Source organism: Schistocerca nitens, chromosome 1 (genome assembly GCF_023898315.1).
Source record: "Schistocerca nitens isolate TAMUIC-IGC-003100 chromosome 1, iqSchNite1.1, whole genome shotgun sequence".
In the NCBI taxonomy this organism is placed as follows: domain Eukaryota; kingdom Metazoa; phylum Arthropoda; class Insecta; order Orthoptera; family Acrididae; genus Schistocerca; species Schistocerca nitens.
Window position 1 is genome coordinate 238,567,087 of NC_064614.1, and position 562,761 is coordinate 239,129,847.

At 42.6% G+C, this 562,761-nt stretch overlaps 3 protein-coding genes across 3 annotated transcripts in view; all 3 read right to left on the reverse strand.

Annotated features, from left to right (window-relative positions):
• Positions 1-216,462: 216,462 nt before the first annotated feature.
• On the reverse strand, positions 216,463-486,929 carry LOC126235196 (phospholipase B1, membrane-associated-like). Its single transcript, XM_049943928.1, has 8 exons — positions 486,479-486,929; positions 418,953-419,226; positions 381,006-381,261; positions 371,762-371,988; positions 357,582-357,741; positions 354,262-354,413; positions 334,629-334,797; positions 216,463-216,950 (listed from the first exon to the last, which is right to left on the reverse strand). Exons 2-8 carry the CDS (start codon positions 419,148-419,150, stop codon positions 216,787-216,789), a joined length of 1,326 nt encoding a protein of 441 aa, XP_049799885.1. The 5' UTR covers positions 419,151-419,226; positions 486,479-486,929; the 3' UTR covers positions 216,463-216,786.
• On the reverse strand, positions 426,496-426,861 carry LOC126239044 (acidic leucine-rich nuclear phosphoprotein 32 family member B-like). Its single transcript, XM_049947834.1, has one exon. It carries the CDS (start codon positions 426,859-426,861, stop codon positions 426,496-426,498), a length of 366 nt encoding a protein of 121 aa, XP_049803791.1.
• A 71,383-nt stretch (positions 486,930-558,312) lies between the features above and the next one.
• Positions 558,313-562,761, reverse strand: part of LOC126235203 (uncharacterized) — a 90,200-nt gene continuing 85,751 nt past the window's right edge. Inside the window, exon 5 of the mRNA XM_049943937.1 lies at positions 558,313-558,762. Within this exon, the coding sequence (XP_049799894.1) occupies positions 558,619-558,762 (144 nt within the window). The 3' untranslated portion in view covers positions 558,313-558,618. The remainder of the gene's footprint in view (positions 558,763-562,761) is intronic.

Consider the following 562,761-nt stretch of genomic DNA (forward strand, 5'->3'; position numbering starts at 1 on the left):
GGCTGAACGCTGAACTTGAACACGGGTCATGGGACATCCGCACCACACAAATGCAACGAGCAATATCGAACAAAATGAGATAAAGAAAAAAAAATTTAGAGCACTTGCCCGCAAAGGGAAAGGTCCCGAGTTCGAGTCTCGCTGTAGCACACAGTTTTAATCTGCCACGAAGTTTCAATGACCAACATGTTCTCGCAATCACATTAAGTACTAAGATAAGGTCCTAATGACATCAGCCTATCAATTTTAGGGTTCCGCACTTAAAATAGAGAGGAAAAAAGTTATAGGATCACTACGCTGTCCGACTGCCAACAATCACTTTTCTCACGAACAGGTAGACTATCAAGTTGAAATCTGTAGGGTACATCCCGATGACCTAGAATCGTGAAACCTAGCAAGAAACAATGTTTCACAGTACAAGTAAAAGAAGAGTCCGAAAATTGTTAAACAATGGCATTATGGGCCTTAACATCTGAGGTCATCAGTCCCCTAGACTCAGAACTACTTAAACCTAACTAATCTAAGGACATCACACGGAGGCAGGAATCGGAACTGCGACCGTAGCAGCAGAACGGCTCGGCCACAGCGGAATAAAGTATTTGTTTTGTCGTGTTATCCTACTGTCTATCCGTCTGTCAAGATCTCTGTTACTCTGGAATAGATGGGCGTGTCAAGTTGTAATGTATGCCTCATACTGGAGACTACTGTTCCTTGGGACTGTAAAAAAAATCGAAGCTTCTATGACAATATAATCAAAATACGCGGTCATTTATGTCACATATTTTGATCTCTTGCCAGTATCGACATTGATACAGGCAAAAATTGACGAAATTCTCGACTCCCGGGATGGATGAACTATCTGCTTACATAATTAAGTTTGTCCGGAATCCTAGGTGCGCCAGTCCTAATTGCACTTATCCACTTTTTTTGTCTATAAAAGGAGAAACGTTAAATGATGTAACTGTCCCGTATGTCTGACAAAAAATCATGTAGTAAAAATACATTTTAAAACTTTATATTGGCCTCAGTTCTTCGCACACCAGAACAAAGTAAGATCTCAACATTTGAGTCACGTTGCCTAAAGCAAAATATGGAGAAGGAAGAACTTTCTAAGGGAATAACGCTATATGACCCTAGGGGAGAAGATGTGCAGGAATATTTCCCAAAAAATGGAACAGCGTACACTTGAAGCCTGATACTGGACGAAAGATAAAGAAGAAGAAGAATCATCATCATTATACGGTCATATGATGACTGAAAATAAATTTTCTGATCAGTCTGCTAATTTTCGGATCAGACGAGGTTCTAGAAGTGATACAATAGGATAGTCACCGTTTTCTGCACTACTTTTGAAGCAGGTCACCTTTTTTCTTTTGAACATGAGATCTAATGCCCTCACGTAGGCGTAGAATCGGAGATTATTTTTATCTGCTTGCTAGTGACTCCTGTTGGCCAGCATGTCATAGTTGAGCAAAGATACTAAGTATGAGGATCTTCGGCCCGTGCGCTTCGATAGATCGAGTTCGATATGCAGTTTAAATATAGGTCACTCACTTGCGTCCACGTCTGTCGGCTTGGGTGGCCGAGCGGTTCTAGGCGCTCCAGTCTAGAACCGCGCTGGCGCTACGGTCGCAGGTTCGAATCCTGCCTCGGGCATGGATGTGTGTGATGCCCTTAAGTTAGTTAGGTTTAAGTAGTTCTACGTTCTAGGGGACTGATGACCTCAGAAGTTAAATCCCATAGTGCTCAGAGCCATTTGAACCATTTTTTAAGGGGTCGTGAGGTAAAATGAAGTTCGGTGATAATATGTGTACTAGGTAGAGCTGTCTGTACCATCCCACAAAAACGATTTTGTATTCAGAAGATCCAACTCCTTTGTGAGCGTGTTAGGATCAATTCCCTTCCCATTCTTATGTTAGGTAACAAATCTGTTTCCGTCAATGTCTAACAGGTATCTTCCTTGGAGTTGATACCATTTTATTTACTGTTCTATTGCAGATCCTTTCCACGTCATCAAATAAAAGGAGGTGGTAAACATGTTTCTCCAATTAATTCGAGCTTCGTGGCGGGAAGTATCAGGCGATTGCATTGTTTGATTTCTCTCAACTAAGCAGAGTTAGAGAACTTTGTATTCGTCGTTCACTATGTTAATAAATTATAAAGAAAGTTTTTATATTGTATTACTAGAAAATTTTACTTTTGTGAGTTTAAATTTAACCTTCGATTACTTTAAATATCATTTCAACTTTCCTCACTATATTATTTGCCGTAAATATTGCAATCTGCAAAGTGAGCAATGCTAGAAAAATGTATTAAGCAGCGTGTAATAATCGAAGTACTTTTTGGTTTAAGGTCACCGTATGGTGCGGGTTAACAGCATCATTTATCATAGGGCCATATTTTTTAGAAGAGACAGGTGCTTCCAGTCCTGTTACCTGTATCGTCACTGGTAATCGCTATGAATGTCTTTTGCGCAACTATGTCATTCCAGCTCTCCAACAGCGTGCATGTGTGGATAGAATCGTTTTTATACAAGATGGCGCACCTCCGCCCATTGAAAATCTAGTTAAGCAGCTCCTGAAGTGCTATTTCGGAAGTGCTAGAATTATCATCAGCCATTTCCCTACAGCCTGGCCGTCCCGATCACTTGATATTAATTCGTGTGATTCTGGCTGTGGGGCTATCTGAAAGAAGTGTTCAGTGTTCCGACTGCAAACTTAGCTGCACTGAAAGCAAGCATTGCGCAACACATTATGAACGTGAACCCGGAAACACTTCGGTCAGTTGTGGAACATGGTGTTTCTCGATTTCAAATTGTTGCAGAAAACTGTGGACAGCATATTGAACATGTTTTGCACCAGTCACACGCAAATTAATAATCCGATTTGATTTCGATTGATGCTTTTTATGCGGTTTTTGGACTCAGGACGATTAAAAACCGATTTTTCCCATTCAATGTGATGTGACCTTGCCATGGTGGATGGGCTTACGTAACTAACAGTATCACACCTGTACACTCATGCACACTGAGTAGTTCAGTTTGTTTAACGTCAAACGTACGCCTTAGACATTGTTGTATGATTCAGTTGTCATTTGCAATTTTTCTTCTGCCATACGTTTTTCCCCTTCTCCAATAACATTCCGTTGCAATTTGACATTATGACCAGTGGTCTTATTTCTACAGCGGTCTGAAAGTTTAATTTTAATTATAATCACCCTGTACATTTTTTAAATTTATTCATTTTTGACGCAGTTACTTTTTTATGACACAATCATAACCGGTTTCGGCTTTCGAAGGGCATCTTAAGATGTTACAACTGTGAACAAAAAGTTTTAAATTAAAAAAATGGCTCTGAGCACTACGAGACTTAACTTCTGAGGTCTTCAGTCCCCTAGAACTTAGAATTACTTAAACCTAACTAACCTAAGGACATCACAACATACATGCCCGAGGCAAGGGCAAGATTCGAACGTGCGACCGTAGCGGTCGCGCGGTTCCAGACTGTAGCACCTAGAAGCGCTCGGCCACTCCGGTCGGCTCTCAAATTAAGACCTGAAACAAACATTATTTTCATTATGGCAGCTAATGGGGTTAATATTAACGTGTATATGGTTCATACCTGTGGGCCACATTTTTCATATTTAATGGTTTTACGACTCAAGATTTTATTGTAGAGGACGCGAATCTCGCGCAAGGAGTAGGCAAGTAAAAGTACTCTTGGTTGTATTCGCATAATTCCGTGAGTTTTGATCAAATGGCTCTGAGCACTATGGGACTCAACTGCTGTGGTTATCAGTCCCCTAGAACTTAGAACTACTTAAACCTAACTAACCTAAGGACATCACACACATCCATGCCCGAGGCTGGATTCGAACCTGCGACCGTAGCAGTCCCACGGTTCCGGACTGCGCGCCTAGAACCGCGAGACCACCGCGGCCGGCGTGAGTTTTGATTTTATGTTTAGTTGATAACACATGAACACTTGTTCATCAAATACATGTTAATAGCACTTAAGCAACCTCAGTGGTAGGCCGAACGAAAAATAACTGCACTTGTTTCAGGTCTTAATTTAAGCTTTTTTTTTATCTGCGTTGTGATATCTGAAGATGGTCTTTGAAGGCCGAAATCGGTTGTGATTGTACCACAAAAAAGTTATTGTGCCAAAAATATGTAGTATTTGTGTCGGTGACGTGAGAAATTTGTCATTTATTGCTTTCTGTTGATGGCGATAGCTAATTACTTTTCATACCCTGTTAAACGTTAGACGGTTCATGCCCCTGCTTTATTTAGTGTTCAGCAAAGGCAGAATGCTTCTTTTCATACTTCCGGCGTCTAATGTGTCCTTTTTATATACTGTAGTTTTCAACTAGTGAAGCAAAATATTTCGTGAGAACACTTCCGGAGGAGCTTCCTCAGAGCGCCGTCGGCCGGATGGTGTGTCACTGACTTCCGCACGCACGAGACTGCGTGAGTCGCGTCCAGCCTGTGGGAGGAGTGTCACAGAGCATCCCCGATGCGTCACGCCACCAGCCAGGAAGGCGTGGGCAGCGGCCAGCTCCTCCCGGCTCCAGCCGCGCCAATTCGTCACGTTTCCAGCCAGCTCACCGTTGCAGCCCCCCCGACACGCTGGTTCACGCGGAGGCGCAATACAAAAGCCCAATTGCGCAGCAGCAGAGGCCCGTGGTGTGTCATCGAACTTAAATGCCTATTGCTCAAGGCCTTCTTACCATGCAATACGACTGGAGAGATCTGTGGAGGAACATTTAAACACTAACGTTTGCTCATTTGCCTCAAAGTAACTGGGTGTTCATACCTACTAAGGATTGCGCAAGTAATAAACTGCGAATGTAAACTGGAAAGCCTAACAACAGTTCCAGACAACATAGTACTGTTCTTCAGCACGTAACAAGTATTTGTTTACATAAATCTTAATGCCAGTTACGTGGCCGCGGTGGTCTTGTGATTAGAGCACTAGGCTCCGGCCCTAGAGGTCTAGGTTTCAACCTCGGACACGGCAGGGACAGGGAATCGACTCTCCGGTTCCTTCGGATGGTCCCATCTCCACTGAGCCTTCTGTCAAATGAGTACCAGACATCTTTCCCAGGGGCAAAAGGCGCCGGGGCAATGTGTGCGCACACACCTACTGCCGCGACGGAGAAAGGCTACACTCTACCCTTGCCGGGCCAATACTATGGTCAAGCTTTTGTGTCACAGACTTCACTTACATGAATATACATCGTTTCCGACTCATCGTAGATATGCAGAGTGTTTCACGATTGAAACTTCCTGGCAGATTAAAACTGTGTGCCGGACCGAGACTCGAACTCGGGACCTTTTGCCTTATGCGGGCAAGTGCTCTACCAACGGAGCTACCCAAGCACCACTCACGCCCCGTCCTCACAGCTTTGCTTCTGCCAGTACCTCATCTCCTACCTTCCAAACTTAACAGAAGCTCTCCTGCGAACCTTGCAGAACTAGCAGAAGAGAGTGAGTAGTGCTTGGGTAGCTTGGTTGGTAGAGCACTTGCCCGCTGCAGAGTGAAAATCTCATTCTGGAAACATCCCCCAGGCTGTGGCTAAGCCATGTCTCCGCTATATCCTTTCTTTCAGGAGTGCTAGTTCTGCAAGGTTCGCAGGAGAGCTTCCGTTAAGTTTCGAAGGTAGGAGACGAGGTACTGGCAGAAGTAAAGCTGTGAGGACGGGGCGTGAGTCGTGCTTGGGTAGCTCCGTTGGTACAGTACTTGCCCGCAAAAGGCACAAGGTCCCGAATTTGAGTCTCGGTCCGGCACACAGTTTTAATCTGGCAGGAAGTTTCATATCAGCGCACACTCCGCTGCAGAGTGAAAATCCCATTCTGGAAACATCCCCCAGGCTGTGGCTAAGCCATGTCTGCGCAATATCCTTTCTTTCAGGAGTGCTAGTTCTGCAAGGAGAGCTTCTGTAAAGTTTGAAAGGTAGGAGACGAGGTGCTGGCAGAAGTAAAGCTGTGAGTACCGGACGTGAGTCGTGCTTCGGTAGCTCAGTTGGTAGAGCACTTGCCCGCGAAAGGCAAAGGTCCCGAGTTCGAGTCTCGGTCGGGCACACAGTTTTAATCTGGCAGGAAGTTTCATATCAGCGCACACTCCGCTGCAGAGTGAAAATCTCATTCTGGAAACTTCCCCCACGCTGTGGTTAAGCCATGTCCCCGCAATATCCTTTCTTTCAGGAGTGCTAGTTCTGCAAGGTTCGCAGGAGAGCTTCTGTAAAGTTTGGAAGGTAGGAGACGTGGTACTGGCAGAAGTAAAGCTGTGAGGACGGGGCGTGAGTCGTGCTTGGGTAGCTCAGTTGGTAGAGCACTTGCCCGCGAAAGGCAAAAGGTCCCGAGTTCGAGTCTCGGTCGGGCACACAGTTTCAATCTGCCAGGAAGTTTCATATCAGCGCACACTCCGCTGCAGAGTGAAAATCTCAATCTGTTTCATGATTCCTGTTGCACGCTTCTAATCGGTGCGGAGAGGACTAACTAGACACACTTTTGACAAGGAAATCACGCCTATAAATGTACCGCTTGGATACAAAATGACTGAAGACTGGGTCACCAGCAAATCTCGCACTTCACCGTACGCATGCGAACTAAGAAGAAATCACGCCTATAAATGTACCGCTTGGATATAAAATGACTTTGAAGGCTGGGTCACTACCAAATCTCGCACTTCGTCGTACACATGCAAACTGAGAAGAGGACACCGTCGTCGGTCCCTCTTGCAGAGACATCACTTACCACTTTCGTTCGACTAAAACAACGACTGCGAGAAGTTGGTACTATCGCAACCACGGAGATCACGGCAAGTGCCATAACCTGGTTTCCCAGAAACATCCTTTAGTGTAAAAGCTGTCAAAATAAGCTAATACGTGTCTTGGCTTATCCGTAGATACTGTACCGTTTCTTAAAAGAAGACCAAGTTTTCGAGGTATTTTCCAGGATATTTATGTATCACTTACCGTGCGAGGTATCCACGTGCAATGGTGACGCAGTGGTTAACGTCGTGGCATTTAAATTTTGCGCCCCATATTCGGAACACGATTATTACATTACTAGCCGTTAAAATCGCTGCACCACGAAGATGACGTACTACAGACGCGAAATTTAACCGACAGGAAGAAGATGCTGTGATATGAAAATGATTAGCTTTTCAGAGCATTCACACAAGGTTGGCGCCGGTGGCGACACCTACAACGTGCTGGCATGAGGAAAGTTTCCAACCGATTTCTCATATACAAACAGCAGTTGACCAGCACTGCCTGGTGAAACGTTGTTGTGATACCTCGTGTAAGGAGGAGAAATGCGATCGATCACGTTTCCGACTTTGATAAAGGTCGGATTGTAGCCTATCGCGATTGTCGTTTATCGTATCGCGACATTGCTGCTCGCATTGGTCGAGATCCAATGACTGTTAGCAGAATATAGAATCGGTGAGTTCAGAAGGGTAATACGGAACGCCGTACTGGTCCCAACAGCCTCGTATCACTAGCAGTCGGGATGACAGGCATCTTATCCGCATGGCTGTAACGGATCGTGCAGCCACGTCTCGTTCCCTGAGTCAACAGAAGGGGACGTTTGCAAGACAACAACCATCTACACGAACAGTTCGACGACGTTTGCAGCAGCATGGACTATCAGCTCGGAGCCCATGGCTGCGGTTACCCTCGACGCTGCATCACAGACAGGAGCGCCAGCGATGGTGTACTCAACGACGAACCTGGGTGCACGAATGGCAAAACGACATTTTTTCGCATGAATCTAGGTTGTGTTTACAGCATCATGATGGTCGCATAAGTGTTTGGCGACATACTGGCGTGTCATCCGGCGTGATGGTATGGGTGCCATTGGTTACACGTCTCCGTCACCTCTTGTTAATGTTGACGACACTTTCAACACAGGACGTTACGACCCGTGGCTGTACCCTTCATTCGATCCCTGCGAATCCCTACATTTCAGCAGGATAATACACGACCGCATGTTGCAGGTCCTGCACGGGCCTTTCTGGATACAAAAAATGTTCGACTGCTGCCCTGGCCAGCAGATTCTCCACATCTCTCACCAACTGAAAACGTCTGGTCAGTGGTGGCCGAGCAACTGGCTCGTCGCAATACGCCAGTCACTACTCTTGATGAACTGTGGTATCGTGTTGAAGCTGCATGGGCAGCTGTACCTGTACACGCCATCCAAGCTCTGTTTAACTCAATGCCCAGGCGTATCAAGGCCGTTATTACGGCCTGAGATGGTTGTTCTGGGTACTGATTTCTCAGGATCTCTGCAGCCAAATTGCGTGAAAATGTAATCACATGTCAGTTGTAGTATAATATGTTTGTCCAATGAATACTCGTTTATCATCTACATTTCTTCTTGGTGTAGCAATTTTAATGGCCAGTAGTGTACATTTTTTTTTGTTTTTCATTTATATACCCATGGCATTACTGCACGAATGTATATATTGTATATTGATATAACTTTGTCCATACTCGAGTAGTAACGGTACGTCAGATGAATAAATTTAAAAAATGAAAAAAAAAATTATTTAAAATTTTTTTGATGAAATTCCTGAAATGTAACTTCATAATCAGTTGCAAGCACCAGTTTTCGGAAAAAAGATCCGTTAGGCATGGATGCCACGAAATTATTGCAAACCTGGGATATCTCACCAATGTTTACTATACTTTTTTTCCGAATGAGATCCACAGCAAGAAATGTCACTACGGCCAACCAGCCTTCGCGCGATGCTCGTGGTGTTCGGAATATCTGTGTTTCAGCTTGGTATCATCCAAGAGAATGAAGAAAATCTTCCTGAGTAATTATACATGAGTAAAATATATCAATTAATATAAGAATTGATATGAGAATGAAATATCAACATATGAGAATTAAAAAAAATTGGTAACCCGTTAGGCCGTCCGGGGTGGCCAAACGGTTCTAGGCGCTACAATCTCGAATCGCGCGACCGCTACGGTCGCAGGTTCGAATCCTGCCTCGGGCATGGATGTGTATGATGTCCTTAGGTTTGTTAGGTTTAAGTAGTTCTAAGTTCTAGGGGTCTGATCACCTTAGAAGTTAAGTCCCATAGTGCTCAGAGGCATTTTGTAACCCGTCAACATACTATACACGCATATTATAAAGAAAATGTGTGATACGTATTGCTAATCTGAGTTGTAATTTATTAACATAACAACCTTGCATCCGCTAATTTGATAAGAAACATTCGTATAGTAACCTGCTACGGACATGGTCAGATAAATGAAAGAATGAAAATATAATAATCAAAAACAATAAGCGACTCCGCCACTGCCACTCCCAATCCGAGGAATCCTAGCTCCCAAGTTCCCAATGACAGAGAGGACTGAAGAATTTACGGGGGAAAACCATGAAAAATAATCATTCCGGATTAACAATACTTTTTTTGTCTTGGAATTTATTTCCTATCATTTACAACGTACAATTTCAGTTGTAGAATGTAAAGTCCAGGGGATGACTCGACAGAGGAATCCACCTTTGATTTCGGCAATATATCGGTACCTACGGTTCTTGTGAGTTGTGGTTGGAATTCAGTTCCGGCGAGGCAGTGCACGAGCATTAACTTACCTGAAGATGGCGGCCAGCAGATTCGCCGAAATATTGTCTCTGGACGACGATATGATCCGGCTGCAAACCCTTGAAGAATATCAATATAAATGGAAGTTTTTGCATAAATAAATGAGCCAGTACTCTTGCACAAATGCACTCACGATAAATGACAACACATTGTCGTTAAAAGTTGTTTAAACAATTGCTTACGCCTGCTCATCGGAAGTGTCTTTTGTCACTCTTTGACAAAGGTGTTATCATCTAACACATGCGAATGACCAGTTCTTAAATTACCATAATTTTGCATTATCGATTGTAATTAATATTTAAATAAATTTACTGGCAAAATAGTAAACTGTTCATTAAGTAAATACACAAGTATGACAAAATGTGAGGTATTCACGCTGTATTAATTTATATAATTGTAGAGGATATAGTGTTCTGTCAAGTACCTGCATAATGAAAAGATATGAAAACGTAATAAAACAAGAAATAAAAGAGATACACTTACGTAGCTTTCAGAGATGACCGTTCTAGGATAACAAATGGTTCAAATGGCTCTGAGCACTATGGGACTCAACTGCTGAGGTCATTAGTCCCCTAGAACTTAGAACTAGTTAAACCTAACTAACCTAAGGACATCACAAACATCCATGCCCGAGGCAGGATTCGAACCTGCGACCGTAGCGGTCTTGCGGTTCCAGACGGCAGCGCCTTTAACCGCACGGCCACTTCGGCCGGCTCTAGGATAACACTATCGTCTGAGATGTCGTATGTCGAAATTGCACGAGACCTTCGAAAGTTGTTCATTCAGAAATTCATTGTAAAAATGTTTGTTCGCTTTAAAATATTAACTCTTCTAGTTTTCAAGATATTGAAATATTGTTGTGTCATTGAAAGCGCCTCATTTTTCTGACATCGCTAATGTATCCAGATTTTTTTATTGATTTTGTGATGCCTTCAGTTGCCATTCTCTTTATATCACGTGCGATTTGTAACAGAGCATTAAGTGGAAGGTCTGAGGGTGAGGAGGTGGACGTAATACACAGTTCTAAGCATAATTTTATTGTAACTAACTATCCAGTAAAATCCTAAAACCAAACTTTTGGAAACAACACGAAATAATTGATTTAAAACAATATGTAAGAAAATGTTAAAGTGAAACGTTTAATTTAATTTAAAGTAGTACCTTGGCCAATCAAAACCTTACTACCCGAAGTGAATATAACACATGCGCTCATTCTATCAAAATTACTGCAGTTCCTCATTCGTCTATCTTTACTCAATGCAGTTACAAAGGAAAACACAACTATCGGAATTTGTCTCTCGTAGGGAGACGAAAATAACCATCTGAATACAGTACATATGAGTAGCATGACAAGTTTTCGGACTCCCCCTCCCGCAGAGTTCACTTAATTAAATGTACGCCATGGCTGAGCCACATAGAACACACCCAGTATTCAGATCCCTTGGACGACCGTTCCAGTCACAACAGCTCACGGTAACTCAAAAAGGTTAATGATCGGTACAATCTACGGTGTCACCGATACCGACCAAAGGCATCTTCTGTCCGGAACACGTCGTGTAGCGGTTTGACGCAGTCCGCAGCTCCGCTCTTCCGTCTCGCTTCCTGCGTGTAACCGTTCTCTCCGTAGCTGGCTCCGGCCGTCCCTCATGACAGTCGGCAGAGGGCGACACCTGAGTGGCGCTGGTTGCCTCTCATTGTAGTACCGTCGCGGGAAGTTTGGTAGCGGCATTCAGAGGCGTCGGTCATGCGGCGGACAGACCATCGGCAAACGATTGTACAATTTCCGTCTTAGGTCATGTTTAAGTATTTTATGGACGATTGTTTAGTAATAAATTATGCCAGGTAGGTCCTTGCTCCTTTGACTGTATGTTATACTCCTTAAAATAGTCTAAAATGTCTATAATTTAAATGATACACAGAGCCCTCTCCCCCACCCCTTCCATCCTGTTTTTCCCCTGACTACCCTCTCTGTGCCTCCCTTCTCTCCCCCTAGTCCTTTTGCATTTCCCTCCTATGCCTTTCGCCATTTCCTCTCGCGTCTATCCTGCCCCCCTCCCCCCTCCCATTATAAGTCCTCTCTCTCCGTCGGTTCTCCCCCCCCTTTCGTTTTTTCTCTCCTCCCCCTTTTTTCCCCTCATCTGTCCATGTCCCTCCCCCCCCCCACCTCACCCCATCTGCCCTTGACTGTGGTGTGTCATCTTCGTGCCGACTTTTTAGTGCAGTGTTTCCAGTGATTGTTAAGTGAGCGTCTTTCCCGAAGTGTTGCGCACGGACATCATACTGTCGCTGGGTGTGATTTTTATATCTCTCGCGAACAGAAACCAGACTGTCGCTGTGTTTTTTGTCTGTCTACTATTTTACCTGTCTGCTTCCTGTGTATTTTATTAGCATCGCCCACCCTTATTTTTATGTTTTAACTTTTCACAATTTTCCGCCGTTTTACGATTTAAGTCTCCGTTTTATCGCCTGCTTTTATTGTTGCTTATCTTCTTATGTTTTAAAAATTCTCTAGGCTGAAGAGCAGTGTACTAAGCTGCTGCCAGCCCGCCCCCTTCTGAGGTAATCGAAATTCAATAATAGAAAAAAATGACGCACATAACAGGCAGTCATAAGATCAAGGACGTATGTGTTATAATTTACTTCTAAACAATCATCCATAAAATACTTGAAAATGGCCTATGGCCGATATTGTACAGTCGCACATGCAAGAAAGAGAATGGCAGCTGAAGACATCACGAAATAATTCAAAAAATGCATCGCAGCTGCAGAACCTATCACACTGAAAGTTATAGTATCCTGACTTGCTTTAATACTTGAGAGTGAATTATAGATTCTTGAAGAGTTGAAAGGAGCCATCCCTCAGCTTATCTGACACTCCGTCATTTCTTGGAGCGTCTCCTGTACAAAGGCCGTGTGAGCAACAGCAGTCAAAATTCCCCGAACTTTGTTATCCGCACTTCTGGCCACAATGCTCGTCTCTGCACGTGACTAGCCGGGCTAGCCGCTCTCCGCCAGCGTCCAACAGATTCACTTTACCTCGCACCAATTCTGGGTGGGCGAATCGCACGCCTACATGTGCAACAACGTTACAAATGGGATTCGAATGCTCTTTAAAGGACGGATAGAGCGATGTAACGTTTACCAATGTGACCACTGGAACTTTCGTAAAATTATTCGATAAATGAGTTAGTTATTAAGTTATCAGATTTCGTGGAACAATGAGAGCCAAAGATACCTGCTCATGGAACGAGTCGGTACGAATTCCGTGAAGTTTCGGGCGTGCAGTCAGAAGACGTCGACATCTTACCACCATATTATGGCTGAAAACCATTCAGCCACCTTCAGCTAAAGGTGGATGAGCCGGCCGCTGTGGCCGAGAGGTTCTAGGCGCTTCAGTCCGGAATAGCACTGCTGCTAGGTCACAAGTTCGAATCCTGCTTCGGGAATGGATGTGTGTGATGTCCTTAGGTTAGTTAGGTTTAATTAGTTCTAAGTCTAGGGGACTGATGACCTCAGATGTTAAGGCCAATAATGCTTAGAGCCATTTGAACCATTTTAAAGGTGGCTGAATGTTTGTCATCCGAAATATTGTGGCAACATGTAGACATCATGTGGTAGCAAGCCCAAAACCTCATGCAATAATCATTACGCCAGGGAACTTCAAGAAACACAGCCTGTACATAGTTTGTAGAATGTTGATTAGAAACTTTACAAAGTAATTAACAAAACACGAAAAAAGTTGTTAGATGACGTTCAAATAACTAACACATCACAGAAAAAAGTTCTCAGGAACTGCGAGGAACTCCTGTACAGAACAGATGGAGTGGCCCACAAGGAAATCTTTCAACTTTGATTTGAATACTTGGGGTTTGTCAGTCATTTTTTTCGGTTCTGTTGCAAGTCTATCGGAAATGAAACTGCTGAATGGAGCACAGATTTCTGTACAATGCTTAAAGAAGTGTCGTCCAAGTGCACATCGTTTTACGGTCGACTGTTCATTATGAATGTTGCAGTTTCTTCCGGGTGAGTCAATTTCTCACCAAATCCCATGGCGGAGTAATAATTCTGAAACGCCTGAACGACGACCTACATGAAGGTCATGAAATAGCAGTGCATAATTTATTAGCTTCATCGTTCTTTTTCTGACAGGATATTCTTCATTATTGCTCACCAAAATCTAACACATAAGATACAATAGAGTGAAAGTAAATACCACGAAATAGGATTTTTATGCGAGGCTTCGTAGTATCAAGCCTTTCGACTATGTACTTGTATCCACAACAGTTGTTCACTTAAACATAGGTACTTAACACAAATTTGAATTAGTTTTACTAAGCCTGTTCAGATACGCTAGAAGTTTGCATGCAGTTTCAAAACAATCGTAGATAGCCTAATATCTATGTCGTACAAAGGAAGGCCAGGGGGAAAAACATTTTATCTCAGTAGCGCGGGCTTATATTCTTGCTGCGTACGACGAAGGAGACTGGCATGCGAATACCACGTGGTACTGTTTACACAACAACAGCCGTTTCCAGGCGTCTTGCTTTTGAGTTTTGCCGTGGATGCAATTTGGAAAACTTTCCAAGCCCCACTAACAAATACTGAATAACTTTACTTGCTTGTTCTAGAGGTTTCGAAAGTCATTAAAATGCGTGTCGCTCCATTAAAGAAAGCTTAACTTGCCACATTATCTCCCTTTGTACAAGAGTTAAGAGGATTAGACATTCAACAAAATTACTTTCCCTTCTGCTTACTACCACTTACCGAAAACCTTGTTTCCATATCTGAACCTTTACGCGACTTCCCCTGTGTTATACATTTCCATATACCGGGTACCTCTCCTAAGATGCTTTAGATGCATTTGCTCTGGTGTTTGTGCAGGAATTTGCAGTTTCGTTTGCGCATCGTGTAGCTCGTGTCATCCCAAAAAATTCAATGGTTAGCATGTCATATACATATAAATGATACAGTTCATATTCTGTTGAGGTGAAGGTCTTTACAGATGTAACAATTGCTCTACTTGCTGGAGGCGGAGGTCGGGAGTGGTGGGGAGACGAAATAAATTATCATCTTGTTTACAGAACCATCCCATCACTCACCTGTGTGATACGGGAGAACCACCGAAAAATTAAATTGGTGGATGGTTCAAATGGCTCTGAGCACTATGGGACTCAACTGCTGTGGTCATCAGTCCCCTAGAACTTAGAACTACTTAAACCTAACTAACCTATGGACATCACACACAGCCATGCCCGAGGCAGGATTCGAACCTGCGACCGTAGCACTCGCACGAAATTGGTGGATGGATGCGGATTTTAACCCCAGTGCATTAGAATGTGAATCACGTGTTTTAGTCTAAGCGCCATAGTACTACATTTCCTCAGTTCTTGTAGAGGAGAGTTGATGTTCTATTCAGTGAGATTCTTTAGACTGTTGTTTGTCTGTCGGTAGTCTGTGATTGATTCAAATCGACTGGGACTATGTTTTCACTGCACTTTCTGCACGGCTATTAGCTTTAGACAAGATTTTAAACTGATTCCAAATTTATCACACAATTTACCACTGAAAATAATTATGCCCATGAAGCAACTCTGTTTTATCTGCGTGATACGCTTCCACAAAATTCTGGTCGTAACAACGTGTCAGACAAATTTTACATATATTCTCGCTTCTTTTCTTCTCCGTGGAAGGCATTTTCTGCACGATGGTCTTTTGAAAATATTTCTATAGACATTATGATCATGAATCGCTGCGTTCACCTGTATAGTTCTCAAGAAAATCCTGCGCTGTTTCAGCGTTAATTTTGAAACTTATGTTCTGGTACAGATACATTTTCTTCAGTAACAGGATAAGCTTCATTGACAAAACATTTAAGTATCGATATATACTTAATGAAACATCCACCAGGACAGATTCATAGTTAGCAATGTTTCAGACTGTCAACGAGAAATAACCGATACAAATATTAGTATTTTATTTCCGAATGTCTGGAACTCATGATTCTTTTTCGACGGTTCTTTTGAAAATTTGCTTACTCGCCGGCTTCTCAATCGCTGAAGTAATGTGCAGGCCATCGGCTATGTTTTAGATGTAGTTTTAGGATACAGGAGTTTGTGTGGCTCCTTCTCGTTGCACACTTCACTGATAGTATTACTTCTCTCCTTGTGGTTGATGGACTGTTACACCGTTTGTATTATTTGATCGTCGGTTGCTGAAAGTTATTAAGCTCAGTGGATTAAGATGACACTATTGGTTTGTTATATCCTTCGACGAAAGATACTAATAAAAAATAGCAACAAAATCATGCCACGGCATTCTAGAAAAACTTTAGCTTTCATGATTCCTTCAGTCTTGGATGACATTTCCTATTTGCGCATTACTGTCAGTATTCTTCCGAAATGCAACCATAAAATTGACTACGTTGTCTCACAACCATTCGAATACTTCCTTCAACCGAGTGCTCCCGACCGACTACATCTGTCGACTTGACTTTCACACCTGCCGCGCGTCAGCTGAAAACAAAGCAACCACACAACTCCTTGTTGAGTCAAGAGATGTTTCACCTCGCTTTGTCTCACGTCACGGAGGTTGTGTTTATTCTCAATTTTATCGAGACTTGAGAAAGTTCACTGAGCTAAAATTAATCCATCAACTCGTCCTCAAAGAAAGATGGGTTTTAGCCTAATCTTGAACAAGGAAGCACTTCAGTCAAAAATTCCCTCCTATAAGTCCTCCTAATACTAGGGATAAATACCTCATAAATCAACTTCATACTAGTATTAGCGAGTTATCCCATATTTTGTAATTCATCTTCCACATATCTGCAGTTCACAGCGACTGGGTGGTATCGTGGCAGTACTGTGCAGAGTTCACTGGCTTTTCCAAATACAAGGAGAGCTAACACGTATTTCATAGATTGCGGATCTATGACCTCGTTTCCTATTTTTGTTTTGATTTGCTTTAGTTTTTGGTTAACTTTGATTCGCACGTCGTCTCTCTAATCCTCAGTAGACTTAAAGTTTCCACTCCCCATGTCTGCTTGTTTATTTTTTTATTTTATTTTATTTTTTGAATCTTCAGTCTTCTGTCTGGTTTGATGCGGCCAGCCACAACTTCCCACCCGTGCCAAAATTTACGTCTCAGAGTAGCACTTGCAACCTACGTCTTCATTTATTTGCTGGACGTATTCCAATCTCTGTCTTTCTCGATATTTTCGCATTTCTTCGATTTTCTCTCAGTTAATATTCAGTACTGATTAGACTGCTCACTCCATTCAACAGATCCAGTACCTCTTCTTCACTTTCACTGAGAACAGCGATGACATCAGCGAATCTTATCACGGATATCCTTTCACCTTCAATTTGCGTCCAGGTCTTGAGCCTTTCTTTTATTTACATCATTGCTTCTTCGATGTACTGACTAAGCAGCAGGGGTGAAATGAAACATTCCTGTCTTACATACTTTTTAATCCGAGCACTTCGTTCCTGACCTTCCACTCTTATTGTTCCTTCTTGGTTCTTGTACGTATTGCATACTACCCGGATTTCACTATAACTTACCACCTTTTTTCTCAGAGTTTCAAACAACTTCCAGAGCTTTATACTGCCAAACGGTTTTTGGGTTCAACATATCCTATGAAAGTGTTTTCATTTTTCTTCAGTTTTAGGTCCATTATCAACCACAAAATCGGAACTATCTGGTATCGTCATCTTTTCTAAAAGCAAACTGATCGTCCTCCAGCAGGTTCACTACATTCTTTTTCATTACTCCGTATATTATTCTTGTCGGCAACTTGAATGCATGTGCTGTTAAGCTGACTGTGCGACAATTCTCGTACTTTTCGGGTCTTACTGTCTTCGGAATTGTGTCCATGATGTTTTCCGAAAGTCTGTTGATATGTAGCCAGAGCGTCATATATTCTACAGATCAACGTGAATTGTCATTTTGTTGATACTTCCCCGATGATTTTAGAAATTCCGATGGAATTTAATCCATCCCTTCTGCCTTAGTTGACCTTAAATCTTGCAAAGCTTTCTTAAATTTTGACTCTAATAATGAATCCTCTACCTCTTCCCTGTCGACATCCACGTCTTCTTCTATGACGTCATCAGTCAAGTCCTCTTACTCGCTCTCTCCTCTGCATTAAACAGTGGTATTCCCACTAAAATCTCAATGTTACCATCCTTGCTTTTAAATTCACCGAATGTTGTTCTGATATTTCTATATGCTGAGTCAGTCCCTCTCATAACCATTTATTTTTCGATTTCCTCACTTTTTCAAATGGTTCAAATGGCTCTGAGCACTATGGGACTTAACATCTGAGGTCCCTTAAAAAGAACTACGTAAACATAACTAACCTAAAGACATCACACACATCCATGCCCGAGGCAGGATTCGAACCGGCGACCGTAGTGGTCGCGCGGTTCCACACTGAAGCGCCTAGAATTGCGCGGCCACACCGGCCGGCTCCTCAGTTTTCCCAGGCTGCCATTTCGCCATAGCTCCCCTGCACTTCATACTTGTTTTATTATAAGTGACTCACGTTTTTCTGTTCCTGAATTTCCCTGAACATTTTTGTACTTCCATCTTTCGTTGATCAGTTAGAGTATTTCTTCTGTTACCCATGGTTTCCTCGCAGTTACCTTCCTCGTATCCACGTTCTTCTTTCCAAATTCTGTGACTACCCGTTTTTAGAGACGTCCACTCCTCTTCCACTGAAGTGCCTACTAGGCTATTGATTATCGCAGCATCTATAGCCGCAGAGAACTTCAAGCGTATCTCTTCACCCCTTAGTATTTCAGCATCCCACTTCTTTGCGCATTGATTCTTCCTGACTAGTCTCTCAAATTTCAGCCTACTCCTTATCGTTACGAAATTGTAAGCTGATTCTATATTTGGTAATGTGTACACCTTTACAATCCAAACTCTGATTTAGGAATCTCTGCCTGACAATGACGTAATCTAACTGGAATCTTCCCGTATCTCCCGGCATTTTCGAAGATGGAATTCACTATTACGGACTGAAATAAATTTCAAAATTCAATTAGTCTCTCTCCTCTCTCATTCCTATTACGAAAACCATTTTCTTCTGTAATCCTTTCTTCTACTCCTATCCCTACAACCACATTCCAGTGCCCCATGACTATTAGATTTTCATCTTTCTTTACGTTCTGAATTACTCTTCCACTATCCTCATGTACTTTCTCTGTCTCTTTACCTTTTGCTTAAGACGCCGGTACGTGTACGTTACAATGGTTGTCGGTGTTTATCGGCGGTCGACTCTGAGAAGAAGAACCCTGTCACTGAAATGTTCACAGTAACTCACTCTCTGCTCTACCTTCCTATTCATAAAAAAGTCCTACACCGTCATGCCATTTTCTGCTGCTGCTGTTATTCAAATGGTTCAAATGGCTCTAAGCACTATGGGACTTAACATCTGAGGTCATGAGTCCCCTGGGCTTAGAACTACCAAAACCTAAACAACCTAAGGACATCATACACATCCATGCCCGAGGCAGGATTCGAACCTGCGACCGTAGCAGCAGCGCGGTTTCGGACTGAAGCGCCTAGAACCACTCGGCCACAGCGGCCGGATGCTGTTATTACACTATACTCATCTTACTGGAAATCCTTTTCTTCTTTTCCATTTCACTTCCCTGAGCCCCAGTATATCTAGACTGAGACTTACCATTCCCTCTGTCCGCTCCTCCGCTCTCTTTGGTGAGGTTCTTGGCAGAATGGGGGCGACTTCTTATTCCGGATAATTTTAATTCAAATATATGTAGCGGCGGGGTTCGAACCCGAGACGTTGGAAGTTTTGATTAATAGTCAAAGACGTTACCCCTAGACCACGGATGCTATCTGCAGAATATTTGTCACTTTTTGTCCTCAAATTTTCGCACTTTACTCTGCTAGTTCTAAAAACTCTAGGTTTACTGACCCATCTACCACTCTTATTGTTTTTGTTTTCTAGAATAACGCTCTTACTTACACTGTTTCCAGATAACAAATTTCTCATGCAACATAATTTTTTTAATTTATCCACTAGTCTTGTATATTTCTTTACTAGTTACTGTAACTCCTCTTCCAATATTTTTCATTTGCCTCTCTCTTTTTATAAAGTAACTTCTTGTAATACGGGTCCACAGGTTTAATAAATTTTTTAACTGGTGTTATGTTCGAATTAGCTATGTTCTTACGTTGACTAACTTCAAGCTGCATGTGAATAACAAGTGTACTCATGTCATTGGCCGCAACTATTTACTACGTTACAGTACAATCAAGAGCGTTACAACCCTACAAGAATTTGTGATTGTATTACATCAAACCTTACTAGGAACGCCAGTCAAGCGAAAAGTATTATAATATTGGCTATAATAAATTTGGTAATATTTATCACTTTACTGCTATCACTGCGTTTACTTGGCTTCTTGGTATCCTGTTAAAAAGTTTATGTAATAGTCACAAAAATGTTGCAATTAAAGTGCAAGCACAGTGAAGTCTAATATAGCTAAATAAGCTTCCTTGACCATCGTGAGTTTGGATAGATCGTTTCGGGTATTTGGCTGCTTCCTTACGAAGCACTAAAAGAGCTAAAATGGTCAAGTTCAAATCGAATTTCCACCGATCCTCAACAGAGTCCTGATGAGAACAGCTACAAAGTCGGTCTAAATGTCTTCTTTTTAATAGTTTAAAGTTTCGTAATGAAGTGGCCTAATACCAAAAATTATTTTATTCAAATAGTGAATTCCAGTTAATCAAAGTGCCAAAGCGAATAAATTTCGTTAACTTTATTGCTGTGTCGTCGTATGTTCCTATAAATCATTCTACTGCGTATACATTTAACGTAGACAAGACGACCTGTTCATTTATTACGAGACACAGAAGATTAGAATAATGGTTCATGAGGTAAAGAATTCGTATATTCCACAACACTGCGCTAAATAATGAATATTGTCTTTGAAAAAGGATAATTTACAAGAGTAGACTACTTTTCCTGATGAGTTATAACTGTGCAATGAACCTATACTAGTGTTTCTAAAGGCCACGGCCGGGCTCCATTATCCCAGTTCGGTTTTATCTGGTTCTCATGTGTTACACAACACTGCTGCTGGACGTCAGATCATTATTGAACGGCGCCCGACTGGTTGCAGTGAAATATGAAGTCTTGCCAGTAGTAATTCAGACGGGAATAAGGAGTCAAACCCTTACTATGTGCACACTTCACAGTGGTACTACATATATGCAATGAACTGAAATTCGTTTCACGTAGATATGTGGTGAATTATAATTTTCATAAATGCACTCTACACCGAGGAGAGGCACGAGTCAGTAATCATTTTTCGTGCTGTCTGTAGATCCAGGAACAGAAAAATGTAACGCATGTACTGTGTATTTATTTCCGCTGACAGACTTGATCTAGAAAATCAAAGACAGTGTCAATTAAAATTTCCAAGTCTATTGCTCGTGTCTTCATCTTAGTCTGAATTAGTATACGTACAAATAAAACATTCAAATCTTCACTGACAGAAGATTTTATCTGTCTTTTGTGAGTGTCGTTTAGATATTGTATCTGATTAAAAGCAACTTTGTCACATGAAGAAGCAAAGTGCTTGTTTATTGGATAATTCTGTTCCATGTAGTCCTACTGCATTAATATGTATGAGATAATTTTAGCGACAGGGTTCACACGTATTTCTTGTGGATAAATCTTTTCTAACCATCTATGAGTTCGTAATATCTAGTACAGAGCTGATCATTACAGATTCTTCCCATAATTGACTGTGTCAAAGTAGTAATTTGACCTTTAAAAAAGGAGAAACATTTCTTCGCATTTGCTAGAAAGAAGAAGAAGAAATTAGTATACTAGGCCAGTGCTAAAGTTTACAGACGATGGAATTCTTTCTTCTGAAAGAACTGAATGTTCTCACAATACGGAAATAAGAATCAGTATAGATTTATGCAACAGATCTTTCTCTTTCATTTTGAAAGATTTATCATTAAACTGCAATTATTCCATCCGTCCTATAAATCTCGCGTAATCCAATCTAGTATTTCACTAACACTTCATTCAGTTAACCACGCTGAACATCATATTTCATACGTGCCGCCGGCCGAAGTGGCCGAGCGGTTCTAGGCGCTTCAGTCTGGAACCGCGCGAACGCTACGGTCACAGGTTCGAATCCTGCCTAGAGCATGGATGTGTGTGATGTCCTTAGGTTGGTTAGGTTTAAGTAGTTCTAAGTTCTAGGGGACTGATGACCATAGATGTTAAGTCCCATAGTGCTCAGAGCCATTTGAACCATTTGAACCTCATATGTTAAGTCCCATAGTTCTCAGAGCCATTTGAACCATTTCGTATGTGCCAAACATACCTCATGACACAAAAAATCGAAGCACCAGAAAGGGAGAAGGAAACGATATGAAACTTTACGGTTGAGGGAGTGTGTGAGGTAATTTCAGAGATTGCAAAATCGAGTCAAATTTAGAAAGAACTTTTCAGTAAGTGGCCAACGGCTTTGGGGCTGTGGTAACACCGGTTCCCGTCAGATCACTGAAGTCAAGCGCTGTCAGCACTTGGATGGGTCACCACCCGGGTCTGCCGAGTGTTGATGGCAACCAGGGTGCACTCAGCCCTTGAGAGGCCAGTTGGGGAGCTACTTGATTGAGAAGTAGTGACACCAGTCACGAGAACTGACAATGTCCGGGAGAGCAGTGTGCTGACCACACATAGCACCCAATGACGCCTAAGGGCTGAGAATGACACGGCGGCCGGTCGGTGACGTTGGGCCCCCACGGCCTGTTCGAATGGTGTTTGTTCGTTTGGCAGTAGGAGTCCACTTATCTGTAGAACACTGCACCCCTTCTGGACTAGCTGCGTGTATTGATTGGATTCGGAAGTTTGTCACAAAGCCGTTGTATCCTCCCTTGGAGGAAGCTGGCCCACAGCTGTTATAACGGGTCCTTGATATCCTCGACACAGACACTGGGGCCGAGCTGACGTCAGAGCTGATCCGACACATGTTCCATCACAAACGGATCTGGGGATCTTGATGGTCACGGGAGTACCAGACAATACATAGTGTAGACGAGCATTGGCCTGTCGAAAAAGTGTCAGACATGAGAGGTACCACGTAAGAAGGTAGGATTTCCGTGTCGTACCGTTATGCCGTCAGTGTTCACTCAGTCACCACCAGTCGTGACGTGACTTCATAACCGACGGCTCCCAACACGCCAGCAATAACACTCTCCATAACTTTGGAAGAACGAGACCTCTCCCCATGTCGCCCGTGGTAGTGTGGAAGGGGGACTCATCACTGAACACAATGTTTCCATGCTTCCCGGTCACCATACGACTCTAAACTCTGCTGTTTGTGTTGTCGGTCGCATGGGTAGTGATCCTTAGTCAGCCTGCTTCTAGCGTCCGACTAGTAGTGCGGAGTGATAAATAATGTTGCACGGAGTCCATTACGTGTTCTCGGACTACATGCGCAGACCATGTCCTTGGGTCACAGTACTGCAATCCTCCCCTGTGGCGGTCAGGCGTCGTCGACTGGAGCCTAGACGATGAGTATGCCTTCCCTGCAGTCTTAACATCTGGTCACTGTCAGTTCCGAATACCCTCAAAATATGGATACTGCCCCAATCGATAAACTGGCCAAATGGTGTCTATTAGGTGCTGATAACGCTGTCTCATACGATTACGCGGCATCTTCGTGTTTTCACAGTGATCACTCAACATCTGACGCTCTTCACGTCCCTAAAAGATATGTTGTTATTATTTTTTTTGTCGCACTTGCGACCTGCGTCCTCAATTATTTGCTGGATGTATTTCGTTCTCTCTCTCCCTCTAGAGTTTTTGCCTCTACAGCTCCCTCTAGTAACACCTGGTAAGAACACTTACGACATAAAACATTAATGAATTTATTCTAGCTGTTCTACCTATCCCAATGAATCGCGACCCTAATCATTTACGTACCCGCCGATGGTATGTACGTGTACAAAGTTAAACTGACAGCCTCTTCATAGAACAGTCCGCTCCTGGTAGCTGGGTGGTCAGTGCGACGGAATGTCATACCTAACGGCCCGGGTTCGATTCCCGGCTGGGTCGGAGATTTTTTCCGCTCAGGGACTGGATATCGTGTTTTCCTCATCATAATTTCATCCCCATCGACACGCAACTCGCCGAAGTGGCGTCAACTCGAAAGACTTGCACCAGGCGCAAGGTCTACCCGACGGGAGGCCCTGGCCACAAAGCATTTTTAATAGAATAACGATCTCCAAGTAAAGAAGACTGGAATAAGAAGATATTTCATACCACAACGACATCGAGTTAATAGGGGACAGAGCATTAGATCGATTTAATAATAAATGAAGACGGGCTTAAATTTTAAATCTGTCTGTATCTGTTTATGGAACATGAAACAGCGTAGATGGACGGAGATTTGAACCAGGATTTTCCAGAAACGTAACCATTTATCAGTTCACTCGATATCGACTTTAGACAACAGTCCTCAACTAGTGTGGCACTCAAAGTAGAAAGGCAGCCTTGTCACAGTTTTCCTCACGGGAGATTGCGCGATTATTTCAGTCTAGCTGTACACGTACTGTTTACAAACAGAGCAAAGTAGATCAATGTGACTTATCCAAGAATGACCTCCGACACGGGAAAATTTGCGAACACTTGTAATATCAGTAACTTGATTTTTCGGTATCCTTGTCCTCTTTTAGAGGTAGGAATATTTTCGTCTACAGCGTTGGAGCTTCAAGTTAGTAGGCTGACATCGTGAAACAAAACAAAGCAACTGGATTTTCGTACTCTTCAATGTTTGTTCAAATCGTCTGTTATTCCAGCAGATGTTTATTCTAGAAGAAGTGAAATAACTGCACTACTCGTTATTCGATGTGGTTGATCGACGAAGTTCACAGTCATGTCAATATTACGAAACACTACTGATATGCCTCGTGACTCAGCAATATATTGACTACACTGGTTACGCGCATTTTAATATTAATGTAAATCTCGTTCAAGTACCTCACAAACATTCAATTCTTCTTAAATTACTTATTATCTTTGTTGGACTCAATATCTGTACGTTGTATGTGTTACTCATTTTGATGATTCACTAAATAGATGTGAGTGAACACTATGGAAATTAAGGGTTAGTATGCTCTCAGAGCTAAAGTATACAGAACTGTAGCTATGAAAATAAATATTTTCATTTTCCAGAAATATTATAGGCAGAAAAATTTTGTCTACAGACTCTCTTGCCAAGGATGCCTGGCCGTGATTGCCAGTAAAACCCCATCCAAAGAGTACGAATTTCGACTTACTAGTTCGTTATTGAGTCTCAACATATACTTTCTTTTTATCTTAACATGAAAGCTCAAAGTACTCTTTTCCATTTTAACTCTGTATTTATTAGATACAATCCCCGCTTTCAAAGAGTGCTGTGATAGGTAGAGTGCTTAAAAAAAATATCACCGATGAGCTTCAAGGACAGATCCCTTATACGGAACCAAAAGATATATACCTTAAGAGATATGGGCACTTGTTCGTCTTCGATACTATGAAATCCATCTCTTCTACTTAAGCTCTTTGCTTTCCATATTTTTGAGAGGAGATGGTATGGACCAAAACAAGCAAAAAGTAACTAGTCAGCTTGGGCTGTAAAATCCATGTCTTAAGAGCTACGAGCACTTGTTCACTGGAGAGACGTGTTTCGCACTAGCGAAGATGAACATGTGCTGATAGCTCATAAAATATGCATTTTAGACCTCATATTTACTCGTCATTTTTTTCTTGGTTTGGTCTATACTACATTCTCCCAAAATATAGAAAACAAAGTCATTGAAGTAGAAGAGATCTGTTTATAGTATCGAAGATGAACAAGTGGTCATAGCTCTCAAGGAATGCATTTTAGAGCCCATGTTTACTAGACGCTTTTTCTTGTTTTGGTGTGACATTCAATTGGTTCAAATTGCTCTAAGCACTATGGGACTGAACATCTGAGGTCATCAGTCCCCTAGACTTAGAACTCCTTAAACCTAACGAACCTAAGGACATCATACACATCCATACCCGAGGCAGGATTCGAACCTGCGGCCGTAGCAGCAGCGCGGTTCCAGACTGAAGCGCCTAGAACAGCTCGGCCACTAGGTGTAAGGAACTGCTCCTGAAGTTTGTAGATGTTTTTTGGGATACCCTATAGATGCAGCCTGAGGAACTTCCATGTTGACTGGAACTTGATTAATAACAGTTTTAATCGTCATAGATGGCACATTTCACTCTTAGCTTAAAGGAAACAGTCAAATTAGACAGCTCTGTCAATTATGAAGATGCATCATTTACCATCTAATGACAAAGCAGTTCCAGCGTGTTCATTACTGGGCCCCTACTACTTTAGTTACATAAAAATGATGTCACATGTTATACTCTGAAGTGGAAATATTTGTCAAAGATCAGTACCAAAAAGAAGATAAATGAATATCTAACTGAAATTAATAATTGCTAATCGGTAAGCGGCAAATCACTGAATTTATAAGAAACACGACTAGCATATCCCCGTGCAAACCAGATTACAACATCTAAAATAATACTGAAACATTGTGGAAAATTAATATGCAAAAAAAAAAAAAAAAAAAAAACTAAAAAAAAAAAACATCGGGAGTATTAAGGATTGTAACAAGATCTTTATTATTTTGTGAAGTTAGTTGATAACTGATCGCAGTATGAAATGAATAGTAACGCTCATATCCGTAGCACTACGAATGAAATTTATCTCCACTGTACAAGTGGACTATAACGTTATGTAGTCATAATATATTTATCAACCCCAACATATGATAAGAGGCAATAAAGGAAAATTTTAAACACTCTTGTAGTTGTTCGTTAAGCATCACAGAATAATTTTTGAAAATGTTTATTTTCGTCCCACTGCTCCCCATCCCCCCTCTCCCACCATCCCTCTCTCTCTCTCTCTCTCTCTCTCTCTCTCTCTCTCTCTCTCTCTGCGTGTTTGTGTGTATGTGTGTGTTTCTGAACAGGTAGCGCTAATGGACTCAGTTCAATCAATCAGTTTAAGCACAACTCAGTCAACTGCAGTAAGAAGGTACACTTCGATTCCCCCAAGAAATGTTTTTAAACGTTCCACACAGCGAGATGCCGTGGATACGACGTACAGAATATGAGTATAATTGTCATTGTATTTCTGTGCAAGGAGATACTTCCATGCCAATTTTCTTTGAGTCATAATAAAACAAATTTTTGTTTTCTGTAACTGGTACGAGGTGTACTTGGAAGACACAATGGTCACCGCTAATATACTGTTATATGTAATGTGTAGCAGGAATGGGTAAGGCAATGTTTTAATATGTAAATACCTTTAACGTATCTTCGTTTCTGCGACCGCGGTAAAAAGTTCCACTAGAGATTCAGCGTACATAAGCATGTCAGCTAGGGTTCTCACTTGATGGAGTGGATGATTTTCTTGTTTACATCACACAGTCTGAATGTCATAAGAGGCGAAGCTCTTCTGCCCTGATGGAACAAACAATGGAAACGAAACCATCGGCGGCCGGTGTTAGGTAATCTTCCTCGGGAACAGCACCGCCATCAAGGCGGGCGACTTACCGGCTACCATTTAGTGGAAAGCGCTGTGCTGCGATTCCCTTGGTGCCGAATGGCCATGCAGTTATTTAAGGGGCTCCGGAACGCCCTATACTTGCAATGTTAAAATAACGCTTATAAATTACATCTTTCCTCACAAAGTATTTGAGGTAGGAAGTTGAACTTTTTACAGATTATTTATTGGAATATGGGCTACAACTTAACACAGGGATTTTAAAAAATTTTAGTTCAGTTACTAAAGATGATTTTTTTTTCAATTGTAATGAAAATTCATAACATTTTTTAGCAATTTTTTATTTATATATTCAAAAATATACAGTTTTTTGGGAAAAGGCTGTGTTAAATTATGCAGAAGGTACTGTGTAACATTTACTGAAAGTTTGAAACAAATATGTTTGGAAGATCCTTAGAAAACATGTAATTAGTATGAGAAAATAAAAGTTTTGGGAATCGAGCGACAAAGATTGGATTAACTTTTTAGTGCATTCCAGGTCCATAGGGTGGATTATCTTCATCCTCTGCAAACTCCTCCTCCAGCTTCCTCTTGTTCCTCCTCCTGTTTACTCTTGCTTGTATTTCTAGACTCTTTACAGCCCTGTCTGCAGCCCGAAGGCGTTCCTTGTCTAAAGCAAGCATCGATCGTACCATGTTAGAACCTATCTTCATTCCCATATTTCTAAATACCTTGCACCTTACAATGTTGCCATCATTGAAAGTCGCAACAGCATCATACACACGAAAGTGAAGTGTTTCTATTCCAACAAATACAGTCTTGGGGATTCTCGACCATATAACACTATTTACACTTTCATTGGGGTTTTGAGTTTTTCCGTGAATACACTTTTTCAACAGTTCAGGTGCTGCTAAGTCTCTGAAAATAGGTTTTATCACCTCCATTATTGCATGAGGCAAACTATGCTTATGAGTGTACACTTCACCAGTTAGCAATCCTTTGTTATATTTACACCAACTGTCTTCTTCTTTGGGACACAAGCTATGTTGGGGATTTTCATCGTCTTTATTGTTTACAGTAATAACACATACTTTTGGCTTTCCAACATTTCTCCTTTTCTTAAAAGCCTTCAGAGGATTTCTAATAACTTTACTTTTACTCATTATTATACTTCAACAAAACAGAGACTCAAGAAACAGAATTAATTACGAATATTTTCGAGATAACGACAGAGTAAATAAACATGAAACAATCGACAATCACACCAGCGATATATATTGAACCATCACAGGTTAGCCACAACACATACTTTATCTCACATCACTAAAATGTACCTGATGAACACGGACGTTAATAATAACACCATTTGACAGCAGTTTAGCAGCGCCACAGTGGGTCACGCCCATGTAGAACACATTTCAAAAAAAATTTAAAAATAGTTGTAGTCTTCGGAATTGAATAAATTATATATCTATTAAAAGGTAATAGTCTGCAGATTCAGAAAACGCAAAAAAGTAAAAATTGAACTTTTCATGATTCTCTGATAAAAATTTTGTAGAAATATAACGATGTACCGGCAAACTTTGTAATAACATACGTACAATAGAGCGCAAATTTAAAACAATATAAGTGCAGTACTTCGGGAATGGAATTCAGAGAACAGCTTCGCAATATCTTTTGAAACGCACAGTAACGTAAAGGAATCTGAAAAAAATAAACATGCTGGCCTAATCAGTTATTATTATAACCTTGTGAAAATATGAGACAAGTGCTACTTTTCTTTCGAGAAATGTACATATACTACCAATAGTGCTATCCTAGCGTGCCTCAGCTTCGCCAAATAGTAAAAAGAATCACCTCTGATAACCTGTTTTCAGTAACCGTAACATAAATATTCAAACTGAAAGGAATTAGACACACTCGACAGAGACATGCCGTGTTTCAACGGTATATCCTTTCAGATTACTAAGCGCTGACAGAAAAATGGTTCAAATGGCTCTGAGCACTATGGGACTTAACATCTGAGGTTATCAGTCCCCTAGAACTTAGAACCACTTAAACCTAACTAACCTAAGGACATCACACACATCCATGCCCGAGGCAGGATTCGAACCTACGACCGTAGCAGTCGCGCAGTTCCAGACTGTAGCGCCTAGAACCGCTCGGCCACCGCGGCCGGCTTATGCGCTGACACCCATGTTGCATTGCTGTGAGAAGTTTCCGCAACAGAGCCTAAGGTGCTATGAATGAACGTCATACGATGTTCAGGGTGGTAGCGTAAATCGGAAACGAAGAGCGTCATCAAGTTACCTTAGCCCAACTTACGCCTCTCGGAAGGTCTCTGACCTTAATGTGCTCATTCACGGGACGCAATATCGTGAGTAAAGTGTCTTGTCCCTTCAAAAATTTGAAATATTAATTTAACGCAGTTTGACCGAGGGGCACTTAATATGAATGGATTAGAAAATTTGTCACTGATGGTACAAACTGTTTTAATTATGCCATTTAATTCTATCAGAGCTTCGCATTGGTGTGGAATGTCGTTACAGTATGTTATTTTGTTTTTGTAACTCATTTACGATAATAGTTGTTTTCCTCATTAAAATCTTTACTTTTGCAATGTTAAGTATTCTTCTTCCACAAGCTGATCCTAATGCATTATAGAAAGAAAAAGGTTGCGGCATATTGTGGTTACGGATTTATTATGCTCTCAAAAAATGACGTCATAGGTTAATCAAAGAAAAATTCTGATCATTATGCGACTTTTCATACTTGCAATGTCCTGTAACTATACTAATGACTAATAACATTAAATTTCTTCCAGGAAGCAAACAACTTGAAATTTACATTCAAGTAACGTGATCCTCTAATAAGACAGAAAACCCTCTTTATTTATGGTGTGTTTAATAAATTATGTGTTATGCATAGTTCCTTTACATCTGACCTAATACTGCAGTTTTTGTAAACGAGAAACGTAGCACATCACATTATTCACTGTGAAGTACATAATAGAGGACGCTCCCATGATTGCTCAGCTGCTGAACTAAAAGACTTCTCACACATGTCGGCGTGTGAAGCTCTTTATCACTTGTGTGCTGTGGTTAGAGGATCGTAATAAGTACATGAAAGCCACTTCATTATATATAGTGTCTTATAAGAGAAGTAGTACATGTTTCAGGAAAAGGCACACAGGAAAGTTTCGAGCTATGTGTTTCATAAACATTTATCTAAATACTAACTGTCTAGTGTTAAAGCATAAAAGAAAATTTACCAATAAATTTATTCGCTGAGAAAAAAAAAGAATAATTTATAAAGATGATTTTTTTCCTTTTTTTGACACACTTCTGAAGGTGTCTTGATGTACAGCCCGTAAACTACGACACTACTACATCTTTTTCTTTTTTGTTTTCTCTGTGGATCTAATTTTGAATCAACGGTAACAGGCAGAATTGCTGTGTAGTAACACCCAGAGAAATTAGCTGTAAATGGCCTCCATGGGTTGGACAACGAAGAAATGCGAAGTTTAGCTAAAGTATGTACTACCTGACCTATGAAATGTGGAAGACGCCCATCTTTCTGAAATAATATACCATATCTCGTAGCCAAAGTAACCTGTGATAAAAGTTGTGTCAGCTCAAGATGTAGTAACTACTGTACTTCAGACATGCAAGGCAACAGGCCCAGTATACAAACGTTCTATCACAGAGCACCTTATTTATAAAGACCAACGGTTTTGTAAATGTTTCTTCACAGTGAAACTTCCTGGGAGATTAAAACTGTGTGCTGGGCCGAGACTTGAACTCGGGAGATTTGCCTTTCGCGGGCAAGTGCTCTACCAACTGAGCTACGAAGTACGTCTCACGCCTCCTCCTGATAGCTTTACTTCTGCCAGTACCCCGTCTCCTACCTTCCAAACTTTACAGAAGCTCCTTCTTCACAGTGTTGTATTTTTGATGCACCACTGGTGTCAAATACATATCTATCTATGTTGCCAAAGGTTAAGTAAATGTCTCAGTGAACGTATGAAAGACACTAATTGTAAATCATAAATTTCCTACCAATATAAAATGCAGACATTGATCTTATCGCTAACTTATCGTTGTCTGGTGAAACGTTGTTGCGATGCCTCGTGTAAGGAGGAGAAATGCGTACCATCACGTTTCCGACTTTGATAAAGGTCGGATTGTAGCCTATCACGATTGCAGTTTATCGTATCGACATTGCTGCTCGCGTTGGTCGAAATCCAATGACTGTTAGCAGAATATGGAATGGATGGGTTCAGGAGGGTAATACGGAACGCCGTGCTGGATCCCAACGGCCTCCAATCACTAGCAGTCGAAATGACAGGCATCTTATCCGGATGGCTGTAACGGATCGTGCAGCCACGTCTCGATCCCTGAGTCAACAGAGGGGGACGTTTGCAAGACAACAACCATCTGCACGAACAGTTCGACGACGTTTGCAGCAGCATGGGTTATCAGCTCGGAGACCATGGCTGCGGTTACCCTTGACGCTGCATCACAGACAATAGCGCCTGCGATGGTGTACTCAACGACGAACCTCGGTGCACGAATGGCAAAACGTCATTTTTTCGGATGAATCCAGGTTCTGTTTACAGCATCATGATGGTCGCATCCGCGTTTGGCGACATCGCGGTGAACGCACATTGCAAGCGTGTATTCGTCATCGCCATACTGGCGTATCAGCCGGCGTGATGGTATGGGGTGCCATTGGTTACCCGTCTCGGTCACCTCTTGTTCGCATCGACGGCACTTTGAACAGTGGACGTTACATTTCAGATATGTTACGACCCGTGGCTCTACCCTTCATTCCATACCAGCGAAACCCTACATTTCAGCAGGATAATGCACGACCGCATGTTGCAGGTCCTGTGCGGGTCTTTCTGGGTACAGAACATGTTCGAGTGCTGCCCTGGACAGCACATTCTCCAGATCTCTCACAAATTGAAAACGTCTGGTCAATGGTGGCCAAGCAACTGGCTCGTCACAATACGCCAGTCACTACTCTTGATGAACTGTGGTATCGTGTTGAAGCTGCGTGGGCAGCTGTAGCTGTCGCGCCATCCAAGCTCTGTTTGACTCAATGCCCAGGCCTATCAAGGCCGTTATTACGGCCAGAGGTGGTTGTTACGGGTTCTGATTTCTCAGGATCTATGCACCCAAATTGCGTGAAAATGTAATCACATGTCAGTTCCAGTATAATATATTTGTCCAATGAATACCTGCATTTCTTCTTGGTGTAGCAATTTTAATGGCCAGTAGTGTAGTTATGTCCGAAGTGGAAAGTCCTGCTTACGTGCACGTTTGCAAACCCTGCTACGAAGTGGGGATCGCCCGTTGGCAGTGGTGGAGAGAGGCAGCTCGTCGCAGAAAATGTAGAACAACGGACGGAAACGAGGCGCTCGCAAGGCGATAGCAACCGCCGTGTGACCCGCCGCGAGCGCGTCCTGCAGCACACGTGTGCCGCAGAGCTCGCCGGCGCCACAGCCGCTGCGTCAGGCGGCGGCGGCGGCGGCGGCGGCGGCAGCGGCGGGCTGGCCCGCAAGGTCTCTGACGTCAATGCCGGCGCTATAAAAGCGCCGCGCCCGGCGGATCGGCCACCAGTCGCTCGCAGACGACGCCCGAGCTAACAGCAGCGCACCACCGCTCCGACCTACCGCGCCACTCTGCTGTTTACCAACGCCGCAACGTGTGCTTCTGTTGTGTTGTTGTTTTGTTCCGACCGCCGGAGAAACACTCGCCGCCATGTTCCCGAACCCGCTCGAGAGGAAGCACTCGACTTTCCGCCAGGTGCTGGACAAATTCCTGTGCCCGGACGGCGCCAGCGCGAAGAAGAGCAGCAAATGCACCAGCCTGTCTTCGTCGAATGCGTCCATCTCGTGGAAAGGCTCCTCGTCCGACCGGCGAAAGCTGGCGCCGGGCGGCAAGTAGGCGTCTCCAGGGGGCGCGAGCGGACCGCGGAGGAGCACCTCCAACGCCGCTCGCAGAGGTCCCGGTCACCAGGGGCCAGCACAGTACAAATACACTGCTTCGCGACGCCGGGGCGCCACTATCATCGACTGGTAAGTTTCACCACTTTAGCTCTACTGTCGTGCTCCAGTCTAAATTTTCTTTCTGAGATACACATCTCTTTCACATAGAATCGGTTCTAGAGTAATATTTAAAAGTTTAAGGATGTAAACGTGGAACACACACAATTTCGAACTATATTATGACACAGTCATAAATGCGAGAGAAGTAGCTCAAATCATTAACGGTGCTCTGTTCTCGTGTTGTCTCTCCCTTCACATATACACAGAAACACATACTATTGATATAACTTTAGAATTTTCGCATTTCTGTTTATCTGACGATGTAGTTCGAAACTTGCTGGCCGCGCGGGATTAGCCGAGCGGTCTGGGGCAGAGGTCCCGGCAGAGGTCCCGGCAGAGGTTCGAGTCCTCCCTCGGGGATGGGTGTGTGTGTTTGTCCTTAGGATAATTTAGGTTAAGTAGTGTGTAAGCTTAGGGACTGATGACCTTCGCAGTTAAGTCCCGTAAGATTTCACACACATTTGAACTTTTTTTTTGAAACTTGCTGCAAACAAGTAATATCATGACGCTTGATATGAAATTTCCGCTAAAATTGTAAGCTATTCAAAATTTTATTAGTATGTACCTAGATAGAAGTTATCAAACAATAAACTGATTTTTGCGGTAGAAGATAGGTCTACAAGGCTACTAATGTTATAGTGTAGATGAGGTTAGCTGTTCTACTGGTCCGCTCAGGATTTGGGGGAAAACATACTCTAATTTCAAACTTCTGTCTCATTCTCTACTTTACTCGCTACAATTTCTACATATCAGGAGCACCTATCAATTTAGTAACATGTACGACTGTATTACTTCTATTAGCAAATTGGTTAAAATGGCTCTGAGCACTATGGGACATGACTTCTAAGGTCATCAGTCCCCTAGAACTTAGAACTAATTAAACCTAACTAACCTAAGGACATCACACACATCCATGCCCGAGGCAGGATTCGAACCTGCGACCATAGCGGTCGCGCGTTTCCAGACTGTAGCGCCTAGAACCGCTCGGCCACCTCGGTCGGCCTTTTATTATTCTCAATTAAAGTGCGTGTATATTACCGCTTCATGGTGTAAAATATGCGTTGCTTGTGTCCGCTATTGGAGATGGCAATGTATTCTTTGTGACTGATGAGGCCAGCCTCCAAAGCGGCTGAAACGTCGGAAAGTGTCACAACGTATTGCGTTACGCACTAGTGAGTCTTTCATTGAATACGACTTAGAATTTACGTACATATCATTTCATGAAGCGGTCAATGCGCATAAAAGTTTCTTCAACTATTTGAAATTCCTGAGTAGGAAAAAAAGTTAGTTTGTACTATAAGGCTGAGCTGTTTATGAATACAAAGCACAGAACAGAGTCACCTTGAAATTCGTGAAAAGCCAACCTAGGATTACCGGTTCCTCAACGTTGCGCGTCAAGGCTAACCTGTGCTTCTCTTGTTTTGTAGATTCGGAAGGCGATCCTGAAAGATACAGACGACGATGGCGTCTGGAGGAACCGAGACAACGTCTGCTGTAGTCAAAGGTGGGCTTCCTGCAATTTTCTTAGAATTAATCACACTGCTCTGTTATACCTAAATATCTAAAAAAAAAAAATCAGCCAAGAAGTATTTACGTTCAGAATGCAGAGTGCAACGTATTTAAAATTTGTTGCTTCTACTATACCCTGAAACTTAACGCGTAGAATAAAGAAGTTACATGTAGATGAAAAGTAACTCTGAAGTTTCTTTAGAACTATACAGCGTAAATAAACTCAATAGGGTTATCATAGACATCAGTTGTATCTTTACATTTCATTCAACGCTTGTCAGTTTGATATTGCTTGTAGCGCTGTAAATTCAATTCCGTAGAGTAATAAATACACTGAAACTTCTCCTCAGCCGCGGCTTAGCTTCAGTAAAAAAAATGAGTTCCTTTTAAGTAAAGCTAATTGTACTTCACGACTCGTATCTAATAAATGCTGTTTGTTTTCTTTCAGATAGCAGACTTGTCACAACTACCACCCGGTTCTTTCCTCATCGCCAAAGACTACAGTGAACCAAAGACTCACTCCTGGTTCCTTCGAGAAGACTGCACTAGTCGCGCATTCATCCCAGTCAGCATAAAGATCTAAAGAAAAGAAAACGACGCGCTAGATCATTGTACAAGACTTCCTATCAGATAGGAACCCACCGTGTTTACGGCTGTTTTTTATTGTTATTTTGTGTTGTACCATTAATTTATTGTGTGCTTACGTCACCCGCTGGTCGGGTGGCATTACATGAGAAGCCGACACAGCCGGACTGTGTCAGCTTTGACATCTCTCACAGCTATCATCATAATACTCTCAAACAAGAGACTGACAGTGCGTTCACTTTTCACTTTGTAGCTCTGCAGCGAGCTGAACTGGCAAACGCATTTCACATTTGTTATGTCCTCAAAACAGTGATTGTGTTAATAAAATTTTTATTTATTCATTTATTTCTTGCATTGTGCCTACTTACTCGATCCCATTAACACTCCTGGTATTCTCCTTTATTATCCTGTAAATAATGCTGGTTTGTGTTTCCTGAGAATTTTATAATACGTTCAGTATTACCTTCAGAGCCATATTTGAAGAATAATATTGTCTCACGTTTTGGAGCTATTAGGCAACGTTAATAAAGAAAGTGAACAAAGGAATGTTCTGGATGTTATATAATTTCAAAAAATAAATAAATATGTGCCAATGATAGACATTTTTTGAGGACATGTCCAGCCTCTGTACTTAAGGCACAAACCAAACAATAACAAAACTGAGATTCACAACAAATACTCTGAGACTTTCAAAAGAATGTGTTACGTAAATGGAGTCAATTAACAACATGCGAAAAATGAATGAAACAGAGATTAAAGAGTATACACCTTTGTTATTGTTATGCACACAAATCAGCAACGATCTAAGACGGTATACGGCTCAAGGAGAGAATTTAGGAACGTTTCTCCTATCGATATTTTTATCACAGTTTTGACAGGTAATTAAAACTGTAATCGAAGCCTACAAGTGTCCAATATCTTGTAATAATGTTTTACAACTTTGTAAGTCTTTAGACATGATCCTACATACAGAAACGAACTATGACAACTGTCATTGAACTTCGTGCTCGATCATCCTCAAGAGGCCTCTTCAGAATATATTTCTTACACTCACAAGCTGTAATGTATACTTCCAGATGATGTTATTAATGCGCAACAGAAAACTTATTTACATATTTTGCTACTTTCGCAACTGTGATATAACACGCAAACAATGTTTTCCTTGGAATTAAAAAGAAATACAAATTGGAAAAATTTGTAACAAACCAAAAGCTACTATAAAAAGTAATCACAGACTTTTAAATACCCGAACTGCAATTAATCTTCAATTGCCCTACGTATAAGAAATTTACATTGTTATTACAAAAGTACTATTGATCCATTGAGACAAATATATAATAAGTTCACATACTTTTCACTCAATATACGCATGAAGAACGTAATTGTCGAAGTGAACAGCAGTAGTACTGATGATAGTATATTTAGTATTTTCCTTCAGGGTCGGGGTGGGTGGGGGTGGGGGGGGGGCAAGGGGATGGCGGGAGGGTGGGGGTAAATACGATTTCCTGGAAGTAATGTCCTTCCCAGGTAGGAAGTGAGTGATGCAGCTTTAAAGCAAAATTTAGGAACATTTGTAGAGTTTATATTTTAACAGTAAGAATAATAAATGAAATTTGTGACACTTTTTCTTCGGCTCAGCAAATCTTGATAATAAGTATCTGTACAGGACTACAATTCTGCAGTGAATAGTTTATAAGAACACGTTATTTTCGATATTTTCGCAACTTACCACAGTTCTTACCTACATCTCCGTATATTTGTTCGGTTAACTAACCGACAAAAGTTAATATTTCTTAATATGCATGAATTTACGAATAACAAATATGCTAAAATTCCTCGGAGTATAGTCTTACGGCGAAAGCGCTGATAGTATAACAGATCGCCGCTAGGCAGCGCCTAAGTGCAGCCGGTTGCAGAGAGCCCAAGCTGGTTGACTGGGAAGTGGTTTCCATACTAACGAAATAGCGCTGATTTGATGCTGTACTTCATGAATTTGATTTAGATGAACATTATTCAGAAAAAGACTAACGTCTTAATACACCTCTTTTCTTATCAAAGCGACAAAACTTAATTCTGAGCGAGCGACTATGTAAAGCACAACGTTGTTCACACACAACGCCAAAACACGTTTTATAACACGCAGTGACAAGAGTACGTATGTGACTTTTTTTAAAACTACAACTGCTGTACAATAATTTCATTAAATGGATAGACAAATTACTTAGTTTCATGGCTACAGTTTCAGAATTCTCAGTTTACTGATCACACAGCGTGTGCCGTATAACAGCATAGTGAAGTACACCTAAAATTTGTCAGATCTTTAACCCGTGAGTTTCCTTAATCGATTTCTTTGCGTTCCAAGCAGCTCCCTTCCGCTCTGTCTCTCTCTCTTTTCAATACACTGCTTCCATGTGATGACCTAATATACTATTAGTGTCCCACTTTTCTTTCAGAACTCTACAAAACACGATGACGAACGATCGAAATGCCTCAGCTCGATACAAAAAAATTTTTATTTCCATTCACGAAACAAAATTTTCTCTGCTTACGGCTCCTGAAGAAAGTATACAAATCTATTTCCATTTATTTGCGATGTAATACGGTACTACGCATATGCGGTAAAAATCAAAACAGAAAATTTCTGAGAACATTCTGAGAGTTGAGTGTTATGCGTCCCGTCCTACCTAACAGAAGATTTTTCTGTCACTGATCCCACTAAATGTAAACATTTTTTATACTACTCGTAATTTTTAAAATTCATCATTAGAATTAAAATAATTTGTTGTTTGTAAGCAGCATAATAACTTCCGTTTTTGAAACGAAATGAGGATTCATTGTATAAAACATAGACTCAAACCAAATTGCTGCTTGTTTGTAAGGTGGACTGACATAGAATCAGGAGCTTATTAAACGAAGGAGCTCAACAGATGATACAACTGACTAGAATAAAATATATCTTTAATTTTCTATGATATCGACAGAACTGAATTATGAACATTCTGCATCTACATACATATTCCACAAGCTGCTATACGGAGTATAGCGGAGGGTACCTTGTACCACAACCAGTCATTTCCTCTCCTATTCCTCTCGCAAATGAAACGAGAGAAAAACGGCTGTCTTTAAGCGTTCGTACGAATTCCAACTTCTCTTGCCATCGCTGTCCTTCCGCGAAATGTACCATGGAATCTGTAAAATTTTCAGCCACAAATGCCGGTAACAGATGCAGCAGTAATCCACTGAATTGCTTCGATGACTTCCCTTAATCCCACCAGGTGAGGTTCCCAGACAGTCGATTATCACACAAGAATGGGCCTCATCACTGTTCTATATGCGGTCTCTTTCAGATATGACCAAGAATTGCCTAAAATTCTCCTTATAAACCGAAGTCAACCATTCGCTGCCACCGTTCTTACGCGCCCGTTCCATTTCATTTCGCTTCGAACGTTATGCCTAGATATTTAATCGGGATGATTGTGTTAAGCAGCGCACGACTAGTAATGCATTCGAACACTACAGGATTGTTTATTCTACTCATCCGCTTTAACTTACATTTTTCTGCATTTAGATCAAACTCTCATTCATCACAACAGATAGAAATTCTATCTAAGTAATCCTGTTTCCTGTTCAGTCGCTCAAAGACGGAAAGTTGTCGTACACTACAGTGTCGTTAGCAAACTGTTGCCAAATGTTGTTCAACCTATCTGTCAGAGCAAGAGCAGTCCTATTTCCCTGGGGCACTTCTTACAATGCTCTTGTCTCAGATGAACACTTGCTGTCGAGGTGAGTTATTGGGCTCTAAAATTTAACGGAACCTGTTCCGTATGTGTGGATTTTCCTTAAGAGTCTGCAGTGGGGGCATTGTGACGAACGCTGTCCGGAAGTCTAGGAATATGGAATCTGCCTGCTGCTCTTTATCCGTGGTTCACAGAATATTATGTCATAAAAGGGCAAGTTGAATTTCGTATGAGTGAACTTTCTGTATCCTCACTGAATTGTGAGCAGAAGTTTTCTGTCTCAGGGAAGTTTAATAAATTCGAAATTACAATATACTCAACTAATCTGCAGCAAATCAGTGTTAAGGATATTGGTATGTAATTTTGAGAGATCATTCTTTCACTCTTCTTACACAAACGATTCACCTGCGTTTTTATTTTTTTTTATTTTTTAGTCGCTTGGAACTTTTCGCTGTGCTAGACATTCACGATAAATGCAGACTAAGTAAGTGGACAGTGCAGTGGAGTACTCTCTATAAAACTGAATTAATATTCAGTCCAGACCTGCCGACTTACTTGCTTCCAACTCTTCCAGTTGCTTCTCAACGCCAGGGAAGCGTATTTCTGTGTCCTCCATTCGGCAGTCTGTGCGACGGCCGGATGATGTACGATTCTCCTGCGTTAATGATCTTTTTACGGCAAAATTTAAAATTTTTCTTTCGTTTTACTGTGTCGTATTGCCATATCATGTTGGTCGAGAGTGGCTGGATATCACTCTTCTACCCACGTACAAGGGAACGTTTACTGGTGTAAATAGCCGATGTTGACGAAACTTGGTGGGGGTGTAGAGGGCGCAAGATAATGCAATATGTAGTTTTTTTGTTAGTACCCAGTTTCACTTTTAAGGGATAAAATACAACCCGAAAGCTATTGCATGCACAATTGTATGACAACAGAACTGGTTTGGTAACAGTTGAAGAGAGACTGAATGTTCGTCAGTGTGTGAAAAAATTGTTAAATCCAGTTGTAATGTCCTATATTAACAGGGTACAAAAAGACATACTGGAGCGAGACGGTGTTAGACCTCACTCTGCAGATCACATCAGAAGTACGTCATAGCGGATGCCTGCCTTGCTATGGAAAGACTTGAGCATTCATAGCAGTTAGAAATCTTCATGAGCTGATGTTTCAGGCACGTCAAGAAATTCCTCAAGAAAAAATTCTGAATGTTCCGAATGGAAAGAAAATTTAATCATTTAATATCCGTTAAAACCAGTTATGTGATGAACATCTCCACATACATATCCATGAATGTCAGTGTACATAAAACCTAACGCAGCGAATGAAAGTAATAATTTTCGGTTATATTTAGGCCAAATGTTAAGTCTAATGTGCATAAATGTTAGCTCATGGAAAAGAAGAAGATATATCTTTCATCCGAAAGGATCCTTTGTAGTATAAGTTCAAACTCATTGTTCGGCAAGACTAATGAGCTACTGGAGGCAACCGTTCTGTTGAAGACTTGGGCTCCCCTCACCCGGGCGAATGGAAGTCTCAAGCCAGTCACGTGAATGGAACGTCGTCATACATTCGCGGTTGACGTGAATGTTCAGTTCGTGATCGTCAAGACGCTTTGATTATCAGTGCATTTCATCGAAGCTAGATCGTGGGTACTGATTCATCTCGTGCAGGCATTGTGCTCCCACCTGCTGTAGAGTGCTGTTGTACTGCGAGTGTTATGATTCGGGGGGGGGGGGGGGGGGAACTGCCACCATCTGAGTCAACAGCCGTGGGCCACAACATGTTTATGACAGTGGTTGCCGACCACTACAGCGGATTGTGACAGCTAACAGACGTACAGTGAGGCAGAAACTACGAACCCGTCCTTGCCATCTGCGCACACCGCACTTCACAGATCATGGGTATCAGGACTGATGGACGATTATAAATGCCATAAGCATTATTACACGAAAATGGCGGGGTAAGAATGCGTCGAAAACGACAAAAAGCTATGTATCACGTTTGCCAACAGGACATACGGATGGTGTAGATACCCTCGTGTGAGGCACATTTATAACGTATGAAGTGCGGTCTCCTCAAACGTCATTGTCTCTCAATAGCGGAAGATAATGTAAATCGGTCTCTTCGACTGTGATACCGAAGGACGACCTGTACCTTCATAAAGGCAGTGTAGAACACCACGACTACCAAAATGGTTCAAATGACTCTAAGCACTATTGGACTTAACATCTGAGGTCATCAGTCCCTTAGACTTAGAACTACTTAAACATAACTAACCTAAGGACATCACACACATCCATGCCTGAGGAAGGATTCGAACCTGCGACAGTAGCAGCCGCTTGGTTCCAGACTGAAGCGCCTATAGCCCCTCGGTCACAGCGACCGGCGACTAGCAAAATAAGTCGGCTTAATTTGAAGAATACGGACAAGAAGGTGACGTACACTGCGTGATCCAAAGTATCCGGACACCCTTCTGTAATGTGGAAGTGACCACCAGATGTGACGGGAGGCGGACCCGCCAGTATAAAAGGATTTAGGCCATACTGTTTGTTAGTAGAGGATAAGTAACAGCAGAATGGGTCAGTCAGGAGTGTCACTGACATCGAAAGCGTCATTGGATGTTACCCCGGTAACAAATCCATGAGGGACGTTGGTACCTTTCTAAAGCTGCCCTAGTCGACTGTTGGTAACGTGATTGTCAACCAAAAACTCGAAGGAACAACCGCAGCTAAATCAAGGTCAGGAAGATCTCAGGTACTGACGGACAGTCGAAGAGTTCTAAGACGATGACTGCATCAGCATGACTATGCAGCCTGTCATAAATCTGAGCGTCTGTGTGGCAATGGTTTGTGGACAATAACATTCGTGAAATGGACGGGCCTGACCAACGTCCCGACCTGTATCCAATGGACCACCTGTGGGATGAGTTACAACGTTGACTTCGCTCCAGACACCAGCTTTCGACATCACTATCGTATCTGGCTTCGGATCTTGAGGAAGACTGGGCTGCTGAACCTCCACAGCCATTCAGATACATTACTGAGAAAGTCCTCAGTTGAATTTAAGTCATTACAAAGAACAAGACTCGACACACCTCATATTGATGTCGAGAAACTGGTGTCCGGATGTTTATTATCACATAGTGCACCTTCAAAATCTCAGTGTCTGCTAAGACGTACGATATGATCATTTAAATTCGTTTGTTGACCCGCCAAGCGACCTGTACCTTCAGCAGTCGGATCAGTTGAAGGATACCGAAATGAGGGTGCTTGCATATCGCAGATTATAGTCTGATCACAATCTTCTTGAAAAAAAGGAGGTTGTGACACTGGATTCACAACCTGAGCGCCGCAGTACAGATTCCCGTCAGGTCGCATAGGATTAGATTTTCTGCGGTTCCGCTTAATCATTTATTGTGAATATCGAAATGATTCCCTTAGAAATGATACACCTAATTTTCTGCCCCATTACAGTCCACAAATAACTCGCCGTCGATAGCATGCCCACCATATACATAATATTACTTATTTCCACTGAGCTCATGTACTGAGTCCCTTGAACGCTTCTCCAACCTGTGCCTTTGATTTTTGGGTAGTGATCGTGGAACAGAATAGCTCAACGCCTCTTTCGATGTCGCGCTGACTTTTCACTACCTTGTATCTTCACCGCCATCGGAGTACGGAGGGAGTGCTGATTACTGCTGTGTCTGAGTCTCTAATTCACTTCCTCTCGTGAGTGTGTGCACATGCTACATTGCTTACGGTTATTTCTGGCTAAGTCAAAAGCAGAATTAATTTCGATTAAAGAACAGTGACAATGACTGCGATCGCAGATTAGTAATCTCACACTGCCAGATTTTATCGATATGGCCCGCAACTCCGTAAACATTTGGAAACAACACTGATAAAGCCGTATAAGACACGTTGTGCAATACTGTCAGGATGTATTAATTTTTGTATTTTTATTCATTAACTACTTTTGCGTGAAGTCATGAAATGGTCACCTTTGCCAACGTCATATTATGCACGAGGTTAGTGTATATAATATTAGTATACGAAGATGTAATACATATCATACACTCCTGGAAATTGAAATAAGAACACCGTGAATCCATTGTCCCAGGAAGGGGAAACTTTATTGACACATTCCTGGGGTCAGATACATCACATGATCGCACTGACAGAACCACAGGCACATAGACACAGGCAACAGAGCATGCACAATGTCGGCACTAGTACAGTGTATGTCCACCTTTCGCAGCAATGCAGGCTGCTATTCTCCCATGGAGACGATCGTAGAGATGCTGGATGTAGTCCTGTGGAACGGCTTGCCATGCCATTTCCACCTGGCGCCTCAGTTGGACCAGCGTTCGTGCTGGACGTGCAGACCGCGTGAGACGACGCTTCATCCAGTCCCAAACATGCTCAATGGGGGACAGATCCGGAGATCTTGCTGGCCAGGGTAGTTGACTTACACCTTCTAGAGCACGTTGGGTGGCACGGGATACATGCGGACGTGCATTGTCCTGTTGGAACAGCAAGTTCCCTTGCCGGTCTAGGAATGGTAGAACGATGGGTTCGATGACGGTTTGGATGTACCGTGCACTATTCAGTGTCCCCTCGACGATCACCAGTGGTGTACGGCCAGTGTAGGAGATCGCTCCCCACACCATGCTGCCGGGTGTTGGCCCTGTGTGCCTCGGTCGTATGCAGTCCTGATTGTGGCGCTCACCTGCACGGCGCCAAACACGCATACGACCATCATTGGCACCAAGGCAGAAGCGACTCTCATCGCTGAAGACGACACGTCTCCATTCGTCCCTCCATTCACGCCTGTCGCGACACCACTGGAGGCGGGCTGCACGATGTTGGGGCGTGAGCGGAAGACGGCCTAACGGTGTGCGGGACCGTAGCCCAGCTTCATGGAGACGGTTGCGAATGGTCCTCGCCGATACCCCAGGAGCAACAGTGTCCCTAATTTGCTGGGAAGTGGCGGTGCGGTCCCCTACGGTACTGCGTAGGATCCTACGGTCTTGGCGTGCATCCGTGCGTCGCTGCGGTCCGGTCCCAGGTCGACGGGCACGTGCACCTTCCGCCGACCACTGGCGACAACATCGATGTACTGTGCAGACCTCACGCCCCACGTGTTGAGCAATTCGGCGGTACGTCCACCCGGCCTCCTGCATGCCCACTATACGCCCTCGCTCAAAGTCCGTCAGCTACACATACGGTTCACGTCCACGCTGTCGCGGCATGCTACCAGTGTTAAAGACTGCGATGGAGCTCCGTATGCCACGGCAAACTGGCTGACACTGACGGCGGCGGTGCACAAATGCTGCGCAGCTAGCGCCATTCGACGGCCAACACCGCGGTTCCTGGTTGTCCGCTGTGCCGTGCGTGTGATCATTGCTTGTACAGCCCTCTCGCAGTGTCCGGAGCAAGTATGGTGGGTCTGACACACCGGTGTCAATGTGTTCTTTTTTCCATTTCCAGGAGTGTATTTATCTACAAAGATTATTACATAATGTAATGTAAATAAATATACGTGTCTTGACAAAGTGCGGATTACACAGTAAGGTAATAGTTTATACGCTTATTTGTTAATTTTATTGCGTTATCACCTTCTAACATACACATTTCGTTGTCCAACATAGTTTATTTCGTACTATACTCCCACTTTTATTACTTCCTTCACTACTTGAAAAACTCTGCATTTTATAATAGCTTTCAGTTTTCGGTGACAAATGCAATTTGGTTTCGTAGTCTAGAGGATGGACCCTATGGGGCTCATAATTCATTCTGTTCTACATGCAAAGCACATGGAATAACTCGCACACTTATCGTTATGTTAAGTTGTTTCAACTGAGAAATGTCTTACCCATTCCTAAGCTTTATATTTGAAACAATGAACAAAGTGAATATAATAGGAACACTACGAGCTTCACTACGGTTATTTGAAACACTTACAAAATATATGTTTGATGTCGTCAGTAATACATTTTTCACTAAAAGAAACACCGTATTAAAATAACGCCCCTCTATCTGCTGCGAGCTTCAAGAATTTGCTGGCGCCTACAAAATGAAAATAAAATTCTTGAGCTCTGCTCGTCAGTCCTAGATTTGCCTGGAACTTTATGGCTCGTTTCGTACTGTTGCAACTTAATACTTATTAACAGTTCATCACACTTGAACCAGAAGCTGTTGTTACTCTCTATCTTGCTAAAAGTACCACTTCATTAAATGTTTATTGCTCTTTCAAATGTACGAAGTGCAGAATTATAACAATTAAGTAAACTTTCCGGAAAATATCGAGAAAACGCAATAAAGTGCTACAATTACACCAGCAGGTGAAGAAAAAATGGGAACTAAGACAAAGATGGAAAGCGAAAACAAAATAGGTCTGTGTAATTTACATCTTGGCCAAAGAAGGAAAACTTACTTTCTTTAGGAACTCTGATTTGAGCTGTGGGAAATTATCTTTTGCTTTACGGAGATTCGAGATAACCTGCAAGCACTGGTGTCCATATCTCTTTGTTAGATAAGTTGCAGTATCATCCGATATAGGCGACATGTGATAAAGAATACTGTCTATGCCTGTTCTTCTTCTGAAACTTTCCCAGAAACATTTGGACTTCCCAGCTACATTCTTAACGCTGGAATGTCCTTTCGCCAAGTCACTGTTATCAGCTCTTACAGTCTGTCCTGCAATCTTTTCGTACTTCCTGCTGGGCAGCTACGTAGCCTTTCGCCTTAATTACAGTTCATACTTTGCCAAGTATTGTATCTACTTTCAGAGATTGCTATGACCCGTTTATGACAGACTTTTTACATCAAGCTATTATTCACCACTTATTTCTTATCACCATCCTCATCATCGTACATAGTTTACGTAGTTTATTATCACCTGACAGCATCAGTTCAAAGTGAGCTCGAGTTCTACACCCAGAGGTATCTCTGATTTCACTTACACTTTCGCTAAAATTAGCACAAAAGAGCAAGTCTCACTCAGCAATATTCTTAGAAATTCCAGCCTCTGTGCAGATGTCACAAGTTTATTTCGGTTCAAAGTCTAACCCACATAAATGACAATATTGAACAAGGCCGACTTTCAGCATCCGTACTTAAGTTTCAGTGAATAATAAAAACAGCCAACTGGTTGCACAAGTTTTACTACATTTACCTAGCTTCGATACCAACTAAGGGTATCTTCATTAGAAATATAAATAAGCAGTAAAATTCGCAGTCTTGCTAACTTATTGCTTTATTTCAACACATAGCGCGTTTCGGATTCACAGCCACAATCAGGTTCTAAAAAAAGCAATGACGTCGAACGTATAGTTGTAAAACTCAGCATTACAAATCATGTGCGTATTTCCTTTTTTGAAGATCTGATGATGGCTGTGAAGCAGAAACTGAATATCTGTTCAGATAAATCAAAAAGGACCAAGACAGTATATTCTATAGTTTGCTTCTTCGTGTTTCCAAGTAGGCAAGATTCCTCTTACGAAAATTTTACCGATTTTTAGTGTTTTTATATCTGCTGTTATGGATGGGATCTGTTAGGCGTCACATGCTCAAAAATTGCCGCAAGATTTTCCGATTTACTGGATTTCATTGAAATGCAACAGAACTGCTACCTTAGAAGACTCTAAACAGTGGCGTTTCGTGAAATAACGTTGACTTTGTCTAATTTATCGTGCCCTCGATACATTTTGTGTAGCAGCCGGACCGAGTAAGGAAATGACACCGAAAGCGACTGCTAGTATGAAAGCAGGTTCCTGTTCCCACCATTTCGGTGGAACATTTCCAATCTCTGCTGGTAGGTCTCGTATTTCACAGAATATCATTGAAATGTGACAGTAGTTTTGCTACAACATTGTGTACAGGTGGACGTTTCGTGAAGTGGTCCTGATATGGAAATTATTAGCGTCTTTGAAACATTCTTTCTTTTTATACAAAAGTGTGGACTCAGCAAATGACACCGGAAGCGGTTACTTTTGTGAAAGTTGAACTGCAGATTTCTGAGACGACGTCTGTTGCAATTCACCTCATTCTTGGTTAAGCTCACCATTTTCAGCTAATCATCGTCTTGATGTTGATTTTTCAGAAATTTAACTTCATGGTAAAGTTACTGAGGCCTTCGCTCGAAAATGTTTCCCGTTCCTATATGTTTATGGGACGTAGTGTTTCATCCGTGTCAAACGTAGAAGCTACACTCTATTTGAGATGTTGGCGGCTCAGGACCTCGTCGATATATCAAGATTCAGGTTTTCCCTAAAATTTCTTAACGTGAGTACCAGTATCGTTCTGCGACATTATGAGCGCGAGTGTGGCAAGTATGGGATGTGTAAGCCCTACATTTGATTGGACGATTATGACTGGCAAGTTGTCTTTATGTAAAATATCCAACACTAAAATTGCTTATAAAAACAATAACAAATGATTCATAATATGTGCGTATGACACACCGTCAGGGGTGTAGCTCCTCATGACAGCAGAGGGATGAGCAAGTACCCATTATTGTCAAATAAATATGCAAATAGTCATAAATAATTCAGTTAATAAGTTGAAATGGAGAGCCTAAACCATTAATTCTCCACATATACGCAATTGATTATCGTCAGCATGAGATTCCAACACTAGTTTTATTTAATGAAATAAAATTTGTTAATTTTATATACAGAAATGATAGGGCTCTCAGTGTAGATATTGTGATTACTGGTACCTTAACATGTACCCACTTCACTGTGTTAGTTGATTTTTCTATGTGTTTAACAGTCTCCCGCAAAGACGTAACATAATCTACTACCTGCCATTTTCTGCACGGTCGTAACTTCACCACTATGTAGACTACGCCACACATTCACATTTCAGCACCTGACATGCTTTCCATATGTACCTGAAGGTACTAACCAATCTAGAAAAATACTACTCCTAATGGCTATAATTATTAGTTTGAAAATGAAGTAAAAACCAAGGTAATGTTGTTCAGTATACTGTCCTCTGTCACCAATAAAGGTATCTGATTTTATACCCTCAAGCTGCAACTCCGGATATGGCAGACAAAAGGATGAATAAAAAGGAAGTTTTAATGGCAAATATAGAGTACTGTAAAACAAAATCGTAAAATTAATTCAATAGTATTTAATGTGAATATTTAAAGTTTAATAAGTATTGTAATACAGCTGATTTCATGAATGGTAGTCAGATGAAGGAACTGAAACTGACCAAAGCAACGATCATGTGACCAAAATTTGAAATAGCTGGAACCACTTATTAGAGTTAATAGGCTTCCAATGACACATCAGTGGATTATGGCTTTTAGAAAACAACTCCTTTATGAGAACGCGAAAAATATCAATCTTTCCTGGTTTCCTTTGTAGTTATACGTTAGTATGATACACTTAAAAGTTAAATTTAACACTACAGTATTCATTGTCTGTCGTGAAGTTAAATTGGCAAATGGTAAGATACTAATTCCTTTCCGACCATCCACTGTGCTGGAATGTCTCCTTTGAAAGGAAACCGCTGATTTACCACTTGTATAACAAATCTCGCTATGCTGTGTCCCCCATAACCATTTCGTCGATATTCCGTTAAATACTAACCTTCCAGCTTTCGTGTACTTTGTTGCATTTCAAGCCCTTATCCTTGCAGCAATGATCTCGATTTCCTTGACTAATGCATTTGCTTCCATATTTCATGACGAAACTGCCAGTTATTCGCTAGCGACTGCCGTGGTAATACTACAGCCTTTTTTTTCCTAGAGTCCCCTTAAAAAAGTTTTCCTTGCTCATGTTAGATGTCAGATACATTTCGAAATAATAAGTTCGACTGTTATTTCTAATAGAAGTTTCCACCAGAAAGCTCTACAAGCGTGACTCAGATTGTGAGATAAGCTTTCGGGATTTGGGATTAGTGGCATTCTGTTCAGAAGTAAGAGTTCTTATTGAGGTGTTTTTACGATGAGGCGGAATTTGCTGAGCGGAAAGATATGACTTTTGTTGTTTCAGGCAAGAACTTTCCTCGTGCAGCTACTAAATAAATACCAGGTCAGAATAAATACCAGATCGAAATACTTTACTGTTTTGTCTTCCGATAGGACAACGCCCTAACCTGACTGTACAATACTTGTGCAACCCCTTACATGGAAAATGGTGTCATAACGCTCTGAAACCGGTCTACGAAGAATCCATGTTTTGTAGCTGTCGACAAAATGAGTAAAATACTTCAATTTGACAGCTTTATAGTACTTATTATACTTCAAATTATTTGTCTGATTTGGAAATTTGGCTGTAAATAGTAGTAAGAAACCGGACAACGGAACCAGTAACTGTAGTAGTAACACGATGAAATGTTTCCCTGACGCAGTAAGTGTTCTTAGTACGCCTTCCTTTACTGACACTTGATGACGCCTGGAATCAATGGTTTCATTCTGACGTAAGACTTTTAATCGGTGAAGGTCAGTGCCTGATACGAGACGTAGTCCAAATACATATCTGTTTCCTTTTTGACGTAAATAGCTAAATGACAAGTTGTTAAAAAGACTGCTACGCCAGAACTCTACGATGACATACGGTGACATATTACCCACATTCACTCACAAGTAGGAAGATCACCTAACTGTCAACTGAGGGGTTTTGTCTTTCAAGTGTCTCTTTAAAATACAGTAAAAATCCGACATCTACATAAGCATCTGAAAATAAACAGCAGTAGTCCAGTCCAGCTGAAACCAAGTTATTATTTTTGGTTCCAAGTTCCTTTCCAAGAGCAATGCCAAAATAACTTTCTTGGTTAAAGTCTATTTCACTGAAAACAGGAAAAAAGGTGATTTTTTTTAGTTTCCTAAAATAAAATAATATTCAGATCGGCAGTAAAACGAAACTTTCTGTTAGTCCCTATCACTACGCCCATGAATAAAGCTAAATCTCGCTATTAAGAGCTAGTGTGGTGTTATCTGACGGCTCATTCATGAGATATACTGCGGCGTCTCTTATCACGTGACCTCTAGTCATTCAGTTTCGTCCGCCACATTTATAAATCTGCTGTGTTTCTAACAGTCGAGCGTCACAGAAGCACCAAAATAAACACCACCCGCTACGCCGCTAACTCGACGCTGTACTGTTACGTCGGGAGATTCACTCCGTTAATACTACGGACTAGAATGTCTATGAAGCAGGGTCTGCTTTTTCACGATGTACAAACACTAGGGTTTGATCGATGAGAGGATACGGAACAAAAAAGGTCTAATGAACTTATGTCCGGAAATGCAGGCTTTCTATGCTAGAGACCATTTATTCAACGATACTTTGTTACAGAGACTGCAGTCTAATTCGCGCTGTACCATTCAGCCACAGTTACAGTATGCATGATTTCCTCCTAGAGGGTGACACTGTTCCTCATAGGTCATGCCCTAACGCCCTCTCCTGGAATAGTAATTAGTAAAGTCTTGTCCGATTCGCTTCTATTGCTGACTCACCTTGCAGTGGATGTGAGATAGCTTTGTTTCATATTCGAATCGAGAGCTTGCCGACATGGTGTTTACTTACGGAAAGGCAAATGGAGCCGGCCGCGGTGGTCTCGCGGTTCTAGGCGCGCAGTCCGGAACCGTGCGACTGCTACGGTCGCAGGTTCGAATCCTGCCTCGGGCATGGCTGTGTGTGATGTCCTTAGGTTAGTTAGGTTTAAGTAGTTCTAAGTTCAAGGGGACTGATGACCACAGCAGTTGAGTCCCATAGTGCTCAGAGCCATTTGAACCATTTGAAAGGCAAATGGGTACGAGCGGCGGGCGGCAAGGAGACATGTTCCTGCCGACAACTACCACAGCATTCAATGTTTGCAACAGTGTTTCGCCGTTTCTCTGAGAGAGGGTCGTTTCAGGAAGCAGGAAACCATGAAAGATGTACCCGAAATTTTCGGGCACGAGACCTGGAGGAAAATGTGAACTAATACAGTGGAAGGCCACCACCATATCAGTAACAGGCAGCTGGCCCGCCAGTACAGGGTAAGCCAGACGACCATGTGGAACATTTTCCATTGCAACTTATCTCCTACAGCGTGTATAGGGGTTACTAGTGACAAACTTTTCACATTGGCAGCAGTTTTGTCACTGGTTTCTTCACCAGGAAACCGGTGTTCCGGGATTTGTGTCATCCATCCTATTCACAGATGAGGCCACCTTTACGCGCAGTGGTATCTTCAACTTCCATAACAGTCATCTGTGGGATAGTATGCAGACTCCCTGTGGTATGGTGACAGCGAATCATCTGCATCGGTGTAGCCGAAATATGTGGGTCAGGGTAATTGGCGACCGTATTTTTGGATCAGTCTTCCTTCCCCATCGCCTAACACCCCGGAACTATAGGCGTTTCTTGCGGATGACTTTGCCCCTCCTGCTGGAAGAAGTGCCACTGATGATTCGAAGGCTGTTACATAATTGTGCTCTAGCCCACTTCACCATTAACGTTCGGATGCATCTCAATCGTGTCTTACCTAGTCGGTGCATCGGACAAGGGAGTCCAGTTGCATGTCCTGATCGTCCACCGGATGTCAACCAGTGAAATTTCTGGTTTTAGGGCCATCGCAAAAGTGTCTTGTATGCATTCTAGATATGGAGACACTGGAGCAGCGTATTCATATTGCTTTTGTCACTGTGGATGCAACATGGCAGATGCGAACGTGCGAGACAAAACATGCTACGGCGTGTAGACGCATGCATTGAGGCACATGGAAATCACTTTCACTGTAACTATGGCTGCATGGCCGGCCGGGGTGGTCGAGCGGTTCTTGGCGCTACAGTCTGGAACCGCGCGACCGCTACGGTCGCAGGTTCGAATCCTGCCTCGGGCATGGATGTGTGTGATGTACTTAGGTTAGTTAGGTTTAAGTAGTTCTAAGTTATAGGGGACTGATGACCTCAGAAGTTAAGTCTCCTAGTGCTCAGAGCCATTTGAACCATTTCTGTGCGGCGCGTATTAGACCACAGTCTCGATAACTATGTGTGCTTGAATTAATGCTCAACCGCGCTGCTTCTACGGTCGCAGATTCGAATCCTGCCTCGGGCATGAATGTGTGTGATACCCTTAGTTTAGTTAGGTCTAAGTAGTTATAAGTCTAGGGGACTGATGACCTCAGCAGTTGAGTCCCATAGTGCTCAGAGCCATTTGAACCATTTCTCTAGCATGGAAATCATCCATTTCAGGACATAAATTCATCAGACCTTTTTCGTTCCGCATCCTCTCATTGATCAGTCCCTGGGGTTTGTACTCTGTGGAAAAAATCACCCTATATATATGTCCCTATAAATTAAGGCTTAAATGTCCCACTGCTTACTAGCGTAGACTGATTTGGGATATCGCATTTCTTAAAATAATATAAGCTTTGAAATTATGGATTTCATTCTTCTGCCATCCACGTGTACATCTCAAGAGTCATAAGGGAGCTCACATTTCCCTGCGATCAGGAAAAGAACAGTGAGTGTGTGTCGTGTTCTGGAACATGTAAGTAGAGTTGTAGATCCTAATCGCTATCCTTCACATAGCTCGAACCTATCATCTGATATTCTCAGGTGAACACGATCGACTGCTAAGTAAAAGAGATATTGCGCAACCTTGCTGCCATTATTAGTAGATTCCACTGCAATATCTGCACCTTGTATCAAACACTTAATATGTATTGTGAAACGGTGCAGAATAGAAAGGTCACAGACTGAAAATTAGGCCGTACTGAAATAACTTGTACGACATAAATTAGACACAACTTTAAAAAAGTTCATAATATTTTGAGGGTGGATCGAAGACAGGGAACCGATTGACTACTTTTAGAAAATAGTTTATTTATTGGCGTTCCGCCACTGCACCTTTTGACATCACCACAACTTAAATTCCATAGTTTATTCTTTTGACACCTTTCTTGTTTCGTTTTATTGCTGGTAACATGGTTTCCACTTTTGTTTTCAAAAGATCGAAATTTCTCGTCTGTTACACTCTTGAAATAATGGAAGTTTATCTACCACAATTTTTTACAACACAGTTACTTGTTGCTGTTTAGAACCGCGTCGTTTGGGTAGATTTTGGGAATAACTGTACGTAGAAATGTCTTATTTCAGTGGCTTAGGGAACAGCCCTTTCACGATTCTACATCAATTAAAGAGCTGACTTTAGTTTTTAACGTGCGGAACTAGAGTAAATAAAATGATTATACAATATGTCCATAACCAAGGCATCACAAATGAATAGTTTGTATTTGCATGTACTTCGCAACTAACAGAAAGAGAACATATGGTTGACTGATCGCTTTATTATGCAAGAAGCCCCTATGACGGTACACCCCTAAAGAGGGTCCCGTATATTGCCAATGTTGTTTCGACTACGCTGCAGAAGCTTAACTCGGAAGCCTATAAACTTCCTCTATAGAGTCCCGATGCTTCCCCATGCGGTTTCCATATTTTTGGAGCCCTAAAGAAAGTAATTAGTGGTCCTCGACTTGCTTTGGACGAAGAGGTGAATGCCTTCGTACAGTTATAGTTCTATAGGCAACTGCAAACATTTTTACATGAAAGCATTGACCATCTTTTCTTACAGTAGTATAAATGTATTAGCAGTTATGGGTAATATTTTTGAAATAATAAACAGTTTTCTTATTTTTTTCTTCCGTCGGCCTCGTTTTCATTTGACCGTCCTTTATATGTTAGTTCTTGCATCGACCAGATCGTTCGGGTATGTTAATGTTTACGATGAGAGTCAGATGCATTCTGTTTTGTCACATATAGGTGAAAAACACTCATTACAATATATTACCCAGTCCATGCAGCGCGTGCGTAACGTAACGTTGTAGACTGTCACTTCTAAGGGTTTTACGGCAATAGAAAGTGCACCGGAGATTCCAATTTGCTGTTTGTGTAACATACAGCACTGTGACATTTATTTCGACTAACTCAAAACTGGTGCATTTTACACTACTGCCAGGTGTTTCAGCAGAAGATGCTGCGAACAGAGTGAGCAAAACTAATAGCGGTACCGGGCGTTGCTCAACTGTACATTAAATTCTTGCTTTGTGATCGATTAGGAACATGTGTTCTCTCTTAAATATCTTGAAAGATCTGACACCACTTTCAGTCGTGACACACATGAAGTAAATTTAAACTGATTATGTTACTTCGTTTTAGAAGATTTTCAGATATTTTGGTAAACCCACGCCGTATCATCGATTTGATTCAGTCAAATCTTTTGCTACAGTCAACTAAAAAGAACGCGGAACATGTAAGATGTATCGTTCTTTAGGTACATACTTATCGCGTTATTTCAATTTTGTTTGCATAGAAGAGAGAAAATTTTACATACTACAATAGGTCAGCAAATTAAGTATGTTTCAGATAGGTAAGAAAGGGTAGGTATGAACAAACGCCAACAATCCGCTAATTTGACAATAGAATAGAGGTTAAACAGAAATTGTAACTACTGAAATTTGTATTACATAGCACGTTCATAGACGTTAACTGACAGGAGTAGAATGAATGGAAATAAGCCACAGTATAACGCCAATGAATAGACGTTGACGAAAGAAGACATAATAGCACAATTAGATGCGTGCAAGTTTGGCCTGCTGCTTATGTGTCATAACTTCCGCCCCTACAAATGTTTCATCAGAATCCATAACCGACGTGGCGTCTGTGATAAAGTACAAATATACCGACAGTCCTTACGTTTTCAGCCTGCAGCTGTGTTCTGTAGTGTGTGTGTTGACTCACCTGCGGAGGACATTTGTTTCAACACGTTTCCCAATCTGCTGCTCAGAAACATCAAGTGTACTCACCTTTCTACGACTTCTGTGAGTATAGAATATGCTGACATTGACGCAACACTACAGTCTTATTCCAATATAGAGCAGCTGTTAATCAGGTCGGAAGTGGCATGTAACCTGGAATCTTTGTAAGAGAGAAACTACGTCACTGATGGGGACGGCTAATCGTTTGGCACTTCACTCAGGGAATTCATTTAGATCAAGTCAGCACTATTAAGTGTGTTCCCTGCTGTCTTTTATCAAAACCGTCTCTGTTTAGATGATTAGATACATTGCTTTTCTGTGAGCTAAATGCACTATCAAATTTTTTCGTTGCCTGAAATTAGCAAAGCTTTCCTAACGTAGTGTAAAGGAACACCAAACGAATTCCTACACCATTTCTGAAATATGTATTTTATTAGTCCCAAATACAACAGTTTTATTTCAAAACAAAGAATTCGTGCATTTATTGTACGTCTCGCTGTTTAATAAAAGTGATCTATTGACAGGCTACAGCTGATCCATTATGGAACAGCCAATTTAGTAATCAAGGAAAGTCTGAGAGGTGAAAATTATAGAGAGAGATCAAGGCTTGAATATAGTAAGCAGCTGCGATCAGGTGTAGGTTTAGCAGTTATGAAACAGAGAGAGGGAGAGAAAGCGAGAGAGAAAGAGAGAGAGAGAGAGAGAGAGAGAGAGAGAGAGAACTGGGTAGATTAGCGTGGAGAGCTGGATCAAAACAATCTGTGAACTGAAAACTTCAACGACACTGTTGGGTTTTTAATTTTACTCTCGATAACTTTTAACTCTTTCTCCAGTTTCTGTTGCGATAAAGATGATGTCATAGCTATTTTTATAACACGGGGGACGTCTAACATTTTCATGCATTTCATAATATTCGATAAATATAACTACGAAGCTTGAAGAACTAATCTGTTTCACACTGTTTGTGTGCATGAGCCAAAAGTATTACAGTGATATAACCGATCCATTAGTATAGTTCAATAAATTCTCCGAGCGTCTAAGAAGTGACCGATTCTACATACCGTGGCCTTGTGTGTCACACGTATCATTGTCGGTGTTCCACCATTTTTAAACTTGAAACGCCTACCGTTAAATGAGACGAGGACGAAAGAGTTTAACGATGTTTCGAGGTCGAGGTTATAAAGACTGAGAACATAGTCAGTTTCGACAAGACTAAGGAAGCAAATGACCACTACTTCAATGAGGATAAACTGTACATGGATGGCCAGACTGTGTGTGACCTACACTGTTCACCTCGGGCCCATTTTCTAAATCAGTGTTACCTCGTCCTGTTCGTTCTATTAGAACAATTACTCTCTGGGTGTGAGTTTTGCAGTTACTGACAGTCAATATGACAACATCCGAAGACTTTCTTGGATGTTGTGCAGTATTTGATGATTTATCTTTTCGTAAAGATAAACGAGTTTTCACAGCTGACGAAAACGGGTTGACTTATTTTTGTATGTCCATCATTTTAGCAGGAGGACTCTCAGACGACGGCCGTTTACTATCGTGACAAATAAAAACACCTAAAGCCGTCGTTATGATTTGATTTTATTTTGTCGCTACCAGTTTCAGCGCTTCAGTGCGTCATCTTTAGGCTGTTTTTAATGCGGTACACTTTGGTATGATCCCCATGCATAACACATCAGTTGTCAGCATTGATGGTTGGAGTGCTGACACATCATGTATGTATCCAGTGTCTTCTTCACTGATGTATATAATATCCCTCATTCAATTCTGAGTAAAATAATTGTTATATAAAGGTGATTTCTTTCGGGTCTTACAGTTCCATATCGCAGTTTGATGATGAAGTGTCTATTTTTTCGATATGGGTCGTAGTTACTGTGACAATTTCCGTGTACTCTGCAGCATAAAATTTGAAGGGTTCGCTGACTACCTTACGTTTGCTTCATTTTAGGTGATACGTTTCTGTGTCCTAAATGTAGCTAACATATCGTGATTCTTTTTGAAGTTGGAAGAAACGCCACATGTCACTACAGTACTCAGAAAATAGACGTTGAAGTGTTTCATTTGAGCGCTCTGCCTGAGTGTGCTACCTCCACGTGGCTTGCAGCTGGCAGTGGGATCACGCCCACCCTTCATCACCGATTTCGCCCATATTTGCGGTATATGCATGGCTTGGTGAGAACTGAAAGTGAGAAAAGTGGGAACACCAGGTGGCCAGGCCTTTGAAGGAAAACAGCATTTTTGGCGCGGCTCGGGAGGCATGAGATATTTATGGTAGCATAGCTTGCAAATAGTGGGTAGTGCCATGGAAAGAATGCGGAGTAGTAACTGGAGGTTATCGGGTTGGAGTCCGTTAGTAAAAACTATTTTATCTTCCACATTTTCAATTTTTACGTTACTTACACTGGAAAACAAACAGAAATAATGTTTAATATATTGTGTTTATCGGTACATTCAAAAAAGACATGAAAAGTAAAGCAAAAAAAGAAAAATTGAGGTCGCATGTAGTTTCACAGGAAGCGACTTAAGCTGTACACAAGAACTTCCCATATAAAATTAGAAGCTCTCCTTATTTTACAGTTGATGGATAACACTTTTCGGGATGATATTGTCATAAAAACAGGGTAAGCAGTAATTTTTCTGGTATTTTGTACACGTTATAAACATTGCATTTATACAGTTACGTAGTTGTTTTAAAGTTCTATAGAAAAACAGACATGGATTAAACACTATGTGATTGAAAGTATACTGACGCCTGGCTGAAAATGACTTACAAGTTCGTGACACCCTCCTTCGGAAATGATGGAATTCAATATGGTGATGGCCCACCCTTAGTCTTGATGACAGCTTTCACTCTCGCAGGCATACGTTCAATTAGGTGCTGGAAGGTTTCTCCGGGAATGGCAGCCCATTCTTCACGGAGTGCTGGACTGAGGAGAGGTATCGATGTTGGTCGGTGAGGCCTGGCACGAAGTCGGCGTTCCAAAACATCCCAAAAGTGTTCTATAGGATTCAGGTCAGGACTCTGTGCAGGCCAGTCCATTTCAGGGATGTTATTGTCGTGTAACCACTCCGCCACATGCCGTGCATTATGAGCATGTGCTCGATCGTGTTCAAAGATGCAATCGCCATCCCCGAATTGCTCTTCAACAGTGGGAAGCAAGGTGCTTAAAACATCAATGTAGGCCTGTGCTGTGATAATGCCACGCAAAACAACAGGGGATGCAAGCCCCCTCCATGAAAAACACGACCACACCATAACACCACGGCCTCCGAGATTTACTGTTGGCATTACGCACGCTGGCAGATGAAGTTTACCGGGTATTCGCCATCCCCACACCCTGCCATCGGATCGCTACATTGTGTACCGTGATCCGTCGCTCCACACAACGTTATTCCACCGCTCAATCGTCCCATGTTTACGCTCCTTACACCCAGCGAGGTGTCGTCTGGCATTTACTGGCTTGATGTGTGGCTTGTGAGCAGATATCGACCATGAAATCCAAGTTTTCTCGCCCCCCGCCATACTGTCATAGTACTTGCAATGGATCCTGATGCAGAGTGGAATTATTGTGTGACGGTCTGGATAGATTCTGCCTATTACACATTACGACCCTTTTCAACTGTCGTCGGTCTCTGTCAGTTAACAGACAAGGTCGGCCTGTACGCTTTTGTTCTGTATGTGTATGTGTCACTTCATGTTTCTACTTCACTATCACATCGTAAACAGTGGACCTAGGCATGCTTAGGAGTGTGGAAATCTCGCGTACAGACGTATGGCACAAGTGACACCCAATCACCCGACCACGTTCGAAGCCCGTAAGTTCTGCGGAGCGCCCCATTCTGCTCTCTCACGATGTCCAATGACTACTGAGGTCGCTGATATGGAGTACCTGGCAGTAGGTGGCAGCACAATGCACCTAATATGGAAAACGTATGTTGTTGGAGGCGTCCGGATAGTTTTGATCACATAGTGTATTCACTGAAGGTTCTCTCTCATCGCACAGTATAGCAGCAAACCACAATTGTCCTACCATGTCGCCAAACACTGGCGGTGATGTATAGTAGACAGTATTATGATGTAGTCTACTCTAGATGTAATTTCCTTTTTTTTTTTTCTATTTTCGTTGAGATAAAAGTGCCGGCTGGGAAGGCCGAGCGATTCTAGGCGCTACAGTCTGGAACCGCGCGACCGCTACGGTCGCAGGTTCGAGTCCTGCCTCGGGCATGGATGTGTGTGATGTCCTTAGGTTAGTTACGTTTAAGTAGTTCGAAGTTCTAGGTGACTGATGACCTCAGTAGCTAAGTCCCATAGTGCCCAGAGCCCTTTGAACCATTTTTTGAGATAAAAGTAATTTTCGTTGTTTCTCATCAAATTCTTTACCTGGCAACAAAAACAGACACCGCAGGTTTGCGCTAGCATAGTGCATTTGGGAGAATCATTTTAACACTGAACGATGACAATCCTCCTCCCTCTTGAGACATTTCGTCATATAGTTCTGGATTTATGTGGCTTGCCCACGAGTCATTAACGGAAGAATTTTTTTCTCCTCTACTTAGGGCTTCAACACGTCAGTCAATTTTTTTTTGGCTGTTATAAGTTTCCCAGATTTTGATGGAGTGATGACGCCATTCCAATATTTTGCCTTCGCGTTTACTTACCATGCCTTTTATGAAAATATTGGTAAATACAATATACTGAGCATTAGTTCGGTTTATTTTCGATGCAAATAACGTAAAAATGGAAAATAAAGGATGATCAAATACTTTCCGTGTTGCTCCTAGGCCCTGCGACCCTCGGGTTATCGTTCCGCACTCTTTCCTCATCGCTTGTCCACGGTAAACAGTTCGCGGAAACAGATGCATCTTTCTCAAACTATTAATCGCAATTTATTGTACTGATAAGGGAGTTTATAAGGTTTAGCACAGTCGTCTCTATATTTTTTTATTTTTTTCAGGAGGAGAATGAAATTTCTTGTGAACACACTTGTGACATTTAGCTATACATTGAGCCTACTCAATGTAGCCCCCATGAGCTGTCACGCATCTGGGCCAACGTTCTTTCCAGGATGGAAATGCACTTTGCTAAATTCTGGGGATTGACTTTTATACCATCACTTGACACAGGAAATAAGGTCTTTCTCACTGCCAATGTTTTACCGCGCAAATGGACCTCCAGACGACCAAAGAGGTAAAAATCAGACGGAGCCAAGTCCGGACTGTAGTGAGGATGAGGAATAATTTTCCAACCCATTTTCCTGATCTTCTCCTGCGTTATAAGGGCTGTATGGAGTTTGGAATTGTCATAGTGTAGTCTGATGAGCTGACCCTGAAGCTGTGGTCTGTAGGTATTGATGGCACGTCGCATCTTGTCCAATGACAAACAGTAACGGTACCGGTTAATTGTGGAGCCAGGTTCCAAACAGTCAATGAAAATGACACCACACTGATCCCAGAAGAAGGAGGCCATCACTTTTCGGCCTGCTGTTCATGAAAGTCTTGGTTTCTTCTTCCGTGTGGAACCCCGATGACGCCACTCCATGGATTGGGCTTCGCTCTCAGGTTCGGACAAAAACAACCATGTTTCATCCTGGGTAACGACGCCGTTAAAACACTGTTTCCACTCTTCAATAATGGTCTTCATGAGACTCTCGCACACATTCTTCCTCATCATTTTCGTTTCTCTTGTCAGTAATCTAGGCACAACACGTGCACAGATTTTTCTGTATCCTAGTGACTGTACCAGTGATACCACACTACCCAATGACAAACGAGTCATTTCAGCAAGCTGTCGTGTCGTCACACATCTATCATTTTGGATGATTTGATCAATGGCCTCCTTATTCACATCACTCACTGCCGTCAATTGTGCACAGATTTTTCTGTATCCTAGTGACTGTACCAGTGATACCACACTACCCAATGACAAACGAGTCATTTCAGCAAGCTGTCGTGTCGTCACACATCTATCATTTTGGATGATTTGATCAATGGCCTCCTTATTCACATCACTCACTACCGTCAATTGTCTACCGCACCGTGGATTGTCCAGCAGAGAGAAATCACCTCCTTTGAAGCTCTGCAACCACCGCTGGATACTTCTGCGATCCACTGTGTCCTCCCCATAAACAGCGAGCAGCTTCCTGTGAATCGATGTGGCAGAGTCATCGTCGGTCTTGAAGAGGAACTCCATCACCGACATCTACTTCACGGTCCATTATGGCTCACCTGGAAATGAAAGAAAATACTTTTGTATACCAGCTTACAGCTAAATGTTTCAAGTATGTTCACAAAAAATTTCATTGTTCTCCTGCAAAAAATAAAAAAAATTAGAGAAAAGTGTGCAAAACTTTTTAAACGCCCTTTGTACTAATTACTGGAGGAAAATGATGAAGAAGAAAACATTCCACACTAACAGTTGCATAATGAAAAGGCTCAACACACATCATATTCAGGACGAAGTAGGGCATAAATTTCTTTAGACGTCAACCGCCATTTATTAAACGAATATCATTCATATAACACATTGTGTCAGAGGGAGCTTATAGCTCTGGGCATAATTCAAAATATTTGTGTAAATTAAATTTTAATCAAGCTTATTGATTTCTTTTAAAGTAATACCTGCGCGTTGCTTTCAGGTTGAAAATAGGAATGAAAATTTCAGGACTGATGCAAACATTGAAACTCCTGCAGATTGTTCAATTTCTGTTGGAAGTGAAGTTGATTTATCAGTCCACAGTCCCAGAAAAGAATAAGGAGTAAAATAAAATTGCTGCAATAAAAAAAGCGGTATTTACACAACAAAGCAGCTTCATTGACATCTGACGCTAAAATCAGTAGCAGTTCACAGCTTATACATGTGAACAGTAATTAAGTTAAAAGCTCATGTGATACGTTTTTAACTAAAGATGAATCACGCCTTGTTTCATTAGCGTTTCCTTTCCTAAACGTATTCATTTACTCTGTTTCGTAAGAATGTCCATTTCGAGCCGTAATAATAAGCGGCTATCTCTTCGAGTTTACAGGGTTTCAATAAGGCATAGAGCTCAAGGCTTGGCTTTATACAGATCAAAGGAGCTGCCCTCTGCTTTCCTTTCTGTATATTCTATGGCATAGCTGCGGAATTTGTTTTTTGCAATTTTAATGTTGAGTGTCTCGTTTCCACTTCCTTCACTTTTTCCGTGTGCAAGCTAGACAGCGCTGATGATAAACAGACTTTTATCCCACATATATTTTAACTAGCGTTTGTCTTCCGCGTCTTCACACTTTTATAGCCGTACTTAGTGTTTGTAAATATTGTACATCACTCGGGCGGCTCTGTAAATCATCCGAGTTCTCTGGAAATCCTACTGCACTTTTCACTGCTGAAAGCCCTCTGTATTTTCACGATTAGCAAGAAAATAGAAAACATGTATATATACTCACTTCCAAAGTCAACATAAGTCTACTACCTTTAAAGTTCTTCTGTATCTCTGTATTTTAATCTGGTCAACAATTTACAAACCTCAGATGTTCAATAAATCCCATGATATTACATTTTATGTGAACATGATTATTTGGTTAGCGTGACAATAATGATCTATGGAATTCATATAGTATGAATAATGATTCGAACAATCTGAGCAGCAGCTTTATAACCTCCAATGAAAGATTTAGTGTGTGTGTGTGTGTGTGTGTGTGTGTGTGTGTGTGTGTGTGTGTGTGTACGCGTACGCTAAATGAACTTTCCTGACACATAAAATAGCTCCCCGCCCGTTACTAGAACCCGAAGATATAAGAGTCGATGTGTAGGACGTATGGGCACCCTTGTTATGGTTAGAGGTTAACCGCGCTTTTGAGAGGGTAAGGCAGAAGGGACACATAATAATCATTCGGAATTTCTAAAGTCATTGGAAGAGTGGGGAGGGGGAATGGAGGGACATGACAAGCAAACAACTACTCAAGTTGGTCTGCAAGTTCATGAGTGTCGAGACATATGGCGTTAGACATTCTGAGAAGAGTCTTCCACACAATGCTTCATATGCGAAAAGCAGATAAGTGTGGTAACCATCACACAATCAGCTAAACAACTGAAGCATCCAAGTAGCTGACAAGGATAATGCACACAAGAATGGAGAAGGAAACTGAGGATCTGTTACACAACAATCACTTTGCCCTTAAAAAAGATTGTGTCACGAGATAGGTATTTCTGACGTTACCTTGATAATCGAAGCAAGATCTGAGAATAATCAAGATAAGAATGGAGTATTTGTCACTCTAGGAAAAGCATTCGACAATGGTGCAAGATGTTAGAAATTTTCAGGAAAATTGTTGTGAGCTAGGGAAAGGCGGATGAAATGCAATATGTACAAGAATCAAGAAGGAACAATAAGAATGGAAGACCAGGAACTATGTGAACGGATTGCAAGGGATTGTGATGTTCCGGCGCTGTTTTTCAAACTGTACATAAAAGAAAAGACGGAAATAACGGAACGGTTTACGAATAGGACTAAAATTCAGGGCGAAAGGGCTATCAGTGGTACGAGTCTCTGGCGACATTGTAACGGTCGGTAAAAGTGAGAAAGAATTTCAGGATATGTTGAACAGAATGTAGAGTCTAGCGAGCGTACACTATGAATTACACGACTAAACCGCACAAAGACGAAAGTAATGAGGAGTAACAGATATGATATTAGAGATATACTGAACATCAAAGTTAAGGACCAAGAAATAGACGAAATGAAGAAATTTTGCTCTGTTTGAAGCAAAATAACGCAAGACGGGCGCAACGAGGAGATAATGAACAGACCAGCACGGGCAAAGAGGGCGTTCCTGACCAGAAATAAGTCTACTAGTATCAAGCACCGGTCTTAATTGGAAGAAGTTTTTGAAAATGTTCGTTTGGAGTACAGAATTGTGTGAAAGTGACCATGGTCTTTGGGATGGAAGGAAAAGAAGAAATTCGAAGCTTTTGGGGCGCCGGGCTACAGAAGAATGTCGGAAATTATCAGCTATTTAGGGACAAGAAAAATAACGCTACGAAAATAAATATTCAAAAAATAAAAATTAAAACATTAATCTTAAAATTCGAGTCATAGCAACCTTGACAGTAACTACTTAAATAAACAAACATGCTATATTTAGAAATTACTTGGAGTAACAAGAAATGAGGGTATTCGGAGATTCGACGAGGTAAGGAAAATGTGAGAAATATTGGAAAAAAGGACTAGATAATAGGACATGTCTTAAGACATCAAGGAATAGAAAAATAAATACTTTTTCGGTGGGTGTAGAGTTGCAGCAGTTATGCATACCGATAGGGATAGTGATATCTGCTGGATCCATGTAGGTGTATTATAAATATTAAGAGCTTGGAGAAAGAAATTTGTTCCTGTAATTGTAATTGATGCCCAGGTGGCATAATGATCGTAGTAATTACACGAAAAACATAGCGTTGTTCATCTGTTTCATGTTCTGTTTCGGCATAAATCTTCCTCTGTCCGTTTGTGATAAACATGTTTGACTACCAAATGGGTGACCCGTAGTCATCACAATATTGCCAACATTTTCTTTTTTCTTTCCTGTGCGAGAAAAATTTAACGGGGTCCACGTGGCATACTGTGTGTGTGGATGATAAGGAGCATCTTCGCCTACAGACCTCATATTTGGAGATGCAACCGGTGCACTATGCTGACCACAAGCTTTACCAGTAAAGCTGTCAAAGGATGTAAGACGAAGACACTGAAGCAGCGTCTGTCGCGGTTCGCCCGTGTCGCGATATCGAAGTTAGGCCCCACCTGGTGAACCTGAACTCCAACGAGAAAATTTCCAAGGTATAATGGAGATATTTTTTGAGTATTTTGGTGCAAAAGACCCTTACTCTCCGGTGGTTTCTTACAGAGTAATTATGTAATTACGATTTTTTTCCGTTCGTTACTTCAGTTACCTTTTCTTCTGTCTCAACATTGTCACAGCAGTCTGTTGTGTAATCACCGGAACACAGTGTAATGCAAAAGACCTCATTACAAAAGCACTGTCATATGACTGCCATCGTTACGGGAACAGATCAGCATAGAGGCGTTGTGACTCTCTTCCAATGTACTCAATAATCCAATAAACGAGTTGACTATCGATCAACTCTTCATCAGTAAACCAGTCCGTACTGCTGTGTGATGTTGACGTACAACTAAAGCTGCCGGAAGAAAACCGAACAGTAATGGATGCGTTACTGTTGTCAACATCAAGTAGCCTCAAGGAACGGAACAAGACTGTTTCCAAAGAAAGACGCACAGAGCATAACGTCATCTGCAATTTTGTTCTTTTGTACAACGTACATAAAAAGATAAAAGAAGGTCATAAATCGCCAGCCCTTTCAGTCCGTATAATCTCCTTCATTACACAAGCCGTTTTGACCTATTCCTCTTTCACTCACTGAGAACCACTGAACTCCTAAATTTGAAGACCGATTTTAACTGTGCAGACTACAACTTATTCTTCTATCTCTTGCTGTCTGTGTCTGGATGGTTTAAATTACTCGCATTTTATGTCACCATTGAATTGTATGTTTTCTTTATCAACTGTCAAACCGTATTTTTTCAGAACCATTACTTCTTTATTCTTGACTTCATGTAATTAAATATACGAACTCCGAACACACTTAGGTTTGCCATAACCGTTGTCTGAATCTGTTTCATTTACAGAGCTTTCCAATTTCTTCGCTATTTGTAGGTCATTGAGAAGTCCTGCTGTTATGTACCTGCCACAAATCAATATTTTGTTGTACGGTCTAGAACGGACCTGTCCTTAGCAAACGTTGAAGTTTTAATTTCAAAGGGCTCTGCGGTTCTCTTATAAGTTAATTCTTCTTCAGGATTTACCTGCATCAGTTTTCACGATCTTGCTTCTGAAATTTTAATAAGTAAAAGACGATTTAGGTTTGTTCCACACATTCCATTTTCAGAAATTTGTACTCTGTGACTTTCTTACGTTTAAATCTTCCTGTCATATGTGCGACTTTGTATGAATCAGGTGATTTTGAGTGAGGGATTACTCCCCATGTTTCAGTACAGTGTTTAAGTAGACTGCTTGGCAGAAATCGTGTACAGCACTAGCCTTCAGTCTTAGACTAATGAGCACAAATAGCTCCCTGATCACCGTTTGAAAATAAAAGTCTGATAAATATACTTTGTAATTCTTCTGGAAAACTTCAACTACCTCATTTATCCTGCTTGTTTCGCAATGCCATCTCGCTCCGTAGTAAATACTGAAGATTTAGTTTCATCTGAGCTATGAAAGTTGAATGACATATTATTCCTTAGGCTGGGATTTGTCAGATCCATTCAGTTGTTTTATGTTCGAGTGCCCCATGACAATCCTCATATCAACAGCCATGACTCTTCTTTTACTAGCAGAACAATCTCTGCTCGATCTTCGATACTGTCTCTCATTTAACTCAAGTTCCCTAGCCTTCAGCTTTTCTCCGTATCTAAGTTGCTACTCCTTGTTTAGGAACTACTTTCCTCAGTCTTTGTATGAGTTTTCTTTTCTTTTTCGATCTGGTTGCCGTTTGTGTTTATTGATATGCTTTTGTTAATTGATTTGGCCTATTAAAGAGCACATGAAATAATTTACGTCTTCTTCTTTTTGTCCTTTCTTTCTTTCTTTCTAGTAGACTTTCTTTCTTTCCCTATGTTTTTCTCGCCTTTTTTCTGCCCACACCGCATCTGTCTTCTTCTTTGTTTCCTTCTCGAAGCCCCTGAAACTTTTTACTTTTTCTCTGAAATTTTCTCCTTCTCCTATTTATCCCTTTATTATTTGTATTTCTCTCAGGCCTGCTTTAACTTCTTTGATCAATGTCACTGATGTTTTTGAGTTTCTGTGAAAAACATCGAAAATTATTTTTTTGTCCTCTTTTTCATCTAGCCGCTTTAGGTGTCCTTAGAATACAACTCTTCTCTTTCTCATTACGTATGACATTAGTTCTATTTTTTCATAAACCTTTCATTATTTCTTAATTACCTTTTACCATTCTTATTTGGTTGAAAGACTTTCATGATTATTTTTCTTTTCTTCTTTTGTTATTGCATTTATGGAAATAAATTTCTTGTTATACAGGATTTTCGTTAGTTGAAAAGCCACCTTAATTTTCCTTGTCCTTGCTAATTCAGCTTCTTTGTCCAAAGCATTTTGTTCTATTATTTCACCTAGATATTTAAATTTTGTTGTCTTTGTAGTGTCCATAATCATTTTCCATGTATTTCGATGCCTCCTTCGCATCTCTCATATAATTTGTTATTTTTTATTTTGTTTCGAGAGGCTATACGTTGGCCTGGTTTTGAAGCTGTCTCTTGTAGAAGATTTATCTGCATGTTGCACCTTCTATAGTTTCAGCGAAAATGATAAGATCGTCTGCAAAAGCCAAAACAATCGAAATTCTGATTATCTCCATTTCTTCCCATTTAGATTTCTTTAAAAAAATTCTTTTGTCTTGTGCTCTTTTCCACCCCAAATACCTTTTATAATCCTCTACCATCGCTTTGGGATAATTTTCCATCTTCATTTTTGAAGCACAATTTAGGCAGCTGGTAAGTTTGGAGGCCTTGGTTACAAGTTTTATACAAGTTTCTGATATTGCTCCTTTGGATGTCTTCCTCAGTTACTGATAGCTGTTTTCTTTAAAACTTCCTTTGACTGGCCTTATTATTGTTGAGGTTTCGCACCTTCGTTGATTAAAGTTGATAAAGTCTACCCTTCTTTAGGTGAATTATATTTCTGCCAGGCTTGTTGTCCAACTAGTAATAATTTTTCACACTGTTCATTCCACCATCCGTACTTTTTGTGTCTTTTGACTGGCACTATTTCAAGAACGGTACTGATTAAGTTTGTTTTAATCTTCTCGCAGCTTTCTGAGTCCGTATTTAGCTGTTTCTGAAATTCTTGTTTCTTAGTTTCAGTGTTGCAGTATCAGTTTCACGAATCCAATGACCTTGTCTTTGAATTTTTGTTTGTGGAATAAATTTCGTTTTTACAGTGATTAGATAGTGACCTGTTTCAATATTAGGATCCTTTATAACTTTTACGTTCATGATTTCTTTTTGATTGTTAAAAGATGTAGCTGGATGTTCGATTTGAAATTCTCCTACGTTTGCATTAGGTGTATTCCACGTTCTCCGTTTCCATGGCTGCTTCTTAAAATCTGTGAACCTTATTTTGAGGCTGAAGCCTCTGTATAATGCTGTTGGTCTTAGCTAATTCTTATTTGTTCTTTTGTGTGCTGGATACTCTCCAACTATTGCTGAACTTCCTTTCTTCTCCAGTCTTCGCTTTGAAGACCCCTAACAAAATTTTTAACATTCTTTAAGGGGACCCTCAATAGTTCATATTCCTGTGAGTCACAGAAGTTTTCAACTATTTCTGGATTCCTTTTATTGTGGGTCTCGGATTTAAGACTGTTCTGCTTGCAGTACAACTAACAATATCACCCCTGCGTTTGCTTAGGATAGGGTCCATACAGGAAGTAAATGAGTAATTTGTTTTTACGACATGTTTGTGCTTCTTGCTCTTCTTTATGTATCATTTAAAAGCTAGGATTCTGAGATATCTGCCAGGATCATATGCTGGCAAATGAACGAGCTAGAAGGTTCTGAAACAACAGATCTGTCCTTAGTATTGTACGGAAGTTATACTAAAACTTTGAAAGAATTTGAGACAAAGAATGAAGTAGCAATCTGGTATTACAGACCTGTTTGAGAAAAGCTGCAGATAAATAACGAAAATTTTTTAGATAGAATAGGAGAGGAAATGTACCTGTGGAAGTCTGGACTCCAGACATCAGACACTGCAGAAATGTTTTCCTACCCATAAATCCAAGCTGGACTATCTCCTTTAGCCAATTTTTGTACTTTATTTCACTACTGGAAGATAATCGAAGTATATACTCCAGTCAGTTTACCATGTAGTCAATCTCAAAAATTATTTATTAGTATTTCTCAGTTCAAGTACATAGAGCTACGTTATCAGTAAATTCTCCATACAAGGCCGTTCTTTCAAGTCCTTTCATTTAGTTTCACATGTAGCCGACGAGAGCTGTAGTAGATCTTTCTGGGCATATCTGACCCGGTTTCCGTGGAGCGGAGGTTAAGACCCACTTATCTCCAGACATTGACGCCGATCTGGGACGAGCCAACCCCGTGGCTGGCGGCACGTGATGCAGTCACGTTGTGCCACCGAGCCTCAGCCAGATCACAAACATTTCTCTCTAGCGGCACGTGTTTCCCTTCACATATACAAAGGATAATTTTCTTATCCAGTTTAGATAGCATTTGTTGTTGTCGTTGTTGTTGTTGTGGTCTTCAGCTCTCCACGCTACTTTATCCCGTGTAACTACTGCAATCTAGTTCATTTCAGTCTGCTTACTGTATACACTACTGGTTCTCTCTCTCTACAATTTTTACCCCCACATCTCATTAGTAAATTTACTACTCGATCCATGATGGCCCACGATGTGTCCTATCAACCGGTGTCTACTTTTGCTCAGGTTGTAAAACAGATTTTTTTTTAAATTCCCATTCGATTCACTACCTCCCTGATTATTAACTCGATATAGCCATTTAACCCTATAGCTCTCTTCTTTAGCACCATATTTCAAAAACCCTATTCTCGTCTGAACTGCTTATCGCCCACGTCTCACTTCCGCACAAGGTTGCACTCTAACAATTGCCTTTATAAAATACTTGAAGAACTAAACATATTAGATGTAAACAACTCCTTTTCAGAATAGCTTTCTTTGCTACTTCCAGTTTCCATTTTACATTCTCTCTCCTTCGGCCATCAGCAGTTATTTCGATGTCTAAATATTTACATTCCATTATATTGATTTACTTTTGTTGATGTCCATTTTATAATCTGTCTCAAAACACTGTCCATTCCACTCAACTGCTCTTCTAAGTCCTTTGCTATCTTTAACAGGATAATAATGTAATCGAGAAAGTTAAGACTTTATTTCTTCCACTGAACTTTAATTCCTGTTCTTTATGTTCCTTCTTTCCTGTACCGCTATTTAAATGAACAGATTCAATGACATTTGAGTTAGGTAACGACACGTGTAGCTCTATTCACAACCACTGTTTCCCTTGCATATTCTTCGGCTCGTAACTGAGGTCTGGATCCCACACAAGTGGTAAATAACTTTCGCGGTCTGTAGTTAACAACTGTTTTATTCAAACTGTTAAGGAGTGTACTCTAGTCAAGAAAGTCTAAAGATTTCTTTAAATTTACAGATAGTACAACGTAGGTTTGCCTCTCTTTAACCTATCTTTTTTAACTTCTGCAGCGTACTCGGGCCCACATGTTGCCATGTTGCAGAAGTTTCGCTGGGAAACTCTGACACATCCTCAGTACAGTCCAGATTTCATGCCATGCGATTTCAATATTTTTGGAACTTCGTGGGCGTCGATTTGCTTCGGACGAATGGCTACAATCATGCTTCTGCAGGCAACAGCAAACATTTTTCTCTATACCCTTTTACCACCTTGTCACAGTGGCACTTTTTTAACAATAAACAGTTTACTTACTTTTTTCCCATCTGCCTCGTTTATTTGACTGCCCCTTACACGTTTCCCCAGAAACGAAACCGATCTTCCTCCGAGTTTGGCTTATACCAGTTTTTCCATTCTTCTGTAAATAATTCGCGACAGTATTTTGCACTCAATTCTTAACTGTAGGGAAGAGCCCTAAGAATAATAATAAAAAAAAGTAATTGGGATCATTATCAACTGTTCAAAATACGGCAACGGAAAAATATCGGAACACCAAAAAATAACTAATGTAGAGTAATGAAATTTCGGGAATACATTTGTGTAGGTGGTATACGTAAATGATGGACATTGAAAGGTCACAGGTTAATAAAGCCCGAGATAAGCCACTGCAAATGTAAAATGCTGGTTCATTAATTATCGGTGTAACAGGCTGAATTTTGAGCGCCAGCATCCAACCATGCATGCATTCTGTAGTACAGGCGCCGGATGTCAGTTTATGGCATGGAGTTCCATAACCGTCACACTTAGTCAATAAAGGGCGGTTACTGAAGGTTGTGGATGACGTTGTAGTTGTCGTCCGACGATGTCCCATATGTGCTCGACTGGAGACAGATCTGGTGAGCAGTCTGGAACCGCAAGACCGCTACGGTCGCAGGTTCGAATCCTGCCTCGGGCATGGATGTTTGTGATGTCCTTAGGTTAGTTAGGTTTAACTAGTTCTAAGTTCTAGGGGACTAATGACCTCAGCAGTTGAGTCCCATAGTGCTCAGAGCCATTTTTTGAGATCTGGTGATCGAGCAGGCCCGAGCAAAATGTCAACACTGTGTAGAGCGTGTTGAGTTGCAACAGCGTTATATGTAAGAGTGTTAACCTGTGTGAAAACACCCTATGAAATGCTGGTCATGAATGCAACCACAACAGTTCGAACCACCAATCTGACGTACTAGTTTGGAGCCAGAGTGCGTGGGATAACAGCGAGCGTGCTCCTGCTTCCATACGAAATCGGTCCTCAGACCTTAGCTCTAGTATAAGTCCAGTGTGTCTGCCAAGCAGTTTGTTTGCAGATCCTCAACTGGCCTCCTTCTAACTGACACGTGACCATCACTGCTACCGAGGCAGAACCAGCTTCCATCAAACATAACAGATCTCTACGCTGCCCTCGAATGAGCTCTCACTTGACACTACTGAAGCCACAAATGGCAGTTGTTTCGGGTCAGTGAAATGCACGCTACATGGCGTCTGGCTCGGAGTTGTCCTTGAGGTAATCGGTCTGTAACAGTTCTTTGTGCCACTGTGGTGCCACCTGTTGCTGCAGATGCAGTACTAGGCGCCAGAGCCATACGCCCGACGTGATGGTCTTGCTCTCGGTAGCGCCACGTGGCCGTCCAAACCCTAGTCTTCTTGCGATCGTACATTCTCGTGACCACCTCTGCCAGCAGTGGTATACATTCTTGCCAAGTATTTCTGCGATACTGCAGATCGAACATCGAGATTCTCGTAGTCCTATTACACGACCTCTTTCAAACTCAGTGAGGTGTTGTCGCCTGAAAGGCACTCTTGACTAACATCAGCTCACCAGGTCCACTCTCAACTAACGCTCACGACCGTTACAGCGTGTATCTAAAGCAAACATAATTTCTGTCCTCATAGTGGCGCGAAATTTCAGTAGCCGTCATCTTTCAGACGTAGAAACACGATTACCAAGTATCCTTTTTTTCATGCAATTCCTACTCGATGTCGAGATTTTTCTTCTGTCAGAGAGTTTGGATTTTGACTGCACGAATATTTTCAATCAACGAATATAACTGTGCAATCAGTTACTTAAAGCGATTTAGATGGTTACTAAAACAAACATACTTAAGTAGTACATCTTACTCGACACATTCTATTTGTTGGATTATTTACATAACGCAGCATAAGAGTTTAGGTAACGGCCTTGCCGCAGTGGATACACCGGTTCCCGTGAGACCCCCGAAGTTAAGCGCTGTCGGGCGTGGTCGGTACTTGGATGGGTGACCATCAAGGCCGCTATGCGCTGTTGCCATTTTTCGGGGTGCACTCAGCCTCGTGATGCCAATTGAGGAGCTACTCGACCGAATAGTAGCGGCTTCGGTCAAGAATACCACCATAACGACCGGGAGAGCGGTGTGCTGACCCCACGCCCCTCCTATCCGCATACTCCACTGAGGATGACACGGCGGTAGGATGGCCCCGATAGGCCACTCGTGGCCTGAATACGAAGTTAAAAGCGTAAGAGTTTATAAAAAGGTAATAACAGTACAAAACCTGTCAAATTATTGTCAAACCGGTCTGGTAACTGTGTAAATGTATGTACATACGAAGTACGTTATTTTTGTTGTTTTTAAATTATAATACCAAGATTTGTTCAGTATCCTTGTAAAAGTGATCTATCTACTACTACAATTACTGAAACGCTTCACAACACACTTCCGCACTACGATGAATTTTTTTCTGGAAAATAGTACACCAAGCTCTGTAAAGGATAATACTGACATCTTATCTCCTGCCTGAGTCAGTTTTAATCGTGGTGGTCGTTCCTTCCTATGTAGGTCGGTGTCAACAAAATATTTTCGCATTCGGAGGAGAAAGTTGGTGATTGGAGATTCGTGAGAAGATTCCGTCGCAACGAAAAACGTTCTTTTAATGATTTCCAGCCCATCATTTCTGTGACACTCTCTCCCATATTTCGAGATAATACCAAACGAACTGCCTTTCTTTGAACTTTTTCGACGTACTCCGTCAGTCCTATATGGCAAGGATCCCACACCGCGCAGCAGTATTCTAAAAGAGGACGGACAACCGTAGTGCAGGCAGTCTCCTTAGTAGGTATGTTACATTTTCTAAGTGACCTGCCAATAAATCGCAGTCTTTGGTTAGCCTTCCCCACAACATTTTCTATGTGTTCGCACCAATTTAAGTTGTTGGTAATTGTAATACCTAGGTATTTAGTTGAATTTACGGCTTTTACATTAGACTGATTTATCGTCCAACCGAAATTTAACGAACTTCTTTTAGCACTCATGTGGATACCTCACACTTTACGATTTTAGGGCCAACAGCCACTTTCCACACCATTCAGATTTCTAAATCGTTTTGCAGTTTGTTTTGATCTTCTGATGACTTTATTAGTCGATAAACGACAGCGTCATCTGCAAACAACCGAAGACGACTGTTCAGATTATCTCCCAAATCGTTTATATAGATAAGGAATAGCAAAGGGCCTATAACACTACCTTGGGGAACGCCAGAAATTACTCGATGACTTTCCGTCAGTTATTACGAACTGTGACCTTTCTGACAGGAAATCACAAATCCAGTCAGATAACTGAGACGATATTATATGCCGGCCGATGTGACCGAGCGGTTCTAGGCGCTTTCCTCCGGAACCGCGCTTCTGCTGCGGTCGCAAATTCGAATCCTGCCTCGGGCATGGATGTGTGTGTTGTCCTTAGGTTAGTTAGGTTTAATTAGTTTTATATTGGACTAATGGCCTCAGATGTTAAGTCCTATACTACTTAGATTCATTTGAACCATTTTTTCGATATTTTATAAGCACGCAGTTTCACTACGAGCCGCTTGACAATTGATAAACTGCGCAGGAACTGGTATTGCGAAATAAATTTACAGTGTAGCACCAGCTTCTTGCAATATGAAATAATGTTTGTATATTGCATGTGGTTTGTGATGAGGGTGTATGATGTGTGCGATGAGATTTTCTCTACGTTAGTGTAGGAGGAGGGGGAGAAGGAGGAGATTAGTGTTTAAGATTCCATCTAAAACGAGGTCATCAGAGACGAAGCGCAATTTTAGACTGGGGAAGGACACAGAAGGAAATCGGCCGTGCCCTTTCGAAGGAACCATCCCGGTATCTGCCTTAAGCGATATAGAAAAATCACGGGAAACCTAAATCAGGATGGCCGGACGCTGGTTTGAACCGTCGTCCTCCCGAACACTATTCTCCACTATTCTAACCACTGCGCTACCTCGCTCGGTTTAATTTCGATGTCTCTACATCTCTGCCTAACTAGCGCAGCCTGCATCCGGTGAACATGGTTACTGTAGTCAAGAATTGGACTTCCTCTACAATTATTACTTCCCCACTCCCCCTCACCTCCCCCAATCGCCATGTATTTCCATATTCACCATTTATTGATGCCTCAGGATGTGTCTTAAAATATCTATAAATGTCGTCTCTATGAGAGTAAAAGTAATTTCATGTATAGTGTGAAGAAATACAAGCTTTTGAGACTGTTTTTACGTACCAGTATCTTACATCTAGCTGTATCCACGTTTTTGCTTCTTTTGACATGCAGTAAAGCTATGTGCTGGTAGCTAGCAAGGCAACTGTTACGAATAAATATTAGAAGTATTACATTCTGTACAAGAAATATCTGATATATTATATTTTTAATTATGGTTACGTTATCTGTGTCTGTAAATTAAATGCGTGGGTTTAGCCGAGCGGTCTAGGGAGCTGCAAAAAAATGGCTCTGACCACTATGGGACTTAACTTCTGGGGTCATAAGTCACCTAGACTTAGAACTACTTAAACCTAACTAACCTAAGGACATCATACACATCCATGCCCGAGGCAGGATTCGAACCTGCGACCGTAGCGAGGGCACTGCAGCCATGGACTGTGCGGCTGGCCCCGGCGGAGGTCCGAGTCCTCCCTCGGGCATGGGTGTGTGTGTTTGTCCTTAGGATAATTTAGGTTAAGTACTGTGTAAGCTTAGGTACTGATGACCTTAGCAGTTAAGTCCCATAAGATTTCCAACACATTTGAACACTTTTTTTTTTCTTTTTGGATATTAAATCTCGTGAGACTAATAAGTGCATCACTAGGAGTAAATTAGAGTCTGGGCCGGATTTCACAAGACGTTGGGGAGGTATTTCCAAGCGTGGAAGGCTGTGTCGAGTGTTCTGTTGACTTAACAGGTGGTTGAGCGGGTTCGAAGTAACGGTCTCTTTCTCACAGAAAAATATTCTCGGTAACATTTGCGCAGCCTTTCGTGCTATCTAAAACTGTGTAACTACAAATACAATTTACATGTTTACAGTTAGGAGTATTAGCGCCGAGGAACATGAACACAAAAATGGTAGTGAACGTGAATAACCAAAAAAAGTACAATCTGTACCCGATTTATGATCCAATCGATGCAGCTGTAGGAAATAAGGTAGTTTAAACGAGATTTTTCTCGTGTTACTAACTGAAACTTAAAGTTTATAGAAAGAAGCCATAAGTAGTGATGCCGTTGAAGAAGCGAGTAAGACAGAAACGGTAAAGACCTGCAGGAGGTACATGAAATGGACTTGCGATTACGGGATGCGTAACAGATGCAAGGTGAGTCTTCTATATCGACATGTTTCTTATACAGCTTAAATAATTTTTAGGTAATTACTACATCTCGCATCTACTACTAAATGATAAAAATACACTCATATAATATCCACCTTTGTTGGTTTGTTTTCTTCTCCTGCTCATATTGCGGCAATGACGAGCTAGTTTCAGTATATAGTTTTATTTCAGAATATCAAAACTGATTTACGACTCACAACACCAGAACGTAAATGCTTAGAGCTGTATACCACAGTCACCACACTCAGGAGATATCATTGTATGTACTACAAAATACTTTCTTTTCAATATGATGCATTCCGCCAAGTAGAATGTTTTAAAACAGGTTCATGAAATAGAGTTTACCGGAGAATCGACAGTATTGTCATCTAGCATAATAACACAGTTACATTTAGTACCACAGTAACATTTATCACCATGTTCTAGTGAGATAGTCTATGTAGAATCAGTGTATTTAAAGAAAGTATATCAAAAATAATTTGTTATACTGTGTAACCTACAATGTCTTATTTCCTCTCTGTTCTAGTGGGAATGTGGAAGATCTAATTGTTTTAAAAATGGAAACTTTACCATTGGTCAGTATACCATACTTCAATTCCCGCTGGCTGGTTATGATGAGGTTTATAGCTCACAGTAATGTCTGCCGCCGCTCGCAAGTTTAAAACATCGTCTTTTGCACAGGGGTCCTTGTTTTCCTTAGTTTACTTTAGTCGGATGTTTTGAGCCAACTGGCTGCGTTGCGACACCAGACGCTGTTCGTTACACTCTGAACCTTGACACTCCGCTTTGCAACAAAGAGGAGCAGATGCACTTTCTTTTTCTATGTCAATTGCAGCGCCACGATAAATTCTGCCGCCAAGGCGGAGAGAAGTTGTTTCTGTCAGCTTACGCCACAGCTCTTTTTATTCTCTCGATCCTCTTATCTGACAGGTCGTCCCATAAGATATAAATTGCAGAGATTCGCGATTCGCTATTTACACTGCATGAAATAATGGTTACCATATATAATTGATTTTTCGTTAGTATGACACTGTCCAATTTAAATGCGACCCATTGTTGAGTACTGCTCGAGTCTTTGGTATCCCCCCCCCCCCCCAGGTCAGGTAAAGGAAGGCATCTACATCCGCACGATTACTCTGCAGTTCACAGTTAAGTGACTGGCAGCAGATTAGTTTTATTTTTTTTTCTTTTCGTTTTTTTTTAAACGTCTAGTTCCACAGGAGCAAATTGAGGAACAAATCTCCAAGCTCATGGAACGTGTCAGTACATGAAATTACAACATAAAAGTAATAACAGATAAAATTAAATGTTTATGAACCCTAAAAAAGACAAGCCATAAGTTTATGTAAAAGCAATCAACAATATAACACAGGAGTCAGCTTAATTTTTCAAGGAACTCCTCGACAGAATAGAAACTCATGAGAAAACTCTTCAGTTTCGATTTGAAAGAGCGTATATTGCTGCTAATATTTTTGAATTCTTTGGAAGCTAATTGAAAATGGATGCAGCAGTATACTGCACACCTTAACATACAAGAGTCAAGGAAGTTCGATCCAAATGAAGATTGGATTTCTGTCTAGTATTAACTGAGTGAAAGCTGCTATTTTTGGGAATAAGCTGATATTGTTAAGAAAAAACGACAGTGAAGAATATATATATTGAGACGCCAACCCAGACTAATGAACAGGGGTCGCCAAGTGGTTCGCGAACTTTCACCACTTGTTGCCCGAGCTGCCAGTTTCTAAACCAAAAATATCCTTTTGGAATGGGAAGAGTTACCGCAAAATGCAATACCATTCGTCATACTTTTCGTATGGGCTGTCACTACGGATACCGCTCGAATTGTAAAAATGGCAGCATTAAATCTTTGAACAAGATCCTGAACGTGTGCTTTCCGCGACAGTTTACTATCTGTCTGAACATCTAGAAATTCCAGATGTTCAGTTTCACTAATAAAATGCCCATTCTGTGAAATTAAAACGTCGGGTTTTGTTGAACAGTGTGTTAGAAACAGTAAAAACTTAGTCTTACTCTGATTTAGCGTTAGTCTACATTATACAAGCCATGAACTTAGGTCATGAACTGCAATATTTGAAACCGAGCCAATGATGCACACAACATCCTTTACTACCAAGCTAGTGTCATCAGCAAACAAATATTTGAGTTACCCGTAATACTGGAGGGCATATCATTTATAAAAATACGGAACAGGAGTCGCCCCAACACTGATCCCCCCACTCATACCCAACATCACAGCCAATCTCAACATAGTGAATAATGACATTTTGCAGTCTGTTGCTAAAGTAAGAGGTGAACCAATTATGAGCTACTCCCCGTATTCCGTAATGGTCCAACTTCTGGAGCAATATTTTGTGATCAACACGGTCAAATGCCTTATTTAAATCACAGAAGATTCTGTCATCGGAAATCTTTTGTTAAGTCCATCCAGTACCTCACAGAGAAAAAGGAATAGCATTCTCAGTTGTTAAACTACTTTAAAATCGAACTATACATTTGACCAGCAAATTATGTGAAATAAAATAAGCAATTATCCTTACATACACAGCCTTTTCAATAACTTTAGCAAACACTAATGGCACAGAAATAGGTCTAAAATTATCTATATTATCCCTTTCTCTCTTTCTGCCCCGTTCAAGCTATTTCTCTACCGCTCCACTCTCGAGCCGCGCACGGGAAAAATGAACGCTTAAATCTTTCTGTGCGAGCTCTAATTTCTCTTACTGCGTCATGATGATCATTTCTCCCTGCGGTAGGTGGGCTCAAAAAGAATAATTTCGCGATCTGTGGTGAAAGTTGGTGATTTAAGTTTCACGAGAAAATCCTGCCGCAATAAAAAAAAAAAACTTTGTTTTAATGATTGCCACCTCGATTCATGTATCATGTACGTGGCACTTTCTCCCTTATTCCGCAATAATACAAAACTAGCAGAATTCTTTTAACTTTTCCGACGTCCTCCGTCAGTCCCATCTGACGCGGATCCCTCACGACACAGTAATACTCCAGAAGAGGGCGGACAAACGTCGTGTAAGCGGTCTCTTTTGTAAACCAGTCGCACTTTATAACTGTTTTGCCAATAAATCGCAGTCCTTGGTTTGCGTTCCTCACATCGAAGCAATTGAGAGACGTGCTGCTACACTTGTTACCGGTAGTCTCGATAAGCACGCAAGTATTATGGAGATGCTTCGTGTAATTAAATGGTAATCTCTGGAGGGAAGACGATGCTCTTTTCGGGAGGCAGTACTGCGAAAATTTGGAGAACCGCCATTTGAGGCCTACTACAGAGCGAATCTGCTGGCGCCAACATACATCTCATGTAAGGACCACGAGAGCAATTATGGCTCGTACGGAGGAATATAGACAGCCCTTTTTCCTTGCTCTATTTGTGATTGGAACAGGAAACGAAATGACTAGCAGTGGTACATGCTACTTTCCGTGCCATACCTGGCGTGCGGAGTATGTATGCAGATACAGATGTAGACGTAGATTCAAAAACTGAGCTGGGAGTGAATTTACGACAAAAGAATGATATCTTTGTCGTTACATATGCGATGTCACGTGCTATTATATCGGAAAGGCTAAGAAAAGGCTCCGGAAAAAAAAAGATATGAGATGAAATTTGTAGGCCCTTCGCGAACATACGTGGCCACTTAACTAATGTGCTGCTTCCTATCTGTCAAAGAAAACTGCGATCATTGGGCCATACTGTGTACTTATAGTATTCATAAAAAGGGAAAGAAAGTTTCTACTATACGATGAACACGTTGTGGTTGTTGCGACTGCATCATAACAACAGTTAATAGCACTCTAGTGGGAAAGAAAACATGCTGACACTGTTGACTCCAGGTCACTTATGAAGTTGTCTTCTTCTGAGGCAGGTAACATCCACCTCTTTGAAGAGACCTACTGGTCCCCTCCTTCTGAGTGTTGACGGTGGCGAAGGGAGGGGAGGAGGGAAGATGGTGGTGCGGCTAAAGGAGAGGTGGGGAGGGGGAAACCTTTCGGCGTCATTCTAGGACCAAAGTATGTTTGCTGAACCCTTCATCACTCCTAGAAATGTGAGTGTGTTTTCATTCGGTTTTCATGCCATTTTATGTTTAAGTCATTCAACCAATCGTCCGTCACCTTCCTCATTAACGTCATGATTCGTTCACAATCAGACGTATTGTAAACATTGTACAATCTGGTGTGTTGAGAAACAATGTCTCTTTGATGTAGTATTACAGAAAATTATCTATTAATAGCAAGTTTATAAAATTAACTGCAATCATAGATTATAAAGTCATTGAGAACTAATGCTATTTGTAACATGAAAGTGGTTCCGCTGAATTAACTAGTAACACATTTGAAAATTTTTCCGCAGCCAATGACAGAAATTTATCATGAAAAAGTAATACTACAGTTGCTGAAAATTACAGCCATGGATAAAATAACATTTCAAATTCTGATTGTTGTTTTCAACAGGTAAGATTCCGGTCGCGATGAAAGATAAATTAAGCGTTTGTACTCTTCCATTGCATCGAGACGGTCCAAAACAGTTGTTTCGAATTAAAGATGTGAGGATCTCAAACGTGTCTAATACTTATTGCAGTTTGATGCCAAACTTATCACTCGAAACATGTCGCTATATGCAACATAACTGTACAGTAGTTTTACGTAACAACTGTATTCATTAAATATAACAAACTATTGAGAACAGCAGTAATGCTCGAAGAGCAAAGCTGGCAGGAATACTGCACTGCACTAATGTCATACTTTTTGCTTTAAGGGGCTCTTCTTCTTCCCCCACCGCCCGGTCTCCCCCCCCCCCCCCACTCTTTCTCTCTCTTTCTCACTCACTCTCTCTCTGTCTGTCTCTCTCTCTGTGTTTTTCCCACTTCGCTATCTCGGTCAACTTTCACCCATTCTGGATGCGAGGTGACCTATTGAAAAAAGAGAACTGTCTTAACTTCAATCATGCGCTACATTAACAATTGTGAACCGAAAAACACGTTACTAGAGTCAAATGGAGTCTGATTTTCACTACTTTTATTATACAGAGACATCAAATGATTGATGCAATATGATGGAATAACGAACAATTTGGGCCTTAAGGCCATCTACTGTCGTTTCCAGCCGGCCGGTGTGGCCGTGCGGTTCTAGGCCCTCCAGTGACCGCTACGGTCGCAGGTTCGAATCCTGCCTCGCGCATGGATGTGTGTGATGGCCTTAGGTTAGTTAGGTTTAAATAGTTCTAAATTCTAGGGGCTGATGACCACAGATGTTAAGTCCCATAGTGTTCAGAGCCTTTTTTTTGTCGTTTCCAGTACCCAGCCGTCACTGAAAGCTTTTGCTCTTATAACAGGGATCAGTGTAATGATAACAGATGAAGCGTGTCTCCTTGTACTGGGTGCAATTCGACAACAAACACTTATTTTCACACTAGTTACCAGTCGTCATCTACGAGAAGTTGTCAGGGAAGCCTGCATCGAAATGCAGCAATAACCCACTTCTCTACAACTCCAACGCTTTTCATATCATTCGTTTTCAAAAAACCTCTAGAACGTCGTGGTGGGAATTTAGTCGATATGCAGAGAAGTAAGGAGGAAAAGTCGAGAGGTTGTGTTTTGATGTCGAGGGCGTTAGATACATACCACTAGCTGTTGTGGACATAAATAGCAGAGGACATCAGCTGAGGACTAACACGTATTAACAGTGCAACTCTACTAATATTTGACCACGTTTCCTGAAAGGGTTTACGGAAGTCAAGTGGCTCCACATATGTTGTATCGGGGGCTGATCTGGGAATTTTGTTGGTACAGGAAGTGTCTCAGCATCAAGCACTCAGTTCATGGTGACATGTGCCACGTGTGGACCAACATTGTGTCGTTGAAAAAACACCACAATACTGCCACATGAGAGGAAATACGTGAGGACGGAGGATGTCCGTAATGCACCACTGTGCCGTGAGTGTTCCCTCAACCATTACCAGCCCATGACCTGAAATCACACCCATTGGCTCCCCACACAATTACTCCAGGAATAACACTGCTGTGTCTCTCCAGTGCATTGGAAAAATAGGACCTCTGTGCAGGTCGCATTCATATCCGCCTACGATGGTGAAACGCCCGCTAAATCACGCAGGGCTAACAAGTAATTAGGATTGTGGAAACGTCCAAGGGAGTTGCGGTCGGATTCATTTCACAGTTGGAATTTATTATCATTTAGTTCACAAATACACTTTTGAAAGAATTAAATTTGCTTCGCGGCTGAAGGCCTCTAAACAGATGCTTTATAATAAGTTCAATTTTAAAAAGACGTTACACACAGTTAAATTTACGAATAAGATAAATCGTATACATATATGACATCAGCATGCGGAGCTGCTGAAGGTCGCCGGATTAAATCTTCAAAATTCCAAATATACTATGACGATTACTGAAGGCAGAAGGCTGCAATGTTTTATGACGCTAACAGGACTGATGGCCCACAAGGAGTACAAAAATGGTTCAAATGGCTCTGAGCACTATGGGACTTAACATCTATGGTCATCAGTCCCCTAGAACTTAGAACTACTTAAACCTAACTAACCTAAGGACATGACACAACATCCAGCCATCACGAGGCAGAGAAAATCCCTGACCCCGCCGGGAATCGAACCCGGGAACCCGGGCGTGGGAAGCGAGAACGCTACCGCACGACCACGAGATGCGGGCAAGGAGTACAGAAAGAGATAAACAAATGCAATAAGATGGCTGATGGCCGCAAAGTTAAATTCTTCAAATTAAGGAGAGATAATTTGCAACAATCGGTAAAACAAGTTTAAAAATTTCCTTTTGCAACACCAACGGCGGAAGGCCCATTATAACTTATAACATTTTTCAGAGGAAATTACAATAACCTTTCATGAGCAGAAGGCGATAATGATTGGACTTGAAGGAAACTCTGAGAACATGTTTCCAGGGCTGAAGGCCCACAACTAACCTTTCCAAATAAAAAATATAAAATACAGTTAAATTACAACAATATTAACACTGCCAAAAGGATAAGTAACAGAACGGCACTCAAGTGTCTCCAGTGGATCGGTCTGCCCTCGTTTACTTATGCGAGACAGGTGGTGAATCCAACTACATTTAATTCGTGGGAACCCAAGGAACGGACAGTCACAGACCGACCGACCGACCGACCAACCGCTTGCTTGCCACGACGGAGTGCACGAGAATTCTAGCCCCCCCCCCCCCTCCAAAAAAAAACCACATTACAAGTATCACTATCCCCAAGCAAACGCGTATGTGAACTGAGCTGCCAAAACTACACACCATGTTGGGCAGCAACAATAGGCGAGGAAAAAACACTGCCTAAAAACTACGTCAATGGCCAGGGCAGGTAACCAGAACACTAACGGCCACAAGGCTGAAAATTTCGCTGGTGCTCTCGAATTGTAGTCAACCAATATAGTTATTTGCACCGCATGGCGGCTAAATTTCAGCAGTAGAAACACTCGGTGTTGCTCTCAGGAAAACCTCCCCAACAGCTAACCACCGAAACGAACCACCACAACATGAATGGACGTGGCTTGGGTAGTTGAAACCACTACTCAACTTTGACGTCCTGGGTCGGTGAACCACGAAGCTCGTAGCGATCGGACAGCTCCACACACTGCGCAGAGACGGGCAGCGGACCCAGCCGACCATGCCGCACGGAAATATCTTCCCTGGTCCGGAGCAACCGACCGACTGGCTGCTGGTCCGTCCCCGACTGCTGCTCCGTCGCGACTCCACTGCTGGTGCGTCTCCCACTCACTTCCAGACATACGACGGCGGAAATGCTGGCTCGGACCCATCCATGCAGGAGGAACACGCCCACTGGCTAAACGACATCCATGCACCAGGAAAGGACCGTCCCAAATTCCACAAGATGGTAACTGAAGGGATCCAGAAGCGCTCGGAGAAGCAGTTACACGTCGCCCGGGGAGACGACCGACCTCTCAGAGCCAGTACGCCGACAACATTTAAAATAATCATCAGTGGAACTAACGCCCACTACACACACAACCCGACGAACACGTGCACGAAGTCCTGAACGATACTCAACAGTAATGAAGCACGCACAAAGACAAATAGGGAGTCGATGCACACACACACACACACACACACACACACACAGCCGACTCATGAACGATCGGCGAGCCAAAACGCGTCATCCGGTAGGACGACTGACCGACGATTCACCAAGACCGTGGCCCGGCTCAAGTGATGATTGGCGGCAATGGTCGGCGAGCCATGTCGACGCAGACCTCACTGCTCCAACCCGACTGCACTAGTGCCGCATTGCAACTCCCGACCGGCAGGTCCGCACTGCGCTTTAGACACCTTCCAACTGACTGGCAGTCCGAACTCCCTATCCGAACTTGCTTACGACAGACAACGACCAGGAAGTAACAGCAGTCGAGCGAGATACTACGAGAGGGGATATATCGATAGGCGCTGCTAACGCCGCTCACGGTCGGGCAAAGGAGCAACTCAGTGACAGTAGTAATTTAAATTAATGTAATAAGGTGGAAGTACGTTACAAACAGGGTGTAAAATACATGATGGCGGGAACATGAGCGCCGGCCGTGGTGGCCGATCGTTTCTAGGTGCTTCAGTATGGAGCCGCGCGACTGCTATGTTCGAGGGTTCGAATCCTCACTCGGTCATGGATGTGTGTGATGTCCTTAGGTTAGTTAGGTTTAAGTAGTTCTAAGTTCTAGGGGACTGATGACCTCAGATGTCAAGTCCCATAGTGCTCAGAGCCATTTGAACGAATTTTTTTTTTTTTGGGGTGGGGGAGGGGGGTGGGACATGAGCCACGCACGGCTCAGATGGTCCTCCAGGGTAGTACAGAACCGTGATTCATCGTTGAACACAAACTGACGTCATTCGTCAGCAGTTCGTACTTTCTGGTCACACCACCACTCCAAACAGTCGTTTTGTGTTGTGGTGTTAAAGGCAGTCCAAGCACGGAACGTTAATTTCGTAGTCCAGTTGCTGCTTGTCTCCAACCAGTAGTAGTGGATGACAAAGGATGTTACAGAAACTCGATTACTAGTTCCCGGACAGCAGAGGCAGATGTGAAGGGGATAAGATGAGAAAGATGTACAATACGACGGCCCTCCCTTGAGGAAGTCACGTGTGGTTGACTACGATATTGACGACGAGTGTGCCTTCCCCTCATGCTCTCATTCAGTTCAACATCAAGCCTCTGTCATATTCTAATGCCCCACAAATCTCGATTGCACGATTCTACCAGCCAGCTAAGTGGAGACCCACAATGAGGTCCCTCTTAAACTGTCCAGTGCTGATAACACTGTGTCACTGGGGTACAGACCGTCTCTGCGTCCTTCACCATGATCACTCAACAGCTGACATTATTCACACTCCTCATATACCTTACTAGGTTTGCTAACAACACTAAACGTGAACAATAGTAACGCACTGTGATGACTTTCCAACCTGTCCCAGAGTCTCGCAACTCAGATGATTTACATAGAGTGCTCGCAGAATAACATGGCCGGTAGATGTGCAGTCGGCAGAACAAGCGGCGGGGGGGGGGGGGGGGGGGTTGGGAGGGGGTGAAGCCGGCAGGCGCTGTAGGGGAAATGCTACAGGGGAGCCCGCATCTCGTGGTCGTGCGGTAGCGTTCTCGCTTCTCATGCCCGGGTTCGATTCCCGGCGGGGTCAGGGATTTTCTCTGCCTCGTGATGGCTGCGTGTTGTGTGATGTCCTTAGGGTAGTTAGGTTTAAGTAGTTCTAAGTTCTAGGGGACTGATGACCATAGCTGTTAAGTCCCATAGTGGTCAGAGTCATTTGAACCATTTTTTGCTACAGGTGAAGAGCCATTCTAAACTGAAGCCTACACTCATATTTTTCATAAACATTACGTGGAGCCTCTTCGCAACCACGCTTGCGTCGTGACCATTCACGCTCTGTCACCTCAGCATTGGTTAGCACTTAAAAGCAATTCCGCTGTAAATGCACGCAAAGCCGCGATTTGTTTTGATGTCGTTTGTTGAAAACTTGTACGTTTCTGAGAAGCGTCATAAGCGGTGTATATTGTAAGCGGTGTATATTGAGTAGAACCAAGTTTGTGTGTGCCATTGCCAGAGCATGGCAGAGTTTATCACTTTCAAATGTGGAGACGCAACTGCGAGAGAATTTTAAAACACTGATTTATTAAGTGAGGAACTGAGGAAAAGTAGGGTCGATGGGTGAAATGAAATGAAATGATCGTATGGGATTGTTGACCGGGAGGCCCCATTGGAGGGAGTTCGGCCGCAGTATTGCAACTCCTTTTTAGTTGACGACACTTTGGCGACTTGCGAGTCAATGATGATGAAAAACACAGAACACCCGGCCCCCTGCCGGGAATCGAACCCGGGCCTCCTGCGTGACAGGCGGTAATGCTACAGCTACGCTACGGGGGCGGACAGGTCGATGGGTTATGAAAAAGCACATCCTCTGTACAAAAATAAATGTGTAATGTCTTCACTTATGTTATTCCGCAACCTAAAGCATTTCTCGCTTCACCAGCTATCGAAGGCACTTTAAAATTGCATCCTCTCATCGAGAAAGTCTGTGGCTAGTGGAATAACATGGTAGTTAATGAAGTTTTGCATAATTACTATACGGCAAAATACTGTCCTTTTTGCGTATTATCATGTACAAAAATCTCATTTCGATATCTCAAACTGTTTATGAAATATGAGGAAGTTGTGGATATTTCATCTGCAAATGAGTCTTCCGCATCAGATCGCTTTTTCGAAATTGGTAAGATAGACCTTCACCCAAGTCTAAACAAAACTTCAGTATGTTAAATAAATTTCAAGCACAGCAACATATTATGTAACGTGCATGCGAAATCGTAGCGCAAAATCATAGTATCCCTATCTTTCATTGATAACTTTTTAAAATTTATCGCTGTGTCCTACTTAAATGCAAACATCACAATAACTATGACCACTTACGAAATAACGGGCACGTCGCCATGAAGCTGAGATCTAAAACTATAAATGAGGTAAAAATGATTTTTTTTTTTTTTGTAATGAATAGTTCATCTAATAGAAAGATTTCAGGGCGTGCACTTGGAGTCTGTCATCACAGCGCGTCGCTGCCCGGGCTAAAGCGAGCCATGTCGGCCTCCCCGTCTCAACAAACGGATGAACACTGGACGAAAATTGGTCGCCGCGCGTCGGCCACCGTATTCAGCACGGACTCCACCCGCCAATTCTATGTACGTATCACACATTGACATCCTTCTACGTCTTCTGGGCGCTCCACATTTTTTGTCCCGCAGTGCATAACCACGAGAGCCCACACCAGGACAAAACATACATACACAGAAACACAGAAACTAGCCCGTACGAGTGAGTGTACCACATTTTGTTCTCAGAAGCTCTGAGATGGGTATTATACAGGCTACGAGAAAAACATCTGGCTGTCAACTGGGGCAGTCTCAGCATGCTATGTCTCTCCCTCTGGAGGTATTTTCCACGACTGTTCACATTATGACTGTAGACGCTGCGACGCCATCCACCGTTAATAGCGTCGGGAGGGGATAGGATAGGAGCACTCCGTTCTGACATCACCCCACATAACAGAGGCAGTTACGTAAGACAGAACGCGCATTGGGTGAACAGCGTTATTCGACACTTTTAGATGATACGCTATTCGCTTCCACAGAAAAATGTCAACAAATAAGTACTGTGAAAGCAGTTTAATTGAAATAAACTTACTCTGAACAAGAGAAACAGCAGAACCATTTCACGGAGTGGAAAAATGTGTGTACGCCACTCGTACGAAGGAACTTTCCGGACGAAAACGCAGGTCATTAGCAGCGGTCTTGTCAAACGATAAAATGGAGCTCATTAGGCAGCCCAATGAAAGGAAACGTAGGTGAAACGACGATTAGTGATTCGTTCTATCGTGGAATACTAGCGTCCATTTATACTTCTGGCTCCATTATCGTGACTCCAGGGGAAAGGTCAGTATCTCAGGAGCTTTTCGGTGCCCCTACAGTAGACTGCACACTAAATGGCAATATTAGATGCAAGGAAACAGACATTAACCCTTTCACTGCGCATTTATTCTCAGCGGCTCCCGCCCTGTGTACGTTATTTTCACCCGGTGCTTATATATACGTTATTATTGAGATAAAAATGAGACGCAAAATCCAGTATTGTCGGTGTAAATCATTTCCTTTTTTTAAATCTTTGTTCAGAAAGTGTTATTTTGTTCAAAAAAGGTACTTTATTAGGAGAAAAAATACAAAACACATTACATTAGTAATACTTCAAAGTGTGATATCTCTCGAAACAAAAATTCAAACATAAAGGCACATTACATTTTACACAAATGTATCTAGTGTCACTTCGTTTATCATGTTTTGCACATACAATACACCTTCTCTGGGCGGCTGGTTCAAATGGTTCAAATGGCTCTGAGCACTATGGGACTCAACATCTTAGGTCATAAGTCCCCTAGAACTTAGAACTACTTAAACCTAACTAACCTAAGGACATCATTTTTTTTTTCACTTGAGCCATCAGAAAATTTACAGCAAGGAAACTGTAAACTTCGTCACGTTTTTCAAACGTCGCAGTCTTGATTTTTCACTAGCATCATTGCAAAGGTGTTCATAATATAAATTACATTGCTCAGCTATGTAGTTCACAATTTCTTGGCTAAAAAAAAACTTGGAAGCAGTCGTATACAGTACATAAATCATCTATATTGACGATTTTACAACCGGAACCACTGTTAATGAAATTATACACTTCAGGGTCCAAATCAGAGACTTTCCATCTAAAATAAACTGTTTTGTGTCTCTTAGGGGATTTTTCAGGCATACGCTCAGGCTCTTCTTCGAAATCGGAGAAAGAATCGACGATGACATCAAAATCTGGATTTGCATTTACTGGTTCAACGTTTGTTGGTTCACAAATATTTTTTATGATTGTGGTGACAGATTTATCTGCCAGCTCGTCGTCGTCATTATCTGTCCACTCATAATCAGCTGGATTGGGCACGATGATGTCCTCGTCGTCACTTTGGTTTAGAATACTCAGCAGCTCATCGTCTGTAAACGGACGGTAACGTCGCGTCATTTTATTCGGTAACGCGGAAACGGCCGCACACAAACTAGGTAATACAGCGATACGAATGAACTCAGGCGAAAGAGAATTCAGCATTAAATAGTCGTTCAGGTATTTCCTAGTATTCCAACAATTAAACTGCATACTTGCGCAACAATTACCTCCGACTCGCTGGCCCGATTGTCGGCGTTATAGGTAACTATACGACTGCAGCAGGGAACCGCTGTTAGGTATTTTTTATAGCAAATAGTAATATATACGTCTGGAGCACTGAAACGATTAGCGTATATTTACTTCTGGAGCAGTGAATGGGTTAAAGAGCCGGTAATCAACAACTATGGAGGGTGTCTTTATCATATCGCACGTATTCGTTTAGTTAAAGGGCTAATTCATCACTGTGTTCTGTTACAGCTTTTCATCGATGACGAACTTTTTTATGTACTTTCTCGTAGTCGGAGGACAAAGGCTGGAATTTCTGCCTTGATATTTGTATTTTCTTCGTTCAATAAGTCCTTAAATCACTTGAGGCAATGTTTGTTTTACAGCTATAAAAATTGGATGGATTTCTTTGTTAAACACAACTGTTGATGTCTTGACGGGTCGTGACTTTGGTGCACCGCACAAAGTAGCTAGTTGATGAGCCAGCTGCGAACCGCTGTGTGCGGTGAATAGGAGACACGCTACCCTTCAATTGTCAATTCTCCTTCTCCCCCTACCGCTCCTCCTCCGTCACCCTCTGTTTTACCCCAAAGAGCGACGCACCATTGTTTACTAAAACAGTCCATTCAATCACAGATTAATAGCAAGATACATTTTAATGACTGGAACATCTCTGGCTATGAAAACTTACGTTTTATGAATATCTTTATGTTCTATAAGTAAAATCATGGGCAATTTACAACGAGAACACGTGAGCTCTTTGTCCGTCCCCGTTAAACAAGGACTCCATACTTCCTTTTATACTTTGTCAGTGCCCTTATGATAGCGCATGTGGCAAGATTCTTTAATTCACTTCAAAATGTACCAAAGCAGATCTGGATTTGAGAGTGCAGAACGGAAGCACGGCCCTGACGAATGGTTTCTGGGTTTCACATGAGTTTTACATCTACTGATACCGTGAGAAAGTTTCGTGCTTCCACCGAGCCAGGCTGTACATGCATTTTGTCTATGTTGTTTGTTATTTGAAAATGGAGAGGACAGCCCTCCGGAACTTGCGAGCAGACCGGGATACAGTGGTGCTTAAATCGGATAAAGGCAATGCTACTGTTTTAATGCTACGGGAGGACTACATTAATTAGATCGATGTTTTATTAAGTGAGTCAACATATCGAAAAATAGATAAGGATCCTACTACCCGAGTGGTGCGGAAAACAGCAGAACTTCTGACTAACAGTTCCTTACCAGAGGTGGTAATTAAGAGACTGAAGCCAAGTAGTTGAGTTCGACCTAGGCTGTCTGGATTACCTAAGACCCACAAGGATAACGTGCCATTAAGTCAAATTGTGAGTAATATTGGAGCAGCCACCTACGACTTAGCAAAGTACTTGGCGTTTTTGTTCAAACCAGTGGTATGAAAATGTCCACATCACATAAAGAATTCTAGTGATTTCATCCGCAGACTGAAGTTATTCTCGCGCGGGTTTAGCCGAGCGATCTAAGGCGCTGCATAGACTGAACGGCTGGTCCCGGCAGAGGTTCGAGTCCTCCCTCGGGCATGTTGTCCTTAGGATAATTTAGGTTAGGTAGTGTGTAAGCTTAGGGACTGATGACCTTAGCAGTTAAGTCCCATAAGATTTCACACACATTTGAACATTTTGAACTTAAGTTATTGCAGCTGTAAAGTAATGACTTGTTGGTCAGTTTTGATGTGATTTCACTTTTTATAAATGTACCTCTTGTGGTCTCACTATATCTCATTGGCAATAGGTTTGGGGCTGACATTACAGCGCTGTTTGAGCACACCCTCTCCTCTACATATTTTTTTTATTTAATAACGAGTTTTATGAGCAATCAGACGGTTTCGCCATGGGGAGTCCTTTGTCTCCCTTGGTGGCCAATTTTTATATGTTTCTTTGTATTTAACACTGCTGTTATGTGCGTATTCTTAATGTCCTGTTCCCAACCCCCCCCCCCCTTTTTTTTTCTTCACAATCCACTAACAGTCAATTTCTAACGGATTCTGTATCCTTTAATGTTGCATGGGTTATTTCTGCATCACCGTTACTTTACACAATATTATCTATTATATGAATTTAGAACCATTTCGTGTCTAACACGAGATGCAATGTAGGTCTGTATATCTAAAACCTTATGCTGCCCTTTGTGTCTATGTTTCCTTCCTACATATTAGGCAAGACTACTTGTTAACTAATGCCCCATGTTTGGCTATTCTGCTATTCATATTACTATGAATAATCTCTAACTACTATTATATTCACTAGTATATTTACTATTTAATTTTCATGTGTCACATCGATAGAGGGCGCCGTCTTCACGGCAACCCTTAAAGTTTACACAGGTCGTCTTTGCTGTCGTTACAGAACTCTATGGCAGCTTTTTAGAATGTCGTATCGATATAGGACGCCGTTTCTACGGCAACCCTCAACGTCCATATAGATTATCTTTGCTAGTAGCTTTTCTCTATCGCTATAGCAACCTTTGACAGCTATTCCATATATCTTTGCAAACAGTACGTAGGTTACGGAACAGATAACAGAGGGCAGCCTACACTATTTTACGCTAATTATTTATTACAGTTTATATTTTTTGACGAATAACTATTTCATAGCAATTTCACGATGTATTTTACCTATAACTCTTCTTCAAATCTTAGTAATATAGGCCATTGTAATACTTTTATGCTAATAGTACACACTGTACTCCTGATTGGTTAACACTGATGTCATACACAGCACGGTGAGTGGGACTAGTCTATTTAAGACCACTCCCTGCCTACCCATTCAGCAGTCAGTTCAGCGTCGTGGACCGGCGCAGCCTGCTGCATGGAGGTCCACCTGCAGTTGTAGGTATATGTAGTTGATAATATTATTCCAGTGTATATACGTTCTGTAAGGATCCCTCTATCTGTTTTATTTCAGAGTCTGAAGATGATTCTTAAGGATTGAAACCGGTCACACTGATTCAAAGAAATTTGCGATCAAGACCGTTTTTTAATTATCATAGTTTATATTCTCTTCGGATAGGCGCCGCTATTGGTTATGAACTGTTGATTACAACTGAAGAAACTGCAAAAAGGTGGGAATTTAAGGAGATGAGACCTGGATACACTGACTAAACCAGAGGCTGTACAGATTTTCAGGGAGAGCATAAGGGAACAATTGACAGGAATGAGAGAAAGAAATACAATAGAAGAAGAGTGGGTAGCTTTGAGAGATGAAGTAGTGAACGCAGCAGAGGATCAAGTAGGTAAAAAAACGAGGGCTAGTAGAAATCCTTGGGAAACAGAAGAAATATGAATTAATAACTATTGAATTTAATTGATGAAAGGAGAAAATATCAAAAAAGCAGTAAATGAAGCAGGCAAAAAGGAATACAAACGTCTCAAAAATGAGATCGACAGGAAGTGCAAAATGGCTAAGCAGGGATGGCTGGAGGACAAATGTAAGGATGTAGAGGCTTATCTCACTAGGGGTAAGATAGATACTGCCTACAGGAAAATTAAAGAGACCTTTGGAGAAAAGAGAACCACTTGTATGAATATCAAGAGCTCAGATGGAAATCCAGTTCTAAGGAAAGAAGGGAAAGCAGAAAGATGGAAGGAGTATATAGAGGGTCTATACAAGGGTGATATACTTGAGGACAATATTGTGCAAATTGAAGAGGATGTAGATGAAGATGAAATGGGAGATACAATACGGCGTGAAGAGTTTGACAGAGCACTGAAAGATCTGAGTCGAAACAAGGCCCCGGGAGTAGACAACATTCCATTAGAACTACTGACGGCCTTGGGAGAGCCAGTCCTGACAAAACTCTACCATCTGGTGAGCAAGATGTATGAGACAGGCGGAATACCCTCAGAATTCAAGAAGAATATAATAATTCCAATCCCAAAGAAAGGCCAAATAGTGGCCGTGCGGTTCTAGGCGCTACAGTCTGGAACCGAGAGACCGCTAAGGCCGCAGGTTCGACTCCTGCCTCGGGCATGGATGTGTGTGGTGTCCTTAGGTTAGTTAGGTTTAATTAGTTCTAGGTGACTGATGACCTTAGAAGATAAGTTGCATAGTGCTCAGAGCCATTTGAACCATTTTGAACTCAAAGAAAGCAGGTGTTGACAGATGTGAACAATCAGTTTAATAATTCACGGATGCAAAATACTAACGCGAATTCTTTACAGACGAATGGAAAAACTGGTAGAAGCCGACCTCGGGGAAGATCAGTTTGGATTCCGTAGAAATATAGGAACACGTGAGGCAATACTGACCCTATGACTTATCTTAGAAGCTAGATTAAGGAAAGGCAAAACTACGTTTCTAGCATTTGTAGACTTAGAGAAAGCTTTTGACAATGTTGACTGGAATACACTCTTTCAAATTCTGAAGGTGGCAGGAGTAAAGGCCTGGGACCAAAAGGCTATTTACAATTTGTACAGAAACCAGATGGCAGTTATAAGAGACAGGGGACATGAAAGGGAAGAAGTGGATGGGAAGGGAGTGAGACAGGATTGTAGCCTCTCCCCGATGTTATTCAATCTGTATATTGAGCAAGCAGTGAAGGAAACAAAAGAAAAATTCGGAGTAGGTATTAAAATCCATGGAGAAGAAATAAAAACTTTGAGGTCCGCCGATGACATTGTAATTCTGTCAGAGACAGCAAAGGACTTGGAAGAGCAGTTGAACGGAATTGATAGTGTCTTGAAAGGACGATATAAGATGAACATCAACAAAAGCAAAACGAGGATAATGGAATGTAGTCGAATTAAGTCGGGTGATGCTGAGGGAATCTGATTAGGAAATGAGACAAAGTAGTAGAGAAGTTTTGCTATTTGGGGAGCAAAATAACTGATGATGGTCGAAGTAGAGAGGAATTAAAATGTAGACTGGCAATGGCAAGGAAATCGTTTCTGAAGAAGAGAAATTTGTTAACATCGACTATGGATTTAGGGTCAGGAAGTCTTTTAGGAAAGTATTTGTATAGAGTGAAGCCATGTATGGAAGTGAAACATGGACGATAACTAGTTTGGACAAGAAGAGAATAGAAGCTTTCGAAATGTGGTGCTACAGAAGAATGCTGAAGATTAGATGGGTAGATCATATAACTATTGATGAGGTGTTGAATAGGATTGGGGAGAAGAGATGTTTGTGGCACAACTTGACTAGAAGAAGGGATCGGTTGGTAGGACATGTTCTGAGGCATCAAGAGATCATGAATTTAGTATTGTAGGGCAGCGTGGAGGGTAAAAATCTTAGAGGGAGACCAAGAGATGAATACACTAAGCAGATTCAGAAGGATGTAGGTTGCAGTAAGTACTGGGAGATGAAGAAGCTTGTACAGGATAGAGTAGCACGGAGAGCTGCATCAAACCGGTCTCAGGACTGATGACAACAACAACAACAACAACAGGGGCCGCTCCTGTAGTAATGTGGTCCTAGTCAACGTATTATTGGCTGACTGTCGTCTCACAGCCTTCTCTGCTCTTGCGTTCTTCATCCTCGTGCCGGCGATTGTCGTTATGTCAGAACTCATGATTCATATGTGGGATGAAATAACATGTTGCTCGACTGCACGGAGTGTGCTCTCTCGCAAGTTCAGTATTAAGCCTCCCATGTCTCTACGTGAAGCGCAATGCCACTTTCGTACATTTCCGTAACGATCTCGCATGGACTAAGCAAACACATGACGAACCTCGCCGCTGTTCGTTCAATCATGTTTGTCACTTCTATTAATCCAGCCTGCTTAGTATCTGAGAGTGATCAGCAATAGGCCTACTCAAGAACGGTGCGAAAGAATATTTGTAAGCAACTACTTTCGTGAATTAATTACATTTCCATAAGGTCCTACCAATGATTCTCACAATCAGCCTGGCATCTGATTTTCCTACAGTTTGTTTGATGTGGTCATTTCACTTTAAATTTGTCCGGATTGTTACTATTAATTATTTTGCGTTAGCTACTGTTCCCAGCGATCTATCACCAGTAGTGTAATCCAACAGTACTCTATCTCCGCGCCTGCTTATGTACAGCACGTCACATTTATTTACGTTGTTTCAACTGTCAGTCCCTAACATGGGTCCTCTGCAGGTCTTTCTGCATAACGCATTTCTTTGATATTGTTCCTAGAACGAATTTTTTATAGTGGTCGACCATTAATTTTCGTCCACATGAGGATTACTTCTCTTCTCTGTAAAGGATACACTCATCGGCTTCTTTTTTACGTTGTAGTAGGTGAGTAGGTACCAGTTTGAAATTATTTCTGGTTTTTTTCCGTATTTTCTCGTCTTAGTATTTCTTTTTAGTGCCTTCTCCTCTTGTGACCTATTTCGAAGACAGCAATACGTTGCTCTGATGCGCGTACTGGGAAGGCACTCTAGACCGGCTCCTTGATACCCGCTTCGGACTGGGAAGGCTCACATGGCGAGCCATGCGGACAGAGAAAGTTACGTCATCTTTTCAGCGCAACAGTATCCGTAAACCCTTGATTAATTCCACTATCATTAAGGTAGGCCTCTAGGGGAAAAAAACCAACAGCGGGAACTGCATGTAGCTACAGGCCACGTGGTTATGGTTTACAGGCAGTTTTCTGGTTTGATGCAGCTTTTCACGGTAGTCGGTTCTGTGCAAATATTTACATCTCTGACTACACTATTAGCCATTAAAATTGCTGCACCACGAAGATGACGTGTTACAGATGCGAAATTTAACCGACAGGAAGAAGATGCTGTGATATGCAAATGATTAGCTTTTCAGAGCATTGCCTGGTGAAACATTGCTGTGATGCCTCGTGTAAGGAGGAGAAATGCGTACCATCACGTATCCGACTTTGATAAAGGTCGGATTGTAGCCTATCGCGATTGCGGTTTATCGTATCGCGACATTGTTGCTAGCGTTGGTCGAGATCCAATGAATGTTAGCAGAATATGAAGTCGGTGGGTTCGGGAGGGTAATAGGGAACGCCGTGCTGGATCCCAACGGCCTCGTATCACTAGCAGTCGAGATGACAGGCATCTTATCCGCATGGCTGTAACGGATCGTGCAGCCACGTCTCGATCCCTGAGTCAACAGATGGGGACGTTTGCAAGACAACAAGCATCTGCACGAACAGTTCGACGACGTTTGCAGCAGCACGGACTATCAGCTCGGAGACCATGGCTGCGGTTACCCTTGACGCTGCATCACAGACAGGAGCGCCTGCGATGATGTACTCAACGACTAACATTGGTGCACGAATGGCATTTTTTCGGATGATTCTAGATTCTGTTTACAGCATCATGAAGGTCGCATCCGTGTTTGGCGACATCGCGGTGAACGCACATTGAAAGCGTGTATTCGTCATCGCCATACTGGCGTATCACCCAGCGTGATGGTGTGGGGTGCCACTGGTTACACGTCTCGGTCACCTCTTGTTCGCATTGACGGCACTTTGAACAGTGGACGTTACATTTCAGACGTGTTACGACCCGTAGCTCTACCCTTCATTCGATCCCTGCGAAACCCTACATTTCAGCAGGATAATGCACGACTGCATGTTGCAGGTCCGGTACGGTCCTTTCTGGATACAGAAAATGTTCGACTCCTGATCTCTCACCAATTGAAAACGTCTGGTCAATGGTGGCCGAGCAACTGGCTCGTCACAATACGCCAGTCACTACTCTTGATGAACTGTGGTATCGTGTTGAAGCTGCATGGCCAGCTGTACCTGTACATACCAACCAAGTTCTGTTGGACTCAATGTCCATGCGTGAAAATGTAATCACATGTCAGTTCTAGTATAATATATTTGTCCAATGAATACCCGTTTATCACCTGCATTTCTTCTTGGTGTAGCAATTTTAATGGCCAGTAGTGTATATGCTGTAACCTTTACCTAATTGTTTTTCATTACTACTCACTTTCATGTTAGTGATTCTCGAGAGCTTATTTTAACGCAATTTATTTCTTTTGTTTAAATTCGGCCAAATATTAATGTTTACTATTACTAATGGCTCGTTATTTATTGCAAAAGAAGACTGATGTGCCCCTATACCTATCTCTGGATTAGGTAATTTGTTGATTTTCTGTGGCCAAACCTGTTTCTGGAGTAGCACTCATCTGAAGTAGCCTAACGGTTTCCTTTGTAATTTTAGGAAGCTTGAAAGCTGGGAATTCTATGAGAAGCAGAAGAAAGTTTCTTAAAGTCATGAGAGTGAAGTAACGTATTAATTCTTCAAAACTTACTGGAAGACTGAAACTGTGCTCTGGAGCGTAATTAAAAGCTAATAATGACTTAACCGCTGAGATAACCAGACACGGCATCACATATTCAGCGCTGCTACTATCTCTCTCCTACATTCAAAGTTTCTCAGAAACTCGACCGAATCTCCACCAGCAACAAACTAAACGTGTCAATCACTTTAACTAATCATTGCGAAGAATTCAGCACCAACAAACTGCGATTTGAATGAGAACAAGGAAAAAGTCACTGAATTTTCGAGGACTCCTTTTAAAGTCGTGAAGATTAAAGATCGAGAACATCTTTTTGTACTACCTGAGATATTCCGCGCGTTCTAAGACAGAAATACGGCAAAGAAATGGCCACTATAAATGTTACGTGAACTGATCAGACCGTTCAATAACGTTAAATCTGTTTTTGAAGAGGAATACTCCAGTAAGATAACTGCAGATCATTACGAGTGGAAAATGTCTTCCGAGCGAGGCGGTATAAATAGTATGTAGCCATATGGACACACAATATTGATGATATGCGGGGAGATTTCCGAGAGACGGTAATGAGACTCCCATCACAAGCAAAATTACTGGAAGTACTGGAATATGTATGCACACTCAGATGTGCTTGTTTTATTCAAGGCCTGAGGCAAAACAGAATTCAGACGATACGGAATATCGGTAATGAATTCCACTTACAAGAAACAGCGTAAATCGCTTCACAAGAGGAAAAGTTTCCTACTTTCCATGAAGGTAAGTGGAATTTTTCGTGTCAAAAACACACCGCAATCGTTTGACTCCTTATGAAAAAAATTTGCCCCTCAACGTTATGGAGGTTATAATGTTGAAAGGAGGGAAAAGATGAAATCATACGAATGTGTTATGGTAGTCCACAAACAGAAAGAGTGTTCTTTTGATATCAGGGAATATTTTAATAGCAGAAGAAGTGGGATTGTTAACAATAACTCTCTGTTCATGTTTTCAGCTTGCTGGTGAAATTTTGTCATTTGGCATAGAACATAAAATATACTGTACATTACGGCTCAATGTCAGCCAATATCATAGCTGCAACTTCATGTACCATTTAAAAGGTTCATACAGAATGGTAATATAATGTTGAAAAATAAGGTATTGCACGAAAATGAAGTGTATAAAAATGATGTTCTAACTGTTAAGGTACACAGTTGTAACTAAATTTTGGACTAAATTTCGTGACTAAATTTTGGATACGGAAATCTCCAGCAAGAAAACAAGTATTTACCAGTAGGCATCTGCTGATTACGATTTCGCCCACAGCACTGTCTTCCTAACGGAGTCTGAGCATTTGAGATCCTGACCTTGACAGCCAGTATGTGTGTCAGGGTCGCCACCTTATGTGATCTGTCGCGCCCGTCTAATACGCTGCACAAATACTAACAATCGGTTACCTTCACTGCGTGACGGCACGAGCTTCACTGGAAAATCCTTGTGAGTACGAGCATATTATGTTCCCATGTAGCGACACTTTCGTCTTGTCACGCTAGAAAAAATGACTCACACCCCCAACTTATAATTGTTGCTCTCGATTTCCGGGGTTAGATAATCGGTAATAAAACTCTAATGATGCACAATAGCAACCATAGAAATAGCCAAATATTGACACACTTCCGCACACACAGGAAACTAAATTTTACCAGTTAAGGATACTGAAGAAGCTCCTAGCCAGTCAAATTCTAGAGTGTGAAAAGACACCACACTCTATAGAGGTATAGATCAATTTGCAACGGTTTGAAATTGACTAGTATCCGTGAGATCAGGGGTGAAGTATAAGGTCACCCGAAAATCATACCGTAAATAAATTCGAAATTGTTGGTTACATCCCTCTAACGCATCGTTGTTTGTAACGTCATCGATGTATGTGTTTATGTGTAACCCATAAATATGTAATGTCTGAAGCGCCATACTGTGTTACAAAAATGAATCATAATCGTTATTATCTTCCAAAAATGAAGTTAGATTGGATCTCTGATAAAACTCTTTGTGGTGGGTGCGTTTGCCATACATTCCTGTGTAACTGCACAGATTTAATATTGGTTCGTATTTCATTCATTTTCAGGGCGCTCAGTGCTGGACTGTAGTGGTTTTGTGACTTCAAAAAGGTTACGATGGACGTTTCATGTAGGACACTTACGTATCGTCCACAAGTCTGAGAAATTATAGGCTATGAATGTGTTTTACACAATATGGTGTGGTGCATTCTTGTAATTTCCATGGTTTTTCTCGTTCATACAGTCTTCCTATAAATTGTTTAAGATTTAAATGTCCATAATGAAGCATGTAGTCGCACAGCTGCGTATCTTGAACAGCCATTTGACAGTAGACGACAGTCGACGAATTATAATGTTACGAACTGTTAATATATTTTTTTGTCAAGTGTCAAATTCAGAATCTGAACCTGAACGGAACAGTTATCAAATCAGATTATCGACGTCCTTAATGTTTTCATTCTCAAATTTTAGTTTCAAAATAGCCTAAGAAGTTTACTTTACTTCTCCTTCTTTGCAATATTGTCTTGTCTTCTTAGGATACTTAGTACGTGACCAACAAAGACTTTTCCGAGACCATTTTGTTCGATAAGGTTTGTTAGTACTGCTCCATTTTACAATTTATTCATTTAATTATGAACATCGTCTTTTAGCAGCAAGTATCAGATGCCTGTACTTTTCTTCCTTCCATTTCCTTCTCTACCGACGTATGAAATGCTCGAAGTAAATTCCATCAGAACCTTCAACTTCAGTCGCAACTCTGATACTACTAAACTTCTTTCGTTGGAACCATTTCTCTGTATATACTATTCTGCTCTTTATCTTACAGCCTAAACATCGATTAAGTATGTTTCACCACAATTAAACATTATAACACAGTAGTGAGACTTGACAGTCTGTATGGCACCGAAAACTGAAATTAGTGCTGAAAAGTGGCATAAACAAATCATGGAAATAGAAAGAAGATTGCTTAGAAGGACACTTGCCCAACGGACAACAGAACTGAATGCATCACGAAACGACCTAACAAAGAAATCTATGAATTTGTAGACAGTGCATTATACACATTACGCGAATGAACAAAGTCGTTCCTCGGACATTTGACAAAAATGAATGGTGACTGATTGACGAAGCAAAGCCTTAGTAAAATTATGAAGCGGAAAGAACAACTGGCATTGTTTTCATAGACACTAAAATGACCTCAAAGAGGCCAAAATCAAAATAATGGACACATGTAAGAGGAATTTATTTAGAAATAAACTTCAGAAAGTGATCTTCAGGGACGTACAAAAAAGAAAAATATAGCTCCTTCCTAACTACTCTGGAAGCAAAAATCACAAAGTATGAAACGAATAGATGAAGAGGAAGAATAATACATGTACCAAGAACTGAAGTATTGATTTAACGTGTTCCGTAAAAGGTCTAGACGAGTAAATAAATAGAGTCCCTAACTGCAACAATTACTTACACTTATCACAAGGAAACAGAACACTACGACTTAGAGAGCTCAACACAATAGGGATCAATGGCTATTTTATAAAATACTGTCGCCGGCCGCTGTGGCCGAGCGGTTCTAGGTGCTTCAGTTTGGAACCACGCGACCGCTACGGTCGCAGGTTCGAATCCTGCCTCAGGCATGGATGTGTGTGATGTCCTTAGATTAGTTAGGTTTAAGTGGTTCAACGTTCTAGGGGACTGATGACCTCAGATGTTAAGTCCCATAGATCTCAGAGCCATTTGAACAAAATACTGTCAGGTAGGCAACCTTAGCTGCAGCTAAAAACAAAAGGCTATCGGCGAAGCCTCCCGACTTCTACCGATTCACGACTAGGCTGCTGATCGGCTAACTTACATTTAACTGACAGTACTGGCTCTAGTCCTACAGCAGACACTCTTAGATGTACATTGTACAACCGTGCTGTTTGTTCCTATGACGGGCGCTGATAACCTCGTTGTTGTGCGTCCTAAAACACTAATCATCATAATAATCATCATTGTTCCTATGGCAGTGCGTGTGCGTGTGTCTGTGTGTGTGTGTTTACAGACCGAGTCATATTGTAAAAGGAAGCAATCTTTGTGGCCTTCATCTTGGTACAGCGTATAGTGGTGTACCAGTTGCAGTTGTTTAATAGAAGAATACATTGTCCGTTGTAGGCTGTATTGTATTTTATTGAAATCGTGCTATTAGCTAATTTCGGCCGTGAGTAATTATCAAGCACATCTGCTATGTCATGTGTTACATGACACAGCAAATATGTTTGGTAATGTATGTAATACATGACATACAAATGTACTTGATGATGGCTCACGGCCGAAATTAGCTAATAGCACGATTTTAATAAAGCACAGTACAGGCGACAGAGGACAACGTGTTCTTTTTCTAAGCAATTAGAGGCTGTGAATCTGTAGTGGCATTTGTACTTTAAAGTACCATACTGACTCCATCGTCCATGTACAGGAGTGCTACAAATCTGGCCGTTAACAATATGCTTTATTACGTGATTAGCCTGAAATACTACTGAAATGAGGTGTGAATTGTTTTTGTGACGTTGTGCTGAGCCCGCAGCGTGGGATGGCGGCTGAGACAGCTCAGGCAGTCCTTCGTGTGCCCGCAGTGGAAACGTTTACGGTCGCGCCTGATGAGCCGCTCTCCTTCCATAGTCCGCCATCATTGCCGGGAGTCACGCAGTTCCATGCCATCTCATATCTTCTTTCTCGAGGTAAGTTGCTGCAAGGTTTAGCAAACTGTAAGGGACAGCCACACAGGTCTTGACTAGTTGCCACAGACTGTCTATTGTGCTGTGCATGCTGTACGTAATACTCATACTCCGTTACGGCTAGTCCATATACTAACCTAGTAGTTCAGTCTTGTGAAGAGTGAAATATCCGAACGTAGAGTGGACAAAGGATAGGAGACGTGGAAGGACGAACCTAGGCTGAGCGGATCATTTTTCCTTAAGAAATTACAAATTTGTTTCAAAATATGCCAACAATCAGAGTGATAGTTAAAACCACAATCTTCTCTTGCACTTGAAATACAATAATGAACAGCAAGTTTCTCTTACATTAAACGTCCTTAAGACAAGAGAAATATAAATTTAAATAACAAGCTTTACTTACACAAGCCAATTTGAAACTGTCAATAACTGAAATACTTACTGTTTATCGCAATAAGTAGGCCGAAGCCACCCTTTTACCCACAGGCTCCACTGTTAAAACTCAGTAGGTAAGTTAAAGTAACCCAAAGTTTTAAACAGCCGTAAGGTCCTTAAATAAAACCACACAATATAACAGTGGAATTAAGAAAAGATTCCTAAATTACACAACAACCAAGAACAAAAAACAAAGACAAATTTACAACTTTAAGTACGGTAATGTTCCAGTGAGTTACAAAATGTGTGCAACCAATTTGGGCCAAGATGGCTATCAAAAGATGTGAATTACAGACACAATTTAAGCTTAAGTACAGTAAATGTTTGTAAACTCAAGTACAGAAAATAGATTCTTAGGTTCGTTACGTTAGATCACAAATCAGGGCAAGCTCGTAAAGGCAGTTCCTTAAAACCATATATCAAATAGAATACCCGGAAAAATAAACTTGTTTAGCAGCCGCAACTAGAATTAAAACTGCAGCGAGAGCTAACGGCCACCGAAGACGTCTTCCGGGTGCATGCATAGGCCGAAACACAATATAACAGTGGAATTAAGAAAAGATTCCTAAATTACACAACAACCAAGAACAAAAAACAAAGACAAATTTACAACTTTAAGTACGGTAATGTTCCAGTGAGTTACAAAATGTGTGCAACCAATTTGGGCCGCGCGGGATTAGCCGAGCGGTCTAGGCGCTGCAGTCATGGACTGTGCGGCTGCCCCCGGCGGAGGTTCAAGTCCTCCCTCGGGCATGGATGTCTGTGTTTGTCCTTAGGATAATTTAGATTAAGTAATGTGTAGGCATAGGGACTGACGACCTTAGCAAGTAAGTCCCATAAGATGTCACACACATTTGAACTTTTTTTTTTTAACAGGAGTACGTACATGCCTGCAAGTACCGCATCAGTTACAACGCCACGGCTCAGAAGCCAAGGCTTTCAACAAACAGCATACACATTGCGACAGTAAAGTCAAGACCTCTTGCGGTGTTCACGTCTTTCAACACTTAATAAAGCTCTTAAACTGACGTAACATTCGCTAAGCAAGTACTTAAATCTAAGTTAAACGCGTAAGTCTTAAAACTTTTAATTATAAGCAGAAATCTCAATTACTGTACTAAAACTGCTAATATACAAAGAAAAGATACTTGTGATAACCAATAGCAGACTTACCAACACACATCGAATGCTTTTTTGAAACTGCAAAATAACAAAAAAATGGTTCAAATGGCTCTGAGCACTATGGGACGCAACTGCTGTGGTCATAAGTCCCCTAGAACTTAGAACTACTTAAACCTAACTAACCTAAGGACAGCACACTACACCCGGCCATCACGAGGCAGAGAAAATCCCTGACCCCGCCGGGAATCGAACCCGGGAACCCGGACGTGGGAAGCGAGAACGCTACCGCACGACCACGAGATGCGGGCGCAAAATAACAGATACAAGCTGACACGCCTGGCAGGGACTTTACGCTTAACATTTGCAGATAAAATTGACGATGCATGCCCTCAAAATTTGAGCCCTTCTAAAACAAATTCAAAAGCACATTAGTTTAAAACATCAAAAGGTGATTCAACGTTGCTCAAAGTTTACAACAAATAAAGAATGACTTAAGGCTAAGGAACAGCAAATGGAAACAACAGTGCACATTAAGTACCGCCTGAAGAATCCGGGCAGAACAGTGCAAAGACAAATTTACCACTTCAGTCAGAGGACCATCCAAGTAAACATTCATGTAACTCGAGACTAACTCGGAAATTCTAACTAACCAGCAGCCTGTACAACAATTCTAATACACATACAAAAAGAAACCACTAGGCAAATAAGCAAGGTTATACTCGCGGCTTCAAACAGCTTACAGTAATTGCCAGAGTATTTCTTCTTTCGAACTCCACAGGCGAGGTTCTCTGCGGGAACGAACACAATACACACACAATAAGTTCTTCAGAAGTCCATATTCCGACCGCCAGCATTCAAACTACACACGGAGGGAACATTCCAGTAAGCAAATTGCTGGTGCACTCTCTCTCCAAAACCCAGAAGTCAGCCACAATGGGTGCTATATCGTACATACGGCTCCGAATACAGCAAGAGGCCTCAACGGCCACCATATTAACAGATTGGCCCCTTAGTGCGTACCTGCTGTCTCCTCGCCAACCGCGGCACGAGTCCCGCCTTTTCCTCACTCACACGGCGATAAACCGAGCGAATCAGTACGGCAATCGCGCCTCCTACCGGGACGCCAGTCAATCAGAGGGTCCGAAGATAGCACATCGCCGCTACGGCTCAGTGAGTAATGTAGTAACCAGACGTGGACGATATTACGCATTCGAATAGTTTAGTTATGCTATTTGGAAATCTTAACCGGTAAAGTGCATGGTGAACGCTACTTTATCCCAACCTACTTACATATCAGTCGTGCGAGTCAGAACACGTATGATCATTGTTGGGTAGAATTATTTAACAGTGTGTTCTCATTCTACTCTCTCTTATCCGTCATCTGTGTTTCTTTTGTAGATCGTCAGTATGACTCGTTGGAAGTTTGGTACAATGTATGCGAGACAAAAGTGACTTCTTTACATGAACATCTTCGTCTTCTTAGAGTTCAGCTATCAGGTTACTTTGTAACAGACGCCATTCCTCCCTTCTATCTACGTTACTCTTCGTTTCCGCTTACATACATTAGCGCATCCCGTATCAGAAGTAGTCTGCTGCATTTATGACATTCTTGGACGTCCTTGCGAGTCCTTTCCTCAACTGCACCTTCTACTATGGTTCCAACGTTTTCTTCTTATTATTATTATCATCAGTCTTCTCATTGGTTTGATGCTCCCCGGCACGAATTCCAGTCCTGTGCTAACCTCTTCACCTCAGAGTAGCACTTGCAACCTACTATCTCAATTATTTGGTTGCTGTTTTTCAGTCTCCGTCTTCCTCTACAGTTTTTACCCTTTACAGCTCCCTCTAGTGCCATGGAAGTTATTCCCTGATGTCTCAACAGATGTCCTATCGTTCTGTCTCTTCTTCTTGTCAGTGTTTCCCATTTATTCTTTTTCTCGCCGATTCTGTGAACAATTGTGTTGTATGTTAACCGTGGACGTAGAAACGACAGAGAGGCTCCGTCCCCGCCGCAGCTGCAGTGGTCCGCAACCCCACGACGTCTACTGCAGTCCACGTCACCCCTCCGCCGCCCCACACCGAACCCAGGGTTATTGTGCGGTTCGGCCCCCCGGTGGACCCCCCCAGGGAACGTCTCACACCAGACGAGTGTAACCCCTATGTTTGCGTGGTAGAGTAACGGTGGTGTACGCGTACGTGGAGAACTTGTTTGCGCAGCAATCGCCGACATAGCGTAACTGAGGCGGAATAAGGGGAACCAGCCGGCATTCGCCGAGGCAGATGGAAAACCGCCTAAAAACCATCCACAAACTGGTCGGTTTACCGGACCTCGACACAAATCCGCCGGGCGGATTCGTGCCGGGGACCAGACGCTCCTTCCCACCCGGAAAGCTGTGCGTTAGACCGCACGGCCAACCGGGCGGGCGGTTTCTGCGAAGAAACTCCTCATTCCTTACGTTATCAGTCCACCTATTTTTCAAAATTCTTCTCTAGCACCACTTCTCAAAAGCTACGATTCTCTTCTGTTCCGGTTTTTCCACAGTCCATGTCTCACTATCATAGAATTCTGTGCTCCAAACGTACATTCTCAGAAATATCTTGGCCAGGCCTGCTATTTTTGCCAGTGCTTGTTTACTATTTACGCCCAACTTACTGTCGTGTGTTACTTTGCTGCCTAGGTAGCTGAATTCCTCAACTTCGTCTCCTTCGAGATTCCCAGTTCTGATGTTAAGTTTCTCGCTGTTCTCGTTTCTGCTACTTATTGCTTTCGTCTTTCTTCGATATACTTCAAATCCATGTGCTGCACTGAAGAGTATGTTCTTTCCATTCAGTACATCATGCATTTCTTCTTCACTTCCATTAAAGATAGCAATGTCATCAGCGAAAGTTTTCGTTGACATCCTTTCACCTTGCATTAAAATTCCGCTCTTGAAACTTTCATTTATTCCTTTCATAGCGTCTTCACTACAGAGATCGAACAGTAGGAGCGAAAGATTACATCCAAGCACTTCGTTCTTCCACTGTTACTGTTCTCTCTTGGTTCTTGTGCACTCTGTATATCACCCGTTATTCCCTATAGCCTTCCCCAATTTTTCTCGGAATTTCGAAAGTCTTGCAACATTTTCACTTTCGAACGCTTTCCCTAGGACAAGAAATCCTATGAATGTGTATTGAATTTCGTTCATTCTTGCTTTCGTTATCAATCGCAATCGCAATTGCGTCTCTGGTGGCCTTACATTTCCTAAATCCAAACTGATCATCATCTAGCAGATCCTTAACTTTCATTACCATTCTTCTGTATATTATTCTTGTTAGCAAATCCGATACATGAGCTGCTAAGCTGATTCTACGATAATTCTCGCACTTTTTGGCTTTTGCAGTTTTTAGAATTGTGTGGGTAATGTTTTTCCGAAAGGCTGGAGGTATATCGCCAGTCTCATACATTCTACAAAGCAACGTGAACAATCGTTTTGTTGCCACATCTCCCAATGATGTTAAAGGACTTAAAATACATCCCAGAGTCTCCTCTTGTTTGGATCTGTCTCCAGGGGGATCCAGTTTCCAATAATCTTCTCAGCACTTCTTCGATGTTAACACTATCCCTCCAACCGACAATCATCTTTTCTGCCACCAAGGCTTCTAGCCGTCTTCTCTGTTGTTTCCTATTGTCCATTTTCTGCGCCCGTGGATGGTCACCCTCCAAAGAGACGCATTCATGATTCGTTTACTTATTTCCAGACGTATTTTGGCTGGTGAGTGTGGTCCTTCTCAAATTAAATACGATTTTGCCAGCAGTATTCTGCAAACGATTTGTTTCCGGCTTCTACCATGACTTGTGCTCCTGCTTCCCCAATAAGTAAATTCCTTCATCATTTCTAACTCCTCTCTTCCATATCTCATTCTTAGAGGTTCAACTGTTCAACAGTATTACGTACCATCACGTTAGTCTTTGTACCACATTTCCTAGAGAAAATTCTTTTTGTTGTGCAGTGGATCTTCTCTAGATCTTCTTTCGTCTCTCTAAAGGTGTAACGTAGTGTGTCTATCTTCTGTCCATTAATTTTAATCTCCACCTCAGCTGTTTCACTAACTTGGTCTACAGCTTCCGGGAGTAAGAACTAAATATAAGAACAGAAGACACCTACTTCTCTCACGACATTTCTAATTTTTCCTTCTTGTTACCTGGAAATTCCTAAGCAACGAAAAGCAAAATTACAAAAAGCGCCTGTTGTAGTTCATGCTTTTACTGCTACAAAATGGAAGTATGTTTACGACAGTTGCAGTGTGGAAAAGTATTCTTTCGCGTCTTTGCAAGTTTTCTGAGACTTTCATCAAATGAGCCGTAAAAATCTACTCAACTAATTACTTTTTGTGCTCGTTTGAATTTCATTTTAAACTGTTAAACTTCTTGTAGTGTAAACATTCCTACGAGATTTAGTACTTAATTCAGTACCGCTTTCTGAACCATACTGCAATGTTCCCTTCGAATCAGTCGACACTAGGCACTAGGCCACCAACTGAGTTACGTCTAAACGCTCACTCGTCCACTTGGCATTTCCTCGTTTGGTAGAGATACTAAATCACTCGCGTCTAGACTAAATTACTTGCCTGGTGGGGAGCGGGCCTTACTCGGGTTACCCTGAATGGGTGACGTAAACTACTCACACTTCCCACTCACAACTGACCTGATTGGCCTAATGTGTGGGGCAGCATGCATTGTGTTACAGTATCTGTTCCGCCGAGCGGTCTAGGGCGCTGCAGTCATGGACTGTGTGGCTGGTCCCGGCGGAGGTTCGAGTCCTCCTCCCTCGGACATGGGTGTGTGTGGTTGTCCTTAGGATAATTTAGGTTAAGTAGTGTGTAAGCTTAGGGACTGATGACCTCAGCAGTTAAGTCTCATAAGATTTCACACACATTTGAACATAGTATCTGTTCCGGAATACAAAAATCTCTAATTTAATAACTGCTGTGATAGATCAGCTTAAAAGCTACTTGGGGACGTAATTTACACACACACTTTGTGGTATTCTGTGGGTAGAATAATAGTGTACTGCTTCACTAGTCCATCTCCTCGTCCTCTTCGTTCTTCTTCTTTGTTGACACTATTCTGCAGATGCTTTCGTCATTGCATTAGCCCTAAATGTAGCCGGTGATTTCTTATATAGAGTATTCATGAGGTTTGTTTCACACTATGATGCTGTTACAAACATACAAAAAAATTCTTTTTCATATAAGAAAAATCCTATGGAATAAGGATTTGGATCGCCTGTCTGCATCTGAGATAACATACCAGGGTCGTCCACGAAGTAAATTCCGTTTGTATTTCTATCTGCGGCAGCGTACGACCGCAGTTCCGAGCATGCGCGGCGGTTACTCCGACTCAAGAAGAAGACATATCCGCCATTTTCAGATCGCTGCTGCCGACGTGTGCTTTGTAGTGCGTTATAATGTCAGCCGTAATTGAAAATGCCACCGCTTGGGAAATCAGATCTGTGATTCGTTTTCTAAATGCAAAGAAAGTTAAACCAAAGGAAATTCATTGGCAAATCTGCGAGGTTTACGGACAAAATGCTATGAGTGATTCAATGGTTAGAAGATGGGACAGACTGATCAATGAAGGACGTCATCAAGTGCACGTTGAAGTACGAAGTGGACGCCCGTCTGTGGTTACTGATGAACTGGTTCACAAAAAAAATGGTTCAAATGGCTCTGAGCACTATGGGACTCAACTGCTGAGGTCATTAGTCCCCTAGAACTTAGAACTAGTTAAACCTAACTAACCTAAGGACATCACAAACAACCATGCCCGAGGCAGGATTCGAACCTGCGACCGTAGCGGTCTTGCGGTTCCAGACTGCAGCGCCTTTAACCGCACGGCCACGTCGGCCGGCAACTGGTTCACACAATTGAAGCGAAGATTGAGCACAACCGTAAGTTTACACTTAGTGCCCTTGCTATGGAAGTTCCGCAAATCTCACGATCACTAATTCATGAAATTGTTACTGAAAAACTGAAATTTCGTAAACTTTGCTCAGGTTGGGTACCCAAAATTCTTACTGAACAACATAAAAAACAACTGATTGGCAGCGCACTTCAGTTTTTGACACGCTGCAGTGAAGAAGGCGATGGTTTTCTTTCTCGGATAGTCACGGGGGATGAAACTTGGGTATCGTACGAGACCCCTGAAAACGGAAATCAATGAAATGGAGGCACACTTCATCCCCAACGAAGGTTAAGCCTAAGCAAATCTTGACACCTCGAAAAGACATGTACACCGTTTTTTGGGACAGAAGAGGCATTTTACTGATTGGTTTCTTACCACGAGGCCAAACAATCAATGTACATGGTTACTGCGAGACCATTAAGAAATTGGGCCGCGAAATACAGAACAAGTACCGAGGATTACTGTCAAAAGATGTTGTTTTTTTTTCACGATAATGCCCGATCTCACACGGCGAAAGTGACCAAACAACTCTTACGGGAATTTCACTGGAACGCGTTTGGTCATCCTCCGTACAGCCCGGACCTCGCTCCTGGTGACTTTCATCTCTTCTTACACCTAAAATCTGTCCTCGGTGGTCAACACTTCAACGATGATGACGAGCTGGAAGAACATGTTACCACATGGTGCAATACACAGGTGGCACCCTCTATGAAGAAGGCATACAAAAACTTGTGCCACGCTATGACAAGTGCCTACAAAATTTCGGAAGCTATATAGAAAAGTAGTTCAACAGTTGCAGATTTTTGTACAATAAATATTTTTTTGTATCTGTGCACGTTTGTTTTATATAACCAAACAGAACTTACTTCGTGGACGGCCCTCGTATTTTCTTCGAGACTACTCCTCTGTCTTACACTTGAAGAGTAAATTAATGTGTCTGCAACGTGTTTATCCAATAATGAGATGCAGAAAGACATTAAAAAGGAGATCCAGTTTCAAGATAGTATTAATTTCTTTCCTCTAGTTTTACAAATGTTCGTTAATACATGTACTGGACATGTTACATTTTTGTTTAACCGGAAAACATTTTGTCTGCCCATTTAGACCTCATTCGGTGGTGTCTCGCATGTATCATTTCTTTTTTTTTTCTTTTTTATTTATGTTACGATATTCTTGAGTTCAAACTTCTACGTTGTCACTTCCGTTAGGTAAGTTGCACTACTTCCTTTTGGTCTGCAGTGACCCAGTACTTATCTATGTAGATTGTGGGCGGGTCCTTTCTATATTATTTCACGCAATATTTAGCCGCCCGGAGTGGGCGCGCGGTTTTAGGCGCCATGTCACGGACTGCGCGTCCCCTCTCGCCTGACATTCCAGTCCTCCCTAAGGCATGGGTGTGTGTGTTGTTCTTAGTATAAGTTAATTTATGTTATGATAATTAAAAAATAGTCTTAGTCGCAAATTTCTTTTAATCGGAGTGACCGGTTTCAATTCTTAAGGGTCATCTTCAGACTCCAGAACGACAGGAGTCTGAAGATGATCCTTAAGGATTGGAATCGGTCACTCCGATTAAAAGAACTTTGCGATGAAGACTGTTTTTTAATTATCATATTAATATGAGATCGCTGATAATGTTTTCAAAAATTTTAATTTACGTTTGTTTAAGTAGTGTGTAAGTCTAGGGACCGATGACCTCAGCAATTTGGTCCCTCAGGAATTCACACACGCACGCAAACACATCCAATTTTTAAGGTACCTCTAACATTACATTTTTTCTGAATTTGACTATTATGCTTCCAGACGAGTTTTTCGTTCATACCGGCGTTGAATGTCAGTTCAGATGAAGTGTCGAATGCTTTACCAAAAACACATAACATCTCAGGGCAGTTATCTCAACTACACAAACCATTGCAGCGCAAATTTGTCAATTGCCTCATCAAAGAACGTACTGTGTGAGGCACATCTGACAGCCAAACCATATTTCATGATACTAAACTGCTGGCAGATCTACAGAGCAATAGGAAGAAAAATTACAGACTCAGTTTCATTTCAATAAAGTGGTAATCTTATACAGAAGAAATAATAGCTTGGTACTTAGTGACGCATGGCAGAATGAATAAAACACGCGACAATTTCTCTTTTGTGGACTTAGGGAAAGGGAAGATGGAATTAGTTCTGAAACGAATTAGGTAGGAGAGTAATCCACAAGCTCTACAAAAGGAGAATACAGGTAATAATAATAATGGAAGATTACATAAAAAATTTCTGGCATACCTACAGTTTAATAGCAGTATCGCACAATTTGTATGTCGCAGAACAATGATTGAAAGAGCAAGGTGAACACACTTCAGATCGAAAAATAAGCGCAAAGAAAATGAAAGTATATTTCAGCGCTGGGAAGATCGAGCTCCTGGTGCACTTTTGATATGACACTGATATGCAAATTACTTTGAGAGGCACCCACATGCCTTGCTCTTACTGTGGCATCAAGCAGTCAGGACTGCAAGATGAGTGGTCTGCCAAGCGAGTGGATTCATTCTTATTTATCGAGTAACATGAACTCTATTACTCACAATTAAGTTACAAATTATTCTTCTGTATGAATATTACGCAACGGAAACGCACATCTGACTTTTAGTAATTTACACTACTCTGACTGTTCACTACGCACTGGCAATACCGCATTTTCTTTTTTTATTTAACGGCTTTTATCAACACGTGGCCATCGCACTGAATATGAATGGCGCACACATTATAAATTCTGGATATCATGACAACATACAATTCGAAGGAAAAGGCCACCAATCTTTTTCTTTTCACTATCTTATTTATTCCGATAAATTCTATAACCTAAACACACAAATTCTATAACCTACAACAATAACATGAGAAATTCCGCCCAGTGGGCATGGCTTTACCTTGGTGATTCTCTATCTTATGGTCTCGTAATTATTTAACGCTACAGTGCACTTTCTGGATAGGATGGTGGATCTTTTGCTATATCTCACACTTGGACTCTCACAACCATCATCACGAAACTTTCCTCAAGACCGAGCGGAACAAAAGGAACATGCATAACCCACTATCTCTGAAACTACCTTGCTACTCTCCCATGAAAACCACACATACTTAAATTTCATGAAATACATCACACCGGCAACATACAATACAAAACAAGGAATAGTCACAACGTTATAATCCCATCACCTTCAGCTTTTCCACTTCAATTAAAATTCATCCCAGTTTCACACAACACTGCCCCACTTCGTAACTTTTCTTTCCTACTACGAACTCTGGACGATATATGCACGTCTTCCTGTGCAATGCAAGCCAAGTGGCGTTGCTGGATAGACGGCTGACTCACCTTGCTTCTCTCTCAGAGTATTATAGTTTGAATCAAGCGTCACACGGAAGCATAACACGCAAAGTAATATTAAGAACATATTCATCACACACGCGAGTCCTCAACTGATACCATGGACGAGTACTTCTCTTTATCCTTTGTCTCATACACAGATTGAGACTCACACAGTACTCACCACGTGGAAGTACTCGTCTCTAATTTGAAGTCCTGCACATGCCATTTCTTAAATATTTCCAACTTATAGTACACACGCTAGTAATTCAGCTTAACTTAAGCACTCGGAAGTACACTCCTGGAAATGGAAAAAAGAACACATTGACACCGGTGTGTCAGACCCACCATACTTGCTCCGGACACTGCGAGAGGGCTGTACAAGCAATGATCACACGCACGGCACAGCGGACACACCAGGAACCGCGGTGTTGGCCGTCGAATGGCGCTAGCTGCGCAGCATTTGTGCACCGCCGCCGTCAGTGTCAGCCAGTTTGCCGTGGCATACGGAGCTCCATCGCAGTCTTTAACACTGGCAGCATGCCGCGACAGCTTGGACGTGAACCGTATGTGCAGTTGACGGACTTTGAGCGAGGGCGTATAGTGGGCATGCGGGAGGCCGGGTGGACGTACCGCCGAATTGCTCAACACGTGGGGCGTGAGGTCTCCACAGTACATCGATGTTGTCGCCAGTGGTCGGCGGAAGGTGCACGTGCCCGTCGACCTGGGACCGGACCGCAGCGACGCACGGATGCACGCCAAGACCGTAGGATCCTACGCAGTGCCGTAGGGGACCGCACCGCCACTTCCCAGCAAATTAGGGACACTGTTGCTCCTGGGGTATCGGCGAGGACCATTCGCAACCGTCTCCATGAAGCTGGGCTACGGTCCCGCACACCGTTAGGCCGTCTTCCGCTCACGCCCAACATCGTGCAGCCCGCCTCCAGTGGTGTCGCGACAGGCGTGAATGGAGGGACGAATGGAGACGTGTCGTCTTCAGCGATGAGAGTCGCTTCTGCCTTGGTGCCAATGATGGTCGTATGCGTGTTTGGCGCCGTGCAGGTGAGCGCCACAATCAGGACTGCATACGACCGAGGCACACAGGGCCAACACCCGGCATCATGGTGTGGGCAGCGATCTCCTACACTGGCCGTACTCCACTGGTGATCGTCGAGGGGACACTGAATAGTGCACGGTACATCCAAACCGTCATCGAACCCATCGTTCTACCATTCCTAGACCGGCAAGGGAACTTGCTGTTCCAACAGGACAATGCACGTCCGCATGTATCCCGTGCCACCCAACGTGCTCTAGAAGGTGTAAGTCAACTACCCTGGCCAGCAAGATCTCCGGATCTGTCCCCCATTGAGCATGTTTGGGACTGGATGAAGCGTCGTCTCACGCGGTCTGCACGTCCAGCACGAACGCTGGTCCAACTGAGGCGCCAGGTGGAAATGGCATGGCAAGCCGTTCCACAGGACTACATCCAGCATCTTTACGATCGTCTCCATGGGAAAATAGCAGCCTGCATTGCTGCGAAAGGTGGATATACACTGTACTAGTGCCGACATTGTGCATGCTCTGTTGCCTGTGTCTATGTGCCTGTGGTTCTGTCAGTGTGATCATGTGATGTATCTGACCCCAGGAATGTGTCAATAAAGTTTCCCCTTCCTGGGACAATGAATTCACGGTGTTCTTATTTCAATTTCCAGGAGTGTATTTCAACTTATTGCTACACGTGGTTTCATTGTGAACGTTAGTCACTTCCGAAGATTACTACGATCCCATTAATATTACCTGCCTGACATTTAATTCTCCCCACAGAAGTTCCTGAAATAGAGAAATTATTATTCTAAACTACTCTTAAGTATTTCACATGCATACCATGTCTCCACTCTTTCGTCCTTACGGAGCACGCCTAAGACAGGTCTTACCAACACTAGATCCAGCGGCAGAGTGCTGAAACATGGCCGTTCTTCAGGTCATCTCGCACCTCTGTCGAGGTGGAGGAAGACCATGCTACCGTATTGGTCAGCCACATTTCAGGCGCTCAAAGCTCCGGTAAGTTTCATCTCTTTCGCTCCACCAAAGGTGGCCAAAGGACCGTCTCAAAGATGATCATATATTCACATTCACTATCTGCAGTTAGCAGACGTCCATACATTCATTCATTTCACAGATCTCACCAAACTGGATGTAGGGATTTATTTTGTGGGAGTGCACATGTGATCAATTAAATAAATAAATTGTCATTCTTTCCCACACTGGTATCCGGCTTCGCTGTATTAATTGAAATTGAGTTATTTTTTCAAAAAATATGTTGTTCTGACAAGAATAATGAAGTATGTTGTACCTATTTCAATGTCGGGCGGTACTGTACCCTTTCAACTTGATTGGTTAATTATCCTCCACCCCCATCACAGATGATGTTAGGTGTTTTCCCCATCTGGAACGTGGGTCTCTACACCCTGCCCCCTCCCCACCACTTCCCCTCCCACTCACCCACTTACTATACTTCTATACTATTCTATACTATCAGCATCTCTTCAGTTGAACACAATGCCTGTCAAAGATGTAATACCTTTCACTCCAGCATTTTTCCTGCTATGCGGGGTTTGAGCACGTCTGACAGTAATTTCGAGCGTTATTGTGAAACTTTTCCCAGCAGGATAACACCAGTTGTAAGACATCATCAATTTTTGAGATTTTTTGCGATTTTAGTTGTTCCTTGTGTAGCCCTATGCATATAGTTGTGTAATTCGAACCAATCTTTACGATTCACTACATAATTAGGAGCAGTCTTTGCCCTAGGTTCCCAATAAAAGTAAATAAAGTACACTAACCTAACCTTCCTCTCCTGCATCTGGAGAGTTTCCATGTGTGCACTTGGGCATTCTGTCCAGAAGAACTCGGGCTCGAACCCGAGCAGGGGCCCTGCCATTTTGAAACTCCCGCTAGTTCCTAGGTTGGGTGTTGCGTGCAGCATCAGTAAAGCCTTGGTACAAAGTAATTCCCGTCTTTTTTAAATTCCAACCGTTTTTTGAATTGCCAGCCAATATTCATTCCCACCAATGGGTTGGATGGGGAAGTTGCAGGGGACGGAGACGGAACTGGATTCCAGAAAGCTTACAGAACAAGTTAGAAAAAACTGATACCTAAGCTTTTGGCTTAGCAGAAAAAAAGGAATACAAACGTCTCAAAAAAGAGATCGACAGGAAGTGCAAAATGGCTAGACAGGGACGGCTAGAGGACAAATGTAAGGATGTAGAGGCATATATCACTTGGGGTAAGATAGATACTGTCTACAGGAAAATTAAAGATACCTCTGGAGAAAAGAGAACCACTTGTATGAATATCAAGAGTTCAGGAGGAAAACCAGTTATAAGCAAAGAAGGGAGAGCAGAAAGGTGTAGGGAGAGCATAGAGGGTCTCTACAAGTGTGATGTACTGGAGGGCAATATTGTGGAATGGAAGAGGACGTAAATGAAGATGAAATAGGTGATATCATACTGCGTGACGAATTTGACAGAGCACTGAAAAGCCTGAGTTTAAACAAGGCCCTGGGAGTAGGCAACATTCCAGTAGAACTACTGAAGGACTTGGGAGAGCCAGCCAGCCCTGACAAAACTGTATCATCTGGTGAGGAAGATGTATGAGACAGGCAAAATACCCTCATATTTCAAGACGAATATAATAGTTCCAATCCCAAAGAGAGCAGGTGTTGACGGATGTGAAAATTACCGAACTATCAGTTTAATAAGTCGCAGCTGCAAAACACTAACACGAATTCTTTACAGATGGATGGAAAAATTGGTAGAAACCGTGAGGATCAGTGGATTTCGTAGAAATGTTGGAACACTTGAGGCAGTACTGACCGTACGACTTATCTTGCAAGATAGATTAAGGAAAGGCAAAACTACGTTTCTAGCATTTGTAGACCTAGAGAAAGCTTTAGACAATGTTGACCGGAATACTCTCCTTTAAATTCTGAAGGTGGAAGGGGTCAAATACAGGGAGCGAAAGGCTATTTACAATTTGTACAAGAACCAGATGGGAGTTATAAGAACTGAGGGGCATGAAAGGGAAGCAGTGGTTGGGAAGGGGGTGAGACAGGGTTGTAGCTTATCCCGATGGTATTCAATCTGTATATTGAGCAAGCAGTAAAGGAAACAACAGAAAAATTCGGAGTAGGAATTAAAATTCATGGAGAAGAAATTAAAACTTGAGGTTTGCCGATGACATTGCAATACTGTCAGAGACAGCATAGCACCTGGAAAAGCAGTTGAACGCAGTGGACAGTGTCTTGAAAGGAGAATATAAGATGAACATCAAGAAAAGCAAAACGACGATAATGGAATGTAGTCGAATTAAATCGGTTGATGCTGAGCGAATTAGGTTAGGAAATGAGACACTTAAAGTAGTAAAGGAGTTTTGCTATTTGGGGAGCAAAATAACTGATGATGGTCGAAGTAGACAGGATATAGGATGTAGACTGGCAATGACAAGGAAAGTGTTCCTGAAGAAGAGAAATTTATTGACATCGAGAATAGATTTAAGTGTCAGAAGGTTTTTCCTGAAAGTATTTGTGTGGAGTGTAGCCATGTATGGAAGTGAAACATGGACGATAAATAGGTTAGACAAGAAGAGAATAGAGGCTTTCGAAATGTGGTGCTACAGACGAATGATGGAGATTATATGGATAGATCACGTAAGTAATGAGGAGGTACTGAATAGAAATGGGGAGAAGAGGAATTTGTGGCACAACTTGACTAGAAGAAGGGATAGGCTGGTAGGACATGATCTGAGGCATCAAGGGATCACCAATTTAATATTTGAGGGCATCGTGGAGGGTAAAAATCATAGAGGGAGACGAAGAGATGAATACACTAAGCAGATTCAGAAGGATGTAGGTTGCAGTATGTAATTCGAGATGAAGCTCGCACACAATAGGGTAGCATGGAGAGCTGCATCAAACCAGTCTCAGGACTGAAGAGCACAACAACAAGCTTTTGGTATGCCATGTGCATGGGACTTGCGAATATAGAAGTCCTGGAAACAGTAGAACCAAAGAATACCTTCAACTACGCAAAAATTAATACTGTTGAAGCTTAACAGTACCAGTCACTCAAGTTAGACAGCAGTGTATATGCTCCTTAAAGGTGCTCTAACACGATCATAGAAACGGCGTATTCCCCGCAATATGACCCACTCACTGGAATTGCATTAATGCATGGAGGAACGCTGCCTACACTTCTTGACTGACAAAGTTTGCAGTGGAACGTTTATAGGCTAGAAGTGTTCACACGGCTCACGACAGTGCCGCGAACTGGACTAAAGCGGACTAATAGTAGTGCTTTTTGCAGCCCACGGTGATAAATATCAGCAACAAAAATAAAATCGGGTTTGTGGATCCATTGTTGTTTAAGTAAATGAACTTCTTCCGAAATTTAAGCTCGAGAGCCGATACTGGATATACAGTTTTTGTAGATATTAACCACAATTCAAAATACGATTTTGAGTATGTAGTGAAAGAAACTGGTCAGATAATTAGAAAAACACCAAAATGAGAGACAGTATAGCAGCTACGGCAAGACTGACGGTCACTCTTCTTTTTTTGGCTATCAGTAATCAATACACAACTTTTATGTACCAGTGTACGCATAAAAACGGCCCGTATTTAAAGAGGCCACCCAGTGAGTTGTGGTTGGGTTACTGATGAGGAACATGTGTCGAACGATAGCGGTGTACGAGCTATTTTCAGTGGGCGCAATGGCCTGTCTAGGTGAGCATCGTGCGACTGTCGTGGAGGAGTATGTTCGTAATAGTTGTTCTTTGATTACTACTCAGCGAACATTTTGCATTCGGTTCGAACATGGTAGATATGATTATGTCCCTGATAGAAAAGCTATTCGAGTTTGCGTGTAAGACTTTAGAGCAGTGGTCGTGAAACTGCGACCCCCAGGCGGCATGCGGTCCGAATCAAGTACTCGTGGAGCTCACGATTCTCAGCCGTATTTTATAATAACATGCGTCCAGCAGCTAACAGACGAATTCAAAAAAGTTAGCAGGCCTTAAAAGCTTCTTAAGGCATCATTTCCCTCAGTAACAAAGATGAATACTTGCAGAAAAAGTAATAATTTAAGATGTTCTTCATTTTAATTGACGATAGTGGATTGGGCAATCTGCCTGAAATGCAGAGGAGTAAGCAGCGTGGCTACTGAAAGTTTGGACGATGTGACAGAAAGAGTGTTTTCTTGTTTGTCTTCCAGTACTGATAACTCTTGGCGTATATGCCTCTTATCGATCAGCTGTTACGTCAAACGGAATGCGTAATTGCACATTGTGGAGAAGTCATCTTCAAATACGGTACATATTTGTAACAAGGAATATGAAACTAAATTAAGAATGTTGTAACACAACACAGTGACAAGAAGGAATTTCTTTCAAATCACTTAGTAAGTATTTGTGGTAACGTTTCAATTCTATATTGACTTTGAAAAGTACAGTACTGTTACTGTTATTAATCAGTTAATCTTTCATTCACATAGCCACATTACTTCGTCATCTAATTACTGTGTCAAAGCTTTGGGCCCCTGAGGTTGGCAGCAATCAGAGGAGAGCCGACATTAAATGTTCCGAGGGTGCCGCTTTTTATCGGTCGCTGGGCCTACTTGGGGAACGGCAGCCAACTTATCGCATCCTAACTAATGCTAGTGTACTGGACGTTCGTACCATACTAATTTAATTAGTCAGTTTTTTTAGACATAAGTCTTATGACTGCTTTGACACGATCCGCCACGAGTTCACCTCCTGTGCCAACCTTTGCATCTCAGAGCAACATTTGCAGGCTACGTCCTCAATTATTTACTACCGTATTCTAATCTTTGTCTTCCTGTACAGTTCTTACAGGCTACATACCCCTCTAGTGCAATGAAAATTACTCCGTTATTTCTCAACAGTTGTCCTGTCATCTTGTCCCTTCTTCTTGTCAGTATTTTCCACATATTCCTTTCCCTCTGCGGAGAACCTCAACATTCTTCTGTAGCATTTACGGTGCTATGATTCTCTTCTTTTCCGGTTTTCTCACAGTCCATGTTCAATATCACAAACACTATGCTCCTAGCTTAGATCAGAAATTTCTTCTTCTAATCAAGACCTATGTATGATACTAATAGTCCTCTCTTGGCAATAATGCCCTTTTCGTTAATGCTAATCTGCTTTTTATATTCTCCTTGCTCCATTTACCACGGGAAATTTTGCTGCCTGGCTAGCAGATTTCCTTCACTTCATCTACTTCGTGATCACCAGTTTTCGTTGTTCTAATTTATACTACTTCTCATTACCTTCGTCATATCCTGTACTCACAGATCGTTCAATTCATTCAATACGTACTGCAATTCTTCTTCACTTTCACTCCGGATGGAAATGTCATTAGCGAATCTTGATACCCTTTCACCTTGAATTTTAATTCCACTCTCGATCCTTTCTTTTATTTCCGTTACTCCTTCTTCGTTGTACAGATTGAACAGTAGGCTGTGTCACTGCCTTTCATGCTTTTTAATCTGAACAATTCGTTCTTGGTTTTCCAGTTTTATTGTTCCCTCTTGGTTCTTGAACAGATTGTGTATTGTCAGTATTTTCCAATAGCTTACCCCTATTTTTCTCGGAATTTTTTCGAACGCTTTTTTAAGGTCGACAGATCGGATGAATGTGTCTTGCTTTTTATGTAGCCTTGCTTCCATTATCAAACAAAACACCAGAAACGCCTTTCTGATGCCTTTTCTTTTCCTGAAATCAAAATGATCATCATCTAACATATCCTCAATTTCGTTTTCCTCTCTGGTGCATATTATACTCGTCAGAAACTTGGATGCATGAGCTGTTAAGCTGACTGTGTGATACTTGTCGCACCTCAGAATTGTGTACATGATGATTTTCCGAAGGTATGTTGGTATATCGCCAGTCTCGTAAATTCTACACACCAACGACAATAGTCGTTTTGTTGCCACTTTCCCCAAACTCCGATGGAATTTTATCAGTCCCTTCTGCCTTATTTGATCTTAAATCTTCCAAAGCTCTTTCAGATTGTAATTCTAATAATAGATCTCCTGCCTCTTCCCTATGGACTGCTGTCGCGATGTCACCTCTGTCATCCCCTTCATAGAGGCCATCAGTGTGTAACCTCCCCCTCACTTATCGACCTTAATGACAGTGAAAAATTAAACCGCGTGTACATAATGGAAATTTGGGAAAAGCAATCGTCACCGAGGTTAATTTGTCGGTAAAGAGGGAGGAAAGGGTTACATCTAAATGAAAGGAAAAATGCAAATGAAACTGGTGGAAATTAATTTTGAAATAGGGGTAAAGTTAATAAAGAAAGTAAATGTGCGGCCGTTACGTTAACAATCAACTAGCGGTAATTAGATATTTGAGATTTGGGGGAAATTACGGTCGCCAGTCCTAAGGACAATTACTATAGTAACTGAAAAAGAAAGATTATTACACATATAATTAGCACTAGAAGCGTGGCAACTGAAGGTTGACAAGTGTAGTGTGAAAACTGAAAGTTTGTTAGAAGTAATAAATTTCGCTACACTTAATTTAGCAAAAGAATTAATAAAACCGGAAAATCGAAAGTTAATCTAGTGACTGAAGTTAACAGTGAGCTTTCTTTCTGAAGCACATCGAAATTCAGTAAAATACGGTTAGTCTTGGACTACCTCAACAATCATTTCAAAAGCTACTTGAATCTACACAATTTAGAAATAAGAGATTTAACTTTGAACTTGAATTAAATGATTCTGAACAATTAACAATAGTAAAATTTAGTACGTACCTAGCTGAGCTGCAGTCACAGGTAAGCTAAAATATGGTAACAAAACTAGCACTCTTAATTTGTGCTTGTGTAGTCTAAGTATTGTAGCCAGCTATGAATACTTTAACTGAACTCTGAAATTAAAGCAGTGAAATGGAATTATGCTGGCGTTTGAATTTCAACGACACTCGGGTTCGTTTCGGAAAAGGAAGGGACCCTGCTTCGTAATGCAATTGGGACAATGAGCAACAAAGGTTCATGCTAAGTAGCTGTAATTTTGTGATGCAACAATTTTAAAAGTTTGAAAAGCTGAGGTCTGCCATACAGTTCTAAAATTTTACGTGATTCCAGTCTTCCTTGTTGGTTGATTGAAGGTTTGAAGCCGTCGATCGAGGATGTGGCGACAGTCACTCATTGTCGGCCGTCGCTGTTGCAGAAGCTGGATGTTGGTGCGCCTTCTTCTCGACACGGTGACCAGACGAAACGGGCTCTTGATGTGCGCCAGCTGATGCTTCCCGTCCGCGACACCATGTCAGAAACTATCATCGCAAGTCGAGCGCAATTACATGCTGCCAAACCCCGAAAGCGCCGAAACTCCCGGGAGCTTCACACCACACACCTGCTCCACTCGCTACTCCAGCCAGACTCTCTCTCGCTCTGCCCGCGCTCCACGCGGCAGAGTTAACACTACCAAAGATCCTAAAACCTTAGGTTCTCCACACGACCTATCGATGTATTCGTTCGATAGTATAGTTTTCCCTAGGCCAGACCCAGCGTATAAATACAAATAATCTTTACACAACAAATCAATTATACATCGACATAAATGCATAAATATATATATATATATATATATATATATACAAATAGTAAAACAATTACAACATATAAAGGCACAGAAATGTCATATATTCAGGTAACAAAATAAGGAAAAAATTTACAGTACAATAGATGGAAATTTCCGGCGTTACACGTGCCCCACATTGTGTGCGGATGTTCGTGTAACCTAAACAGGCTCAGAAAATGTCCCAAAAAAGAAACAGCGGAAATGCATATGCTCAAAACATCATCAAAATTTAGCATTCGTCTAATTAAGCATACATCAATTTTTAGACCATAAAAATTGAGTGGATACATACCTAATGTTATTCTACTCTGTCATCTTGCACAAAATAAAACAGGTTGACAACATATTAAAATTCATAGAAAGCATAGAAAATGGTTTAGCTATTCTAAAATCATTAAAATTCGTAACACTATAAGAAATGAAATACTATTTGCAAAATTAATTAGAGTGCATGGTCATAAAAACAGGTTGATCAAAATACGCAAATAAATAATTAAATAGACTACACATTTTGTATAACCTTTTCATAATTAATATTCTCGTCACGAGAATCTATTTAACGCTAAACAAGAAAATAATGACAGCAGATCGACAAAAACATAAATATTAACAGCAGAATTCTTTCACATCAGCTGTCCGGGAATAAAAAAACAACTCCACCTTCCGTACTCGCAAGTACAAAGAATGCCGACAGCGGCACAAGAGCCAACAGCGGCACAAGAGCCGACAGCGGCTCCGCCTTGCCAGTATTGTTGCGCCCGCCTGTGCGGCACGCTTGATCTCACTCGCCCTTGTAACGGCGTTTCCAGAACGTCCGTTTCACTGAATTCTTTCGGAAAAACTCACTCCCGAGTAATCTCAAGGAGTCCATTAACACTATCACAGTGGATAACTCAACACTGTCCATCATCACACGCATGTACTAGCCTGAAACTTAAAACAGCGTCTAAGTACATCGGCAACGACTAGTAAAACACATATTCATGAAATCTTACAGCTAGTTACAAAATCATATTTACATTGCTTAATCTACTGTGACTCAGCTGAAAACTTAAACTAGCAGCTTGGATTTTTTAATTGATAAATAATCACTCTCTGTTAAATCATTTAGTACAAGTTAATTACTTATTAATTACAACTTCTTTAATGTCCTCTTGGTCAGGCAAAAGCATGGCAATCTAGCAAATCGTTTAAATCTTACACTCTATATTCACATACTGTACAAATCACCCATTCTGTGGTATTAATCAATCCTAGGTTGGTACAATTTCAAGTCTACAATGTTCCGTATACCTAATAGTTTTCCAGAGCTTGGATACTCTAAGCAATAAGCATTTGTGTGAGGTATACCAATGACTTTATATGGTCCATTATAAACAAACTTAAATTTAGAGATTTCATGGTCTATCTCGCTCGATTTCTCATGAGCTTTTACAAGTACTAAGTCTCCGATTGCAAACTTAGCAAAACGCGCTTTAGCGTCATGACGACGTATGCCAGCATCGACTTTTAGCTTCATTACTTCTCGCAAACGATCTTTTTTCACACCAATACTAATGTCAATCCGTGGAGGGAATTTGATTATCTCTTCCAATTCACTTCCTACACTTTTGTCAATGCCGAAATTCCTCACGTTACGGCAGTTCAAACTCATTCCTACGTCAATGTCATCCGGCCAGTTAACAATGTGTATAGGCTGGTATTGCCTATGCACACCGTCTCCTGCCTCGTCAAAACTAACTACTATTGTTTTATCTTGTGACGTACATGTCAAAGTTTTGCTTTCGCAATTAATCACTGCACAGTACTTTAATAGCCAATCTAACCCAATAATTACTTCCGCAGTTAAGTCTGGCACGACGACAAACTCTTGTTCAAATCGTGCCCCACATATCTCGAAGTTGACAAAAATCTGTTTTGTGACCGGTTTACTGGCCTTCCCAGTAGCACCGATAATTTTCACTCCTGTTACTGGCATAACTACGATGCCGGGTCTGTCTTTCAGTAACTCAAATATTTTCCCAGATACAGCACTCAGTTCTGCACCGGTGTCAATCAACACGTTTAGTTGTAGGTCGTGCATATTAACAGACACTACTGTCTACACTTGTCCTCGACTGTTTCTTTATTTTCCCACGGTAAATCCTCGTCTATATCCAGGTCATTCCAGAAAAAACCATCCGGCTTTGATCCTAAATCCGGTTTATCTGGCGGCTTTTTCAGCCTCTGTTCACATACAGTTTTAATTTCAACACGTCTGTCCTGAGGCTTAGTCTGTAGCTTCGCCTCCAATACCGAAACCTTTTCCTGTAACTCGTCAACTAGTGAGTGTTGCTTTGCTATCAATTCAATAATTGTCACCTTCGTTGATTCCTCATTAGTCAGATTGATCTCATCTGCCAATCTACCTGGAGAAATGTGCCCAGTAGTATCTGCAATTACTTCCTCTAGATCTGCGCAACCCACACTGTTATCAAATGGTTCAAATGGCTCTGAGCACTATGGGACTCAACATCTTAGGTCATAAGTCCCCTAGAACTTAGAACTACTTAAACCTAACTAACCTAAGGACATCACACACACCCATGCCCGAGGCAGGATTCGAACCTGCGACCGTAGCAGTCCCGCGGTTCCGGACTGCAGCGCCAGAACCGCTAGACCACCGCGGTCGGCACACTGTTATCGTCTGACCGTATAATGTCAGCTCTAACCTCATACACGCTGTAATCTATGTGCTTTTCTACCAATCGTGTCCGGCTATCACTAAAATTTTCGTAATCTTTCTCCTTAATACTCTCTCAACGTTTAAACTGGAGGTTTGCGTCGGATGGGTCGGCTACTTCTACCACTACGACTTTCGGTAAGGTCTGCCGGTTAGGGCCAGAACTTTCCGTTACTACTTCAACATCCAACTCTTGTGGGACGAGACACGACGAATCTTGCTCGTGCTCCCCATTAACATCATTTATTTCTAGTAAAGTCTGCCGGTTAGGGCCAGAACTTTCTATCATTTCACAAACACTATCTTCCTGCGGGACGAGACGCGGAATATCCTGCACGCGCTCCCCATAAACACTTCTCCCATACAGGCCCCTATAATCTCCTAATTCGTCGTATAAGCGACCGAACTGCCTTAACCAGACCTCATCCCTCTCTGCATCCCCTCGCTCGATGAAGGACATTTTATCCGACATCTGATCTTCTCTCAACACTTGCGAATCATTCTTAAACTCAATCTCCAGTTCCGCTGTGGGTATTACAGCTGCCACTTTATAATCGATTTCCGGAACACTACTTAAATTGTTCTCACTGACAGTGAATGTATTTTCTACTGCCGTGTCTACAGCTGATCTACTACTTGTGGGCGCACTCCTTTCTCATAATACTGGCACACTCTCCCGCCGTTGATTATTCCATACGGAATTTTCATAACGACGACACCTCGGTTTTCTACACTTATTGGGCCGCCAAAATTTCTCCACGCCCGGTCGGCCCCTCACCGGCGCGGCTAATGGTTTCCCTGTCTCGTCCCAGCAGATACGCTCCCCGGATGCTGCTGAGGCGGCTGATCACACCCTCTGTCGTTATTACTATTCTGTGAAGCCCGTATCACGTTAGTATGATACTGGTTTCCGTCATTCCTGTTATTATATGCGTTGTACCGATTGTTATTACGGTCCGAACCATTATTGTTATTGCTGCCATGGTTGCGGTATGCATTATTCCCATGGTTATCGTTGTTGTGGTTGCTGTGGTACCCGTTGTTGTTACCACGGCCTCTACCACTGTCGCGATTATTGCGCCAATTGTCCTCGTCCTCCACTCTTTCCAGGAAATCATTTATTGTCCTGTAATTGCTTCCTACGTAGCGTTTTGTATCATCTGGAAGCTTTTTGTAGAGTTCCCAGACTATTTCGGATTCCGTGCGGCGATCACGCAAATATTCCAACTTGCGGATCCAGCCCTCACAAAACTATTCATCGAACCCCGCGAATTCGCATCGAAAGGCCTCGATACGACAAATTCGCGCCAGACACTTTGCTGTTTTTGCTCTGACCAGTATTCAGCCAGAAACAAATTTTTAAATTCGTCAAAAGTCAGGTTCGTAATGTTGAGGTTTAAGCCCCAACGCTTGGCATCACCAGCCAATACATCAATAATCGCATTAATTTTTCTCTCATCAGTCCATGATCTGGGTAAAACTCTTTCACAATTCTTAATGAAATCCGTCGCGTGTATACCGCCTTTTTTCGAGGGGTGGAACCGCTCCTCTTTCGTCAACAATTCCGAACTATGTGCATCGATTGGCACATAGCTCTGTTTTTCGTCAAGTTTCTTTTCTAATTCCGACACTCTTGTAATTACTTGGCAAGTGGTTGTCGCAAGCGTTTCTACTTCCCTTTTTTTCTCTTCGCAGGTATTAGCCTGCTTCGTCACTTTGGTATCTACTTCGGATACTAAAGCCTTTAAAGTTTCCACCTTCTTTTGATCCTCTTTTTTCACTAACTGAATTTGTTCCGTCACCTTATTCTCGATGATCGGAGCAACTGGTTCTCCTACACTTTTCTCGATTCTGCTAATTTCGGAATAAAAACGAGTATTTATGCTCGCAATTTCCGCCTGAACGCCTATCATTTCCTGTTTAAGATTACCGATTTCGGTATTAATTACAACAATATCTTCTTTGATTTTATCAACTTTTGTGTTAACAATTCCAACATTGTTGTTAACAACGTTAATAGCTTTGTTCTGATTGTCTAGCATCCGTTCAATTTTTTCAGACTGAGCTTCTTGCTTGGCAGCCTGAGCTTCTTGTTTGGCAGCCTGAGCTTCTTGCTTGGCAGCCTGAGCTTCTTGCTTGGCAGCCTGAGCTTCTTACTTGGCCGATTGACTCTTGATTTCGTTAATCAAAACATTCAATAAATCAGTTAAATTCCCGGAAACTACCGGTTTTACTTCCGTAGCGGCTTCCTCTTTAATTGTCCCCCCGTATTCGTCATCAAGGGATTCAGATTTGATTTTCACTTCCGATTCCGAAACATTTTCTAAAGTTTGGAATTCCATTTCTGCTCTTTGTTGCGTTTCGGCGGTCGCGTCTTTCATGCTAGCCGCCTGCCCCTGAACAATGGGTACCGCGGTGCGCGTTTGCCACTGATCGACCGATTGTTCCGTATCCAAGTCTACCAAATTTTGGCAATTGTTGCCTTCACTCATTTTAATAATTTTCAATGTAAATGCCAAACCTCAAATATAATTAGGATTACTCCCACTACTTATTCTCGCTGATGTAACGACCTGTTCGTAACCAGTACTTTGTTACGAGATTTGCACAATGCAAAATTCGTGTCCAGAACAACCTCAAATTTGAAGATTGTCCTGTCACCAGGTCGCCACGTGTAACCCCCCTCTCACTTATCGACCTTAATGACAGTGAAAAATTAAACCGCGTGTACCTAATGGAAATTTGGGAAAAGCAATCGTCACCGAGGTTAATTTGTCGGTAAAGAGGGAGGAAAGGGTTACATCTAAATGAAAGGAAAAATGCAAATGAAACTGGTGGAAATTAATTTTGAAATAGGGGTAAAGTTAATAAAGAAAGTAAATGTGCGGCCGTTACGTTAACAATCAACTAGCGGTAATTAGATATTTGAGATTTGGGGGAAATTACGGTCGCCAGTCCTAAGGACAATTACTATAGTAACTGAAAAAGAAAGATTATTACACATATAATTAGCACTAGAAGCGTGGCAACTGAAGGTTGACAAGTGTAGTGTGAAAACTGAAAGTTTGTTAGAAGTAATAAATTTCGCTACACTTAATTTAGCAAAAGAATTAATAAAACCGGAAAATCGAAAATTAATTTAGTGACTGAAGTTAACAGTGAGCTTTCTTTCTGAAGCACATCGAAATTCAGTAAAATACGGTTAGTCTTGGACTACCTCAACAATCATTTCAAAAGCTACTTGAATCTACGCAATTTAGAAATAAGAGATTTAACTTTGAACTTGAATTAAATGATTCTGAACAATTAACAATAGTAAAATTTAGTACGTACCTAGCTGAGCTGCAGTCACAGGTAAGCTAAAATATGGTAACAAAACTAGCACTCTTAATTTGTGCTTGTGTAGTCTAACTATTGTAGCCAGCTATGAATACTTTAACTGAACTCTGAAATTAAAGCAGTGAAATGGAATTATGCTGGCGTTTGAATTTCAACGACACTCGGGTTCATTTCGGAAAAGGAAGGGACCCTGCTTCGTAATGCAATTGGGACAATGAGCAACAAAGGTTCATGCTAAGTAGCTGTAATTTTGTGATGCAACAATTTTAAAAGTTTGAAAAGCTGAGGTCTGCCATACAGTTCTAAAATTTTACGTGATTCCAGTCTTCCTTGTTGGTTGATTGAAGGTTTGAAGCCGTCGATCGAGGATGTGGCGACAGTCACTCATTGTCGGCCGTCGCTGTTGCAGAAGCTGGATGTTGGTGCGCCTTCTTCTCGACACGGTCACCAGACGAAACGGGCTCTTGATGTGCGTCAGCTAATGCTTCCCGTCCGCGACACCATGTCAGAAACTATCATCGCAAGTCGAGCGCAATTACATGCTGCCAAACCCCGAAAGCGCGGCAACTCCCGGGAGCTTCACACCACACACCTGCTCCACACGCTACTCCAGCCAGACTCTCTCTCGCTCTGCCCGCGCTCCACGCGGCAGAGTTAACACTACCAAAGATCCTAAAACCTTAGGTTCTCCACACGACCTACCGATGTATTCGTTCGATAGTATAGTTTTCCCTAGGCCAGACCCAGCGTATAAATACAAATAATCTTTACACAACAAATCAATTATACATCGACATAAATGCATATATATATATATATATATATATATATATATATATATATATATATATATATATATATATATATATATATATACAAATAGTAAAACAATTACAACATATAAAGGCACAGAAATGTCATATATTCAGGTAACAAAATAAGGAAAAAATTTACAGTACAATAGATGGAAATAGGAGGATATGCATTTCCGGCGTTAGAAGTGTACTCTTTCCACCTATCCGCTCTCTCCGCTGCATTTAACAGTGGAATTCCCATTATGCTATTAATGTTACCGCCATTGCTTTTAACTTCACTGAATTTTGACGTGACTGTTCTACACGCTGAGTCAGTCCTTCCAACAATCATTTCTTTTTCGATTTTTTCACATTTTTCTTGCAATCCTGTCGCCTTAGCTTCCATGCACTTCCTTCTTATTTCATTCCTAATTGTCTTGTATTTCTGAATTTTCCGGAACATTTTTGTACTGTCTTATTTCGTCGATCAACTGAAGTATATCTTCTGTTACCAACGGTATCTTTGCTGTAAATTTCTTTTTACCCATTTTTTCTCTCTAACTTCCGTGATTGACCATTTTAGAGATGTGCATTCCTCTTGAGCTGAGCTGCCTACTGAACTCTTCATTATCGCAATATGTACAGCATTAGAGAGCTTCAAGTGTATCTCGTTTATACTTCCACGTCCCAATTCTTTGCGCATTGATTCTCTTAGCTAGTCGCGTAAACTTCAGCCTACTCTTCATCATTACTAAATTGTGATCTAAGGTTATATGTGGCCCTGGGTACACCGTACAATCGAATATCTGATTTCGGAGTCTCTGTCTGACATGACGTAATGTAACTGAACTCTTCACGTATCCACCGTCCTTTTCTAAGTATACCCCCTCCTCTTGTGATTCTGGAACAGAATATTCACTATTACTAGCTGAATTATCTGTGGAGCTCAATTAGTCTTTCTCCTCTCTCATTCCTATTACCCTGCCCATATTCTCCCCTGACCCTTTCTCCTTCTACTTCTAGCCTTTACGGTCTGAATTACTCGTTTTATATCCTCGTATTATTTCTCTGTTCGTTCATCTTCTTCTTGTGACATTGGCATCTATTCCTGAAGTATTGCTGTCGATGTTGATTTTCTGTCGATTCTGTCTGTCTGTCTGTTGACTGTAACCCGCTCTCTACCCCACGTTCGTATCAATAACTAATCCTACTCCCATTACACCATTTTTTACTGGTGTTTATGTTCCTCTACGCTCATCTGATGAGAAATCCTTGTCTTCTCTCCATTTCAAGTCGATGACGCCCACTACATCTAGATTGCGCTTTAGAATTTACGTTTTCAGATTCTCCATCTTCTATACTAACTGATATGAAGCCATCATACAACTGTTATTCAAATTATATACAACTGTTATTCAGGATCTTCAGCCTAGTTCAATCAAGTAATTATTGCCACTAGATGTTTCGGGACAGCATTATCCCATTTTAAAGTGCTAAAAATAAGGAAACCAGGTAAAACGATCCTCATATCGACAGACATATGAGAATTACGGACGTCCTGAGTTGAAACCTACGTTAAAAATTGTTATGCTATTAGAGCTCCTCACAACTTAAAAACCAAGCTGTACACGTGCATTGTCAACCCGAACCATAAAGCAGATAACACCACAAGCCAGTGCATCCACCGTTCCCGAGGTACAGTTGCAAGCTGAAATCTGCTGCCATCACCTACCAACGATGATGTTTACTTGGGCTTAATGCTCAGCACCAATGATACTACTGTCTGTCGTAAAATCTTCAAGAAATGTCTGTCTGCTCCTAGCCTATTCTAATATAAAACTACCACTACGCTACAATCTAAACGGAAATAACATGTGTAAATCTTATGTCACTAAGTACCACACGTTGTTGGCAGCTTCTTAAGGAGAATATCGGTGAAGTGTACTCAGAAATGCCTTTCACACACTTCCGTCCCCTCATTTAAAATGCCGAAGCACTCGTCTTTCAAGGCACAATAAATCTCCACCGGCTCTAAATTTTCTTTAAAAGAAACTGTACTTATGTTTACCAAAAGAGAAATGGACAGCTTTATAGTAACGAATCCTGAGGTTCCATATTTCAATGATAGGATAAAGAACCATAAGGACATGGATCAGGTACGGCCCATGACGAATGGGAGAATGGGACCTGGAGCAAGATTAATGAAACGATTAAGTGAGATATTTCAGAGATGATATACACATAATGGAACCTTTTCTGTTAAAAATAGTAGGGAGTAGCACAGTAGATACAAGATAGTAACTTACATGGCGCTGCAAGGTTGACCTCATTAGATGTAGCTAATTTATATCCATCTTTACCAGTGGTGGAAAAGATATACATTACAGAAAACAACATACGTGAGCATGGTAAAATATCTGATGTGGAAACTGTATAAGGTTATTAAAGTCTGTTTTGTCGTTCAGCTATTTTAATTTTAATGGTAAGTCTTATGTACAGGATAAACGTTTAGCAATGGGACGTGTATTATCAGGGTAGATGGCAGACATCTTCTTGAATAAGTACGAAAGAGCTTTCTTAAAGACGAATGTTAAGTAAAGTGAAAAAATACATATGTGCAGAAGGTATGCTGATAATAATTTCATAGTATATCAGGGGTCCGAGGAAGAAATAAATGAGTTGGTGAATAGCTACAGTAAGATGCATAAGGACATAGTTGTTAGACTGGAGCATGAGCAACATGGATTCTTAAATCATCTGGACCTGACAATCGAGAATAAGAACAACAAGCTCGAGATAGGAATTTTTAGGAAACTCACGCTCAGAGGGGCTGTTACTAAAAAGTCGTCAAGCCACTCCCGAAAAACAAAAATTAGTAGCCGGCCGGAGTGGCCGTGTGGTTCTAGGCGCTACAGTTTGGAGCCGAGCGACCGCTACGGTCGCAGGTTCGAATCCTGCCTCGGATATGGATGTGTGTGATGTCCTTAGGTTAGTTAGGTTTAATTAGTTCTAAGTTCTAGGCGAGTGATGACCTCAGAAGTTAAGTCGCATAGTGCTTAGAGCCATTTGAACCATTTTTTGAAAAATTAGTATTTTTTAAAAAATGCGGTGCACTGGGCTAATTCCACGCCTCTAAGTCCGGAAAACAAAATAAGGAAATGAGAATCCGTAGACAAATGGCGATAGAAAATGGTTTTGAGGCGGTTTTGATAGATCGGTTGGACGTAGCAGCTAGGCGCGGTAACCACTTTCCGGGCCATCTGAGATAAATTAGCGAGGTTATTTAACAAGTAAGTGGTTTGAATTGCTTTCAAGACGCATAACAAATTAGGACAGAGGCTGAGGTATAAGATCGACACAGACGGGAACTCTATGAGGGAACTAGGAATGTATGAAGTAAAATGTCAGGATTGTGAAGCCAGATAAGTGGGGAAGACGGGACGGAATTTTAAAATTAGTTTCAAAGAAAGAGCATAATAATAGTGAGAACGGCTGTCAGTTGTAGCAAAGCATCTCAAGAATGAGCAGCATATCATCGGAGGATACAAACGGAAAGCATTAAGATGTTGGACGCGGAAGAGGAAGAGTGGTTGCTATCAGGTTTAGTGGAGGCAGAGATTTATTGTGCCTTGAAAGAGAGGTGCGTCGTCATTTCAAATGAGAGAACAAAAGCGTCTGAAGGAAATTTCTGGTACACTTTAGCGATGTCCTATTTAAGAAGCAGCCACCAGCATATGTTACCTAGTGACATGGGATTTACGCATGTTATATCTGGTTAGTTTATAGCGTAGTGGTAGTTTTGTGTTCGAATGAGCTAGAACCAGACAGACATTTCTCAAAGATTTTATGCAAACATGAGTACAGTTACTGCTGAGCATTAGGTTTCAAGCAAACCTCGTCGTTGGTAGGTGATGGCAGCGGCTTTCATTTTGCAACCGTACCCCGGTAACGGTGGTAGCACCGGCTTGCGATGTCTTATTCTTTAAGGTTTGTGTTACAACGTGCTTGTGCAGCTTGTTTTTTAAATTGTGACGAGGCCTTATGGCATACAAATTTTTTAACGTAGGTTTTAACTCAGGACGTCTGTAATTCTTATATGACTGTCAGTAAGGGGATTGTTCTCTCTGGTTTCCTTGTTTTTAGCACTTGAAATTGGGATAATGTTGTCCCTAAACATGTATTGGCCAAAATTACACGAATGACAACAGGGTTGAATATCTTCTACATTGCTTCCATATCATGTTCAGACTTCTGATATTCCACGCCCGACTTGTAGAAAGTTATTTTGCCGTTGGTTATTCAGACTTTTTCTCATGGTGACCCCCCTTGGCAGTCCCTGCCGGATATCCGGAAAATTTTCCAAGTCGATAGATGATCATGACTCATTTGCAATTACAGGCCACACGCCCTATGGTTACACATACATGTATTTAGTACAGTGGTTTCAATTGCATTCTGCAGCTACTGCATACCGTTGCCTATTGGTAATTATTCCGCAAGTTTAGGGGCAGTTTTCCACCCCAAGGGCAAGAGACTCCCCTGAACCTTTGTCCGCTCCTTCGCCCTGTTTGTTAAGGCCATTGGTGGAATGAGAATGACTTATGCTGGAAGTCTTCGGTAGCCATCGCTTATGACTTTTATTCAAAATTTAAGTAGTGGCGGTGTTCGAACCCGGGGAAGAGGACGTTTTGATTACTAATCAAAGTTGCTACCGCTAGACAACGGGAACAGGTTACAGATTTTAAGATCGGCACATATGCAGGCTGATGTTCCGCCTCAAAATGTCAATATTGGCTCTTTGACGACAACTGCTTTGGAGTGTCAGGTTCTGCACTGCACTGAATAGAAAAAGCTATTGGCCGACCTTTGACTATAACAATGCCGGAAAATTTCGCGCGAAAGAAAGCGTCCGCCCACCGATCTCCAAAGCGTTCAGCACTTATACAGCTGCCCTCGGATTTTCTCACAGCGTCATCTTCACTTGCAGCCCTACAAAATGACGGTTACCCAATAATTAAATGAGAGATTTTGAAACTCGTAGAGCTGTATGTGAAGAAATTCTTCAGAACTTCCCCCCTGGCGCTGTTTTGATATCTTCTGATGAGGACCACTTCCACTTGTCGTACAGTACAAAAAACTGCTAGTGGACAGCATAAAACACGCAGGAAATTCACCAAGACCACTTCAAAACTACTGTGTGAGAGTCTGGTACGCCGTTGCTGATTTAGGTGTGTGGGAGCCGTATTTTTTGGAAGAAGATGTAATTGCAAAGCCTAAATTATATTGCTATTGTCGCCTAATACATACCTCTGTTTGTTGGTAACCATGAAGAGTTAGAAGTTTGGTTCCAACAATACGGAGTCACAGCTCACACCTCTCGGCGTTCTCTATAAATTTTGAGAGCCCTACCTAGACGCCTTTTCTCTTCGTGAGGAGACATCGCCTGACCCTCAAGGTCGCCGGATTTTTGTTTTTGTACACTTATGGCCCAAGTGTAGAAACATCGCCCCACAACTGTGCAAGCACTTTTGGAGGCAGTCACCCAGGCATTGGTTGCCATTCTACTGGTGATGATATGAAGAACTATGAACAACTTCCGGGAAACGCTTCGTCAGTGTGTCATCAATGGAGGACGCCATTTACAGGACATAATTTTTAAAACCGACTACTGTAAAATATCATAGTGTTTGTAGTTCACAAACAAAACTAGTTTCTCTATACTTTTCTTTAATTGTTGGTAGCTACCTTTTGAGCTACGGGTGGTCTTATTGCCGGACCCTTTACATCTACGACCAGATTTGAAGAACTTATACAGCAATGTGTACAAGGACTGAAATGATTTGACATAGTTTCGAAAACTTCAAAATTTTTTTTTGTTTCATCACACGTGTTTCCGTGAGCATAGGTAACAACTCATCTGTCGTTTTCCAGTTCGCGCTCCTTGTAGATACTGTACAATAGCTCCGGTCAAAGATGAAGGACATTTACGAAATTCGTAGTGCTCCCGTTTGCTCACTTCCTCATTCGTGAAGACAATAAACAAATCGAGCGTCGCTACATACGCAAGTCAAATTTCAAACTGAAGCGAAATCATGTTTTTTTTATTTATAAATTCTTCCGTTACTTCTTGGTAGAACACTTCCATATTTAAATTTGAATAAGAAGTACACTGTTTTTGTTCTACAGATTTTTGTTAATTTCGAACTAGTTTTCGGCCTATTAGGCCATCCTCATGAAAGAACTGCTCCCTGAAGATGGCCTAACAAGCTGATAACTAGTTCGAAAGAAACAAAATCATCTTCAGGAATCAGGCGCTCACTCAAGATAGCCTAATAAACCGATAATGAGCTGCAAATAAACAAAATGCAGTAGAACAAAAACAGCTGTACTTGTTAATCAACTTTAAATACGAAATCGTATTTTTTCACATCAAGCAACACATCACTTCGGAACTAACAGTGTGGGAAAGAGGAAGCAAGGGTGTGAGTGAGATGGAAGCATTCGCAGGCAAAGAAAGAGGGTGGTACGGGCCTGCCATACAAAAGATTCTCCATTTCACGCAGAAAACACGGGCAACATATCGCCCACACATCGCAACTACCAGCCGCAGCATGTTCCAGCAGCAACACTACCCGGCCATACGGAAATAGCGCCGTTTGATGCAGTTACTATGCAGTAATGTTCAGTGCAGCACCGCATCTTACAACGAAAGAATTACCTGCCAGATTACTAATCTACGGAGAAATAATATACGGTTATTAGAACATATTTTTTCTAGGTTGAAGGGGCTTTCCAATAAAAAAAATGTTCACTTCCTTCTAAAAAATGTAATACGCTACTCACCGCTCTTCGAGCTGCCCTATAAGTCTGCATATGTATCTTAACCAAGGTGTAGCTTTCCTCGGCGACGACTTTCCGCAAGAGGTATGGGAATAAAAAAGAAACAGGTAACGTGAAAGTATCTTCTCCTCAGCCCTGTAATTTGGAGACGTTAGCAGAACGATGGCTCCCACTTATCCCGTTTGCCTTTGATCATCAGGACGTGAGACTTATTCAAAACTACCCGGAGTACCCGGCTACGCTCAGGAAGTTGATATGAGATTGTGTGGTAGTTGGAATAAAATGATAAACCTTGAAGTACAAGAAGTAAAAAAAATTATTGAAAAAACATGGTTACTATCTGCAATATTAGTTATAAACAACATTTTTCATTTAGTTATCCGGGGTATACATGTACAAATTCTTCGAATTTACTACTCGAGAGCAAGCTACGTATAGTTGACCCTGAGAGAAACAGGAGTCTTTGGGGTTGATGTCGCAGTCCGCAGTATTTTAAAGTTTGTTGTTGCACTTTGTTGACTGTAAAACTGTAGGCTAATGTGACTGGAAATTGCAATCTTTTATACTTGAATGGCAGTTCAATAAAGATCAGGGGTATTCTGGGCATAAGTAGTGTGTGTTCTTTGTACTTTCCGGTGATAAGTTTGGCTTCGATTATGTTATTCGGTAGTTGTTTGATGATCATCCTTCTTCCGTTACCTAGTTTTGGTGAGTTAAGATTTATGAGTAGTGTGACGGGACCGAAATCCAGTATCATATCTGTGAAACTCTCCCCTATTTCTGGATTAAAAAAACGTGCTGCTGTTCTTTGAACTTTCTTGATGTACTCCGTTAATAATATCTCGTAAAGATGCTAGACCACGCAGCAATACTCCAAAAGAGGACGGACAAGAGTAGTGTAGGCAGTCTCTTTAGTAGATCTGTTACATTTTCTAAGTGTCCTACCAATAAAACGAAGTCTTTGGTTTGACTTCACCACAAAATTTTCTACGTGTTCTTTCCTGCGTAAGATGTTCGTAATTGTACTTTACGGTCTTTAGATGTGGCTGATTTATTGTGTAACCGAAGTTTAATGGATTCCTTGTAGGGTTCATGTGGGTGACCAGGCGCTTTTCATAATTTATGGTCACCTGCCAATTTTTGCACCACATAGTTATTTTTTCTAAATCTTTTTGCAATTTGTTTTGATCTTCTGATGATTTTATTAGACGATAAACAACAGCATCATCCGCAAACAACCTAAGAAGCCTGCCCAGATTGTTTCCTAAAGCGTTTATAAAGATAAGGAACAGCAAAGGGCCCGAAACACTAGCTTGTAGAAAGCCAGAAATCACTTCTGTTGTGCCTGATGACTTCCCGTCAGTTACCACAAACTGTGACCTCTCTCACAGGAAATAACAAATCCAGTCACATTATTGCTGAGACAATGTTCTATAAGTACATAGTTTCACTACAAGCCGCCTGTGTGGTACAGTGTCAAAAGCCTTCTGGAAACCTAGAAATACGTTATCAATTTGAAATTCCTTTTCGGTAGCACTCAACACCTTGTATGAGTAAAGGGCTCTAGTTGTGTTTCACAAGAACGACATTTTCTAAATCCATGTTGACTGTGTGTCAATAGACCGTTCTCTTCGAGGTAATTCATAATGTTTGATCACAATATATGTCCCAAAATCCTGCTGCATATTGACGTTAATGTATTTAGCGGATTGCTCTTACTACCTTTCTTGAATGTTGGTGTACCCGTGCAAGTTTCCAGTCTTTGGGTACTGATCTTAAGTCTAGCGAGCTGCTGCATATGATCGTTAATCAGGGAGCTACTGTAACAGCATACTCTGAAAGGAACCTAATTGGTATACAGTCTGCAGCGGAAGACTTGCTTTTATTAAGTTATTCAAGTCGCTTCACTATTCCGAGGATATCTACTTTTAAGTTACTCATGGTGGCAGCTGTTCTTGATTCTAATTCTGGAATATTTACTATGTCTTCTTTGGTGAAGGAAATTAGGAAGGCAGTGTTTACTAATAACTCTGCTTTAGCCACAGTGTCATCGCTCAGAGAAGGCATTCATAGTGTCTTGCCGCTAGCTCACTTTACATTTGACCAGATTCTCTCAGGATTTTCTGCCAGGTATCGAGACAAAGTTTCGTTGCGGAAACTATTATATCTATCGTTGAACTCCACGCTGTATTTCGAGCTTTTGTAAAAGATCGCCAACCTTGGAGATTTTGCGTTCGTTTGAATTTGGCACGCTTTTTTCGTTGTCTCTGCAACAGTGTTCTGACCCGTTTAGTGTACCAAGGGAGATCAGCTCCGTCGGTTATTAATTTATGTGGTGTAAATTTTTCAATTGCTGTCGATACTATTTCTTTGAACTCAAGCCATATCTGGTTTACACTTACACTGTTAATTTGAAAGGGGTGGAGATTATCTGTCAGGAAGGCGTCAAGTGAATTTTTATCTAATTGTTTGAATACGTATATTTTTCGTTTATTTCTGGAGGATTTGGGGGTTACAATATTCAGCGTCGCTGTGGCAACCCTCTGTTAATTAATCCCTGTATCCGTTTGGAAGCTCGCTATTAGCACAGGGTTATTTGTTGCTAAGAAGTCAAGTGTATTTTCGCAGCTGTTTACTACTCACGTGGACCCATAAACTAACTGAACGAAATAATTTTCAGAGAATGAGTTTAGCACAATTTCGGATGATATTATACACGTGCCTCCGGATTTAAACATGTATTTTCACCAAGATATCGAACGTAGATCAAAGTCACCACCAACTATAATTTTATAAGACGGATACATTGTTGAAATTAGACTCAAGTTTGCTTCGATTTTTAACCAACTGTATCATTTGAGTTGGGAGGTCAGTAAAAGGATCCAATTATTGTTTTACTGCGGTTGCCAAGTAGGCCCTATGACCTATGCCCATGCTAACTCACAGGAACTATCCGCTTCAATTTCGCTACAAGATAAACTACTTCTAACAGCGGCAAACACGGCACCAAAAACTGGGTTTCGCCTATCCTTAGGTGCTTCCTAAAAATTTCGGCTGAACTTATCTCCGGCTTCAGCGTATAACGATTTGAGCATCAGTGCTTTCAATTAGCACTTGGAGTTCTGGTACATTCCCAAAACAGCTACGACAATTTTCGACTCTTATACCGATGGTTCCTGGATCTATGTCCCTCCTGTGTTCCACCTGCAGCCTTTGAGACTGAAGCCCTACCCCGAGACGCTCTAACCTAAAAAAAAAACGCCCAGTCCACGCCACACAGCCCCTGCTACCCGTGTAGCTGCCTCCTGCGTGCAGTGGGCTCCTGACCTACTCACCAGTACCCGGAACCCAACCACCCTGTTGCGCAAGTTGAGGAATCTGCAGCCTACACGGTCGTAGAACCGTCTGAGCCTCTGATTCAGGCCCTCCACTCGGCCCCGTACGAGAGTTACGCAATCGGTCCTTGTCTACTATGCTGTATTTGGTGAGCTCTGCCTTTATCTGTTAAGCAAGACTAGCAGGCTTTACCATTCCAGTTAGCCCCTCGAAATCAGACAGAACCTCTTCCGATCCAAAGCTACACACATCATTGGTACCGACATGAGCCATGACCTGCAGTTGGCCGCACGCTGTGCTCTTCATGGCATCCCGGCATTCACAGGGAGTACACATTGGCTTCCTTTCCCTCCGTGTCAGCCATGTCCCTAAGGGGCCCCATAACACGCCTAACATTAGGGCTCCCAGCTACCAATAATCCCATACATGCAAGTCGATGAATGGGGGCTTGTCCGTATCTTAGTTGTTCCTTAATTTCAGGCCACGACGGATTGCATGTGAAGAGATCAGGTCGTCCATATTTTTTTTAGGTCACGGCATCTTGAATTTATTCGTGCATGTGTCTCCATATGTATGTTGAGGGTAAGATTACCACTGTTCCAATGTTGTCAATGTTTCTGTCATTTATAACTGCGTCTCGAAGATGGATGTATTCCTCCGTGCGTGACGTTTCTTCTTGTTCAGTCTTATGTAAAGCATCGTTCCGCTTCTATTTTTGTGTAGACATCTACCAGGAATACTTGAAATAAACAGCGAGTGTTGACTTTTTTGTTTGTCTCTACGCCTGTTTCAGGTTGGATTTGTTTCACATTAAAGTGACACCCGTCCTCTCTGTGCAAAAATATTAATGGATACAGGAAGGCATTAAATCAACGGTGTGTCTCTGCAATGCGTTGGAGCCCTTCTCTTCTTCTTTGTACAGTTATGTCACGATTTGTGTTTTCATTTTCCACAATTCAATAGCGACTTCGTCTAGCTGAGGTGCATTATATCGACGTTCGTGGTCCATGTGGTCTTTCGCCAACTAGGATAATAACTTTACAGTCATCAGTAATCATTCGGTCCAGTGCTGTTTTGAATATGTGAATCAGTCAATTGTATCCCGGAGTACTTCTAGTCTCAGTCCACTGATAATTGTACGTCGTTGATCAATTTCTGTTTCTTTATTTCCGATGAAATACATTTGCAGAAATTTATGGTCTTCGTTGGGTAGTGGTAGTAATGATTCCATGTGGTGGTAGATTTGTCGTTCGATGTAAAAACTATAATCTATTTCATACCTCTTAGCGTTGATGCAAGCGACACCAAAAGAAGTCATTTGGAAAAAGGCGTTGTACGCTGTTATGTTTTGATGAAAGTGTTTTGATTCTGGAATTTCCCTGGTCATGTAATGTAAACGTTCCTGCGGAGGTGTTTCCAGTAGTGGTGGTAATCAAAATTTTCCATTCATGCAACAGAATTTTGGTGTTCCTCTAGTTAATTTTTTCGATTTGCAAATTTGGCAGATGTTATCCATTTTTACGATTACGGGGTGTTTGTCCGTTATATTATTTCGTCGGGTCGTAGCGGAACGCTTTATTTGTTATTTTGTACTGTCACTTGTCCGTGCTTGTCGTAGGATGATATTTTCATGGCCGGCTTGAGTTTGCATTCTTTTACTGTAAGACAGTGCCGCAATTCTGGATTCTTCAGTCCGTTCATTTCGTTGTTCTTCGGTTGCTGATGGTACTAATTCTAGTTGATTGGGAACTTGAACGCGCCTCGCGCTCTTGGTTTGCTTCGTTTTCGCTGTTCTTTTTATTTTCGCCGGTTTGCTTCAGAACTGGCAAGATCTCCTTCTCTTTTACCTTTAGGCATTGTCTAAAATATAAATCAAATCAACTTTTTACTAACAAATACACTAAGTACACATTATACACTTTTCCCACTTTATTTTCGATTTCTATTCAGTCACTGTATCACTTTGACTACTCACACTTAACTGTTTGCTTTTATTCACTCACTGCACTACTTTTTTGGCTCTCCTTTCGTCACTGATAAGAAACTCGCTTTATATACCCATATAAATGGGTAGCCCCACTAGTGGCGATTTCCAGAACATACCAAAAAAGTTTCGAATGGTCCTCAATGCTCCAGAACATTACACAACATTCGATAGTGTTCTGGAAAGTTCCACAATGATCTGGGGTGTTCCCGAACATTCTTGACTCTCTTGAATATCCCAGACTATTCCAAAATATTACAGAATATCCTGGATCATTGTGGAACATTCCCGAACATTCTGGCAATTCGTGGAAACCTATCGAGTACGCTCAGTTGTTCTGGATTGTTCTCGAATACTCTAAAATGTTCTCTAAATTTCTAGAGGACAAAACTTCTCAGCCCTTAAATCTTCAAAAGCACGCCATTCAGGTAAAAACGGAGACCTTCTTCGTGAATGGGGGTTAGAGGACTACCACATCATATCAACCCTTTGATAGTACCGAGACTCGTTTCTGAATTTTAGCTGCACGCTCATTGTACACTTACTTTTATAAACTTATCTTGGTAAATACGTGAGACTTATTCAGATTTATAACAGTGACTGGAACAGGAACACGCTCTTCGGACTAATGTTCATTGACGCAAAAACTTACACAGCGGACAACATCAGGCGTATTGCAGATGAGTATATTACCAAAATTTTCTTGTAAACTACGTGTCACCACAGAGCAACAAAGTACTTGGCGAAGTTTCCGTGATACGTTCACTACACAAGTTGGAAATGAGAAATGATCACTCTGAAACTGGGATTCCTCATGGATGAAACTCACCTGTTAGACAGGATGGAAATTATACAGGGTGACCCAAAAGTCGGTCACCATTTGAAACTGCACGAAATAATGTAGACAGAGAGGTAAAAATTGACACACATGCCTGAAATGATATGGAGTTTTATTTAAACGAAAAACGAGTGCAAAAATCTGCCAACTGGTGGAGTTTGGACGGCAACACGTCAGTGACACTGCATGACAATCGTTTCTACAATGAGCTGTAGTAATGCAGAAACGTTACAGAATCGCATCAACCCTAGTCTGGCTAATAAACATCTGCTGGAAGCTACGACTTTAATGCGGTATGGCGTTCTACGCCATAACGCTACATGTGTGAATGGTCTCTTGCGCCCATTGTTTGATGGGGATCGCGTACTGAGCCACTACATCCGTCATGCTTGGCCTTCCAGGTCCCCGCACGTCAATTCGTGTGATTATTAATTGTACGGTTACTTGAAGTCGCAAGTCTACCAAGATCGTCCGACCTCATTAGAAATGCTAAATGACATTTGACCACAGTTTCTCACTGTACTTACAGGTACGCTGTACATTTACGTTCACAACATAGTCTCTCAACTACAGGTATCACTGATGAATGATAGCCCACATGCAGAGCATCTCTTATAAACCACATTGTCTCTGCCAAAAGTCAGTTGTTAAGCTGATTATTGTTTTTGTATCATATGGAGCTCCATCTGCTGATCATTTTGTGCACTTTTTTCATCTACGGCCGTGATTATTGTTTTTGTATCATATGGAGCTCTATCCACTGATCGTTTTGTGCACTTTTTTCATCTACGGCCGTCGCTCCACCTTATACACCGATTACAAGCCTCTGGTCTCGTTGTTCAGCGCTACGTCCACAATCCCCACGAGAACTGCTCGCCGCCTCCAGCACTGGGCCTTGTTCTTCGTGGAATACTCCTACGACATCCGTTTTTGGGCCACAGCTCCTCATGCCAACACATATCTTCTCTCTCGCCTCCCAGTGGGCGCCGACCCTGAGTTCGATGCTGACCCAGTTGCTTGTTTCCACCTGAATGAGCCACTGCCGAGGCCATAGTCGATTTGCCGCTGGATGCCAAGCTAGTCGCTCGTCGCATGGCAGACAACCCGACCCTCCAGGTATTGATGCACCACGCTCAGAATGGGTGGCCATCAAACAGTCATCAGCTGCAGCAGCCGGAGGTCAAGGCCTACTGGCACCGCGACCAGGACTGGTCTGTCAGAGATGGGATCCTCTCATAATGATCGTTAGTTGGTTGTGCTGCTGCCCTCCTTCCACCAGCGGGTCTTGGAGCTCCTGCACATTGCTCATTGGGAGACTGAGCTGACTAAACTGCTTGCCCGACAGCATGTCTGCTGGATGGGGATGGACACTGCCATCACTGACACGGTGGTCTCATGTCTCTCTTGTCAATGGCACTAGTCAGCGCCCCCTCACCACCAGTTCCCGTGGCCTCCTGCTCCTTCTCCTTTGTCCCATTTGCACTTGGATTTTGCAGGACCATTCCTCGGCTAGTCCTGGCTTATCCTTGTGGACGCAGGCAGTGGGTTTCCTTATGTCTCCTACATGTCCTCCATGACATCTGTTCATACCATCCAAGCTCTTTCACCATTATTTGCCATTGATGGGCCATGTAGAGACGTTGGTGACCGACACAGGACCTCAATTTACCTCCTTCTACACCTCTCAGGGCATCCAGTTGATTTATACCACTCCCCTTCATCCTGCATCTAACGGATTAGCCGAACGGTTTCTCCATACATTCAAAGTCCAGGTGTCGAAATTGCGTCCCCAACACCCCCTGGATGATGCCCTTACCATCTTTCTTTCTTCCTACCGGTCCACTGTTCAGGTGCATCATCCTCAGCTGAAAAACTTCAAGGCTGCTCTCATCGATCCCCCTTGTCTCTCTTGTTTCTACCTCCTCCCCACCCAGCTCCTCCGCATTTGGTAAGGCCACGTTTTTCTCTGTGAGATCTGGTCTCAGCAATGGTGTTCACCTGGTATCGTTCCCAGTGGATCCCCACCAGAGTCTCATCACTCATTGCCTGCGCTATGGTGGCAGTCACCCTCAATGACAGCACTGTGTGCTGGCAGCACACCAACTAGCTTCGCCCCCAGTGTGGTCCACAGCAAGATCCTGTGCTGTCTCCATGGCTGTTGGCCCTGGGGGATGATGGTGCTCCTCTCCCGCCTGACCGCCGCCTCCACCATCGCCGCCAGTCACGCCCCAGGCAAACCCTCTGGTGGAGGTCTACACGCCCATGGCGGGAGACCCTGCACCTGCGACTGGCCGTGGTCTCCTATCGCCAGTGGCCCCGGGTCCCGAGCCCTGACATCGAGATGAGCCTTTCACTCACACCTGGGGGGATTGGGGGGGGGGGGCGGCGTGGGAGGGAATTCTGCTGTGGCCGCCAACTTCAGACATCGTAGCGCCTACTGCGGGCTGCCACCCCAGCAGCCATGGTCAGACGCCTCTTCTAGCTGGCTGATCTCTGGCAGTTGGTCTTGGCAGAGTTGACGAACGGTCTTGACATTGTAGAATTGTTTATTGTGATCGCTGTCCGTGAAGAAAAAAATTGTTCAAATGGCTCTGAGCACTATGGGACTTAACTTCTAAGGTGATCAGTCCCCTGGAACTTAGAACTACTTAAACCTATCTAACCTAAGGACATCACACACATCCATGCCCGAGGCAGGATTCGAGTCTGCGACCGTAGCGGTCGCGCGGTTCCAGACTGTAGCGCCTAGAACCGCTCGGCCACCCAGGCCGGCCCCCGTGACGAGTCGGGTCTGTTGTGTATTTGTTATTTTATATTTGTGACGATCTGCAGTTGGGATCCAGTCTGTTCTTATTTTGGAGATTCTATTATTCTTTCGTTTTGGAGAGTCCAGTAAATTGTTTTCGGACTTGTGTTTTCCGCATTGATATTCTGCTAGTGCAGATACTTCAGTCGGTTTTCATTTGAGTGCCCCTCATAGTTCTGTATTAATACGTAGACGTTGCAGAGATCTCCAACGTCTGTCTTATGTGGTCTGTTCACTCTTGCCGAGTCGACCACAGTGCTGCTTTGCTCGTCACTGCAGGGGCAACTTTTCTACATAGGCATAGGATTTTACCTTTATTGTCACACTTACGATACGGATGGTTTGGAATTGGACATATGTGTCCGGAACTAATCACCTTCAACAAATAAAACAGATATCACCATCAACAAATAAAACAGATACTACATAACACAACTTATAACGGAGCTACAACCACTCGTTTCAATTATAAACCAAGTTGCGGACCTATTTTTCAACTGCAGTATGCTGAATGTTTGTAAAAGGCATTAAGCTGTCGATTTGAAATCATATAAATTGTCAGGGATGATATTAAAGTATGGGCGACCGCAACGAACTTACCCGCAATGGCAAACTGGATTCAAAAGTGTTACGTGCTTGAATGTAGTTGCAGGGATAATCTTGCTTACGCTAAAGTACAATAAACCGTCTGCTGTCAAATCAATGTGAACTTTATTTAACCTGTTCATTTGAATGATAGTATTTTGGTGGGAGTTTTGATTGAAGTTATGGGAATTGCACATACGCTATACGTGTCAGTAGGCACAAAGTCAAGTACTTCTTCGAACTGGCACGCGCGCTATGGAGTACGCTCGCCATGCTGTCGTAACCATCAAGTTCGACTGCCTATTAAAATTCAGACAGCCAAACTACGCGAATTACCTTAAATACCAGGTGTTTGTAATTAAACTGAAGGTGTTCCGTATCCTGCAGTGCGGACTTTATACATCGCAAGACGCTGAAACATTGTAGGTATGTTCATTAATATAGGTGCTCCCGGAGTGTGCTTTTTTTTTTATAAAAAAAACCTCCCTTTCCTGTCACTAGGTGTGACAATACGGCACTGTAAGCACTGAGTTAATTAGTGAAATGTTTCCTGTTTTGACATCAGTTTCCTGTTTGTCGCTTGGTGACGCATGTTGTTTTCTTCTATGATGTGATGTTGGTGTACGTAAAAGATTAAGAAGGTTGAAATTTCCCGTATGAAAAGCAATAGCTATTGAGAACAAAAACCGTACACCACTGGTAAATTGTTTTATTAGGACGGCAGCAATAACAGCGCTGCATTGCGAGAACATCACTGACAGAAACAGCTGCGAAAAGGCGCCATATCAATAAATGAGCTAAGGTATACGATCAAGACATTTGAAGAAACAGACGGGTTAGGTGAAGCAGCTGTGTTCACACCACTATTTTCATGCAAGATAGGGTGAAATCAGATGTCACTTGCTAGGTGAAAGATTTTCTTCGATAATCATCAGTAACGACGACATCATCTAGACAGTTTGGAGATGTTTGACCTTCTACATCCCTCCCCTCCCCCGACCTAAATACATGTTACATCTCGTTGTGGGAATATCTGAAAGATCGTGTCTCTCATGGATGTATCTCAGAGGTTACATTCTGCAGCCAGTGATCGAGGCGTGTCACGGGAATTGTCTCTCTGCTGCTCAAGAGTCCAAAACATGGCACATTCTGCGCTGGTATCCCTTCAAGATCCAGAATGTACATCAAATCAAGCCCCGATATGGGCTACAACAACACCCTTCGATTTTTGGCAGGCATGGAAATGGATGACATGTTAAACGACCTCGTTTGTTACGTACATTGGATGACCGTTAATTCTAATAAACGTTCATGGAGTAATTAGGTATTGTTGGCCGGGTTTAGTGTTAGTTTTAAAGAAAAATATTCATCTTGTTATTTGAGGATCTCCTTAAATGTGTTGCTTGAATTTCTTCTGTCTGGAAGCCAGGTTCTCTTATAGGTCTGGAAGCCTCATAGGTTCACTTGTTTGTTGAATAATGTAGACGACAAAAGTGAGTCGTATGTAATTTTCATATTGATAGTCCTAGATGCCTTGGTGCCATCCATTACAATGTTCACTCAACGAAATACGTTCCATTTGTACACAACCACAGAAAACTTTACATTTCTCCTTCCTTCCTTTCCGCCAGACAACTTACAACCCACTGGCGCCCAGTTAACATAGTTTCAGAGTACATCAGTAAAGATATAGTCATATTAAGATCGAAACGTGGAACATGAAATCAAAAATAATTTTCAAAAAATGAACTTAACTAACAGCACAAAAGAACAATTATGATAACATATATTCACATAAACCAAAAATGTATCTTTTTGTAGTACAGTAATTTTATGAAATTCGTTTTTTATAATAACAGGGTTAATTGTGTTAGCACGACGTATTATATAGTCGGAGTTTAAAACATTTCAAATAAGATCGAAAAAAGTATAAGATCGCAAATTTGAGAATATACACGGTCCAGACACATATGAGCAACGGATTTTCTTTGAATGGACAAGCCACGCTGTACTTCGCACGGTGCTTTGAATGCACTTAACTGTCGGATATGGATTTACACTGAGCCACATTTTGTGCAAGAACATCCACTGCGCTCAGATTATGTAACTGCATGATATGATTTCACAAGTTCCGTCATTCTCGGTCCGTCTTTCTTTGAGGAGATGGCTCCTCGGGGGCCTGATGGATGTACTGCGACATCTGTGTGGTAAAAAGACCTCCTTGTGCAACATGTGATTCTAGCTTTACAGGAACGCAACTGTGTTCACACCACTATTTTCATGCAAGATAGGGTGAAATCAGATGTCACTTGCTAGGTGAAAGATTTTCTTCGATAATTTTCAGTACGACGATATCATCTAGGCAGTTTGGAGATGTTTGACCTTCTACATCCCTCCCCTCCCCCGACCTAAATACATGTTACATCTCGTTGTGGGAATATCTGAAAGATCGTGTCTCTCATGGATGTATCCGGACATCTGTAGGATAGCATGCGACGATATATCACTCTGATTACACGGCAACTGTCGACCATGCCGTGTTCAAGATGCAAAATGTTTCAGAGTAGGAAAATCATATTGGACACATGTTGTAACTTGTGACCATATCCTAATAAATGTGTCAGAAGCACGTTATCACTTGTTTGATCATTCCTGCCCTTTTCCTGCAGCCACACCACATTCTCCTTGCTTACGGCGCCATATTTTCACCTCACTGCGGAAAATGAAACTATTATTTTTTTGTGGGCGCACCTCTTTATGAACGTACCTACGATGTTTCAGCTTCCTGTGATGTCTACAGCCAGCACTACAGCAATCGGAACACTGTCAGTTCAATTATAACGAGTCGTTCGTTACAAGGCAGAGCACCTCATATTGGTTGAGAACTGAAAGGATGTGAACGGCTTTAATCTCCAGATGCGAAACATCGTTACAAGAAAGAAGAGAGCAGAGGAAGCCAGACCACAGACGAAGACAATGTATCAAGCAGAGGTTACATCTCAGAGCACAGCAGCCAGCGGTCCCAGAAAATAACGAATATAAGTTGCTCCTACTGATATTGAAGCTAACTCACGTATTTTTACTTGCTGAATTTTAATAAGCTATCGGACTTGATGGTTACGACAGGGTGAAGTTACTCCCTAAACTCACGCAACAGTTCTAGAAAGAACTAATCCGTGTGGCTAGCGACACGTAACGTATTTACATTTCCCATAATTTTAATCGAAACTCCCATGAAAATACTATCATTGGTATGACCACGCTAAATGAAGTTCACACTGATCTGACAGCACTCGGTTTATTGTACTTCAGCGTAAGCCAGATTATCTCTACGCGCCTAATCACACTCGCCCTGCAACGGCATTCATGCACTTAAGACTTTTTGAACCGAGTTTGCCACTGCGGGTAAGTTGCTTACAGCCGTCCACAGCTTAAAATCAGCCCGTGACTAAATAATTTCAGTTCCACAGACTAACGCCCTTTCTTCAAGACCGCTTACCGCGTAGACACTGACGATCCTCTCATTAAGGAGGCTGAGGCAGGACTGGCTTACTTTCTCGCCAAAGCAAACGGCAGACGCCAAACAGCAGCCTTCCATACAAAGGTTCTTCCAGTCAGTGATGCTAACTCGCAGGATTAAAGTTGCGGTAGGGGTGGATTTGATCTGTGCGGGATAGGACAATATCTGCACACTTACAAGACGAGCATAGAGATGCTGGTGGATATTCTGAGAAACTGGTGTTACCTCCATTTGTTATCGGAACGAGAGGGCGTCCCAGGTAATGCTGGTCCCTAGTCATGTGGCACACCTGAACGTAAGAGGAGTGGTCTGGAGTTCGTGTGATGGCCAAGGGCACTGAATGTCTTGGAGGTTACTGTAGAAATGTTTCTTCGGCCAAATATGTTTTTTTTTTTGAATATTCTTAATATTATAGTCACTTCATCTGCAGCTGATCGATTGCTTCAAACAGAACGGTTTACAAAATTTTTAATTTGGTCTTTTTATAGTGAATCTTGTTTTGTATATTTTCAGTTCTTTTATCACTATATTAACCCTTATCAGTATGCGTATTCCGAGTCTTACCTGCATGTAAACAGAACAGGCAATGTATAAGCGCTTTAATGCACTGAAACTAGTCTAAAAATAGCCTCTAGCGTAATCTTAAATTTTATACGTAGTTATCTGACACAAAAGACATTTTGCAATCCTGACGTATGGCCTGGAAGATGCCATAAGACTGACACCACAAGCCGCCAGTACAAAGGAAGCTGTCTCAGCTGAGGTGGGCAGCTACTGGGAGCGGCAGTTTGTGGTTGGTTTCATAACTAAGGCTTGGGAGGTTACAGATATTCCTGAAGAAAATTTTCACGTTTTCTTTACCGGAACCTTGCTTCTTCCAGACTTTCTTCACATGCCAACCTCACATTTCAATAAGAGTGACGTGTTAATAATCATACCCATCGGTTTATTCCCGCTAAGTACAATTTTAAATCAGACTGCAACTACGGTGAACTAACTGTTCTTCCGAAATCAGATTTTGGCTTGTAAGTGGCACATAGGAGAAGAGTAGGCTGAAGTTATAGATTAGTCAGGAAGAATCAATACGAAAGAAATTGGATGCGAAAGTACTAAGGAGTGATACGCTTGAAGTTCTCTAAGGCTATAGATACAACAATAGGGAATAGCTCAGTAGGCAGTACGGTTATAGAGGAAAGAACATTTCCAATAAGGGTTATCACAGAAGTCAGAAAGAAAAACATAGGTACAAAGAAGGTAACTGCGAATAAACCTTGAGTAATACACTCCTGGAAATTGAAATAAGAACACCGTGAATTCATTGTCCCAGGAAGGGGAAACTTTATTGACACATTCCTGGGGTCAGATACATCACATGATCACACTGACAGAACCACAGGCACATAGACACAGGCAACAGAGCATGCACAATGTCGGCACTAGTACAGTGTATATCCACCTTTCGCAGCAATGCAGGCTGTTATTCTCCCATGGAGACGATCGTAGAGATGCTGGATGTAGTCCTGTGGAACGGCTTGCCATGCCATTTCCACCTGGCGCCTCAGTTGGACCAGCGTTCGTGCTGGACGTGCAGACCGCGTGAGACGACGCTTCATCCAGTCCCAAACATGCTCAATGGTGGACAGATCCGGAGATCTTGCTGGCCAGGGTAATTGACTTACACCTTCTAGAGCACGTTGGGTGGCACGGGATACATGCGGACGTGCATTGTCCTGTTGGAACAGCAAGTTCCCTTGCCGGTCTAGGAATGGTAGAACGATGGGTTCGATGACGGTTTGGATGTACCGTGCACTATTCAGTGTCCCCTCGACGATCACCAGTGGTGTACGACCAGTGTAGGAGATCGCTCCCCACACCATGATGCCGGGTGTTGGCCCTGTGTGCCTCGGTCGTATGCAGTCCTGATTGTGGCGCTCACCTGCACGGCGCCAAACACGCATACGACCATCATTGGCACCAAGGCAGAAGCGACTCTCATCGCTGAAGACGACACGTCTCCATTCGTCCCTCCATTCACGCCTGTCGCGACACCACTGGAGGCGGGCTGCACGATGTTGGGGCGTGAGCGGAAGACGGCCTAACGGTGTGCGGGACCGTAGCCCAGCTTCATGGAGACGGTTGCGAATGGTCCTCGCCGATACCCCAGGAGCAACAGTGTCCCTAATTTGCTGGGAAGTGGCGGTGCGGTCCCCTACGGCACTGCGTAGGATCCGTGCGTCGCGGCGGTCCGGTCCCAGGTCGACGGGCACGTGCACCTTCCGCCGACCACTGGCGACAACATCGATGTACTGTGGAGACCTCACGCCCCACGTGTTGAGCAATTCGGCGGTACGTCCACCCGGCCTCCCGCATGCCCACTATACGCCCTCGCTCAAAGTCCGTCAACTGCACATACGGTTCACGTCCACGCTGTCGCGGCATGCTACCAGTGTTAAAGACTGCGATGGAGCTCCGTACGCCACGGCAAACTGGCTGACACTGACGGCGGCGGTGCACAAATGCTGCGCAGCTAGCGCCATTCGACGGCCAACACCGCGGTTTCTGGTGTGTCCGCTGTGCCGTGCGTGTGATCATTGCTTGTACAGCCCTCTCGCAGTGTCCGGAGCAAGTATGGTGGGTCTGACACACCGGTGTCAATGTGTTCTTTTTTCCATTTCCAGGAGTGTAGAAGAAATACTTCTGCTGATCGATGAAAGATGAAAGTACAAAAATGTTCAGGGAAATTCAGGAATACAGAAATACAAGTCGCTGAGGAATGAAATAAATAGGAAGTACAGGGAAGCTAAGACGAAATGGCTGCATGAAAAATGTGAAGAAATCGAAGAAGAAATTATAGTCGGAAGGACCGACTGAGCATGTAGCAAGGTCAAAACAACCATCGATGATATTAAAATCAAGGGTGGTAACATTAAGAGTGCAATCGGAATTCCATTATTAAAGAGAAGAGCGCGGATAGATGAAAAAGGTATATTGAAGGACTCCATGAGGGGGAAGATTTGTCTGATGTGACAGAAGAAGAAACAGGATTTAGAAGAAATAGGGGATCCAGTATTGGAATCAGAATTTAAGAGAGCTTTGGAGGACATAAGATCAAATAAGGCACAAGGAATCGATAACATTCCATCAGAAATTCTAAAATCGTTAGGGAAAGTGGCAAAAAAACGAACATTCACGTTTGTGTGTAGACTGTATGAGTCTCGCAATATACCGTCTGACATTCGGTAAAATATCATTCACACAATTTCGAAGAGTGAAAGAGCTGACAAGTGCGAGAATTATCGCACAATAACCTTAACAGATCTTGCATCCAACATGCTAACAAGACTAATGTGTTACATGACGATCTGTTCTGCGTTAGGAAAGGTAAGGGCACCAGCAAGACTAAATAATAGTCAAGACACGTTCATAGGATTTGTAGACCTAGAAAAAGCGTTCGACGATGTAAAATGGTGCAAGATGTTCGAAATTCTGTGAAAAATAGGGGTAAGCTGTAGGGAGAGACGGGTAATATACAATATGTACAAGAACCAAGAGGGGTTAATAAGAGTGGACGACCAAGAACGAAATTCTCAGATTAAAAAGGTGTAAGACAGGGATGTAGTCTTTCACCCCTACTGTTCAATCTGTGCGTCAAAGGCGCAATAATGCACGTAAAAAAATGGTTCAAATGGCTCTGAGCACTATGGGACTCAACATCTGAGGTCATCAGTCCCCTAGAACTACTTAAACCTAACTAATCTAAGGACATCACACACATCCATGCCTGATGCAGGATTCGAACCTGCGACCGTCGCGGTCGCGCGGTTCCAGACTGAAGCGCCTACAACCGCATGGCCACACCGGCTGGCAATGGACGTAAAAGAAAGCTTCAGGAGTGGAATTTAAACACAGTAAAAGGTGAACGGGTATCAATGATAAGAGTCGTTGAAGACATTGCTGTCCTCAGTAAAAGTGAAGGATTACGGAATCTGCTGAATGGAATGACCAGTCTAATTTGTACGGAATGTGGACTGAGAGTAAATAGAAGAAAGTAATGAGAATTAGCAGAAATGAGAATAGCGAGAAACTTAACATCAGGATTGGTGATGGTGAACTAAATAACGGTAAGGTATTCTGCAACCTAAGCAGCAAAATAACCCTTGACGGACGGAGAAAAGAGGACGTAAGAAGCTGACTTGCACTGGCCGAAAGGGGATGTGCTGCTACAGACGAATGTTGAATATTAGGTGGAGTGATAAGGTGCGGATGAGGAAGTTCTGCGCAGAATTGGAGAGGAAAGAAATATATGGAAAACACTGACAAGAAGAAGGGGTAGCGTGATAGGACATCTTTTAAGAAATTAGGGAATAGCTTCCATGATACTAGAGGCAGCTGTGCGGCGAAAATCTGTCAAAATACCGATGACTTATATATATATATATATATATATATATATATATATATATATATATATATATATATATATATATATATATATATATCTTCAATCCGCGTTTATCATGCTTGACTTCTGCGCCCCTCCCCACTACCCCCCGCCCCCCTCCGACTCTAGGAGCCGGAATCACAAGGCCAGAATCGCGCTTGGTACTATACTGTGATGTTTAATGTCTTGGCCATCAAATATGCTTGAACTGAACACGTTGGGACCCCATCAGACACCAGCTCCACACCCATAAGCCACCGGCCTACAATTTACGGGAAATACGTAACGTGTGCGAAAACATTTGTTGCCACATACTATACCACTCCCCTTCCTGTCTGGGTGGTAGACTGATTAAATAATGCTAATGGTTTGATATTAATTTGGAATAAGCCAGCGAATATAAAGGTAAAGTATTACCGGGAAGAAGTCAGGTGCAGCCTTAATTAGTTCTTTATTGTACGATTTTACTTCGCGCAATAACGATTGTCAGAAATAAATAAATGTACAAAGTAATACGGAAACTAGCTAGTGAAATTTTGTTCCGAAATGGGGAATTAATTTTGGGTGTATTTGGAAATTACTGTAACTGAGCGGTCACCAACTCACTTAGTGTGAGCGAAATCAATTAAAATTCTTGCTCTAAAATGAAATTACTTTACTATTGTAGCATGTTGGCAGGCGTGGACATTAGCATAGGCACAGACTCGCGCTCATTATCAATAAACAATCGTCACCCAGAAAATTCTCAGTCATGAACAAAAGCAAACTTGCCTCTTCTTCATGAAATTAAGTTCTTCACGCTACCAGTTACGTAAAAACTGAAACTCGTTTTTCAGTGTGATGTTAATTGCTATTAAACTGTTTTGCAAAAGATACACTTTTCGGTACGAATAATTTCAGTACTTAAATTGGCAGTTCTACAATAATAACTGGTTTTTAGAATGATAACGGATTTCTTTACTTTGATTTAATTACTTCCAACACAAAATTGTCTGCACATGAAATATTTTTGACTCTCCTGAACAAAATTTTCACTCTGCAGCGGAATGTGCTCTGATATGAAACTACCTGGTCGATTAAAACTGTGCACCGGAGTGAGACTCGAACTTGGGACCTTTGCCTTTCATGGGCAAGTGGTCTACCATCTGAGTTACCCAAGCACGATTCACGACCCGTCTTCACAGCTCCAGTTCCGCCAGTACCTGCTCTCCTATATTCCAAACTTCACAGAAGTTCTCCTGCGAACCTTGCTGACCTAGCACTCCTGGAAGAAAGGATATTGCGGGGACATGGCTTTGCCACAACCTGGGGGAGGTTTCCGGAATGAAATTTTCACTCTGCAGTGGAGTGTGCGCTGATATGAAACTTCTTGGCAGATTAAAACAGTGTGCCGGACCGACACTCGAACTCGGGACCTTTGCCTTACGCGGGCAAGAGCTCAGTTCGATAAACTTCACTCTTCTTATCATTTACATTCAGTTCATTAATTACACACTCGGTTAGTTAGGGATACGGAGAGGGTCCTGTCGGAAGTTGTTACTGAGTATTACACACCTTAACACACGTCAGTTGCCGCGAGGTCTCGGGCGCCTTGTCACGGTTCGCATGGCTCCCCCCGTCGGAGGTTCGAGTCCTCCCTCGGGCATGGGTATGTGTTTTGTCCTTAGCGTAAGTCAGTTTAAATGGTTCAAATGGCTCTGAGCACTATGGGACTCAACTTTTGAGGTCATGAGTCCCCTAGAACTTAGAACTACTTAAGCCTAACCAACCTAAGGACACCACACACATCCATGCCCGAGGCAGGATTCGAACCTGCGACCGCAGCGGTCTCGCGGTTCCAGACTGTAGCGCCTAGAACCGCACGGCCACTCCGGCCGGCAAGTCAGTTTAAGTTAGATTAAGTAGTGTATAAGCTTAGGGACCGATGACCTCAGCAGTTTGGTGTCATAGGATCTTACCATAAATTTCAACACTTACAGGTTGCTAAAGTATTTGTTATCGAACGATTCGCAACTAACACTGGCAAGCCTCTTACAAATATAATAATAAATTGGTCGGGTCTTACTTCATAGTAGGCCGGTCGGTGCTGCTAGGTCCATTATATCACGGCAATGTATGGCACAGTATCTTCACCACAATCAACTTTGGGCCCCCAGCGCTCTTCTTAATCACTGGTTAACCATGATGCTTTGCGCTGTACCCAATTACTCCTCCCCCTTATGCCTGGCCATACTGTTCATAGAATCTTGCAGTGAAACAAGTCTTACGTCCTCACGAAGCAGAATTCCCCCTCTGCTTCCGACCCTCTCACTCGCTACTAACCGACTCTCGTTACTACTTGACAGACACTGCTCGACTGCGCCGCGCTCCTATAATCTCTTTGGTTTACATAACAATGTTCCCCGACTTTGCCGGTGCGTCTACTACCATTCTTTACAGACTCTTTCATTGATTATTTTCCGCACAGGAAATTATTCAAACATATACAGGGTGGTCCATTGATCGCGACCGGGCCAAATATCTCACGAAATAAGCGTCAAACGAAAAAACTACAAAGAACGAAACCTGTCTAGCTTGAAGGGGGAAACCAGATGGCGCTATGATTGGCCCGCTAGATGGCCCTGCCATAGGTCAAACGGATATATACTGCGTTTTTTTAACAAAGGAACCCCCATTTTTTTTACATATTCGTGTAGAACGTAAGAAATATGAATGTTTTAGTTGGACCACTTTTTAGCTTTGTGATAGATGGCGCTGTAATAGTGAAAAACGTATTGCTCACAATTTTAGACGAACAGTTGGTAACAGGTAGGTTTTTTAAATTAAAATACAGAACGTATGTACGTCTGAACATTATATTTCGGTTGTTCCAATGTGATACACGTACCTTTGTGAACTTATCATTTCTGAGAACGCACGCTGTTACAGCGTGATTACCTGTAAATACCACATTAATGCAGTAAATGCTCAAAACGATGTTCGTCAACCTCAATGCATTTGGCAATACGTGTAACGACATTCCTTTCAACAGCGAGTAGTTCGCCTTCCGTAATGTTCGCACATGCATTGACAATGCTCTGACGCACGTTGTCAGGTGTTGCCGGTGGATGACGATAGCAAATATCCTTCAACTTTTCCCATAGAAAGAAATCCAGGGACGTCAGATCCGGTGAACGTGCGGGCCATGGTATGATACTTCGACGACCAATCCACCTGTCATGAAATATGCTATTCAATACCGCTTCAACCGCACGCGAGCTATGTGCCGGACATCCATTATGTTGGAAGTATATCGCCATTCTGTCATGCAGTGAAACATCTTGTAGTAACATCGGTAAAACATTACGTAGGAAATTGACATACATTGCACCATTTAGATTGCCATCGATAAAATGGGGGCCAATTATCCTTCCTCCCATAATGCCACACCATCCATTAACTCGCCAAGGTCGCTGATGTTCCGCTTGTCGCCGCCATCGTGGATTTTCCGTTGCCCAATAGTGCATATTATGCCGGTTTACGTTAACGCTGTTGGTGAATGAGGCTTCATCGCTAAATAGAACGCGTGCAAAAAATCTATCATGGTCCCGTAATTTCTTTTGTACCCAGTGGCAGAGCTGTGCACGACGTTCAAAGTCGTCGCCATGCAATTCCTGGTGCATAGAAATATGGTATGGGTGCAGTCGATGTTGATGTAACATTCTCAACACCGACGTTTTCGAGATTCCCGATTCTCGCGCAATTTGTGTGCTACTAATGTGCGGATTAGCCCGGACAGCAGCTAAAACACCTACTTGGGCATCATCATTTCTTGCAGGTCGTTGTTGATGTTTTACATGTGGCTGAACACTTCGTGTTTACTTAAATAATGTAACTATCCGGCGAACGGACCGGACACTTGGGTGATGTCGTCCAGTATGCCGAGGAGCATACATAGCACACGCCCGTTGGGCATTTTGATCACAATAGCCATACATCAAAACGATATCGAACTTTTTCGCAATTGGTAAACGGTTCATTTTAACACGGGTAATGTATCACGAAGCAAATAGCGTCCGCATTGGCGGAATGTTACGTGATGCCACGTACTTATACGATTGTGACTATTACAGCGCCCTCTATCACAAAGCGAAAAAAGTGGTCCAACTAAGACATTCATAATTCTTTACGTACTACAAGAATATGTAATAAAAATGGGGGTTCCTATTTAAAAAGAAAAACGCAGTTGATGTCCGTTTGGCCTATGGCAGCGCCATCTAGCGGGCCAACCATAGCGCCATCTGGTTTCCCCTTCAAGTTACACGAGTTTCGTTCTTTGTAGTTTTTTCATTTGATGCTTATTCCGTGAGGTATTAGGCCCAGTGACTATCAGTGGACCTCCCTATATACATCACAATAATATACACAATATATTTTTACACTCCATTAAATGTACATGGTTGATAAAGCAGGAAAAAAAAATATGTGGGCACTGTGTTGTTGCGTTACAATACCTCCACTAACACACAAAGAACTTACAGAGTCCATGCCATGCAAAGTCGCTGTTGTATTGCGTTCCAAAGATGGATCAACTTGCTATTTTACAGATGGTCATAATGTTCCCATCCATCAGCGTAAATACAGCCACAAGAGATACGGATTTTCTGTCTGCTACGAAGGTTTATTAAATGCCAGAAAACAGAGGTACATGCGAAAAGCCTTTGTCCTGCTTAAAAGTGCATCACCCTGATAGTGTAAGCACACACATCAAAAAAAGTTTTACATCACAACCGGATTATGATTTCTGTATTGTTGTTGTTGTGGTCTTCAGTCCAGGGACTGGTTTGATGCAGCTCTCCATGCTACTCTAACCTGTGCAGACTTCTTCACCTACCAGTACGTACTGCAACCTACATCCTTCTGAATCTGCTGAAGTGTATTCATCCCTTGGTCTCCCTCTTCGATTTTTACCCTCCTCGATGCCCTCCAATACGAGATTGCTGATTCCTTGATGCCTCAGAAATTGTCTTAACAACCGATTCGTTCTTTAACTCTGGTTGTACCACTAATTTCTCTTCTCCCAAATTCTATTCAGTACCTCGTCATTGCTTACGTGATCTACCCATCTAATCTCACGTTCCGCTTCCATACATGACAGTATCCATACAAATACATTGAGAGATTACTTCCTGACACTTAAATCTATACTCGACGTTAACAAGCTTCTCTTCTTCAGAAACGCTTTTCTTGCCACTGCCTATCTACTTTTCATATGCTCCCTATTTCGACCATCATCAGTTTCTTCTCTTTCCAAATAGCAAAACTCATTTTAAGTGTCTCATTTCCTAACCTATTTTCCTCAGCATCACCTGATTTGATTCGACACGTTGCATTTTCCTCGTTTTGCTTTTGTTGATGTTCATCTTATCTCCTCCTTTTAAGATAATGTCCATTCCATTTAACTGCTCTTCATAGTCCTTTGCTGTCTCTGACAGAATTACAATGTCATTGGCATACCTCAAAGTTTTTATCTCTTCTTTCTCGACTTTAGTTCATACTCTAGATTTTTCTTTTGTCTCCTTTACTGCTTGCTCAATATACAGATTGAATAACATCGGGAATAGGCTACAAGCCTGTCTCACTCGCTTTTATACCACTGCTTCCCTTTCGTGCCGCCGGCCGCTGTGGCAGAGCGGTTCTAGGCCCTACAGTCTGGAACCGCGCGACCGCTACGGTCGCATGTTCGAACCCTGCCTCGGACATGGATGTGTGTGATGCTCTTATGTTAGTTAGGTTTAAGTAGTTGTATGCCTAGGGCACTGATGACCCCAGATGTTAAGTCCCATAGTGCTCAGAGACATTTGAAACTTTCGTGCCCCCTCGACTGTTACAACTGCAATTTGGTTTTTGTACAAATTGTAAATAGCCTTTCGCTCACTGTATTTTACCCCTGCCACCTTCAGAATCTGAAAGAGAGTATTCCAGTGAACATTCTCAAAAGCCTCCTCTAATGATACAAATGCTATAAACGTAGGTTTGTGTTTCCTTAACGTATCTTCTATGAGCAGTCGTAGGGCAGGTATTGCCTCGCGGGTTCCTACATATGTCCAGAATCCAAACTGATCCTCTCTGAGGTCGGTTGCTACCAGTTTTACCATTCTTTTGTAAAGGATTTATGTTAACAGATGTATTATAGATTATATAATTATACATGAGGATTTCCTTCACGGGTCAGAGATGGCAGTGGATGTTAGATTAGATAAGATCACATCCTTTTGGTGTCAATAATTGACGCCTATTCAGAATAGAGAAAACCGAAGAAACCAGTTAAGAATCAAAATGAAGAACAGATTCATATTTTAGAAGATGGTAGCATCAGAGGCCTCTACCAAAAACGGATTACAAAATACTAACCAACTTAGAAACTGTAGAAGACTCAGAAGAAGAATGGAAATACTTCAAAATAGTCTTATCGAACACAGTTAATAATGTTCTGGGGACAAAAGAGAAATATAGAAAACGTGGAGGAGTAAAGATCTGAAAGCCAGAGATGGAAACATCAATTAAAGAAGAAAAAGACGCTGTCAACACTCAACATGAATAGTACCACTAATGAAAAGTATAATAAATATAAAGAGAGGAGAAATAATGCGAAATACACGACTCGGGAAGCGCACGCAAGATCACGGGAACACTTTATTAGCAATACAGACCATGATTTACATGGCATACAAACTATTTCTTGTACAGTAACGGGAAATTGTGTATACACGTTAATAATATAGGAGAGAACGAATGGATAACTTGTAAAAAATGTCGTATGATTATACTTTAATTCAAACATTACCTGCACTGAACAATGCTAAAGACCTGGACGATATTAATATGAGAGAACTGATGCAAGCTCTAAAAGCTACAAATATGGAAAGCCACTGGTTTAGACGATATTAATATGGAACTGTGGAAATATGGACGGTTATTCCACAACGACCTTTCTGTGCTGGTATTATGAACGGCTGAAAGCAAGGGGAAACAGCCGTAATTTTTCCCGAGGGCATGCAGTTCTGCTGTATAGTTAAATGATGATGCCGTCCTCTTGTGTAAAATATTCCGGAGGTAAAATAGTCCCCCATTCAGATCTCTGTGCGGGGACTACTCAGGAGGACGTCGTTATCAGGAGAAACAGAACCGGCGTTCTATGGATCAGAGAGTGGAATGTCAGATCCCTTAATCGGGCAGGTAGGCTAGAAAATATAAAAAGGGAAATGGATAGGTTAAAGTTAGATACAGCGGGAATTAATTAGTGAAGGTCGGTGGCAGGAGGAACAAGACTTCTGGTCAGGTGAATACAGGGTTATAAATACAAAAAAAGTAGAAGTAATGTAGGAGTAAGTTTAATAATGAATAAAAAATAGGAACGCCGATAAGATACTAGGAACAGCATAGTGAACGCATCATTGTAGCCAATATAGAAACGAAGCCCACGCCTACCACAGTAGTACAAGTTTTTACGCCAACTAGATCGGTAGATGATGAAGAGATTGAAGAAATGTATGATGAGGTAAAAGAAATTATTTGGATAATTAAGGGACACTAAAATTTAATAGTCATGGCGACTGGAATGCGATTGTACGAAAAGGAAGAGAAGGAAAAGTAGTAAGTGAATATGGACTGGGCGTATGGAATGAAAGAGGAAGCCGCCTGGTAGAATTTTGCACAGAGGATAACTTAATCAAAGCTAACACTTGGTTTAAGAATCATGAAAGAAGGTTGTATACGTGGAAGAGGCCTGGAGACACTGGAAGGTATCAGATAGATTATATAATGGTAAGACAGAGATTTAGGAACCAGGTTTTAAATTGTAAGACATTTCCAGGGGCAGATGTGGACTCTGACCACAATCTATTGGTTATGAACTGTAGATTAAAACTGAAGAAACTGCAAAAAGGTGGGAATTTAAGGAGATGGGACCTGGATAAACTGTAAGAACCAGAGGTTGTACAGATTTTCAGAGAGAGCATTAGAGAATGGTCGACAACTGCAGGAGAAAGAAATACCGGAGAAGAAGAATTGGTAGCTTTGAGAGACGAAATAATGAAGACAGCAGAGGATCAAGTAGGTAAAAAGACGGGTAGTAGAAATCCTTGGGTGACAGAAGATATATTGAACTTACTTGACGAAAGGAGAAAATATAAAAAAGCAGTAAACGAAGCCGGCAAAAGGAATACAAACGTCTCAAAAATGAGACAGACAGGAAGTGCAAACTGGCTAAGCAGGGACGGCAAGAGGACAAATGTAAGGGTGTAGAATCATATATCAGTAGGGGTAAGATAGATACTGCCTAATGGAAAATTAAAGACATCTTTGGAGAAAAGAGAACCACCTCCATGAGTATCTAGAACGAAAGAAGTAAACCAGTCCTAAGCAAAGAACGGAAAGCAGAAATGTGGAAGGATTATATAGGGGGTCTATACAGGAGCGATGTACTTGAGGGCAATATTACGGAAATGGAAGAGGACATATATGAAGATGAAATGGGAGATAAGATACTGCGTGAAGAATTTGACAGAGCACTGAACGACCTAAGCTGAAACATGGCGCCGGGAGTAAACAACATTCCGTTAGAACTACTGAGAGCCTTAGGAGAGCCAGCCATATCAAAACTCTTCCATCTGGTGAGCAAGATGTATGAGACAGGCGAAATAACTTCAGACTTTAAGAAGAATATAATAATTCCAATCCCAAAGAGAGCAGGTGTTCATAGATGTGAAAATTACCGAACTATCTGTTCAATAAGTCGTGGTTGCCGAATACTAACATTAATTCTTTACAAACAACTGGAAAAACTGGTAGAAGCCGACCTCGGGGAAGATCAGTTTGGATTCCGTAGAAATGTTGCAACGCGCGAGGCAATACTGAGCGTACGACTCATCTTAGAAGACAGATTAAGGGAAGGAAAACCTATGTTTCTAGCATTTGTAGATTTAGAAAAAGCTTTTGACAATGCTGACTGGAATACTGTTTCAAATACTGAAGTTTGCAGGTGTAAAATTCAGGGAGCGAAAGGCTATTCACAATTCGTACAGAAACCAGATGTCAGTTACAGGAGTCGAGGGGCATGGAAAGGAGGCACTGATTGAGAACTTATTCAATCTATACATTGAACAAGCAGTAAAGGAAACAGAAGAAAAATTTGGATTAGGAATTAAAATCCATGGAGGCGAAATAAAAATTGTGAGGTTTGCTGACGACAGTGTAATTCTGTCAGAGACAGTAAAGCACCTGTAAGAGCAGTTTAACGGAATTGTCAGTGTCCCGAAGGGAGGATATAAGATGAACATCATCACAAGCAAAACGAGGGTAATGGAATGTATTCGAATTAAATCAGGTGATGCTGACGGAATTAGGAAATGAGACACTTAAGGTAGTAAAAGAGTTTTACTTTTTTTTTTGAGCATAATAACTTAAGATGGTCGAAGTAGAGATGATATGAAATATAAACTGGCTATGACAAGTAAAGAAATTTTTTAACATCGAGTACAGACTAAAGTGTCAGGATGTCTTTTCTGAAAGTATTTGTATGGTGTGTAGCCATGTATGGAAGTGAAACACGGATGATAAATAGTTTACAAAAGAAGAGAATAGAAGCTTTCGAAATGTGGTGCTACAGAAGAATGCTGAAGATTAAGGGGGGTAGATCATATAGCTAATGAGGAAGTACTGAATAGAATTGGTGAGAAGAGGAACGAACCTGTGGCACAAATTGACTACAAGAAGCGATCGGTTGGTAGGACACGTTCTGAAGCCTCAAAGGATCACCAATTTAGTATTGGAGGGAAGCGTGGAGGGTAAAAATCGTAGACGGAGACCAAGATATGCATACAGTAAGTAGATTCAGAAGAAGGTGGGTTGCATTAGTTATTCGGAGATGAAGAGGCTTGCACCGGATGGAGTAGCAGGGAAAGACGCATAAAACCAGTCTCTGGACTGAAAACCAAAAAAACAACAACATTCCTGCATATAGGACTTCACATAATTAATCAATGTTGAAGAAATAAGAAGATACCAAAAGACTGGCTGAGATCCAACGTAATAGCTGTTTGTATATCTAATTACCCTTAAAAAGGGCGATAAAAATAAATGTAGTAACTATCGGGGTATAAGCCAAATATATTCACCGTATAAATAATATGCCAAAATCCAGAAAGTAAGACTCAACAATAGTATTGAAAAACTAATATCTGAAGACCAGTCAGATTTTAGAGAAGGACGATCAGTTATTGACAATGACTTTACAGTACATACAGAGCAACAAGTTATAGAAAAGAGGCGAGAGCTCAACTGGGAAAGACATCTTCCTTTTGTAGATTATGAGAATATATATTCCCTAATGTAAAAAGAGAAATATTATGGAATACTGGAATATCGTGGCTGATGTTATCCATCTCACCTCATAACTGCTATTATGAATCTGTACATAAAGACCGAAATTATTATAGATGTAGGAAAAATAACAGCAAAGCCAATGAACACAAACGAAGGGGTACCTTGTATGTTGCAGCAGACAGCCTCAGATTACAACCTAACATTGTCAATAGATAAAACAAAAGTTATTTGATTTCAGAGCAGGCTACCAGTAAGATCTAAAATAGTCTTAAATAATAAAATCTTGGAGCAAGTAATACAGGCTCAATAAATGAGATTTATAGGATGAGTGGAAGGATATACAAGCGAAGATCGAAAAATAAATGATGACATAAAGATAAATTGAGGAATATATACAAGCGAAGATCGAAAAATAAATGATGACATAAAGATAAATTCAGGGTATATAAGCTAAACGAAAAAATTAAGGACAATAGAGGAAAATAGAAGGAGTATGTAAATCTTATGGGTGGACAAAGATTTCCAGTAAAGGCTCTCAATTGAAATGTGCTGGAAGAAGAAATATATAACACCATACAACAGATGGAGTACCGTTACAGGCAATTTGCCTAATATGTGAAGTGAAGAAGAAGAAAAAACTCATTGCGGACGATAGGAGGACGGCTGCTTGGGCTTCAAAGTCTCTAACACCTGCAGAGGGAGGCGAAAATGTGGAGCCGAATTTTGAAAAAAATATCTTTAATGTTCGGGTTTGTACACATTGAATTGACTATGGAGGTGAAGTCGTGAATTTCTAACACCTGCGCATTAAAGAGATGGACAGTTCTTGACGCACCAAAACCCAAAATTCTGACCGTGATGTGCGACTTATAATGTACTTGATCCACGAATTGCCGATTAATTTTTATGAGGTCATTTCTACGTATAATTTCGCACTGGGACCCCAAAAATTTGGACTAGAGATGAACTGACACTATAAAATAATTCCCAATTGGTGAAAGTGATGGCAGCCTCTGTACCTATCCGCAAGGACATTGGTACGTCATTGACTTTGACGTTTAATGAGCAACTTCCTGTAGAGTGTGGGAACACTGAGTGAATATAGTAGTATGCTACTTCAGGGTATAGTTCATCCATGTTGTCTGCCATGCGGGTGCAGTCCATTGGCATCCTCAAAGTTAATTGACATACTTGGTCCTGCTTTCGGTTTCCACTTTGCTCGCCGGTAAGCCATTACCGCCGATGGCTGATGAAACACTGACTAAGAAGCTGTTTTGGCGGTGGGGTGTTGTATCTTCACCTGAACTTGGTAAGTCCGATCGGGCAGTTTTCGTAATTGGTCGTCCAAGTTGCAAACACTAGTGACAGGTGCTTTAGGGTAGCCAAGGATGAAGATATTGTTCAAACGCCCTGATAATGGTTTCCAAAGATGGTTCCTTCAATTTTAAAATCAGTTCACATGATTGCTTGTACTCAGGATTACTGCATTGAAAACGCTAGTCTACAGATCTTGTAGGTGGGATCTCCATTTTCTGTATAACTGTCCTTAGAGTTTATGACAACCAATCAACTTGTGGCAGGCTGCCGAGTCATGCACTTGATAGAGTAATCAATTCAGCTTGTCGTGTGGAAGAACATTGGCTCCAGTTGCTGAAATAAGTACTAAATACCTGGGTCCACGAATGCAAAAAAGGGAGTGCTACACTGATCGTCACCTGAGATACCGTGTACCAGGAAATGTTGCTGCATGTACGCAACGTATTTTGACCTTGTTTGGACCTTCCTGTCGAACGGCTTTAACGCTTGTGGGGCCGAACAGGCACCTTTGACATGTGAGCCGATCTCGGAAAGACAGGAAGTGGAAGCGACTTGTGGTGGCCGCCAGACTCTCGGGCAGGAGTTCATGGCTACACTGCGTCTGCTGGGGTAATGTCAACGCCTGGGTAGAGCAATCCAGCGGTTCCGTCATGCTGTAACCAAAGTTATAACGAGCGTACCGTCTGGTGGAAATCAGATGCAAACACCTACCAATTGAATAGGAGGACAGGCATGAGACTGAAGTGACAATATACCCTCGCTGCCAACAGGTATGCCCGCTGGCCAAAAAACATTCAGGTAGCAATGATTGAACGAGTCTATTTATCAAAGATAAATAGCTCGTATGCTGTGTCATGAATTCAAACAAAACGTAAAATAAGTCACTTCTCGAAATAGAACAATAATACTTCTGGTGGCTGAAGGCCGGTTACATTGTGGAGGGGTTGGAGGGGGCTGCGAGGGGTTTAACTGAAGAAAAGAGCAAACACACTGACAATGCATAGGAAAGCACGGAGAGGTGTAGTGTGTGGCAGCCAACATTTGAAGGTAAAATACATCTTTAAAGGTTGAACAATAAACAAAAGATTGCACTCTCATTTCTGTTAGTATTACGTAACTGTGAATGTTTTGTAGAAGACCTGCTGTAATTCTTGTGTAACGATTATCATACAGTCAAAAAAGAAATGATTAAGGTCCGGAATTGACCTGTCTAACTTAAGTATTCTAAAACAAAAATATATCACTACACTTTCTAGGCAGGATAGATACACAGTATTCAATGAAAATACTTTTCGTACGTACGCTTGGAGCATTAACAAACCGCCTCTCTTGTACGTCCATTTTTTACCGAAAATATGCATGGGACGAAATTTTGTTACATTGATTTTCGTAGTTCTAGTATGCAAGGAATCGTGCTGTATCCTCCGATTGTGAGAACTTTGCTTCACCCTGTATATATTATGAAACTCAAAGAAATCTTCTCAAATCTTATATTTCCCTTTTACAAAGACGGATGAAATGGCAAATATATTTGGCAACGGCGTGCCATTTTAAAATATTATACACAACGACTATTCTTGGTAGATTATATGCATCACATTCAATTAATATATGTTGAATGTCTTCTTCAATAAGGCAGCTTGCCACCACACACTCCAGGGAAATCAAGGTATTATCACGACACACAAATTAAGTTGATTACAGATTAACTGGACTTTGGGGCTAGCAATGATATTAATTCATTTTGACTATAGTTGTATTTGTGGCTTTCTGTCGTGGGAGGGCGAAAGAGAATTTCCAGACAGGCAGTAATGATGCCACAGAATACAGTTGCTGCTCATAACTTTTGCCTGTCGAAATTGTAATTAATTCAAAATTTGGTGATTTTCGTCATTATGGCTCTCCGTTGCAAGGGACCATTCACTGTCCTTCATGCAGGAATTACACCACAGAGGCGCCACGAAAGCGGTTCTGGACGTTAGAAGAAGTCAGTGGCTGACAAGTTAACTTGAGTAAGCAACCTGCCCAACACTACCTTCCACTTGACATTCAACAATCATAATTGGTACGTTTCGCACACTATACTTAATCTGTCCCATAGGGAAAGAAGCGGAAGAGATGGCGAATGATACTTTCTAAAGAATTATTATATGGTTCTCAATAAATGAACTCTTCCCTAATAAAAATGGGAAAAAAGAAACACGATATTCAGTTCTGTACAAAAAATAGTAATACAAATAATGGGTATAGCACATGAGCAGAAGTCAGTTAATAGAGTACAACGCTCCACATTTTTGTACGTACACATTGATGAAAACCTGAACTGAAAGACACATATTACTGAGATGCTCAAAAAATTTAGTTGACCTTCTTTTGTTCTGTGTATAATTTCTAATCTTGGGAACAAACGAATCAGTCTCCTGACATATTTTGCATATTTCCACTTGACCTAGTTGTCGTACGGAATAGTTGTCTGGGATAACTCAACCCTTAGAAAGGAAGTATCGACAGCACAAAAGCCAGCAATAAGAATAATATTAGGTGTTCACCCACAGAAGTCGTGTAGGTCTCACTGTAAGGAGCTAGGCATTTTAACTGCGCTGTCACAATACATATATCCGCTAATGGAATACGTCATAAACATTGCACAAAAATTTGAGATGAACAGTGATGTCCATACATGAAACACTAGAGCGAAATATGACATTTATTACTGATTATTAAAGCTGTAAATGGCTCAGAAAGGAGTTCACTATGCAGCAACAAAAATTAATTTATAAATTTTTGATAATTTGTCCGATAAAATAAAATGTCTGAGAGGTAACAAGGCAAGTCTTAAATACTACTTAAAAAACCATTTCTCTCGGACAACGTCTTTTATTCCACTGACAAATTTCTACTTAAATATTGGTATCCAGTATACACTCATATTTACATGTTGCTTCACGAGTTAGACTAAAAAATAATGTATTCATTCATGTGTACACTAACTGTGTATACGTATGCTGTGAGTTGACTTGTTCCACATTATTTAGATAAAAGCATCGTTCAAATGACCTATTATGTACGCTCTCAGTACAGTTGGCCGTTTCCTTCGAAACCCAAGGTGTTAAACAACTCAGACAGCTAGAATTCTGCCTCACTGGGACCCGGTTTCCTGACGCCTTTCCTTGGCTGGTGCAGTCGATCTCCAGACCACATGGTCTTACAATTTAGGCGACATGTTGAGACATCTCGCGTCCGTCGGCCGTCGTAATTTAATATGTTATTTATTGGTAATGTTGATTGTTGTCGACTTACGTGGTGGGCCTTAATCAAAATGATATTTCATTCAATTTTGATTTACAATTAGATGCTTTTGTGAAGTTCTCTTTTTTAACAGTATTAATCTTCAGTGGAATTAGACTCTCTGAATCTTAGAACATGAACATATAAGTTAAACAATTGAATAAACATTTCATATTAATTTCTTCGGCTACTCAGTTCACTTTAAAGCAAAAAAATCTTTAGTTATTAATTACAACTGCGGCCCACACACGCGCGAGAGTATTTCTTCTTGCCTCCGTTAACCATTGCATTGTAGTCGGAGTCCTGGCTCTGGCTCTCGGCTGTGGTAGTGAAAATAATCTTAAAGCTACCTATTTTCTGCAACGTCGGGCGGCTGTGGAGAAAAATGAATATTATGTTAATAGCGGGCGAGTTTTTCGCTTCCGCTAATTTTTATAAGTTAATATCGCCACGTAATGGCGTCGTTGGTTGCATCGGCCGCTGCGATTGTTGCATTGTAAATTACTCGAATGCAGGTTAATTCAAGGAAGGCGGACATGAAATCGGGATCACCTCTTACAAATTAAAAGTGAACAATAATGTTAAATCAATATATTATCTGCATGATTAGTATAAATATGCTTACATTTGCCAGTACTCGCAAGATGTCCGTCTACGCGTAACCAAGACAAGTGAAGAAGTGAAAACGACTAAAAAATGAAGACGACTAAAAAATTAACAAAAGAGCGTATCTTGTCGTCTCTTTAGATCATTTTGTTATAATTCTTTACCCTCGAAACTTACACAGAGAAATTATTATAATACGGAGAAAAATGTATGTTCGCCTGAGCGGCTAGTGTCCGCTTATTATTCAAATTTTAAATGTCTCTTCTTTAAAAATACCGTTTTTTAAGTCTTTTCTTTTTATTTCACTGGGAACGCTATAGATAGTATGAGTGAGTGCTTCAGTCATAGGAAGGATCATTATTACATGGTTAGTTAGTCAGAAAATCAGCCAGTGATCTTGCTGTTTGCTTGTTTCGACAACTGGATCACGGAATTGCAATGGTAACTCATTATTATAGTCACTTGCAGACCACTGACGCTGTGCAAAGGTCTTCATCTACATCTACATACATGCATAAAACTCAGGAAACAACGGCACGGCACGTGTTGGAGGGTACCTTGTACCATTACTAGTCTTTGCCTTTCCTGATCCAATCGCAAATAGAGCAATGAGAAACCACTATCTATACACCTCCGTATGAGCCTCGGTTTCTGTTACCTTACCCTCGCGGTCCTACTGCCACATGCCATTGTTACATTCTATCTCACTAGCTTGTCATCATTTATGTGTTCTGTGTCTTCATTTTGCGTTCTTTGAATACTTATGTGGTTTGGTTTCCTCGATTGACAGGGCGTTGTCTACCGTTCCTGATATCCAGACACTTGTGCCATTTGTTTCAGTGCCTTTGAATCTGCGAGGTTTTTGTTAATATGTTTGTGGAGCTGTACAAAAACATACATTTCCATTGAGACTATCGTCGACATTTTTTAAGTACAGTTGAGCACCACATTGTGTCCTTCATCCATCCACTATAAGCGTGACGACAAAGTAGGCACGGTCAGTCCAGGAAGTAGGGTGCTGGGTGGTCGGTTCCAAGACACGCAGCGGGTAGCGGGTTCTCCTTTTCAGAGCAGGAGTCACTGTCTAAAAAGGATATTAGTTTTTGCAACACTCTTATTGATATCCATGTAACCTGCCCTTAATCTTTTAATGACGATACTTTTTCCTCTCGTGAAGGTCTAGATGAGAGAGAAATAATTGCACGCAGTCTGTTGAAGGGAGATTTTTGGCAGTTGGTCTGTACATTCGTAGGCCCGGCGATATTTTCCTATTCACCGCACGTCCAACGGCCGCGATCCAGCACCTCTTCCAATCATTGAGACCGTGACATATTAAGCAGTTGTACCAGTGTAAGGACGTAGCTTCTTCAGCCTATCCTTTCCGGTCGTTAAGTCGTAATGAACTGAGGACCGTTTTGGAGTCCGTGCAAGTCATTAGCAAATGATGGCATTAAATGATGTTCCCCGCGGCAGCTGATTCTTGCGGCAGCGGTTTACTCGAATTGAAGCAGTCAATATACGCTCTTGCCAAGGTGACACGTGAAAAACCAGTGATTTCACGACATGAGAGAGAGTGCTCGATGCGTCAAGCATCCACTATCTGGCCGCAACTAAATGCGTTGATATCGTGCGTCTCCCACTTCTTGTTCTCTTATATCACATCAGTGTTGGTCAGTGCAACGTTTAACGACATACCTGTAACGTGACAAGCTAGTTATTATGTTCACAGCAAACCACCTACTGGTGTGTGAAAAAGAGTAGTTCATGCACCATTGTCACTTCCCCCTTTCCTGGTTCAAATGGTTCAAATGGCTCTGAGCACTATGGGACTTAGCTTCTGAGGTCATCAGTCCTCTAGAACTTAAAACTTCTTAAACCTAACTAACCTAAGGACATCACACACATCCATGCCCGAGGCAGGATTTGAACCTGCGACCGTAGCGGTCACGCGGTTCCAGACTGTAGCGCCTAGAACCGCTCGGCCACCCAGACCAGCCCCCTTTCCTGTTCAGCTAGCGAAGGGTGTGCAGGAAGAACTATTGTTGGTAAACCTAAATGTGAAGTGGAAACTGCCACATTTTGCCTTCATGGTCTTTTCCCGAGGTATGTAAAAGCAAGCAACATTTTGGTCTTCTACAAATGTTTGCTCTTGGAACATTAATAGTAAATCACAGCATGACGCTTAACGCAACTCTTACAGTGTGAGCGGATTCCTGAGGATTATTCCAATGACTCTGAGTCATGCATCTGTTCTTCTACGACTAGTTTTATCTGGTCGTTTCGCTTTCAATCACTCCGTACACATACTCCCAGATGAAACTTCCTAGCAGATAAAAACTGTGTGCCGGACAGAGACTTGAACTCGAGACCTTTGCATTTCGCGGGCAAATGCTCTACCATCTGAGCCACCCAAGCACGACTCACGCCCCGTCCTCACAGCTTTACTTCGGCCAGTTTGGAAGGTAGGAGACGAGATACTGGCAGAAATGAAACTGCGAGGACGGGGCGTGAGTAGTGCTTGGGTGGCTCAGATGCTAGAGCACTTTCCCGCGAAAGGCAAAGGTCCCGACTTCGAGTCTCGGTCCGGCACACAGTTTTCATCTGCCAGGAAGTTTCATATCAGCGCACACTCCGCTGCAGAGTGAAAATCTCATTCCGGGAACATCCCCCAGGCTGTGGCTAAGCCATGTCTCCCCAATATCCTTTCTTTCAGGAGTGCTAGTGCTGCAAGGTTCGCAGGAGAGCTTCTGTAAAGTTTGGAAGGTAGGACACGAGATACTGGCAGAAGTGAAGCTGTGAGGACGGGACGTGAGTCGTGCTTGGGTAGCTCAAACGGTAGAGCACTTGCCCGCGAAAGGCAAAGGTCCCGAGTTCGAGTCTCGGTCCGACACACAGTTTTAATCTGCTAGGAAGTTTCATATCAACGCACATTCCGCTGCAGAGTAAAAATCTCATTCTCCCAGATATTTAACTGACGACCGTTCTGCAATAGCGCAGTCGTACAATAATTCCGTCGATTTATATGCAGAGCCTTACATATTTTTATGTTGAGGGTCGGCCACCAATCCCTACTCCATACATCGATCTGTTTTCAGGACTTCTTGCATTTCATTACAGTTTTCTAGTGTGGGGACCTTCTGTATATATAACATTAGTCACAAACAGCCTCATGTAGCTTCCGAATTCGGAAAATATCTTGTACCCCAAATGTCCTTTCGGCTTGCCAAAAAGATGGAAATCGCGTGATATAAGGTCTGGGCTTACCGATCATCATCAACCTAATCCGTGTGGTCTTTTCCAGGTTGTTGACACTATTCCAGAAAGGCAGGAAGGGACATTGCATTTGATCCATATACTGCAAGAATTACGCGGTGAATCTGTGCAATTTACACGTTTTGCCTGCATGAATCGTACTGCCCCGAGTACTTAAAGTACGTTGAATGTTTCCGCACCATTTCCGTCGCACACTGTGATGTACCTGTTACCAGTAACGTAGGACAACTGTGTCTGTAGGAAATGGCTCTGAGCACTATGGGACTCAACTGCTGTGGTCATTAGTCCCCTAGAACTTAGAACTACTTAAACCTAAGGACATCACACACATCCATGCCCGAGGCAGGATTCGAACCTGCGACCTTAGCAGCCGCACGGTTCCGGACTGCGCGCCTAGAACCGTGAGACCACCGCGGCCGGCTGTCTGTAGGAAATCCAGGTCTTAAACATTCTTCTGACAATGAAGCACTCTTGTTGTGCAATGATCTTAACGTTGGACGACATCAGTAACTTACTTTCTGAAGTCCCTAAGTATGTCTTATAAAGAGTGAAGTCCTAAAACACACCCTTGGACTACTGCCGAATATACTCTTTCGTCTGAAAATTTCTCTCCACTAAAAATTCCGTCACGAGTACTTGTTCTCCAGCACTCTTACTCGACTGCTCACGAGTGTCAGTAATGTTGATTAATTTTAATGTTGTATTGAGTGTGCAAACTGCAGAGAAGGTTATAAAACGATGACCTTTATTCGTTACATCTGTAAACATCAGACCTTTTTTGGACTTAGTCGTAGCAGTGAGTCGTCACTGGCTAATTACCTACGAAAATACCTGGGAAGCTTTAATAGTTGAAAAAAGGATTTGCAATTAATAACGTTTGATGATAGAACAACTTGCCTCTGTGGCTGAGGTTTTTAACGCTCGACTCGGTCACCCGATTCGAATACTGTGGCCGTGAGGCGGTACCAGGTTTCAGCCTCACCCTTTCTGTCACACATAACCACACAAACTTAACACTACACTGTACGTGCCGTCATAAGAGTCACCCAGACGGCATTTAAACACACCTGACACTTCAAACAGTTTAAGATCGGGCAACGGCAAACCGCCTCCACTAGTTCATTGCCCGAAGCGGCGACGCAGAATTCCTGCACCTGCTCCCCAACACTCATTCGCTGAGTATGAGAATCCATCTGCCTACATAATGAAAGAAGATTAGGCTCTAACGTCTCGTCTCCGATGATCAGTACACACAGAGAACAAGAGAAGAAAATCTGCGAAAGTCTACCATGCTCTTCCGAAGGAGCCATCCCGCCTTTCACCACGAACTGCTTTCGAAAATCACAAAAAACGTAATTCTGTACGGCCAGACAGAGATTTGAACTGGCGGAGTTCCGAACAAGAGCCTAGTCCCAGATAAGGTAACAGTACAAATTTTGTGGACTCAGAAATCGTTTCAGTAGGGGAACCTTGTCTTTTACGAATGGCTTGTTGCTGGTAAACTTTTACTGCCCCTGATGCTGCTGAATATGAATCACAGATTGGGACATAACTTTGGAGATAAACTCAGTGCGGTGTCACAACCACTGAACAACTAATTATGGAGTGACTTCATAACGTTCGTTTCTTGTGAAAATTCTGTTTTTATTCATTTCCCGCAAAATATCCTTGCGTTATAGCTACATAGATTTAACTGATCCAGATTTATTTCGGATACAGCGAATACCCTGATCACTCACAGTTGACGTTCCGGAAGTTTGTACCTGATAGAGCTTTTCGTGTACACGGACGATTATTCTGGCATCCCCATATAATACTAGTTGACAGTTTGTTGCTAATAATCATTGAAGACAAAGTCTGCTTAAGAGTAAGCGCTAATTTTTGTAGTAGCACTTTGTTATAATAAACAATGACTCTCGACATAATGAAGTACAACGTTGCCAACTAACTGGTTTCCGGTGAGGTACCGTCAGAAGTTCTTGTTTCTAAATGGTTAAAATGGCTCTGAGCACTATGGCACTTAACAGATGAGGTCATCAGTGCCCTAGAACTTAGAACTACTTAAACCTAACTAACCTAAGGACATTGCACACGTCTATGCCCGAGGCAGGATTCGAACCTGCGACCGTAGTGGTCTCGCGGTTCCAGACTGAAGCGCCTAGAACCGCACGGCCACCACGGCCGGCTCTTGTTTCTATTATGTGAGTTTGGCACTTACTTTATGTATATTGTATTGTTTAACAGAATCTTATTATGGTCACAACACGACATGGCATGGACTAGACTAACGTTTTAAATAATGCTGGAGGGAAATGACACCATGAATCCTGCAGGACTGTCCATAATAAGAGGATGGCGATGCCTTCTGAACAGCACGTTGCAAGGCATTCCAGATATGCTCCATAAAGTTCATCTTTGGGGAGTTTGATGGTCAGAAGAGTGTTCCTGGAGCCACTCTGTAGCAATTCTGGGCGTGTGGGGTGTCGCATTGTCCTAGTGTAATTGTCCAAGTCCGTCGGAGTGCACAATGGACATGAATGGATGCAGGTGATCAGACAGGATGCTTACGCACGGTTACCTCTCAGAGTCGTAGCTGGACGTATTAGGATTCCCATGTCACTCCAACTGCACGCGCTCCACACCATTACAGAGCCTCCACCTGTTTGAACAGTCCTCTGCTGACATGCAAGGTCCACCGATTCATGATGTTGTCACCCTCACGGTACAATTTAAAACGAGACTGGTCCGATCAGGCAACATGTTTCCAGTCATCAACAGTCTAATTTCAGTGTTGACGGGCCCAGGCGAGGCTAAAGCGGTGCAGTCATCAAGAGTACTCGAGTGGACCTTCGGTCCGAAAGCCCATATCGACGATGTTTCGTTGAATGCTTCCGCTAATTTTTGTAGTAGCACTTTGTTATAATACACAATGGATCTCGAAATAATGAATTACAACGTTTGCAACTAACTAGTTTCCGGCGAGGGCACAGCATTTAAATCTGCAGCAATTTGCGGAAGGATTGCACTTCTGCCACGTTGAACGATTCCCTTCTGTTGTCCTTAGTCCCGTTCTTGCAGGATCTTTTTCAGGCCGCAGAGATGTCGGAGATCTGATGTTTTACAAGATTCCTGATATTCACGGTACACTCGTGACATGATCGTACGGGAAGCTCCACACTTCATCGCTACCCTGGAGATGCTGTGTCCCATCGATCGTGCGCCGACTACAACACCACGTTCAAACTCACTTAAACTTCGATCACCTGCCATTGTAGAAGCAGTAACCGATCTAACACCTGAGCCAGACACTTGTTGTCTTATGTAGGTACTGCGGATCGCAGCATCATATTCTGCCTGTTTACGTATCTCTGTATTTGAATACGCATGCCTCTACCAGTTTCTTTGGCGCTTCAATGTAAATTACTTACATGAGCGATCAAAACTTGTAGAAGGCAAAAATTATATTTAAGGGAGTAGCACTCTTTGAAAATTTCAAACAATCGATTTTTTTTCTTTGGCTTAAAATCTTCTCTGGGATATCTACTGTTGTGTCTAGACAAGACAGCCTTGACACAATGAGAGGAAGCCGAAAGGCACGCGCTTAAACTCACGCAGGCTGGCGTGAGGTCTGAAACAGGATACGTAATGAATGCTATAAAGAAAAGTACGTAGCTTCTGGAATACTTAACTTTAATCCACATTTGTAGAACATCGCTCTTGATGATACATTAATAGAATCTCAATATCAATTGAATACGGCGCCTTGCTAGGTCGTAGCAAATGTAGCTGAAGGCTATGCTAACTATCGTCTCGGCAAATGAGAGCGTATTTGTCAGTAATCCATCTCAGGCAAAGTCGGCTGTACAACTGGGCCGAGTGCCAGGACGTCTCTCTAGACCTGCCGTGTGGTGGCGCTCGGTATGCTATCCCTGACAGTGGCGACACGCGGGTCCGACGTATACTAGCGGACCGCGGCCGATTTAAAGGCTACCACCTAGCAAGTGTGGTGTTTGGCGGTGACACCACATCTACCTTTCCGCAGTGTTCATCTCAAAGTCTCCAGGAACTCCGTTACGCAGTTACGAGGCAACCTGTGAAAAAGTGTCCCTGGAAATCATTCATAGCAGGAAGAAAATAGTCGACATCTAATTTCAACAACGGCGAGACAAGCATTATGGTAATTTCGAACGTGCCATATGACGGGCGACAGACGTTTTGGTATCTCACCGCTCAGTTCGAAGTGACATTCATAACTGAAGACAGTCAATGAGAGTCGAGGATGAAGACGTGTCTGTAGAGACAGGTTCAACAGGAGCACTTCGGGAATCCCCACCGACGACCGATGTTGTGGCTGCAAGTGGTTCTTCCATCTGGTGCAGCGCTACAGGGAGCGTGCGATGTGGTTACAGAAATAATTTCTTAGAGACAAAAGTGGGAGACATATAACTATATCATCACAGTTAGCATTAATTTTTATTTTATTTTAAAAAATAATCACGGAAATTTTTCATGCATTCAAAGAGGTCCACCCCTTTCACTCTTGATACCTTTATCAAGCGCATCATCAGTTCTGCCTTTCTGGTGGCTTTAACGTTACCAAAGACAAATCAATCATCTCAGTCATCTTTATCTGTGAGATGCTCTTTTGCAATGCTTATGTGACAGGGGTCTCGAGTAGTTAGTAGCCATGTCCTGCTCTTTGCCTTATTTAAGTGATACTCTCCTTTCGCTTTGAGACTAGATGTAAGGAACCATGACCTTCGTAGCGCGTGGTACTGAATTCCTCGTTGTGAGGTCCTTTAAAGCTGATATCGTCAGAAGTTGTTTCTTATGCGCAGCAGTGCCCTATAGAGACAGCGGCCGAGCTGTCTGTAACGTGCGGCCTGCGAGTTTGTCAGCCGGCGGCCGTCTGCTGCGCTGCTCTGTACTGCTCCGTGCCAGTCCACAGTGCCTGGCACGGCCTCTCCCAGCGTGCTCCTCATCTACATGTCTTGTCAAACGTCACGCGAGCCCCGGGCCAAAATACACGTCCGGCTCAATCTCACATTATTCATTTGTAGCCGCAAGGAATGCACGCCAGCCATAGCCAGGAGTACCCTAGCAACCAAAAATCTAATACGAATGTTTTTATTATATTTTTTGGCCTCGGGTCAGACAAACTGTCCCAGATCGATTGAGAAACTCTTTAAAAAAGAAAGAGCAAGACGTAGTAAAATACACTACTGGCCATAAAAATTGCTACACCACGAAGATGACGTGCTACAGACGTGAAATTCAACCGACAGGAAGAAGATGCTGTGATATGCAAGTGATTAGCTTTTCAGAGCATTCACACAAGGCTGGCGCCGGTGGCGACACCTACAATGTGCTCATACGAGGGAAGTTTCCAACTGATTCCTCGCACACAAACAGCAGTTGACCGGCGTTGGCTGGTGAAACGTTGTTGTGATGCCTCGTGTAAGAAGGAGAAATGCGTACCATCGCGTTTCCGACTTTGATAAAGGTCGGATTGTAGCCTATCGCGATTGCGGTTTATCGTATCGCGACACTGCTGCTCGCGTTGGTGGAGATCCGATGACTGTTAGCAGAATACGGAATCGGTGGGTTCAGGAGGGTAATAGGGAACGCCGTGCTCGATCACAACGGTCTCTTATCACTAGCAGTCGAGATGACAGGCATCTTATCCGCATGGCTGTAACGGATCGCGCTCAGTCCGGAATCGCGCGACTGCTACGGTCGCAGGTTCGAATCCTGACTCGGACATGGATGTGTGTGATGTCCTTAGGTTAGTTAGGTTTAAGTAGTTATAAGTTCTAGGGAACTGATGACCACAGATATTAAGTGCCATAGTGCTCAGAGCCATTTGAACCATTTTTTTGTAACGGATCGTGCAGCCACGTCTCGATCCCTGAGTAAACAAGTGGGGACGTTTGCAAGAAAACAACCATCTGCACGAACAGTTCGACGACGTTTGCAGCATCATGGACTATCAGCTCGGAGACCATGGCTGCGGTTACCCTTGACGCTGCATCACCGACAGGAGCGCCTGCGATGGTGTACTCGACGACGAACCTGGGTGCACGAATGGCAAACCGTCATTTTTTCGGATGAATCCAGGTTCTGTTTACAGCATCATGATGGTCGCATCCGTGTCTGGAGACATCGCGGTGAACGCACATTGGAAGCGTGTATTCGTCATCGCCATACTGGCGTATCACCCAGCGTGATGGTATGGGGTGCCACTGGTTACACGTCTCGGTCAGCTCTTGTTCGCATTGACGGCACTTTGAACAGTGGACGTTACATTTCAGACGTGTTACGACCCGTGGCTCTACCCTTCATTGGATCCCTGTGAAACCCTACATTTCAGCAGGATAATGCACGACCGCATCTTGCAGGTTCTGTACGGGCCTTTCTGGATAGAGCAAATGTTCGACTGCTGCCCTGGCCAGCACATTCTCCAGATCTTTCACCAATTGAAAGCGTCTGATCAATGGTGGCCGAGCAACTAGCTCGTCACAATACGCCAGTCACTACTCTTGATGAACCGTGGTATGGTGTTGAAACTGCATGGGCAGCTGTACCTGTACACGCCATCCAAGCTCTGTTTGACTCAATGCCCAGGCGTATCACGGACGTTATTACGGCCAGAGGTGGTTGGTCTGGGTACTGATTTCTCAGGATCTATGCACCAAAATTGGGTGAAAATGTAATCACATGTTAGTTGCAGTATAATATATTTGTCCAATGAATAACCGTTTATCATCTGCATTTCTTCTTGGTGTAGCAATTTTAATGGCCAGTAGTGTAGTAGGTCACTGTATTACAGACTTCTACTAACTTCGCACACTGGACTCGCATTCAGGAGGACGACGGTTCAATCCCATCTCCGGCCATCCTGATTTAGGTTATCCGTGATTTCCCTAAACCGCTTCAATGCCGGGATGGATCCTTTGAAAGGGCACGGCCGATTTCCTTCCCAATCCTTCCCTAACCCGAGCTTGCGCTCCGTCTCTAATGACCTCGTTGTCGACGGGACGTTAAACACTAAAACTCCTCCTCCTCCTCTACTAACTTCTAAACGCAGCTCACGCACTTCAGTATGTGATATGGTAGCTCGTCAAAGCAGAACTTAACAGACCAGGACAGGTGCCCACAACACGAGCATATCTGCACTCCCGGTGACTGAACAGTTAACTACGTGATAGTCTAAATTTGGTAAATTATAAATCGTAAATACAGTATTTAAATATTCACAATTTAAATTAATTTTGATATATACTCTTCTCAAAATCTTAGTAAAAAATTACGCAGCTACTAGCGCACGTAAGCTGAACGTGCAAGAGAAACAAACGTGATCTGCAAGGGTGGAACTAGTCACTGGCTGAGATACACTTGAAATTTAATAGGTTGTGTATGTGACTGATATTCAAGAAATCACGTTTGTTACTGGGACTACTTGCTAAGATGTTCGATGTCCCTTAGGCTAACGAACAGAGCTATAATAAATTATTTGTAAAGTTGTACGCACGTCGAGTATTCCAAAGGAACATATCCCGTCAGTCCAAAAAGTTTCGAGACTGGAGTAACAAAAAAATAGAGATAAAATGATAATTTTAACGCTTCTGTGTTCCATGTTGTCTCTCCCATTTGAGTACAACGCACAGAAACGTTCATACAGCCACGTGAAACTGTCAGAAGGGTGTTTCTTTGGGACGCTGTTCAACTCACGCGTCACATTCGTACCTTCTTTGGTCTTAGCGAAATATCGGAGGCCTAGTCTGCACTTTGTCAGTAGGTCCCTATTCACAACACCAAGTCTCCTCGCCCGTGATGCTTTTTTTCGAGAGCTGAACTGTCTGAACTGTCCGTGTTTCTCATTCCATTCAAGACGCTACAGGCGGCCACTGGTCCTTGTTCGTGATCCGAGTCAAGGTCCAACGGTAGAACAGTTAAACCATTTATGTTCTATTATTTATTTCCTCCTTCACTTTTCAATCATCCGCTGGCGACATATTATTGTAACGGGCACATCATACCAAACGATCATTCGCAGTTATATCCATTTCACGGTTCAGGTCCGTCACTACTTACACCAGATGGTTATAATTAAACTGCAGCTACTCACGCAGGACCGCGCGACTGCTACGGTCGCAGGTTCGAATCCTGCCTCGGGCATGGATGTGTGAGATGTCCTTAGGTTGGTTAGGTTTAAGTAGTTCTAAGTTCTAGGGGACTGATGACCACAGATGTTAAGTCCCATAGTGCTTAGAGCCATTTGAACCATTTTTTTTTTTTACTCACGCAGGATCAGCGTTGGTTTTAATTATCGTATGGCAGCGAAACTTGGCAGAGATTCTAATGCGTTAATGCGCAACCGATTGTCACTGGGAATCATTAGTTCCAATTTTGGCCATCAGGTGCAAATCTGACGGTGTACGTTGTTCGTATCATGGCGGTATGACGTCCACGCTGCCATTTGACAAGACATGATGGTTAATAGTACTTACTTGTTTTGTATTTTCTGGCCACGTCCTGATCCTAATCCATTAAACAGACATATTTCTTGATTTCACAGTGCCAGATTTGAACCTGGTGACCAAAATTGGAAATAATTTTTCCAGCTTAAATCGGTTCCGCGTTAACATATTAGTATATCTATCAAGTTTCGCTGCCTACTACAATTACAGCCCACACTGGACTTCTCTGGGTAGCTGCTCTTCACCTATAATCATCTGGTATTAGTCTTCCTCGTGCTCTGTTCATTGAATAGACAAAATGAATTCTACTTGCACCCTCGCTTAGTTTTCTATCATTTCTCAAGCGAAATGATGTAAACATGAACCTTACTACCACGCCGCTTTCGGCATTCAAGGAGGTGCGCCAGCTCTGGGTCGAATTCCCTCGACTGAATCGATGAGGGTCAGTCAGTCTGAGTAGAATTTTTAGGTGGTTTTCCAGATCTGAGTGGTACCCTGGTTCCGCCTCAACTACACGATTCACAGACCTTTCGCACTTCGACGTGGATAACACTAAACGCAACCAAAAGGGCTAGAATTTCCATCCTGAGGAAGGTGCAGGGCAAGGAGGTGGAGGGGTTAGTGGGGTGTGGAGGAGGGGTGTGGGAAGTGGGAGGGGAGCGCCGGCCGGGGTGGCCCAGCGGTTCTAGGCGATTCAGCCTGGGAACCGCGCGACCGCTAGTCGCCAGGAATATTAGCCGAAGATATCCGGCATAAGTTGTCGCCCTCGTCCTGACAACAGCCTTGTGAAAGAGGGCGGAAGAGCAGACAGAGTCTCTGGGCACTCTCGTGTGCTTTTGGGGAGAAAAGTGCCTCTAAAAGGCGGAAGAATCAGCAATGATCAGCGGCATGAGGATGCAGAAGACAATGAAAACCACTGCTTTAAAGACACATACGTGCATCCACAGGACATGTGGCCTGTAACTGAAAAAATGTCATGATGATATCTCCATTGTCAGGAGATTCCGGTCTAGTCCCCCATGCCGAGCTTTGGGTTGGGAATGCCTAGGGGGAAGTAATCATTAGAAAAAGGTACAACAACCAAAGAAAAGGCAACGTTCTATGAACTGGGGTGTGGAATGTTAGATGTTTGAGCGTGGTAGGCAAGCTACAGAATCTGGAAATGGAATTTCTAAGGCTCTAGTGGGGTCAGTGAAATGAAAGAAAACAAGGACTTCTTGTCAGACGAGCATACGGTAATATTAATAACAGCAGAAAATGGTATGACTGGAGTAGGATTAATTATGAATAGAAAGGTAGGGCAGAGTGTGAGTTACTATGAACAGTTCAGTGTTAGGGCCGTTCTCATAGGAATAGACAGCAAACCAACACTGACAACAATAGTTTAGATATATATTCCGATGTCACAAGTAAAGGATCAAGAGACAAAGAAAGTTTACAAGGATATTGAACGGGTAATTCAGTACGTAGAGGGAGATGAAAATCTAATAGTCATGGGGAATGGAATTGAATTTGCAAGGAAACGAGTAGAAGAAAGTGTTATGGGGGAATGTGGGTTTGGTGGTAGGGATAAGAGAGGAGAATGACTAAATGAGTTCTGGAATAAATTTCAGTTAGTATAGCGAATATCCTCTACAAGAATCATAACAGGAGGAGGTGTACTTGGAAAACGGTGGAAGATACTGGAAGATTGCAGAGAGATTACATCTTGGTCAGGTAGATATTCTGAAATCTGATACTGGACTGTAAGGCGTACCCAGGAGCAGATATATAGTCAGATCACAATTTAATAAAGGTAAATAGTAGACTGAAATTTAAAATACAAGCCAGGAAGGATTAGTGTGCAAAGAAGTGTTATACGGAAATACTAAAGAATGAAGAGATACACTTGAAGTTCTCTGAGGCTATAGATACTGCGATACGAACACAGAAATACAAGTCACTTCGAAATGAAATAATTAGGAAGTGCAGGGAAGCTGAAGCGAAATGGCTGCATGAAAAATATGAAGAAATCGAAAAAGAAATGATTGTCGGAAGGACTGACTCAGCATATAGGGAAGACAAAACAACCTTCAGTAAAATTAAAAGCAAGGGTGGTAACATTCAGAGTGCAATGGGAAATCCAGAGAAGGGAGCAGATAAGCCGGCCTGTGTGGCCGTGCGGTTCTAGGCGCTTCAGTCTGGAACCGAGTGACCGCTACGGTCGCAGGTTCGAATCCTGCCTCGGGCATGGATGTGTGTGATGTCCTTAGGTTAGTTAGGTTTAAGTAGTTCTAAGTTCTAGGGGACTGATGACCATAGATGTTAAGTCCCATAGTGCTCAGAGCCATTTTTTTTGAGAGTAGATAGGTGGAAAGAGTACATTGAAGGCCTCTATGAACGGGAATACTTGTTTGATAAAGTGATAGAAGAAGAAACAGGAGTCGCGACAGAACAGATAGAACAGAACAGATAGGGAATCAGAATTTAAAAGAGCTTTCAACAACTTGGGATAGAACACATTCACTAGCAACAAAACTACTATTTACGCTGGTGCGAATGTTTGTGACTGGCGATGTAGCATCTGACTTTCGGAAAAATATCATCCAAACTACACTCCTGGAAATTGAAATAAGAACACCGTGAATTCATTGTCCCAGGAAGGGGAAACTTTATTGACACATTCCTGGGGTCAGATACATCACATGATCACACTGACAGAACCACAGGCACATAGACACAGGCAACAGAGCATGCACAATGTCGGCACTAGTACAGTGTATATCCACCTTTCGCAGCAATGCAGGCTGCTATTCTCCCATGGAGACGATCGTAGAGATGCTGGATGTAGTCCTGTGGAACGGCTTGCCATGCCATTTCCACCTGGCGCCTCAGTTGGACCAGCGTTCGTGCTGGACGTGCAGACCGCGTGAGACGACGCTTCATCCATTCCCAAACATGCTCAATGGGGGACAGATCCGGAGATCTTGCTGGCCAGGGTAGTTGACTTACACCTTCTAGAGCACGTTGGGTGGCACGGGATACATGCGGACGTGCATTGTCCTGTTGGAACAGCAAGTTCCCTTGCCGGTCTAGGAATGGTAGAACGATTGGTTCGATGACGGTTTGGATCTACCGTGCACTATTCAGTGTCCCCTCGACGATCACCAGTGGTGTACGGCCGGTGTAGGAGATCGCTCCCCACACCATGATGCCGGGTGTTGGCCCTGTGTGCCTCGGTCGTATGCAGTCCTGATTGTGGCGCTCACCTGCACGGCGCCAAACACGCATACGACCATCATTGGCACCAAGGCAGAAGCGACTCTCATCGCTGAAGACGACACGTCTCCCTTCGTCCCTCCATTCACGCCTGTCGCGACACCGCTGGAGGCGGGCTGCACGATGTTGGGGCGTGAGCGGAAGACGGCCTAACGGTGTGCGGGACCGTAGCACAGCTTCATGGAGACGGTTGCGAATGGTCCTCGCCGATACCCCAGGAGCAACAGTGTCCCTAATTTGCTGGGAAGTGGCGGTGCGGTCCCCTACGGCACTGCGTAGGATCCTACGGTCTTGGCGTGCATCCGTGCGTCGCTGCGGTCCGGTCCCAGGTCGACGGGCACGTGCACCTTCCGCCGACTACTGGCGACAACATCGATGTACTGTGGAGACCTCACGCCCCACGTGTTGAGCAATTCGGCGGTACGTCCACCCGGCCTCCCGCATGCCCACTATACGCCCTCGCTCAAAGTCCGTCAACTGCACATACGGTTCACGTCCACGCTGTCGCGGCATGCTACCAGTGTTAAAGACTGCGATGGAGCTCCGTATGCCACGGCAAACTGGCTGACACTGACGGCGGCGGTGCACAAATGCTGCACAGCTAGCGCCATTCGACGGCCAACACCGCGGTTCCTGGTGTGTCCGCTGTGCCGTGCGTGTGATCATTGCTTGTACAGGCCTCTCGCAGTGTCCGGAGCAAGTATGGTGGGTCTGACACACCGGTGTCAATGTGTTCTTTTTTCCATTACCAGGAGTGTATTTAGAAGATAGTAAGAGCCGACAAGTGCGAAAATCATCGCACAATCAACTCAACAGCTCATGCATTCAAGTTTCTCACACGAATAGAATGCTGAAGAATGGAAGAGAAAGTTGAGAATCTGTTTGATGACATTCAGTTTGGCTTTACGAAAAGTAAAGGCACCAGGGAGGCAGGTCCGACGTTGCGGGTGACAATGGAAACGAGACTGAAGAAAAATCGAGACACGTTCGTAGGATTAGCGTTCGAGACTGTAAAATGGTGCATGATGTTCGGAATTCTGAGAAAAAAGAGGTAAGCTATATTGAAAGACGGCTAATATACAATGTGTACAAGAACAAGAGGGAACAATAAGAGTGGATGACTAAGAATGACGTGTTCGGATTAAGAAGGGTGTAAGATGGGAATTTTGTCTTTCGCTCCAACTGTTCAACCTGTACATCGAAGAAGTAGTTACGGATATAAGAGAAAGGTTCAAGAGTGGAATTAAAATACAGTGTTAAAGTTTATCAGTAATAATATTCTGTGATGACGTTGCTATCATGACTGAATGTGAGAAGACTTACAGGATGTGTTGAATGGAATGAACAGTCTGATGAGTACAGAATATGGACGTATAGGAAATCGAAGAAATATCAAAGTGATAACAAGTACTAGCAACGAGAGCAGCGAGGAAATTAACATCAGATTTGGGAGTCACGAAGTAGATGTGATGCTACAAAAGAATGTTGAGAATTAAGCGGACCAAAAAAGTATGGAATAAGGAGGTTCTCCTCAGAATCGACGAGGGGAGGAATATGTGGGAAACACTGACAAGAAGAAAGGACAGGGCTATAGGATATCTATTAAGATTTCAGAGAATAACTTCCATGGTGCTAGAGGGAGATGTAGAGGGTGAAAACTGTAAAGGAAGAAATTGGAATTACATCTAGCAAGCAACTGAGGACTTGGGTTGCCAGTGCTATTCTGAGATAAAAAGGTTCGCGAAGGAAAGGAATTTGTGGAGGGCGTCATCAGTCAGAAGACTGATCACTCAAAACAAAAATTAAGTCACTAAATACGAGTAGATCAAGTTGGTGTTTTTGGTTATGAAGATGGGTGGCGTCCAGTGGTTGACAATATATGAAAACCAATACATTCTACGATTGTAAATATTTGTTTTATTGAGTGGTCAATTTCGATCGTCATTTTAGCTATCGGATTGATGTCTGCTGGAAGTATATACAAGAGGCAAATACAATTTACAATCATGATTGGCATCCTCACGTTGTGAAAAAACGTGATCAATTTGCAATAAACACTTATAGCTCTTGAAGTAGAGCCGTCGTTGGCAGAATGGCAGTTTCATGATGCGTTCCCAGAGTACTGTTCCCTACCTAAGCAAGTTCACATTGTTGCATTTTCTGTTGAGTTCCGATGTTCTTCAACAATAACTTCAAGCAGAAATCTTAATGATAATCATGAGTGCAGACTGCTTAGTTTTGACGAAAAGTAGCTAGTTGTAGCCGCTTCGCAGTTGAAAGTGCCAATAGAAAGATTTTTCGATGGGTAAGAGGCGGTTTTCTTCCACTTGCGTGACTGTAGTTTGAAATATGATTCTTGTTATAGTCACTGTGTACTAGAGGAAGCTGTAGAGGATGAAAACTTTACAGGAAGACAGAAATTGGAACTACATGCAGCAAGTAATTGAGGACGTAGGTTGCAAGTGCCGCTCTGAGAATTTCGAGGCCCGACAACTCGTATACGTGAGAAAACGTTGGTGAATCTCACATGGATGACCCCATTTCCGTACAAACAGAAAACCTGATTTCGATTATGTAATTTATATACTACGAGAAAGACCGGCGCTTATTTTTTGCATCGCTTGATCTCTTCTCTTAAAAGAAACGACAGCTGCTACAAAAGTATGTTCTCCCATACAAAGCTAGAAGCTCAAAATCTTTGTACTGGGAGAAACAATAAAACGATGCTTGACAGAGCAGTACTCCACAGTTCATATCAAAAGATGAAGCGTGAGCTACAACGAGGGAATTCGACGGTTGCTAGCATAGAAATTGCGAACTACATTCCGTTGAAGTTCATGGAGACCCTAGTGCTGTGTAGTTCTCGGCACTGACAAAGACCAACATCGTCCAAGTGCCTTTAAAAGCTACACATGATGTAATTGAGACAGTAAATCCTTTCATTAACTCAAGGGTGCACGAATTTTGCTCTAATATCAAGTCACTGTTTTCGTATTTTTCCAAACTCGGAATAAGAAGCCGAAAGACGTTCGTTGACCAGTACATAAGAAATACTTTGAAAGTGCTGTGGGCATAAGTATCGTCTTGAAAATTTAGAGAGGGAGAGAGTAGTCTTAGGTACCAAGAAGTTACAATACTTTTATCGTGCTTTATTTTGTCAATGGACACCTGAAATTCAGATTTATCCACCATCAGGCGATAATAAATGTTACAAAAGTCCAGAACTAATTACTCTTAACCGTCTATGAGGGTAACCACCCCAGTAATTTACACTATTCATCGTCATATAAACAAAACTAAGACGCTCCGTCAAGCAGTTTATTAACGCCAAATACATATACGTCCCTAGAATTTCCTTGGCTGTTGTCAATCAGTGTTCATTCATCCGAGGACACGAGAAGAATCCTCAAGAAAATCCCAACTGTATTATCGAAACATGTAGTATTTAAGGATTTTCGAGAGTATTGTGAAACGACCTAACCCAAGATTGTACCATTCACCATTACAAGCGCTAGACATGATCACACTGAAAGGAGTGGAGATATTTTGCCAAACGGTCAGCCTTGGCTGTGGGTAATTGTGTGTCGTAATTGTGTGCGAACGTTGTAGACGAATACTTAAATATTGTAAATGCGTTGAAGCCCTATACTATTGTCGTGCATGAAAACGAAGTAAATGTACTTTCTTACGTAAAATATAATATTAAAGTGTGCCGAGTACATCCAAAAACACTGAAACTTTAACAATTGTGTATTGGAAACGGAAAAGTTTGAAAGTACCTGGAATAAAAAATTTTGGTATGCAATAAAATCTGTTTTGAACTGTAACAACAAACCGCAAAATTTTGAAAAAGTGTTGAAAGTGCGTAATACAGTGACATGTTAAAAAGTGCAGTTCTCTTACACATATAACTTGATACTGTCTGCGAAAAGCTGAAAGTGAAATCTGTCATTTATTAGGAATGTTGTAAATGCCTTCTGTGCGATTAAAAAAGCGAATGTCCAGCGTTTTTTACACAAAAATTATGAATGTTCATAGTAGTTTTTACAAGTTTATTATCATTTTTGACTGAGTTTGATTTTAATAAGTTTTGTCCATAAAATTTATCCACAATTACAAATTGATAAATGAACTTTGTTATATCTGCAATTTGAGTGACTGGTTGAAAAAAACCTTGTTTGGAAATGAAACATGCCAAAAACATTTGTTAAAAGGATAAAAGAAAATCTGACACCATTTTTCTTTTTTCCTTTTTCATCCTTTATTGACACTGTTTTTTTTATTGGGTATTGTACTTAATACACATAAAATAACTAGTAGGTTGTCTATAAGACAAACTTTATAATACATAAACTATAACTACACACAACAAAATTTTAAAAAAAATGTAGCTACTAATTACATTCTTAGATAAACAAAATGTTATGATTTTGTACATGCCTCCCCTTCCATCGGAGTTTTCCATCATTTTCCTTGGAAAAGACAATCTACCTGAAAACGAACAACATTTATAAATGCAAAAAAAAAGAAACAGATTGCCTGTTTAATATAAAACAAACTGAAACATAATAATCCGTAAAATCAACCGTGTTAGTCAGTATGCTGCACTTTACGATCTTGTCCAAAAAATGCTTAAATTCGAGAAGGTATGTTGCTTAATACATCTTTTCTGTCCTCTACTTTTGTCTTCCTCCTTAAGTACTAATCTTTAAAATGTTAAATTTCAATTATTAGTTGTTAGGATGGGTGTTCTAAATATGAACAATTACAAATTCCAAAAACTTGCATTTCTATGGGTTTATTTCTTTCTCTTCGTTGCCTTATCTTCCTTCCTCCTCCTGCTCCTTCGCTCCTTCCTGCTCCGATGTCCATCCACGTTTTCTCCTTCCTGCTCCAATGTCCAGCCTCAAATGCCTTGTAGAGCGCTTCGTCATCTACATTCAGGAAATTTTCTCTAGATCTTTTTCCATGATATCCTCCAGCTGAATTGAACTTTTGGTATGTCATTCACATTAGGAAGTTCATGAAGATTTACATGATTATTCAAAACATTTGCTTTTTTGTAACGTACCCTCCAAATCTCAATACTGGTACTATGTTCACAATGTAATGTCTCTTATGTGAAATTTTCCTAATTTCAAGGTCCTTAGTATTCAGATACTTTCTAGCAATCTCTTCAAAGTCAATATATTCCTCAGGTTTCATAGGAACAACATTAACGGATTTTCTACACAAGCTGTTGTTTCTACATTCCTTAGATTTATGGAAGAATTAATTTCAATGTTTTGCGCCGCTTTTAAACTAGACCAAACGCACGGTCGCAGTCCATGTAGCTGCCTCCACTAATTAAATATTTTACATAAGTATAACAGAAAACCTTTTCGTTGCCAAGTAAATTATTGCAGTTAGGAGAAACCGGTTTTCATTCCGTGCTTCGCAGTTGTCACACCATAACAAAAGTCTTTTTCGAGTTAACAGAAGCGCTGAAGTAACAACATTGAAAAAACAAGAATCTATTGCGTTTGAATCGCGCCCACCAATGCCTTGGTGCCACATACTCATACAGGCCCATCTACGATTATTCACATGTATTCCCAACAACGATAGTTGCCTGCAGTAAAACATAATCCTATATGTTAGCACCGGGACAAAATCACTTGTTGTAGGTTCGTACATAAACAATTTTTATCAATAGCTGCATGCTTACAGTGTCCTGCTTCATACATTCTTAAGCTTTTTTTGACTTTCTTTGGTGCTATTGCTATTGTATTTTTATTCTGTTTCTGATGTTTTCACTGACAGGTGCTTTTATCTGAAATTTAAACAACTCACATTTTTTACAGGTTGGTAGAGTATTAAATTTGAGGTTGGAAAGTGCATATAAGCTACTTTAGTACTTTTATTTTTTTAAGAACCTCCAGGAACATTATAAGTAAATGTGCAAAACGCATACTTTCCACCAGATGATTGTATTTGCCACGTCGCCTGCGACCTGTATGTACCACCTGCATGTGGTTCAACGAGTAAATACCTATTGGTTCTGTTCGTTTACTTTCTAAAATTCCGAACCCAGCAACTTTTTTTGTTCATGGATCAACTCCTTACGTGTGTACTTACACGAACATGTTGCTTGTGCATGTGCTGCGGATTTCCCAGGAAATTTTTTGCCTTTACTGTTTCCGAAGGGCTGTCCTTGTTCTAGAGCTTTTCTTTCCTCCTTAACTGGCCTCTTGTTTGCAAGGCGATCATCACTTTCCTTATTAGGCATTGTAGCACTGACAGCTGTCGCACCAAACCTGACAAAAGCTTCCAGTTCTCGTTACACAAGCGAAAACAAAGCACTACGTGAGTACTCACACTACAGTATCGGTCCGAAGCGACTACTTGCTAATGCAATGCGTGGACAGACACCTCCATCATGGCTAGTGGTAACGAGCTCTACAACACATTCCACCCAAAATCTAGATTTTCAGTTTTCTGAGACTTTTAGCCTTTCCCATTTTATTGGTCAATTACAAACTGACTATAAGGCCTATTTATCAAAATCTGCTTGTAAGCGAGGTAAAGAAGTTGTGAGAATTCACAGCATGGTCCGCTTCGAGTATCATCATCACGAGCACATGGTAAACAGAAACACAAGCAACCAATTCCCAACGTCAACAATATACTGTCACGAACTTGTCTATGTTCAGTAAGCAAGGGAATGGCACATGTAAGTAGGAATTCTAACAAATTTTTAAGTTTTGTCGCTTAACTTCTCAATAAAAATTGTAACTGAATTGACTATTTTTGTTCTCGAATAAATGATGCTTCATTTTAAGTACAGATTCAAAGATGCCGCAGGGCCCGCATCATTCTGTTCCTCCAGCGATGCTACACACAGCCCATCTATCGTCTTTTTTTATTTCCCAAACGTTTGTCACTGAATCCTTCACGATGTGCTTTTTTCCCAGGTGTAGATAGAAGATTTATATTCGTGGGACTCCACCACAAGTATCAAATTTCATTAATTTAATGGCAGTGCTATTAGCCATCTTACATGCTATCATGTCATTCACGAAAACGGAAAGCCCAACAGGATACTGCGTCTCTCTCCATTACCTTATCATCAAACGACTTTGCATCAAGCACTGTGGATTTCCGTTGGAATCTTTTCACTTAAACTTTCAAGTGTGACACACTATATCTCCATTGTTACACGTCTGAAGTACCCGATTACTTTGAAACGCAGACGAGCAGTTGTGTCAATGTCACAAGCGACGGGTTACAGTTGTCTTAACTTTCACTTCAACTGCATAATACATTCTCCCGCAAACTAATCTGTGGCTGTGTGACTGAATTAATCCTTCTGAACTCACCATCACAAAATACGAAAAATCCATTAACTAATCCTAGAAAAAATACAGTTTTAAGTGCCTTTGTTTCATAGCCTGCCTGCCCCAAGTGTTGAAAACCCCATGGAGTAATAGTTAATTCCAGTCAGTTATATGTCCCTGTTTGTCTTCCTTCATCAGCATATCTCCCTCCGGAATACTGCAAACAACATTTTTTTGCAACGTGCAAATAGAAGATTTTGATATACTTCTTGTGAAACACATGGTCTACACATTAGAACATGAACAGTGCGTTTTTAGTCATCTACTTTCGTGAAAAATACTGAAATAATGTAGTACAGCCCCATTTCTTTCCACAGTGTGTGTATTTGTGTGTATGTGTGTATGTGTATTTGTGTGTATGTCTATTTGTGTGTGTGTGTGTGTGTGTGTGTGTGTGTGTGTGTGTGTGTGGAGGGGGGGGGGAGTGTCATATGGACAAGTATCGCACATGCACACCTTTTGATCGGTGTCATGCAAGATAAAATTTTGTAGTTTATCGTACCGCCCAAGTTCGGTGAGCTACTAATCAGCTCAACGTTCCGCAATAGCAGTATCTTCACGCAGGGTGCTCTTACTTTTCATTTCATATTGAACAACAACGTGAAGTTTTTGTTGTGAGCTTATAAAGGTGAAGTAAAAATGTATAAGTGAAAACTCCTTCAACCGCCTATATTTTGAATATAACATGTAACGGTTTTGCTTTGCATGTTGATATTCCGGTTACTATGGATTTATTTATCGATTACAATTTTTTACTTGTAGATCACTGTTGCTGTTTGAGCTTACATATTGTCATTTTGTCATTTAGAGATAGGGAGTGGACCTTTGCATGCTAGAAAATGCAGTGCGAAGTGGAGAAATCGAAACATTTCCGACGTATTCTTCTGTCTGAGTTCGATAGAGGGGTGACAGCAGTGCAGGCAGCCAGAAACATCTGCTCTGTGTCCAGGGATATTGCCACTGGACAGAGCCAGGCAAGAAAAAATTTTTTGTCGTTTTAAGGAGGGTCGTTTTGACGTTAGTGACACTCCAGCTTCAGGAAGACCTTTGAGGTTTTATGAAGATCGTTTAAACGCTTTAATCCACAATGATCCACGTCAGTCTGCTCGAGAATTGGCAAATTTGATGAACTGTGATCATTCCATCATCGTGTGGCATTTGCAAGCAAAGAGGAAGGTTCAAAAATCGGTTCTAAGGGTATCGCAAGCTCTAAGCCAAAATCATAGAAATCAGTAGATGGCTATGTGACAGCTTTAGTTGCTGGTAATCAATGGCTCGTAAACATAACCTACCATTCCTATGCTGTATCGCCACTGGGCAGCTTCTCAACCATCTGACCGCAAATATTATCAAGAACACAGTTTGGATTTCTGAAGGGTTCTGATATCGAGAAGGTTATTTACACCTACAGTGAAAATGTGCTAAATTCATTAAATAACAAATTACAAGCAGAAGGTATTTTCTGTGATTTGTCAAAGGCATTTGATTGCGTGAACCACAACATCCTTTTAAGTAAATTAGAATTCTATGGTGTCACGGGCAGTGCTGCAAAATGGTTCAAGTCATACCTCACTAACAGGAAACAAAGAGTATCAGTGCAAGGGACTAGTGAATTAAGTCATCAGTCATCATCAGAATGGGAAGAAATTACATGTGGTGTCCCACAAGGATCCATCTTAGGGCCATTTCTTTTCCTCTCATCAGTTACACTGCCAGAAACAGAATTCGTTTTGTTTGCAGATGACACAAGTATTGCAATAAATAGTATGTCGAGTGTAGTTCTAGAAAGATCTGCTAATGATAATTTCATGGATATTAATAAATGGTTTAATACCAACTCACTGACATTACACTTCGAAAAGACTCACTATATGCAATTCAGAACCTGTAAGAGGTTTCCACCCAGCATATGCATAAAGTATGAAGAAGAGCAGATAGAAGAGGTTGACAGTCTTAAATTCCTGGGGTTACAAAAATGGTTCAAATGGCTCTGAGCACTATGGGACTTAACATCTACGGTCATCAGTCCCCTAGAACTTAGAACTACTTAAACGTAACTAACCTAAGGACATCACACAACACCCAGTCATCACGAGGCAGAGAAAATCCCTGACCCCGCCGGGAATCGAACCCGGGAACCTGGGCGTGGGAAGCGAGAACGCTACCGCACGACCACGAGCTGCGGACCCTGGGATTACAACTTGATAATAAATTCAGTTGGGAGGAGCACACCACAGAACTGCAGAAACGCCTTAACAAATCTGTATTTGCAATTCGAGTGTTAGCTGACATAGGCGACATAAAAATGAAAAAGCTATGCAAACTTTGCATACTTTCAGTCCATAATGTCATATGGTATAGTATTTTGGCGTTACTCTTCAAGTCAAACAAAAGTTTTCAACGTCTAAAAGCGTGTAATAGGTATTATTTGTGGAGTAAACTCGGGTAAACTCACGGACGCCCGGTAGAAACCTCTTCAAAGAACTGGGTATACTAACTACTGCCTCTAAGTATATTTACTCCTTAATGCAATTTGTCCTAAATAATATATCTGTTTTTCCAACAAACAGCTCAGGTCATACATACAATACCTGGAACAAGAATGATCTGCACAAGGACTTAAAAGCTCTTCCTTTAGTTCGAAACGGGGTCCACTTCTTAGGAACACACATCTTCAATAATTTACCAGCAAACATAAAAAGTTTAGTTACAAATAAAGATCAGTTTAAAAGGAGCCTGAAAGACTTACTGGTGGCCAACTCTTTCTACTCCGTTGACGAATTTTTTAATAGAAACAAATGATGTATTGTATATTTTCATACTATTAGTATTCTTATTTCAGCTTAAAAAATATTGACATGCTCTACATCCATGAGAACCTCCTCAGCACGGATCTATGGAACGAAGAACTAATCTAATGTAATATAATATAATCTGGGGACGACAAACTATGTCTTTATGCTGACATAAGGATAAGAAACGAATGCTTGAGTCCAAACAAGGCAACGACTTCCGTACAAAGACCTGCGCGCATCCACAGACGATACAGCTACGCATCTGATAGAACAGCAACGGCCCGGTGCACTGCAAATTACTTCCCCGAGTTGCAACCAACACGGATGATATTTGTTGTCAACGACTGACGTCTTGCAGAGGCAATCCAGCAACAACGGTCAGGAAGACCGCGTGAGGTCATGCTTCTCCACGATAACGCCGTAGTGTCGCTTGCCCATTCTCTTCGTTACTCCCGACTTTCGCCGAATCCTGTGAGAGCTCGAGCGTGGTGATCACTGAAGTCATCAATTGGTCGTCCTCACCTGGATTAAATATGTGGTGTCCGTTCATTCGAACACGTCCGAGGCGTCCTAGGATATTCCGTGCATTACAATCACCACTGTGTCGAGCTGGCGCAGTGGTCAGCGCATCTGCTTAGTTGGCGTGAGACCCGGATTGAATCCTACTCTGGCACAAATTTTCAACTTTCCCCATTGATTTAAATCAGTACCTACTGGCAGATAGTGTCATCAACTCCTTTGTGTCTTAACTGATTTATAATGGCTGTAGGATCGAAATTGTGTCTATTCTTTCGGACTTGTCACTAAGCCAGACTTGCCCGCCCGGTTGGCCGTGCGGTCTAACGCACGGCTTTCCGGGCGGGAAGGAGCGCCTGGTTCCCGGCACGAATCCGCCCGGCGGATTTGCGTCGAGGTCCGGTGAACCGGCCAGTCTGTGGATGGTTTCTAGGCGGTTTTCCATCTGCCTCGGCGAATGCGTGCTGGTTCCCTTTATTCCGCCTCAGTTACACTATGTCTGCGATTGTTGCGCAAACAAGTTCTCCACGTACGCGTACACCACCGTTACTCTACCGCGCAAACACAGCGGTTACACTCGTCTGGTGTGAGACGTTCCCTGGGGGGTCCACAGGGGGCCGAATCGCACAATAGCCCTGGGTTCGGTGTGGGGTGGCGGAGGTGTGACGTGGACTGCGGTAGTCGTCGTGGGGTTGTGGACCACTGCGGCTGCGGCGGGATTGGAGCCTCTCCGTCGTTTCTAGGTCCGCGGTTAACATACAGTACAATACAAAGCCAGACTTGCTGCACTGTATTGTATTTTCCCAGAGGTGTTTCGCCTTTTTTCACTTTAAGGCATCATCAGTGGGCTCTATAATGATGCAGTTATGATAATTTTTTGTTTTGATATGTGATACTCGTAGATTATAAAATTTATATATGTTTTAATATCACATTTCTTCAAGCCACTGCGTTGCATTACAGCAATTTTATTTTATTTTGATATAATTGCTAAAAACATGTACTGCATTTGAAGGTGACCATCGCTGTACCGCTAATTCACGAAACCATGTACGAGGGCTATTCCGAAAGTAAGGTCCGATCGGTCACGAAATGGAAACGACTATGAAAATCCGATAAAGCTTTGCACAGATGTGTTGGGTAGTGTCTCTAGTATAACCCCAGTTAGCATCACGTCGCTCTTCTCATTTCTGAGCTCGCAGTGAGTGCGTAAAGATGTCTAGAAAATAGTGTCTGCCGCCAAGTACGGGGGCCTGGTGAGAAATTTCCCCTGAAGCTATGCAGCTAACATTACATAACTGTCGTGCTGTTTAGTCTTCAAGACAATTCTCAGCCGCATTCTGCAGGGGCAATGAAGATGCTCCTGCATCGTTTTCAAATGGAAATGTGAGATTACCCACAATACAGCCCGTAATTGTCTCCCTCTGAGTTTCAGCTCAGGTCACATGAACCGCTGGTTATGAAGACAACATTTCGGCACAAGACAACGAGCCGTAGGCCAGCGTAGAGAATTGGCGGAGAGCACTGGCGGCTGCATTCTATAGCGAGGGTATGGGAAAGTTGGTACAACGCTACGATACACGTCTAAGTCGGGTCGGCGACTATGGAGATAAGTAGCTGCAAGGTGTATCTACCTGTTGCAAATAAAACATTTTTGATTTTTACCGTGGTTTCCATTTCGCGACCTATCGGACCTTACTTTCGGAATAGCCCTCGTAGCTTCCACGTCAAAATACACTGAAGAGCCAAAGAAACTGGTACACCTGCCTAATATCGTGTAAGGTCCTCCGAGAGCACGCCGAAGTGCCGCAACACGATGTGGCATGGACTCGAGTAATTTATGAAGTAGTGCTGGAGGGAACTGACACCATGAAGCCTGCAGAGCCATCCATAAATCCGTAAGACTACAAGGGAGTGGAGATCTCTTCTGAACAGCTCGTTGCAAGGCATCCCAGATACGCTCAATAATGTTCATGTCTGGGGAATTTGGTGGCCAGAGGAAGTGTTTAAACTCAGAAGAGAGTTCTTGGAGACACTCTGTAGCAATTCTGGACGCATGGTGTGTCGCATTGTCCTGCTGGAATTGCCCAAGTCCGTCGGCATGCACAATGGACATGAATGGATGCAGGTGATCAGACAGGATGCTTACGTACGTGCCACCTATCAGAGTCGTATCCAGACGTATCAGGGTCCCATATCCCTCAACTGCACACACCGCACACTATCACAGAGCCTCTACCAGCTTGAACAGTCCCCTGCTGACATCCAGGATCCCTGGATTCATGAGGTTGTCTCCATACCAGTACACGTTCATCCGCTCGGTACAATTTGAAACGAGACTCGTCTGACCAGGCCACATGTTTCCAGTCATCAACAGCCCAATGTCGGTGTTGACGGGCCCAGACGAGGCGTAAAGCTTTGTGTTGTGCAGTCATCAAGGGTACACGAGTGGGCCTTCGGCTCTGAAAGCCCATATCGATGAATGGTTGGCACGCTTGTACCTGTTGATGACCCAGAATTTAAATGTGACTGCTGTCACGTTGAACGGTTCTCTTAAGTCGTCGTTGGTCCCGTTCTTGCTACCTCGGAGATTCTGTGTCCTATCGCTCGTGCGCCGATTACAACACCACGTTCAAACTCACCTAAATTTTGGTAACCTGCCATTGTAGCAACAATAACCGATCTAATAACTGCGCCAATCGCTTGTTGTCTTATATATGTGTTTGTCGACTGCATCGCCGTATTATGCCTGTTTACATATCTGTTTACATATGTAGTTTCTTCGGCGTTTCAGTGTATGTGTCGTAGCAGCTGACCGGCTGACTGGCACAGGCCCGTGAATTGTCCATATAAATATACACTAATCCTACAGTAGCCGCGCTACTTATCTCTCTGGTATTGAGGTCCCGGTTGAATTCACAAAAGTCCATTAAAATTAAGCGCATCTGAACACTTTACTCTCTCTGTACGTATTTTTGTTTGTTACTATGCAGAAAATTACACTCTTAACAATCTCTTAACGTTTCGTTTCTGTGAGACATAAGGTTGTGTTTCGAGCAGAAATTATAAATATTACTAGTACCACATATTTAAATGCTGTACAATATACTGACTTTCGTTGAAGCCTATCGTTGATTCCGCAGTAAAAGAGTTCTATGCTGTGTAAAATTCTGTACATTTTAGAAACTAGTTACGGAACGCAGGGATAATGCACGACCGCATGTTGCAGGTCCTGTACGGGTCTTTCTGGATACAGCAAATGTTCGACTGCTGCCCTGGCCAGCACATTCTCCAGATCACTCAGCAATTGAAAACGTCTGGTCAATGGTGGCCGAGCAACTGGCTCGTCCCAATACGCCAGTCACTACTCTTGATGAACTGTGGTATCGTGTTGAAGCTGCATGGTCAGCTGTACCTGTACACGCCATCCAAGCTCTGTTTGACTCAATGCCCAGGCGTATCAAGGCCGTTATTACGGGTAAAGGTGTTTGTTCTGGGTACTGATTTCTCAGGATCTATGCACCCAAATTGCGTGAAAATGTAATCACATGTCAGTTCTTGTATGATATATTTGTCCAATGAATACCCGTTTATCATCTGTATTTCTTCTTGGTGTAGCAATTTCAATGGCCAGTAGTGTAATTATGCGACTCGGGGAGCTTGTTTCACCTTTATGTTCTAGATACTGTAGCTGAAAAAAAAATCAAGTGAGTTTTGTGGTCACTGTGCCCCAGCTTCCCCTGTCTCTGTTACGTGCTCTAAACAAGGTGTGTTCATTCGGCTGCTGTGCAGTTAGGTTCATGCTTATAATTTTTTAAAATTGTGTTGATATTTAATCTTAGAATTTTGTTTTCATCTACACTGTTTTAACCTTAGTTGACTACCTAATACATCATTTTTCGAGCAGTTCTACAGGTTACCTCATTGATGTAACTTAGATGTTTCGACAGAGGTACTTTTCTGGGAGATAGAATGATATGGCACTTAATCTTACCACGCTCTGAGGAAAAACAAAATTAACTTTTTGGGTGCCTTTGACACCCAGAAATTCCATTATCGTGGTATCACAGACATGCAAATAAGATAATGTAATACTGAACACTGCACAACACGTGTGCGGAGGGCATTTACAACGGTACTTCGGCCTCTGTAATTTCTACTGAGTTACTGACTGACTTTCCCTACAGCTGCCTGAAGACATATATGTAAAACGAGGAAGAAAACTACAGACTCACGTGCGAAATTAACAGCCGCGCGATGAAATAAATATCAAGCTGTACAACGCTGCCAGATTTAGCACTTGGAGAGCTGCCAGGAGTATTCTCAGGGTGACTTAAAACTGTTTCAGAGCTCCGGTTATATGTGACTAAGGAGACGCGGCGGTGGCTCAGACCTGAGAGAAAACAAATCTCTGAGAGTACTGCCTAGACAACAATATTTTAGCTCTCTGTGGAAGGTTGCAGCTGCTTGGGGATTCAGAGAGGCTAAATTCTGCTATCGTTTGGTTTGAAAAATAGAGGACAGATATACTTTTTTGTGAGAATGTCGAACTATGGCTGTAGGTAAGACAATATGTACTGCTTTTATATAGATCTTGTTGTTTACGGTTCATGTTGTGAATTAAGGCTTTAATACTTCGTGCGGTACGTTTCTTTAAAAACTTATGTTTACTTTGCCTCTTCTGGTACTTTCTCCAGTTCCTTCCTTTTAACATCGTTATTTTAATTCATTACATTGATTTTATTTCATTGGTCTTATGCGTCAGTGACACAAATTCGCAGGAAATGTTACAACGTATCCAAAACCATACAAAAAGCGGCAATAAAACACGGAACTGTGGCAGTGTAGATAGAAAATAACTAAAAGAAATAGCGTCAAATTTAATCATGGAGGACAAAATGGCGTCATCCGGAATAATTCGGGAAAAACATAGAAAACTCAAATAGGGATTGCTGTAACGGTGAAAAAATCGTGACCTCTTTACATGAACATACTATTTGGTTGTCACATGAATTTTTCTCCTCTGTCCTGAAATTCGTCGTTCTGATTCATCTCGTTGGAGCAGTTTCCTTACCTTGTTCGTCACATGATAGGAAATCAGGAGGAATCATTGTGCAAAGAAGTGGGATACAGAAATACCATGGAATAAAGAAATACGCTTAAAGTTACCTGAGGCTACAGATACTTCTATAATGAATAGCCCAGTAGACAGTCCAGATGGAGATGTATGGATATCTCTAAAAACGGCAATCACAGAAACTGGTAAGAGAAACATGTGTAAGATGGAGGTAATAGCGAAGAAACCATCGTTATAGATAAAATACTTCAGCTGATCGATGAAAGAAAGAAGTACAAAAATGCCCAGGGAAATTCAGAAATATAAATCACTAGGGAATTAAATAAATAGGAAGAGCGGTGAAACGAAATGGTTGCATGGAGAACGTGAATAAACCGAAAAAGAAATGGTTGTGGGAAGGACTGACTCAGCATATAGGAAAGTCAAAACGACCATGGTGAAATTAAGGGTTTTAACATTAAGAGTTCAATGAGAATTCGACTGTTAAATGCAGAAAAGAGAGCAGATACGTGGCAAAAGTACATTGAAGGCCTCTATGAGGCGCAAGACTTGTCTGATCACGTGATAGAAGAATAAACAGGAGTCGACATAGAAGAGATAGGGCATACAGTATTAGAATTTAAGTGAGCTCTGGAGCACTTAAGGTCGGAAAAGGTAGAAGGGATAGGCAACATTACACCAGAATTTCTAAAGTTGCTGCGGGAATTGGCAAGGCTATTGACATTGGTCTGTATAATGTATGAATCTGGCGATATATAGCACACTATCAGAAAAACATCATCCACACAATTCCGAAGATAACAAGAGCCGACGAGTTATATTTATTTATTTATTTATTTACACGTCAAGTTCCGTAGGACCAAATTGAGGAGATCATGGAACGTGTCAGTACACAAAATTACAACATAAAAGTAATAACAGATAAAAATAAAATACTTATGAACCCGAAAAAAGTCACTCTATAAGTTTAAGTAAACGCAATCAACAATACAACAAGAATCATCTGAATTTTACAAGGAACTCCTCGACAGAAAAGGAGTGACCCATGAGGAAAATCTTTATTTTCGATTTGAAAGCGCGTGGATTACTGCCACGATTTCTGATTTCAAGTGGTAGCTTATTGAAAATGGATGCAGAAGTATCTTGCACACCTTTCTGTACAAGAGTTAAGGAAGTCCTATCCAAATGCAGGCTTGATTTCTGCCGAGTATTAACTGAGTGAAAGAACAAATCGCAGGGACCTAATGAAGGGTAGAGCCACGGGTCGTAACACATATGAAATGTAACGTCCACTGTTCAAAGTGCCGTCAATGCGAACAAAAGCTGACCGAGACGTGTAACCAATGGCGCCCCTTACCATCAGCCGGTTGATAAGCCAGTATGACGATGACGAATACTCGCTTCCAATGTGCGTTCACCGCGATGTCGCCAAACACGGATGCGACCATCATGATGCTGTAAACAGAACCTGGATTCATCCGAAAAAATGACGTTTTGCCATTCGTGCACCCAGGTTCGTCGTCGAGTACACCATCGCAGGCGCTCCTGTCTGTGATGCAGCGTCAAGGGTAACCGTAGCCATGGTCTCCGAGCTGATAGTCCCTGCTGCTGCAAACGTCGTCGAAATGTTCGTGCAGATGGTTGTTGTCTTGCAAACGTCCCCATCTGTTGACTCAGGGATCGAGACGTAGCTGCACGATCCGTTACAGCCATGCGGATGAGATGCCTGTCATCTCGACTGCTAGTGATACGAGGCCGTTGGGATCCAGCACGGCGTTCCGTATTACCCTCCTGAACCCACCGATTCCATATTCTGCTAACGGTCATTGGATCTCGACCAACGCGAGCAGCAATGTTGCGATATGATAAACCGCAATCACGATAGGCTACAGTCCGACCTTTATCAAAGTTGGAAACGTGATGGTACGCATTTCCCCTCCTTACAGAGGTATCACAACAACGTTTCACCAGGCAACGCCGGTCAACTGCTGCTTATGTATGAGAAATCGGTTGGAAACTTTCCTCATGTCAGCACGTTGTAGGTGACACCACCGGCGCCAACCTTGTGTGAATGCTCTGAAAAGCTAGTCATTTGCATATCACAGCACATTCTTCCTGTCGGTTAAATTTCGCGTCTGTAGCACGTCTTCTTCGTGGTGTAGCAATTTTAATGGCCAGTAGTGTACATTAGTTGTTCCTATAATTTTTTCTCTTTGCCCTCACATTAACAGTTTTGGTATAAATACCGAGAAAGTAAAGCTCTTTCTCTTGTGCCCACGTGCCCCATACCTAGTCAAAGTGAACAGTTGCTTGGGACACCATGATTACACATTTGGGAAGGTATTAAAAACTTCTTTTCTCATAATTAACACCGTTATTTCATCATTAGACATATATTTTCACATTTTACTGAACATTATAATAACTCAAAGAGACTGGGAAGGCCATAAAGTTATTATAATGGTTAGTAGCTCCAACAAGCTGGGGCTCTGGTTGTTTAATTGAATTTCCTTATTATGAGAGTAGTGAGGGGCGATGTGTTTTAATTTTTAAGAACCATTGAACAGTCAAGATCGCTAATTTTTTTAAAAAAATCAAGTCAGCTAGTTTCAATAGTCATAGCTGTCATCATCAGGTAATAAAACATGGTCATTTTACGCTGAACTTCATGCACAACATGTCAAGTGGATAAAATTCAGCACATTATAAACGTTTTTCACCGCCAAAACGTTTCAAAACACACAGCACATTGTCCAAAAGGCCTGTTTAGTACGTGTCCACCATATGTAAACAGATGTGCTATTGTGTACCATACTTGTATGATGTAACAAGCATCTGTAAGCAATATGTATATGCACATCGCCTTTTGGAAAAGGTGCTGAGTGTTTTTAAATATTTTAGCGATGACAAATGTTTATAATGTGCTGAGATTTATCGACTTGATATCTTGTACTTGAGGTTCAGAGTAAAATGAACATGTTTTATTACCAAAAAAAAAATGCGTAAGACCTGAAGATGACAGCTAACACCGTTGAAACTGGTTGTCTTGAATAAAAAAAAAAAAAATTGTGCGATCTTGGCTTTTGAATGGTTTTCGATACTTTACATACAGTGTCACTAAAATGGATGTCACTTTTCTCTGGATTTTTCGGCATTGTCAAATGGTTCTCACTTTTATGTGATTTCTTCAGTACGACTCTTTTGCGGCTTTTTTCTCATTGTCGGTAGAACTGATCGTGGCAACCAAGTACCGAAACGGAATCTGTTTTTGCGGCGACTTCAGTTTCACCACTATATAATCATCTTTTTTGGGATATTCAGTGAGTAGTGTCAATATATCGTGCTTTTAATCGCTACTAAAAGAATCTATGCCATCGTCTGTGTCATCCTACTCAATTCGCATTTCTGCAACAGAGTCATCGATTTCTAAAACAAGTTGTGTTTTGGCGCTGGCTGTCTGCTTCACAGGAATGACATCTTTTGCGATTCCCTTGGCTTTCTTTTGCTTTTTTTCTATGAATTACTGTTTTTCTGGGGTGTCTGTCAAGATTTGTGTTTTGCTTCTTTCCTTCTGGCAGATGAACTTTTCTTTGCTAGTGCCTTTGGAAATGTACTAATTTCTTGAGGTGTGAGAGAGGTGTATGGTGCTCTACTGGGGATGTCTCTTAAAGGGCCGGGTGTAGCAGTTTCTTGCCATTTCCTGGACAGATCGAAGGTTGATATAACACTTACATCAGTATCTTTATCGTTAATTGCATCGCAGTTCCCTTTACCATTTTATTCAGTTATTTCACGCAGCGTTACAGAAGAAGACAGGGAATCTTGTTCTGCAAAATACTGGAGTTAAGATGGCAGATGCCGGTGCACTGGAATCCTGATGCGGTATTGGATACTGTGAATGCCATGGAATATGATCTTTCGACAAGTGCTGCAAGATTTTGAAGTGTGACAGTATTTCTGGGGTTCATGGTCATTAAGTTGTGACATGACTGTAATAAAACCTCTTCAAGGACTATAAACAGTTCAGTCTAGACGTTGTATTTCGTGGCTACAATGTGGTGAGCGTATCAAAATTGTCACGTGATTCTGCTTTACTATATCAGTACAATCTACATTGAGATAGCTTCCATGATTGTCAAAACGGTTCTTGTAACGAACAAAATTTTCCTCTGTCATCCACCAGGACTTCTGAGCTAACCCTAGTGTTTGTAGTGGTGCACTATATATAGCATGTGTTCTTGACAACGAGCTCTAGGGAATATTATTGCAGATATAATAGAATTCCCCAATGCGTTTAAATAAGAATTCAGGGTAACAAGTTGGTCACGTTCAGCAGATGTGCAACGTCCTACCTGCTTTTGTCGTTTTGGAGCAACGACTTTTGCTGGTGACTGCGCGGTTTTTATCCCAGTCTCATCCAGACTGTGTAGGGATTCAGGGCCATGTGATTGACGCTTGAAGTTCTCCACAAATTTCCCAATGAACAGTCCTACACTGTGAGGGTTGAACCTTGTTGTTCTTGATAATGATGTAGGCTGTGGCTTCCTCAAACTCAGTGAATGCTATCTTTTCGATACTTCCTGGCACCACTCTGAACCAGTACTTTTATTTGGCTCCCAATTTTCTGACATTCTGATATTATTGCGAGCTGCTGTGACATATTCCAACTAAGCAAGCTGCATCATGATGATACCAAACAGCATGTTAGCAGATGCTTCAGCACATTCACGTAAAATTTTTTCTTGCTACAATGTAAAAACTTGTGTAGAATTATACTTTGGATAAAATCAAACATCTTCAAGGGCTGGTGTAACCTTTGCTGTGTTCACATATCTGGAAAAATAAATTTGTGAGTTGGTATGGCCTTTATACACCTTTCATGCTGTGGTTTCAAATTTGGCCACAGGTAAATTACGTTACTGTACGGTGCAAGTGTCTGTCTAGAAATTCCGTGTTCTTTAGATGCTGCACGCACAACATAAACAGTTTTTGGGGCAGTTTGTACAGCTTCTTTCATTCTGCCTTCAGTTGTCATATAAACATTAGAGTAAGACGTCGTGGTCTCCTGACCTTCATTGCTTACATATTTCGCCCTCACAACCATATTCCGCCCATCAAGACGCTTCATTCGAACCCAAACTCGATAAGATAAAGTCAATGTTGTATAAATTCATGTAAACGATATGCAAATAACTAATAAATCGCAAGTGTGCACCGTGGTTGAAATACTCGAGGCTGGCGTACACACATCCATTCCAGACACGACGGTCACAGGAGCTTTTCGTTCGAGAGAGGCAACTGCACGCCAGGAGGCCAGTCCCAACCCATCTACGTTGGCCGGTGACCGCCCGTAGAGCAGACAGCGTTTGCCCGAGTGAAAGGACAACCCCGTGTTTGGCTTAAAAGCAAATTCCACTAAATTGTGTGGGAGCGGTCAGCCTACGCATCCTTTACACATAGCACGCAGTTTCAGAGATTTTCACATGGAGACAGGAAACGCCAAACGCCGATGCAACAGGTTTCCAGATTGGTCACCTTAAACGAAACGTCATTCTCCCATTTTAGAAGAGCAATGCTGATTGGCAGACGATATTTCTGACGCCTTGAGCTGAAGGAGTAATGGAAGAGACCGAAACATATACCCCTTCACGTCTGCCGTGGAGAGGGACCGTTCCGTTGTCGCTCTTGGAGCGAGAACAAGTAATGAGAGCATGCGCGCTTGTACGTGTACTCAAAGAGCGAGGAACAAGTCTCTCCTCAGTACTCCACTGGGAGAGCACCTCTGTGGAGAGCGAATCGAAGTGCGACTCTATATTGAGTCCTTGCGATTAAGCGTTGTTCACTGTGTTGGCCACCACACTTATTGTGCGGTGTGAACGGACAGAGTTATAGTTAAACGCCTGCGAGCGAATTTTTGAGTGGCATCATGGTGGACTGGTTATCTTCCAGTGTACTACGCCAATAGTTAGACTAGGGGCGAATAGGAGTCCTTGACCTCTCAAGGCGTAGGGAGAGTTTGATTGGCGAAGGTCAATCCAGATAGAACGAGATTTATCTTAATTGTCAGCAGCGAGCGGCACAGACAGCAGTCATTGACTACGGTATTGTGCACTACAGCTTTTGCGAGCCCCATATTTCTTCCACAACAGTACACTTGACTGCATTTCACACGCGACAGCATCGACCGTACTTAGCAACATTCTAATGGATAATTATTCAAGTTGAGTAGGTGCGGCTCTCAGCCATTCTGCCAAGTCAAAAACAATCTTAAACTTTGTATAGAAATTTCATTAGCGAATCCTATCCTTGAGAGGTAATTTCATATTCCGAAAAGAACCAGGAAATAACGTGTTCAGTTCATAACTAAAAGTGCCATTGTGATTTCTCAAAATTTTTCCAAAATAAATAATAATGTTCGTTAGTTTCATGTTTTTCTTACACTAACTAGCATTACTCCAGTACCCAAGTATCCCACTACTTACGTAAGAAATTTTGTGAATTTTTGTGTCATTTCCTTACAGCGGACGACTCCAGACGATATTTGTTGCTGAAAGTTTTTCAGGCATTTCTCTTTAGAACGTTAGGAGCGTCTGTCTGACTTCTGTAGTAGTGTGGGGGTGGAAATTGCATCTTGCAGGAGCCACAGGGTAAAGGGTACATCTCAGATTAATCTGTTGCGCAGAATGACAGAATAGCAAACCCACACGCTCACATTAGTTTTCCTTTTCCTATTTAGAACTATATTTCTTGAAACATAAGAGAGAAAAGCGGATAAGAACACAGATCAATAATTGTAATGATAGCAGTGATGTGCGCCCCTCCATACAATATACTATACTTCCTACATATAATATTACAAGTAAGTGAATAATGAATTTTTGTGTTTCAATATCATTTCTAAAACTACTGCATTCATGCTAACCGCTTTTGACTTTCCTGGACGATAAGTTATTTCAGTAGAAATGTTTTCATTTCATGGAACAAATGACGTTCAAACTCACATGCAATTTGTTGGCGGAACTGTGGCGAGAGGCCATCTTAAAAAATCAGCTGGTGTTAGAACATGTGAGCATCTTCCCTTGATGAAGTCACCTTACCCTACATATGCAAACTAGGTTACATGCTTTTCTGATTGTATTTTTGGTGTCGTCATTAATTACTATGAGTGACTGCTCCATGATAATTAATCAAAAATTAACCCCTTTTGTGACGACGGCTTTTCAAATTGGATGTCTATAACGTTAACAGTTCTTTTGTTTAATACTAGCTGTTATCTGCATTTGCGCTTGCATTTCAGTAGTTTTGTTATGATGAGTGACAGAGTAACTAAGCTCCCCCCCCTCCTCCCACCCTCCCCCCTTTCGACTGCCACAGCAATGCACAACGACATGCTGTGTGCAGAGTCGGTGCCGAGTGGTACGCATTACACAACGTATTTATTATGCAACAAATTTAATGATTTTTTTAACATGGTTTATGTTCCCTGATGTACAAAAATAAGTTTCATTCCGCACTTCACCGTCCTAGGAGTCCATTTCTTTTCTTTTTTACTTTCTAAAATAGCTCCATAACAAATTTAATCATAAGCGGTTCAGTGGTTTAGTCGTATAAACGCAACAGATTTACTTCCGCATTTAATAATTTTAGTATGGAATTGTGGATGAAACCCATTGAGTACATGCATTGCGTCCATAAATTTGAATCGTGTAATGGAAGAGGATGTAGATGTAGATGAAATGGGAGATACGATACTGCGTGAAGAGTTTGACAGAGCACTGAAAGACCTGAGTCGAAACAAGGCCCCCGGAGTAGACAACATTCCATTGGAACTACTGACGGCCTTGGGAGAGCCAGTCCTGACAAAACTCTACCATCTGGTGAGCAAGATGTATGAAACAGGCGAAATACCCTCAGACTTCAAGAAGAATATAATAATTCCAATCCCAAAGAAAACAGGTGTTGACAGATGTGAGAATTACCGAACAATCAGTTTAATAAGCCACAGCTGCAAAATACTAACACGAATTCTTTACAGACGAATGGAAAAACTAGTAGAAGCCGACCTCGGGGAAGATCAGTTTGGATTCCGTAGAAATACTGGAACACGTGAGGCAATACTGACCTTACGACTTATCTTAGAAGAAAGATTAAGGAAAGGCAAACCTACATTTCTAGCATTTGTAGACTTAGAGAAAGCTTTTGACAATGTTGACTGGAATACTCTCTTTCAAATTCTAAAGGTGGCAGGGGTAAAATACAGGGAGCGAAAGGCTATTTACAATTTGTACAGAAACCAGATGGCAGTTATAAGAGTCGAGGGACATAAAAGGGAAGCAGTGGTTGGCAAGGGAGTAAGACAGGGTTGCAGCCTCTCCCCGATGTTATTCAATCTGTATATTGAGCAAGCAGTAAAGGAAGCAAAAGAAAAAATCGGAGTAGGTATTAAAATTCATGGAGAAGAAGTAAAAACTTTGAGGTTCGCCGATGACATTGTAATTCTGTCAGAGACAGCAAAGGACTTGGAAGAGCAGTTGAACGGAATGGACAGTGTCTTGAAGGGAGGATATAAGATGAACATCAACAAAAGCAAAACGAGGATAATGGAATGTAGTCGAATTAAGTCGGGTGATGTTGAGGGTATTAGATTAGGAAATGAGACACTTAAAGTAGTAAAGGAGTTTTGCTGTTTGGGGAGCAAAATAACTGATGATGGTCGAAGTAGAGAGGATATAAAATGTAGACTGGCAATGGCAAGGAAAGCGTTTCTGAAGAAGAGAAATTTGTTAACATCGAGTATAGATGTAAGTGTCAGGAAGTCATTTCTGAAAGTATTTGTATGGAGTGTAGCCATGTATGGAAGTGAAACATGGACGATAAATAGTTTGGACAAGAAGAGAATAGAAGCTTTCGAAATGTGGGGCTACAGAAGAATGCTGAAGATTAGATGGGTAGATCACATAACTAATGAGGAGGTACTGAATAGGATTGGGGAGAAGAGAAGTTTGTGGCACAACTTGACCAGAAGAAGGGATCGGTTGGTGGGACATGTTCTGAGGCATCAAGGGATCACCAATTTAGTGTTGGAGGGCAGCGTGGAGGGTAAAAATCGTAGGGGGAGACCAAGAGATGCATACACTAAGCAGATTCAGAAGGATGTAGGTTGCAGTAGGTACTGGGAGATGGAGAAGCTTGCACAGGATAGAGTAGCATGGAGAGCTGCATCAAACCAGTCTCAGGACTGAAGACCACAACAACAACATGTAGAACGTATCACCCAACAAAAGCATTTTAACAAACAGGATAAAGTTCAAAAGTAAAAGAGTACAGCTTTTTCAAAGAATAACTATTTTCAGCAATTCGCGTGATATTCTTCGAATTAGTGAATGTATTTTTCTACAGAATTTCTAGAGTAGCTTAGATTCTTTTTCAGTTTTCAGGCTTTCGCCATACGAATTTTAATCGAAATCGGTTCTGCGGTTTAATCCTAAAAAGTAACAGACAGAGTTACTTCTGCATTTATAATGATAGTATGAATATGGGTTATCACTTTTTATGGATTTATAAGTTTTTGTTAAGAATTCTCGAGGGGTTTCTTTCACCTACTACTAAGCATTATTAAGCATTCTCTGGAATTGTTTGCTCTGACATTTGTCATTGAGTGTGATTTATCTGTTTGCATGTTTTATGAGTTTGTCAAATGTTTCAGTTGTCATGTACAGACAGTTTAATGCACTGATAAAATTGGTAAAATTGCATCTTCTTACCAGGTCGTGTGCACGTCAAGACAGTCAGTGGCAGAACCTAGGTGTTCGTTGTAAATTTGGTGCACTAATGCTCGTTTTGTAAGTTCTTGTGATACCTGTGGAACACGTTACTCTAATTGTTACGTACTAGTGTTAAACCTGACGGCAAGAAACGAGTGTAAATTTTGTCAGAGTCCAGGGGAGCCTCTGTCCCTACTTGCAGCATTACAGCGGAAACTATTCGCGATGACTGCACAATACAACTCGCTCTTGCAAACGTGCAGTCCTTACCGGCCCTCTTCACTGAGTCCAGATGCACATTTAAGTACCGCAGCTTTTGTGTCGTGCTACTGTCGGAAGAGGAGGATATTAGTGTTCAACGTCCCGTCGACATCGAGGTCATTAGAGACGGACTACTACTGTCGGAGACGTGGCTTAAGCGGAGTATCCCTTCCAATTCTGTAAGCCTCGATGACTACATGATTCATGACAGGTATAACAGAAGAAGCGGCGGCTTGGCTGCATGTATACAATTATACTTACTCCCCAATGTGGTGGTAACGTCCAAAGATGAGGACAAACAACCCGAATATATATTCACTGAAATTAAATATCTCAACCGAAGGTATCTTATCTGTGTAACATACAATCCCCCAATGACGGAGAGCCCTGTAGCCACTAATCAGCTCTCCCAGCTCTTGAATCTATGTATGAGCATGCAACTGTAACTGGAGAAGTGCCCATAAATTTTATAAGCAACAGCCCTGCATTTTCAACATGCAAGACTATACTTTTATGCTCGAATCTCACACTGTTTCCACTTGGTCCAACTTATCATACTGTAGACACATGTTCGCAGCCAAGTCTCCAAACAGAATAATTCGCACTGACTGAATTTCTGGATCTGTCTTATCTGGTCGTGAGGTAATACTCAAGAATTATTCGTTACAATGTCCAAAGAACAAACCTCAAGTGGCCACTTTTAGAGATTTTAAGCGCTTGATTAAATTTGAACGTACAGCTGACGCCTATGATGTCTCTTGGTAGGGAATGACAGAAAATAATTTTGACTAATTCATGGAGTACCTAATTTCACTGGAGAGTGGATAATTTGTACAATAAAAACGTTCCGATAAAAAATGTAGGAGTCAGGAGAAAACCAGTACCATGGCTTACCGATCAACCCGACCACCTTATGAGTGTCTAAGACGCAGCACACATGAAATACACTCCTGGAAATGGAAAAAAGAACACATTGACACCTGTGTGTCAGACCCACCATACTTGCTCCGGACACTGCGAGAGGGCTGTACAAGCAATGATCACACGCACGGCACAGCGGACACACCAGGAACCGCGGTGTTGGCCGTCGAATGGCGCTAGCTGCGCAGCATTTGTGCACCGCCGCCGTCAGTGTCAGCCAGTTTGCCGTGGCATACGGAGCTCCATCGCAGTCTTTAACACTGGTAGCATGCCGCGACAGCGTGGACGTGAACCGTATGTGCAGTTGACGGACTTTGAGCGAGGGCGTATAGTGGGCATGCGGGAGGCCGGGTGGACGTACCGCCGAATTGCTCAACACGTGGGGCGTGAGGTCTCCACAGTACATCGATGTTGTCGCCAGTGGTCGGCGGAAGGTGCACGTGCCCGTCGACCTGGGACCGGACCGCAGCGACGCACGGATGCACGCCAAGACCGTAGGATCCTACGCAGTGCCGTAGGGGACCGCACCGCCACTTCCCAGCAAATTAGGGACACTGTTGCTCCTGGGGTATCGGCGAGGACCATTCGCAACCGTCTCCATGAAGCTGGGCTACGGTCCCGCACACCGTTAGGCCGTCTTCCGCTCACGCCCCAACATCGTGCAGCCCGCCTCCAGTGGTGTCGCGACAGGCGTGAATGGAGGGACGAATGGAGACGTGTCGTCTTCAGCGATGAGAGTCGCTTCTGCCTTGGTGCCAATGATGATCGTATGCGTGTTTGGCGCCGTGCAGGTGAGCGCCACAATCAGGACTGCATATGACCAAGGCACACAGGGCCAACACCCGGCATCATGGTGTGGGGAGCGATCTCCTACACTGGCCGTACACCACTGGTGATCGTCGAGGGGACAGTGAATAGTGCACGGTACATCCAAACCGTCATTGAACCCATCGTTCTACCATTTCTAGACCGGCAAGGGAACTTGCTGTTCCAACAGGACAATGCACGTCCGCATGTATCCCGTGCCACCCAACGTGCTCTAGAAGGTGTAAGTCAACTACCCTGGCCAGCAAGATCTCCGGATCTGTCCCCCATTGAGCATTTTTGGGACTGGATGAAGCGTCGTCTCACGCGGTCTGCACGTCCAGCACGAACGCTGGTCCAACTGAGGCGCCAGGTGGAAATGGCATGGCAAGCCGTTCCACAGGACTACATCCAGCATCTCTACGATCGTCTCCATGGGAGAATAGCAGCCTGCATTGCTGCGAAAGGTGAATATACACTGTACTAGTGCCGACATTGTGCATGCTCTGTTGCCTGTGTCTATGTGCCTGTGGTTCTGTCAGTGTGATCATGTGATGTATCTGACCCCAGGAATGTGTCAATAAAGTTTCCCCTTCCTGGGACAATGAATTCACGGTGTTCTTATTTCAATTTCCAGGAGTGTATAAAGGGAACCCGACCTCCGAGAATCGTGCCTCCTACAAGAGACTACACAACCGAGTTAGTCGATGAGAGGTGTAAAACACAGATACGCCCACTCTTTACTGAGAACTTTCACAGGCTCTCCGTTTTGTGGAAAAATGTACGAGGGCCAGGAACAGGCAAACCTCAATCTGCAGCTGAGCCTCTCCTTTCTGTTGAAGACCTGAATGTGTATTTCGCCACGCCTACTTCGCTACTTGACCATCGCTCAAGGACGCAAACCATCGAACTTCCTGAAGTATCTAGGGCTGATACAAACGAAACATTTTTTTTAGAGCCGGTAATCCTTAACACAGACAGGACGTCAACTGAGTGAATTCCTTCTGCAGCAGTATAATGTGATAGTATTACAATACAAATGATCAATTTCCTCGTTGATCCATTACTGCCCATAATAATGGACATTTTTAACAATTCTCTGATTTCCAGCATCTTCCCAATAGCCTGGGTAATGGAATTCATAAAACCTCTATACAAAAAGAATAAGCTATGGACAAAAATGGCGACTCTTACGTGTTTTTTTGGATCCAGTAATGCCTTCGACACTGTCGAACTCGATACTTTGAAAGGTGACAGCCCCTTCTGTCCCGTCTACTTTCGTTGGAAGGCTCGTGAGGTACTTTCCCATCTTTTTCGTAATTCAGCCTGCAAATAGTTAACTGATAGTTAAGTAATAAAATAAATCAAACAATAATTAGCATGTGGTCACATCATTTCTGTCGTTGAATACAAGGAATGATTCGGCGAATGAGCTCACGGTAGCTGCATGTCAGGGGAATTTCATCGGTGAGGGTATGGATTTCTTTTCTCCATACTACGTTTCGTTTGCTGCAAGCAACTACTGCATTCGTCCGAATCAGGGTGGCCAGGGGTCGCATGACGTAGAGAGCTGGGGACCTTCCCGCAAGGAAGCGAGGGCAAAACAAGAAACTGATGAAATGTCTCACAGTCTGAGTCCGTCTCTTAAGTTGCCCCTTTTTGTGTTACTAGAAGCTACGTATTTTTGCTGTACGGCAGAGTGCCCGCACTGCTTGGTTTTCATTTGTTTTCTGACAACTCCACCAAGTGGACGAGTGTGTGATCCCGGCTCAACGTCAATGTTGTGTTATGTAATTAATAACGTTCTGTTTCGGTGAATGGTAAACTGTGATACAGTTTTGAATATGTCTTTAAGAGAGGAAATGAATTTCCGAATAAAAAATACAGGGTGCCATTTAAAAAAGTCATACCACTGTTCATATCTTTGTACAAAAAAAAAAAAAATGCTACAACGAAGGCAATCATGCTGATTGATATCCCCCGACGGCTGAAGAACATTTGCTTGAAACATTTTGTAATTTACAAAATTGTTGAGGCTTTCGTGGCCACTTGTTGACAAACTGCCTATTGGCTTCTGTCTCGGGTTCTTCGGCCGACGTTCATGTAATGATTTTTCTGACGTTTCGCCAGCACGAGTAGCTGGCATTGTCAAAGCTTCACCCTCCATTGCCGGTGGTGAACTGGAGCCCAGCTTCTGGGCAAACAGTTATTTAGGATGGTCAAGATAAATGGGACGTCCTGTATATAAGCTATATGTAAACTGAATGAGTTATAGACGCCATCAAAGGTAAATTAACGAGTTGTTTTGTGGCAAGGATAATGTTTTGATACATAGTTAAATATCTGTATGAAACAAGGTAAGAAATAAGCTCTTCAATTTACTAGTCCATGTATCTTCACCCTTTTGTTTTCGGAAAGTGGTAGTGTACGGACGTATGTTTGGAGCCGTCGTACCGGCATTGTTAAAATTTTGTATTTTAACCGTTCATTAAAAGTATTACAAAAAGTTATTAAAAAGCAATATTTATTCGCGCGGCTACAAGGTCAACTCCTACCTGTTCTTCACTTCATTAGCCGTTGAAATCCTGCATCAAGAGGTCCAGTGCAGACAAGAAGAACCCCCGCGGCATCCGGAGGAGCGTTCCTGCATCGACATTGTCACAGTCAAGAATTAATGTGAAGATCGACAATTCCAATGGTTGCGGCGATTATATGGTACCGCACACTACTGGGAGCAGCAGTGCGTAATGCAAATTATGTTTATTGACCTTAAATGTAACGATATTAAAGGTCTGTTGATAGTAGTATCAGTTAAAGTTAACCCAAGATTGTGCACAGGTTCATAAATTACCTTCAACATTTTTTCGAAGTATTCTTTCCAATAAATTTTTCCAATTATTCAAGCAATTATTAATCCATTTTCACATACTTATTTAGTGATCATAACTTAACGTCCTTCCCCTGGTCACATATTTTTAAAAGGTTATCACATAATTTCTTTAGCAATTGAATTCATGTGAAATTAGTCACCTCGTTATGATATGTACGAGGACCAGAGTAAATCAGCGTTCAATAACCCTTGAGTCACATTATCAATCTGTATCCTCTTGAGGATGGTGTATATCAAAATTCTTCCGTTTTGATGTTGACAAACATAAATCAGTCAGCCCTAAACAGAACCCTCACAGCGTAACGTCCAATAGTACTTGCTAAACTGAAAAGTCAAAACTTTTCTTCAAGTGGTGTAGAATGGCTCCCCTCATACCTTACATGCCACCAACATTGTGTAATGCTCGAAACAACGGGTCACAAATGTAGAATATAGTATCACGAGTCCCCCAAGGATCATTTCTCGGTCCGTTACATTTCTCATTATTTGTTAACGATGTGTCGGCTATTATCTACCATTGCGAATGTCATTTATGTGCTGATGACCTTCAGTTATACCTAAGAGTAAGCCCGAGAAATCTGCACACAGCCATCCAGAACGTAAATGCTGACTTACTTGCTTTATCAGAATGAGCAAAGAACTTGATGCTTCTAAAGTTACACGTGACTACTAGATAACTTACGTTAGAATACTGACACAACTCAGAAACCCGATCACGTTCTAGTGAACGATATCGATCGGGACAAAATAAGTATGTATCAGTACAGCCGTGGTATTTCTCACTAATCATAATATTAGCATAAATCAGCTGTGGAGCTCAGCGTGATCAAAATTACCTGGAAGTTCCTATTTTTGTCACACCTACCTTTCCCACTGGTACGGTACTGAATTCTTGAAACACAGTCAAGATCTTCATGAAGACCTACCAAGACCACATCAGTTGCCATATAACAACCTGTACGTCTTCTGTTAATTGTTTGAAATGAAAAAGACGTTATTATGTCAATTCGGAATCAGCACTGTACTTCGTCGGTACCGGAATTGGAAAGTGATTCCGCTGTGTCTCATAAAATTATACGAAAGTTACGACGTCGTTGTCTCATGATAACTACTTCTTGTATGAATAATATTTCTTAGCTACAAAAAATGTATAATTTCAGTGTATTATCTTGCCTCTATGCTGGATTTAACTACACAAATACTGTATTGGCTCAAGAAGAGTGTGTATATTAGTGTAAAAAGCACGACTTTAAAGCCAAATCAAACAGTTTTAGTTTTATTACTGTGTGTGTTTTAACCTCTCTGTCTTCACTCTTTTGTTTCTAACTTGTAACTATATGTTCATTCGTTGTAACTCCATCGAAATCGAGCTTCAAACACTTCCACGAGCAAATATGTTCTCGCGATTTCATACTAGACCTATAGCTTAGACTGTTTATTTATGTAGGCTGCTCGATAGTGATGAAAGCATACTTAAATGTACGCTTCAAAAATCGTCGTAATAATCATCAAAGGGTATACTAATATTCGTAATGAAAGGAAAGGAAAAGGTAAATTATGTTCACTGGGAAACTGCCCGTATGGCAGTGACCACAAGGTTACCACGGTAGTGTACTAGGTACATGAAATCACTGAAAGACGCATGATTATTGCACACGCAATAAACAAGAGGCACTCCACGACATATCTTTAAATAATATTATTTACATTTGTTATTTTTTACATGTTTACAACAGTGGTTGGAATTAGGAAAGTTGCGTAATTACGAGATCGGGTGGGAGACCAACTTGCGAGAACAAGCGCAGTACCTTACATTTACATTAACTGTGCAGTCCAAAGCAGGCCTGAGTGAGTGACGGAGGCTACGGAAACAAAGGAATAAAAGTAAAAAGGAAGCCGTGCATATGACGGTAATGGCACAGCCGAACGGCCTTCCTTCCCAATCAGAAATGCAGTCGAAGTTCTTCAATTGACTCCGAAGGGCACTTCCTGTCTGCGGAGACGGATGCTACCACTGGCGGCCCGTGCGCTGGAAGGTCCTGGAGTTGTTGGCGGTGAAGATGAAGGGCGCGTCCTCGGTGGGGCAGCGGAAGTCCTCGAAGACGTGCCGCAGGCCGCGCTCCGACTTGTTGCCCACGGGCTCCAGCATGTTGTTCCACAGCATGTTGGCACCTGCGACACAACAGCACAGCGCCGGGTCAGTCCTGGCCGAATGGGGGTCACACTGCGCATGCGCCGCACGTCCGGGACGACAGCGGCGACAGCCGGGCGTGCTCTTCCTGTTGTCGGCCGGTTCAGGAGGCGCGCGCCGCATCGTTCATTGCTCACACGTGACCATAGGCCACGCAGTTATCCTGCACCCTTGGCAGAACTTTCAAAGTCCCATCGCCCCGCCCCTCCCTCCCTCCCACAGAAAAAGTACCTTTCTCCACTTCCTTCTACACAGTCAGAGGAAATTTTCTAATTTGTACGATAGGCTTCATAAAAATACAGAGTTATTGAAAAATATTACGAGGGTAATCCCAAACCTTCGGAGAGCCAGTCCTGACAAAACTCTATCATCTGGTGACCAAGATGTATGAGACAGGCGAAATTCCCTCAGACTTCAAGAAGAATATAATAATTCCAATCCCCAAAAAAGCAGGTGTTGGCAGATGAGAAAATTACCGAACTATCAGTTTAATAAGTCACAGCTGCAAAATACTAACGTGAATTCTTTACAGACGAATGGAAAAACTGGTAGAAGACGACCTCGGGGAAGATCAGTTTGGATTCCGTAGAAATGTTGGAACACGTGAGGCAATACTGAACGTCAACAAAAGCAAAACGAGGATAATGGAATGTAGTCGAATTAAGTCAGGTGACGCTGAGGGAATTAGATTAGGAAATGGGACACTTAAAGTAGTTTTGCTATATGTGGAGCAAAATAACTGACGATGGTCGAAGTAGAGAGGATATAAAATGTAGGCTGGCAATGGCAAGGGAAGCGTTTCAGAAAAAGAGAAATTTGTTAACATCGAGTATAGATTTAAGTGTCAGGAAGTCGTTTCTGAAAGTATTTGTGTGGAGTGTAGCCATGTATGGAAGTGAAACATGGACGATAAATAGTTTAGACAGGAGGAGAATAGAAGCTTTCGAAATGTGGTGCTACAGAAGAATGCTGAAGATTAGATGGGTAGATCACATAAATAATGAGGTATTGAATAGAATTGGGGAGAAGAGGAGCTTGTGGCACAACTTGACTAGAAGAAGGGATCGGTTGGTAGGACATGTTCTGAGACATCGAGGGATCACCAATTGAAGGGCAGCGTGGAGGGTAAAAATCGTAGAGGGAGACCAAGAGACGAATACACTAAGCAGATCAGAAGGATGTAGGTTGCAGTAGGTACTGGGAGATGAAGAAGCTTGCACAGGATAGAGTAGCATGGAGAGCTGCATCAAACCAGTCTCAGTACTGACTACAACAACATCCCAAAAGTAAGGTCTCCTATTGTTTTGTAAGTACATAAACCTGTTTATTTCTACAGTGGTTTACATCAGTTTACAACTTGAACGTTTAGCTATTTTTCGATATTATCACTATTTCTGTCGATGCGTTTTTGTAGACGCTGCGGCAGCTTTTGTATGCCCATGTCATACCAGCTCGCCGCCATGCTGTTCAGAAAGTTATGATCCTCTTCTTTCACCTCGTCGCCGGAGCTGAATCGCTTACCAGCCAATTGTTCTTTTAACCTATGGAACTGTGCGGCTGATCCCGGAGGAGGTTCGAGTCCTCCCTCTGGCATGGGTGTGTGTGTGTTTGTCCTTAGGATAAATTAGCTTAAGTAGCGTGTAAGCTTAGGGACCGATGACCTTAGCAGTTAAGTCCCATAAGATTTCACACACACTTGAACATTTTTAACCTAGGGAACAGGTGATACTCACTGGGCGCTTAGTCAGGGCTATAGGGTGGTCGGTTATTATGGCTCAAATGGCTCTGAGCACTATGGGACTTAACTTCTGAGGTCATCAGTCCCCTAGAACTTAGAACTACTTAAACCTAACTAACCTAAGGACATCACACACATCCATGCCCGAGGCAGGATTCGGACCTGCGACCGTAGCGGTCGCGCGGTGCCAGACTGTAGCGCCTAGAACCTCTCGGCCACTCCGGTTGGCTCGGTAATTATGTTCCACTGAAACTGTTGCGGGAGAGCAACGCTTTTGCCGAGCGACGTGTGGGCGAGCGTTGTCATTGAGAATGTGTACGCCCTTGCTCAACATTCCTCTTCTCATGTTCTGAATTGCCCATTTGAGTTTTCTCAGACTCTCACCGTACCTGTCAACGTTAATTGTGGACCCAGCGATTCAGCTCCGACGACGAGGTGAAGGAAGAGGTTCATAACTTTCTGAACAGAATGGCGGTGAGCTGGTATGACATGGGCATACAGAAACTGCCGAAGCGTCTACAAAAATGCTTCGACAGAAATGGTGATAATGTCGAAAAATAGCTAAACGTTCAAGTTGTAAACTGATGTAAACCATTGTAGAAATAAGCAGGACTATTTACTTATAAAACAATAGGAGACCTTACTTTTGGGATTACCCTCCTAGTAAACCTACATAGATGGAAAATATTTGAGACATAAAATTATATGTATTATTGGAGTAAATACACTGATGTTCAGAAAAAAACAAAACACCTTAAACGACTAGAGATAGGAAGTTCACATTCACAGGACATCATCATTAGTATGTTCTGCAGAAATGATTAGCATTTGAACAACATTGGCCGGAGAGTTCAAGGTCAGCATCAATATCGCCGCGCAACACCGCCTACCGGTAAAATGTGGCTACGGTTCTCGTTGTCGCTATACACCGAAGGTAATGTATCAGTCTGACTTGAACAGACGTGCAGGATGCCTCGCAGACGTATGCGTGAATAACGAGTATCAAAGAGGTCTTATTTTTGGCATGAAAGAATGTGATGCATACATCCGGGAAAATGCTGCATGTGTGGGACGAAGTGTTTCGACGGTGCAACGGATGTGTGCAGAATGAGTCACCGAAGGCCGCAGAACATGACAAGATGGGCCACGTCACACCACCCAGACCATCGCCGAGAAAATAGACGCCTCATCCGAATGGCATTGCCGGACACATCTGTGTCCTCCTCGGCTCTGCCGCAACAGTGGAACACATCGTTCACTATCAGGGGTGACAGTCCGTCGCCGTTTATTACGATACGGGTTACGCGAGCGTCGTCCACTTGTCCATCCGCCTTTGACGAAAGTGGAGAAACATGCTAAACGGCATTGGTGTATGGAACGACGTCACTGGGAACATGAATTGTGTCAGATAGTCTTTTCGGACAAATTCAGATTCTATTTGTTTCAAATTGATGGCTGCATTTTGGTCGCCGCCAGGCCAGGAGAGCGGCAACGCAGTGACTTCATTCGCACAAGACATCAAGCACCAACTCAGGACTTAATAGTGTTGGATTGTCGCGGGTACAATCACAAATCACAGTTGGTGCATGTCCAGTGCAGTGAATGACATACTGCGACCAAAAGTCATACCCTTTCTGCACAACGCATCAGACACCATTTTTCAGCAAGACAATGCAAGAGCAAAATTGGCAGTTGACCCTAAATAACGAAACGTGTGACGACATCCACATGAGTGTTAAAAGGAATTCGTTATGCTTCGGTTACACGATAAATCAGCCTAATCTAAAAGTCGTAAATTCAACTAAATACCTAGGTATTACAATTACGAATACCTTAAACTGGAAGGAAAACACAGAAAATGTCGTGGAGAGGGCTAACCAAAGACTGCGTTTCATTGGCACGACACTTAGAAAATGTAACAGACCTACTAAGGAGACTGCCTACACTACGCTTTTCCGTCCTCTTTTAGAATACTGATGCGCGGTTTGGGATCCTTCCCAGATAGGACTGACGGAGTACATCGAAAAAGTTCAAAGAAAGGCAGCACGTTTTGTATTATCGCGAAATACGGGAGAGAGTGTCACAGAATTGATACAGGATTTGGGCTGGACATCATTAAAAGAAAAGCGTTTCTCGTTGCGACGGAATCTTCTCGCGAAATTCCAATCACCAACTTTCTCCTTCGAATACGAAAATATTTTATTGACGCCGACCTACATAGGGAGAAACGATCACCACGATAAAATAATGGAAATCAGAGCTCGTACGGAAAGATATAGGTGTTCGTTCTTTCCGCGCGCTATACGAGATTGGAAAAATAGATAATTGTGAAAGTGGTTCTGTGAACCCTCTGCCAGGCACTTAAATGTGATTTGCAGAGTATGTATGTAGATGTGGATTAGCACATGTTGCTGCACGAACACATGCCTCCTTGGTGTAACAGGACGTCAGGCTTTTCCTCTGGCTCGCCAGATCACCAGACTTGTTGCTAGTCAAAACTATATATGGTGAAACGATGTGTGCAGCACTGCGACCCACTGGCAACCACCACACATGAACTTTGGAACCAGGTGAATGCAGAATGGATGGCAACACCACAGCACGCCTTTCCTACCTTATACGCGTTGATGCCATCACGCATGGAACACGTTATCAGGACTCATGGAGGACCCTGTGCCTGTTAGACAGCAGGACAGATTCTGAACCGAGGTGACTGAAATGCTAATCATTTCTGCAGCACATATAAATATACATTTGTTTGAATATAGATGTCCTATCTCTAGTCTTTAAGGTGTTCTCTTTTTTCTGAACATGAATGTAAATTACAAACTGTATATATTTTCTAGAAGAATTAAAAGTAAAGCAGAATCTGTCTAATTGTTCGTGGCAGGTACTGTATATTGATTTTATTGTGATGTGTAATAAAAAACAGATTTTACGTGCTCCTATTAAATTATTAGCACTGTCTGAATTATTAATCTATATAGACAAAAATGTAAATGGTGGTTTGTTCAGAATTGTATACCTCCCAAATTTCTTCACTGATTGCGTTGAAATTTTGACACAACGTTGCTTTCTGTTATAGGCATGCTTTTACGTATCTATTTTTTAATAGGTCCTGTACAGGGAGTTCGAAAATTCCCGTTACAGACTTTTGCATTTGCAGAAGGGAGTTAGTAGATAATATTTTGAATAGGAACACGTGTCCTTAAACATGCCGTTTCCGTTCTACGACTGTTTCAGTTCAGATGTGTAACGCGTCCATCTCTGCTGAGAGAAACGGAAAAGTGTCAGTGTTGTTTGTTCTGGTATGCAACAGGGTAGACACGATGACCAGTTCTTGGAAGCTTTGCCACTGAACCTCCGTCAGGAAATATAGTTTCAGCATGATGGGGCACCATCTCACTCGTCACGTGCGGTTCGGAGACATCTCAACAGACGATGTGGTGGAAAATGGATAGGTCGACATGGTCCAACTGCACGGCCGCCTCGATCGCTGGATTTAACTCATATGGACTACTTCTTGTGCAGTCATATTCGAAGTTTAATTTACGAGATCCCTGTAGAGATAGACGAAGATATGACGGTAAGAATTCTGGCCGCTGCAGTAGAAACTGAAGAGACATGAGGTGGGACGGAGAGTGTGTACCAGAACATGCTTCGTAGGTACAACGTCTGTAACGACGCTGGTGTTCGCTACATCGAACCACTGTTGTAATGCAGCAGTACTGTTCTGCACGAACAGCACGCTAGATTCTCTTTTATTTTGGAATAATATGTAAACACGTAACGTTTAAGTGTTAATACAAACAAATGTGCGTAAGTGATAAATGGATGTTTCATCATGTTTCCTTTCGAACTGTTACCTAATAATTGTACTATGTCACGATAAATTCAGTTCTCAAGCAGAAGTAAATGAGTTAAACATCTGAACTGAAACCGTCGTAGAAACGAAAGGTTACGTTTCCGGAACGATGTACCTGTTCAGAATACTATGTACGTACGCATAGGTACCTATTAACTATGTACTTACTCCCCTCTACATGTACTAGAAGTTTGCAACGACAGTTTCTGAACATCCTGTATGACAAATACACCTTTTTGGGATTTTTTTGTAACAATCTTTTCCTACTATTAAATATATAAAAATATATATTATAGCTATTTAAAAAAAGGTTTACGAGAACACATACGTATTCCAGTGCAAGGCTGAGTCAAAATTTCCAAACATTAGGTCAGAAACTTTCAGAGACGCGATTAGGAACCATTGCATTCGAATACTTACGTGTTTCTATATACCAACTGGAACGCCATCTGGTGTATAAGTAAGATATATGTAACAAAAGAGGAAATGTTATAAATGTTGGTTTGTTCTGAATCGTTAATCTCCGAAAGTTTCTGGTTGATTCCTTTGAAATTTTGACACAACGTTGAATTTAAATACCGGTGTGCTTTTAAGTACCTGCTTAATTAATATATGTGCATTACATATATATATAGGGAACCATTGTTACCAAAAATCTCAAAATGTGCCTTTCCGTTGTACGTCGAATTTGTATACGTTACTCAAATGAATGTTCAGATACATATAGATTATACACTTTTTAATAATTAAAAACCCATTTAAAGTATACAACAGTGGAACGTTGTTAGCAATCAATAAATTTGTATTTATGGCTTATTGGTTTATGATTAGAATACTAATACAGAATCTGAATTTGCAGTAACAGTAAGCAAGGTTCAGGGTCAGAGAGAGGAGGGTTGAGATGCACGGAAGGGTGGAAAGAAAAGGACATAGAAAACGGGGAGACGGAAACAGAGACCGGTCAGGAAGAGATGGAGAGAAAAAGGGGGTGGGGGAAGAAGGTGGACAGAGAAAGATCGAGGAGGTGATGGACAGTAAGTGTGGGAAGAAGGAGGAGATGAATAAAGAAAAGGGGAGAGGGAGTTGGACAGACAGGACAGAGAAAGATATTAGAAAGTATATCCAGTCCCCATACGTTTTAGAAACGCATGCTTTCTCTTTTCTTTCTTTTTCATTTAACCATACTGAGCGACAGCAAATCGTGGTCAAGTACAGCTACTAGGAAATAAAAGAAAAACGGCTACATTTAAGTGTTTAGAACAAATTCCTTTCTAATAATTCTATTCTTTTTATAATTGTACTTTCCATTTTCTTGCTTTCAGTGCACCAATGTCTATAATAATATAACTGAAGTCAGATTTAGCAGTTGTATCGTATTCTATCGACAAGATATCTGAATTTGAACCTGTTTCATCTATACTCGAACTTAAGCAGCTTTTTATCTTCTCTAATTTGCTGAAAGTGTACTAAAATTATAAACATCCTGGAAGTTATTTGAGTGTTCAGATAAGCGTCTCGTAACCCATAATAAGGAAAATAAAGTAGTTCAAAATAACCAAATGCGAATCTGTGTCAGTACTCTTCATCGACTATTTCTACTGGAATTCGAAAGCAGCTATTTCGTTAACTAACTCTGATGTGTCGATATTTTTATTCTGTTTGGCACCAAAACATGCTGCATACTTTTCGAAATCAGATACAGAGCTCTCATTTAACACTTACCTGACAGGAAATTAACGTAAGGTTACAAGTAGTATTTATTTCCATTTAACTTATTATTATGTCAAATGTTTCGAAGCAGTCTAGCTTAAACAGTTTGATCCCAGTCCCCAGTTGTCAAAACTCTGAAAAAAAAGGAAACCTTCGGTTAAATAGCATATTATTAGATCCGGTGGCCGACCTTTGACGCCCTACATTAACGCAGCGAAACATCAGCAAATCTCAATTGTTGAACGTGAGCAGCTGTAACAAACAAGTTCACTGATGACACACAACCCAAATGACCCCCGTTCGGAAGTAGTCGTTTTTTGAGTGCTATTTACAGCGTGAGTTTTTAGTCTCGTGTAGAGGGAAAAGCTTATTGCATCCGGTAGACGAGAACATGTGCCTCTCATCCCCAAATGACCCCCGTTCGGAAGTAGTCGTTTTTTGAGTGCTATTTACAGCGTGAGTTTTTAGTCTCGTGTAGAGGGAAAAGCTTATTGCATCCGGTAGACGAGAACATGTGCCTCTCATCCCCACATGGTTAATTCTTAAATCACCTTTTTTTTATGGGTCATTTTTTTGCACCCCTCTGTGTCTGCGCCCTTGTCGGGTGTCTATCCCCTCCTAGTACCTAAGGATACAGTCACTTTATTCGTTACAAAATTCCTACGTGTTTCTACACGCCTTTTGCTGTGATTTTACTGATAGCAGATTAGCAGATTTAGCTTTGAGGACTAAACGCGAACCCCTTCGCTTTCACAGACACTATGTGTATCTCAATTTTGTATGTCTGTGAGACTGTTGACGGTAAATTAGGTCGTTTCTCACAAAATGACAGTATATATTCCCTAGCATGCGGATTGCGGCAACCGTTTACAGCACAAAGCAAATAGGCTGAGTATACTTGTAAGATATCTATCCTCAGTTCCGAAGAGGCCTCCTCTCACCCTGCTGTACTGATTAATCATAGTAGGTGATCACCATTTGTTTGTGGACAAAGAACACTAATGAAATTCAACCCAGTTTTACATGGCAGAACGATTATTGTTGACTCTGAAGAAAGCCGCTCTGATGTATTAACCAAAATACATTAGCGGAAAACAAGAAATACTGGTCTCTGTACTAGAAGAGTGGAGTTGGATCCCCCTCAAACAGTTTAGGGTGTAGCACAGAGCAGCAGTCAGTGACAGCTGTCAATTCTCCAGTACGTTCTCCTGGCTGCACAGTAGCACGCCACAGTGGGGATACGAGGACACTTTGAGTCAGTCCTAGGTTCTGAGCAGCCGGTTGTACTGGAAAATAATATAGTGGAAGACTTCTCCACAGTTATCTCGCCGAATGCTGCACTGTGTTAAACTGCATCCAAAATAACAAAGAACATAGTGGAGCAGCGGTTAGCAAGCGCCGGCAGTTAGTAAGGGTCACCTGGTATTTCTCGGGTTTTCTGCAAAACTGCGGACGCATGCAGTGCTTGAAATAAAGCGCAGACAGCACTCCGCTATTTGCTACAATTTTACTGATTTAGCTATTTGGTTTGTGTTGTTAGTAAATGTTACTTGAGTGTCACAGAAGGTGAGCTTTGTAATCTTCAACATAGTCTCTACTTTTTGGGGAAATAAATATGAATACCAGTACGATAATATTACTTAAGTAGCTTAGTAAAGAATGTATCATAAAAAACATGCAGGTAACAGGATTCGAGAGGCTTCCTGTTACCGACATGTTAAAGTGTCATGTCAGTTGGGCAACAGGGGCTACACCAGACTCGGGAGGGCCGTGCAAGTAATTTGTTTTTATTTGTAATTTTTTTAGGGCACAATGCCGAGGTTGAGGAAGAAGAGGCTCGAGGGGAGTGGTGCGGAACAGTGAGACAAAGAGTTACAAGCGTTATGGAAGCCGAAATGACCGAAAGGGCTGCTAAAAATGTTCAAACATGTGTGAAATCTTATGGGACTTAACTGCTAAGGTCATCAGTCCCTAAACTTACACACTACTTAACCTAAATTATCCTAAGGACGAACACACACACCCATGTCCGAGGGAGGACTCCAACCTCCGCCGGGACCAGCCGCACAGTCCGTGACTGCAGCGCCCTAGACCGCTCGGCTAATTCCGTGCGGCAAAGGGCTGCTGCCGATCGCTTTAATGTTCCTCAAACTTCACTGCAAGGGTGATTAAAATCTGTTGTAATGAATCAGTGCACAGCTATGATACCTCAGACGGGTTTTTAAAAATCAACATTTGAATAAAACTACGAACAAAGCTGGTGGGAGAGATTGCACGTTACCGCCGCTAGCTAAGATTTAGTTTCAAAAGTTCACTTAAGATTTCGTAGAAAATTTAACACTAGTTCACAGATTTCATAAACAAAAGAAACTGCCAGGTTAAGACTTCTTTCAAAACTTTATGAAGAAGCACACTCAACTGTCTTGCAGAAATACTTAGTCCACAAGTTTGAAGCATTGCGTTATGTTTTCTAACCAACTGTTCTTTTTCATCATCTTGTAATTTTGATATACAGCCTGATTAATTTGTTCGTGAACTACAAAAAATACTTTTCTACTTCAAAACCCATGTTTTGTTAAGTGACCTTTACTACCCTGCACATCAAAAAAGTTTTTCATCACCTTGTTCCGAAAGTTCCGAAACCTGTAAAGAAAATGGTAATAGAGAGCAGCATAATTTCGGCCCTTTTTATTGCTCAAGGAAACCACATATTGCACGTTGTACCACCATACAGTGAGACCTTCAGAGGCAGTGGACCCGATAGCTGTACACGCCGATACCTCTAATACCCAGTAGCACGTTCTCTTGCATTGATGCATGCCTGTATTCATCGTGGCATACTATCCCCAAGTTCATCAAGGCACTGTTGGTCCAGACTGTCTCACTCCACAACGGCGATTTGGCGTAGATCCCTCAGAGTGGTTGGTAGGTCAAGTCATCCATAAACAGCACTTTAAAATCCATCCCAGGCATGTTCGATAGGGTTCATGTCTGGAGAAAATGCTGGTCACTCTAGTCGAGCGATGTCGTTATCCTGAAGGAAACCATTCACAAGATGTGAACGATGGAGCGCGAACTGTCGTCAAAGGAAGACAAATGCCTCACCAATATGCTGCCGATATGGTTGTACTATCGTTCGGAGGATGGCATTCACGTATCGTACAGAGGGGTACGTCGGTCCCACATCAGGCCACCCCAAATCAGCAGGGAACTTCCACCTTGCTGCACTCGCTGGACAGTGTGTCACAGGCGTTCAGCCTGACCGGGTTGCCTCCAAACACGTCTCCGACGATTGTCTGGTTGAAGGCATATGCGACACTCATAGGTGAAAAGAACGTGATGCCAATCCTGAGCGGTCCATTCGGCATGTTGTTGGGCCTGTCTGTAACGCACTGCATGGTTAAAAAAAACGGCTCTGAGCACTATGGGACTTAACTTCTGAGGTCATCAGTCCCCTAGAACTTAGAACTAATTAAACCCAACTAACCTAAGGACATCACACACATCGATGCTCGTGGCAGGATTCGAACCTGCGACCGTCGCGGTTCCAGACTGTAGGGCCTAGAACCGCTCGGCCACTCCGGCCGGCGCGCTGCATTGTGTCGTGATTGCAAAGATGGACCTCGCTATGGACGTCGGGCCGCCCTTGGGCGCCCTGACCGGGTCATGTCATCGACAGTTCTTGTCTCTCTGTACCCCCTCCATGTCCGAACAACATCGCTTTCGTTCACTCAGAGACGCCTAGACACTTCCCTTGTTGAGAGCCCTTCCTGGCACAAAGCAACAATGCGGACGCGATCGAACCGTGGTATTGACCGCGTGGGGAAGGTTGAACTACAGACAATACGAGCCGTGTACCTCCTTTCTTGTGGAATGACTGGAACTGATCGGCTGACGGACCCCCTCCGTCTAACAGGCGTTGCTCATCTTTGGCTGTGATGTGATATTATTTTAATTAGCTTTGATATTAAGTGTGGTTTTCCAATTTTTCATTACTATGTTTAGGAATTGTATCAATTTAGGATCTACTTTGTATATTGCCAATATTTGTAGTAACCATGAGTAGGGTACACTATCAAAAGTTTTTTGGTAATCAATGTATGCGTAGTGTAGCGACCTTTGTTTATCAGTTGCTCTTTACATCCTCGTGCTCCTTTGCAACAGCCTATTTGTTCTTCATTTATAATTTTGTGCTGTGTTGTATGTGTCATTAATTTCTGTGTAATGATTGAAGTTAATATTTTGTATATTGTTGATTGGCATGTTATGGGGCGATATTTAGCTGGGTTTGCTGTGTCTGCTTGATCTTTAGGTTTCAGGTAAGTTATTCCATGTGTAAGTGTACCAGGGAATGTGTATGGGTCTGCAGTGTAACTGTTAAATAATTTAGTTAAATGTGAATGTGTTGAGGTGAACTTCTTTAGACATAAATTTGCTATTTTATCTTTTCCAGGGGCTTTCCAATTGTGAGTAGAATTAATTGCTTGGGTGACTTCATGCTGCAAAATTATCACTTCAGGCATTTGTGGTATCATCTTGTATGCGTCTGTTTCTGCTTCTATCCACCGTGCATGCCTATTATGCTGTACCGGGTTTGACCATATGTTGCTCCAGAAGTGTTCCATGTCTGTTATGTTTGGTGGATTGCCTATTTTAATGTGTGTGTTATCTATTGTCTGGTAAAATTTCTTTTGGTTTGTGTTGAATATTTGGTTTTGTTTCCTTCTATTTTCACTTTTTTTGTATCTTCTAAGTCGTTTGGCGAATGCTTGTAATTTCTGTTTCTTTTCATCTAATTGCTCTATCGCTTCTTGTTGTGAGATTTTACCTAACATTTTTCGCTTTATGTCTGACATTTCATTTCTTATAAATTATGTTAGCTGTCCGATGTCTTATCTCAGTTTTTCTATTCTGGTCTGTAACCTGTGTTGCCATGCTGGTTTTGTGGGTTTCTTTTGTGTGTTGGTTGGTTCTGATCTCTGCCTAGTGTGTATATTTAGTGTAGTGAGTGCTCCTATATAAACCAGTAGTTGTAACTCTCCCATAGTTGTGTTTTCATTTATTTTGCTGTGTATGATTGTGTTAATAGTTGTTATTGTTGTTTCGACTTGTGGGTTATTTGGCTGTCTATGCAAGAATGGTTTAATGTCTATATACACTCCTGGAAATGGAAAAAAGAACACATTGACACCGGTGTGTCAGACCCACCATACTTGCTCCGGACACTGCGAGAGGGCTGTACAAGCAATGATCACACGCACGGCACAGCGGACACACCAGGAACCGCGGTGTTGGCCGTCGAATGGCGCTAGCTGCGCAGCATTTGTGCACCGCCGCCCTCAGTGTCAGCCAGTTTGCCGTGGCATACGGAGCTCCATCGCAGTCTGTAACACTGGTAGCATGCCGCGACAGCGTGGACGTGAACCGTATGTGCAGTTGACGGACTTTGAGCGAGGGCGTATAGTGGGCATGCGGGAGGCCGGGTGGACGTATCGCCGAATTGCTCAACACGTGGGGCGTGAGGTCTCCACAGTACATCGATGTTGTCGCCAGTGGTCGGCGGAAGGTGCACGTGCCCGTCGACCTGGGACCGGACCGCAGCGACGCACGGATGCACGCCAAGACCGTAGGATCCTACGCAGTGCCGTAGGGGACCGCACCGCCACTTCCCAGCAAATTAGGGACACTGTTGCTCCTGGGGTATCGGCGAGGACCATTCGCAACCGTCTCCATGAAGCTGGGCTACGGTCCCGCACACCGTTAGGCCGTCTTCCGCTCACGCCCCAACATCGTGCAGCCCGCCTCCAGTGGTGTCGCGACAGGCGTGAATGGAGGGTCGAATGGAGACGTGTCGTCTTCAGCGATGAGAGTCGCTTCTGCCTTGGTGCCAATGATGGTCGTATGCATGTTTGGCGCCGTGCAGGTGAGCGCCACAATCAGGACTGCATACGACCGAGGCACACAGGGCCAACACCCGGCATCATGGTGTGGGGAGCGATCTCCTACACTGGCTGTACACCACTGGTGATCGTCGAGGGGACATTGAATAGTGCACGGTACATCCAAACCGTCATCGAACCCATCGTTCTACCATTCCTAGACTGGCAAGGGAACTTGCTGTTCCAACAGGGCCGGCCGAAGTGGCCGTGCGGTTAAAGGCGCTGCAGTCTGGAACCGCAAGACCGCTACCGTCGCAGGTTCGAATCCTGCCTCGGGCATGGATGTTTGTGATGTCCTTAGGTTAGTTAGGTTTAAGTAGTTCTAAGTTCTAGGGGACTACTGACCTCAGAAGTTGAGTCCCATAGTGCTCAGAGCCATTTTTTTGTTCCAACAGGACAATGCACGTCCGCATGTATCCCATGCCACCCAACGTGCTCTAGAAGGTGTAAGTCAACTACCCTGGCCAGCAAGATCTCCGGATCTGTCCCCCATTGAGCATGTTTGGGATTGGATGAAGCGTCGTCTCACGCGGTCTGCACGTCCAGCACGAACGCTGGTCCAACTGAGGCGCCAGGTGGAAATGGCATGGCAAGCCGTTCCACAGGACTACATCCAGCATCTCTACGATCGTCTCCATGGGAGAATAGCAGCCTGCATTGCTGTGAAAGGTGGATATACACTGTACTAGTGCCGACATTGTGCATGCTCTGTTGCCTGTGTCTATGTGCCTGTGGTTCTGTCAGTGTGATCATGTGATGTATCTGACCCCAGGAATGTGTCAATAAAGTTTCCCCTTCCTGGGACAATGAATTCACGGTGTTCTTATTTCAATTTCCAGGAGTGTATGTCAGCTGAAATTTTTCTTCTATATCTAACATTTGTGTCACTTCGTGTTCTATTTGTGCTTGTTCTGGTGGCTGTCTTAAGATTTTGTTTTCCTCTGATTGTTAAATTGATGCGTGTTGTTCTTTGTTTGTTTGCTCTGGGATGTTTGAGTCCATTACTGTATCTTCTTCTTCTTCTGATTGCAGTATTTGTTGTACTTGTTGTTTGATGTTTCTAATTCTGACTGGGGTATCCTGTTGTTTTTTATTATTACACGGATCTGATCAGCTAGTCGTTGTTCTGTTAAAAATTTTGATTCTGGGTATCTGGTAATAAATGTTCTGTATACTTGTGATCTGTATTCAGTTGTGTTGGTTCCTAGGATTGTTGCTTGGTAATAACAGAACATGAGGTGTCGGTTAACTTCATCTGACAATCTCATCCTCTGTCTTTGTTTTCCTTCTAGGGTGGTTGCAGGAAGCATATCCTGCAAAACACCTCTATTTGGATTTAAATCCTTTTCCAGTTGGGTAGCAGTGTCGTTACTATTGTGGGCGGGCATAGGGTTCAAGCGTCGTCCCCGACCATGACGGCGCTTGTCCGAGGCTTCTTTAGTTCTGTCCTGAACCAACTAATCACACTAAAAGGGGGATTAGCCCCATTAGTGGTTTGTTCTTTTCGTCGCCTTTTACGATTGGCAGAACATACCGGAGGCCTATTCTTTTCCCGGGCCTCCACAGGTATAATGGTTTCAAGGATTTTGTAACTTAAAAAATGTGCGTCTGCTTGCTGAAAGGTGGAATCCGTGTTGAGAAGTGTCATCAGTATGTCACTGTAAATGTGCCCGGAAATACTTAGCTCCGTGAAGAAGAATGGACCGTTCAGTTTCTGTACTGACGTCCCACAGAAATACTATGTTAACTGTCTCATACGCTGCACGCTTCGCATCCAAAATTATCAGTGCGAATAGATCAGTAATAATTGTATTTTGTTGCTGGAATACTGTACGAAATAAGCCAGCAGTCACCGCTGCTGTCTATAAAAGTACAGGCTTGTTTCACATTTCTGAAGGCTCTCCTCGATAAGGAGATTTATGGAACGTGGTTTTTTAATGAATAAATGAAAAAAACGTACACACACACAAACCTTAAGTGAGGACTCACTTCACAGTTGTGCAACACGCTTAGGGACCCATTAGGACCAGAAAGCCATTATAAACTTGTTCCATACTGTAAAATTCTCTTTCCGTTATCTCCTACCATTTGCTGAATTCATCGTCTAGGTATCTGGAACAACTTCATGAAATCGGCAACCATTTATTTACAACCTGTACTCGTACAACCATTACAAATATTCCCGGAAGTTGAAAAATTTTAAATGAAATTCGCTTTCCCGGTGTCGTGCCTGTGTTATGATATTTTTATGCGTGTATGTCCGAAGGAACGTTGCACCGTAACTCGGAATAACACAGGTAGGGTAAAAGGACTATCCTACACGGAAATATAATATAGATGTACGATTACAGGTTGTACGCAAATGGTTAACGACAAAAGGAATTTTGGGTCCGGCCGCGAGTCGGTCCGGCACAAACTTTCACTGTCGTCATTCCACTATGCAACTGATAGGTGTTCATATTTGCAACTGCGAATACATTTCATAATTTGCAACTGCGAATACATTTCATATATATTTCGTTTTGGTATAAATGGCGAAAAAACATTTGAAACCAAACCTATACATTTCTTAAGGCTTACAATTCGAAATACACATTTCAAAAAAGATAAACGATGACTGTGAATATTGTATCACAGGCACAGTTCAGACTGTTCAGAGATGTCACTAAACCCGCCCAAATACAGATTAAGCGTGGAATATACCAAGGAGACTCATTAAGTCCTTTCTGGTTCTGCGTTGCTCTGAACCACTTCCAACATGCTAAATAATACAAATTATGGATACAATATTACTGGAACATACCCACAAAAAATCACACATTTGCTATACATGGATGATCTAAAACTAGTGGCAGCAACAAATCAACAACTCGACCAATTACTAGAGATAACAGAAGTATTCAGCAATGATATAAATATGGCTTTTGGAACAGACAAATGTAAGAAAAATAGCATAGTCAAGGGAGAACACACTAAACAAGGAGATTACATATTGGATAACCACAGCGACTGCATAGAAGCGATGGAAAAACAGATGCATACAAATACCTAGGATACAGACAAAAAATTGGAATAGATAATACAAATATTAAAGAAGAACTAAAAGAAAAATATAGACAAAGACTAAGAAAAAATACTTAAAACAGAATTGACAGCAAGAAACAAGCCAAAAGCTATAAATACTTATGCTATACCGGTATTGACCTACTCATTCGGAGTAGTGAAATGGAGTAACACAGACCTAGAAGCACTCAATACACTTACACGATCACAATGCCACAAATATAGAATACATCACATACATTCAGCAACAGAAAGATTCACATTAAGCAGGAAGGAAGGAGGAAGGCGATTTATCGTCATAAAAAACCTGCATTATGGACAGGTAGACAATTTAAGAAAATTCTTTCTAGAACGAGCAGAAACTAGCAAAATACACAAATCAATCACTCATATAAATACATCGACTACACCACTGCAATTTTATAACCACTTCTACAACCCTTTAGATCACATAACATCAACAAATACGAAGAAAGTAAATTGGAAGGGGAAGGCACTACATGGCAAGCACCCGTATCATCTAACACAGCCACACATCGATCAAGACGCATCCAACACATGGCTAAGAAAAGGCAATATATATAGTGAGACGGAAGGATTCATGATTGCAATACAGGATAAAACAATAAACACCAGATATTACAGCAAACATATTATTAAAGATCCCAATACTACAACAGATAAATGCAGACTTTGCAAACAACGAATAGAAACAGTAGATCACATCACAAGCGGATGTACAATACTATCAAATACAGAATACCCCAGAAGACATGACAATGTAGCAAAAATAATACATCAACAACTTGCCATACAACATAAAGTAATAAAACAACACGTTCCCACATACAAGTATGCACCACAAAATGTACTGGAGAATGATGAATACAAATTATACTGGAACAGAACCATTATAACAGATAAAACAACACCACATAACAAACCTGACATCATACTCACCAATAAAAAGAAGAAATTAACACAACTAATCGAAATATCCATACCTAATACAAAAAATATACAGAAGCAAACAGGAGAAAAAATTGAAAAACACATCCAACTGGCTGAGGAAGTCAAGGACATGTGGCATCAGGATAAAGTTGACATCATACCAATTATACTATCAACTACAGGAGTCACACCACACAATATCCACCAGTACATCAACGCAATACAGCTACATCCAAACCTATATGTACAACTACAGAAATCTGTAATTATTGATACATGTTCAATTACCCGAAAGTTCCTAAATGCAATGTAACATATACCGTACAGTTAAAAGGGAGTCACGCTTGATCAAGGTCCGCGTCACTTTCCATTTTTGACTAGACATAACGTCTGAGAAAAGAAAGAAAGATAATAATAATAATAGGAATAATGATAATAGAATTGGTTTTTAAGTCGAAGTTTGCCGTAAAGGGTGGTTTCAAGCCCATGCGATGTTTACGTCGGGACCGAGATGGACTGTGCTGTACTGGCTGTCTTAGCCTTCAAATTTAGTGTACTTCATGACAAATTTCTCGATACTCTTCAAAAGCTGCTAAACAGTAACAAAAAATGCACGTCGTTCCTCTTAATGAAAAGGTGTTATTAATAAAGTATTACAGAAAATAGGTAAACTAACGATTACGAATATGAGCTATTTCGTAAAATAATTGCTCTTTTATGTAGTGTCAGTAGTTGAAAACTTGAAATATGAGAGGTGTTCAGTATGTTGAAAAACTTAAGTGATTATTCTTATCAGTTTTGATAAGAAAAATGTGTAAGCAGTAGAACGGAATGAACAGCTACGAAGGAGAGACGAGAATAGTGGTTTAACAGGATCACCCCGTTGTAGGAGACAGTATTATGAAGCAAATGAAACGCCTTAAATTAAATCTGCCAATTGTCAGAGTCGGTTGCTGGATCATCAGTAGTACGTGCCAAGTAATGTTGAGACCTTTTGTATGATGTAGAACAGTAAACTAGATAGTACCTTTGAATATTTCATACAGCAGATAGCTAAGGAGTCATATTTCACCCACAGGGTTGTCATTATAACTGTAGAACTTGAGCCAATATTCGAACATATGTAGCCAGGCTATAGCAGCAATTGAACTAAATATAAATTATCGTGCTGTATCAATTCCAGTCTAATAGAACAATACACAACCATTTATAAAAACAGTAAAGATACTTTTTATGAAATTATAAGTAGAACAGAAATGATTTCTCCACGGTATATATGTCTCTGTATTGCAGTAGTGTACGTTAGTATGTAGAGCATATTGCAGACTATCTGACTTGGAAAGAAATTGGAAAATAGACATTCAAAAGAGATTTGGAGATACGAGGGTTGGAACTTAAAATAGTGGCAACTATTTATTCACAACCGATACAAAAGAGTTACATGTTTGAACCTGTTACTGTCCTTCAAAGTAGTCACCAGCGTTGTGTAGAACACGTTTCCAGCGATGTGGAAGGCGTAACATACCGTTAGCAGAGCCCGTTCTGTTGAAGAGCGAATAGAGCGGTCTGCTGCCTGTCGAATCTCTGGAACAGTTCTGAAGCGAATGCCACGAACTGTTTCCTTCATCTTCGGAATCAAAGTCACAAGGACTTAAGTCCGGGGAGTATGGTGGATGGTACAGTACTTCCCAGTCCCACCGACCGAACAGAATAACCACAGTTTGCGCTGTAAGCGCCCACGCATTGTCGTGCAAAATGATGGGTGGGTTGCGCAGAAAGTGTCGCCGCTTCTTCCGCAAAGCTGTTCGCCGGTGATGCTCCAGAAACGAACAGTAATACTGTGCACTCACGGTCTGTCATGAAGGAACGTAATGCGTTAAGATAACACTATCACAGTCGTACACCAGAATCACCATAACTTTCACCATACTGGGGCTCTGAAGCACTTTCGACTTTCGCGCCGACCCATAACGACGCCATTCGTTGGATTGGCTCGTAAGATGTGGTTCATGTCTCATCCAGTGTCACGATACGGAGTGAGAAAGCCTCTCCTTCGCGCTCATAGCGCTCCAAGTGCGTCTGAGCAGCGTCGTAACGCACCCGTTTCTGCATTTCCGTCAAGTTATGCGGAACCCATAGTGGTGCAATTTTTCGCATGCACAGGCATTCCTTCAGGATACGAAGCACAGTCGTATGGTCTAATCCGGTTTCGTGGGCAAGCTCACGAATCGTATGGCGTCGATCACTGTCCACTAACGCGGCAACAGCATGCACTTCTTCAGAGACACTAGGACGACCTGCCCGATGCATGTCTGCCACAGTCTGCCGACCTTCGCTGAACGCTTTTACCCAACGTGCCACTGTTCTGTACGGCAATGCCGATTCCCCGCACGCCTCTTGAAGACCTTGATGACGCTGTCGTGCTGTACGACCTCTGGCACATTCAATTTTGATCAAACTCCGTTGTTCCTGTTTAGAAAACACAGTGACACCGTTACGTTAGACCGCTCGCTCACAAGTGACTGTGTTTCCCTCGATTGTGCGCACGCCGGTGACGTGGGACGGGCGAGTCCATTTGCTCGGAGGTTAGGTAGTTATGTCAACAACGTGTGCTATCAGTGACAATAGTAGATTCCATTGCATAGTGTCTCCACAGCAGTGTTGCCACTATTTAAGTTCCAACCCTCGTACTTATGTTACTGATGTAGTTTTGGAAAGTTCCTGTTGCTCTGCTCCCGAAGTCAGCTGTTTTCCATTGAAGAAGTATACACGCAACATCGTTCTTTACGTTTTCTTGTTTTACACACATGTTTCTCTACTTGATAGAAGATTTTTTAGTTAAATATATTTGCGTGTCAAAAATCTTAAACGTAATCGTTTCCTGGTACAAGTGCGGGCTGAAAAGTAATTTCTCCGAATCTTTTTGTGGAACCGTCTTAAAACTTTTTAAATAAAACAGAAGTTACTAACGCTCTACACCTTCATTCTTCGTGTTTACACATTTTTTTCTCAATATTTTAAACTTGGTGACGAACGCATTTCACTCAACAAGATACGAGTTTGTTGATGCCGTCACTGTATAATATTTGACACTGAACTCACCTCCGCTTGTACCGCAGTCATCACTATCGAAATGAAGTCCTCGAAGGTGTTCTTTAGGTTTAGAAAACAGATGAAAATCGGATGGCACCAAATCGAGACGTGATGATCGATAACAGTGGATCGAAGACGTCGCAGCGCTCGTATGTGGTCTGGCATTGTCGTCGTCAAGGAGAGGATGTTCCATGTGTGGACGATCTCGAATTCTAAACTCGATTACATCACGTACGGACATAGTTATGTTACACACTGCCATGCTGGAACATACAATTAGGAGTCCTCTAGTGGCAAAGGGCTGCAGGTAAGTAGACATGAAGATGAAATATGTAGAATGTTAATAACATTCGTTTCATTTAGAAATATGTAAGGGTTTCCACATAAAAATTAGGAGACAATAGCTTTCAGGATGCCCTCGTAGATGATTGTGGTGCGTGCGTGTATTGTATTTGGGCTGTTGCCGATGCCGGAAAAGGAGGGAGACGGTAACATTCGATGCGGCACTTGACTTATTACACCGAAATAACACTTACGGAATCAACGCCCATCTCCTTATTGCATATTACCGTCAATTGTGTCGTATTCCATCACTGAATGAGGCACAGTGAACATGTTAACTAGGACAATTTAGCAATGTTTGGTGACCATGAACTTGATGTCACCAGCACTCCTGACCTTACTGGCCAAATAATAGAGACGGGAACTTTCCCAACCCCAGCGACTTGTGTCGTCTCCGATTCTTGCGCTCTGCACAAGCTAATGTTAATGATCTAGGTTGCGGTAGCGGGTATATCAACTACACAAGTTACTTTGAGAATTTGATTTCTACCACGTCAGAATACCATGATCCTATCATAACCGATGAAACGCGATGGAATATGGGGCATTATTAACATAAAGTGTATGTGGGCGTAATAATTTATTTTCATTAAATGTATCTTAAGACATCACTCGAAACTGAGCTCCTAACACCATTGCCTCGGAAAGCAAAAGTCCAGGTTCGTGTCGGAGTCTGATACGTAGTTTTAATCTGTAAGAAAGATTCTCAAATGCTCACAAACGACTCTAGACTAAAAAAATCGTTTAGAAACAAACTACAGTCTATGAATGTGTGCGATCTTTCCAAGGCGTTTTAAGAGATCGTGTTACTCTCTGAGAAAAACTTAAGTTTTATGGAACTGATGGCTTCACACGCAACAGGTTTGAATCGTACTTAACGTAGATAACGTAAAAAGTTGTGCGGATTAATTCAAACAATGTTGGAACAGCAAAAAATTTTTGTGACTGGGGAGAAATCTCAACGGGAAATCCCACATCGTTCAATTTTTGGTTCACTACTATTCTCTATGTATATGTGAATGACCACCTCTTGCCCCCCCCCCCCCCCGCCCCTTTTCCAATCTGACATTTATCAAACACATTTGGTAACTTTTTCAGACGACACTAGTGTTATAACTAACCCTGTTAGAGACAAAACAACAGAAGAGATTGCAAAGGATGTTTTTCAAAGAATTATTAAGTGTTTTTCTGAAAATAGATTCTCCCTAAACTTTGAGGAAACACGCTACATTCAGTTCCGTTTCACAAATAGAAGCAGACAACAGATGTAGCACATGAACAGGAGACAGTAATCAAGGAAGAATGCTCAAAATTTTTGGGTGTATATTTTGATGAAAACTTAAACTGCAAGAAGAATATTGCTGAGCCACTCAACTAATTCAGTTCAGCTACTTTTGCTCTTCGTGTAATGGCTAGTACTGGCAACACAAGAATGAACAACCTGGCTTATTTCACATATTTCTACTCAATAATGTCTTATAGAATAGTTGTCTGGTATAACTAATCGCTCAGGAAGAAAGTACTGGCTGTACGAAAGCGAATCATAATAATGATTTTTGGCGGTCGCCATGTAGGTACCTCTTCAAGGAGTTACGTATTTTAACTCCACGATCACCATACATACTTCTAGAGGTCAAATTTGTCATAAATAAGCGTCACAGTTTGATGTTGTTGTTGTTTTGGTCTTCAGTCTTGAGACTGGTTAGATGCAGCTCTCCATGCTACTCTATCCTGTGCAAGCTTCTTCATCTCCCAGTACCTACTGCAACCTTCATCCTTCTGAATCTGCTTCGTGTATTCATCTCTTGGTCTCCCTCTACGATTTTTACCCTCCACGCTGCCCTCCAATGCCAAACTGTTGACCCCTTGATGCCTCAGAACATGTCCTACCAATCGATCCCTTCTTCTAGTCAAGTTGTGCCACAAGCTTCTCTTCTCCCCAATCCTATTCAATACCTCCTCATTAGTTATGTGATCTATCCATCTAATCTTCAGCATTCTTCTGTAGCACCACATTTCGAAAGCTTCTATTCTCTTCTTCTCCAAACTATTTATAGTCCATGTTTCACTTCCATACATGGCTACACTCCATATAAATACTTTCAGAAATGACTTCCTGACACTTAAATCTATACTCGATGTTAACAAATTTCTCTTCTTCAGAAACGCCTTCCTTGCCATTGCCAATCTACATTTTATATCCTCTCTACTTCGACCATCGTCAGTTAAATTTTCTCCCCAAATAGCGAAACTCCTTTACTACTTTAAGTGTCTCATTTCCTAATCTAATACCCTCAGCATCTCCCGACTTAATTCGACTACATTCCATTATCCTCGTTTTGCTTTTCTTGATGTTCATCTTATATCCTCCTTTCAAGACGCTATCCATTCCGTTCAACTGATCTTCCAAGTCCTTTGCTGTCTCTGACAGAATTACAATGTCATCGGCGAACCTCAAGGTTTTTATTTCTTCTCCATGGATTTTAATACCTACTCCGAATTTTTCTTTTGCTTCCTTCACTGTTTGCTCAATATACAGATTGAATAACATCGGGGAGAGGCTACAACCCTGTCTCACTCCCTTCCCAACCACTGCTTCCCTTTCATGCCATTTGGTTTCTGTACAAATTGTAAATAGCCTTTCGTTCCCTGTATTTTACCCCTGCCACCTTCAGAACCTGAAAGAGAGTATTCCAGTCAACATTGTCAGAAGCTTTCTCTAAGTCTACAAATGCTAGAAACGTAGGTTTGCCTTTCCTTAATCTAACTTCCAAGATAAGTCGTAGGGTTCCAATATTTCTACGGAATCCAAACTGATGTTCCGCGAGGCCGGCTTCTACTAGTTTTTCCATTCGTCTGTAGAGAATTCGCGTTAGTATTTTGCAGCCGTGACTTATTAAACTGATAGTTCGGTAATTTTCACATCTGCCAACACCTGCTCTCTTTGGGATTGGAATTATTATATTCTTCTTGAAGTCTGAGGGTATTTCGCCTGTCTCATACGTCTTGCTCACCAGATGTTAGAGTTTTGTCAGGACTGGCTCTCCCAAGGCTATCAGTAGTTCTAATGGAATGCTATCCACTCCCGGGGCCTTGCTTCGACTCAGGTCTTTCAGCGCTCTGTCAAACTCTTCATGCAGTATCATATCTCCCATTTCGTCTTCATCTACATTCTCTTCCATTTCCATAATATTGTCCTCAAATACATCGCCCTTGTATAGACCCTCTATATACTCCTTCCACCTTTTTGCTTTCCCTTCTTTGCTTAGAACTGGGTTTCCATCTGAGCTCTTGATATTCATACAAGTGGTTCTCTTTTCTCCAAAGGTCTCTTTAATTTTCCTGTAGGCAGTATCTGTCTCACCCCTAGTGAGATAAGCCTCTACATCCTTACATTTGTCCTCTAGCCATCCCTGCTTAGCCGTTTTGCACTTCCTGTCGATCTCATTTTTGAGACGTTTGTATTCCTTTTTGCCTGTATGATTTACTGCATTTTTAGATTTTCTCCTTTCATCAGTTAAATTCAATATTTCTTCTGTTACCCAAGGATTTCTACTAGCCCTCGTCTTTTTACCTACTTGATCCTCTGCTGCCTTCACTACTTCATCCCTCAAATCTACCCATTCTTCTTCTACTGTATTTGTTTCCCCCATTCCTGTCATTTGTTCCCTTATGCTGTCTCTGAAACTCTGTACAACCTCTGGTTTAGTCAGTTTATCCAGGTCCCGTCTCATTAAATTCCCACCTTTTTGCAGTTTCTTCAGTTTTAATCTACAGTTCATAACCAATATATTGTGGTCAGAGTCCACATCTGCCCCTGGAAATGTCTTACAATTTAAAACCTGTTTCCTAAATCCCTGTCTTACCATTATATAATCTATCTGAAACCTGTCAGTATCTACAGGCTTCTTCCGTGTATACAACCTTCTTTTATGATTCTTGAACCAAGTGTTAGCTATGATTAAGTTGTGCTCTGTGCAAAATTCTACCAGGCGGCATCCTCTTTCATTTCTTCCCCCCAATCCATATTCACCTACCACGTTTCCTTCTCTCGCTTTTCCTACTGATTAATTCCAGTCACCAATGACTATTAAATTTTCGTTTCCCTTCACTATCCGAATAATTTCTTTTATTTCATCATACAATTCTTCAATTTCTTCGTCATCTACAGAGTTAGTTGGCATATAAACTTGTATTACTGTGTTAGGCGTGGGCTTAGTATCTATCTTGGCCACAATAATGCGTTCACTATGCTGTTGGTAGTAGCTTACCCTCGTTCCTATTTTACTATTCATTACTAAACCCACTCCTGCATTACCGCTATTTGATTTTGTGTTTATAACCCTGTAGTCACCTGACCAGAAGTCTTGTTCCTCCTGCCACCGAACATCACTAATTCCCACTATATCTAACTTTAACCTATCCATTTCCGTTTTTAAATTTTCTAACGTACCTGCCCGATTAAGGGATCTGACATTCCACGCTCCGATCCGTAGAACTCCAGTTTTCTTTCTCCTTATAACGACGTCCTCCTGAGTAGTCCCCACCCTCAGATCCGAATGGGGGACTATTTTACCTCCGGAATATTTTACCCAAGAGGACGCCCTCATCATTTAATCATACAGTAAAGCTGAATGCCCTCGAGAACGGCTGTAGTTTCCCCTTGTTTTCAGCCGTTCGTAGTACCAGCACAGCAAGGCCGTTTTGGTTAGTGTTACAAGGCCAGATCAGTCAATCATCCAGACTGTTGCCCCTGCAACTACTGAAAAGGCTGCTGCCCCTCTTTAGGAACCACACGTTTGTCTGGCCTCTCAACAGATACCCCTCCGTTGTGGTTGCACCTACGGTACGCCTATCTGTATCGCTGAGGCACGCAAGCCTCCCCACCAACGGCAAGGTCCATGGTTCATGGGGGGCACAGTTTGATAAGAATAGTAATATCTTTACCTGCAACATTCGACTAAAAAACAAAATGAGCTTTCTTGCCCATTATTTAAAGGGTCAGTGGCTCAAATAGGTGTTAAATCTGCAGCAATAAAAATTTTTGATCATTTTCTCAATATCATAAAATGTCTGTCAGGTCATAAAGCAAGTTTTAAGTCTAACCTAAAATCACTGCCCCTGGATAAAAACAGAGCTTCATGAGTAGTACTGTGAGTCAGATGTCCGTAAATGTTAACAGTGTTCATGTACACTTACGCTGTAGACTGACTCGTTCCGCATCATTTCGATATAAGAATCGTTCAAATGGTCAATAGAAGATATAACTAATTAACTAGCTGGGTCAGACACTATAACATCACGTTCCCAAGTCATCCCAGTCCAGTGATGTGATACTTGAATTCTGTAAATAAGATGCCAGAAATAGCTATGAATATGAGAAAAAGTATGTTGCAATAGCGAACAAAACCCTTTTATCGCCTGTGGAACCAATCAACAATGACCAAACGTTGAACGAGTGATATAAATTATTAAATTCATAATTTTTTGCTAACAGAAAGTGAAATAGTTATCAAAAACAATTAACCTAATCTTTATTACGAAGTGAAGAAAAACGTTGAGATATTCAGACCGCATTTAAACCGGAAACGCGTAGAAAGGGAGAGAATTTCTCCAGGACGTAGTATTGTCTTAGCAACAAATATCTCGTGAAGATTAATTGTGTAATCATTTAAATCACTGAGCGTTTGCACGGGTAGATAAAATTCCTTTTTCTAATTAGTCAATGGGCATGACAATTTGCGACATTTGGACCATAGGCTGAAGGAAGTTAAGCTTACATGCGATGATGCAAAAATAGCAAGGCACCTACACAGTACTGTATATCATACTGTCACCTTTTTATTTGATTCTCGACAGAAATATCCGCTGATCCTACGAGGACGCCGCCCGGTTACAATGATGCCTAATGGACGGAAATGTTATGTGGCTGTCAGGTGAAGGCAATAAATCACAGCATTCTGCTATGATATGCTGTCGAATACGGTTGGCCTTAATGTATAAATAATGCCAGTGGCTGACTGAGACAGGTTATAAATGACACAGTAATCGTGTTAATGGAAATGCTCAAGGTGATTCGACCACAATAGTACAGCAAGGCGATAAAGAAAGTCCAAGTGTATAATGAAGTCGCGACACTGTGGAATGTGCTTACTTTAAAGTGAGAAGCTTAATAAAGCTCTAGAAATCGTAGGTTGGATCTACACTGAAGGAAAAAATGCCGAAACACCCAAAAAATTACATTAATGTAGAGTAATTAAATTTCGAGAATACTTTTATCTACATAACATATTTAACTGATTCACTCTGCATAACCACAGGTTAATGTAAGAGTGAGATTAGCCACAGTAAATGTGTGTTGCTGGCACATTTATTACCGAAGTAACTAGCAGAATGTTGAAGGTAAGCATGCAAATGTGCACGCATTTTAATGTACAAGTGCCGAATGTCAGTTTGTGGGATGGAGTTCCATGCTTGTTGAATTGGTCGGTCAATATGTTGTTGTTGTTGTGGTCTTCAGTCCTGAGACTGGTTTGATGCAGCTCTCCATGCTACTCTATCCTGTGCAAGCTTCTTCATCTCCCAGTACCTACTGCAACCTACATCCTTCTGAATCTGCTTAGTGTATTGATCTCTTGGTCTCCCTCTACGATTTTTACCCTCCACGCTGCCCTCCAATGCTAAATTTGTGATCCCTTGATGCCGCAAAACATGTCCTACCAACCGATCCCTTCTTCTAGTCAAGTTGTGCCACAAACTTCTCTTCTCCCCAATCCTATTCAATACCTCCTCATTAGTTATGTGATCTACCCACCTTATCTTCAGCATTCTTCTGTAGCACCACATTTCGAAAGCTTCTATTCGATTCTTGTCCAAACTGGTTATCGTCCATGTTTCACTTCCATACATGGCTACACTCCATACAAATACTTTCAGAAACGACTTCCTGACACCTAAATCTATACTCGATGTTAACAAATTTCTCTTCTTGAGAAACGCTTTCCTTGCCATTGCCAGTCTACATTTTATATCCTCTCTACTTCGACCATCATCGGTTATTTTACTCCCTAAATAGCAAAACTCCTTTACTACTTTAAGTGTCTCATTTCCTAATCTAATTCCCTCAGCATCACCCGACTTAATTTGACTACATTCCATTATCCTCGTTTTGCTTTTGTTGATGTTCATCTTATATCCTCCTTTCAAGACACTGTCCATTCCGTTCAACTGCTCTTCCAAGTCCTTTGCTGTCTCTGACAGAATTACAATGTCATCGGCGAACCTCAAAGTTTTTACTTCTTCTCCATGAATTTTAATACCTACTCCGAATTTTTCTTTTGTTTCCTTTACTGCTTGCTCAATATACAGATTGAATAACATCGGGGAGAGGCTACAACCCTGTCTCACTCCCTTCCCAACCACTGCTTCCCTTTCATGCCCCTCGACTCTTATAACTGCCATCTGGTTTCTGTACAAATTGTAAATAGCCTTTCGCTCCCTGTATTTTACCCCTTCCACCTTCAGAATTTGAAAGAGAGTATTCCAGTCAACGTTGTCAAAAGCTTTCTCTAAGTCTACAAATGCTAGAAACGTAGGTTTGCCTTTTCTTAATCTTTCTTCCAAGATAAGTCGTAAGGTCAGTTTGCCTCGCGTGTTCCAACATTTCTACGGAATCCAAACTGATCATCCCCGAGGTCGGCTTCTACCAGTTTTTCCATTCGTCTGTAAAGAATTCGCGTTAGTATTTTGCAGCTGTGACTTATTAAACTGATAGTTCGGTAATTTTCACATCTGTCAACACCTGCTTTCTTTGGGATTGGAATTATTATATTCTTCTTGAAGTCTGAGGGTATTTCGCCTGTCTCATACATCTTGCTCACCAGATGGTAGAGTTTTGTCAGGACTGGCTCTCCCAAGGCTGTCAGTAGTTCTAATGGAATGTTTTCTACTCCCGGGGCCTTGTTTCGACTCAGGTCTTTCAGTGCTCTGTCAAACTCTTCACGCAGTATCTTATCTCCCATTTCATCTTCATCTACCTCCTCTTCCATTTTCATAATATTTTCCTCAAGTACATCTCCCTTGTATAAACCCTCTATATACTCCTTCCACCTTTCTGCCTTCCCTTCTTTGCTTAGAACTGGGTTTCCATCTGAGCTCTTGATATTCATACAAGTGGTTCTCTTCTCTCCAAAGGTCTCTTTAATTTTCCTGTAGGCAGTATCTATCTTACCCCTAGTGAGACCAGCCTCTACATCCTTACATTTGTCCTCTAGCCATCCCTGCTTAGCCATTTTGCACTTCCTGTCGATTTCATTTTTGAGACGTTTGTATTCCTTTTTGCCTGCTTCATTTACTGCATTTTTATATTTTCTCCTTTCATCAATTAAATTCAATATTTCTTCTGTTACCCAAGGATTTCTATTAGCCCTCGTCTTTTTACCTACTTGATCGTCTGCTGCCTTCACCACTTCATCCCTCAGAGCTACCCATTCTTCTTCTACTGTATTTCTTTCCCCCATTCCTGTCAATTGTTCCCTTATGCTCTCCCTGAAACTCTCTACAACCTCTGGTTCTTTCAGTTTCGGTCAATATAGGGACAGTTAATGATGTTTGTGGATGCTGCTGGAGATATCGTTCGATGAAGTGCCGTATAAGCTCGACTGGAAACAGATCTGGTATCCGAGCAGGCCAATGGAACATATCGACACTCTGTAGATCGTACTGGGTTGCATTATCCTGTTAGAAAACACCATCGGGAATGCTGTTCATGAATGAGAGCACAACATGTCGAATCATGAGACGGACGTAAAAATTAGTAGTCAGGATGCGTGGGATAGCCACGAGAGTGTTTCTACTGTCATATGAAATCGCACCCCAGACCATAACTTCTGGTGTAGGCCAAATGTTTTTAACACGCACACAGGTTGGCTGCAGGTCCTCAATTGGCCTCCTCCTAACCAACACACGGTCGTCACTGGCACCGAGGCAGAACCAGCTTTCATCAGAAAACACAACAGACTACCACCCGGCCCTCCAATGATCCCTCGCTTGACACAACTGAAATCGCAAATGGTGGTGGTTTGGGTCGGTGGATTGCACGCTGCAGGGCGTCTGGCTCGGAGCTGTCCTTGAAGTAACCGATTTGTAACAGTTCTTTGTGTTACTGTGGTGCCAACTGCCGTTCATATTGCTACTGCAAATGCAGTACGATGCACCAGGGCCACATGCAAAACACGATGGTGTTTCCTGTCGGTAGTGCTACGTGACCGTCCGGAATCCGGTCTTCTTCCGACCGTACGTTCTCGTGACCAATGTTGGCAGCAGTCATATACTCTGGCTACATTCCTGCAAAGTCTTTCTGCAATACTGCGGAAAGACCATCAGCTTCTGATAGCGTTATTACACGACCTCGCTGAACATCTGTGGGCTGTTGATAATGGCGTCTTTGTCACCTTAAAGGCGTTCTTGCCTAACATCAGCTCACTACGTCCAATCTCAAAGGTAACTAACGCTCAGGACCGTTACAACGTGTATTTGAAGCAAACCTGATTTTAATCCTCATAGTGGAGCTAATAGCGTCGCTCTTATGCGGTTGGCGCTAAATTTGAACTTATAAGCTCCCTTCGTCTTTGGAGATTATATAGGTTAATTAATGGTTATTATGTTACAATCCTCTTGTTGTAGTTGACAGTGTATATCGAGACGTCGTTCATTGTTAAATGCAATGGTGTGGTACTAACTGATGGAGACGCATTAAGAACTGGTAAGATTTAATTTATTTCCTTTGTCACACTGCACAAACACAAACACACTATTATTCAAACTGTGTGCCACTACTATTAAACATAGATATAAATCGTTCGCTACGCAACCGCCTTTGGCTCACGCAGCCTACACCTTCCACAGCCTCTCAACAACTGCCTCTGCTTGCGACTCTCTGCGCCACTGGGCATGGTCGCCTTCCAAAGAACAACCACTTACAGATATTACACACCAGTACCGTCACAAAGGGTCATCATGTAAAAACAGATATACCAACTATTTTTCATGTCGCACAGCTCTTTCTTGGTTTTGTGATTATTTTCGTCTGTGTATTTTCAAACTGGAAATGCTCTTTCGCTACTATGCTTGATGTAATATGGGCATAAAGTTATTTTCGTAGGCACCCTATGTAGTCTCTATAGTTTGACTTGTACGTGAAGAGGTTTTGGTCTTCTCGTCCGTAGAATTACGCATTCAGTGATTTGTCCAGAGCAATGGTTAAACTGAATTTCTAATCCTCATTTTCTCAGAACAATAGTTCGAAACTTATTCCGGTATTTCTCACTGGTATATTGTCATAGAGTCTTCATTATTGCAGTGTAGTCCTACATAAAACTTACCCGCACAAAACCAGCATCCTCCGTTGGCGACTTACCAGTAGCCATACTGATGCCTCTATTGCATATTGAGAAGTCGGGGTATGAAGTAGCCCTGTAAACACTCATTGTTGTGATCGTGGAGTTGCAGACGTGTCGGAACGCCATTGCTTCATCGACGACCCTAGGCACTGACTTCAGGAGCATACAAAAGTGAACGCTACATCAACGCAAGAATTTATTCTTCCACCAATTCAAGAATCAATACCGCAGAAAATCTACGCCTTACCAGATTCTTATACAGAGGTGGACACAATTTTTCATTGCACAGTATGCATAGACGGATAATTGTCGATTCCCAGCCCCACGGACATGTCTGATCTAGGGACCCAACTGCCGCAAAGATGTTCGAAGAAACCATAATAAATGCACTGTTTATACGGACAGAAGCTGCATGTAAGGGAAAGAAGATTACGCTGTACCGTCCCGTCGACATCAAGGTCACTAGAGACGGAAGACAAGCTGGGATTGTTACAAGGATGGGGAAGGAAACCGGCCACGCCCTTTCAGAGGATAAACGGCGGCGTTTTCATGGAGAGAACTAGGGAAATCGCGAACTTCCATATCTGCACAGCCAGACGCGGTTATGAACCGTCGTCATTCCAATTGCAAGTCCAGTGTGCTAAAAAATGCACCACCTCGCTCAGTTTGCGTGTCAGGCAATCTCTGCAACACAAGTCTACAGTTCAGTACCACGACGACCGGAAATTCTTAGTGCTTTTTGTAGATACACAAAATACATACTGACACTAACGTGACTGCAAATAATTTTTATCATTTTGAGCTCCGCAGTTAATTAGTACTAATTTCGCAGCTGCACTGTCATACATACATTGTGTCAGGACCAGTTTCATTCGAAACAGAGTCGTCAGACTGCCAAGTAGTGCTAAGAAATGACTGAAGAGGTCACAGTCTAGAAAGCATGCGGCGTCGCGTGCTCGCCATGCAACTTGCAGAAGGTCGGAAGAATCTTTATGTGGTCATAATTCCAGTTCTTACCTCTTACGTTATATAACTAATCTCTTAAATGATGAAAGTCGCGTAAATGATCATGTTCTAACGAACAAAACAATAAGTTTATGTAAATAGAGGTGTGGTGTTATCAGTATTAGCGTGACAGCATTCGCTTGAAACTTATACCTAACTTTTTCTATTATTACTTTTTTTGTGGTTCTCAGCTAAAAGTAACGTGAAACGGCTGCAATACTCCTGTTTCAAATGACGGAACATTCAGTGAGGGCTATCATGTATCAGTGTCTGGGCTGTCAGACCTTTTCATATAAAACCGAGAAACGATGATATTTTGGCAAATAAGTCTTGTTGAGGGACTTAAATTTCATGCATAGGCTGTTCCTTTAATTTCAAATAAGCACTTTACTTCATTATTTACCAATTAGCTAATTTTGCCCACTTGCAGATAATCATGCCAGATTACATCAAAAGTTTCTGTGCTTACGATATGTTACAAACCACATATCAGTGTGGAAATTAATGACTTCTAATGACGTCCTTAATAAGAGCTCCGTACAATCTCAGTATGTACGGGCATAACTATCACAGTTGTGGAGCCAGTAAGTGAACTGAAAAAACTGCAAACGTTATGAAGGTTTTGTTAACCTTCCAGCAATGCTGTTGTTGTCGTTGTGGTCTTCAAAGACTGGTTTGATGCAGCTCTCCATGTTACTCTATCCTGTGCAAGCCTCTTCATCTCCGAGTAACTAGTGCAAACCTACATCCTTCTGAATCTGCTTTCTGTATTCATCTCTTGGTCTCCATCAATGATTTTTACCCCGCACACTTTCCTCCAGTACTAAATTGGTGATTCCATGAAGCCTCAGAATGAGTCCTACCAACCGAGCCCATCTTCTAGTTAGGTTGTACCACAAATTTCTCACCAATTCTATTAAGTACCTCTTCATTAGTTACGTAATCTACCCATCTAATCTTCAGCATACTTCTGTAGCTAAACATCCCAAATGCTTCTATTCACTTCTTGTCTAAACTGCTAATCGTCCATATTTCACTTCCATAGATAGCTACACACCACACAACTAAATGGCTCTGAGCACTATGGAACTTAACTACTGTGGTCATCAGTCCCCTAGAACTTAGAACTACTTAAACCTAACTAACCTAAGGACATCACACATATCCATGCCCGAGGCAGGATTCGAACCTGCGACCGTAGCAGTCGCGCGGTTCCGGACTGCGCGCGTAGAACCGCTAGACCACCGCGGCCGGCCCACACAACTACTTCCAGATAGGACTTATTGACGCTGGAATTCACACTCTATGTTAACAAATTTCTCTTCTTCAGAAACGTTGTTCTTCCCATTCCCAATCTACATTTTTTATCCTCCTGCTTCGACCATCAGGTTTTTTTTCTTTCCAAAAAGCAATAGTCATCTACTACTTTAAGTAGCTCATTGCCTAATCTAATTCCCTCAGCATCACCTGACTTAATTCGACTACATTCCATTATCCTCGTTTTGCTTTCGTTGATGTTGATCTTACATCCACTTTTCAAGACACTGTCCATTCCGTTCAACTGCTCTTCCAAGTCCTTTGCTGTCTCTAACAGAATTACAATGTCGTCGGTAAACCTTAAAGATTTAACTTCGTCTCCCTTGACCTTAACTCCTACTCACAATTTTTCTTTGCTGCTTGCTCAGTACACAGATTGAATAACATCGGAGGTAGCCTGCAACCTTGTCTTATTTCCTTCCCAACCACTGCTTCCCTTTCGGCCCCTCGACTCTTATAAGTGCCACCTGGTTTCTGTAAAATTTGTACATAAATTTTCGCTCCCTGTATTTAACACCTACCACATTTAGAATTTGAAGTCGAAGGGTTAGTATTGCTTCACGTGTTGCTACATTTATTTAGAATCCAAACCGATCTTCCCCGAGGTCTGCTTCTACCAGTTTTTCCATTCTTCTGTAAAGGATTCCTATTAGTATTTTGCAACCGTGACTTATTAAACTGGTGGTTCGGTAAAAGTCACACCTTATGCGTTAACGAGCATTGCGCTCTCATTTAAATATATAGCCGAAAGGAATCGTGAAACGAACCATGTCGTCTAGGACCGCGTGTCACAAAGAGCGCAGATTCACCACAACATTGGGAAATTCACAGGTGTCTATTGTCTACTGAGGCCTAAGAGCTGTAGTCTGCGACTGAGACAGACGAGAACCTACGTCACAGGGAAACCCAGTAGGAGGTTTTTGTGGCCAATGAAACGGAGCAGTGTTAAATATGGTTGACCTAAGATCGACCATAAAGGGAAACATTAATGAAAACTATTTAATTCTGTAGTAATTCAGGGAATGAAGCCGCAGTAATTTTAATCTGCCATCCTCCAAAAATTTTCATGGCGATCCCAATAAAACTTGAATATTGGTCATATCTATAATAGTTTGATTTACTGTTAAAGTGAAATTAAAAAGTTTTGTAACAAAGACCTGAAAGCTAAAATCTGAACGCTCTGGTCGATCTTCACGATCGACATTTCATATAGAAGCGCATCATTAAAATGACAAACGTTGTGAATATTAACTCCGTATCTTTATGTTTAAAAGATATAGTAAATTTAAATTATCAGCATTTTCAGTTAAGCATCACATCATCATTTCCTTCACACAAAACACACTGAACGATGACAGCATGACACCTGATTGAATCATTAGGTAATAGAATATTTGTTGCTAAGTTTAGTGCTTAATAGTTACTTTTGTTCTTTATTTATTTATCAAAAGCACATTGGCGCAAGTCTAATGCCCGTGACATTCAAAGTTAAGAACGAAATTCTATTGGTTTCATGTAAAAGAATTTAACGTTTATTATGTAATGGATATAATTGTTACTTTATTTAGAACGTGAAAGTGGTCAAGCTTTAATTATTTAAATATTTTAAAATATAAAATAATGAAGGAAAAGCTGTAGCCAACCAGATGGACGGCTTCAGGAAAGGGAGCTGCCCTAGTCAGTTGAGCGGCGATATTCGGCACGGGAAACGCGGCCGGGGACTGGCAGAGGGACAGTACTGGTGCAGACGCGAAAGCGGACAGTTTTGGTTTAGACCCCGAAGAGTACAGTTCGGCTGGTACAGTTCAGATTGAGATGTGAAAGCGGACAGGCGGTCTTTAGGCAGCTAGGAAGTGAAACGACTTACAAAATTTCATGTTGTGTGGTATGGCGGGACTTAGTCACTGAGCGGTGAGCAGCCTCTCGCCTGGTGTGAACTCTAACTTTTGGTGTAGTTAGGGAGGCGGAGTATTGGACTTGTGTTTCGCAATGAGATTGTGAATGATCTAACTGTACCAAACAGATATGCGCTCGAGAGTAACAGTAACTCAGAATACGACGACCACTTTCGCTATTAATTTGCTTCATGAATAGACGTTATTCTAACCAAATCGCAACTGTGTGGCCTACGTCATTTATGGGTCGTTAATGTAGTTCCCGGTATTATTATTACTGTCATTATATGTTATATTAACTTTGTATTTCTTAAACTTGCCATCAGCCAGAAAATTTAATCAAAGGGTAACAAGTATCTGATTTAGGTCGTGTAACGCAACACGTGCAGTTCAACCGCTAGACGAGTTTGAGCCAAGACATTTCGAAGTACAGGAACCGCATGTGAGCTCGAACATCTTTGGAATGTTAGCTCGCAACCTGTCAGCACCAGCTTTCCTTGGAATTGGAATTATTATATTCTTCTTGAAGTCTGAGGGTATTTCGCTAGTCTCATACATGTTATTCACCTGATGGAAGAGTTTTGTCATGGCTGGCTCTCCCAACGCTATCAATAGCTCTAACGGAATGTTATCTACTAACGGGGTCTTATTTCGACTTAAGTCTTTCAGAGCTTTGTCAGATTCTTCACGCGGTATAATATCTCCCTTCTCATCTTCATCTCTCTTCCATTTCGATAATGTTGCCCTCGTGTACGTCTCCCTTGTATAGATCCTCTATAGACTCCTATCTTTCTGCTTTCCCTTCTGTGCTTTTTCTGGTTTTCCATCTGAGTTCTTCATATTCATACAGATGGTCTGTTGCTGTAGGCAGCATCTCTCTTATCCCTAGTGATATATACTTCTGCATTCTTACATTTGTCCTTCAGCCATACCCGCTTAGCCATTTTGCAGTTCCTATCGATCGCATTTTTGAGACGTTTGCATTGCCTTTCGCCTGCTTAATTTATTGCATTATTTTCTCCTTTCATCGATTAAATTCAGTTTCTTGTGTTATCCAAGGGTTTTTACTATCCCTCGTCTCTTTATCTACTTGGTCCTCTGCTGCCTTCATTTCATCTCTCGAAGATACCCATTCTTCTTCTACAGTACTCCTTTCCCCTGTTCTTGTCAATCGTTCCCTAATGCTCCCTCTGAAACCCTCTATAACTGCTGGGTCTTTTAGTGTATTCAGGCCCCATCTCCTTAAAATCGTGCCTTTTTGCAGTTTCTTCAGTTTTAATCTGCAGTTCATAACGAATAAGTTGTTGTCAGAGTCCACATCTGTCCCTGAAAATGTCTTACAATTTAAAACCTGGTTCCGAAATCTCTGTCTTTACCATTATATAATCAGCCTGAAACTTTTCGGTGTCTCCAGGTCTCTTCCACATATACGACCTTCTTTCATGATTCTTGAACCAAGTGTTAGTTATGATTAAATTATGCTGTGTGCTGCATTCTACCAGGCGGCTCCCTCTTTCGTTCCTTTCTCCCAGTCTATATTCACCTACTGTTTTTTCTTCTATACCTTTTCCTACTATCGAATTCCAGTCTCCCATTGGATTTTCGTCTCCCTTAACTATGTGAACAATTCTTTTCATCTCGTCCTACATTTTCTCACTTTCCTCCTCATCTGCAGAGCAGATGGCTACTTGGGCTACTGTGGTGAGTGTGGGCCTCGTGTCTATCTTGACTGGAAAAATGTGTTCACTGTGCTGTTCATAGTAGCTTCTCCGCGTGCCTATTTTTTATTCATTATTAAACCTACACCTGCGTTACCTCTATTTGATTTTGTATTTATAACTCTGTATTCACCTGACCAGAAATCGTGTTCCTCCAGCCACTGAATTTCACTAATTCCCACTGTATCTAAATTTAACCTATCCATTTCCATTTTTAAATTTTTGAGCCTACCTGCCCGATTAAGGAATTTGACATTCCACACTCCGATTCGTAGAACGCCAGTTTTGTTTCTCCTGATAACATCCTCATCAGTAATCCCCACCCAGAGATCTGAAGGAGGGCTACTTTACCTACGGAATATTTTACCCAAGAGGATGCCATTATCATTTAACCATACAGCAGAGCTGCATGCCTTCAGGAAAAATTACGGCTATAGTTTCCCCTTGCTTCGAGCCGTTCGCAGTACCAGCACAGCAAGGCTGTTGCGGTTCATGTAGCAAGGCCAGATCAGTCAATCATCCTGACTGTTGCCCCTGCAACTACTGAAAGGGCTGCTTTCCCTCTTCAGGAACCACACATTTGACTGGCCTCTCAATAGATACCCCTCCGTTGTGGTTCGACCTGTGGTACGGCTATCTGCATCGCTGAGGCAAGCAAGGCTGCCCCCAACGCCAAGGTCCACGGTTCATATAACACAAAAAACGCTAGGGTTGTTACTGAAATGTAAACACACACTGTGCGGTCAACGCCTAAACTCGCAAGAAACACCATAAGGTAGTCTTCCTTCTCAGCCGTATCATTATTTTGATTTCTTTCCGTAGCCGTAGAAATCTTCATAGCCTTAAGAATCATCATCATCGTCATTATGCACTCCACATCCACCGCGAAGGTCTCTTCTGCACTCCTCCATGCCGTCCTGTCTCCAGTGGCAAAGGAAAGTGATATTACTGTTTAACGTCCTGTCGACAGCAAGGTAAGAGACGAAGCACAAGCTTGGATTAAGAAAGGATGCGGAAGGAAATCGACCGTGCTCTTTTCAAAGGAATCATACCAGCATCTACCTGGATCTAAATCTGGATAGCCAGACGAGGATTTGAACGGTCGATCGTCGTCCACCTGAATGTGAGACCAGTCTATATATGAAGGTAGTATCTGTTCCCGAAAGAACCATTGATGGCCGTGCAGCTTCTCTAGATTGAAATGATAATTAAATCGACACAGGCGTTGATATACATCATTGTGGACATGTTGCAAATGTGTGCCCCCTACCGGGGTTCGAACCCGGGATCTCCTTCTTACATGGCAGACGCTCTATCCATCTGAGCCACCGAGGGCACAGAGAATAGTGCGCCTGCAGGGACTTATCCCTTGCACGCTCCTCGTGAGACCCACATTCCCAACATGTCCACATCTTCTTGTGCGAACGCACACGCTATGCCCCAACTCATACTGGACTTGGTAGATTAATCTGCCACGAGTAATGAGTGCGATGGGCAAACATCTATTAGGCGCACTACGAATGTAGTGGGGTGGACATGTTGGGAATGTGGGTCTCACGTGGAGCGTGCATGGGATAAGTTCCTGCAGGTGCACTATCCTCTGTGCCCTTGGTGGCTCAGATGGATAGAGCGTTTGCCATGTAAGCAGGGGATCCCGGGCTTTAGTCCCGGTCTGGGCACACATTTTCAACATGTCCCCAATGATGTATATCAACGCCTGTTTGCAGCTAGGGTGTCGATTTAATCATCATTGAGACCAGTCTGCTAGCCATTCCTCCATCTCAATCTATGGTAGTCTCCAGTGACATGGATTAATGCTGTTGCAGTACGTTTGCGAATAGCATCTACTGGACTTCCATTCAGTCGTCATCTTTACTTAGCTCTTCGAATGCATCTACTGTCTGGCTTGCTATATGATCCATCCATCCGATTCTTCAAGTAAATTCTAAAATGCTTCACTCCATGCATCACAGAACAACGGTAAGTTTTTCAATGACATGCATGTTAAAAATACATATCTCACTACAAAGTTTCGTTTGAGTACCTTATTTATGTACAATTATGAGACAAAACATTGTTATCAACTGCTTAAGATCGTTTTGATCCACTTTCCAAAAACACAATACAATAATGATTCTGCCTGGCATACACACTGTTTCCAATTATGTTAGGAGTGTTGCTATAAATACTAAAAGTCATGGATTATATTCACAAAATCACTGTATTTATTCCAAATAGTCTCCCCATGAATCAGTACCTAAGTGAAATCGTTTTAGAATATTTTTTTTAAATACTCATTGTAGTCCGTTATTGGTATTGCATTAAACACAAGAGTGCAATTTTCTTTGCTGTGACTAAATGCTTCATAATGGTAGCGTTTCATTGCCAGTTTCAATTTGGGGAATAACCAGAAGTCGGATGGGGCCAAATCCTGCGACTACGGTGGGTGATCCAGGACTATGATCCGTTTGCTGGCCAATAACTGGCGCAAAATCTTCGCTTTGTGTTTTAGGGTGTTGTTGTGGAGGAGTGACCAGGAACCTGCCTCGCGATGTCTGGGTCGAACGCGACAAATTCTCACTCACAAACGCAAACCTTAACCCAAAATTTGATGTTGCCTCGCTGCTTCATCACTATTTTCCTACGAGCTTCAGACACGCACTGCTAAATTCGTGGTCAGGACGCCTGTCGCCACTTTGTTCTTCTATACGGATGTTGTTGAAACTTCTCGCCACGAGATAGCATTGTAGTTAGCAATTTCGCACGAGTAGTCCTCATGGAAAGGGACACACTGTGTAGATTCGACGAGTCCTTAGTGGTTTTCCGGAGATGTGGGGCACGAGGTACCTACCCATAAGTCACGCAATTCCCATAAATTACGGGCTGGTTGTTTGTGTGTGTGGAAGTGATGCCCGATAGTTTGGCATACATGTTGCATGGCTAAAATGTTGGGCAATTCGTCAACGAGAGTTCATTATCACGCTTCCCAAACCACTGTAGCATGAGTTGGGCCATGAAACATGGAGAGCCATCTTGTTGGCAGATGCTATCGTCATAGGATGAGACAATAAGCGTGATGGAACGCACGGAGCCCGCGACTATGTTCGTGTAGTCAACCACTGTCGTTGTCATGAATTCTTCTCGGGTTACCAGCCGAGTTGTGGCGTCGTCTTGTCGCAACGTTTCAATGAGTTTCGTACCCATCATCTTCGGGCGAAGTCAAATGGGTACGAAACGCTGCGACAAGAAGACGCCACCACTCGGCTGATAACCCGAGAAGAATTCATCAGTGGAATACACCGAGACAGACTGCATTCACATATAACTGTCATTGTGCCTTCGATTAGTACCACAGGTCCCATGAAAGCCCAGGTAAATGTGCATCACAGAATAATATTACCACCACCGGCCTACGTCCGTGGCATCGTGCATATTTCCACAGCCGTTCACCTTGATATCCGCGTATCCGGAAACACTGACCTGATGTTAGTAAGAAATACGATTCATCCTCCAGGGCGCCACGTTTCCATCGATACGCGGCCCAGTCTCAACTATCCAGTGCCCGCTATGATATTTGATGATCCCACTGGATAAACGTGGAAAAATGTGTCGTTCACTACGGAGCCTCATGTTCAAGAATGTGCGTTAAACGGTGTGCTCCGAATCTTTCGTGCCTGCACCACAATTATACTCGGTCGTCAGATCTGCCACAGATCGCCACACATCCTGTCTCACAGAGCGAAGAAACCTGCCTCTATTTTTGTGACGAGTCGTTGACACCCAGCACCTTGTCGCGTACTTCTGGTTTCAACGTCCTTGAACCACTTTCCTTGGTACGACAGTAGGACGTAAACAGCCGCCCATCTTCGCCGTTTACGAGATCTCGTTCGCAGGCGCCGGGTCACAGTAACCTGCCCCTTTTCAGAGTCCCTTTTGTCAGTGGATGCCTCACTTGCAAATATCTGTAGAATGATTCTTCATCACTACCTCGAAGGAAACGGTCTACTGACACACAGTCAACATGGGTTTAGAAAACATCGTTCCTGTGAAACACAACAGGCTCTTTATACACATGAAGTGCTGAGTGCTGTTGACAAGGGATTTCAGATCGATTCCGTATTCCTGGATTTCCGGAAGGCTTTTGACACTGTACCACACAAGCGCCCCGTAGTAAAATTGCGTGCTTGTGGAATATCGTCTCAGTTATGTGACTGGATTTGCGATTTCTTGTCAGAGAGATCACAGTTCGTAGTAATTGACGGAAAGTCATCGAGTAAAACAGAAGTGATTTTAGGCGTTCCACAAGGTAGTGTTATAGGCCCTTTTCTGTTCCTTATCTACATAAACGATTTGGGAGACAATCTGAGCAGCCGTCATCGAGTGTTTGCAGATGACGCTGTCGTTTATCGACTAATAAAGTCATCAGAAGATCAAAGCAAACTGCAAAACGATTTAGAAAAGATATCTGAATGGTACGAAAAGTGGCAGTTTACCCTAAATAACGAGAAGTGTGAGGTCATCCACATGAGTGCTAAAAGGAACTCGTTAAACTTCGGTTACACGATAAATCAGTCTAATTTAAAAGCCGTAAATTCAACTAAATACATAGGTATTACAATTAAGAACAACTTTCAATTGGAAAGAACACATAGAAAATGTTGTGGGGAAATATAACCAAAGACTGCGTTTTATTGGCAGGACACTTAGAAAATGTAACAGACCGACTAAGGAGACGGCCTACAATACGCTTGTCCGTCCTCTTTTAGAATACTGCTGCGCGGTGTGGGGTCCTTACCAGGTAGGACTGGAGGAGTACATCGAAAAAGTTCAAAGAAAGGTAGCACTTTTCGTATTATCGCGAAATATGGCAGAGAGTGGCACAGAAATGATACAGGATTTGTGCTGGAAATCATTAAAAGAAAGGCGTTGTTCGCTGCGACGGAATCTTCTCACGAAATTCCTATCACCAACTTTCTTCTCCGAATGCGAAAATATTTTATTGACACCGACTTACATAGGGAGGAACGATCACCACAATAAAATAAGGGAAATCAGAGCTCGTACGCAAAGATATTGGTGTTCATTCTTTCCGCGCGCTGTACTAGATTGGAATAATTGTGAAGGTGGTTCGATGAATATTCTGCCAGGCACTTAAATGTGATTTGCAGAGTATCCATGTAGATCTCTGCTTCGCTTGTACACTTTCGTTACCACGCCACGCGCCTACAACGCCATCAAGCAACATTCAGTCTCGCTGTGGGGTGTGGCCATAATGTAATCGATTCGTCAGTGTGTTCTCACTATAATTAGTTAATTTTTGGGTCTGTGATCATTTTTCTTCCTTTGCATTATTCAGTTCGTTCAAGAAGTGTGATGCCAATAGTAATACACGCTATAAGACGGAAATAAAACAACGACGCACCACGAAGGAATTATCCGAATGGGACGGAAGTCGATAGATGTGATGTACAGATAAACAAACGATTACAATTTAGTATCCCGCCACGACAGGGGCGTCTCCAGAAACGTCTTCGGCCTGGAATCTCATTGACTGGTGTAGAATTGTCTTCAATGATGAGTCCCGCTCCGAAATGACCCAGATAACCAGCGAAGACTATATGGCCCGGCAAGCAGGACTGCTAGTTCATTTCCCAGCAGAACCACTTTGATTGCCATCCGCGGCACCCCCTCCCCGTTTTGTTGCCCTTCGGGACCGCCCGCACACGGCGAGATTTTATCCTGCTTGGTCTTCGTGCTTGGCTAATCTACCTTGGCCATCAAAGTCGCAGGATCTGAGAACGTTTGGAACGTTATGGGCAGGGCTCTCCAACCACCTTGGAATTTTGACGATCTAACGCGCCGGTGGGACAGAATTCGGCACGATATCCCTCACGAGGGCATCCAACGACCACACCAATCAATACCAAGCCGAATAGGTATTTCTATAAGGGCCAGAGTTGGACCAACGCGTTATTGACATGCTCAATCTGTTAAGCTCTTTGTCTTGGATAACGCATTCAATTTTTCTGTAATGGTAATCATTTGTATGTCTGCATATGTTCATCTCATTGACCGATTTCTGTCCCTCTCGGATAATTTCTTCGTTGTGCGTCTTTTTTTAAACAATAATGCTGAAGAAAAGAGAGATAAATTGAAGAGTTATTCAGCGATGATAGGCTTGATTTCAGATTAGGAAAATGCTCCACAGAAAGCCTTCAACACAGTAATGTGGAATAATGTATTCTCCATCTTGAAATGAATGGATCCAAAGTCCAAAGCAAGTGGGTGTATTTACCTAAATAAGAAGAATCTCAAGCGAATCTTATGAATGCTGGAAATGACAACCAAAATTGTCCAGAATCATACTTTTCTCGATGTAGTAGCTGAATTCTTGACGATAATATGTTTCAACTGTTACTTGAACGCCCACATATGCTACTAAATGTATTAGAGCGCTTGATGACTTTCCTTAGGTCACGCCTTTCACCCTGAGAGAGGCCCAGGAATTCTCTCTGCAACGTGGTGTATTTTGCCGCTTGTCTGTGTGCCAACTACGAATGGAATATTAGCGCTTGTTTTTCTAACGGGTTTCTTGTTATGAAAGATTTCCTGATATACAACTAATGATAATAGAGGATTGTGGAGTTTTTCCTACATGACAGAATGTAGTTGCTCAGCAAAGATCATATATTCAGGTCGATAATACAAATGAGAAAACTAAAACGAAATTATATTGGCTATTACATAGCGTAGCGGCCTATCTATATCGCTTGTGCAATTTTTCCGTGCTTCCAAGTACGAGCAAGACCACAAAAAGTAATACGCATCCTGGGCTTCACACGTAACCAGTTCTTGGCGGATGTTTACATAAAACGTCTTTACAGCTTAATGATAAAGGCGAATCAACACAAGTTTTTTCCCAATACATACATGACTTTTATTTCTTATAAACAAGTTTCCTTCTCGGTAAATACATGCAATTTGCTCTTTGGCTAACCGTGAATAAGTGTAAAGTGTCGTCTCTCTTCGACGGCTAGTTACTAAAAACAAAAGTTGTTAAAAAAGAGCACCAGAAACATGGGAGTAACTTAAATTATTTTACTGTTGCTTGAACATGTTATACACTACTGGCCATTACAATTTCTACACCAAGAAGAAAAGCAGATGATAAACGGGTATTCATTGGACAAATATATTATACTAGAACTGACATGTGATTACATTTTCACGCAATTTGGGTGCATAGATCCTGAGAAATCAGTACCGAGAACAATCACCTCTGGCCGTAATAAAGGCCTTCATACGCCTGGGCATTGAGTCAAACAGAGCTTGGATGGCGCGTACAGGTACAGCTGCCCATGCAGCTTCAACAACATACCACAGTTCATCAAGAGTAGTGACTGGCGTATTGTGACGAGCCAGTTCCTCGGCCACCATTGACCAGACGTTTTCAGTTGGTGAGAGACCTGGAGAATGTGCTGGCCAGAGCAGCAGTCAAACATTTGCTGTATCCAGAAAGGCCCATACAGGACCTGCAACATGCGGTCGTGCATTATCCTGCTGAAATGTAGGGTTTCGCAGGGATCGAATGAAGGATAGAGCCACGGGTCGTAACACATCTGAAATGTAACGTCCACTGTTCAAAGTGCCGTCAATGCAAACAAGAGGTGACCGAGACGTGTAACCAATGGTACCCCTTATCATCACGCCGGGTGATACCCCATTATGGCGATGACGAATACACACTTCCAATGTGCGTTCACGGCAATGTCGCCAAACACGGATGCGACCATCATGATCCTGTAAACAGAACCTGGATTCATCCGAAAAAAATGACGGTTTGCCATTCGTGCACCCAGGTTCGTCGTCGAGTACACCATCGCAGGCGCTCCTGTCCGTGATGCAGCGTCAAGGGTAACCGCAGGCATGGTCTCCGAGCTGATAGTCTATGTTGCTGCAAACGTCGTCGAACTATTCGTGCAGATGGTTGTTGTCTTGCAAACATCCCCATCTATTGACTCAGGGATCGAGGCGTGGCTGTACTATCCGTTACAGCCGTGCGGATAAGATGCCTGTCATATCGACTGCTAGTGATACGAGGCCGTTGGGATCCAGCACGGCGTTCCGTATTACCCTCCTGAACCCACCGATCCATATTCTGCTAAAAGCCATTGGATCTCGACCAACGCGAGCAGCAACGTCGCGATACGATAAACCGCAATCGCGATAGGCAACGGACCTTTATCAAAGTCGGAAACGTGATGGTACGCATTTCTCCTCCTTACACGAGGCATCACAACAACGTTTCACCAGGCAACGCCGGTCAACTGCTGTTTGTGTATGAGAAATCGGTTGGAAACTTTCCTCATGTCAGCACGTTTTAGGTGTCGCCACCGGCGCCAACCTTGTGTGAATGCTCTGAAAAGCTAATCAATTCTATATCACAACATCATCTTCCTGTCGGTTAAATTTCGCGTCTGTAGCACGTCATCTTCGTGGTGTAGCAATTTTAATGGCTAGTAGTGTAGGAACGAGGATACAAGGTAGTATTCACGACCCGAGGGCAGGTAGGATTTCGGGTTCTTTCGGAAACCTGGGTTTAACTGAATTTGTCTTCGTATTGAATTGAGGTACGTCTAAAAATGAATTTACGCGTTTTCTTTTCCTAATTCTGTTTTGTAAGTCTATGTGGCATTGGGTTTTCAGTTCTCCCATTTTTTCTTGCATGTTCATGGCATCTAGAATCGCTCAAACACAAAGGTAACAAATACGAATGAATCCTGATATTGTATGAAATAATCATCCCAGTGTTTTCGCACAAGAAGAGGAGATGTGATGGTGTAACGTCTTTGATCACCTGACTTTGAGCCAATGTGCTGATTAAATTCAAACTTCTCCGGAAGCACCTGAGGGCAATCTATCTGCCGCACGGGGACGTTAAGCTCGTCAACCTTGGTCTTTTTCAAAGGTAACAGGACTTGTCTGGGCTCCAGTTTTCAGTCTCACCCTTTATTTTATTGTCATAACAAGACAAACCTACCTCTACACAAGAAGTCATCATATCTATCCTCGTAATATAGGTAAACTCACACCACATCGGAAGTAAGCAGTAGCATATCACTTCTATCATATGTTGTCCAAGACAAAAATGTGACATTTCTGCAGATTTCTCAGTGGCTGTTACGTGGGTTTGTGTCATTGATCAATAAAGTACTTATTCTAACATCGGGCAGGAATGCAGAACTTACAATGTCGTTTGATTTAAATGCTCGTGATCTAAATTTAAAATGAGATCATCTTGTACATAAAACGAGCATTATCTGAACAGGTTCACTTATTTATCGTAATTTCTAGATATCAAAACTGTCCAGATTCAGTCTCCAGTAAACTTTCCCTCATTTACACATGACCGTTTTCGGCTCAGCTGCCTATGTTCAGAACTGTTATAAAAAATTTAAATTAAAAATTGGTTCAAATTACAAGTGGTGCAAGACTTACGTTTAGAAAAAAATTAGAGGTTTCCAATTAATTCAAGATTAATTGTTGCTACAGTGCATATGTAGAACGTGAAACGATTATATTTACAGATCTATAGGACAAGCTGATTTGATGTACCAGGTATAGGTATCGACCCATGCTGAAACCCCCACATTAATATGGGCAGCAATGCGAGTGCTGACTCTGGCATCCAATCGATCGTACAGCTGGCGAATACTGTCCTGGGACACGTTATTCCACACCTGCTCCACTTGTTCACATTATTCTGCAAGAGATGTTGGTTGACGATTCATACGGGACACTTCTCGACACATCATATCCCATACGCGCTCGATTGGTGGCAAGTCCGGCGTTCATGATAGCCAGGGCCCAGGGAAGTTGATGCACGTCTTGTAGAGTACGTTGAGTTTTTCGGATAGTGTGTGGGCGAGCATTATCCTGTTGGAACAACACATCACTTCCCTGTTGCAAGACCGACAAAGGAACACGTATAACAACATCTACATCTACATCTTCATCTACATGGTTACTCTACAATTCACACTTAAGTGCCTGGAAGAGGGTTCACCGAACCATTTTGATACTACGCGTACTTCTCTACTGTTCCACTCTCGAACGGCGCGTGGGAAAAAGGAACACCTACATCTTTCCGTTCGAGCTCCGATTTCTCTTATTTTATTACGATGATCATTTCTCCCTAAGTAGGTGGGTGTCAACAAAATATTATCGCATGCGGAAGAGAAAGTTGGTGATTGAAATTTCGTAAATAGATCTCGCCGCAAAGAAAACTGCCTTTGTTTCAGTGACTGCCATCCCGACTCCCGTATCATATCAGTGACACTCTCACGCCTCTTGCGCGTTAACACGAAACGAGCTGCTGTTTTTTGCACTTTTTTGATGTCTTCCGTCAATCCTACCTGGTAAGGATTCCATACTGCGCAGCAATATTCCAGCAGAGGACGGACAAGTGTAACGTAGGCTGCCTCTTTAATGGGTTTGTCGCATCTTCTAAGCGTTCTGTCAACAAAGTGCAGTCTTTTTTTCGCCTTCCCAACAATGTTATCTATGTGGTCTTTCCGATTTAAGTTGCTCGTAATTGTAATTCCTAGGTATTTAGTCGAATTGACAGCCCTTAGATTTGTGCGATTTATCGTATACCCAAAATTAGCGGATTCTTATATGTAGTACCCATGTGGATGACCTCGCACTTTTCTTTGTTTAGTGCCAATTGCCACTTTTCGTATCACACAGAAATTCTAGCTAGATCATTTTGTAATTTGAATTGATCGTCTAATGATTTTACTAGATAGTAAATTACAGCGTCATCTGCAAACAATCTAAGGGGGCTGCTCAGATTATCACCGAGATCATTTACGTAAATCAGGAACAGCAGAGGGCCTTGCTGAACGCCAGATACCACTTCTGTTCTACTCGATGATTTACCGTCTATCACTATGAGCTGTGACCTCTCTGAGAGGAAATCACAAATCCAGTCACACAACTGAGATGATAACCCATATGCACGCTGATTAATAGTCGCTTCTGGAAATCTAGGAATATAGAATCGACCTGAGATCACTTGTCGACAGCACTCATTACTTCATGGGAATAAAGAGCTAGCTGTGTTGCACAAGAACGATATATTCTGAATCCGGGTTGGTTATGTATCAATAAGACATTTTCTTCAAAGTGATTCATAATGTTCGAGTACAGTGTATGCTCCAAAATCCTATTACAAACTGAGGTCAGTTACATGAGTCGGTAATTCAATGGGTTACTCCTATTTCCTTTCTTGAACATTGTGTGACCTGTGCTACTTTCGAGTCTTCAGGAACAGACCTTTCGTCAAGTGAGCGGTTGTATATGATAGCTAAGAAACGCTCTATTGTGCCTGCATACTCTGAAAGGAACCTGATTGGTATACCACGTGGACCGGAAGACTTGCCTTTCTTAAGTGATTTCAGTTGTTTCGCAACACGTAAGATATCTACTTTTGTGTCACTCATGCTAAGAGCTGTTCTGGGTTCGAATTCTGGAATATTTACTTCGTCTTCTTTGGTGAAGGAATTACGGAAAACTGTATTTAGTAACTCCGCTTTAGTGGCACGTACCGAACGCTGGGTAGCATATCCACCAGAAACACCAATGGTAAGCGAGAGTTGTAGCTTATCGCACACCAGACCATAAAGCCTAGGATGGGGCTGGTGTGTCATAACGAAAGCATTCTGCGAGAAAGCGCGCACCATGTCTACGTCGTACCCGCGAATGAGCATCACTTACGTGCAGGCAGAATCGGCTTTTATCGCTGATGACCACGGCACACCATTCCGTCTTCCAAGTGATCCTCTGATGGCACCAGACGAGCAGCGCAAGTCGATGCTGTGGCGTTAGTGGAAGATGGGTCAGAAGTGTGTGAACCTCTAATCCCACTGCTAATACCCGGTTTGCAACAGTTCGTGTTGACACGTCTGGGCTCACAAACGGTCTTAGCTTTGCTGTCGTAGCTGTACGACCTGCCACAGCTGCCCTTACATTACGACGGTCCTGGCGGACGTCTGCGCTCGTGGACGTCTAGAGTCTCGTCTGTTGGTGTGAGATTGTTCACTTGACCACTGATACCCAGCATCACTGCGCAACTGGTGCAGCACGTCCAACCTGTGTGGCAGTTCTCCGAAAGAACCATCCCGCCGCTTCGAAGGCCACAATTTGATCCCTTTGAAACTCGATCGTCGGTTAGGAAACACCAGTGCATCTTCCTGGCATCTTTACCTGCTTCCTTCACACGTTTGCACCACACTGAACCTTCTGGCTCTGAGCATTCCTTATTACAACATAATCAAACGTCATACTCTGGTAGCTATGCCGCAATGTCATCTGTTGCCGGAGGACGCTGAAACCATTATCAGTACATGCCCCAGCTGAAAATGGCGTCATCGAACCAAAATCAACGTCGTCTTTCCCGGTGTAATAATCTTTTTCCGGCGGTCTAAATAAAAACTTTGTTACAATACAAAGTTGTGCAACATACAGTTTTTTATAGTTACAGAATAGTCTGCCGAAGACGGAACTGAAAGTTCACTGTCGTAACTAGCCTTACACAGCATGCTGCTACTTTATATTTTTATGAAACGTGATTGGTGCAACACCTTCAGCACTGAAAAGCGCCCTCTGTCGATACATTAGTCCACTCTCTACAAATAGAGGGGGCTTTCCAGCGCTGCGGGTGTTGCACCTTAAAACATACCGGGTGATCAAAAAATTAAGTATAAATTTGAAAACTGAATAAATCACGGAATAATGTAGATAGAGAGGTACAAATTGACACACATGCTTGGAATGACATGGGGTTTTATTAGAATGAAAAACAAAATACAAAAGTTAAAAAAATGTCCGACAGATGGCGCTTCATCTGATCCGAACAGCAATAATTAGCATAACAAAGTAAGACAAAGCAAAGATGATGTTCGTTACAGGAAATGCTCAATATGTCCACCATCATTCCTCAACAATAGCTGTAGTCGAGGAATAATGTTGTGAACATCACTGTAAAGCATGTCCGGAGTTATGGCGAGGCATTGGTGTCGGATGTTGTCTTTCAGCATCCCTAGAGATGTCGGTCGATCACGATACACTTGCGACTTCAGGTAAACCCCAAAGCCAATAATCACACGGACTGAGGTCTGGGGACCTGGGAGGCCAAGCATGACGAACGTGGCGGCTGAGGACACGATCATCACCAAACGACGCGCGGAAGAGATCTTTCACGCGTCTAGCAATATGGGGTGGAGCGCCATCCTGCATAAACATCGTACGTTCCAGCAGGTGTTAATCAGCCAGGCTGGGGATGATGCGATTCTGTAAGATATCGGCGTACCTCTCACACGTCACGGTAGCAGTTACAAAACCAGAATGCATTTCCTCGAGGAAAAAAGGGCCGATAACGGTACATGTGGTAAACCCAACCCATACCGTGACTTTCTCGTCGTGCAATGGTGTTTCAATGACCGGTCTAGGATTTTCGGTAGCCCAAATTCTGCAGTTGTGGGCGTTGACCTACCCTCGGAGCGTGAAATGAGCTTCGTCGGTCCACAACACGTTACTCAACCAATCGTCATCTTCCGCCATCTTTTGAAACCCCCACACCGCAAATTCCCTCCGCTTCACTAAATTATGTAACATATCGGCGTACCTCTCACCCGTCACGGTAGCAGTTTTGCTGTCCAGCGCCATCTGTCGGACATTTTGTGACCTTTGTTTTTTGGGTTCTAATAAAACCCCATATCATTCCAAGCATGTGTGTAACTTCTTACCTCTCTATCTACATTATTCCGTGGTTTATTACGTTTTCAAATGTATACTGACTTCTTGATCACCCGGTGTATATAAAAGTGCAGCAGGCTAGTGTATGACTAGTTACGGCAGTGAATTTCAGTTCCATATGCGACAGGTTACTCTGCAACTGTAACAAAATTCTAAGTAGCACAAATGTTGTACTGTAACTAATTTCTTAAGTATTTTGAAGTTTTCGAATCATAGGTCGTAAACGATTTGTAATTTGAAGCAATTTAAATTTTTTTTATTGGAGCTGAAGGTGGGCAACTGAGCCGGAACCGGTCATGTGGAATTAAATGAAAGTGATCTGGAGACTGACTTTGGAGACTTTTGTACGAGTAACTATCGCAGACAATCTGTAATGGCGCGTATGTCCAGTTTTAATAAATTTATATAAACAGCTGGACATAAAATATTCAGTGATTATTCTATCATTCAAAATTCCATCATATTTAAGAAGTATCTAAAACAGAAGAAATAGCAACAGCCGTTGAGTAAAAGTTTCTCGGAGACTCCTATTAATGACAGAGATCTTTAGTTGAGCCTAGTTCCGGAGACAGTCATTGTTGCACGGTGGAATCATTGTTCCAGAATATCACTTAAATGAAACATCCAGGCAAATTAAGGCTGTGTTGATTACCCGACGTATCAGCGTACACTGCAAAGTGAAAATTTCATTCCAGATATCACGTAAATGTTTTCCGCGTTCATACCAATATGCTGCATTTCTGTGAATACATGTAATTCATCTTAATGTAAAGGCTCAGTAGTCCTTGCGGTGAGAACGAGCTCAAAGAGATTGTTGCGAATTGCTGTCGAATCTAAGCTTCAGAATACCTTTCTAGCCTTCGACTAGTAAGAGACCCAGAAACTTTTCATGTTCAAATTAAACTATAGGATCTGCGTTGGGTGGCTGTGACTACCAATGTCGTGTTCCATGGTACCAGTCTCATGTTGCAGGAAGGAAAAGTGCCAAACTGGGAAAGAGATTATGATTTCAAGAGTTTGTTGAGTTCGTTGCTTTAAGGTAGAACATTCAGTAGCGTTGCCATTTCACTGGGGTCTTGGAACTTTTTTTTCCCTTGCTATCAGCAGTCCGATTGCAACGCCTTGTAATATTTCCAGTAACACCATTAACGTTCCATTTGTTATCTTCCTCAGTCATCCACTGACGTTATTTACTTATTAAGAACTGTCATATTACACACTGTATCAGAGAATGCTGTGATTTATTGCCTACAACTGTCAGCCGCTTACAGTCTGCGTCCATTAGGCATTATTGTGGCTGGAGAAATGTCCTCGGTGTGTCAGCGGACCGTTCTGTCGAGGACATAACAAAAAGACGGGCAACATGGTGTTCCATGTTTACGATGTCAAAGTATTTTTCAGTCGTCGTACGGAAAGTTTATGTCCTTGTATCCATGATCGCATTTTCTCACTAGGACAGTCCAACAACAAATTAATACTGTTGTCACTACTACTACTGTTACTACTGTTTGTTTTCCACATTTCATTCCATTTGTTGGTTCAGAAGGCCAGTTTCTCCAATAATTACATTGCTGAGGTTAGGAGCTCCTGGCTACATTTTTCCATGTTTGAGAGCTATTTCTTTTTAACTCCACATACTTTTTTCCATATTATTTACCCAAGTATGTGTCGTCTTCTCTCGTTTTTTTTTAATTTATGTACCTATAGAAATAAAGTTTTGTAGTGAGCGGACGATTTTTTTTACTGTCTCAAACCAAGGGCTTCAATTACTACAAATTTCCTTAGAAATGGTCTCAGTTATTTATTCGATTTTGTAATACATTTTCGCTCTACACCTTTAATTATAAATTCAAAATTCTGCCAGAACGTCATCAATTTTTATATTGTCGCTCATTAAGTAACCTTTGAAATCTCTCAAAAATCTCATTTCTTCTTAGTGTAAGTTATTTTACGTCTTTCTCTCTCAATCTAGGATTTGCTACCACAGATTAGCAAAGGCACTGCCATTCTTTTATACAGTCTTAATTTTGTCGTTATGCTAACTTTATTTTTTAAAGGTTAGTTATGGTACCACATACATGTTGAAGATTGTTTGTTTTCTTTACTGTGTCATTGTCTATGCTCAGTTTAATGTCATTGCCTAAATAACTCATACTCGCCCAAGTACTTTGTTTTCAGTGACAGCCTTATATCGAACTGAGAATTCACTGTAATGGGTCATAGGTTACATTTTAGTAGCAGTTATTTATAGACTGAAATATTCTTCCCAAGTCATATAACTTACATAAAGAGTGTTATATGTCTACCTCTATACTTTGTAATACAGTTACACTATTCGCTCACAGCGTAGCATTGAGGTGGTAGTTTTTTTTTTTTTTTTTTTTTTTTTTTTTTTTTTTTTTTTTTTTGAGTCATCAGTCTTCTGACTGGTTTGATGCAGTCCGCCACGAGTTGCTCTCCTGTGCCAACATCTTCATCTCAGAGCAGCACTTGCAACCTACGTCCTCAATTATTTACTGGATGTATTCCGATCTCTGTATTCCTCTACATTTTCTGCCCTCTCTAGTAATATGGAGGTCATTCCCTCATGTCTTAACAGATGTCCTGTCATCTTGTCCCTTCTCCTTATGAGTGTTTTCCACATATTCCTTTCCTCTCCCATTCTGTGTAGAACCTCCTCATTCCTTACCTTATCAGTCCACCTAATTTTCAACATTCGTCTGTAGCACCACATCTCAAATGCTTCGATTCTCTTCTGTTCCGGTTTTCCCACAGTCCATGTTTCACTACCATACAATGCTGTACTCCAGACGTACATCCTCAGAAATTTCTTCCTCAAATTAAGGCCGGTATTTGATATTAGTAGACTTCTCTTGGCCAGAAATGCCTTTTTTGCCATAGCGAGTCTGCTTTGGATGTCCTCCTTGCTCCGTCCGTCATTGGTTATTTTACTGCCTAGGTAGCAGAATTCCTTAACTTCATTGACTTGGTGACCATCAATCCTGATGTTAAGTTTCTCGCTGTTCTCATTTCTACTACTTCTCATTACCTTCGTCTTTCTCCGATTTACTCTAAAACGATACTGTGTACTCATTAGACTGTTCATTCCATTCAGCAGATCATTTAATTCTTCTTCACTTTCACTCAGGATAGCAATGTCATCAGCGAATCGTATCATTGATATCCTTTCACCTTGTATTTTAATTCCACTCCTGAACCTTTCTTTTATTTCCATCATTGCTTCCTCGATGTACGGATTGAACAGTAGGGGCGAAAGACAACATCCTTATCTTACACCCTTTCTAATACGAGCTCATCGTTCTTGGTCATCCACCCTTATTACTCCCTCTTGGCTGTTGTACGTATGACCCATCTATTCCTGTAGCTTACCCGTATTTTTCTCAGAATTTCGAACATCTTGCACCATTTTATGTTGTTCAGTTCGACAAATCCTATGAACGTGTCTTGATTTTTCTTTAGTCTTGCTTCCATTATTAACCGCAACTATAGAATTGCCTCTCTCGTGCCTTTACCCTTCCTAAAGCCAAACTGATCGTAATCTAGTGCATCCTCAATTTTCTTCTCCATTATTCTGTTTATTATTCTTGCCAGCAACTTGGATCATGAACTGTTAAGCTGATTGTGTGATAATTCTCCCACTTCGCAGCTCTTGCCGTCTGCGGAATTGTGTGACTTACGTTTTTCCGAAAGTCAGATGGTGCGTCGTCAGACTCATATATTCTACACACCAACGTGCACAGTCATTCTGTTGCCACTTCCTCCAACGATTTTAGAAATTCTGATGGGATGTTATCAATTCCTTCTGCCTTATTTGATCTTAAGTCCTCCAAAGCTCTATTAAATTCTGATTCTAATACCGGGTCCCCTATATCTTCTAAATCAACTCCTGTTCCTTCTTCCATCACATCAGACAAATATTTCCCCTCATAGAGGCTTTCAATGTATTCTTTCCACCTATCCACTCTCTTGTCTGCATTTAACAGTAGAATTCCCGTTGCACCCTTAATGTTATCACCCTTAATTTTAATGTCACCGAAGGTTGTTTTTACTTTCCAGTCCTACCGACAGTCATTTCTTTTGCGATTTCTGCACATTTTTCGTGCAGCCATTTCGTCTTAGCTTCCCTGCACTTCCTCTTTATTTCATTCCTCAGCGACTTGTGTTTCTGTATTCCTGAGTCTCCCGGAACATTTTTGTACTTCCTCCTTTCATCGATTAATTGAAGTATTTCTTGTTACCCATGGTTTCTTCGGAGTCGCCTTCTTTGTACGTATGTTTTCCCTCCCAACTTCTGTTATCGCCCTTTTTAGGGATGCCCATTCATCTTTAACTGTACTGCCTACTGAGCTATTCCTTCTCGCTGTATATATAGCCTTAGAGTACTTCAAGCGTAGAGTACTTTCGTATCCCACTTCTTTGCCTACTGATTCTTCCTGACTAATGTCTTGAACTTCAGCCTACTCTTCATCACTACTATGTTGTGATCTGAGTCTATATCTGCTCCTGGGTACGACTTACAATCCAATATCTGATTCCGGAATCTCTGTCTAACCATGATGCAATCTAATTGAAATCTTCCATTTTCGTCAGGCCTTTTCCAAGTATACGACCTCCTCTTGTGGTTCCTGAACAGATTATTCGCTTTACCAGCTGAAGTTTATAACCCTCCTCTCTCATTCCTTGTCCCAAGCACATATTCTCCTGTAACCTTTTCTTCCACTCCCCCTACAACTGCATTCCAGTCTCCCATGACTATTAGATTTTCATCTCCTTTTACACATTGTACACCCTTTCCATATTCTCATACACTTTCTCTTTCTCTACACCTTCAGCTTGCGACGTCGGCATGTGTACCTGAACTGTCGTTGTCGGTGCTGGTTTGCTTTCAGTGTAGACTTTAAAAAGTTTCGGTGACTTCCAACATCCCTATCTGAAACCTTGATTTGTTATTATCTTTTCTACTTTCGAAACAATTGCATTTACGATTTTTTTGGAAATTTCATATATTACCTGCATAACATGCATGGGGTATCATTGCTTGTCCATTATTGTTCGTAATTTATTTCTAATTACCTAGTCAACGGCTTGAAGTGCAGCATGTGTTTCTAAATGGATTTCCTGTCGTTTTTCAGAAATTCTCTCGATAACAAACATCATCGGCCACGAGCGTCCCTTCCTAAACTCACTCTGCTCTTATCCAAAACGTGCATCTGTTATTACATTCAAGCGATTGTTTATTATTTTTTACTAAGAGTTGTAGACTGTATTCGTGAGACTTTTATCCATGTCACGAACATTTCTTTGGTCATTTTAAAGCTAGAAATTACTTCGGCGACTTTCCAATCTTCAAGGATGTTATAACCTCACCAGCATTCATTAAATAAATGTAACATTCTTAATCGCACAGCGTTCCTCCGTGCTTAGTACATTCAGCATTTATTTAATCTAGGCCACAACTATTGCTGTTTTCCAGACTTTTCATAACCTGTTGAGCCTCCTCTGAGGTTACAGAATCAACTGTCTTATTAAAGTCAGGTGTTAGATATTTTATGTTTATTGCAGCGGTTTCACAACACCACGCATTCTTATAATATATTGTCCCCTGTTCTTCCTTAATTACATTAATTCTATCATTATCCCTTTCTGACTGATTTGAGTTCTTTATCATTTTGTAAGCGAAGCTCTGTTTTCCATTTACTTCATGTTCGATATTTGTAATTAATTTTTTCCAAACCTCTTCATGTGCTTTTCTTATTATCTGGCCGGCCGAAGTGGCCGTGCGGTTAAAGGCGCTGCAGTCTGGAACCGCAAGACCGCTACAGTTGCAGGTTCGAATCCTGCCTCGGGCATGGATGTTTGTGCTGTCCTTAGGTTAGTTAGGTTTAATTAGTTCTAAGTTCTAGGCGACTGATGACCTCAGAAATTAAGTCGCATAGTGCTCAGAGCCATTTGAACTTATTATCTGCCTAGCATGGTTCCGCTTTTCCTTATACTGCTGCTCTGTTGCCTTTGTTTTCTCTTGTAGGAAGAGTTAATAAGTGTTTCGTTTTTTCTTCACAGATTCTTTAATTTCTGTACTTCATAGAACGTTATTGTAGTGTAAAATACTCTTTACTTTTTCATTTCCCTATTGCTACGGATGTCTTATTATTATCCATCTCAGGTGACAGGTCTGCTAGGCTGACTTCGGTTTGACTTGCCATTTGAGGATTTCACACCGTCTGATGAAAGAATGAGCACTTTTTTCCTGAAGATAAAGCCTTGTTACTTCCATTCAGTGCTATGCTCCAGACGTACTTTCTCAAATTGTAACTTATGTTTTACAGTATTAGCCTGTTGCTGAAGAACGCGCTCTATTCTTGCGATATTCCTTATGTCAAATCCTGCTAGAATCGTTCTTCGTGCGTGTTGAAACTGTAGCAGAAGTCCTTCATTTCGTCTACTCAGTGGAAGCCAGTTTTGATGTTTGACACTAATCACACCTCTGCTAATCCTAAATACTTTAGCTTTACTTTAGTTTACTCTGAACCCATATTCTATGATCTATAGACTATTCGTTCTATTAAATGGATGCTATACACTTTCCGCCAGTTCACCGCGAATACCATTGTTTCCAGTGAATCTTATCTTTCAAATTCTTTCACTCTGGATTTTAAGTGAACATTTCCTTCGTATATACACTATGTGGTAAAAATATCTGGACACATCCAAAAACATACGTTTTTCATATTAGGTGCATTGTGCTACCACCTACTGCCAGGTACTCCATATCAGCGACCTCATAGTCATCAGACATCCTGAGAGAGCAGAACGGGGCTCTCTGCGGAACTCACGGGCTTCGAATATGGTCAGGTGATGAGGTGTCACTTGTGTCATACATCTGTACGCGAGATTTCCACGCTCCTAAACATCCCTAGGTCCACTGTTTCCGATGTAATAGTGAAGTAGAAGCGTGAAGGGATACGTACAGCGCAAGAGCTTACAGTCTGACCTCATCTGTGGACTGACAGAGACCGTCGACAGTTGAAGAGGGTCGTAATGTGTAATAGGCAGACATATATCCAGACCATCACATAGGAATACCAAACTGCATTGGGATACACTGCAAGTACCATGACAGTTAGGCGGGAGGTAAGAAAACTTGGATTTTATGATCGAGCGGCTGCTCATAAGCCACAAACCACGCCGGTAAATGCCAAACGACGGCACGCTTGGTGTAAAGAGCGTAAACATTGGACGAATGAAAAGTGGGAAAACGTTGTGTGGAGTGACGAATCACGGTACACAATGTGGCGATCCGATGGCAGGTTGCGGGTATGGCGAATGCCCGTTAAACGTCATCTGCGAGCGTGTGTAGTTCCAACAGAAAAATTCGGAGGCGGTGGTGCTATGGTGTGATCATGGTTTTATGGAGGGGGCTTGCTACCCTTGTTGTTTTGCATGCCACTATCACAGCAAAGACTTACACTGATGTTTTAAGCACCTTCTTGCTTCCCACTGTTAAAGATCATTTCGGGGATGGCGATTGAATCTTTCAATACGATCGAGCACCTGTTCATAATGCACGGCCTGTGGCGGAGTGGTTACACGACAATAATATCCCTGTAATGGACTGACCTGCACAGTGTCCTGACTTGAATCCTGTAAAACACCTTTGGGATGTTTTGGAATGCTGACAACGTGAGAGGTTTAACCAACTAACATCGACACCTTTTATCAGTGCAGAACTCCGTGAAGAATGGGCTGCCATTCCCCAAGAAACGTTCCAGCTCCTAATTCAACGTTTGCCTGGGAGAGTGGAAACTGGGTCAATACCAAACTGAATTCCAGCATTACCGATGGAGGGCGCAACGTACTTGTAAGTCATTTCCATCCAGGTGTCCGGATACTTTTGATCACATAGTGTAGGTTGAAGAGAAGTGGAGGAAGAACACGTTGCTATCTTTTTAATCCAAGGATCTGTCTAGTGGTTCTCGTAGATACCGTATGTAACCCATCTTTCCCTATAGAACACATTTATCGTAATAAATGAATAAAATATTTTAGAGGATTAAACCATCTTTCTCCATTTTTAGATTGTCGAACGGTGTTATTAAGTTGGCAAAGCTTGTGAAAGTGGATGTTCTTTGGCAGCGTTTAACAATTGTTTTCCATTAGATTTTAACAAACTGAGTAGATGCGGATACATTTCATAGCCAGGAACAGAAAAAATATTATGTACTGCATATAAATGATTTGGCAGATAATCTAGGCAGTCATCTTGGATTGTTTGCCGATAATACCGCCATTGACCATCCAGTAAAGTCATCAGGAGATCAAAACCCATATGCAAAATGATTTAGAAACGATATCTGTATGGTGTGAAAGGTGACAGTTAAATCCAAACAATGAAAAGTGCTAGGTCCAGAAGTTACAATTACGAACAACTTAAATGGGAACGGCCACATAGATAATGTTGATGGGAAGGCAAACCAAAGACTACGTTTTATTGGTTGTTGTTGTTGTTGTTGTTGTTGTGGTCTTCAGTCCTGAGACTGGTTTGATGCAGCTCTGCATGCTACCCTATCCTCTGTGCAAGCTTCTTCATCTCCCAGTGCTTACTGCAACCCACATCCTTCTGAATCTGCTTAGTGTATTCATCTCTTGGTCTCCCTCTACGATTTTTACCCTCCACGCTGCCCTCCAATGCTAAATTTGTGATCCCTTGATGCCTCAGAACATGTCGTTCTAACCGGTCCCTTCTTTTTGTCAATTTTTTATTGGTAGAACACTTAAAAGATGCAACAGGTCTACTGAAAGACTATGCTTGTCCGTCCTCTGCTAGAGTATTGTTGTCTGATATGGGGTCCTCACCAAATACGATTGGCAGAGGACATCGAAAGAGTTTAAAGAACGGCAGCTCGTTTTGTAGTCTCACGAAGTAGGGGATGGAGTGTCACGCATATAAACGCGCGTTGGGGTGGCAGTCATTAAAACAAAGGCGTTTTTCGTTGCGGCGAGATCGTTTTACAAAATTTCAATCGCCAGCGTTCTCCTCCGAAGGAGAAAATATTTTGCTGACAGTCACAGACTTAGGGAGAAATGATCATTGTAAGAAAATAAGAGTAATCATAGTTTGCACGGAAAGACTAAGTGTTCGTGTTTCCCACGTGCTGTTCGAGAATGGAGGGGTATACAAATAAAGGTGATTTGACGTACCCTCTGCCAGGCACGTAATGGTGAATTGCAGAGTAGTCATGTAGATTTAAGTGTAGAAAGGTCTGAGATATCTGACTATCATAGTAATTTTCTACCTCTTTCGCTTTATTGGATTAAAAAAAAGCGAGGTGTTGTGAATGGTAATATGTAAGTGTCGAACCGGAGGAAGCATGTTTCAAAACGCCGTCCGAACATTCAAATTTTCGTTTATCGAAGTCGATTAATATGAATGCCACGATGATTCGTATAAGTCAATTAAATGACCTCATCCTAGCATTGAAACTGATGCAAATTTTTATTCCTTCCTTCCTTCGGAACAAAACAGGGATGCTCTTAATAGGTGGGGAACTTAAGGGTTTCACGTACACTGCAGACAGAAATAATGGAGAGGTTTACGTAACGTCTTTAATGTAATTATGGACGCTAACTATTATTGGTTGTGATATTCGTCTCCACGACGACGGCCGCAGTGAGATTTGATAAGTCAGTTTATTACGATCTTTAATTATGACAACAAAACATTACAGAAAGTCGATTAACTGACAGGGTTAATAATTGTTTCCTTTCTCATTCAGGCTGTGAAGGTGCACTGGAGGAGACGAGCTGAGAGAGAGCGCCGTGTGGTGTTGTGTTCCAAGCCGTGGCGACCAATTGGCTGGTGATTCCTTCCGTCGGAGTTCACTTACTCCGCTGCCCTCTCGACCAGCGTCCTATTCAGACAATTGATGCTCTTCTGGAGAGCTGCCGCCTGTCGTTGGAAGCGTGGGATCATAGATATCCCGCAAATCCCAGTACCCAGGTTCTCAGGCAACTGCCGATTCCGTAACTATATTTTTCTATCCGCTGGTACTGCAAGAGTGACCTGACAGGCGCCAGGTTCGGCTACCAGTGCTAATTTGCAATTATGATAGACAGTAATACATTATCTTTTCGTATTCAATTGTTGAAGAGAGTATATTCTACATTCCGGGTTAATACGACCGCTTCCGGGATGGGGAGGTATGCCGGGCCCGAATCGAATCCGCCCGGCGGATTAACGATAAGGGTCGTTGAGCCAGCTAGCCTTTATGTCGTTTTCAGGCAGTTTCCCGCATCTCACTAGGTGAATAGTGGTCCGGTTCCCATACTCCGCCTCAGATAAACGCTACGCAAACTTTTAGAAGAATTTCTGACACGTGCACACAGAATTTACTCTGTGCGCAGACAGATGCGTTTCACTGCTTCTGTCGTTTTGGGGACGGGGTATGGGGACCGATAGCCTTATCTGTTTGGCCTCCTTAAACACTTACTCAGCGTACCTGCATATACATATTACTACAATGACCACTCTTCAGTGCACCCTGGAAATTACCTTCTACCACTATAAGCGATTTCCTGTCGTATTCCGTTCTGTTATGGAGCGAAGGAAAAGTTACCACCGCATGCCTCAGTGAGAGCTCTGATTCTCATGGTCCCAAGAGATATACTATTCAGCCAGGAGAGTTTCACATTCTTCACTGAATCCCGGTTTCCTAAATTTACTCGAAAGTGTTTCATAAGAATGTTATCTTTCTTCCAAAGATTTCCATTGAAGTTCCCTGATTATTTTTGTTACAATTTTATATGGAAAATAGAAAGTAATTACGATTCTAGCAACGAGATTCTGCTTTTGTTAGGTGACTTGAAACTCTGGGACAATAATCTAGAGGTGTTTGCACAATCCTCTCGTGTCGGGCTGCCTTTACAAATGCTCTTTAACAGAACCCATAGACGATATGTAAGCTTTTCATTCACATTCCCTAAAGCTTTTATATATTCATCCCGTTTCATATCCCTCAAGGTATTTAAATGATGTGGTAGGCTCTAGAACTTTGTCATTAGTCTTGAGATAAGGTAAAGTCTGTTTCTTTCTGCTACATGCGTGAACTGTGTTGCCCTTATAGATATTACGTAATTAAATTTTCATTGAGACGTATGAGTCTCTACTTTATCTACGATAATGACAGAAGCTGAAGAAATGAATTAAAATTTGTACCACGGTCGGGACTGAGGTGGATGTTTTAGCCTTTACATGTCTGTAACATTATACGTAACACAGCTGCGCAAACTTCAGTTCACGGCTACGTTGGTCTAATGGCTGGTATATCTGTCTAGTCAATAGGAGTCCAGGTTGCAAGTCCCGGCTGTGGCTCAAATTTTAATTCATTTCTTCAGTTTATATCATTATCTAGTTCTTGTATACCTTTAGCAATGGTTTCAGTTCTGTGCACCAAGCGAAATACTGACTAAATCGTTCTTTATTTCCCTACACTCATGTAGCGATGATACCTGCTGGCGTACCGTTATAAATAAGCTGATAGTACGGATAGTACTTTGATTGATACATCCTTTATGCACACTAAAAATATAATCTGTCCAATTATGCTTCCTTGTGACATATCCCTTACGTTCGGTTCACTTGAACAGTTGCTGTTTAGTAAGACGTACTGGGACCAATCAGTCGAAATTTCTCTGAACCAATGTTACCAACTTTAACTCAACAAGTCCTGTTGTGATACTAAAACTCGCTATCATTTCAGTAATTATAGAGCCACATCAGAAAACCCTGCACTAAATCACGTTGTTTAATACATCGTAAATTATGTACAGGGGTCAACCCATGAAGTGTTATGAACGACAGGACCAAATAGATTCTTTTGCATACAAAAATCGTTGTGCACAGTAGAGAGAGTGACAGTTGCTAGAAGCGATGTGTATCTTCATAAAACCGACACATACGTTTTATTCAAATCAGGGAACTAGTTACACCGCGCCACCAGGCACCCTTCCTAATTTCAAAGTAATTCTTCCACATAAGTTCCTAGATTAACAGTTCCGATAGAGAGCGTACGGCGAATGATGGTTGACCACCGTCTGGGGAATGTTTCGAAACGGATACTTCTATATTGAAGGTTTGAGTCAAGCTGTAAAATACATATGACTCAGTTTTTAAGAATGCTGTCAGCAATTGTAAGTGGCCTGACATCAATTATCGGAAAGGCACAGAAGTTTAACTTGCCCTGAAATATCACGTTTCATATTTGGCACACGATTAGCTCAACATCTCATGTTTGGTCTAGAAATATACGAAGGGACTTCAACAAGTAAATTATTCATTATTATGGCAGGCCAACTAACTTTTATTGAATACTGCATTACACTTCAAAGTGACACCGATTCATGACACTGTTCTTGATCATAGTCACCAAATGGTGACAATGGTCGGAGCTTCGCACCAATCATTCAGTTCCTCTACGATAGTAATCTGCTCCTTGGTTTTAGAGTCCAGATCAAAATACTGAAGGTTACCCAAAAGATATCATTAAAGTCGTGGGTTTTTGGGACAGTCAAATGTAGAAAACAAAGAAGTGACAACAATAACTATTTCTGAATTAACTGAACTTCCGCGTATTGTGTATCACACGCCGTGATCTGTTACGTGATAGAATGTCTAACAATAAAAATATATCGTAACAATACTTTAACTGGCTTAGAAATTTTATCGTTCCAGTGCCGCACCAACATTGTCACAGCCACATTTATAAGAAATAAATACTGTGCGTCGTGTACCCAAAGCATTATATTCGCCTAAAAATAACTTCCAGTGGACAAAATATGGTAAGATATCATTCAGAAGTAACTGCAGCTGCTCACAGAGGTTCAATGTGGACTGTAGTTGTCTATGGCAGAGAAACTTGGTAGATGGCATTAAAGGGAAACCGACATAAGCTGTATAAAAAATTAGTGTAAGGTGTAAATCTGGCGCTGTGAATGCAACAAAGACGTGTAGAACTGTTTCCGTATGTAATGGTTTAGGAACGGAACACGAAAAGAAAAGGTCAAACAAGTGAGAAATGCATAATGGTGATTTCATTGCTAACCACTCTTCACAAAATTTGTTAGATATGATCACTGGAGACGTCGACGAGACGCTGCTTCCATAAAAGTACGTGATCAACAGTTGCTCGCAGCAGTTGCGGTGGAATTTGAGCAACGTGTTCCTGTACGGTGGCATTCAGATCAAGTAGAGACCGAAAGTGTCCCTCGTAAACGAGTTCTTTTAGATATCCCTAGAGTCAAAAGACAAATTATTCAGATCAGGTGACCTCGTAAGCCATGCACCTGGAAAACTTCTGGAGGTTCGTGGTAGGTTGCGTCAAGCAGATTTTTCGCTGGATGAGCGACAATGAGTTATTGCCCCATCTTGCATCAAAACAGTGGTTTCCACACAGCTGCACTCTTCCAATGCAGTTATCACATGCTGTATAAGTAGGTTTCTGTAACGTGCAGCCGTCATGGTACACCTGATAGACCCTCTGGGTGAATTCTCTTCAAAGAAGAACGGACCGAGAATGAAGGTGCTTGTGAAGCTACACCATACACTGTAAGGGCAGTGCAATGGTTGTTCGTGCACAACACATGGTTTAACAGTACTACATATTCAGCTGTTCTGTGTTTACACTACACCCTGTAGTGTAAAATGTGCCTCGCTATTCCACAGAATATTGTCTGCCCACGTGTCATCAACTTCGAACCGTGCTAGAAACCGAAGAGAAAATTCAGAACGTTGCTACAGATCATGATGTTTCAGCTGCTGCACTGACTTGATGTTGTACAGGTAGCAGTGTGAATTAGACTGCAAAACTTTCCGTACAATTTACCATGGGATGGACAATTCTCGTGACTTTGCGTGAGCACTAGCACTACGCGGGTCACGTGCTGTATGTCAGTTACAGCAACAGAAACCTCGTGAATAGCTTCCACTGGGATAGTACGCCTTCCTCTTCCAGGTGCCACTCAAAGCTCACCCGTTTTTTCGAATTTCATTATCATCTTCTTTAAACGATTTAATGACATCGTTCCTCTCCCCAGAACTTTCTGTCGGCGATACTGTCTCATTGCAGCGTTGTAATTGTTGCCGTTCAAACAAACCAGTTTCACTAACAGCGTACGATCTCTCTTCTCGACAGCAACACTGTTTAGTCACGTTATGACTTGTAAAATGACAGCGCAGATGTCATAACGTCATGCAAACGGTATACACTGTCAGATTTGCACCTGGTGGCCAAAATTGAAACTATTTTTTTTTTCCAGTGTAAATCGGTCCGCACTAACGCATTAGCATAACTACCAAGTGTCACTGCTATGCGGTAATTACAACCCACACTGGACAGCTGCACTTTAATTGTAAGCATCCGGTATGTCTATAAGCAGGCTTAAGTGCCCTCGAATGTTGATTATCGGTACAAATCGCAATAACTATTATGGAATCTAAAAAGGCGATGTTTTCCTTTATATTTCTATTTGCTGTTTGCAAGCAAAGTATCAATTGTTAAAAGGGGGATTTGTGGTTCTGAACACGAATGGGTTTTCATGAACCCACGTTAGTTCTTTTATGGAAGCTGCTTATGTCCGAGGAAATGTGATAATACTCGAGTTTAAAGTTAAGCTATAGAATCCCGCAGCAGAATATGTTATAGGTATTTTTCTGTAGTACTTTGGAACATTATTTTACTTTTGATATTAACAGCAGTGTCTTGCATTATTTTCCAATTACACGTTACTACTCGCTGCGAGAGAAATTCTTGATAAACATGAACTAGAATTGGGGCTTATTCGATGTGAGTTCCTTACAAGGGAACCTCCCCATCGCAGCCCCCTCAGATTTAGTTATAAATTAACACAGTGGATAGGCCTTGAAAAACTGAACACAGATCAATCGAGAAAACAGGAAGAAGTTGTGTGGAACTATGAAAAAATAAGCAAAATATACAAACTGAGTAGTCCATGTGCAACATAGGCAACATAAAGGAAAATATTAGCCGATGAGCGCCATGGTCTCGTGGTTAGAGTGAGCAACTGCGAAACGAAGGGTCCTTGGTTCGAGTCCTCCCTCGAGTGAAAATTTACTTTCTTTATTTTCGCAAAGTTACGATCTGTCCGTTCATTCATTAACGTCTCTGTTCACTGTAATAAGTTTAGTGTCTGTGTTTTGCGACCACACCGCAAAACCGTGCGATTAGTAGACGAAAGGACGTTCCTCTCCAATAGGAACCGAAAACATTTGATCGCAAGGTCATAGGTCAACCGATTCCTTCACAGGAAAACACGTCTGATATATTCTTTACGACACTGGTGACGGCATGTGCGTCACATGACAGGAATATGTTGTCGACCCACCTAACTTGCACACTTGGCGAATGGGTAAAAAGATTCTTCTACCTTGCCCGATTTAGGTTTTCTTGTGGATGTGACAATCACTCCAAAAAAGTGATGAAAACATAAGAGTTTGTCACATAAACTGCATCAAATGAATGCAACAGTTTCAGAGTCGCACAGTTTTCCCTGTGCTCTGTCAAAACATATGTTTTTTACGTTTTCAAATGCTTCCGTGCGTAGACCGTCAATTTCTGTATGTGTCCAAGCAAATCTGAACATGTCCTGGAATTTTGGAGAGCGAAGTTGATTATGTGTGAGTGCCTGAACTTTGATAATTATCTGAAAATAAAAAATTAAAATTTTCACCCGAGACAAGATTTGAACCGGGGAACTGTCATTCCACAGCTGCTCACGTTAACCACGGGACCACGGCGCTCGTAAGCCAACGCTATCCTTGATGTTGCCTATCTTGCGCATGGACTACTTAGTTTGTGTATTTTGCTTATTTTTTTCATAGTTCCACACAACTTCTTCCTGTTTTCTCGATTGATCTGTGTTCAGTTTTTCAAGGCCTATCCCTGTGCCAACTTATAACTAAATCTGAGGGGGGTGCGATGGGGAGTTCCCTTGTTAGAATTTGGGCCTCCTTCAATTTGAACAGTTTATATCTTTCCTTTCATCGTGATGCTTGTTGCAGTGTCTGCCATTCAGAAGTGCGTGCGACAGTCCAAATTTACTACGGTAGTAGTTTGTGCATGCATTTCTAAGAACGGAATTTAGTATTGTGGTTTTTAATCAAATATCGCTTTGAGCAATATGGGACTTGACTTCTGAGGTCATCATTCCCCCAGAACTTAGAACTACTTAAACCTAACTAACCTAATGACATCACACACAGATATGCCCGAGGCAGGATTCGAACCTGCGACCGTAGCGGTCGCGCGGTTCCAAACTGTAGCGCCTAGAACCGCTCGGCTACCCCCGCCTGCGGTTTTTAATCGTTTCCAGTTTCATCGTCAGATTGATCCACAACACTTTTAGATATTTGCTCCGTCTTCCAACCATTATTTCAGAACAGCACGGTTGAGTCTGGCGTTGAAAGGCGCATTGAACGGTTTTCACCTGACTAATCTTAGGCGAATGTCTTTACTGACTGCAGAACACTGACGGAATGCCGTTTGAACCAACTTGGCAAACCATATGGAGAAGAAAACATGCCCAGTCATCGTACCATGCCAAAGGTTTGTACTCTCTCCACTACGTGCTATGCTCTGCCAGCATATGCTACATCATTGACTTGAGAAATAAACAGATATGTTTATTCTGTTGGAAGCTTTCTCTGTTCATTAGGGATTTATGCGTTTCTTTCTCTCATTGCCATCAATATTTATATATCAGTGAGGCTGCTTACAATGCTTATGAGCAATTCCTCAGTTGACATTACTCGTTCCAGATAATGTCAGCTCATATGTTTACTTACAACTGATCATTGGACCATAGATTTCCTGCAGCAGAGATACTTTCGAATATCTACATGACATCTACATCTACATCTACATGACTAATCTGCAATTCACATTTTAGTGCCTGGCAGAGGGTTCGTCGAACCACAATCATACTATCTCTCTACCATTCCACTCCCGAACAGCGCGCGGGAAAAACGAACACCTAAACCTTTCTGTTCGAGCTCTGATTTCTCTTATTTTATTTTGATGATCATTCCCACCTATGTAGGTTGGGCTCAACAAAATATTTTCGCATTCCGAAGAGAAAGTTGGTGACTGAAATTTCGTAAATAGATCTCGCCGCGACGAAAAACGTCTTTGCTGTAATGACTTCCATCCCAATTCGCGTATCATATCTGTCACACTCTCTCTCCTACTACGTGATAATACAAAACGAGCTGCCCTTTTTTGCACCCTTTCGATGTCCCCCGTCAATCCCACCTGGTATGGATCCCACACCGCGCAGCAATATTCTAACAGAGGACGAACGATTGTAGTGTAAGCTGTCTCTTTAGTGGACTTGTTGCATCTTCTAAGTGTCCTGCCAATGAAACGCAACCTTTGGCTCGCCTTCCCCACAATATTATCTATGTGGTCTTTCCAACTGAAGTTGTTCGTAATTTTAACACCCAGGTACTTAGTTGAATTGACAGCCTTGAGAATTGTACTATTTATCGAGTAATCGAATTCCAACGGATTTCTTTTGGAACTCATGTGGATCACCTCACACTTTTCGTTATTTAGCGTCAACTGCCACCTGCCACACCATACAGCAATCTTTTCTAAATCGCTTTGCAACTGATACTGGTCTTCGGATGACCTTACTAGACGGTAAATTACAGCATCATCTGCGAACAACCTAAGAGAACTGCTGAGATTGTCACCCAAGTCATTTATATAGATCAGGAACAGCAGAGGTCCCAGGACGCTTCCCTGGGGAACACCTGATATCACTTCAGTTTTACTCGATGATTTGCCGTCTATTACTACGAACTGCGACCTTCCTGACAGGAAATCACGAATCCAGTCGCACAACTGAGACGATACCCCATAGGCCCGCAGCTTGATTAGAAGTCGCGTGTGAGGAACGGTGTCAAAAACTTTCCGGAAATCTAGAAATACGGAATCAACTTGAGATCCCCTGTCGATAGCGGCCATTACTTCGTGCGAATAAAGAGCTAGCTGCGTTGCACAAGAACGATGTTTTCTGAAACCATGCTGATTACGTATCAATAGATCGTTCCCTTCGAGGTGATTCACAATGTTTGAATACAGTATATGCTCCAAAACCCTACTGCATACCGACGTCAATGATATAGGTCTGTAGTTAGATGGATTACTCCTACTACCCTTCTTAAACACTGGTGCGACCAGCGCAATTTTCCAATCTGTAGGTACAGATCTATCGCTGAGCGAGAGGTTGTATATGAGTGCTAAGTAGGGAGCTATTGTATCAGCGAATCTGAAAGGAACCTAATCGGTATACAATCTGGACCTGAAGACTTGCCCGTATCAAGCGATTTGAGTTGCTTCGCAACCCCTAAGGTATCTACTTCTAAGAAACTCATGCTAGCAGCTGTTCGTGTTTCAAATTCTGGAATATTCCATTCATCTTCCCTGGTGAAGGAATTTCGGAAAACTGCGTTCAATAACTCCGCTTTAGCGGCACAGTCGTCGGTAACAGTACCATCGGCACTGCGCAGCGAAGGTATGGACTGCGTCTTGCCGCTTGTGTACTTTACATACGACCAGAATTTCTTCGGATTTTCTACCAAATTTCGAGACAATGTTTCGTTGTGGAACCTATTAAAGGCATCTCGCATTGAAGTCCGTGCCAAATTTCGCGCGTCTGTAAATTTTAGCCAATCTTCGGGATTTCGCGTTCTTCTGAGCTTCGCATGCTTTTTCCGTTGCCTCTGCAACAGAGTTCGGAGCTGTTTTGTGTGAAATGTTCCGCAACTATATAATCGGAGTCTGGGGGTCGGTAGAAGGAGCCAATTATTAACTTAGTTCGGCTGTTAAGTATAACCTCCACCCATACCAATTCGCACGGAGTATCCACTTCGACTTCACTACAAGATAAACAACTACTGACAGACACAAACACTCCACCACCAATTCTGCCTACTCTATCTTTCCTGAACAACGTCTGAGACTTCGTAAAAATTTCTGCAGAACTTATTTCAGGCTTTAGCCAGCTTTCTGTACCTATAACGATTTCAGCTTCTGTGCTTTCTATTAGCGCTTGAAGCTCATGGACTTTCCCAGCACAACTACAGCAATTTACAACTACAATTCCGACTGTTCCTTGATCCAAGCACGTCCTGTATTTGCCATGCACCCTTTGAGATTGCAGCCCACCCCGTACTTTCCCGAGGCCTTCTAACCTAAAAAACCGCCCAGTCCACGCCACACAGCCTCCGCTACCCGTGTAGCCGCCAGCTGAGTGTAGTGAACTCCTGACCTATTCAGCGGAACCCGAAACCCCACCACCCTATGGCGCAAGTCAAGGAATCTGCAGCCAACACGGTCGCAAAACCGTCTGAGCCTCTGATTCAGACCCTCCACCCGGCTCTGCACCAAAGGTCCGCAGTCGGTCCTGTCAACGATGCTGCAGATGGTGAGCTCTGCCTTCATCTCGTAAGCAAGACCGGCAGCCTTCACCAAATCAGATAGCCGCTGGAATCCAGAGAGAATTTCCTCAGATCCAAAGCGACACACGTCATTAGTGCCGACATGTGCCACCACCTGCAGCTGGCTGCAGCTGGCTCTTCATGGCATCCGGAAGGACCCTTTCCACATCAGGAATGACTCCACCCGGAATGCACACGGAGTGCACACTGGATTTCTTCCCCTCCTTAGCCGCCATATCCCTAAGGGGCCCCATTACGCGCCTAACATTGGAGCTCCCAACTACCAATAAGCCCACCCTCTGTGATTGCCCAGACCTTGAAGACTGAGAATCATCCTCTGAAACAGGGCAGGCAGCTGCATCTGGCTCAGCCAGAGACAGTGCCTGAAACCTGTTTGTCAGACGCACCGGGGAGGCTTTCTGATCAGCCTCCGGGGACGTCTTTCGCTGCCTGCCACGCCTTGGAACGACTTCCCAATCAACCACACGCGAGGGCTCAGCCCCACTGCGGGCAGCAACCGGGGCAACCACAGCGGCAGACCGATCTGGGGACAGACGGGACGAGGTTGATATCCCCGTGATACCCAAGTCCGGCTCCCCACAGTGGTGCCCATTGGCAACAGCCTCAAGCTGCGCGACCGAAGTCAGCGCCGCTTGCAGCTGTGAGCGAAGGGATGCCAACTCAGCCGTCATCCGAACACAGCAACCACAGTCCCTGTCCATTCTAATCGATGTTGAACAACAGTTACTGAAACACGAGTCAGTGCCTACATAACGCAAGGGAAACACGCAAAGAATGTATTAACTAACCTGTACAATTGCGTAACGACTGTGCTACAATCTGCCTGATTTTACGATTACAGTAACTAAAACTCGAAATTACACCTCCTATACGAAACTCACACGCAATTTAAGTAAGAATCTACGAAGCAAACACTAAAGCGCGATGCTACAACTCTCAAATACTATAATACGCCCGAAATTTATGAATTAAACAATGCAAGTACCCAAAAACACGCAAAGAAATTAAGAATTAAACTGTGTAACAAATAAGTAAGCTAGGGGTATACGACTTGCTGCTGCAGCTGCTTATCCAACGGCGGCAGGGAGCACACTGGCTGTGACCAACCAACACTGACCGTTCAAACAAAAACAGAAGACAGACGACTACGCGAATTTACACTATTCAGGTACTAAAGCGCGATGCTGCAACTCTCAAATACTATAATACGCCCGAAATTTATGAATTAAACAATGCAAGTACCCAAAAACACGCAACATTACACATCAATATATTGACAAGGTAATGGAGCGATATAATTATGTTCAATTCAAAAGTCATGTTAAAAACATGAATAGGTACTAAGATGACGCACTTTCATTCGCGATTAATTTCAGCCATAATCGAGCATCATCAAGCACAGAAACCATTATCTTAGCACAGGTATGAGTATTTAGTTGAAACAAGGACGATGTGTCCACAGCTGCTGCGATAGATTTTTTTTTTTTCGAATTTATTGAGGCCTTAGTGCCGCACAGAAGAAATTGCGCTATATTTGTAAACCCTCATGATCTAGGAAACGATGATTCTATGTCGAATTAATTAATATGAAGTGAAATATGCTTCAAAAACAATTTCCTGACGTAAATGAAACCATACAAAAACTGAGATTATGTCAGGAATCCCGTTCATTCCTGCGTATTTATATCGCCATATCTACACTAACTGTTTCCATCAGCAACAAGTAACACTTCTCATCTGTAAACAAGATGGAAATGTTCCAACGGCGTAATTGTTAGAAAAATATTGCTTTCGAATGTGTTCCGAAATACGAATATGGAAGTACTACACAGCTCATCTGACACCAATAAAAAACGGCAAAAATTTATTTAGGTGCAAAACTCCAGTCTAAGGGCGAAGTCGAAAGTAAAGTGTAAAGGAAAATTTCCCACGCATTTCATTTTGTTGAAATTCCGTTACTGGTTCTACAGAGGTGCGTGGACGACTGACGTCGTATATAGACAACTTATTTGTGTATTTACTATGGAAATTATCGATCAAAGTACAATTTCATAAAGAGCTACGAGCTTCTTTGATGTTAATATGCTCAATGGATCTATAGAAGACACATAAACCTGGTGTGTCGCTGGAATTGTGGGTTCGTTGACTCGACAGTACGTGGAATTGGCTACGCGTGGGGAACCTCTTTATAGGCACGTGCCGTACGGAAATGTGTTGCGCTGGAAAATCGTAACCTGTGCACAATTTCACGGTGGGTTCGACGCTGTTCTGAAGTAAAATTCAGAAAAGGTAAAGACGCGGAACCAATGTCAATACAAACACGAGCTGATGCCCACATCACTATGGGTTACCTTAGGGAGACAAGAAAGAATCGGCAGTAGACTTCGTAATTCTCCGAGAATTGTGCCATCACATATTTTTCGTCACAAACCTGACACCACAGTCCTAAATAGGACGACTGCGTAATTGAGGGACAACTACTACGGCAAGGAAATTGCTAGTCACTTTTGTGGATTCTAAATTCCATTATCCAGTTCCACTAATATTCGCTGTCCTGAATGGTTAAAACGGAAAGGCAGACTTCGTAAACACCGAAACTCCCTGGGTAACGATAGTTTTGCTATATAAATGGAGCTTTTCGGGAGGAGAATGGTAAATATCAGCAAAATTGAAGTGAAAGTTAAGGCCAGACATAAATCGCAGCCTTTTTACTGCCAACCACCTTCCTATTCACTTTCGCAAAGTACGCAGACCTGTAGGTGTGTGAGAGAGCGTCTCGAGTCATAATAACAAGAGAACTTATGTAGTGGAGAATTCAAGATTTGAAACGATCTATAAGGTATGCTCGAACCGATTGACTGATTCCTTATAACGAAAAGTGAAAACAGCTGACATGGATAGGACAGGGATCAACGGCTTTCATGATGATTTGCAAGTCCCATATAGTAATGTGGCTAATTATTGCAAGACTTGACTTAACTCTGAAGAATATAATAAAGCGCTTTTCATTTGAAGGCAAAAGAAGGTATATGTCTTCAATCCAGACAGTCGGTCTTTCCTGAAGCTTATTACAAAGGATCCCAAAATTAGTGCTCCAAAAATTGTTAGTGATTCTCTTAAACAAGGTAGAAGTCGTTTAGTAAATACAGCGAGAGAAGTGTGCTGACATGGCGATTACTGCAGGAGAGCAGCTGCTGCGCTAAGTATGCACTAAATCTACAAATCACACACAAACCTTGTAGAATAGTGTACTTTTTAGTGGCGAAAATGAGTTTCACATCCGCATAAGTGAATGTGGATGTGAAATTCATTTTCGCCACTAAAAAGTACACTATTGTACAAAGTTTGTGTGTGATTTGTAGATTTAGTGCATACTTAGCGCACCAGCTGCTTTCCTGCAGTAATCGCCACGTCAGCACACTTCTCTCGCTGTTCTAATGGAAACATGAGCACAGGCCAACAGCCGAAACACCTGAATCGTTAAGCATGGAGGTGCGTCAGCTCTTACTTCGGACTAGAAACGAATTGAGCGGAGGAATAAGGAGTAACATTATTATATTGCTGAAGTGAACACAAGCTTGCTCTTAAGAACAGAAATAATTTTTATTATGTTCGAAAAACAAATTTCGTTTACTTTCAGTCAATCTGTCCTCAAACAGATATCAACTGGACGTCCTCCAAATATCTCTGGCCCGAGCATCCTCCCTCATTTGCTTGTAACTTATCTCCATCTCTTCACATCAGTTAGAATTCGGAACCTTTTTATTCCTCTCCGTGTTTTTCCTTCTACTTCTCCCTCCATGATTCTCTGTAGAGGACAAATCCTACATAATACGTCTCCCATCCAAGACGCTATTCTCTTCTGAATCATCCCAATGACATTTCTCTCTTCTTCTACCCTGCTCAGCACCTCATTTCTCAATCTTTCAGTCCATTTCACTTTCTCCATTCTTCTCCATAACCGCATTTCAAAACCTAAACGTTTTTGTTCATTTTGTCTGACTGTACACGTTTCAGAACCATAAGACACCACACTCCACACGAAACACGCCTTTCTCTAAACTGCTTCTGGCTGTCAACAAACCTTTCACTCTCCCTTTGCCATGGAGATCCTGCATATCACTTCCTGTGTACAAGTTCCGCTGGAAGTTATCAAGACACCTGGAAGGACTGAAACTGTTCTAATACCATTCCACCCAGTGATGTATTAATCTTGTCGTCTTCTTTTCCGGTTCTCCTCACTTTTTTTGCCACTGTTCAGTTTAATGCCAAGCAAATATACACATCAATAAAACAATGGTCCTATGTTTATTGCACTGAGTAGTAAAATGATGTTGATGTCTGAAGACCACGACAGTATCAAACTGAAAATTTATGGAATGCCATAGAACCCGTAATTTGAGACCATAGTAGTGCGAAGAGTGATCTGAAGGTGTTCCTTCGAAGATAGTGGGCTGAATTATCATCGGTGGATACTTAGAAGTCAATCAGTAAAGACTTATATGCTGTAATTGCAATAGAGGATAGCGCAAATAATTACTAAAATTGGTTTGCAAATCAACGTTTTTTATTTACATTTTCATTACATAACCTTGACGTCATTTTTAATTTTTCAACGTACCCTCTTTTTATTGTTGCCACAGCAATTGATCCTCGCAGATCCTTCCGCGTCAAGATACACGTGGCACAAAAACATAGTTTCAAAGTACATTTGCCTGCATATGACCAACTTTTTATGATTTCCCAGGAACGTTCGTTCCTTATTCAGTTACTTCAACCACAAATACCATAATATCCCTAATGAAACAGACGTCATAATACTTGTTTTGCGTAAGACAAGGACGATTGTTTAAGAAATTGTATGACCTGTCACAATATGTTTCATTCTTATTTATTTAACTTTTTACGTCATAGAGAAACAGATGCTACAGAAACCAATATTTGCATTTTCCTTATTACTACAACGTTAATTTATCTTCAGATACCTGCAAAGCAGTAATATCTAGGTTCGAGAACACGTCAGTGTCACTTTGTAAGTGCGTGACGGTTAGGGTCTGAAATGATTTGTTAGTTCTTGCATAAGTTGTGGAGGAAACGGTGTGAAAAACAGCATATTAGCTGAAGACTAATGTATCTGGTTTTTATGTGGCAATTATCTCTTCCACCGAGCTAATAATGTGATGATTAACGTTTCTTAAAATCCTATTAATATCCACTCATATCGCTGCAATAATAATTCACATATTAATCTGTTTCCACTTCCGAAAATTGTACTGCGAACGTGTATTGATTGTGTTAAGAATCTTGCTTTCACCATAACTTTAAGAAATTTTACGTGAAGGGGAATCAAACGAATTTCGGCAGCGACTGTTTCTCTCTTCCGTCGTACTCTTATTTACTCTTCCCCAGTACTCAAAAAGGAGATATGACTTGAGGTAACTAAAAGTTTAGTTCGAAACCCGTTATCTGACTAACAAATTTTACGTTTTAACCACTTACACGGAAACCTACTCTGTTTTTAGTTAAGAACTTTTATTGTAATGTTTGATCGCTGCTTCCCAGGAACCATGTTCCTACAGATGTATAAAGGAACTGACATATTCTCTTGTTGCTAAGACGGCCAGTGGCCAATGATGTAGTTAACGTAACATCGCTGTTGCTGTACACTCAACACAAACAGTTTCACTGCATTAAGTATCGACGATTATTTCTAAGTCAGAGGCTCATTTGACTTTCCCACATGGCAGAATGGTTAGCGCACTGCATTCTCATTTGGCAGGAACAGGATTCAAACCCAACTCCCCAAACAACAAATCCAGCCATTCTGTATACAGTTCTTCGCGGTTTTCCTGGATAAATTACAGTGGATGTCGAGACAGTTAATTTGACGTCAGATTTTGCTTACACCGAGCTTTTGCATCCTGTCTAAGGGTTTCTTGCCCAGAGGTATTGATTCTGGATTTCCTTTCTTATTTCAGGCATTGTTGTTTTATTAGTCTGCTGGAAAACTTATACTGCAATTTTGAAACTCTTCACTTTATAAAATATTTCCCAACTACTCAGGATCCAAAAGTTACGTCCCACAAGCTCCTATGAAGTTTTTTTACACAAATATAGAGAAATTAAAGAAGTAGTAGTCGTTTGGTCTTATGTCGGAAGACTGTTTGCCCCATCTCTCCTTGCTAGTCCATCCTGTGCAAATCTCTTTATCTCCGTGTAACTTCTGCAGCCTACATCCTCTTCAACATGCTAACTATAGTCCAACCTTAGACTTCATCTACAATTCTTACCCCCCACCCCCTAAACACAAAAATAAACATTTTTTTATGTTAGCAAATAAACTATTACTCAATACCTCTGGATGTGGCCTACCATTACATTCGTTGTTTTACTCAAGCCGTGCAATAGAGACATTTCTTCCCACACTATTGAGTACCTCTTCATTAGTTATCCTATCAACCCATTAACCTTCAACATTTTTCTGTAACATTACTGTGCCAAATTGTGTTATATTCTTTTTTGTGTTGTTTACCGTCAATGAAATTAGAAAAAAAAACCGTGTGTCCATGACTGCAGCGCCCTAGATCGCTCGTCTAATCCCGAGCGGCAATGAAATTAGAAAAATGCCAGTAATATTAGTTTTCTGGTGACAACCCTCAGCTTTTCGATATTTATTAAAAACTAATTATGACGCTAAGAAGCAAACATGTCAAATAATTTATGCGCAACCAGTTTAAAACACGGAAGATTATAAGATATAAACGATAAGATCATTTCAGCATTTAGATATTATAGCTTGATGCCCCACTTTTTGCAGATATTCTTGTTTCGTCAAAACCAATGTGTTCTTCTTCAAGTGCTGTTGCAGCTTCATAGTTCTCAACGCTATCCTTTTTTCTCCTGATATGCTGTCTCTTGTCGGTATTTTTAACTTTTATGTTAACATGATCTCTCGTATTAGCCACCAACCGCGTCGTTACAAGACACAACAGAATCTGAGGAATGGTAAACGTTAACATTAACATAAATGTTAGAGAGTGTGGCTTTCATATTGCTTAAATTAGTTTTTGGCACTAAAACAATTGTAGTATCAGTTGCTATAACAAGATGAAAGCTTAAGGGTCCTAATACCGTACAATAATGAGCAATATATGTATTTTCGTCTTCAGATGGATAATACTGCCGCAGAACACCAGATCGTGAGCACAAAATGCTAATGAGTTCATACTATCTTTCATTCCCCCTCACGCGTGAAAATATAGTTCAGTGTTGCTCGGCGTTATGTGTAGTGTCACCATGGAGGGAACAAATACATTTTTAATTTTCATCTATTGTGTTAAAGATAATTTGTTGTTCCTTGTATGCCTAGAGTGACAGAAGCCCTCTTCAGCGAATACAAATTTTTGTACAATACATCTTATCCGATTTTTGCTTCAATTCAGATTTAATTAACGTATTACTGTCTATTGCTTTCGATGATAAATAAAGTGCCTTTCATTCGTTTACACATTTGATTTTTTCGTATATACAAACCGATTACCTCTTCAGATCTACTAATTACGTTATTATTATTAGAAAATAATTGTTATAATTAATTAAATGTTTTGTTAAAAAGTATTGTTTGCGTGGAACCATGGTACTATGTAAGATTAGTTTAAGTAAGTAAACAAATTTTTTACAAGAACGTTCTCTCCATGAGAAATATATTGCTTCTCGTACACTCAGATTCTCTTCTTAGTTTCAAATAAAAATGCTAAAACAAAGATGTCCCATAAATCTGAAGCTGACTCAGTTATAATTTTAGTGGTTTCCAAGAAGTTTGTCGACATGACACGCAATCATAAATATTTTTCTTGTACTCTTGAGAAACTTATTTTTAGAAACTTATATTCTACACTATCTAGAAGCTTCATTTACTTTTTATTGGGAAATACTAGGAATATACCTATAGATTATACTTCTAAAACTTCCGTTAATGTCGTTTTTAATAAAAATTTATTTTGTTTCCTTTTGTTGTATTCTTTCTACGTACATTTCTATGTATTGTCCAGTAATCAGCCGGTTTTATGAAATACATATTTCTAATTCCTTCACACATTCTACTTCTGTATTTAAATAATGGACTGGGAGCTGTGACTAGCTGTCTGTTCAACCCTCGTAGGAATCAAAGTTCACAGATATTTTCTTTCATATAGTAATAAATCATTTTTCTCATACTTCTCAAGGGTGTATGATGCCACATCATACAGATATCTAGCTACATCTTCTTTAGTTCGTACCTTCGTGTCCTAGACGTTTAATGGATTGCTGTTCTGCGAATTGTTGACGCATTTGCTTGGACATGAACTATGTGGAATATTCTCTTGGTGTGTTCTATAATTTACCACGACCCGGCATGGACTGGAACTGTGAAGTGATTACTGTGTATCCATACTTTCTGTGTAGCAAATAGTTGTTGCACCTTAGCTGTATTGAAACAGTTCCCTATTTTCTAGCCTCTGAACTACATAACAGCTTATTAGCCTTTATTATTCATATTAATTTCGGAAATAATTTAACAATTACACGGGAATATTCCAGTTCATAGAATTCCATTCCATTCCATTGCACTTTTTCATTCTTTGCGCTGACGCGAAGTGCACATATGTATTTGCGTTTTTTATTGGATGGATTTGTTTCATCGTGCCAATATAAGCATTTTATCCATTCACTTACCCATTCGCTGTGAATCATTAATAGAAGCATTAAAATTGTGGTCAGAAATTAGAAGCAGTTTATGTTGCGAGTACAAGTAAAAAAAAAAAAAGACACCTATTTCACGAAGGGTATGAAAGTTCGAGTTCGCGTGTGTGGATGCGTGCGTCATCTCGAGAGAGAGAGAGAGAGAGAGAGAGAGAGAGAGAGAGAGAGAGAGAGAGACGTTCATTGGGACAGAGATTCCGATGAACAAGCGAACCGGTTCGGCCAACTGCCGATAGAGGGAAACAGATCGCAGAAATGTTGTTAGTTCAGCAAGCTGCTACCAGAGAGCGCGCATGTGTACTGGTGGAGCGTTGAGAAGGCTTTTAGTTCTCAGCGCATCAACAGAGCGCGGTAGGTGCAACAGCAGAACTTTGGCGTAAGTCTGCTAATCTTTTCTGAAAAATAGACGTTCCATAAATTAGCATTCGAGATAGGATCGCGCCAATACAGGCTTCAGTGACTTACGACTGTAAAACGAACTACTCTTATAACAATCTGCGAAGAAAATACATTGCACAAATCTTATAATTTTACGACGTTCGGATGGATAGCTTTTTAGGAGTCTTCTCTGGTCGGACACATGCCGTGAACATATGAGATGAAACTGCGTAAAATAACTTCTAACTCACAGGAAACACGTATTGCGAACGATTTTCTGACGTTATACATGTAGTCAAAAATTGCACACACAGTGATAGAGGTAGGAAGCAGCTAGAACGTACCGGGCCATTCCCCCCCCCCCTCCCCCACTCACAACCAAACACTTCAACGAAAATACGTGACCTAGTCGCCGTGTAGTGAAATTAAAAGTTATTCTTATTTTCTGTCACACACCGAAAAAGGAATACGCACAATCGATAGTCAACAAGGCAAACGATAAATTTACGCTTTCGATATTTCGATAGCACTATCGGCTATTGTGCATCCATACTTTTGCGAAGAGCCGGCCGCGGTGGTCTAGCGGTTCTAGGCGCTCAGTCCGGAGCCGCGCGACTGCTACGGTCGCAGGTTCGAATCCTGCCTTGGGCATGGATGCGTGTGATGTCCTTAGGTTAGTTAGGTTTAAGTAGTTCTAAGTTCTAGGGGACTGATGACCATAGATGTCAAGTCCCATAGTGCTCAGAGCCATTTGAACCATTTTGCGAAGACCAACTACTTACATTGTTGACCTTACTCGATCGAATTTGTTGTTTTGTCAAGCAGTACAGTTCGTACTTGTAGCTGAATTCAACGTAAACGCTGCCGGTTATTGCTTTTGTACTGCAAGCTCTTGTGATAGTTTGTAATAATAAAGAAGAGGAAAACCGATTTTGAGTCGTCCACTAGCTTTAAGGTAATTTAAAACATGTACGCTTATTTGGACACTGGTAGAACTTTAGGTTACAATATTTTACTGTGTCACAAGGCAACGGAGCAGTAAAAATCATTAATAATAACATTAAACTGAAATCAGTGTACAAAAAATCGCGTCGATAAAAAAATTGCCCAAACGGCGATTCTTGCATTTCTTAAAAAAAAAAATTGCTCAAACTTGTATCATTAATAGCCCAAATGGTAAAATATCGCCCTATCTGGACACCTATGCGGTACTCAATTATGAAAACAAGTTCCGGTGCGGAACGATGGGGAGGGCTTTTTGGAGATGTATGTACACTCCTGGAAATTGAAATAAGAACACCATGAATTCATTGTCCCAGGAAGGGGAAACTTTATTGACACATTCCTGGGGTCAGATATATCACATGATCACACTGACAGAACCACAGGCACATAGACACAGGCAACAGAGCATGCACAATGTCGGCACTAGTACAGTGTATATCCACCTTTCGCAGCAATGCAGGCTGCTATTCTCCCATGGAGACGATCGTAGAGATGCTGGATGTAGTCCTGTGGAACGGCTTGCCATGCCATTTCCACCTGGCGCCTCAGTTGGACCAGCGTTCGTGCTGGACGTGCAGACCGCGTGAGACGACGCTTCATCCAGTCCCAAACATGCTCAATGGGGGACAGATCCGGAGATCTTGCTGGCCAGGGTAGTTGACTTACACCTTCTAGAGCACGTTGGGTGGCACGGGATACATGCGGACGTGCATTGTCCTGTTGGAACAGCAAGTTCCCTTGCCGGTCTAGGAATGGTAGAACGATGGGTTCGATGACGGTTTGGATGTACCGTGCACTATTCAGTGTCCCCTCGACGATCGCCAGTGGTGTACGGCCAGTGTAGGAGATCGCTCCCCCCACCATGATGCCGGGTGTTGGCCCTGTGTGCCTCGGTCGTATGCAGTCCTGATTGTGGCGCTCACCTGCACGGCGCCAAACACGCATACGACCATCATTGGCACCAAGGCAGAAGCGACTCTCATCGCTGAAGACGACACGTCTCCATTCGTCCCTCCATTCACGCCTGTCGCGACACCACTGGAGGCGGGCTGCACGATGTTGGGGCGTGAGCGGAAGACGGCCTAACGGTGTGCGGGACCGTAGCCCAGCTTCATGGAGACGGTTGCGAATGGTCCTCGCCGATACCCCAAGAGCAACAGTGTCCCTAATTTGCTGGGAAGTGGCGGTGCGGTCCCCCACGGCACTGCGTAGGATCCTACGGTCTTGGCGTGCATCCGTGCGTCGCTGCGGTCCGGTCCCAGGTCGACGGGCACGTGCATCTTCCGCCGACCACTGGCGACAACATCGATGTATTGTGGAGACCTCACGCCCCACGTGTTGAGCAATTCGGCGGTACGTCCACCCGGCCTCCCGCATGCCCACTATACGCCCTCGCTCAAAGTCCGTCAACTGCACATACGGTTCACGTCCACGCTGTCGCGGCATGCTACCAGTGTTAAAGACTGCGATGGAGCTCCGTATGCCACGGCAAACTGGCTGACACTGACGGCGGCGGTGCACAAATGCTGCGCAGCTAGCGCCATTCGACGGCCAACACCGCGGGTCCTGGTGTGTCCGCTGTGCCGTGCGTGTGATCATTGCTTGTACTGCCCTCTCGCAGTGTCCGGAGCAAGTATGGTGGGTCTGACACACCGGTGTCAATGTGTTCTTTTTTCCATTTCCAGGAGTGTATATTTAGATACAGGTATATTTGATGGCAGCACATTCTGTAACTTGTTTCTAAAAAATTTTTCAGTTTGATACTTGAATTCATCCTAGTCGACTGTACTCTTAATCCCTTCTCACCCTTCCCCTCTTTCATCCAGAACCTATTTGCACTCTTGTACTACTAAAATAACTGGATCTTTTTAAATGTTCTATCGTTATCTTCAAACTGTAATGTTTTTAAGTCGCAGAAACAGTGACATAAAATTATTTGTCCCTAACTTTTGTTACAGGACTTACCTTGATTTGAGGAATAGTTATTAATTTCTCGGGCATACAGTATTTAATTTTGATGTTTGTTTGCCAAAGGTTACGACAACATGCATAGTTCAGCGATATTTACAATGGAAGGCCACTAGCGATCGTCATTTTGTACTATGTACCTGTGCATAAAGATGGCTCACTTGTGGAACGGCGATATTTCATGTTTTCAAGTTTTACTACAGGAACGATGTTCTGTTGTAAAACGTCTTATTCGTAATATCCTTAGAGCAGTGAGTCCAACCATCACAACTAGAACGTATTTGTAAATAAAAGTCATCTGAAGACAACGTATATTGTACATCGCGAACGAGTTTGTTAGCATCAAAGACTGTACAACAGTATTATCATGGCTACATATAAACTCATTTGTTAGGCAGCATACATTAGAAGTCTAGTTGAAATGAATGAGTGAAACCGTGTTAAGATCCCAAAACTATAGCTCGTAGTATTTATGTATTCCGTTTTCTTTTCTAAATACATCTGGTTGCTGTTGTTTCAAACTGACTTTTAAAAACAATAATTTAAAAAGTAATTCTATACCAATTACTGAAACTGGAGAATTTTAATGGAATGATTGATACTTTAATAAAATTTGAGACAGAATAGGGGAGTTTGGGATGCTTTGTTGTGCCGAAGGAATTCTGTCTTGGTTTCGGATAGATCGTACATTTAAATACAAGACTGTAGTAGAAGAAAGATGGCTACTGTCAAAACAAGTTTGAACTAAATCAGTCCACTTTATAAGTTATGCAGCTCTGCGATATTGCACCTTATATTATAACACTGAGCTGTGTTTCGTTATTAAAGAGGTAATTTCGTATTGCCAAACAATGTACCTGTGTGGGGTTGCTGGTTCCCCATCGGGTGCCTCCCCAGGTGGCGGATAGGGGAATGCTCGCCAGATAATGTGGGTTACGGGGAAATAAAATACCCGGGGGTCAAAACCAGTGACGAGGAAGCCAACGGCTCGGATGCCGGAAGAGAACGTTTTTATAGCATTCCAACGGTAGAAGAGGGGGAAGGAATCTCTACGGGGCAGGCAGAGCTCAGAGCCTGGAAAAGGCAATCTGCCTAGAAAATGGTAATCCAAAATATTACTCAGCGAGCTTGGAAGCTGTGAGTTGGCAGCCCCATCATCAAGCTTAACCTGCGCAGCGCTTGCAACGCGGCCAGGGGATCCTATACCTACTGGCTCACATCAGCGATTTGCCTCGGATAATGGATTCAAAGAAAACGTAGGCTATGGAACAGGAATTCGCGATATAGAGACAAGAAACGCTGCTTCACTTTTGGGACATGGAACGTTCGTAGTCTTAATAAACCAGCTGCGGCAGCGACTTTGATGTCTGAATTAAAAACAGACAAGACAGACATTGTAGCTGTACAGGAAGTTAGGTGGCTTGGAGAACGGATACACACGGAAGATAATTGTGTCATTTTTTATGGGGGAGATGAAAAACATCATGAATTTTGTACTGGTTTTGCTGTTAAGAGCAGGATTCTTAATCGGGTTAAGGAATTCCATGCCATTAACAAAAGAATGTCTTACATAACAATCAAACACCAGTGGTACGATATAACATTCATAAATGTCCATGCACCGACTGAAGATTCAACTGAGGATGAGAAAGATGAGTAGTATGAAGAATTGTAGATAGTAGTCGAAAGTATTCCAACAAGAAATATATGAATTATCCTAGGGGACTTTAATGGAAAAAAGGTAAAGAGGATATGTTCATACCCACAATAGGAAAACATAGCAAGTACTCGACCACAAATGAAAATGGATTAAAAACGATCAATTTTTCACTGTCAAAGAATATGAGAATTTTCTCGACGATGTTGCCTCACAAAGAAATACGCAAAGGTACACGGTGCTCTCCAGATGCCAAAACAGTAAGTCAGATTGATCATGTTATGACAGATCAACGTTGAACTTCATTTATAAGAGATGTCAAACGTACTGAGAAGCTGAAATTGGCTCAGATCATTTCCTAGTGGTAGGAAAGATGAAAATCAAGATGATTGGGAATCGACAACCAGAAGCTACACTAGAACCTAATTTAGACATCGAACGACTGAAGGAACTGTCTGTTAAAGAAACCTATACGATTGAAATAAATAACCGATTTACAGCATTGCAAGAAGCTGAGGAGGTAAATAGTGTCTAGAAGACTTGGGAAAGAATACAGACTGTAGTAACAGATACAGCAGAGAAAACACTGGGCAGGAAAAAGAAAACGAAGGAACAGAAATGGTTCAACGAAAAGTGTCAGAGAGCAGTGGAAAAGAGGAAAGAAACCAGGATGCTGTGGCTGCTTAATAAGAAGCGAGACCTTCAAGGCGGTTAGAAGAGAAACAGCAAGAGTTCTACGAACAGAGAAAAGGAAGTATCTAACTGGAGTCCTAGAATCTATAGATGTGGAACGTAGGAATGGAAACCAAAGAAGTTGTTTCAGTATACAAAGAAAAGTAAGAGACGTTATCAAAGTGAAAACCTATTCATAAAAGATAAAAAGCAAAATATGCTAACGCAGCTGGAAGATATCCTCGAAAGACGGAAAGAGTATTTCTTAGAAATGTTAAATTCCACTGATTCGCACATAACCTTCAATTACGCAATGTCTGAGAGTGACAGCATTAATAACAACGAATGTAGAATCACAAAACAGGAAGTGATCCACACAATGCAAAAGTTGAAAAACAACAACTCAGAAGGCGAGGACCAGATATCAGCAGCGATGTTAAAAGAAGCGGAAGCAAACTACACGAAGAAATTTATAACCTTACCACAGTGATTTGGAAAACTGAAACACTGCCTGAAGACTGGGCAACTGCAATAATTTGTCCCTCACACAAGAAAGGAAACAGAATGGAACGTGGGAATTACAGAGGAATCAGTTTGCTGAACATAACATACAAAATCCTGTCAATGATCATTCTGGAAAAACTTAAACCTTATGCAGAAAACATTATTCAAGATTACCAGGCTGGATTTCGAACAAACCTTTCACAATTTGTTTACTATACCACAGATATTTGAGAAATACTGGGAATTCAACAAAAACATCCACTGTCTCTTCATTGATTATCCGCGAGCGTATGACATCATCCACAGAAGTAGCCTCTACAACACGTTACGAGAATTTAGTATACCCAGTAAAATCATTAGGATGATACAACTGTGCATGGATGGCTCCCAGACAGCAGTGGAGTTCAGAGGATCAACATACCCCGCCTTTCCAATTAAAACAGGCTTACGACAAGGAGACGCTCTTTCATGTGTCGTCTTCAACCTTGCATTAGAGAAAGTGGTTCGGGAGAGTAATTTACATCTATGCAATGGTCTCCGATACGAACACAGTGAAGGAAAACTCCTGGCTTATGCAGATGATATAGTGTTGCTGAGTGAAACTGAAGAAGAACTGAAAGACATGTACAGATCTCTCAGGCACAGTGCTAGAAAATGGGGCTTTTAATTTACCAAGAGAAAACAGAATATATGGAAATAGGTCGAGTCATAAACCCAAATCCTTTCTTTGAAACTGACCAACATTCTGAATCCAGAAAAGTTCTTCAGTTTAAATGCCTTGGATCACGTTTCAATATCATAAAAATGGATATAGACGAAAGAATAGCCTCAGGGTCAAGATGTCCGTACTCACTAAGCAACCCACTCAAAAGTAAAGCTTTGTCAATCACCACAAAGATGAAGCTATACAACACTGTCATCTGCCCCATAGTACTGTACGGCTCAGAAAGCTGGACGTTTACAAAGGATGAAAGGGAAAAACTGAATGTTTCCGAAAGAAAAATAATGAGAAAAATCTAGGGACCTATGTTGGAGAATGGCGTATGGAGAATTCGAAAGAACAATGAAATTTATCAGCTAATCAAGCAATCCACTGTCATCCAGGAATTAAAAAGTAGGAGACTATAATGGGCTGGACAGGTGTCTAGAATGGAAAACAACAGAATCACCAAAACAGCATTTGAAGGAACTCTCCAGACAACAAGACCATTGGGCCGACCTCGTACAAGGTGGAAAGGTGACAGAGGACATCGCAGCATTAGGAATTTCCGCATGGTGGAGAGAGACTGCGAGAGACAGAAGGCGGTGGAAGCAGATAGTTGATGCAGCGCGTGGTCTACAGGGCCTGTGATCGCTGAGGAAAAGAAAAAGAAGAAGAAGAAGAAATAACAATGAAATATTTAATTATGCATTTATTTCTCATACTGTTGAGAATATATCATAATTTTCAAGAACAGACAAGAATAGACAAAAGCCAATCATATATATATAAAATTAAACTTTAAATAAATGTGTTTTCAGAATAAATTAAGGTCCTCCATAACAAATGCCCCCCCACCCCCACCTTCCTGCCTTTAACAAAGTCCTGGTTACGTCTTTGGCAGCAGTCGGGTGTTACCGAACTACCAATTAAGCATTGGTTAGGACACTGCTTCTGCCGATACAAATAGACAGTTTGCTGGCCTACAGTAACAGCAAATGATGTCAACTTTGTATACACGTGTATACACGTACAGCAGTTAAAACATTTACAAAGCTGGATGTAGTTACGTATGAAAAGGAAATAAAGCTAACTACCAGGGGCAAAATACAAACTAATGCCAGATCTTCAACAAATGTCATTAGCAATTTGCGCTTATGAAATTTTAGTAGCAGGATACGTATATATTTACAATACGATTTTACACAGTGCTACAATACCTGATCACCTGATACGTCTGTAAATAGTTTGTATTCATAAAACTGGACAGTAAACACATGTAAGTGCTTAGTAGGTGCTTCGCCATTCCGTTCTGAGGCATCATAGTGACTTTACGTAGTCGTTCTCTTTATTCTCCTCCCAGTTATTCACTTATTCCAAGAAAATTTAATTTACTGTGTCAATACCATATGTCACGTCATGCCAATGATACTTCACCAGTGTTCTCTCAGTCCACGTCTCTCAATCATACAGAGCTACGCTGCAATTTCTTCCACAGTTACAGGAAAATTATTGGTTCGATTCCACCGTTGTTCAAACAGCGTTCCACTCACACATTTGGTGGAAAGACACTAACATGCAGACTGCTTCGGTAAACAGAGTTGTATTAATGCTCCTGACATTCAATAAAAAGCACTTTCAACCTTTTACCGAAACTGTAGAGCATCACTTTGAATATCTAGTTTTGATCATACAACAAGATCTATTAAGGTTTAGACTTATAGTTAAAATCTAAAAATTAATCATGTAGCTAAAAATATTCAAACCTTTTTTATGGGAATCCTCCCGAAATATTTTATCACTATGCATTCGTTTAGCCGAACTACATCTGGAGTTCAAAGACTTTTTCGCTTTTTATCTTCACTGAATTACGGTTCTTGAAGAATAACATTTTCTAGACAGGAGAGAAGTTTCGATTCTAATATCGTATATTGCTCGAGTCTGATTTTCACAAAGAGGTTATGCCTGTCTCTCCAAATCTTTAATAAACTTGAGTTTATTTCATATACCTTATACGGTTTGATGTGCTAAATAACATATTCCCTTTACTGAATTCTAGTCATTTTTTAATTCAGGAGAGTATTTTGGTTCGCACATTTTTAGCTTTGTTTTCATCCTGCCTGGAAAGCATTTTCAGGGATATCTTCAACTTTCATTGTCTCTGTTACAAATTAAAAGAAATCTAGCATTACGTTCATTGATTCATTGCGTTTAGTTCGTTCTACCGTTCGTCTTCTCAGTTGCCGCATTCCTACCTCGATGACAGATGCAGTGCGTGATCACCGAGTAGCAAAGGGAGTGGGGGTGGCTGCTGACGGGACTAGATTTTTTTTTCAGTTTCTTTCATGCGGCCTTCCACGATGTATTTATAAGACAGAACATGAAGGAAGTGTTAGGAAATTTAATTAGGTTGTTGCAACGTACTGTACTACAAAAGTACAACATGTGATCGACGCTGCTACAATCACCTTGCGTACCGAGCGAGGTGGCGCAGTGGTTAGCACACTGGCCTCGCATTCGGGAGGACGACGGTTCAATCCCGCGTCCGGCCATCCTGATTTAGGTTTTCCGTGATTTCCCTAGATCACTCCAGGCAAATTCTGGGATGGTTCCTTTGAAAAGGCACGGCCGACTTCCTTCCCCATCCTTCCCTAATCCGAGCTTGTGCTCCGTCTCTAATGACCTCGTTGTCGACGGGACGTTAAACACCAACATCCTCCTCCTCACCTTGCGGCATCAGTACATAAACGACACCTGTACGTTTGAGAACTGGATGGAAGCAGCTCATGTGATAGTGCGACTAGAAAGCTAGTGACGCTAACTTGATGGACAAACATTGCAGCAGCTTCTACCTGGTAATTACGAAGGAAGGCCGTAGGCATACAGATGTTATCCGGCTGTTAAATATCCACCCTTCTGTTGATCATAGCCTACGGCAACACTTTATACTACCGGACTGGCACTCCGAAGTTCCAGACTGAGATGTCTAGTTGCTACAAGCGCGCTAGTTACTAACATCTACCGTCTTCCGCTAAAAGAGGATTGATACCCATTCCCGAAGGTTGTACGTAACAGGGACGACCAGTATAAAATGCTACGTGAGAAAGTTGTTGCAGCGGTAGGTCGGTTTACAAACTTCATCTTCACTCTTAAGTCGCTAGTTATATAGTAAAGTTTCTGCAGAAATGTTTTCATTTGGCGAGAAACTACATGCCTTTGTCACTCAACAAATGTCTTCGAATGACGCGGTTTCTGTGATGTGGTATATCTATGTGTGCACACAGAACTCCACGTTAGTCTTCGAGGAAATGTATTTCTACGTGTCAACAGAGATGACATCATTATGGTTTCTGTATATCTTCGTGTAATAGATGACTCAAGGAGTGCTAGTCCCGCTGGACATTTAGGGAAGTGTCTGTAGTTAATTAGGAGAAGGCAATGCCGGAAGCGAAGCTTTGATTGCGCGTCGTAGGTCTTGCCCGGATAGCTTCCGCCTTCCTCTGCCCAAATCCCCAGCCTCCGTTTGTACAAATTATAGAAGAGAGTTATCGACGTTCCGCGTTATAACTCATTCCGTTACAGGATGCTTCAGGTCTATGAGAGAGGCCAGTGATGAAATGATAATTAAATAGACACCCTAGCTGCAAACAGGCGTTGATGTACTTCGTTGGGGACATGTCGAAAATGTGTGCCCCGACCGGGACTCGAACCCGGGATCTCCTGCTTACATGGCAGACGCGCTATCCATCTGAGCCACCGCGGGCACAGAGGACAGTGCGTCTGCAGGGACTTATCCCTTGCACGCTCCCCGTGAGGTCCACATTCCCAACATGTCCACACCACTACATTCGTAGTGCGCCTAATAGATGATTGCCCATCATACTCATTACTCGTGGCAGATTAATCTACAAAGTCCCGTACGAGTTCGGGCATAGCGTGTGCGTTCGCTATGCCCGAACTCGTACGGGACTTGGTAGATTAATCTGCCACGAGTAATGAGTGTGATGGGCAATCATCTATTAGGCGCACTACGAATGTAGTGGTGTGGACATGTTGGGAATGTGGACCTCACGGGGAGCGTGCAAGGGATAAGTCCCTCCAGGCGCACTATTCTCTGTGCCCGCGGTGGCTCAGATGGATAGAGCGTCTACCATGTAAGCAGGAGATCCCGGGTTCGAGTCCCGGTCGGGGCACACATTTTCAACATGTCCCCAATGAAGTACATCAACGCCTGTTTGCAGCTAGGGTGTCTATTTAATTATCATTTCATTTCTAGCAAAGCTGCATGGTCATCCACGGTAACTGTTCTTTTGGGAACAGATACTGCCGTCATATATAGAGGCCAGTGACTCAAGCAGCAACAAGACTGCTACGCATATTGAATAATTACTCAACTTCCTAAGATAAAAGAAACACTTCGATTACACCCTAAAGATCACACGATAGTCGACCGACACCCGTGTCATACAGAGTAATTCAACACTGGATGGCGTATGGAGGGTATGGGTACAACCCATCGCACTCCCGGCCCTTGTCAATATGCCGAGCTTGGAGCCGCTACCTTTCAATCAGGCAGCTCCTCGGTTGGCAGCAAGAGGGTGAGGGCACTCTGGTCCAGTCTTCTCACCAACGAAAAATCCCTCGCATTGCCGGGAGTCGAACACGTGTTCCCCGCGTGAAGGTCTTTCGCCTTGACGACTTGGTTACGGAGTCGGGCTTAGTAAGACATGTAAGAGTTATCTGTTTCATTTCAAGAGAAGGTTCCTTCCGTTTCAACAACCTGAAATCGCACTGACAGAGACTCCCGCCGACACAAGTCGAAACCCATCTGTGCGGGTGCCGGATGTACTTTTCAATAATGTTTTTCTATAACGTATATGGAGTAACACTGAAAAGTGTAGAATGGCGGAAGAAGCCGACGCCGATGAAGGCGATTTTGGAGAGCGAAGGATGGGTTGTAAGGAGAGAACGGAGGCCCAAACTAAAGGGATTAAAAAAGTAAAAAATTAAAAAGCTAGCTCAGTCGGTAGGAGCTTTGCCCAGGTTAGGCGAAGCCCTGGGTTAGAGTCCCAGTACGGTACACAGTTCTGATCTGCCAGGAAGTTTCAAAACAGAGGACACTCCATGCAGAGGGAAAGATTAATCCCAGATGTCGATTTTTTTGCAGAAGGACAATGACTGATATCACGCTGCTTATTAATAAATCCAACCGAAAGCAAATCAGCACATGGAGTGGACATACTGGCATCTCAGTCGTCACTCGCAGTCTTCTTCTCCCCCCCTACCCCAATGTCCCCCGCCTCCGCCCCCCCCCCCCCCCCGCCTCCTGTCTCCCGTCCCCCTCCCCTCAAACGTTCAGATGATTTAGAATTGCGACGTCTCTCGTAGTGTGTAACGCACCTCTGAGGCTAAACGAACCGTGTCGAGAAAGGCAGATGTTCCTTGAATCTTCTGTAACTTCTATATTGATCTTGTCTATTAACGATCGTAGATGGTGGAGCAAACATTCAACAATCGATCGAACGGGGTTTCTAAAAGTTCCAGGGATGAATTACGTTCCCTTAGGATTCCTCCAATGAGCACCAGTCTTGCTTTGTCAAGCGTACAAATAGTTCTATGTTATGATTACACGTTAAGTCACTACAGATAAATATAGATATTTTCCCTTTTGACGGTTTAAGCTGCTGACTGTCAGTGTTGTAAACAAACAGTAATTGTCTTTTCGCAATGAAGGTTGTCTCGGAGACTTACACTGAACAAATCTTCTCGGGTTATCAGCGGAGTCTTGGCTTTGAGTTGACGCAACGTTTCTCAGGGATTTTTACTCGTCATCTCCAGATAAAGTCTTCGCCTGAAGATGACGAGTATGAAACTCGCGGAAACGTTGGGACGACTCGACACCACGTCCAGGCTGATAACCCAAGATCTTATCAATAAATATTTTCTTGTCTATAAATGTGTAGTGCTTTAAGTCTAAGTACACTGAAGTCAGCTGCGTGTCCTTACTACAATTGTCGATGAATTTCAGGTATTCATGTGAATAGCTACAGTTGTTTTATATTACGACTTCACTGTATACGATAGCAACTTCTGCGAACGTCAAAGGGCTTCCCACCTTATTGTGAAAGCTAACAGCCCTGTACCACTCTGTTAGAGAGCAACCGAAGCTTCAAATCTGATGATTGCTCTCTGTTGTTCTGCACTGCTGGTCGCCATGAAGCGTAGCAAATAAAGAAATTTTACTTATTATGAGAACACAGTATACCAGAAAGACTACATGATCACACCAGTAGGCGATATAGGTGTATACAGCGCTGACACCTCTAGCAGTCACAACAGCTCAAACCCAACTGGGTGTCGAGTCATACTGAACTGGAATGACAGATACCGTAAGTCATTCCACGCTGCTTCATTTCTGTGCTGGAATAATAAATCCTATTGGTTGGCGGATTGTCGAACAACAGTCTCTCGGTAACCCGTGACGTCAGATTTTCACAACGGATGAGGGATGTGGAGAACATGGTGGCCTGGGCATTAGTACAATAGCCTCTTATATAGGTAGGTCATGACAGAATGGACACCATGCAGGCTTGCGTTGTTTTGTTGAACGATCGCTCCACAGTAATTGCGAAGGAAGGGGGACAGCTACTAACCTTGATACGTAACGGTTGCCGTACAACTGCCAGCTACGCAAACTAGAGGTGATCGTGTTCGGCCCTAGTGGCACCGCATAACATCACACCAGTTTGTTTTTCTTTATTTATCTTTTTCCTATCGTATCGGCCTGCTATGGACCACGAAGATTTTTATCTCTTCCCTGATTCTGTTTTCCTCTTTTCCAAGTAGATTTTCATTTTGGCTGACTGTGATTCTTTTCTCTGTTTCGACCATTTGCAGGCAGGACGTGGAACTGGCGTAGAATCCGAAATTAGGTTTTTAGTAATTTTGACCTTTTCTCTGAAAACTTCTCGATCCTGAATGTCATCAAATGAAATTTCAGCTTCCTGTAAATCCTTTTTTACATGGCTTGCCCATTTTGAATACGATTTTGTTTTTGAAATTGATGAATGTATGCGATGAGTAAGTCTCTGCGGGTTCATTCTTTCCAGATGACCAAAAAGTATCATTCTCCGCTTCCTCATGTTGGTAACAATGTCTTCTGTATGTTCGTATAATTCACAGTTGTGTTTTCGGCGGAATTCTCCATTTTCTTTGATAGGGCCAAGGATTTTCCTCAAAATCTTCCGGTCTTTTATTTGAAGTTTTCGTAGTGGTCCTTTCTTCGTCATGTTTAAAAATTCTGATGCATACAAAGCTGACGGTCTAATTACGGTGTTATAATGACAAAGTTTTAGGTTTAAAGGCAGGCCGTTGCTTTTGTATAAGTCTTTGCACAGATGAAAAGCACCTTCTAGTTTAGAACACTTACTTTCTACAGCTGCATTTTCTGAACCGTCAGGCGTAATTATTTCTCCGAGATACTTAAATTTCTTCGACTGCTTGATTTTTTCTTGTTGTATTTCAATATGAGGAGGAGCGTGTTTGATGTTTGTGATGAATTCAGTTATGTTAAATGCTATTTTTAGGCCAGTCTTAGCAGCTACTGATTGTAGGCTGGACACTTGAACCTTAGCTTCGTCAATATTATTTACAATGAGTGCCAGATCATCAGCAAAAGCCAAACAGTTTCCACTGAGGTCATTTCTTTTGTGTCCAATTTGACTCCCATAAACTGGCGGTACGGTTGTTTTCCACTCTCTGACTATCTTTCCAGGACACAGTTGAAAAGCAACGGAGAGAGCAGGTCACCTTGTCTCACACCTGTACAGATTTCAAATGGTTCTGAAAGTTCGCCTCTGAACTTGACATTTGACACTGAGTTATTTAAAGTGGCGCTTATCAGATTGATTGTTTTCCTATTTAGACAAAATTCGGCAAGGGTGTTCTTTATTGTTTCTCGATCAATTGAGTCACACACTTTTTGAAAGTCGACAAAGGTCACAACAAACGTTTTCGATCTTGATTTGGCGTATGATATAACAGATTTCAGGTTATGGATCTGCTCTGCACAGGATCTTCATGTCCTGAAACCAGCTTGATATTTGCCCAGTTTTTGATCTGATTCAGCTCTGTTTAACGACAGTCTGGAAAAGATCTTTTACGTCGTACCAGGTACTGGTTCTGTATTGCAATAGCAAATTCGATACAGCAATGTTCATTCTGCTAGGTGTCTCCAGATACGCATGTATCCATGGTGACATTGTATGCAGAACTGAGAACCATCTGAAATGATGACATGGTGTCACCTCTGTATGTAGTGCTGTCAGTGGGCGCACCACTGTTAGCGCACCTCTCTCTGATGTTGTATCAATGGAATACCATCATGGTCGCTGCGCTCACAGCCCTTGGTGCTCCTACGTCGTTGCACTATCTGCAGTGATATTCGTCTTCCTGAAAACCAGCCCATTTACTAATTCAAGGTACGTGACACGGTTGTTCATCATGCACGACCGAGTGAACAATATGTCGGTCCTCTCGGGTGCTAGTCGCTTGCAGTTGTTGAGCTCCTTCATACGACTGAGTGTGGTCCTCCTTGAAAAATAGAGTCCACATTCGTATGGGGGTTGTGGGACCCTGACGAGTGTGGCAAGAAATATCGCGGAACTAGAAACCATTCTTCACAGTCCTGGCACTGTCTGATTGTGACACATGCTTTTGGAAATTTCTCATTCTGACATTGGGGTTCTCAGAAGCAAACGTCATTGAAATGCGATTCAAGAATGAGAAAACCGCGGTGTAACCTTTGATTTTGTACAGAATGCAGACAGTGTTACTCTTATTAACGCTTCCTGTAAAATTTTGATCAATATCACATTCAAGCACGCTGATATTTGTTTCATGTCACCTCCAAGGTGATGCAAATTTAATGGCCAGAATTGTGTTTGATATACAGGCTTGAAGCCAGTGACAAAGCGGTCACATATTTAGTAAGATCGTGTTTTGTGCAACAGTTTACAGTGTGCTACTCTACCAAAGACTTTTCGGACGTCCAGGAAATCGGAGTAACCTCGAGCGGCGCTGTTTACTGACTACTAGATGTCAAGGACGTGTTGAAAAAACTGACTTTGACAATAATGCCATGTCTGCAGACGTTTGTCAGCCCCAATGGTCCTATTGCGAAACAGGCCTGTGAAGCGATTTTTCCAGTTGTATGGAAAGCCTCTTAGCCCTTGCAATACATGATGCACTCTTGCTGTTGTCGGGATACGGTAATTGGACACTATCTATTGTGAATAACTGGTTTCATGTAGCTCAGTCGCCTCTTCTCTACTAAACAATTGCATCTGATTCGTAACACTCAATTATAGTATAACCCTCATTTCCTTGTTCGTGTGACGGTTGAAAACAGGAACCAAACTACGATCTTCTACAGGGTGCCCCAGGTGGAACGATCAGTATTTAGCCATATGCGAGGGGCAATCATTTGATGCAAAAAAGTGCAGTAAACATGGGCTCTAAAGTGATTAGCGTACGAGCTATGACCACTTTTTCATTTTCTGTACTATTAAACAAATGTCATCTTTTGTAAGCTCTTTGCTTTCCATATTTTCGGAGGAGATAGCATGGATCAAAACAATAAAAATATTGTTTGGTAAACATGGGCTCTAAAATACATACCCTAAAAGTTACGACCACATTTTCAGTAGAAGAGATGAGTTTCATAGTAGTGAGAATGAAAAAGTACTTCTAGTTCTTAAGACAGGCATTTTAGAGCCGATCTTTCTTCAAATGATCGTTCCTATGATGTCTCTGAATACTGACCAGTCCTCTCGGACATTCTGTGTAGAGAAAACATTTCAGAAGATAGTGTCAGTACGCCGGCCGCTGTGGCCGAGCGGGTCTAGGCGCTTTAGTCCGGAACCGCGCTGCTGCTACGGTCGCAGGTTCGAATCCTGCCTCGGGCATGGATGTGTGTGATGTCCTTAAGTTACTTAGGTTTAAGTAGTTCTACGTCTAGGGGACTGATGACCTAACTCCTATAGTGCTTAGAGCCATTTGAACCATTTGAGTGTCAGTACACCTGCCTTGTATGACCCTAATATTCATTTTCTGTTCCAAACAAACATATTCATTTTGGACATTCCATTTATGATGGATAGTTCATATATTTCCTATGACTCATACAGTTGATTGTAGTTAGTTGATGTTGACAAACTCCCGTCGTCCTGACATAAGCGTCTAAGTACAACAACTGATGTATCAGAATGAACTTTCACTTCGTACCGGAGTCTATGCTGGTCTGACATTTCCTACCATATCAAAATTTCTTGCTAGAACGGGACTCGAAACTCGGACCTGACAAACCTTCACAGCTTCATTGCCGCCAGTGCCTTACAGGAGTGCTGATCCAGCAGGATATGCAGGAGAACAGTGAAGTCTGGAATGTAGGAGAGAAGCTATAGGCGGAATTGAAACTGTAAAGGCTGGTCTTGAGTCTTGCTTGGGAATCTCAGTTGATAGTGCACTTGCCCAAGAAAGGAAAATCTTCCAGCTTCTAACACCGTTGTGGCTCGCTGTTTTAATGTGTCGGGAAGTTTCAAAATGGTTCAAATGGCTCTGAGCACTATGGGACTTAACATCTGTAGTCATCAGTCCCCTAGAAATTAGAATCACTTAAACCTAACTAACTTAAAGACATTACACACATCCATGCCCGAAGCAGGATTCGAACCTGCGACCGTAGCGGTCACGCGGTTCCAGACTGTAGCGCCTAGAACCGCACGGCCGGGAAGTTTCACAAAAGATATTGTTTGTCGTTATAAGTTTTACAGTCTCCTCTCTGCAGTGGTCAGAATTGGTGTGCCTGCCGGTCGGAGAGAAAGCGTTACACACTCACTCACCTGCACATGAGTATCTACTAATGGCACATCATAAGTTAGTAAGATCAATGTCGCATCACTATCGGACGGCTCTGCTTCGTACATTTAATCCTGATCTTCTACCCTCATCCTTGTCATCTTTGTGTTTCTCTTTTCTCCATTACCTTTTAAAGTAGGGGCTAGATATTTTTAGATTTTGGAGGGCTGTGAATCTCATACTTTAGGCCTTCAGTTTATCGGGCTTTCTAAAAAGTCTAGCACAATGCCGCAACGAAGTGGTAGAAGGGAATGGTATTCAACCGCACCCGGTGACCCGCTAACACACAAAAACCTGTTTGTTCCTCACCCCAGCTCACCTCACCGCTGCAGCTACGGCCACGTAACGAACCGGTCAATTAAATTCAAGTGTTCTGCAACTCCACAGGCGCTGCAGCAGCATCAAGATACGTTCACCTCTCACTGTTATATGCGGATTCACAACAGCTCGTGCATCGTGGTCTGCTCATTCTCGAACGACGACAGGGAAGTACGATGTCTCGATGTATACTAAAGGGTTGGGAGAACTGATTTGCTTTAGAATGATTGCATGTTGGCCGTCGAGCGCACTAAATATTATACTTTCCATAAACGAAATTTCCAATTTTAAGTCTGTTTCAGCTGGCCAAGATGCTGAAAATCGACAGTTGTTAACATTAGTAAAGTAAGTGCGAGCCAGTTTGAAGCTGGTTCCCACCTGTTTTTAAAAAGTACGGTATGCGATGCTGACATGTGTAGAAACCACGAAACCAGTTTCGCGAGGTTTATTTGTACCTGTTGGATACCGATGGTGTCTGAGACGAATGTGGACATAGGCCGTACAGCCTTACATATATTTCACTTTTTTCACTAATGCCGACGACGGCGTTGTTTTCAGCATCTATTACAATTGAAAATTGCTTCATATCCACAGTTGCAATTCTGAAAATTATAATGGAGCTGTCGAGGGTGAAGATATTGCCATTTTATAAGTTCTACGTGAATGTAATCGAAAAATCAGAGAACCTTTCCAACTCGTTAAACCTGTACCCTCGAGCTTCACTGATATAGCTCTGAAGGTAACTGTGCCTAATATATCACAAACATACAAAGAAATGAATCTGCGTTTCGTGATTTGATGTTTTATTTATTATGTTCAAGTGGTCAGCTGCAATTACTTACTCACATCTGACAGGTACAGGAAGCGAGCTTAATAGAAATTAACGAACTCACCGGCTTAACCGATCAGAGATGCCTCCTTAAAAGTAAGTTGTAGCAAGTACAGCGTGCCAGATCATAGGTAACAAGGTACCGTGATTTGACGAAGTACTGATTATTAAAATCGAATATTACATCGACAAGTAACGGAAAATTCTCTAGATCCAACAAAACCACCATAAAAATGGTATTTCTAGTGCCTACAGAGGACCTACAAGGCGTCGAAATGATTCGAAAATGTGTGAACGACGACCCAGGCATTCGCTAAATTTTGGGAAGCATTAAATTGAGCACCACATAAAATATGTCATCCAAATAAACATATAATTCATCGGAATACATTTATTTGAAAGCTGAAACAACTTCCACAGATAAAAACGCATAATTTTGACGATCAGATAAGGGTGACAATGAAAGAGAAACAAGTAGTCATACGAAAAATTAAATGATATCAAATACGAAATGTCTCAACTGAAGCGGCATTGGTAATATGAGCAATGAGACCTTTTAGTTCTTTCAGAAGAGATGATGGACAAGAAAGGATGACAAATGGGGAACTACATTTGCTTATGTGCCAGCAGCCAGTAAAGCAAATTACAGCAGAACAGCCATAGTAATTCGATACAACGAAAGAAAATGTTCAAATGTGTGTGAAATCTTATGGGACTTAACTGCTAGGTCATCAGACCCTAAGCTTACAAACTACTTAACCTAAACTATCCTAAGGACAAACACACACACCCATGCCCGAGGAAGGACTCGAACCTCCGCCGGGACCAGCCGCATAGTCGGTGACTGCAGCGCCCTAGACCCCTCGGCTAATCCCGCGCGGCACAACGAAAGATTTTTGAACTATAAATTGGATGATACCTCCCGTAACAAACATTACACTTGCTGAAACACAAGGCAGAGACAGTTATGAAGGCTAACACAGTCGATGACAAACAGTCACAACAGACTCCTGAGCCACATTGTAACAATGTATCTGCATTTCCGATACTGAAATAGAAACCAGAAATGCTTGTCTATAAATATCAGACGGTTCACAAAATTTCAACGGTAATCTGTAAGTTCAATAATTATCCAAATATGCTGCGTATTTAATAGTTCTTGCCACGCTGAGTAACTGTAGGTAAACACCCTTGTAGCCTGCCACGGTGGTCTCGTGGTTCTAGGCGCTCAGTCCGGAACCGCGCGACTGCTACGGTCGCAGGTTCGAATCCTGCCTCGGGTATGGATGTGTGTGATGTCCCTAGGTTAGTTAGGTTTAAGTAGTTCTAAGTTCTAGGGGACTGATGACCAGAGATGTTAAGTCCCATAGTGCTCAGAGCCATTTGAACCATTTTTTTGAACACCCTTGTAGGACTGTACCAAATTTATGATTGCTTCGGGTACTTCTAGCTTTCTTACACAATAATAAAGAATTAAAAACGATAACTATCTCCCAGTCAGTCCAATACGTTGACCATACAGCGTGAACCAAACACATTATGCGATCAGCCCTGAAGCCTGCTAATTTTATACGCACGACTTACCGTTCTGTTGGAGGGAAAACATATTGCATTTTCACGCCTTTTTCAAGGAAAGATTCCGCTTTCTCTCCGATTTATTCCGCTGTTTACATCGGTCATGAGACTTTCGACTGCTTCCCATCTCTAGTAAGCGAGGTTCAACGTCCTGATTAGCTATAATTAAGGATTTCAGCTCTTTTCCTCAACGAAAAAAAAAACAGTTTTGTTATCAGTCTGATATCTACGTCTGTAGTCTCTCCCTGTTCTTGCCTATATACTGTACCTCCAAATCTAATAGCTTCCCGTTAGATACATCAAATGAAGAGGAACTATCTCAGATTCACGATGAATGCGGACACCATCTGTTTATTCTGTTATGTCATGTTCTGGTAACTCATTCTGAAGCCCATATCACCACACAAAGCGCAACCGTGATTGAATTGATAGACGGTGTTGTACAGAAATAGTGACCCACGTCCGCGGACTGTTATGTATATCTTCATTACACCTTCTTCGAAAACATTTTACACATTCAGCTACATAGTATTATCGCTGAAAATTTATACTTTCTCGCCTTATGAACTACTAAGGTATTATTATCTCGCTGAACCTAAATATTTTGCCATTTGTTATATCAGAGTGGGTGCAAAAACTGTTGCACTAATTCAGTCACAATTTCAAGACAGTAGATGCTATTCTGCATAGAAGGTTAATTGGCACGAGCTTATTTGCATTCTTTCGTGTCGTTGAGATAACGAAAGCTACACCTCACTCTTTCTTACTCCCTCTCTCTCTCTCGGTGTGTGTGCGCGCGCGTGTGTGTGTGTGTGTGTGTGTGTGTGTGTGTGTGTGTGTGTGTGTTTCCTCTTTCCGGAATATTGTTACGATCTCTAGGTTAACAGTCAATCGACGCACATTCCTGTACTTTCTATTGTTGAATATGACTGGGTTATATTACTTCCTAGGCTTTAGCATTGCTTCTGAAGTGAGGTTCAAATGGTTCAAATGACTCTGAGCACTAGAACTTAGAACTACTTAAACCTAACTAACCTAAGGACATTACACACATCCATGCCCGAGGCAGGATTCGAACCTGCGACCGTAGCGGTCGCGCGGTTCCAGACTGTAGCGCCTAGAACCGCTCGGCCACTCCGGCCGGCCTGAAGTGAGGCAAATGATCAGAAATGCGAGTGTACTGTCTTTAATAATTTTATTTCGTACGTCTTGCAAACTTTCACTGAGATATACAGGTATTATACCCAGTCTGAATTAAGCATATATCTTACTTCTAAGTCACACTATTCTATAATTTACTGTAATTACGTGATTACTTCTCCTCGTAATAATTTTATATACATCGTTGTAACATGCTTTTTTTTCATTGTTCGGAAAAGGATCAGTAAAAACTCTGGAAGCGTTCCAAGATATCTTCGAAAGAGGGGAAATATGATCGCAGTTGCGAATATAAACCACCATCGGCTGTATATTGGAATGACAACGGTGAAAATTTATGCGAGAGCGGGACTCGAATCCGGATTTCCCGCGAGCGGTAGCCTTAACCGCTTAAACTACCCATGCACGGATCATAGCCAGACTCAAACTTCCATATGTGGTCATTCACGTTTCACAACCTGCAGTCGCACTTAACGTATATTCCTATCCAGGAAGGACACATTTATTGAGAGTCGACGGCCTGGTATTGACGAATAAGTACGAAATGTTAAATATTACATCGTACTTCATAATACCCCAGACATTACCATTTCGTATCTCCGGAAGGGCTACGATCGTACCTCAGGAGAAATTCACTGGCGAACACTATGAAACCCGCACGTCACAGTAAATCACCTATATGCCGACGTTATGGTCACCATTGGCCAAAACTTTAAAAGCAGAGACACATAGACCCGTTTCCACACATGTTGGAATTAACAACATAGCTCTTCCTCACATTTCCAGTTAGCACAAATTGCATTATGATTCCGAGATAAGTTTGCTCTGGTGTGAATCAGAAGGAGTTCAAATTTTCCTAAGATATTTTTTGTTATTATTGAAGCCTCTGATATCAGTAAATTACATACGACCTATTGCGGTAAATGATCCACACCACACTGTCGAGTAGTTTCTGCTATCGGTCGTGGTGCACAGTAGTACACAATGGTTACTTAAGACGACAGATATTTTTTTTCGTTTGAGCTTTTACGATTGACAGCAGTGTCTGTACAGTCATAAACACAGTAATTTGGTTTGAATTCAATTCTAAGATAGTCATGAACTTTGAATGGCGGTTGTGATTTCAATGCAACGGATTACTCACAAGAATCAGATCCAAAATGTTTAGCTAGCACTGTGAAATTCTCGATTCTGATACGAGAGAATAGTAATAAGGTGGTATCTGGAATTAGGTTACACCTATTGTGTAACGGTACTATGTCGCTGAGAATGGAGGAACCATCATCACAGTGACAACTTCTAGGACTAAAAGTAACTGCAGATACATTCATTCCTAGTTCTTTCCGTCAAGTCTGCGTTTGAGGTGGGGATACGGAACAGAATATCTCTAATTTCTAAGATATTACCAGAGCTGTTATAATATTCTCCACTGATACGATACTGCAGTGCCTGTATCATTCTGAATGCCCAAAGGAACAGACACAGCGGCGACTACAACCATTATGTAATTATGAAGTAAATGTATTCGCCATTACGAATATGGACAACCGTCAGCTCTACAGTGAAATGGCGACAGCGAAAATTTGTGCCGGTCCGGGCCTGGAATACGGATTTCCCGCTTATCGCGAGCGATCGCCTTACCATTTGGCTATCAGTGCACCGTTGTCAGCGATGAGTCTACAACCAGTACTCGTTCATCCATCATGTATATTCCCCTAGAGGTGAGACATTTTTGCTTGAAAATCCCTTGCCCGGTGCCGACGAATAAACATCGTATTTATTCGCGGGCACTGAGCAAGAGACTTGCAAGTAAAAATGTCTCACTTGTTTGGGACATGCACTACTGGCCATTAAAATTGCTACACCACGATGACGTGCTACAGACGACGCGAAATTTAACCGACAGGAAGAAGATGCTGTGATATGCAAATGATTAGCTTTTCAGAGCATTCACACAAGGTTCGCGCCGGTGGCGACACCTACAACGTGCTGACATGAGGAAAGTTTCCAACCGATTTCTGATACACAAACAGAAGTTGACCGGATTTGCCTGGTGAAACGTTGTTGTGATGCCTCGTGTAAGGAGGAGAAATGCGTACCATCACGTTTCCGACTTTGACAAAGGTCGGATTGTAGCCTATCGCGATTGCGGTTTATCGTATGGCGACATTGCTGATCGCGTTGGTCGAGATCCAATGACTGTTAGCAGAATATGGAATCGGTGGGTTCAGGAGTGTATACGGAATGCCGTGCTGGATCCCAAGCAGTCGAGATGACAGGTATCTTATCCGCATGGCTGTAACGGATTGTGCAGCCGCGTCTCGATCTCTGAGTCAACAGATGGGGACGTTTGCAAGACAACAACCATCTGCACGAACAGATCGACGACGTTTGCAGCAGCATGGACTATCAGCTCGGAGACCATGGATGCGGTTACCCTTGACGCTGCATCACAGACAGGAGCGCCTGCGATGGTGTACTCAACGACGAACCTGGCTGCACGAATGGCAAAACGTCATTTTTTCGGATGAATCCAGGTTGTGTTTACAGCATCAAGATGGTCACATCCGTGTTTGGCGACATCGCGGTGAACGCACATTGGTAGCTTGTATTCGTCATCGTCATACTGGCGTATCGCCCGGCGTGGTGGTATGGGGTGCCATTGGTTACACGTCTCGGTCACCTCTTGTTCGCATTGACGGAACCAAGAACAGTGGACATTACATTTCAGATGTGTTACGACCCGTGGCTCTACCCTTCATTCGAACCTGCGAAACCCTATATTTCAGCAGGATAATGCACGACCGCTTGTACGGGCTTTTCTGGATACAGAAAATGTTCGACTGCTGCCCTGGCCAGCACATTCTCCAGATCTCTCACCAATCGAAAACGTCTGGTCAATGGTGGCCGAGCAACTGGCTGGTCACAATACGCCAGTCACTACTCTTGATGAACTGTGGTATCGTGTTGAAGCTCCATGGGCAGCTGCAACTGTACACGCCATCCAAGCTGTGTCTGACCCAATGCCCAGGCGTATCATCGCCATTATTACGGCCAGAGGTGGTTATTCTGGGCACTGATTTCTCAGGATCTATGCACCCAAATTGCGTGAAAATGTAATCACATGTCAGGTCTAGTATAGTGTATTTGTCCACTGAATACCCGTTAATCACACGCATTTCTTCTTGGTGTAGCAGTTTTAATGGCCAGTAGTGTACATAATGGATGTACGAATACAGGCTGTAGACGCATGATTAGCGACATATCGATGTTTGGGTCTAGCAGTGAGTCGAGCAGCGAGAGCCAAATGGTAAGGCCACCGCTCGCGGTAAGCGGGAATTCCGTATTCGAGTCCCGGTTGGTTGGTTGATTTCTGGGAGGGGCCAAACAGCGAGGTCATCAGTCCCATCGGACGAGGGAAGGGTGGGAAGGAAATCGGCTGTGCCCTTACAAACGAACCATCCCGGCATTTACCTGAAGCGATTTAGGGAAATCCCGGAAAATCTACATCAGGATGGCCGGACGCGGGTTTGCGGCGTCTTCCTCTCGAATACGAGTCCAGTGTGCTAACCACTGCTCCACCTCGCTCGGTCGAGTCCGAGTCCGGCATAAATTTTAATTGTCGCCATTCCATTCTACAGCTGATGGTTGTCAATCGCTGTTTCGAATACATTTTGAGTTCTCTGCTATAGCATGTGGCTCAATTGGCTCTAAGCACTATTATACTTAACTTCTGAGGTCATCAGTCGCCTAGAACGTAGAACTACTTAAACCTAACTAACCTAAGGACGTCACACACATACATGCCCGAGGCAGGATTCGGATCTGCGAACGTAGCGGTCATGCGGTTCCAGACTGTAGCGCCTAGGACCGCTCAGCCACACCGGCCGGTTGTGCTTCTCAATTTGTGGCTCTATAATATTCACAGTTCTATAAATAATTAATCCGCAGTATTTCTTTCAGGTGTGTACGTGATTAATGTTATAAGATCAATTAAGACATTATCATTTTATTTCCACTCTTAAAGAATTTTTTTTACTGGTTACTAATTTATTAATAGAAATTCTTCAGTAGCATGGAAGGAGTGACCCAGGAGAAATGATTTTGAATTAGATTTAAAACTTGCTTCGCTAGCCGTCAGACATTTTATGTTATTGGATAAATGATCAAAATTTTTATTGCTGCGTATTGAACTCTCTGGGCCACTGATAGCTTTAACAATGGGCAATGATGTAATTTTTCTGTCTAGTATGGTAGGTATGTACATCACTGTTCTTCTTATATTGTATGGATTATTTTTGACGAATTTAATTAGCGAATATATACATTGTGACGGCGCAGTTAAAGTGCGTAGCTCTTTGATGAGGTACATACATGACGTACGTGGGTGCTCACCACATATTTTTATTACTGTTTTCCGCTCGCTTTTGTGCAATTAGCACTTCCCTTCTAAGAGACGAGTAACCCCAGAAAATATACTGCTCGCTTTTGTGCAATTAGTACTTTCTTTCTAAGTGACTATTTAGCCCAGAAAATTATTCTATACGACATTATTGCGTGGAACTATGCTAAAAATGTCCGGAGTTTGATACTCTTGTTTCCAAGATTAGGAAGAGTACGAGTTGCAAAAGTAGCTGAACCTAATTGTTCGAGAAGCTCAGTGAAATGTATCTACCTGTTTAAGTGCACTCAAAAACATGGAGCAATCTACTCTACTACCTGACACCCGCTCATGTGGTATATCAATTGTTGGCGTGACTCTACTTGTACAGAACTGAGTGTAGCGGTATTTCTTTCATAAATTTTTCTCCTGGCGACTTTTTTGCAGGACTGTAACAAGATGACGTAGTGTTCAAGAACGGTTACTGACCTGCACAGTAATGAAATACTTGGTCAGTCACAGTATTTATTTTACTGGACAGATGTCACTATATCCACTGACCAAACAAAACAGTTTTAAAAGGTTAGAAGATCGCAAGATGGAATCTTTTGAAATTAATTGATGTCACTTAATTGTTTCATCTGCGAGATACTATTAGAATTTAAGTTTTTATCTTGTAAATGGTACACTACACGCCTAGTCAAGTTTTTGTTTAAGTAACAGGTTGCTAAATGTTACATTAGGCTGTTCATGTAACTCACAGAAGTACACTATATTATCTGTAGAAGAAAAAATTACATTGAACGTTCCATACAGTTCTGTCATCAGATCATGCTGTATGTCACTGGTCAATTTATTTTTTTACATAGATAGACTTAGTTCTTTTTACGGATATACTACCAACCCGAGCAAAGAAGAGTCAACAGAAAAATACTGTAAATGTTTTCCGAAATCGATTAAATGAATTTACACTGACAGACTAGTTCCAAAGTTAATAAAATACGGACTTTGTCAAAAAGTGCATGTCCTGCAGTATATGTAGTATACCGACAAAAAAAAAAAAAAAAAAAAAAAAAGAGTGGTAAATTCTAAGTTCTTGGGGGTTCAGCCTAAGCCGGAAAAGCCATAGGATAGAAAGAAGCTTATTTAGACGGTCGATAACGACTGACATGGGCGTTGTAGTATCAGTGCATTTAGTAGATTGATGTAAACTTTATTATAAAATTAATTTCTAACTCCATGCATACAAAAATTAATAAGGTTCAATATGAACTTCATTTTCGTTCATGCAAGTCTTATTATTTTTGGTAATGTATTCATTACGTCAAATAATTCATTGGAAAATAGTAACTGGAATTATGCGGAGATTCACAAATGTACAGCTTGTGAGCAATTTTTTTTAAGCAGGTACAAATATTAATTAATATCTTACAGTACAGTGATTTACTGCTAAAATTTACTGCCAGTCTGAATCATAGATGATTACCGGTAGAATGTAAAACGAAAAAGTATGTGGACTACTCGAGAATAATCTGCAGCACCGATAGGAATTAAAAAACCATTTACAATAATCCTTTTCGATCCCATCACGATATCATACACTCCTGGAAATGGAAAAAAGAACACATTGACACCGGTGTGTCAGACGCACCATACTTGCTCCGAACACTGCGAGAGGGCTGTACAAGCAATGATCACACGCACGGCACAGCGGACACACCAGGAACCGCGGTGTTGGCCATCGAATGGCGCTAGCTGCGCAGCATTTGTGCACCGCCGCCCTCAGTGTCAGCCAGTTTGCCGTGGCTTACGGAGCTCCATCGCAGTCTTTAACACTGGTAGCATGCCACGACAGCGTGGACGTGAACCGTATGTGCAGTTGACGGACTTTGAGCGAGGGCGTATAGTGGGCATGCGGGAGGCCGGGTGGACGTACCGCCGAATTGCTCAACACGTGGGGCGTGAGGTCTCCACAGTACATCGATGTTGTCGCCAGTGGTCGGCGGAAGGTGCACGTGCCCGTCGACCTGGGACCGGACCGCAGCGACGCACGGATGCACGCCAAGACCGTAGGATCCTACGCAGTGCCGTAGGGGACCGCACCGCCACTTCCCAGCAAATTAGGGACACTGTTGCTCCTGGGGTATCGGCGAGGACCATTCGCAACCGTCTCCATCAAGCTGGGCTACGGTCCCGCACACCGTTAGGCCGTCTTCCGCTCACGCCCCAACATCGTGCAGCCCGCCTCCAGTGGTGTCGCGACAGGCGTGAATGGAGGGACGAATGGAGACGTGTCGTCTTCAGCGATGAGAGTCGCTTCTGCCTTGGTGCCAATGATGGTCGTATGCGTGTTTGGCGCCGTGCAGGTGAGCGCCACAATCAGGACTGCATACGACCGAGGCACGCAGGGCCAACACCCGGCATCATGGTGTGGGGAGCGATCTCCTACACTGGCCGTACACCACTGGTGATCGTCGAGGGGACACTGAATAGTGCACGGTACATCCAAACCGTCATCGAACCCATCGTTCTACCATTCCTAGACCGGCAAGGGAACTTGCTGTTCCAACAGGACAATGCACGTTCGCATGTATCCCGTGCCACCCAACGTGCTCTAGAAGGTGTAAGTCAACTACCCTGGCCAGCAAGATCTCCGGATCTATCCCCCATTGAGCATGTTTGGGACTGGATGAAGCGTCGTCTCACGCGGTCTGCACGTCCAGCACGAACGCTGGTCCAACTGAAGCGCCAGGTGGAAATGGCATGGCAAGCCGTTCCACAGGACTACATCCAGCATCTCTATGATCGTCTCCATGGGACAATAGCAGCCTGCATTGCTGCGAAAGGTGGATATACACTGTACTAGTGCCGACATTTTGCATGCTCTGTTGCCTGTGTCTATGTGCCTGTGGTTCTGCCAGTGTGATCATGTGATGTATCTGACCCCAGGAATGTGTCAATAAAGTTTCCCCTTCCTGGGACAATGAATTCACGGTGTTCTTATTTCAATTTCCAGGAGTGTATTTCTGTCTTGTTCTGCCGAAGGTTGTCGGGAGATTTCCCTTGGTTGTGAGGCAAATTCCATTTCAAATATTCTCGTCTGGGAGTGCCGGTGCTCTGTAAACAGCTGGTCCAGATTTAGGAGACCATAACATACCGTGAATCTACATTGCGTTAACACTCGAAAGATATTCGAACAGTCCGCTCTGTGCGTAGGGGTACAAAATGGTACGTGTTAACAAGAAAGTTGTCAGAGTACATATAAATCCTCTCACTGTTGCTATGGTGAATCAATCTTAATGATAAATTTCCAGTAAGAAAAACAGTCTTGGTTGGAAATGACACGAGAATCTTTATTTACGCGTTTCGGTTTTTTGAGGTATCTTTAGAGTTACTTCGGGGAAGGCTTGCGGCAATGCTAAGATAGCACCCTGTGCCAGCCTCTTCATCTCAGAGTAGAACTTTTTCAGAAAGTACTCAATTATTTATATTGATAGTATGTAGATGCATCCTCGCTCATATATGGATATTGATGCATATCGGACATGTCCGACAAAACAGAGAACACATATCAGTATGTATATATGAACGATGGCGACTCTGGGATATCTCGAAACTTAGTGAATGCTACGAGCTGTGGCTACTAGCGGTTGGGGGAGGGGGGGGGGGGGGGGGGCGCTACTTGCGCGTGACATTTTGAGAATTTGGGAGTGGACGGGAAGCATGTTCGAAAGGCTGAGGGAGTTAAGGCAATCGTTCTAGAGAAGCGGAGCATCCGAGTTCGATTGCCGATCTGGCACAACGTTTCGACATTCACCACTGATTTATTTCAGTGCCTGTATGCGGCCTAACTCCTGATTTCTCATAATATAATTATTTGTGCACACATTCCAAACTCTGTCTTCTGCTACAGTATTTACTCTTTACAACTCCGTTTAGAACCAGAGTACTTATTGCCTGACGTCTTAACGCGCTATTTTTCTGTTTCTTCTTCTTGCCAGATTTCCTCTTACGCTCGTTTTCGCCGATTCTGCGGAGAACCAACCCACCCCCCCCCCCCCACCCTCCATCCCCACATAAGTTTCAACGTCAACGTAACATCACATTTCAGACTCTTAGATTCTTTTCTTTTCCTCCTTTTTCACTGTCCATGATTTACCTCTATTCACTACTGCATTCCAAACATATATTCTGAAAATTTCTTCCTCAAATTAAGACTGATTTTTGATAATCTGGAACTTCTTTTGGCCAGGAATGGCCTCTTCACCTTTGCTAGACTGCTTTTTATCTTCTTCTTACTTCGTCCGCCATGTGCAATTTTCACTTTATCTACTTTTGATCTCCATTTCTGATATTAAGATTTTCGCTTATCTCATTTAAGCTGCTTCTCATTACTTTCGCCTTTCTCTGGTTTATTCTCAAACTATATTCTATAATCATCAGACTGCTCACTCCATCCAGCATGCCCTGTAACTTATCTTCACTTTCGCTGGGGATAGCAATGTCATTAGGGAATCTTATCATTGATATTCTTTCACCTTGAATTTTAATCCCACTCCTGAAACTTTAGTTTATTACTGCCATTGGTTCTGCGATGTACAGTTTGAACAGTAGTAGCGTTACACCCTTTTTAATCCGAGCACTTCGTTCTTGGTCTTCCATTCATAGCGATCCCTCTCTGTTTTTGTACATATTGTATATGACCTGTAATTTCCTATAGCTTACACTTATTTTCCTCAGAACTAGGAACGTCTTGCACCATGTTACATTGTCAGATGCTTTTTATAGATCCTCGAACTCTACGAACGTGGCACGATTTTTCTTAAGACCTTATATTGTAATGAAACGCAACGTCAGAACTACCTCTCTTGTACATTTATATTTTCTAAAGCCTGTCTGATCGTCACCCAAGAGATCTTCAATTTTCCTGTCCGTTTTTCTGTACATTGTGCTTAACTTGGATATATGAACTGTTAAGCTGACTGATTGTGCGATAGTTACCACATTATCCAGAGCGACCACATAAAACAAATAGTGCGAAAAGCACATGACAGACTCAGATTCATAGGAAGAATCTTGAGGAGATGTAACTCATCCACGAAAGAAAATTAATGGCTTATAAGGTGCTTGTTCGACCGATTCTTGAGCACTGTTCATCTATCTGGGTTCCTTAGCAGATAGGACTGATACAAGAGGCACGTTTCGTCACGGTATCGCTTAGCCGGCGTGAGAGCGTTACGGAGATGGTCAACAAACTCCATTGGAAGACGTTACAAGAGAGGTGTTGTGCATCACGGAGAGATTTACTACTGCAATTCCGGAGAAGCACTTTCCGGGAAGAGTCGGTCAACGTATTACTTCCCCCTACATACTTCTCACGGAATGACCATGAGGAGAAAATTCGAGAAAATAGAGCCAATACATACATACATAAATCCTTGTTCCATAGATCATGAATACGACATTTCGTAATGATGCTGAACGTGTCACTTTAAAATACATTTTCTTTAAAAAAATAATTAATTAAATAATAAATGTTTTACAGTTACTACTTTATATCTAATAATTCAGAAAGTCTTTTAATTTGCTTTTAAATGTCTATCTGCTACACTTTCAATACTATTTGGCTAATCAACAAAGATTTTTGTGGCAGCATAATTTACCTTTCTATGCCAAAGAGATATTTTAATCCAGAATATTAATATCATCCTTTCTTCTAGCGTTGTAGCTATGCACTTCGCTGCTATTTCTGAATTTGGATAGGTTATTTCATTAGTGAATATTTGTATTGCGAAGGTATTGTGAATATCCAGAGTTATTTAAATAAAAGTCTGCAAGGTGATCTTGGGTGGGCTCCAGCTATTATTCTGATTACACGCTTTTGTGCAATGAATACTTTCTCTCTTAATGACGAATTGCCCCAAAATATGATGCCATATGAAAGAAGTGGATGAAAATAGGCATAGTAAGCTACGCTCCTGGAAATGGAAGAAAGAACACATTGACACCGGTGTGTCAGACCCACCATACTTGCTCCGGACACTGCGAGAGGGCTGTACAAGCAATGATCACACGCACGGCACAGCGGACACACCAGGAACCGCGGTGTTGGCCGTCGAATGGCGCTAGCTGCGCAGCATTTGTGCACCGCCGCCGTCAGTGTCAGCCAGTTTGCCGTGGCATACGGAGCTCCATCGCAGTCTTTAACACTGGTAGCATGCCGCGACAGCGTGGATGTGAACCGTATGTGCAGTTGACGGACTTTGAGCGAGGGCGTATAGTGGGCATGCGGGAGGCCGGGTGGACGTACCGCCGAATTGCTCAACACGTGGGGCGTGAGGTCTCCACAGTACATCGATGTTGTCGCCAGTGGTCGGCGGAAGGTGCACGTGCCCGTCGACCTGGGACCGGACCGCAGCGACGCACGGATGCACGCCAAGACCGTAGGATCCTACGCAGTGCCGTAGGGGACCGCACCGCCACTTCCCAGCAAATTAGGGACACTGTTGCTCCTGGGGTATCGGCGAGGACCATTCGCAACCGTCTCCATGAAGCTGGGCTACGGTCCCGCACACCGTTAGGCCGTCTTCCGCTCACGCCCCAACATCGTGCAGCCCGCCTCCAGTGGTGTCGCGACAGGCGTGAATGGAGGGACGAATGGAGACGTGTCGTCTTCAGCGATGAGAGTCGCTTCTGCCTTGGTGCCAATGATGGTTGTATGCGTGTTTGGCGCCGTGCAGGTGAGCGCCACAATCAGGACTGCATACGACCAAGGCACACAGGGCCAACACCCGGCATCATGGTGTGGGGAGCGATCTCCTACACTGGCCGTACACCACTGGTGATCGTCGAGGGGACACTGAATAGTGCACGGTACATCCAAACCGTCATCGAACCCATCGTTCTACCATTCCTAGACCGGCAAGGGAACTTGCTGTTCCAACAGGACAATGCACGTTCGCATGTATCCCGTGCCACCCAACGTGCTCTAGAAGGTGTAAGTCAACTACCCTGGCCAGCAAGATCTCCGGATCTGTCCCCCATTGAGCATGTTTAGGACTGGATGAAGCGTCGTCTCACGCGGTCTGCACGTCCAGCACGAACGCTGGTCCAACTGAGGCGCCAGGTGAAAATGGCATGGCAAGCCGTTCCACAGCATCTCTACGATCGTCTCCATGGGAGAATAGCAGCCTGCATTGCTGCGAAAGGTGGATATACACTGTACTAGTGCCGACATTGTGCATGCTCTGTTGCCTGTGTCTATGTGCCTGTGGTTCTGTCAGTGTGATCATGTGATGTATCTGACCCCAGGAATGTGTCAATAAAGTTTCCCCTTCCTGGGACAATGAATTCACGGTGTTCTTATTTCAATTTCCAGGAGTGTAATTTACTAATATGTTTATCACCAAAATTTGCAATAACCCTAATAGCATAAGTAACTCAACCTAACTGTATCAGTAGATCATCAATGTGTTTCTTCCAATTCAATTACTCATCCATGCACACACCCAGAAATTTTGAGTATTCTGCCTTAGCAACAGACTTCTGTTCATCGTCATTATTTATCAATGGTGTTGTGCCATTTACTGTACAGAATTGTATAAACTGTGTTTTCTTAAAATTTAGTAAGAGTCAATTTGCATAGAACCACTTAATAATTTTCTGAAAGAGATAATTTGCAATTTGGTCAGCTGATTCTTGCATTTGGGTGTGATTACTATACTCGTATGACCAGCAAAAAGACCTAGCTTTGCATCTTCATGAATATAGAGTGGCAAGTCGGTAATAAATATTGAGAACAATAAGGGACACAAGACTGAACTCTGTGGGACACCATTCTTGATACCTCGCCAATTGGAGTTCCGTGCTGATTTTTGCAGACTACCTGTACTGTTAATTTCAACCTTCTGCATTCTTCCAGTTAAGTATGAATTAAACCATTTGTGCACTGTCCCACTCATACCACAATACTTAAGCTTATCTAGAAGAATTTCATGATTCACACAATCAAAAGCCTTTGAGAGATCACAAAATACCCCAATGGGTGATGTTTGGTTATTCAATGCAGAGGCTTACCGACAATCATTCTTCCCACGCGCTAGTCGCATGTGGAACAAGGTTGGAGGGCTCAGTTAGTGGAACAAAAGTACCTTCCCTCACACACCATTAGGTGGCTTACGTAGTGTGATGTAAATGTAGATGGAGATTTTATCTATCCTTGAAATCTTCGGGATTGTGTGGACTACATTTTTCCGAAAGTTTGGTATTACATCTCCAGTCACATAGATTCTACAAAGCAGCTTGACTAGTTGTATGGGTGCCACTACCCATACCAATTTTAGAAATTCGGAAGGAATGTTATCCATTTCTTCAATCTTATTTGAGTAAAGCGTTATAATATCCGTGAAACTGTGACTACGAACTGCATCACCTATGCGAGCTTCCATATCGACTCCAACTTTTTCTTCTGTCACGTCATCATGCAGTTCCTTCCTCTTTCCACCTATCTGCTCTTTCCTCTGCGTGCCCCTCTTGCCTTTACTTCTAATTTCACCGAAGGCTGTTTAGGACTTTCTGTTTGATGTACCCGTTCTTACAGCGGCCTAAGCGACCTAAGGTATCTGACGGACAGACACCAGTGTTTTAGAGTGTTGGTTTTAGTTCTTAATTAGTTGACTTTATGAAACTGTTTACATTCTCAACTGACGGCACACATTCCATTATGTCCAGTCATCGAGCTACTGTTCCTTCTGAAAGGAATGTTGAAACGAATATGTCTTACAAGGTAAAACTGTCTGGTGGATCGGGTCTCGAATCCAGATGCTTGTTGAAGCATGTTGCGCACTCCCATTAAACTTGGTGTACACATTTGTTAGCCGTTTGATCACTGCTTGAAAGAGAAGTTCCAGAAATGAAAACGCAGTTCTAACAAGGGAGTTTATCGTGATTAAAAGATGTTCAAATTGAGAGATTCTGCTAAATGTCTAGTGCTGAATCACACATTTGTTTACAGGAATTTGCGGAGGCTATACACAGTTTAAAATGAAGTGATAAGTGCAAATACCCCCCATGAACCATGGACCTTGCCGTTGGTGGGGAGGCTTGCGTGCCTCAGCGATACAGATGGCCGTACCGTAGGTGCAACCACAACGGAGGGGTATCTTTTGAGAGACCCGACAAACATGTGGTTCCTGAAGAGGGGCAGCAGCCTTTTCAGTAGTTGCAGGGGCAACAGTCTGGATGATTGACTGATCTGGCCGTGTAACATTAACCAAAACGGCCTTGCTGGCTGGTACTGCGAACGGCTGAAAGCAAGAGGAAACTACAGCCGTATTTTTTCCCGAGGACATGCAGCTTCACTGTATGGTTAAATGATGATGGCGTCCTCTTGGGTAAAATATTCCGGAGGTAAAATAGTCCCCCATACGGATCTCCGGGCGGGGACTACTCAGGAGGACGTCGTTATCAGGAGAAAAAAAACTGGCGTTCTACGGATCGGAGCGTGGAATGTCAGATCCCTTAATCGGGCAGGTAGGTTGGAAAATTTAAAAAGGGAAATGGATAGGTTAAAGTTAGATATAGTGGGAATTAGTGAAGTTCGGTGGCAGGAGGAACAAGACTTTTGGTCAGGTGAATACAGGGTTATAAATACAAAATCAAATAGGCGTAATGCAGGAGTAGGTTTAATAATGAATAAAAAAATAGGAGTCCGGGTTAGCTACTACAAACAGCATAGTGAACGCATTATTGTGGCCAAGATAGACACGAATCCCACGCCCACTACAGTAGTACAAGTTTATATGCCAACTAGCTTTGCAGATGATGAAGAAATAGATGAAATGTATGACGAGATAAAAGAAATTATTCAGGTAGTGAAGGGAGACGAAAATTTAATAGTCATGGGTGACTGGAATTCGTCAGTAGGAAAAGGGAGAGAAGGAAACATAGTAGGTGAATATGGATTGGGGGGAAGAAATGAAAGAGGAAGCCGCCTTGTAGAATTTTGCACAGAGCATAACTTAATCATAACTAACACTTGGTTCAAGAATCATAAAAGAAGGTTGTATACCTGGAAGAATCCTGGAGATACTAAAAGGTATCAGATAGATTATATAATGGTAAGACAGAGATTTAGGAACCAGGTTTTAAATTGTAAGACATTTCCAGGGGCAGATGTGGATTCTGACCACAATCTATTGGTTATGAACTGCAGATGGAACCTGAAGAAACTGCAAAAAGGTGGGAATTTAATGAGATGGGACCTGGATAAACTGAAAGAACCAGAGGTTGTACAGAGTTTCAGGGAGAGCATAAGGGAACAATTGACAGGAATGGGGGAAAGAAATACAGTAGAAGAAGAATGGGTAGCTCTGAGGGATGAAGTAGTGAAGGCAGCAGACGATCAAGTAGGGCTAATAGAAATCCTTGGGTAACAGAAGAAATATTGAATTTAATTGATGAAAGGAGAAAATATAAAAATGCAGTAAATGAAGCAGCCAAAAAGGAATACAAACGTCTGAAATATGAGATCGACAGGAAGTGCAAAATGGCTAAGCAGGGATGGCTAGAGGACAAATGTAAGGGAGTAGAGGCTTGTCTCACTAGGGGTAAGGTAGATACTGCCTACAAGAAAATTAAAGAGACCTTTGGAGAGAAGAGAACCACTTGTATGAATATCAAGAGCTCAGATGGCAACTCAGTTCTAAGCAAAGAAGGGAAGGCAGAAAGGTGGAAGGAGTATATAGAGGGTTTATACAAGGGCAGTGTACTTGAGGACAATATTATGGAAATGGAAGAGGATGTAGATGAAGACGAAATGGGAGATAAGATACTGCGTGAAGAGTTTGACAGAGCACTGAAAGACCTGAGTCGAAACAAGGCCCCCGGAGTAGACAACATTCCATTAGAACTACTGATCGCCTTGGGAGAGCCAGTCATGACAAAACTCTACCATCTGGTGAGCAAGATGTATGAGACAGGCGAAATACCCACAGACTTCAAGAAGAATATAATAATTCCAATCCCAAAGAAAGCAGGTGTTGACAGATGTGAAAATTATCGAACTATCAGTTTAATAAGTCACAGCTGCAAAATACTAACGCGAATTCTTTACAGACGAATGGAAAAACTGGTAGAAGCGGACCTCGGGGAAGATCAGTTTGGATTCCGTAGAAATGTTGGAACACGTGAGGCAATACTAACCTTACGACTTATCTTAGAAGAAAGATTAAGAAAAGGCAAACCTACGTTTCTAGCATTTGTAGACTTAGAGAAAGCTTTTGACAATGTTAACTGGAATACTCTGTTTCAAATTCTGAAGGTGGCAGGGGTAAAATACAGGGAGCGAAAGGCTATTCACAATTTGTACAGAAACCAGATGGCAGTTATAAGAGTGGAGGGACATGAAAGGGAAGCAGTGGTTGGGAAAGGAGTGAGACAGGGTTGTAGCCTCTCCCCGATGTTATTCAATCTGTATATTGAGCAAGCAGTAAAGGAAACAAAAGAAAAGTTCGGAGTAGGTATTAAAATTCATGGAGAAGAAGTAAAAACTTTGAGGTTCGCCGATGACATTGTAATTCTGTCAGAGACAGCAAAGGACTTGGAAGAGCTGTTGAACGGAATGGATGGTGTCTTGAAAGGAGGATATAAGATGAACACCAACAAAAGCAAAACGAGGATAATAGAATGTAGTCAAATTAAATCGGGTAATGCTGAGGGAATTAGATTAGGAAATGAGACACTTAAAGTAGTAAAGGAGTTTTGCTATTTAGGGAGTAAAATAACTGATGATGGTCGAAGTAGAGAGGATATAAAATGTAGACTGGCAATGGCAAGGAAATCGTTTCTGAAGAAGAGAAATTTGTTAACGTCGAGTATAGATTTAAGTGTCAGGAAGTCGTTTCTGAAAGTATTTGTATGGAGTGTAGCCATGTATGGAAGTGAAACATGGACGATAACTAGTTTGGACAAGAAGAGAATAGAAGCTTTCGAAATGTGGTGCTACAGAAGAATGCTGAAGATAAGGTGGGTAGATCACGTAACTAATGAGGAGGTATTGAATAGGATTGGGGAGAAGAGAAGTTTGTGGCACAACGTGACTAGAAGAAGGGATCGGTTGGTAGGACATGTTTTGAGGCATCAAGGAATCAGAAATTTAGCATTGGAGGGCAGCGTGGAGGGTAAAAATCGTAGAGGGAGACCAAGAGATGAATACAGTAAGCACATTCAGAGGGATGTGGGTTGCAGTAAGTACTGGGAGATGAAGAAGCTTGCACAGGATAGGGTAGCATGGAGAGCTGCATCAAACCAGTCTCAGGACTGAAGACCACAACAACAACAAGTGCAAATAAAGACGTGTCATTTATGAAGCACTTGTACAAAGCGACACTTGTGTTTTCTTGGCTACCTGGATGCGCTGACACCTTTTAAGTCGTGGTAGCACCTACCGAGCGCGTGTCCCTTCTGGCTGAAGTGGAAACAGTCGTGCGTCAGGAAGGAGATGTCGATGGCCTCCTTCCGCCGCTGCACCGGATCCGCGGGCGTGTTAAAGGCCTTGAAGAAGGGCTGCAGCACCACCGTGAAGTCGTCACGCGTGTCGTACCTCCCGCTCGCCACCTGCGGGCAAAGGCGGAACAGAGAATGGAATTCAAAACGTTTCAGAACTGCAATTTAACCAAGCGCAATAAAGAAATTCATAGTTCATGGTTCGTTTTACGGACAATGGATGTAAATAAATATTTCTGCGTCAGCATGTGTTTTCAAGTGTAGGTAATAATTAAGACTTTTTACTTTATTCGTCTGTTTTCCTTATATTTTTTCTAACGATGGGCTTTCAGACCATGGCTATAGGACGTTTAGCGGTGCCGCCACAAACGGCGGTAATTACACAATGTGACCGGTGGCCGTGCTCGTATGGCGCCGGAGGAGCAAGGAGACGGGAGATTAGGCGGAAGACAGTTCCTCTCAGGCAGCCACCTCGAACGAACAATCGTCAGCTGATTCAAAGTCACTGAATACAATACACATAGAGCTGCTGTTAAACCTGTCGAGGCCTAAGGTCATGGTCCACGAAACTCTTCTAACATTTCGTCCAGAACTGTGCTGGATATCTTCAGATGCGTTGCTGTTTTATTGGGTCTTGAGTCGGCAAGCCTCAATGCTGGGGCAACGCTTCTGAAGATCAGCGCCGTTCTGGAAGTCACGTTAGGAACAGAAGGCTTTCGTGGACCACGACCTTATACCCCTAAAGGTTTATCAGCATCAATATCATCTGGTCGTGAAAGACTTCATTCTATCACGATACACGCTGCCAGATAAGAAGTGCGAAGCACCGGGGAGGAGTGAAGGAAAATGAAAGGTTACATCACGTTTTGAGACGGCATCTGAGGTTATTTCAGTTATTAAAAAATCCAGTCAAATTTAAAGAGATCTTGGTAATATGAGCCCACCTGTCTGTATGACACTCCACCTCCTCTGGCTTGGAACGGTGTCATACATCCCCTCTATCCTCTTCTGAGGCAATTTGGTTCATAACTTTTGTAACTAGTCCTTGATATCCTGTATACTGGCACAGAGACGGAGTTGACGTCTGAGTTGTGCCATCGGCGACAGAGGTACGAATCCTTGTGGCCATGGGTTTACCTCCACACCAGTCAGGCATGTTCAATGGCGGGACGAGCAATGTCCTATTAATACATGGCTCGACGATACTGACGCATGAGAGATAAGAAATGGGGACGCAGGATGTCCTTGACGTACCTTTGTGACGTTTGCATTCCATCAGTAACTCCCATCTGTGACCTGAAGTCATAACCCGATGGCTGCTACAACATGCCTCCAGGAGTAACACCACTGCGCCGCCCCAAATGACTGGAAGAGTGCGACGTCTCCCCACATTCTCGCCAATTATGGCCAGCCAGAACTGTGCAGAACCACGGTTTATCCCCGAAAACAATGTGACGCCATTCACCAGCAATCCATGCTTCCCTGTCACTGCCCTACATCGAATATAGCCTGCGGATGGGACTTAATTCCCTAGTCCGGCTGCTGCTGGTTTATGACCAATGGTGCGGGATGGCACAGAATATTGCAGGGAGTCCATTACTTGTACACGAATGGCAGGTGCAGATGTGAAGGGGTGCACGGCACTGCGATCCTCCCTTGGGCTGGTAAAATTTTGTTGACTGGAATCTTGATGAGGAGTATGCCTACCTTCACGTACCTATGCAGTCTGAATGCCCCTCATATCTCGATATTTCACGATTTGACCAGCCAGCCATATGAGACCCACAATGACACCTCTTTCAAACTCTGAAACGTGTTGATGATGAGCACACACCACCACCGTTATCTTCACAATGATCAGTCAAAATCTGACACTGCTCACGTCCCACTATGCTCACTACCAGTAATAATAACAACACTAATGCAATATGGTAACTGGTCTACCTGCCACATACAGTTGCAACTCTAACCATTGTAGAGGAATGTTGGACAAGGATGGGCTGTCAGGATGTGCCTTATTAAAACTCGCCCAAGTTTCCCAAATGATTTATTATTTCCAGCTACAGTGCCCCCTTTCCTCTCGGTCTGCATCACTGGGTCCCGCCATGCTGAGGACACCACTTCACTGTCTGTGAAATGGCTTGACGCGAGTGTCGGCCTTGTACAGCTACAGAGTTGTGATGACCTCAGGCTGCGCTGACAGCCGACTCAGTGGCCTCCGTCCCGACTATCTCAGCACCACCCGTGGGAAGCCACAGGGTAGCCCGCTGCATGCTTCTTCGCCATTGTGGTTAGGATCACGGCGACAAATAGCACCTGTGATCCGACAGCCAAATCTGTGGCCCTTGCCTCGGGATGCCTCCGGCATGTGTTGGGAGCCAAGACTGCCCGCAGTAGCGATCTGTGGCGTGGCCCACTGCTGGATGGCTGTGGACCCTGCGTTGGCCTCAGAGGGTCGAACCAACGACCTGCCGTGGACTGGAACACTGGTGCCCCATCTGCTGCTGCGTGTTACCGGAGGTGTGACAGCCCCATTGTCCAGGAGAGCTGCCACACTTGAATGCCTTGTGAGTGAACTGGTGCTTATTCATATGCAGCTCTGTGATTCTGTTTTGCTAACGCACCTCTCCAAGTCATGTACTCATAACACCTGGGTTGGGCCAGTGGGCCTCTTCTACCTGTAACTTGCGACATGCAAACCGCTGCGTTTACTCTTTTCAGCGGGTCTACGGCCCTGTGGCCTCCAATTTTAGACACAATCCATAAGAAAGACAAGGCCCAAGAAATTTAAACGAAGTGGAGAATATTCGCGCTGAGATTTATCGCATCCACTGCTTCTATGCTGCCAAAGCGTGTAACATCTTGAAGTATATATTTCCTGACAGGCGCTTTGTGAATAAGAAACACCATTAATGTCGAACCATTGTTTAACGACAAAGTTATCAATTGGTTCAAATGGCTCTGAGTACCATGGGACTTAACTTCAGAGGTCATCAGTCCCCTAGAACTTAGAACTACTTAAACCTAACTAACCTAAGGACATCACACACATCCATGCCTGAGGCAGGATTCGAACCTGCGACCGTATCGGTCGCGCCGTTCCAGAATGCAGCGCCTAGAACTGCTCGGTCACTCTGGCCGGCGACAAAGTTATCCAAAAATTTAACTCTCATAAATTAGTAGACCGAAAATCTAAAAGAATGTGGACCGCGTGTTTCAGCTTCATGAAAGTATCGCCGATAGACAAGTCATTGATCGGTTACCGTCTCAATGGAGCGCAGTTTCTACGGTACCAGCGTATTATACTTTTGAGTAGGGGAAAGTGTTCAAATATGGAACTCGTTTCAAAATTTAGCCTCTAACCAGCCCTGTAATAGAATTTAAATATATTTTCTTACTTCATTTGGAAATTAAAGCACTCACTCTGTGTGTGCTGCGGTTTCTTTCTGAAACTACAAAAAACTTTCCGGAACAGTAACGTTTTTCCAGACATGAAAACTGATCCAGGGTACAATATGGCCATGTAATTAGGAACAAATATTCTGCTCAAATTTAAAAGTTTTGGAATCAAGAAAATCTTGTCAATACTCTACTTAATAGAGTATGCGTTAAATTATTACTCTGCTGCATGCCCATAATCAGTAAGTCAAATTAAATTAGTAAGTAGTATTATCAAAAACCAGTTACAAGCTAAAACCATTTAAATATAGAACTTGTTGGCAATTGAACATATTTCTATTTTCGGTACAGTCATTTGTTAGCAAATAACACGTGTTTCATGGTGAAGAGACCCTCTGTTTCAAGGCACCAGATGGAGCAGAAATGACTAAGTTTGGCTTAACCGTCCATATGTTATGTAGCCAGTTTTAGAAATATACAGACTTTTCCTCACTGAGGAATTAGTAGTATCTTCAAAATAGCTTTAATGTATTATACATTGTTTAAATATGTAGAAGTCGTACTATTTACAAATGCTGCACGGAACACAATCTCACGCCTCACTACAACAAAAAGTGTAGAGTGTGCCAAAAACTGCTTATGGCGATCACTTGGTCGCGTTCCTTTATGTGAAACTAAAATCTACTAGGGTCACTCCAAAAGAAATGCCCTCTATTTTTTTTAAATCCATCTTTTATTCTAAATGTCTGAAAGTTTTACAGTGTGTAGATACATCCTTGAGGAACAATATTTTCATTTATCCACATAATTTCCATCCCTCTCAACTGCCTTACGCCATCTTGGAACCAGCGCCTGTATACCCGCACGGTAAAATTCTGGACCAACCTATTGGAGCCACTGTTTGGCAACGTGTACAAGGGAGTAATCATCTTCAAACCTTGTTCCACGAAGAGAGTCTTTCAGTTTCCCAAAGAGATGATAGTTACATGGAGCCAGGTCAGGACTGTAAGGCGGGTGTTTCAGTGTTGTCCATCCGAGTTTTGTGATCACTTCCATGGTTTTTTGACTGACATGTGGCCGTGCATTGTCGCGCAACAGCATAACATCCTGCTTTTGCCGATGTGGTCGAACACGACTCAGTCGAGCTTGAAGTTTCTTCAGTGTCGTCACATATGCATCAGAAGTTTTGGTGGTTGCACTCGGCATGATGTCCAAAGGAAGAGTCGTTCGGAGTCGAAAAACACCGTAGCCATAACTTTTCCAGCAGAAGGTGTGGTTTTGAATTTTTTTTCTTGGGTGAATTTGCATGATGCCACTCCATTGATTGTCTCTTCGTCTCTGGTGAAAAACAATGGAGCCATGTTTCATCACCTGCCACAATTCTTCGAAGAAATTCATCTCCACCATTCTCGTATTGTTCCAAAAGTTCGCTGCATACAGTTTTTCTTGTTTCTTTGTGAGCCACTGTCAACATCTTGGGAACCCACCTGGCACAAACCTTTTTTAACGCCAACACTTTCAGTATTCTGCAAACACTTCCTTCCCGTATCCCAACGCAGCGTGACAATTCGTTCACTGTGATGCGTCTGTCAGCAGTCACTAATTCTTTAACTCTCTGCACATTGTCTGGAGTGTGTGCAGTACGCGGCCTGCCGCTGCGAGAACAATCCTCAATATTGCCGTGCCTGCTGTCATCACGTAACCTGCTTGCCCACCGACTAACTCTACTGCGATCGACAGCAGCATCTCCATACACCTTTTTCAACCTCTTGTGGATGTTTCTCACTGTCTCGTTTTCACAGCACAGAAATTCTATGACAGCACGTTGCTTCTGACGAACGTAAAGTGTAGCACCCATCTCGAAGACATGCTGTGACGGCGCCACAGGTTGAACTAAGTTTTAAAACAAGGGGGGAGGATGTATCTACACACTGTAAGACTTTCACAAATGCAGAATTAAAACTGTATTTTTACAGAAATATTGTGCATTTATTTTGAAGTGACCCTCGTAAACTAGATTGAAACACCGACTAGGAATCACCATGTGTTCCTAGGTACACTATCCTCCAGGTACAACAAACTCTTCTATTTGGAGGTAGATTTCCAGGTACTGAGGACTTTAATGCATATATTATTCCTACAGAATAGTATAGTTGTGGCAGTAAGAGCTGGAATACTCTTACAACAGAAGGGTAACCATACTCCTCAAGCACTGTTCGATACTGACGACGAACAAACCAATAAAAATGTTCTAAGAAATAAGCAATATCACCACCTTATTTACTCACTAGTTATTGGTTGAATAAAATACCAACAAAAGTAACTATCATTTATGTCTCATCAAAGAGAAGTCTTTTTCATTCTAAAGTTCGGGTGGGTGCTAGTGTGAGTGATGGTGCGGGAGGAAAGGAGGCCAGGGCTTTAGGTAACATCTAACTGAACTCAGGGATATTGATCTGGTAAAGTTTGGGTATCACTGATCCAAAGGAGCTGAAAATAGTTGGTAACAAAATCAAAAGCATCAATAATTTTAGTTAGACCGAATCTAGTTTAAAAAATTAAGGCAAATCAAATGTTGAAATTAATTCGTAACGGTTAGAGGGTCACTGGGGTGCTTAACGCAATCTTATGGAGCGAAAATGTGACGAAGGGAACGAAGAGTATCATACTCAAGTCGATATTAGAGTGTACAGTCTTGTATGAAACAGAGACGTAGACAATTAGTTAGAAACATATAACCACAATATTATTGATGGGCTTAGAAGATTAGATAAAATGACAAGAAAAGTAAATGTAAGGAGCAACGAAGTGTTAAAGAGAATGGAAGTGAAAGAAGGAATGTCTGTTGTGCTGAACAGAAGAAAATAGCAGTGGTACGGACATGTAAGAATAATGGAGGAAACAAGAATATAAAAGCTTATACTGGAACAGGAAACTGAAGAAAGATGAAAAAGAGGACGACCCATGAGCATGATGTGGCTGCAAACTGTTCAGTTGATAGTGAGAAAACTTGGAGCATAATAAGAGACTATATAAGATCGAAATAGATGTAGGAACATTTTGAAGCGACAGTGTTGAATATTTGAGTGACAATGTGTCACAATTTCTGAGTTATTGTTACGTTGGAGAAAAAGTATGTATCGAAGAAATGTTAGTTAATATAATACACAAAGTTAAGGTTCAGGTATTTATTGTATAGAGTAATAATAATTTGTGGTGGCCTCTGTGGTTACTAAAAACTGAGGCGACGAGTAAATGCATATCAGTGTTGATTTTGAAACATAAGCAGAAGTAGAATTCAAAGAGCTTGTATTATGGTTTTTGTATTGTTAACATCACTTGGGGTATTAACAATTCTGCTGCATCTTAACTATATTATCAATAAAGTAACGAAACTGAAGATTTTGGAAGAAATTTCAAGGTTATCAAGAAATCCAGGCAAGTTTCCTTAGCTACAGCTATGTCAATGGATGTTTATATCTGAATCAATGTATCCTAGAATTTTCAAATTGTGTAGCGCAGGTACCCGCATCACAGTGTAAATATTACGAAATATCTCAACTTTTTGTGTCAAAGTACATGAGCTTCAGGAAAAAATTTGAAGAAAATTTAGATAGTATGAGACTCTTGACCTAACCGAAACCTAACTGCATGTACAGTACAAAAGTTGCGAAATCAAGCTGATTCTCTTCGCAACGGCGAAGTTGAGAAATGAGTGGTAGCAGGTGAGCCGCATTTAGGCAGAAAAAAGAGTGAGACCTGAACTGGGTGATGCAATAAACCACCTTTCACCAGTGGTTTATACTGGCTGATGGAGGTAGGTGTGATATGCAGGTACGTCGTCAGACTAAAGTTTTTGTTTCTGATTTTATCGAACCAAATCACATACCTCATTGTAGTGGCGAACTGCTGCGTTCTCTGCAGTCGCACAGAATTTGTAAGTAGGCTGTTTAGGTTCTTATATTGGTAACGCCGCCGCCACGTAGCGCGGAGAGCGCTACGTGGCGGCGGCGTTACCAATATAAGAACCTAAACAGCCTACTTACAAATTGACCCACCCATGACATTTCCGTGCAACTGTATGTCGGTTTTTTATAAACTGTTGCCGTGAATAGTGTCTTTGCCGGAGATTCTTTAGAATTATGTTTACTCTCTCTAAGAATCTTCAGGGAAAATATGTATTTCTACTGCAGGAACAAAGCATTAATAAGTCAAAAATTAGAGAGGGAATGAAGTTCAAAGTTTAACACTGCATCGACGTCGACGTCTTTAGGGACGGAGAATAAGTTCGTTTGTATAATGATGGAAGTGGCTTGGCAAACTAGTCACTTAGAAAGCATGGGAAATCGTTATCACTAACGTCGTTTCCACACACGAAAATCCGATACCTTAAGCGAAAAGACTGCAACCAGTGCAGACGTTACGGGTACTCGAGAGCCCCACGTATAATTTTTCTATCCTCCGCACTTTTATCCTCCTCTACATTAATCCTAAATTGTGTCTTTCGTGTTAAGCAGATATTTATGCTTGATATCCATAATGAAAATGTCCCATGAACATGGTGCAACATTACAAGACAGTGAATGAGTTTTGCTGAAGATAATGCACATGAGTAAGTGTGTGTCTCAGGGAGTTTCTACACTTACGCTAAACACCCTTCGGTATAACCGCGAATGTGTGAAGAGCAAAGATAACAGCAGATCACTTTTGATAGCAATCGAAACAATAACCAGGAAGCAGAAAAATCAAAGCAAGCTGCATAAGGATTTGAACAGGCAGACGAAAGAACAAGAGACATCCCCAGAAAAATTCAACAATTAAGATAACGTGATAAAAAATTTTCTGTAAACTGAAGGCTAAGGTGTAACAAGAGTACTCTATGATTCTGCCATATCTTTTTCAACAGTGGTGACACTCTTTTGCGACGCACGTAATGTACCTGCGACAAGCTTCAGGAGATAACTTGGGTAGTAATGAACCGCGTCAGTTGTATTTAGTCCTTTATTACTGGATCACTACCCGCTTCGTGGCACTAAGAGCCACACTTTCAGGTGAACATCTGTGTAACAATAAAGCCAGAAGAAATAAGAACCCGGAGATATTTACTGACATGGTAAAAAATTGTTAGATTATTTTAAAAAATTTAAATTTTATTAAAAATAATAGGAACTTTTACATGAGAATATCAAAATGTTAGTACTCGCGTAACTAAAACATTACATCGGAAAAGCTCGGAACTTTGAACCCAACATTCGTTATCCGTCAGAACAAAACACTGCTAAAAGGCGATATGTCACAGAATAAAATAGTCTCGTTACAATATAGTGAACGGGTCCTATTCAAATCATACGTTAGTGATGAACTGGTAAGGTGAAAATAAATGAAAACTATTAAGACGTAATATTGGGCCAGAATGGAAACCCAAGAAGTGGTTGCCACAAAATGGAGGGATGTTCTACCTGGACCAAACCCGTCAAGAAAAGAGCTATTGACGAAAAAGCAGAACCTGGAAACCTCATTTACCGCTTCTCTGATCTATACTTTAGTTATCACGTGTAATGACATAAAAGAGGAGCATTACATACAGCAACGAAGCAGATCTGCCGGCATTGTCAACTGAATAAACCTTAAAACTTTAAGAACCTTAAAATTCTAAAAAGTATAGTTTCGTAAAAATGTTTAAAAAATTCTATACATTGACAGTTAAAAGGATCCTAGATTGTAGTGGATTTGGATACTTATTGAAGGTACATGAAATTTACGAAAATTTACATAAATTTTAAAACATACTTGAAAGGAAGACGTGGAGAAACTGAGATAATGAGGAGGATGATTAGGAGGTGCGGAGATGAAATGGGGAGGGGAAGGGGCAGGAAAATGGAAAGGCACACGAGGGACAAAAGGGAACTAGCTAAAGAAAGTACAGAGTACTCCGCCAAATAACTTAGGCACTCGAAATTTGCCAAAATGCTACGGTGTCTCAAATTCGTTTGTCCATTCAGGATTTGGTGTGGAAACCGACTAATGGCTCTGATTATTTCGACAAATTCCAGGATGCTTGAAGTGTAGCTCCTTTTTTTTTTTTTGGATTTAAAATTCTTAAGTTAGTAATGAGAACGGTGACGGAATGCCTCTGTTCACGAAAGTGGGTATTCAAGACAGATTTTGCGCTAGAAAGTCTAAGATGTTCTTTAAACTTGGTGCTAAAGCTCCCGTCTGTTTCTCCGACGTACCGCATGGGGCAGTGATTGCAAGTGATGGAGTGAACCCCGGTTGCATTATATTTGGAACAATTGGCATGTTCTCTGTGCATATACTTTGTGCCAACGGTACTGGGAATGAAGAGAACCGGTTGAATATTATTAGACCTCAACTATTTGCCGATCTTTTCGGAAATATTTTCGAAATATGGAATTTTATGATACGTGATACTAGCGTCTTTCCGACTATCGACTCTGATAAAGGTGCTGACCGTTGGGTTGGGTTTTCTCCTTGTCTATCTGAAGATACCCCGTCTAAAATCATTGACGAACTCACTGTCATAGCCATTCTTGTAGGCTGTGTAGTGTATGATTCAGAATTTTCTATCAAACGCTTCCTTTGACAATGGGACACTGTGGAGGAATATGGAAACAACATGAAGGGTGGCATTTTGTACTTTATAGGGTGGTTGGAGGAGCTATTAATCATTATATTTGTGGTAGTTGCATTCTGTAAATATCGAATTCGGTTTTAGTACCATATAGGTAATCTTAAGATCCAGACATGGTAACGTGAACGTGCCCTCCCTCCCCCCCTCCCCCTCCTAATTGTGTTGAACTGTAAATTGAATGTTCTCATGTAAGCCATTTAACTCGTCCATGAACTGACATAGTTCTTCGCATGTCCCATTGAAAATGCTGTCAGTTCAGCCTGGGGAGGAAATTGAATGTTATTTTCGAAGCCAGTTCCGGTGACAACAGTGTGTCACGACACTGTATTGCCACATGTAGCTGCACGTCCGGTGGACCTGTTCGAATCAAACCGTTGGGACACCATCTACAAAATTTCAGCCACTGAAAGGAGTGGGAAAATTGAAGTGTTTCTCTGCTATCTTCTACTTGCTGGAAACGACTGTTTTTACGAACAAAAGCATCCTTGTGGTTGGTCAGTGCACCCCCACTTAAGTTTGTCGCTCTCTGTACGCAGAAAAGATGGTAGAACGCGGGTTTGAACCGTCGTCCTTCCGAATGCGAGTCCAGTGTGCGAACCACTGCGCTACCTCGCTCGGTATGATGCAGTTTCGATTTGGAGAGAACTTACAGGTCACAGACGAGGTGAGACACAACAATCAGTTGCTGCTCCATGACCAAGTAAATAGTGATGTTTGATTGGGATCCTCTATGACTATCAAACTCCGTGGTTAGGAGCAGTGTGGAATCCTCAGGAGAGATGATTTCAGTATCGTTTTACGTAAACTCTCACGGAACGGAAATCGGTTATTAATCAGTCATGATCCACTCCGTGTATCGTAGGCCCAGTTGATTCTCATTATTCTTTTCGTTATGAGACGTGGACTAACTTTGATGATTCATTTGTTAATGGAAAGTGGTGAACTTTGCTTTCAAATATTTGTTTGTGAGTGGAATGGAATACCAATAGCAGCCATTAACAATGTATATGACCAATTGCTGTAATAAGTGACAGAGACCGAAAAATAGTTTACGCCTTGTCAATGACAACAGGTTTCAAATCCGCAGGAATTACTTCTCAGTGAATAGTGAACCATTTTCCGAGGGAACGATGTGAAGGGAAATGCTTGCTATGAACATCTATAGTCGCCTACACTGTAAAAGGCTGTTGCTAACAACAGCACATACAGTAATGAGCCAACACATTACTACCATCTGGTTAACGGCTTGTTTGTCCGAATTACATCAATGATTCTGGGTATCAGGGATCCGACAGTCTGTGGAGGTGTGCGGCACAAGTCATCTAATTCGCGTAAACACCAGGCCGCTGATTTGCGTACGCGCTGATGGCGCCCGATAGCGATCCAGATGTGTTCCATAGGATTTATATCAGGCGAATTTGGTCTCCGAGACATCAACGTGAGTTCAATATAATGCTCCACAAATCACTGTAGCACGGTTCTGGCTCCGACACTAGGACAATTATGCGGGTGAAGAATGTTATCACCGTCGGGAAAGACGTCAAGCATGAAGGGATGCAGGTGGTCCGCAGCTGTCAGCGTGTCTTCGATTATTACCACAGGTCCCATGACAGAGCAGGAGAATGTCCCCCATAACATAATACTGCTCCCGCCAGCCTGCGTATGTGGCTCGCTGCACGTTTCGAACTGCTGTTCACCTCGATGACGGCGTTTGTGGGGACGACCAGAGACCTAGTGTAGCAAAAATGTGATTACCCGAAGGGCTGACTCGTTTCCGCTGATCGACGGTCGAATCCTGAGGCTGACTCATTTGCACTGATCGACGGTCGAATCCTGATGGTTCCGTGGCCACTGGAATCGTAATTGACGATGTCGTTCGGCCAACATGTGAAGACGTAAGGGTGCTTTGCTGCGCAGCTCCAAGTTCAACCATGTACTATGAACGGTGTGCTCCTAAACATTTGTGCGTGCACCAGCATTCTGCTCTTTCGGCAAAGATGCCACAGATCACCGTCTATCCTGTTTTACAGAGCAGTCAAACCTCCGAATACTATGTTCTCGGAGGGGTCGTGGACGTCCATTTAGCGCCTAGTGGTAGTTTAAATGTCCTTCTGCCTCTTTCCATAGATTCTCACGACAGTAGCACGTGAATATTCCTCCAGGTTCACCGTTTTCGAGGTACTCGTTCACAATCTCTGCGTAAAAATAATCTGCCCTTTGTCCAAGTCGCTTATGTCAACGGATTTTCCTATTTGCAGCCCAGATGTTCGCTAGGGTGATCTCCCATCCGTGTCTGCTCCGCTTACTTGCTTTGGAAGGTGGACATATATAAGTGGACAGGACATTTCTTTGCCTGTAGTCTCAGGATGAGTGGAAATTTCATGTTACGAGAGCAAAGCAGTCGCGTGTGACATCTGTGGAATAGACGACTTACGGCAGTGACAGCTGTATCTTTGAACTTGTGTGTCTTTGGCTCATTTGTAGAGCGAAGAGGAGTCCAGTGTTGGGCAAGAAGTAAGCTGAGAGAACTTTCAGTGTAATACATATCGGACAAGGATTTTCCTGAACAGGTGCCTTCAGAGTCCCTTATCAGCTCGGTTACGTAACTAAGGTCGTTCGCTCTCTATATAAGCGGGCAGTGCACGCCAGCGGAACCATTCCGCTGTGAGCTCTATCTGCAACAGCATTGAAGCACTATGCCTCATCGACGTGTCTATCGTCAACGCAGCCACCGCATGCCTTTCTACAAACACATAATAAACCTCGAAAATAAACTTGGTACAAATGAAACAGCACAAAGGATTTACAGACGCAGCATTCATGGAACAGAGAGAATTAATTTCCATTAGGGGTATGTTTTTAAGGTAATAATTTTTGCTGGCGTGTACTGATAATGTTAGCAATTCTTGAAACAGAACAGTCCACCTCCCCACCTCAGCTTAAGTTATTTCAGCTAAATTCAATCTGCACACTGGTAAAAACGTTGCCTTATAAGGCTTTTGTAAAGAAAGTAGAGTGCTTGGTTTTCTGTGAGTTTTATGTTCTTCTGAGATAAGAGTTTAAAATACACCATTGTCATTGTAATGAATGGATTAGCATTTTTATTTCAAGTAACAAGTTTTTTTAGCATGAGAAAATTTTACCGATCTTTCTCCAAGTACTTAAGTTTTAGTAAAGGATATTTTAGCTGGCGCGATTTCTTCATGCTGTGCTGTTGCTGCTGATAATGCTGTAATTTTTCACGCGAGGTTCTTTTCATATTTTGGTGGTTCTTTCGTCTCTCGTCTCACGTTTCCATTTGGTAAATTCTAAGCATTTTCTTTTTAATTCAAATTTTTAATGGGCCAGTGAACACGGCGTGTTACATTATGTTGCTACGTAATTTCAGTGTTTCAATTTTCTTGGACAACGCACAGTTCGATTTTGGTAGTGGTTTTTGAGTAACAGTTTTATTTTAGTTTCTGCACCGTGAACGGCAGTTAGCTTTGTCTTTACGCAAAAGTGTGCACTGAGACATGCTGTTCGCAGTAGTAATTTCAGTTCAAACTTTTTATAATAGAGGACAGTACATTCAGTTTTGGGTAAAAAGCAGGCAAACATTTTAATGCTCATGAACGAACGAACGATCGAGTAGAGCAAATAACTTTAAACTTTTGCTACCGCGTCACGTGCAGGCAACGTCGCCAGGCGGCCTATAACGTCGCGGTTGGCTGTGATCACAATTTTTTAGCTTATCAGCGTACATCTCCACGTCCTTCAAATGATATGATGCATGGAGAGCACTGACTACCCAATGAGTTGTTTGCCCTCCAGTCTGTGGAAAGAGAAGTTACGACTGGAGATGATTCTGTAATGTTATGCGGGTTTTTCTTGTACCAAGAAAAGGGTCCACTCATTCATTTTACCGTGAACATGAAGCTGGTTGTTTATTTTAATATGGTCGGTGACTTTATTGCAGATTTTAAAGCCGCTGAGGTGACAAAAGGTAAGGGATACCATCTACTATCGTGTCGGCCCTCCGTTTGTCCGTCATAGTGTAGCAACTCGACATGGCATGGTCGTTGGAAGTCTCCTGCATCACGGAAAGTTCCCTGCAGAAATATCGAGCCAATCTGCCTCTTAAGCTGTCCATAATTGCGAAAGTGTTGCTGGTGCAGGATTAAGTGCGCTAACTGATCTGTCGATTGTGTCCCATAAATGTTAGATGGGATTTAGGTAGAGAAGTGTGGGTGGCTAAATCATTCGTTCAAATTGCCCAGAACGTTCATCAAACCAAATGCGAACATGAAGTCGATGAGTGGCTGCAAATACTCTACAAGTAGCCGAGCATACCCATTTCCAGCCAATGATCCGTCCAGTGTGACCAGAGGACCTAGTCCATGTCATGTAAACACAGCCTACACCATTTTGGAGCCACGACCAGTTTGCACAGTGCCTTGTTGGCAGCTGGGGTCCATGGCTTCGTTGGGTCTTCATCATTCTCGAAGCCCACACTCAATCTTACCAACTGAAACGGGGTGTTATCTGACCAGATAACGGTTTTCTAGTCGTATAGGATCCAACCGATATGATTCCAGTCCAGGAGAGGCGTTGCAGGCGATGTCGTGCTTAGCAAAGACTCTCGCGTCGGTCGTCTGCTGCCAGAGGCCATTAACGCAAAATTTCGCAGCGCTGTCCTAACGGATGCGCTCGTCGTGCATCCCACATTGTTTTTTGCCGTTATTTCACGCAGTGTTGCCTGTCTGTTAGCGCTTACAATTCTGTTCACACGCTGCTGCTCTCGGTCGTTAAATGAAACCGTCGGCCACTGCATTATCCGTGGTGAGAGGCAATGCCTGAAATTCGGTATTCTCGGCACACTATTTACACTGTGGATGTCAATTACGATTTCCGGAAAGTAACGTCCCATATGTCCAGCTCCAGCTGCCATTCTGCGTTCAAAGTCTGTTAATTCCCGTCCTGCGGCCGTAATCACGTCGGAAACCTTTTCAAAATGACAGTTTGTGACGGTACGTCACATAAATGGACATTTGGAGAAAAGGAAGAAAAGGTTTTTACTTGTGTCACGTGTGAATTATAAATTTCAGGACTGTGTACGTGTGCACGATGTATAAGGAAGATTTAAGAAGTTAAATAACACCACCAAAAGTCACAAACAGCGATGTGATGTAAAAAAAAGAACATTATTTTTATCTGTGTAATGAAAATGAACATGACCAGAGACTATTGCTTTATTGAAAGTGCTCCTGATTTTGTTTCGGCTAGAGGTAGGCCGCCATTGTAGCGCTGGATAATAATTAATGTAAGTTTTTCTGTATTTTTGCAAAATATAACAGAAATTGTTATTATAAAATGTCTATTATTGACTTAGTTGTCACCTCACGTGATCGCAACCATTAATTGGCTTGGTTCAAATGGCTCTGAGCACTATGGGGGACTTAACTGCTGTGGGTATCAGTCCCCTACAACTTAGAACTACTTAAACCTAACTAACCTAAGGACATCACACACATCCATGCCCGAGGCAGGATTCGAACCTGCGACCGTAGCGGCCACGCGTTTCCAGACTGTAGCGCCTAGAAACGCAACCATTAATTCTCATTAACCAAGTTTTTACAGAACTTGGTAGTGCAGAGGGCTCATCTCCCCTAGCAGGATTTAGTCGGCCATTACGCTGACTGTATTATTCAATTAAAATTTCATGTCATAATATTAAACGTAAATGTGAGAGGTTTCTCTACCTTGATCTTACAATAATCTCAGAGTTAACGGAGTAAAAATAGATTTCATTAATTACTATTTAGAATACGGTACTGAATGAGTTCAGTATGTTTCATTTTGGCCGCCTAACGGCAGATGAGATTCTCTCCAGTTTTGCCTTGCAAATAATGAACAAGAAAGATTGAAAATATTTTCATTAAATAAACTTCACAATATCTCAGTTAATCTTTATGTAGTTTGGTACATAAATAACCAGTAGCCCCTGAGACCCATATTAATAATTACAGTTTGCGTAAGAATACGCATATTTTCTTTTCTAAATAGCAGCGATCACGCAGACTATTTTTTAGAAGGCGATGAGTCGCCCGTTGTGTTTAAAAAAATATTATATTGTACGTACTTCGGGGCAGCCGATGTCCGTACGAGTGTTATCGCGGTATAAGTTAATTAAAAATCTCAAGATAGCTCACAATATTTAAAGCCACCCCAACCAAAATCAGAAAATATATTATTATAAAAATAAAAATGTGTAACCATCCTGCGTTAAGGTGACCCCACACATAAAAATATCACAGTTATACCGTGATAAGTTCCATCAATCCCCTGCCGTTTTATATCTTTTGTACCATTATGTGTTTACGTACACATCTCTATCTCGGGACTTTTGTCACCTCGTTGCGGACACTACAATGTTTTAAGGAAACAGAAGTATTCACAGAGCTGCAAGTTGACTGTTACTCACGCACCCTATCACACCCTGACTGGTGCGGTAAATTAATCTTAAACGCCTACAAAGGGTCTGGAACAACTAGGAATAGATAGTGAGACGTATCAGTCAACGTTGCGATGTGGCGGATCTACAGAACATAATCACCACTGAGTTGCTTCATCAACATCTACTACGACTCTACAACTCAGTGCCTGGCACAGTGTTCTTCGAACCACCTTCCGACTATTTCTGTACTATTCCACTCTCTAACTGAATATATGAAAAATGATAACTGAAATCTCTCCGTACGGGCTCTGGTTTCTCTCATTTTATTACGATCGTCATTTCTCGAGATGTAGGTGGCGACAGTAAAATGTTTTCGCATTCAGAGGAGAAAGTCGGCGACTGAAATTTCGTGAAAAAATTTCGCCGGAACGAAAAATCCTTTGTTTTAAAGATTGCTAAAGCGACTTCCAGATCACATACGTTACCCCTTATTTCATGACAATATAAAACGAGATGCCCGTCTTTGTCAATGCTGTCTGCATAACATACCATACAGCACAGAAATACTACAGAAAAGGACGGGCAAGCTTCTCTTTAATACACCTGGTGCATCTCCTAAGCTTTCTGCCAATAAAACAGTCTTTGGTTCCCCTTATCCGCAACATGTGATCGTTCTAATTTAAGTTGCTCGTAATTGTACTTCCTACGCGTTTAGTTGAATTGGCAGCCTTTAATTTTGTGTGATTTATCATGTAATCGAAATATGATGAATTTCTTTTAGTACGCATGTGGATGACCCCACGCTTTTCCTTATCCAGAAATAATTGAAACTTCAGCTGGATGTGACATACAGGGTGACAATTATTGAACTGTATGAAAAAAAAACGAAAATTAATTACAAATTACGGCGTGCACGCACATTATTCAACATGTAAGAGTCCTTACAGACATTCGGATTTAGGTTGTAACATGTTCGGTATGCCTGCCATCATTGGCGATGATGCGGCGCAGACGAATAGCGAAATTCTGCATGACTCGCTGAAGTGTCGGAAAATCGATGCTCTCGATGAACTACTGAATGGCTGTTTCCAACTCAGCAATGGTTATGGGCTTATTACCGTAGACCTTGTCTATAATATAACCCCACAAAAAGGAGACGCATATTTTCAGGGCCGTAGAATATGGCGGCCGATCGAGGCCCATTCAAGTGGCCTCTGGGTACCCCAGAGCCAGGATACGGTCACCAAAGTGTCCTCCAGGACATCAAACATTCTCCTCCTTCGATGGGGTCGAGCTCCGTCCTGCATCAACCACATATTGCCGAAATCAGAGTCACTTTGGATAATGGGGATGAAATCATAGCCGGCCAGAGTGGCCGAGCGGTTCTAGGCGCTACAGTCTGGAACCGCGCGACCGCTACGGTTGTAGGTTCGAATCCTGCCTCTGGCATGGATGTGTATGATGTCCTTAGGTTAGTTAGGTTTAAGTAGTTTTAAGTTCTAGGGGACTGATGACCTCAGAAGTTAAGTCCCATAGTGCTCAGAGCCATTCGATGAAATCAACTGCCAAAACCTTCACGTACCGTTCGGTAGTATCTGTGCCATCAAGTACTATCTTGTGTGTGTGTGTGTGTGTGTGTGTGTGTGTGTTAACATTATCTGTTTCTGCTGTTTTTACTTGTACTTGTACACAAAGATAAAATGCAAACAAAATTAAAATTTGGCGCCGAACTCTCTGGTGAACAAATGAACACTGACTGTGCCGGGACACACAACAAACCACAATCACACTGTGTTTTGGTGACGTGAAAAGTGTTCAACTACGTTATTTGTGGAAAATGCTTGTTATAGTTACGTGTGCACCACAACACCTCAGCATGATGCGGAGAATGGAAGTGCTTGCCACTCGAAAACGTAAGTAGAAACGAATATAGGCGCGAAAACATCGCGACATACTACATTACATTCTAGAAGATAGGTTAACTCCCAGCAAAAAACTTTCTCATCAACTGCGTTTGGTTGCAGATGACAAGCTACCTGCAGTAATTAACACACAAGTGATCCAGAAAATTCATGCACGCCAAATGTAAAGACATTTACAAAAAGAAACGATCTGTTGTTTGAACTAAAGATGCACATAAATTTATAATCATTTAACAAAACTGTTCACATTTCAGAATAAATAAAAACGAAAACCCACTGATGATGGCACAGTGGTGTCGAAACATGTTTGGGTACTGAGAAAAGACGGTGTTTTGCATAACTGGCGGACTTCACATCCAGCAACTTCCTGGCAGATTAAAACTGTGTGCCCGACCGAGACTCGAACTCGGGACCTTTGCCTTTCGCGGGCAAGTGCTCTACCAACTGAGCTACCGAAGCACGACTCACGCCCGGTACTCACAGCTTTACTTCTGCCAGTACCTCGTCTCCTACCTTCCTACCTTCCACACTCCGCTGCAGAGTGAAAATCTCATTCACATCCAGCAGTTTTTATTATTATTATTATTATTATTATTATTATTATTATGTCCTGATTACATACTGGATGTATTTCAATGTTTTCTTACTGATATTTACAGATGAAATGAATGCATTAGTAAGTAATAAATGAAAATCAGAGAAATCATTTCCAACTAACTATTAGGGTTGGTGACAGAGCTCATGAATTTTCTATGGAAATAAGGTAACAGTACCGACCTGGCCGCGGACTGGTAACAGTAGCCAGCCTGAGTGTGGTTTTTAGGCGTTTTCTCGCGCTCGGTTAGGCAAATGCAGGGCTGGTCCCCAAATTCCGCCTCACGGAGTATAACACACAGACAGTTCAAATACGACCACACAAAGAACAAAGTTTAAACGACTCACAGACACAATGGCGCCAACGACTTCACTGCCTTAGCTTAAAATGACGAATGTGACTTCGGGAAGGTCATCCAGCCACAAAGGTAATCAACAAAATAAAATTTGCTAAATCCTGACAAAACGAACTCCACACTAGACGGAGTCAACGGTAAAGACAAGGAAGGAGAATTGAAGAATAGTGTGACCGAAGGCCATGATGGAAGCGTGGATTCGCCCCTGTCACTGACCAGTTCCTCCTCGGCGCGTTGGTAGGCTTGCGCCAGCTGCGATATGGCGCCTATCTTGTCGCGGGCACGTCCGAAGTGCGCACACTGGCAGAAGAATAGGTGCATCATGCGGCACATGAACGTGCGCTTCACCCGCACGCTAACTGACGCATCTGAAACAAGAAAGGAATTTTACTTTGATGAATGGCGAAACACCAGAGACTCCAACAAGTGGGACATAATATTTTGCTACAAATAGAGATTTGCGTAGCATCTCCCACAGCAGGGATATGATTCGATTCATCCGGATCGTTGCTCCAAGCGCCGACGCTTGACTTATCCTCTAAGGTAACTATGAGGGTCAGTATTACCTCCCGTGTCCCTACATTCCTCCCTAACCCAAACTGATCTTCTCTGGCGTCGGCTTCCACCAGCAATTCAATTCTTCTATAACTAATTCATTTCAGGTTTAATGAAAATTTACTATAATCACCGCACATCTCGATCGATGAAGAAGTTACTTTTCCGCCAATGATTTAGAAATTAAGATCTCAATAATTGTCAACACTGATACAAATTATACCATACGTGTCCCTAGGACGGACATCGAATGGATTTGGTGTCCAGGATATCATTTGGAATTCGTATTCATGCTTCTCCAATCCCTGGATCACATTCTCGTCTTGTGATAGAACTATTTCTTTGGAAATTCCTTCGATTGTTGATAAATTGTCAATTAAGAATTTATATTGGCAACTAGTTTCAACGTTGTAACAACGTCTTCTTCAGGCCCATACACTTGTTGACGTCAACTGCGTGCGGCTGACACTAAAAGTCAGTAGTCCATACTAGAGGTCCACTGACTTCAAGTATCAGCCGCACGCAGTTGACGTAAACAGGTGTATGGGCCTGAAGATGACGTTGTTACAATGTTGAAACTAGTTCCCAAAATAAAATAGACACCTTAAATACAGCTGGAGTAATTTCTGCATTTTTAATATAAATGTATACCAGGTGACGTCAGACTGTCCCCCGTTTCAACAATGGATGTACGAAGATTAATATTCATTTGGTTTAGGACATTCTGCAGAATATCTTATCTGTGGTCATCCCTCCGTGCTTTGTAGAAAAAGAGTTTTCTTGAAAAAATGATAGAAAATGATGTAAGAGGAAGAATGACAGATACTGGACACCGTCGACATTATATTGTGGTTAAATAACAATATTGTTCTGTCCTCTTTAGACCTAGCTGACCATTTCATCGTGTCGTTAGCATCAGTGCACAGTGATCTGCTCCAGTATTTTTGTTTCTTCTCACCCGTGCCACACACTTCCGCCTGACCAAAATACATAATTTCTTGGTCGTATCCATAGCCGAAGTCGCTAAGGAATAGTTGCTAGCTTGGGGTCGACTCGAAGGTACTCTATTTGATTGCTGGAGGTGGAAGAAAATTTCATCGCCAGTATGTACCTCAAGGGGAGGGGGGGTGGGGGTTACGGCCAAGTCCTCGTTTAAATTCCCTCTCCTCAATGCGTATGTCATGGAAAATATTGTGACACTGTCATGGGAAGCCCGACGGACGATAGGGTCGTATGCCCGGCGGACCCTTGGCGTTTTGCGAGAGGAGTAGGCCATCTGCCTGCACTCTCTTCTATTTCTAACACAAACATGAGATCACAATATACACACCTCTGTTACAGTCACCTACAATCAACGCGTATGCTAAAGATAAAACTCTCGCGCACCGCGTGGAAAGCGGCCATCATGCGAGGAGAAAGAGGCGCCTCTGACTTTCTCAGTCAACAACCAGTGACACTCCTCCTCCCTCCCCCCCCCCCCCCTCCCCTCCTGCCAGATTCCTTATAGAGCCATCCGAGCTCCCTTATATAAGATCAGGCTCAATGTTTATGACGTCACATATGAACAGAAGTCGTGTAACTCAAGGCGCGCAAGTTACCCCGAATACGTTCATCCAGTATTTGAGACTGAGAGAACTTAACGACTTAAAACAAACTTACACATAATTTCAAACATTTCCGAAACTCTTTCTCGATGACAGCACACCACAAGACTACGAAAGGAAGAAGGTTTATCGCTTACTACACTTTTCACTGTTCTTGAAGTAAAACGTAAGCATCAATCATTATGTTTCATTCGGTTTTTATTGCTAACGCTGTTTACAACACATTTTGCATGCAGTATCTACATATACCGCTGGATTTACATGACAAATTATGTCATTCTACGACACATAGACCAGCAGATGTGAAGTCATAAGCATTGAGCTGCGTGAAAAACCTTTAACTTTATTACTTCTTTTTTACTTATTCTATTCGCAACACATTTCGCAGACAGTATCAGAATATACCACTGGATATACGTGGAAAATTGTATTACTGCATGACACGCATTTCATGAGAGTGAAAACGAAACTGCAGGTCGACACTCGCTAGAGATACAAATGAAACATGAGTACAAATATGTGTGAAATATGTTAAATATGTATGAAAAATATGTGACATGCGCACACTTGGGAAAAGCCATGGGTAAAAAGCTTCCCCTAAACCCGTGAATCGATTTCACCCAAACTTGGTGCACATATTGCTTACTAGCTCGAAATAAGTACTGTGGGATAAGAGCCAACAACACACTATCAGGGTGGAGGTGATAACATAAAGAGAGGTGTGGGGAGGAGGAGATGGGCAAACCGAGAGGGGAAATGAGATGCAGATAGGGGGGAGGAGCAGATGGACAGAGAGAGAGAAGGTGGTGGACATGAGAGAAAGGGAAGGGGAGGAGATGTACAGAGGAGAGAGCAGAAGATAGAGAAAGGAAAGATGAGATGGACATAGCAAGAGGAAGTAGACAGACAAAGAGAAGAGGAGGTGATGCGAAATGGAGTAGGAGGTGATACGAAATGGAGTAGGAGGAGATGGACATGGGAGAGGAAGAGATGGACAGAGAAAGGAGTAGATGGACAGCGAGAGTGGAGGGAGGAGGAGTTTGAGAGCGAGAAGGGGGAGGAAGACAGTGTGACTGGGGAGAGTACGAAGAGAGTGGAAGGCAGGATATAGAGGGCTGAGGAAGAGATAGAGGGAGAAGGAGGGAGAGGGGAGATCAACCGATGGAAAAGACAGACTGAGGGTGTAAGAGAGAGGCAAGGTGATACAACCAGAGACTGGAGGGGTGGTGGTGGAGGAGACGGATTAATGGAAGACTGGAATAAATACTTAGCAAAGTGATACAGGGTACCCGGCAAGTAAATAAATGAATAAAGACCAACATACTTTCAGTGCGTCCTATACTGGTAGCGTGAGACAGCAATGGGATGATTTCCTACCTAGCGCTGGGATGAGGTTGACAAAAGCCCTGGGCATGTGCTGGTGCAGGTAGTCGAGCGCGTCCCTCAGGCGGCGGATGTGGTGGGGGGCGGCTGCGCGCGCCGGGTTGTAGCACTGCGCAGAGCACAGGTCGTTGGCGCCGAAGAACACCGTCACCACCTGCCGCAAGAGCGACACCAACAGCTCACACAGGGCTACAGGGGATCCTTCAAATATATTTCTTCTCAATACTTCTGATTGTATGCACTCTTTTCCCCATTTTGTGATCACGTGGGTACTCTGCATACTAAGTGCATCATAAAATTACAATAAGCAATTACTCCATATTATACAATTTGAAAAGGAAATTATAGTTAAGGGAGGACAAAAACTTGTCGATGACATTGTTTCTATGAGACGACAGAAGCCCCAAAGATCGAAACTGTCTTGGCAGATTAGAGTACTTGCCCGCGAAAGGCAAAGATCCCGACTTCGAGTCTCGGTCCAGCACACAGTTTTAATCTGTCAGGTAAGTATCGAATCAGCGCACATTCCGCTGCAGAGTGAAAATTTCATTCTGACCTAAGGATCGACTGTATCTACCTCTACACTCTGCAAACAATTTATGATGTGTAGTGGATGGTGAACCACAGCATACCACTGTCACTTACCATCTTCCCTGTTCCAGTCGTGTGTAATCATAGAGAAGAACGATTGCCGGTAAGCCTATTTATGAGTTCTCATCTCTCTAATTTTACTTTCACCCTCTCTCTGTGAGATAGACGTAGCACAAAGCAATACCCTGAGGCTACAAAAGCCATGGGATACCTGCAACTATCGTGTCGGGCCTCCTTTTGACCGTTGTAGCGCAGCAGCTCGACGTGTCATGGATTCAACAAGTCGTTCAAGTCTCCTGCAGAAATATCTAGCCATGCTGTCTCTACAACAGTCCATAATTCCTAAAGAGTTCCCGGAGCAGGATTATATGCCCAAACTGACCACTCGATAGTGTCCCACAAATGAGCGATGGCATTCATGTCGGGCGATCTGGGTGGCCAGCTCATTTGCTTGAATTGTCCAGAATGTTCCTCAAACCAATCGAGGACGCAGGGCCTGGTGACAAGACACCATTGTTTAGGAACATTTAATCCATGAATGGCTGCAAATGATCTCCATGTAGCCGAATATACAATTTCCAGTTAATGACAGGTTCTGTTTGGTCATGGGACCAAGTCCATTCCATGTTAACGCAGCCCACACCGGTTTGGAGCCCCACCAGTTTGCACAGTGCCTTGTTGACAACTACTTGTGCCTTGTTGGATGGTCCGCAGCTCGTGGTCGTGCGGTAGCGTTCTCGCTTCCCGCGCCCGGGTTCCCGGGTTCGATTCCCGGCGGGGTCAGGGATTTTCTCTGCCTCGTGATGACTGGGTGTTGTGTGCTGTCCTTAGGTTTGTTAGGTTTAAGTAGTTCTAAGTTCTAGGGGACTGATGACCATAGATGTTAAGTCCCATAGTGCTCAGAGCCATTTGAGCCTTGTTGGATGAATTACTTCTTTGGGTGTGCACCACACTCGGACCCTACCATCAGTACTTACCAACTGAAATCGGGACTCATCTGACCAGACCACGGTTTCCCAGTCGTCTAGGGTCCAACCGATATAGTCACGAGCCCAGGAGACGCGCTGCAGGCGATGTCGTCCTATTAGCAAATGCACTTGCGTGGGTCGTGTGCTGCCATAGCCCATTAACGCCAAGTTTCGGCGCACTACTCTAACGGATACGTTCGTCGTACGTCCTATATTGATTTCTGCTGTTATTTCACGCATTGCTGCTTGTCTATTAGGCCTGGCAACTCCACGAAAACGCTGCTGCTCTCGGTCGTTTAGTAAAGGCCGTCGGCCACTGCATTGTCCGTGATGAGAGGTAATGGCTGAACTTTGGTATTCTCGTCACACTCTTGACGCTGTGGATCTCAGAATATTGAATTCCCTAACAGTTCCTGAAACTGAATGCTCCAAGCGTCTAACCGCAATTACTACTTCGAGTTTCAAAGTCTGTCAGTACCCATCTTGCGGCCATAATCACGTCGGAAACGTTTTCACACGAATTACTTGAGTAAAAACAACAGCTCTTCCAACGCACTGCCCTTTTATATCTTCTGTAGGCGGTACTATCACCATCATTATATGTGCATGTCGCTATCGCATGGCTTTCGTCACCTCAGTGGTATATTGGTTGACTCTTCTGGGAACACACTATGTCATAACGGTGACAGAAAATCACACTGTGATGCAAGACGCCTCTCGTGTAGAGTCCGCCACTGAAGATGGTTCAACATATCAAGAATGTTTCCCGCTTACTAAATATACGTTTAACCATGCGTGAGAGTGCGTTTGAAGGTCACTTTTGCACGTTTACCTTGACTAACTCGGAAACCGTAGCCGAAAGCGATAACGTGTCCCAATAAAAAATTTAACTACATTACATTTCCTACAAAAAAGGCACCATTTATTCTTTCTGTAGAACTAATGGTTTGCGGGGAGCGAGAGAGAGAATGCAAAAATATCGCACGTAGTTTTAGAAGGGCAGATATAACACTGCGGGTTGCATACAACGACCGTAGTGATACGGGCAGCTGAATCACCCATTATATACTACAAAGACATAGTACCCAACAGCCTTATCCATAAACAGCCTCTGGAGCGTCTCCTCTACCTCTACCTCTACCCCCCCCCCCCTATCTCTCTCTCTCTCTCTCTCTCTCTCTCTCTCTCTCTCTCTCTCTCTCTCTCTATTACACACACACACACACACACATTTGCCATTTTCCAGCGTAGGCTGTTTTGATTTTTGAAATGAACACTTTACTTAACGCTTTTACAGGAAAATCAAAATTGGCCTTGACTGTAGGCTATGAATCGGAGCATACAAAGAGGGCTATTTCTATTGGGGTCTGGGGACCGAGTTCTGAGCAACACTGCGTAAGTATTTAGGACATTTCCCGACTAATAATTATAGCTATTACAAGTAAAATGTTATTAGATTGGTTAGTACCGCCAAGTATATGTCGCAAGAGCAACATTAATGGTTATTTTCCCCTGGGCAGCAGATCACCTGTTCAAGTATTGATGCATGGATCCAAAACTGTTAATCTGCACTAAAAGGTGTAGTCCATTTAATCTTGCAGTTAGTGCCGTCCAGAAAACATCAGATCGTAAAGTTTGTAACGTCTTTCTGGGAAGACTGTTCAACACAAAAAAAGATGGGTGTACATATTAAGGTACCACATATTAAAACATCTGCACTTGTGTCCGTTACATCCTTTATATTTGGTATTTCAAAGTCAAATATCTAGGAGGGTCTAGGGGTAAAAGTCATGTTACAGGGAACAAGTTTTGTTAGAGACATAACGTTTGCTGACCCTTCCCAGCGATTATAGGCCTCGTTTTCTATTGATTTCACCCCTCATAGCCTGCAGGGCATAAGCACTCTGTGACATGCGTATGTGATGTGTGTTTTTTAATAATCCAGTGGCGCTCTGCATGAAGTGTGATAAGCTGAGCCAGTTAATTTTCTTGATTTGCTTGTAAAACATCTATCTCCTCTAAGAGAAATTAATTGTTAAGGATTTATTCTTGAAATTCACTCATCAATTACTAGGACAGGTAGCATGCAGTTTGCCTAGTTAGTAGCTCCAGCTAGTTTGGTGAAATCTCGTCAGCCCAGGATCGGCGCATTCTACAGGACATCTTATACATAGAGTGCTTCAAAGTCTTTGCATCACCGTAAGCAGGTGATAGATCACATCTGGGGCAACAACTTTGCTGGAGAGAAAATGTACGCTGACACTTCCAGGCGATACTAGACGTCGTTTTATTGAATTCGCCGACCCTGGGAGGACAAGATTTCACCGAAATACCAGGGTCTGCTAACCTGGTGTGCTGTATCTGCATGCTAATTACCCCAGTAAACTGATAGCGATTTTCAACAAGAAAAACTTGAGAATGAATGTCTGTAAGCTGAGAAAGTTATTTTAGAAGCTCAGCTTACACACTTTCATGCGAAGCAGATGACTGAATCATAGGCAATACATAATGCATATGAATGACGCATGGAGCCTACGCCCTACCACCTCTCAGAGGCTTAAGCAATTCTAAAAGACTCCTAGTGTCACCGGGAAACAACAGCAAACATATTGCGTAACAGTAATTGTTCCTTGTTACGTGATCTATCAACCCTGAATGTTTGACGAAAAGGTTTTTTCAAACACTCAGTAAATTGAAACCTCCTGGCAGACTTAAACTGTGCGCCTGACCGAGACTCGAACTCGGGACCTTTGCCTTTCGCTGGCAAGTGCTCTACCAACTGAGCTACCCAAGCACGACTCACGCCCCGTCCTCACAGCTTTACTTCTGCCAGTACCTCGTCTCCTACCTTCCAAATTTTACAGAAGCTCTCCTGCGAACCTTGCAGGAGGAGACGAGGTACTGGCAGAAGTAATGCTGTGAGGACAGGTCGTGAGTCGTGCTTGGGTAGCTCAGTTGGTAGACCACTTGCCCGCGAAAGGCAAAGGTCCCGAGTTCGAGTCTCGGTCCGGCACACAGTTTTAATCTGCCAGGAGGTTTCATATCAGCGCACACTCCGCTGCAGAGTGAAAATCTCATACTCAGTAAATTGCTTAATAATCCAACCTTTATAGCCCCTTTAATCTTAAACTAACACACACAGTTTTAATAGGTTTTTCTATGACCCTCTGCCTCTGCTGTGCTCTGCCAGTTGCAACCAGGGACGTTTTTCGGTTCTTTATCGAAGCGGTCGCTTAGTCTACTTACTTCAGGACTATCCCAGCACTGCTTTTGAACATATTTATTCGTGGTTTTTTTTTTTTTTTTTTTTTTTTTTTTAGTGGTATGTCCCGCACGTTTCTATTTTTGAGCTTTTACCCTTTCCCCTTCCCAAAACATCCCAATCTGTTATTACACTTATGTATTCACTTCTTTTCAGATATACACTCACGCTCATAAATTAAGAATAATGCTGATACACGGTGAAACAACGCTCTGGTGGGCGGCTTACGGGTTTAAATCACGTCGGGGAATGACCACGCGGTGCATTTGACCTGCAGTCGTCGCATGGTGGCGCGGGCAGCAGTCCACATACGCAGAGGTGTGTTGGTACGTGTCAGAGTACGGTGCAGCGAGTAAGTGTGCAGACGTTTTCAGATGTGCTAATGGTAACTGTGTGTTGAAAATGGCTCAAAGAACACATATTGATGACGTTATGAGGGGTAGAATAATAGGGCGACTGGAGGCTGGTCAAACACAACAGCTTGTAGCACGGGCCCTCCGTGTGCCACAAAGTGTGATCTCACGATTACGACAACGATTCCACCATACAGGAAACGTGTCCAGCCGCTACAGTACGGGACGTCCATTGTGTAAAACACCACAAGAAGACCGATATCTCACCATCAGTGCCCGCAGACGGCCACGGAGTACTGCAGGTAGTCTTGCTCGGGACCTGCAACAGTTGTCTCCAGACACAGTGTCTATAGACGGCTGAACAGACATTGTTTATTCGCCCAAGGACCTGCAGGGTGAATTTCACTGACCCCTAGTCACAGGAGAGCTCGTAAAGCCTGGTGTCAAGAACACAGTACATGGTCATTGTAACAGTGGTCCCAGGTTATGTTCACGGACGAGTCCAGTGATTCTCACCGGGTTTTCATCTGGCATGAACCAGGAACCAGATGTCAACCCCTTAATGTCCTTGAAAGGGACCTGTATGGAGGTCGTGGTTTGATGGTGTGGGGTGGGATTATGATTGGTGCACATACATCCCTGCATGTCTTTGACAGAGGAACTGTAACAGGTCAGGTCTATCGGGACGACATTTTCCTGCAGTATGTCCGCCTTTTCAGGGGTGCAGTACGTCCCACCTTCCTCCTGATGGATGATAACACACGGCCCCACCGAACTGCCGTCGTGAAGGAGTACCTTGAAACAGAAGATATCAGGCGAATGTAGTAGTCTGCCTGTTCTCCAGACCTAAATCCCATCGAGCACGTATGGGATGCTCTGGGTCGACGTATCACTGCACGTCGTCAAACCCCTAGGACACTTCAGGAGCTCCGACATTCACTGGTGCAAGAATGGGAGGCTATACCCCAGCAGCTGCTCGACCACCTGATCCAGAGTATGTAAACCCATTGTGCGGCCTGTGTACGTGTGGATGTTGGCATCCCATACTGATATCGGGGTACATACGCAAGTAACAGTGCCGTTTTGTAGCACATGTGTTTTTGGGTAGTTTTCTCAACTTATTACCAATACCGTGGACTTACAGATCTGTGTCGTGTGTGTTCCTTATGTGCCTATGCTATTAACGCCACTTTTGTGTAGTGCCACGTTGTTTGGCGCCACATTCTGCAATTATCCTTAATTTATGAGCATGAGTATACATGATATTTAAATTTCTTTGCGTCAAACGTCTAGGGGCAATATATCACGTCTTGGGAAACAACTGCGTGGTGACTCTAGGTGTCTGTTTATTACTGGTTACTGCCCTGAGAGGTGGCAGTACATAGACGCTCTGCGGCGTGTACAATGTGTTTAGTTATAGTAAAATTATATGCGCCGCGTGAAAGATCGAGCGAGGATTGAACAGTAGTTAGCTCACTACACTTACATTCTTGAGGGCGACGTTTCGAATTGCCATCCGGACATCCAGAATTAGATCTTCCTTGACTTCTGTAAATCCCTCGAACAAATGCCAAGATCGTTCTTTCGAAAAGGGCATGGCCGATTTCGTTTCCCATTCTTCCGTAATCCACGCTTGTGCTCCGTCTATAACGGCAGCGCTGTCGACGGGACGTTAAGCTCTAATCTTCCTTCCTGTTTGCTTTCGCGTGAAAGGGGATAGGCTGGTCAAAATTAAGGTTGCTGACTCGTTTCTAATGTGTCTTTCTCCGCGTCGAGACCACACCGCAGAATGGAAGCGTAAGTGAACATATTGTCTGTAACAAAAGTTGTTCTCCATGACGTATTGTATCGATCCTGGACCTTTGATGCAAAGACTTTGCAATACCCTGCTTTTATCGACCATACCGTTGCTTACGGCACTGTTAACCATCGTGCACTGTCACAGAATATCTGTGGGAAAACAAAAGATCATGGTTCTACTAAACTTGAGTTTAATCCAAGACTGGAGTTTCTATGTGGACTTCCTAGATCGGAGTAGTCGATGGAGCTGTCAAAGAAATGGCTTAACACAAGCAAGTGTATTTCATCATTGTTACTCAACATCTGTACCAATGAATGAGCAACCACTTCCGGCGAACGCAAGTTGTTTCCTCTTAGCCAATAATCTGGCATTAGCGAGACAAAGGAAATCTTCTGAAGGTGTTGAAACCCACCTGACAGACGTTTTAAGAGGGCTGAGTGTCGGTTGCTAAACTTCGTCCAACTGTGTAAACTCATCTGTATGTGTTTCATCTTAAGCACAGTCAGTCACGTCGCAAGCTTAATATCACATGGCGAGGGATACAATTAGTAAATAAGATCCATCAAAAAGATCTGGAAGTCATTCTGTATCGTACAGGGAAGTACAAGCAACGATACGAGAAAGATCGTGGAAACAAAAATAATATCCTTCGGAAGATCACTTATGGCACCTGAGGCTCTCGACCACATACGATGAGAATGACAGCACTATAACAACACGTCACAGTGCTGCAGAGCTTGTGTGCCCAGGCAGGTGCAAATACGCTCATGTGAACAAAGTTGAAAGGACTCCAAACGAAACATGTGGGATTATTACAGGACGTTTGAAACTTAACGGCACTTACGACATTCTACCTATTCACAGGCATGGCGCTACCAGACATTAGTCTGGAAGTAGCTCTCAATGTGGAGAGGACAAATCAGGCTTATCAGGAAAACCATCCAATATATGGGCACATTCCAGCAGACCTAAGGTTAAGGTTCACATGTAGTCTCGTCAAGATTCAGCGTTGCAAAAACAGCAGCTACAGCAAGGAAACATCCGTGGATTTAAAGACTTGAGAATAACACCCCCTTCGGAAACCCTCCCACCTGGGTGGGCATCAAGGGAAATGCATCGTGTGGAGGTGACTAAACCATTTTCTATATGGAGTTGAGATATCTAGGAGTAATATCCAGAAATGGCACTTCCCTGTGATACCGCCAACTGTGACTACGGAGAATAACACAGCATGGGGCACCTAGTGGTTGTCAGCTATGCTCTGCAACATGCGCAGAAGACGATATTTTGCTCCGAACGCATTCGGTGTTGCAAAATTTTAGCAACGTTAGTGTAGCTAAGTAATACTTTTTTTAATTTTGATTTTAATCGTAGTTACCACATATTATATTCGGTTCTTACTCGAAAAAATGAAAAAACGACTCACACACACACACACACACACACACACACACACACACACACACACACACATACTGAAGAGACGAAGAAACTGGTACACCTGCCTAATATCGTGGGGACGAGCACTTAGAAGTGCCGCAACACGACGTGGCATGCACTCGACTAATGTATGAAGTAGTGCTGACACCATGAATCCATAAATCCGTAAGAATACGACGGGTGGAGATCTCTTCTGGACAGCACATTGCACAGCATGCCATGTATGCTCAATAACGTTCATGTCTGAGGGGTTTGGTGGCCAGCGGAAGTGTTTAAAGTCAGAAGAGTGATTCTGGAGCCACTCTGCAGAGATTCTGAACGTGTGATGAATCCCATTGTCCTGCTGGGGTTGTTCAAGTCAGTCGGAATGGGCATGAATGGATTCATATGATCTGATAGTATGCTTACGTACGTGTCACCTCTCAGAGTCGTATATAGTCGTATCAGGGGTCCCATACCACTGCAACTGCACAAGCCCCACACCATTACAGATTCTCCATCAAACTGAACAGTCCCCTGCTGATATGCAGCGTCCAGGGATTCATGAGGTTGTCTCCATACCCGTACACGTCCATCTGCTTGATACAATTTGAAACGAGACTCGTCCGAACAGGTAACATGTTTCCAGTGATCAACAGCCAATGTCGGTGTTAACGAGCCCAAGCGAGGCGTAAGGCTTTGTGTTGTGCAGTCATCAAGGGTACACGAGTGGCCTTCGGCTCCGAAAGCCCATATCAATGATGTGTTCAAATGGTTCAAATGGCTCTGAGCACTATGGGACTTAAAATCTGAGGTCATCAGTTCCCTATAACTCAGAACTACTTAAACCTAACCAACCTAAGGACATCACACACATCCATGCCCGAGACAGGATTCGAACCTGGGACCATAGCAGTCGCGCGGTTCCGGACTGAACTGCCTAGAACCGCTCGGCTACCGCGGCCGGCTCAATGATGTGTCATTCAATAGTTCGCACGCTGACACTTGTTGATGGCCCAGCATTGAAATCTGCAGAAATTTGCGGACGGATTGCACCTCATTCACGTTCAACGATTCTCCTACGTCGTCGTTGGTCCTGTTCTTGCAGAGTCTTTTTCCGGCTGCAGCGATGTCTGAAACTGATGTTTTGCCGGAGTCCTGTTATTCACGGTACACTCGTGAAATGGTGGTACTCAGCACTCTGTCTTCTTAGCACTCCGTCTTCAGGCCACGAGTGGCCTACCGGGACCATCCGACCGCCGTGTCATCCTCAGTGGAGAATGAGGATAGGAGGGGCGTGGGGTCAGCACACCATTCTCCCGGTCGTTATGATGGTATTCTTGACCGAAGCCGCTACTATTCGCTCGAGTAGCTCCTCAATTGGCATCACGATGCTGAGCGCACCCAGAAAAATGACAACAGCGCATGGCGGCCTGGATGGTCACCCATCCAAGGGCCGACCACGCCCGACAGCGTTTAACTTCGGTGATCTCACGGGAACTGGTGTATCCACTGCGGCACGGCCGTTGCCCCGTGAAATGGCGGTACTGGAAAATTCCCGCTTCATCGCTATCTCGGAGACGCTGTGTCCTATCGCTTGTGCACTGTCTATAACACCACGTTCAAACTCACTTAATAACCTGCCATTGTAGCAGCGGTGGTGACCGATGTAACAACTGCGCCAGACACTTCTTGTCTTATATAGGCGTTGCCGACCACAGTGCCGTATTCTGCCTGTTTACATATATATGTAGAAGAACTCGGGGCGGAACGGGATACTTAATGTTTAACAATTTCTATAAAATAAGGGAACACAAGGAGACACGTGATAAAAAAACACCTTGTAGTGTAAACTAATGAACCTTATTTTAAAATCACTTAAAACTATACATTTTGCATTTTTTACAATTTTTGAAAGAAAGTCTTGCATAATTCCCGTTCCGCCCCACCCACGGGGCAGAATGGGATAATGGTATTTTTTGTTAAATTATTGCGTAAAAGTTGAATTTGAATTACTACTATCGTATTAAACTATGACGAAATGTTGTATAACAGTAAATTCAGACTAAGGAATGTGTAATTTAAAGAATTAAAGAGTCATTCTTCAAAATAAGAAAATATTTAAATGTCATTCTGAAAAATGTACGGTGCTTAATAACCACCAAACCACTAACTACTACCCCTTTCGACAATAGTCACAAATCAGTATTTCCTCTTCATCTTCACTGTCGATGCCAGCACATGAATTGTGTACCCATTCTGGCATGCGACCGAGCCCTTATTAGAAACGGAGTAGAAGTCCCCACAGTAGAGACACTCAGCATCCTCTCTATCTGATTCTCTCTTGTCCCATCATTTTCTTCCTTTTATTTTTCTTAAGGTCTTTGATGTCCTCTGTTTTGGTTTTTTTTTTGTGTACAGTTTGATATTTTTGCCTTACGTTGCAATGCACCTGACGTCTCTGTCCTGACATTGTTTATATTTGTGCACTCTCCTCCTTTCTGTAGGCCTACTTTACGTGCGACAGCATTCTGCAGTTCCTTCTTATAAGGAGAATCTGTTAATACGACGGACGGCCGTTGTGGCCGAGCGGTTCTAGGAACTTCAGTCTGGAACCACGCGACCGCTACGTTCGCAGGTTCGAATCCTGCCTCGGGCATGGATGTGTGTGATGACCTTAGGTTGGTTAGGTTTAAGTAGTTCTAAGTTCTAGTGGGCCTGGTGACCTCAGATGTTAAGTCCCATAGTGCTCAGAGTCATTTGAACCATTTTTTTTGTTAATACGACGGTTTTTGATTTTCGTCTTGTGGTCCGCCGAGTATTTTGACAGATTAGTGGGATTGGAGTGACAGCCTCGGGCGATATCTGGAAAGCTGAGTTGTTCGGCAAACATACACTCCTGGAAATGGAAAAAAGAACACATTGACACCGGTATGTCAGACCCACCATACTTGCTCCGGACACTGCGAGAGGGCTGTACAAGCAATGATCACACGCACGGCACAGCGGACACACCAGGAACCGCGGTGTTGGCCGTCGAATGGCGCTAGCTGCGCAGCATTTGTGCACCGCCGCCCTCAGTGTCAGCCAGTTTGCCGTGGCATACGGAGCTCCATCGCAGTCTTTAACACTGGTAGCATGCCGCGACAGCGTGGACGTGAACCGTATGTGCAGTTGACGGACTTTGAGCGAGGGCGTATAGTGGGCATGCGGGAGGCCGGGTGGACGTACCGCCGAATTGCTCAACACGTGGGGCGTGAGGTCTCCACAGTACATCGATGTTGTCGCCAGTGGTCGGCGGAAGATGCACGTGCCCGTCGACCTGGGACCGGACCGCAGCGACGCACGGATGCACGCCAAGACCGTAGGATCCTACGCAGTGCCGTAGGGGACCGCACCGCCACTTCCCAGCAAATTAGGGACACTGTTGCTCCTTGGGTATCGGCGAGGATCATTCTCAACCGTCTCCATGAAGCTGGGCTACGGTCCCGCACACCGTTAGGCCGTCTTCCGCTCACGCCCCAACATCGTGCAGCCCGCCTCCAGTGGTGTCGCGACAGGCGTGAATGGAGGGACGAATGGAGACGTGTCGTCTTCAGCGATGAGAGTCGCTTCTGCCTTGGTGCCAATGATGGTCGTATGCGTGTTTGGCGCCGTGCAGGTGAGCGCCACAATCAGGACTGCATACGACCGAGGCACACAGGGCCAACACCCGGCATCATGGTGTGGGCAGCGATCTCCTACACTGGCCGTACACCACTGGTGATCGTCGAGGGGACACTGAATAGTGCACGGTATATCCAAACCGTCATCGAACCCATCGTTCTACCATTCCTAGACCGGCAAGGGAACTTGCTGTTCCAACAGGACAATGCACGTCCGCATGTATCCCGTGCCACCCAACGTGCTCTAGAAGGTGTAAGTCAACTACCCTGGCCAGCAAGATCGCCGGATCTGTCCCCCATTGAGCATGTTTGGGACTGGATGAAGCGTCGTCTCACGCGGTCTGCACGTCCAGCACGAACGCTGGTCCAACTGAGGCGCCAGGTGGAAATGGCATGGCAAGCCGTTCCACAGGACTACATCCAGCATCTCTACGATCGTCTCCATGGGAGAATAGCAGCCTGCATTGCTGCGAAAGGTGGGTATACACTGTACTAGTGCCGACATTGTGCATGCTCTGTTGCCTGTGTCTATGTGCCTGTGGTTCTGTCAGTGTGATCATGTGATGTATTTGACCCCAGGAATGTGTCAATAAAGTTTCCCCTTCCTGGGACAATGAATTCACGGTGTTCTTATTTCAGTTTCCAGGAGTGTAGCTAGTTGGGTGAGTATGGCATCCATGAACATCCTGGCTGGGTTTGCTTTCTACTTGTATCAGAATATGACGAGGCAGAACCGGACGCTATCCCATTATGCCCCGTCCCGTTCCGCCCCAAGATCACTTTTGAGGTTAACAACTTTTATGGAGTGTAATAAGTGACGTATTTAAACGCATGAAATAACTTAAGTATAACGAATGCCATGTACTTTAAGGGAATGTGTCATTTTAGGGTATACAATTAACAATTAAGAGCTTACCTGGCGTTGAAATTCACCAAACGTTAGAACAACGCAAGCGGTAACGTGACGGACAACAATTCACGTAGATCTCGCACTTCAAACTAAATCAGAATGGCTGCCCTCACTTCCCTTCCATTTGAAGAAATAGTTACATGCCCATACATCAGGTTTCAACACTGTCCAGTCTAGAAAAGAGCAATTTCCCATCGTGCCCCGCTATCCCGTTCTGCCCCGAGTTCCCCTATTTGAATACGCATGCCTATACCAGTTTCTTTGGCGCTTCTGTGTATACAGGGTGTTACAAAAAGGTACGGCCAAACTTTCAGGAAACATTTCTTACACACAAAGAAAGAAAATATGTTAAGTGGACATGTGTCCAGAAACGCTTACTTTCCATGTTAGAGCTCATTTTATTACTTCTCTTCAAATCACATTAATCATGTAATGGAAACACACAGCAACAGAACGTACCAGCGTGACTTCAAACACTTTGTTACAGGAAATGTTCAAAATTTCCTCCGTTAGCGAGGATACATGCATCCACCCTCCGTCGCATGGAATCCCTGATGCGCTGATGCAGTCCTGGACAATGGCGTATTGTATCACAGCCGTCCACAATACTAGCACGAAGAGTCTCTACATTTGGTACCGGGGTTGCGTAGACAAGAGCTTTCAAATGCCCCCATAAATGAAAGTCAAGAGGGTTGAGGTCAGGAGAGCGTGGAGGCCATGGAATTGATCCGCCTCTACCAATCCATCGGTCGCCGAATCTGTCTTTGAGAAACGTACGAACACTTCGACTGAAATGTGCAGGAGCTCCATCGTGCATGAACCACATGTTGTGTCGTACTTGTAAAGGTACATGTTCCAGCAGCAGTATGAAATCATGGCGGTGAATCGAGGAAGTACAGTACATACTGACGAAACTAAAGTGAGCTCTAACATGGAAATTAAGCGTTTCCGGACACATGTCAACATAACATCTTTTCTTTATTTGTGTGTGAGGAATGTTTCCTGAAAGTTTGGCCGTACCTTTTTGTAACACCCTGTATAGTAAAAAGGAATGGTTCTGTAACACTAAAATTTGGCATGCGACTGACGTCAGCGTAATAGTGCTTCAAGCTCCGTGCGTCTGTTCGATCCCCAACTTGAAAACGAGGAAGTTCGTCATTTTCCTGTGCGCATAAGATTAGCAGGGATGTAGAGAGACGGCGTACCTTCCAGTCGCGCTGGTAGTCTACGCCGGGGTAGGCGCGCATTCTGCGGACGAGCGTGCGCGCTTGCTGCAGCGCGTCGGCGTCCGCGGAGACGGGGAAGGCGACGTTGAGGCCCGCCGAGGGCGCCAGGAACTCGCCACGGCCCACCGAGTAGCCGCGCAGCGCCGGGTTGTACTCCCTCAGCAGGTTCGGCAGCGTCACCGCCTCGCGCCACGTGCCGTCCCCGCCTGCACACGCGCACACACGCTGCCGTTACACGTCCACACCGCACAGAGACCAGGTATCAATTGGCAGGTTTCTCCTAAATTTTCACCGCAACACACTTCAGAATATTATATGCTCATTCTCTTGATCAATGTAGTCACTCTCTTACGCAGCTGCATATTTAGTACCAACAGTGACGGTCCTGTTTATTGTCTTCTTTTCACTTTTCATCTACTGTAGTAAGGGACTACAGTGCCTAGAGCCTTCGAAGGGGCTGGGAAAAGATAAGAGTTTCCTGAATAGGAATGAGCAGTGTCATAAACGTGTTATCCCAGCGCCGAATCTCAGCCACAGGTATCTGCCACAGCATTCGGCTCCCCCAGTCCATAGGAATCTGAACGGTTCATGGGGACAGCTATCTGCCAAACACAGCACTGTTCGAAGAATCCTTTTAGAGAGATAAAAAAATCTAGCCAGCTGCCGCTTTACAGAAGCCAGCATTATAATCGCCATTACCTCAGCTGCCATAACAAGGAATAAGGTTCTGTTTAAATTAATAAAAAGAACGTTCCCACTGGTGCATAGTGTTATTTTCAGTAGAACGCGTCCACAGCTCGTGGTCGCGTTCTCGCTTCCCGAGCGCGGGGTCCCGCGTTCGATTCACGGCGGGGTCAGGGAATTTCACCTGCCTCGAGATGAATTGATGACTGGGTGTTGTGTGATATCCTTAGGTTAGTTAGGTTTAAGTAGTTCTAAGTTCTAGGGGACTGATGACCATAGATGTTAAGTCCCATAGTGCTCAGAGCCATTTGAACCATTTTTGAACCTCTAGATGATTGGGTGTTTGTGTTGTTTTCATCATTTCATCATCATTCACGACAGTGGAGAGTTTGGACTGAGCAAAGGTTGGGAATTTGTATGGGCGCTGATAACCGGGTAGTTGAGCGACCCACAAACCAAATCATCATCATCATCATCATCATCATCAGTAGAACGCATTCCTTTTCATGCGTATCTATGTGGTAGCTCTCTTACTTGTCAGCTCTAGAACTGTATCATGAAGAAGTCTCTTGATTTCATCCTGACCTGATGACTAATAATAACGAATTCCACCGGAATTTGTGTAACCTTATTACTAAAATTTTACTGCACGGAGCTTTCAATCTCTGGATGTCCATCATTTCAGAGACGGTTGCGGGATTCAGCTGTTCGATACAGGATGTCAAATTAAACACCTTTCAGCCGACTAGTTTCCAAACTTACTTAATTTGGCTACCAGTTTCGGCGTTTACTGTGCCATCTTCAGGGCCCTGACCGACGTGTAGGAAGATTCCACCTCTGTTCTGATCAAAACAGGGGCCAGAAATACTGGTATCAGCAGATTTCTGCTTCTATAGCAAGCAGAAATCTACTAACACCTGTATTACTGGCCCCTGTTTTGTTCACAATCACGGTGGAATCTTCCTACACATCGGTCAGGGGCCTGATGATGGAGTAGTAAATCGCCAAAACTGATAGCCAAATAAAATATATTTGGAAACTAGACGGCTGAAAGGTGTTTAATTTGACATCCTGGATCTTGCAACCCTGGTTCTACTGGCTGGCAAGATTCCTGCTCTGACAGAAACAGTTAAGAGATTTACGACGGAGAACTTATATTTCTGGGACATGAGAGTGTATGCACTTCTATCTGGTAGATGGAAGAGTGAAGACTTGGTGCTTCGCTACTGACGAATCTTGGTGTCATATAGATGGATGTATCCACATGAGCACTGAGTACAAAGTCTCCAGCCGCTATTCTCGCTGCTTTCCGTATTCATGCTACGTTTTTGATAAGATGGGCCAGAACTGCAAGCACTGTTGTGGTAGGAATACGAAATTAATTCACTCCATTCAGGAGCAAGTTGCACCGTTTTATAATTTCACAGCCAGATAGTTGCTCTCATTATGCAGTATGGTGAACGTTCTGGTGTTCTAACCTATTTTTCCGCAGTCTTTCTGTAATAAACTAATCACTTTTGCAGTCACTGGTCCTGTCTGGAAAACCCTCTCATAACTATACTTGTATTGTACGTACCCACCTGTGCCAAAGTTGGATTTTACAGTCATAGTTCCTTGCCTAGTAACTGTATGTTCATTCAGGTATATAAACTCATATGTTGATGTTTACCATAATGAACCTAATGCCTATAGTGATTACTTTTTTTCTGTTGATGATCCCTCCTATGATTAGTTGATCTATGTAACTGGCGTAGTACCCAAGTTTTCATACTTAATTGAGCCATCCCTACTAATTATCGTTTCAATGAGACATTATCACTTCAATTAAATTAGTTTTCGTGACCTTCTCTGAAGGTCACTAGAGATATGGCTTTAGCATCTAGGGCTGTGTTAAACAGCACAATTACGCCCCACAGTATCTACTACCATCTTCCATATTGGAGACCGAGCCACCATCAGGAACTGACCGGGTTCGATTCCCGGCCGGGTTGGGGATTATCTCTGCCCCGGGGACTGGGCGTTTGTGTAGTCCTCATCATTTCATCATCATTCGTGGAAGTGGCGAGATTGGACTGTTTTCTGATTGGGACTTTGTACGGGCGCTGTTGACCGCGCAGTTGAGCGCCCCACAAACCAAACATCATCATCATCAGGAGCTGATAAACCGTACCTGCTCGAATAACCTAATGCACAGCGCGGTACCTTAAGCACCAGGGAGGTGAGCCAGGTCCAGACGGAGATCGTGCTGTGTTTTTACATCCATTGGCTTGGTGCACCTGACTATGTTTTCACGCGGTTTCCCACGCTCGTTTAGGCAATTGCTGGGTCGTTCCTCGATGTCCGACTCACTAAATGCACTATACATACAGCTGAAACAAGATAACAGACAACAGATGTAACACGCAGCATCTCTACCTGAGGATAACTAACGACTGTGCGACAGGGAGGGAATCCGGCCACAAATTTATAAATACTGCCGAAAAATTGAAACGGTAGACCCGTATGACGGGATAAACGCTAGAAGAAAGAGAATTTATGAACTATTGGGAAAAAAAGACCGCCTTCGATTTTAAACTAAGCAATTCCGTACTGACATAAAACAGAAAAATAGGGAATATAGGCAGCTGACTAGAGATTAAAACGGAATTACGTTATAGAATGAACGCTAAGTCTCGTAGCCCAATTCCCAAGTTCTCTTTCTTGGCCATATTGTTTGCCAAACTGCTAGACGAAAATGATTTATATCTACTTTTCCCTCACTGATTCAGAAATAATTTAACATTTTAGTAATGATACCATCAGTTTTAGTTAGTGGAAGAAGGACTTTGGACAGTTAATGGAAGAGCTTAACAGAGCGAGATTCAAATCATATCTGAAAGTTACTTACAACAAGAAAAAAATAAGGTAGCGTGTGTGTGAAACCTAATGGGACTTAACTGCTAAGGTCATCAGTCCCTGGGGACTGATGACCATAGATGTTAAGTCCCATAGTGCTCAGAGCCGTTTCATCAGTCCCTAAGCTTACACACTACTTAACCTAAATTATCCTAAGGACAAATACTCACGCCCATGCCCGAGGGAGGACTCGAACCTCCGCCGAGACCAGCCGCACAGTCCATGACTGAAGCGCCTTGAGACCGCTCGGCTAATCCCGCGCGGCAAAAACAAAGTAGAGTCAACACATCAGAAACCTGTGTCTAGAAGTTACCACTGATGTCACGGAATCAGTTGAAGAGTTTTGATATTTGGGTCAGCTGAAACTAATGAGATTTTTAAAGTGAAAATTAGAGTAATTCTGAAATAGGAAGTTTGTAATCAGCGTGTACTGAAAGTTTCGCCTTTTTCCTGTGAAACTTGGAAACTGAGTTCGAAATTCTTAAAGAAATTTGGAGTGCTCAGACAGTAGCGGAGAACTGAACTTTGAAAATTCCTAACAAAGATAGACTCATCAAGCAAGTGCATCAGGATACAGATTCGAAAGGAAGACGTAATTATGACTACCTAGGAGGAAATAGGAATGGATAGATATGAACGTGGACAAATGTGTGGTACACAAACCAAGTAAGTATCACTCTGGATTCCAAGAGACAAGACACTCCGGCACCGTGATCTAATTCAAAACGGGTAGACGTTATTACGAATGAGGGAGCGGCAACACAGATGTACGTTGCTAAAATCTGTAAAGCCTCGAAAAGTAGGGAAGTACGGAACAGACCTTTATCCTGAAACAGATGAGAAATGTCTGATGATAACGATATCCATATAAAATGTTGATCTTTATAAAAGAATTATAAAAGAACAAACGTGGGAATTGCACAAGTGGTTCCATTAATAACTAATTGCGAAATTCAACAGGAACAAATGTACACAATACGCTTCCTTTCTTTTATGATACTCTGGTTTATTTTCAGACTTTTTGGATGTTGTGAGAAAACAGTAACTCACCTGCAAATGATATATTCGCATGTCTTCTCACTGAATGTTGGAAAAGTTACGTTCATGCCAACAAAACGATCTACTGCGTGTTTTTGAACCTTTACTAGCTAATTCTGCTCTGAAACATAAATAAGAACAAATCTGTAGTATCAACTAGTGCTAAGTTCGTCGAAAATGTTTCGGGTATAAATTTCTCTTTTTCGTGCTGCGAAAATTTGGGCCGTTATTTACAGCGCTACGGCACGTAACAAAGAACTGGAGAGGTGTGGTGTCACAGGTGTGTGCCCATTGTTTTTAAATACAGTTCATGAATATTCCAATTGCTAAGTCCTAAACTGAGGTATATTAGGTTAACAATAGAACAATATTTAATGAATAATTTATAATGTGTGGAGAAGTTCATTCATTCTGTTGGCTTTCGAGAATATAGGGCGGTATTTGACGCACCTGAAGAGTGACAGTAAATGAAGCAGACATTCAGGGGTTATTAATTACCTTGTTCATAGCGACCTGACAAAAATTTTGTTGATAACATTTAGGGCGTAATAAAGAATAATTCTGTAGATCCATTTTAGTTTCATGCGTCCTTGATATAAGTACCCGAATAAATGCGATTTAATATTCAAGTAAAATAGTTTCAGTTTTTTTGTAATTTATATACGATAGTAACACATCACAAATTTAACTGTCTTTTGCTGGAGGAACGAGGCATGTGACCAGCACTAAACAGGCAATAAAAAGGAAAAAAATGGAATTACAATCTATTGAGCTACTTACGTTTGTGTATGCAGATTAATATGACAAGTTTTTATTAAGTGCCAGCTTTTGAGCGCCAAAGTAGTGTACACGACATTCGTATATTTCTGTATACTGATTGTCTCTGTACACCAGTTACGCACAGAACACTAGGCACGAGTGACTTTTTACGTTAGTACACGTCAGTAGGACGTGCCACGGTTAAAAGTGAAGTAGTGACAAAGTAATGCAGTAACGTCATGTGCTAGAAATGCAATAGCATCTTTAGCCGTGCAACTGCTCCAGCTGTCACATATCGAGCAAACACAAACACGTCACCAAAGATAACTTTTCATCTAATTTAGAAGTATACATAACTTTCTTCGAATTTTAAGCATTTCGCATCTGTCTATAAAAGCAACTTGTATTAGCTATCACCTGCCAGAAATTTTGTGTAATAGTGAAATTTTTGAATGTATGGAAACGTAATTACATGTTAAACATTACGTATCTTCAAGACGCAAATAGCATATGGATGAAATGCTTCAGGTATAAGAACCATAAGTGAAATTGTACAGCAAGTGACGTGATGTAGTGTGCACGCACAATATACTATGACTTGCGAGGGTCAGCTTCAGGTACCCGCCTGACTCTTTTGATTTAGGTTTCATGTATTTTCTTCAAATCTTGTGAGGTGAATACTCGAAAGATTCATTTCACAATGAAATTATCAGAACTTTTCTTCACACCCAGCCAAGTGAAATAATGCACTTCTACTAAGGATTTTGTTGTATGTGGGCGCTAAATCTGTCCTTCAAAAATGGCTCTGAGCACTATGGGACTCAACTTCTGAGGTCATTAGTCCCCTAGAACCTAGAACTAGTTAAACCTAACTAACCTAAGGACATCACAAACATCCATGCCCGAGGCAGGATTCGAACCTGCGACCGTAGCGGTCTTGCGGTTCCAGACTGCAGCGCCTTTAACCGCACGGCCACTTCGGCCGGCTAAATCTGTCCTTCCTGCTACTTTATTACTACTATTATTTTCTCGGAATAATTTGGAGGAAACCAACCGTTTCGGGTATAAGGTTCTCTCAAGTTTATTAACTCCGTCGTAGCTAGGCAAAGTACGAACTGGTGTGTAGAAATACAGATAAAAATTTCTCGATTACGAGACGAGGCAGTGAGAGGTCAGCGCGGCTGACAGCCAAGCGGAGGATCAGGTTTCGATTCCCGGTACTGCCATGGATTTTTGGTTGGAGGGTTGATACGGAGAACACTCAGGCCTGTGAAGTTGATTATAACGGTTTCCAGGACCGGGAGAACGCTGTGCTGACAACATGCCCCTCCATTCCGCGTACAATGACGCCATTCGGAGAGGATGGCACGACGGTCGGTAGGGATCGAATGGCCCGTCTAGGGCCAGAACGGCGAACTTCACCTGCCTTTACCCTATATGCGTCAGTGCGAGCATTCTATGACTTTCATCGTCACAGGCGTAAAACAGAGAGAAATTCAGAGCGGCACCGTAAGTGCAACATATATGGTTCAATTCCTGCCTTGGTGTAAAGCTCCACTCGCCGCTTCAGACTATATACACAAAATCATATCTGTATGAGACCAGTAACGTCTCTAAAATTGTTCACCTGTGTTTCAGGCTGGATCATCTATTTATGCTCAATGCTGAGGTGCTATTCCAGAACATAGAGAGCCTCGGCAATTCTGTTCGTGTGTAAGGAGGGATGTGTGCCAGGGTAGTCCGTGCTATTCTGAGAACCGCTGTGTCAAGGTGACTTAGTGGCTAACGCTGCTGTCTAGTAATCAGGAGACTGGAGTTCGATTGCCGGCCTTGGTACAAATTTTCACTCGCCGCTTCAGTCTTTATACACAAAAAAATTAAATACTGGTCTAAGTTACTCAACAAATTAACCACTGCGCTGAGAGTTTTAGACTGAGCTTACAGCAGTCAGAGAGTCCGTTAGTATGCTTACAGAAATTACCTACAGCTGCAAGATGGAACATGCATCCCACGAACGAATCATGCTGATGTGATGGAGACATTGGTAGTTCTTCTTGCAATCACTTCCTTTACAACGGTTTTTCCAGTAGCAACGTAACAGTTAGTCTTCGGTTATGCATTTCCCAAGTACTGTTTTCATCGACATCTTCTCTAGAGGCACAATAAGATTTGATTTTCTTTGGCATTAGTATGCTTATTAGATGTTAAAATACTCATTAATGTACTCCTGTTGATAGCAGTAAAGTTAGTTTTTCTCAGACTTGTGTGATCAATAGATTAAAACAAGATGCACTATATATTGCTATTCATTGTAGGTTTACGTATGCGATGTAAAGAGTGTAGCGGTTTTTGGCTGCTATAGACGATGGTGTGAATACTAATCAATGATAATTTGAAGAAAGGAGGCGACAGAATTGTTGTGCAGACGAATTCTCTGTTTTCCTCATGTTATTCACCTACGTTAACATAATTGATAGAACAACAGAGAGAAGCAACAGATAGGAGAAAGTACGTATGTTCTGATAACATCTGCGTATAGTTCCTTCAATAACACAGGATAAAATGGCAGTGGCCTGGTACAGGAGCATAACTGTAAATTTATGAAAACCAGGCCCTATTGCTTCTTGATACAGTATAAGAAATAAAATATATAACATTCAATCGTATGACAAATATTGTATTAATACGGTACGCCCTTAAGTACGAGAGAGTGCGAGGAGAGAAAACAGAGAACTTCGTTCGCTGTTGTAATGCATTAGTGCAGTTCTGTACATACAGTATGGTGGGTTACCTTTTGTTTTGGAATATTACAAATATGTAATGTTTAAGTGTTGATACAAACAAATATGCGTAAATGACAAATCGATTTTTCGTTATGTTTCCATTCAAACTGTTACTTAATAACTGTATTACATCACGCCTAATTCAGTTCCTCCACAAGAAGTATATGAGTTAAACATCTGAACTGAAACCGTCGTAGAACGGACATGGGTTCCTATCCAAACTATTATGTTGTAATGGTAATTTCCAAACACCCGGTATAGTTTATAGTCACGTTGCCTATTGTCAGATTAAGTCTAGTCTGAATAATCTAGTACGCTTAAGAATGTAAAATGAACTACTAAAGCAGAAAATTAAAGATCTTACAATGCGATATTTAATACCAGTTGATGCACCGTTTTCCCCTTCATATTAGGGTAAAATGACGTGTAGCAACAATTTGGATACATATGGATTTATACAAAAACTAGTCATCCAAAAATAATATTACCTTAGTGCAACTGGAGTTAGAAATAAATCCCACGATTTAGAGAAATAACGTTTTGATTAATAATGAAATTCCCTTGGGTAAAGCAGTTTACTCTGTCCTCTCATACAATTACATCTAATACATTGTTAAAAAAACCGCTCAAAAGCCAGGATCGCTCAAAATACTTTTTCTTCAAGGAAACAGGTTTCAACTGCCTTAGCCGTCATTTTAAGGTCATTAACATTTTTTGTAGAAAAACATGTTCACTTTTCGCTGAACCTCATGCACAAGACGTCAAGTGAATAGAAGTCAGCACATTATAAACGTTTGTTTGTATTTAAAAACACAGAGCCCCCTGTCCAAAAGCACATACATGTTGCTCACAGATGCTTGTTACATGATACAAATACGGAAATACGGTACACAATAGCACTTCAAATTACATATGCTGGACACTACGAAAAGATGTTTGAGACATGAAGATGACAGCTAAGACTGTTGAAACGGAAAAATTCAGTCACATCCAAGGCGGCTGGGTTGTGTTCCTGACTGTGGTTCAGCTGGCACGACCACCAGAGACGGAGCAGTGAGACGTACCTGCGCACCAGGAGACGCCGCGGTACTCTATTATTGCGCCGAGCGCGAACTCGTCGAGGGCCCCGTTGCCGGCCACGAGGCTGTCGCCCATGGCGGCGACGACGTCGATGTCGCCGGGCCTGAGGCGGTGCACCGAGGAGGGCCTCTGGGCGGAGCGGCCGCCGCGCGTGTCGCACGGGAAGGGCGTGGAGGCGGGCACGCGCCGCTGCCGCCGCACCCACTCCGGCAGGCCGCTCTCCAGCCGCACCGTAAACACCTGCACAGTGGCGGCGCTCTAGAGCACTGTCTGAACCCACTTCTCTTCATCTACGTCTACGTCTGTGTGATTACTCTGCTATTCACAATAAAGTGCCTGGCAGAGCCTTCAATGAACCACCTTCAAGCTGTCTCTCTACCGTTCCACTCTCGAACGGCACGAGAGAATAAGGAACACATATTTTTTTCTGTGCGAGCCCTGATTTCTCTTATTTTATCGTGATGATAATTTCTCCCTAAGTAGGTCGGTGTGTAAGATGGCAAGAACTATGCCCCTTACATGAAGTCATTAAAGATCACCGAACTCACGTTGAGCGAACTTCAAATGGTTCAAATGGCTCTGAGCACTCTATGGGACTCAACTGCTGAGGTCATATGTCCCCTAGAACTTAGAACTACTTAAACCTAACTAACCTAAGGACATAAGACACATCCATGCCCGAGGCAGGATTCGAACCCGCGACCGTAGCGCTCGCGCGGTTCCGGACTGTAGCGCCTAGAACCGCTTGGCCACTCCGGCCGGCTTGAGCGAACTGTAGGGCTGAACAAAATGACTGACAAGGCACAATGCATCTTGTAGAGGGTATCGTGTGGACGTATTGGAATAATCAATGTTGGGTTATGGTTTTAAAGTAATTCACGCAACATGAAAACTTTGTGGAAACGCGTCGATTTACTGGAGGCTAGTTTATCCCAGGGAAGTATTCAGAGTTGACCGCGGCCGGGTGGCGGCGTGCGGCTGGGGAGCGGCGAAGGGAAGCGACAATAGGCAGACCAGGGCAGCTCAAACTCTAAGAAAGTGGTAACGGGGCGCGGCCTGCAGCTGCCTTAAGATGAGTAACAGTGAGGGGGTGATTGACCCCATCCTGGTGTACCGTGAAGCAGATGGAGAACTTGTACACCTGTTGATAAATGTCTGTTGTCCCATTGCCGGCCGATGTGGCCTTGCGGTTCTAAGCGCTTCAGTTTGGAACCGCGTGACCGCTACGGTCGCAGGTTCGAATCCTGCCTCGGGCATGGATGTGTGTGATGTCCTTAGGTTAGTTAGGTTTAAGTAGGTCTAAGTTCTAGAGGACTGATGACCTCAGAAGTTAAGTCCCATAGTGCTGAGAGCCATTTGAACCATTTTGTTGTCCCATTTTCAGTGAAACATGCGAGAAAGCCGCGCAAAGCTACGGTGGAGCAGTCAACAGAGGCCGTAATATGCGTGTTCGTGACTATAGGAACTTCACGCTGAATTCATGGTCCTCAGAGTCTGAAGTAAATCAGGTGAAGAGCGACAGAATGAAATATGCTGGCCTCTCATGGGAACATAGGACCAAGGAATCTGAAGTACTTTTCTGGGAGTCAGAATTTCGGAAAAATTGGTGTTTTATGCAGATGCTAACCTTGATGGGTGGCCTGGGAGGAGCTAAATAGCAAAAGCTGAGAGGAAGGGAAATTTTGTGCAAATTTATTCACTTCCCAGAGGAGGCATTGGTCAGCTGGGAAGTGATGGATAATTAAAGTGACTTGCACTGCAATTGGCGTAAGTGATTTTGCTGGAGGGGCAACCGAGGCGAACAACAGACTGGCAGAAGTCTCCATAGAGGTCTTCCGTTCCCAGCTTGCCTAGAGTGTTTCTGCATTATTTTTGCCATTTGACAACTTTTAATTCTTTGAATTAGACAGTGAGTCTTCGTGACTGCTACCTTGCGTGGTTATGTTGGCCTTGTGACTGCTACCTTGCGTGGTTATGTTGGCCTTTGTGATGCTCTTGTAGTATCGATCTGACTTCTCCAAGACTGCTCATCCCGTATATCCATTTCAATAACGCTAATGCAACATCTCCGATAGTTCACGACCTTGATTTTTACATTCACGCAAAGTCTCTCTTGTATCGTTAGCCGCTGTTGTTAGATGAACGTCTCCATTAGGCTTTCGCGCTTCCTAAACAAAACTCTGCATTAAGCAAACTATTTATACACAGTAAAGCAATACAAAAATTAAACAAAAACCGTAAGTAAAGCAATGGTAACTACTTAATATATAGGATAAACTCAAAGTCTACATCTACAAATAGTGGGTTTAAGGAGTGAGTTGATGAGGTGTGTGTGATTGAGGAGTTAGTGTATGTTAATGTTTTAGGGCATGTTTTGATGAGTTGAAACGGTGCTGGTTGCGTTTGGTGGTTAGTAGCGGTTAACTGACAGATGATAATTGCAGCAGTATTCGTGTGGTGCTGCGAATTGTGCTTTTTCAGGCTACTTGTGACGTTGGTTTCCTCGTCGCCTTCATGAACGCTAGTGTTTTGTCTATTACTGTTATGTATGCCGGCTGGGTCATGAGGTTTCGTGTTGTGTTACTGATATGAGTCGTCCAGATCAGAGTGTTTGTGTATAGTGTTCTGTGCATCGGCGCGCTAAGGATGTGCATATGGGTGTTTGGGACGCCTCCGATTTGTTCGTCTGCCTCTTATGAAATGTTCCATGTCTCCCCGTTTTGGCAAGAGATGCTGCCCCTACCTCGCTTGGCGTTTAACTGGTCACTTTTGTAGTGATCTGTTAAACATCGTCTACATCTACATCAATACCGCGCAAGCCACCTGGCGGGGTGTAGAAGGTGGTACTTCTCGTACCATTAACTGTGCTCTCTTTTCCTGCTCCAATCGCGAATAGCGCTCGGGAAGAATGATTGTGGGTGAGCCTCTGTATTAGCTCTGCTTTCTTGATGCACAAATCCTCTTTTCTAACGTTTACCACCGGAGTTCGTTGAGCATCTCCGTAATACTTTATGGCCGACTAAACCACCCCGTGACGAAACGTGCGGCTTTTCGTTGGCTCTTCTCTCACACTTACCATATCTTTTTAAATCTAACCCAGGACATATCCCTATATTTTTGTGTCCTACTCAGGATATGTTTTGGCTCAAATGGTTCAAATGGCTCTGAGCACTATGGGACTTAACATCTATGGTCATCAGTCGCCTAGAACTTAGAACTACTTAAACCTAACTAACCTAAGGACAGCACACAACACCCAGCCATCACGAGACAGAGAAAATCCCTGACCCCGCCGGGAATCGAACCCGGGAACCCGGGCGTGGGAAGCGAGAACGCTACCGCACGACCACGAGATGCGGGCGATATGTTTTGAATTAACTGAAGAGTCTTAACAGTGTACTGAAACATTAAATATTATTTATTCAGTTGCGTTTTTCACTGGACATGACTTTTTTGAGAATGGTTGGTTTGTTTTAATTACAACATAAAATTCACGAAAAGAAGTTTCTGAAATAATTTAACGTTTAGATGTTTAACGTTAAATATTGAAAGTCTGTCCCTTTCTGCAGACCAAATATTGTCGACAGCTGAAAAAAAAGAATCTCTCTTAACTGGAGCAGATTCTCCCCCCCCCCCCCCCCCAGGCAAAGACATCGAAACTCAACCACTTTATAAATGTGGCAACAAGAAATATCAGTTTTCTCCCATCTTAAATATTGTCTGTTTGGCAGCACACTCCAGGTCACAATTTTCTATCGCTGGTTGTAAAAATTCGTTTCGGTTTGTTGAAGAAGTAGAACTAATAACACTCCTATGTTTAGCTATTTTCACTTCGTCCATAGTACCACCTTTTCCTTTAGAAGCAACAGAAAATTTTCCAGTATACGGTGTGCAATGAACACGTTCATTATTATTGTCACCTCATAATTTTAAACAGTTATATCCCTGTTACAGGTTAACATTAAATACACTCCTTTTTTCCTGTTGTCTGACGATAAGACGATGAACCACACAGAGATAAAATAATCAAAAACATGTAGACGAGTTATTTCACATATGAAAACAACACAAATACGTATCACTGTTGTGCCGCCAGGTGATTAACAATAAGTGAAAACTACTAGCCCGTGTCTTTTAACTGCAAGCTGAAGCGGTATTGCTCTATAATTCGACCAGAGGCCCCTACGCTTTCCACAATTAAACCACACGCAAGAAGAAGAAGAAAAAAAGAAGAGGTTTCCACGCTCCTGAATCAAAAGTACCACTCGAAAGAAGTCATTACAGTATCAACTAATTTCCGTACTAGCACATAAGCATGTGAGGAACCCTCTAGAACCTATATAACTTGAAGATCACGTACTACCAATGATAATTGTCTGTATAGTGTTAACGTACCGTTGTAGAAGTACAAGGATACCTAATTCTCAGGGATAATGCCGAAGTCTGCAATATCTTCAGACATATTATTTGAAGGGAGATCAGTTTGGCAACGCAAAAGAAACAATTGATTTGTTTATATCAGTCGTAGTTCTACTTTGCTTTTGCAGTTGCTAGAAAATATAAAGGGCTCAAAGTAAGACGGGTGCTAGTAGACAACATTGATCATGTTACGAAATCTGTGAAATGAGGTCTTAATTGGTAAAGCAGTTTACTGTGCGTAAAGGAGAAATAAAGCGACCTCTGACAGGATCTGGTTTCGTTCCCTTGCAGCCACTGAAGGAAACGCGCAACCGAGTGCTCACAACTCTTGTGTAACATAGGGAACTTGTTTATGGTGCCTCCATAGCGTAATGAGGAAGTGGCGTCAGGGCGAAGAACACGACCGGTGTTACAGGGAACAGTTCCTGCGCTCTCGCGAAGTTACATCATCTGAACAGTGCTTGCTGCAACTTACTCTCTCTGAGATATTTGGCCCATTAATTTTCACCAAATACTATGAGTAACAATTTGCTACTTAAATGTGAGCTCCCCTTCAACATTTTAGTCTATCTTGTGCTTACAAGTGGCCGATTCTTTTCATGTAATTATACCTCATATGATTAATATTAATGGGAAAATTTTCTTTCCTCGCTCCATGCGTAAATTAAACATAAAAAGATGTGGAAAATATTGGTCGTATATGTCGAAGCAATGCACTTCAATGTTGTTTGCAAAGCATTCAGTGGTAGTTAAAAATCTACCGTACGAGGAATAAGGAAATGAAACGCATCGCTTAACAAATTTGTTTGTCAGCTCTGTAGTTCGTTATTTTGCGACTGTCTACTTTCGCTGCTTCAGAGGGCCCACATGAAAAGCGAGTGGTCGTAGGAGAATGAAACTATCTGCATCTAAGACAGCCTGGAACCACACTACAGGTACCATTTAACGATAAATTGTTCGCAGCACTCTTCGAACGGTGGACCACGGAATGTTCAGCAGTCGTGACACAGCTCGTGTACTGCTTGAACATAGCTCAGTGCGTTCAGCATCCTTATCCACGGCAACAATAACTTGTTCGACAATCTGTGACGTCACTGGCCTCTCCCACGAGCAATTCCCAAATCGTCAGTTAATTCGAGCTTTGGACTCACGGTCTTCAACTCCAGTGCGGAGTATTCCCTTAATGCGTCAATACACGCAAAGAGCAGCAGCGTATTGCTGCTGTTTTGACAAAACAGCTTTACGGGTAAAGCCCTCCTCATCTTGTTCAGCACATTGATGCTTGTGGTTCAGCTCTACGTCAGCGTACCAGTACCGGCGCCTAGCGGAAAGTTGTGATACTAACACTACTAATAACACAAATCCTGTGGCGCACAGCCTGAACATCATTCCTATGAATCCAGAATGGAATTTTCACTCCGCAGCGGAGTGTGAGCTGATTTTGAAACTTCCTGGCAGATTAAAACTGTGTGCAGGACCGAGACTCGAACTCCCGCGTGAGTCTCGGTCCGGCACACAGTTTTAATCTGCCAGAAAGTTTCAAAATCAGCGCACACTCCGCTGCAGAGCGAAAATTTCATTCTGGAAACATCCCCCAAGCTGTGGCTAAGCCATGTCTCCGCAATATCTTTCCTCCAGTAGTACTAGTCCAGCGCGTTTCGCAGAACTTCTGTGAAGTTTGAAAGGTAGGAGACGACGTACTGGTGGAAGTAAAATTGTGAGGAGGGGTGGTGAGTCGTGCTTGGGTAGCTCGGTTGGTAGTGCACTTGCCCGCGAAAGGCAAAGGTCCCGAGTTCGAGTCTCGGTTCGGCACACAGTTTTAATCTGCTAGGAAGTTTCAAAATCATTCCTATAAAGCTGGGTACATTGGCTCAAGTAGCAAAAGTTTAATTATAACCACACTGTACTCTGCTTCTGAATCCCTGGAAGGCCATGCTGTTTTATCTTGGACATCTCACTTGAGTACGATTATTCCATCCAACACACCTTCTTAATTCCATCAAAGACACATCTCTATTCATCTAATTGATCCTTTGGAAGAAAAGGAAATTACGACTGGGGGGGGGGGGGGGGGGAGAAAATAATTTTTGGTGGTATTCGTTTACGAAATTCACGATACGACAAGCAGTGTCATATAGAACTAATGGCCCAGACTGTGAAGAAAAGGTGGTCGTCGTGTATGCATTTTTCTGAGTAGTTTTTGTATGAAGTCACTTCTGTCACATTTGCTACACATGGAACAGTCTGCCGTGCTGATTGTAAACCATTATTATAATGCGATGTATGACAGAGCTCTTGGAAAATTTTTGTTCGTCGGGAAGTTGAATCTCTCCACACACCGTTGTGTGACTTCTTATCTACGCTCCGTACACGATGTGTTCCTCAACGTCGAATCTTAGTTTCAAATAAGAATGCAGTTTCCGGCGTTCATACTAAAGCAGTGAGGAGCCGTTAGTACAGAGTTACTTCTCTTCTTTCAATCATTGACGGGATTTCAGACTCTTGTGAATACCAGTGCTCTCAGCAAGTTCATCATTTATAACGCTACAATTCTTCAAGTGCATCTGTTGCAAGATTCACAATCAATTCATTCTTAGATCCTTGTGATTTTGGATTACCTACGTTCTTACTACCAATACAAGGATGATTACTGCAGTCAATAGTTAATGTACTCAAAATATCACTTAAGTGGAATTTCGGCAACGAGAAGTTTTCGTATCAACGGATCGTTTTTCATCTCACACAAAGACCCAAGAACCGTCCTAGCTCCATTAGCTTTTAGACAGAGTTCACACAATTTTCGACAAAGCTCCATGTACAAATTAACGAATTTTATGTCATTTCCCCTTCCAGTCGTTACTGTTAGCAGCCTTGTATTATCTATTAACTGTTATTTCTTCTAAAGGGGTGTGCGCTTTTTCTCAGAGTAGTTGCAGAAATGATAGCACAACAATCATTTTTCTACATCAGACAACGTTTTGGGTATAAACCATCTTCATAATATGTGAGATAAAAATGAGAAGCATTTATCTTACAAAGCACAAAATAGTGGATATATATACGTGGAATGTACCACATTAGAGGAAATCGAGGATCATGACAAGTGCTACCTTTCAGTGACAGGCTGCCTTAAATAAAAAATCCGTGGCCGTTAAGTGGACAAGAGTGGCGATAGATCCACTTTCATATATGACAATATTATAAAAACAAGCATAAGTCCTTTTTAAAAGTATGTAAAAGCTAAGTTTACGGAAAATAGGGAAGATGTTGCGTAGTGATGACTTCATTATTTTCATTCAAAAAAATGGTTCAAATGGCTCTGAGCACTATGGGACTCAACTGCTGTGGTCATCAGTCCCCTAGAACTTAGAACTACTTAAACCTAACTAACCTAAGGACATCACACACATCCATGCCCGAGGCAGGATTCGAACCTGCGACCGTAGCAGTCGCACGGTTCCGGACTGCGCGCCTAGAACCGCGAGACCACCGAGGCCGGCTATTTTCATCCCTTCCCACAGTTATTGTCTTCTAAGTGTTGCAGCTCGCCGGCCGGAGTGGCCGTGCGGTTCTAGGCGCTACAGTCTGGAACCGAGCGACCGCTCCGGTCGCAGGTTCGAATCCTGCCTCGGGCATGGATGTGTGTGATGTCCTTAGGTTAGTTAGGTTTAATCACTTCTAAGTTCTAGGCGACTGATGACCTCAGAAGTTAAGTCCCATAGTGCTCAGAGCCATTTTTTTTGTTGCAGCTCCCGATCTCACCCTCGTGTTGCACTAGCCATTGGGTCTCATGCGCTCTGTAGACGAAACGCCCTAATTTGAAATACTTGTACTGAAAATAGTAAACAACCCGATTTCGTTAGGTGTTTGGTGGTACATTAGATGTAAATTTTATTTTTACGATTTTATACGAATTTTATTTTAATTTGAATTTGAATTTTCTTTTTTGTTTGAGGAGCTGAAAACGGAAGAAACTGAAATATTTTCAACTAACTGAAAATAGCAACTAATGCTGAAAAAGTACAAAGCGTATGGTAGTATTTAGAAATAGGGTTCATTGCTGGATTTCGATGACGTTTCCACGGAGAGCGACATGGAAATCCTCTCTACACCGAGAGAATCAAAGTGTGGGAAGTAGCATTTCTAGAGACAGGATCTGTTGCTAAGATGTACTGTGGTGGAACATTAAAAACATTAGAGCAGTCCGTTAACCGGATTTCAGAAACGTATCCAAAGAAGTCCAAAAATCTGTCCGTATGGCAGAACGTGAGTTTGATGTCCCAAAGTCAGCTATCGGCGATGTGCTACATAAGATGAAGCCCGTCGGTAAACCCAAACGAGCAACGTTTGCCGTGGTCATTCTTTAGCGCACTGACGTAGACAACTTCTTGGCTAACATTGTTTTCATATAAGGATTGGCGGACACCAAGTGCGAATTTGGAGGATAGTGAACGTCCTGCTGGCTAACGGCCTTCCCGCAGTGGTAACACCGTTTCCTGTCAGATGACTGAAATTGAGCGCTGTTGGGCTGGGCTAGCACTTTGATGGGTGACCATCCGGCCTGCCGAGCCCTGTTGGCCAGCGGGGAGAACTCACCACTCAGGCCTTGTGAGGCAAATTGAGAAGCTACTTGGTTGTGAAGCAGCGGCTCCGGTCGTAAACTGACATACGGCCGGGAGAGAGGTGTGCTAATCACATGCATCTCCATATCCGCTTCCAGTGACGCCTATGGGCTGATGGCTGCGGTTGACATGGAGGCCGATCGGTATCGTTGGGCCTTCATGGTCTGTTCGGGCGGAGTTGAGGGTTTTTTTTTTTTTTTTTTTTTTTAGAACATTCTTCTCTTCTGAGGCGTGGAGTACGAACGAGAGAGCCCAAAAGCGTGATTCAATGGAGGATGAAGTAATTAGACCTCTTTTCTTTGCAGAGACGCTTATGACTGTTCACTCGTTTCTTGGTACATAACTTAATGTTGTGTTCCATCCCAGATGGACGGAGCATCTCTACACTGTCATGCGGAAGTTCTTAAAGCACTTAGTGATGAATTCCCTCAAAGCTGGATAGGCAGAGGTGGTCTGTTTCCATGGCCACTCCACTCGCCCGACGTTACTACATTGAATTCATTCCTTTGGGGATAAGGCCAAGGTGTACAATTCCAAAGCGACAACTCTTGAATAGCTCTGTCAGAGAATCAGAGTTACAAGTGAGACAGAAACGCCACAGATGATAAAGAATACCTGGAGAGAAATCGAGTATCGATTAGATATCCTCGGTGCCACTCGTGGGGCTCACACTTCAAAACTTTGTGCATCCAACATTGTATGAATCTTCTTTATGTATCGCATGCATGTTGTATTACAGACATTGAAAATGCAAAACTTCAGAACTTTCTGTACCCATTGTTCCACGAATCTTCTTTATGCATCGAATACATGTCGTATTTCAGACATTTCAAATTAACGCATTTCCTCTCGGACGTCCTGTATATAGCAAGGGCGTTGAAATAGTAAAATGGAATGTTGCACACTGATATCGCCTCTATCTGGAGGCCGTCGTGTTACCATGTGATGTTGACAATGGAGTCGTGTCTGGACGGTTCTCGCCTCGGGGCCGATGTACGCCCAACTCCACCGTGATCCGCCGTACTCCTCGCATTGCTACATCAACAGCTCTTTAACGATGGCAAAATACCAGTTTAGTCTCAGATAGCTTTATTCGTTAAGCAAGCGCTGAAGATCTGTCTTGCACGGAAACCTCCAGATGTCAGACACTCAGGTCGGTACCAAACATTTTATGTCGATAGAGTGTCAACCAAAAGTCCGATTTAGTTCTTACTACACTATGTGATCAAAAGTATCCGGACACAGTGCCCTCCCTCGGTAACGCTGGAATTCAGTATTGTGTTGGCCCACACTTAGCCTTGATGATCGCTTCCACTCTCGCAGGCATACGCTCAAACAGGTGCTGGAAGGTTTCTTGGGGAATGGCAGCCCGTTTTCAGGGAGTACTGCATTGAGGAGAGGTATCGATGTCGGTCGGTGAGGCCTGGCACGAAGTCGGCGTTTCAAAACATCCCAAAGGTGTTCTATAGGATTCAGGTCAGAACTCTGTGCTGACCAGTCCATTAGAGGGATGTTACAGTCGTGTAACCACTCCACCACAGGCCGTGCATTATGAACAGGTGCTCCACAGTGTTGAAAAATACAGTCGCCATACCCGAATTGCTCTTCAACAATGGGAACCAAAAAGGTGCTTAAAACATCAATGTAGGCCTGTGCAGTGATAGTGACACGCTAAACAACAATGGGTGCAAGCACCCTCCATGAAAAACACGACCACACCGTAACACCACCGCTTCCGAATTTTACTGTTGGCACCACATACGGCGGCAGATGACCTTCACTGGGGATCCCCCATGCCCAAACCCTGTCATCGGATCGCCACATTGTGTACCATCATTCGTCACTCCACACAACGTTTTTCCACTGTTCAATCGTCCAATGTTTACGTTCCTTACACCAAGCGAGGCGTCGTTTGGCATTTACTGGCGTGATGTGTGGCTTATGAACAGCCGCTCGACCATAAAATCCATGTTTTTCACCTCCCGCCTACTGTCATATTACTTGCAGTGGATCCTGATACAATTTCGAATTCCTGTGTGATGGACTGGATAGATGTCTGCCTATTACACATTACGACCCTCTTCAACTGTCGGCAGTCTCTTGTCAGTCAACAGACGAGGTTGGCCTGTATGCTTTAGTGCTGAACGTGTCCTTTCACGTTTCTACGTCACTATCACATCAGAAACAGTGGGCTTAGGGATGTTTAGGAGTGTGGAAATCTAGCGTACAGACGTATGACAGGTGACACCCAATAACCTGACCACTTTCGAAATCCGTGAGTTCCACGGAGCGCCCCGTTGTGCTTTCTCCTGATGTCTAATGACTACTGAGGTCGCTGATATGGAGTACCTGGCAGTAGATGGCAGCACAATGCACTTAATACGAAAAACGCATGTTTTTGGGGGTGTCCGGATACTTTTTATCACGTAGTGTATGTCCTGTCACACAGCAGAATGGGCATCAACGTTAATTAAGAGTAACAACAGAACTACGGAGCACAGGAAAAGCATAACTGTGAATAATGAATACGTGTAGCTTCCGTGGAGAACAAGGTTCTTTTTTTATACCGGTCTATTAACACTTGCGCACGTGTGATGCAGTTGTTTCTTTATTCTACTGTTCCGATTGTTTATGTTTGTTCTGTGAAATTACAAATGCACAGGCTGCTTCATCGCGAACTGTGTCTGTTCTGTCGCACATGTCCGACAGAGCACACACCTCTGTACAAACGTACTCATTAGGTTTGCTACTTGAAGCGACTGCCAAAAGAACATTGCTACGAACTCCGAAAAGTTCTTTTACATCCCTGGAAAATGTTCTCTCTTACAAGAGTTTCATGCGTTAAAAACATTTGTCATCTGTGTGATTTGATTAAGGACCTTTGGTCTGACGACTTCATGCTCTATCAACTCAGTCACGCGTTATCTGCAAGACTCCACTCACAGATACACTTTTTCTGTATCCGTAACTCTGGCGTTACCTTTAATTATCGTTTAAGGATGTTCTACCAGACGACCACACATAGCACGAGCTATATCGGTGTTCTGGTTGATACTCTATCAACACACAGCGTCTGGTACCAACCTGAGTGCCTGACATCTGGAGGTTTGGGTGTTAGCGTGAACCAGTCTGCTGTGCCCGAGCGGTTCTAGGCGCTTCAGTCCGGAACCGCGCTGCTGCTACGGTCGCAGGTTCGAATCCTGCCTCGGGCGTGGATGTGTGTGGTGGCCTTAGTTAGGTTAAAGTAGTTCTAAGTCTAGGGGACTGATGACCTCAGATGTTAGGTGCCATAGTGCTCAGAGCGATTTTTGTTATCGTGAAAAAGAGTTCAATTTCTTCTGGAATATTAAAAGTATAGCTTTATGGCACTTTTTGTACTATTTCTAAATTGTTATGTGTATGACCAAATTTATGTTCATGATAGTCCAGAATATTATCGAGAGAACTTTTGTTCTATTCCCACCTCCGCTGTCTAAATAGAAATGTCGACATAGCTGCCTGCTTGGTCAACGTAAAATTTATTACAGTCTTGAAAATTATTTTTATAAGCGCCCGAACCCGTAATTTCGTTATGTTTCACGCCGATTTTATGACGTAATCTTGCTCCGAATGTTCCTGTAGTACCAAAGCCTGCATTCAGTTTAGCTTTTTTAAGACTATGAACGATTCACTCTGAGACAGCATCACTGTGTGTCATCCCAACACAGATTTATCACGAGCATTGTCTTTATTGTGAAATATTTCCTTTTTTATTTTGTTTCCAATCGCCTCTTGAACATTTTCTTCACTCTGTGCATAGTACATTTTATTACGTTTATGAGCAGAGTATGATTGTATGTAATACTAAACCTTTCAGGTACTACATTTGAAATCGTGTCGGCTCCAACGCTACCAAAGGTACAGCTCGTTTTACTTAACACAACCTATGTTACCAAACACAACAGCACTCATGGGTCTCTTATAGACTGGAACATATTTGTCACCTTGATATAGTATGACTCGCTATTACATACATGTATCTCAAATTTTGTGCTTCTTCATTTTTGTGTTTTTATCTGGTGGAATCTGACGATGGCTTAACGTCAACATGCGTTAAGTCATATTTTTTAAAATGTGAACAAGACGGTGTGCGACAGTCTAGGGAAATTATGACCACGCGATCTCTTTATAATTTTATAAAGTTAATTGACAGTTTTGTACATCGCCACACACAGTTCGTTCTATTGGCAGTGGTGGACCTTGCCAGATCTATATGGAACTGAATTTTGTCTGAATACTGTGCAGCGGTGTACAGTGGAGAGAGAAAGCTGAATCCAGGAAGAGCGATGCCTAGCATTCATCCACTGTTGTGCCAGATACGAAATTTCAGTGCGTTGCTTTCTTCCCCGCTGATTAGAAGCCAAGCCTGCCTCGGCGCGCTCGTGGACTACCGGTGTAGCTGGGAGAAAGCTAGACGGAGCCAGCTGCCTAGCACTAGGTAACCCGCCGTGATCCACCACTCAAAGCGTACGGCGCAGCGGCTGCTTGCAGAAATCTCACTGCCGTTGCTCTGTGAGGATCATTTGCCTCTAATGAGACCCCGATTAAAGTTGAGCATTTAGACACTTTTACAGGAAGCTGCCTTCCGTTTTCTGCACTTTGTCTGGAGACAATTTATGAGTTCGACTATCCGCCAAACATGCTATCTAGCCAGTCCTCATACGTGCCAAGCAGACACTGAAGAACCAAGACCTTATGACCACTTCGTGTTAAAAATATATGTCTCATTGTAAGTTTCCGTTTCTATTGCTTAATTATACGCACCGATAAGCCTAAACTGCTAAATAACGTGTTGGTCCATCTTTGGAACGAAATACTACATTGATTCTGTCTGCCATGCTTTCCATAAGATCTTGGCAAGTTCCCAAGGTATGTGCCTCTAATTTGTTAGGACAGGTCACTCATTTCACGTAACTTACGGTGCAGTGGTAATGGACACTGAGCTGACGCTCTAAAGCATCATAGATTATTCCATCGGATACTGATCAGGCAAATTTCGTGACCAAGCGTCACCATGAGTAAACTATCATACTTCTCAAACCAGTGGTGCGCGATAAACATGCCATGAAGTAAGTATAATTATCGTGATGCAAAATGCCCTCGCTATCAGGGAACACATCAAGCACGAAGGGATGGATGTGGTCTGCATTGATCTTCGCATATCCCACAGCTAACATCAGTTTTACATTAATACCACAGGGCCTATGGAAGCCCAATTGAATGTATCACGTGGCATAATGCTGCCCCCGAGGGCCTGTGTGGGTAGCGCAGTGTGTATGCATGCCCTTATTATACTAATCTTGTTTCTGCATTCCCTAGCGAGCGAGAGGCTGACAATTTGTAACGCCGGAAATGCATATCCTTCTATTTTCATCTATTGTACTATAGATTTTTCCTTATTTTGTTACCCGAAGATATGACATTTCTGTGTCTTTATATATTGTAATTGTATTACTATTTGTATATATTTATTTATGCATTTATGTCGATTTATAATTGGTTTGTTTTGTGAATATTATTTGTATTTATACGCTGGGTCTGGCCTAGGAAAAACTATGCTATCGAACGAATACATCGATAGGTCGTGTGGAGAACCCAAGTGTTTAGGATCTTTGGTAGTGTTAACTCTAGCGCGTGGAGCGCGGGCAGAGGGGGAGTCTGGCTGGGGTGGTGCAGTGGAGCAGGTGTGTTGTGTGAAGCTCCCGCGAGTTGCCACGCTTTCGGGGTTGGGCAGCATGTAATTGCGCTCGACTTGCGATGATAGTTTCTGACACGGTGTCGCGGACGGAAAGCATTAGCTGGCGCACATCAAGAGCCCGTTTCGTCTGGTGACCGTGTCGAGAAGAAGGCGCGCCAACATCCAGCTCCTGCAACAGCGACGGCCGACAATGAGTGACTGTCGCCACCTCCTCGATCGACGGCTTCAAACCTTCAATCAACCAACAAGGAAGACTGGAAGCACGTAAAGTTTTAGAACTGTATGGCAGACCTCAGCTTTTCCAACTTTTAAAATTGTTGCATCACAAAATTACAGCAACTGAGCATGAACCTTTGTTGCTCATTGTCCCAATTGCATTGCCAAGCAGGGTCCCTTCCTTTTCCGAAATGAACCCGAGTGTCGCTGAAATTCAAACGCCAGCAACATTCGATTTCACTGCTTTAATTTCAAAGTTCAGTTACGGTATTCATAGCTGGCTACAATATTTAGATTGCACAAGCACAAATTAAGAGTGCGTGTTTTGTTACCGTATTTTAGTTACCTGTGACTGCAGCTCAGCTTGGTACGTACTAAATTTTACTATTGTTAATTGTTGAGAATCATTTAAAACAAGTTCAAAGTTAAATCTCTTATAGCTTTTGAAATGATTGTTGAGGTAGTCCAAGACTAACCTATTTTAGTGAATTTCGATGTGCTTCAGAAAGAAAGCTCACTATTAACTTCAGTCACTAAATTAACTTTCAATTTTCCGGTTTTATTAATTCTTTTGCTAAATTAAGTCAGAGTGTAGCGAAGTTTATCACTTCTGACAAACGTTCAGTTTTCGCACTACACGTGTCAACCTTCAGCTGCCACGCTTCTAGTACTAATTATATGTGTAATAACCTTTCCTTTTCAGTTACTATAGTAATTGTCCATAGGACTGGGGACCGTAATTTCCTCCAAATCTCAAATATCTAATTACCGCTAGTTAATTGTTAACGTAACGGCCGCACATTTACTTTCTTTATTAACTTAACCCATTTTCAAAATTAATTTCCACCAGTTTCATTGGCATTTTTCGTTTCATTTAGATGTAACCCTTTCTTCCCTCTTTACCGACAGATTAACTTCGGTGACGATTGCTTTTCCCAGATTTCCATTAGGTACACGCGGTTTAATTTTTCACTGTCATTAAGGTCGATAAGTGAGGGGGAGGTTACAAATCATTATGAAAATAAAAACGTAAATTAGTTACAAACTACGACATGCACACCTTTCATTCAACATGTAGACGCCACTACAGATATTTGGATTTAGTTTATGACATGATCGATATGCCTGCTATCATTGGTGATGATATGAAGCAGACGAATAGCGAAATTCTGTATGACCTGCTGAAGTGTCGGAACATCGATGCTGTCGATGACCTCCTAAACGGCTGTTTTCACCTTATCAGTGGTTTTGGAGTTATTGCTGTACACCTTGTCTTTAATATAGCCCCACAAAAAGGAGCCGCATGTGTTCAGATCCAGAGAATATGGTGCCCAATCGGTGCCCTTGCCGGTTGCCTCTGGGTAACCCAGAACCATAATGTGGGTCCCAAAGCTTCTCCTACTTCGATGGAGTCGATCTCCGTCTTGCATGAACCACATCTTGTCAAAATCAGGATCACTTTGGATAATGAGGACGAAATCATATACCAGAACCTTCAGGTACCGGTCGGTAGTTACAGTGCTCTCAAGGAATACTGCACCGATTATTCCGTGACGGACCAGTGCACACCACAGCATCACCCATTAAGGGTGAAGAGACCTCTCGATCGGGAAATGCGGATATCCAGTCCCCCAAAGGCGCAAAGTTAGGGTATTGACGAACCCAACCAAATTAAAGTCGGCTCCGTCGCTAAACCAAACTACACAGCGCATACTGAGACGTAGGTCACGAGCTCAAGGATACTTCAACTCAATAAAGACAAGGCAACAATTACCAATCAGACACTAACTCTGGCTTATAATTTCCAACATATTTTATTAAACAGTTGCATGAAAACAACAAACACATCAAAAAAGTTTAGGATCACCCCGGTTCCCGGAACTGATGATGATAGACGTTGACTGTGGATATTGTATCACAGACACAGTTCCTTTGACTGTTCAGAAATGTTACTAAGCCCGCCCAAAGATGTAAACAACAATGCATGAGCAGCGTCTATTAGACGGATGGGGTCTGACAGCCGATCAGTTCCAGTCTTTCCAGCAGGAGAGAGGTGCACGGCTCGTGTTGTCTGTAGTTCAACCACGCCTAGTCGGTCAATGCCGCGGTTCGATCGCGTCCGCATTGTTACTTCGTGCCAGGAAGTGCTCTCAGCAAGGGAAGTGTCCAGGTGTCTCAGAGTGAACCAAACCTATGTTGTTCGGACATTGAGGAGATACAGAGATACAGGAACTGTCAATCACAGGCCTCGCTCAGGACACCCAGGGGCTACTACTGCAGTGGATGACCGCTACCTACGGACTGTAGCTCGGAGGAACAGTGACAGCAACGCCTCAGTGTTGAATAATGCTTTTCGTGCAGCCACAGGACGTCGTGTTACGATTCAAACTTTGCGCAATAGGTTGCATGATGCGCAACTTCACTCCCGACGTCCATGGCGAGGTCCAGCTTTGCATCCACGACAACATGCAGCACGGTATAGATGGACCCAACAACATGCCGAATAGTCCTCTCAGGATTGGCATCACGTTCTCTTCACCGAAGAGTGTCGCATGTGCCTTCAACCAAACAATCGTCGAAGACGTGTTTGAAGGCAACCCAGTCGGGCTGAACGTCTTACACACACTGTCCAGAGACCAGAACAAGGTGGAGGTTCCCTGCTGTTTTGAGGTGGCATTATGTGGGGCCGACGTACGCAACCAGTGGTCATGGAAGGCGACGTAACGGCTGTACGATACGTGAATGCCATCCTCCGACCGATAGTGAAACCACATTGGCAGTATATTGGCGAGGCATTCGTCTTCATGGAGCACATTTCGCGCCCCCATCATGCACATCTTGTGTCCAGCATGTTCTCCAGACATGAACCCTATCGAACATGCCTGGGATAGATTGAAAAGGTCTGTTTATGGACGACGTGATCCATCAACCACGCTGAGGGATCTACGCCTAATCACCGTTGAGGAGTGGGACAATCTGGACCAACAGTGCCTTGATGAACTTGCGGATACTATGCCACGACAAATACAGGCATGTATCAGTGCAAGAGGACGTGCTACTGGATATTAGAGGTACCGGTGTGTACAGCAATCTGGACCACCACATCTGAAGGTTTCGCCATATGGTGGTACAACATTGAATGTGTAGTTTTCATGAGCAATAAAAAGCGCGGAAATGATGTTTATGATGATCTCTCTTCCAATTTTCTGTACGGGTTCCGGAACCCTCGGAACCGAGGTGATGCAAAACTTTTGTTGGTGTGTGTATACAATCGCCCTAAAATTTGAAACATTCCCAGACAGACAATAAATAGTTCTAAACCCCTACATCTACATCTACATCCATACTCCTCAAGCCACCTGACGGTGTGTGGCGGAGGGTACCCTGAGTACCTCTATCGGTTCTCCCTTCTATTCCAGTCTCGTATTGTTCGTGGAAAGAAGGATTGTCGGTATGCTTCTGTGTGGGCTCTAATCTCTCTGATTTTATCCTCATGGTCTCTTCGCGAGATATACGTAGGAGGGAGAAATATACTGCTTGACTCTTCGGTGAAAGTATGTTCTCGAAAGTTTAACAAAAGCCCGTACCGAGCTACTGAGCGTCTCTCCTGCACAGTCTTCCACTGGAGTTTATCTATCATCTCCGTAACGCTTTCGCGATTATTAAATGATCCTGTAACGAAGCGCGCTGCTCTCCGCTGGATCTTCTCTATCCCTTCTATCAATCCTATCTGGTACGGATCCCACACTGTTGAGCAGTATTCAAGCAGTGGGCGAACAAGCGTACTGTAACCTACTTCCCTTGTTTTCGGATTGCATTTCCTTAGGATTCTTCCAATGAATCTCAGTCTGGCATCCGTTTTACCGACGATCAACTTTATATGATCATTCCATTTTAAATCACTCCTAATGCGTACTCCCAGATAATTTATGGAGTTAACTGCTTCCAGTTGCTGACCTGCTATTTTGTAGTTAAATGATGAGGGAACTATCTTTCTATGTATTCGCAGCACATTACACTTGTCTACATTGAGACTCAATTGCCACTCCTGCACCATGCGTCAATTCGTTGCAGATCCTCCTGCATTTCAGTACAATTTTCCATTGTTACAACCTCTCGATACACCACAGCATCATCTGCAAAAAGCCTCAGTGAACTTCCGATGTCATCCACAAGGTCATTTATGTGTATTGTGAGTAGCAACGATCCTATGACATTCCCCTGCGGCACACCAGAAATCACTCTTACTTCGGAAGACTTATCTCCATTGAGAATGACATGCTGCGTTCTGTTATCTAGGAACTCTTCAATCCAATCACACAATTGGTCTGATAGTCCATATGCTCTTACTTTGTTCATTAAACGACTGTGGGGAACTGTATCGAACGCCTTGTGGAAGTCAAGAAACACGGCATCTAGCTGTGAACCCGTGTCTATGGCTCTCTGAGTCTCGTGGACGAATAGCGCGAGCTGGGTTTCACACGATCGTCTTTTTCGAAACCCATGCTGATTCCTACAGAGTAGATTTCTAGTCTCCAGAAAAGTCATTATACTCGAACATAATACGTGTTCCAAAAAAATTCTACAACTGATCGACGTTAGAGATATAGGTATATAGTTCTGCACATCTGTTCGACGTCCCTTCTTGAAAACGGGGATGACCTGTGCCCTTTTACAATCCTTTGGAACGCTACGCTCTTCTAGAGACCTACGGTACACCGCTGCAAGAAGAGGGGCAAGTTCCTTCGCGTACTCTGTGTAAAATCGAACTGGTATCCCATCAGGTCCAGCGGCCTTTCGTCTTTTGAGCGATTTTAATTGTTTCTCTATCCCTCTGTCGTCTATTTCGATATCTACCATTTTGTCATCTGTGCGAGAATCTAGAGAAGGAACTACAGTGCAGTCTTTCTCTGTGAAACAGCTTTGGAAAAAGACATTTAGTATTTCGGCCTTTAGTCTGTCATCCTCTGTTTCAGTACAATTTTGGTCACAGAGTGTCTGGACATTTTGTTTTGAGCCACCTACCGCTTTGACATAAGACCAAAATTTCTTAGGATTTTCTGCCAAGTCAGTACATAGAACTTTACTTTCGAATTCATTGAACGGCTCTCGCATAGCCCTCCTCACACTACATTTCGCTTCGCGTAATTTTTGTTTGTCAGCAAGACTTTGGCTATGTTTATGTTTGCTGTGAAGTTCCCTTTGCTTCCGCAGCAGTTTTCTAACTCGGTTGTTGTTCCACTTACGGTCTTGCTTGGCACATACTCATCTAACGCATATTGTACGATGGTTTTGAACTTTGTCCACTGATCCTCAACACTATCTGTACTTGAGACAAAACTTTTGTGTTGAGCCGTCAGGTACTCTGTACTCTGCCTTTTGTCACTTTTGCTAAACAGAAAAATCTTCCTACCTTTTTTAATATTTCTATTTACATAAATCTTAAGAACCATACAAATAATAAATGGTTTACGGAGAAAACCTCCCACAAAAGCAGGACACCTTTTCAGGTATAACAGCAGAAACAAAGTTTCTCTTTCTGAATAAGATATTAAAAACCCAGTGCAATGAAAGGCATCTTTCAGCTATTATAAAATTTCAGTATCGAGTAATCGCACATCAGGGGTACGAGGTAACGACAACTCAGATCGAGACTGAATGAAAACTGAAAGGAACGGTGAAGAAGGAAAGACGGACGTCTCGGCGGACCAGGAACAAATAATAAAAATACTCAAATTCGCCGAAGAACTGGAATCTACTGATCAACAGAGCGACCGCGCTATCGGTTACATTTCAAACTGGCCGCCGCCAATTCGTCGTCCCCCAGTTAAACGACCAGCTACAACGGACGACGCGCACCACTGGTTATACCACTGAAACAACAACATAAAACTACACAGCAACTGGGCAGTATCCAGAGTAACACAATCCTTAAAACAGAAGAAAAATTTCAAAACAGGAATACGGCTACAAGGGATCAACAAGCCATTCACATTCAGAATTAACCACTTTATATATCTGCAGTACTTTATCATTAATAGCATGTGCAGACAGGCTTATTACTGCCAGAGCAGGAATTGATAATATTCTCAAATATACAAGAAGCTTGTCATAGTGCTAAATCACGCTCTCGAAACTTAACTCATAACATAACCCCAGAGCCGATTAATTATATTATATATATTCTATAACACTCAGCCGGCCGGAGTGGCCGAGCGGTTCTAGGCGCTACAGTCTGGAACCGCGCGACCGCTGCGTGCGGTCGCAGGTTCAAATCCTGCCACGGACATGGATGTGTGTGATGTCCTTAGATTAGTTAGGTTTAAGTAGTTCTAAGTTCTAGGTACTGATGACCTCAGCAGTTAAGTCCCATAGTGCTCAGAGCCATTTGAACCATTTATAACACTCACTCAATAATTTCAATGCGACAGAATTCTAGCGCACTATATATTTTTCATCATTAAGCCCCTGCTTGTTTACGTCTGAACACATTACCTGAATACCATCAGGCAGCCAGTAAGAGCAATGAGAGAAGCTTTCGATGATTTTGAAAATAAGTCGTTGTCAAACGACCTGAGTAAAAACTCTGAGATTTTGGTTGTATGTAAAATCACTAAGTGGGTCAAAATCATCTATTCATTCTCTCAGCGACCACACCGGCACTGAAACGGAAGATAACAGAAAGGAGGGCGGAATACTGAATTCGGTCTTCCGTAGTTGTTTCACTGCGGAAGATCGTAACACTTTCCCCTCCTTTCAATCGTCGTACAAACATCGAAATGGCAGATATTGAAATAGCCGACAACGACATATTTTAAAAAGCATGGAAAGCTTCTCTCATAGCTCTCCTTACGCTCATTTTCGCTTCGTTCAATTTTTATTTGTCAGCTAGGTTTTTTCTTCTCTTGAATCTAAGATTAAATGCTCTTTGTTCACGTAGCGCTTTTCTAACACGTCTATTAAACCATGGTGGATCTTTCCCATCCCTTAAAACCTTGTATGTATTGTATGTATGTTAACCGGCTACCTAGAAGCGACGGAGAGGCTCCGTCCCCGCCACAGCCGCAGTGGTCCAAAACCCCACGACGACTACCGCAGTCCACTTTATCCCTCCGCCGCCCCACACTGAACCCAGGGTTACTGTGCGGTTCGGCCGCGGTGGACCCCCCCGGGAACGTCTCACACCAGACGAGTGTAGCCCATATGTTTGCTGCGTGGTAGAGTAATGGTGGTGTACGCGTACATGGAGAACTTGTATGCGCAGCAATCGCCGACATAGTGTAAATGAGGCAGAATAAGAGGAACCAGCGTGGTAGAGTAATGGTGGTGTACGCGTACATGGAGAACTTGTATGCGCAGCAATCGCCGACATAGTGTAAATGAGGCAGAATAAGAGGAACCAGCCCGCATTCACCGAGTCAGATGGAAAACCGCCTAAAAACCACCCACAGACTGGCCGGTTCACCGGACCTCGACACAAATCCGCCGGACGGATTCGTGGGAAGGACTCAGGGCCACACGAGATACCTATAAGATTCTATAAAGATTATGCGAAAGAACTTGCTCCCTCTCTAGCAGTAATTTATCGTAGATCGCTTGATTAACGAAAGGTACCTTATGACTCGAAAAAAGCGCAGATCATTCCTGTATTTAAGACAGGCCGGAAGACAGATCCACACAATTATAGACCTATATCTTTGACGTCAAGAATTATGACGTTTTTGGAAAATGAACATATCCTCTATAAAAAATCAACATGGATTCCACAAAGATAGATCCTGCGAAACTCAGCTCTCTCTGTTCCTCCATGAGATTCATAGCGCAGTGGACAACGGCGCTAAGGTTGATTTATTTATTTATTGTTCCGTGGGACCAAATTAAGGAGAAGTCTCCATGGTCATGGAATGAGTCAATACATGAAATTATAACACGATAGTAGAAACAGATAAAATGAAATATAAGAAACGTATTCAGGCGACAATTCGTAAGTTTAAATAAAGAAAATTAACAATGTAAAACTGGAATTTGCTTAATTTTTCAGCTCTTTCAGGAGCTCCTCGACAGAATAGAAGGAGTGAGCCATGAGGAAACTCTTCAGTTTAGACTTAAAAGCGTTTGGGCTACTGCTAAGATTTTTGAGTTCTTGTGGTAGCTTATTGAATTATTGAAAATGGATGCAGCAGAATAGTGCACTCTTTTCTGCACAAGAGTCAAGGAAGTGCATTCCACTTGAAGATTTTATTTCTGCCTAGTATTAACTGAGTGAAAGCTGCTAACTCTTGGGAATAAGCTAATATTGTGAACAACAAACGACATTAAAGAAAATACATACTGTGAAGGCAATGCCAGAATTCCCAGACTATTGAATAGGGGTAGACAAGAGGTTCTCGAAGCTCGAACAGCCCGTTTTTGAGCCAAAAATACCCTTTTTGAATCAGAAGAATTACCAAATAATACCATATGACATAAGCGTATGAAAATATGCGAAGCAGACTACTTTTCGTGTTGAAATGTCACTTATTTCAGATACTGTTCTAATGGTAAATAAAGCAGCAGTTTCTGAACAAGAATCTGAACATGGATTTTCCACAACAGTACTATCTATCCGAACGCCTAGGAAATTGAACTGTTCCGTCTCGCTTATAATATGCCCATTCTGTCTGATCAAAATATCAGTTCTTGTTGAATTGAGAGTTAGATACTGTAAAAACTGAGTCTTACTGTGATTTAGCATCAAATTATTTTCCACAAGCCACGAACTTATTTCATGAACTACATTATTTGATAATGTTTCAATATTACACACAAGATCCTTCACTACAAAGCTGGTGTCATCAGAAAACAGAAATATTTTTGAATCACCTGTAATACTAGAAGGCATATCATTTATATAAATACGAAACAACAACGGTCCCTGCACCGACCCTTGGGGAACGCCCCACTTAACAGTGCCCCATTGGGACTGATCATCACTACCACTCTCAATATTGCGGAGAATTTCCTTCTGCTTTCTGTTCTTAAAGGAAGAGGCGAACCAATTGTAAGCTACTCCCCTTACTCCATAATGTTCCAACTTCTGCAGTAATGTTTTGTGGTCAACACAGTCAAAAGCCTTCGTTAAATCAAAGAAAACACCTATAGTTCGCAAACTTTTATTTAATCCGTCCAAAACCTCACGGAGAAAAGAGAATATAGCATTTTCAGTTGTTAAACCATTTCTAAAACCAAACTGTACATTTGACAGCAAATTATGTGAATTTAAATGCTGCAGTAACCTTGTATATACAACCTTCTCGATAACTTTAGCAAACACCGATGGCATAGAAATAGGTCTATAATTGTCAACATTATCCCTGTCTCCCTTTTTATAAAGTGGCTTCACTACCGAGTACTTTAATCGGTCAGGCAACCGAACACTCCTAAAGGAAAAGTTACAGATATGGCTAAGTACTGGGCTAACATACATAGAACAATACTTCAGTATTCTGCCAGATACCCCGTCATATCCATGAGAGTTCCTGGTCTTTAGTGATTTAATTATTAACTCAATCTCCCTCTTGTCAGTATCATGGAGGAGCATTTCAGGCAACAGTCTCGGAACACTTTTTTCTACGAGCGGTATATGATTCCCTGTTGGGACTAGGTTTCTATTTAGTTCACCTGCTATATTCAGAAAGTGATTATTAAATACTATACATATACGCGACTTATCAGTAACACGGTCATTCCCACTACGCACTGATTCTATACCCTCGACCTGTCTCTGCAGACCAGCCACTTCCTTTACGACTGACCATACGGTTTTAATTTTGTCCTGAGACTTACCTATTCTATCTGCATACCACACACTTTTTGCCTTCCTAATAACTTTTTTAAGCACCTTACAATACTGTTTGTAATGGGCTGCTGCATTTAGATTTTGACTGTTTCTAACGTTTTGATATAATTGCCAATTTGTTCAACAGGATATTCTTATCCCTCTAGTCAGCCACCCAGGCTGCCTGTTTGTGCTACTACCCTGTTTTGAATGTTCTAGCGGAAAGCAACTTTCAAAGAGCACGAGAAAAGTCTTGAGGAAAGCAAATTTATCGTCTACTGTATCAGCACTATAAACATCTTGCCACTCTTGTTCCTTGATAAGGTTTACAAAGGTCTCTACAGCAACTGGATCAGCTTTCCTAAAAAGTTGATAACTATATTTAATATGTGTTGCAGCGCAAAAATATTTTAGAGTTAAAACTTGTGCATCATGATCTGAAAGCCCATTCACCTTTTTGCTAACAGAATGCCCTTCTAGTAATGAGGAATGAACAAAAATGTTGTCTATGGTTGTTCTACTGTTCCCTTGCACTCTCGTTGGAAAGAATACGGTTTGCATAAGATTATATGAAGTAAGGAGGTCTACCGGCATCCTTTTTCGTGCACAATCACTTATACAATTAATATTGAAGTCACCACATGTAACTAACTTTTTGTATTTCCTACAAACTGAACCAAGACCCTCCTCCAGCTTTAGCAAAAATGTTGTGAAATCGGAATCTGGGGATCTATAAATACACTCCTGGAAATGGGAAAAAGAACACATTGACACCGGTGTGTCAGACCCACCATACTTGCTCCGGACACAGCGAGAGGGCTGTACAAGCAATGATCACACGCACGGCACAGCGGACACACCAGGAACCGCGGTGTTGGCCGTCGAATGGCGCTAGCTGCGCAGCATTTGTGCACCGCCGCCGTCAGTGTCAGCCAGTTTGCCGTGGCATACGGAGCTCCATCGCAGTCTTTAACACTGGTAGCATGCCGCGACAGCGTGGACGTGAACCGTATGTGCAGTTGACGGACTTTGAGCGAGGGCGTATAGTGGGCATGCGGGAGGCCGGGTGGACGTACCGCCGAATTGCTCAACACGTGGGGCGTGAGGTCTCCACAGTACATCGATGTTGTCGCCAGTGGTCGGCGGAAGGTGCACATGCCCGTCGACCTGGGACCGGACCGCAGCGACGCACGGATGCACGCCAAGACCGTAGGATCCTACGCAGTGCCGTGGGGGACCGCACCGCCACTTCCCAGCAAATTAGGGACACTGTTGCTCCTGGGGTATCGGCGAGGACCATTCGCAACCGTCTCCATGAAGCTGGGCTACGGTCCCACACACCGTTAGGCCGTCTTCCGCTCACGTCCCAACATCGTGCAGCCCGCCTCCAGTGGTGTCGCGACAGGCGTGAATGGAGGGACGAATGGAGACGTGACGTCTTCAGCGATGAGAGTCGCTTCTGCCTTGGTGCCAATGATGGTCGTATGCGTGTTTGGCGCCGTGCAGGTGAGCGCCACAATCAGGACTGCATACGACCGAGGCACACAGGGCCAACACCCGGCATCATGGTGTGGGGAGCGATCTCCTACACTGGCCGTACACCACTGGTGATGGTCGAGGGGACACTGAGTAGTGCACGGTACATCCAAACCGTCATCGAACCCATCGTTCTACCATTGCTAGACCGGCAAGGGAACTTGCTGTTCCAACAGGACTATGCACGTCCGCATGTATCCCGTGCCACCCAACGTGCTCTAGAAGGTGTAAGTCAACTACCCTGGCCAGCAAGATCTCCGGAGCTGTCCCCCATTGAGCATGTTTGGGACTGGATGAAGCGTCGTCTCACGCGGTCTGCACGTCCAGCACGAACGCTGGTCCAACTGAGGCGCCAGGTGGAAATGGCATGGCAAGCCGTTCCACAGGACTACATCCAGCATCTCTACGATCGTCTCCATGGGAGAGTAGCAGCCTGCATTGCTGCGAAAGGTGGATATACACTGTACTAGTGCCGACATTGTGCATGCTCTGTTGCCTGTGTCTATGTGCCTGTGGTTCTGTCTGTGTGATCATGTGATGTATCTGACCCCAGGAATGTGTCAATAAAGTTTCCCCTTCCTGGGACAATGAATTCATGGTGTTCTTATTTCAATTTCCAGGAGTGTAACAACAGTTAGAAGTTTAAGTCCACTAAATTTAACCACACCTGCACAGCATTCAAACACCTATTCAGTGCAGTACTTTGAAACATCAATTGACTCAAGTGGGATACCGTTTTTCACATACATGGTTACTCCCCCACACCGCAAAGAGCTCCTAGAAAAGCTGCCAGCCAACCTTTATCCTGGTAAAGGAAGCCTCTGAATTATCTCCTTATTTAAGAAGTGTTCAGATGTACCAATAATTTCAGAGTCAACATCTATAAGCAGTTCACTGACTTTGTTTCTAATGCCTTGTATATTTTGATGAAATATACTAATTCCCTCATTACTCGGATAACTAAGCTTTGTCGAAAGTGGTTTCTTTGTTAGAGAGACCTCCCTTAAGCAGGAATACCTATCAGCTGACTTCAATCTAAAAAGAGTGCAGCTCTAAGACCCATTAGTACAGGAATTTTCCCGTGAGTGATCCCACCACCCCCACCTATGCTGTCACCTTTAAGATTTGCCAACCTCCCCTTTCCTTGCCTGTTGACGTGCAGGCCATGTCTATTGAAACCCGTCCTGCTGATAGACTCCACCGACACCACTGAAATGTGACTCATGCCTTCTGTCATCAGCGCACCCCCAAGTCTCATGTTATTACGCTTGACGGCTGTATTAAGATGAGGCCGATCGTGACGCTGAAACAGTTCCACGAAATGCACATTCGTGTTGCCAGTATGAGTGGCTATCTTTTCCTTGATTTCAGTATGGCATTTGACACTGTCCCGCATTGCCGTTTAATAACAATTTTAAAAAAATACGAGCTTAATCAGTATCGGAGCAGACCTGCGATTGGATTTAACTCAACGCGTCGCTCTTAATGGAACTACATCGACAGATGTAAAGGTAATATCCGGAGTATCCGAGGGAAATGTGATAGGACCGTTGTTGTTTACAATATATATGAATGATCTAGTAAAAAGCGTCGGATGCTCTTTAATGCTATTTTCAGATAATGCAATTGTCTACACCAAAGAAGCAACGCCAGAACGTAGTAAGAATTTGCAGAACGACCCGCAGAGAATTGATGAATGGGGCAGACTCTGGCAGTTGACTCTGAACGTAAATAAAAGTAACATATTGCGCATACAGAGGAAAAGAAATCCACTACTATACAGCTGCACTAGTGATGACAAGCAGCTGGAGACTGCGTCTGCCGTAAAATATCCAGGCGTAACTATCCACAACTAAGTGGAATGACCATATAAAACAGATAGTGGGAAAAGCAGACACCAGACCCAGATTAATCGGAAGACTCTTAAGGAAATGTATAAGGCGTTTGTTCGCCCGATTCATGAGTTCTTCTCATCATCTGGGATCTCTATCAGGTAATACTGATAGAGGAGATGTAGAAGATCCAACCAAGAGCCTCGCGTTTCGTCAAGGATAGTTTAGCTGGCGAGAGAGCGTTACGGAGATGCTAAACAAACTTTACTGTAAGACGTTACAAGAGAGACGTTGTGCATCACTGAGAGATTTACTATTGAAATTTCGGGATAGCACTTTTCAGGAGGAGTCTGACAACATATAACTTCCCCCCACATACATCTCGCATATTGACCACGAGGAGAAACTTCGAGAAATTAGAGCCAATACAGAGGCTTGCCGACAATCATTCTTCCCAAGCACTATTCGTGAATAGAACAGCGTTGGCGGGATCAGATAGTGGTACCGAACGTACCCTCCGCCACACACCATTACGTGGTTTGTGGAGTATGATGTAGATGTAGTAAAGATGGCTTATAGACATTCTCGTCCCAAATTTCTGCCCTTCAGTTGAGCGGTCCAGTCTGCGTTTACCAGCGGAGCAGCTCGGATCTGCTTACGTCCAGGCTGCGAACTGCTCGAGGATGAGGCGGTAATTACAACGGCGGTACTCACGTGTGTTACTCGTTAAAACGATAGAAATGGTACATACTTTTCGAAAACATACGGTACTGTTTATGTCCTCTACTGAATATGCAAGGCCGGCCGTTGTGGCCGAGCAGTTGTAGGCGCTTCAGTCTGGAACAGCATGACTGATACGGTCGCAGGTTCGAATCCTGCCTCGCGCATGGATGTGTGTCATGTCCTTAGGTTGGTTAGGTTTAAGTAGTTCTAAGTGCTAGGGGACTGATAACCTCAGATGTTGTCCCATAGTGCTCAGAGCCATTTGACCATTTGAATATGCTAGACGGAAAGCATTCGAAATTGAACGTTTCTTGAGAGATGAAGTGCATATTAATTACACGGAGCCGCACTATTTACGTCAAGATGGTCGACGACGCTGCATGTGAAACGATTATAGAAACTGCCAAGCGATTCATGTTTCAACATATTAGCGACGTGTTAGTGGTCCATGCGGGCCTCGGCGTAAGCAGGACTCGAATGCTCGAGCTGCCCTTCGAAGTACCCGAATCAGTAACAACTGAATCACTCCAACCATACGGCTCAGTAATTAGTCATACAGCTGAACGTTGGGCAAGTTTTAGCACGTATCCACTGCTCAACGATTTTCGTCAGGTGTGAATCACCCTTACAATACATGTGTCCCCACATCTAAATACAGGCGGGTGAAGAGCCATTATTATCTATGGTGGCCAACCCTGGACGTGTTCTGGATGTGGTGGTGAAGGACATCTTCGATCTGGGTGCATGAAGAGGCTCGTGCAACTACCCGGCGGTAACCTACCAACGCAGGCCACCCCCACGTCACTACCTCTGGTATACGCGTCGGTGCTTAGCGAGGAGGCGACGCTGAGGTCTGAGCGTATATTCGAAACAACACCACAGATGACGGAGGGACCATCAGGCCACAATGATGCTGAGATGGCTGATACACCACTCCAGCCACACACGTTGCAGGTGAAAGATCACGAGGACGACCACACAACAAAAGGCATGGAAACTGGAGTGGAGAGGTCCACAGACGGTGCGGCAACGGTGATGCAACAGGAGACGCAGGATTCAACAGCGTCGGAGGTCGAGATCAGGGCGTGTAAACAAAGTCGTGTCCATGCACAGTCAAATCGACCCCGAGGTTTGTATTTTTTCTTGGGTGTAAAGGGTAATAAAACAAACGATGTCATTTATATTTTATTCACCTAAATAATATTTTTATTTGCTTATCATCCTTTAATCTCATAATCTTTTACTTTTTTATTTATTCCAGTCTTTGACCACAAGTCCTTCGACGATGACCGGTTTCAGCCAATAATGACCATCTTCAGATCTAAGAATTCTAACATTTTGCAGCCCTTTGAGCAAGTGTGATAGTTGAACATGTAACACGTCAGCCACAGTTGCAAATAGAAACCAATCTTTACCCAGGTTTCAGGCAAAATAATTTGGTCTTCTTCAGAAGTCACTGGCTTCTGAAGAAGGCCAAATTTTTTTGGCTGAACAATTTTGGTAAACATATATGGATACAGTGATCAATACAGTATTATATTTAAACTAAAGTTCGGTCTTGATCACAACACTTGTGTCTCAATAACATAGGCGACCGGTTTCTGTTATCTTTACATAACCATCTTCAGACCCATGGCTTCCTTGGAGGATGGTTATATAAAGATAACCGAAACCGGTCACTTATGTTATTGAGACATAAGTGTTGTGATCAAGATTGAACTTTAGTTTAAATATAATTTTGGCTGAAACCTGGGTAAAGATTGGTTTCTATTTGCAACTGAGGCTGACGTCTTACATGTTCATCTTCAGATCTGTTCTACACCATGTTGCTTTTTGATTTCACTTAATAACTGATGTCACTTAATTATCAGTCTCCAGTGTGGGGCTATCTCACTGTTAACTTTCATGCTATGTGAGTGGTATCACAGATAATTTTGAAAGATTCGCTACATTTTGACGACCAACGTGAGAAAACATAAGTAGTAATCTGATTCAAGGATTCGAAGAATTCTCGATTCGCTACAGTTTTGGAGCCTAACATGGCGCGATCTCGTGTGTCATATACATGGCATTTTTCGATTTACTACACTTGTTAGTGATGATCCAGCCACTGGATACCACGTCCTATGGCCTGCGGCTTCGCTGGCACTGATTCTCACTATGGCCATTAATTTTAACCCTCTCTGATCCTAATGTTTCACTAATTTCGCAGTTATTGCAGTGCATGCGCTATTTTCGATTCCAGCCGCTGGCTGCACTTCTCTGGCTTTATTCCCTAGCGGCGGCCTTCGTGTCGTCTCGCTAGAGACAACCTTGCGGCTTAAAGGAATTTCAATGGTAGGCTCTGCTCTCTGCTGATGTTTTGTCTGGCTGGCCGTTCCGCTCACTGAGAATGGACGCATGTTCAAGTTGTTGCGGACGGTAACGATGTCATTTGAAGAATCATTACTTCCCTCTGTCTTCGCACAAAGCGGGTTTCGTCTTCTGAGTCGGCCAGTACCCGTTTCTGGTCCGCTGGTTCATGGATGTTGCGCTGCCAGCATTTTTGCTCCTCCGGGTTCCGGCGTAGAAATAAGTGGTATTTCTTTTGCGTGTGATTAAGTGTTGGATGAGATTTGTGGAAGCCTCTGTTCTTTGCTGAGACTTGGGTTCACGCCGATTGTGTCTGTAGCTCTCTCTAGCGGCCGTTATTTGGCTTGGTTTTAGAGGTGGATCAGCATGCTTGGCAATCAGAACATTCCCGAGTTATTTTCAAGGCAGTTGTAAGAGGGGAGGGGGAGGGTCACACTGCGGCCGTCTATACTTCAGTTATTATCTGATTTAATATAGAGACTCTTTAAATTCTGTGCTTGTGCCTTAATTTTTATGCCCAAGGGTTCAAACCTCGCTTTATCTCTTGTATTCAAAGCACTCATGTCTTCATTCTTAAGAACTATATCTGTATTTCATTCTGAATGATCAGGTGTTCAAATTATTTTAAAATATTTGTGTATTCATTTGTCAGCTTGTTTTGTGTATTAAATGGGCAAATGTTCTCCAGTTCCGAGTGCATACACCCACATGCAATCTGTAATTTGTATATGCTATAGGATTTTTAACCCCTGTATGTTTCAAAGGCTGCGCTGAACCCCTTAACTGTTTGATACGTGGCCTGGGCTAAAGTTCGTAACCTTCCCTTGGATAATCCATTAAATTTTAGCCCTCTTCTAACCATTCTGTGAATTTGTTAACCAAAGCATTTGTTTCTCCTTTGTGGTGAGTTAATCATTTTAAAATTTTTGTGACTGTGGTAACTGTTGACATATTGAATTTAAAAAGATTGCCGCAATTCTATATATACCAGCTCCTCGTCCAAGCTGTGGAGGTCCAAGGGATGTCTACTGGCCGCCATGTCATTGTGGTGACACGTGGATGCAGCACGGAGGGGCATGTGCCCAGCACACTCCCCTCCTGGCGCCTTTGCAGACTCTCGAGTTCGTGGAGCTGCTACTAATCAGTCAGGTAGCTCCCCAATTGCCCTTACGAAGGTGAGTGGACCCCGTAACAGTCTTCCCACCAAGGACAAATCCTTGGCAGTACCGGGAATCGAACCCGCGTCCTAGACTACCCACTCAGCTACGTAACGCTTGTACTGAAAGCTCCTTGTAATTGTCTTTCGAAACTGTAACCAAATGCCTCTGATTTTGGCTCAATGAACCCTTTCGCTGCTACACACGTGCTCTTCGCATTCCATGTTTATGTTACGGCCGTACTGCTCAAAAATGGCTCTGAGCACTATGGAACTTAACTTCTGAGGTCATCAGTCCCCTAGAACTTGGAACTACTTAAACCCAACTAATCTAAGGACATCACACACATCCATGCTCGAGGCAGGATTCTAACCTGCGACCGTAGCGGTCGCGCGGTTGCAGACTGTAGCGCCTAGAACCGCTTGGCCATCCCGACCGGCGCCGTACTGCTCTCCAGATGCTGGTACCCGTGCTGAGAGACGGGGTTCCGGACGTTATGAAATACTTATCATCCAATTGTAAGGGGTCCGTAGGCCCTTACTATAAGTTTGCACTCGGCACAGGTCGATAGGGCAAACAATCGATAGTGTCGGGTTGCGAGAGCGAGTGTGAGTTGAGTCAGTTCCCAGGTTGCGGGCGAGCCGTGCGGAGGCCGGTTGCTGTGATACAAGGCTTACCGACAAAGGGAGTGGCCATCGCCGCGGTTTAACCCCTTTGTGTTAGAATAATACGGGAAAGTGAAAAAGTATAATTACGTGAGTGATCAGTGATATTTCTGTGCCGATATTTGTGGTTTCGCGTCTACCGCGCCGGCATCATTTGGATTGCAGTGTTGGATTGCAGTGATTGTATTTAGCGTGTGACAATAATGAATAACGAAGAGGCCTGTGCTGAGATTAGCCGTTATTAAATATGTATGACGAAGGCAGTGGCTGTCTCCTTTTCTTGTGTTTTTGAGACGAATATAGGTCTTGATTAGTGAAGCTGTGTTGGCGTTTTTCTTGTCACTAGACATTTCATTATTACAGCATTTGAGAAGGACAAAAATGGAATGTAACAACTCCGTGGCAGTCAAATCCGATTGCCAGCCCCATTAGGTACACGGTCACATTAATTAATTATTATTTGGGCTGCTATTCAGATCCCGATCGAGCGGGATACATAAAATCGGAGTGTTACACAATTTTTCGAAAATCATTAGGTGCAAAAAATAAATTATTTGTGCACATATTACAGTCTTATCTCTTCACTCGACAAGGTTCAAATGGCTCTGAGCACTATGGGACTCAACTGCTGAGGTCATTAGTCCCCTAGAACTTAGAACTAGTTAAACCTAACTAACCTAAGGACATCACAAACATCCATGCCCGAGGCAGGATTCGAACCTGCGACTGTAGCGGCCTTGCGATTCCAGACTGCAGCGCCTTTAACCGCACGGCCACTTCGGCCGGCCACTGGACAAGCATCTGAGTTTCTCTTCGTTATCTGTCATATTTACAGCGCTACATGGAATTACGTGAAGTAGTGAACGAAATTTTATAGTTTACAGAGGGAAAAACGTAGTGTGTAAACTTTGCTTATGGTAGATTTTAGCTCATATGTTGCAGTGAATAAAATGTAGATAAGACGTCGCAATTTTATTACAAACTGAGAGCAGAACGGTTCCTCATTCTATTCTCGAGTTCTACATCTACTTCTACACGGATACCCTGCGAATCACACTGAAGTGCGTGGCAGAGGGTTCATCGAACCACCTTCAGAATTCTCTATTATTCCAATCTCGCATAGCGCGCAGAAAAAACGAACACTTACGTCTTTCCGCGCGAGCTCTGATTCCTCCTATTTTATTACGGCGATAGTTTCCCCGTATGTAGGTCGGCGTGAACAAAATATTTTCGCATTCGGAGAAGAAAGTTGGCTTCTTTTTTAAAAAAGAAAATGATCGCTCCAAATCCTCTGTCATTTCGGTGACACTCTCTCCCCTATTTCGCAATACTACGAAACGTGCTGCCCTTCTGTGAAGTTTTTCTATGTACCCCGTCAATCCTATCTAGCAAGGATCCCACACCGCCTTAGCAGCATTCTGAAAGAGGACAGACTACCGTAGCTTAGACAGTCTCTTTAGTAGATCTGTTACATTTTCTAAGTGTCCTGCCAATAAAACATAGCCTTTGGTTAGCTTTCCCCATAACATTTTAAGTGTTCTTACAATTGAGATTGTTCTTAATCATAATTCCCATGTATTTTGTTGAATTTACGGCCTTTAGATTTGACTGATTTAAGTTAACCGTTTCCTTTTAGCACTCATGTATATGATCTCACACTTTTCGTTATTTAGGGTCAATAGCCAATTTTCGCACCATACAGATATCTTTTCTACATCGTTTTGCAATTTGTTTCCCTCTTCCGATGACTTTACTAGTCGATAAGCGACAGAGTCATCTGCAAACGCCGCACGGGGTAGCCGCGCGGTCCAGGGCGTCTTGTCACTGTCCGCGCGGCTCTCCCCGTCGGGGGTTCGAGTCCTCCCTCGGGCGTGGGTGTGTGTGTGTGTGTGTTGTCCGTAGGGTAAGTTAAGTTAGATTAGGTAGTGCGTAAGGTTAGGGACCGATGATCTCAGCAGTTTGGTCCCATAAGACCATACCACAAATTTCCCATTTCCCATCCGCAAATAACCTAAACCGGCTGCTCAGATTGTCTCCCAAATCGTTTATATAGATACGAAACAGCAAAGGGCCTATAACACTGTCTTGGGGAACGCCAAAAATCACTAATGTTTTACTCGATGAGTCTCCGTCAATTACTGCGAACTGTGACCTCTTTGACAGAAAATCACGAATCCAGTCACATAAATGAGTCGATGTTCCAGAAGCACGCAATTTCACTGCAAGCCGCTTGTGTGGTACAGTGTCAAAAGCCTTCCGGAAATCCAGAAATACGGAATAAATTTGAAATCCGTTGTCAATAGCACTAAACACTTTATGTTAGTAAAGGGCTAGTTGTGTTTCACAAGAACGATGTTTTCTAAATCCGTGTTGACTGTGTATCAGTGGACCGTTTTCTTAGAGGTAATTCATAATGTTCGAACACAATATATGTTCAAAAATCCTGCTGCATGTCGATGTTAATGATGTAGGCCTGTAATTTAGTGAATTACTCTTACTACCAATCGGGTTTTATATCCGACGGACGGTCGCGTGCGACGTGTCCGTTCACATGGTTGTGCATGCAGAATCATGTGTCATAGCAATCGTCGTACCTCAAACGATTCAAGATATCGAAAAGAGATTTTTCGCAAATGATGGCAGGCAATGAGACACGTGAGTTGGTGTGATAAATACTCGAAACACTTTTATTCGCCGTGTTGTGGAAGTAATTCGTCCGCAGTGGTCGGTAGCTCAGGATGCATACAGACGTCCATAGCACTGTAGAAAAAGACAAGCTATATGCGTATACACGTCTGCAGTGCCTGGATAATAGCGCAGCAGAACTGGTATAGAAGTCCATAGCTGCACAAGGATTAGATATACAGGGTGAAGCGAAATTCGCGTACTCGGGCTTCGCAGCGCGATTTCACACATGGCAGCGACAAAAAATGTCTGTCACAAAATTTCGTCCGGCGAGTACGTTAGGCAGAAAAAGGACGTTAAAGAGTGGCAATCTGGCAACACTGTAACCACATGTACAGTAACTAGCTTTGTCAACATATCAGAGTTATGCTGTACAGTTGGTGCAGTAGACAGAGTTTTGGGTTAGCATGCAGGAGGTCGAGGGTTCGATCCTGGGTTCAAGAATACGTTTTTTATTTGGTAAATGAAGTCCAAGTGGTATGGTATCTGGCATCTTAATCATCAACAGTGATTGCAGCGGATCCTCTGGAAATATTTGAACCTACATAAGACAATCGTAGAAATGGAACAGTGGTCTGTTCTGAAAGATGCCCTTTCCACGTCGTGGGCTCGAATTTATTCGCACCACTTCCTCTATTAGAAGCGAAACCTGTTTTCTTTGTACCCTCCGCTAATGGTCACATAGATTAGTACCAACTATTATTCTTGCCTCGTTTAGGTCCATTACATTTCCTTTGGGCCTTACGTTGCCAGTAGGACTAGCAATGTGCTTTGCGAATAATCTCCAAACTCGGCTACTATTTGTATGTGTTATCACCACGGCCCCATTAATTGTTTCAACTGTGTATTTCTTATTTGTCTAACCATGTGTTTGTTGTGTTCAGCGTTACAAAATGTTGTAAATTTACGGTACATGTGACATAAGAAACAGTTTATATTACAATATAAAATGTCATAATGAAATTAGCAAATAAAAAAAATGCACCCCAACCCAGGATTGAACTCTCAACCTCCTCCGTGCTAACCCAAAGCTCTATACACTGCGCAAACTGTGCGGCACGATTAAATTGTGCTGTCTGAGGTAGTTACCATACGTGTTGTTATAGTGTTGCCAGATTGTCACTCTTTAACGTCGTTTTTCTGCCGGATATACTCGCCAGACGAAATTTTGTGACAGACATTTTTTTATGGCTTCCATGTGAGGAGTCGTGCTGCGGAGCTCGAGTGCGCGAAGTTCGCTTCACCCTGTATATTTTCTTAAATATATCTGTCGTTCAAAAAACATTTTGCTGTGAATCATTGTTAATAGTCTTGAGTGTCTCTGGGGCATGTTCTTAGATGTTTCCTAGATTTGAGAAATCCCGTTTCTTAAAAACTGGAAATAAAAAGTGTGGTGTCACCGCCAGACACCACACTTGCTAGGTGGTAGCTTAAATCGGCCGCGGTCCATTAGTACATGTCGGACCCGCGTGTCGCCACTGTGTGATCGCAGACCGAGCGCCACCACACGGCAGGTCTCGAGAGACGTACGAGAACTCGCCCCAGTTGTACGACGACGTTGCTAGCGACTATACGGACGAAGCCTTTGCTCTCATTTGCCGAGAGACAGTTAGAATAGCCTTCAGCTAAGTTCATGTCTACGACCTAGCAAGGCGCCATTAGCCTTAGATAGCTTGTATCTAAAGAGTCTCACTTGTATCGCCACAATCTCCAGATGTCTCATCAAGAACGATGTATACAAAGGATGGATTAAAAGATAAGTACCAAAGGAGCTACGTACTTTTCTTTATAGCATTCATTAAGTCTCCTGTTTCAGACCTCACTCCATCCTTCGTGAGTTAGCGCGTGCATCTTGGCCGCCTCTTTCAATTAGTGTGCGTAGTGTTGGCAAGTCTGCCGACACAACAAAAAGAATAATAGGAAAAGTCTAAATGTTTGAGTCTTGTATGGCCTGCACCTTATCACTCCAAATACAAGCTGATTACCATTTCAAAAACCATCATAACACTTGTTTGCATGGTACAATCACACACTATCCGTGTGACCTAACGGACCGGGGATGTCAGTGGGAAACAGTCTGCAGTAGGGCCTTGCCACAAGCAACAAGTATTGTTATTAGATTCAGTCGTCGAGCACATAGCTTCACTAGGTTAGGACGGACGGTACCGACCTGCGGCACTTGCAGGTAGTTTTCAACGCCAGAGGCAACGGGCGAGTCGCCCCTGAGGATCGCGAGTGTGGCGTTGAGCGGCCGTCGCTGGGCGGCGCCTGGAGCCACCAGCAGCACCAGGAGCGACGCGAGGGCGAGGTAGGAGGTCCGGCGCCTCGCCCGCACCCGCATCAGCGTCCGCGGCCGGGTGGCCGCCATGCCGGCGTTACCTGCTGCGCCCCAGCGGGCGGGCGCCGCTTGCGCTCATGTCCGCCGGCCGGCCGCTGCTCCCCGTCTGCCAACAGTAAAACAGCGCGCGTCAGTCAGTCGCTCTCCAAGGAGAGTGTACGCTGCTGTTCACTTGTAGGTAGTTCTAGCGTTCGTACACTTAAGTTATGAGTTACGAGTGTGAAGTGCGGGAAGACACTGTCCTTCTTCGCTCAAATGAAGCACCAGAACATAGGTTAAAAAAATAGAGAAATAAAAAATAAAAATTAGAGAGATAACGACGCACCACGAATGTACTATCCGAATGGGACGTAAATCGGTAGACTTTGTACATGTACAGACTAACAAATGATTTTAGTTCCATAGATGATTTATTCAAGACAAAGATCTTCACAAATTGAGCTGGTCATCGGGTCTCAGTTCGAAGTGCGACTCATCACTAAAGACAATTCTACTACCATAGCAACCTGATTATCGCCCGCCATACGGCCCGACAACTAGGAGAGATGTTGCGCGCTGCCATTTCATTTCGTAGCACAACCCCTTCGATTGTCATCCGAGGCACCCTTACAGCACAACGGTACGTTGAACGATATTCTACGCCCCTTTTTGTTGCCATTCAAGGTAAGCTATCCTGGGCTTACATTTCAGCAAGATAATGCCAGTCCGCACATAGCGAGAGTTTCTACTGTTTGTCTTGGTACATGCCTAACCCTACCTTGGTCAGCAAGTGCTCCAAATCTCTCTCCAGTTGAGAACATTGGAACATTAGGGACAGGGCCCTTCAACCTGCTTGGCAGTTTGGTAATCGGGTCTACCAATTGGACAAAATTTAACACGATATCCCTCAGGAGTACATCCCACAACTCTATTAATCAAGGCCAAACAGAATAGCTGCTTGCAATAAGGACCAGAGGTGTACCAACATATTATTGACTTGCTCAATTTGTGAAGCTCTTTCACATGAATAAATTATTACATCACAGGGTGGTCCATTGATCGTGACCGGGCCAAATATCTCACGTGGTAAGTGTCAAACGAAAAAACTGAAAAGAACGAAACTTGTCTAGCTTGAAGAGGGAAACCAGATGGCGCTATGGTTGGCCCGCTAGATGGCGCTGCCATACGTCAAACGGATATCAACTGCGTTTTTTAACTAGGAACCCCCATTTTTATTACATATTCGTGTAGTACGTAAAGAAATATGAATGTTTTAGTTGGACCACGTTTTTCGCTTTGTGATAGATAGTGCTGTAATAGTCACCAACATATGGCTCACAATTTTAGACGAACAGTTGGTAACAGGTAGCATTTTTAAATTAAAATACAGAACGTAGGTACGTTTGAACGTTTTAATTCGGCTGTTCAAAAATGGTTCAAATGGCTCTGAGCACTATGGGACTTAACTTCTGAGGTCATCAGTCCCCTAGAACTTAGAACTACTTAAACCTAACTAACCTAAGGACATCACACACATCCATGCCCGAGGCAGGATTCGAACCTGCGACCGTAGCGGTCGCGCGGTTCCAGACTGTAGCGCCTAGAACCGCTCGACCACTCCAGCGGGCATTTCGGCTGTTCTAATGTGATACATGTACCTTTGCGAAGTTACCATTTCTGAGAACGCGTGCTGTTACAGTGTGATTACCTGCAAATGTAATAAATGCTCAAAATGATGTCCGTCAACCTCAATGCATTTGGCAATATGTGTAACGAGATTCCTCTCAACAGCGAGTAGCTCGCCTTCCGTAACGTTCGCACATGCATTGACAATGCGCTGACGCATGTTGTCAGGCGTTGTCGGTAGAGCACGATAGCAAATATCCTTCGACTTTCCCCACAGAAAGAAATCCGGGGACGTCAGATCCGTTGAACGTGCGGGCCATGGTAAGGTTCCTCGACCACCAATCCACCTGTCATGATATATGCTATTCAATACCGCTTCAACAGCACGCGAGCTATGTGCCAGACATCCATCATGTTGGAAGTATATCGCCATTCTGTCATGCAGTGAAACATCTTGTAGTAACATCGGTAGAAATTTACATAGGAAATAAGCATACATTGCACCATTTAGATTGCCATAGATAAAATGGGGACCCAATTATCCTTCCTCCCATAATGCCGCACCATACATTAACCCGCCAAGGTCGCTGATGTTCCACTTGTCGCAGCCATCGCGGATTTTCCGTTGCGCAGTAGTGCGTATTATGCCGGTTTACATTACCGCTGTTCGTGAATGACGCTGCGTCGCTAAACAGAACGTGTGCAAAAAATCTGTCATCGTCCCGTAATTTCTCTTGTGGCCATTGGCAGAACTATACACGACGTTCAAAGTCGTCGCCATGTAATTCCTGGTGCATAGAAATATGGTACGGGTGCAATCGATGTTGATGTAGCATTCTCAACAGCGACGTTTCTGAGATTCCTGATTCTCACGCAATTTGTCTGTTACTGATGTGCGGAGTAGCCCCGACAGCAGCTAAAACACCTACTTGGGCATCATCATTTGTTGCAGGTCGTGGTTGATGTTTCACATGTAGCTGAATACTTCGTGTTTCCTTAAATAACGTAACTATACGGCGAACGGTCCGGACACTTGAATGATGTCGTCCAGGATACCGAACAACAAACATAGCACATGCCCGTTGGGCATTTTGATCACAATAGCCATACATCAACACGATATCGACCTTTTCCGCAATTGGTAAACGGTCCATTTAAACACGGGTAATGTATCACGAAGCAAATACCATTCGCACGCGCGGAATGTTACGTGATACCACGTACTTATACGTTTGTGACTATTACAGCGCCATCTATCACAAAGCGAAAAAAGTGATCCAACCAAAACATTCATATTTCTTTAAGTACTACATGAATATGTAATAAAAATGGGGGTTCCTATTGCAAAAAACTCAGTTGATATCTGTTTGACCTATGGCAGCGCCATCTAGCGGGCCAACTATAGGACCATCTGGTTTCCCCCTTCAAGCTAGACGAGTTTCGTTCTTTGTAGTTTTTTCGTTTGACACTTATTTCGTGAGATATTTGGCCCGGTCACTATCAGTGGACCACCTTGTGTGTGTAGCTTGATCCAGAACCAGAAGACAAGGAGGAAACGAAATGAAACTGTGGTGTCACTGCCAGACACCACACTTGCTAGGTGGTAGCTTAAATCGGCCGCGGTCCATTAGTACATGTCGGACCCGCGTGTCGCCACTGTGTGATCGCAGACCGAGCGCCACCACACGGCAGGTCTCGAGAGACGTATTAGAACTCGCCCCAGTTGTACGACGACGTTGCTAGCGACTATACTGACGAAGCCTTTGCTCTCATTTGCCGAGAGACAGTTAGAATAGCCTTCAGCTAAGTTAATGGCTACGACTTAGCTAGGCGCCAATTGTCACAGTGCTTGTATCTTACGAGTCTCATCTGTATAGTCAAGAGAGATGTACCAAAGGAAGCATTAAAAGTTAAGTATATTCCAAAGATACGTATTTTCTTTATAGCAGTCATTACGTATCCTGTTCCAGACTTGACGCCTGTCGGCGTGTGTGTACGCGTGCCTTTCGGCTTCCTTCTCAGTGTGGCGTAGCGAGCTTGTTACGCCACAACAGAAACCTCTCGGATTCGGAGGGTATTATCTGACGTTACTTCGGTGAGTATAATGTAGAGTTAAATTTACAAAGAACTTGACAATATGAACCTATTTATCAGTGTGACGTGGCTCTCTACTGGCGTGAATTCAGGCATTCATTCGTTTGAGAGGGTGTCCTGAAGCCACTGTACCCTTTCCTAAGGCAAGCTGGTCCACAACCGTTGTGACTGGTCCGTGATATCTTGTGGCGTAATTGACGTCAAAGCTGGGCCCACACGTGTCCTATTGGGACATAACTGGATATCTCGCTGGCCACGGAACTATCTCAACATCACACAGACAGTTCATAGAGCCACGTGTTACATAACGCAACCAGTAACATCGCTAAGCCCCTTCAGAATATTGAGAGGAAGGGGCCTCTCCCTAAGCCGCTGCCATAATTGCTGGCGATGATCATCTAGGGTAGTGCAGAACCGTGATTCATCGCTGGACACAAAGCAGCGCTATTTGTCAGCACTGCTTGCTTCGCGGTCAAGTACTGCTCCAGATGCAACCCTTTGTGTTGTTGTGTTAATGGCAGCCTTTGTGCGGACGGTAATTCCCTATTCTGGCTGCTGCTAGTCTCTGACCCATCGTGCAAGATGACACAGAATGTTGTAGGGAGGCCGTTACGTGTTCTCGGATAGCAGGTGGAGACGTGAAGGGGTTGTGATGTGGTTGGTGTGCAATACGGTGAACCTCGCTCGTAGTAGTCATACAAGATCAACTGGAACTTTGACGAGTACGCCTGCTGTCACGTTCTCATGGATCCGATATCGGGCCACTGTCGTATCCAGATACTCCACAAATCTAGATATTCCTCTATTCGCCCAGCCAGGCACCCACAATGTGGCACCTTTTGAATTCTGTGAGCTGTTGATAACGCTATCTCTGACGGTTACACAAAACCTCCGTATCCTTCAGAGTGATCCGTCAACGTATGATGGTGTTTACTCCCCTTATATGCCCTACCAGGCCTAGTAACAAGATTATACATGACCGACACTAATTCACTCTAGTGGCTGTTCTATCTGTCACAGAGAATTGCAACACTAAACACACGCCTGCTGACGATGTGTACGTGAATGAAGTCACGCTGACATCTGACCACGTCTTTTGGGTGTCTTTTTGTCGGACATAGTATTTGAAAATTTGTGTTAAAATCGAAGTAGATGGTAAAGGGTCAAAATTCAACTTTCTATATTCTAGTACTTGCAAGGCAATAATATCTGTGCGTAGTCTTTTCCTTCTGAGTTATTATTAAAGGAATAATTAATGTTAACTTGCAGCCAGAAACAAACCTACTGAAAACTGATTCACACCATATGTAGAATATACCTTAGAGAATAACCAGAATCATGTAGATGGTACATAACGTGGCTTCAGGAAAGATTAGTCAATATTCAAGACTGCAGTACGTTTTAAATTGCTCATAAGTGAAATGATACAGTTACGTTGCTGCACCTTTGGCTGACCTTATTGTTTTAGATTTTTAAATATGCAGATAGCTAAAAGAATATCTGGATGCGTAGGAAATTACGTCTACAGAGATGTTCTTCATTATGCCATGAAAATGAAATGATAGTGTGACATTTATTGGCCGGGATATCCCCTTCGGGGTTGAAAGTCTATGGAAAGCTCAGACACAAATGGTTCAAATGGCTCTGAGCACTATGGGACCTAACATCTGTGGTCATCAGTCCCCTAGAACTTAGAACTACTTAAACCTAACTAACCTAAGGACATCACACACATCCATGCCCATGGCAGGATTCGAACCTGCGACCGTAGCAAACTCAGACACCGTGGGGTGACAGGTACGTCAGAGTACAATAGTCTACACGTGAAAATGGAAGTGGGTGGCATTTCGATATTCCGGAGAAGTAGTACAGCAAGACTTTCTATAGGACACTTGCTTCATCTTTTTTGAGTTCCCCCCCCCCACACACACACACACACATAAACAATGTTTGTATCAGGTTAAGCAGCAGCAGCCGATGTGCGAAATTCGATTTATGTACCATACATAACAAAAGTCATAACAATACTCGAAGTAATTTTTTTCCTATCACAAATGTTCTATGGTTTTTGTTAAGTGTAACAATGTACTTTCCTAGTCCAAAATGTTTGAAACAAAAGGGAGCACCTCAAAAAATGCGATGTTTACTTCAAGTATCACAATGTTTTGCCTTAAACAAAACATTTTCCGTATCTAAATTGTTCTATGATGCTAAGTGCTCCACTGGAATCTCCAGGTGTAAAATACTTAAAGATTTTGTCATTTCCGTCTATTTTATTCGTAGTTCATAGAACAAACTCAGAAAATGCAATCAATGTCATTAACAGCCTAATATCGCTTTTTATATGGATGTGAACTTGGCATAGTAGACGCTAAGTACAATACGAACTTCTGAGAAATGTTGCAATGTTTACCAATCGGAACTAAGATACTAAGGCCTTCTAGATTGTTTGCAGACTATATTTTCTATAATCAGCTACTAAATAACGCCAAAATCTAATCAAAATACAAGATGTGAAACACACACTGAAAGACAACGTAGCCAGAAGACAACCGAAATGGGAGAAAAAAAAAAAACACTTTTAGGAAGGAATGGAGAAGGTGTACTGACTGTTTTACTTTAATATAATGTATCAATTAAACTGCATATTGTCATAATACGTCATAATACATTAGGTGAACTGCTATGTTAATATTCAACACAATATGACTACAGGTGGTGCTGGAACAAGACGGCTATGAAACGTTGCCAAAAACAATGACGCAACAAGACAGATGCGAAAGTCGATATCTATGGCCATACAATTGAAGTTGTACATTAAGTAGCACTTGTTGATTACTTGTTGGTCGCCGAAGTTTCATACTTGTCCCACACTTTTCAAGCGCAATGGAATCTCGTATTAAACATTTACACATATAAATTGCCAGTATTGCTTATTAAAATACACATGGTTTGGCTTTTTGAACCTACTAAAATAAATTATAGGTTAGTAGATGAACATAGTTCGATTTTGGTACCACACATTAAATTCATCAAAATACTTAAAAATTAGTTTCGTTACATTGTAAAAACACACATGAGCATTACCGCTGATCTGACTTGCAGCTTCAAGTGTACTTGTCGATGAGAGATTGAGGAATAAACAAAGTCATTCGAATAACAATCGCACTGACGACATCTGATGCTCACAAACTGGAGTTTCGGCTACTTCACCATTCATCCACACACATTTCCATGCTTGTAACACATTTGGCGTAGCTAAATGACAAGAATGCCTACCACAAGCAGACTTTTTGTTGATACGTCAAACTGCGTTTGTCCAACAAAAATCCCTTGGAAGCCGGAGTTGTTGAGACAAGTTTCCACCAGTATCTTTATCTTACCTAGTTTTGCTTGAACAGGCAATTTAGGAAGCATGCGGCCAATGGAGTAAATTCATCATTATTCATTTAAGCACTTGATTTCTTTATTTAAGACTTAATGTTCTTTTTGCAACCTACCACTCTGCAATTCTTTCACTTTATTTCCTGCAGCCATTGTAAACTTCAAACAATAATCAGTGGTCCTGGAACTTCCTTGTCATTAGGTTTTATTTCATTATCACGCAAATTATTGACGATCCCTTTAAAAGCTACTAGAAATTAGTCGCTCCACCAATTCAGCGGATATACGAGAACTAGAGACTTGCTGGCGATTCACCGGAGACAACCTTCCAGTTGTGAACGTCGTATTCCTCATCATAGTCGTTCTCTCGTTCTTCTTCGTTTTCTTCTTCTTCATTGTTACCTTCATCTTCATTATCATCACTAGAATCCCCATACTTCTCATCATAATTATCCTCTTCTGCTTCTTCTCCAGTATCTCCATGTTCTGTTTTCATAAGTACACTGTTCGCATTAGCTTTAACGTCTTCGTCTTCTCCTTTAGAAGTAGCTGCTCCAGTCTCTGTAGCGGCTGAATGCTTCTTCCAGCATAGCCTCAGCTTTGCTTGCCCTTTCTTTGCAGCGATAGTTTCTTGTGCATATTTAGCTGAAATTTTCATTTTGGCGAGATTTTTCTGTACCCAACATTAGATAGAGCTGCAATGGGGTCTGAAATTGAGAGTAATGTTATTCGCGATCGGGCCATGTCCCGAAGGCGGTGGAGTAATCGCCTGTTCGTAGGTCATAATAAGGAGACGCTTCGCTGCCTGGACGTGGGCTCTAGGGACAGTTTTGACTGGAACCGCTTCACAAGTTTTTAAGGAAACATTCCTGTGTACAACAATCTTTATCCATTTTAATACAGAGGCTGGACTGCAGCATATGAGAGGCCTCAATGACATGGTGGCTGCCAGTGAACAAAGCGCTGTATAGTCAGCAACTATCGCCCCGGCAGCCAACACAGCTTGCACTGTCAGTGTCGGGCAGAAGTGCCATCGGAGCTGCTGCTAAAGTGTAGCAGACACAGTTCCTGGTAGCCTGACTAATTCTTGGACACCACATACCATACCAGGAGAGACGCTATTAAATCGTAACATCTAGATTCCCCAAAGTCATTTGCGTGTGCACACACTGACGACGATGGACACCCTCAGGAACTGGTGTTTACTCTGTTACACAAAATTCGTTAGCAGTTATATTCCTTGAAAATATGTTTGTCTGTCCTACTTCTGGGATTGACCTTTATAGAAATATCCTTTCCACTTCAAGTGAACTGCCTACTGTGATATTTACTATCGCATTAGCTACAGACTCAGAGAACTTCAAATGAATTAAAACATGCCCCATTATTTCAGTGTCCCGCTTTTATCCACATTGGTTGAGTTGGGCAACTCTCTTAACCCTCAGTTTTTCATTACTAAATTGTGATCCGAGCTCCTGGGTAACTCTTAAAATCCAATGCCTTCTCTGAAGGCATAAAGAAATCCAGATGGCGTCTTCCCATATCTCCTGGCCTTTACCAAATATACCTTCTCCTGTCGTGACTTTGGAACAGTGTATCCGCTATTCAAAAAGATTTCGGGCTTGCAGCCGGTCGTCGTTAGTTTCCATCCACGATATTTCGACTGGACAACTGCCAGCCATCCTCAGGTGAGCCATCGAAGACTGACGAAGACGCCCTACGTTCCGTAATATATAGCGTGCAGCGAGTATTCTGCGCATGCGTCAAAATCATATGGAGAGACGAACCACTCCGCCCGCCAGCAGCGCCTTCGCTGGTGGAACTGTAGAACTCAGCTGTCTTCGGCGTTGTCAATTGCCGCGGCCATCGGAGTACTCTGACGTCTTCGTCTGGAGCAGATCTTAGAGATGACGGGGTTCCATGCATTATCTAGCTGGTAGCCATTGTCACGGTTGATGAGATTGTCTGTCATGCGAATTTTCACCGATTGTTTTATGACGGAGTCCCAAAAGGATGTTGCTGTGGCCAAAATTATTGTCTTGTCATACTCCATTGAGTGTCCAGTGGAAATGCAGTGCTCAGCAATTGCACACTTACTAGGTTGCAAAAGGCGAGTACAGCGCAAATGTTCAGTGCAACGTTCTTCTACTGTTCGCAATGTTTGTCCTATATATGACATGCCACACTGACAAGGTATTTTGTAAATTTCCGCCTTCCGCAATACCAGATCGTCTTTCACTGATCCCAGCAGGTCGGAAATCTTCGAGGGTGGACGGAAAATTACTTTCACTTCGAAACCGTGGAGGATTCTTCCAATTTTGAGGGAAATGTTGCCAACAAAGGGAAGAAAAGCTAAAGATTTAGTAGACGTGCTCTCTTTTTTCTCCACTCCATGTTTCTTTGGCTTAATTGCAAGTGCCTTGCTAATTTGCCGGGTAGAATATCCATTCTCTTTGAAAATCCTCTTCATATGGGGAAGCTCTTCAGGCAAACTGTCTGCATCTGACACTACATGAGCTCTGTGTACGAGTGTTTTAAGTACAGTCATTGTTTGCGATGGGTAATGGCAGCTGGACGGATTTAAATACAAATCAGTATGTGTGGGCTTACGATAAACCGAATGCCCCTGAGAGCCATCACTATCTGCCTAACTAGCACATCCAAGAAAGGGAGGCAACCATTTTTCTCTAATTCCATGGTAAACCGAATGTTCTCATGAATGGAGTTGAGGTGATCTAAAAACTCCATTAATTTTACTTCTCCATGAGGCCACACTACGAAAGTGTCTTTCACGTACCTCCAAAAAACAGTTGGTTTGAGGGCTGCTGATTCAAGTGCTCTCTCCTCAAAATCCTCCATAAAAAGGTTGGCCACCAAGGGAGACAAGGGGCTACCCATGGCGACGCCGTCAATCTGTTCAAAATCGTGGATGGGAGCTAACGACGACCGGCTGCAAGCCCGAAATCTTTTTGAATATTCAGTTCGCCGGGAAAATTTTAAATTTCACAGTGTATTCGCTATTAGTAGCTGAAATTTATTGCAGTACTCAGTTAGCCTTTCTCCTCTCTCATTCCTATTATCAAACCTATATTCTCCATTAACTTTGTCTTCTGTTCGTTCCCCTACTAACGCTTTTAAATCAACCGTGACTATGAGATTGTCATATCCATTTATAAACTGAATTATCAGTTCGTTGCCTCACATATTGTATCTCTTTACCTTCTGGTTGTGACACTAGCATGTTACCTAAACTAGCGTTGATTTGCTGCTAACTCCGATGAGAACAATCGTATCTCTGAACTGGTCACAGTAACACACCCCCTGTAACACACACCCTGCCTTTTGTTTTTGTGTCATCAGTATTCTGACGGGTCTGGTGCGGTCCGCAACGAATTCCTCTCCTGTGCTGATCTTTCCATCTCAGAGTAGGTCCTCAATTAGTTGCTGGATGTATCCCAATCTCTGTCTTCCTCTACTGTTTTTACCCACTACAGATCCCTCTAGTACCATGAAAGATATTCTCTAATATCTTAAAAGATTTACTGTCATCCTGTCCGTTCTTCTTACCAGTGTTTTCCATCTATCCCTTTTCTCTCCGATTCTGTACAGAACCTCCTGATTCCTTCCTTATCAGTCCACCTAATTTTCAACATTCGTCTATAGCACAACATTTGAAATTCTATTCTCTTCTTGTTCGGTTTTCCCAAAGTCTATTTCTCACTGCCGTACAATGCTGTGCACACTCTCAGGTTCTTCCCCTCAGATGAAGACTTCTTTGATACTAGTAAACTTCTCTAGGCCAAGAATGCCCTTTTTACCAGTACTAGTTTGCTTTATATATTCTCGTTGCTCCTCCGTCATGCTCTGTTTTGTTGCCTAATTAGCAGAATTCCTTAATTTCATCTACTTCGCGATCAGTAATTATGATCCAGAACGAAATTTTCGCTCTGCAGCGCAGTGTGCGCTGATATGAAACTTCCTGGCAGATTAAACCTACCGTCCAAACGAGCTACTGGCGGAAATAAAGCTGTGAGGACGGGTAATGACTCGTGCTTGGGTAGTTCAGATGGTAGAGCACTTGTACGCGAAAGGCAAATGTCCCGAGTTCGAGTCTCTGTCCGGCACACAGTTTTAATCTGCCAGGAAGTTTCAGTAATTATGATGTTAAATTCCTTGCTGTTCTCATTCCTGGTACTTCTCATTACTTTCATCTTTGTTCGATTTACTGTCAGTCTATATCCTGTACTCATCGCAAACTGTTCTTCCATTCAGCAGATCCTGTAATTCTTCTTCACTTTCACTGAGGTTAGCGATATAATCAACGAATCTTAATGTCGATATACTTTCACCATGAATTTTAATCCCACTCTTGAACCTTTCATTTACTTCCGTCATAGCTTGTATATATTGAACAGTAAGGATGAAATACAACAACCCTGTCTTAAACCCTTTTCAATCAGTGCGCTTCGTTCTTGGTCTTATTATTCCCTCTTAGTTCTTGAACATATTGCATATTACCCGTCTTTCCCTATAGCTTACGCCTATTTCCTAAGGATTTCGAATATCTGGCACGATTTTACACTGTCGAATGCTTTTTCCAAGTCGACAAATCCTATGTACGTCTCTCGATTTTTCTTCAATCTTGCTTCCATTATAAACCACAGGGAAGGGATCCCTGCCCTACCTTTCTAATTATAGCGAACACTTCTCCCATTTACTATTTTCTGCTGCTGAGGATATTGCTCCATATTCGTCGGAGCAGAAGTCCGTATCTTTCCATTTCACTTCAGTGATCCCCACTGTTTCTAGCCGAGTCTTCTTATTTCCTTTTTTTCAGGCACATTAAGATTTCTGACATTCTACTCTCCGACTCGTAGTCTGTTACCCTTTCATTGGGTGTTCAGTCTTTATCTCCAGGTTACTTCGCCCTGGGCGGTCCTCTCCCGCCACATTTTCTGTGGATATACATTATGCATCGTTATGCCGTTGATAATTGCAGATTGTTCCGCTTTTGAATAGCAGCTTCCCACCCGGTAACAAGGGCGACTCCTCATACCGGAAGTCTTCAGCCGCTGTTTCTGGTTATTTTTGTTCAGAATTTAAGTAGTGACTGGGTTCGAACACGCGACCCACCATATTCTCATTACTTGTAAAATACCTAACTCCTAAATCACGTGTCTACTTTTACTTAGCATGGAAAACTAATTTTCTGCACAACAATTATACTGGTACGTGCAGCACCTAACGCAAAATATATTAAGAGCCAAACCATATCCATTAAAATATAGTTCGGATTTAAATCAGCGATAAAGTATTATTTAGCGATAACTAAATAGTTCTACAAAGTAACTGCGTCAGTGTAGCGGCAGTCTTGTAAATACCAGTAAATCATTTTATTTCTCCATCGTTTGATGCCATTGTCTCTTAGCGATAACTTCAAGTTCTGGCAACCAGTGCTTATTTGCATCACTCTATGGAGAAACCCAGAGAAAGCCATGACCTCACAGTGGCTACTTTGTATGCAGATAAATGTAAAGTCCCAAACACAAAGCTTCCATGGTTTTGTTCGCCGAGCACGGGCTACAGGGTGTAGCAGGAAACACTCATTCATTTACACGAGACATTGGGAAAGACCTACACCATAGCGTGGGCTTAGAACAATGTAGATTACCAAAAGTAAGACATAAAAGAAATTACCTGTACTGAAATCTTCCTTTCAATACATATTCTGGTAATGTATCCTAATTTGTTGATAATACAAAGCATATAAACCATTACATGCTGTATGATTGTTGCACTGGTTTAGGACAATCTCTCTGTGACATGTGGACTCCAAGAGGTACTCTTCCAGTTGCAGAAACTTTAGGGCTAAGGAATCTTACTGTATGTGATATTAACATCTCCACCATTCACTCCATAAGAACGTTTCAGTTTGAAAACTTTTTTTTAGTAAAGGGATCTTGCTTTCACAGTATTTGAACCACACATGCTGTACATTTAAGTAGATAAGCATGTTAACTTCGTTAAACGGAAGGACGAATATTTAAAAAAATTAGTTTACATGTTTCACTAAACCCAGGTGGTTCTTTAATACTAACAAACATATATTTCGGTTTAAAACATTATGTTTATTTCTGAGAAGGCCTAATAGTTGTATTAAGTTTCTTAAAGTTCGATAGAAGACAAAAAAAAAAAAGAAAAGAACGCGCTCTTCAAACTTGGGGTAATGGCAATTCACACAATTTGGAGTCTGATAAAGTGCAACCTAGTAGCATTTCAGACGGCAGCAGTTTTCTTCGTGTACAGTACATATGTGTAGTCTGTTCTTTCGGACATGACCGAAAGAACGCTCACCATTTTGATGCAGCAGCCGCTATTAATTCAGACACAAAGGAATTACAGACATTTGTTGCGAGTGAGCATTGATTTAAATCCAAGGGCAAAGTCGAAAATTTGTGCCGGGCCGGGAATCGAGTCCGTGTCTTCTGTGTACTGTGGTTACAGCATCTGCCTAGTAAGCACCTGAGCCGGGCTCGGATTCAGGTCCGGCACAAATTTTCGACTTCCCCTTTGGTTTAAATCAGTGCCTACTCGCAGCAGTGTGTGTGTAATTCCTTTGTCTCTTAATTTGCCTAGTAAATAGCCTTCTTTAAGCTACAGGCAAACGCTACTAACTTTAACGTGAGAGTAGTAGTATTAACCAATCGAAACGCCAAAACAATGAGGCAAACTTACAAATACTAACATGAAAATTCCGTAGTTCCCTGGATCCTTCACCCAGTTAACAGTAGTTTTCGATCTAGTCCCCTTCGAGACTGCTCTTATGCAGTCGTGGAAACCATCCTGTCAGGTGTTTGATTTCAGCGATGTTACAGGAAATCTAGTTAGTGTGTTCTCAGGTGTCTCTTTGTCTGCGAGACGCTTTCTTGCTTCTTCCTTTCTCCTAAGCAGTCATGTTCGATCGTCAGACAGTTGGTGGCGACTTTCAGACCTAGCGAAAGTGTAATGTAGGTACTGTACGATGGATGTTTTTAATTTGATAAGATCTGCGGATCAGAGTCGAAAATCTCGAGAGAAAGAGAGACACGTGGAGGGTAACAAACGCTCCATCTCACCTTAACCAATTAGTACGAATGGCTACTTTCCTGTTAATCGCAGGTGGGATGTTATGAGTTTCATGGCCTCATGACTTAAGAGATATGCTGTAGTGCACGCGAACAAGCCATATTCTTTCTCATACGCATTACACACACATTGTTAATTAATACACAATTCTGCCAGTAATAAAATAAAATACATCAAATCTCTTTATTCCCACCAAGGTTGTCGGGAGAAATTCCTTCTCTGCGGAAGATGTACTGAATCTGGAAATAATTTTCTACAAATATCGGAACAAAAATCCTTCCTCCATTCTTGGTAGTGTTTTGATGAGTAGACCACAGAGTTATACAATGGATCGTCTTGCCAAATGTTTGTAGTGGGACTAAAATATTTGTCTTTCTGAAGTAAACCCCTTATATTGAGCTTCTTAATATTCCCTGAAAAATTTTCCAGCATAACAAGAGTGTTCTGTGTATTCTCTTCCAGCATCAGAAACGGAAGCGAATAAAACGGGGTGTAAAGGTCTCGTTAATGTTTTAACTACTGAGAGTATTAGAGAAAAAGAGCCATACGCGTTTTTCTAAAAGACCTTAACTGAGCACTGTGGACGTTGTATATCATTTAGGCAGTATATGTGCTAGAATAGCATAATCTATCAGTCTCTGCAAGACGATCACCTGCCTGGAGAGAATAAACATTTTTTAAAGACTGCATATATTGCCCAAATGTAGTATAATCTGAAAACGTCAAGGGGTCACACGAGAAGGTGTTTTTGGTAGGTTACAAAAACAGTATATTTAATTAGGAAAGTTCTTACCAACGATATATTTTGCAGCTAATAAGTAAGAAAAATCACTGGATAACAATAAATTTAGCTATGTACCATTTGATCCTTTTTGTTTCTGTTTTTAACCGTTACTAGGGACTGTATCTTGTTTTAGCATTTTCAGCTCTAGGATAAGCTATCAAGTCAACGACGAGAAACAATATGCAAACATCTGTTGATGATCCAAAATATGAATTAATCTCTCTTGATTTTCCACGTTTATTATACCCATTTACTTTGGACTGAGTACATTATTCCACATCACATAGCTGAAAGCTTTCTCTGGTACCTTTTCAAATCTGACACCAAACCTACCATCGCCGTCTAACTCTTAAATACAACCCCCTTTTCTTATGTCCGGTCAGCCAGTTTCGAGAAATACATGCCAGACAGATATTCCGATACGTTTCACATATAAGCTTGTGTACCTTTTGCGATAACGTAAGGACATCTCTCTCGAAAGCCGAAAGCAGCCGGAATTTTTGTCCGTAGCTCAACTGATCTGCGAGCTACTTTACTTCCGAAAATATATCGTCGACAACATGTTATCTTCTCTAAGGTCTGGCCATTCGCAGCTTCGGAAACTGACTACGTTACTTCCGCATTAGCTTGCACCTCAACTTCTGTCACGTTTTATTTCATATTTTCTCCGTCGTACGAGCCAACAATGTACTCCTACCTCTCTCTACTCCCTTTTCTGCACTTAAGAGGATTTCAATGTACTTCTCATACATTCCATATGTATAATATCTAGGTTTCTCGCGATAACTTATTTCTGTGTTAGTATACGGATCTGTTTTGTACCTTCTTCCTTAACTTGTATGCACAGTTTGTTAATTCCATTCCGAATCAATCCTGTAGCTTTTCCCGGCCGAATTCTTAGAATTCTAATATTTTCCTAATGCGTCATTATGTTGAGTATTTCCGGAGTTGTTCACTGAATCTGCCACTACTTTCACTGTATTTGTTAAACTGCGCTCTGCTACTCTTGATTTTACTCGTTTCACAGTGAACAGCAAAGGAGAATTTCAGCTTCGCCTCATTCTGTGCATACTTTGCAGCATGCACTTTATTGCATTATCGTTTTCCTGTATCTTCTTGCACTTCATTCTTGTCTTTACTGCATGGCTACTAATAAGCCTTTGTCCATATTTGTGTGTTCTTTAAATTCCGCTATTTAACGTCTAAGTATCTAGTTTAAACATCGACGTTTAAAGTATACAGCAAGTTGTGTGTGATGTTTAGTGTGTGAGAGACAGCTCAGTAATGGACCATTAGAAAACTTAGTCGACGAAATGAAGCAGACTCTCACACATCGACAACACCACACAAAAATGGCATAATACACACAAGAAACGCACTTAAAATGGGAATCATTTCCCGGAACGCGTTGTGTGAAAATTAAATAAATAAAATCGTGACTGGTAGCAGAAGATTTATTTATAAACAAACCTAGTGTCTGATATTCTTATTATTCGCATGATGTTGCGCAGCAGTACCTAAACACCTAATTCGTCATGTAATTTTATTTAACAAAGCTCTACCATCAGCCACCAATTTCGTAAAAATTACATTGTGAGCTTTTTGGGATCCAACAAAAACTCTTCTCCAACCAGTCTGAATACTTGTTTTTGTTTTTCTTCTGTTACTTGATCAAAACCACAGCTGGTGCTACCGTAAGTGAAAACATATTGCGCTATTCTGAAGTTCCTTTAATGGAATTGATGAAGGTTGATGGTAAAAATACGGGCAACTTGTATTGAGCCACATCAGGTGACATAATTTTCTATGCAACAACTTTATAGCAATGTGTCACGTCGCACATTAAAACATTTCAATACCAGGCAACACGTAGCACGCGGCATGTGGCAACGTGTAGCATAATGTTGTCTCGGTGTAATTCCTCCTTGATGAATTCTGCCAGTGCAGGAACTTCTTCCTGAAGTGCTTCATTTTGCGAGAGGATTGACGTCACGCTTCATCGCAGGGAACAGCAGGAGGCAATTGCTTTCCGTCGAGATTAATCACGTTTCACTAATGACGGATGCAACAGTGCCGAAATGCGAAATCCTGCGGAAGCGGATTATCTTCTAAGAAGGGTGGGTGGCAGGTGGCAGGTACGGGAGTGACTGGCTGGAAGCTCCCATCAGATAGCTGACCCATGGTGTGGCTGACCCATGGTGTGGCAACGACTCGAGAGCAAGTGCGCAAGCATCACGCGCTACCCCTCCATTGTAAGTTGTCACTCCCAGGATGCGTCTTCTGCGGCACGTCACCTCCTTTCCCAGTACCATTGTTCTGCAGTGCGTGACAGATTTTTATCTAAAACTAGCAAACATAAAAGGGCAAAGGTGAAATCCCATTCCTCCATTCCAATTTAGGTTTCCCTAAATCACTGTAGTCGAATGCTGGGAACGGCTCTTCGGTAGTACACCAGTTCGTTCTGAAGCGCTAATTGCCTCACCATCAGCCAGTGCCCGTCCAAGCTAGCTAGTGCAATGCTTTGGGAGTTGAACACATGCCTGGATAACTAATTCATTTTCCGTATTTTCTTCGGATCACTAATCACAATTGTCGTGGTTTTTCCATTCAAAAGAACGTGACTGTTTTCCAACCCTTTATTATGTGAGCTTGTCATCTCGTTGTCAACGAAAAAGCCCAATATTCCTTCCATTCTTCCTTCCTATTTTAATTCTGCAGACCTCCTGACCTCAACGAGTCCTGTTATGTGAACCAAAACGAACACTAGTGTATATTGCACGTGACTCGGTCAGCTACCCAAGAAGATTTTAAAGAACCCAACAAGAAATACGGGAGCGTACAGTCGAACCTTTTTAAATTTCTTTGAATTGTTCTATTCGAAGCGACTGAAGATGCCTGTTGCAGGTATCTGAAGTGGTGACGAACTGATCGGTGGCACCCATTTCTCACCCTGATGGCAGAAGAAAGTTTAATTTTGAGTTTCTTCCCCACCGCTTACAAGTGAGCTAGCGATCGGAGTATGACGCCCCTGTGCTGCGAACGGGTCGTTGAACTTTTAATCTCGCAGCTTTATAAGACATCTTTCGTCGTCACAAACAGTTGCAGATGGGGCGAAGTATAATTTCTGAACAGTGCACTGTTTGCTACACATTTCTGATGTCTACTGGTCTGAACTCACTTGACATACAAGGTGGTGAACAGTCTTCAGGACGGGGAGATTAAGCACTTTGTTCTTCTTGATGCTATTTATGAGGAGTGAGTAATGTTCCGCCACCGGCTATAATCATCCCCTTTCCCTTTACTCCGTGCTACTCACGGCAACACAAACACAACGTTACGCTGTACAAGAATACCACGGTAGTCTAAAAAGTTTCGAGACTGGATTACTAAACAATTGAGAAACGTTAAGCTTCAGGTGCTCTACATCGTCTCCACCCAGTTGTGTGCAACGCTCATACAACCACGTGAAACCGTCGTAGAAGTCAGTCTTTCGGGTGTCATTCAATTCGCGCGTCACACTGGCTTGAAAGTCGATTATGTCATCAAAGCGTTGAACCTTCAAGTGAATTTCTGCACTTTGGCGTTTTGTGGTACGTTCATATTGTTAACACCACCTTTCATCACTCGTGAGCGTTTGGGATCCCTATCAGGTCGGATTGAGGGAAGACATAAAAGCAATTCAGAGGCGGGCTGCTAGATTTGTTACTACTAGGTTTCATCATCACGCGAGTGTTACGGAAATGCTTAAGGAACTCGGGTGGGAGTCTCTAGAGGAAGGGAGGCGTTCTTTTCGTGAATCGCTACTGAGGAAATTTAGAGAACCAGCATTTGACACTGACTGCAGTACAATTTTACTGCCGCCAACTTACATTTCGCGAAAGACCACAAAGATAAGATAAGAGAGATTAGGGCTCGTACAGAGGCATATACTCAGTCATTTTTCCCTCGTTCTGTTTGGGAGTGGAACAGGGAGAGAAGATGCTAGTTTTGGTACGATGTACCCTCTGCCACGCACTGTATGGCGGATTGCGGATTATGTATGTAGATGTAGATGTGCTGATTTTTTCCAGGAAAGAATTAGCGGTGTATTGCATCTCAATCAAATCGCGGCAGGCGTGCACACGTCATTGTTTTGGTTCGGGAATTAATGTGTGCGGGATAAACTTCACAAACACCTTTCTCTTCTTCAAAAAATTCTCTAAAATTTCTTTAATACTTCAGTTAGAGATGTTCCTGAAGTGTGATTTGTGACGCAACAACGTTGACACGCTAGGATTCCAAGTCCACTGCTTAACACTTCCTCTACACAACTGGCTGTTCGAATGAACATTTGTTTACAATTGTTAGTTCAAGTCGCCACTGTAGTTACTGGGCTGGCGTCGCTTGCACGCCAGGATCAAAACCAGTCTCAGAACATTTTGTACGGACGGTGGACATCAAATTCAGTAAATCGAAAAGATACACACTTTATAACAGTTCGGAGGAAGCTAAGAACGTAGAATTCCTAATGGCATCTTTCTCGCCAAGAGATTTCTACATTGCTCAGCATAAAATGTTCACAGGTTAGCGCAAAATTTGCTCACGGATGTCATAATAATCCGTCATGAGTATCAGCGACGACATATCGAATGGCTTGAAGAAACGTTTCGTTGTGGCATAAAACGTTGAAAGGAAGATGAGATTTTAATGTTTCGTAGACTACGGGATGACGAAAGATGAATAGAGAAGGAAATGATTCTCCCCTTTCTGAAGGGTATGTACCGGCACTTTCCTTAAGTGGTTTAACCTAAATCTCGACGGTCGGGCGTAGATTTCAGTTGCATCCTCTCCAGTTTGACTTTAGTACAAAAGCTCTAGAGAAATATTTCCTAAGTGACTAAACAGCAAATAGTAGGCCACGTACCTACGTTGGCATCTGGAGTATACATATTTTAACTCCAATAAGAAGAGAGGAAGTACTGATGTTCCAGTTTTATAGAGCTTCAAGAAAGTAACTTTTTCCAAAAAGTTCTGGACATGGTATTTTAAGGAAACATTTCTACTTATGTAGCATAACGTGAAAAAGCTTCCAAAATAGTTTCATTGCCCAGATCACAACTTAGCTTATCCGATGATAAGAAGGTGGAAATATAACGTTGCTGAAACTAGTAATCAGGATATGTGTCACCTGCGATCTGGGCAATAAAACTACTAATAAATAAACTTTCTTACACTGATATAGCTATCGCTCCCCCCCCCCCCACCCCCACCCGCCACCCCCCACCTCCCCTCCAACAATGTCAGGTAAATTAGTACGACGCGTTCACGCTTCGTCGCTCGTCTTTGACCCACATCTAAATGAGTTTCCAGTCGGACCGTCCATACCCTTGAGAACCATCGAGGAAAATTATGCTTACTCGAAACACGTTGTATTCTGAGACGAATTGATATCGATGCTAGTGGTGTAGTGAATAGACGTTTGTCATCAGTCTTCCAACTGGTCTGATGCGACCCATCACGAATTATTCTCTAATGTCTTAATCACAGAGCGACATTCCCATCTAACGTACTCTCTTACATGTTTGATATATTCCAGTGTTCATCTTTACCTACAGTTTTACCCTTCCACACCTCACTCAAGTTCTTAACACATGTCCCATCATCCTGTATCTTCTAATGTTTCCCAAATGTTGCTCCCCTAGTCTGTTCTGTAGAGAACCTCATTTTTCATCTATTCTCCAAATTTTCAACATCATTGTGTAGCACCCAATAACAAACTCTTTTATTCGCAGCTGTTCCCGTTGTCCCATGGACCATTATTCACTTCCATACAAGTATGTGCCACAAATGTTCATTATCACTCATTTTCTCCTCAAATTAACGCCTATGTGTCATACTGATAGACTTCTTTTTGGACAGGAATTCCCTCTTTATCTGCGATGAGCTGCATTTTATATCAAATGGTTCAAATGGCTCTGAGCACTATGCGACTTAACTTCTGAGGTCATTAGTCGCCTAGAACTTAGAACTAATTAAACCTAACTAACCTAAGGACATCACACACATCCATGCCCGAGGCAGGATTCGAACCTGCGACCGTAGCGGTCACGCGGTTCCAGACTGAAGCGCCTTTAACCGCACGGCCACACCGGCCGGCTCATTTTATATCCTTCTTGCTTCGTCCGTCATGTTTTATATTGCTTCCTAGCTGCGAGAATTCCATTTCTTCGTGTACTTCGTTGTTAACAACTTCAAAGCTAAGTTTATAGCTAGCCTCATATGCGCTATTCCTTCTAAGTTTCGACTCTATTCGGTTTACTCCCAATCCGTAGTTGTACTTATTACACTTCTCAACAGGTCTTGCAAGACATTAATTAAATTTGTCAAGTTTTTTCTGCAAACATTTCAGTCACGGGAACTGAGACTTCGGCGATTTACTTGTATTCCCCAGTAGTACTAGTTGTTCCTGACCTGTGTTAACATTAAAGCTTACAGCGTTTTGAAATGAGACATTATCAACACCATGTGCTAACTGCTGTTACCGTGGTGACTGGAACTTTTTACTGCTGTAATTATCTGGAGAAGGATAAATAACACAGGCGAGGAAACTAACCGACTGTTTCCCTCCAGTGATTACATCACGTTACTGCTCAACATTAGGAGGAAAACGGGTTCCTAACCACGCGCTTATTTTTTCTTCATAATTTCTTATTGTTAAAGGAGTTTCTCCACCATCGCTTAGCACTCTGTGCTTTCACTGTCTTCTTAGATTTTGTCGCCTTATTGTTTACGGTCTTATTCTGAACAGCGCATAGACTCCCGATCCTCTTTTTCAGTTTCAGCTGGTGTACCGTTTGAACAACTATAATTTTTTGTAATCTCCTGGTGATTAATAAACGCTGCATTAACCCTTACATGGGTGATGGAAGTGCGCTTAGAACAATGAGACAGCTTTTCATGATTCGCATGTGGTTTCAAACTTGATATACAGAGGGCGGGTAAAAATATGGACACATCAAGAACACGTTACCACGCCTAATACGTTGTAGGAAACCTTTGACATTCAAAACAGCTTCCATTCGCAGCAGACTGGATAAATACATATCCTGTATGATTTTTTCAAGGGAAACTGATACAATTACTCCTGCCAACTACAAGTGAATGGAGGTGGACAGCAATCATTCACCCTTCTCTCCGATGTCGACCACAAGAGCTCAATAATTTTGAGATATGGTAACTGGTGGCCAGGGAAGACTCGACAAGTCCTCCTCATGCTCACAAAACCAGCCCTGGGTAATGCGAGTTGTCTGAACAGGGGCGCTGTCTTCTTGGTACACAGCATCAGCTATGTGTAACAAACTTCGCATTGAGAATCCTAGTGGTTTAACGGCAACTCTTAGAAATGCAGCGCAATTGTAGCAGATAGATTTTGCCTCGAAGCATCGGGTAGATCACCATCTACAAGCTTCGGAGGTCAAATGTTAAAGGTGTTGGGGGGGGGGGGGGTAAAGACCATAGATAGAAACACTGAAGGGAACAAGAGAGTCACTCGGGTGGGGAAGTGGGCCACCGGGCATCAGATTGTCGGAAAAGGGCAATGGGAAGCACTGTCGGGAGGAGCGGATGTTAAATGGGAATGCTTCGACCGTTGGAAAGCAACCCCAATAGATCGGAACACTGCACGAGTTATTGCACACGTGAGTGCTTAGTGAGTGATGTAGAACAGAGCTTTCTTCTAGACACGGGGGCGCACCTGTTCGTTATTAGCCTGGACTTGGAGGGCAACAGGAGACTTGGGCCACCATGATACAAGTTACGTGGAGTTGATGGTAATAGTGTTGAGTCATTGAGCTCACGAGAGAACTGGATTTTACTATATGGGAAGATTAGTCTTGGAAGGTTCGAAAGACAGGCGCCATGTTGCACCACAAAAAAGTTCACCATGCGAATTGTAAATTTTTTAAAGATTTCTCCACCTTTGGGCAGGTAAAATAGATCAGCATGGCCAAAGCGCTAATCAAGAAAAGCCAATGGCCAGTATTATTGACATTATGTTAAAACACTACGGTCAGACACGGTTTGTGGCATCGGTCACGGCCGAGATGCACAGAACTGCTAACGCTGCAACATAATGAGACCAAATATAAGCTAACTTGAAGGTCTTGTGTGATACTGGGGAACTCAAACGTTGCAAATTTAACTGAGCCTAGCAACCCATGCTCGGTACAGAACAAGCTAGGAAAAGCTGAGAGGACAAGTTAATGGCAAACCTACTTGTACCCGCCTTCCATTAGGACTATGTCAGAAGTGTAGCTGTATGGGTACAAATAACCGAGCTTAGAGGCTCAAAGCAACCTGGCTACCTGAACGCTGGTTGACTCATCGAGTTCCAGCATGAGACTCATCACATCTGTGGGAATTGGAGAAACTTCATCGATGAGGAAAGCTGGTGTCCGGCCAGCCTCCTACCTCAGAGGGACTTCGGCCGATGAACTGCAAGCTGTTTGCGATCCAGACGGGGGAGTAGCACCCACGCTGCCTTCCAGCCGTCTAGAAGTCATCGGCCACCGTCCTGGTCTAGCGCTGGGGGAATGAACAGGGCACTGCTGCTCCGCATCAGGACATGTACTGTCGGCTGTCGCATCCAGGTGCACTACATGGAGACAACGAGTACGCGAAGGGGCGCATAGCCCTCAAAATGCGAGGGCTTAGGTGGGCCGCGCTGCAACTCCCTGCGACCCAGACGATGTATGTCAGAGGCGTGATGGGACGTCAGCGCATTCTGCAGTCGCCTGCATTTGCACACACATAGTGCAGTGCTGAGACCACTGGAGCGCTGTATAAGGCTGTCAATATTATTAATGTTTACCTGCGTGCTCCTGGCGTGAACCTGACCTCTCCATCAAAAATTTCTCTCGCCCATCTTGAAGTGTAGCGGCCCGGAATAGGCCAGGTCGGTAGAAAACATTGTGCCGTGGGGTGGATCTGATCATCTGAAATGATCCTTGACAGTTATGAGATCTTGCTGACAAGGGAACCTCCCCATCGCACCCCCCTCAGATTTAGTTATAAGTTAGTTATAAGTTGAAAAACTGAAAACAGATCAATTGGGAAAACAGGAAGAAGTTGTGTGGAACTGTGAAAAAATAAGCAAAATATACAAACTGAGTAGTTCATGGGAAGATATGCAATGTCAAGGAGACTGAGAACGCAGGAGCGCCGTGGTCTCGTGGTAACGTGAGCAGCTGCGGAACGAGAGGTCCTAGGTTCAAGTCTACCGTCGAGTGAAAACTTTAATTTTTTTATTTTCAGTTTATGTGACAAACTCTTATGTTTTCATCACTTTTTTGGGAGTGATTAACGCATCCACAAGAAACCCTAAATCGGGCAAGGTAGAAGAATCTTTTTACCCCTTCGCCAAGTGTACAAGTTAGGTGGGTCGACAACATATTCCTGTCATGTGACACACATGCCGTCACCAGTGTCGTATAGAATATATCAGATGTGTTTTCCTGTGGAGGAATCGGTTGACCTATGACCTTGCGATCAAATGTTTTCGGTTCCCATTGGAGAGGCACGTCCTTTCGTCTACTAATCGCACGGTTTTGCGATGCGGTCGCAAAATACAGACAGTAAACTTATTACAGTGAACAAAGACGTCAATGAACGAACGGACAGATAATAACTATGCAAAAATAAAGAAAATAAAATTTTCACTCGAGGGAAGACTTGAACCGAGGACCTCTCGTTCAGCAGCTGCTCACGCTACCACGGGACCACGACGCTCCTGAGCTTATTTTGTCCATGATGTTGCCTATGCGACCCGTGGACTACTCAGTTTGTATATTTTGCTTATTTTTTCACAGTTCCACACAACTTCTTCCTGTTTTCTCAATTGATCTGTGTTCAGTTTATCAAGGCCTATCCACTGTGCCAACTTATAACTAAATCTGAGGGGGGTGCGATGGGGAGGTTCCCTTGTGAGTAACAGTGGGTTCAAATGGCTCTAAGCACTATGGGACTTAACATCTGAGGTCATCAGTCCCCTAGACTTAGAACTGCTTAAACCGGACTGAAGCGCATAGAACCGCTCGGCCACAGCGGCCGGCGAGTAACAGTAGGGCCTATGAGGAATATCACTAGCCGGTTGCCAAACTTATCACCGAATCCCTGCCTTGTATCATTCTTTGGACGTAAATTGGCCAGAACTTGGCGCCAGTGTAAGATCCATCCGACCAAATAACAATCAACCATTGCTCCATAGTCCAGGTTTAATGGCTTCGGCAACATTTTTTCCTGTTACCGGCTTTTGAATTAGTGATGAGTGGTTTTGGAATTATAGCTCACCCTGCGGCTCCCTGTTTCTGGAGCTACCTTCGTTTTGTTCTGATGCTAGGAGGGTTCGCGAGTGCGACATTCGGTTGTGCAGTGACTTTTTCAACAGTCTTCCTCTTCTTTTTCTTCACAATCATCTTCAATGATCGCCCGTCACGATCACTCAACACACACATTCGTCGGCGTCGTGACTTTAAGGATGATGTTTTTCCGCTTTTCCTGTATGCAGTAAAAATCTTCGATATGGTGCCTCTTGAAACATTAAATACCTGAGCTATCTTAATTACGTAAGCTCGCACAATAAGACACCAACAATTTGCCCACAGTCCAATGCATTGGACTTGAAGACAATACACTGGAAACTCCACAGAACACTGTGTTGACCACGACTGACACTTGCAAGGTATCGAGGGCTTTGCACAGGAGCAATGGTCAGATACTACAGCGAAACCTGTGGGTTAGGCTGGAATTAGCAATTACGTTCAAGCGTACATTTCTTGATGTATTTTTATATTTTTGTAGCTTGTACTACACTCCCGAGAAAAATCTGAGTAACGAAGAATGACGTGTTGTATCGGAATTAAAAAAATTATACGTTTAAAGCCGGCGGAAGGCATAAAACATCATCCGAAATTGTACTGAACGCTTTCTCCGAAAGTTATTTTGAACAATTAGTTCATGAGCCCACTCGAAGCGTAAATGGTTGCGAAAGCATACTTGAACTTTTAGCAACAAATAATCCTGGACAAATAGTGAGTGTTGTTACGAATACAGGGATTAGAAATCACTAGGCAGTTGCTGCTAGACTGAATAACGGAATACCTACAACCATAAAAAAGAAATGCAAAGTATATTTAAAAAAGCTGATAAAAATGCTCTTGACGCCTTTCTAAGAGACAGTCTTCACTCCTTCCGATCTGATCACGTAAGTGTAGAAAAGTTGTGGAATGATTTCAAAGAGATAGTATCGACAGCAATTGAGGGATATATACCACATAAATTAATAAGTGAAGGTACTGATCCCCCATCATACACAAAACGGGTCAGATCGTTGTTGCAGAAGCAACGAAAAGAGCATGCAAAATTTAAAAGAACGCAAAATCCCCAAGATTGGCAAAGTTTTAAAGAAGTTAGAAATATAGCGCGTACTTCAATGCGAGATGCTTTTAATAATTTCCACAACGAAATTCTGTCTCGAAATCTGGCAGAAAACCCAAAGAGATTCTGGTTATACATAAAGAACACCAGTGGCAAGACGCGATCAATACCTTCACTGCGCGATAACAACGGTGGAGTCACTGATGACAGTGCCACTAGAGTTATTAAAAACGCTTTTCCGGAACTCCTTCACCAAAGAAGACGAAGTAAATATTCCTGAATTCCAGTCAAGAACAACTGCCGAGATGAAAAACATAGAAGCAGATATTCTCGGTGTAACAAAGCAGCTTAAGTCACTTAATAAAGGCAAGGCCTCCGGTCCAGATTGTATACCAGTCAGGTTCCTCTCAGAGTATGCTGATAAAATAGCACCATATTTAGCAATTATATACAACCATTCGCTCACAGAAAGATACGTACCAAAGACTGGAAAATCGCTCAAGCCACACCAATACCCCAAAAGTGAAGTAGGAGTAATCCGCCGAATTACAGGCCTATATCACTAACGTCGGTTTGCAGTAGGGTTTTAGAACATATACTGTATTCGAACATTGTGAAGTATCTCGAAGAAAACGATTTATTGACATATAGTCAGCACGGATTCAGAAAATATCGTTCTTGTGGAACACAAATAGCTCTTTATACTCATGAAGTAGTAAGTGCTATCGACAGGGGATGTCAAATTGATTCCGTATTTTTAGGTTTCCAGAAGGCTTTCGACACCGTTCCTCACAAGCGTCTTCTAACCAAACTGCGTGCCTACGGAGTATCGCCTCAGTTGTGCGACTGCATTCGTGATTTCCTGTCAGAAAGGTTACAGTTCGCAGTAATAGACGGAAAGTCATCGAGTAAAACAGAAGTAATATCCGGCGTTCCCCAAGGAAGTGCTATAGGCCCTGTTGTTCCTGATCTATATTAACGACATAGGAGACATCTAAGTAGCCGTCTTAGATTGTTTGCAGATGATGCTGTCATTTACCGTCTTGTAAAGTCATCAGATGATCAAAACGACTTGCAAAATGATTTATATAAGATGTGTATGGTGCGAAAAGTGCCAATTGACCCGAGATAAAGAAAAGTGCGAAGTTATTCACATGAGTACAAAAAGAAATCAACTAAATTTCTATTACGCAATAAGTCACACAAATCTGAGGGCTGCAAATTCAACCAAATGCTTGGGGATTACAATTACAAATAACCTAAATTGGAACGATCACATAGATATTATTGTGGGCAGAGCAAACCAAAGACTGCGATTCATTGGCAGTACACTTAGAAGGTGCAACAGGTCTACCAAAGAGACTACTTACACTTCGCTTGTCCGCCCTATTCTGGAGTATTGCTGTGAGGTGTGGGATCCGCATCAGGCGGGTCTGACGGATGACATCGTAAAAGTATAAAAAGGGCAGCTCGTTTTGTATTATCGCGAAATAGGGGAGATAGTGTCACAGACAGATACCTGAATTGGAGTGGCAATCATTAAAACAGGCGTTTTTCGTTGCGACGGGATGTTCTCATGAAATTTCAATCACCAGTTTTCTCCTCCGATTGCGAAAACATTCTGTTGGCACCCACCTACATAGGGAGAAATAATAATCACGATAAAATAAGAGAAATCAGGGCTCGGCCAGAAAAAATTTATGTGCTCGTTTTTCCAGCGTGCCGATCGAGAGTGGAACGGTAGAGAGGCAGCATGAAGGTGGTTCATTGAACCCTCTGCCAGGCACTTTATTGTGAATAGCATAGTAATCACTGAGATGTAGACGTATTTTTATAACATAATAAGCTCTCTCTTACAGAAATATAGTACCACCAGCACTGTTACTGATGTCAGATAACCGATGATTAACACACATAAGGTGGACTGTACGACGAATGATGTTCGGCTTGCTGTACATATTACGCTTTAACTTTTTCACTGTTTATTTGCTGTGCTTTACATGAACGAGGGGACTGTCACTTCAAAATGGCTACAGCCAGTTCTTGTTCCACCATAAGAAGGAAACCGAGCAGATTCTTCGTGAATAATAAAGCTAATGGGAAAATAATTATTAGAAGGAAAAGTTTTGCTGTTAAACCATGTAACTTCAGCAGTCGTTAATCGTAATACCGTCTCAGTAATACACTAGAGTCTGAATTCCTTTAGTATCGTTTCTGCGATGATCCTATTTATGCACTTACAATGTTTGCACAAAATGTAAAGAAATAATGTAATACAGCAAACATTTATAGTTTTAGATGAAAATCGACGTTAATACTACACAAATATGAAGTAGGGTATGCGTTCACTCTTAGTTCGCACGAAAGTTACGAGTTGTCCTTTTCCTTTCGAATGTGGAGTGAGGGAAAAATGTCATACGTGTTCGCGTGCTTCCTGGTGTTTATTATGTAATTCATTACGAGAGATGTGCTACCGAGACAACAGAAACGTTGTCCAGTCCACTAGAATTAATGGAACGGTACATCGAATGATCATTGAGTACTACTCCATGTAGAGAAGTCGCTGATTAACGTTTTTACGAAAAATCTCGAAAAGATCTTAACCGATTTACTTTAAATTTTTACAAGATACTCTGATAAACCTTCGAACGGACATGTGTGTGTTGCTAAATCTTTTTAGTTTGTATATTTCTATAATACCTATGTTAACATATTGATACTTTATAATTATAGTTGTTGTATAGATGACGTGCGACATTGATGCGGTGGGTCCATTGACATTTTTATTCTGTTGTACTGTTATACCCGTGTTTTATTGCGAGCTCTCGCCTGGGAGCGTGTCCCATTAGTGGACTGTCCACATTTGATAACTTTATCACTGGTTAACTGTATTTTTCTTTATTGTTATTTCTTTCCCCACGCCCCTTATGGGCGGGGGATGGGCTTTCGTGGTACAATACTTCGCTCTTCGGTCAAGAGTTTTCTTAAAGATACAACAAAGATGACACAAACAAATATGACGACTGTTTTCGTTTTAAATGAAGAAGATGGGTTTTATCTAGATTTCGGCTAGTGCCTATCCATTATCAATGCACTATTTCATATTATCAATGCATGTCCTATTATGTCAGTCTCCTGTTGTTCGGGTTTCTGTCATAGTCGTTCAAGACTACTATAGCAGTCTTGTGATATTCTTCTACCAAAAAAGCACTGGAGCATTGCGGTTTCGCTTAATGTCTGTGGGACCTGAGTTGGGTGAGAAGTAGTGTGGAAGGAGAGAATATGTTCCATAGAGTTTGAGGCGTGTGGGTGAAGAGACAGGGATGTTAGATGGAAAAACTATGTAAATGATAAGTAAAGCGGATAATGGGAATACAGACGATGTGGAAGACAGAGGGAGAGGAGCAGTCATGATGTGTGGGGAGGGTAGTCGTAGAAGCGGAAAGGGATAGGGTTGGATAGTGAGTGAAAGGTAGAGACGAGCCCTAATATGAAGTGGGGTAGGTGGGGAACCGTTAAAGTTGGAAGGATAAATGTCGGGATCGACCTCATTGTCTGGAGGAGGGAGTTGGTTGCACTTGCGTTGAGATAGGTTATGGAGCGTGTGTAGGTGTACGAATGGAGGGATGTGTTCGTGAAAGTGCGGCAGCATAACAGGGTTGCTGTTCAGAGGCGATAAAATGGGTTTATTGGAATTTAGTTTGCAGACAGTATAGGAGATGCAGAGGTGGTCGATGTGAGTGAGGAGGGGTTGGAATTTGATAAGCTGGTAGTATATTTGTGCGTGGAAAGGTAAACGGATGCAGAAAGCGAGGTGGAGTCCATGGCGTTCGAGAATTTGGAGGAACTTATAGAACTTTGATGGATGACCTTCAATTCTTTCTGTAATTACTGTTTCGATTATGTAATGAGATTATGTAATGTTCTAACATAGGTGTTTGTTAAAACAAAGTCCCCTTCCCCATTTTATTATATGAGGTGTAAGCACAATTCGCATAAACACAATCATTTCCATTGTGTATTCTATATTTATTTTTATAAAATATGAAATAAGTTTTTGTATACTTGAGTGTACGGGATGTACTTCTTTGAAATCATGAAAACTGACCTACAGCAGCGACATTCAGCGGGCTTGGACGGAGGCACAGTTGCACTTGTGCAGCATGTGCGCTTAAATGGTGCTCTTTAAATGATACCGTAGTTTTATTTGTTTGACGAAATCCAAATGGCTAATGATGTTGACTGCACCATCTCTTGTAATGGCGTGATATGTGTAATCCAGGAACGGATACAGGCATGGATAGGTTGTGCAGCTGATTTATGGTGTTTCCTACGTTATATTCGTATAGTTAGGAATGCGTTTGTAAATTTGGCTACTTCTGTCTACTTTTACTTTTCTAGGTCTGCAGATGGTCGCCACCGACGGAAATTAATAACCTGATTACAAATAAACATAGTAATCCAAGAGTGTAATAATAATAAAGCAAATATGCTCTTTGATCGTGAAAACTTTTTCGTGACTATGTCACAACTTGTTAACCGATGTGTTTCCAATTTTTTCCACAATATTCTAACAAGCGTTCAGTTGGACTTAAGCTACATATATTCTTAATGATTAGAAAATTGTACAGAATCTGAGTCGTTCGAAAGGTGGTAATCCTATCCATTTGTAGATTAAAACTAGGCGAAATACTGCCACTGAAGCTACTATCTTCACTGATCCAGCAGCAGGAGAGGTCTCTCATACATCGTATACCAATGATGCCAACAGATTTACCCATTTATTTTAAGCGGCCTCAGTTCTCGGTCAAGGTTTCGATGGCAGTAACAATAAACCAGGCTCAAGGCCAGTGAGACAGAAAAGATGAAATGAAGATAGGAGGGAGAGGGATATAAGAGAGGGAAGGAGGTTGTGGACAGAGAGAAGAGTGTCCATTATAATTATCCGGGCTGTTATGCCGTGGTCGGTTGATGAATTCTGTGTCGATTCCCAACGTTTTGTCTCCGACTGCGGGAGACATCTTCAAGGGGGTCTTCCGGAGACGAAACGTTGGGAATCGACACAGAATTCATCAACCGACCACGGCATAACAGCCCGGATAATTATAATGGACATGATATTTCCGGCCGTGAAAGTCTACATTTTAGTATCAGACGCCTCTACGGGGAGGAGATGTCAAGAGAAGTGCGACGCCTGGAAGGACTCCAGAAGAAGAGAGTGCAGCTTTTGTGTTCCCTCACATTCCTGTCTCGTTGCAGAGCTGTCGGCGTTATACCGAAGTTTCTGAAGATAAAGCGACTGTTCTATATTCGGGAAAGGCACAACGCATTTTCAAACGGACTGAGGAGGCCTTACTACGAGAGCGCATACAGCAGACCCGACGGGACTTGGCAAGCACAAACTGTAAGTTAATGTCTCTCCATATTACGATCAGTAATAAACTGTGCAGCGGTGACTGGGATAAAATTGATAGATTACTGCATGATACCATGGGGAAGCGTATGTTGACAACGTCTAGTAGACAGAAGAAGAAGAAGAAGTTTGATAATTTGCTACCTAATCAGACCGTTCGGCATTTAGACGTTTCCCGGACCGTTATCAATTTGTCCAAACGTTCGTTATATGACGATGAGACATCTGTGCTTGCCAAAGGAGGAAATTTTGCTGTTAGTCCGCGTTTTGTGCCCACGGAAGAAATTATAGCCAGTGTAGAAGCAGGAATTCGCAGTGTGGATTCTGTAACAGCTGAAGAAATCCGTATAGAAACAGTAAGAATATTAGCCAATGCAAAACCGCCGAAAAGTAATATAACTGTGGGTGAGAGAAGAACTTTAAAACTCATGAATGACGATGATAGTATTTTGGTTCTCCCAGCTGACAAAGGAAGCGCAACGGTGGTTATGGATGAGGCCGACTATCGGAGTAAAATTACTGATCTACTGGATCCGCAAGCATATAGGAAGCTGAATAAGGACCCCACTAACAGCGTTCTCAAAACTGTGTCGCGGTTAATAAAAAAGTCCTCCATTGAAGAGAGTGTACAGAAAGGTCTCTGCAATTCCGTTGCGCTACCACCGAGGCTTTATGGATTGCCCAAAATTCATAAAGAAAATGTGCCGTTAAGACCGACAATAAGTGCCATTGGTTCGCCCAGCTACTCGTTAGCCAAGTTTTTGACTACGCTGCTAAAACCACATGTGGGCCGTTCGGACTCTTATATAAAGAATTCGACACATTTCATCAGCAGATTGAATGGCATAGTGGTCCAGCCGGAGGACATATTGGTCAGCTTCGATGTGGTATCGCAGTTTACCATGGTTCCACTTAATGATGTATTGGAACAGCTGGATCGAATTTTTCCTGCCGATATTTCAGAACTGTTTAAGTGTTGTTTGACGACCACATACTTCAAGTGGAATGAACAGTTTTATGAGCAAACGGATGGCGTGGCTATGGGAAGCCCCCTAAGTCCTGTAATTGCAAACTTCTTTATGGAGAAATTCGAAGAACAGGCCTTAGGTACTGCCAGCAAAGAACCAAATGTATGGTTCCGATACGTGGATGACACGTTTGTGCTGTGGAGACATGGTAGGGAGGAACTAAACCGGTTCCACGAACATCTGAACAGTATAAACTCGAGAATTCAGTTTACAATGGAGGAGGAGGTAGACAGCAAATTAGATTTCCTCGATGTGCTTGTTTTTAGAAACGAAAATGGTAGTTTGGGCCACTCAGTATACCGCAAACCCACGCACACGGACTGTTATTTGCACCGGGATTCGAACCACCACCCACAACAGAAGCGGGGTGTTATCAAGACGTTAGCGGACAGAACTATAAATATTTGTGAACCTGAGTTGCTCGACGCTGAGATGGAACATCTCCACAATGCACTAATGAAGAACGGATATTCGTCCGCCGAAATAAAACGTGCGTTGAGGCAACCACTCAGAAATCATACTGACGTACAGGCTACTGCAAAATCTAAGGTTTTCCTGCCGTTTGTTAAAAATGTAACGGAAAGAATAGGGAGGATCTTGACGAAGCGGAATATTACCGTAATTTACAAGCCCACCAGGAAGATACAGGAATACCTTAAGCCTGCCAAGGACGCTCGCAAACCACTGGAAAAAGCTGGAGTGTATAGGATCCCATGCAGCTGTGGTGATGTTTATGTGGGTACCACTAAAAGAACTGTTTCTAAACGTTTGGAAGAGCATAAGGGAAACTGCAGAAGAGGAGAAACGGAACGATTAGCTGTTGCGGAGCATGCTTTCCAGCCAGGGAACCATAATATTCGTTTCGAGGAGACGCAAGTACTAGCGGCCACAAGCGGATATTATGAAAGGCTCTACAGGGAGGCAATCGAAATCGCTAAACACCCAAATAATTTCAACCGTAAGGAGGAGGGTGTGAAATTAAACGGCATATGGATGCCGGTGTTAAAGAAGATGTGTACCACCCGCCCACTACTGGGTGATGGCAACGGCGATCGACGGTGACGGACAGCGGCCAATTGCACTGACGTTTCCAAAACACGTGACGTCACGCCGCGGCGTGGGAGCGCGCGTACACGGAATGTAGCGGCAGTCAGTAGCGAGCCAGTGGGTGTGTTAGACCTTCCATTGAGCTACGGACCCCCATGAAGATGTCTCCCGCAGTCGGAGACGAAACGTTGGGAATCGACACAGAATTCATCAACCGACCACGGCATAACAGCCCGGATAATTATAATGGACATGATATTTCCGGCCGTGAAAGTCTACATTTTAGTATCAGAGCAAGAGTGGATAAGGAGATGAAGAAAGGTAAAGGGAGAAGGAGATGGACAGAGAGCGGGGAGGAGGCGATAGACAAATGGAAGAGGGAGAAGAAGATTTGGGTGAATATCCAGTTCCCATTAAGAAAGGAACGAAGAGAAGAATTATGCCCTGACGCTCATTAATTAAGGAGCAAAGTGACAACACATGTGGTATAAAATAATCACAGTGTACTGGTCGCATTGTGCCAGTATTGTAGGATGTGCACTCCTAACTCCAGAGTGATGTGTGCGAGAAATTGTCGTATGGTATCTTCAGTACTGTGGCGATTGTAGAATCCAGAGTAATGCTTGCTCAACATCAACCGCCTGTATCAGTCAATGCTCCCATACAGGAGGTCAAAGACGTTAGCCCAGGAATTGGTTGTAGTTAGCGTACAGCGATTACACTTGCGACAGTGGAATGCTGTGGCAGCCTAACTGCGGCTGGTGATCATGGCACCATTACTGACGTAAGTTGAGTATCAGCACCACAGCAAGCTTGGATAGACAGTGGACAGCACGAGATCAACGCAGCTGGCTGGAATATGCCGACGAGCTGAATTCAAACCAGGGCTCTCAAGTCTGGCTGCGAGGGCACAATTTAGGTTGCCTCGCCTCTGCGCATCCACTCTCGCAGTCTGGCCGGAGTGCCATGCAGGGAACTCAAAGTGTCCCTCATCTCGACTGATGTACCCTTAGTGTATGGCTAGAGTGCCAGTCGAGGGCACACAATGGGTGGCCTAGCTTTCGCAGAACCTCTCGTGGAGTCTGAAGTGTCAGGTAAGGCCGCCCAATAGGTGACCTTGTACCGGCGGATCTACTCTTGGAATCTGGTTGATCAGGCAATGGTACCCAATAGGGACTTCGCCTCAGCTGCTCTACTCTTGGAGTCTGGCTGGAGTGCTCAGCAACAGCACTCAATGCGTGGCCTCGCATTAGCCGATCCAGCCTCGAATCTTGAAGCAAGTGATGAGAATTTTCAGAACTTCATAGTTATCTGTGCTGAGAGATGATGTTCTCCATTAAGTATATACTTTGTACTGCTTATTTCAGGATCAGCCTCAATAATACCCACGACTGCAACAGCCGGTTGCTGTATTAACGTCGGGCAACAGTATACGGATATTGCTCAGTCGATGCGTTACCGTTACTGCGCAAGCTCTGCTGCTGATACACCTGCCTGAAGTGCTAACAACGTGTTCTTACGAGCTTCCCCTACCGATTTGGTTCGTATTGTCAGGGGTTTTAAGACACGACTATGACTTAACGTATGTAAGCAGTGAGACGCAGCTCTCGACCGTTTTCCAGAAAATGGAGCTTGAAAATTTGAGACATGCCTATGCATTTGTATGGTCGCTAATATTTGAAGGAGTGAGCTAACAAGAGAGCAAGTCATTAGTTCCATAATCAAGAGGTCTGTGGATCGAGTCTCACTACCTCTACTTTTTTCATTTCCACTTAATTACAACAACAGATTTACAATGACTGTGAAAATAATCAGTATTTAATGATTCATTTATTATTTTCAAAATCTTTATCCTGAAGAAAGCAGAAAAAACTTTTTTCAATGAGACTGCAAACAAAAAAGGATACACGAGAACTTTCAAATAAGTATAGTCACCTTATTTATGTTATTGTATCTACATTTGCGACTATAATAATATGTAACCAATGGAGCATTGCACAAATCAGGATGACACTAATCGCATAAACATAGGAAACAAACATTATTGTTACATACGGCTCACATAATTAACGCAAAATATGTGCATGTCTTCTGAGTTCAATCCACCCTGCATACGTCTCAAATCAAGAAAACCACACTGAACATCTCGAGAACCCGAACCATTCAACATTGAAGATGTGTGGAAGGAGACATGGAAAAAGACACCAGTATACTTCACTGTGGCCTCGAAGACCCTACATGCATACCAGGCTTCCAGCTACCTAGAAGAACCTGGTGTGTGCTGAACAGAATCCGATGTGGACATGGAAGAACTAAGTGTGGTGTCACCGCCAGACACCACACTTGCTAGGTGTTAGCTTTAAATCGGCCGCGGTCCATTAGTACATGTCGGACCCGCGTGTCGCCACTGGTAGTAATCGCAGACCGAGCGCCACCACACGGCAGGTCTCGAGAGACTGACTAGCACTCGCCCCAGTTGTACGACGACTTTGCTAGCGACTACACTGACGAAGCCTTTCTCTCATTTGCCGAGAGACAGAATAGCCTTCAGCTAAGTCCATGTCTACGACCTAGCAAGGCGCCATTAGCCTTAGATAGCTTGTATCTAAAGAGTCTCACTTGTATCGCCACAATCTCCAGATGTCTCATCAAGAACGATGTATACAAGAATGGATTAAAAGTTAAGTATTCAAGGAGCTACGTACTTTTCTTTATAGCATTCATTACGTATCCTGTTTCAGACCTCACTCCATCCTTCGTGAGTTAGCGCGTGCATCTTGGCCGCCTCTTTCAATTAGTGTGCGTAGTGTTGGCAAGTCTGCCGACACTACACTAAGTTCTTCACGTACAAATTGGGACTCTCAGTCTCCCCGATGTGCGACCGTGGAGCAGCAGAACAGTCTGTTAAACACATTGTAGAGGAATGTTCCAACAGATGTTTTACTGGAGGCTGACATAATCGACGCCTCGCCAACAGTACTGGATTGGATAGACTCTCTGGATGCTAGTTTGTGTAATAAATAGTGACAATAACTCTTGTACATTCCTTTTGTTATGTATAAATATTTATTTTGTATTGTGTAAATATCGCTGTAAATTGCATGCGTATTTCCATACGATAAATAAATAATAATGTGCGTGTCTGTTGTTTTTTCAATCTGTCTGATGCAAGACACCTCTGGTTTACTTTCATACACGGTTCTCCGTCATCACACAATTTCGTGGCCTACCACACATACCAGAACATACCACCGAATACAGGTGCGGACAACAGTTGTTGCACGATGGGTTGAAGTTTCACTTGTAAGTAACATTCTCTAAAAGTTACCTCTCTATTCTGTTCTGTGATGTACATGCAATTCTGTAGTGTTTTACAAGGTTCTTCACCTGCCTGTAAAAATAGATGTCACAAGGCTGCAAGAACGGTATGCGGTACAAAAAATGGTTCAAATGGCTCTGAGCACTATGCGACTTAACTTCTGAGGTCATCAGTCGCCTAGAACTTAGAACTAATTAAACCTAACTAACCTAAGGACATCACACACATGCATGCCCGAGGCAGGATTCGAACCTGCGACCGTAGCGGTCGCTCGGCTCCAGACTGTAGCGCCTAGAACCTCACGGCCACTCAGGCCGGCAGGTATACGGTACATTTATATTCTTCCTTTCTGACGTATTGTTTCAAACACCAGTTACAAAATTCCTGTATAATGCTCTGAGTTTCGAAGACTTTGAAGATGTTATCGTAATGTCTTTGTATTTCCTTGCATACTCACAACTGATTTTTTTCGCCCTTGATCGAATTGAGCCAGTGGTTCTCGCCATGGAATCGTTCCTTTGAGGCCTCCACCAATGCCTCACCGGATGACTCTTGGCAAACACACTTTTCGTTGCACGCCTATGCGGACGAACTGGTCCTCCTGCGCAACGGCAACAATCTTCACGCAGCGCTGACATGGATGAAGTCCCAAGGCGCTGCTTTGGGCAGCGTCCTTAATATTCGTAAATGTCGCGCGTTGCCTGTGGGCTGTGGGCTGCCCAGTCAATGCGTCGCTCCCCTGCGGATCCGCTACGTGGTACGATGTTGATTTTACAACCGACTTGTGGCGGTCAGTGACCGTTAACAATAGACGCTTGTTACGTCGGATCTGAGCAGAGCACCGTGACCGTGTGACTCCGAATCGTGTACATGCTGCCTTGGATCCTTTTTGCTAATGTTTACGGCGCGACGCAAATCCCTCACGTGGCCTGGACTTTCCCCATCCCTTCGTCAATGGCCATACGCTTGTTGGGTGCGTTGGTTTCCTTTGTGAATCAAGGCCTGCTATTTAAAGGACACAAGGACAAAGAGGCCTCAATATCTGTCACGTTCACCACCGAGCAACAACCCTCTCTGTAAATACGTATGTTAAGATGTGGCGACGCTCTCCGACATGCCTCACTGGCTTACTGATGAGGACTTTTACCCCGGGCTCCCTTATCGCCCCAGTGCCTCTGACAGATGTCCCAGCGCCCTTTTTCTCAAAAAAATGGCTCAAATGGCTCTGAGCACTATGGGACTCAACTGCTGAGGTCATTAGTCCCCTAGAACTTAGAACTAGTTAAACCTAACTAACCTAAGGACATCACAAACATCAATGCCGGAGGCAGGATTCGAACCTGCGACCGTAGCGGTCTTGCGGTTCCAGACTGCAGCGCCTTTAACCGCACGGCCACTTCGGCCGGCGCCCTTTTTCTGCTTGAGCCATTTCTTTCTTAAATATACCTACATTAGGGACGTGCTTCTCCATCCACGTTTACCCAAGACCAAGATAGTGTGTGCCTAGCTGAAATCGCGGCTTCCGGCGAATGTGATTGAAGAGAAACAGTCCCTTGTTCTGTGGAATGCCATGTGGCGAGCTGTACACACCCCTACTCTTGCGTCGGTCGTCCAATCCCCCTGGTATGTCACGGTTAATAGGGAGCAGGTCTTGAAGTCACGTCTTCACCGGATCCATCTGGCGCCGTCAGCATTATGTACCACGTGTGGCGTGCAAGTTTACGAAGGCCATCGACTTGTGTGCTTCGAGTCGAGTAATGTTTGGCTATTGGTCCTCCAGATGCTGGCTTCGTCATACACACGACTCCTGACAGCATTACCTGAGAAATGATTCTCTTCCCAGGCTTTGACTATTTTCCATGGGCGAAGACACACGCGGTGACGGATTAGCGGCCACGCTGTCCACTACCCGTTTGGTAGCGGTGGTGGTGGTGGTGACAAATCAACCCTTGATTTCTGGCAATACCTTAACGACCGGCATTCTGCAGGTGTCACGAACCCAGAGGAGCAGGACACATGTCCCTTCTTCCATTTTACAGATTCGATCCCCTCAACGGTTATTCATACACATTTCTGAAAGACGTGCCTCGATGATCTACTGATGTGTCACCAACACGTGGCATTTTCTTTCCCGCTGATGTCGGAGGCGATCGCCAGTTCATGCGGGGACGTGCTGGTGCGACGGAGATTGGGTCATTCATGATAAAGAAGACAATAAGCAAATAAAAGTTGTAACCTCCCCGCAGTAATGTAAAACAATGATAATGAGCCAAATGTTAACTCCCCACAAAATTATGTTAAATAATAATGCAAAATGGAACCAAGCTTAAACTCCCCACAAAATTAAACCTGATAAATTTTATAAGGGCAGCAGCGCTGACCTTCGGCCCTGTGAAATAATTAAACCTGCTAAATTCTTACCTCAGTAAAACTGCATCTATATCTGCTCTTATTTTTCGGCACAGCTCCGTGCAATGCTGACCTATATTTAATTTTGATTCTTGGAGGAAATGCATAGGAAATATTCTTTAAATTGAAATGAATATTTTTCTTTAAAACAGTTACTTTATAGAAAAATTATTATTGGGGCATTTTTTGAACAAATTAATTACAATTAAGATACGTTATTAGCTGAGCGCAATGCTGCTTCATTACCTTCTACAATAATACACATCGTCCACCACAATTCTGACCAGATTCGGAAGAACAGCACGCCGTCGACGCCCGCTCAGTACAACCGTCCACTCGCTACAAGTACTGCCGACTGACTACTACTGCAGACAGAGTGCAACTCGCAACTGTTCCTGTCGACTCGGTACACGCAACTGCACCAGACTGCTACTACTCTCCAACCGTCCACTCGCGCGGTCAAGCGCAGACTAGCAACGATAAATAACTCTCTGGTCAGAGATTCTGTCATGCCTCGGCATCGCTGGTAATGAATACATACGTGTTTCAAAGTAAATAAATATTGTTATGAAAGCATCTTTCTTGTATCCCTCTTTCCTGTTTTCTTCTTTTCGACATAAGTTACTGGGTTCTTTGATAGGGGCCAGCGACTTAAGTAGTGGAGCTTTCCTTTTGGGACTTCTTCGTGGCCGTGTCATTATCTTCTCATTTTTTTTGGAGTTTTAGGTAATTTTAGGAATACTATGATAAAATATCTAAAAAAATAGAAAAATACAAGAAATAAAAAATGGTTAGGAAAAAAAGGGCGTAGCGTATTTGATCATTAAAGAAAACGTCCCTGGTCCTGGATTCTAACCCCGTCATCCCTTAAATTTTGAATAAAAATCAAAGGTTCAGGGCACCGTCTTACGCTTGGGATGGGAAACTGCCCCTAAAGACAGAAGAATCAGCAATGGTCAACGGCATGAGAATGGAGAAGGCAAAGGAAACCACTGCAGGAAAGACACATGCTATGCATCCACAGCACATACAGCCATTGGCAGATTAGTCCTCCATTCGGATCTCCAGGAGGAGACTGCAAAGGGGGAGGTGATCATGATAACAAGAATGAATAAACAACAAATGGATAACGTTCTACGAGTGGGGGTGTGGAATTTCAGAGGTTTAAACGTGATAGGAAAGCTAGAAATCTGAAAAAGTAAATGCTAAGGCTCAATAAAGGGGGGGTCAGCGAAATGAAATCGAGAGAAGACATGGATTTGTGCTCAGATGAGTATAGGGTAAAATATCAACAACAGCAGAAAATCGAATAACGGGAGTAGGATACGTTATGAATAGGAAGGTAGGGCAGAGAGAGTGTTACCGTTAACAGTTCAGTGATAGGGTTCTTCTCATGATGATCGGCAGCAAACCAACACCGATAACAATAGTTCAGTTGCACCCGCCGACGTCGCAAGCTGTAGATGAAGAGATAGAGAAAGCATATGAGGATGTTGAACGGGTAACAATGTAGTACGTTAAGGGAGATGAAAATCTAGCAGCCGTGGGGGATCGGAATTCGGTTGTAAGGGAAGGAGTAAAAGAAAGGGTCGCAGTAGAACATGGGCTTGGTATTAGGAATGCGAGAGGACAAAGAATAACTGAGTTCCGCAATAAATTTCTGCTATTAACAGCGATTACTCTGTTCAAGAATCACGGGAAGAAGACGTATACCTGAGAAATGCCGGGAGGTACGGAAATATTTCAGTTAGAGTACATCATTGCGAGCCTGAGATTTCGAAAACAGACGCTCACAGGAGCAGATGCAGACTAGGCCATAATCTAGTATTGATGAAGAGGAGGTTGAAGTATAAGAGACTTGGCAGTAAGGATCAGAACGAAAAGAAGTGGGATACGTAAGTACTAATGAATGCAGAGGTACGCTTGAAGTCCTCTAAGAGTATAGATATTGCGATAAGGTTCAAATGGCTCTGAGCACTATGGGACTTAACATCTGAGGTCATCAGTCCCCTAGAACTTAGAACTACTTAAACCTAACTAACCTAAGGACAGCACACACATCCATGCCCGAGGCAGGATTCGAACCTGCGACCGTAGCGGTAGCGCGGTTCCAGACTGTAGCGCCTAGAACCGCGCGGGCCACCCCGCCCGGCTAATGCGGTAAGGAACAGCTCAGTAGGCACTTCATTTGAAGAGGAATGGACGTCTCTAAAAAGGGTAGTCACAGATATTCGAAAGAAGAACATAGGTACGAAGTAGGTAATTGCGAAGAAACCATGTCTAACAGAAGAAATACTTCAGCTGATCGATGAGAGATGGAAGTACAAAACTGTTCCAGGAAACTCAGGAATACAGAAATAAAAGTTGCTTAGGAATGAAATGATTCAAAAGTGCAAGGAAGCAAAAGCGGAACGGCTGGATGAGAAATACGAAGAAATGGAAAATTAAATGATTATCCGAACGACTGACTCAGCATATAGAGAAGTCAAAATAAGTTTCGCTAAAATCAAAATTGCGGATGGTACCACTAAGAGTGCAAAGGGAATTCCAGTGTTAAATGCAGACGAGAAAACGTACAGGTGGCAAGAGTACGTTGAAGTCCTCCCTGAAGGGGAAGACTTGTCTGACTTAATACGAGAAGAAACAGATACAAAAAGATACAGAAGAGATAGTGGATCCACTAGTAGAATTTAAAAGGGCTTTGGAAGACATAAGACCAAATAAGGCAGAAGGGATTGTTAACATTCCATCAGAATTTCTAAGATCATTGAGGAAGAGGCGACAAAACGACTATTCACGTTGGTGTGCAGAGCGTATGAGTCTGGCGACATACTATCTGACTTCCGGAAAAATACCATTCACACAATTCCGAATACTGCAAGACCTGACAAGTGCTGGAATTACCGCAGAACCTGCTTAATAGCTCATGCATCCAAGTTGCTGACAAGAATAATATGACAGAATGGAAAAGAAAATTGAAATTTGTTAGATGACGATCAGTTAGGCTTTTGGAAAGGTAAAGGCACCAGAGAGGCAGTTCGGACGTTGCGCTTGTTAATGGAAGAAAGACTGAAGAGAAGACACGTACATAGAATTTACCTACTTGGAAAAAGCGTTCGATAATGTAAAATGCTGCAAGATGTTCGAAATTCTGAGCAAAACAGGGATAATTTACAGTGAGAAACGGGTAATATACAACTTGTACAAAAGCCGAAAGGGAACAATAAGAGTGGAAGACCAAGAACGTAGTGCTCGGATTAAAAGAGGTATAAGACATGGATGTAGTTTCTTGCCCCTATTCTTCAACCTATACAATGAAGACACAGTGTGATGGAAATTAAAGAAAAGTTCAGAGGTGAAATTGAAATTTAAGGTGAAAAGATACCAATGACAACAGTCGTTCATGACATTGCTGTCATCAGTAAAAGTGACGTAGAATTACAGGATCTGCTGAATGGAATGAACGGTCGAAAGGTTGCAGACAGAGTAAATCGAAGAAAGGCGATAATAATGAAAAGTAGCAGAAACAGCGAGAAACTTAACGTCAGGATTGATGGTAACGAAGTAGATGAGGATAAGGAAATCTGCTACCTAGGCAGCAAAATAAGCCATGACGGGTGGAGCAAGCAGGACAGTAAAAGCAAATTAGCACAGGTAAAATGGGCATTCCTGGCCAAGAGAAATGTACTAGTATCAAACGAAGGCCTTTATTTTGAGGAATAAATTTCTGAGAATGTACGTTCGGAGCACTGCATTGTATGTTACTGAAACATGAACTGAGGGAAGACTGGAAAAGAAGAGCATTAAAGCATTTGAGGTGTGGTGCTACAGAAGAATTTTGAAGATTAGTTGGACTGATAGTGTAAGGAAAGAGATCCTGTGCAGAATCAGAGACGAAAGGCATATATAAAAAAACTTTGACAAGGTACGACATGTGCTAAGACATCACGGAGTAACTTCCATGGTACTACAGGGAGTTACAAAGGATAAAAAGTGTATAGGAAAACAGAGGTTCGAATATATCCATCAAATAATTGAGCACGTGGGTTGAAGTTGTATAGATACATAAGGAAAAGCCCCGACACGGTACGATAAAAGTTATTACCAATGACAATAAACACTAGCGCGGCCACTGTAGGAGTCGGCAAAGATGTATTTTGCTATGCCGAAAGGCGAATGACGACAAATGATGGAAACTCCATTTAAGTTTTTTGGATGGACTCTTGTCTTTAGTTCGGTAGGGAGAACACGTATTCTTGTGACAAGTGTGTAGTAAACATTGTGTTACCCGAATAATAATTTTTATGAAAGTATGAAGTGTGAGAGTTCTTTTTAGTGTAAAACCACGAAAGTTTTCCTTTCTTCTGCACATTATGCTAATGTCATGTCACTGTAGCTGCCTGCATCTGAAGAGGAAGTCGGATAAAAATCAGTATTGTATTCACGGTCAAAAATGAGATGTAATTATGGCGGAAGAAGAAGCATATAACGAAATTGTGTAAATCTAAACAGCATAGAGAATACATGAATTGACGTAAGTTCACTCCACCACTGACTTACAATTTACGAGATTTGTAAATTAAAAGTGAAAGACAATTCATCAGCTGCAAAATCTACAAAAATCAAACATGACAATAGTGTAAGTAATATATATATATATATATATATAAGTATATATATATATATATATATATATATATATATATATATATATATAACATTACCGCTGGATATATTTCGTAAACCACATCAAATACTGACGAATCGATTCCTCAGACCGAACGTGAGGAGAGGGGCTAGTGTAATTGGTTAATACAAACCATAAAAAAATACACGGAAGTATGTTTTTTAACACAAACCTACGTTTTTTTAAAAGAAACCACGTTAGGTTTGCTAGCACATCTGAACATATAAACAAATACGTAATCAGTGCCATTTGTTGCATTGTAAAATGTTAATTACATCCGGAGATATTGTAACCTAAAGTTGACGCTTGAGTACCACTCCTCCGCTGTTCGATCGTGTGTATCGGAGAGCACCGAATTACGTAGGGATCCAAAGGAAACGGTGATGGACCTTAGGTACAGAAGAGACTGGAACAGCACATGCTAACACCTTTTTATTGGTCTTTTCCACTGACGCACATGTACATTACCATGAGGGGTGAGGTACACGTACACACGTGGTTTCCGTTTTCAATTATGGAGTGGAATAGAGTGTGTACCGACATGTCAGGCCAATAGACGTTGAATGTGGTGGCCATCATTTGCTGCACACAATTGCAATCTCTGGAATAATGAATGTCTTACACGCCGCAGTATATCTGGTGTAATGTCGCCGCAGGCTGCCACAATACGTTGTTTCATATCCTCTGGGGTTGTAGGCACATCACGGTACATATTCTCCTTTAACGTACCCCACAGAAAGAAGTCCAGAGGTGTAAGATCAGGAGAACGGGCTGGCCAATTTATGCGTCTTCCACGTCCTATGAAACGCCCGTCGAACATCCTGTCAAGGGTCAGCCTAGTGTTAATTGCGGAATGTGCAGGTGCACCATCATGCTGATACCACATATGTCGACGCGTTTCCAGTGGGACATTTTAGAGCAACGTTGGCAGATCATTCTGTAGAAACGCGATGTATGTTGCAGCTGTTTGGGCCCCTGCAATGAAGTGAGGACCAATGAGGTGGTCGCCAATGATTCCGCACCATACATTTACAGTCCACGGTCGCTGTCGCTCTACCTGTCTAAGCCAGCGAGGATTGTCCACGGACCAGTAATGCATGTTGCGTAGATTCACTGCCACGTGGTTTGTGAAACCCGATTCATCGGTAAATAGGTCGAACTGCAACGCATTCTCTGTTAATGCCCATTGACAGAATTGCACTCGATGATTAAAGTCATCACCATGTAATTGCTGATGTAGCGACACATGAAACGGGTGGAAGCGGTGACGATGCAGTATGCGCATGACACTACTTTGACTCAGTCCACCGGCTCTCGCAATGTCCCGTGTACTCATGTGTGGGTTCATGGCAACAGCAGCTAACACACCAACTGCACCCGCTTCTCCTGTGAGGGGCCTGTTACGGACCCGTTTGCGTGCTACGACCATATCTGTTGCGTACAGTTGGTGGTAGATGTTTTGCAATGTGCGGCACGTTGGATGCTCTCTGTCCGGGTACCGTTCTGCATACACACTGCAGGCTTCAGCTGCATTTCGTCGACACTCGCCATAGATGAGTATCATCTCCGCCTTTTCAGAGTTCGAATACACCATGGTCACAGTTCCTACAGCCGGCCGGAATGGCCGCGCGGTTCTGGGCGCTACAGTCTGGAGCCGAGCGACCGCTACGGTCACAGGTTCGAATCCTGCCTCGGGCATGGATGTGTGTGATGTCCTTAGGTTAGTTAGGTTTAATTAGTTCTAAGTTCTAGGCGACTGATGACCTCAGAAGTTAAGTCGCATAGTGCTCAGACCCATTTGAACCATTTTGAACCATAGTTCTTACAACACTACACTATCACAGACGTCTGGTAACACGGTGTACTACAGTTGGTCTGCTTGCGGAGACGAATGCAGAATAACAATAGCAGCAAACGCTACATGCGGACACTGCGACAGCTAGACCAAACCACAACAGTGCACTACAGCCACACTCGTAGACACGGTCGTCATCGTAAACATATCCCTGCAGATGCTGCTCGCCGACCGTGGCCCGTGTTTGTTACAACACGCACTTGAACGTCGGTGGTTTCAAGCGTCAACTTTAGGTTACAATATTTCTGGATGTAATTAACATTTTACAATGCAACAAATGGCACTGATTATGTATTTGTTTATATGTTCAGATGTGCTAACAAAACTAACGTGGTTCCATTTAAAAAAACGTAGGTTTGTGTTAAAAAACATACTTCCGTGCATTTTTGTATGGTTTGTATTAAACAATTACACTAGCCCCTCTCCTCACGTTCGGTCTGTGGAATCGGTTCGTCAGTATTTGATGTGGTTTACGAAATATATCCAGCGGTAACGATAGGTGACTCACCCTGTATATGCACAAAGTGCTCTAAGATGAAGGGGTTGGCAGAAGAAAAGAATTCGTGGTGACCCCGTATCAAGCCTGTCAGAAGACAGACGACTCAAAACACAAAAGATATTCAAGGCTACTCTTGCTTCTCGGTTACTCTTGGTCAGAACTGATACGCCACCACGATACTGTACAAGCAATAGCCAGGGGCCCCCTGCTGTGGTCGAATTCTAAGTGAGTAACACTTCCCGAACAACGCCGAGCACTGCACAAGGTCGGGCTTGCTACGGCGGGTTTTGCAGTTATTAACACCATCGAAGATATCTCTGAGCTCTCAGCGTACAGAGTCCGGAGTTCTACTGCAATAAACACCACAAATTGTCAGTGATTCATAGACATCCGTTTGCTGAGTGGTATCTGCCAGACAGGAAGCGTTACGTAACGCACCGTTGTAACCAGCGGGCCGCGCGCATTTATCTGATGGCGAGGACAGGCGTGGACCGGCCGCCCGCTTTTCCGCGTGTTAGAAAGCAGAGAAACCAGCGGAGAGCCGAGCCGGGCAGAGGCCGTCCGCATACATGTCACGGGCGTCGCGCCAGACTGGGCTGGAGAACGCGTTTCTGGGGCCGCTTTTTCCGATCCACTTCCGGGCTTCCTTTGCCGGTACTGAGCAAGGTCTTCCGCTCGCCACGGACCCGCCGCACCATTACGGCCGGAGTGTGTCCATGAATCTGTTAGAACTGTGTCTATCCACTGCTGCTTTGGCACTTTCGACTTGCTTCTTTTTTCTATACATTCTTTTCTTTCTTCTTTCTTTTGCCTGTGCCTGTTTTACCGTGGAGACGCAGGGTCGGCAAGGTTAATCGGATGTGGCAATGTTAGTTCAAGGGATGCCGGATGCCCTTCCTGCCGCCACCCCGTACCCCACGGGAATAAATTAGGGTACCACAACTGTCTGTGACTAGTTTAATCCATGGAATAGAGCGAAAGTGTTCAGATGTCTGCGAGCCGTGTAACTGAGGCGGAACGTGGGGACCAGCCCGGTATTCACCTAAGGGGATGTGGAAAACCGCCTAAAACCCACATCCAGGCTGGCCAGCACACCGGCCCTCGTCGTTAATCCGCCGGGCGGATTCGATCCGGGGCCGGCGCGCCAAGAAGGGCGGTAGCGCTCTCGGCTAACCTGGCAGAGTCTTCTTTCTATACATTCTATCCATTCAATACTGCTCTTTCCAGAGGAAGAATATTTCCAGGATTCCTACGAATCTCACTGTAAAATAAGTCATAACTGCGTTGAGAATTTATGGCATCGAGTTTGAATAAGAGTCCGCTATCCTTTTGCACTTTTTTCTTGCAGAAATTCCAGTTACACGTCTGTGTATGAGGCTCTAACAGTACGAGAAACAGGACAGGACTATATTAATGATTTACACAACGTATACGAAACCTCCACTGCGTTTGTGAGTATTGTTGAAGAAACCAAAGAATTTTTGTCCGCAGCTCGTGGTGGTGAAGTAGCGTTCTCGCTTCCCGCGCCCGGCTTCCCGGGTTCGATTCCCGGCGGGGTCAGGGATTTTCTCTGCCTCGTGATGACTGGGTGTTGTGTGATGTCCTTAGGTTAGTTAGGCTTAAGTAGTTCTACGTTCTAGGGGACTGATGACCATAGCTGTTAAGTCCCATAGTGCTCAGAGCCATATGAACCATTTGAACCAAAGAATTTACCACTGGAAAGGGAGTAAACAAGGGTAACTCTATATTCAGAAATGGCAAATGGGACTATACATAAGCTGTATTTTCTTGCTATGGATACTACGTCGGCCTTTCAAATGAAACAGAGGGTGGTCGCTGCCTTTCTGGACGTTAAGAGAGCGTATGATCACATTCATATACCAATTCTCATGGACAAACTGGCAGGGTTCAGAATTGCCCTGGACAACAACCATCTACATCCGTTACAAAGGAAAAATACTCGGACCTTTTCTTGTCTCCCAGGGCTTGCCTCAGGGTGCCTTTAGAAGCCGCCCCCCCCCCCCCCATAAACCCTGTATACGCATGATCTAGAGCCCCTAATCACTCTCCCGCAAAAATATTCCAATATGCAGATGATGTCTGCGACTATTCCAATGCCGCTTCGCATCTTCAGGTCAAAACGGCGTTGCTCAAAACCACTGCATACACTGATGAGGCCGGCCGCTGTGACCGAGCGGTTCTAGGCACTTCAGTCTGGAACCGCGCTGCAGCTACGGTCGCAGGTCCGAATCCTACCTCGGCATGGATGTGTGTGATGTCCTTAGGTCAGTTAGGTGTAAGTAGTTGTAAGTCTAGGGGACTGATGACCTGAGATGTTAAATCCCATAGTGCTTAGAGCCATTTAAATTTGAACACTGATGGGGGGGCTATTTACTAATGGGCTGAAGATTTCGTCTGAGAAATAAGTAATCTTCCCAAGTCGACATCGGCTCGCATTGATGGCCACATTACGTGTGAAAAGTACACTTTACTCTTAAAATCTGACGCTCGATATCTGGGGACGATTTTCGACTCTCGGTTAAGCTGAGTGCCTCACATCCAATCCATTGTTACCGAGAACGAAGAAGACTGAAATGTAATTCGATCACTCACCCGTGTGGGTTGGAAGCAAACCACAGTAGTTGACTCACCAAGTACCGTGGGATTATACTATTTCGGCTAGATTTTGGCTGTCAAGTGTACCACAATGTGCCAAAGGTTCATCTCACCAAACTAGATACTCTCCAATACAGAGCCTTTTGTACCTATCTTGGAGCCTTGCGATCGACGTCCACCAACGCTCTTTTAGTGGAAGCAGGGGTAATTCCCTTCATCATTAGACGCCAAATAATATCGGACAAATTCTACACTCAAAACGTGGCCTTTATGGACAGTTCTGTCTACCAAAGTAGAAGCTGCATTTACCGACTATAAACTCCCTCTTACAGACGGAGTAGAGCTCCGGCTGTTTGTACCAGCTTTGACACTTGGTCACCTCTTATACTTTCTACACGAAGTTCATCGCATTTGCCTCTTTATGAATACGATCTTCATACACTCAGCTGTCATATTACAGTTTATAATTTGAATACAAACTGTTGGAAAGTGCTAAAGTCAGTAGTGGACTCAGTCATCTCGTTGGAGCTCAGTGGTCTGGTTTTCTTGTGTATACACCGATGGATCCAAAATTCTGCAGGAAGAGTATACTGGATGTGCATTTATCTGCCCTCAGGTTCAGATCAGGAAAACCTTCAGACTGCCCCCAAACGCTTCTATATTTACAGTTGAGACAGTGGAACTTCCGAAAGGTGTTAAGCTTGCCTGTTCCACTTCCTTCCCTAAGGCTCTAACTTTGACTCTCAAAGCGTCCTTCAACATATGCATCATCGGGGATGGAACAAAAAAACTTACAGCTATATGTTGGATGTGGTTTCGGAATATATCGGCAGCAGACGGATGGGTGGACAATCCATTTGCTGTGGATCCCTTCCCATGCAGGTAGGCAGGTAGCCTACATAATCAGGAAGTTGATGCATTAGCCAAACAAGCGACATCTTTGCGCGCTGTCCTGGATCTGAAATTACCTTACACAGATTTCTTACGTGAGCTGAAGAGTCACGCAAACCAACAATGGCGAGAGATGAACGTTTCCCAACAAACGAAAGGCGGTTATTACGCAGTGCTCCGACCTCGGATTCCTTCACAGCCGTGGTTCATGAGGACATATTTGGACCGATCCACGATTTCTACTATCATACGACTTCGCTTTAAACACATATTCCTTTCCTCAACATCTACATCGGATCAACGTTTAGGCTTTACCGGCATGTGATTGTGACCCTTAGCCGGAAGCCGATGTCAACCACATATTGTTTATGTGTCCCCAATTTGGTTGCAAACGGTTGGTATTTCTGAAGACATTGCTGGGTGTGGGATGCTACCTTCTCGAATCAGTTACTTCTCTTTTATTTACCAAAGATACTCGCCTTTATTAAGTGGTTTTTAAGTTCATAAAGAGTACTGGGCACAATCTGTAGGTTTTAGTTGTGTACATATTCTATTTTTCTGCCTTGATTCTTAAGGTATTTCAGGAATGGTGTGATCTGTAACTCAACACAATTTTAACTACGTTTTAGTCTATTGTTGCAAAAATATGGTAGACATAGCTCTGACGGTCTGAGCTTTCTCTCCTTGTAATACGCATTTCTGTATTCTTTTATTCAATTCTATGTACACTGTAAGTATATCTTATTCCCTGTAGTCCTGAGTAGTTAATTTCGGCTATTGCCACCATCAGATTCAGCTTTACATGTATTTCTTCGGTACGTTGTTTTCTGTCAGAATCAGATATTGTAGGACCATTAATTTTCAAAATAAGTATAAATAACCTAGTGGGTAACAATCGAAGTTGCAAGAGGATTTTAGCGTGTGAAACTGCTGTATACAGAGAAGTCGCAAAACTAGAAAACTGTAGGGAAATGGAGGAACTGCACAGGATGGACGCTTAATGCGTTGATTGACAGTTGACCCTCGACATAAATATAATGTAGTGCCCCTAAAGATGCATAAAGACTTATTATTCTACTATCATACGTTGGCAGAAAAATCACTGGAAAAATTTACTCGGAGTGATTTATAATGGAGGGACCACACAAAGGCAAATGCCAGACAGGAGAAATGGTCAGGGAGTGTAGAGTCTATTCACGAAGAAAGTAACTTACGAAAACCGTCTTTCAGTTAACATCTGAATGTTACTTGTCAGTCTGGGATCTGTATTAACTTCGACAGAGTAAATGGGAAAAAATCCAAAGAAGGGCAGAGCGTTTCGTTGCAGGTTCACGTAGTAGGAGCGGAAGTGTCACAGAGGTTACTTCCTCCTACGTGTATCTCGCGAAAATATCATGAAGATAAACTAAGAGGCATTCGAATCCATGCATAGAATTACCAAAAATCGTGGATAGCTCATAGATGTGATGGGTACGAGTGGAAATGATAGTAGTACACGAAATTCCCTCCGTCACACACAATAATGAGACTTGTAGAGTACAGACATCGAGCAGATGCACTTACATGGTATATTTAAGTGCTAGCACTAGCTTATGCCAAGTACATCTGACTGGATACAACGTAACCAAAGAAACACACGTTAAATTGAATCTGAAAGTGGTAGTAGGCGAAACTAGTTATTAATAAAATTAAAAATGCAGTTTTGACATAAAATTACTAAAAAACTGAATTTTTGGAATTCAACCCAACACAGACAGGATACCCCTTCATTCGGACTTAACTACAATCTGAACATGTCTTAGAGTTTACCTTATCCTCTGACGAACTACTTTTGAAAAGACTGCTGTAGCGTTACACTACATAAAACCATCCATACTTCTTTATGACTGAGTCACTATCGAAGAGCTTAATAATTCCTTTCAGAGAAGGGGTACTGCGCACGTCCGCATCGTCATTTCGGTCGTTCGGCCAAAAGTTCTTCGTTTATTTTAGTTGCCGGGTAACATAAGAGGATCACAAGGCAAACTTAATTGTTATTTTGAATAGTTTGCATCTACAACGCGAAGTCAGTGTGGCGAGGAACCTAGACAGTTCAGTAATCGGGACAGAAATCAGCTCTGGCATTAAAAGATTTTTATTTTTTTTAATCGAAGAAGGACGTGCAAAATTTACAAGGAATTTGAACACAGTACCTTCGGAATTTTAATCTTTTTTTACTCTCTCCAGGAAAGGACTTTTGCAAATGGCCGTTGCATAATTTGCCGGTCATTCATGAGCTCGTTGCCGTTGAATCTAGTAGACTGTCGCCAGCGTCTGTTCATTCACAGAGCATCCACCAACTTATCTCCCGGCAAAAGGTCATGACAGAACCCCGATTTCGCCTGCTACCATTGGAAGTGAAGCCAGAAAATTCCGCATCTCTTATGCAACAAAGTGACGGAGTCAATGGCAGTGCTTTAGGTGCTGTTCTCCGTCCGTCTAGACTCATGTTGTGTTACCTCTTCTCGTCAGATGACGTCCGTCTAAAGATAGGCATCATACCTCTCGAAAACATTAATTCAACACAAGCGGCTCGTAGTAAAATTGCATCTCACTTATGTGACTGGATTTGCGATTTCCTGTCAGAGAGGTCACAGTTCGTAATAATTGACGGAAAGTCATCGAGTAAAACAGAAGTGATTTCTGGCGTTCCCCCAAGGTAGTGGTATAGACCTTTTGCTGTTCCTTATCTATATAAACGATTTGGGAGACAATCTGAGCAGCCGTCTTCTTTGTTTGCAGATGAAGCTGTTGTTTATCGACTAATAAAGTCATCAGAAGATCAACAAAAACTCCAAAACGATTAAGAAAAAAAATATCTTAATGGTGCTAAAAGTGGCAGTTGACCCTAAATAACGAAAAGTGTGCGGTCATCCACATGAGTGCTAAAAGGAACTCGTTAAACTTCTGTTACACGATAAATCAGTCTAATCTAAAAACCGTAAATTCAACTAGGTATTACAATTACGAACAACTTAAATTGGAAAGAACACATAGAAAATGTTGTGGGGAAGGCTAACCTAAAGCTGCGTTTTATTGACAGGACACTTAGAAAATGTAACAGACCTACTAAGGAGACCGCCTACACTACGCTTATCCGTCCTCTTTTAGAATACTGCTGCGGGGTGTGGGATCTTTACCTGGTAGGACCGATGGAGTACATCGAAAAAGTTCAAAGAAAGGCAGCACGTTTTGTACTATCGGGAAACATGGGAGAGAGTGTCACAGAAATGATACAGGATTTGGGCTGGAAATCATTAAAAGAAAGGCGTTTTTCGCTGCGATGGAATCTTCTCACGAAATTCCAATCACCAACTTTCTCCTCAGAATGCGAAAATATTTAGTTGACACCCACCTACATAGGGAGGAACGATCACCACGATAAAATAAGGGAAATCAGAGATCTTATTGATAGATGTAGGTGTTCATTCTTTCCGCGCGCTATATGAGATTGGAATAATAGAGAATTGTGAAGGTGGTTCGATGAACCCTCTGCCAGGCACTTAAATGTGATTTGCAGAGTTTCCATGTAGATGTAGATGAGATTATTAACCTAATAGATGCATGATTAGCCTATGCTATATACTCCACGTTTTGCAATACCTATATTTTGTTATTACCGTTATATACGTTCCTAAGGCTACTTAGTTAAGGCCACCCATGGCTGTATGAAGAGGGCAGATGTGACGCGAAGAACGCAAAGAGCGTTCGATTTCCGGTAGTGCTAAAAGTTTTCTTCTTCTTCGTTTTTCTTTTTATTGTTAGTAAGGCCGAAAGTAACGACTGAGGTAGCACTCTTTCTGCCGTACCTGCGGCGAGTATTTTAATTTATGCCATGAAAATAGCTCTATAACAGGACTGCTGCCATTTTTCGACTCTTAGGTTCAACATTTCTTCATCAAAACAACAACTATTTCAGTGACGTTAGTGGCAAGCGTTTTATGATACAAGTGAATTATCACAGCTGCAAGCTTTAATTATTTAGAATAAATTCAGAAATACTAGTTAGTAGCATCGACAAAGACCGTAACATAAAATGGTTCAACAAGCGGTTGCTAACGTGTGGACAATTTCGTAAGTAATTTTTTTCTCGGCAAGTTATAGGCAATTGTGGCGTTATGAAATACGTATCCAAGAGTTCGGGAAAGGTTCATTATTGAAAGCAACTCAGTTCGTTTCCTGTATTGCAAGTTATAGCTGAGAGCGAGGAACCCGTTTACTGAATTCTTCGGCGTTGCTTAAGAAAGATTGCAATACTGCTGATCCACGACAGACAATGTAAAAATCACTTCGTCTTAAGGCAAATCGAAACTTGTGATAATCAAACAATACTAGTATTGAAGTTTTTGCCATGCGGTCACTGCTATAGAAAGCGTAACTCTAGCCCGCACATGTTCCTGAACTCGTAAACCAGCCACAAATGGGGCTGGACTTTCTCTTTGCAGAATAGTTGGAGCCGCAGCAGAGAACTGGAACCAACTGAATTATGTTCTTAGTTAACGAAATGAAATTTAATTTAGTTTTATCAGTTAGCACATCATCTGTGCTAATGGCTATTTATGCTCAGTTATTGTGTTTTTTAAATTTGTTTTCTTTGCGAACAGCCAGGAACATTGTACGACTGCAACGCGCGGCTATTCGTTACATTGTTCGTCTGTGATACAATGACCACGTAAATCCTAATTATTATGCTGTTGTATAGTTTCCGGACATTTAGTTGTGTCTCGTTTTGGAATAAGAGTTCCCCTAAATATTGCATAATGTAGTTATGTCTCCAACTGGACTGGCAGTCTTTGTTCACTTCTTTTTCTAAGTCGTCATTTATTAAATTATGGTCACGTGCAATGATAAGCTGTAAAAATATTATCTAAGAAGGTCGTTCAACATCTATAATTTTAGTGTTAGTTGGTACAAAGAGCGTCAGTCGTTTGTAGGATTAGCGTCTACGTAATCAAAACGTCAAAGGTCTTCATTAGAACTGCGTGTTCGCTCGAATGATCTGGTTTCCAAGAATAGTTTTCTGTGACCCAGTTTTTACTTTCGGAAAGCGTACAGCCGTCAGAAATATTCTCTCAGGTGAACAAACAATACGGCAGTATTAGAATGAACTGTGGGGGTTGACATCTCATTCCACCTCTGGCAGAATCTGAATTGCTGGAAGATTGTCGAGTGTTGGTTCCCAGAGAACTTACTGATACGTTCCACATCATTACGAAATGTCGTATTCATGACCTAGAGAGCAAGTATTAATGTAATGTTAAAGATTGCAGGACAGGATTTTAGCTTGTGATGAACCTTCAACACGTCGAAGAATGCAGTGGAAACACCAAGAACTGCCTGCCCATAAGAAATTCAAATTCCATCCATCGGCTAGTAACGTTCTGTTAACCAACTTTTGAAGTGCCCATGGTACCGTTTTCTGTGATTTCACTACCGACGCAGGCGTGAACGAGAACGTAGTCAATCCTGCGCTGGAGAGGAAATGCTCGGAATAGTAGAGAAAAGGTATAGTGTTTCTTTAAGACAACAACCGACCACGTACAACACAGCAGGGCCTGGAAAGTATTGAAGCCTGTCGGGATCTCCTGCATCATCCTCCTTACAGTCTGACCTTTTACTCTGGAATTTTTTTCTGCTTTGTCTGATCATAAGTGTTTAAAGTTGCCGATTATGTGGAAAATCCATCGAAAAATTTTTCTGATTTAACAAATCAGTTCTGTTGCACGGCAAGTAGCTATTTGATTGTTGTATTACTACCGTATTAGTAATGCACCCACCAAAAGTCACGTAAATGTGTCCAAAGACTGTTCTCACATTCGACAGAGCGTTTGCAAAACATCTGACTGACCATCCGGACTTACGTTTTTCGTGTGATAATCCTTTTGAGTGACCACGGTCAATATTCGGCCCAATAATTTTCCATTTCAAATTACTTCTTCGTCGACTGGAGGTTGAAACCAAATTTTTCTTTCTATTTTTAGCAACATATCATTTCATCCCTTGTTAGGTAATGATTTTTGAACAACCCAGTACCTTCAGTGGAGCCGGCTGGAGTGGCCGAGCGGTTCTAGGCGCTACAGTCTGGAGCTGCGCGACCGCCACGGTCACAGGTTCGCAACCTGCCTCGGGCATGGATGTGTGTGATGTCCTTAGCTTAGTTAGGTTTAAGTAGTTCTAAGTTCTAGGGGACTGATGACCTCAGAAGTTAAGTCCCATAGTGCTCAGAGCCATTTGAACCATTTGTTATTGTTGCTGGTAAAGGATCAGGATTTCAATACCGTAGGCAGGGTGTACACTGATTTTATGAATGAAAGCGACATTTTTCCATCCAGGCTGTACATTTATTAAGATATCTTCTTAGTTACACAACTATTTTCGGTTTTGGAGCGCTCATTTAAAGCATGTGGTCATACACATGAAAAAAAAAAACAGCTATCTCACAGGGTGCACAACCTTTCGAGATGGTTTGCAAACCACAGTAGAAATCACCAACTATCAAACTAGCACAAATAGCAGCGTTTCTATTATAATTTGTAAACTATCGCGAACGATAGCGTATTGAAAGAGTTCGCTGCCACGTGCACGTGTTTGGCGCTTTGCTGTTTCTAGCTTCAATAAATTGTGTAATTATGACGACGACTTAATAAATATACATAATAAATAAAAAATGTCACCTACATTCCACACATTCATTTCTGTGTTCCCCACCACTAAGATTAATTTTATTGCTAATTGTTATTTATTTGTATCTGCGATACCGTGTGCTACCTTTATGTGCCATTTAAACACAGTCCTTAGTGGTCCACCATCATATAAATCTAGTTTCAGTCGAAGTTCTTTCATAGTTTTCCAGCTGCAGTGGACTGAAGGCCGCACTGATTGCCGAATTCCAAGTCCTGTTTCAGCTCTATCCTCCATCCGTGTTCATTAAGTTTTCCAACGTCTTTAATATGACAGACGTCATAATTACGCTTTCACAGATTCAACTACGATATCTGTGAAAACAACAGTAACGAACTGAATTAACTTGTTTCATGACACTCCGTGTCAGTGGCAGACCAAAGAATATACAAAAAAATGATAGTTAGAAATAAGTAGAACCAAAAATCCTCTGACTCATTATTTTGAAAAAGCGTCAGTTTAGGTTGTTTTAACACTAATTATTACAAATAATGATTTAGTTTAGAGATAGGAGTGTTAATTTTTTGATAGTGTAATGTTTAATTAGGTGTCAAAATATGTTTAGAGTACAGGATGAAATCTAATGTCGTTCAGGAGTAATGGTATGAAGAAGGTTGGAAACCAATGTTTTTAAGCAGATGTGTTACTGATATTTGTTGCATCTGTCCTCGACTGTTCTGGTGGTTTGGTCCATGACGGCGTGACACGTGGAACGAGGTACGCTCCCGGGTTTCGCAAATCTATCCGAAGAATATTGCAACAAATACTAGTACCCATAGCAAGGGTAGCCAAATCGAGATAGAGTTGCAGTTTAAACCAAGAGCCTTTGAGAAAGAGTTTGAGACATGACAGAAGAGAGAAATCAAGAATCCCTTACCTACCTTGCGCTTTGTCGGGGAAGATCGGCGGGCTCCTCCGGAAACCTAGTACCAAGTATATTTCGCTACCGTCAACCCAAAAAGTATTTTTATTGTGTATTTTAAAGACGATTTAGGTCGCCGGAAGCCCGGGATGTGACGTATTACATGTGAATGTGGTAGGCTATTAGAAGAGCGAAATGGAGACACAAGAAACGTCAGCGACACACCCGATTGAAATAACCAAGCAAATAAGCTGTCGCCAAGCACTGCCTCGAATATATGGAATACAATGGTATCAGTATCAAGGTACGAACGTCGAGTTTCTACTACAGCGACATTAAGTAGCCTATCGAAATGAAGATATCGAAAAATCTAATAAAGACAGCTGCCTCTGAAAAACAAAAGAGCCTCAAGGGGCGAAGTGTGCGGCGGGTGTCCGATTCCGCTATAAATAGTGATCGAAACCAACAGTAATCCACAGTGCGATAGTAGTTCGGGCAGCAAGTACACATAACAGCACAAACTGCAGCACCTGAAGACCACGACTAGGTTACTCGTCGAAATATTGTGTATAACATGGGAAAAACAGCGCGGCTTAAACACTCGGAAGCACACCTTACAATTAATTACATCATTAAAAGCTGAGAGACGACACTGAAATTATTCTGTTCCATTCACAGTTACTGAAACGCAATTTTCACGTAAGCCTAGCTTAAAGAAATAGATGTTTAACACTTTCTGTAAAATTCTTTGGAATATTTTACGGTTATCAGATACGTCCATTCCACTTACAACTTTGAAATTCAGACGGCTAACGAGAACATCTTATCTTTCTGCTAGCAAAATGACTTCCAGTTAGCACTGAGAGGGTTGTGTGAAATGATCTGCAACAGACACATAGCGTAGAAGACATGCGATTTTATACGTTGTTTCGGGCCGTGCAACACTCTGGGTTTCGTTGGCTTTCTCTGCCACAGCCTGACGTCTGGGTCAATGCGAGGTCACCAGAGACGTAGCAGTTACGTAAGGATCCGAGCAGGAGCCAGTGCTTAGCGGAACATCACGAAAACTGCATGATATAATTAGTGAAATCTTGATTCCCGGCAAACACTCTTTAAAACTCCAGCACATCCTGTTACAGGAGAACTCGTCCGGGACCACTCGATTCAGGTAGCTTACGAAATCACAGTTTGGGTTTTCCAGCGGAGACCTGGTTTCGCTTACTCGTGGTGAGAACAGGAACCTGTTGCTAAACTCCCCGGGCAACTTACCTCTGCTCACGAGCTGCTGTTAAGGTGACGCCGGCGCAAGCTCCACGTAAAACGTAGTCAGGTGCAAGAGTATTCAGTAATATCACAAATACACACAGGTTGTAAGCTAAGCAATTTTTAACAAGAAGGTGACGAGGTTAATAGTGCTTATAACAATCAGACCATGAAACTCGCAACATTATGTTTAATCTTTCTGTTATTTAGATTGACTTCTGTCCCTGTGTATCTTTTCTGTCCAGAACCTAGACTGGCATGAAACACATATTCAGTAGCACAGTGGCTTTCTTAACAAAACTTTTCTAAAATTCGTCGGTACTGACGACGACCTCAGCAGAACACACATTTTTTATTACCTGATTCCGATTCCCTAGGACTTCTCGAATATTTATTGGTGATCTATCAACGGATGCCATTTACTGGTTCAAATGGCTCTGAGCACTATGGGACTCAACATCTTAGGTCATAAGTCCCCTAGAACTTAGAACTACTTAAACCTAACTAACCTAAGGACATCACACACACCCATGCCCGAGGCAGGATTCGAACCTGCGACCGTAGCAGTCCCGCGGTTCCGGACTGCAGCGCCAGAACCGCTAGACCACCGCGGCCCGCCATTTACTATTTATTCTCAATAGTTAGCAGAACTGCTAGATCACACAAAGTTCACGTGTACGTCACACTTAAGTGGTTACCCTTTCGTGTCATGTAAAATATGTCATTGTGGATTCTACTGGAGCAATTGAAGGGGAAACGAGTTTAAAGACTGCACTGAAATCGTCCGTACCGCTGTCAGTGTTTTTGTAAAATTATGGTGAATTGAGATTTGAAATCTATTTGATAGTGCCCCCATCAACACTGTGAAAAAAATTTTGCGGACATGAATTAGTGAGTGGCTGGTGTATGTAAAAAACCATGACATTTATGGATAAGGTGAGAGAAATGGAGAACGAATAGTTCAATGGAACACATTATGACATAAAAAAACGTCGGGACCTGCCAGATTCCTTGAATGGAACTTCCGAGAGTTTCCATAATGCAATGCTAGCTATTACTGACGTGTTTCTCTACATTGCAACCGCAGATAAAGAAATACAAACAGCACACCAGTAAAGCTGAATTTGGTGGCATTATCTGACTGCACTCTCCAATTTGTCTTATTTTCTATTATTATTTGATTTATACATTCCTTTTTTTTTTTTTTAGTCTTCTTCTGACTGAATTGTTGCAGCTTGCCTCGAATTCCTCTGCTTTAGCAACCTCTTCTTCTCAGAGTAGCACACCACCTACGTCTTGAAATATTTGTTGAATACATTCTATTCAATCTCTGTCTTCCTCTACAGCTCCCTCTAATACCACAAAAGTTAGTCTCTGATGTCTTAACATGTGTCCTGTCGTCCTGTTCCTTCTTCATGTCAGTGTTGTCCACATGTTCTTTTCTTCGCTGCTTCTGTGGAAAATCTCCTCATTCCATACCTCATCAGTCCACGTAATTTTCAACATTCTTGTGCACCACTACATCTCAACTGCTATGATTCCCTTCTGTTCCTGTTTTCCCACAGTCCATAATTCACAGTCATATAATTCTATGCTCCAGACGTACGTTACCAGAAATTTATTCCCCAAATTAAGACCTACGTTTGATACTAATAGACTTCCTGTGGTCAGGAACGCCCTCTTTGCCTGTTATACCCTGCTTGCTTTAATCCATCACGGGTTTTTAGCTTCCAGTTAGCAGAATTCCTTAACTTAGTGACTACCAATTTTGATTTAAAGTTTCTCGCCATTCTTACTTCTGCTCCTTCTCATTACATTAAATTACAGCAAAATAAAGAGTTTTACCCATTCTGGCTAAGGGAGAAGAGAGTGGGAAAGATCTTTGCTGACATACCTCAAGCAATAAAAAATTACATTTTAACATCATCAATGCTACATATTCAGATTCCTTACTGCCATTTGATTGTTGGAACTCTCGCCTGTATTTCTGCTTATGTTTGTCAACTAGATTATTCTTCTAACATTCATTCTTTGTCCGTCAGTTTCTAATGACACACGGCCGGCCGCGGTGGTCTCGCGGTTCTAGGCGCGCAGTCCGGAACCGTGCGACTGCTACGGTCGCAGGTTCGAATCCTGCCTCGGGCATGGATGTGTGTGATGTCCTTAGGTTAGTTAGGTTTAAGTAGTTCTAAGTTCTAGGGGACTAATGACCACAGCAGTTGAGTCCCATAGTGCTCAGAGCCATTTGAACCATTTTTTTTCTAATGACACAGTCATTAATGGAATGTAAGTCCCTAGCTCCCCTTCTCCCTTTGTTACTTCTTTTGTCCAGTTCGATACAATGTCACAGTTCTACACTCTAACAACAACGTAGACGATGCTTTACAGGTATTTTCCAAGCAGTGTCGGATCGCAAGAATTTCTGCCACTAGAACACAGGTACGAAAAACTGGATCTCTTACCGACGAATTGTGGTGCAAAAGTGTGGCCGAGCTAGTGGCTCACCACTATGAGAACTAGTGTCTTCAATGGACACATAAATAAATGACCAGGTATCTCATGTGACAGTTCTAAACTTGCTAACGAACGGTATCTGTAACAAAGTTGTTCATAATAATGAATCTATCTTGTTTCCAGCATAATACAGATTAAAGTTCTACTCTCACAAAATTTCGGCGGCTGTAGTGGTAGACTTAAAAACCTGTTTCGCAGGAATAAATGGAGAAGACGAAAAGATAATAACGCGACGTGTTGCATCGATGGAAAACAAAATGGTGTGACAAAACAAAACGGGTACTAGTGACAGGAACGTCGGTAGTCGGTGACGGGTGGGAACCAGTAGCTTTTGTGTGATGGATTGATAACAAATGTTTGTCTAGGTAAAAGTGTAAACGGATCTGTCTTCAACTTTTCAGTCTTCAAAGAAGCTTTCCTGCACACCTAGCTGGAGAAAACAATATCACGGAGGAATATCTTAGCAAAAGCCTAGGTACTGTTTCCAGAATCAGCCGATGACTCTGTTGCGACACGTGCTCTGCTTTAAAACTTTCTGACAGATTAAAACGCTGAGCCGAACTGTAACTCGAGCCTTTAACGTTACCTTTCGTTGACCGCTGTCTGAGAGGTACTGCTTTAAGGGTCTTTTTACACACTCATATATTTACATAGGCTTGTTTGTACAGCGCTTATGAATGAATCGTCGACTGAAAAAATTGTCACTATTACTGTCTTCAGCCCGTACGAAGTTCGGCTGTTCTTGAATTGAATTAGGTCAGATGCGGAGACCGAAACAAGGGATCTGGTACTTCAATATGGCATGTCATTTTTCCGGACTGATGTGGCTCAACGATGAAGGTGATATTACAGCAGAAAACTTGGAATAAGTACAGTTCCTGCCAGTTGCCAAGTACCTCAATGTTGCTATAAGTCTTTTGCAAGAACTTATTGATTTTCTCATTATATACGTGTTTTAGTTCCTTCAAAAGTTTAACTTACACTATCATTACACCTGTTAGTAGCCACCGTTTTCTCCATATTCTCTGTACTGATCTTTATCTTTTTATAACTTCCGAAATAACAGCACTAGACAGAATATCTTATAAGCAAGATTACTTAACCTGGCCATGGCTAGAAAATACACGGCACTCTCGGACTACTGATATATGAATGTGCGATACCTGAGCATGTAAAGGGTCCTTTAGATTAAGCTGTTCGTGCCAGTATAGTTCAGTAAGGGCATCGCTCGTGGACGGAAAGGTTCCTGGTTCGATTTCCGGTCCGACCCACACAACTGATCTGCCAGAAGCTTTAAAGAAGACCAAACGTTGCAAAGCGATGTATTCCGTCTATAAAGGGTACATTCAGAAATGATGTTCTGTCATTGGATTACAAAGAAAACTAACATATCTAATAAGACGAACTAATGACTTAAAGTTTCCAACCATTTCAGTGCATGAAGATAAAACAGAAATCAACCAGAAGGTTGGATCCAATGCCAAATTTCTTTCCTACGCATTGTCCTACTGGAGGTGGTATAAGGTTGTTTTCACCAGATGTCTGAACTGAATTACCCAGTACCTATAGTTTAACTGGACTCCCTACCAAGGAACAACTCATATTTTTTATTTACAAACACTGTCAGAGGAGAAACAGATGACACGTGACAGATAGTAATCATCCTGGCAGTAATCGAGGATCGCCCACGAGATTATCTGGTACTTTATACCTGTATCACCGAGCCATAACTGCTTATTTTGTGCCATCGCTGTTAGTGAAATGATAGAATATTCCCACTATCAATAGTTCCGCTTCAAAGAAAGTATTCGTTCATTCTGTCAAATATGCGTAGCTGAGTTTTCAGGTTAAGTTATTGTTCTAAACATTGTACATTTGAAAGCAGCGAAATATTAGATAATTGTATTGGTCTTTTCAAATACGCAAAAGTTACCTGCAGAGCCTGTTGTTGTTGTTGTAAAATAGTTAAACGCAAATTGAAGTCCGTGATCGAACTCTTACTTCAGTGAGTCAATATTTCCTCAAATAACATACAAAAAAGTAATAATATCTAGTTAAGATGGCTGAAAAATTTTTCGAACAGAAATTTGAAAAACGATTGTCTCATATTTCTATATGAGAAACGTTGCTATGCTATTGCAAAGTGGATTCCTGCTGAAATTCTGTATGGTTCTACCCGAACTGGTGCCAGTTACGATCCAGTTTAAGAGAAAGGCAATACATGTTGGCGTCGTTAGTTATTAAGTTCGAAACATGTTTCTTGAAAGCTGGCTGTTAGATATATTATTTATCGCTAGATGTTATACAACGTGTTCCGAAACTACTCGTTCAGATTGTGGTGTCACCGCCAGATACCACACGTGCTAGGTGGTAGCCTTTAAATCGGCCGCGGTCTGTTAGTATACGTCGGACCCGCGTGTCGCCACTGTCAGTGATTGCAGACCGAGCGCCGCCACACGGCAGGTCTAGAGAGACTTCCTAGCACTCGCCCCAGTTGTACAGCCGATTTTGCTAGCGATGGTTCACTGACAAAATACGCTCTCAATTGCCGAGACGATAGTTAGCATAGCCTTCAGCTACATCATTTGCTACGACCTAGCAAGGCGCCATGTTCATTTACTATTGATATTGTAAATAATGTACAGACAAGAGCTACGTTCAACATTAATGGATTAAAGTTAAGTATTCCACCAGTTACCTCCTTTTTCTGAAGTCTAAATTCCTTGTCCTGTTCCAGACCTCACGCCAGCCTGCGTGAGCTTAAACGCGTGCCTTTCGGCTTCCTCTAAAATTCGTGGGTTGGCTCTCCTGCCAATCCACAACACAGATTAATACAAGCGGTAGAGATTTCAAAATAAATAAATCTAGTTCCAATACATAGGGTTCCTGACGGCAGTTTCTGACGATGACGACGATTTACATTTATCATGCTAATTACAGCCGTGGCATTCACAGGAACTGCTCGAATGCCCGACCACTGGCCTGTAAGCTTTTCAAGTTCATTTCGAAGATTTCTGGCGTGTCCGCAATGATATCAGCAGCGACGGCAATTCTGTCGACGAGGTCGTGTTCTGTTTCCACAGCGCTTTCATACACCATCAGCTTCATACGCCCCCAGAAGAAGAAATTCAGACACGTGAGCTCAGGTGGTCTCATGTGATTCCACACAGCAAAGCAGTAACGGGCTTGCGCTCTGTCGTGGTAGAAGTACATTCTTTGCCTAACATTCAGGGTTACATCCTCCAGCAGTTCTGATGACACATATTCCGTAATCGGAGTGATTTTGAATGCCAGTACACGTTCCTAGTCAGTGACACCGACACAGCAACTTACGTCAGCAACACTAACAAACTGTTCCCTAACTTTACAAGCTGACTGCAGAGACCGTATACACCTCATCGACATGTATTTCTTTTGATATTCTCTACCTCCTGTGCGAATCTGAACGAATAGTTCCGGAAGATACTGTAGATTAAAGTCACCCGCCGTGTATTTCTATTTCTACGACGTCGGTTCAAAACATTCCGCAACTTTCGTAATTTCTCGCCAATGGTGTGTTGGAGCGAAATGTTGTTGGCTTCCTTGCACACGCCTGTTTTTAATGTGTAGAGTTAGAGGAGCAACGCATCTGCATTCAATGTTGCGTGAAACTCAAGAAAACCTTTACAGATAAATAATGCAGGAAGCCTACGGTGATGTGTGATTAATCCGTACTCCCTCTTACGAATGGTTCACACGGTTTAAAAATGGCCTGACGGAATTTAATGATAAAACTCGTTCAGGACTGCCTCAGACGTCTACCGAGGACTGTCGTGTCAGGAACGTCAACGAAATTGTCCGAGAGCTTGCAGACGAATGTAACATTTTAGTTGGATCATGTCATGAAATCCTGACACAGTGTCTTGGAATACATCATGTTGCTGAAAAGTTCTCCCACGGCTCATGAATCAAGAAGAGAAAGACTTTCACCTCGCAGTTTGTGAAAAGCTTTTGGATGGCGCAAATGAGAAAGAGATGTCCCGTAACGGAATCATAACTGGGAATGACACGTGGGTCTTCGGTTTTAGTGTTGAAAACAAGGTTCAGTCTTCACAATAGGTTGGGAAAGGTTTTCCAAGACCAAAAACAGCTCGTCAGGTCAGGTCAAATGTCAAAGCTTTGCTGATAATTATCTTTGATTTTGAACGATTAGTTCACCATGAAATCGAGCCACATAGACAAATGCCTGCGAGAAAATGTGAGAAGGAAACGGCCTGAAATGTGAGGAGACGATTCATGGTTCTTGCACTACGATAACGCACTCAGACATACATACCAATTGATGCGCGAGTACTGCAGAAAAAACGAAATCACTGTGCTGCCTCATCCTCTGTATTCTCTAGAGTTAACCCCTGCTGACTATTTTTATTTCAAAGTTGAAAAACCTGTTCAAAGGACGAAGATTTCGAACCTATAGACGAGATAAAATAAAATTCGCAGAAAGGCGCACCGCGCGATCAAGCAGGAGGCGTACCAAGACTGCTCCCGGAAATAGAAGCGGCGATGGGAACTGTGCATCAGTTGTGGAGGAGAGTATTTCGAAGGAGACGACGCACAATAAGCAAAAGGTAAAAGTAGAAAATTTTTGTGGACAAAGTTCCGGAACTTTTTTAACAGACCTACGTAAAGGTTGTCAGAAACTACTGTAGGGATTTTTGTACGGTTTTCTCTAAAAGATAGAATGATTCAGGAGAAAAGTGCGTGTGTATAATTTTTAAATAGTACATTGACTTAAGTATGATGCTGTTTCTCAATCAAGTGGTGCGTCTTCAGAACAGTACAGGCGTACGTTGCTTGGTTCGTTTAAATGACACTACGGTATTCAGCTACCTAATGTCGTTCTCTGAATTTTAATCATAACTCTAGCGCAATGGCCTATAAATACCGGGTGATCAAAAAGTCAGTTTAAATTTGAAAACTGAATAAATCGCGGAATAATGTAGATAGAGAGGTACAAATTGACACACATGCTTGGAATGACATGGGGTGTTATTAGAACCAAAAAAATACAAATGTTCAAAAAATGTCCGACAGATGGCGCTTCATCGGATCAGAATAGCAATAATTAGCACAACAAAGTAAGACAAAGCAAAGATGATGTTCTTGACAGGAAATGCTCAGTACGTCCACCATCGTTCCTCAACAATAGCTGTAGTCGAGGAATAATGTTGTGAACAGCACTGTAAAGCATGTCCGGAGTTATGGTTAGGCATTGGCGTCGGATGTTGTCTTTCAGCATCCCTAGAGATGTCGGTCGATCACGATACACTTGCGACTTCAGGTAACCCCAAAGCCAATAATGGCACGAACTGAGGTCTGGGGACCTGGGAGGCCAAGCATGACAAAAGTGACGGCCGAGCACACGAACATCACCAAACGACGCGCGCAAGAGATCTTTCACGCGTCTAACAATATGTGGTGTTTCTTTTTCGGTTCTAATAAAACCCCATGTCATTCCAAGCACATGTGTCAATTTTTACCTATCTACATTATTCCGTGGTTTATTAAGTTTTCAAATTTATACTGACTTTTTGATCACCCGGTATAATTGCCAATGCTCAGAGCAGTCGTCCGACCGTAGATAGTTAATACTACTGATGCGGAGCCGATGAGGGCGGCTAGACAACTTCTACAGCAACATATCACATTAAGTTCAGTGACGGATCAGTTGAATTCGTAACACAAGAGATTGTTCCATCTTAAAGTGACACAGTGAAACTTCGTAAGTAAATTTTAATCTAAAACACCTACCACAATGAAGAGAGACGTTCAATAGAGAGACGTTTGCGTACCTTGATGAGGACCCGATGACGAGTAGCTACGCTGCCCGTAGGTTGCTGGTGCACTGCTGGTGCTGATGTGTGACGACCCAAGTCGCAGGTGGCGCAGACTAGACGCACGGACACACTCGCGGAGCTGTACACAAACGCACGCCGCTGCCGGCACAGTGAGTGGTGTGGTCTGTTATGTCCGCAGTAGCGGGCGCCGCGGAAGCGAGTGCGGCCGCTGGAGGCTGGGCCGGCGTGCAGACCGCGGCGGGCTGCTCGCTCCCCGCCCCTGCCGAAGGCAGCCAACACTGGCGGAGACGCGCCGCAGCCGGATTACGGAGCCGTCGCTCAGCTGCTCAGGTTACGACGGCCACCAAGACAGCAAAACCATGTGTGCGCCGTCCAACGAAAGTGAAACTCGCTGCAAGTGCACTACAGGCTTGGATATGCAAACCATTAGATTTCAGTGCAACCGCACGACGTAAGGAGTAAATGGCATCAGCATTCCACTCACGGCGTTCCACTTACCTTGATCACTCCCAAATAACTTTTTGTCCAGAAACGAAGTAAAATAATGATTAAAATTCTCCTGGGTACTATGCCGCGTCATTGCTAAAACTAACAACAATAATAAACTAAAACCGACGTTTCGGTTTCTGTATTCCGTTCCGCATACGTTAACTGCCCGAGCCTACCGGATAAGCGATGAAAATAACATCAAAGAAGAATTAAAGGAGCTACAACACACGGTTCGTGCCAACGGCTGTGATGACAACATCATAAGAAAAGGTAGCTAAATCCAAAGGGAGCAGAACACGAGAAGAAGGCAAAGAAGAGAAGCTTCCACTGGTACACTTACCATATGTAAAAGGCGTCAGTGAACGGCGAGGCACCGTCCTCCGCCGACGAGGTTTCAAACCGATTTTTCGAAGCAGTCACAGGATCCACGAAATGATAGGTTCCACCGAGGATGTAGTCAACAATCTTAACACTGCAGGTGTTTACGGTGTGAGTGCGGAGCTACCTACATAGGAGAAACGGGGAGACCTGTCCGCTTACGAGTAGCAGAACACGAACGCTATGTACGATTACAACAACATAATAAATCGGCGATAGCGGAACACCACCGTGACTGTGGACAACCTGTCAGGTTCCAGGAAGCCCGAGTACTGGCGAAAGAATCGTGGATGCGAGAACGCAAAACATGGGAGGTGATCGAAATTATTAAGCAGCCTGACATCAACAGACAAGATATCTACAAACTCCCGGAGTCCTGGCTGCCGGCCATCCCAGTCCAACGGGCCGCGAGCGGTCGCGGGGCAGAATGTACACGGGACACGGACGTATCTGCACAAACAGCTGTAGAGAAACTGCCAGTCCACTTACGCGCACACCAGGAGGAAAACTGGCCGACCAGAAGCCGAATGCTGATTGGCGGACAGCTACCAATCGTTGACGACATGGATATACACGAATAGCCTCTTTCCTTCCATCTTCCGTTACGTCATGACTAGTGAAACACCCCCGTTTAAATTCCTTTATTGGATTTTGCGTGATTTATCGAAGCCGCCAAACAGTTAATTATTATGATTATATGACCGTGTGCTTAATGGATGAAAGGCTATCGGTTTTTCTGCTGTGGTTTCGGGGGTATTTCAACCGATTGCGGCTGTTCTGAGACTGAATAGTGGAATGATTGAAAGTTTGTCTATTATTAAGGACCATGAAGGTTGCGATGTACAAACTGATATATATTTCCTACTAACACACAAATTCTGAGGCAGTTGCTACCTTCGCCTTACACGTCTAATTACAGTTATATCTTTTTATTGGTTCCTGATTTTCAGTACTTCGTCACACCCAATGCTGATGGTTAACATTCACAACAATCCTCACTGCAATCCATGGTTAGTGCTGGCCGACGCGGTTGACGCGAAACACGAAATTCAGCACTTGTCACTTTCTGTTTCATATCACTCGCGGTCGGTATTAGTGAGGGTCAAGCCCACGACGATCAGAGGGACGTGCTCAATCGTCATACTCCGGTGAATTTTACCGTTTACAACTCACTCGACCACCATTCTTGCCTATCTCTCCAGCACCACTTGTCACTCGACACTCTGCAGTGCTAATGCTCACTCAACACTAGTCTCACTGTCTCCTGCAGCGCTCGACAGTCGACTACTCTCTACTATTGACCTTGGCGTCGGATACTAGCATCTATGCTTGTAGGATAACGGATCCCTTACACTAGCCAGTCATATTAGAGGACCAATGATAAGTTTTACGCCGGCCGCGGTGGTCTAGCGGTTCTAGGCGCTCAGTTCGGAACCGCGCGACTGCTACGGTCGCAGGTTCGAATCCTGCCTCGGGCACGGATGTGTGTGATGTCCTTAGGTTAGTTAGGTTTAAGTAGTTCTAAGTTCTAGGGGACTTATGACCTAAGATGTTGAGTCCCATAGTGCTCAGAGCCATTTGAACTTTTTTGAATAACATTGGGGATAGGCTACAACCATGTCTCACTCCCTTCCCAACCGCTGCTTCCCTTTCATGTCCCTCGACTCTTATAACTGCCATCTGGTTTCTGTACAAATTGTAAATAGCCTTTCGCTCCCTGTATTTTACCCCTGCCACCTTTAGAATTTTGAAAGAGAGTATTCCAGTCAACATTGTGAAAAGCTTTCTCTAAGTCTACAAATGCTAGAAACGTAGGTTTGCCTTTCCTTAATCTAGCTTCTAAGATAAGTCGTAAGGTCAGTATTGCCTCACGTGTTCCAATATTTTTACGGAATCCAAACTGAAGAAACAAAGTAAAATAATGACTAAAATTGTCCTGGGTATTACGCCGCGTCATTTCTAAAACTAACAACAATAATAAACTCAAACCGACGTTTCGGTTTCTGTATTCTGTTCTGCATACATTAACTAAAAATGGTTCAAATGGCTCTGAGCACTATGGGACTCAACTAGTTAAACCTAACTAACCTAAGGACATCACAAACATCCATGCCCGAGGCAGGATTCGAACCTGCGACCGTAGCGGTCTTGCGGTTCCAGACTGCAGCGCCTTTAACCGCATGGCCACTTCGGCCGGCCATACATTAACTGCCCGAGCCTACCGGATAAGCGATGAAAATAGCATCAAAGAAGAATTAAAGGAGCTACAACACACGGTTCGTGCAAACGGCTGTGATGACAACATCATAAGAAAAGGTAGCTAAAACCAAAGGGAGCAGAACACGAGAAGAAGGCAAAGAAGAGAAGCTTCCATTGGTACACTTACCATATGTAAAAGGCGTCAGTGAAAGCTAGGCAACGTCCTCCGCCGACGAGGTTTCAAACCGATTTTTCGAAGCAGTCACAGGATCCACGAAATAATAGGTTCCACCGAGGATGTAGTCAACAATCTTAACACTGCAGGTGTTTACGGTGTGAGTGCGGAGCTACCTACATAGGAGAAACAGGGAGACCTGTCAGCTTACGAGTAGCAGAACACGAACGCTATGTACGATTACAACAACATAATAAATCGGCGATAGCGGAACACCACCGCCACTGTGGACAACCTGTCAGGTTCCAGGAAGCCCGAGTACTGGCGAAAGAATCGTGGATGCGAGAACGCAAAACACGGGAGGCGATCGAAATTATTAAGCAGCCTGACAACATCAACAGAGAAGATGGCTACAAACTCCCGGCGACCTGGCTGCCGGCCATCCCAGTCAAACGGGCCGCGACCGGTCGCGCGGCAGAAGCTACGCGGGACACGGACGTATCTACACAAACAGCTGTAGAGCAACTGTCAGTCCATTTCCGCGCACAGCAGAAGGAAAACTGGCCGACCAGAAGCCGAACGCTGACTGGCGGACATCTACCAATTGTTGACGACATGGACAGCCATGAATAGCCTCTCTCCTTCCATCTTCCCTTGCGTCATGACTAACCAATCAGATTAGAGGGCCAATTAAAAGTCTTACAACACTGACATCAGACATCTATAGTCTGTAATACATAGAAGCACCTATCCCTATGCAAAACCAGTAGTGCCCTGAGGAAGGCCGCTGCAATTCGACCGAAACGTCGGTTTTAGTTTATTATTGTTGTTAGTTTTAGCAATGACACGGCATAATACCCAGAAGAATTTTAATCACTATGACACAGGCCGCGGAAGCCTACGTTCTTATAAAGTAAAGTAAATTGGCCAGATGCGAGTAAGACACGCGCTACGAGAATTCTGTACAAACTTGAATAGATTTTCAATCTGCAGCGGAGTGTGCTCTGATACGAAACTTCCTTGCAGATAAAAACTGTGTGCCGGACCGAGACTCGAACACAGGACCGCGAAAGGCAAACGTCCCGAGTTCTTATCTCTGTCCGGTACACAGTTTTTATCTACCACGAAGTTACTGTACAAACTTAATTACGTAAAGAGACAGTTTATCCATTTTGGGAAATGAGGATCTCGACGATTTTCGCCTGCTATCGACATTGATTAAAAAACTTTCGAGAATGTTTTAATTTGACTTTTGTAGTCAGATAACAAATGACAAAAGAAATATTTTTGTATAATGTCATCATTAATTAACAAGTTTCTGACTTCTTCCTATATTGCCCTATGAAATCCTTCTTTTCAAAGTTAATGATTATACGTCAAGAGAAATCACCCTATATGTTTTAATCAGTGAGTTTGCGATTATCAAAATACGTGACAGAAGTGGACGTACCTTTTCACTGCATTCACTTACAAGCTTAACAGTTTTAAACTACCAAAGCGCTATAGACATCAATATGTGACATAAATTTAAATTTATGTCACATATTGATGTCTATAGCGCTTTGGTAGTTTAAAACTGTTAAGCTTGTAAGTGAATGCAGTGAAAAGGTACGTCCACTTCTGTCACGTATTTTGACAATCGCAAACTCACTACTCATTCCTGAGGAAAAAAAGGGGAGCTTAACGGACGGAGGGAGAGACAGACAGTCTGATAACAAATTAAAACAAATTGTGAGATGGAGTTACGGTGTATCAGTTTTCGGATTTCCTTCTCTGACTTGTTCAGTGAAACTTTACTTTTTGCCAAATTCCACGATTCTAGAGCAACTGGAAGTACCATAGGTTTTCGCCAGTGAACATGCTTGTGTCAAAGTATCTGACATAATTGGCCGTATATTTTCAGTAGAATACGAGAGTATTAGCTAATGAAGAGACACACTAGAAGTTCTCTGAGGCTGTAGATATAGCGACAATGAATAGCTCAGTAGGCAGTTCAGTTGAAGAGAAATGGACATCTCTAAAAAGGGCAGTCACGTAAGTTGGAAAGAAAACCTTAGGTACAAGGAAGGTAATTGCGAAGACACTACCGATAACAGCTGATCGATGGAAGAAGGTAGTACAAAAATGTTCAAGGAAATTTCAGGAATGCAGAAATACAAGTCACTTAGGAATGAAATAAATAGGAAGTGAAGTGAAGCTAAGGCAAAATGGCTGCATGAACAATGTGAAGAAATCGAAAAAGAAATGAATGTCAGAAGGACAGATTCAGCAGATAGAAAAGGCAAAGCAACCTTTGGTGAACTCAGAAGCAAGGGCGGTAACATTAAGAGTGCAATGGGAATTCCACTGCTAAATGCAGAGGAGAGAGCACAAAAGTGGAAAGAGTACATTGAGATCCCCTATGAGGGGGAGACTTAGCGGATGATGTGATAGAAAAAGAAAGAGGAGTCGACAGGGAATAAAAGAAGATACAGTATTAGAATTCACAAGTGTTTTGGAAGACTTCAGATGAGGTAGAGGGGCTAAATAAGAATTCACTGGAATTTCTAAAGTCATTGGGGGAAGTGGCAACAAAATGACTATTCACATTGGTTCGAACAATGTATGAGACTGGCGATATACCAGCACACTTGGGACAAACATCATCTACACAGTTCGAAGATAGCAGGAACCGACAAGTGCGAGAATTATTGCACAATCAGCTTAGTACCTCATGCATCTAAGTTGCTGACAAAAATAATATACAGCAGAATGGAAAAGAAAATTGAGGATCTGTTAGAGTGGATTTGTCGACGTGGCAAAAGCGTTAGTGAATGTAAAATACTGCAATATGTTCGAAAGTTTGAGGAAAATAGTGGTAAAGCATGCAGAAAAACGGATAATAAACATTATGCACAAGAACCAAAAGGAAACAATAGGACCGGAAGACCAAGGACGAAGTGCTCAGATCAAAAAGGGTGTAAGGCAGAGGTGTAGTCTTTTGCCCCTGCTGTTCAATCTGTACAGTGAAGAAGGACAGAGAGAAATTATAGAAATATTCAGGACTGGGATTAAAATTCAAAGTGAAAGCATATCAGAGATAAGTTTCGCCGATGACATTGTTGTCCTGAGTGAGAATGAAGATAAATTATTGAATGGAAAGGTCTTGTGAATACAGAACATGAATTGAAAGTATATCGAAGAGAGACGAAAGTAATAAGAAAAGGCAAAAGCGATAACAGCGAGAAACTTAGCATCAGAATCGGGGATCTCGAAGTAAAAGAAGTAGAGGAATTCTGCTACGTAGGCAACAAAATAATCCATGACAGACGCAGCAAGTTTGGCACAAATAGCAGACTAGCACTGGCAAAAAGAGCAGTCCAGGTGAAGAAATTTCTGAGAAGGTTCATTAGGAACACTGCATTGTGTGGTAGTTGGACATGGACTGTGGAAAAACATAATCAGAAGTTAGTCGAAGCCTTTGAGAAGTGGTGCTTGAGGAGAATGTTGAAAATTGGGGGACTAATGAGATAAGTAATGAGGAGTTCGTCTGCAGAATCGGTGAGAAGGGAACAAATGGAAAACACTGACAAGAAGAAGAGACAGGATGATAGGACATCAGTTAAGACGTCAGGGAATAGCTTCCATGGTATTAGAGGGAGCCGTAGAGGGTAAAAACTGTATAGGAAGTCAGAGACTGGAGTATGCTCAGCAAATAATTGAGGACGCAGGTTGCAATCGCTACTTTGAGATGAAAAGGTTGACAGAAAAGAGGAATTCGTTGCGGGCTCAAAAGAACAGTCAGAAGACTGATGAATAAAAAAAAATGGCCAAGTCTTTTGATTGCATTGCTTTAAAAGCATCACTTTTTCACATCGCCAAGGGCCATAGTGCTTAAATAACTTTCAACTTAGTATATCTATCGGTACCGGGGGAAAAGGTTTCGAACAGACGGTCAGAGAGACAGACGGACAACGAAGCGATCCTATAACGTTTGTATTTTACTGATTGAAATACGAAACCTTAAAAATAATCAAGCAAATGTTGTTTGGTTACCTTGTTGACATTTACCAGAATCTTTGAATTTCTTGTACCTTAGAGGTTACGAAGATACTGGTTCAAATGGTTCAAATGTCTCTGAGCACTATGCGACTTAACTTCTGAGGTCATCAGTCGCCAAGAACTTAGAACTAATTAAACCTAACAAACCTAAGGACATCACACACATCCATGCCCGAGGTAGGATTCGAACCTGCGACCGCAGCGGTCGCTCGGCTCCAGACTGTAGCGCCTAGAACCGCACGGCCATCCAGGCCGGCTACGAAGATACTGTATGAACAGCAATACGTCTTTTTTAAATAGCAACCTATGGCTATTATTCGCTAATCCACTTCCCCTCCTCAAGACATGTCCATAAATGTAAAATATATTCATATTCGTAATAAACAGAAACGGAGATCTTTGATACCATTTAGAATTACTGCAAACCACTGTAGTCGCAAGAAATGGATAGAAAATTCAAAGATACAGGAACATGAACAATGATAAACTGGTTTACGCATTGAATGAAAGAATTTTTCGTTGTTCCAGTGTTGCCTGCTAATTGTGAATTAGACGCAAGCACGATATGTTACTACATGTTCTCTGGAGTTGTTGGAATATCACGATATACAATGTGTTTTATGCATTCCCAAATAAATAAATCCAGAGTATTTAAGTGAGCAGACGGAAAAGGCCAATCCACTTATCCTCTAAGACCAATGCTCTGGGCAGAATACCTTAGATTCAGAACACGATGCACGCAAGTCGGTATATGCTAGACGTACATCATATTGGAAGGAGAATCAGCATTGGTCGTTTTTTTTTTTGTCTTATTATCCGCAAAATCGACTTTCGGTCACTTAGTGACCATCCTCAGTGCTGTAATATACTCGTACATTTAAAACCGGTAGGCACTGGTATCAACTCATGTGATGGCTCTAAGCTTGTTGATACCAGTGCCTACCAATTTTAAATGTATATTACAGCACTGAGGATGGTCACTAAGTGACCGAAAGCCAATTTTGCGGATAATAAAACAAAAAAATACAACCAATGCTGTTTCTCCTTCCAGTTATATCCATTATCTGGTCGTGGTGCACAGAACACTCCATGGAGTCGCCAGTCAATACATCATATTATTACTACATAAGCATTCTTGTTCTTAGCGGCACGTTATCCAGAGGACGACGAAGAATTCAACGTAAGAATGTTGGCATATGTGCTTAAGTGTGGGTTATCATTGATAAAAGAAGAACCAATAATTTTAGTACCAAGAATCTCATAGCAGATATTGACTCTATACTCACCTGCGTAGGCCAGCTTGTGTTTTCACTAGACCAGTAGCACATATATTTAAGTGTCCTTTGTTTGAGAAGGGACATTCATCGCTGAAATGAACAACAGAGAAGAACAAGTTTGTTTCCGCGGTTCAAAAATGGTTCAAATGGCTCTGAGCACTATGGGACTTAACATCTATGGTCATCAGTCCCCTAGAACTTAGAACTACTTAAACCTAACTAACCTAAGGACAGCACACAACACCCAGCCATCACGAGGCAGAGAAAATCCCTGACCCCGCCGGGAATCGAACCCGGGAACCCGGGCGTGGGAAGCGAGAACTTTGTTTCCGCGGCCATAATAGGAAGCAAGCACAGATATATTTGTTTTGTAAATAAAAAACGCCTTTTCTTATTGTAATGTAGATACATTGCAGCTAGAAAAGGGCGTTTTTTGTTTACTAAACGAACTGAGAAGAAGTCCTGGTTGGCGAACATTTGCCCTGTGCTGCCACTCACGGAACTTTACACGATTCTGGACATCTTTCCCAGGAATTCTTGGCGTAAGTGAGCGTGATAGGAATAGAAATGGTGTCCTGTTAGAAAACGATTAATGCCAGCGCTGGTTTTAGGAATACCAATCTCCTTCTGTCGTGTTCTCACGTGTGAATTCATTGCAACAGAAGTGAGAACAGTGACTTCGGCAAGTTTGTCTGTGCGAGTTCTAGAACGATTCCGTTTCCCATAGCGTCATAGAAAGACGAGAAAATGTCCGTCAGGAAGGATATTGTTTTCTTTAGAGTTTTGTGTGACAAGCATCACGTTTATATTCACCTGCAATAAAAGAAAATTATGCTGATTTAGTTTTTAATCAAGGGATGCCTTCACTACACACAACATTTGGTACTAAATGTACCTGCTTTGTAAACAATAAAATTTTATTGCTCTTACTGTTCAGTAACTCAATAGATGAGTAGAATTTCTATCTTATTTTCTTTGGAGCACCGTAACTGAAGGTGGCTGACTAAATGGCTGGTGTTCATTGTCCTTGCACTTGTACATGAGACTCAATATAACTTTTGTTTTGCGTTTTAAATAAAATCTTATTTATGTTAATGGTACTTTATGATACCATTTTCAACACGTGTTGAGGAAAGGAAGTGGATACCTAAAAAAAATATAGGGTGGTATTTAAAAGAGACGCAAGACGATTCATATTTTCGTAGCGAAAGAAGGTACAATAAAGGCAGTCATGTTGGGTCATGTCCCACTGACAGCTATACAGCATTGCTTTACAGGTTCCTTTTATTTTGATTCTGGACAGAGAGTTATTTGGGGTTGTCAATATAATTGAGGAACCCTGCATACAAGCAAAGATTACCCAGTGGGTCTCTCGTTCAGAAATCGCATATAAATGTTGTTTATTCGTGAGACAATCAAGTTACCACGCGAGTGAGAAGGAGAAACACCTAACGCCATACTTAGGATAATGAGAGCTAAAGGATCGTGCCCTATCGATATTACCACTGATGAAAAATTTGTCACTATCTCTTCGCCATTCCGGCAACGCCAGAGTAAATATTTAATACGATCCTGTTGTTTCTTGCCTAGTCTGCAGTTACATTTGCAATCCCGTTGTAGACCTCTTGGAAACAGCATTATTTTTCAAATAAAGTTTTTATTGTGACTTAACACGCTTGCACTATATAATACCGGCATCAGTCTTGATACTGGTTTCAGTTCGACGATATGAGAGACTACAAGAATCTTCAGGTATGTCACACGCAGCAAACGATAACGTAGAGCTACCAATTAGCGGGCATGCCGAAAGTTACGTTTCAGCCCCTGTTCCAAATACACTACTGGCCATTAAAATTGCTACACCAAGAAGAAATGCAGATGATAAACGGGTATTGATTGGACAAATATATTATACTAGACCTGACATGTGATTACATTTTCACGCAATTTGGGTGCATAAATGGTTCAAATGGCTCTGAGCACTATGGGACTTAACTTCTGAGGTCATCAGTCCCCTAGAACTTAGAACTACTTAAACCTAACTAACCTAAGAACATCACACACATCCATACCCGAGGCAGGATTCGAACCTGCGACCGTGGCGGTCGCGTGGTTCCAGACTGTAGCGCCTAGAACCGCTCGGCCACCCCGGCCGGCCTTGGGTGCATAGATCCTGAGAAATCAGTACCCAGTACAACCACCTCTGGCCGTAATAATGGTCTTGATACGCCTGGGCATTGAGTCAAACAGAGCTTGGACGGCGTGTGCAGGTACAGCTGCCCATGCAGCTACAACACGATACCATAGTTCATCAAGAGTAGTGACTGGCGTATTGTGACGAGCCAGTTGCTCGGACACCATTGACGAGACGTTTTCAGTTGGTGAGAGATCTGGAGAATGTGCTGGCCAGGGCAGCAGTCGAACATTTTCTGTATCCAGAAAAGCCCGTGCAGGACCTGCAACATGCGGTCGTGCATTGTCGTCCTGAAATGTAGCGTTTCGCAGGGATCGAATAAAGGGTAGAGCCACGGGTCGTAACACATCTGAAATGTAACGTCCACGTCCACTGTTCACGCTTCCAATGTGCGTTCACGGATGCATCATGATGCTGTAAACAGAACCTGGATTCTTCGGAGAAAATGACGTTTTGCCATTCATGCACCCAGGTTCGTCGTTGAGTAGACCATCACAGGCGTTCCTGTCTGTGATGTAGGGTCAAGGGTAACCGCATCCATGGTCTCCGAGCTAATACACCATGCTGCTACAAACGTCGTCGAACTGTTGGTGCAGATGGTTGTTGTCTTGCAAACGTCCCCATCTGTTGACTCAGGGATCGAGACGTTGCTGCACCATCCGTTACAGCCATGCGGATAATATGCCTGTCATCTCGACTGCTAGTGATACGAGGCCGTTGGGATCCAGCACGGCGTTCCGTATCACCCTCCTGAACCCACCGATTCCACATTCTGCTAACAGTCATTGGATCTCGACCAATGCGAGCAGCAATGTCCCGATACGATAAGCCGCAATCGCGGTATGCTACAATCCGACCTTTATCAAACTCGGAAACGTGATGGTACGCATTTCTCCTCCTTACACGAGGCATCACAACAACGTTTCACCAGGCAGCGCCGGTCAACTGCTGTTTGTGTATGAGAAATCGGTTGGAAACTTTCCTCATGTCAGCACGTTGTAGGTGTCTCCACCGTCGCCAACCTTGTGTGAATGCTATGAAAAGCTAATTATTTGCAGGTCACAGCGGCTTCTTCCTGTCGGTTAAATTTCGCGTCTGTAGCACGTCATCTTAGTTGTGTAGTAATTTTAATGGCCTGTAGTGTAGTTCCACACAGTTTCAGTGGGATTTTAAGTTCGGGAGATCTAGCGGTCCAGTCGAGGTTCCGTATTGTGCCTAATTTCATAGAACCGGCCACGCAAGCATGCAGCCATCTGAATGAAGCTGGTATTGTATTGAAAGAAGGGAGAGTCCGCTTACTCATCACCGAGAATGATGAAATAAGGAATGTTACGAATTTCATCGCACCCTAAACTACAGCCACCATATAATTGAGGTTAAACACCTCATTGGGCTTTTGTATAGCGGTAAAATCGCAACTCATTGGATCACACTACACGCGTCCATGATTAGTGTCCTGTTTCTCCACTGTTTGTCACAATGAATGAGTGCAGCTTACCGTGCCGTTGAAGGCGGTGCAAAGTACCGGACTCTAAATGTCCAGTGCACTCAATTCCTTTCGCAAAGTCTGTCTCGAAACTGGTAGTATAAGACGTACGTTAACTGACAGCAGCAATTCCTGTAAGGGTGTGAAACCGATTTTCATTCAGAAGGCATGACACTCGTCTCTGGTCCCTGTAGATTTGGGTCTTTTTACGACCACTGTTTCTACGCTGTGTTACATGGCTGCGATGGTACACTACTCCTTGTAGACCCTTAAAACCATGATGATTCACCAGTTAAATTGGTAACTTTATTGACATCGTGGCACAGACACATATAAACACAAATATTCCGTTCTGCAATGCTGTCAAATTTCCAAGTCTACCTATCTTCTTCTTCCTGTTGCATGGTCGCCACGTCCCTCCACACCACGCCCATATGTCGCCAGTCTCCTGCATCTCACCATTTTATCTCGCCCTCTTCTTCATCTCTTCTCTTCATCACTTCTTGGATGCCCTTAGCCAGCGTTTCCATGGTGTTCCACTTCTACTCGTTCCAGTAGCTTACCTGAAAGTATTCTCTTGAGCTATAAGTCTTCAACAATTCTTTCGACATCCCCTAACCATTCTAGCTTTCCTTCTTCTATTCTATCCATAATACTATACAGTGTGAGACAAATGTCCGGATACACCCCTATGAAAGTCGAAAGGTGCGAGGAACCATAACGGCGTCTGGTATGAAATGTATGTAGGTGGGGCCGCAACTTACAAGAGCTATGGCGACAGCGGCGCCATCTTAGCATCCGCCATCTTGGATTTGGATTCAAATGGGTAGGGAGTAATGTGGCACATCATTTTGCACTGTCTTTTCTCAGGAATACACATTTAAATTCTGTTTTAAGATATTTTTAGTTGAGTAGTAGTTATGACTTGTTAAAATTTGAATTTGCAAGGAGGTGATCAATTCTGTTTATTGTTGCAGGTGATCGACAGTGGCAACCTCGCAGCAGGAATGCATTGAAATTGTGTTAATGAGCGATGGAATTCCGATCTCAAAGAAAGCAGGTGCTGACAGATGTGAAAATTACCGAACAATCAGTTTAATAAGTCACGGATGCAAAATACTAACGCGTATTCTCTACAGACGAATGGAAAAAACTGGTAGAAGCTGACCTCGGGGAAGATCAGTTTGGATTCCGTAGAAATGTTGGAACACGTGAGACAATACTGACCCTACGACTTATCATAGAAGAAAGATTAAGGAAAGGCAAACCTACGTTTCTAGCATTTGTAGACTTAGAGAAAGCTTTTCACAATGTTGACTGGAATACTCTCTTTCAAATTCTGAAGGTGGTAGGAGTAAAATACAGGGAGCGAAAGGCTATTTACAATTTGTACAGAAACCAGATGGCAGTTATAAGGGTCGAGGGACATGAAAGGGAAGCAGTAGTTGGAAAGGGAGTGAGACAGGGTTGTAGCCTGTCCCCGATGTTATTCAATCTGTATATTGAGGAAGCAGTGAAGGAAACAAAAGAAAAATTCGGAGTAGGTATTAAAATCCATGGAGAAGAAATAAAAACTTTGAGGTTCGCCGATGACATTGTAATTCTGTCAGACACAGCAAATGACCTGGAAGAGCAGTTGAACGGAATGGATAGTGTCTTGAAAGGAGGATATAAGATGACATCAACAAAAGCAAAACGAGGATAATGGAATGTAGTCGAATTAAGTCGGGTGATGCTGAGGGAATTAGGTTAGGAAATGAGACACTTAAAATAGTAAAGGAGTTTTGCTATTTGGGAAGCAAAATAACTGATGATGGTCGAAGTAGAGAGGATATAAAATGTAGACTGCCAATGGCAAGGAAAGTGTTTCTGAAGAAGAGAAATTTGTTAACATCGAGTATAGATTTAAGTGTCAGGAAGTCGTTTCTGAAAGTATTTGTATGGAGCGTACCTATGTATGGAAGTGAAACATGGACGATAACTAGTTTGGACAAGATGAGAATAGAAGCTTTAGAAATGTGATGCTACAGAAGAATGCTGAAGATTAGGTAGGTAGATCATATAACTAATGAGGAGGTATTGAATAGGATTGGGGAGAAGAGAAGTTTGTGGCACAACTTAACTAGAAGAAGGGATCGGTTGGTAGGACATGTTCTGAGGCATTAAGGGATCACCAATTTAGTATTGGAGGGCAGCGTGGAGGGTAAAAATCGCAGAGGGAGACCGAGAGATGAATACACGAAACCGATTCAGAAGGATGTAGGTTGCAGTAGGTACTGGGAGATGAAGAAGCTTGCACAGGATAGAGTAGCATGGAGAGCTGCATCAAACCAGTCTCAGGACTGAAGACCACAACAACAACAACGAGCGATGGACGAAGTACCAGAGTGATTGCTGTTGACTTCAATGCCCAGATTCCCGAGAAACATGGCATATGACAGTATCCATGTTATTGGACAAATGTTGTACAACAGTTTCCGTGGTGGTCAAGCCAAGTAGTGGACATCTAAAAACACCTACCGGCGTTCAGACTGCAGCAGCAATTGTTACATCTTTGTCCATATCTCAGTGCGCACTGGTTATCAGAAATACTCGGTGTCAGTCAACGTTCAATCCTACGCATGTTGCAAACACATGAATCGCACCGTAAAAATTATAGTTGCAACGTCATTTCTCGGGGGACGGTCCTGGTCGGTGGGTTCAGTTTACAGAATGGGCTCTAGATCAATGTAACAGGAATCCAGACTTATTACGACAGGTGCCGTTGAGTGACGAGGCTAATATTAATGTGGAAGGAGAAGTAAACAAACAGAATCGTCTTTACTGATCACATGCAAAGACCTCGTGAGTGGACTCCTGTAAAGACGCTGGTGGTGTGAAAGTGATGGTTTGGTGTGGGATTTGGGACACAAGAATCGTGGTTCCGGTATTTACTGATAGAACCTTGAATGGGGGAGAGCTTTCTTAACATCCTCTGTGATTACGTGCTTCCAGGGCTGATGAATCCGCAGGGTGGTTTCCCAACCTTTTTCCAACAAGATGGTGAACTTCCCCACTACGCTACTGAAGTCAGTTTCTGGATGAACAGTTTGGACGTCACTGGATAGGTAGGAGGGGTCCGATCGAATATCCACCACAGTCTCCTGATCGTGGGGACATCTGAAATCAATGTTGTAGGAGGTAAAAATTAGCAATGTAGCCCACCTTTGCCGTTGTATCGAGGAGGCGCGTGCCTCTGGTGACACACAGATCACGCGATATGTGGAGCAGGTCCGGCAAAAAAGACTCAGTTGTTTGCCCAGAGCAGTGCAGGTCATATTGACCATATGCTGTAATGCCGATTCTGACAAGTGCTCTAAACTTTAGCAGGTCATGACTCCCACACAAATAAAAATACCTTAAAACACATTTCATATGTGTATTCCTGAAAAGCAGGCAGTTCAAAATTATTCCCATTTGAAACACGGAACCCAAATACAAGATAATGGATTTCAAGAATACCGCCGCTGTCGCCATAGCTCCTGTAAGTTACGCCCCCACCTACAGACACCACGTGCCATTATGATTCTTCACACCGTTCGACTTTTGTAGGATATATCCAGGCTTTTGGCTTATTACATGGTCCAGTCGGGAAATTCTACATGCTTTTCTCAATCGCCAATTTTTGAAGCCCTTAGTCTCTTTTGATTTCTTTCTGTGAGTTCCCGCCACGGCTTGTTATTCGTTCCACGATGGACATGTAAAAACGGATATAATTTATGGATATCCGCCCCTCCCTGCCTGATCCGCTGTTGGATATTTCTGTCATCTCCCATCTCGTGATAGATACCAACCTGGTACTTCAACTCTTTACACTCTTTAACATAATTTCCGCCAGTGCTTCTCCGCAACATAGATATTCCGCTTCTCAAAACCAATTTTCAAACTCCAGTTTTTATATTCTTCCAACAACGTCTTCAGCGTACAAGATGTATCCTCCTCATCAGTTGCTGCAAAGATCTGAATATCAGCATAGAAAAGTCAGTACGTACACTGGCTCCATACTTTAGTCCCGATGCCCATGCACTTTCAGCGCCGTAGCTCCAGTCGCTTCCACATATACATCGTAAAGGGTGTGGGGGACAGACGGCATCATTGTTTCAGTCCTTTAGTTATTCTTGAGGCTTCTCCAGAAAATTCTTTCCCAACTTTAATGATCCACTCTACTGATTTGTACAGATTTACGATACTTCTTACATAAATTTTTGGCAGTGCCTCTGACCACAACGCCTCGAACTCAGCTATACTGGTACTGTGTGTTGTGACTTAGCAAGACAGCCAAGTCACAACGAGAGGAAGCCGAAAGGCACGCGTTAAGCTCACGCAGATTGGCGTGAGGTCTGGAACAGTTAAAAGGAAATGAGAACTTAGAAAATGGACGCAGTTGCTGTAATACTTAACTTTAATCCACATTTGTAGAACATCGCTCTTGATGATACATGCTTATAACCACAATATAAAATGATATCCAATGCTATGGCGCCTTGCTAGGTCGTAGCCAATGACTTAGCTGAAGGCTATGCTATCGTCTCGGCAAATGAGAGCGTATTTGTCAGTGTGGCTTCGCTAGCAAAGTCTGCTGTACAACTGGGGCGAGTGCCAGGACGTCTCTCTAGACCTGCCGTGTGGTGGCGCTCGGTCTGCAATTACCGACAGTGGCGACACGCGGGTCCGACGTATACTAATGGACCGCGGCCGATTTAAAAGGCTACCACCTAGCAAGTGTGGTGACTGGCGGTGACACCACACTGTGTATTTGCTTTCTCAAGAACGATGAAGACCAAATGACTGCTCAGATCCATTTTCACTCTCTTCTCCATCATCTGTCTGAGGGTAAAGATGTTATCTACACATGACCTGCTTCTTCTAAAGCACTTGGTTCTTTCACTTCATTTACAATTTTCTCAATTCGTGATTTTAAAATCCTCCTGTGAAGCCTGCGAATTGAACTTGGGAAACTTATGCCGTAATAACTGCTACACATTTTCTTGCTTCCTTTTTGTGTATTGGGCTTAGATGCGAAAAGTTCCAAACAGCTGGAATTTCCTCCCTATACCACATTCATTTACTACATAACTTTCTTAGATGTTCATACAGAAAGATTAGGCGGTACCTCACTAATTCTCTTGGTACATTTCCAGGCTCTGGTGATTTCCCAAGTTCCATTTGTGTAGCCGGCTTCTGTACCTCTTTCGTAGATTTATCTCTACTTCTTGACCATGTGCTTCACCCACATTTCTCACTTAACTTCCCTGTACACTGTCCTTTCTTCTCTTAGAAGGCGTTTAAAGTGCTTCTCCCACTCTGACAGTCTGCTCTTTCTTTTACTTCTTTCCTCAGCCCTGTAACCGTTTTCCATGATGAAGTTACTTTTGTTGTCCACATGCATCGGTCGGCACCCCGCATTTTCAACTCCCAGACTTCTGTTTTTTGCCGGCCGAAGTGGCCGTGCGGTTAAAGGCGCTGCAGTCTGGAACCGCAAGGCCGCTACGGTCGCAGGTTCGAATCCTGCCTCGGGCATGGATGTTTGTGATGTCCTTAGGTTAGTTAGGTTTAACTAGTTCTAAGTTCTAGGGGACTAATGACCTCAGCAGTTGAGTCCCATAGTGCTCAGAACCATTTGAACCATTTGAACTTCTGTTTTTTTTTCAGATTTCCTATTTACTTTATGTTTATTCTGACATACAGGGTTCTATCATGTTTTTATGTTTTTCCCTTGTTCTCGACCAATCTCCTTCAAGTTTAATTTTTCTTCAATGCTTTGAGTCCACCTCTGTGTGGGTGCTTTCTTTCTTCATCTCGCTGGTCCAGCGCTTCAAGCGTTGCCTCATGTATGCATTGTTTAATCCCTTGGTACATATGACCCGCCTTACTGCTCATCAGTTCATTAAGTGGATGGTCATATGATCACCTCATTCGAGTTATACGCCATTTACACATCTCCAAAGCGACCAGTGTACTCTCTTAAACAGGTGATGTGTCCAATCAGCTCGTTTTTAGTAGGTTTGATACTTCTTTCTTCATTGTCATTACCCAGATATGAATCGTGTGACTATTGCCACAACATGTTTCTGGACAGCATTATCCCATTTTTAGGTGCTAAAAACAAGGAAACCAGATAAAATAATCCTCATTAAACCGACAGATATTTAAGGATTACAGACGTCCTGAGTTATATAATAAACTATAATAAACTACCTTGAAATTTTTTTTATGTCTTTAGGCTTCGTCACAACTTAAAAACAAGCTGCACACGTGCATTGTCAACTCAAACCATACAACATAAAATATCAGAAAGCGGTGCATCCGCCATTCCTAAAATACAGTTAGAAAATAAAAACCGCTGCCGTCACCTACAAATGAAGATATTTACTTAAAGTCTAAGGCTCAGCATCAACGATGCTACTGTCTGTCATAAAATCTACGAGAAATGCCTGTCTGGTCCTAGCCCATTCTAATTTAGAACTATCTCTACGCTACAATCTGAACGGAAATAGCGTGCGAAAATCTTATGTCACTATGTAAAATGTGTTGGCGACTCCTTCTTTACCGAGCGAGGTGGCGCAGTGATTAGCACACTGGACTCGCATTCGGGAGGACGACGGTTCAATCCTGCGTCCGGCCATCCTGATTTAGGTTTTCCGCGATTTCCCTAAATCTCTCCAGGCAAATGCCAGGATAGTTCCTTTGAAAGGGCACGGCCGACATCCTTCCCCATCCTTCCCTAATCCGATGAGACCGATGACCTCGCTGTCTGGTCTCCTTCCCCAAAACAACCCAACCCAACTCCTTCTTAAGGAGAATGTCACTGAAGTGTAGCCAGAAATGCCCTTTAGACACTCCCGTATACTGATTTAAAATGCTGACGCACTCCTCTTTCAAGGCATAATAAATCTCTACCTCCTTTAAATTTGATAGCAACCACCATTTTTCGTCAACGCGTAGCACCCTCAAGCTTTCCGTTATATCCCTGAACTAATGCTGCTCATTCTTCGGATGCTTTGCTTTTGCTTTTATAGGAAGTAGAGATCTATTGTGCCTTGAAACAGGAGTGCGTCGGCGTTTTCAATGAGAAGACGGAAGTGCCTAAAGGGTATTTCTGGGCACCCTTAAGCGATGTCCTCCGTAAGAAATAGCCACCAACACATTTTACCTAGTGACATAGAATTTTCGCAAGCTGTTCCCCTTCAGATTGCAACGTAAATGTAGTTTTATTTTAGAATGGGCTAAGACGAGACAGATATTTCTCATATATTTTACGTCCGCAGCTCGCGTTCTAGTGCCTACCGTTGCTACCTTTAGACCACAGGGTCGCGGGTTTTGATTCCCGATCGGGTTGGGGATTTTCTCTGCCCGGGGACTGGGTGTTTGTGTTGTCCTCATCATTCCATCATCATTCGTGAAACTGGCTAGATTGGACTGTGTACAGGCTAGGAATTTGTACGGAAACTGGTGACCATGCAGCTGAGCGCCCCACAAACCAAACATCATCATCATACGTTTTATGACAGATAGTAGTATCGTTGGCGCTGAGCATTAGGCTTTAAGAAAATTTTATCGTTGGTAGATGACGGCAGCGACTTTCAGTTTGTAACTGTATCTTAGTAACGGTGGATGCACCGCTTTCTGATGTTTTATGTTTTATGGTTTGAGTTGACAATGCACGTCTGCAGCTTGTTTCTAAGTTGTGAAGAGTGCTAAAGACATAAAACAATTTTCAAGTTAGTTTATTATATAACTCATAACGTCTGTAATCCTTAAATATCTGTCGGTTTAAGGAGGATTAATTATTTTATCTGGTTTCCTTGTTTTTAGTACTTGAAAATGGGATAATGTTCAGAAACATGTTGTGGCAACAATCACACGACTCATATCTGGGCTGAATATCCTCAATATTGCTTGAATAACAGTTGTATGATGCCTTCACATCAGCTATAGAAGAAGATTAAATTTAAAAATGTTTTGAAAAATCTTGATGCAGAACACTGATGTTGAAAAGAAGCACTTCACTGGCACCAAAGCTGGAAGGAGAGGCTCTGGAATAGGTAGTTTGTTGTTGAAAGGGAGACGCTGGTCGTTGAGGAGGACAGAAAGGAGTTGGTACATGGATGGAGGATTGGTGCGAACGTATCGATAGGGGAAGGAGTGGCTGTTGGAATATATGATGGGTTGGAGTAGAGGGGGTATTAGTGAGGGTGAAATTTGATGATGAAAAGGGACTAGGAAAGAAGAGTGGAAGGTGGAGAAAATATGGAGAAGGAAGATAGAGGGAGCCCTGGCGAGGTGGGACGGGTGTAGTGGGTTTAAAATTGGTAGAAGGGTTAGATTAAATGGGAGATACGATACTGCGTGAAGATGGGATGAGAAGTTCCGCCTTATGCAAGACACCTTTTTCCTTCTGTTTCACCCATACATGTTTCAGCACTTTGTGCTATCGTCAGTGGGTTCTATTTTTATTTTTAACTGTAAATTTGTTGTTAACATATTAACATTTGCGTCGTTTACAACATTATGTAAAAGTTGCATTTATAACTTAATTGGCGAAAAGTAACATACCTTACATTATGTTATTGTCCTCTTGTTTTGGTAGCTGTTATGCTACACAATATACAACATGTCATCTGCAAACAGCAAAACGTAATTTATTTTCTGTTTGTTATGCATTTACGAACGGAAATAAGACTGTATCACGTTTTCTTTCTGTAACTGACAGTTTTGAAGTTATGGTACGTTTTCCTGTGTTGTTGGCGAAGTAAATAGGCTTACTTCTTTGCCTGTGTTCGCGTGGCAATGCAGTTTTTCGATTACTCAAAACATAGGCGGGGTTTTCGCTGCCATTACGTGTTGTTGTGGCTGTGTGGCGTTCATTTGTTTCGTAGTGTGTTCTGCTGGGTGAGGCGCGCGAGTTTGAATTGTATTTGGTGTTAGTGGTGTGTGGTTTATGTGGGTTTGCGTGTGTGTGATGAGTACTGGGGCAGAGAGAGAGTGAGTGAGTGAGAGAGAGAGAGAGAGAGAGAGAGAGAGAGACTGAAAGAAAGAAAGAAAGAAAGAAAAGAGAGAGAATTTGTGTGTGTGTGTGTGTGTGTGTTTTACTTGTATAGTTCTTCTGTTGTGGCGAAGAGAGTTTTGTTGCACAGGACTTGGAAAGGACTTGGAAAAGCAGTTGAACGGAATGGACAGTGTCTTGAAAGAAGGATATAAGATGAACATCAACAAAAGCAAAACGAGGATAATGGAATGTAGTCGAATTAAATCGGGTGATGCTGAGGGTATTAGATTAGGAAATGGGACACTTGAAGTAGTAAAGGAGTTTTGCTATATGGGGAGCAAAATAACTGATGATGATCAAAATAGAGAGGATATAAAATATAGACTGGCAATGGCAAGGAAAGCGTTTCTGAAGAAGAGGAATTTGTTAACATCGAGTATAGACTTAAGTGCCAGGAAGTCTTTTCTGAAAGCATTTGTATAGACTGTAGCCATCTATGGAAGTGAAACGTGGACAATAAATAGTTTGGACAAGAAGAGATAGAAGCTTTTGAAATGTGGTGCTACAGAAGAATGCTGAAGATTAGATGGGTAGATCACATAACTAATGAGGAGGTATTGAATAGGATTGGGGAGGAGTTTGTGGCACAACTTGACTAGAAGAAGGGATCGGTTGGTAGGACATGTTATGAGGCACAAGGGATCATCAATTTAGTATTGGAGGACAGCGAGGAGGGTAAAAATCGTAGAGGGAGACCAAGAGATGAATACACTGATCAGATTCAGAAGGATGTACGTTGCAGTAGGTACTGGGAGATGAAGCAGCTTGCACAGGATAGAGTAGCATCGAGAGCTGCATCAAACGAGTCTCAGGACTGAAGACCACAACAACAACATATCCACTTCATTGCCTTATCCAGATGTGATACTGTAAATAATAAGCTTCGAATTGCCATTCCCCTTCCTTGTCGTTACTATTGAACTTTACTTTTTCCAGTGTGAGAAAGAAAGGGATGCAATTGCGTAAACTTCAGCTTACGCTTGGGTTCCGGGCGTGTAGCCGTTCCCCAACAGTGCGCGTAACGCCTAGCAGCCTGTGATAGCAGCCGCTGCTGGATCCACAGGTGGTGATGCCTTTTCCCTGGTGGCAGCCCTCGCAGAGTCGAGTCGCTCAGCTGGTGAGCAAGCTTGCGCAGACCGGCAGCCGGTCTAGCATACCGCCTCGTCGGCTTTCACCGGCCGCGCAACAGGTACGCACAGCGCAGCCTTCCCCCATCCGTCATTTTTTTTTTTTTTTTTTTTTTGCTCGCAGTTACGCGCTACGTAGCGGAGATCTCATAATGGCACACACACCGCCTGATATTTAGTTTGTGTTCGATCTCGGTGGCCGTCGAGACTTCTCTTCACACGCAACCTAAACTGCTTTCATACATGTAAGTGTATTACCTTTCCGAGACAGCTTTAACATTCAAAGTTGCGCACATGCAATAGCAGGGCCGTACTCGGAATAACGCACTTTGTATCCTGGGCATCCACAATTGTAAAGGGTATGATGTTGAGAAGAACTCCGCTGACAGGTGGTGAAATTGTTGTTTTATTGATACACAACGTGTTTCGTGGCCTAAAGCGGCATCATCAGGTGCAAGAATGTTAAAAGGTCACAGGTATACCCACCGCTCCTAGGCAAGATGTATTACTCAGCGAATGTTATCTACATCTTTCGTTCGCCAATGTAATGTAGATAATATTCACTGAATAATACATCTTTTCTAGGAGCGATGGGTACACCTATGACCTATTGACATTGTTGCATCTGATGACGTGGCTTTAGGCCGCAAAACCGGTTGTGTACCAATAAAACATCAATTTTTCCAACTATCAGCGGAATTGTTCTTAACATCACGTAATCGGAATCGTAGCTAGAGGGGCAGGAGAGGGGTGTGGGAGTGCGGGGGAACGCATTTTCACTGTAAATGGGAGAATAGGTTCGAGATTTCATGTCCAAATGGTTCTGAGTACTCTTACTAATAATCGAAATCCTTTTACATCGATACGTTTGTCTGTTTGCTAGTTCAGTTAGTGAAGATCATACCCTACTCCCACACTCACTGGGCGTGCCTTTGTCTACTAGTTGTCTCAGGTGGACATTGTTGGCAAGGTTTTAGCTTTCCTCGTCTTTATGCATCTGAAATGTGGGTCACTTGTGTAAACTTCCAGAAAAAAATTAGCATACCCTTTTAGAGGTTCCAGTTTATTCAAGATTTATTGTTGCCCGATTTTGAAGTACCAAGTATCGAGACATGCTGAAGCACCAAGTTAGCATTTGGTGTAGCCTCCATGGGTGACAGTTCAGGCGCCGACTCTGACATCTATTCTACAGTACTAATGGCAAATACTGTCCTAAGATATGTTATGCCTCACCTATTCACGTAGTTCTGTAAGAATTGTTAGCTGAGGAGTTGCATGAGTCACTTCTTGTCCCATCATATCCCACGCATGGTTCAAAAATGGCTCTGAGCACTATGGGACTCAACTGCTGTGGTCATAAGTCCCCTAGAACTTAGAACTACTTAAACCTAACTAACCTAAGGACAGCACACAACACCCAGCCATCACGAGGCAGAGAAAATCCCTGACCCCGCAAGGAATCGAACCCGGGAACCCGGGCGTGGGAAGCGAGAACGCTACCGCACGACCACGAGATGCGGGCTATCCCACGCATGCTCGACTGGGGCAAGACCAGAGATTGTGCTGCCCAGAGAAATAGCTGCACATCTTCCAGAGCGCGCTGTTTCACGGGCGTTATATGGGCGCGCATCTTCCTGTTGGAACAACATATCACCTTCCTGTTGCAAGACTGGTAAAAGAAGAGGTCTAACAACATTATTCTCGTACCCTTCAGAAACACCAAAGATGAATGAGACCATAAAGCCTGCCTTGCGGCCAGTGTGTCTTGGATGAATCCACTTCAAATGGTTCAAATGGCTCTAAGCACTATGGGGCTTATCATCTGAGGTCATCAGTCCCCTAGACTTAGAACTAAGTAAACCTAACTAACCTAAGCACATCACATATACTCATGCCCGAGGCAGGATTCGAACCTGCGACCGTAGCAGCCGCGTGGTTTTGGACTGAAGAGCCTAGAACCGCTCGGCCACCACGGTCGGCGATGAATGAACTCTACAATATTCGCCAGGTCTATGTCATAGGCACAAACGACTATTACTTGTGTGCAGGCAGAATCTGCTTTCATTGCTGAAGACGAAGGCGCGTCATTCCATCTTCCAAGTAATCCTGTGATGGCACCAGTAGAGCGATGCACGTCGATGTGGCGTGAATGGAAGAAGGGCTGGAGGCGTGCATGCACTAGCAGTCACACTGCTAGTACGAGGTGCATTCTAGTTCTAAGGCCTCCGATTTTTTTTCTAATTAACTACTCACCCGAAATCGATGAAACTGGCGTTACTTCTCGACGTAATCGCCCTGCAGACGTACACATTTTTCACAACGCTGACGCCATGATTCCATGGCAGCGGCAAAGGCTTCTTTAGGAGTCTGTTTTGACCACTGGAAAATCGCTGAGGCAATAGCAGCACGGCTGGTGAATGTGCGGCCGCGGAGAGTGTCTTTCATTGTTGGAAAAATCCAAAAGTCACTAGGAGCCAGGTCAGGTGAGTAGGGAGCATGAGGAATCACTTCAAAGTTGTTGTCACGAAGAAACTGTTGCGTAACGTTAGCTCGATGTGCGGGTGCGTTGTCTTGGTGAAATAGCACACGCGCAGCCCTTCCCGGACGTTTTTGTTGCAGTGCAGGAAGGAATTTGTTCTTCAAAACATTTTCGTAGGATGCACCTGTTACCGTAGTGCCCTTTGGAACGCAATGGGTAAGGATTACGCCCTCGCTGTCCCAGAACATGGACACCATCATTTTTTCAGCACTGGCGGTTACCCGAAATTTTTTTTGGTAGCTGTGAATCTGTGTGCTTCCATTGAGCTGACTGGTGCTTTGTTTCTGGATTGAAAAATGGCATCCACGTCTCATCCATTGCCACAACCGACGAAAAGAAAGTCCCACTCATGCTGTCGTTGTGCGTCAACATTGCTTGGCAACATGCCACACGGGCAGCCATGTGGTCGTCCGTCAGCATTCGTGGCACCCACCTGGATGACACTTTTCGCATTTTCAGGTCGTCATGCAGGATTGTGTGCACAGAACCCACAGAAATGCCAACTCGGGAGGCGATCCGTTCAACAGTCATTCGGCGATCCCCCAAAACAATTCTCTCCACTTTCTCGATCATGTCGTCAGACCGGCTTGTGCGAGCCCGAGGTTGTTTCGGTTTGTTGTCACACGATGTTCTGCCTTCATTAAACTGTCGCACCCACGAACGCACTTTCGACACAGCCATAACTCCATCACCACATGTCTCCTTCAACTGTCGATGAATTTCAATTGGTTTCACACCACGCAAATTCAGAAAACGAATGATTGCACGCTCTTCAAGTAAGGAAAACGTCGCCATTTTAAGTATCTAAAACATTTCTCATTCTCGCCGCTGGCGGTAAAATTCCATCTGCCGTAAGGTGCTGCCATCTCTGGGACGTATTGACAATGACCGCGGCCTCATTTTAAAACAATGCGCATGTTTCTATCTCTTTCCAGTCCGGAGAAAAAAAATCGGAGGCCTTAGAACTTGAATGCACCTCGTAAGTGGTTCACACCTGGTCGTGCTGACACGTCTGGGCTCGCCATGTTATCTGTCTTATGAATCTATCCCCTTCAGAGCGGATGCACAATTACGTTCGACCTTCTGTGGGAATCTCAAAGTAGCAAGCGGGAAGGCCACGGATGGGGACTGCGGACAGGCGATGCTAGATGGGAAATGGGTCGCCGAGAGGTGTATCGAGATAGTCCTCCGAATTTCGATAAACACTGTGTCCGGACGGCGCAGTGGTTAACGCAATTTGCAAATAAGTAGGAGTTCCTGGTTCAAATCCCCGTCCAGCACACATTTTCACTGGTCCGTACTTATTCCACATACAGTCCCGAAGCAGCTGACTTCAGTAGTTCCTTCCTTTTACTTTCCTCTCCTCCACCTTCAGTTCACACAACCTCTTATCTGTGCTATGGTAGCAGTCAGTTCTGCCGCTGCTTCCCTTCCAGAACGACAATGTGCTGGGCCCTTTTGTGCTGGGTGGACGTTCAGAACCCCGTCGACGGATGTGAGAATGTTCACGTGACCATTGACACAAGCATCGTTGCACAAGTGAGGCAGCACTTCCAACTTGTGTGGCAGTTCTCCGAAAGGAACATCCGGCCTCTCGGAGGGCCGCAGTTTGACCATTCTCAATCTCGCTCAGTTGGCTCTAGGAAGCGCGAGTGCATTTCCATGGAACGTCTGCCTGCTTGCTTCATACATTTGCGCCACACTGAGCCTTTTGGCTGTTTGAACTCCCTATTAAAGGGTAGACACAGATGGCGCTCTGGTAGCTACGCAACTACGCTATCTGTTGGCGGACGACGTTGAAACCATTATCAGTACACTATTATCTTCGAGGTGTTATGTGCCGTCATCGGATCAAAATCTACGTCGATCTTCCAGGTGTACTAATTTTTTCCGGAAGTATATTTCAGTAAGACACCTTTGTATGAACAGGTCAAGATAAGGAAAATACTCTGTCCAAAATGGCAGTGCTTGCCAGAAATATGCTATATGTTTCATTCTGGCACAACCGATCAATTCATAGCAGCAACAAACTGATAATATTGCCAGTTGACAAACTTGTGATTTTTACCACCGTATGTTTCGGGACTACGTTATTCATTATCAGGTGCTATAAAACAACAAAAAAGCAATACGTCATTATATTATACGTACTGACAACCAAATAAAAGTGTTTACTTCAGCTTGTAGGACAATATAACTTAAAGTTTCTTTGCCATGAGTAACAGTCAAAAGTATAAACCCGTCTGCAAACGTCCATTGTCAAACATAAAACTCTCCCAAGGACATCTCATGTTAGCATGCTATACTCTCGAGGCTCAGTTGTAAACTAAATGCAGCCGCTTTCACCTACCAAAGATAGTACTTTCTTGCAAGTTTGAAGAGTTTTACGTTTGACAGTGCATGTCTGCTGGAGGGTTTTACTTCTGACGGCGCCTAATAGCATTGAAGTTTCAAGCTGTGTTGTGCAATAGGACAATACAAATATTTCTATATGGTTCTCAGTGTTGCCATGTATTGATTTGTTTCCTTGTATTATAGCGCTTGATAATGAAATAACGTGGTGCCGAAATACGTTGTGGTAAAATTATCATATGTGTGACAACTGGTGCATAGCATTCTCAGTAGCGATGCATGAAACAGTTGTGTAGTGGCTTTAGAACACTTAAACAAGACAACATGGCTAAAAAATACTCTTTTGTTGCGGTGTTACATTTGGTTCAAATGGTTCAAATGGTTCAAATGGTTCTGAGCACTATGGGACTCAACTGCTGAGGTCATAAGTCCCCTAGAACTTAGAACTACTTAAACCTAACTAACCTAAGGACAACACAAACATCCATGCCCGAGGCAGGATTCGAACCTGCGACCGTAGCGGTTGCGCTATTGTTACACATAAAGGACAGTTACACAAAATTCCGATTCGAATACCTGCAATACCTCCTTTTATACACCTCTGCCTCCTTCTAATTTTAATAGTCTCCAATCTTTGTCCTTCTTTGTGCTCTTCTACCCCTCGGCCGAGCGGGGGTAGCCGCGCGGTGGGGGGCGTATTGTCGCGGTCCGCGCGGCTCCCCTCGTTGGAGGTTCGAGTCCTCCCTCGGGCATTTGTATTTGTGTGTCTTCCTTAGCGTAGGTTAGTTTAAGTTATATTAAGTAGTGCGTAAGCTTAGGGACCGATGACCTCAGCAGTTTGGTCCCATAAGACCTTACCACAAATTTCCAGCTTCTTCTACCTCCGCTACACTTCGCCTTACTTCTTCCTCATTTCTTTCCCACTTCGTTCTTTTACCACCTCTAACAAAGATGCGTCCCCACAGAAACAGCGCCCAGGGCACGCGCCCCTGTTGCCACACCCCAGTTACGGCACTATTTCAGCTGAGGCGGAACGTACGTCATGTGAACAGGTGATCAATGGACGTACAGTCATGTGGAGCTGTTATCAAGGGCAAAGTATAATTTTAATTCGATGTTGATAGCACAAAGAAGACGGCTTATCTTAGATATCAAAATCTTGACATCATGTACGCACACATGCGATAGCAAGACCACTAGCACTGAAATATATTCGTATTATAATAAGAAAAAAATTCTTTTTATAACTTGAAATCCTTTTCTTGCTACAAACTGCATTAATTATTATACTGTACGTGTTTCGACTTTTATATTAAGGCATATTCAGTGGATTTAATTTGGAATACCACAGTTTCGTTTTTATGTACGATATTTATACATCCGAGAGCAGTTGACGCCATTACTTTTACAGGAATAAATTCTTACTTGCAGTAAGCACTTCGTCCGGTCGAAATCTGTGGCTCTGGCTCTGAGCACTAAGGGACTCAACTGCTTTGGTTATCAGTCCCCTAGAACTTAGAACTACTTAAACCTAACTAACCTAAGGACATCACACACATCCATGCCCGAGGCAGGATTCGAACCTGCGACCGTAGCAGTCGCACGGTTCCGGACTGCGCGCCTAGAACCGCGAGACCACCGCGGCCGGCCCGAAATCTGTGTTTTTTCTCATATGGTCATAGGTAAGAGTTAGCAATGTCCTTTCACTTATGAAACCGACACACTTCCATATCGCAAAATTTTTGTTTTCCACTTTTCACATTTCATTAGTTAACTGCTGTGGAACACCACTACTAATATGGTAAGCGATATACACTGAAGCGCCAAAAAAACTGGTATAGGCATGCGTATTAAAATACAGAAATATTGTGAAGAAAACGGTTCCTGGAGATTTACTATGACCGTGAATTTGCAATCAGAAAATGTTTAAGAAAACTGCATGAAATAATTAATATTGTATAAACCCAAGAACCAGTTTTACTTCCGGAAACTTCAAAAGCAAACCTCTATATGAGAAGTTTCTCAATCCTGTTAAAATTCTGATAATTAAATCCTTTGGTAGTGAAAACAGTAAAACACTCTGGAGTTAATTTAATAATAGGGGCACAGACACTGTAATTTTGCTTACCAGTAACAGTTAAACTCAGCTAAACTTGCATCTAAACATGGATGAATGGAAATATGACGTAAACTGGCATGTAAACAAATATCGCGTACTTTGACAGCTGTTAGATGCAATGTTCCCTCTAATACGCCGACTTGAACCAACGGCGAGTAAGCTACTTCTTTGTAATTGGTCGGCGTAAATACACTCCTGGAAATTGAAATAAGAACACCGTGAATTCATTGTCCCAGGAAGGGGAAACTTTATTGACACATTCCTGGGGTCAGATACATCACATGATCACACTGACAGAACCAGAGGCACATAGACACAGGCAACAGAGCATGCACAATGTCGGCACTAGTACAGTGTATATCCACCTTTCGCAGCAATGCAGGCTGCTATTCTCCCATGGAGACGATCGTAGAGATGCTGGATGTAGTCCTGTGGAACGGCTTGCCATGCCATTTCCACCTGGCGCCTCAGTTGGACCAGCGTTCGTGCTGGACGTGCAGACCGTGTGAGACGACGCTTCATCCAGTCCCAAACATGCTCAATGGGGGACAGATCCGGAGATCTTGCTGGCCAGGGTGGTTGACTTACACCTTCTAGAGCACGTTGGGTGGCACGGGATACATGCGGACGTGCATTGTCCTGTTGGAACAGCAAGTTCCCTTGCCGGTCTAGGAATGGTAGAACGATGGGTTCGATGACGGTTTGGATGTACCGTGCACTATTCAGTGTCCCCTCGACGATCACCAGTGGTGTACGGCCAGTGTAGGAGATCGCTCCCCACACCATGATGCCGGGTGTTGGCCCTGTGTGCCTCGGTCGTATGCAGTCCTGATTGTGGCGCTCACCTGCACGGCGCCAAACACGCATACGACCATCATTGGCACCAAGGCAGAAGCGACTCTCATCGCTGAAGACGACACGTCTCCATTCGTCCCTCCATTCACGCCTGTCGCGACACCACTGGAGGCGGGCTGCACGATGTTGGGGCGTGAGCGGAAGACGGCCTAACGGTGTGCGGGACTGTAGCCCAGCTTCATGGAGACGGTTGCGAATGGTCCTCGCCGATACCCCAGGAGCAACAGTGTCCCTAATTTGCTGGGAAGTGGCGGTGCGGTCCCCTACGGCACTGCGTAGGATCCTACGGTCTTGGCGTGCATCCGTGCGTCGCTGCGGTCCGGTCCCAGGTCGACGGGCACGTGCACCTTCCGCCGACCACTGGCGACAACATCGATGTACTGTGGAGACCTCACGCCCCACGTGTTGAGCAATTCGGCGGTACGTCCACCCGGCCTCCCGCATGCCCACTATACGCCCTCGCTCAAAGTCCGTCAACTGCACATACGGTTCACGTCCACGCTGTCGCGGCATGCTACCAGTGTTAAAGACTGCGATGGAGCTCCGTATGCCACGGCAAACTGGCTGACACTGACGGCGGCGGTGCACAAATGCTGCGCAGCTAGCGCCATTCGTCGGCCTACACCGCGGTTCCTGGTGTGTCCGCTGTGCCGTGCGTGTGATCATTGCTTGTACAGCCCTCTCGCAGTGTCCGGTGCAAGTATGGTGGGTCTGACACACCGGTGTCAATGTGTTCTTTTTTCCATTTCCAGGAGTGTAACTTTAATGGCGGATGCCTCAACTTACACGTCTGACAACATTTCACAGTAAAACACATAAATTTTCCTACCTAAACGACTGTATATAGAATTCGAAGCACACCCCTCCAAAACACACACACACACAAGGCATGCAACGACTAGTACAAATACATTTAAAAGCAAAACAAACAAGTGACGGCAGTAAGTACTGTTAGTGATGGGGTCAACAATCACTGAACGTGAACAGTATTTACAATACACTACTTTTACTTGCAGAGAAAAACTTTAAGAGATAGTATTACAAAGCAAAAAGAAATTAAATTGGATACAATTGCGAGTTTCTCGAAGAGAGGAATGGTTTTGACTCTTATCTGTTCTGGGTCGGCGTGACGTGGCGATGGCGGTAGAAGCTGTTCGAAAGTTGCTGATATGAATCTTAAGTTCACCCAGACGTGTCCTTGGTATTATTATATCCTCTTTTCTTGCATCCTGTTTCGGCTGGCAGTGGCAATTAGTTGCGTAGCATCCGTTTGTCGTAGGGCGGAACGAAGTTTATGCAGCACTTGAATGTCTTACCAGTTCAACTGCAACTTTCACACACGATAGTTTGGCACAGTCCATAATCGTGCTTAAATTAACATTCCATTTGCTATAATTTGCTAATTGCGCAGTTAGACAGTCCATGTGCTGGTAACATTCATGGTTCACGATAACACTGTTCCCCCAAAAGCAGTCACTTACATAGCAACTCAATTCACAGTTTATGTAATGCAGTTCAGTTCTAAACCGACGACAATACTGTCTGTCCACGTGTGCTCTGTCACTGCCACGTGCACCATTCTGCGAAAAAACAACAGCGTTCGCGTAATAGAACGTCCGTTTAAAATGTCCATCATAAAGTCAAATTTCAAACCGTGTTTAACACACAAAAGTCCGGTATTAATATCCCGTTAAACGCACACCATTACTAACCACAATACTTGCTTTCGTACCGCCACGTTCAAGCGCCATCCGCGACTGTCTGCCACACTATTCGACCCAACAACTGTCGATACCTCTTTCGCTCAACACTTCTTACAATGCTTCTACCTACTGCATCCCGTTTTACACAATACATTTAATAAAACTATCTGGAAGATCATCAGAAAAAAATCTAAGTCTTTACATGAGGAACTGGTATAGAAAACAGCAAAGTAAACATAGTCACACCTCCATGTTCTACACTATATTACCAAATGAAAACTACTCTACGTCATCAGAAATATATATATATATGAAGTACAAGGTAGTAAAAGAAAGGAAAAGAAATTATATCTCGTTACATGTCGTGGCGTCACAATATGCAAATCTAGCGTTGCTGCCTCTGAATCACGGGGTCTCGGGTTCCATTCCCGGCCGGGTTGGGGATTTTCTGTGCCCAAGGACCGGGTGTTTGTGTTGTCTTCATCATTTCATCATCATCATCAGTTGTGACTGTGGCCAGATTGGACTGTGGAAAAAAACGGGATTGTGTAAAAATTGTGACTTTGTACAGGCTCTGATAACGGCGCAGTTGAGCGCCCCACGAGCCAAACACCATCATCATCACAATATATAAACAGGCAGAATACGGCGCTGCAGTCGCTGCTATTAGAACCGACCAACAGGCCACAGCAGGGACACCGACGAGCTCGCCCACAGACGCACGAACAATCTGCCAACATTCCCTCACACTGTGCCTCCGGTATATGACCATCGGACACAAGACCGATAACAAAACTAACTGTTGCAGGTTGCAGGACGCTGAACGAGGACTCTGTACCAGCACCCAGCGCCAGCCGCCGAGCAGCACAAACGCACAACATCAAGGTATCGACATGCATGATACCCACTACTAACAAAGCCTATCCTTGTACAACCTATCGCAGGCAGCAAGACAACCGCTACTGCTCTTGCCGCCCGACCTAACTTTCGCAGAGGTTTTTTTCCCTTGGCTCTTGCCTTGGCACTTTTTTTCCTCTGCCCTTCAAACCGCAACGCTTCGTCAGATTTCGACCAATCTATCTCCAGATGAGCGCGTATTAATGGTTAATCCTAACCAGACGTACGCAAACATCGCAGCACCCACATCCTGCGACACCTCACTTTAGTGAATACTAACCCTTATGCAGAGATGGCAGTAGACCTTTTGTGTTGGCCATCATGCCGGTGTGGGCGAGGAGGGGCTCCACCTCTATTTACATATATAAAAAAAAAAGGCGCTGCAGTCGGCAACGCCTATATAAGACAACAAGTATCTAGGGCACTGCTGCTACAATGGCAGGTTATCACGATCAAGATTTAAGTGAGTTTGAAAGTGGTGTTGTAGTCGGCGCACGAGCGATGAGACACAGCTTCGCCGAGGTAGCGATGAAGTGGGGATTTTTGTACACAACCATTTCACGAGTGTACCGTGAATGCCAGAAATTCAGAAAGACATCAAATCTCCGACATAGCTGCTGCCGGAAAAAGATCCTGCAAGAAACGGTACCAACGACGACTAAAGACATTTGTTCAACGTGAGAGAAGTGCAATCCTTCCTCAAATTGCTGCAGATTTTAATGTTGGGCCATCAACAAGTATCAGGTATGAACCTTTCAATGAAACATCATCGATATGGGCTTTCAGAGCCAAAGGCCCACTCGTGTATTCTTGGTGGCTGCAAACACAATGCATTACGCCTCACCTGGGTCCGTCAACACCGACATTGGGCTGTTGGTGACTGGAAACATCTTGCCTGGTATGACGAGTCTCGTTTGAAATTGTATCGAGCGGATGGACTTGTACGGGTATGGAGAGAACCTCATGAATCCATGGACGCTGCATGTCAGTAGAGGACTGTTCAAGCTGGTGGAGGCTCTGTGATAGTGTGGGACGTGTGCAGTTGGAGTGATGTGGGACCCCTGATACATCTACATACGACTCTGACAGGTGACGCGTACGTAATCATCCTGTCTGATCACCTGCATCCATTCATGTCCATTGTGCATTCCGACGGACTAGAGAAATTCCAGCAGGACAATGCGACATCCCCATGTCCACAATTACCGCAGAGTGGCTCCAGGAACACTCTTCTGTGTTTAAACACTTCCTCTGGCCACCAAACTCCCCAGACATGAACATTGTTGAGCATATCTAGGCTGCCTTGCAATGTGCTGTTCAGAAAAGGTCTCCACCCCGTCGAACTCTTACGGATTTATGGACAGCCCCGCAGTATTCACGGTGTCATTTCCCTTCTGAGCTGCTTCAGTCTGTAGTCGAGTCCATGCCACGTCGCGTTGCCACACTTCCGCGTCTTCGCGGGGGCCCTACACGATATTAGCCAGGCGTAACAGTTTCCTTGGCGCTTCAGTGTATGTCCGCAACACAGGCGCGCTTCGTTGCATACACGCTGTGGCAACGTTCTCAAACGGAAACCTTTTGATCGTCGTTAGATATCTATGGCACTATCGCAGAACCCATTAACTACTTATCACATACAACAATTTCAGTGACAGATTTCACTGTACATTTACCTGTTGTCTTAGTTCTCATTTCGCTGGCGGATCCGAGCTATGGTGACGCAGCTATCACAGCCGGCTGTCACAGAGTGGGGCGAGCGACGTTGCGCTCTGACGTAAGCAGACTTCCAGCAGCGGTGGCCCACGGAACCTCGTGAGGGTGTATTCACGTGCCTTCGTCTGTCAGCATCTGTCCTTAGCTTGTGATTCCGTCGCGAGATACCAACTTCAAATGGGACCTCACTCTTCAGCCGACACCACTGTAGGAACTTCAGATGTTTCTTACAAGAATTGTGAGCGATTTTCGTCATAACACTGTCCACTGCTTATTCGTGTATAGAACTGCTACCACTCTAACGGCTCTTCCTTTCGGTTCCCCCCTTTTGTCTGCGAATTTTTTTTTTTCATTTTCTGCTTGGTTGTTAACAGTGCGTAAAGACAATGAGCGAATGGGATTGTTATTGTTATGTCTTAATATACAAAAAAAACTCTATTATGTGAAATGTGTCCATGTTTCAAAAGTGAAGTGACAGTGGTAACTTTTAGCAATGGCCAGATGAGTGGAAACGTAAATTTCGGCCGTACAAACGAATTATTGTAAATAATAGCCTATTCACGAAAATATATGGAGTTAGTTGCTTTCTAATTTATAAGTGTCACTCACAAAAACAAAATTCCACTGATGCCTTAATGCAAAAGACGAAGAGTAATTAGTTGGTTAGTCACATGTTCCATCGATCATTTGAAAGATTCTTTGTGGTGATGATGTTGACGATGATGTAACACGAATCTGTTTACCAGTCTGTATAATGATTAGTGTTAACATTAATGAACACACTCATTTTTATTCCTACTCGTGCAGCTACACTTAAAAACTAGTTTCCTTTTATTTACTGGCCACAAGTTTTTAAACAGAAATTCGGCCACGGAATACAAGAAGTTAACCAGGAGAAATCATTGTATGTTAGATATGAAACTTACTTTGTACTCGTTATACATTTTATTTTATTAGGCAGAAGATCGAAAAAAATTTTCAGCTGCTTATTGAATTCCTTTCTGAGCCAACGGGAGCTTAAATGATGGATAATAAAGGTCTTGCAGGTATGGATGACACTATTCTTCTCAAATTGTGATGGATTATTTATGATGAATTTCACTAGGGAATATACACAGGTTGTTTCCGTATGAGCATGCAAAAATGTAACAGGACATAGGGAATGCTCCACTGAACAATTTGAGGTAGGGAATCTGGGGTCGGAGAAGCCAATCTACCACCTTTCTCTAGTATTACTGCTTTCCTGCACATTTACAACTAACATGCGTACAAGATTACACGTAATGTGCTATTTATTTACATGTACATTCCTCATTTCCATCAAGGAAACAAGGAGGACGAGCCTGATTACTAGGAATTCATGATACAGGTTTTGCTTCCTTCACTTGTCCATAAGGTGGCTCTGTTGTATCGTATTTACATTGTACCATGACAGAATGTGCTATGCATCAATCAGTGCTGTCAGAGAAGTGCAGTACAATACGATGGAGCACTACCGGTACAGATTCACAGAACTCACTGGCATGCAACTTGCATATGGGGAAGTACGTTGAAATGCTCTCGCTGCTGAAAGGCTGTACAGAGCACTTTTTCCTAACAGCCATCATCCATCACGACGAATGTATATTTCTCTCGATCGACGAATGCGGGAGAATGGTTCACTGGAAAGATGAAAGGAGGGACCTGGAAACGTGAGGCCATCTCACACGCCCGATTTTGAAGAGGTCCTGGAACGTGTTGCCGTGGACCCCAGTACACGCACTCGTCATACTGGGCTCGAAATGGGCGCTGCCCGTACTAGCGTGTGGCGAATACACCAAGAACAACAATTACACCCATATCACCCACAACAAGTACTTGCAATACTTGTGACTGATTTTGCACCAAGGGTCGGACTGTGTCAGTGGTTGCTCCACGAGTGGAGTGATCGTGCAGATTTTCTCCAAATCGTGCTGTTTACTGACGAGGCCTCATTTGATCGTGATGGTATTTTGAACAGCAGGAATAGCCATGTGTGGGATCAGGAAAACCCTCACGCTGTAGTAGAGTCACACCATCAAGCGTGTTTTGTTGTGAATATCTGGGCCGGCATTGTAGGCGACAATTTCATTGGGCCATATCTTTTGTCTGGCCGTCTGAATGGCCACCTGTACTTGAGGTTCATGCAAAGAGTTCTACCTGAGTTGTTGGGGAACGTACCCTTGGCTGTTCGTGAAAGGATGTGGATACAACATGATGGTGCACCGCCTCACTGCAGTATGGATGTCCGCAACCACCTCAATGCTGTATTTCCTGGTCGCTGGATTGGAATGGGAGGTCCTACTCAATGGCCTGCGAGGTCACCTGACCTGAATCCCCTTGATTTTTTCCTACGGGGGTACCTAAAGTCACTTGCGTTTGAGACCGCAGTGGATACGGAGACGGGATTAGTTGCCAGAACTGTAGCTGCCTGTGATGTGATTCGAAACACACCAGCCGACCCAAGGTTCCCTACCTCGAACTGTTCGGTGGAGCATCCTCTACGTCCTGTTAAATTTTTGCACGCTCTTTTGGAAACACCCAGTGCATTATGATCGTACAGTTAGAATGTCCAACTCCTTGAAGAGGGACTAGCATCACATGACACTCTCATTGCTCGCTTTTGTGTAATCAGTACCTTCTTTCCAAGTTATGTGTTATCCCAGAAACTTATTCCATAAGACATTACTGAGACGAAGTTTCCAAAATACGTCAGAGGTTGTCTGGTTTCTTTCCAAGACTAAAACTATACGAAGAGCAAAAGTTGCTGAGATTCGTTGTTTGAGAAGCTCTATAATATGCTTCATCCAGTTCAAGTTTTCATCAATATACACTCGCAAAAATTTGGAGCATTCTAATCTATTTAGTGACTCCTGTAATATGCTGCATCTAATGTTGACACGTCCCTATTTATTGTACAGAATTGCATGTAGTGTGTTTCTTCAAAATTTAGGGATAGTCCATGTCCACAGAAGCATTTAATAATTCTTTGAGAAACAGTATTTATAATCTCTTCTGTTTATTTCTCTATAAAGAGATTTATTATAACACTAGTATCATCTACCTCTGCGCCGGCCGGTGTGGCCGAGCGGTTCTAGACGCTTCAGTCTGGAACCGCGAGACCGCTACGGTCGCAGGTTCGAATCCTGCCTCGGGAATGGATGTGTGTGCTGTCCTTAGGTTAGTTAGGTTTAAGTAGTTTTAAGTTCTAGGGGACTGCTGACCTCAGATGTTAAGTCCCATAGTGCTCAGAGCCATTTGAACCATCACCTCTGCTTGTTGACTGTTATGCGGAAGGTCATTCATATATATTGTCACGTAGCAGAAGGTGTAATTAGATAAATGACGAACACTAACTTCACTTAACGAAGGTTTATTCAGCACTTGCACAGACAAGAGCGCGGAGCGAACTGCCTCCCACCAGAACACATACAGTATATATACAGCTACAGAACATTCCAGTACAATGGTTCTTGACATTTGTGGATACTTCTATTATGTACTCGCACCGAATATAGAAATCAAAATTTTGCAGTTCAGGAGAGTTTTGAACTCTCGACCCTCCATGCAAGAATGTAGTATCATAAACACTATACCACACGGACTGTGCTACTCAGTTTCTTCGGCGACAATATGATGAATGGAGGTGGACCCTAAATTGACTTCTGTGGCACACCCTTTGTGATTTCCCCCCAGTTATTAAAATTTTCTACTTTTCCAGCATTTTCTGCATTATTCATCAGTTATTTGTTCTTTCTGTCTGTTAAACATATTTCAAACCAGTTGGGTGTAAAGCCGTCAGTTACACAAAACATAAGTTTTTCTAAAACTTTTGTCACCCTCTACACAATCAAACGCCATGGGAAGGCTTGTAATATTTGTTGGTGAATGTATGAACAGCATTCTCAGTTTAGCAATCCTTCTGCAATCGAAAGTGGGATTTACTAACTAAACTGTTTCTACTTAACTGTGAGATTGCTCTTGAGTACATTAACGTTTTCGACTAGAAAGTGATTGTTGAAAGTACTCGCAGCATGTTAATTTTCAGTCGCAACATTTTCATTTACCCTAACTGTCATAGATCTCGTACACTGATTGGCTGTCCTGCCTACTGTAAGACTATGTGCCATATAGTTCTCATCTTATTATCTGTATTAGCAATTTCTGACAGGACGTGCTTATTTCTGGACATCTCGATGACTTTCCTTAAAATATTACGATAATTTTTGTAGTGTGTAAGTAACGTCGGAACCTGATTATTCTGGCCGTTATATAAATTACCCTTTTCTTCTTACTATTGTTTTCAAATACACACACAAATTTTTTACTACACAATAAATTCGATTTGACATTAGCATCTCTTTTCAAATACAACTTATCCCGCACCACGTATTGGTACTTACTCTGAAAACACTGTATCCTGTTCTCGTTAGTAAGCCTCACTTCTTTGTATGGACGTGCATTAGAGCTGTAAGATGCCGTATCCTTTATTTCTAGTAATTGTTCATTTTTCAAATATATTAATAATGGGTATACAAGCATGGTTATTTGGTCCTATATTGCTGAGATACAAATACCTACAACGCTGAAATATTTTCTCTAAAATGTTTATGAACGCATTGCCTTAAAACGTATTTTTTTGAATACTTTCATTCAGAAAAAATCGACGATGAACATTCTATGAACGACAACGTGCGGTGTTGAAAGAAGGCTTCACATATGAACATACATATGCAGTAGTCAAAAAAAAAAAAAAAAAAAAAAAAAAGAACAAGACTTGCAACACGGCGGCCGAACCCCGAAGGGGACATCCCGGACGATAAATGCCATACGATCATTTCATCACCCCGAAGGGGACATCCCGGACGATAAATGCAATACGGTCATTTAATCAAAGGACTGAATAAAATTTGCATGACATGGAAGATTAGTAAATGAAAATCATTCTTTACTTATTCTACTACGTACCATCTAACTAAAGCAGAAAAAAATTATACTACACACGTAACAATTTTTCAGTATTCTTCCTTTCTCACTAAGCTTTAATGTCTCGTAAGTTGCTTTTTCTTACTGAGGTCTATAAAAGTATAATGTTACCATACCTGTTTCACTAATTTAACCGTGTAAATTCACACACATTCACTTTTGTGTTTCGCAGAATATTTGTGTATTTAAAGTTACTCAGACAATTGCGATGACGGTAATAATTGGTAGTATTCAGTCGTATTTTTGTCCTACATACCGCTAAACAATTCGTTTCGAGAGACAGTGATCTCATCATCAAGCTGCAAAACTTAGCTCAGATATTTAGAAGCTAAAACGTCTACCAAAACAACTGCAAAGTTCATAAAGTAAAGTGGAATAGAAACACTTTGGACGACTTCCCGAGTGGTCAACCCATTTCACACCACACACTGCACGAGGCCGTGTCCTGTGGGCTCCAAGAGAGTCAGGTTGACGATCCTTCGAGACAGGGGTTGTTGTAAACTGGCAAGTCCGCTGTATTACTGCGAAAGTGCAACTGATGTCTCAAACATAATGTTGTTCTATTGGTCGCTTACATTTTCCTCGTTTCCGAAGCCTATGATTGTCAGCTTCTGGCTATTTCATCAAAGTGTCATTACAAATTTATAATTATGTGTTTTAAAATAATTCTGCAAAGGGTAAAGAAATTTCATTCAGTCGTCATTATCTGTCGTATTAACAATATCACCATGTTTCTTTTCTTGAATGATGATTTCCAGTTCATCCAGCTAGCCAATTTTCCTATCTTTCTTTTCTATGTGTAATATTTCCAAGTCTTTTTCCGTTCCTCTAAGAGAGTGGCCTGTTTAGAAACATGATTCGTAACTTCTGACTTGTTATAGTTACTCACTCTGAATGCATCTCTATGTTCCTTGTATCTCATCGAAAATATTCTTCCTACTTGTTCAAAAAATTCCGGAACATTCTAATTTCACGCCAACAGTGTGTTGGAGCGAAATGCGGTTGGCATACCTGCACAAGCATGTGATTTATGTGTAATAGCCGAAGTTTCTTTGTTGCGTGTCTGTCAGTTATTGTTTAGTGCTGAATTGAGTAGAACGTTGTGTCACACAGTTTGCGAACTTCTAGATGGCCTCTGCATTAAATTTTGCGTGAAACTCAAGAAAACGCCAAATGACGCAGGAAGTCTACGGTGATGAGCGCTTACGCGGTACTCGGTGTAACGATTGGTTCACACAGTTTCAAAATGGCCGGACGGAAGTTAAAGATAACTTTCGTTCAAGACGCACCTCGACGTCTACCGACGACGCACATGTCAGGAAAATCAAAGAAATTGTGCATGCCAATGAAGACTGACTGTCCGAGAGATTGGAGAAGAATGTAACATTTCAGCTGGATCATGTCATGAAATCCTGACACAGCACCTCTGAAATGAATGCATCGTGTTGCCGCCAAGTTTGTCTCACGGCTCTTGGGTGAAGGCCAGAAAGACCTTCGTCTTGCAATCTGTGAAGAGCTTTTGGATCGCGCAAATCAGAACGAGATGATCATAAAGAGAATCGTAACTGGTGATGAGACGTGAGTCCACGGTTATGATGTTGAAACAAATGTTCAATCTTCATAATTGGTCGGGAAAGGATCTCCAAGACCAAAAATGGGTCGTCAGACCAGGTCAAATGTCAAAGCCACGTTGAAAGATTTCTTTGACTCTGAAGGATTAATTCATCATGAATTCGTGCCACAGGGACAAAATGTTAATCGAGTGTATTATCGGGACGTGTTGCGACATCTGAGAGAAAATCTGAAAAGAAAACTGCCTGAAATGTGGCACGACAATTCATGACTATTGCATCACGCACCTAAAGCACCCGCACATTCATTCTTGCTGGTACGTGACTATCGCACAAAAAACGAAATCACTGTTCTTCCTCATCCTCCGTACTTCCGTACGTACTTCCGTATGTCCCCTGCGGATTTCCTTTTTTTTATTCTTAAAACTGAAAACCCGTTGAAAGGTCGAAGATTTGCAATGGTAGACGAGGTAAAAGAAAATTCGCAGATGGCGTTTCACGCGATCCAGAAACGGGCGTACCAAGACTCCTTCCGGAAGTGGAAACCGCTTCGGGAGCGGTGTATCAGTTGTGGAGGAGAGTATTTCGAAGGAAACCATGCACAATAAGTAGAAGGTAAGAGTAGAAAAAATTTGTCCCGTTATTTTTTGAACAGTCTTTATACTTTACAATAGAGTATGCACATTGAATTTTATGAGAACAATCTCCAGATTTCACTATATACCTCACCATATTGTTTGTACAAATCACTATTTTAAGATCGTGCGGTTTACAAATGTTCGCGATGTTCGTAACAACAGTTAACACTCATATTCATGTAAATACATAAAACTACAACCAGTCACTTTACTGAACAGTTATTCATTATTCCATGAACCGGTTTTAGAACCTTTTCAGGTTTATCTTCAAAGGTGTTCTGGAAGTTACATAGCTATTTCTAAGATAATACTGGGAGCTGACACTGTGACAAGAAGATGGAACATGCTTTAATGTATCGCCATGAGTACTGTTTATCTATCGATATGGATGCAAAATCTTTAGTTTTGTACTTACTGCGACAGTATGGGCGTCTTTTTTCTGTTAGTGTCCGTCTGTCTGCTTCCAATTTGATGACCAGTTGGTAGATAACTTCATACGCTTTTACACAATCTTTATATTTACACTGCGATGGCGGAACTTGGCCAGCATCCAGCATATGCTATGCAACTGTTGCTTGTTACGATCTTGACACAAAGATATGATATTGGCCTACTTTGCTTAGAGGTGTTAGTTGCTTTTCTTTGCTTGTTTTCAGTTGTGTTGAAAGTAGCATATCACTAATTTATAGTTCATGGGCCAGAATACCGTCTTCGTATGGCGTTTTCATTATCGTTTGCTTGGGGGTGGCGTTACATCTTCAGACGGACTCATTCTGTAACAGATTGCTTTACTTAGATGTGTTGTCTCTGCAGAAATACATAAAGAACATTTCTGCTCTGCGAGTGCAGCTGACGTAGTAACAGAATTTCTGAGAAATTAAACCATAATCTTATAAAAGAAACAGAGAACGAAAAGCAGTCAAAATGAACAGAAAGACGTAACATTTCACGCTGAAGCGATCAGAGAACTGTCACTAACACCTTCCTCTCCTGTTTCTCGATTTATTGAAGTTCGTGTAACTTACGGTGCTCGAAATGGGCTTGTTAAGATAAATGCGATTGCTATGTGAAATACTGCATTTCATCGTTGTCTGACGAACAATATAAAACCTTGGCATTTCATTGTTGTGTATCTTTTGTGACGTTTTCATCAGTAACCACAATTTTTTGTTGTGTAATAATACAAGGAAAGAACACCATTCATTGGTGGAGAACGAATTGGTAATGGTGACAGTCAATGACTGTGCTGTCTCCACTGATAATGACATTTTTCAACCAATTGCATTTTTAGAAAGACGACGAAATTCGTAGTGATCTGAGGACTTGCTTTCCAACCGCATGCTTTGATAAACGGTTTAAGACAGACATTTATACAAGTGATGACTTTAATCAAGACCAAATACATCATATTCGACAGGCATCACTGCAATTTATGTGCACAGTGTTGTTACTTGCTAAAATTTACAGTCTGCTTCCACGGTGTCTTTACGAATGCTTGAAGATGTGGTGCTTGGGACAATCGAACACTCCCCAGAAAACTCGACAATGGGAATTGCCACACAAACTGCTTGTGAGAGCCACAGTAGTGTATGATGAAGTGAGGTGGAGTTTGGTCCTAGACTATGTTGTGTCAGTGGATGCAACAACAAGCTTTAGGCAGCCGTGCGTTTCACAAAAACATTTTTTTACACATGAAGCAGGGTTCACTCGTGATGGTGTGTGTAATCATCACAATTCTCACGTTTGGAGTCATTTAGGCCCCTGTCCACTTGAGTGTAAGTCTCCGTATCAGCGATGTTTCTCATTGAATGTGTGGTTAGGGGTAGTAGATGATCGTCCTGTTGGGCTGTACATGTTACCAAACAAACTCAATGGACGGAATTACCCTCTGTTTCTGCGATATTATTTTGCAGGACTGATTGAGGATATTCTCTTAGAGCGACGCCACACGATGTGGTACATGCATAGTGGATCGGATCGTTTGGGGGAAGAGACCAAACAGCGAGGTCATCGGTCTCATCGGATTAGGGAAGGACGGGGAAGGAAGTCGGCCGTACCCTTTCAAAGGAACCATCCCGGTATTTGCCTGGAGCGATTTAGGGAAATCACGGAAAACCTGTCTCGCGGTTCTAGGCGCTCAGTCCGTAATCGCGCGACTGCTACGGTCGCAGGTTCGTATCCTGCCTCGGGCATGGATGTTTGTGATGTCCTTAGGTTAGTTAGGTTTAAGTAGTTCTAAGTACCAGGGGACTGATGACCACAGATGTTAAGTCCCATAGTGCTCAGAGCCCTTTTTTGAACGGAAAACCTAAATCAGGATGGCCGGACGCGGGAGTGAACCGTCGTCCTCCCGAATGCGATTCCAGTGTGCTAACTGCTGCGCCACCCCGCTCGGTCATGCACAGTGGAGCACCGGCACATTTTGCTGCTATGGCGAGACGACATCTGAAGAGCCGTTATTGCCAAAGACGGGCTGGGCAAGAAGGACTTGCAGGACTGATCACCTGATCAGAACCGAATGGATTTCTGTGTTTGAGGCCACCTTAAGATGTAGTGTAAGCCGCACATGGTTGAATAACTCGAGCAGAGACTTGTCATTGCTTGTCAGTAATTTCGGAATGATCCACGGACGTTTGAAAGGATTAGAAACTAATTGTGAAACAGGCTTGTATCCGGGTAGAAAGACAACATTTTCAACACCTCCTGTAACTACGAGTTCAACCATGTACCTGTTGTCGTGTTCTTTCAAAACACCAGCACTTCTCACAAAGTATCTCTAAAAACGTTTCTTGTTGTTGTACAGTATTGTTTATCTTTTTGTTTACATAGAATCAAAGTCAGTGGTGGCTGTTAATCACAAGGCAGCAAATATGTCCCAAACGTCTTGTTTGTGGACCTATGTTTACTGAGACTTTTTTTACTTCTCGTATCGTGTACTTTCAGCTGTACGCGTTTACACCATTAATTACGATACATCCTGTATTTCATGTTCTAAAGGAAGATAGAATGACGTTAAACGCTAACTGTGAAGATAATAATTAAGTCTACATTTCGTAATATGGATGACATGTAACAGATTTGTTTCTACCCGTGAAAGACGGCGATTATTCACGTTAACTGTTTTGTTTCGAAAAGACTATACAAGTTATCTTACGCGGATAAAGAATGTTTCTTGCAGAACGCTGTAGATTTTTTTAGCATATCGCCGGCCAGAGTGGCCGAGCAGTTCTAGGCGCTTCAGTCTGGAACCGCGCGACCACTACTGTCGCAGGTTCGAATCCTGCCTCGGGCATGGGTGTGTGTAATGTCCTTAGGTTAGTTAGGTTTAAGTAGTCCTAAGTTCCAGGGGACTGATGACCTCAGATGTTAAGTCCCATAGTTCAAAAAATGGTTCAAATGGCTCTGAGCACTATGGGACTCAACTGCTGAGGTCATTAGTCCCCTAGAACTTAGAACTAGTTAAACCTAACTAACCTAAGGACATCACAAACATCCATGCCCGAGGCAGGATTCGAACCTGCGACCGTAGCGGTCTTGCGGTTCCAGACTGCAGCGCCTTTAACCGCACGGCCACTTCGGCCGGCTAAGTCCCATAGTGCTCAGAGGCATTTGAACCATTTTTTTGCTTAGCATATCTATTTTTGTCAATGCTAAACGTGTGCCCTGTTGCGAAGTCGGTAGAAACTGAAACTGACACGTTACAGAAACGACTTATAAACGTTTATTGTTCAAGAAATCCACTATGGTGTTTATACAGACTTTCCAATGTGCGCTTGTATGCGTGTTTTCTACTTGCACTATCCAAACAAATGATTATCACAAACGCTGACAAAGAGAAGTATAGGAGGAAACGTGTAGTTAGCGACAGATTAGAAAATAGAAACTATTGTACTTTACATTTTAATACGAACAAACACTCAATAACTTATGCCTGTCTTATAAAGAAGACAGTTTTAGTGGAGTATTTCCAGTGGCTAACGTACAACATCGTGACACATCATAGAACCGCCCTGTATTTCCAGAAGAAATATTATTACCTTAAAGGAAGTACGTTGTTATTATTCATTTCAAATAGTTTTTCGGTAATGAGTCTCATTGTGAATCATCTAAAACGCTTTCTGTTGAAGGGTTGAAATATACCAATCAACGTTTTTAGTAAATTTTGCAAATAATCTTCGCTATATGTAAAGGAGGAGGACATTGTATATATGAAGTGTGTATGCATAGGATAGATCACATGGTAAACCGTGCAGGTTGTGTAAAGTTATTCCTGGTATGCCCCATATCTCTTAACTGTTTATCTTCCGAAATGTTTTATGGATTTTTGTATGAGTTTGAAATTTCTTCTCTTCTCTGACGGATTCATAATGTGGGACTAAAGAAAGAGAGAAGTTGTTATCGTCGTCCAAATATTCCTTTACGGTATTAAAAACAGGTTCACATAAGCCTACATTGTTTTCTTTTCTTTTCTGTCACCCAAGAAAAGTTTCTTCCATGCACATTTCTTGTTATGCCTCCTCCTGCTGTTGTTGTTATAATTAACACACGAACACTATTAAACTATTATAAATATAGTGTAAGTCTCTTTTCTACGCTCTTAATAAATAACTGTATCTTTAAAAATTCCGCTGTAATTGATAAAAAAACTGTGGACGATCGTGTATAAAATTTTAGGTGAGTACATGTGCTTACAATACACGGCCCTATGCATAATGCTGTCGGCCGAAAGTCATAAAACCGTTTAACTACAGATAATAGTCCTAGGGACGGTCGATGAAGTTTTCTCGTTTTTCTGACGAGTTACTACCGTGTTGCTTTTCGTCCAAAGTAAGCACGCACGCATACTGTCCCATAAACTGTTGGAAAGAGCATAGTTAAGAAGACTAGGGGACGATCGACAACATCCCTTTTTCAAACATGGTTAGTGAGATATGATGTTCTTCATACGTGCAGATGAAGGGGACTGTTGAAGACAGAAGCTGTGGCACCAGAGAGAAGGCTTAGCACTTTTAAAGAAGGAAAAGAAGAAGTCAGAATTAGAGAAGATAATCTCAGAAAGCATTCAGGGTCCGAGCTCGGTTGAATATATATATATAGAGGTTTCGATACTGGTGCGAAGAACTTTGGTAGTTCGCGGCGGAAGCAGTACAGAGGAGGGGGAGGGGGGTAGGGGGGTAGGGATGGGACCGCTTGTCCTCTAGTGCAGTGAAGACTTGTGAAGATGGTGTATGAATTTAACCGAGACTGGCACCGTTTGAATTTTAGGAACACCACCATAACGCTGGGCGTTAGTTAATGCAGAATTCGTGACTTTTATTTTAAATACTTAAATCCTTCCTCGGTCCCGGAGTGGCTAATTATTACAATGGATCTCGGGATACCATTTCATGCTTGTTAACTTTCCAAGTGCGCATGTTACTTGGGGTACATGTCTGAATACCTCATCTTCTTGGACTTATTTCTGGCATGTAGTTCAAATTCGTTTCAGTGTCCATCTCTGAAAATAACACTTCCTTTTGTGCTAAGTTTCCCTCTATCCTGCTGGCCAGTCACGCGTGTATTACCCGTATTTAGATATGACGTTTTAATGCAACGTATGTATTTTGTTAATTCTGAACGAAGACATTAGTCACGTTTAGTTTTTCAACACATATAGCGACTGAACCGCTTCTACTACCATTTTGGATGTTAGTAACCTTTGTCACTCTTTGAGTAACAATTAATCAGACTATCAGCCACATTTATACGGGGTGTTTGTCGTAAGAGTCGTCAGGCGCATTTTCTCTGGTGTTTCAGCAGATATTTGCAGTTGCGTTTTTGGATCGTCTAGTCCGAATCAAGCCACCCAAACCACGCTCATAACGTTTTTCATCGGATGCTCAGTGCCGGTGGACAGCGTCGGTTTGTTTCCCGTTGCAAACAAAGCGACGTTCTACGTGTCCATACGACAGACCGTCCCAGATTGGTCTACTTCGATATTCGCTTTGTCGGTGTGTGTTGACAGAGAGAGTAAAACACGAACAATAAACAGCAATCCAACAGCAACTCTGTACTGCCGCATGTTTGGCGATAGCAGTCGCTGAGGGCCAGGGCAGTGCTGTCGTTAATGGAGTACGGGATATTCTTCGATTTTTACCGTCGCTGTTAACACACACCGATCAAATAAATACCGAACGCGACTAACCTGGGACCGCTCTATCAAATGGGCACATAAAATTCCGATTTTAAAATCATTTTGCCTGTAACGGGAAACAAACAGACACTTTCTGCCGACACTGGCTTCGCATGGAAGGCAAGATAAGCAAGTATTTGTTTGAGATGATTCCAGCTACACAGTGCAAAACCAAAATTGCAAATACCTATTGTGACACGAGAGAAAATGCACCTGACGACGCTTAGGAGAGACACCTTATGTATGAAGGACATGTTTACAGATACAGTTAAATATATATATATATATATATATATATATATATATATATATATATATATATATATATATATATATATATGTTGTTGTGGTCCTCAGTCCTGAGACTGGTTTGATGCAGCTCTCCACGCCACTCTATCCTGTGCAAGCTTCTTCATCTCCCAGTACCTACTGCAAACTACATCCTTCTGAATCTGCTTAGTGTATTCATCTCTTGGTCCCCCTCTACGATTTTTAGTCTCCACGCTGCCCTCCAATACTAAATTGGTTATCCGCTGATGCCTCAGAACATCCCTTCTTCTAGTCAAGTTGCGCCACAAACGTCTCTTCTACCCAATTCCATTCAGTACCTCCTCATTATCTATGTGATGCACCCATCTAATATTCAGCATTATTCTGTAGCACCACATTTCGAAAGCTTCTATTCTCTTCTTGTCTAAACTATTTATCGTCCATGCTTCACTTCCATACATGGCTACACTCCATACAAATACTTTCAGAAACGACTTCCTGACACTCAAATCTGTACTCGATGTTAACAAATTTCTCTTCTTCAGAAATGCTTTCCGTGCAATTGCCAGTCTACATTTTATATCCTCTCTACTTCGACCACCGTCAGTTATTTTGCTCCCCAATTAGTGTAAGTAGGCTGTTTAGGTTTTTTTATTGGTAACGCCACCTCAGTATGAAAATCACCGGCTGTGCCGTGTGCAGTCTGTGGCTGCTTTGCATTGTTGTAATACTCAACCATTGTAGTGTTAGGCAGCTGGCTGTGAACAGCGCGTAGCGCTGGGCAGTTGGAGGTGAGCCGCCAGCAGTGGTGGATGTGGGGAGAGAGATGGTGGAGTTTTGTAATTTGTCATGATATCAAGGTAAATACATTGTTTGTTCTCTATTAATATCTTTCATTTGCTAACTATCCCTATCAGTAGTTAGTGCCTTCCATAGTTTGAATCTTTTATTTAGCTGGCAGTAGTGGCGCTCGCTGTATTGCAGTAGCTTGAGCAGCGAAGATTTTTGGTGAGGTAAGTGATTTGTGAGAACTTTCGGATCAGTTCACTAATTTATCTACGAAGGTAGATGATAATCTGAATGACACAAAACCGGTAGTCTTTAATGACACAGAAGAGAGCGAACAAATTAGGAAACTGAAACAAAATCTGAATCAAATTAATACGCAACACCAAAGAGAAATCCGGGAAGTACAAGATCAGCTGACACAGGTAATACAAGAATTACGTATTTCAGAGGACACTCGCGCTCCAACACGGGAAGAGGGACATAGAAATACGGAACAACCACAAAATAATAACACAGGACACTTCGGAAATTATGAAATAAATTGGCAAGGTGCACCGAATTTTGAAGTGGAACCGCCGAAACGAGGTAACAATGACCGATATGCGACTCGCCGACATGATGACTTTGACTATAAGCTGTTCATTACTACACGTAAATTCAAAACGTTTAAAAATTCTGCCAACGACATTCATCCACAAGCGTGGCTCCATCAATTCTATCATTGTTTTCCCCCCAACTGGTCATTAGAACACAGATTAGAATTTATGTGTGGCTATTTAGAGAATGAACCAGCTGTAAGAATGCGTTCGGTCATTCATGATTGTCATAGTGAAGGAGAATTTTACCATGCCTTCCTCTCAGCATATTGGTCTCAAGCCACACAAGACCGAGTAAAACATGGCATCATAATGATGAAACATTTCGAACAATCTGAATTCTCCAGTCTTGTGAAATATTTTGAAGACATGTTGCACAAGAATCAGTACCTGTCAAACCCATACAGCCCCTCAGAACTCATCCGCATTTGCTTAATCAAACTGCCTGAACATTTGCGACATATTATTTTGGCAGGACGTTGCAAAGACGACATTGAAGCATTTCAAGGACTCTTACAAGAACTGGAAATTGACACTGACAATCGCGGAACGCACGAGCACAACAATTACAGATCACATCCGTCGCAATTCCGCGATGAAAGACATAATAACTGGACGCGACAAGGCTATTCTTACAACACGAATCGTGACCGAAACAGACACCACCCGTATAACAACCGTTGGCAAAGTAGTAATAATTACAGGGAAAGATCACCTCTCCGCGGTAATGACTATCACAGAGACAATCAGAGAAACAGACAATATGGGAACCAAAACAATTATTATCACGGGAGACAGAATAACTTTAGACGCAACGGTCCAGCGCGCAGTTACGATTCAGGGAGAAATTCTCCACCTCGTGACCGACAAGAAAGAAACTATGGCATCTACCGACATGACGACAGACGATATGATCGTAACGACAGACCTGAATTGCATCAGAACTGGCGGGATTCTAACAGAGCTGGGCCCTCTCGGCAAGGCGAATTTGTAGAAGTTCGGTCTCCTAATCCGAATAACGACGCGCGGCAGCAAAGAAACAGACAATGACTCGCACAGCAGGCAGCCGCGCGCGCCCGCTGGCTCCGAGAAAAATAACACAGACGCTAACCTTGAGAAAAGATTTAGCATTCTTTACCGACGTATACCGCATGATAATTACGTTCAAGTTGAAATTCTGAGTACTAGGAAGAGTAAAGGTTTACACCACATTTCACACGTAAAACCGTTTATTGAGAGATAATGTGCTTTTTTAACTTGAGATTTTAATGCAACATTTTGGTTTACTTGAAAATACATTCTGGATTTAAAGTACTTTCTGAGAGATACCAGATGATACAGTGGTTAGTTTATGTGACAGCTACACGATGTTATCACGACGCTACTAATGAGTGACAGTTTACAATGTTGCCTTTGAGGTGTTTCTGTTTTATATTTGCACAGTTTTCTGAATTCTTTTGGAAAGAAAAACATGTTTTATTAGTAACTTTTGTGGTATAACTACAATGAGACAGCCTTTTTCGTGGCACAACAATACGTTACAGGACAGTACTTTCCTCATCACGGCAATAAGCGTAATAACTAAGATATCTATACACAAAGCATTTCACTTTTGTTTATCATGAGGTAAGTACATTGACTTCTGCAGAACTTAGCTTTCGGAGGACGATAACTACGACACTTCCACAGAATTATCTTACAGCAAGACGCACATTTAGCGCTACAGGACACGCATTTGAGAGATTAATTTTGTACTTATGCCATTTATTTTTCAAGATTTTTGAATTACAAAGAAAGTTTTCCATGATACATTTCATTCCATTGCTGTAATCTGTAACACCTGAGGGTATAATTACATTAATCCTCAGGGGGGTACACGTTTACTTTGTGTACCATGTGTTTGGCACGCACAAGGAGCCCTAGCTAATATGGTATTTGCTTATACAACTTTACACATCGGTACCAAATTTCTCCAACACAGTATTACACAGCTATCAGATCATTTAACTGAGAGAGACAAACATTTTTTTTTACTACGTCAGTGACAGATGTTTACGTAATTACACCGTTGGATAACTTCACACTTATGAAATTGTATTTTGTCTGTACTTTGTAAACTGTTCATATTTTTTCGGAACCATTGTGATACTATGAGAGCTTTGAATGATGTATTTGGTATGAGATCATGATTTTTAAGGTACGTTTGAGGTAGATGACACTATTGAAATGAGCAGAGAATTTTTTTTAGGATTTGAAATTATTGCAGAAAGCTACGACGTTTTTGAGAGTTGACTGAGGCGTTATGATGTTATATTTACGACGACGATGTGTATTATGTTGTTGAGGTATGTTTATGATTAATAAGCTAATGTTATATGAAGAATTTGATTATGCTATGTATCTAATGATGAAGTATTGAAGAAGCGTCGACGAATTTGTATATGTGTAATAAGGTAAGGAGTAATGAGTAGCGGTTAGGAACTCTGCCTTGTGAAGACGTATGTTGGAAACCGAGAATCGTACTTTTAGAATTATGAAATGTGTGTAAATGCGTGAATGTATCACAATGCCGACGAAAATTTTTTGGACACTGTTATATTCATAGGATTTTGTTTTTACAGATTTGTAATCCAAATTCTTGACCTGTGAAATATTTTTATGTAACACTGCCATTGTAGCGAAAACTGTTGTCGTAAATATTTCCGTACGAAAGTTAAGTGACCACCTGCACGTAATGCGTCGCGGGCACACAGCTGTGTCAGACGCCTGGAAAGAAAAAAAAAAAAAAAAAAAAAAAAGCCATTATTGCGAGCGAGCCCTTTTCCAGCGGCACAGGTAAAAAAAAAAAAAAAAGAAGAAGGGAAGCCATTAACCTCGCTTCTGACATTCTTTTGTAGCGAGCATCGCAAAAACGACACGGTCGAACTTGAAAACATATGTTGACACAGTGGAGCTCTTAATTTATGATTTTTACAGAAATGCCTTATGAAATGACAGAAATATTTTTACATCTGCACACCTGATTATGACAAGCGTCTTTCTACGAGAGTTGAGAGAATTTCTAACTTATGAAATGTCACATGACTATTGAATGATATTTTTATGCTTTTGTTTGCGTAATTGCTTATTTCATTTAATATCTAGTTTCTAGCTGCACTGCAGCACTGGTTAAAATAAAATTTTATAGATGTACTAATTTAAATATTTTCTGTCTGCAGATCTATTAAATAATAATTTTGTAATCCACATTCTTTGAAAAAGGAGCTCTTGGAATGGAAAGAACAATAAGAAGGGACTAATAACAGGAACTGCATACATAATTTTCTTTTCTAGTATTTAGGAATCTTTTGTAGAATTAGTTTTTGTGGTGCACCACTTTAATTACTTAGACATTAAGATGTGATTATACATTTCCCTTATCTGCATTGTTATCTTTAGTCTACTATTTTTTCTGCTTGAGCTATGTCATGTTTAGGTATAAGTTGCTGCTGTTTGCCAGGCATAGTGTTATTGAATTTGACTTTGTATTATTCTGTTAAGCCAGTTTTACTAATGATTTCTTGTTATTATTTGTTGCACATTGCCTTAGATTAGTTGTAATATTACAATTGCTTTGCTAATTTCTAAAATGCTGCTTGCTTCGCAAATCTGCGTTTTTCATTGCTGTTTGTGTTAATTTGTTATGTGCTGCTGCATTGCCTCGTCCCTTAGTTTAGCATCTGAGCTCAGTAGATTTAAGTTAGCTTAAGAGGGGGTAGACTATATAAGAACTTAAATATGGAGAATAGGGAAAGAATGCTTTGAAAGCTATAAGAAACAGATTTGGCAAAAATGAGTATTGTGCACTGAGAAATAATTATTTTTGAAAGAAATATGAATAGAATACAGAAAGCAGGTATAGATAGGACTTTTGGAAATAATGAGGAATGAAGGGAGATCTCCGAGAAGTAAAGAAAGTTTTTGTTTGCAACATACTGCAGTAAAAGAAACCCTGTCCTTTCCTTGTGTTATCCCACTATGTGTTTGTGTTCCCTTGTGTATTTATGTTTTTCCTGTATTTATATGTATATCTGATAATACTTATGTTGTAGAATTTTTCTAATACTAAGCTACATTCACTATGATGAGGAATAATGTGATCCTCAAATATAATTTGCATTGATAATATGTTATTTACTTTGTAAAGATGTTTAGACATTTATCTGTTCTGTTTTAATGCTCATGTGTGATGTTGATGTTTCAAAAGTTGTTCTGATCTTTATGTATGTACTTATGTCATTATTTTTGTAACACTGATGTATATATTTTTATTCTTTTGTAAAGCCCCTATTACCGCAAATGTTATTTGTATTGTTATGTTCTTTAATGATGTGTTTTGTACCTTTGTTATTGTGTTCTTATGTTATAAAATTGTATAGACACCAGTTAATCATATTATTAACTTGTAAGCATTCATTTCACTGCACACGTTTCTGTTGGTCATAGTATATGGACAATATGTGAGATGTAAGGACTGATAGTGTTTGCACGTGTGTTAATAATTTAGCAAGGGACTGGATAACAGCATTGCTGGTTCTAAGGACAATTCCAAAAACTTTGTGAGTGCACAAGTGGTGGTTATGGACTTGCTATATTATCTGCAAGACTCTTCAATGGTGATTGTGCACCTGCACAGTCACAACAGATGGCTGCTGGCCATCTCTACAAGGACTACAGTGGGTCTGCACCTCTGGTGGCCCACCAGTACCGTAATCTCTACAAGGACTACAGTGGGTCTGCGTCTTTGCTGACTCACCAGTACCATTATTTCTACAAGGACTGCAGTGGGTCTGCACCTCTGGTGGCTCACCAATACCGTAATCTCTACCAGGACTACAGTGGGTCTGCTCTGTGATGACCTACCCACCAATACTCTTCAAAATTTCGACTGACTCCGCTGTGGGTTTGCTCTGTTGTGGCCCATTACCTGTCAGCATGTCAAGAGTCAGCACTGTCTTTCCGTTGGAAGGACACTACTTCTTCAAGACTGCATGGAAATCCACTACTTCTGTGTGCATTCTCTTTCACTGTTCAGACTTTAAAAAAAAAAAAAAGACAAACACTGTAATTTTACTGTGATGAATCAGGACTGTCTTTATGGACTGTGAGAAAAAATTTTAGCATTTGACCAACATTGTATCAATAAGTGTGTGCATTTGATTTCTTTGTTATTGTAATTACGATTATGAAAAATTTTAACAAATATGTGTTGCCCACTGCCCAACAAAATTTGTAAAATTTTTTGTGGGGAGCATGGGGGCTATGTAAGTAGGCTGTTTAGGTTTTTTTATTGGTAACGCCACCTCAGTATGAAAATCACCGGCTGTGCCGTGTGCAGTCTGTGGCTGCTTTGCATTGTTGTAATACTCAACCATTGTAGTGTTAGGCAGCTGGCTGTGAACAGCGCGTAGCGCTGGGCAGTTGGAGGTGAGCCGCCAGCAGTGGTGGATGTGGGGAGAGAGATGGTGGAGTTTTGTAATTTGTCATGATATCAAGGTAAATACATTGTTTGTTCTCTATTAATATCTTTCATTTGCTAACTATCCCTATCAGTAGTTAGTGCCTTCCATAGTTTGAATCTTTTATTTAGCTGGCAGTAGTGGCGCTCGCTGTATTGCAGTAGCTTGAGCAGCGAAGATTTTTGGTGAGGTAAGTGATTTGTGAGACGTATAGGTTAATGTTAATCAGGGCCATTCTCTTGTAGAGAAGTTTGAAAGTCAGATTGCGTTGCGTTAACAAAAATATTGTGTGTTGAAAGTCAGATTGCGTTGCGCTAAAAAATATTGTGTGTCAGGTTAAGCACAGTCGTGTAAAAATTATTCAAAGGGGACGTTTCATTAGTAAAACTCCTTTACTACTTTTAGTGTCTCATTTCCTAATCTAATTCCCTCAGCATCACCCGACTTAATTCGACTACATTTCATTATCCTCGTTTTGCTTTTGTTGATGTACATCTTCTATCCTCCTTTCAAGACACTATCTATTCCGTTCAACTGCTCTTCCAAGTCCTTTGCTGTCTCTGACAGAATTGCAATGTCATCGGCGAACCTCAAAGTTTTTATTTCCTCTCCATGGATTTTAATACCTACTCCGAATTTTTCTTTTGTTTCCTTCACTGCTTGCTTAATATACAGATTGAATAACATCGGGGAGAGCCCACAACCCTGTCTCACTCCCTTCCGAACCAACCTTTGATGTCCCTCGACTCTTATAACTGCCATCTGGTTTCTGTGCAAATTGTAAATAGCCCTTCGCTCCCTGTATTTTACCCCTGCCACCTTCAGAAATCGAAACAGAGTATTCCAGTCAACATTGTCAAAAGCTTTCTCTAAGTCTACAAATGCTAGAAACGTAGGTTTGCCTTTCCTTAATCTAGCTTCTAAGATAAGTCGTAGAGTCAGTATTGCCTCACGTGTTCCGATATTTCTATGGGATCCAAACTGATCTTCCCCTAGGTCGGCTTCTACTAGTTTTTTCATTCGTCTGTAAAGAATTCGCGTTAGTATTTTGCAGCCGTGAGTTATTAAACTGATAGGTCGGTAATTTTCACATCTTCAACACCTGCTTTCTTTGGGATTGGAATTATTATATTCTTCTTGAAGTCTGAGGTTATTTCGCCTGTCTCATACATCTTGCTCAACAGATGGTAGAGTTTTGTCAGGACTTGCTCTCCAAAGGGTGTCAGTAGTTCTAATGGAATGTTGTCTACTCCCGGGGCCTTGTTTCGACTCAGGTCTTTCAGTGCTCTGTCAAACTCTTCATGCAGTATCATCTCTCCCATTTCATCTTCATCTACATCCCCTTCCATTTCCACAATATTGTCCTCAAGAACATCGCCCTTGTATAGACCCTCTCTACACTTCTTCCACTTTTCTGCTTTCCCTTCTTTGCTTAGAACTGGGTTTCCATCTGAGCTATTGATATTCATACAAGTGGTTCTCTTTTCTCCAAAGGTGTCTTTAATTTTGCTGTAGGCAGTATCTCTCTTACCCCTAGTGAGATAAGCCTCTACAACCTTACATTTGTCCTCTAGCCATCCCTGCTTAGCCATTTTGCACATCCTGTCGATCTCATTTTTGAGACGTTTGTATTCCTTTTTGCCTGCTTCATTTACTACATTTTTATATTTTCTCCTTTCATCAATTAAATTCAATATTTCTTCTGTTACCCAAGGATTTCTACTAGCCCTCGTCTTTTTACCTACTTGATCCTCTGCTGCCTTCACTACTTCATCCCTCAAAGTTACCCATTCTTCTTCTACTGTATTTCTTTCCCCCTTTTTTTGTCAATTGTTCCCTTATGTTCTCCCTGAAACTCTGTACAACCTCTGTTTTAGTCAGTTTATCCAGGTTCCATCTCCTTAAATTACCACCTTTTTGTAGTTTCTTCAGTTTTAATCTACAGTTCATAACCAATAGATTGTGGTCAGAGTCCACATCCGCCCCTGTAAATGTCTTACAGTTTAAAACCTGGTTCCTAAATCTCTGTCTTACCATTATATAATCTATCTGAAATCTGTCAGTATATCCAGGCTTCTTCCATGTATACAACCTGCTTTTATGATTGTTGAACCAAGTGTTAGCTATGATTAAGTTGTGCTCTGTGCAAAATTCTACCAGGCGGCTTCCTCTTTCATTTCTTAGCCCCAATCCATACTCACCTACCACGTTTCCTTCTGTCGCTTTTCCTACTGATGAATTCCAGTCACCCATGACTATTAAATTTTCGTTTCCCTTCACTATCAGAATAATTTCTTTTATTTCATCATACAATTCTTCAATTTCTTCGTCATCTACAGAGTTAGTTGGCATATAAACTTGTATTACTGTGGTAGGCGTGGGCTTCGTATCTATCTTGGCCACAATAATGCGTTCACTATGCTGTTGGTAGTAGCTTACCCTCCTTCCTATTTTACTATTCATTATTAAACCTACTCCTGCATTACCCCTATTTGATTTTGTGTTTATAACCCTGTAGTCACCTGACCACAAGTCTTGTTCCTCCTGCCACCGAACTTCACTAATTCCCACTATATCTAACTTTAACCTATCCATTTCCGTTTTTAAATTTTCTAACCTACCTGCCCGATTAAGGGATCTGACATTGCACGCTCCGATCCGTAGAACGCCAGTTTTCTTTCTCCTTATAACGACGTCCTCCTGAGTAGTCCCCGCCCGGAGATCCGAATGGGGGACTATTTTACCTCCATAATATTTTACCCAAGAGGACGCCATCATCATTTAACAATACAGTAAAGCTGAATGCCCTCGAGAACGGCTGTAGTTTCCCCTTGCTTTCAGCCGTTCGTAGTACCAGCACAGCAAGGCCGTTTTAGTTAGTGTTACAAGGCCAGATCAGTCAATCATCCAGACTGTTGCCCCTGCAACTACTGAAAAGGCTGCTGCCCCTCTTTAGGAACCACACGTTTGTCTGGCCTCTCAACAGATAGCCCTCCGTTGTGGTTGCACCTGCGGCACAGCTATCTGTATCGCAGAGGCACGCAAGTCTCCCCACCAACGGCAAGGTCCATGGTTCTTGGGATATATATATAACGTGTGTGCGTGTGTGTGTGTGTACGCGAACGCGCGAGCCCAGTTGGGACGCAGATATATTTGACCTGACACCATTAACCATCATTTTAATATCACACTGATTAAATATAAAGGTTTGTACGTTAATGCAAGTAACTTTGACTTTCTGAGAAATAATGCAATTCTTTGACAACTATAGCTATTCAAGTGAAGGTTACATAATGTTTTACTACATATCTTTGAACTTGGTGCCACTGTCACACAGTCAATAGCCTCATTTTAATACTACGCTGAGCCTAGCTGGAAAGGTGCAGATGGTGTGTGGTACAAAGAACAACTGCACTTGTTTTCCCATCTTGGAGTATTTTGAACGCAGTTATTTTATTAATTTATTTATTGAATTACTCTACATTCTGATTTGTTGTCTCATATTAATATCACAATGTGATTGGCTGGAGAAGACGGACAACGATGAAGTGAGAGGGGAAAGGGATATGAGTGGGCGTGGCTTATTTTCATCACTGTTAAGGATGATGATGTCATTGACAAGCGTGATGATGTCACTGGTAATCATGATAGCATCGCTTCTAAGAATGGTCCAGGTGACCTCGGTCATGTGGTGCTACAAATGCAGACAAAGTGGATCAAATGGGTATAGATACACTAATGAAGGTAAAATTAACTAACTAGGGCTGTTGATAAAATATCGGTATATTTTCCATAAACATCGATATGCATGGGCGAGGATTTTTCACTTGTACATCGATATCAAAATGGCAGTGTCGAGTGGCGATATTTTTATTTTATATTGTATTTTTTTCGCAATTTTCGATAAATATTTGAAGTTGTTCTTCTGAAATTTTAGTAGAACATAATTCTATTCTCGTTGTGTGAAGCAGCGTGTGGTATCGACAGCTACGATGCCAGAGCGTAGCTGCCCGTTCTTAGTTTGGCACTGCGCGAGCGGAAGATCTTCGCCGACGACAGCGCTCTCTAGCCGGCGCTGTGCAACTCTACGAGCGCCGCTCCAGATTCAGCCCAGAAACTGCAATGTTTAACTTCACCACGCACTTTTAACACTACAACTGATAGGTCGCTGGAATTTCCAGAACTGAAGAAAAAAGGAAAGTCGACATGAAGTGTTTCAGACAGATCCGATGTGTGACGAAACCGAACGACGGATATATCGGACGCCTTTTACTCGTATTTTGCCACTTACCTGCAGTTACCATTGTTAGCAAGCGTGAAAAGGCATCTTTTCCCCCTTAATTCTTGCTCTAAGGGCGATAAGTAGGCTGCTAGCTTGTTGATATACAAAATATTTAACAAAAATTAATGCTTAAATATACAGCTCTAAAACTGGCAGTGTGTATACAGTGTGCAGCGGATATTTTTTGTTTTTGGCCGCTACGTCGATATTTGTTTCATTTATATATCGATATACTGATAACGTTTATCGATATATCGGTGGCCAGTAATGGTATTTGGGAATGTGTGTTAAGGTTATAGGACCAAACTGCTTAGGTCGTCGTTCCCTAAGCCTACACACTACTTAATCTAACTTAAACTAACTTACGTTAAGGACGACACACACCCCATGCCAGAGGGAGGAATCGAACCTCCGACGGGGGGAGCCGCTCGGACCGTGACAATGCGCCCTAGACCACGGGACTACCCCGCGCGGTGGTAATGGTATCTTTCAGAGTATTGGTGTAGATCTACGATGTGCAGTAAAATCTGACTACACGGTGAATGCTTGAGACACTCGACTCGTGTTCTGAATGACTTCGCTCATTTATGAATATAGACATCCTCAGGTTTTACATTATTTCCGAAAACCAGTTCCCATAGTAGTCGTAATGATTATTTCATAAAATCAGCGACGGGTTTCCTACTGTGATATTCCCAGTGCGCAAGCGTGGCACAAGTAGCTAAGCTCGTACGGCAAACACCAGCTGTGTAATTGTCAGCATAGTAAAGTGGATCATTATTGCGAGTCCAGAAGCAAAACCACGTGCTTACAAACTGCGTATAAACGTAAATTTTGCGCAACTATGAGAAGCGCTATTCAACTTTCTCTCGGTCTCAGAAGAGTATGTGACTTCGGAGTTCTTTTATTTCAGGGCAACTTATCATCCGTCAACAAGACGAGCGAAGAAAGTAGCCGAAACAGCTGACCCTCCTGAGGCTCGGTACCACCTGTGAAAGCTACAGGCAGAATGAGCCAGTTTTATGGTAAATTGATGAGACAGTACTAACCTGAGGTAACAAGATCGTAACCTCGTTTTTACCATCGTCCATTACCCTGTACGTCAACGTCGCTGACAATTTCACCGAGCGACGTGGGTCAATCGTTAGCACTCTGGACCCAATTTCTGGAGGATGACGGTTTTCCGTCAGTTCCCTAAAACAGCATAAATGCCTTTGAAAAGGGCACGGCTGATTTCTTTCCCCTTCCTTCCATAATCCGGGCTTGTGCTTATAACATAACCTCCGGAAAATGAAGGAGTAACAAAAAGTAACTTATCGATATTCAAAAACAAAGAAGCGCTATATGCGCTCTTAGAATCTTATTAACAGTAATCTTTGTCTCTTAGTATAAAAGAAAATCACGCTTTTTGTTTCATTGTCTTCTGTGTCTTCTTGGTTATGATGTCCTAGCTCACAGACGCGTGCAAATCACGGTCTGCAATTAATGCAATTATCTGTAGCGTTATTATAATTTTTGTTAAATATATATCCAAATAACTGCTGTAGAGTGTGTATTTGTTAGTAGCAAGAAAGTACCTTCCCTGTCCATGATTTAGTTACGTAATAATTAAATGTTGCCCTGGCCATTTTGTGTAAGTCCATTGTTGGAGCGACGCCGTTAATGATAAAATGATAAAAATCGTTTTAATAGCCACTTAATTCTGAAAGTATTGAAGTGATTAATCTCAATAAATACAAAACGGCGTCTTGTAATATTTTCCAATTCAATATTTAGGCCAGAGGTACAGTTTTATTAATAAATATTTTCTGTAAATGTATAAGCTGCCATTGCACATAGGCAGCTATACTGCAGCATCAAGCCTAACAAAAAAAGGAATTAATTAGTATTATTTAATTGTCTTATCGCGTAACATTAAAGAAAGATTTTTTTCATCCATCGTGAGTAAGAAGGATGTCTTCACGTTGTAATACGTTTGATCTTTCTGGCGATAGCACCCTGAGAAAAATTAGTCGTGGTTTTTAAGAAACATAAAAGAGAATTTTTAACAAAACATTTCATTCCAAATTTTACTGAATAATTTATTTCATTCACTTTTTGAAATGTTACGCGACAACTGGCGCCCAACGTGAGGCTCGATGTTCCAGAAAATTTATGTATGTGTAAAGAATATATTATTAAGATAAGAAAAATAATGCTTGTATATGTAATCTGTTTCATGCATACGAGGATTATTCATTTCAGTGTTAAGAGAAACTAAAGACCTGGAACCAGATACGAATAAGAATAAAGCCGACAATAAGAACGAAGGTAAGGGCTTCTGAAAATATCTCTTGTTTTCGTGTGTCGTGTTGTTTGCCAATATTCATGGTTCGTGCCGCGTGGTAGTCTTCTGCAAACAGTTGATTCGAGTAGGCAAGACAATTTATATTTGCTGCAGATTTGCCGTAGAATTAGAAATTGTAGATCGTATTAATATTGTTTTGTGGTGATTGCCGTGTGAAGATAATTGTGATAAAATAACGTCTCGTTCAGAGTTCATGAGATTATATAGTACGACTAGGAGAGAAGTTGACATAGAAGCAGATTCACGAGAGGGTAGTGATAACGAATTGGAGGAAATCCCCATAGGATCTACTCGCATAGAAATATGCGGGTCATGAAACAAAAACTGCATATCAGAGGGCAGAGATAGACAGTAGCGTTGATAGTAGTGTGTTGCGAACTGTTGCGGGTGAAACAGCCGCGCCCGCAATTAAGCAAACACGTGAGCCGCTTAAAAGCCAGCTTAAAACAAGCGTACCAAGAACTGCCAAATTTGGTAGGTATCTTAACCACAGATGTACAAAATCTGCAGATAGAGCAAACCAGCATGTAGGAAGATATTCAAAACATAACCGAGAGGGTAGAAAACAGAGATTGGAAATGAGGAAAAAATACAGAATTGCCTCAATCAACATACTAAAAAGGTCGTGGAAAAAGTAGAAAAATGGATAGATGACAAAGAGAAACAGATAGACGAAAAAATACAGACAGAAGTGACACGCGCAATTCGCGCAGCTCACTCGACTGGTCAGATTATGCCCGTATCTCGTGGTCGTGCGGTAGCGTTCTCGCTTCCCACGCCCGGGTTCCCGGGTTCGATTCCCGGCGGGGTCAGGGATTTTCTCTGCCTCGTGATGGCTGGGTGTTGTGTGCTGTCCTTAGGTTAGTTAGGTTTAAGTAGTTCTAAGTTCTAGGGGACTTATGACCACAGCAGTTGAGTCCCATAGTGCTCAGAGCCATTTGGTCAGATTAATCTCACAGAAAAGGAAAGAGTAAATAACATGAGAATGGATGACAATTATACACCTGCTTCTCATGTTTCACATGGAAATCCGCCGTTCGCTGCCACCTATAATACAATGTGTGGGGTACAGGAAGGAACGTGTAGTCCGAACAGTGAAATATTGAATGGTGCGGGGGCTGTGCCTACTGTATCTTAAATAATGATGGAGGAGAGTTTAATCAAACACCGCCAGTTTCAAACCATCTCCACCGATAATAACAATATTCACCCGGTTGAATTCATAAAAAGTTTTCGAAACATACTGCCCAGAGCATGGACCGAGAAACAAAAGATACAGTTTATTGTTTCGCACATAGTAGGAGATGCTGCTCTATGGGCATTAGATGCAGCTGAAACTAGCTACACCTGTGAACAGTTTGAGAAAGCATTTCTAAACAAATACTGGTCACCCTGTATTCAGGAAAGACATAGAAAAGAAGTATACAGTCCAGAGGGATGTAGTCCTAAACAAGGAAGCCTAAGAAAGCATCTCGAAAAAAATGTTAACAAAACGCGATATTGGGACGAACCGATCTCAAATCGTGATGTGATCAGACTATTAAAATCCAGACGTCCACCCAATATTACAGAGAGACTAATCCATGTACCAGACAATGATTTGGATAACTTCTTGCGTGTCTTGAATTCAATAGATCTAATCCAGGAAGACTTAAAGTTGCAAAATAGCAACGGAACTGGTCCCGAGTATAAAGAAAAGAACAATAATGGGCAAAAAAGTTGGTATAATTGTGGGAATTGTTCTAATGGGTGAAACCACAATGGTAACCTATGAATGGAAATCAGAAAGAGAATTTGTTAAAAATATGTAATGACAAACGGAATGGTGTAGCTAGCCTTTTTAAAGAAACTAAAGAATTTATTAATGGGTCATTAGCGTAGTGCACCTAACGGTACAAGCCGTGAATCAACTAAATGAAAAATAAAAAAAAGAATTAAAAAGATCCATTGGTAGAAACTAGGTAGTTTTATCTACAAAATTTATAAAGATAAGATGTCACTGAAATCCGTTCACGTTTTGAATGAACCAAACTGTCAAGTACACCGATTTTGAAAAATATCACGGAAGCAGAGACATATTCAGGAGTCCTGTATTCAGTTAGTATACATATCTATTCGTACGTATCCTAATATGTAACAAACTGAGTTATTGTAAAAGCCAGACCAGTGTCGAAAAGTCCAAGAAATGGTCTAATTGGCGAAGCAAAAGTAACAGGAAGGTACTTACGCTAGCAATACCTAATGTACATTGTAATAAGTTATAATGTTCATATCGAATACATTGTGTGTGTATTTCGTCGCGTAAACAAATGTTAAAATTTTCATGAACAGTTTACTGTACCACAAAATACTGTAAAAGACAGTGACTGTGTGTGCATAGACCCGAATGAACCTTGTGTCAGTAAACTGTACTCAGTGTGGCCAAAAATAGCGTCATTCACGGGAACTACAGTGAAATGAACAGTGTTCATGAAACAATATAAACGGTACAACGCCGGAGACGGTTTTATTATAGTGTATAAAGGTTAAGTCTCTTCAACCTGTATGGAGAAATGCTGACGAGAGAAGCGCTGAAAGGATGCGGAAACTTAAAAGTAGGAGGACGTCTCATCAACACCATCAAGTATGCAGACGACCTGGTAGTACTCGCCAAAAATCAGAGACATCTGCAACACATGATGAACAATTTGGTGGAAACGGGAAGAAAATACGGCACGGAAATCAACATCGAAAAATCAAAAGTAATGCGCATATCAAAACGTGAGAAACACTTGAAGATAACTGTTGACAATCGGGAACAGGAAAATGTGAATCAGTTCAATTACCTGGGAAGTTTTATCACAAACGATGCCCACTGCACCAACGAAATCCGAGTAAGAATCGCCATGGCCAAAGCTGCTTTCAACAAGAAGAGGATTCTGCTGACCAGCAAGTTGAGTTCGGCATTGAGGAAAAAACTGATAAAGTGCTACATTAGGAGCATTGCACTGTATAGAGCAGAGAGATGGACCCTGAGAAAGAAGTAGAAAAAATACTTAGAGAGCTTTGAAATGTGGTGCTGGAGGAGAATGGAAGAGATCAAGTGGGCAGATCGCATAAAAAATGACGATGTACTGCGAAGAGTAGGAGAGAATAGAAGTATTCTGCATACAATTCTTCATAGAAAGGCGAACTGGATTGGACATGTACTTAGACACGAGGGACTCAGACGTGATGTAATCGAAGTGAAACTCAGAGGAAACGCAGGACGAGAAAGAAGAAGAATTAAACATCTGGACGACATGAAAGATGGAAGGAGATACAACAGACTGAGGGAAGAAGCTGAAGACAGGAAACAGTGGAATCAGAAATTCTGCGTACGAAAACATGGACATGCCACTAGGCAGAATACTACATAATAATAAATAAAGGTTAAATGTAATAAATAGCTTACAGACCGTGGCGAAATAATAAGTGTGTTTCGAACAAGAACGTTATTTAACGTAGTCGAAGCACAGCTGATTCAAACGGATTCAGCAAATCAATGAATGGACTGGAGGAAGTCAACAATGGGAGTCTGCACGCGCAAGCGAACGGAACAGCTGAACTCTGCAAGCGTGTCCGGCAATACCTGTTTGTGACATAAACAGTGTGGTGTGTGACGGAAGTAGTGATACTGCGTAAACAGCCTACTCTGGGGCATAACTGTATTAAGCTGAAGTTAATTGTGACAAACTGCATTTGAACAGTGTCATACAGCTGTAAGAAACTGCAAAGTAAACTTCAACAAACGTGTGACGAACTGTGCTTACATAATGTCATACTGCGGACTTCGTATGTATTAACAAATGGACGATTAATTCACACGCAAACCTACATAAACTGCTGCTGGACGGAGCAATAAAACAGGACGAATAATCATATGTTTTCCCATCCACAGCAATAAACATCTGTTGATCTATAATGAACTGATGCTGCTGCTGTTCTTGAATTTCATGAAATTTTGCTGTGGAGTGGTGGCGGAGAATACGTGGAAGGATGGTAGAAGACAACGCACGTCCGGTACGGGACTGGGTGTGCCTCGGCGCTCTGGCACGTCAGTTGACCGCTCGCCTCGGTGACGTCACAACCTGCAGTACGCGCTGTAGGTGGCGCAATCCGGCGCCCACTCAAAATGTCCAAATGTGTGTGAAATCTTATGGGACTCAACTGCTAAGGCCATCAGTCCCGAAGCCTACACACTACTTAACCTAAATTATCCTAAGGACAAACACACACCCATGCCCGAGGGAGGACTCGAACCTCCGCCGGGACCAGCCGCACAGTCCGTGACTGCATCGCCTGAGACCGCTCGGCTAATCCCGCGCGGCGGCGTCCACTCCCTCATCTCTTCACCAGCTTGCCGCGGAAGAAGATTAACAATGAACATTCCACAACATGAATGACGGATCGAATTTCAAACTCTTTGTATCTGTATTTATTCCTTTAAATTTTGAATAAAAGTACAGTCTTATAGCTCTGCACTTGTTTTCCCCCAGTTTCCCAGTGACTTTTACCCGAATGGGGGAGCATAAGACACACCATTCCGAGGAAAGATAGTAAAAAGACTGCACTCAGCTTCAGAGAAAATTCATTTATGTGCAAGAACTGCAACTGTAAGAAAGGACTCAACATCTGTATTATCACAACTACGCATCACATCTACATCTACATCTACATGGTTACTTTGCAATTCACACATAAGTGCCTGGCACGGGGTTCATCGAACCATTTTCGTACTACTTCTCTACCATTCCACTCTCGAATGGCGCGTGGGAAACCGGAACACCTAAATCTTTCCGTTCGAGCTCTGATTTCTCTTATTTTATTATGATGATCATTTCTCCCTTCAACTGAACTGTATCCAGAGTGTTATTAGCCGAAGTCATCTTACCTGTGATAGAATCCTCTTCCGAATCTTAAAACATAATTCAGCGTCATAATTATAATGAAAAACTCTCATATTTTCGTAACGAACCCTGTGAGAGATCAGTAAACGTTTGACAGACAGTTAATGGTTTAACAAAGTTAAAAGGGGTTTCATCGAGTTTTTGCGCAACATCGAAATAGAATTAGCATTTCAAAAAAAGTGAAACATTTGCTTGAAAATAACTTGATTCTGACAGTACTATTCAAGAAACACTTAAGATAAATCTTTAAATTTTAGTTAGTGTTTCATTCATTTATGTACTCTTCTGCTAACGGAACGTTTGTGTAAACAATCTATATCTCCATGTTAACACCCATGATAACCTTCCACATTACTTTATTCAGATCCACCCGATCATTTACAGTTGTGAGGTGGTGTTAAGCCGAACAGACTCTCGGGTTGTATTCGAGAATAGATAAATCTGTCGTCAGGAAGACAAAAATGTTCTCAGGTTGTGTCATAAAATGATCTGTAAATTAAAATAGAAAATGAGGCTCTTTGCAGTACCCAAATCTGAGTATGGTGTGGGTCCAAACCACTAGTGAACCACTGTAATCGATCAGTATCACGTCTTAATTCTTATGTTCGTTATCTTACTTTTATCTACCTTTAAAAAGAGCTGCCATTTATCATGCGTAGCGGAATGTTTTTCTGGGCCATACGAGGTTTTCAACGCCGAGGTAATAAAATATTTACAAAATAGCTACAACTACTTATTTAAAAGCTGAAAATGCATCTAAAGTCTTTAACTTTCATTATGAGTTCCTAAACCAAGTCATATTTTCTATATAGGCTCTATTGTTTGCAATATAAAAGGTCTTATATCCATGCTTTCCAATAAAAATATTCTGGGACCCAAGGAAGTGATTTGCGACCATTGTGACCTGAGATAATCTTAAGAGTAAACTCAAACTTTATGCAGATGATGTAATTACATATGCCCAGGTTTCCATTTAGATCTAGATAAGATTCGAAAGCGATAAAAAGATTGGAAATTCGTTTTAAATGTGAGAGCCCTATAATCGTGCACTTCACAAAACGCGGAAATGTGGTATCAAATGGTTCAAATGGCTCTGAGCACTATGGGACTTAACATCTGTGGTCATCAGTCCCCTAGAACTTAGAACTACTTAAACCTAACTAACCTAAGGACATCACACACAGCCATGCCCGAGGCAGGATTCGAACCTGCGACCGTAGCAGTCGCGCGGTTCCGGACTGCGCGCCTAGAACCGCTAGACCACCGCGGCCGGCAATGTGGTATCCATTGCCTAAACTTCAATAAGGTACGACTGGAATTAGTCATCTTGTCCATATACCTTTGGGTAACATTTTGTAGGTATTTGAAATTGTATAATTACATAGTCTCAGCCGTAGATGAGGTAGGTGGGAGACTTCGGTTCACGTACTGGGTACTGGGAAAATGCAGTGAGTCTACGAAGTAGACTGCTTACTGGTTTGTTTGACTCATGAAGAGCATCACGAAACTGGCAGACCCTTCAAGACAGACGGTAGTAATCTAGTGAAAACCTATTTGTAAAATTTCAAGAACTTGTACCAAGACAAAAATCGACAGACGTTCTCCAGACCCCTCCAAATCGGTCCCCTAGGGATAGCGAAAACGAGACTAACTACAGCACGCGCTGAGGCATTTGGCAGTTCCATACTGATCGGAACGAAAAGAAACTATAATATGTGGTGCAACAGCCGGCCGCGGTGGTCTCGCGGTTCTAGGCGCGCAGTCCGGAACCGTGCGACTGCTACGGTCGCAGGTTCGAATCCTGCCTCGGGCATGGATGTGTGTGATGTCCTTAGGTTAGTTAGGTTTAAGTAGTTCTAAGTTCTAGGGGACTAATGACCACAGCAGTTGAGTCCCATAGTGCTCAGAGCCATTTGAACCATTTTTTTTGTGGTGCAACAGTAAATATTTTTTGCCATGCAGTTCATAGTGTTTTCACAGTTTGTAGATGTATACTTCTTTTGAGTTTGGAGAAGACTGATGGTCCACTTGTGGAGCGAGATTTTACTATTATAGTGCAGTTTAAACAAGGGCAATTAGCTTCTTTTTATTATTTCAGACTCCAGCGTTTATTTGGGAAATGGGTTTAATCCTTGATTTCTTTCTGATATCACACCCATTTTGTGTATAAATTCTTAAGATAAGACGTGATAAACTGCACGTGAAAAAGACTAGTAGCAAAATGTGAAGACGCATCAAAATACGAGTACACGGAAAATCATGCGATTTGTTTAAAATACAGGCTACTTACGTGCTAACGAGTTTGTTTGCGTGGTCATTCTGTTCAAAGTTTACTGAGCCACTTACTTCCATTCACTATACTTCACCATAGTTGAAGAGTAGACCTATCGACTGACATCGAACTGCGAGAAAAAATGTGACGCAAGAAATCAGAATACTATAGTGTGTGCACGGAAGGAGCAGGGTTGTGAAACGGTACACAATGGCCAGCGTACCAAGTGACGCTCCAGTTAACAGCGTCATTCTGCCACATGTGACTTAGCGTCCGTTTTGGGGCGGACGTACAACACTAAGTGTTGTTTCGGTGCGAGTTCAGGTATGATGAATGTAGTTAGCCATTGTAGTGTCTCTAAGGCTGAATCCTGCTACAATTTTCCAAACAAATGTATTTTTTTCATGGAGGTATGTTTTTGCAACAACTAAGTGAAAGGCCGTTCCCTTTTTTTTTTTTTTTTTTTTTTTTGCCATACGCATTGGCTTCTTTTACATATATGAAGGATCTTCAGTGGCTGCAATACATGTTTATTTTTATGCACATAGTAAATTCATTATCTAGTAATTACAATTTCCAGTGTTGCAAGTCGTCAAAGGCACACATAGATAGCAACATTGGAAATCGTAAGCAACATATTTTTAGATTTCCAGAAGGCGTCTTCTAACCAACCTGAGTGCCTACGGAGTATCGCCTCAGTTGTGCGACTGGATTCGTTATTTCCTGTCAGAAAGGTCACAGTTCGTAGTAATAGACGGAAAGTCATCAAGTAAAATATTAGTAATATCCGGCGTTCCCCAAGGAAGTGTTATAGTCCCTCTATTGTTGTTCCTGATCTATATTAACGACATAGGAAACCATCTGAATAGCCGCCTTAGATTGTTTGCAGATGATGCTGCCAATTACCGTCTTGTAAAATCATCAGATGATCAAAACGACTTGCAAAATGATTTAGATAAGATATCTCTATGGTGCGAAAAGAAGCAATTGACCCTGAATAAAGAAAAGTGTGAGTTATTTACATGAGTACTAAAAGAAATCAGCTAAATTTCGATTACGCGATAAGTCACACAAATCTGAAGACTGTAAATTCAACTAAATACTTAGGGATTACAATTACAAGTAACCTAAATCGGAACGATCACATAGAGAATATTGTGGGTAGAGGAAACCAAAGACTGCGATTCATTGGCAGAACACTTAGAAGGTACAACAAGTCTACTAAAGAGACTGCTTACACCACGCTCGTCCGCCCTATTCTGGAGTATTGCTGTGCGGTGTGGGATGCGCACCAGGTCGGACTGACGGATGACATCGAAAAAGTACAAAGAAGGGCAGCTCGTTTTGTATCTTCACAAAGTAGGGGAGATAGTGTCACAAAATGGTTCAAATGGCTCTGAGCACTATGCGACTTAACTTCGGAGGTCATCAGTCGTCTAGAACTTAGAACTAATTAAACCTAACTAACCTAAGGACATCACACACATCCATGCCCGAGGCAGGATTCGAACCTGCGACCGTAGCGGTCGCTCGGCTCCAGAATGTAGCGCCCAGGACCGCACGGCCACTCAGGCCGGCGATAGTGTCACAGACATGATGCGTGACTTGGAATGGCAATCATTAAAACAAAGGCGTTTTTCGTTGCGACGGGATCGTCTCATGAAATTTCAATCACCAGTTTTCTCCTCCGATTGCGAAAACATTCTGTTGGCAGCCACCTACATAGGGAGAAATGATCATCACGATAAAATAAGGGAAATCAGGGCTCGCACAGATAAATTTAAGTGCTCGTTTTTTCCGTGTGCCGTTCGAGAGTGGAACGGTAGAGAGAGAGGTTGAAGGTGGTTCATTGAACCCTCTGCCAGGCAGTTTATTGTGAATAGCAGGGTAATCACGTAGGTATAGATGTAGAGCACCAAACGATAATTTAACCTCACGAAAGTACAGCTACACATGTATTACAGGCCACTGAGGATGATTCATAAATAAAAGAACCGAAACGCGTATGGCAAAAACCAAACTGCCTTTCATTTAGTTCGAAACACGGAACAAATCTCCATGAACTTTGAAGCAACTAAGTAACGACGGAAAACGGAAAACATGACGAACATAATGTTGTATAGGGATAGGCAGAAGCATAAATTTTGGCTCAGCATGGCGCTTGGCCAGTGTTACCAGTTACCAGGGTAGGCAACGGCTGGAGTTTCTGGCATGCGACAAAGAACAGAGAGTGCAATGCCGACTCTCCAGTGTATTTTCCGCCCTTGTCTGCACAGATAGGTTCAAACAGCCGCTTCCTTACTTATACGCCACTATACGAGCTAGACGTACCTCTTATATAATCAAATGGTTCAAATGGCTCAGAACTACTTAAACCTAACTAACGTAAGGACATCACACACATCCATGCCAGAGGCAGGATTCCAACATGCGACCGTAGCAGCCGCGTGGTTCCGGACTGAAGCGCCTAGAACCGCTCGTCCACAGCGGCCGGCTCTTATATAATCACACGCATTTTAAGTTTGAATATTATATCTGTTTATTTTGTGCGGCTGGTCCCGGCAGAGGTTCGAGTTCTCCCTCGGGCATGGGTGCGTGTGTTTGTCGTTAGGATAATTTAGGTTAAGTAGTGTGTAAGCTTAGGGACTGATGAGCTTAGCAGTTAAGTCCCATAAGATTTCACACACACTGCTCACTCCTCCGTTTATTTAAACATATACTCGCTATGTTGTCCTGCGCCCAGTGACAAATCAAGCACATTTGTCTCACCACAAACTTGTTAGAGCGTTTAAGGAAAATAAAGCGTTCACAAAACAGGTTAGAAATGAAAACGTTTAAATTAGCGTTTATTGTTGGTTAATAATATCGTGGGTTCGGGATGCAAAGTCGAAATGTATGAACCTCTGTTCCTAAACAGAGGATACAATATACTGAGAAAATTTTCTGACAAAGTAATTTTAGCCTCACAGACTTAACACTGTAACAGTTCTCTGCCACACTTCTTTGTCAACAAACAATCAATCCGATATCTGATAAAAAAAAATGGCTACGAAGCCACGGTGTGAACAGCAGGTGGTGGCCCGCGCAGCAGAGCATCTGGATGGAGCAGCAGTGCAGGGCCGGAAGGCCATGTGTTCAGACGCGCGCCCTCTTCGCGCTGGGAGCCGTCGCCTGCTCTTGGCTCTGGACGTCTTCAGAGGCAGCACGCTTCCGAGAGGCGGCGTCTTCTGTTCTGGACTCCTTTGCAAGTTCATCTTCAGGGTGCCTTCTGTCCGCTACCTGCAGGATATACGATCTGGTTAGTAACTGTGTACTACACTTAACATACAGCCATACCATATTGTTGTTGTCACTATGGCCACATACAGGGTGATTCACTGATGATGTTACAAACTTCCATGGACGATAGAGAAGGGTATATGTATGAATTTGAGATAAAATAACCTTGTCCGGAAACGACCGAGTCGAAAATTATAAGCGACAATTGTTCCGATACCTCTAGATCTCTTCTGTTACAAACTCTTTGCTTTGCATATTGCGGAAGGAGGTAGTATGGGCCAAAACAAGAAAAAATGTACAGTAAACAGGGCTCTAAAGTGAATCCCTTAAGGGCTGCGAGGGCTTGTACATCTTTACTACTACGAAGCAGATCTCTTCTACTGAAGAAAGTATTCGCAATTCATAAGGTTTGCATTTTAGTTCCCACGTTTACTAGACATTTTTTTCTTGGTTTGGCCCGTACTACCTCCTCCTAAAACATGGAGAGCAGAAGTCTTGCAGCAGAAGAGGTCCACTGTCAGAGGTATCGGAAAGATTTTCGCTTTCAACTGTCGACTCGCAGGTTTTCGAACTATAGTCGCTTACCTCAACTTGATACATTTATAACATCATCTTGGTATCAGCCTGTATAATTTACGTCTTACTGTACTGTAAAAACAGAAAACGCAAGCAGAACACCCATATAGAACAAATACAAACTAATCAAGTTTAGTCCACATATTACGCAGGTTGCAGAGTTAAAAGAAAATTATAAGTTTTCTACACATTTGATAAAATTATTCATCAAACAGACGGCCATGGGAGTTTTGATTGCATAAGATAACAAATGGTCTCTCCAGAGCTTAGCGGAAGAGTTTCTTCGGAAGAGGTTAGTGATGGCTCTTAAGATGCTCCATGCTTTCAAATTGTATAAGAACATGTCGACGACGGATATTGGAGATTTAGCAAACTGAAGTTTCCTCTCTGAGGTTGGCTGTTGTGACTGTTTTCTGAGTGAGAACCAATTATAAAGTTAACTTCACGGCATACCTATAGACTGAAGAGGCGTATACACTGATGCGCCAAAACTTATGACCACCTGCTTAATAGCTCCTTTGTCTGTCTATGTAACGAAAGACGTCACTGATTCTGCGTATCAGGTATAAAACAGTTTGCTGGTAGGTTTCTGGACGTATGTGGCATTAGATATCTACGCACATTTCAGGTAATTCGCATAAATAACGGACCGCTGATTTTCATACACGGTGATGGCCCCAGATAGCGACCCAGATGGATTCCACAGGATTTACATTAGGCGAATTTAGTCGCCGAGGCATCAACGTGAATTCACTGTACTGCTCCTCAAACCACTGTGGCACGATTCTTGCTCTGAGACATGGAGACTATTTCACTGCTGAAAGATGAGATCGCCGTTGGGGGAGAAACCAAGCTGGTGGCTCACAGCTTTCGTCTTCAGATTACTACCAAAGATCCGATGCAATCGCAGGAGAATGCCTCCCGTAGCATAACGCGGCTCTCACCAGGCTGAGTGCGTGGCGAGCTGTAGGTTTCGAGCTGCCGTTCACCTCGATAACGGCGTTTGTGGTGAAGACCATCGACCCAGTGTAGCAAAATGTGGTTCACTCGAAAAGACGGCACGTTTCTATTGATCGACGGTCGAATCCCGACGGGCCCGTTCCCACTGCCACCGTATTTGACGATGTCGTTAGGTCAACATTAGAACACGTAGGAGTGGACTACTGCGGAGCTCCATGTTCAACAATCTACGTTGAACGGTGTGCTCCGAAACACTTATGCGTGCACCAGCAATGTCCTCTTTCTACAGAGACGCCACAGATCACCATCTGCCCTACTTTACGGAGCAGACAAGCGTCCGAACCCCACGTTCTGTGAAGAGTCGCGGATGTGCAACCGTCATAATGTTTTGGCTTATCAGTGTGTAACATCAGCATGAAATCAACAGTGACTTGATTTACAGTGGAGGTATGGAGAAACTAAAAATACTATTTTGTAGATAAAGTGAGGCAAATTAATTCAGAACATTGAACTGCGATGTATCTTATTTAGACTGGCCGCCAAAAATGTAAAGCATCTAGAAGACTTCCTCGGATGTCAATGTACACTGCTGGCCACCGTAAATGCAACACCAAGAAAGACAAGAGGTAGCACAACAAAATTTATTTTGTAGATAACATGTTGACCAAGTATCAAATGATTACGTTTACAGACGTCTGTGACATGTGGTTCCTGCCAGAATCAGTAGCCAGAGTAGCCGCCATTGTTGGAGATCACCGCTGCCACACGTCTCGGCATTGAGTCAAAGAGACGTTGGATGTGTTCCTGGGGTACAGCAGCCCAAGCAGCTTCCACACGTTGCCAAAGATCATCTGGTGTGGCAGCTGGGGATGTAATCTGGGTCACTCGTTGAGCAACCATGGACCACATGTTTTCTATCGGCGAAGGATCCGGAGAGCGAGCCGGCCAGGGAAGCAATTGAATCTGCTTATTGACGAAGAACCTTTGGACAATGCGTGCCACGTGTGGTCGCGCATTATCCTGTTGAAATATGGCTGTGGCCGAGCCCTGAAGGTAAGGAAGGACAACTGGCTCCAGCACCTCGGATATGTAGCGCCGGCTATTTAAAGTACCGGCAATGCGTACTAGAGGCGTGCGAGAGTAATATCCAATACCGCCCCATACCATAATACCCGGTGCAAGACCAGTGTGGCGGTGCATAATGCAGCTGTCCAGCATCCTCTCTCCACGGTGTCTCCACACTCGAATCCGACCATCGTGGTGCTGCAGACAGAAGCGTGCCTCGTCAGTAAAGACAACGTCATTCCATTCTGCCGTCCTTATCCGTCTGTCATCACACCATTGGCGACGGAGACGTCTGTGATTCGGCGTCAATGGTAGACGAAGCAATGGACGTCTTGCGGACAGACCACTCTGCTGTAAACGGCGTCGAATGGTACGCACAGACACTGGATGATGCGTTACTGACGCAATGTGCTGTGCTATGGTTCGGGATGTCACTGAGCGATCCGTCACTGCCATGCTCACAATTTGCCTATCAGCACGTGCAGTGGTGCACCGAGGTGAATGCGATCGACCACGTCGGTCCGTCGTACCCTCCTGCATCCAACGGTCACATATCCGCATTACAGTTGTTTGGTTTCGTCCAACACGACTAGCGATTTCTCTGTATGATAATCCACAATCTCGGTAAGCCACTATCCTTCCTCCGACGAACTCGGATACTTGATCAAACGATGTTCGCTGTTGTCTACGAGGCATAACTGATCGTGTTGTGAAACAACCACAAGGTAAACACACGTGCCGAACGTACACTCGTCGAAATCGCCAAGCCTTAAATGGCGCTATGAGGTCGCGCCACAGGCGCGCGTGATGTGCGTCTGCACTGAAATTCTAATCAGTTGCATATCATCGCTGCAAACCCATGGTGTAAATTTCACTTGATTCGGATGCTTCCGTCAGGGTGTTGCATTTACGGTGGCCAGCAGTGTAACTTCTTACATGAACAAATTATCGGTGGGTATCTAAATGATTAGCGATCCGTTGTGGATTAGTGTGATTCACTTGTAGTTTCGTTACCAGGACTGGTAGGACATATGAGGGCCGTAAAGAGCATCAGGTGTAGTGTGATCACAGTGAAAGACGTGGCGATGCCCCGCCCTCGTGTCAGTCAGCGTTATCGACAGCTGACAGAGTCTGAACACATTGTCGGTCTCCACTTGGCCGGCTGGTCGAATCGTGCAATATCCAAATTTTGGGGGGGTTCGAGAGTGACAGTGGCCTAATGTTTGACTGCATGGGACCGTGATGCAGGCATACTCGTCGTCTAGGTTCTGGCCGACCAGCTGTGTGCTCCAAGCACACAGTAATCCATTCACATTTCCGTCTGCCGTCCGAGAGCAATTAACAGCCTCCTTGGAACATTCCGTGTCATTCCGCGCCATTTGTTAGGAGATTAGCAGC

Excerpts from the sequence above, each read along its gene's own strand:
- LOC126239044 (XM_049947834.1), bottom strand. The coding sequence starts at position 426,861 with ATGAAAATTTCAGCTAAATATGCACAAGAAACTATCGCTGCAAAGAAA.
- LOC126235196 (XM_049943928.1), bottom strand. The coding sequence starts at position 419,150 with ATGGCGGCCACCCGGCCGCGGACGCTGATGCGGGTGCGGGCGAGGCGC. Across the intron at positions 357,742-371,761 it reads ACTACCAGCGCGACTGGAAG|GTGGTGACGGTGTTCTTCGG; the intron begins GTACGCCGTCTC and ends CTCTTGCGGCAG. Across the intron at positions 354,414-357,581 it reads CAACCTCATCCCAGCGCTAG|ATGCGTCAGTTAGCGTGCGG; the intron begins GTAGGAAATCAT and ends TTCTTGTTTCAG.